A 576,716-nucleotide genomic window follows, 5' to 3' on the forward strand; every position below is an offset into this window, starting at 1 on the left:
CCTAGTTTCTTCAAGTTCTCTTGTATAAAAGGCTTTCCAATCTGACTTGTCAAATGATGGAGCAGATGATGTTGATTCTTTAAAGGCCAAATCTGTCTTTATAGTAGCAACCGGACCAAATTCCTCAATTTCAAAAGCTGAAATTTTTCCAATCAATGTATCCCTAGTTACTAATGTATTAGGCATTGTTCTCAACTCATTTATAGCAGTAACCTTCATTTTATATGTCGGTGGCAAACCTCTTAAGATTTTTGAAACAATTTCATCCTCACTCAAGGTTCCTCCACAACATTTAATACCCAAAACAATTTTATTTACTCTTTCCATAAAAGCAAAATCCTTTCATCTTCTTCCATTTTCAGATGTTCATACCTGACTCGGAAGCTTTCAATTTTTGCAATCTTGACTATGGAATCTCCTTCATTCAGTGTTTCCAAATGATCCCAAATAGCTTTAGCAGTAGACCTATCTAATAATCCCATGATTTGTTGATCTAATAAAGCGCTTAAAAGTGCTTCTCTTGCTTTGCAATCATTCTCCTCATCTTTAGCTAAGGTAATTGGAGCAATCTGACCAGCTACAATAGCAGTATAACCATTCTTTGTAACTTCCCAGATGTCTTTACCAATGCAATTCAGATGTGTCTCCATTCTGATCTTCCATATCTCATAGTTGGTTCCATCAAGTTTAGGACTATCCTTCCTGAAATAATTAGTAGTCATTGGATCTCCTCAAGTTGTTAAACTTCTACAAAAAGAGGACTAGGCTCTAATACCAATTGTTAGGTCCCGGAGATGACTGAGAGGGGGGGGTGAATCAGTTGTCAAATAAATTTAAACCAAAATCAACTTAACCAACTTAATGCTTAATACCGGTAAACCAGTTTAGTATGCCAGTAGACAGTGTTAATAGTTAATTGCTATACCGGTAAAGATTAATGCATGAAACATAAACACAAAGTCATCCACAACACATAACACCAATATTTGTGCGTGGAAACCCTCTAAGGGGAAAAACCACAATGGGAAACCTTACCCACAATCAGATGATACTACTACAGATAGTAAGTGTACATAAATGGGGTCTGCACATGCAGAAAGGCCAACAGCCTAGAGCTCACTACTCAATCACAAAAATGGTAGTCACACTGACTACAGTTGGATGGTTAAATCCAATAAGAATGTACTGCACAAAATAGCATCTTCATATGCTAGATTCAGTACCGGTGTAATGCTGATATGCTTCTACAAAAACCTAACTTCACCTTCAAATGATGTCTTTGTGTATAGCTCTACTTAATCTCACATATACCTTCTCTTAATTCTTTTTCACATTCCGCATTTGATCTTACAAATAAGATCTTACATTTATACCATAACCTAAGACCAATTTTAGTAGGTTGGCTCTACAAGATATTACAATAAAAACATTTTACAAACAATATAATATCTGATGCAATAACCAATTAAACATGTCGGCTTAATGCATTTACAACAATAATAAGTCATCTCCATAGTGTGCCATGTTGATCTGCAAAAGATAAACCTGCCAGTGTAACCTTAGGTTACCCTGGACCTATTTGCTGGTAAAAGAAAATATGCAAATATGATTATACCAATGATTAATTCTTCAAAACAAAGTGTCCACATGATGTCTTCGACATTACCAAGTGTCTTCCATATCATTCCAAGTGTCGGTGATCATTATATCCTGTTGGTGAACTATATACCAGTAACTATGCAATAGTTACTTGCTTGCCGGTGAATGTTGTTGGATCTCCAAAGTACTAGTGTTTTAGTAGGTGTTGACATCAATGAAAAAACCATACCAAAATACCAAAAAAAGCTACCCGATTAAGGGATTTTCCAACTGCTGAAATGGTTAGAATTCAATAGGTAAATTAATGATCTGATAACAACACATAATGCCAAGGTAGATCATCTTTAGCTTCTTTGCTTCTGCAATCACACTCTGCAGGTATCCACACACTTCTCCGATCTAGGAAGAATCATGTATCTCTTCACTTGGATACACACATAACATTTGCCAACAAATTCTAAATAAAAAAAATCATCGACCTTATAGGAAACAGATAGGTCAGTAGCATAAACCATAAACCCTAAACATTTAGGTTTATGAATTCAGTCGGTTCAATCCTGACCGTTAATCATACTGCATTGAATATAATAGTCTCGAATAGATCTCAAGATGTTCTCCAACATTCACTCTTTGTTGCTTCAAGAAGTTGATAACCCATCAAGCGCTCTCCACCGTTTACAGAGACTTCACACATTCTTGAGGTAAATAGGATCAATCTTCTTCATGCAAGATCCTCAAGGAAATCCTTCACGTGCACAAGGTTGACATGGCAACATAATCTGATCTTCATAACAATGCAAACTTATCACACAATGTCATTGATTGAATCATACAAGCTTGAAATGTATCAACTGAAAACCCTAAAACTAAGACTACCAACCGATAGGCATGCCAGATGAAACCCCGATACAAAACTTCCCATATACCGGTTCTCATTCCAACATACCGCTTCACTTTTTCACATATACTGGTTCACAACATCATACTGGTTCACTTGCGAGTTTGCTTATATCAATATATCGGTTCATACTTCAACATATTGACATCAATGAAAACATACAATATCATCATGTCATCAAGCTCTGCACATATGCCAACAATCTCCCCCTTTGGCATTGATGGCAATATACAAAGAATCTCTCTACTTTGCAGCTTCTCCCCAATACTGCAGATATCTTCTCCACTTCACATCTTCTCCCCCTTTGACAACAATGCCAAAGTGGAGGCACAAACAACTATGTTCCACTATGTTGCTCCCCCTAAGGAGTAGCATCCTTCAACACACCAATCCTGAAAAAGATTTGTCAATACAATACCTGACTGATGTGGAGCACACACCTTTAGTTCACCTCTTGAAGGGGTAGCATCCCTAATTCACCTCTTAAATAGGTAAATGTAGCCTTCGATAGAGGCTTGGTGAATATGTCTATTAGATGCTCCTTACTAGAAACATGTTCCAATATAACCTCTTTGTTTTGAACCTTCTCCCTCAAGAAATGATACTTGAGCTTGAAGTGCTTGGTTCTAGCATGCAAATCCGGATTCTTGGAAATATTGATTTCACTTGTGTTGTCATAGAATATACACACCCATTCAGATACAAGAACTTTGAAACCACTCAATACATGCTTCATCCATATTGTCTGAGTGCAGTTCATAAATGTTGCAACATATTCCACTTTTGTTGTAGACTGAGAGATACAACTCTACTTCTTACTCATCCATGAGACTAGTCTACCACCAAGAAAGAATGCACCACTGGTTGTGCTCTTCCGGTCATCCACATTACCAGCCCAATCAGCATCTGTAAACACTTTGAGGTTTAAATCATTACTGTATGGATACCACAATCCATAGTCAATAGTTCCCTTCAGATATCTAAGAATCCGCTTGACTACTACCAAGTGGGATTCTCTTGGACTTTTCTAGAACCATGCAATAATGCCCACTACATGGGCAATGTCTGGTCTATTATGTACTACATAGTGCATCTTACCAATCATTGATCGATACTCCTTCTCATTCACCAACGCTGAGTCATCCTCTTTTGACAATTTACAACTAGTCACCATCGGTGTACCAACCGGTTTGCTATCTTCCATGCCAAAGGTCTTCAACACCTCTTTGACATACTTGGACTGAGTGATAAAGATACCATCTTTCATTTGTTGAATCTGTAGTCTAATGAAGAACTTAATCTCCCCTATAAGTGACATCTCAAATTCCTTCTTCATCTCATCTGCAAGGTCATGACTCATCTTGTCATCTCCACCAAAAATTGTCATCAACAAATACTTCATTAATCATTACCTAATCTCCTTCTGACTTTAAATAGATATTGTTGTCTTCATTTGTTCTTTCAAATCCAATCTTCATAATATGGGAGTGTAAGTGTTCATACCATGCTCTAGGTATTTGCTTCAATCCATACAAGGCTTTATGTAGCCTACACACCATGTCACTATTCTCTGATAGAAAAAACCCATCTGGTTTCTCTATATACACCTCCTCTTCAAGTATTCCATTCAAGAATGCAAATTTTACATCCATTTGATATAATTTGAATCCCTTGAAAGCTGCATATGCAAGAAGCATATGAACTCCTTCCAATCTAGCTACTAGAGCAAAGGTTTCTCCATAGTCTTCTCCTTCTTCTTGAGCATATCCCTTACACACCAGTCTGGCTTTGGTTTCTTACCACTATGCCATCTTCATTTAGCTTATTTCTGAAAACCCATTTGGTGCCAATGACATTTTTATGCTCAGGTCTGGGTACTAAAGACCATGTGCCATTCTTTTCTATCTGGTCAAGTTTCTCTTCCATTGCCTTGATCTAGTCTTCATTTTTATGTACCTCTTTAAATGTTTTAGGCTCAAATTCAGAGATCATGCAAGAGTTTTCTCTGACATTTCTTCTTGTAAGAATTCTTGCATCCTTGTCTCCTATGATCTGCTTAGGATCATGATTCAGCTTTACATACCTAGGTATGATCTTAACATATTCCTCTTTCTTTTCTTCTTCATCCTCATCTTCATCAGCATCAGCATCTATTGGTGTAGAAGCACTATTACTAGTACTCAACTGTTTTGCAACCAATTCCCAAAAGGTTACAACCGGTTCATCTACTACTTTCTCACTATTGGTTTCCTTAGGTTTCTCAGAAGTTTCATCAACTCTAACATTGATACTTTCAACAATTCTCTAAGTCCTATTTTCAAAACACTTGAGAGCTTTTCTCTTGGTGGAATACCCTAGGAATATTCCCTCATCACATTTTACATCAAACTTGCTCTGGTGTTCACTCCTCTTGATATAACACTTGCTACCAAACACTATAAAGTATCTTACTATAGGAGTCTTACCAGTCCAATACTCATAAGGTGTTTTATCCTTACCTTTCTTGATGAGTACCCGGTTCATTGTGTAGACTGAAGTGCTCGTCGCTTCTCTCCAAAAAGTGTGAGCAACATTTCCTTGAATCAACATGGTTCTGGTTGCTTCAACTACAGTCCGGTTGTTCCTTTCTACTGTGGAGTCCGAGGGGAAAACAGTTGCCTCTTGATGCCATTTTCTTCACAGTACTTATTGAACTCACTAGAAGTGAACTCACCTCCTTGATTAGTTATAAGGCATTTGATTCTCTTACCACTTTCCTTTTCAACCAGTGCTCTGAAGGCTTTGAACTTTCCAAAAGATTCAGACTTGTCTTTCAATAATGTGATCCACATCATTCTTGAGCAGTCATTAGTGAGAATCATAAAGTACCTATCTCCTTACACACTCCTAGTTTTCATAGGACCACACAAATCAGTATGCACAAGATCAAGTAAATTGTCTGCAGTGAAAGATTTACCTTTGAAGGCTGAGGAAGACATTTTCCCCAGTTGACACTCTCTGCACAAAGGATTCTCTGATTTTCTCAGCACAGGCAATCCTCTAACTGCCTTGATCTTACTTGCCTTCACAATATTATCAAAATTTACATGGCAGAGTCTCCTATGCCATATCTAGCTATCATAAAACTTAGCCATTAGACATGTATTGATATTTGCATTCAGCTGAAATAAGTTACCTCTAGTCTGCATATCAGTGGCCATCAGTTCACCACTCTTTCCTTTTATTTTGCACACTCCATCTTTGAATTCCAGAGTGATTCCATTATCATTCAGCTGGGCAACACTCAAAAGGTTGTGCCTGAGACCTTCTACCCAATACACATTATCAACATTGCTTTTTCCATTTAGAGAGATGGACCCTCTACCTTTTACCATACATGGTGTATCATTACCAAATCAGACCACACCGCCATCATACTCTTCCAGAGATAGAAACTTACTTTGGTCACTAGTCATGCGGTGAGAACAACCACTTTCAATAATCCACTCATTGGAATTATAAAAGTGGGAGACAAGAGCCTTCTTGTTTGACACATCTTCCTTAACTGTTACAAACACAATGTCTTCACTTTCTTCATCTTCTGATTCCTCATCAGTGACACCTTCATCAACTGCTACAAAATAGTTTCTCTTGTTTCCTCCTTTGAACTTCTTGAACTTCTCTGATTTGTCCTTATTATCGCCATTAGGATAGTTTACAACAATGTGTCCTATCCTATTGCAAGAAAAGCATTTCAAAGGGAGCTTAGCTCTGTATTTTCCAGTTCCCTTAGGAAGTCTCTTGGCAAGAAGAGCTTCAAATTCCATCAGGATCTCCTCGTCATCTATTTCTCTTCTTTGTCTTGGTTCACAATTGGTACTAGCTTCTTTTCCCTTTCTAGACAGTGCAACAGATGCTCTAAAGGTTGATTCAGTCTTATGAATACTGTCATCATAGTTATTTAGCTCATATGCAATCAAATTAGCAATGATTGAGTCTAGGGATACCTCTGTCTTGTCTATAGACCTCAACTCCTTAATAGCAGCAACCCTTATTGCATAGACTAGTAACAAGAATCTCAAGACTTTGCTAACAACAGTGCAATCATCTATTTTACCTCCTGCACTCTTGATGTCTCCAACAACAATTTTGATTCTTATTCCATATTATTGAATGGTCTCTCCTTCAACCATCCGCATGTCTTCAAAATTTCCCCTAAGGCTCTCTTCCTTATCTTGTTTCACATGCTCATCACCGCCATAGATATTCTTAAGAGCATCCCATACTTCTTTTGGATTGTCTTTATCCTGAACATCAATAAACTCAATGTCAAATAGACTATTGATTAGGGCTTCCATGACTTGCCCATTATCCTGAATCTCTCTTCTTTGATCATTGGTGAGAGTACTGGTAGGGAAAACATAAGCATTCTCAACATAGCTCCAGTGTTGAGCACCCATGCTTCTAATGTAGATCTTCATTCTATCCTTCCATATCTTAAAGTTGTCTTTGTTGAACTTTGGACCTTCCCTCTTCATCATTAGAGTAGGATCTTTTCCTCAACAGGTTAAGCTTACAACACAGAGGACCTGGAGGATGCTCTGATACCAATTGATGAATAATGATGAATAGTTAGTACCAAACTGATACTGAGAGGTACCAAATTGGTACTGAGAGGGGGGGGTGAATCAGTACATGTAAAAACTTTCCCTGAACCTATTTGTCTGCAAAGATTGTACTTAACCAATAAACAATATCACTGGTCTAAATCAAGGCACTACCGGTAAGACACAGTGAGAATGTGAAAGGCATAAACTGGTAACACTTAGATATTTACAACACCTAATATCTCATTTCCACTCCACCCATATGCATAAACAAGTAATAAATCATCAGAAATATAATGACTACTGAACCAATATGCATTACCACTTGATAGAAAATATTAAAGCATCATATGAAGAGCATCACACATGACACAATGATTTTTCACGTGGAAACCCAACTGGGAAAAACCACGGTGGGGATGAATACCCACAAGCTGTTCTTTGAACTCTTTTGAAGTCTGCTCTGTTAGGAGACTAGTCCGATTAAAGACTTACAATAGGTTCTATTAGGAACCGATCCTGCTAGGGATCACATGGTTAAGGGATGGCTAAATACCCGGTTAAAGGTTAGAACCCTGTTAAAGGTTACCTTGCAAGAGGATTTCAAGAACTCATTGAATTGAGTCACCCTGTTAAAGGATTTACACAAAAGCCTGTTAAAGCTACCCGATAAAGGGATTTTCCAACTACTGAAATGGTTAGAAGTCAACAAGTAAATCACTGATATGATAACAGCACACAATGCCAAGGCAGATCCTCTTCAGCTCCTTTGCTTCTGCAATCACACTCTACAGGTATCCACACACTTCTTCGGTCTGGCAAGAATTAGGTATCTCTTCACCTGGATACACACATAACATTTGCCAACAACTTCAAAATGAAAAACATCATCGACATTATAGGAAACAGATAGGTCGGTAGCATAAACCCTAAACCCTAAACATTTAGGTTTATCAATTCAGTCGGTTCAATCCTGACCATTAATCACACTACATTGAATACAACAGTCTTGAATAGATATCAAGATGTTCTCCAATGTTCATTCTTTGCCGCTTCAAGAAGCTAATAACCCATCATGCACTCTCCACCGTTTACAGAGACTTTGCACATTCTCGAGGTAGATAGGATCAATCTTCTTCATGCAAGATCCTCAAGGAAATCCTTCATGCACACAAGGCTAACATGGCAACACAATCTGATCTTCATAACAATGCAAACTCATCACATGATGTCATTGATTGAATCACACAAGATTGGAATGTATCAACCAGAAACCCTGAAATTGAGACTACCAACCAGTAGTCATGCCAGATGAAACCCCAATACAAAACTTCCCATATATCAGTTCTCATTCCAACATACCACTTCACTTTTCACATATACCGGTTCACAACATCATACCAGTTCACTTGCCAGTTTGCTTATATCAATATATCGGTTCATACTTCAGCATATTGACATAAATGACAACATACAATATCATCATGTCATCAAGCTCTGCACATATGCCAATAGGATCTTCAACCAATTACATCACTGTGGTGATTGTCACAATGAGGATAAATAGTTAAATGGGTCGAGGCAATCCCTATGACCTACATAACAATCAAACAAATAGCTAAATTCATCTGTAGATATGGAGTCCTCGTGTGCATTGTCACTAACAATGGGTGACCTTTTAAAAATCAAGAAGTGAGTGAACTTTGAAACCAATTCCACATTCAACAATGTTTCACAACTCCTTATTATCCCTAAACAAACAATCAAGCTAAGACAATGAACAAAACCATATTGAAAGTTTTAAAGAAGGTTATTAACGAAGTTGGACGAGACTAGCACCTTCAACTAAATCTAGCACTATGGGCCTATTGAACTGGTGTACGCACAGTTACTAGTGTTACACAATACTCTTAATTGCATGGTTCATAAGCCAATTTTCCTATTGAGGTAGAGTTGCCATCACTAAGAGTTTCTCTAAAACACTTCATATTAGCAAAAGACTACAGGGTCGAATGCTTACAAGAACTTGAACTATTGGATAAAAAATGTCAAAGCGCTCTGAAACATTTACAAGGATACCAAAATATAATGAGACAAAACTATAAAAAAAGAGTAAAACCATGTTTCTTTGAAGTAGGGGATATCATCCTTAAGGAGAATTAAAAGAACCTAGTCGAACACGAAAAACCAAGAAAATTTGAGCCTAATTGCCTAGGTCCTTTTGTCATAACACAACTTATTGGAAATGGTGCCTATAACCTAACAACAATGTAGGGAGATCCACTCCCAGATTCCATGAACAACATGCACCTTGAAAGATATTACATTTAAGGGCTAGGTTAATTTAGTCTTTACTTTTTGCATCTGCATATCATTTTCTTTAAAGCATTGCATCTCATATAGTTTTTTTTTTCTTTCTCGCATCATATTCACAATCTTCATAGTATATCATCTTTTCTTGCAAATATAGTTCCATCAATAAAACAAGGAGATTATATGAGTCATTCACTCGTCTGCACTAAAAGGAGCGAAGGTTATCTCATTTTGTAGATACTGATACATGAAGTTTTTAGGAGGTCTTAGGCCATTCATCTTCAATGTCACCTCTTGATTGAGCTTTATCCGTGGTTTGGTAGAAGTTTCTCTATTGATTCTTGTTACCCAAAATCTATTAATTTCCATATCTCACACATTAATCAAATGATCTAATTCATTATAGATATCTAGTTGGTCATGTGGCTAGTAAAAATCCAATATTTTGCTTCAGCATTGTTATAATCGTCATACCCAAGTAGGTTTCATTACTTGTAAGTCAAGGCAAGAAGATGAAAAAATTGCTATGCCAGAGTTTCATATCAAAATATCAAGGAAAAAAAGAGCAAAGATATATAACTAAAATTTCATAAAAGCTTGACTAAGGGAACATGCGAGCACCTCCATCAAGGCTATGGACGCCTATTGGCAATAGAGCAATATTTAAGAATTACAGTGTATAACCTCGTCAGTGCTATAGATGTCTAACTGGTAGCGAGGTTCTATCCAGGATGATTTTGAAGTCTTAATAACTCACATAGCTAGCCACATAGGATTCCAAGTGTCTCTAATGGTTATAAGAGTCAAAATAAATTCAATTGCACACACATGGGAAAAAGAGGATCCAGGTTTTAAGAATTGATGGAGAAGTTTTTCGTGCCTCCATTCATAAATCTTGTTTACATAGTATGTTAGGTTGGATGGTTTAAGGTTTTCTAAGAATGAATTGGACTCTTATCTCTGAAACGTTTCATAACTTTAATTCAATTAGTGCATTTCAGAATAGAAGACACACAATAATCCTTGTTCAAATAGGAACTACATCTTCATCTTGCATACTACATTACCATAGGTCATGCCAAAAATTCTTTGTCTCCATGTGCATATTATAGATCATTATGTCATCATAGGTCTGCATACTGGGGGCATAGCTAAAAAAATCCTAAAAATCAGATAAAGTCCTTAAAAAATCCTAGAAATTAGATAAAGTCCTGAAAAAATCCTAAAAATCAGATAGAGTCTTGAAAAAATCCTAAAAAATCAAATAAATTCTTGAAAGAATCCTAAAAATTAGATAAAGTCCTAAAAAATCCTAAAAATTAGATGGCATCCTGCAAAAACTCCTAAAAATCATAAAAAGAAAAATATCCTAAAAAGCATAAAAGATCCTGAACAAATACCAAAAATATCTGAAAAAGTCTTGAAAAAACTTAAACATCGTAAAACAAAAATAGTCAAAACAAAAACATTTGAAAAATGATCCTGAAAAAAAAAATGCACAAAAATATTCAAAAAATGATCCACAAAATAAAAAAAAATTTAAAAAAATCAATCAACAAAAAACTTGCAATAAAATGTCTCACAATAAACAAATACCCTAACCGATATCCAACAAACACTTCGCACAAAGTTAAACAAAGGATATAACTATCCAATCAAACATTTGCAACCAAACTAATGAAGTTGACTTATCAATCGAACCAATATCCATATCAAGTGATCATTATCTTGTCTTAAACAGAGATGGATACACTCAAAACCAGACAGGTCAGTCTTAAATGTGGTCCAAACTTTCTAAAACCAGACATTTTCAACCATCACATCAAACAATCAAAGCAAATGCATAGTCATATAGTTGTTGAGTTTTGTCTAATTTGTTTTTATCTTTAATCAATTGGTGAAGATCATACTTTAATGTTACTCAAGGATGTCCAAAAGAGGCTAGAGGAGCCGTGATGGGCATGATCCTTTTCTTTGTTTGTTGTTTGTGGTGTGAACCGATGAAGTTTTGGGACAATAGTGTTATGGGTGTCTTTGATAAGAGCATTCAATATTTGAAATGCCACACATACCTCGACTCCTAGCATCATTCCTAGAATGGAGGGTTCACTCCTTGTCTGCTACGTGTTTGTTCTTGCAAATGAGATATATTTGCATCTTAGTTCTTTATAACCTAATGTATGCAGCTTCATTGTTACATAATAAGGCCCAGTGATGAATACGTGTTGCACTGTGAATAAAGACATAAAGGATCGTTAATCATCAATGATATCATCTCATCATGTTGATTGTCTCAATCAAGATCACTCTTTAGTTAAGCATCTTTTTTAATGGATTGATCTAATTTTTCTTTCTCATCATTCTATCATTTAACATCATTTCTCTCTCATCAATTTTTCATCCTACTAACATTTCTTCTAATTTCATTGAGTCAAAAAGGTAAAGCAATATTATGGCACATTTGAAACAAAAAGAATTAATAGCATTCATTTAATTGCATTTATTATCATCTAGATTCAGTTAGTTGCATTACATTGATTCATTTAGTGGCATTATTATCTAGATTCATTGTAGTCGCATTATATCTCAAAATAATTTAGTTGCATTATCATGTAGTAGCATTATGATTCATTTTAAATACATTATCATTAAACCATTTACACACATTCATATAGTTGCATTCAATTTCACTCACGTGCATATTTCATTTAGTATTGCATCAAAACATCATTTATATGACTTATCATTTTAATAGCATTTGCATTATCATTTAATCACATACAATTGCATCACATAGAAAGCATAAGTAAAAGCATATAGATTTCATAATAGAAACATGCATCATCAATAAAAACACATGCATAATCACCACCAAAACTGCATATCATATATAACTCAAAAATGATAATGTGGCAGAATATACAACAAAGGCCCAATGGCTCATAACATTGTCAATAAGTGTCAACCGACAGTGCCCCTATCACCAAGAGCATCCTGCTCTAGGATGTCCTAATGATGCCCAAGGTGGACCCATAACACCCCCTCTTAGGAACCGGGAAGGACAACTGAGAAGGGGGGGGTGAATCAGTTGTCAATAAATTACAACCCAAAACTAATTATTTCAACTTGAAACTTAGTGTCGGTAAAACAAATTAACAGTTATATTAATAACGATATAACTTAATGCATGAAACAAAAAGAGAAACAATACTTACAACACATGACACAAATATTTTGACATGGAAACCTAGTAAGGGGAAAAACCATGGTGGGAAACCTTACCCACAATCAGATGATACTATTGCAGATAGTAAGTGAATACAATAATGGGGTTTGCACATGCAGAAAGGCCAACCGCCTAGAGCTCACTTCTCAATCACAAAATAGGAGTCACACTGACTACAATTGGATGGTTATATCCAATAACAATGTACTTCTTCAATATAGCATATACAATGCTGGATTCGGTACCGGTTTAAGCTCTGAACATGAGTGCCAAACACCTTCATAACCTTTCCTTCAACCTTCAGATAATGTCTGCGTGATTTGCACAAGGTTATGCTCTTCATAATTATCTTCAATATTCGCACACACTCATCATCTCTGATCTTCAATAAGATCTTACAATTATTTATATAAAACCTAATGCCTATACATGAGGTCGGCTCACTAAAGATGTTACAATTAAATTAATTACAAAATAAGCCTTGATGCGATACAATATGTTTTCTTAATACAATATCCAATCAATAAACCATTTCCAAGATGTGTCATGCTAATCTGGAATAGATATCATGTATCGGTTCATAACCTAGACCTATCTGTCAGTTAAGGCAAATATGTGAACCCGATTAGTCCAATAATCAAAACACCAAGTCCAAACATCCAATCCATGTCTTTGACATATCTCCAAATAATAACAAGTCATCATCACTGTCGGTGAACCATATACTGATGATTGTGCATGAGCCAATATCTATGCCAGGACCACAATGTGTCGGTTCAACAATAAACCAATATAACCATAGTGCCAAATCAACAATGTAGACTTCCAAGAAGATAAGTGTTGACATCAATGACAAAACCAATGCAACACATGACAAAGTCATCCATAATAACAACACCCCCATTTTTGGTCCTCCATGATGTAGACCTGCTAGAGCTCGATCGACATCTGAACTCACTAAGACTAGGAGCTCTCTGTCCCTTAGGAACTATACCTTGATAGATTTGTATGTAGTATAATGCCTCCTGAGAAGCATAGTAAATTTTATTAGACCATGTATGTATATTTGTGCCCGAAGCAAAATTTTCATCATGCATCGCAAACTAGTTGTGCACATCGACATGCATCATCTCACTTAGCTCTATCTTGATCCCTCTTTGTAACAATAGAAACATACTCTCATCGAAATAAGGCCCTATCATCATGTATCCCTTGCCTCTCCCTCGCTAAGGCATCCTCTAAGCTCTAGATCCATGCTTGCAAGACTTGCAGATCATCATCATCATCATCTCCTCCCTGTGCACTTAACTCTATAGCAAGAGCATCCTCTAGCTTCAACATATCACTTTCATGTGAGATATCCCCTTCACTGTCAAATGATCTAGAAGATGAACCATCATCCTCATTACTAGACTTGGTGTCTGCATCGATGTCTACATCCTCATCCAACTTTTCCACCTCCTCCATCCCATCCTCCTCCTCACCTACTGCAACAATGTCCACCTCCTCCATCCAGTCCTCCCCTCCCCCTCTCTCCTTGTGGCCTCTAGTGTTGAATTTTTTGCAACAAAATAGGAATGATAGGATCTGTCAAAGGAATAAGTCTATGCAACAACCACCAACCATCATCCTGAGGCGTAGTCCTTGGATCCGTCAGCCCAACTCCCCAACCCCACTGCATAGGAAGAAGAACATCAAACTTAGCAATAGCAACATGTGACTGAACACTAATCTAATTTGAGTTGGATAACATCTTATTATATTTCTTTGGAATAGATGGTATTATTTCTCTTATTTTAGAAAAGAAGTTACAACAATAACAATAAATACAAAAATGGAACTTTTTGCAGGATTTTAGAACATAAAAGGAAGCAAAGTTTCCATGAAATCACAAACTTTCATCAGTTCCTCGAGACGGGAAAATAGAAATGAAAGCACAAAGTCTTCAACACTTCTACTATCCTATCAACCTTCTCAAAATGATAACAATATACAACACACAACAGGTCAAAGTCTATCTATATGATGCACTTCACCTTACATGCACAAGTCTTAAAAATAAAACCAACACAAAGTCTACAAATTATCTCCTTACTTGAGCTTTCTACACTAGCTTCAAACATGACAAGTATCTCAACATCTGCAATATCAAATCTTGAAACCAATCTAAAACTCCAAACACAATAAGCAACTCAAAGTCTGCAAGATTGAGCTTGAATCCCTCTTGTATAACACCTCAAAACTCACAATCAATCTCGAGAAAATATCGTCATATAACACCTTAAATCAAAAAAAAGTTTGAAAGCAATTTGCCTCTTTTAATTGACTACAATTTGATTTACAACCATGCTCAAAGTCTTAGAGTATACATACAAACTGGCATAATATTGTTGCATTGCCGAAAGATAAAAATTACAATAGATCCTCTCAAGTATATATAGGAGAGAAGCCTTGAGAAAAAGGTAGGAGGATCCCAACTAACTTGAGAAATTATCTCAACCACCATGACTTATTCTAACTATAGTCCTAATTTAACTCAACTTGTATTTTCTTTATATGTAATTACATTTTACAAAAATGCAAGTGAAAGTGACACTTGCAATTACAAAACTTGTTTTTACATGTAACTTGTCAAATCAAAATTACAAATACACAATTGAAGCTATTATGTGTCCAAAGACACAACTCTAACTACATCACCCTCTATCCAAAAGGTCTTCATACTACTACAAGATGTTGACATGTAAAGTATTCAAGATGGGTGAAGATATCAACTTGCATCATTTGATCATGAATGGTAGTGATAGTGAAAGTTGCTACAAAACATTCCTTTGTTGCATTAATCCTTCATTTGTCAATTCCTCTATGTGCATATGACTGTTATGAATACTTTATCAATTCACATGTTCATCTTTCTAGTATATATAAGGTTTCTTGCACTGCTATTATAGTACCTTGGACAAGTCTACCACCATTAAGGCACTGCCATTTGTCACCAAACTATGTGTGCCTTTTAATTTTCTACCTTTTCATTGCTTTGATGGATTGTATTATCATGTCACTCACATGGCATGATTTCATTTCATTTTACTATGTATTCATGAATAACTACTATATTCATTTTGTGTTACAAGCTTCTCACTAGTTTAATTGTTGTAGCTACTTTATGACTATTAAGAGATTGCACCCTCCTTATGTTGCCATTCAATTCCCTGCATTATTGTGTCTTCTCTTAGATCTATGGTCTACCTTTTAATGATAGGGCTCTGCTAATCAATTTTTTCTTTATTGCCATTGTGACTGTAATACTACCTCCTTAATACATTCTCTATTTTTGAATGACATCATTGTTGCTTCTTTTTCACACCTTTGTTAAAAAGTGATTGCATGGTATTAACAAACAATATTGTTGCTCATTCCCTCATTCCTTTTGTGGGACTGTCCTTCACTGATTTATAGGACTAATATGCTTCCTTTGACTATGAAAAAAACCATTTAAACCCCTTGCAATCAAGTCTTAGAAACCCGATTGCAAGTCATAAAAGGGTGTCTTCTTGTAGTCGGGTCTTGAAGACCCAATTACAAGTATTGATCTTGCAAAGCGAAAAGTGGAAATAAGAATTTCAGATCTTGAGGACTACATTTCATGTGAGGAAAAACAAGAGCATTTTTCATGTAATTGTGGAGAAGGAACATGCAACTTTATATGTGTAATGAGAAAATACAAGTTTACACTTGTAATTGGATCCTAGAGACTCATTTTCAAGTGTTTTTTAGTGCCTTTTGGACCAATTTCGAGTTTTGGAGGACCAATTACATGTGATAACAACATGTATTTGGAAATCAGCTTGAAAAATGTCATGATATGATGTAACTAGGTTCACATAACCCGATTTTAGGCCAATTTAAGTCAATTTTGGGTTTTTGGGACATCATAACATAAATCGGGTTTTGAAGCCAAGATTACAAGTAACATAAAGTCATTTTTAAAAACAAAGAATCCACTTGCAATTTGGTCTTGAAGAGCTGATTACAAGTTAAAGTCTAACTTGAAATCACAACAAAAAAAACCCCACTTGCAATAAGACGCTAAAAACCCAACTTTACAAGTAAAGATAACTTGTAACGTGAACAAAAACTTCCTACTTGTAGTGACTTTACTTGTAATAATGTCTAAAAGTTCCTACTTGCAGTGACTTATCTGAAACCCAAAATTGCACATAAAATGGCCAAAATGATGACCAAAAGTAACCAAACTTTTCACGGAGATGGAAGATAAACTCATGATTGATTTATCATCAATAAACATAGACTTTCCAACTTGAAAAGTGTTCCTTAGAGCCTTAAAATCTTGTAATTTTATATTAAAATCTCCTACTTGCAGTGACTGCTCTGAAACCCAAAATTGAAGAAAAACCCAACTTTAAGCAAACAAAAATTGACATAAGTGGAGGTGAAGGAATTGGATTCATCATTGGATTCATGGGTGATGGAAAAATGCCTTGGAAAACATTTCTTTAGCCTTAAAATCTCAAATTTCAAGCAAAAATCTGTGGGGTCATCCCAATCTGTGCAAATTCAAAAATTAGGACAACAACTAGCTCTGACTGGGGAACTACCTTCATTCATCGAAATGAGTGAAGGTAATATAATCTAGAATCTCTAAGTTCCTTAGTATCCATTGGGTTATAGATTCTAGCAAAAAAAACATGAAACGACAAAAGGATGACATAATTGACACAAACAAACTACTTAAAACAAGACGCTAACATGTGCAACCACACATTGGAAATGGAAACCTACCTATCCTAAAATAGTCACAATGGAAACCTTTCAAATGAAACCATTCACAAGCTCAACATAATAGTTGCCTCTTTTTAACAGCTTGTGGTACCTTGCATAATTATAGGTAACTTTGTATAAATGGAACACGAACAAGGGTACCAGAACTTGATGCAACACTCCTTGGAAAAGATGAAAAAATTGACCTTCCTCTTGAAATGAATCATGTGTTGATAACCCAAAGTAGATTTTTGAAACCAAACTTCCCTTTCTTAGCTAAATATGTTTTTTTTTCTTTCTTTCTCAAGTATATCCTCAAGCTCATGTACAAGTGGAGCCTCTGGCTTTCCATTAGCCTCCAACCAAGAAAGATGTTTGATTGGACATCCTCTTGTTCGTACAAAGACTGAACCATTCTTGTTGATTACACCTTTATTAGTTGCTTCTTCAACCATAACCTCATGTTTAATAGAATGGGTTTTCTCATGTGATCCAAGTGAGAACGTGGCTACACAAATTGCTTCATCATGTTGTTCACAAACTTGAAATTTGGGAGATTTTGAGTTGTAATCAAGACTTCAACAAAACCCCTCTATTATGTTTGTGAAAAGGTCTTTATCAAGTTTCTTGTTATCTTCATGCATAATATGTTCAAGCTCATGATCTTGAAATATAGATGCAGTCTTCTCATTTTCTTCAACTTGACATATACCTTCATGCATATTCATCTTTTCACATCTCATAACATGATTGTCCTCCTTTACCAACACCTTGGAAAAGTGGCCTTCAATCTCTTGTTATGTATACCCATGATATCTAGCATGGTCTTTTCTGTATGTTCAATAGCTTTCTGGAAATGCATAAACCAGTTATGAAAGTCACTAGCTATGTTTGCTTCCTCCTCTTGGAAGAGACCAAAAAGATCACTTTGTTAAGATTCAAAATCCTCCATTGTTGTATTTGTTGGTGGTGCCTCAAGAGCAAGCCCTTATGGTGATGAAGAAAGCTTGTCCTGATTTCTATCTACATTACTAGGAGTAGTATTTGGATATGGCCTCCTAGGAATGTCTTAGTAAGGGGGAGAGAGTACATCTTAAGCTATTTTCTTTTTGAGGGCAAGCAACTCATTATCCAACCTCTGCACCATGGGATTTGTTCTCTTGGTAGACCATGATCCCAAAGAAGATTTTTCTTTGGACCCATTTATCTTTATCTTTATCTTACTCACAAGGATAAGGTCATCTTCAACCTCAATTTCTAAGGTTTGCATTGTTGCAAGGTCTCTCAGAACTACCCTTGTCAACAATAAACTCACCTCAGGCAAGTGAGTGTTGATAAAGAAGCACTTCAAATTTTCAATGGTAGGTTGAGCAACAACTAGAATTTTGTTAGACAACTTGTTGAATTTAGCCACAAACTCCAACATGGGTTCTCGTGGTTCTTTTTTCATTTGAGTCAAATGTGCTAATAATGCATGAGCATCTTCTACAATATTGAACCTTTCTTCAAACTTTTTCCTGAGAGTAGCCTAGTTTGTGATGGTCTGTTGTGTGAGGTGGTAGAACCAATCAACAACAACACCTTGGAGAGTTTCAAATGAAAAGTCGTATTGAAACATACTCATGTTCCACACCAAGCACACCACATGCAATATATAAGGCAATAATGTGATCATCTATATGTTGTGTGCAATCCTCGTAAAACTTTGTAAAGTTCTTCTATGAGCCATCAGGAAGAGCATGTAAGGGCGGAGTCAAATTCAAAGGACCAAAAGAATTACCCCAAGGACCTTGGGCAACCATTTTGCATGTCCTTACTGAAAGCTTGAGATATTACAAGAACATAAATTACAATGAATAGGATATCAATATACTTCAACCAAAATCATGAGGCCTTTGGATGTGTATAGTTCCCCAGTAGAGTTTCCATAAACTGTTGTTTGAGAATTTTGTATAGTTGGGAAGATGTGCAAAATTGTGGTTTTAGCCAGAGTGTGTGAATATAAAACTCTCCTAATCTAGGGAAGGATCCCCCTCTACTACTACTAACACTAATCTAATTTGAGTGGGATAACATCTTATTCTCTTTCTTCTAAATAGACAATATTCTTTCTCTTATTTCAGAAAAGAAGTTACAACAACAATGGTAAATACAAAAATTGAACTTTTTATAGGATTTTTAGAACATAAAGGGAAGCAAAGTTTGCATGAAAGTACAAAGACTTCCATCACTTCCCCAGAATGGGAAAATAGAAATGAAATAAAAAAGTCTTCAACACTTCTACTGTCCTATCAACCTTCTCAAAATGATAAGTGTACAACACACATCAGGTAAAAGTATATATATATGTTGCACTTCACCTTACATGCACAAGTCTTATAAATAAAAGTAGCACAAAGTCTAAAAGTTATCTCCTTACTTGAGATTTCTACACTAGCTTCAAACGTGTCAAGCAACTCAAAGTCTGTAGTATCAAATCTTAAAACCAATCTAAAACTTGAAACACAATAAGTAGCTCAAAGTCTGCAAGATTCAGCTTGAATCCCTCTTGTATAACACCTCAAAACTCACAATCAATCTCTAGAAAAATATCATCATATAACACCTTGAATCAACACAAGATTTGAAAGAAATTTGTCTTGTTTAATTGACTACAATCTGATTTACAAATAATCTCAAAGTCTTAGAGTGTACATACAAACTGGCAGAGTCGCCAAAAACTATTGCTGAAACCACAATTTTGCACATCTTCCTAAGTGTATAAATTTTCAACCAACAAATAACAATGATAGAGATCAAAGAAACTAAGGTAAAGGAGCAACTAGAAGAGGAAAAATCATGGGCACAAGTAATGAAAAGGTCAACAAAGTGCCAAAGAGAACTCATAGAGCAGCAAATCAAAGTGCAAATAAGGAAGGAAAGGCACCGAAAGGATAAAGAAATAAATATAATAATAAAAGGTTTGAAGGATTATGGAGAAAGTGAGCACAATGATAGGTTAATAAAAGACTTTCTAGTAGACATGTTGGAGTGGATAGTGCACATTCATCAAGCAAGCAAAATTGGTAAAGTGTCACAAGATGGTAGAAATAGGAATATAAGAGTAACATTGAAAATTATAGAGGACAATAACATAATTTTAAGGAATGAAAGGTTTCTCAAAGGTACATTATTCTTCATAACTAAAGATTGAACCCATCTAAAACTAGAAAAGAGAAGAAAGGAATGGAAAAAATTAGTAGAAGCAAGAAGTGCAAGTCTTGAAGCATGGATGTATATAGGGAAAGCCTAGTTCAACAACAAAACAACTCATAGTAAATAAAAAGGTGGGCCCCCCTAGGCACACCTCTCAATGGTAAGCTGGAATTGTAGAGGTTACCCTTGGAGGAGAGGGCCTAGTTTAGGGCCCATAGTTTATGGGATGGACATAATTGTCCCCCTTGAAACACATGAGCATGGGGGCTGTAAGGTACTAAATTTTGAAGACTAAATGAAGATATCAATATGGAATGAGCTAACTAAAAATGGAGAGGGACATGTAGGGGTAAAAATCTTAGTAAGAGAATCCTGGGAATGAATTATACAAGAGGAAAAGGAAGACCCAAATAAGTCGTTTATATGAATAAAAATAGAGACTAAAAGGCTCATAATTTATCTTGCAGCATATTGCTTTTCTCCTCGTGGTTCAAAGTTCTATATAAGAAGAAAAAAATAGACAAAGAGGACCCATATGCAACTTTGAAAAATGATATATCAACATACAAACACATAGGAGAAATCATCTCCATTGGAGACTTTAATGCTAGAACAACAAAAAACCAATCTCTTTGCCTTAAAAATGAAGAGGGAATTGGAGATAATCCTTTATGGTTAGAAGAGAAGGGAGTTAAAAATGGGAAAGAATATCTCAAGAAGAAAAAGAAGCTATCACATAATGTGGCACATAATTGTTGGGAGTTTGCAGCTTATATTATCTTATCATATGCAATGATTTAAAAGTTTGTCCAAGTTTAGGGAACATTACTTGCCACTCCTACAATAGTCAAAGTGTGGTGGACTATGCTATAAGCTCCAAGGAACTTATCTCAAGTTTGATAAGCATAGAAGTGAAGGATGGTCCCCTAGAAATAAAATTAGATCACAACACAACATATGTAAAGATTAACATGAAAAAGATAATCAATACCAAGAGAAGATGCAACAAATAGAAAAGAAAGAGGTCACTCAAGGAACAATCCTTTTGACACATGAGAACAAATAAACCTTCTAGATAATGTTGAAAAAACAAATGCATGATATGGGAGCTAATTGGCTGGTCAATTCAAACAAAGAAATAATAGGCAACATCAATTTGTTCTCAATAATATGCAGGGCACTCAGATCATGTAAAAGGTCTAGGCCTAAAAGAAGCAACAAGAATATCTTCTCAACAAACCCATGGTATGATGAAGATTGTAAGGCGAAAAAGGAAATGGTCAAAACAAGGAATATGAAAAGCTAGTAAAATTTAAAAAAGAGGATTATATATAAACAAGAAGAAAATAATTTATTTCTCTTGGGAGGCACAATCCAAGAGGCTTTTGGAAATAATTGCAACAAAAAGACACAATCAGAGAGAATAATATCACAAATCTTCAATGGCTAGAATATGGAAAGCAACTATATGAGAGAGTACAAGATAAAGATATTTCTTTGGAAATCAATTCAAGAATTAGATTCTTCTCTTCAAACAATATTAAAGAAGGAATTAAAAAAATTTGGAGGGTAATGCATGGAGGGTAAAGCTTGAGACATAGATGGCCTACAAGTAGAATACTTAAGATGGGGATTGGAAATTATCATACCTCACATCAAAATAATTTTCAATTGGGTCATTCAAATTGGATTTCCAACAAATTGGACAACTAGTGTTGTCATCCCTTTTCTCAAAAGTGTAGAAATCAATAACACCTCAAATTACTACATTATAATGATCAAATCCTATTTTTGGTAAACTTTTTGAGATCATGATAGAAATATGTATCATTACTTGGGATAAAAAGGATGAAAAGAGGGCGAAAGGGCAAGCAAGATCTAGGCCAAAGCATTCTACCATCGACCATTGAATTACACTCAGACGTTTGACTGAGAAGGTTTGGGAAAAATAGGGAGGGGAGGTCTTTTGTTGCTTTTTTTTAATTTCAAGAAATATTTTGACACGGTACCTAAAAGCAAATTGTGGAGTAGAATAGAAGAATTGGAAATTCTAGAACATTATAGGGTTGTATTGTGTCACCAAGTATGGGCCAAAATTTGAACCAAACAAAGATTATCATAATGCTTTGGAAGTGACGTTTGGGTCAAGAAGGACTTCCCATAATCTCCTACTTTATTTGGGATATACATTGACAAATTAGAGAAATGGATAGACAAGTTTGGTGATGGAGGAGTTCACTTGACCAATTATGTAATAAAGCTATTTTTAAGTGTGATTATTTTAATTTAATGGCAAAAATAGCACAATATTTGAAAGAATAATTGAAGTATCTAGAATTTTTTTCCCATGAGGTTGAGATGCAAGTGAAAACTAGAAAAACTAAGGTCATTGTATTTACATTAAAAAGAAAGAAGGTTCGTAGAGAATTTGCTTTTGAAGTCAACCCCTTACAAATGGTCAATGAATATAAATACCTAGGACTTGACTTCCATAATAAACTTAGTGATAGTTCTGATACTTAATATAAGTACAGATCCAATAGCCAACAAGATGAGAGGGGGGGTGAATCATACAAACTTAATCTTCCATAAAAACATCAGATTCAACCTCGGTAACATATACTTCAGTAATATAACCAAAACTGCTAAACATGCAAACTCAAAAGCATATAAACATCATAAATCTCATAACACCAGAGTTAACATGGAAACCCAAATAGGGAAAAACCACTGTGGGATTTCGGACCCACTAAGAAATATACTCTTCTAGAGTACGCTTGGTTAAAAGCAAATCCTATTAAAGATTACAAACACATTGCTAGATGTGACCCGGTTAAGGGATTTTCCTTAGATCTGTTAGGATCTTCACTTTGTTAGAAGTGACCTTGTCAAAGGATTTCAAACACTCAATCAGAATGTCACCTTGCTAGAGGGTTTTACAAATAAGACTGTTAAGTCCACTCGGTTAAGAGATTTTCTATCACTTTCACAAAATAACAGTAATAAAAATCTATCTGCAACTTCACATCTAAAATACTAAAGCAGATTCTTATTTGTTCAATACAATCTAGACATAGAACTAATCTTGTCCATCTGTTGGGCTTCTATACTCTGTTATTCAAATAGGTCTTCAAGCTTCTATGCTCGGTAATCACTATGTAGCATCCATTGTTTATCAACAGTTTCCTATTTATAAACAATTAGCTAACCACTTAATCTCCTTGATCACATTTCCCATGATCAATCATAGCCATCAGATCTTCAATCTTGTCCAAGTTCAATGCATCTTTCAATCTGAAAAATGTTTTACCCCAGCTTGGAACTTGCATACATTTCTTGGAACTTGTGCTAAGGTATTGCGGTTCAATCTGCATTGTAGATCTTCATGCCGACTTTCCTTTGCCATAGATTCATTAACAACTTCATGCACGGCATACCAATCATTTAATCAGTTCCATCTCATCAACTTCCTTCATTAAATAACGCATGTAACCATTTAATGCATTTTGTTATAGCTCGGTTACAACTCAGTAACAACTCGGTGAATACTAAACTTCACTCGGTAGACATTCCGCTTTCATTAACCGATAGCGATAACCTTGGGGTTTACCGACTAGGTTCTTTGCTTGGTAATGTAGTATAGTATTAACCTTACAATTTACAACATATGTATGATGTCAAAACAATCTAAACATCATGATCTCATCATTGTCTGACTCAGTAATAGTTGCCCATTGAATACCTTATTCATCCCCTTATTCATCATAATCTTTCTATGTCTTTTACCGACATCTTTATACTCTTCAAATCATACTTCTCAAGATATGGCAACATCATACTGAATTAGAAAATCAATTTCTTGACATCAATGATAAAATAATAATATCAAGACAGTAAACATCCTTAATCAATTATATCCATAATCATCAACAACCTTCTCAATATCCTTATTGAAATGCCAACAATCTCCCATTGTCTGTTATAATGCAAAATTCTAACAATCTCCCCCTTTGGCATTGATGGCAAAACCAATTGATTTGACCTTAAAAGATTTGGATTGCTGTGATTCTGAAATGTTGAAATGCTCTTTTGCTATCAACAAACTTTCTCCCCCATACATTAGACTTCTCTAGATTTCTTCAGTTTTCTCTCCCTTATATTAGTCTTCTCCCCCTTTGACAACAATGCCAAAAAAAAGTAAAGAACTAAAACATAATTTCTTCCTGTATGAAGTGATTTCCTGCTGTTGTGTATCAATTGAGTCTCGGTCAGAGCATTTTGTCTTCAATTCCTGTTCCCTGTAATATTTCCTGTACACCTTTAGAAAACATCCTAAAGTGTGTAAATCAGCATCAACTCCTAAAAGATATTTGATAGAATCATCAGATTGATGCCTTCACCGAACTCGATCAGTGAGTAGAAGATAGGGGTAGGACCCCTAACTTACTTCTGAGATATTCAAAAGTGTCCCTTGGTAGTGGCTTGGTGAAGATATCTTCTATTTGTTCCTTTGTGCTAACATACTCCAACACCACTTTCTTCCCTTGAGCTTCTTCTCTAAGATAATGATATTTGATAGAGATGTGCTTTGTCTTAGAGTGCATAACAGGATTCTTTGAAATGTTAATGGCACTAGTATTGTCACAGAATATAGTTACTGGCTCGATAACTTTCTCATTTATACCTTCCAATAGTTTTTTGATCAATGCAATGTTGGTACAATTCAATGTTGCAGCAATGTATTCAGCTTCTGCTGTTGACTTTGAAACACATCCTTCTTTCTTGCTAAGCCAACTCACTAGTCTTTCTCCTAAAAAGAAAGCTCCTCCACTTGTGCTTTTTCTGTCATCAATGTTGCCTGCCCAATCAGCATCAGTATAAACTTTTAAATCAAAATCATTTCCTTTCTGATATACTAATCCATAATCCTCTGTCCCTTTCAAGTATCTAAAAATTCTTTTGATTGCAGTCATGTGTGTTTCCTTAGGATCTGCAGAGAATCATGCAACTATACCTACTGCATGTGCTATGTCTGGTCTACTGTGAACAACATATTGTAGCTTTCCAATCATGGATTGGTAAAGTGTCTCATCAATAGATGCAGATTCATCATTTTTTTATAATTTACAGTTGGTAGCACTAGGAGTACTTACTGGTTTTGAATCCTCCATTCCAAATTTCTTCAAGATTTCCTTTATGTACTTGGATTGAGTAATGAAAATCTCATTTTTCATTTGCAGTATCTGTAAACCTATAAAATACTTTATCTCATTGATTAATGACATCTCAAATTCTTTGCTCATTTCATTTCCAAAGTTCTTACATAGAGAGTCATTTCCACAAAAAATAATATCATCAACAAATATGGCTGAGGTCAGTATTCCATTTTCATCATTCTTCATGTACATATTGTTGTTCTCACTTGTCCTTATAAAACCAATCTTAATCAAATAAGAGTGCAATCTTTCATACCATGCTTTAGGTGCTTGTTTCAAACCATATAATGCTTTGTTCAATTTACATACCTGATCTTTATTCTTGTCTTCAACAAATCCTTCAGGTTGTTCAATAAAAACTTCTTCTAATATTCCATTTAGAAAAGCAGATTTGACATCCATTTGATATACCTTGAAGTTTTTGAAAGCATCATATGCCAACAATGTTCTTACTCCTTCAAGTCTAGCAACAGGTGCAAAAGTTTCACCATAATCAATTCCTTCTTCTTGAGCATAACCTTTGCAAACCAGTCTTGTTTTGTTTCGAATGACCTCTCCTTTTTCATTTAGCTTGTTTCTGAAAATCCACTTTGTATTGATTACATTTTTGTCCTTCGGTTTTGGGATTAGCGTCCATGTGTCATTCTTCTTGATTTGATCAATCTCTTCTATCATAGCATTTATCCAATCTTCACTGTTAAATGCCTCTTTCACTATTCTTGGTTCAAATTCAGATATCAAACATGTGTTCTATCTTAGTTTGTTCCTTGTCATCACTGGATCATCCTTATCTCCTATAATCTAACATACTTGGCTAATACAGGCTCGGTAGGCTCTGTATGAACTTCTTCATCACTCTGTAACTGGATATTCTCTTCATTTTCTTCAACAGTTTTCTCGGTAAGACTTGTTGGTTGAACATAGACAAATTCATCATAGTCTTCTAGTTCCTTGGAATTTCCTTCATCATTTCTTTCTGCAAATTCATCAATTTTCACATTTGCACTTTCTACTATTTTGTTAGATGATTTGATCAGACATTTAAATGCTTTGCTTCTAGAAGAATAACCTAGAAATGTTCCTTCTTCACTTTTCTGATCAAACTTGCCATTTCTATCATCTTTGTGAACATAGCATCTACTTCCAAAGATTTTAAAATAACTTACATTAGGTTTCTTATCATACCAAATTTCATATGGTGTCTTCAAAGTACCTTTCTTCAATTGTACTCAGTTCAGGGTGTAAACTGCTATGCTTATTGCTTCTCTCCAAAATGTTTGTGGCACTTTCTTTTCAATCATCAATGTTCTAGCATAATCCATAATAGATTTGTTTCTTCTCTCAGCTATTCCATTTTGTTGTGGAGTTCTTGGTGCAGAGACTTGTCTTTTAATACCATGATCATTGTAGAATAAGTTGAATTCATCAGATGTGAACTCTCCTCCTCTATCTAATCTAAGACATTTCAGTTGTCTTCCTGTTTCATTTTCAACTCTTGCCTTGTACCATTTAAACATTTGAAAAGCTTCTGATTTTTCTTTTAAAAACATTACTGACATCATCCTTGAATAGCCATCCACAAATAATATGAAATATTTATCACCATAATAACTTTGAACTTTCATAGGACCACAAAGATCGGTGTGCACAAGATCTAAAATTCCCTTAGAAGTGTAAGACTTACTTGTAAAGCTTGATCTTGTCATCTTACCCATCTGGCATCCTCGGCACATAGCATTCTCAGGTTTTTCAAGACTTGGTAGACCTCTTACTCAGTGCTTCTTACTTATTTTGATCAGATTATCAAAATTTACATGACAAAACCTTTTATGCCATAACCAGGTATCATCTATCTTTGCATACAAACACTTATTCTGAGTTGAGTCAAGGTGAAATGTGTTACCTCTTGTTTATGTCCTGGTAGTGGCTAACTTTCCATTCTTGTCATGAACTTTGACAATTCCCTTCTGAAATTCTATTTGGTAACCTGTATTGTTTAGCTATGCTACACTCAACAAATTGTATTTCAAACCTTCAACCCAATAAACATCATTGCATCTTGCATTATCAAGAAGTGTTATGGATCCTTTACCTCTTACCAGACATGGTGCATCATTACCAAATCTAACATAGCCTCCATCATAATCTTCTAATATAACAAACTTGTGTTTATCTCCTATCATATGATGTGAGCATCCACTATCTATGATCCAAGAATCATTAGTGTTTATGTGAGATATTAGAGATTTTTCTTCATTCCTTTCTTCATCTGATCCATCTTTGATAGCCACATAAACTACTTCCTCTATATCAATTTCATCTGATTTATCATCATTGGATTCCTCATCAGCTATTAAGCATGTCTTTCTATCTCTTCTTCTAAAATCTTTGTGTCCTCTGTAATGATTATCTTTCTGTCTGTCATCTCGGTAATCTCTCTTTTCAGTAGAATCTTTGTCAGGACAATTAGAAGCTATATGTCCTATTTTATCACAATTGAAACATTTCAAAGGTAGTTTTCCTTTATACTTACCTTTGCCTCTCAGTAACCTTCTAGCTAATAGTGCTTTAAATTCTTCTTGCTTTCTGATTTCCTCATACAGTTTGTGTACTTCTTCCATGTTCTTATGAAATCTTTCACTTGCTCCACTGTGATCTCCTTCAAAGTACTTATACTTTCTCTCATTGTAATTGTTAGATTCATCAAGATGAAAAGAACTAAATGCAGATTCAACTTTATTTACTGAAGATCCACTGTTATCAAAGTTACTTAACTCAAATTCATGTAGCTTACCAATAGTAGGATCTAAAGAAACTGGCATGTTAGGTACAGACCTCAATTCATTGATTGCAGAGACTCAGATTACATTAGCTGGTAGAAGGGTTCTTAACAACTTACTTGTTATATCCTTTTCTTCAATAGTTCCACCTACTCCTTTGATTTGATTGACAAACTCCTTTAGTCTTGTACTGTACTAAGTTATGTTCTCACCTTCACTCATCCTCATAGATTTAAGTTGTCCCCTTAGACTATCTACTTTTTCTCTTTAAACATGTTCATCTCCTCCATACACTAATATGAGCTTATCCCACATTGCCTTTGCATCATTGTAGCCTTCTAGATCATTAAACTCTGAATCGGTCAATGCAGATGTTATTTCAATCATTGCTTGGATATGTTCTTGTTTTGCCTTTATCTATTCCATAATCAATGGATAGGTTCTCAGTGTAACAAAATCATTCTCCAGATAGTATACAACATATTCTCCAACTCCTGATAGATGCAGCTTCATTCTTTTCTACCATGTAGAGAAACTTGACTTGTTCAGCTTCGGTGCATCCCTCTTATACATCTTTGGATCTTTAACTCAAGTGCCTTTAAACTTTTCTTCCGGAGTCCAAAGCTCTGATACCAATTGATAGTTCTGATACTTAATATAAGTACAGATCCAATAGCCAACAAGATGAGAGGGGGGGGTGAATCATACAAACTTAATCTTCCATAAAAACATCAGATTCAGCCTCGGTAACATATACTTCAGTAATATAACCAAAACTGCTAAACATGCAAACTCAAAAGCATATAAACATCATAAACCTCATAACACCAGATTTAACGTGGAAACCCAAATAGGGAAAAACCACTATGGGATTTTGGACCCACTAAGAAATATACTCTTCTATAGTATGCTCGGTTAAAAGCAAATCCTATTAAAGATTACAAACACATTGCTAGATGTGACTCGGTTAAGGGATTTCCCTCAGATCTGTTAGGGTCTTCACTTTGTTAGAAGTGACCTTGTTAAAGGATTTTAAACACTCAATTAGAATGTCACCTTGCTAGAGGGTTTTACAAATAAGACTGTTAAGTCCACTCAGTTAAGAGATTTTCTGTCACTTTCACAAAATAACAATAATAAAAATCTATCTGCAACTTCACATCTAAAATGCTAAATCAGATTCTTATTTGTTCAATAGAATATAGACATAGAACTAATCTTGTCCATCTGCTGGGCTTCTATACTCTGTTATTCAAATAGGTCTTCAAGCTTCTATGCTCAGTAATCACTACGTAGCATCCCTGTGCATACACTTGCCTGCATCCATTGTTTATCAATAGTTTCCTATTTATAAACAATTAGCTAACTGCTTAATCTCCTTGATCACATTTCCCATGATCAATCATAGCCATCAAAAATTCAATCTTGTCTAGGTTCAATGCATCTTTCAATCTGAAAAATGTTTTACCTCAGCTTGGAACTTGCATACATTTCTTGGAACTTGTGCTAGGGTATTGCGATTCAATCTGCGTTGTAGATCTTCATGCCGACTTTCCTTTGCCATAGATTCATTAACAAACTTCATGCACGGCATACCAATCATTTAATCAGTTCCAGCTCATCAGCTTCCTTCATTAAATAATGCATGTAACCATTTAATGCATTCTATTATAGCTCAGTTACAACTCAGTGAATACTAAACTTCACTCGATAGACATTCCGCTTTCATTAACCGATAGCGATAACCTTAGGGTTTATCAACTAGGTTCTTTAGGGTTTACCGACTAGGTTCTTTGCTTGGTAACGTAGTATAGTATTAACCTTACAATTTACAACATATGTATGATGTCAAAACAATCTAAACATCATGATCTCATCATTGTCTAACTCGGTAATAGTTTCCCATTGAATACCTTATTCATCCCCTTATTCGTCATAATCTTTCTGTCTTTTACCGACATCTTTATACTCTTCAAATCATACTTCTCAAGATATGGCAACATCATACTGAATTAGAAAATCAATTTCTTGACATCAATGACAAAATAATAATATCAAGACAGTAAACATCCTTAATCAGTTATATCTATAATCATCAACAACCTTCTCAATATCCTTATTGAAATGCCAACAATCTCCCATTGTTTGTTATAATGCCAAATGCTAACACTTAGTAGGGAAACATGCCTCTACTCATTAAAAAATAGATGTAGAAGAGTTGGATTATGAGACTGGAAAACTAAGAAAACCCATTTTGGGCTTCTTGTGGTTTTGGTGGTACTTTACAAATGTGAGGTATGGGGTAGCAACAATTCAACAAGCAAATGGAGATAGATAAAGAGATTACAAAAACATTTAATGACAAGTGGCCTCAATATAAAATCATCTATTCCATATGGGATTGTCCTAGCAGAGGTGAGGGCTTTTCCTATTGAGGCATTAGCTATGTTTTGGTTGCTAAGCTACCTAAGAAGACTAGAAAACATGGAGATACATTGTTGGCCAAAAATAGTAGCGAAAGAGAAACTATATAGAAGGCAGAGCACAAAGATGAAGCAAAACATTAAATGGATGAATACATGGGATATTAGCATAAGAGAGTACCCAAATAACAATAGAAAACTAAAAAAGTACGTACAAGAAAAATTCAAAGAAAGCATGTGGACATGACAACTTGAGAGAAAAAAGGAATACTATATCAAACATTCCAATCCCACACATGACTATAGATAAAAGAAATACATAGGTATGGAAATAAAATAGAAAGAAAACATGTTAATTTCTTAGATAAGAATTGGCTTACATCGACTTAGATGTGAAACTAGAAGATGGATGATACCTAAAGAGGAGTGGGTAGATATAAAATGTAGATATTGCACTCATGAGGTGGTGGAGATAGAATATCATTGAATCATGGAATGTGCAGCTTACAAGGATATTTAGATCAACTATATTGAGATGCTAAATGTAAACACACTGAGTAATCTCTTTGAGGAAGAAATGATGATAAGAGTTGTAGATTTCTTAATCAAGATACACAATAGAAGATCCAAGATGTAGAAGGAAAAAGGATCTATTTAATAGGCATATGTTTTGGACTCTAAATGCAACTTGCTTTGTTGGCTTCTAAGGCCTTTCCTATAGTTCAATATTGATACTTTATATCTTGATGCTACTACGAGATGATCTACTTGAATTTGTTGGTAAGGGAATTTGGATTATGATTAAATCTTAATTATATGTATGTGCTCATGTAGGTTATGATTAATTGGTTTGGGATAGTGATGAGTTTATACATCTCATGGTAGATTCTTCGCTTACAAATTTATGTTGTGTGTACCCTAGTAAACCCACGTTCCTCTAAAGTCCCTAATAATGTGGATTTACCTATTCACTCTACATACATAATATCTATATTAATGTCTAATCATTTTTTGTAACTCTTGATGTATAAGCATATTTAGAAAGGGTTGATGGTAAATATTAACTTCTTATGATAAAGCTAAGGAGCTCTTGTGATGGATAAATTACTTAATGATGCACTTTCCTTTGGGTTGCTTTAGCCACATTTACAATATGTGGTTGATAATTGTGATTGAGAGTAGTTTGACATGTTCTTATGGATCACTTTATTATTTATCATATATCCTTTTTAATAGTGTAAATGATACAAAGAATGCAAGTAGTAATTTTTTTTTGGCTAGGTCATTGTGTTGCACTAATGATTATGATTGAGTACAAAAGAGAATCTCAGAGTAACAATATTGATATTCTAAAACATATAAACTAATAGAAAGCTTTATGGGGAAAGGTAAGAAACCCTCCTACTATTTTTCCATTTCATTATCACAAAACTAATGTGATGGATTATCCTCTTGACACTATAATAAATTTAACAATAGTTGTCACTTGTACACTAATATAGTTTTGATAATGTTTTTTTTTATGATTAGATCTAGAATCAAAACATTTTTTTGAATGTGTGGGTGTTAATCCTAATCATACGAAAATACTTGTGATATGAGAATTGTCTAAGCTAAAAATAATTAAGATAAGCAAAACAAGTAGAAGTGTGGACATTTTTTATTTTTTTTGGCAAAAGTGGCAAGCCGCTGATATATATTAATGAGATAACTAATTCAAGAGCTCAATAGGGAAATAATCAAGAAGAAAACCCTATGTCCTTGATCAGATACAATGAAAAGAGAAGTCAGGGCTATAAGAAGGGACCCCCCAAAGATCCAAAGGGAAAAATAGGAGCCGCCCATAGTACAAACCTCATAGAGGCCAAAGTTGAGAGTAGTGGGACAAGACAAATCTAGAAGAAACCTTAAAAAACTACCCCCACAATAGGATATCATGAAAACTTGGGGAGCAGGATTCTGGTTGCCAGAACACAGTAAAGCTACCACAATCAGTTGCCATTTGTATTATATAGGAACTTTAATACCGATATTCCTTTTGTATTAACCGGTTCAAAGAGCCTCCATTACCAATACTACCCAACTAGTTAACAAAATGTCTCTACTACCAGTTTGTTGTACCGATGGAAATAAAAGAAGAGACCAAGTAAAGCTGCCACAACCAGTTACCAGATATATCATACCAGAACTTTAATACCTAAATGATTGTTGTATTAACCAGTTCAAAAAGAGCCTCCATTACCAGTTCAACCCAGTTGGTTAACAAAATGTCTCTACTTCTAGTTCTGTTGAACCGGTGGAAATAAACGAAGAGACCAACATTTGTTACCTGGGATAGTTAATATTACATGTAGGCTAATAATTCCACAACCTGGCCATCCTAAACAGTTTTGAAAATGGAGAGCCATCTGACGTCCATAGTTATACTCATCAAAATAGGTACATAATTTACCCTTCACTTTACTCATGCATCGACTAGACATTTTCATCTTGATGTTCTTGCACCATGACCCTACCGATTATGGGTGGAATTCGAGCTGACCCTCCAACTTCATTGGAGCCCTATGATAGGACAAGCCCTAAGGCAACATTCAAATCCGACACTACCGGTCGTAGGGGTGGGTTCACCTCAAGAGGCTAGACATTCAATAGAATTAATAGGGCGTTTGACTTTTTCTTAACCAAAGTAACCAATTCTTTCCCTATTTCCCTATGGTGTCTATCCAGAGCACTTTGGATAGAAGAAAAGTTTTGCATCTCCAATGTATGTTTAATTTTATCATAAATTGACACAAATACGTGTCTAGATAGGAGGAAATATCGTGGGAAAATTCCTCTAATGTGGGCATTACCCTCCCACAAGTCATATCTTTGGACTACAAGGAGAAGTTTATTACTAGGCAGAAATTCATGCTTGACAATTTTGGCAGCAATTAGCTCAAGCATTGAAAGGGATTGGAGCAATTCAAAAGCATTTGACAAGAAAATAGAGATAAGTTGTGAAGGGAAGATGGGTCGTCTTGCCTGAGGAAACAGTATTTCTTCACCAATCACCTGCTTGATGCTCCTCCTGATCTGGTATTTGAATTTGGAATACTTGTGCCAAAAAAAAAATGTCTATAATGTGCTTCATGAAGGGTCTCTCCCACTCTTCCACTACTAATAAGACTTTGTAGTTGCACGAGAAATACTCTGTGTGCTCTTTGTGACATGTTTCGCAAGTAGAGTCCATTTGCAATCTTCCTTCCGTTGAAGTCAGTGAGACCTAATTTGGAGTTCTATCTATTTTCCCTCTTCAAAACCTATGTTATGCACAAACCAGTTTAGCTTGCGAAGGAAGAATGACTTTTAGGTGGGGGAAGTGATGTTTAATAGCCGAGTCATTCGTCTGTGTTCTAATTATGATCTCTTCCTTCTTGCAAGAATTTGCATGTGACAACTTTACTAAACCATGAATGAGGTGTTATCAGATTACATCTCACACGCACCAAGGATGTAGTCATATACACAAAGATGGCAAGGGACTAATTTAATATATTTTGCACATGTGGTCATGCTAAGTGATTAATTCACCCTGGTTCAAAATCATTCCTGCAAGTGAAGTTAAATGGCATTTAAGTGATTAACCATGATGGTTACCATGTCTCATCACACACGAAATCTCATCCCATAGAATATTTTTTAATTACGAAAAATCCTTTAACTCATGATCATCCTTGATCAATTCAACTTGAAGACCATCATAGCCCATGTTTGCAAGTATATCCGCCATCTTATTACCATCCCTGTAAGTGTGTGAAATATAAAATGCTTTGAATGAATCTAGCAAAGACCAAACTTGTCCAAGAATATAGTTGATCCTCCAATTTAATGTTTTCCTCTGGTTGCAGGCATTAATAATTAGAGAGGAGTCCCCCTCAACATGAACTTCTAGGTAACCCAATTTATTTGTGAGGATCAATCGTTCCAATAACGCTTGCACCTCTGCCATATTATTAGTTCCTAGAGGCAATACAGAACATTTGAAGGCTTTTAAATTGGCCATATGATCCCTAATACAAACTCCAGCCCCTAAGTCACCTGGGTTCCCTCTTGATGAACCATCAAAGTTAATTTTGACAAAATATCAATGAGGGGGTTGCCATGAAATGTTAGATCTATCAACCTTAATCAATTTATTAGAAGATGACAAGTTGGAGTTAGATGATGATAAAATATGCTTCCAATTATTAATAATGGAAGAATCCCAAGACAAAAATATTGAAGAAATTTTAAAATGGGATTGAACATGAACATTAACTAGGTCTGAAATTGATTTCTCAATGACTTCCAAAACTTTATCAACAGACAAAGACACTTTCCTAAAAACTCTTTTATTTCTTTCCCACCAGATGGACTAAATGACTGATGTTGGAATGATGTGCCAAAGACAATAAAAGGTGGAGGAGGTAAACAGAGTAGGCCAGGACTGAAACAAATCCCAAATTGTGTTTGGCAGAGGCAATGAAATTTTCAATCTATTCAAAATGAATAACCAACACTGTTGAGCAAATGGACACTGAACAAATAAATGGTCAACTGTTTCACTTTCCTTATTACACAAAACATAAAAAAATGGTTGCGAAATTTGCAGCTTGACTAGTCTATCATTAGTTAAGATTTTGTTTAGAATCACCAACCAAGAGAAGCAATGTGCTTTAGGAAAAACCTTGTTATTCCAACAAAATTTAAAATCTCTTTGGTTCTGCTGTTGTTCCATCATATGTTGTAAAGCTGCATATCCATTTTTAACTGAAAATATACCTTGTTTGGAAGGATCCCAAAAAACTTTATCTGATTTATCTGAGAGGAATACAATCCTCTGATCCAAGAGGTTTTGTAACATCTTCTTTTGATTAATATAAGTGATAATATGCAAAAAATCTTTCTAGATGGCTTTTCCTGAATGTAATTCAATTCCATTGATACAAGCAATGAGTTTCTCACCCCATACATGAGTGAGAATAGGAATTATTTCTTTCAGATGTTGACATTGTGCTAATGGAGGGTTTCCATTCCATGATTCATTCCAGAAACAAATTGAATCCCCATTATTAACTTGCCAAGAAATATATGTGGTTACCAATTCTCTAGAGGACATCATAAAGTTCCACATTGCAGATCCATTTGGAGGATTAGCAATGGTGAGGATTCTCAGCGGGTTTGAAGAGTCTAGATACTTCACTTGCATGATTTGACACCATTTTTCATTAGGCTTGGAGTACATTTTCCATACCAATTTACCTCCAAATGCTTTATTTCATTTAGTGAGATCATGCAGTCCTACTCCTCCCACCGCCTTTCCATGTGACATATTGGTGAGTGAAATTAATGGAATTTTCTTTTCTTGTGAAAGATTACCCTTCCATAAAAAGCTTCTAATATTTTTTTGGATCTTCATGACAACTGATTTTGGAGCCTTAAGGACAGAGATGTATTAATTAGGTATGGAGCCCAAAATAGTTTTGATAAGGAGGATGTGGCCTGAGAGAGACAACCATCTGACTCGCCAAGCTGAAATTCTTGATTTAATCCTTTCAAGCACATTTTTCCAATAAGATGATTTATTATCTCCCATGAAGAAAGGAATACCCAGGTATGAGAAAGGTAAATCTTCTAGTTTGAATCCCAAAATGTTAATGATCTTTTTGCTAATTGCAGGTTTTGTGTTGAAGATAAATACCTTTGATTTCTGAACATTAATTTGCTAACTTGAAACTGATGTGTAGGATTCCCAAACTTTGTTAACCTGATTAGCCTCTGCTATATTGGATCTTCCATATAGGAGAGTGTCATCTGGAAAGAGTGTGTGTGTGACTGAAATGGGAGTATTGGGAATGAGGATACCCTGCCAAGTGCCTTTCTCATTATTAACTTTGATTAATCCACTAAGCACTTCTGCCATGATGATGAACAAGAAAGGGGATAGTAGGTCTCCTTTCCTAACACCTTTAGTAGCTGCAAAGAAACCTGAAGGTGTCCCATTGATAATGATTGAGAAGAATTCTCCTGAAATACATTCTCTAATCCATTTACACCATTTATTAGAGAATCCAAATTTATGGAGAACTTTTAAGAGAAAATTCCAATTTACCCTATCATAGGCCTTCATCATACCAAGCTTAGCAATAAAAGATGGCATTTGGGCAGTTTGGACAGAGTGGAGAACTTCATATGCAACTAATGCTCCTTCCATAGTTTCCTTCCCAGGGACAAAACCCCCTTGTTCAAGTGATATAAGTTTTGGAATGAGTTTTTGCAATATTCTATAAATGGCCTTAGTGAGAATTTTATAAATGGTATTACACAAGGAGATAGGCCTAAAATCTACAAAAAAATTTGGTACTCTTAACTTTGGGTAGAATTGCTACATTGGTAACATTGAACATCTTCAGCACTAAAGAAATTCTTCTTGACTCTTCAAGTGCTACCAACAAATCAAAACCTATGACATCCCAATATTTTTGAAAGAAACGGGTCGTATACCCATCAGGGCCGGGGGTTTATCCCAGGCAAGTGAAAAAACCACTCCATGAACTTCTTCAAGAGTGAAAGGTTTCATGAGATCCTCATTGTCACATTGGGAGATGATATTTAGGATAACATCTAAGACTTATTGTTCATTAGATGTTGACTGCGTGTTACTAAGGGGAGGAGCAAGCAAACTTTTAAAAAATTTCACTCCTCCATCTTGAATTTCCTAAGGTTTTGTCAGCTTGTTCCTAAAATAGCATCATTAATCTCAAATATTGAGGAGGCCACTCTTTTTACTTTAGCTGACGTGTGAAAGAATTTTGTATTCCTATCTCCTTCTTTCAACCAAAGTTCCCTAGACTTCCTCCCTCCTACATAGATCTTCCCATGCTATCTGTATATGTTTTTGCTTGTCATAAGTGGCATTATCCATGCCCTGCATAATGATATAATCCTGAGTTTCTGCTAGCTCTTTTGCCACCTTATCTTTTTCCTGGAAAATATTCTTAAAAATTGTAGCATTTCATACTTTAATTTGAGATTTAGCATATTGCATTTTCTTGTAGAATTAAAGCATTTTATTTCCATTATGAAATGGTGCACTCACCCACCATTGACAAAGTAGGGGAAGAAAATGAGGATGTTTGAACCACATCCTTTCGAATTTGAATGAATTTTGATGAACACAAGATGAATTCTTGGGAGAGATATTCAGTGAAATGGCAAAGTGGTTTAAGAAGATAAGAGGGAGAATCTTTGATTCAAATTGGAAATTATGTACCAACCATTGTTAAGAAATGAGAAATATATCCAATCTCTCAACTATTTGTGAAAACGTCTTTCTCCTATTTGTCCATGTAAAAAAACCCTTTTTTGGCACTATATCTGTCAATGCATTATCAGAGATAAAATCCACAAAATCTTCAATAGTCCTTATTGGAGGACAAATACCACCTCTTTTTTCTTGGAGGGAGACAATAGAATTGAAGTCACCTCCCAAAATAATGTTGTGATCTAAAAATGGATTGATAGTTGCTGCTATTGTATCCTAGAGCCTCTTTTTGTCAAGTGTACTAGTGGGTCCATAAACATTAAATAGCATGAAAGACAAATCAAAATTTTGAATATTCAATAGCTGCCAATTGTTCCCCATGGTTACTAATTCTGCATTTACTTTTTTAGGGTTCCAGATAACTATAAGCCCTCCTGAAGCTCCCTGGGTCAGGACATGTAATGATTTCTATTTTTCCCACTTGTGAATAGTATTCTAGAATGTATCCTAAGAAGTTTTGGTTTCTTGTAACATAATGATATCAGCTACCAACGAATCAAGATGGAGCTTAATTCAATTTATTTTGTCACAGGTATTAATGCCTCTAAAATTCCATGAAATGATTCTCATTGAAGATGAGGAGAGAAACATGCCCTCCTTGACCTTTTAATGACAACGAATTTACCATCTAAAGTGGACTGAATGCTAGCTGCTATTTCCTCTTTCAATTTGGTTGATTTTGGTTTTCTTCCTCTTGGTTTTGATGAATTAGATATTGAAGAGAGGCATGCAAGAGATTGGGAGATTGACAGAGATTGTGAGAAATCATATTGAGGATCTTCTTGGCTTTCACAATCTTGTTGGTGAGTGTTTCCTGTTAGACATAATGGATCACTGAGAGGGGGGTGAATGAGTTATCTAAACTCTTTTCCATCAACAAGGAGATACTGATAATATATAAAAAAATTGAGTGCTAACCGGTAACTTAAACAATGCAAGCAGAGTGTGTGAAATGACTTGTTAAAACATTAACATAACATATACACAAGAATACATCACAACACTAGTTATATACGAGGAAAACCCAATGTGGGAAAAACCTTGGTGAGAAGAACCGCTAGAGATCTTTTGCTCCAATCCAGCCTCACAATGAATCTTTGATTATATTATTTAGGGCACCAACCACTGATTTATGAGCACCAACTCAAAGGAGCACCAACCCCTGCACAATTTATAGGCTACAACCTAAAGGAGCTACAACCCCTACACTAAGCTACAACTTAGTGAAAACAATATAAAACTCATTTATACAAATGAAATCACTATTGCAAATAAAATTTTGCAACCTTACAATATTTTCCTCTATTGGTTTCAGCCTTACTGGTCTGTATTCTCTCCACCCACACTGCAACTTGACTTTGCTTATTACTTTTCTTAATCCCCTCTCGCAAATGTCTTTCCTTTCTCAACTCACACTCAATCACTCTCAATTAGGCATAACTTCTACCGTTTTGTCACCTCTGTGTTCAATGTACTCTCCACCGGTTGTTCCTTATATCGGTTTACTCTACTTCTCCTTATTAATCAATTCTTCACTCATAAACACTTCAAGTGTTTATCTCTTCGGCTTCCAGAAAATAATTTCACACTCATCTTCACTCTGCAACAACAACAATCATAGTCTCAAGTCATCATATTTAAACTTGAGCTTTCTCACCAAAAATCAATTCAAACTTGGGGCGGTTAGGGTTTCCTTCACCCGACAAAATCTATATGAGATTTGATGCAATCTAACTTGTATCAATCACCTATACTCAAGGAATGCATATGTACGCATTTTTTATTATCCAATGCATATTTTCTAAAGATAGCAATCTCATCCATGATTTGTTGCCTTGAAATCTGTTAACTCATTTATAGTCTAGCTGTTTCCTTCTTGAGGTCATCTTGTAGTCTGATTTCTTTTCTTCGATCCAGGTGCCAACTACTCCTTGATCTTTCTGTGTCATTATTTCTTCCTCGAGCCACATTAGTTAGTTACCATCCCGTGATTTTTGGTCATTTCATTAATGTCGACTAGCTATTTTAACAACCATGTCGATGGAGGCTTCACTGATCTCTGCATGTTTGCCACCTTAGCTCCACATGGAATCACAACGGTCATACACTCAGGTCATCAACACAAGGTTGGTTTACACTTTAACATTCATTAAACTCATACTGGTACAAGCATTTGCTGGTGAGACTTTCTCCTCCTCCTAACCAGTAGTGCACACTTTCACCTTCGATGGTTTGTGATTACTTTAACATTCTGCCTTTTCATCATAAACAGGCAGCCAACCTCCAGACCGATTTATGCTCTATCAGTTATCACTCAACATGCTAACACACACTTGCATCTCACCTCATACCGATAAATTCATTGATAGTCTCAATAACTACTTGTCTTCCATCATACCAGTTGACAAGCCTCACTAGTACATTCAGGCCAAAATTTTGACGATAAATCGTCGGAATTCTGACGCAATTTCATCGCACTACCAACAAAAAAATCCGTCAAAAACTTTGTGTCAGAAGTTCTGACTATCTTTGTGGTCATCGCAATTCTGACATCACCTCCAACCTTTTCGATGGCCACCATGGATGCTCATACCCCAAAAGAATACCATCACGATCTTGGCCTACCATCAGAATTCTGACAAAGGAGTGCCATCGAATGCACATCATCCTTGTTAGAACTCTCCTAGAGGCCGTCATAATGTAAAATTCTGACAAAGGAGTGTCATCCGATGCACAGCATCCTCGTCGAAACTCTCCTGGAGGCCGTCATTAATTACGACGGCCTCCAGGAGAGTTCCAATGAGGATGTTGTGCATCCGACGGCACTCCTCTGTCAGAATTTTACCCTTTTGTGTCAGAATTCCAATGGTAGGCTGATTTTTTGGAAAAAAAAATTATGGAAAAAGATTGGCATTGGTATCTCTCATCTATCTCTCTTCTCTATCCCTCTCTACTATCTCTCTTCTCTCTCCCCTCTCTAGGTCTCTTTCTCCATCCCTCTCTTCTTCTCTCCCTCTCTACTTCTCTTTCTCTACCCTCTCCAGGTCAATATCTCTTCCTCTCACCCTCTCTCGCTCTCACCTCTATAGGTCTCACCTTCCATTCCTCCATCATTACCCATGTTGTCAAGTTGCAAGATATTTCCCAAAGTACTTGGTTGCTAGGGTTGATTTTCTTAAGTGTTGGAGTCAGAGTTAGATGAGACCTACATGATTAAGCTGTATTAAGTGATCAAGTCACCAAGATCTCAATTATAAACATGACTAGGTTCTAGGATTTTATGGTAGCATAGGTCAAGATTGAGGTATGGTGGTCAAGAATTACCTTCCAATGACAAAAGACATCCAAATGATGAAGAATGAAGGCGATGAACTCATAGAAGTTTGGAGGAGATAATTTGACTAAGTTAAAATTTTGTTTAAGTCATGGTCATGATACTAGCTTGCTCATCAAGAGCAATTTGTGCGAATGAACCCTAGAAATGTGCCCATGCTAGAGAAGCAAGAATTCCAATAAAACCTAAGGCAATGCTAGTAAGGGGTCAAAATTAAAGAATTAGGGTACAAAAAACAAAATTTGGCTAAGTCAAGATTTTTCTCAAGGATGACCTAAATCATGGAGTGTAAATCAATCATGAAACATGAGAATGGATAGGTCTTGACCCAAGCAACGTAAGTCCCCCTTATGATTCCAGCAGATATCACATCACACTCATTGAGTCTATCTACAATATAAAGTCAAGACCTGACTATTGGAATCTTGGAGTCATCCCATTTGATCACGTAGTTTAGCACTTGGGAGGATTTTGCTCAAGAGAGGATAGAATACTTAGTATTTTATTTTGTGTTGCATAGTGCATAAAAAACACATCAACAGAAACCATTGAAAGGTTTGGTTAAAGCCTTCAAATCACAATCTCTACGAGAAGCTATCAAGAGTGCCCAAAATTTGGAAACTTTAGTATCCAAGAACATAATTCATAAGGCACCACTTTTAGAGCAACCAAAGAAGCCTATCAATGTAATATTTTATTTACCTTGGATATGTTTTATCCTAAGTGTGATATTCCACTATTAAAAAGCTTAATTAGGTAATATTTTTACTTAGGTAGAATAAGATAATGAGTTGCACATTCTCCTTCTTTGATTGAGATTCTACTTTTTCCTTGTCACAAATTTGGAAACTTGGATAAGCAATTTCTTTTTTTTGTTTTCTACCTCTTCATGATCCTCATGGATTTGGAATCTTGGAAGCTATATATTGTAGGTTTTTTCTTGATTAACATATCAAATGAAACTATTGTGAGCTTTCATATCTTAACATACCAAGGGCTTAAGTTTGGGGACGACAGGGGGATGACGAAGGGGGCGGGGTGGGATGCAAATATATATACAACTTAAAAAATTAATTATAAAAGGATGTATATAGAATAAGTATAACAACTGTAAATAAAACTTTGCCACACTATGTAAATTTTACAATAAACATTAAAAATATGTCAATGATTGCATTGAAATTTGAACATTAACAATGGTGGTAGAGTTTTGGAACTTTGGGAACAAACTAAGAATAAGTATAAGAATTGTAGATGAAACTTTGGCATACTAAGTGTTTAAACTAGTCAACATAAAAAAAAATGGAAATGATTGCATTAACAATAAGAATGGTGGGTAGAGGTTTGGGGTCAATGGGTAGTGCCCCTTGTGGGGGGTTTGGGGCAGAGCCCCCATCAAGGTTAGGGGGCATTGCCAAACCTTTAATACGGATGACATTTTCACAATAATTTCACCATTTTTGTTTAGAATTGGATTTTCTAATTGGGGGCCATGGGAGACTCATAGGCATCCTCAAGATGGTCAAGAGACTCCTTGGAGTCCCTAGGACGTCCCTAAGTGGTGCGGCAAGCGGATGTTTCCCCTAAGTATTGTATCCTGAAAAAATAGGGATTTTGGAGGGGGGTGAAGGGGTCCCCATGTTTCAATGGTTTCAAAAGATTCTAAGTTTTTTTTTGAATCTTGTCATAAAAAAATATACTCCTCTTGCATCCTTGGATGATTTGAAAATTGAAAACAATTTGACAAGAAAAAACTAACTTCTAAAGTTTAGACTTAGTTTTCTTTTTTTATCCAAGTCACTACAACATTTCAATGATCAAAGTAGCTTTTTTTTGGTGGTTTCGAAGCATCCAAAAGGATTGAGAAATTCAATATTATCTTTCATTCCACCAAAATTGGAGATCAAGAAGCATGCTCACAAACAAGGATTTGTTTGTAACTTAAGGCAATCGACTAGTTGTTGGGGCATTTTCAGGTCTAAAGAACCTACCATTGTGTCAAAAAGGCCCATAAGACCCCATTTTCATCTAAAACTTGTCTCTTTTGGTCGTAGAAGCATTTTAGGAAAAAAAAAAATTACACAACCAATGATATGCCTATACCATACATATTTGAGTTAAAATAAAAATAAAAAATTGACAAGGTTTGGAGACCATTGAACAATTTGGGAGATTACTAATACATACACTCAATTTATAAAGTCTCAATTTGATGTACTTAATCTTCGAGAGGCCTATACAAAAGCATTTTGTAATTGCGAACTAAGATAAATTTCCATTTTTGGCAGTTTTAATCATGGATTATGGTATTAAATTTTGACATTCTATTGTCAAGATAAATTCAAAGAACCATTTGTACTCGAAACAAGGGATAGTGAAAAATTACATTATGTAGGATCTCCTACCCTATCTCATTGAATTCATTCCTACACCAAGTGACTATGAACAAAAGCGTAGGTATTTAACAACAATGACATGGTCCATGGACTAGTGATCCTCCTCTTGATACTCCATCTACAAATGAGAACATCTCTTATACACATTGCTACTTCAGAATTAAAAGTTGCTTCTTCCAGAACTTTCCATGATTCTTTGCAATAGGATTATATGTCTTCTAGATTCACCCCACTAGGACACATTCCTATCAATCATCTTTACTTTTTTGAAAAGTAGACCACATTTTAGATCTAGCTGACACCATAATGACTTTGATTTCCTCTTGCAAGATATTCCTCCATCATGTATTGCTTCATCGAAGTTCAAATTTGCTTCTTCAAGGGCTCTCAATGATTCTCTATATAGGATTCTTCGTGTCTATGAGGTCCACTTCATTGGGAGGCCTACTTAAACATTTCACATCTGTTTGTGGACTCTCACCTTTCAAATATTGATGAAACAATTGAGAATATTTGTCTTCTCATTGATGACAATGCCCATCGAGTTACATCGTCTCCCATTGTAAATTCACTTGTTCTATCCCCACCATTTCATGCAACATGACACATTCTATTTCACATTAATTAAGGTCTCACACTTCAATGATTGCAGTCCCTAAATCTTCTATGGAACAATCACAGCTTAACATCAACATCAAGACACATGAGTCGCTTCAAAAACCATACATCTGAATTCCTTTCTACATTCCACTTGAATGGGAATTCAACAATTTGACAACTCAAGATTTCCATATTGTGAAAGGAAGGTGCATCATTTGTTGCAAATGAACCTACTACAACATTCACCATTCAACATTTTGTATTGCTTTTCTCTCTTCTTTATGGAGGCACCAACTTTAGGGGATGAGGTGGGTCTATATTATCCTTCACATATGTCACTTGGGATGGAGTTTTTTCCTATGGATTTTCTTGTCTCTACTTCGAGAGGGTACACTCTCTTTATAATTTGGGGTTATTTCATATTTTACACGGATACCTAACCTTGTGACCCATTTCTTCTTACCTCAATTGCACTTAAGGGGGTGTGCCAATGTACCATTTTATTCACCAAGTGGATATGTTTTATCGTAAGTATGATATTGCATTTGTTTGTTTAATTTACTTAAGTAATTTCTTTTAACTTGAGATAATGACTTGCACATTCTCCTTCTTTCATAGGATTATGTTTTTTTCCTTATCCTCAAAAATTTGGAAACTTGGATAAACAATTCCTTGTCTTTTGGTTTTCTATCTCATCCTCATCTTCATCCTCATGGATTAAAAATCTTGGATATTGAGTGAAGATATTGTGAACTTTTTCATTTTCTCTCTTATGAAATCAACTATGTTATGCTATTTTGATTTTATTATCATTTATATTTAACAATTTTAAAAATATTATCACTTACATTAATTTCTAGGTTAATATTTATTTTGTAGATTCTAATAGAATTGAATACCATACCCAAACAATATCTAGTATGAACTAGTTAGTTACAGGCTAGGTTCCAAGCATACTTGGTAACACAATTTTTGAGCTTGTGTTTGTTTATGATTTAATGATTGATTCATCAAGCTTTGCTATGCATCTACTTTGAATACAATGAGAGGGTGATTTTGTCTAAGCCAAGAGACCCTGCTATCTAATATCACCCAAGAAAGATACTAATATTTTACCTTGGAAATATAAGCCTTTTGTAAGTATAATTCAATGAATTGTGATAATAACTTAAAATGAAGTGAATTAAAATTTGATTGAGTTCCCCATTGTATTTTAACAAATCACCTAGAAGATGTTCGTTCCTAACAATTTCCAATTCTCTTTCCAAAAGGATGAAAAGGAAGAGAAAGGAACTAATTAATGTTGGGACAGAATTTAGAAGACCTATGTTTTGTGTCTGAAAGCTACTAGCCTAGAGAGCATGGAAACAATCTGAAGTCATGGGAGAGAGTTTCAGTTCTATCTCCAGAAATTATGTCCAGTACTCTTGTATTGAATTTTTAAATCCTTCTAAGTTTAAATGTTCATGAGGAAACTCTAAAATTTTAATAAAATACATAAATGAAAACCAATTTTGTTTTCGTCGGAATACTTTTGAAAATCACATCACCTCAGTAATTGAACTGTAACAATAAGATTGCATACAAAGTGCAGGTTTGCTATGAAACATGTTAAAAGGGTTAAACTATTTCAATTAATACAAACACTGGAACTATTAAACAACAATAGCTTGTTGGTAATCAATATTTTGGACTATACCCACATTTTACACCTTTTCATACAGTTACAAAGAACATAGAAAACATGTACGTGGAACTACAGATTCCAACATATGTAAAAATACAACAATCTAAATAAGAATGGGAAGCATGTGGAGAATGGTTAAGACATGCATAAATAAAAGGAAAACAAAAATCTCTCAATGTGTATCACAAACAAATCAAGGAAAAAAGCTTTTAGGCAGGGGACCGATATGATAATAAAAATTTCAAAACTTCCAAAGTATAGAGCATTTGAGATTTTACAAAGAATGTGCTAATTCAGCTTTATTCATGATGAGGCATATTCACAACTTTTGCAGTCGCACCATGGTGTTGTTTGTGTTGGCTCTGTTGGACCCTGCAATTAAGATTCAATATGCATACATTATTCAATAAGATTAACTATGCAACATAATGAAATATTGAAAAGTCTGTTATCTTATTGAGCTTCGCTTTGTTTCGAGAATAGTTTAATATTCTCTACTTAACAGGGCCAACCACGTGAAGGTGGAAGCTCATTTGGCCCCTCCCCCCCCCTCTAACATCACTCTAAATTCCCCGTTAACATCTAACATTCATTCATTCTTTCATCCATTATTAAAATATAACATTCATCCATTATCACATAAGGTTCATTAACACATAAAATTCATTAACTTTCATTAAAATGCAACATTCATCAATAATCATCAACACATATCATTCATGAACATTCATTAGCACATAATTACATTCATTAACACATAAAAATCAGTCATTATCAAATAAGGTAGATTACAATCATTTCTTTCTTTGTTTTTTCTTTGAAGCTATGAAAAGACTAAGTGGAACATCGGTTTCTTCATCATTTCCCCCATCTTCGGATGTTCTGCCCTCTTCTCGTGCTCTTGATGTATGCCTAGTCCTATACAAAGGATGAGGATGCTGAACCAAAGGGGGGTCCTCTGCAATAACAAAGAATTGGGTTAAATTCAAAACATTTTTTTATTATTGTTACAAGTATTTCATTAATTTAAAGAACACAACCGTTACAATCTTTACCTGATGGGGCCACATCATCTTCCACATCATTTTGTCTAGCCTCAACCTCAACATGTTGAACACCCTCTAGATCCTCTGGAGTTGAAATATGAAACGTTACATTAATCAATACACCAATTGCAATTAAATTTGTTTAAAGGAATAAGAGTGGTCCTCTTTACCTGATTGGGGAACATCACGTTCCAGATGTTGTCTACCCGGATCATGCTCCACTTGGTCACCACCGACTACATGCTCTAAAATATTAACAATAAAGGTTACATTAATTACTACACTAATTTTCAATTTAAGATGTTTAATTGTATTAATAATTACATAAAAAAATTTGAATAGCAAATGAATACCTCCACTACTAGGATGCACATCCAGACCTTCATGTACAGGTTCTGTTCCACGATTATCATGCTGCATTCCAATGTCACGTGCAGTGTTATCATTGCTTGCTTATTTAAAAAATATATAGTCACTTTATGTTGAAACTTAACATCAAATAGATTATTGGTTAAGTATTCAATTTGAAATAATTTTCATTTAGCTTAATTACCATTGTGACAGATGCATCAGAATCTCGTGTTTGCCCACTCAATTCTCATAGTCATTCAGCCACGGCTATATGGCCTTGTTGGTAGCCAATTCTCTTGTCATCTTCTGTGGGTGCTCTATTGAATTCAGAGCCCTGCATTTTTGCTTAGTATTGTAAATTTTGCTTGTATTGTTTGATCAAAAAAAAATTGTTTACAATTTATAAATATTTTGATGTGATACTTAATTTACTAATTCTTACAATTCGTGCAGCAAGTTTCATATAACCACCAGAGCTAAGTTTGTGTTGCCCATGCTTTTCTTGTCTTGCCTTGGTTGCCTTTGACGTGTCACTCAATCTATGAAAAGTTTGAAATATGTTAGATTATATAAATATAATGAATAATTAGTACATATTCACATTCTTAATAGTATCACATACCTTCTTCTGGCGTTTGGTGGTGTATTTCCTTTTTTCCTTTCAATTCTCTCCTTTGCATCCAAAATCAGGTCCTTCCACTCCCTCTCTGGAATCATGGGGGGACGCTCATACTTTACGTTCTTCTCTAAATGTGTCCTGTATTGGTCCCTCGCATACTTTAGTTATGTGCTAGCTTTTTCCAAGATCTTAGTCTTGTCGAATGTGTCATTTGCAAACAACCCTACCATATGGTTTGTGAGTTCATCTTTTAACTTTTTTTCTTGGTCATTCCACCTTTAAAGCAAAAACAAACCTGTTAGATTTAGAAAGAAACTGAAGCTACCTTTGATATAGTTCAAGAAATGGATAAAAAGAAAACTATTCTAGCAATGATATGAAATCAAAATAATGGATGAAGGTTAGTTCACGTATGATGTTCCACCTTTTACATATGGTGGGCCCAAATATCTGCAATGTAATGTCATTAAGATTTTTATAAAAAATATCATTTCCTGCAAAAAAAACATGGGATCATTAGTCCAAAATGAGTGATCAGTAAGTAAATTACAATTAGACTATATATAATAATAATTTCAAAGTACCTAGAACCTTCTGTATCTTCAAGGGAATCAATTCTTCTTCGCTCCCCACCAATGTGGCCTACAACGTTCCCATACTAGCAATACGGGAAGATCCAGGAAATGATGGTATGTTATCACCAGTAGTCGCCTTTGGTGCATCCTCATGTGCATCTCCTACCACAGTAAATGAATCCACTATGAAATGCCTCCAAGAAAGAACACTTCAAGGGTAATAAACACATAACTAAAGAGAGAGAAAAAGAGGGATCTACCACCAGTGGGTGGGTCAACACGAACCGATGCAACAGATGATATCTTCATGCTACGTGTTGCTGACATTGCAGTCGGCAATACAGTTGGGGTTGACCTCGGACCCATGTCAGCACCTGCAGAGTAATACATTAAATATGTAAAACATTAAAAAAGCAAGTTCACAAGTCCAAAGGAGTGGTTTTAATATATAGAACATGGTCATCACCTGAACTACCCGCAATACCCTGATCATCACCACCAGGATGATGAGGCCTTATAAATTTTTGTAAAAACAACACATACATATTTTAGTTAATGACATAAAAGAGAAAAAAATATAAACCATTATTGAACTTTTGTTATGATTAAAGCTTTCATTATTTCTTACTTGCAAGTTTTCCACTGTCCGCAACAATAGTTGCACCCTCTCTATTATCTCATCAATCTGAGGGCTTATGGTTGCCAAATCAACAATCTTTTGGCTAATTTTTCTAATATTCTTTTGTACCAATTGTATAGGGTTTGCGCTAAGTGCGATGTCATCAACGCATAACACTGTCGAGCGCCCCACATCCCTATGGAGGTGTTGAGGTACTGCAGGTTCCTTTCCCTTATCCCGAACATCCGTCTATGACAAGAATATAATTAACACTATCAAAATTACTTCAAAACACTCAAGAAAAGATCATAATGTAGCAGTTTGCTTCTATCTAATTTGTACAATTACAATGAGGTTTACCTGCTCAGTAGAAGTGTCAGGACCTACACACCTATCTGTGCTATGTGGTGGATCCATGTGGCCCTGTGACAAAGAAAAAATATAAAAAATGTTAGCGAAATGAAACCAATAGACTTATCAAAAAAACTTAATAATACAATGGTTTATTGGATTCATTAATTGGAAGTTGGCTTAAATGGTATATATATAGTATGTACCACCCCCATGATAGTAACTTTGTCTGTATCTATACGATTCAAATTATAATCGATTAGCAGCTCTTCCCCTGCACTTATTGATTTTATTGCACATACAAACACACAATTTCCCTCACATGCCTCAAATATGCAATTGGGTTGCTTATTAGTTGACCCAGGTCATGTACTATTTATAAAACCTACAATATTCCCTATTGCTTTTGGCCTTCCATCAATGTATATAGCCACTCATTTACTTTGATCATTATCTTTTTGTTGTATATAATTGGCTGATAGTGCATACCTACGCATACTTTTTTTATATCGAACAATCTGCATCCAATCATTATAATTGTAACAAGGTCCAACAAACTCCATCAATTCAGCAACTTTGTTGTAACAGACCTTTATGTTGTCCATGGAAAATAGGCCCAAACCATGTAACGACAAAGGTGCTATGCGATATATCCTCTCATTAACACAAAAATCAGTGTTTATTGGAGGAAGTTCCTTGGGTACACATTGTTTCAGTAGATGTTTGTACCTCAAGGGCACCTCAATGTCACCTTTGGTCTCATCATCATAAGAACATGACCCCCCTTGAGCAAGAAAAAATTCCATGCATTTATTGAATTTTCTTCTAATCTTTTGACCTCTAGTTGATCTCCCTATTTGATATCTACTACATCTCTCACTTTCCTCTTTTATTCCTGCATTTCCCTCACTTGAGGAAGACACATCTGACAAAGACCTATTTGGTGATACCTGTGCACCATCAAATGAGAGAGTTAGTTGGTAATGAGAGAGATATTTTGCAAATGAGGGTAATATTGATGAAGAAGTCGGCCATAAAGTTGATGTTGAGATTAAAATTTGAGTAAGTCCAACTAAGGCCTCAAGTGTTGATAACTGTATTAGATTTGCTGCTAATGTTGAGGTTTGAAAAACTAAGGAAGTTTGTTTTTCTTGTAATTTTTTAAAAATATATTATTTCTATAAGGTGTATTGACTTATACCTATCGATCCATCAGACTGTGCAGGATCCTCGTCAAAGGGGTTCAAGTTCCTGCACCAACAATTGAGCATCATGAGAATTGCATTTGTAATTTGATAAACAATAAATACTGCAGTATCATAAGCATCAAAAGCATCATAAGCATCACATATGTATCATCATATATGTAATTGAGCATCATAAGAATCACATATGTATCATCATAAACATGTAATCCATCACATACGTATCATCAATCACCATCCATCACATAGCTAATAAGTAGTCCACATTCCATAAATAAACACAAAGTTCAAAAAATGTCACATGTATCATCACAAGCATGTAATCCATCACATATGTATTTTAAATCACCATCTATCACATAGCTAGAGGTGCATCATGAATTAATTAAGTAATGGCATTAGAAATCAAAACATGTGAATTATTTATGTAACCATATAAGTCAAATCAATTTCTATCAAGATATCAATATTAAATAGATAATATAATAATCGCATCTCATACATTTCATTCATGTCATTGATCTTCTTCTTCATCCAACTCATCATCATCATCATCATCATCATCATCATCATCATCATCATCATCATCATCATCATCATCATCATCGTCATCGTCATCATCGTCGTCATCATCGTCGTCATCGTCATCGTCATCATCGTCATTGTGTTCGTCATCGTCATCGTCATCACCATCACCGTCACCATCACCATCACCATCACCATCACCATCACCATCACCATCACCAGCAGCATCATCGTCATCATCAGCTTCTTCTTCATGTATATTTCCGTCAGGAACATCATCGACTAACTGTCGATCGTGATCATCATCTATATCATCTTCTACTTCTTCGGTATCTTCTTCTTCCATCACATTATACATTATCGGCCTTCCTCTTGGATCATGTCTAACAACAAATGACCAACCCGGTTTATGTGGAACCTCCAAGTAAAATATCTACTCACATTGACTTGGAAGAACATAGGGCTCATCCCCAACTCGTTCAAACGACCTTGTATTAACCATTGTAAATCCATTATCATGTTTGATAACAGTTCTATCAAGATCATTTTTATTCAGTTGTAGCCTATACCATTTCACGACGAACAGAACTAATTTGAAGGAATTAAAGTCACACTCACGTATATCATCCAAAATGCCATAGTATCGATTTTAAGACTCTTGAGGATGTATGTCGTTTCTAGATGAAATATTGGTCACCTCAAAGACTGCAGTTATCCCAGAATCACAAGTTTTCTTCGTGTCATCCAACTGTTTGATGTGAAATTTATGACCATTGCAGCACATAGCCTTGTGGTGTTTGACCTGCAATATGTCTAACATATTAAAATTATTGCATCATGAGTTGATAAACATATGGGTGATTAATAAAATTATGCGTACCTGTTGATCTCTTAAACCATATGCTAAATCAATTTCCCTTTGTGTAACATTGGAATCTCCATTACGATGAGCTTCTTTAACCAATGAAGCGACACCATCTCATGTTAATGTGCGACCAGAATGTTGACATCGTTCAATCCACACCGTCATCCAATCAAGATTGTTTGCAATATACAAATGTAGCGCATCCCACTCCCGACCAACTGTACAAATAATTAATAGACCACTTACAACTGATTTATTTAGAAGATGAAGAATTAATTTACTACAATAACATCTTATAATTACCTCTCGCTTTCTTCAATCTACCTTTCCCCATCAAGTGCTCCCCTTCGAATTTATTAATGGGGTTGGGATCCCAAATGCGATTTACGTGGATTTTTGCTGCAAACTTAGGAAGATATTCAGTAATGTACACCATAGTTTGGTATACCATATATCCCTCCACCACAGAACCCTCAAAATGTGCTCTTTGTCGAACCAAAGCCTTCAAAAATTTCAAGTGCCTCTCAACCATCCACATTGACCTAGTATGTACAGGTCCACACAATTCGATCTCCTCAACTTGGTGTATGAGGTAGTGTTCTTGTGCATTGAAAAAAGTTGAAGGTAGACACTTTTTCATTTCACACATTAGATGAGGGATTTTTCTCTTCCAATATTTAATATCTAACTTGTGGATTTCTTTAGATGGCAGCCACCTAAAAGAGATTGAAGACGCAAAAATATATAAATGAGACTTTACAAAATAATATACAATATATTGCATAACAAGTAAAACAAATGGAAACTATAATATCTATACAACAAATTGAACAAACATCACTACTTACCTCATGTATTTTCCAAGATCATATATGACTTGCTTGATATTATTGTCGAAGTGGTTTGGGAGAGATAGAGGTAGAACATACTACAACAATTATAAAATGATCTTTTCATTGTTTTCTAACATAATACAATGAAAAGTACATGCGCAGTATACAAATATATAGTAAATACACAAGAACGTGAATTACCTTAATGAAGGTATGCCAATCATGCATTTTCATCCCTGGTCCAAATTCACTCTTCTTTGATATAAGATTGTTTATGTTCGCAGCAAATCCTATGGGAAATCGAATTTTTCGTATGACTTCTTTTATAGAATTGCTTTGCTGCTCTGTTAATAACCAAGGAAGGGCACTTATATTAATCTGATCTCCATTGCGATTTGATTGAATGACATTTTTCATTACATGATTGGATTCCACAATGTCACTACAAATTTTGACAATTTTTTCTTTGTCACGCCTTCCATCCAATATTTTCCATAATGTCTGTGTTATATTCTTTCCAATATGCATTGTATCAAACAAATGCATAATTTGTAGCTGCTCGTAGTAAGGTAACCTACTAAATTGTCTAGGATAACTTTTTAGTCCCTTTGGAAGGTGGCCATCCATGCCTTGATGACCTTCAGTATCATCAATTACATCATCAGTAAACAAAACACGATATAAAAATTCAAATTCCAAACATAAACCATTAGATGGAATGACATTACCTTGATGATTAATTCTATTATATTCCAACTTCCATAAGTGAGGAGTCATTCTTCATGGCTTTGATGTAGTCTCTTCTTTCCCATTGAAAAGATGTTTTTCAGTATTCCGGTACTTATGATTTTTGTGAAGGAAGTGCCTATACTCATCAAACACCTACTTTCCTAAACTTTTTGAATGACGGGATTTCATCTTTGGACCACAAACTGGACATGCAAATTTTCCCTTTGTTTGAAGACCTACAAGATAATGTATAATTCTATTAAATTTGTTAATTTTTATAATTATAATTATCATGCGCAACTTGAACACTATAACGTACCACAAAAATGTGTTAGCCCTAGGGCATCATGTATTGTCCATACAAGCATTGCATGGAATTGAAATTGTCTTTGTCCTATTGGTCTAGAGATGTCATACATGGTCACACCATTCCATAACTCCAGCAACTCGTCAATAAGAGGCTCAATATATACATTCATATCTTTAACTTGGTACTTGCCTAGTGGAATGAACAAAAACATTACATAATTATTATGACCATTTTACTGCAATATTTATAATTAAATGTAGATGACTATTAAATGATAAAATACCTAGAACAATCATTTCCAACATTATGTGCTCCCTCTTTATTGACATCCATGGAGGAATATTATTGTTGATAACAAAAATAGGCCACACCAAGTAAACAGATCTCAACTCTCCAAATGGATTGACACCGTCCACTGCCAATGAAAGCCTGAGATTATGAGGTTCTTCTTTAAAGTGTGGCCACTTTTCCTCTATGTCCATAAATATTGAACCATTTGCAGGCATTTGAATAATGTCATCTTGACTTCTATTGCGTGCATGGTAATCCATAAATTGTGCCAAGCTAGTGCACCTAAATAATCATTGCATACATGGAATAATGGGAATATAAAGAAGAACCTTGCGAGGCACCTTTTTTGTTATTTGATCTATTCAATATCTACTGATATGACATTCAGGGCATTCTGTTCCAAATTCATGTTGTTTATGATATATAATATGATCATTGGGACAAGCATCTATTGTTTGATACTCCATTCCAATATCTTTCATAATGGCAGATAATTCTCGGTATGAGAGAGGTAGAATATTTGATGGTGGTAAGAAAAACTCACCTATCAATCTACAGCAAAAAAAAAAAGTTTGAGGTGTTAATATAAAGAATATTAATGGTACATGATTCACCATTTATTAACTGTAATGACATGTATGACACACCTTAACATACGTGAGATTTTTATGTTGGATAAACCATTCATAACCTTCAAGTTCACCAACAACAATATAGCAGAGAGAAGAGTTGTTTGGGAGCCTTTGTAAAGGGGCTCATATGCCTTCTCAAGAAGAGGTAAATCATGAACATCAAGGTCATCATGGTCATCATGATTAGTTGTGCCAGTACTAAATGTGTCATGGATCAATGTATTTGTACCATCATCTTCAATTGTGTTTTTTGGTGCATGATCATCATCTTCCATGGGATCATTATCTGCAGCTTCAATATTCACACCTCCATGTTCCTCCACTTCGAAAACCATATTCTTTGGGTTGTGTTGGTCTATATCATGTGCCCTGGGGTGCTCGACCTATATAAAAATGATCAACATAAATAAACCATGATCATGATCTCATTATCAAGTGATTTCTTATGTATATAAATTGTTAAAACGATATAATGAACAACTTACCAGTGGATGATAATCATGTCCCCCTTCAATGTGACCATTCGGCCTACAATGTTTCTTAGTTGTTTTGATTAGAAGTCTTCTAGTCTTTAAGCCCTTACAAATTTTGCAAGGACAATAACATTTCCCATCACCTTTTCTTTTCAAGTTAGACCATAATCTAGCAATTGTCTCCTTATTTTGTTCTTCGCTGATATTATCTGACATGGTCTTTCTTCACAGGCAAAAAAATCAGGCTATGGAAACTTCAATGCAAAAGCTTCACAAAAATTGCAAATCGAACCAAAACCATTTAACTCTTCTTTTTCATCTTAAAACATTGAACTTAATAGAGAATGTATTTAATGTAGCTGACTGTGTGAATTTCTGAGCATTGTGTCTACAAATTCTTACTAAAAGTTTGCCTATTGTAGACTTTATGAGAGACATTTTTTAGTATTCTAAGCCTTGGTTCTTGTATTTTCACTGGTGATAAGTTGGAAACTTTATAGCAGACCTGTAGCCAATCGATCTAATTTTGACAAGTTATACACCAAGCAAACAGGCATCTAGAACTAGCATTGTTTGCAGGTCACCCCTACCCTATGCCATAGGTAACTGATTAGGTTCATTTTAGAGTCTTGTTTCCAAATATGTACCTCTATGTTAGCTTTTTGCTTTATTATTTGCCTGTTTATGCTTAATCTTGTCAATTTTGCATCATTTTACTTAGTTCTTGCATCTTCAATGAAATTATATCTAATCATATCCAATCACATCAAACTGGAACAATTAATCATATTGCTGGTCTCTCCTAGAGGAATTAAATTGAACCAAATTGACCATTCCCCAATAAAATGTTTTGAAATGGTGAATGTATAAGTTTTTAGTTTACTTTCCTAGACTAGGACCCCATTTCGTCAACATTTCACTATGAAAGCATAAATATTTTTTCTTGAAGAGAACATCTTACAAATTATGCTTCAATGTATAACACATTTTCATAATCAATCATTCGACTTCACATGGATAAAAGAATTTACATATTCTAAATCATGATCTGATGATGTGAACAACTCATATGCAACTATATGGCATGCAAAGCATTTATTTTAACATACACTTATTCATCCACATCGCAGGGATAACAATACAAGGCTCACATATTGGTCTAAGAAGATGCCATGGTCTCACAAAGTAACCAAGAACCATATGAAATGATGGTCTTGAATCCACACACAACTAGGGAGGATCCATACGATTATGTATGACTTCCCCCTTGTTTGTTTACTGGGATTAGCCTCCAAGACACAGCCGTCAATAATCACTAAGAATGTACAAGTGGATCGTAGCTACCCATACAACAAACACTTACCCCTATCCTCAAATTTTCCCAATGTTTGATTCCTTATATACACTCATCCAAGGTTATCTATGTCGATCTTGGTGAGGAATCACATCACAAAAAAGAAGGCAACATTTAAAAATAGCAAGAGTTTCACTAAACTACCAAAGATCATAAATATTGAAAGAAAGAAAAAATAGTACCAATAATAAGTCGAATAAATGTGTTCAATTCCAATAGCAAATCAAACATAGCCACAATAACTACACAATAGTGATTAAATTAATTCAAACAAGATAAAATAAAATTGTTGGCCCATGCAACAAAGATGAGAGATCATCAATAATTGAAGGAAACTTCACAATCCTTAAAAGTGCACATTAAATAACTATACGACTAGAAATTGTGGCTAAATAGAGTGAAGATTCATCATGACTCCAATAATAGTCCCTCATGTGTGCATTTGTGGCATGAACACAAAAACTCCCACGTGGCATGGCCATGTACCTAATGGAGAAGACATGCCTAGGCTACATGCCCAAAAAACATGACTATAATAATAGTCCCTCATGCATGCATTTGTGGCCTGCACACTACAAATCCTAACATATCATGGCAATACACCTCATAGAGAAGACACACCTAGGGCCACATTGCACATAGCAACGTGCCTCACAAAGAAGACATGCATAGGGCACATGCCACATAGCAATGTGTCTTATGGAAAAATGTGCATGCATGTCATACACCAAAGCTATATGTATACATCATGAGGCACATTCATATGTTATCAAACACAACCTATTGTATCTAACATGAGTTCCTCTCTACATGTGTGCAAATCTTCCAACACTAATCGCCACTAAGAAGGAATAATATAAAATGCATCTTCAAATATTTGTGTGTGTGTGTAGAATTGTGTCTTTGAACCCAAATCGCTACCATCAACAACATGTAACCATCACCTACACTATATCAAAACATAAGTATGGTGTGACATCATATCTATTTTCATAATGTCAAAACACATGCAAACATGAAAATCATCATAGCATGACAAAAATCAATCTCCACGTGTTGGAACAAAGATATAAATAAGATAATAGGGTAAGAGGAAACCTGTACCAAGAACCACATACCAACTATCGGCAATGCCATCAAGATAAATGTAGGATAGGATAACACTATGAGCCATCCAATGGTCCATTCTATGAGGAGAACTAGGGGATACTATCTTTGAAAGGTGTGGTCAATAGAGATAATCCCTACTAATGCCACAATATGTCACCATAGCTTCTTGAGTTTTCCATTCTTCTACTTAACACCACATTTATTGAGTTCCTCAACAGCGAGGTTGGTTCTCAATAGGATGCACAAACATGTAAACACACAAGCATGGTTTCATCATACTTGTACAACAATACAAATTCATTTTTCTAGTTAATTACTTAGTGTAAAAATAACTCCATTACATAACATAGGGCAATAATCACCATAAGTTTTCAAATAAACTACCCAAACATCAATTGGAGTTACCCTTTCTAAGGTACAAACATAATTTATTTATAACTTCAAAATTAAAATAATCACAATACATCCAAATAAGTTCAATAGTGCATGGAAATAGACAACATGATCCATAATTAAACCCATAAATTACCCTAATTGGATATGCTAATAAAATGGTGTCTCAAATAATAGAGATTATGTTGGACCTATAATAGAGATCTGGACTTTGTTTCATCATACACAAGCATGGTTTCATCATACTTGTATCCAAATACACCATCCATAGATAGGTACTCAGACCACAATCTCATGGGTACCCTATTAGCTGAATTTACCCTATATTTAGGTGAATCTACCCTTGTATCATTCCTTGATCTAGTATGTCATTCCACCAATCAATAATTTTTCCATATTCTTGGGAGAATACACTATCCCTTAGGTGAATATGCCATATCCTTAAATGAATCCTCATTGTCATCATCCTAAGTCCTCTTTTTGTTAAGTCTTATCCCTTCATCTTTAGTGTGAGGTCTCACCTCGACTCAGTTTGACATTCAGTGGATTTTATATTTTAGACTATTATGGATACTTTATTTTGATGCATTTTGAGACTTAGAACTTATATGGTTTCAGGATTTGGATAACATTGCTATGATTTGATGATTTACTTACATGCTTTATGAGATAGAACACTACATGATATTGCAATGATAGATGTCGTTATTGAATTTGCAGGACTTTACTCTGAATATAGAACTATGATGTATGTTTAGTTTATGTGAATTGGGATGAAAATTGCTTATGTGAAATTGTTTGATAAAAGATGTATTCAATCTGTGCAGATGAAAATTGTATGCAAGTAATGATGTGTATTGTTATATTATTGAATTATATTATATATGAATATTTGGAAGTACTAATGTGTAAATTGAGATGCGCAGGAAATTTACCATATGACCATGGAAAATTACAGAGAATCAAACCTAGACTTATGTATGTTCGTAAAGCCAGGGTTTGTCTATTTGGAGAGACAACACCCCGTTTGTGTTGTATTTTATTCGTAACAGTATATGTTGCATGAGTGTTAAGTGTTAATTAAATTTAATGTGTAAAAACCACGAGAGACAATCTCATGTTTTATTTTTGTAAAAATGTTTTATTTGTGTCACTTGACACGTGTGTATTTAAATTTAAATGTTTTATTTTGTCTCTTGGTGGGAAAGTGTTTAATTATAGTTTTCTTAAATAAATTAATGTGTTGTCATAAATACTTTGGAAATATAATATTTGGAGTGGTCAACTTATGTTTGACCCGAAAATAAACTTCAGAGGGGTTTAAAATGGGTTAAATGAACACCTAGGGGTAGTTTAATAGGGTTTCCTAAAGCCCATAAGGTATATCTAGGGGTTAGGGGTAATTTTAGGCAAGTTTCTACTTTATAATGATCTTTTTAACGCTTTAAAAATTGGCTTTTTTGAGTTGAGCGAAAATTGAAAATTGAAGTTAAATCTAATCAAGATTTTTCCTTTTGGAATGAGAGTCTTTTTGCATTTTTGCTTTCTTTCTTCTTTTTGGTTTTTTTTTAGAATCCTGTGAGAACTCAGAGAGTAAGCTTCTTAAGGAAGATTTTTGGGAATATCAGGGTAATCACCCACTCTCCATTTTTGGAGACAGAAGAAAATTTAGAAGGAAAATAATGTTATGGAATAGAGAAAAGGAATAAGGGTAGAAGAAAAAGATTTGTGGATTGGGCAGCTCTTCATCAAATACCATAATAACCTTTGGGCAGATTAAGGTTGGTTTCAATTATTGTTTTAAATGTCTTCTTCTTGTTTATGTCTGGAAGTTGTTTGTATATGAAATATGTGTTCTTGAAAGTTTATGTTTGAAAATCTCTTGGTATTTTTGCTTTATGAAATGTTGTGTTTTGGGAGTTTTCTCAGGATCTCTTACTCTTGGGAGAGAAGAGGATCTTGAGGGTGGTAGCAGTGACAGCCCTCGAGTGAGAGACTCTCTTTTGAGAGCGATCACAAGGGATCTTTATGTGACCCTTGTTGCATGGCCTGTTTGTGCAATGGGGGTCATAAGGAGGGATATAAGGCTAGAATGCCTTTGGGGGGCATAAGGATTAAGGGGTTGAGATTGTGGATATTTTTATTGTGCCATGAGGTGGCTTCTTGTTTATTTCATACTTGCAGTTCTCCTCAGGGTATTTGGTCCACTACCACCCTTTGAAAATGATCATCACCAAAGTGTGGTGCTGTGAAAGCCAGGTTGGGAATGTGTATGGAATATCAGTATGCATTGCTTTCTATGTGTTTGCCTGTTTGTTACCCATCTAGGAATTGGTTCTCCGAGCTCGGGGGTGGCTACCAGTTAGCCTAGGCTGGGAGGTGAGCACTCCATGGTCATATTTGTGTTTTCTATTATGCAGGAAATTCAGAGGAAAGAGAATAGGAACCATGAAAGAGATACAGAAGATTGTTATTGAAGATACTTGAATTCAGTTGCAGATGTTGTTTAAAGTTGTTATAGAAATATGACTCATTCATAGAAAAGAGAAGCAAGTTGTAATTTGTGAAAGTAGACTTGAAGTTTTATTGTTGTGACTATTCAGAGAAAACATTCTGTAAATTGGTAGAATATCTTAGAGATGTTTTAAAAAAGAAAAGCTTGTTATTTCTACTTCTGGTTTATTTGAAAAAGAAAAGTTAATTTGTGTTGCATGCAAAAGCTTCTTGTATTATGGAAAGAAATAAAAGAATTGTTTTCATTTAGATTTTACCTATATTTTTTACTTGAGGCAAAATAGAAGTTTATTTATGCTGAAAGATTTTAAGTATTTTAAATGGAAAAAGTTGTTTTATGTGAATATTTTATTAGAAGAAAAAAATCAATGAATTTCTTTATTTCCAGAAAAAGTATAATGTATCTTTGAATAGTATTCTAAATTGTATTTTAGTTAGCATTGATTTAAAAGCTTATTAATTATATATATATATATATATATCTGATTTAACTTAATGCTTTTCCCTTTATTTTATTAGTTTAAAATTTTGCATGTAAATTCTCTTTCAAAAAATATATATATAAATTTATATTGAAATAAATTTCATCTTTTTAACTATGATTATAAAAGTTATGTGAATATAAATATATATATATATATATATATATATATATATTTATATATTATATTTTAAAAAAAAAATTAAAAAAAAAAAATATGTTTTGGGTCCTCGCGGACTCCACTGTGTGTACGCACAGTGGACGGCCACGCGGCGCCCACTGTGTGCACACACAGTGGAGCCGCTTTCGGCTCCCACTGTGTGGGCACACAGTGGACGGCCACGGCTGCCACTGTGTGGCCACACAGTGGGGAGCCGCTAGCGGCGCCCACTGTGCGGGCACACAGTGGTGCCGCGGCGCCCACTGTGCGCTCACACAGTGGCGCGCGGCCAACCCGCCTCCCTTTCCTCCGCTGCCTGCAACAAAATAAAACGCGGCCGACTTTGGGGTCTTCGGCCCAGTAAGAATTTTGGACTGTTAAAAAAAAAATATGGGTTAAACCCTAGCCCGAATGGGGCTAGGGCAAATTAGTTTTAAAAATAAAAATAAATATGTTATTTAGTTTAGATAATATATATATATAAGAAATTAGAACCCTAATTAGGGTTGGGGAAAAATATGAAATAATATTTAGGAAGTTATAATGGTTTTTTTGAATTTAGAATTAAAATATTTGTCATTTATGCAAAATATAAATATATATATATATATGTATGTATCCATATATATATATGGGTATATATATATGTATATATATGAATTTTGATCATAATTTTTGGATAAGTATTTAATTATAAATATATATATATGTATATGCAAATACATATATATATATATTTATATAATCCTGATTATAATTTGGAATAATTAATAAAGAGAAATTTATAAAATGGTTGTTTAAACTATATAGTCATATTGGAGATTAAATTAATTTTTCTCTCCCATATCCTTTGGCTTGATTGATTTAATAAACCTAAAGACTAGGTAACTCTTGAAGATAGAATTAAACCAGTTAGTCTCACGCAATTAAAATTTAACAATTTATCGATGCTTAGTTCGTTTCAGAATTAGCTCGAATTTAATAATGGAAATTTCACTAATGTTTGTCGCGAGAGTGAACTTGTTAATTAATTTAGTATGTTTAAAAAAAAAAATTTGTTCCGTTTTTGCCCTAAATTTTGGGCATGACATTTAGAAAAATCCACCTATCCTTATGTGAATATACTTTCTCTTAGGTGAATCTATTTCACATAAATCATTTATCTTATCCATCTTTCTTACGCAAATGGTGAATTTTTCCTATCCTTAGATGACTACACTCACAGACAAGAATAAGCTATATTTTATCAATGAATGCAAATAAAAATGAGATTACAAAGGAAACCCCTTGGTTATATAGGCCAAGATGAGGAGTAAGATATCATAAGATTATGGCAAGTGTACTAATCTTATGATATGAGAAATAAAGTGATAAGATAAGATCGCATGTAAAGTGATAAGTATCCCATGTGAAACCTAAGTAAACTTAAGTGATAAGGCATAAATAGGACCTAATCATCAAACTAGTTAGGTAATGCCCCCTTTTAACTTGAATAGGAAGCCTAAATTTAGTATGATCACATTTGATAATTCTATAAAGTTGTTATAATTTCAAAAGACTATCTAGATTTTGTAATATGAGGAAGCTTGCAATAATAATCATTCATGATTGGCCTAGGATCAACCTTGAGAAGCTATGAAGGTTTAATTAAAAAATTAATTGCAATATATATTATTTAGAGAAAACAACATGTTGTCTACACCTTTTAGTTTTACTATTTGGCCATGTTAGTCATCCGTGTCTCCATTCATTCTATTGTATTTTCTTCTTTCTTTGTACAAGTGGAGTCTATTATAGCATCAAAAGCATGCAAGGGTAGATATCCTACTAGAAATTATAAAATTTAATTTATAATATTTTTACCATTATAAGGGCCATTTGAATTATATCCATGTGGAGGCATGAAATTTGTAGTTGAAGTAATTATATATGTGAAATAGATAATATTAATCAAAGAGCTCATTGATAAATATAAAAAGTTGTAGCATTGACTGTAAAGAATGTTGTTAAATCCAAAAAAATTGTAGCTCGATCGCATAGATTGGTGGTAAATCTAAAAAAATATTGTGTTGGTTGTAGGGATCATTGTTAAATCTAAAAACTTGTAGCATTGATCATAAAGATTATTGTTAAATCTATGATTTTTTATTACACTAATCATTCCAAATGGTGAATAGTATATTGATTGTTATCGCTACAAAGTTGATTGGTGGTGACAACTTTGAAGAAAGCCATCATTGGATGAAAAGTACTTTTCTCTTATCAAATATCATGTCCTTTATTGATGAAACTATGAAAGACGTATTTTTATGAATAATTGACGAGCAAAGAAAAAGAAAGGCTTTATAGTATTATAATTATTTTGGTCATTTTGAAAGACAATGTTCTGAAAGGAAATATATGAAAACACATAATCAAGGGTGTTAAAACAAGATTACGTTTGTATACTTTGGAGAAGGTTTTTTTTCTTAAATGTTCTCCATTTATACATGGGAATCTAATAAAACTATTTTTCATAGATGGCATCCATCATCTAGTTAAGTTGTGTAATAAAATAAAGTTTATGGGAGAATGTTAACAAATGTAAACTACTTTTAATCACACACCCTAAATAATTTGTCATATACAATCATGTCTCATATAAGAGACATGTTTGCCCATGCATACATTATTCATTTAAATATCTTTGGATCCATAAACTTGAAATAGAGAAAATCTATTCAACCTCTCGAATTTCAACAAATCTAAGCATGATCAATCTAAAATCTATTCAAGCTCTCCAATTTCAACAAATCTCTACCCTAAACCTCATACTACTAATCTGCCTCATTCCCCTCGCATACACATCCTCTCCTCCCTCCTCGGCCCTCACCCTAACTCTGAGGCGCAGACCCAACTCAAACACCACACACAATCCCCACAACAACCAATTCCAATCCCAAATCCACTCCACCATCAAACGAGCCCGATATCTAGCCTCAACATCCACAGCCCAAACACCCATACACCCAAATTTCAATGACCTATTCTTCATAGAAGTCCAAGCATCAAAGCATAATCGAAGGGGGTTTTTTATGAGAGTTATCACAAGGACAAGACAACTCCTGGCTATTGCTTATCCTACTCTATCGGGAGGGCAAGGACCATTCATTATACTATTGTTACCATCCCCCTCTTCCCATGCGAAATGAAGGTAGGCTTCGGCCTCATTAATTAGGGGAGGGGATTTTATTGGACTCGAATCGGGGGTGCTCCATCAAGGTTAACTACTTTCTTTCTCATTGAAACCCCATGAGGAAGAACAAAAGCCCCTTCGGATGCAGCTGGAAACCCCGTGAGTGAGAACAGAAGCCCTCCCTACTGTCAACTATACTATTCGGTGTGGGTCAATCCATCCCAACCACATTACTCCTTGATCGGCCATCTGGGGGTGAGGACAACTAATGTCGGGTGGGAGCAGACACAGCAATACACTGGGAAAGAAAGAAAATGAAATTGGGAAAAAATTAGTTAAGAAAGAAATTGAAAAACAAAGAGCTCTTACCTTGCTTGTGCAGAGATCACTCCGGCGGGGGGGGGTGCAGGGAGGCAAGATTTGTTTTCAAAATGAAAATGCATTGTGTTTTTTTTTTTAAATAAAATGCTCGAGGTCGTCAAAATTTTGACGAACACGGGCATTTTTTTTTTTAAATCAAATTTTCACACAATACTCCTTGTTTGTCGGAAACCTCCGTCGGAATTTGACCCCAAATGTATTAGTGCCTTCATGTTAATATTCTTTATACCTTATTTGTCTTTCACCATACTAGTACATTCTTCTTCATACCGGATGTCGTACCTCTACCAGTAGCCTGCCTGCAATACCGGTTGACATCAATGACAACTCAATGCCAACAATCTCCCCCTTTGGAATTGATGTCAATATTTTCTTTTCCGGTTTCTCTCCCCATTTGATAACAATGGCAAAGGGAACCTTAGTTTGACACCAATAATCTCTCCCTTGATGACATCTAGTTAAGATACACTCTCCCCCTGTGTCCATGCTTCATGATTGAAGAGTCATAAGATAGTAGAAATGGTTGACTCTCCCAAAATCATGCATCCTCTTATGCATTTAAGTGTTACTAGATGGTGGGACAACTCCCATTTTTTGTCTCAAGTACTCAAATGGACCCAACGAAAGTGGCTTGGTAAATATGTCAACAATATGCTCACCAGTGGGAACATATTCTACTATGACCTCCTTGTCTGCTACCTTCTCCCTCAAGAAGTGATACTTGATTGTAATGTGTTTTGTTCTTGAGTGCATTACTGGATTATTGGAGATGTTGATTGCACTTGAGTTATCACACCAGATTGCAATGGGTTTCGGTATCTCTACCTGTATGTCTTTTAGTGTCTTCTTCATCCATAAAACCTGTGAACAACATGTGGCAGCTGCTATGTACTCTACCTCAACAATAGATAGTGACACTGAATCTTGCTTCTTACTATGCCATGATACTAACTGGTCTCCTAAGTAGAAATCACCTCCACTTGTACTTTTCTGGTCATCAATACTTCCTGCCCAATCTGCATCAGTATAAGCCTGCAAAGAGAAGTCTCCTTTCTAAGGATACCACATACCATAGCTGATAGTTCCTTGCAGATACATGAAGATTCTTCTTACTATATTTAAGTGAGACTATTTAGGAGAAGCTTGGAATCTTGCTACCATGCAAACAACTTGTATAATATCATGTCTAGATGTTGTTAAATACAACAAACTGTCGATCATAGACCTATACAGTGTTTTCCCAACTTCCGGTGATTCATCTAGTTTGCTCAACTTACAAATGGTAACCATGGGAGTACTTACTGGTTTGTTGTCCTCCATTTGACATTTCTTCAGCATGTCTTTCACATACTTGGTTTGGGAGATGAAAATTCCTTTCTTCTTCTGTGAGATCTACAAACCAAGAAAATAGGACAACTCCCCCAACATGGACATCTAAAACTCTGTCTTCATCTGATCTACAAATTCTTTACACATGATGTCCTTGTCTCCACAAAAGATAATATAATTCACATATACAAAAACTATAATCATATGATCTCAATTTACCTTGACATACAAGTTGTTGTCTACATTCCCTTTCCAAAATCCTTGCTCCTTCAAGTATTTGTCTAACCGAGAATACCATGCTCTGGGAGCCTGCTTCAAACCATACATGGATTTCTTCAACCGGCATACAAAACTCTCATCTTCATGCAACAAGTACTCTTCCAGCTATTCCATATACATCTCTTCTTCAAGATTGCTATTGAGAAAAGAAGATTTCACATCCATCTGATATACTTTATATCCCTTGTAGGCCGAGAAAACTAAAAAAATTGTTATTCCCTCTAACCTAGGAACTGGTGCAAAGGTTTCTTCAAAATAAATACCTTCCACTTGAGCATACCCTTTGCAAACTAACCTTGCTTTATATCAGAAAATCTTACCTTCTTCATTCATTTTGATCCGATAGACCCATTTGGTACCTATGACATTCTTGTCTGCTGGTCTAGGAACAAGTTCCCAAGTTTGATTTTTCTCAATCTATCTCAATTCTTCATCCATGGTTTCCACCCACTTCTCATTTTTTCTAGCATCATCAAAAGGGGCTCTACTTCAATCATGAGACAAAAATTTAGCTGCTCACCTTCCCAAGCTAATCTCCTTCTGGTCTGCACACATTTATTCCTGTCTCCTATGATATGTTCTTCTAGATGATTCTCCTGCACATACCAGTTAGGGATCTTGTTTGGTGTATCTTCTACTAGTACATTGTTAGATTGTTCTTCATTTTAAACATCTGAATCATCAATGTAAGGTGCTGGTGTAGATTTCCTCTATGCGAGTCTTCATCCATTTACACTCTCAACCACCCTTCTCAATCTCTTGTTGTAGCATTTGTAGGCTTTACTATTGGTTGAGTATCCCAAGAGGATGCCTTCATCACTTTGAGAATCAAAGCTTCCTAAGCCATAAACATCTCTCTTGATGAGGCACTTACTTCCAAACACTCTAAAGTGCTTGAGTGATGGTTTCTTTTCATTCCATAACTTATAAGGAGTCATTCTACTATTCACTCTTAACTGTACCCGGTTTAAAGTGTAGACAATAGTATGAACTACTGCCTTCCAGTATATATCCAGTATGTTGGCCTCATTCAACATAGTCCTAGCCATCTCCTTCACTGTCCTATTTTTCCTCTTTACCACCCCATTTTGCTGAGGTGTCCTTGCAACTGAATATTGTCTTTGAATTCCATGTCTCACAATAATCAACAAATTCATTGGAAGAAAATTCTCCACCCTAGTCAAATCTTAATCATTTTAATCGATGTCCACTTTCATTTTCCACCATCTTCCTAAAATTTTTGAATTTCTCAAATGCTTGTGACTTGTCATGTAGGAAGGTTACCCAAGTCATTCTTGAGTAATCATCTATGAACAACATGAAATACCTTTCTCCAGCCAATGCTCTTGTCTTTTTTGGCCCACATAAGTCTGTATGTATCAACTCCAAAGCTCTTGAGGTTTTATATTCTTTTGTTTTAAAGTTGACCTTTGCTTGCTTTCCTCTGACACATTCATCATAGAATGTGCTTGCCGGTTTTATGATCTGAGGTATGTTTCTCACATATCGGTTCTTTCTTATCTTAACCAAATTATCAAAATTCATATGGCCTAGTCTCCTGTGCCACAACCAGCTTTCATCAACCTATCCCATCATGCATTGGGACTCATAGCATTCCTTCAGATTGTGGACATTGCCCTCTGTTCTCTTTCCTTCTTCTACCACCTGACTAAGACTTTGCTTTCTTATTTGACACTCGGTAGAGTCAAATAATAACTTGTACCCTTTGTCACACATCTAACTTACACTTAGCAGGTTATGCTTCAGTCCTTCAACATAGTACACATCATGAGCCTTGAGCTTGCCAACAATATTCAGTGTACCCCTGCCTTTGATCTTGATGGAGGAGTTGTCTTCAAACCGGATTGAGCCACCATTCCAATCATCAAGCTTGATGAAATTTTTCTTGTCTTTGGTCATGTGATTTAAGAAACCACTATCAACTACCCATAAATTCCTCCTTTCGACATGTAGAGTAATCTGAACGATTAGGTTGGACTCTATCTTGTTTTTCTCCTTCTCTACCCAAACCAGTTTCTCTTCTTTCTTTTCCTCTTCTGTCACTTTGTGTTCTGGTTTTGTTTCCAACTTCTTATCCAACATAGTTCTTTTTTGCTTGTCAGTTCTCAGCTGACAATACCTTGCTATGTGACCAAAATTTTGACACTTATAGCATTTCACATTAGCACTATAAGATGTACTCAATGCATTCTTGTAGGACATTTGCATATTACTCCTACATTCATAACTCTTGTGACCAAACTCATTGCAATTATACCATGTGATATTTGTACTTTTTAATGCAGAAAAAGAGTTTCTACTCTCAAAAATAGGGTTGACATTCAATTTCCTACAATCTGCCTTTCTATGACCGAACGTATTATACCAGTGATAATAACCATGAAAATTTGGAACATACCAGTTAGGTTGTTTTGAACCTGCAAACGATTGCCTTATTGGTGGTCTTCCTTTCATGTTGATAATCCTTTTGAATCCTTCATGATTAATACTTGCATTTCTCCTTGGATCTACATGTCAGTGCATTGAGTATGGTCTTCGGTTCATTGATTGAGTATACCGTTTTGTGTGGTGGTTTCTAGCAGCATCTGCATATGTCTTCTTGTCGGTATCCTTTCTTACCGTAAATGTCTTCTTCTCTTCATCTTCATTTGAAGAAGTGAATTGTATCTCCTTATCAGATGTGTCTTTTCTATTTGAACTTTGACCTTCTTGAAACCCTAAGCCATTGGTATCTTTAGATTGCTTCTATTTTCTCAGCATCTTGTCCAAGGCTTCAGTGCTGCCTTCAAATTTGTTTCTCACTTTTATTTCTTCCCGACTTTTCTCTAAGTCCTTTCAAAGTTTCACTATTTCTGCTTCCAGATTTTGATTTTCCTTTTCTTTTTCAATCAGACCGGTACTAGTAACTTCACACATCCTCTTGGTCTCTTCCAACTGGAGTTTTAGATCTGTGATTATTCTCTTACACTCTTCAAGAGATTGCTCCGACAATTCTTGTTCTTCAACTGTAACCCTTTTTACCTTCTTTAAGTCTCTTGTTTTCTTTAGCTCATCTAAGGCACTAATGAGTTCTGCTTCAAGGTCTACTTCTCCTTCTTTCTCTTCCTCTTCCGATTCTTCAGATACTAGTACCTCTTGAGCTATAAAAAGGTTTGATCTAACTTCATCTCCACTGCAACAATCATCCGAGGCACTTTCATCATCTGTGGTATCATCTTCTTGTGTGTAAAGAATGATCTGCTTCTGGTAGCCTTTTCTACCATGTTGCTAGACATTTTTCTTCCTATCTGTACTATATGATCTGCTACCACTTGATTGATCATCTTCTTTCTTATCACCATAAGGACATTTAGTTGCAAAATATCCAATCTTTCCACAATTGAAACATTTCAAAGGCAGCTTGCCTTTATATTTTCCTAAACCTGTCTTGAGTCTTCTGACAAAGTTTACCATGATGTCATCAGAGTCTTCACCGGTTGCACCATGTGCAAATTATTCCTTTCCTTTTCTTGATGTCTTGAATGCAGCTTCTTTCTTCACAGCATTAGTATCAACAATCCTCATCTCATAAGGAGTTAGAGAGCCATACAACTCATCTATTGTAAAGAATTCCAAATCTTTTGATTCTTCTATTGTTGAGACCTTTGTATCATACTTAGATGTAAGAGATCTAAGTACCTTCTTCACTATCACCTCATCTTTTATTTCTTCTCCAAGCCCTCTAATAGTATTTGTTGTTTCATCAACCCTTTGGAGATAGTCAATAATCTTCTCTTCATCTCTCAGCTTCAAGCCCTCAAGTTGTGCTCTCAATGTCTATAATTTGGCTTCCTTGACTTTAGCATCACCTTCAAATATCTTTTGCATCTTATCCCAAGTCTCCTTGGAAAAAGATCAATGCATGAATTTAACAAGCTCTTTATCAAATAACCCACTAAGAATGGTATTCTTAGCTTTAGCATTGTTCTCAAATTCCCTCTTAGCATCTGGATCAGTAGGGGGATTATTAAGAACTGTATACCCATTCACAACCGACATCCATACATCACAAGCTAGAGAGGACAAATAGGTTTCCATCCTTCTACTCCAAAAGGTATAGTTGATTCCATCAAACATAGGAGCTCTTGAGGAGGTGAATTTATTTCTTGCCATTTTCAACTCTTGACATGATCTACCCAAGCTAGAGAACACTTTTGACAAAACATGGTACCTAGGCTCTGATACCAATTGCTGGACACAATGGATCACTGAGAGGAGGGTGAATCATTGATCTAAACTTTTTTCCATCAACAAGGAGATACCAGTAATATATAAAACAAACTGAGTGCTAACCGGTAACTTAAACAATGCAAGCAGAGTGTATGAAATGACTTGCTAAAACATAAACACAAGAATACATCACACAACACCAGATATATACGAGAAAAACCCAATATGGGAAAAACCTCGGTGAGAATAGCTTTTGGAGATCTTCTGCTCCAATCTAGCCTCACAATGAATCTTTGATTACAATATTTAGGGAACCAACCCAAGGAGCACCAACCGCTGATTTATGAGCACCAACTCAAAGGAGAACCAACCTTTGCAAAATTTATAGGATACAACCTAAAGGAGATACAACCCCTACACTAAGCTACAACCCCTACACTAAGCTACAACTTAGTGAAAACAATATAAAACTTAGATATACAAATGAAATCATTGTTGCAAATGAAGTTTTGCAACCTTACAATATTCTCCTCTGTCGGTTTCATACTTACTGGTCTGTATTCTCTCGACCCACTCTGCAACTTAACTTTGCTGATTACTTTTCTCAATCCCCTCTCACAAATTTATTTCCTTTCTCAACTCACACTTGATCACTCTCAATTAGGCACAAATTTTGTCGGTTTATCACCTCTGCATTCAATGCACTCTTCACCGGTTGTTCCTTATACCGATTTACTCTGCTTCTCCTTATCAATCAATTCTTCACTTGTAAACACTTCAAGTGTTTATCTCTTCAGCTCTCAAACAATAATTTCACACTTGTCCTCACTCTGTAGCAACAACAATCACAATATCAAGTTATCATATTTAAACTTGATCTTTCCCACCAAAAATCAATTCAAACTTGGGGCGGGTAGGGTTTCCTTCACCCAACAAAATCTATATGAGATCTGATCCAATCTGCCTTGGATCAATCACTTGTACTCGAGGAATGCATCTGCACGTATTTTCCATTATCTAATGCATATTTGCTAAAGATAGCAATCTCATCCATGATTTTCTGCCTTGAAATCTGTCGACTCATTTACAATCCAACTATTTCCTTCTCGAGGTCATCTTGTAGTCTGATTTATTTGCTTCGATCCAGGCTCCAACTACTCCTTGATCTTTCTCTTCCATTCTTTCTTCCTTGAGCCGCATCAGTCAGCTACCATCCCATGATTTTTGGCTATTTTATTAATGTCGACTAGCTGTTTCAACAACCATGTCGATGGAAGCTTCACCGATCTCTGCATGTTTGCCACCTCAGCTCCACATAGCATCACAATGATCATACACTCAGCTCACCAACACAAGGTCGGTTTACACTTGAACATTCAACAAACTTATACTGGTACAAGACTTTATTGATGAGATCTTCTCCTTTTGCTAACTGATAGTGCACACCTTCACCTCCAATGGTTTGTGATTACTTTAATGTTTTGCCTCTTCATCATAAAAATGCAACCAACCTCCAGACTGGTTTATGCTCTATCAGTTATCACTCAACATTCTAACACACACATGCATCTCACCTCATATTGGTGAAGTCACTGATAGTCTTAATAACTACTTCTCTTCCATCATACCGATACACTCTTCTTCATACCGGAAGTCATACCTCTACTGGTAGTCTGTCTGGAATACCGATTGACATCAATGACAACTCAATGCCAACATTGCCCTCTACATCCATAATACTAGGTAGAATGTCAAAATGAGAGTCTTGAGATCCTATGGACATAACTGTAATGTGATCTGAAAGAAATTGATCATCCTCATTTAGAACCTCTTCAACAATTTCATCAAATAATTGGGAGCCCACTGAATGTAACATTTCATTGGCAATTTGATCTAAATTATCTAATAATTTTTGAACCTTGGGTTCCTCATACCACTGAACTGGCCGAACTAAGCATAGCAAATCATTATCTTATTGGTCTAGATTATTTGTCAGTCTCTGCACACCTAGTTTCTCATGACATTTAATTAACCTCTTTGGACATGGGAAAGAATTGATATTATCTTCCTTGAAGGCATTCATAAGATTAAGAGGCCGACTAGATGTAGACAGTTTAGAGGCCATCTTATTTATTTTACTAAAGATTTTTTAAAATAAAACATTCACCATCCTTGGAGAGACTAAGGAGGTAAATCCCATGGTCTGAAAGTTTTGAGAAGGAGATATCATTCTGGCCACAAAATTTTTACCAATTTCAGCTGATGCATGCAAGTATAAGGAATTGGTGAAAGTAAAAAATTGATCATTCTAGTTGGAGAATTGGAGTGCATGTATTAACCAATTGACTAATGATCTTTGCATCTTAGGGTCCTCAAAACTTTGAGTAGCCCTAGCTGGACATAGCCAAACATTGGTTACTTGGCCTAGGATATTTGTTGATCTCTACACACCCAACTTCTCACATCCTTGCAGTAGCCTCTTGTAACATGGGACAAGATTACAACTATCTTCCTTAGAGGCATCCAATAATTCCACAAACCGACTAGATGTAGGCAATCTGGAGACCAACATATTTATTTTACTAGATATTTCTGAGAAGGAATCATTTGCCTTCCTTGGAGAGTACAAAGAAGAAAACCCATGCCCTTAAGATTTCGGGAGAGAGATAACATTCTGGCCATGAAAGTCTTACAAATTTCAACTGGGGCATACGAGTATAAGAAGATGGTGAAATTCAATCGTTGCTCCTTCTAATTAAATTTTTTTAGTGCAAATACTAACCAATTCCAATTTGAAGACATATTGGTTGTATTTACCCTTCCAGAAGCCAATATCTACATTTCCTGCTTTGGGGACTTGTTTGTATGCTAAAAAATGGTTGTCCTAGCATGATTAATGTGGTTGTTATCAGTTTGAATGTGTTGAATGAGAATGTGACTATCATGCAAATCCACAACTGGACCAGAGGCAAATAAACAAAGGGATGGATATGTATAATGATCATCGCAAACTTTGATTGTTTGATGCAAATCTTGTTGACATTGAACATTAAAATGCCCCAGAACGTCTGAATGAGAAACCACTATTTCAGGTTCTTCAAGAATGATAGTTTGTTTCCAAGTACTAAATTTGGAAACAACTGATAAATTATCTGGTACAAATTTTGACGTGTCCGGAAGAAAAAATACTCGAATTGGAAGATGATTAAATTCAAAAGGAATTAGATCATGCTTGATGAAAATTCCAATCTAGTTTACAAATAGCTCAATCAACTCTAAATCTCAATATTCCAAAGGCAAGGACGGAAAGGAGATCCAGAAGGGGGCAAATTTATAGATTGCAGAATCCATCTAGAAGTTTGGTACCCATGGGACAGTGAAAAGACCAAAACCCTTACAGAACCAACCCTTATGCTTATGGGTCATCTCCTATAGTGTTTTGAATGAAATATTGCAATAAAAAACCCTGCTCCATTATCAATGTAGAAAATTTACTTAACCCCTTTCCAACCTTTCTTGGCCCATGACGACAAATCATCAGATGAAGGAGAAGATTTCCAAAACTCACCAACAAGTTCTCTTTCTCAAAGATACAAAATTTGGGGCATAATGGCATGATGTGAGAGAGTAACCTTGTACTGCTTATCAAGGCGACTTGATTCAGGAGTGATCACATTATCTCTCTTTTTGATCGGCAACTCAATATGTTCTTCATTCAACTATTTTTTCCTCCAAATTTTTAAGGGCTCATCAAATGTTCGGGGGGGAGGGGATATCTTCATCCAACCTATCTTTGCGAAGCTGCCTATCAGATTTTGGGATAAAGGGCACTTTAAGGTTGAAAGGTGAATGGTCTCGGTTCATACACTATCAACCTTTGGGTTGAAGGATGCTCTAAATGTGGGATCTAAAACACCTCAGCTCCCTGCAATTCGAATATTGTTTTGGAAGGAGGCATAACAGTCTCGGCTCCCTGAACTAACAGAATTTGGGTTGAAGGACGCTCTGAGTTTGGGATCTAAATGATCTTGACTCCCTGTGATTGGAATATTATTTAAGTAGGAGAGGAATTTGGGATTGTGTACTGGTATATTGTTGGGCCAGGAAGAATATGAAGGTAAAAAATGGTCATAGGGTATGTTTGTGTTTTTTAAATCCACTTCTTTATGACTCCTCAAGAGATCTAAGAACCCTTTACCCCTGCCAGGATCCCGTGAATGTTCAGAGCAATAACCTTTACAGATATCAAATATTGGCTACTTTTATTTGGATAGTCTTTTGAACAAAGGTCTGTGATTTTGTTGAGAATTCCAAGTCTACTTATTCCTCTGAGAAATTTTGTAGCTCCCAGAATTCCATTGGTCTAGTTCCTGCCATCTGTTGTTGCTGGGTTGGTAAACGCTTTGCCTTGTAGGTTCAATTTTTTTCCTTCCTGCCTTCGCAACTCCTGCGAACCACATGATGACACTGGATATATAGAAGTGTGGACATTATAAATGCATAAATGACATTGTATATATATATATATATATATATATATATAGAGAGAGAGAGAGAGAGCTATGATGTAGAAAATATGTAATGGTCTACTAATGCATTCCTTAGAGGATCTTATAGTAGTCCTTGATATAACTAATATTAAAATGTATAGGAATTCCATATAAATTTAGCAAATAGTTAGACTATCATTTATATCTTTTTGTAACAAATTGTTATAATTCAAGCATGGGTTAATACCATGAAGATAACTAGACTCGTTTATCCCAAATTAGATTTTAGGAAAATGATTGTAGCATCTTCTTCATTATGATCAACAATGATATGGTTAATTGAACTGAAGAATAATTCCTTCATTCATATTGAGAACTTAAGCCTTCCTAAAAACCAGATGCCTAGAAATTGTAAAAACCATAGTCTGAGTAAAACAATGATATCTCCTTGTTTCTCAATGAAATTCAAAAATTCAAAATAATTTGGAAACTAGAAATCATGGGCTAAAAACCCTTTTGAGCATTTGGAAGGATTCATAGCTAAGTATATAGGTATAAAATTAGGGTTAGGGTTAAATAAGAATAATAAAACTACTAACAAGCCTAATTTAATAATACATTAAGGAGGAGAGGAATCTAAAAGATCTAGCCTTGATATACTAAGATTTTGATGAAATTTTTGGCTCCTTTGATAGGGCTTTATCCTTATTAAATTGAATTGAATTGAATTGTTGAATATTAGGGAAAGATAGTGAATTATTGAAGTAATTTGATAGAAACAGTGAGCTACAGATATCGTATGGAGCCACCAACCTGGATCTAAGCAGAAGAAGATGATTCGGATATGTTCCTAGAATTTCAACCTAATTTTTCAAGACCAGGTAGTATCAATTTGTCATCGTTCTTTGAATTTCTCACAATCAAAATTTGAACTTGTTCATCTTTATGAATCCTATCGATCCTCCTAACCGTAGCTCTGTACCAAATCTTGCACATAATGGAAAGGGGAAATATGTTGGGGAATAGGGGTTTTCTTAGGTAAAACCTCAATTTTGGAATTAACCATGAAACTGAATTGAAAATGTAAATGAACTACTACTGTAAAATACTTTCCTTTTGAGGGAGAGGCTGAAAAATGAATGAAATACTAATGATATACCTTTAATGAATTTTTGATTATCTTCACAAGGAATTAGGATTTCATTTAGATTATCTTCATAAAACATAGGACATGAATTTTATCTCCAACACTTAAATATTGACTTCGCTTTTACTCAAATGCTTGATAGAAGACTGATTGCTTGCTCACTTGAATGTAGGATCTCAATTTTTCTCTCTTGAGTTGATTAGGAATTCGAGTTAGGTTTGAAATGAGAGGAGTGGACATCCTTTTATACTTTCTTGTCAAAAATTGAATTAATTTTTTTACCTAAGTCAACATAGTATGTAATTTATCACTCTTAGAATGTGACCGTTGAGAGGGGCCAGTTTGGGGCCCAATTGAGGAGCCAAGGGCATATAAAACCTGGTCCTAATAAGGCCTAGGGAATGAGCACAATGGTTTTGTTCCCTAGTCCTACAAGTTAGGGCTACAAACAAGGGGGTCAAACTGGAAAATAGGTGAAAATATGACATGAATGAGGGGTGTGAGAAGAATCAGTGTTTCAGTCATACCTTAGAGGATGATATGCCAAAGTGAGGCCTAAGTGAGGAAAAAATTGTAGGTTAGTACAATTTAGGACACTACATTTAGCCCCTAGTTTAACGAAGTATACTCACGGTAAATTACAAAGGTCTGCATTAAAAACTTTCATCAAGAAATCAAACAGTTAGACCGTAGGGACTTGAGGATCTTACTACTTAAATATCAAGATAAAAGAGAAATCATTATCTAAAGAGGAAAGAGAGAGATAATCATGACTGCTAGCCTAGTAAGGTTTGCTTACTGTGAGTCATGAAAAAGAAAAAGGCTCATTTTGCAAAGTAACTTGAGTATCGAAACATATCATGTTGTGTGCATAAAGTGAAACATTGAGTGGAGTGTATGCCCCCACATTAAAGCAATTGCATATGCCTTATTGGGAGAAATTTCTTTAAGGTAGCATGCATCCAAAACACAAGCATGTTACCACAATGAGATGCTTCCAAGAAAGGACAAACCAAAGGATAATGGTCACAAAATATAACACATAAGGAGTCCACCAACAATGGGGTCAGTATGCTCTTATGATAAATAATGCATATCATGAATGTTTGTATTTAATTGACCTCATCCCCCAAAGGTAGTGGAACCACAAGCATAGTGGAAGAAGGGAACATGTATCATTTTGAGTCAACATGGAAGAGACCAAAAGAGATCTTAATGCTTTGTGTCATCCCCAAGTAGACAACACAATAGACAACATATACAATAATTGAGGTACAAATAAAATAATGTCACAACAAATTTGGCCTCTTTATTAGCTTGCACCAAGGGAGTAACAAGGGTCATCTAAAGAGAACCTAACATAACACAAAAATACATCACAAGGGAAACACATTACAAATTAGCAAGAGAGAAGAGATAATCTATGACATGAATGAAGATAATCAAGTAGATCATCCACCTCCCAATATTGTTGAACATTGTTTTGGGAAGGTGGATAAGATTCAAGATGAGAAACTTAGAGCATGATAGATGGAGCTACTGCAAGTTCCAAACAAGGACCATGCTCTAATGACACTTTGTTTGTCACTAGGAGCCAAGTTAATGCTTTTTAAGTCCCTCTTCCTCATGTTCAAGCATTGATTCCTTGCCAGAATCCATCATAAATGTTCACCAATTAATGTAGCATAGGAAATAGGAAATCATCACAAGCATATCAAAACATTAATCATTAGCTCAATCACAAAAAGCATAATTGCAATGATCTATCCTAAGACACACTCAATAGAGACATAAAGATAAAACATTCAAAGCTAAAGATTATGCAAACCAAATGTGGATATGAATGCTTCCTTCATGCGGCTCCATTGTTCTTCTTTCCTCTTCAAATAGTTTGGTTGTGGATCTCACCTACAAGTGCACACACATAATTGAAAGCAAGTAGACAAGATTATTGATCAAGAGTACTCGAAATGTAATTGATTAGAAATTTGATAATCTGATTAGGGGATTATTCTCATTATTAGGGCTTTGATTGAAGAAATTCATCCAATTTATAGACAAATTGGAGAGATGAACAAATTAGCATGATAGTGATTCGAATGGAAATTCAAATCAAGAATAGCAAAATTATGACATGTCTATGACAAATTGCTATGCAAGGATTTATGACAATTTATGACAAATTGCTATGCAAAGATTTATGACAAGAATTTGAAATAGAAATAGACATTTAGGAATTTAGGAGAATTTAGAAAATTAGGTTAGAAATGATGACTTGGAAATTAGGAAATTGATGAAAAATAGGTAAATTAATTAATAATTTCTCATTCATTAATTAATTTACAAAAATAGGAGGAATTAATTAGCCAATTAAATAAACATTTAATTGTGACAAGAAGACTTAGGATAAATAAATAAATTATTTAACCTAGAGGGAAAATCCCAAACAAGATTAAATGAATAAATCATAAAACCTTGGAAGATGAATTAGAAATGCAAGGATGACAATTAGGTCTTGATATAAAATTGATTTGATGTTGATTCGATCATGATTTTGAATTGATAAATGATTTGATTGAGATTGGTTGACAAAAATCAATGACAAATTGACCAAATTGACATGATTAAAAAGGACAAGGATCGATGACGAATCGATCGCAATATGACAAGATTGACAAGAACAAAGATCGACCAAAATCATGACTGAAGATTGTTATCGACAAGACCAAATTCGAAAGCGAGATAAATGAAGAATGTAGAAGAATGACTCGATGCTCGCAAATGATAAAGACCAAGTGCGTGACATAGGAGAAATGTTAATGCTACGCAAAAACCTAAAATGAGGCAATGCGCAAATGTTAAAGTACGATTCTGCAAGCGTTGACCATTTTTAGGTGTCTACAGAAATGTTTAGATAGATCATTACTAACATCAAAAATCTCATACATGTCATCATAATCATTAAAATCAACATTGTTAGCATGCACAACATCATCATCTATTTCATCATGTAGATTAATAAAAATAGGATCTCTCACATGAAAAGTGCACGAACCATCATTTTTCTTAAGCATTGTTAATATTGGTGATTTAGGTTGAACTTCCTCCCTAGGGTAAGGTGAAGGATAGACAAATGGGATGAAGTCAGTTAAATTTGGTTTCTTTAAGGAGAAAATGGTTTGAGAAGCAAGTTCATGAGCCTTATCACAACGTCTTCATCAATGTTCTCTTTCATAACAATTTATTTTAGTTTTAGCTAAAGTTTGTGAAGGTCAAGGATAAATGGACATAGTTTGCATTTCTTCCCTTCAAGGAGGAGGAACAAGAGGAGTCATATTAGGTTGAGACATAAAAGATACCAAGTGATTTCCTTTGTAAGATGTAGGAAGCGTGACTATAACATATATGGGAGGAATAGAAGGTATGGGAAGGATACCAGGTCCATCATGAGGAGGAGGAATAGGTATAGGGTCTCTAGACTTACTCAAAGGTAAGATAATATCATTTTCCCACTTCTGATAAGATGGAAAAAGGGCATCACTTTGAGTCTTGAGAGGCTCAAGTTGTTTAGGACAAAAGTAATCAAGGGTGAAATTACCATGCTTCATCGTGGGTTGGTACGTGTTATGATTAATTATTATCATAGTGCTATTATGAGGGAATTTTAGACATTTATGAATAGTAGAAGGCATTGTTTTCATCGAAGAGAGCCAAGGATGTCCCAACTTCACATGAAATTGATCTGATGTAGGAATGATATAAAAATTCACATCTAAGTAGTTATTACCAACTTAAACGCGAAGAGTAATAGAGCCAATAGCAGGGAAAGAGAAACCATCATACACATACATCAAATTTATCATATGTTACTTGATGCGATTGTAAAATGTAAATATATTTTTCAGTGATCACATTCACCATACACATTGGAGCAATGAGCACTCCTTGTGAGATTTTGTCTTTGATCTTCGTAGTGATATAATGGGCCATCAGGTGGCAACAATAGTCTCACTAGGATAAAAGTTAATGAATAGGTTCTTAGGAGGTGTAGTTTTGTCAACAAGATTCATAATATTATTAGTCTTAACACCAAGGTCATTAGGAGAAAAGGCAAGAGACTCAGAATCAACCATATTAGTAGAATGGGAAGGTAAAGGATTGGTGACGCTTTGGTGATTTTTATTAGCAGGAGCTATGGATTTGTTTCATTTTTCATTGACACCAGTTACATCAATTAAATCATGAATCTTACTCCTTAAGGTATAATACTTCGCAGTATCATGACCAAGTTGATGGTGATATTGGCAAAATGTTTGGGATCATGGTAAGATGAAAAAGGTTTGGAGGTATCAGGTGGCTTGACGGGAGGAAGTTTCAATATATTATATTTTATTAATCTCAACATTATAATATGCAAAGACTCAGAAAGATGAGTAAATTCTTTTCTAAAGTATTTGGATAAAAGGGTCACACCTGATGTTGTGGTTGCCACTTGATTATTGATGTTGTCGCTCATCTTGATGTATCCTTTGTTTGGTTTAAACTTCGCAAAATATTTTTGAGCATTCTCCTTCTTATCAACCATGGCCATTAAAGGAGATGATTCAAATTGACTCACTTGAAGCTGATAATTATGAAGCACTACACACAACTGTGTAAAGGAAGTGAACTCATAAAATAAAAGGTTATCCCTAATGTCTTTTTGTAGATTAGGAATACAAAATATTTAAACATCTCGAGCAGGTATAGGATAAGAAATTTTAGAATACAAATTTTTATTTATACCAATAAAATCAATCACTTTTTCTTTAATGCCTTGCTTTCAATGAATCAAATATGAGTGTGAGGAAATCAAGGTTAGCCAAATCACATGCATGCAAAATTTAATAAGAAAACTAAAAGCAATTAAAGCATACAAATGTAAACTTGTTTCACCTCCTTAGATTGAGAGGGAAATGAAAGTGTGTATCCAAGACCTTCACTTGATGTACTCCTTTGGATGACATATGCAAATTGCTCTCCACTACACAAAAAAAGGATGGTATTGGATCGATTTGATGGATGATGGATTTGGCTTATGTGAGGCAAATTTTGGGCATAATGTGGGTATGACAAATGATTTTTTTGCTCAAAGAGACAACATAACAATGTGAAAAGGGTGGGTATAAAATTAAACTAATATCATAAGCTTACTAATGAAGTGGATGAAATAAGAGGAGAGGAGACTCTAATTTATAGATTGGAGGCGCCCAAAATGGATGGCCAGGATCAAAGAAGAATGGAGGGATATGATTGAAATGAGTGGGAGATGATTTGAGAGGACAAGTAGGAGATCCAAGAGATTTGTCATTAAGGCATTTCTTGTCTCCACACTTCTCAATTACATAGGGAAGAGTTCCCCGAGTACCTTGGGAAGAGAGGAAAAGAATATAAAATTCCTTGGGAGAGGACAAGAGGAATTAAAAATTCCCAAATAAGAGGATGTGTGGGAAGAATAAAGGATAAAGGAATTAAAAAATTATTTGGGAAGAGGAGGCATGGGGATATGCAAGGGATTTGAACAAACCTTGAATGTACCAAAAGTGGGTGGCATTTAAGATTGGAGGGTGAGATGGGAAGGCCATTTATGGCAAAGAGTTGACCCATCCCTAATCAAGGTGATTAGGGATGTGCAAATGATTAAGGGAATGATTAAGTGGGTTAATGAGGGATTAGAAAGAAGGTAGGTTAGTTATGAGGATGGGACGTGAGGAGAGAATGAGTGGGGGAATATAAAATTGGAGGAAATAATCATGATTAGGCTAAGTGATGGGATTAGAAGGGTGATTTGTAGGAATCGGGGATTAGTTATTTATCTGGGAATAATTAACTAATTGGGATTTACAAGAACTATTAACTAAGGCTAGAGATTGAGATGAGTTTTAGAAGAATAGGATATAATTAATTTTGATAAATTAATTTTAAGGCTGAGGTGATAAGCTTAATTAAAATATAATATAACTTAATTAATTTAAAGGAGGACTAACATAATTAATATAATTAATTATGCAAAAATGCTAAATCAATTAAATATTAATTTAATTAATTTTAGGCATCTACAAAATTAGTCAAATCAATTTTAGGACCAATATTATTATGAACTATTGAAAGGAAGCATTAGCTAATTGTTTAAATGATATAATAGAATAAGGAGACAAAGAATAATACCATTGCAAATCTTTGTCACTAAAGGTTTGAGTTAACAATTTAGCCATAAGACTTTGGTCATGAGCATAATCACTACACAAAGTTTCAAATGTTTCCACATGAGTCAAGGGGTCACCTATTCCATTATACAACTCCAATTGAGGGACTTACATATGTTTAAGAGGGCCAACGCGGACAATGTCATTGGATAATGCACTTACTACATCAAATGTGCGCACATTAACTTGGATTGGGTAATGGAAGCCAATTGTTGTTGTAAAGATGCAACAATTTGGGCAAGGTTATTGATGTTGGAAACACAGTTTTTGTTCCACCAAAAGATTGACTTTTTAATGCTCAATACAACTGTGAGATTTCATGAATCCACGGGAGGTGGTTAAGCCATGTCATAAACCCAAGCGTTGCACTCCAAAACACAAGGGGACTAAGGGCCCACACCTTGCAATAATCCCCCCAAGTGTAAGCAAGGGGTTTGAACCCATGACCTAAGTTTTGATACCACTTATTGGAAACACGGATTTTGTTGCATCAAAAGATTGACCTGTTAATGCCTGATACAACAACATGACTTAATGAATCAACGGGAGGTAGTTAAGCCATGTCACAAACTCGAGCATTGTGTTTCACAACACAAGGAGACTGTTGACTAAATTCATGTCAACCTTAGTCCTAAAGATTACTAATCTAAGATCAATCTTCACTAGTTAAAAGACTGCTATAAACCTCCTAAAAGAGCCCTAAAACCCTAAACCCTAAGGTTTTATACCTTTTTATCCTTCTCGGGCTCTAAAATTTTATTTTGTGCTAACCAAGTCAACTGGTCAAAATCACTTAAAATCACTGGCCAAAGGGTCCTTAAACATTTTGTGGCCGATTTTCCCTTTTCCCCTATCGGTGTGCACAAAGCTTCAAAGCTTACACTATTTCATGGAATGGGGGACTTATCATTTTATCCTCTCTGCGAAATAAGAATATTTCCATTCAACAAAATTTCTAAGGGTCCTTGCTGGCTAAGTCTAATGGTTAACACCATTTCATGGTGGTTAAGGCTAATACAACATTTAACCCTGTGAAATGGTAGTGATGGCTAAGGTGTAAACGAGAGCCTTTATTGTAGGGTCGTGATGGTTAAGCTTTAACTACCACTTGAACTTGTGATTTAGCGATAGACATCATTGTTTCATAGCGATAAAATATAAAGGGGTTCTCAGGATTGTAAAACGGCGATACCTTTTCACCATTTTGCAGGTTTAGTATATGAAGACTTTTAAAGCGTCGTAAAGTAGAAATAGATAAAATGGACCCAGCTCGCCATGTGGCATATCTGTGGCTGTGGATTTTCACTTAAAGGGGCCGATCAATAGCCGTGTTTTAAAATATTTTTGAGATCTTTAGAGGGCTTTGTGGTGTGATCTCATGCGTCCTTCTGCGCACAACATAGATGATTCGAGGGTTGAATTCAAACTTGACAAGAAGGTAAGAATTTAAATTTCTCTATACAAGGTGGTTGGCACCTTGATGGTCAAAATCTAATTTCTACCTAGTCAGCAGCCAAATCTGATCGGATTTCAACTCACCCACTCTCTAAGTTTTTCCATAGCTCCAAACTTGACTCTGCAACCCAATTTTAGATGCCACCTGCAACTCTTCAATGCATTTTGAAGACTTTTTTGCTCTGTAGTGCCACCATGATGCATCCATACGTAGAGATATCTCCTTTTGTAGGGATATTTTTTTCTTTTTCCTAATTGCAAAAGATATTTTTAGACTATAACTCACAAAATCAGATCACTTTATTGATCTAATCATCTTTTTCTGATATTTTGTAACCTAACCCTAGGTAGGGTTAGGGGTTCTTAACTGTAATTCATTTCAATTATGCTTGAGCTATAAAGGAAATTTTGTAACTCTGTTACAAGGATCTTCTTCTTTTTATTTTATAGAATACATGTTGTCTACAATTGTAAAAAATAAATTGGCCTTTTCATTAATAAAAGTAGCTTATCTTGCCTTCTTTCAGTTTCAACAAATTGTGTAATGTCTTTACCTTCTTGTCTGAATACATCTTCATATGTTTCCTTAGCATAGGTGATTGTGTTGATCCCTCTTTGATGTCATCTATGAACTAATTTTAGTTCCTCTTGCCATCTTTCAATAATTCCAACCTTCACTAATATAATAGGGAACTAATTTAGGTAGAAACTTGTGCATATCTTGGGTAGTTTTCATGATGTTTTGTGTAGTTTTAGGTAGGGAAGACCACATTTCAATCTATGCGCAAACCTTTTTTTTCCCTTTTTAGAATTCTTTCTTCCCCTTTTCCTCCCTCAAATCAATAGATTAGGATTTATATGCGTTGGGTTAGACCAACACTTGCATCAAAATTGATAAGGAAGTTAGCCTTCTCCGGAGATAGCCTCCATAATGCAAGGTTCCATACTTGGAGGATGTTTCAATGTGTCACAATGTTGATGATCAAGGTTTTTCATCAAGCAGGTAGACTTTGTGACAATAGTTTTTGGCACGTCCACTAGAACCAGTTTTTAAGCATTTCAAGAAATATTCATTCACCAAACAGTTCCACTTCAAGACACCAATCATACCATAGTTTTTGCCACGTCTGGTGGGACACAAATTTCAACACTCATGCTAAGAATTCAGTGCTTCTCTTAGAAATCCATCCTTTGGAGGTAACACATTCAACACTTGGTGACTTTGAGGAACTAATTTAGACTCTTGGTGATGACCAGTTGCCATTTTCATGCCAAGAGCTCAAACTAGAGCATATTCTGGAGGTAATTTCCAATACATTTAGCTCTCATATTTTGACTCTAGAAGTAGAGGAGGTAGGAATTCCTTGTCACCTATTAGGGGTACTCAAGCAGAGGTATCCACATTTGTAAGATCCCATTCTACCCCTCCACTTAAAAGATTATCATAGCCTAAAAGCCCTGACATTCATATCAATAGGCCACTATTTCCTGTGGTAGTCCTTAGAGCACATACATTTGTCACCTTTAATAGTGGCAATCCTCTAGTTTTAGCCGAAAAGGATGATATCCTAGTAGCATCCCTAAAGGCCATACCATTCTTTATTGGAGAAACCTCTGTTACCCCAGAGGAACACATCTAAGATGTCGGTAACATCTGCACTATGTTTGATGTGACAAAGGATAATATAGAAGTGAGGCTTCTTTCCTCTTGATTTAAAGAAAAATCCCTACAATGGTATAGACAGTTAGCATCCAACTCCATCCACAATTAGGATGAACTGGGAGAAAAGCTATGCAAACACTTAGAAGACAAAAGTGACCACTTATCGCTTGTTGAGCATCTAACTACCATTAAGAAAGAACCTCATGAGTTCATGGGAGACTTCAACTATAGATTTTAGAAGACTTGGGATAGGATCCCAATGTTGGTGAAGCCATCTTCAAACCATGCTTTCTTATATTTCCTCAGGTCTCTAAATAGTGACATTACCACTATGATACAATCATTGGAAGGAGAAAATCACCAGGGGCCTATGATACCACCATTAAGGTAGAAAATTGCTTAATACATGCTAGGAAGTTGTCTCCTAGGCCTCCAATGCCCTTATCCTAGAAGCTCCTGCACAACAACCTACTTTGGTACCCATACCTGTGGCATATACTAGTCAATTGCTTACACTTCCACCTACTCCATTATCTTTAGAGTTTAAGGAGTTGCAGACCTCACTCGAAGCCTCAATGTAGAAAATGATTATCCCATTACAAAGACAAATACAGGGGTTTGGAAATGAATTATTTTTAGTCAAAAGATAATTGTCACAGGCTAACAAGGGTCCCTATCAACCATCAAATTAGAACAATCAACAAAGGTCTAACTTTCAAGGGCAAAATCAATGGAGGAATTCTAGGCCCTTGAACAGTTTATACCTTATGACTATAGGTACTTCAAAGGCATTGGTACCAATGTAAAACAATCTCACTCAAGAGAAAGATTGGTGTAATCAATGCAATCAGCCACACAATCAGGTTGCTTGTAAAAATGGTGAGTTCTCTCAGGCCTTAGTGCCACAAAATGGACCAACAACTTTAGGATAACAACAATTTGGCGATTGTCCAAACCACGTACAAGAAGACTCCTCTTTCATGTGTTGACAAGAAGCTGGATTTTGTGGTATGAATAAGATAAACAATGACTATGTGTCCAACAATACTAGATCTAAGAAAAGGGTTGTAGGTAGTGATGTAACTTCTACAACAAGCCAAGCTTCATAGTCTTCCATGCAATCTTCAAAGGGGACAAATAGGGTGACTTCTCCAAATAGAGAGTAAGATTTGATATAAATTGTTAAGAAAGGGGAACCACCCAAGGTTCCTACAATACTAAAACCATACCTTGTTTCTACAAAGGTCCCTGCTAAGGCTGCCATTCCTTTTAATATTGTGGAAAAAATGAAGAGGGCCAATATTAATGTCTCTATGTGGGATTCTCTTTCTATTTCATCTCAAAAAGACCTACTTCAAGAAACCTTGAAGGACATAAGTGTTGTAGAGGTGACATCAAAAGTTTGCAGCTCTTCAACTCCTACAATTTTATTCCAGCCTTTTCAGGTAAAGGATTCGAGAAAAAATAGTAAGCCTCCTCCCTTCTATCTTTCCTTAATCATAGGAAATAATCTTGTCCATAATTGTATGATAGATAGTGGATCTAGTAGTTCAATCATGCCTAATGGAATAACTGACCACCTAGGGATCAAATATGAGCCTATATCAAGAGGGGTTGTACAACTTGATGGTACATTAGTTCAGACCGTGAGGGTCATTAAGGACCTAAATTTGACCTTACATGCCTACTCAGGTTGCAGTGTGCTGCAAGATATCTTAGCCATCGACCTCTCGACCTACTTTGCCATTTGTCTATCTAGGGAATTCAATGCTAAGATAGGTGGCTACCTATCTTCTAATTGGTCTCACATGTTGTTTAGAATAAGATATGGTATAAATTTTACCATCAAGGCAAAGCCTATAAAAAAAATCACATTGAGCTTTATACCCCAAGCCCTATCAATATGAATTTCACCTTCCATGAAGAGAATGAGGATGTTTAAGTCAGAGAGCCTACAACTCAATTGGAGGAAGTTCTGATTGTCTACTTGATGAGTGGGCAAATGCATTTCAATTTGACCTAATTGATGAGGTCAATGATACTGGCCTTGGCACATATTATATTCATGAGAAAGACACCCCTATTCCCAATCGTTCAAAGGAAAGCAATTACATGCATGGATTATGGGATATGTTCTTTGATGGCTCAAGGAATAAAAATGGTGCAGGGGCCAGGGTATTACTGATTTCTCCTAGAGGGGAGAAATATTACTTTTCTTTCAGACTTTATTTTAGCTGCACCAATAATGTGGCTGAGTATGAAGCTTCGATTTTGGGTCTCCAAACAACATAGAGAAGAGGGATAAAACCCTTAAGTGTTTATGAACACAATGAGATAGTTTTAAATAGATTAGATCTCAAAGAATCATAAAGAACAACTTGATCAAGTCCTATAAACATAGAGCATGAGACCTAATTGAAGGATTTGAGGCCTTCAACATTTCTAGTGTCCCTAGAAATCAGAATAAACATGTTGATAGATTAGTAGCAGTTGGTTCTCAACATGACATTCTAATTCATGTTATAATCGATAAAAAACAATAAATAAAACTTGTGGTGAGACCTACAGTACCTGATAACCAAGTGAATTGGGAGGTCTTTGACTCAGATCAACAAATTGTGAATTTTCTACAAGATGAGGCATAATTCTCACACAAGAAGCAAGCCCTACTAGAAAATCAAGATGGAGATCAAATTATGTATCTAAATTCAAACAATCTACCCAAGGGATTGATCACCTTGGAAGGGATCTTTAATACCAATGATCAAATGAAAGGTAGAGCTATGAACTTGGCTGCAAGGAAGGGAGATTACAAATCAATCTCCATGGCAGAGGGAAAAGATTTTAACTTGGGAATGGTATGTTACCATATAGATAAAAATACTTTTGCCATCCTTTTTCAAGAATATGGCAATGTTTTTGCTTTTACATATAAGTAACTAAAAGGGTTTGACCCTACCTTAGCTTAGCATACTATAGAGATGGATCTTAATTCTAAGCCTGTTTGACAAAAGCAAAGACCTATAAACCCGAAGGTTGAATCCTTGATGAGAAGAGAAATATCAAAGCTTATAGAATTTAGTATTATTTTTCCAATCAAGTATTCTTCTTCGGTAGCCAATCTTGTTCCAGTTAGGAAGAAGAATAGGGAAATCAGATTGTGTGTAGACTTTAGGGACCTCCATAGAGTGTCCCTTAAATATCATTATCCCCTCCCTTCCATGAAACAAATTTTTGCCAATGTTAGTGGCTTAGTGAGGTTCTAATTCCTGGATGGATACTTAGGATATAATCAAATCCTAGTCCAAGAATCAGACCAATATAAAACTACATTCACTACTAAATGGAGAACTTATGCCTATTGTAAAATGCCTTTTGGACTAACAAATGAAGGTGAAACTTTCCAAAGAGCCATGGATATGGCCTTTAAGGGATTATTAGCAGAATTTGTTCTTGTATATCTTGATGACATCATTGTGTAATCGAAACATGCAACATACCACTTTTCTCACCTTGAGCAACTATTCAAGAAGTGCATGGAATATGCTGTGTTTGTGAACCCCAACAAATGTATTTTTGCCACTGATCAGGGAAATATTTTAAGACATATTGTATCTAAGGATGGTTTAGCCATTGATTTAGAGAGGATGGAGGCCATTGTGTCCCATCCACTCCCGAGCCATAAGAAAGGCTTACAAAGTTTCCTTGGAAGGATTAACTTTGTAAGAAGGTATATCCGAAACCTAGCCGCCATGGTGAAGCCTCTCACAACCATGTTAAAGAAAAAAATGTCTTTCAAATGGACTAAGGAAGGTAAGGAAGGATTTGATCAAACCAAACAAGCCATTTCTCAGGCTCCTAGCTTGGTCAATCCAAACTATGAGAGGGACTTAATCCTCTACACTTTGGGAGGAGAAGCAAGTATATTAGGATGGGTTGGAGTAGCCCATATCTTTTTTTTAGTGAAGGCTTGAAGGATTATGAACTAAAGTATATTTATGTTGAGAAATAGGTCGTCATAGTTGCTAGAGCATTAAAAAAATTCAGAGATATGCTCTCTTAAAACCGGATTCAACTCCTAATTCCTAATTCCAATGTTAAAGATTTTCTCTTGAATAAGGATACCGATGAGAAGAGGGCTGCGATATGACCTTAACATCAAGATGACCAAGCTAGTAAGAGGTAGGGGACTGGATGAGTAGTTTATTTCAATGTTTAAAAGAGATGCATAGGTCTCCCTCTTGCTGCAAGAAGAAGAACGACTTGACAGTCAAGGAGATGCATTAACTGGTTTGTTTGAGAATATGTTTTCCTTCCTAAGGGATGGTATCTACCCTCCTCACTTTGAAAAAAACAATAGAGGGCATCTCAGGCTTCAGTCCATCCCTTGTGCATTAGTGGATGATATTTTGTTTAGAAGAAATCTAAATGGTGTCTTATTGAGGTGCATAATAGGAGATCAAACAAAGAAACTTCTAGAAGAATTTTATAATGGTCCCTCAGGTGGCCATTTATTTGCTAGGACCATAGCCATGAAGATTATGAGGGTAGGATATTATTGGCCATCTTTATTTAGTGATACCCACAGTTGGGTTAGATAATGCAAAGAATGTGCTCTCTTTGCAGGCAAGCAAAGGTTGGCTACTCTTCCTCTTCATCCCATTTCAACTGATCAACCCTTTGCACAATGAGGCCTTGACTTCATTGGCCCAATCAATCCTCTATCAAGTTCAAGCCATAAGTGGATTTTGGCTGCCATACATTATTTTACTAGGTGGATAGAGGTAGTTTCTTTAAAAGATGCAACTGGAAATTCCATGGTGCAATTACTTGAGGGGATTGCAACTAGATTTGGATCCCCTTCCAAAATCATATTAGACAATGCCAAAGCCTTTGTTGGATCTCATATCATCTTATGGGTAGTCCAACATGATGTGTAATTGAAGACATCATTAAATTATTACCCATAAGGCAATGGCCTAGCTGAGTCCTCCAACAAAAATCTTATCAGGATTATCAAGAGGACCTCAGACGATAATCAAAGCTCTTGGCACCTAAAATTGGGAACAACCCTATGGGCTAATAAGATTACTCCTAAAATAGCTTTAGGTAGCTCACCCTTCATGTTAGTAAATGGAAGGGAAGCAAGGCTTCCCTTATCTCTTGAGTTACCTTTTTTGAATTTAGCCCACCAACTAGAGCTCCTAGAAAATGATGTCATATCAATCAGGTATGCAAAGTTAATAGAGCTAGAAGAAGTTAGAGAAAGGGCTATGCAGACCCTAGGTGTTCATCAGGGACAAGTGAATAAATGTTTTGACAAGAAGGCCACTTTTAGGACCTTCAAGGTTGGAGACCTTGTCCTAAAGTGAGATACGGATAGAGAAAAATGAGAAAGACACTCAAAGTTTGATGCAATATGGAGTGTTCCTTATGTGATTACAAGCTGCAAGGAGGCAAATTATTTTAATCTATCAAAGCAGAGTGGTGAAGCCCTCCCTATTGCAGTGAATAACATTCATTGCAAAGCATGATCTTAGGGTGAATTCAGATTTTTTGTAAATATCCATAAATATTTTTCATTTTTCTCATGAAGTGCACATGCACAAGCTATTCTTTTAGAATAGCAGAAAATTTTGTTGTCCTAGAGGTTGCAAGGGCATAAATCTTCCTATTTTTCCACATATTGACAGTATGCCCAATGAATATTTAAAGCCTCTAGTCTTATTTTTCAAGCGGGCTTGTCATCCCTCCAAGTCACCAAAAATGTTGACTAAATTCATGTCAACCTTATCCCTGAAAATTACCAATATGAGATCAATCTTCACTAGCTAAAAAACTGCTATAAACCTCCTAAAAGAGCCCTAAAACTCTAAACCCTAAGGTTTTATACCTTTTAATCCTGCTATCAATTTTTTTGTTGATCGGGTCAACCGGTTGAAATTAGTTAAAATCGCTGGTCATATGGTCCTTGAACATTTTGGGGCTGGTTTTCCCTATTTCCCTACCGGTTAGTGCAAAGCTTCAAAGGTTACGCTATTTTATGGAGTGAGGGACTTATCATTTTGTCCTCCCCATGAAATAGTGATATCACCTTTTGACAAAATTTCTAAAGGGCCTTGGCTACTAAGTATAATGGTTATCACCATTTCACGATGATTAAGGACAATATAACATCTAACCCTACAAAATGGTGATAATGACTATGGTGTAAAGGAGAGCCTTTATCACAGGGTCACGATGGTTAAGCTTTAACCACCTCTTGACCCTATGACTTAGCAATAGACATCGTTGTTTTAGAGTGATGAAATGCAAAGGGGTTCTCGGGCCTATGAAATGGTGATACTTTTTTTTTCTATTTTGTAGGGTCTATATATGAAAACTTTTGAAGTGCTACGAAGTAGCGATAGATAAAATGGACCCAGCTCATCACATGGTATATCTATGGCCATGGATTTTCAATTAAAGGGGTCGATCAGTGACCATGTTTTAAACTCTTTTTGAGCCCTTTGGAGGGCTTCATGACGCAATCTAATGTGTCCTTCTATGCGCGACATGGATGATCCAAGGGTTGAATTCAAACTTGACAAGCAGGTAAGAATTTAAATTTCTTTGCACAAGATGGTTGCCACCTTGATGGTCAAAATCCAATTTCTGGCGAGTCAGCAACCAAATCTGAATAGATTTCAACTCACCCACTCTCAAAGCTTTGCCATAAATCCATAATTGACTTAGAAACCCAATTTCAGATGCCACTTGCAGCTCTTAAATTCATTTTGAAGACTTTTTTTCTCTTCAGTGCCACCATGATGCATCCATATGAAAAGATATCTCCTTTTGCAAGGATATTTTTTGCTTCTTCTCAGTTGCAAAAGATATTTTTAGACTTTGACTCGTGTAATCAGATCAATTTATTGATTCGATCATCTTCTTCTGATATTTTGTAACCTAAGCCTAGGTAGGGTTAGGGTTTCTTAACTGTAATTCAATTTAGTTATGCATGAACTATAAAGGAAATTTTTTTACCCTATTACATGGATCTTCTTCTTTTTTTTCTTTTTTTCTTTTTTATCAGTAATTTTGTAGTATATTGATTCAAAAAGGATATACAATCATCCAAGGCCATACAAGATTTAAATATCGGCCCAAAAACTAACAGTCCTGACCTACTATGGAGAACATTCAAATCTAAAAACAAGGATTAAGAAACTAGTACTGTGCTTCTCTGCACTAAAATATTACAGTCATCCATAAAATTATAGTTTTTTAAAAACTAGAAATAGAAGTAAAGTAAAACAAATTTATAGACCCATGGCCACTCAGTCGCTCTCGCTCTGGCTCTTCTGCTCCTCCTCCTCATCTGTGATATTTGCCAGTGTTTTTCCCTTTGCTGCTTCACTCTTCATTTTCGAGATGCAATCCAAACTCCCAAAGTCAGGGTCACCTTCTAGACTGGCTTACAGTTGGACTGTCTGCCCTTCCTCAAATCGGTTTCGCAACTCTCTCCCTACCTCCATACATGCCACCATCTTGAGGGCCTTCAAAACTTCATATGTTCTGATTAGCTTGACACAGAGCTTCATGGCTTCCCAACCCATGCGAGCTTGCTCATGACATTACTCCTTAATTCATTTTTTCGGCCCTCAGACAAAAGGCAATATCTCCTCCTCAACATCTCCCTCCCAAATGCAGATTCCTGTTTGAGGGACAACCCACTCCAAAATGGAGTCAAGGTTTATCAGATAGTCCTCGTCAATCAACTTTGTCAACATGAGCTTTATTTTCTCTGTCTCTGGTTTGAATTCGCATGCCCAAGCCATAATCAAGGAGTACACCTCCATATTTGTCTTGTAACGAAAGCGAATGTGCGACAAATCCTCCCCCAGCATTAGGCACACCGCACTCCACAATTTCTCTTCTTTGTACTTGAAGAGTCCCTGCATTCTTTTATCCGACACCGTCCCCATAAAAGAAACCAATTTCTTCTCAATTCTTAGTGTAAAATTTGCCTCCATTGAAACTGCACAAACTATTATCTCCAAACTCTACAATGCAAATGACATAAAAAAACATTTATCATCAAATTGTTTGATAATACTCCGCTCCCAAACCGAAGTAATTAATTCCTCCACTGTCATTTGCGATGGGTCATAAATGCATAATCAATGATATAAAAAGAATGATATTTCGTAGCAGATTTGTTGCACTCCACCATCATCTCTAATAGGTACTCTGCACTTGGCAACTGCCTCATTAATTGCATTATCTTTGAGAGGGTGTACTCCTCATTACGGGCTACCTTGCATGCATGTAGATTATTTCATGCTTCTAGGACTGCATTAAATCCACTTCCACACTCTACCATCTCCCTTCCACCACTTGGCCATTTGGCTTGTCATGTCACATCCGATGTTGGAGAGTAGGTTTGCCACTACATTGGCACCTCGCCTGATGTGGGAGACCCGAAACTCCTCAAAGAGGTTGAGTTTCTCTCGAATGATCTCCACCCAATGGGATGATTTCCATGATGGAGTATTTCCCTTAGCAATTGCATTGATGACCACTTGGGAATCTCCTTCCAGGTGCAGCCTTTGGATTTTCATGTTTATAGCCAATTCGGTTGCCATAATTACCGCTTGTACCTCTACTTCATTATTTGTTCCATCCTGTAGTCATCGTGCTCCTTTGAAAAGGATGACCCCTTTATCATTTCTCGCAACTACTCCCACTCCTGAGGCTCCCGGGTTTCCCCTAGATGCCCGTTGAAGTTTATTTTTATCCATTCCTTGCTCAGTGGTTCCCATGTAACCTCCTCTTTTTCTAAAGGGGGATTAACCCGCAAGGACCCATTAACAGGTTCTTATTTTTCTTTTACAGAATACATGTTTTTAGCAATTATAAAAAATTGTCTTTCCTTTCCATTAATAAAATTAGCCTATCTTGCCTTATTTCAATTTGAAGAAATTGTGTAATGTCTTTACCTTGTAGTCTGAATACATCTTAATTTGTTTCCTTAGCATAGGTGATTGTGTTGATCCCTCTTTGATGTTACCTATGAATTAATTTCATTTCCTCTTTCCATGTTGCAAGAATTCCAATCTTAACTCATACAATAAGGAGTTAATTTAGGTAGAAACTTATGCATATATGGGGTAGTTTTCTTGATGTTTTGTGTAGTTTTAGGAAGGGAAGGTCAAATTTCAATATAGGTGGAAACCTTTTCTTTTACTTTCAAGCATTCCTTATTCCCCTTTTCCCCCATCAAATCAATAGATTAGAGATTATATGTGTTGGGTTAGACCAACACTTGCATCTAAATTGATAAGGAAGTCGGCCTTCTCTGGAGACTCAGTCTCAATAACTCAAGGTACCACACTTGGAGGCTATTTCAATGTGTCACAAGGTTGATGATCAAGGTTTGTAATCAAGCAAGAAAACTTTTGTGACAAAAGAGACCAAGGGTGCACACCTTGCAACAATTTATGGTTGCTTCAATAAATGAATTGAAATTGGACAAATTGGATTGTGATGGAGGATTAACATTGTTTTATGTAGATTGAGGTTGAGAGTAAGGAGGTGGAAAAATATGATATGTAGGTATATATGATTTGGATACAAATGGAAGAATCACAAAAGGAAGGATATAAGAATATATATTAACATGAATGTCCCCATGACTAACATGTGGAGGATTAAAATTTTGTGTAGAAGTAGTTATGATAGATGATGTAAATGTAGGCACACTATGCAAGGATGTAGGAATAGGAATGGAATGATTGAATTGACTAATGGGTTGAGAGAAACCAAGGATTTTCAACACAACTTTTTATTGGTATGATATTAGTTTCAATAGTTTGAGCAAGGCCACACAACAAATCAACACCAATTTTATCACTTTACACCATTATTTTTAATCCTTAAATCAATGAGATTGCCTCACTTTGTGGGTATTGTCGACTCATCCATTGTTGAAGATTTTTAAATTATCTGTCAATCTTCTCCAATTGGTCAATAGTAACCATAGATAGTAATTCATCCTCATCATGAGCATTATGAAAAGAATGGGTACAAATGACATCATTTGTTGGGTTGGAGGAAGCACCAACATTCTCATGAAATAAGTCATCCAAATTAGACTCCATATCCTTAGTAATTAAACCTTATGAAGCCTTAATTCTATAGCTTCTTCTCATAGGAATATTTTAGGTAGGATTAATGGTAAAAAAACTCATGCACAAAGGAGGGAAAATTGAATTCACAAATTGAAAATTGTGATTAAACAATTCAATTTTTTGTAAAAGTGAATGATTAACCAATTAATTAAGTAATTTTATTTGTGAACTTTAAAGATAAATGCCTCTAAATCATAGCATAATATGTCATAAAGATCAGATCTAAAAATAGACTCGAAGAATTATGCAACCCACAGGTGAATTTTAGAATTATAAATTAGGGTTTTTATGAATTTAACCTCTAAATTTATATAATTCAATTGAAAATGAGATCTATGAGTGCAAATTTGAATTTTGAAATACATAAACAATCAGACCTAAATCAATGAATCAAAATTATGCAGTCCACAAGTTCAATTTTAGAATTATAAATTCGAGATTTTGCGAATTTAACCTCTAAATTTATGAAATTCAATTGAAAATAAAGCTAATGAATGTGAATTTGAATTTCAAAATGAATGCAAATCAAATCTGAGATCACATTTGAAATTAAGGTGCAAGAAGTTGGGTTCACAAAAATGTGTTGGTGTAAAATTAGGGTTAGGGTTACATTAAATAATAAAACCGCTAACAAGCCTAATTTTCCAATCTATTAATGAGGAGAGGAATCTAATAGATATAGTCTTGATAACTAATATTTTGATAAGATTCCCGACTCCTTTAATAGGGCTATATCCTCCTCAAATTTAATTGAATTAAATTGTTGAATATTAGGGCAAGTTAGTGAATTATTAAAGCAATCTGATAGAAACAATGAGCTACAGATGTCGTATAGAGCTACCAACCTAGATCTGAGCAGAAGAAGATGATTGAAATATGTTCCTAGAAGTTTGACCTGATTTTTTGAGACTAAGTAGTATCAATTCGTCATGGTCCTTGAAATTTATCACATTCAAAAGTTGAAACTATTCATCTCTACGAATCCTATCGATCCTCTTGAACGCAACTCTGTACCAATTCCTGCATGCAGTGAAAAGGGGAAATATGTTGGAGAATATGAGTTTGCATTAGGTCAAACCTCGTTTTTGGAATTAACCATGAAACTGAATTGAAAATGTAAATGAAGTACTATAGTAATATACTTTTCTTTTGAGGGAATATGGTTGAAAATGAATCAAACACTAATGATATACCTCTAATAAAGTTTTATTTGTTTTCACAAGGAATTAGGGTTATATGTAGATTATTTTCATAAAATATAGAACGTGAATGTCATTTCCAATGCGTGAATCTTGACTTCACTTCTTCTCCAATGTTTGATAGAAGACTTATTTCTTGTTCACTTGAATATAGGATCTCAATTATGCTCTCTTGAGTTGATTCAGAATTTGAGTTAGGCATTAAATGAGATGGGTAGAGCTCCTTTTATACTTTCTTGTTGAAAATTGAAATAAATTTTTTACCTAAGCCAACAAAGGATCTAATTTCCCACTCTCAAAACTTGATTGTTGAGAGGGGCTAGTTTGAGGCCCAATTGAGGAGCTTAGGTCATATATTCCTTGGTATTGATTAGGCCCAGGGTGTGGGTGCCATGGTCGTGCACCCTAGTCTTACAAGTCTGGGCTCTAGACAAGGGGGTCAAATTGGAAAAAAAGTGAAAATATGACATGAATGAGGAGTATGAGAAGAATTAGTGCTTCAGTCAGACCTTAGAGGATGAAACACCAAAGTGAGACTTAAGTGAGGACAAAATAATAGACAAGTAAAATTTAGGATGCTACATTAAGAAAGAGCAATAATTGATAGAAAATGATTGAGATAAGTGGTGTGATGAAGGACAATAATTTTAGTTTTCTCTTGTACGAAAAGCAGAGTGTGAAGAAGACTTCAAAAATTTAAATTCAAAGGGGAGAGAAGCAGGGGCATCCTTTAATTCCAATTACAGTCTTAAAGATGCACATAACAGAAAAACAAAGAAGATAGAAAAAATTGCAAACACAGAGTGAACACTAAGTTTTCACATGGGAAAATCCTTATGGGTAAAAAAACCACACTCCAAAGCAATAATCACTTGTATTATAGTAAATTAAATTTATATACAAGTTAAAGATTTTGTCACTTTGAATGAGTCTATGTTTAGGCAATATACAACATCTAATCAAATTAGATCACACAGATTATAGGCACAACATTTTGTAATTCGGCATTCAATAGAACCACCAACCAATCAATCAACCTCCAACTTCTTGATCAACCTCTGCAATCATTTCTTCAGACATTTTATACTTTTGCATAGAAAATGGTTCGCTTAAATTTCCTTAGAGCTCCATAGATTTCAGCTCAGACTAATTATCGACATCCAATTCAACAAGAGAAAATCAATCAAATGTGGTCCCCATTGAATCCTAAAGATTATCGACTAATGTTCCCATTCAAACCAATCATCGGCTTCCAACTTAGAATGACATCATGAGTCGGTTGTTGTCCCCACCAAGACCATCTCAAAGCTTATCATCTTATCGAAATAGTATTGAACTTCAACATTAAAATGGCTTTAGTTCCAAAAATGCTCAATCAGCCAATCAACCTTATTTTAAGCGTCAAGTCTCACTTATGTCTAAAGGGGCCCCATCCTTACTTTATCGGCTTATCACCACTTGATGAAAGTGTAACTCATTAGTTCTCATTGTCATCAATCTTTTTCCACCCGATCTCCAGTCCTCAATAGTGTTTTATCAATGGGCCTCTCACAAGTCTCATATTGGGCAATCACTCTTTGACAAAAAGGTGACTTCGACTACTGAAAACTCAAGTTCGGCCGATAACACTTTTTCTCGACATTGAACCATCTTATCATAAATATCTCATCAGATAGAACAATGACTTTAGCTATCAAAAACTCAAGTTCGACCAATAACACTTTTGCTTGATAACTGCAACAAAACCAAATGCCAGATTACATAATGTAATCATATTACAAGATTTTAACCAGTTTGAGGCACCCATTCTCAACATTCTCCCACTTGACAAAGAACTTACTGGTATCTCTAGAATATTTGAGACTAAAGAGAATCATGGGCTCCAAGGCCCATAGAGTTAGCACACCATTTGGACTTAGGCATGCTCATAGGCTTTTTCAATGCATTTGAAACATTATTCTAAGTATCCACCTTTTCCAGATTAACCTTTCCATCTTCCACCCTGTCACAAACAAAGTGATACTGCACATCAACATATTTCATCCTAGCATGGAAAGTATGATTTTTTGCCAAACAAATGACACTCTAACTGTCACAACAAATAATAATCTTCCCTGCATTAAATCCAACACCAAATTACAAATGCGTAAGCCAAACAACCTCTTGATAGGAATGAGTTGCTGCCATGTACTTTGCCTCTGTAGTGGGCAAAGATACTACAACTTGTTGCTTGCTCATCCAACTAATTGCACTACCATTCAATGTGAATATATATTCACTTATGGATATTCTACTATTTATTTCCTCTGCCCAATCAGAATCCACATATCCTTGAATGTTGACAGTCCTCTATGATCCAACAAAAGTCCCATGGTAACACATCGCATATTGAGATGTACCTCTTAGATATCTAAACTCTCTTTTCACAGCAATGTGACCTTCCTTGAATTTCCATAAACCAGCTTAGTACTCCCACCGCTTGGGTAATGTTTAGCCTAGTATAGACCATTGCATACATTAAGCTGTCAACAAAACTTGCATAAGGCACCTTGGTCATGTCTTCCTTCTCAGTAGAAGATTTTGGACAATCATCAATAGATACTTTTGTTCCCTGCAATACTTGAATAACTAGCTGCTTGCAATCTGACATATTAAACCTCTCAAGGACATTACTAATATACTTACTCTGGCTAAGCCAAAGCTTTCTACTCTTCCTATCCCTTCTAATTTCCATCACCAAAATATACTTAGTTGCACCTAAATCTTTCATTTCAAAACGTGCTGACAATTGAGATTTTAAATCAAAAATCATACCCTTATAATTCCCAATGATTAAAATGTCATCCACATACAGAGCAATGATAAGTAAATGACCATTTTCATTTTTGCAATGCACACAATGATCTAATTTATATCTTACAAAACTCAATGACAACACAAATGTGTCAAACTTTTAGTACCACATTCTAGGAGACTGCTTCAAACCATACAAGGATTTATTTAACTTTTATACCAAGGATTCTTTATCTTTTTCAACAAAATGCTCATGCTGGGACATATAAATTTCTTTCTCTAGATATCCATGAAGGAACATTGTCTTCACATCCGTCTGCTCGACCTCAAAGTCATATACTGCTACAATTGACAAAAGAAATATGATAGATGTCAGCTTTTATACAGGAGAGAATATTTCTCCATAATCAATTCCCTCTACTTGGGAATATCCCTTTGCAAGCAATCTAGATTTATACTTTTCCACACTACCATCCAAACCAATTTTCTTCTTAAATACCCATTTGCAGCCAACTAGTTTTCTACCTTTAGGAAAGGGCATCAAATCACAGGTTTCAATCTTCTCCAATGATGCCACTTCTTCATTCATGGCCTCCAACCAAGAATCTGATTCAGACATCTTAAATGCCTCTTTCACAATCCTAGGCTGATCAGTGTTAGTAATCAAAGCATAGGTACAATTTGAATCCAACATCAAAAATCCATATCTATCAGGTTATCTCCTCTCATGTGTAGACCTCCTCAATGGATGAGGTGGAGGCTCTTGTTCTTCTTGTTGATTAGAACTATCAGAGCTTCTTGAGCTCTCCTCTCTTTCAGGTACACATGGAGTTCATAGTTCCTCCTTTTCTGGAGTTAGAGGAATTTCAACTGTTTCTTCCTCCTTCTCAGTCTTTCTAGGCTGCAAATCTATTGAGGTAGGTTTCAACTCTCAGAAGATCACACTTTTGTTGTACAACACCTTCTTAGTGATAAGATTTTGAAACTTGTATCCTTTCCCACCAATGTCATAGCCAATGAAGACACACTTGACAACTTTGTTCTCCTCCAACTTGGATCTATTTACATTAGGCACATACACATATGCCTCACAGCCAAAGACATGAATATGTCTAAGAGAGGGCTTCTTATTAGAGCATGCTTCCATAGGTGTTCTGTCTACCAATGCTGACGCAAGTGATCTATTTTGTAGATAACATGCCATGGATACAACCTCATCCTAGAATTTCTACTCTAGACCAACGCCACTCAACATGCTTCTTGCCTTTTCTATCAATGTGCTATTCAACCTTTCAACAACTCCATTATGCTATGTAGTATAAGGCATAGTTTTATGCCTCTTAATTCCATGGTCTTTGTAGTATTGTTCAAAATCTGTAGAACAAAAATCACCACCATTATCAGTCCTTAAGCACTTTAATTTTCCTATCAGTCTAGTTTTCAACCAAGTTTTAAACTCCTTAAACCGACTGAACACTTCCGATTTACTTTTCAGAAAATATACAAATGCCCTTCTCAAATAATCATCTATAAAAATAACATAATATCTAGATTTCAATAACGAAGGAACATTTACTAGACCAAAAACATTATAGTGAATATAATCCAACAAATCAGAAGATCTATGAGGACTAGAATAAAATGAAACATGGTGTTTCTTTCTATATATACAATATTCACAGAATCCAAACTCAAAATTACTATCATCTAGCCCCTCTACGAGGGTTTTATTTTTCAGAGCTTTTAAGCCCTTTACTCCAATGTGATTTAGTCTATGATACCATAACATCATTTTCTTTGTAGGAAGTTTGTCCTCCATAGAGATTTCAATGTTCTCCTTCAAGGTTGACTTTCTAAAGGCATTGTTACATTGAATAGACTGTGCATCCATCTTGAACAGAGTACCAAATTTTGTACCCTTAGCCAACACTATTGAGCCTCTGGTCATTTTACAGCCACCACCTGAGAATGTAACTTGTACATCCGCATAATTTAGCTTTTTAACAAAAAGTAAATTCTAAGTCAGATCTGGTATGTACATTACGCTATCAATTCCCTTAATTCTTTCATTAGGAAACTAAATTTTGACTCTTCCTCAATCAAAAAATTCAAGAGATAAATCACTAGTCAGATACACCTTTCCACCATCATATTCCTCATATCTAGAGAGCCATTCTTTATGAGATATCATGTGGAAAGATGCACTTGAATCAATCAACCATATATTATTAGTTGTCTGAGTTACCAAGCACCAATGAAGGCATTGACATCACTTTGAGAAGAATTAGTGTCAAAATAATTCTTCTTCTTATTTTTCTCCTCCCTGCAATCCTTTCAGATATCACTAGCCTGCCCATAATTCTAGCACTTCATCTTGGACTTCCTTCTAGGAGACTTTGATCTCTCCTTTGAATTGGATTTGTAATTCTTGTCCTTCTTCTTGCCTCTTTCCTTTGATCTTCCTCAAACAAAAAGAGCCTTCTTGGCCATCTCTAAAGATTTCCTCTATGTCTCTTCTGACAGGAACAAAGCAACCACATCTTCCATTTTGAAGGTGGTTGTTGTACTTCCAATAGCCATCACCAAACGATCTCATGTGTTAGGAAAGGAACATGATAGAGGCATACAATGATCCTCATAATCAATCTTTACACCCACAAAATTTAGTTGTGCAAAAATCATGTTGAAAGTATTCAAACGGTCTGCCACAAATATACCTTCACTCATTTTCAAGGAGTACAATTTTTTCCTCAAGAATAACTTATTCACTGGAGATTTTACTTGATAAATGTCACCAAGTTTCTTCCATAGAGAATTTGTTGTCTTCTCCTCATGAAAATTCAACATAATAAAATTTACATGACATAATTTGATCAACTCTTTGGCTTTTCTATCTGTGAGGTCCCAATCTTATTGTTTCATGTCTGATAGTTTAGTTATAGACCATGCAACCCAAAGATCCTTATCCACCAATAGGTCTTCCATCTTGAGTTTCCATAACTCATAATTGCCACGATTAAATTTCTCAATGTCTACTCTCCCTGATGTGCTCACCATCTCAACCTACAATCTCTGCAAAACTCTCACTGCAGAATTAACACAAAAAACCCGTCCTACCCACAAGGATAACACAATTAGCTAGGATCTGATACCACTTGTAAGGAAAGTAGAGTTTGGAAAATTCCTTCTAAAATGTTAAATTCAAAGGAGAGAGAAGTAGCGGCATCTTTTAATTCCAATTACAATCATAAAGATGCACATAATAGAAAATAGAAAAGATAGAATCTTTTTTGCAAACATAGAGTGAACACCAAATTTTTACTTGGAAAAACCCTTATGGGTAAAAAACCCACACACCGAAGCAATAATCACTTGTATTATAGTAAATTAAATTTACATACAAGTTACATATTAATCATTCTGAATGAGTCTCTATTTAGGCAGTATACAATATCAGATCAAATTAGATCGCACAAATTACTGGCACAACTTTATGAAATTTAGCATTCAATAGAAATATCAGCCAATCAATCAATCTCCAACTTTTTAGTAGGAGAAAACTAGACAAACGTGGCCCCCACTGAATCCTAAAGACTATCGGCTAATGTTCCCATTTAGACCAATCATCGGCTTCCAACTTAGCATGACAACATGAGTCAGTTGTGGTCCCCACCAAGACTATCTCAAAGCTTATTGGCTTATCGACATAGAATCGAACTTTGACATTAAAATGGATTTAGTTCCAAAAATTCTTGATTGACTTATCAACCTTATTTAGGCATCAAATCTCACTTATGTCTAAAGGGTCCCCACCCTTTCTTTATTGGCTTATCCCCACTTGATGGAAATGTAATTCATTAGTTCTCATTGTCATCAAGCTTTGTTCCATCCAATCTCCGATCCCCAATAGTATTGTATCAATGGGCCCCTCACAAGTCTCATATCAGTCAATTGCTCTTTGACAGAAAAGTGACTTTGGCTACTAAAAAATCAAGTTTGACCGATAACACTTTTGCCCAAAACTAAACTATCTTATCGAAAAGATCTTATGAGACATAATAGTGACTTTAGCTACCGAAAACTCAAGTTCGACTAAGAACACTTTTTCCCAATAACTACAATGAAACCAAATGCCCGATTACATGACTTAGTCCTATTATGATATTTCAACTAGTAAGTTTGAGACTCCCATTCTCAACATCTCTAAGTTTTGTAAACGACCCTTCAAAAATAGGATCTTGGATCTAAATTCTTAGTGGATTGGTTGGGTATATATAAAATATGAATTCTTTAAATACATAGTAATCATTAGGGGGGATAAGAAAGTCTTGTTTTAGCCTGAGGAAATATGATAGATCTAATTTCATTTCTAGCAACACATTTTTTAGAATTTTGTAGATTAAAATTTAATTCAAGCAATCTTTTCATTTCCAACAAGTGTGAATTCTTTTAGCCTTTTCAATATATGCAAGTGTGAGATGGATTAGAAATTTCTTTTTTTGCAAGTGTGCTCTTTCAATTTCTGCAAGTGGGCTTTAGATTAATCATCCTTTCCTGCAAGTTTGTTATAGAATATAATGTCAAACAAATTTTCTTCATTCTCTTTTGCATACCACCATGAATACCACCCTGAATTGATAAATTGAATATTTGCGATTACAATGGTCCCATCATTTTCTATGTCATTTCTAGTGATACGTGTCATTAAGGAATTAAAAAAATCAATTTGGTAGCCTTATAGGTTTAGAAGTTCCTTAAGAAAGATTTGTATCTAAACCCCCCCCCCCCGCCCACCCAAAGAAAAAACCCAAAACACTAGATCTAAAGAGAAAACCTACTATTTTTTTTGCAAAATATCCTTAGTTGGAGGACCATCACTCCAAGTCCTGGTAAAGTATATTTCTTTAAAGAAAGAATTGATGGCTTATTGCTTGCAAGATGTGGAGAATACAATGAAGAAATCTTATCTTCATTACCAAATCTTGTAAAGAAGAGAATTATTTATAGACCTTGAAATTCCAAGAATGGTTTCTTAATTAGATTTTTGAAGTGAAGGGAGGCTGCCCAATTATATATTTGAAGAACAAGGAGCTATTTCTAGTCATGCATGCACCAGATCATAAGGAAGGATTATAAGATTTCTCCAATAAGCCCATGCATTTTCTAGAATCAGTGTAATGCCCCTCCCTTGGTTAGACTCGATTTAACCTAGTTTGACTCTAGATGACCTTTGTGGTAGTTAAGGTGGCTATTTATGACTTATACTTTATGGATCCTTGGATGATGGTTTTCATATTGTGATCTATGATGTGATTATTTGATGTTGTTTATACTTTGATAGTTAGATAACTAATAAGATGAATTATATATGTGATGTTAGGATTTAGTCATTATATTTATCAATGTTTAATTGCTCTGATATACATTGTGTTTTATCCTTGATGTGCTCAGGTGAAAGGGAAAATCATCGCACTCCTCTTTATGGGTAAACTACATCGATTCCATTACCTTTTCATGGTATATTTTTTTATGGATTATACATATATGTTCAATATTTTGCTTATACAATTGCACGTATCGAGCATCGACTCCACTTGAACCTTCAGGTATGAGCGTGCTATATAACCTAATATTAAATTAGAAATTGGAGTTATCAGTCAGAGCCTTGTCGTACCATCATTCCTATGGGAACAAGATCCCTATTAGGTCCCCTTGTTCTTTGTTTATCGGTCATGTTAGTCTTGGTCCTATTGGTATTTCGAGTTGTTAGTCTTAGTCCCTTACCCTTGTGTTAGTGTAATGTTTTATTAGCAAGGAAGTATTAATATTAATATTTTAAAGGTAATTAAACATTAATAATTAATTGATTAATATAATTGAAAAACTACAAATTATTATATTTAGTTAAGTGATTTAATCTAATCTACTGTTTAGAAAATAATTTATAAAAAGAGAATTAAATATTAATTATGGAATTTATGTTAGTAATGGAAAATTAATTTTAAAAAGGATAATTAATAATTAATTATTTACAAATTTAAAAATCACATGGGAGTTACAAAAAGAAAATAAATAAAATAATTAATGAATTTAAAGTGGGGAATCTTGCATGATTTTTGGGAGTTTTTTTAGGGGAAGAAAAGCTTTGGCTCCCCGTGAAGTGAAGGGGGAGTATACATATTGGTTATGGGTTTTTGAAAAGGATTTGGGCAATCTGGTTGGAAAGAATAAATTGGGGGGGGGAGAAACAATGGAGTTCTATTTTTTGGATTTTTGCTAAGGAATTAGAGAAAGGGTTTGAAAGATTTTGTTGAAGCTTTCTGGATTTGTGTGCCTTGCGAATCGTGTTCGACATCCATGGATTTTCTTGAGGATTATTGCTTCTACCTATGTTCTTGATTTGTAGATAGCGTTAAGAGGTAGGGTTCCAGATTCACTTCTTTTGCATGTAAAATTTATTTTTAGTTTGAATGAAATTAGTTTGTTTATTTATCTGAAAAGAAAATTTAATGGATTTGTTTGTTAAATAGGGAAATTGGGTTATTGGAATTATCTATGAATCTGGGTTAAACTAAATGTAAATTATGAATTTGGAAATTTTGGGTGATGGGTTTGATTGTTTTAAAAAAAACTTTGTGTCTGCATTTTTCAATCATGAGATATTTTTGTGTCTTTTATTAAAAAAAATAGAATTTATGCAATGTTATTAAATTTATTTTGGGTGGTTAATGATTTTGATAATAAAGCAGCCAAAACAAGGGGGCTAACCCGAAATACACAGAAGCCTTAAAGAGAGCACTCCCAACATAAACATAGCTACCAAACGATAGTTAGCCAATCCCTATCTTAATCATCAAAAATAAAAACCACCTATAGCTACAAAATAACCCAAGATTGAAAACAATCTCGTCCACATAGAAACTTAAACATCTGATAATAAAAAAGAAGCTAATCTTAAACTATCTATCCATAGAGATAAACATATTGTTCATACTATAAACACTAAAGAAAGTAGCAAGAGTCTTGACGAGCCTCATATGGTTGATAAAGATATTAAACTTAACAAGGATCCGGTCGATTCATAAACTAAGCCTATAACAAAAAAGGAAAGCATCCATCATTAATCATTTTTTCTAACACCCATGTGTTGGGAGAGCAGAAGCCCAGTCCAATCTTCAGCTAGGAACTCAAATAGTTCCTTTGTGGTGTCACCTTCCAGCCCACCCTGTTTCACTTTTTCCTAGTGCAGAAGGCACATTGAAGTGGTCGAGGAGTGCATGACTTTAATGGTAAATTTCTCAATTTTGCTGAGATGGGACTCCGGATAGTCCAGTTTCTTCTTCACTCCATTTAGGTCCTCGGAGATAGAAATACAATCTACATAATGCACCACCATCTCCTTCTCTCCACCTTCAGCAACCATCTACCCGCCCTTAGACTTTCTCCCGTCCTCCTCAGAGATATGCCAGGGGAAGTAGCAGAAGAAGGGGAGGTGTTCTTATTATCATCCTTAGTAGTCTCAGAGTGAGGGGCATTGGTATCTAGCTTGGAAGACTCCAAGACCTCTATGGCCTCCATATCATCCTCAACCTTATCACTTTATGCCTTCTCAGAATCTCCTTCACCCTCATTGACATAGTTCTTCCTCACTACAATTTGCTTCATACGGGGTTTGCCAGCAAATCCGTTGGACCTCCACGGGGTCACACCGTTCTTCACACCAGACTCAACTAACAGTATCTTAGGATCTTTCCTGGGTTTCTTCAAGGTAGGTTTAGCAACAGAAGGGTTGCTTTTGTTTTTCTCCCCAATTTTGGGGGAAATGAGGGGGGCATGGTCAAGGGATTGGCAAGGCGTAATATGCTTTTTTGAGGTGTTTTTGTTGCCTTTTTTAGTGCTAGTAGGGGGGTCGTGGAGGGAGGGAGAAAGTTGAACAGAGATGGGTTTAGGAGGACACAGGGCCCTGTGGAAATTGTAGAGCCAAAACACCAAACCCTGATGGAGGATGGTGAAATTGTTGTTTTGACTCATGCAATGATGAAATTCTTTAATAGTAGACTCTAAGGCATGCAGTAAAAAGAATGGGAAGGAAATAGTATCATGGTTGCGAAAATGATTGAGTAACAGGAAATGATAATAATTTAAAACACCATACCTTCCCTCAAGGGTATAGTATTTCATAATAATTTTGCACACCTGGTCCCACGAGTAGGGTAGGCATTCTCTATTAAAACCCCTACGCATCTTAACTGGTTCCTTACCCTTTTTGTAGAATCCGTTCATACTAGTCTCATCCATGACCCTTCTGGTTTTCTTCCACTTCCTTCCCTCAGTTGAAAGACTCGTAGCCTGAGCGATGACTTCTTTATTGATTTCAAACAAAATATCCCTCATAACAACTCTCTTGTCATTCCAGTTGCTGACAAACTGCATGGAGATGTTTTCGGCAAACCCAGTCATGGCTTCCATGAATGGGGTAATTCCCCCTTCCTTGGCATACATCCAAACACATGGGTAATTGGGGAAGTAGTTGTCAATAATGTCCAGTTCAACTCGAACTAAGTCCCCCCCCATAATAGCTTCCTCCAGAGTGAAGTTGGTGAGTAGTGCATAACTGGAAATGGTTGTGCAAAGAAAGAAACCAGAGTGAAAGATAAGAAAATTTGACAAAAATTTAGCCAAAGTGGGGTGGGAGCTGTAATAATTATTTTTTATGGTGTTTCCCAAAGCATGCATCTGCTAGCTCCGGTAAGCATGCGAAAGGACACCTCTTAATTCATCTACCAACTTACAAAGATATTTATTATGGAGAAATCTCAAGTTCTAGTTATAGTAATAAGTGATATACTTGCCATGGTCTATCAAAATAATGATTAAAAGTTGATGGTGTAATCCTTCGATGACACAATTACCAATGGACGGACATGTCATCGCTAGACCAGTGCGGTGGAGAAACTAGGGACCACCTAAAGCCACCATGGCATATCCCGCCCAATTCAAATTTGAATTTCCCTCCTATAGCTTGACATCGCAGACTGAACAAAACATCCACCCGTAAAAAAGGACATAGCAAGTCATTGCCTAGTAGAGAAATTTTGGTCTCTCCCGACTAGGGACTTCTGTTTGTCAAAAAGTGAATCTAGGTGTCTCCAACACCTCATACCTTTCATCTCAAGGCCCGCCGCAACTAGAGAGTCCACCACCAAATTTCCCTCTCTGTAAATGTGCTGGATTTGAAATTCCTCAAGCTAGACTATCATAGACCATATGTCCCTGAGAATGTTGCTAATCATCCAGCTAATCCCTGAAACACCTTTAGCTGCCTCAATAATCAACTTAGAGTCCCCTTCAATGATCAATATTTTAGCATTAATATCAAGAGCTAGTTTAAGCCCCCAGAAGAGTGCAAGGGCTTCAACCATGTTACTCGAGGCAGAGCCAAAATTCCCCGCATAGGCTAGAATCAGGTTTCCCATGCTATCCCTTATAATTCCACCCCCACCACAACACCACTGCGAGCGACACCATCAAAGTTAAGTTTGAGCCATGAGGGGGGTGGGGCTGACCATCTAGTGTTACGCCTCTCCATTTTTTTTGAGTTGTCATATCGAAGGAAATTGTCAGGCAGATTCCATGTCCTAATCCAATTGCAATCCATCACTAGAGGGGCAGATTGTGGTTTTTTCCATTTTGAGACCAAAGCGTTCTCCCTGAGGAGATTTTCTATTATGCCAACTACCGTTTCAATAGAGTTATTAGTCTCATAGAAGATCTGGTTGTTCCTTTCCTTCTAGATGTGCCAACAGATATGGGGAGGGATAAGTTTCAAAAACTTCCAAATCGGAGGGTGGGCGGAGGGGCACTTCTAGTTGTTGATAAACTACTACAAGTCTTCCAGGAAGGTCCACGCAATATTGAATTTCTGTAAAACTTTGTGCCATACCATAGAAGCAAAGGGACAGTGGATAAAAAGATGATTTATGCTTTCCTCAACACAATTACATAGAACACGCTGATTAGCTAACAGGAAACCTCTCCTTTTAAGGTTATCAATAGTCAGGATCTTCCCATGCAGAGTCGTCCACCAGAAGAAGTTAATTTTAGGGATAAGCTGAGAATTCCAAACTTCTCTCCAGCTGTAGCAGTCATTCACAGGGGCAAACAGGAGATTGTAGGCCGAATTTACACTGAAAGACCCTGAGGGATTCATAACCCAAACAAACTTGTCAATATGAGGGAATCGGGGGATCCAAACCTCCTCAAGAAGAGTTTGTAACTCTCCCACCAAGTGGCCCCAATGCGTATTATCTCCCAAACTTTCAGAAAGCCTCAACTAGCAGTGAGATGGAGATAAGTAATTCATCACAAGAGGACCCAACGAGTCCTTGAGAGTTCCCATGAGGCAACTGAAGCGGGAAGAGGCTAGGGGTCTATCGCCAATCCAGTTGTCCTCCCAAAATCTAATTTTCTCACCATTGCCCACCTTCCATTTTAGGCCTTATTTAAGAAACTTCCTATTTTTGACAATGTTGTTCCATATCTTAGAACCGGGTGGAATCTCATTAGAAGATAGAAGGGAAGAGAAGGGGGTGTGATTGAAATATTTTTCCCGCATAATCTTGCACTATTCAGATTTGTCCTTCATAAGATTCCAACCAATTATAGTCAGCAAAGCCTTGTTCAGGTCTAGAATTTTTCTGATCCCTAGGCCTCCCATGTACTTAGGTTTGCACACCACCTCCCAATTGACTAAGATGAGTTTGGACTTTTCCTCCATCCTCGTCCAAAAAAACTTCTTTGGATTTTCTCAAGTTTCTTATCCATAGCATTGGATATCCTAAATAATGAAAGAAAATATACCGGGACACCCTGAAGAGAGGTTGACAAAAGCTGGAGTTTACCAACACTACTCAGAGTTTTTCCAGTCCAACCAACAAGTTTTTTCTGCATTTTTCTAAGATAGACTCCCAAAATTGGGGGGTGACATCCTTGATCATGAGGGGAAGACCCAAGTAGGAATCAAGGAGATCAACAACACAACATCCAAGGATTTGCATAAGTTTACCTTGGAGATTTCTATCAGTGTTGAATAAATAAATTTTTCTCTTATTATAATTGATAAGTTGTTCTGAGGCAAGGGTGTAATCCTCCAACAGGTGTTTCCATTCTTTTGCTTCTATAAAAGATGACTGGCCAAATAGGAAGGTGTCATTAATAAAGTGATGCATAACCATCAGAGGAAGGGTAGAAGTAGCTTTCACCCCCGAGATTTTTCTAGTCCTGATTGATTGTGAGAAGTTCCTTCTCAAAATTTCTGCCACCATAATAAACAAATAAGGTGAGAGAGGGTCCCCCTGCATTAGTCACTTCCTAGCCTTGAAGAGTCCCCAAGGGGTGCCATTGACAATCACCAAATAGTGAACACTTTTCACCACCACCTTGATAATATTGAGGAATTTTCCCTAGAATCCCATCTTGGATAGAACAACATATAGGAACTTCCATTTAACTTTATCATAAGCCTTTGAGACGTCAAGTTTAAGAGCCATACCTGGGTTGTGACTTTTCTCCATGGAGTGGATGACCTCATGGGTAGTTATGACCACATCGAGAATATGCCTCCCCGGAACAAAACCCCTATGAGAGGGGTTGATACATCTATCAAGAAGGGGTTTAATTTTGTTGACAACAACTTTAGAGAAGATCTTATAGACCAAATTGCACAAACTAATAGGGCGATAATTAGTCATAAATTTTGGGTCAGGAACTTTGGGAACCAAAACAATGAAAGTGTTATTCAATTTTGTCAGAAGGTTCCCAATGCGAATGAAGTCCCTGGTCGGCTTGATTAAGTCATGCTTTACAATTTCCTAGAACACCTAGAAGAAACCCAGAGGGAAGCCGTCAGGTCCAAGGGCCTTAAGGGAAACCATTGCAAAAACCACTTCTTTAACTTCATCTTCAGACACATGGCTCATCAGCAACTCATTGTCAGCATCATTTAGGATTTGAGTGACAAGATTGAGATGCTTATCACTAACCTCAGAAGGTTCGTTGGCCCTATCATTCGTGTAAGCATTAGCAAAGTATAGAGAAGCCCATTGACCAATCTCGGTATTCCCCACCAATTCCTCATTTATGTTATTGAAAATGGATTGGATAGTGTTCCTCCTTTTGTGCTTTTAAGCAGATCCATGAAAGAAGGAGGTGTTCCTATCCCCCTCAGTTAACCACTGGATTCTAGATTTTTGCTTTCAGTAGATTTCTTCAAGGCTCATGACATCTTTCCATTTTTGTCTCCAACCTTCCTCCTCTTTGTGGTATCCATTGATGTGATCCCCTCCGCAATGGTTCTCTGGAGGCGGTCCAAATTGGTTTCAGCCTCCTTCTTTTTCTTGAAGATATCACCAAAGGAAGATTTACACCAGGCTCTGACCTCCCTTTTGATAATCTCCATCTTTTTAGCGATTCTAAACATAGCAGAACCTTGAATAGGGGAGTGCCACCAATTTTGGATACACTTTTTGAAGTCCGAGTGAGAGTGCCACATAATCTCATACCTAAAGAGTATGGGGCCCAAGGCCATCTTGTCAACCCAAAAAAGGAGGATCAAGGAATGGCTAGAGATAATGTGTGGGAGAGCCAAGAGCGAGGAATTGTTGCCAAGGTCCCACTTGGTAGAGATCAAAAACCTATCCAACCGGACTTGAAGCAGATTAGAGCATTTTATGTTGTTAGACCAGGTGAAAGGATTCCCTTGAAGGTCAAGGTTGAGTAACTTGTTATTTCTAATGAAGTCAACAAAGTCAAGCATGTTGTCACTGTAATCAGTTAGACCTCCTAACTTCTCTAAGGGAAAAAGGTGGGTGTTAAATTCACTAGCTAACATGAACATTGCCTCCCTATTATTAGTCATGAAGGTAGTGATTTCCTCCCAGACCAAAGCCTGAACATATCTAGTATTAGGAGTATAAATGTTGAAGAAGCACCATGAGAAGTTATTCATAGTGAACTTTGTAGTGAGAAAGTTGTGAGAAAGGCCAACAACGTACCCATCCAACTTGCTCTTATTCCAGAGGGTAGCAATTCCCCCTGAAGCACCTTCTGCCTCACTGTAATAGAAGGCAACACCCGACCATATAGTGTCTACAAGCGTAGAAATTTTTTGATAAGTCATTGTCACCTCCTGGATTAGAATAATATCAACTGTATTGGTAACTATGCATTGCTTAAGAGAATACTGCTTCTGGGGGTTGTTTAAACCCCTTAAGTTCCATGAAAGGAACTTCATTTCTTGCCTTTCTGAGATGTCTCCAGAGTTAATTGTCATCCACTAAAAATTTCTATGGCCATTACCTTAGTTATGAGGGCCCTCTCAAAGGGTCTACCTAGTTTAGAGTTGTTTCCAACATCCACCTTCTTATTTCCTCTAGTTTTTATTTTGGGTTCTTACCATTCTTCTTTCTCTATATCCACAGGCGATGACGGGGTAGAACGACTTCCATGAGAGAGAACAGTGATCTCCCATGTAGATCTAGTAGCAGAGGAAGAGGAGGTTGGATCCAGGATGGTCCCTTTGGGAGGCGTGGGCTCAGCCCCAGTGAACCATATGCTTCTCCCACTATCTCCCATAGTGTTGAGATTTAGTCGCTTGAGCACAAACAGAGAGGTCTCATTATACATTTTCCTCTCTCTGAAACACTCTTTCACTTTCAGTCCTTCTTGTTCAACCTTCTTCTTGGAGATTTCTCCCTCTTCTAAGTTCGGGCCCAAGCATCTCCCCGAGGAGGGAGGTATCGCCTTTGGGTCATGGGTTTTCATCATATTAAGAATACCTTCCAAGAAGGGGTAGCCCTCCTCAATAGTATCTTGAGGACCCTTCTTTTCCTTCAAGTCCTTGGTCTGAACCACAATATTGTCAGTAACTCGGAGATTGAGGGGGGGGTGAACATTTTGAGTTGCCTCCGTATTGACAATACTCAATGACGACAACTTCTCATTCAGTTTTTCCTCCGAAGGTGGATGGACCAGGTAGTCAGTTATAACATGACCATGTTTTCAACACCTTTGACAATAAAGGGAGGCATTCTCGTAGACAATATCCTACGTCTATTTACCCCATTTGTATCTAAGAGCTATGAAGTTAGGGAGGGGGTTGTTAATAACCACATTCGCACATAAGTGAGCATAAACTAGTCTAGTCTTCTGCATAGTCACATTGTCAGCAGCAACGAACTGACCAAAAGAGTTACCAATCCATCTAAAAATGGTGTCATCCCAGAACACCAAAGGGAGGCCAGGGTGTCTGATCCATATCGACACCAGTTTGAGGAGGTCTGCATTAGGGTCAAATCCTGACTTCCACTTAGAGAGAGTTAAGCAGTGTTTGTCGTAAGACCATGAACCAGACATAATGTAAATGAAGTCTTCTTCTGCAGTGAATCTAAATAAGAAGAGCCCTCTCGACATAGTAGATACAAAGACACTACCTTTTAGTTTCCATCTAGAACCAACCCATCTTCTGACCATATCTATTGTGGGTCTGAAGGCTAAAAATCTCCCCACCAAGCAGAGGTGTAAGGAGGAAGTGATATTATCCATAATATTGTTGAGGAGACAAATATAGGGACCATCCTCATCAACAGTTACCTTTGGCAGTAGTGTCGACAACCCTGACTTAGTATTTCCAACAAGGGCACCTTTCCAGGTACTCGCTTGAGCTTCCCCAGGAAAAGGCCCCACAATATCAGTCTTGGGAACCTTGTTAGGAGAATCCAAGCTGGAGGTCTCATGTGTAATCTTCACATGGGAGGGGGCCTCATGAAACACCACATTACAAGCGTCAACGACACCAACCAAGGGAGCCCACCCAACACTCTGGGAGCACAGCACGAGGGCTAGATCTGGACACAGTTGCAGGTTAGCAGGGGGGTCAAGTTCCAAGGAGGACGGGTCCTCCCCCTCCCCCTCCCCTACAAAAATGATAGCCATTGAAGAAATTCAAAATTCACTAGAGCGAGAAAGTTATAGAGAAGAGAAGACTTAAGTCTTGGGTGGTTAATGTTAAATGTATTGTTTTAATTATGATTTTATTGTGAGGAAGAAATTAATTTTCTACGTATTAAAATTATTTCTTTTTGTGGTCTGTTATTTTTTTTTGGGTTCCGTGGGCACCCACGATGGAGTGGAATTTCTCCACCCACCGTGGGCATTCATGGTAGTGGGGAGTTTATCCACCCAGAATGGGCCCACCCTTAGTGGTTGGGAGTTTCTCCACCCACCGTGGGCCTACCCACAATGGTGGGGAGACACCCACTGTGGGATTAACCACAATGGTGGGATCTCCACCACCATCATGGGGTCCATAGCGGAAACCTTTTGCCCCATATGACACTTTTTTGTTTGCAATTAAAATATTAAAAGCAGATTTTTTTTAGATTATTAAAAGGTTGGCAAATATTATTATTTTATGTTTGATATTTGTGGGTTTGAATATATATATATATAGAGAGAGAGAGAGAGAGATCAATTCATTATTATATAAATGTAAAAACATTTGTATATGTATATTGATGTTGGTCGAATAATTAGATAAATACATATATATTCATAATTTGGTAAATGTAGTTTTGTTTTTTAAAAAAAGGGGTAAAAACTTTATTGAAATAAAACCAGAAGAATTACAAAGAGAGTCAGAGCCCAGAGGCCCCAGCCAAAGGCCACAAGACCAGCCCCATCTTAACCAACTTCAAAACCATCCATGTCCTCCGTAAGAATCTTCTGCAAGTCCTGACTATAATCCCCAGAGAGAAGCTCCCAACCATCAACTTTCTAGTCACTATCATGATCCGAAGCCCATTTGGCCAAGCAATCTGCAGCTCTGTTCCACTCCCAAGGGATGTGGATGAAAGACACTTGTTCTACTAAAGTACTGAATTGGAGAATCTACTGGACAATCCCAGCCAACTGTCACTGAATCCCACTAAGCTTCTAATCATTCAGCAAGTTAACAACCATTTGTGAGTCTGATTCACAAATCACTTTCCTTTGACCCCTCTCCCAAGCCCTCTCTAGTGCATAGAGAATCGCCAATCCCTCCATAATGTTATTGGATTGCCACCCTCTGTGCACTGAAAAGAGGAACACAACCTCACCCCTGTTGTTCCTACCAACACCACCAACTCCAGCCGGGCCTGGGTTCCCCCTTGAAGAACCATCAGTATCAATCTTGAGAATCCCCTCCAGGGGGGGAATCCACCTTCCCACCCTTTGCACCTTCTTCATAGCCCCTCTACCTCTCCTGACACAAGCTAAACCAAAAGACATCTCCTGCAGACCAAGCCTACTCACCAAATCAGTCTCCTCTCTACTCAGTGGAAAATTCACCTCACATTTAGCTTCCACTGTCTCCCAGACCATAGCAATGATCCTATTCCAAACTTGTTGAACAGACAATTTGTCCTCCCAAAAGATCCTCCTATTCCTCTCAAGCCATATCTACCACAGAATGAAGATGGGCCCAATATACCAGACAGTCTGGAGGAAGGGGAATGGGATAGGAGGTCTTCCCAACCTATTCCAAAACTCTACCAGAGAATCTACGTGGACACGAGGATGCTTCCATGCCCCCCACCAGTAATGCCAAATAAGCTGGGAGAAAGGGCATCTAAAGAACAGATGTGAGGAATCTTCTTCCCCATAACCACACAAAGCACAAATAGAGGGTCCCAAAAATCCCTGCTTGCAGATATTGTCCCAAGTTAGACATCTTTCCAAGCCAAAGTCCAAGCGAAACAATTACACTTTGGCCAAGAAACCTTATTCCACACCTGTTTCCACTAGACCACCTCTCTTCCCTCCAGTCTTCGTTTCACCAGTTCTCGGTAGCCGCTAGCCACAGTAAAAATGCCCTTAGGATTTGGTAGCCAAGTCAGCCCATCCCTACTATTAAGGGAACTACAATGTCTACTCACCAAAATGCTCTGCAGCTCAGCGCACTCTTCCTCCATCTCAACAACCAGCCACTCAGTAGGAACCTTCCACCACTCCAACTCCAGCCTTCCACACCTATAAGTAACCTTAAAGTCACTCACCCTTGACCAACCCGCCTCCAAAAACCTCAAGCAAAGATTCCCAAGGTTAGGAAACTAGTCCAGAATGGGAGGATAACCATCCCAAGAGTCGTACCAGAAAAGGGCCTCTTCTCCCCTTCTGCATATCCAAAAGAGTCCATCCTTAATGAGAGAGGCCCCCCTTTTAAGAGTATTCCAGATCGAAGAGCCCTTTCCCTCCAGTGGATATCTAGGGATTTCCTCCCTCGGGATCCTCTGCATATACTTGTTAGCCAGAATCCTGGCCCAACCTCGATCTTGCTCCACACACCACCTCTAGTAAATTTTAGCCGCCAGTGCTTCCCCAAAAAGAACTAACTACCTTAAACCAAGCCCCCATGCCTGCTTTGGGCTACACACCAAGTCCCAATTGACGAGACTCCATTTGGAAGAGGAGAGATTGCCTAGCCAGAGAATCCAGTCCCTTCAGGAACCACTTAGGAGCATACAACGGTAAATCGGAAGAGCCTGAACCACCGACTGAATCAACTGAACCCTTCCAGCGAAGGATAGCCATCTATGAGTCCAATGTTCAACCTTCATGCGAAATTTATCCAAGAAACCCTGCCAGGTCTCCCTAGGAGGGTTGCCAGGAGAAATAGGAATACCCAAATAAATCAGGGGAGCAACACCAACTTGGAATCTCAAGATAAGGGCAATCCTTCTTTGAATAGCATCAGGAGTGTTGAAAAATAGGATTGAAGATTTATCCTCATTGATCAATTGGCCCGAGGCCGCAAGATAAACATCCAAGACCTTATGCAGATTAGTAGCTTCCCTGATCTGAGCAAGCCCCATCAGGGTCGTATCATCCACAAACTGCAAATGAGATTGCAGTTGCAAGTCATTGCCCCAATTCCATCCCTGAATAACACCTAGCCCCACATTATGCTTGATCAGCCTTCCCAAACCCTCAGCCATAAGAATGAATAAATAGGGGGATAGAGGGTCCCCTTGGCGAAGACCCCTAGAAGCCCCAAATAACTCTGTATGGTCACCATTGATAAGCATAGAGAATGAGGTCAACGTAACACAACTCATAACCCACTGGAGCCACTCATCAGCAAAACCAAAAACCTTGAGGATCTTCTGAAGAAAGGACCATCGGACTCTATCATACGCTTTAGCCATATCCAGCTTGATGAACATAGCTTTTTCCTTGGATGACGCCATAGAGTGAATGGTCTCCATAGAAATAACCACACCATCCAAAATTTGTCGCCCTTCCACAAAACCACACTGCTCCTTAGAGATAACAATCCCCAGACACTGCTTCAATCTGTCTGCAATCACTTTAGATATGATCTTATACGTCACATTGCAGAGAGAGAGAGGTCAGAATTGGCCTAATCGGTTAGCCCCTCACATTTGGGGATAAGAGCAATGAAAGTTGCATTCAACGCCCTAAGCATCTACTTATTCCAGACAACCTCCAACAGATCTAATTTGATAATATCCAAGAATTCTTGGAAGAATTCAATTGGGAACCCATCCAGTCTAGGAGCTTTTCCTTTCCTCATGTGAAAGACAACCCTTTCCAGCTCTTCCATCAAAATAGGACACAAAAGCTTCTCATTCATCTCCCCTGTGACGAGAGAGGGAATGCAAGCAAGAACCTGATTCTCCGCCACCACTTACCTCTGTGAGTCCTCCCTGAAGAGGGTCTAGAAAAAATGTAGTGACTCCCTCGAAATCTCTTGCAGGGAAAGGCACTGCTCGCCTCTATCGTTAACCAAAATAGGGATGGAGTTTCCATGTCTTCTTGCTTTCACTGAGTTGAAGAAGAAAGCAGTGTTCTTGTCCCCCTCCTTCAGCCAATCAATACGAGCTCTCTGCTTCCAATAAATTTCTTCCCTAAGCTCCCATTCCTCAACCACCTTGAGAGCCCTGTCCTCCTCCCTAAGCAAGTCCTCAAACAACCCATGCTCTTTGATTTCACTGGTGATCCCATTTAGCATGCTCTGAGCAGCTTCCTTAGCATGAAAGATGTTCCCGAAACCCTGACAGTTCCACCGCTTAAGCTGAAGCTTAACAAATTGCAGCTGCTTGGTAAAAGAGTACATAGTTGTGCCAAAGGTCGGCCTCCCTTTCCTCCACCACCACTCTACCAGATCCTGCAAGGTAGGATCCTGAAGCCACATAAGTTGGAATTTGAAAGAAGGTGAGTGAGCAACCCGAGCTGAAGAAGACACCAACTTGATGGGCTAATGATCTAACCCTCTCTAGTCCAGAATCTCAGAACTAGTGGACCAACCCCCCCCCCCCCCCCCAATCCAAAAATTAGAGACCAAAAAGCGATCCAACCTCTCTGCTATCCAAAAATATCCCACCCTCTTATTGTTCCAAGTGAACAACCCATTGCGAGTCTTAATGTCAACAAGGTGCAACAAAGATATATTATCCTGAAATAGGTAGGAAGAGGGTTCCAACCTCATAACCCCCCCTTCTTTTCACTCAACTCGAGGATTGCATTAAAATCTCCTTCCATAATCCAAGGGTGAAAGGGGGCCAAGCTTCGCACACCTGAAATATGGGGCCATAAGTTTTGCTTACCCTGATAGTTTGTAGGGGCATAGATGTTAGAAAATAAGATAAGTTCCCCAGTCTCCAAACTAGACATAACTTCGGATACCGAGGATCTGGATGCAACCCACCAGACCGGGTGAACTCTTAATGGGTTCCAAAGGCAGGCCACTCCCCCAGAAGCACCAACTGCCCCAACACATTGAGACTCGCCTCGCCCCCATAGCTTTGGCACCTGACCCATCATACTTTCCATTGAAAGTTTAGTTTCTTGCAAAAATAGGACATCAGGAGAATGATTCCTAATCAAATCCTGAATAGCTTTTTGTCTAGGACCACTGTTCAAGCCCCTCACATTCCATGAAAGAACAATCATTTAGGAGGGTTGGAAAAGTGAGTATCCAAAGTCTTCACTGACCCTGACTCAACCAGGTTCTCCCCCATCAATTAGATCTTCTCCAAATCTTTCTTTCTGCCCACCTTTGAACTCTTCTCTAAAGCACTTTTCTTAATATCCTTCTGATGCAACCCCAGGTGAACAGAGGGCTTATTACTTCTAGCTCCAACTAACTCCATTTTCAGAGCTAGCAGAGACCCCTCCCCCACGACCGAGTTCACCTCAAGGCCTGGAAAGATTTCCAAGTGGGCCTCTACAGGCTGATCCATCTCCATCTGCTGACTTCCAGCCACAAGCAAGGCCTGGGTAGGATTCTCAATTACTCTTTCCGGAGCCCCCCCTGAAGCACCTTGATCCAAAGGGGTAAACCCCAGATTTACTTCCTGATGGCTAAGGTCATCCAGGACTTCAAATCTGTTGAATGAGTCCCCCTCTTGATGCTCCTGTAATGGCCTCTTTTGTCCTTGGTTCATGTTCTTTGTCTTAACTGGGACAAACCCATCAGGACCCTCACCCTCAACCATCATGGGAGCTTTCCCCTTCTCAACCCTATCTAGGCTCGAGTCAAATTGCTGAGGTTGGCACGCAACTAGCTTATATCTAGTACATTTATGCTGTAGATGACCATACTCGTGACATAGCCGACATCGAAAAGGTAGAGTCTCATAATCTAACCACCGAACCCAAGAATAAGAGCCTGCACACATATCTATAGCATCTGGCAAAGGCTTACTAAGATCAATTTCAACACAGATGCGAGCATAGGTCATTACCTTTCTCCTGAGGGTTTGTGTTGATGAGCCCACAGGCCTCCCGAGTAGAGCGGCAAGCATTCGTAGCACATCCTCCCGACAGCATTCCACTAGAAAATGTGGTAGCTGAACCCACACTAGAACCTGATTTGGTAGCTCCTCAGATGGATTAAACCCCGCATGCCAAGGCTTGATGAATAATCCCACCTGGTTGTAAAAATACGGGCCCCCTTCAAAGACCTTATTGTGATCCTCCATGCAATTGAAAGTAACCATGAAGTAGTTATTGGCTAACAACATGATTTCCATTTCCCCTTCCGGTGCCCAAGTCCTCCGCGCCCAGTTTTCCAAAAACTGCAAGGAAACCCTCATTCCCAAAAACTTGCAGTACAATGAGTGTTTTGAAAAATACTCAATGTCTTCCGCTATCAACTCTGGTGGGATAACTAACTTTGGCTGCTCGCTACATCTCTCCAAACAACCATTAATCTTCGTCATGCGAGTGTTTGCACCACTCCCCAGCCCAGAATCTGATGCATACATATTATTGTTAAAGGTCTTCATACCCTGAGGTGGGGGTTTTGATCCCACCACTGCACGAAAATCCAAAGTAGGCGCAACTTGTGAGGCCTCACCCCCAGAACTCGACATCGCAGTGACAAATAGGATAAGGATGTCTAAAAAACCACACCCCAACCAGTTGTTCAAAGTGGCTCGAATCCCGAGACCCCACCTTGCCCGAGCACCACCAAAGGTCAAAGCCAGCCAGCCCCCCAAGCACATGGGAGACCCACAAGCCACCCCTAGCTAGAGCCCCACCAGCAGGCCACCTAAACCCCACCCCCACACCGCTTCAACACCACCCCCACGCAGCCAAGGCTCCACCCCCGCGCAGCCTCCGCCTCACCCCGCAGCCCCGAAACCCTCCCCAACGCTTCTGCTCCCCGCCCAACACTTCCTACCCTACCAGACCCCCGACACCTGCAACGCCCTCCCTTGTCGCACTAGACCCGATCACCTCACATGAGCTATGGTCGTGAAGCCCTAGCTCGGTCGCACGCAGTCGCCCAGACAACCCATTCCTATTGATTATGAAAATGTAGTTTATTTTGATAAGATAGTATAATGGATAAAAATAGTTATATTTTGGTTAAGTATAGCTAGGTTTTGATAAAAATAGTTATAAAGGATTAATTAGATATATTTAGATTAATGTTGTTAGGTTTGAGTATAGAGTTATATTTTGCAAAATATATATTTGTATTTTGTAAAATATTTATTTGGAAATTAGGTATATTTTTGAGAAAAGTAAATGTTTTTAGATTTAACCATATGTTATTTCATATAATTAATCAATCATGTGGTTAAGTTCTGTTTAGGATTATTTATATGTATACTTTATCATTTGAACTCTAGTTTCTTTCTTTTAATATGTTGTTGATCAAAATCATGATAGGAAAATGGTAATAATGTATTACGTTATCTTAAATGATTGAATATTGAAATGTTAGTTTTATTGTGTAGATTAATAGGAATAAAATTTGTATAATGATTTAAATTTGGGTTATTGGAAATTTATATTAATTTTAATTAGTGGTTGTATAGAAGTTATTTTGGACTCGTTGGATTCTTTTATGTCTCTCTTTTTTAGACCTTGTAATTGCTTTGATTCTTGTCTATAAATGTGGGGTACCCAGTTATGTTATTAAATTCATTTAGGTTCTAGAGGGATAATGTTTGAGTTCCTAATTGCGTATGGTTCCTCATCATCATTAAATGTAATGAGATTGGTGTCCTGCATGACTTCTATGCTAGTCAATCATTATTTGTTCCATTGAACCTCCTTGTGAGCAATCCTATTCTAGCAAGTCAGTCAACCTTGCTATGGTAAAGGGGTCTAGACTCTCGGTATTTTTGGGTGTCATAGACCTTGTGTGAATTTTGGATTCCTAGTTGCAATTCAAGCAGGAGTGGCTTTCATTGGGGGTCGGGACCCAAAGTGGTCACTAGGGTAACTCAATGAGAGCTTTGTAATTAAGTGAAAATTTAAAATAATGAACTGGGGAGGGTAGTTAGTTCACATTAGTAAAGATTAAATTGTTGCCTCTCTTATGCTCAGGTACTTGTTTGGGACTGAGCTGAGTAGAGAAGGTTTGGAATGGCATCCACCAATCTTGTCCTTTCGAAAGGTTGGTGTGGTCTGCTAGTGTTTGTACGGGGGAAAGGGGTCGGGAGAGGTCACTAGTAGCCCAAGAAGGGGGTAAGGACCTAGTGAAGACTCATTAGGGTAACTCATGACAACCTAGTGATGACACTCTTCCCTATTGTATACCTAGTGGTCTCCCCTAGAATTGTCCTTTTGTGGATTGCTTGGGCCTCTGGAAGTTGGTTGTTTTATTTTTGAGTTCCTATGATTATAGCCTTGCGAGTCTCTTGTGACAGTAGTCTTATGAGCCTCATGTGAGTCATTTGTATCTTCTTGTATTTCCTTTCATCTCTTGAGTCTGGCGGATACCTCCTAGCACAAGGGGTGAACCTGATGGTTCCACATGGCTGGGTGGAATGCTATTCAAACCCATTGGGTTTTGGTTCATCCCATATCTTGATCCTGATGACTCGTGCAAAGATTGAAGACTTTCATTATGTACCAGATTCATGTATTCACTCCATTGTTGTACTCATGGAGATCTTATCCTCATGGATAACCTGTGATGTAACCAATGATCACATATATATTTTTATGGCAATGTATTATGAATCATGTTCCTTTGTAAAGGACAAAGTTATCTTGTTATAGAAGTTCCATTTGTGTTAGTTGTACGGTTATGTTATCTTGAGTAACATCGTTGTGGGGCCTTGCTAGTTATTATATGTACTTCTTAACTTTATCTTGTAGAATCACATTTCTCCATGCATTTGTATGGTTTACCTTATTTAAAAAAAAAAAATTATTCGCATTTTCCATTGTTTTTTTGTTTAAGTCCTCTGGGCCTCATAGTGGGGCGTTACAATCAGAAATTGTGGAGATGGTTTTCACTTCAAAGAAAGGTGAAGCTTTGGATTTTTATTTTTTTTTCATCTTCTTTACTTTCTCTTCTCTTTTAGATTTTAATTTTTTTGTCATCTTATTTTCATTCTCTTCTCTCAAAAATTTGAATGCATAGAAACATACTTAGAGGAAGGGAAGATATTTTTCACAACCAGTTAATGTTCATGTGTAACCTCTCTACATCGTTAAGTAGAGTAGGTTAGGGTATAATTTTTTGTACAAATAAGTTCTTTACACATGTTATCTCCTCTTCTCAAAGACTATAAATGAAAATTTTTGTACAAGTTGTAGCACTCAAAAATTGCTACAGATATTTTGGTATGATGGATGATTGGTTGTTGGAATCTTGGGCTCCAATTCTAGCACTAATTCTTTAGAATCATGGAATTGATGAAGCAATTTGAGTTATTAGTCAACATAAAGGATCAACTTGAAACTCTCAAAAGTTGATGGTTTACTAATGCATGATGATTGCAGTTGCATGAAAGGCTAAGATAAAATTAGGTATTTGCTTTATTATTATAATTTTATTCAACTTAAAGTTATTTCATTTTTCTCAATCCAATAAAAAGTAAGAAGAAAAGTGCCTAAAATCTTATTCGACAATTTATGGAGCTATTTAAATCTAAAATTTTCTTTTAAATTCCACCTGGAGCTACTTGGAGCTATTATTAAAAAAATGAATTTATTATATTTGAAGGCTCATTATGAGTTTTAGAGGGACCTACAACATTTTAGATGTGGGGGAGATGATGAGACCATAAACCGTCTCACATTTTACCCATTAAAATCATCAATTTATTCCTAATGTATTGATGTTAAAGTGGATTTGAGTAATGATTGAAAATTCTTTAGCTTGTTTAAGGTAGAATGTAAAGTAAATATTTGGTTTATTTTTACTAAATAAATGTGATCCAAATTGCCTCTGATATGTCTCCATGAGTGAAATATATTAAAATGTAGCTGAATGAGTTATTGAATAACTCATGATAAGAGGAAGCTTAAAAAATAGTTGCAACAAAGAGATCTAGATATTAAATCCAAACAACTCCAAACATTGTAGAAGACTTTAAATACATTAATAGAAGATAAATAAGAATCTTCAAGACTCCCAATATACTCCGACATTCATGCAAAATAAGGGAGCTTCAATCATTCCTAAATCAATGGGAAAATTACTTATTTCATTCAAGTTGCAGTTGAACACTAGACTATGTTATTTTTCTCCAACAAATATAGCTTAAGTTATTAAAGAACTTAAATGTAATTGAATGATTTTAAAATCCAAAGATTAAATCCAAAGAACTCCAGACATTGTAGAAGGCTTTGAATACATTGAGAGAAGATAAATTATAATCTTCAAGACTCCCAATATACTCCAACATTCATGCAAAATCAGGGAGCATCCATTATTCCTAAATCAATGGGCAAATTATGTATTTCATTCAAGTTGCAGTTGCACACTACACTATGTCATTTTTGTCCAACAAAGATAGCTTAAGTTATTAAAGAAATTTAATGTAATTGAATAATTTTAGAATCTTCTTCATGGTGATCAATAATATTTTGGTCAACTGAACTAAAGAATAATTCCTTCATTCACATTCAGAGTTTCATATTTCCTAATAATTAGATGCCCAAAAATTGCCAAAAACATAATCTCAATAAAATAGAGATATCCTCCTATTAGAAATTAGGATCTTACGATACTAATCATTATAAAAAAAATCATAAGTAAATGAAATGAAAAGTATACATGCATAAATGTACACATTACACAACATATACATGGGGAAAACCCTTTCAGGTAAAAAACCCCATAAAGTATCATTTAATTAAAACACTTACAAATATAATCTATCATAAAATGGACATCAACCTAGGGATACTCCTCCAATACTTCCACATGACCAATAATACCTCTTGTGCATAGTGATAGAACTCACCATAAAGCTCCAAATTTTATACAACTCTCAAATGAGAGAGAACCTCCATAAATATAGGAGGAAGGGTGGCTTCACTAGTCACACCTTTTCAATAACCCCCACTGATAAATAATTAATAATCTTATAATTATTAGATTATAATTATTTCAAATGGGATATGCTTATAAAACATTTAATATATAAGGTTTTATAACCTTATATTATAACATTATATATAAATGTTATAAGGACGTGATCCCTAATAACATTATGTTCAAACACTCCCCCTTAATATTAATAGGGGATCACATGTCAATTTCCATAAAAGAAAAAATGAAGTACCGAAGTAACGTAGGACTTCTTTGACAGTGATAAACAAGGACACAAATATATGCCAACATGAAGATCACGCATTCCGGACTACATGAAAGTCATCTTGTCATAATTTTTAATCCCAATGTTTTAAAAATGGTGCTACGAGGTCTTAAAAAATTATATTGGAGTGGCGGTCTCCTAAAATTAGCCTCTCCCCAGGTTCATTACATAGTGCCCGTAGGACTTAATACAATGCTTTTACAAGTGGAAGATTTACAAGGAGAAGAATTTACAATGTGCCTGTAGGACTTAAGAACAAATGTGCTATAGGACTTACTAAGGCCTACCTGCAGTATTTAAAACAAAAAAGGACTTACGTATGCCTATCTGAAGGCTTAAAGGACTTACTAATGCTTATATAGGTCTTATTTCATACCTATTAGGACATATGCCTCATCTTTTAAATTAAGAAATGGGCAGGAGATTAAGAATACAAACCTTCCATATTGCACACTTCAAGGTATATTCAAACCTATTTCCGTCATTTTGTGTGTAGGAAATTGATTCAGGAGTTACGTGTGAAGAATTTGGCAAAGTAAATGATGACAATCAAACTCAAATTTTATCTGTCTTGAAAGCCTTTTATCCCGATGGCATTAAATTAAAGTTCTTTCTCTATTTTCTGGTGATCTTTGGAGCAGAGGTTGTTTTGCATCGACCTGGGATACATTTAACTTGTGTTGCATCTGCGGAAATATGTATCATAGGTCGATGCAATGCAACCTCTGCTCCACCAATACCAGATAGAAGAGAAAGTACTTTAATTTAATGCCATCAAGATAAAATGCTTTCAAGACATATATTAGGTATAAAAGGAAGCCTACCCTATCATTTGAAGGGGTCTACCTACAATTCAAGTGATCTCTTAATTATAAAATCAATTCAATTCCAAGTGAACAAGCAATCAAGCATTGAAGGAGAATTCAAGTTGGTGCAGGTGCATTTGGAAGACCAGAGGACTCAATGAAGCCATTAAAGACTTTTGAAGGTCTTAGGAGTGAAGAGCCAATCAATTATGATGTCTTAAGGTCCATTATGGCCTTTAATGATGAAAATTGTAATAAGTTTGTAATTTGTCCTAAAGGGCCTGGTAAGGACCTTAGGACCAACAAAAAGATGTAATAGGAATTTATGGCTTAGGGAGTCTACAAGAGTTTAGGCAAGTTCAATAAATCATTTCATGACCTTGTGTGTCAACAATTAACATTTTTTGATCAAATGGTTGATGTAATGCTTTGTATGGCAGAGAATGCTGGTGTACGGACTAGGACAAGCAATAACAACAAATTTTTGTTTTCTTGAAATTTTTTGGTGTTTTGGCTTATGGTAACTTTGTCTTGAGTGTGTATTTGAATTCCTAATGCATTGAAGAGACCTTGAACATCTTATTTGCAGGGAAGATGCACTGATAATCCATTTGTCTCAGACTTTAGACTAGTTGCATTGACTATTCTAACATATTTGTGCAATTTGGCATTTGATTTGGTTGATTTACAATGAAAATGGTCATTCCATGAATGTAAAAGGCCTAATATTCATGGGATGGCACTCCTCTAGCATGTACAATAAATTACTAATAGGTTGATGTGCATATTGGGTGGAGAACCGGGGTGATCACCAAAACAATGAATGTAAGAGTGGAGAAATTGCTTGCTAAGGAGCAGCAGTGGCAAATCTGCCTTAAGGAGGGGCACATTTTATGATTGAAAGTGTATAGACATTTCAAATGAAAGGTGAATCCATCATCATTTGGATGGTATAGTGTTTGGAAGAGGGGTATATGAGAAACCATACTTTTAAGGGTTTGTGAGAGGCTAAATAAGGGATTTTGCATCTAAGAAGGTTAAAACTTGTAAATAATTGCATTTCCTTAGTTTTGAATCATATACTTTCCAAAGCAACCTTTTGATAGTATATTTTTTGTACCATCCTAATCCAAAAAGCATTCATTTTGTCTACATCCGATAGTCATTGCTAAAATCAGTTTAAAGTGTATTCATTTAGGGACCTTTCATAAAATATTCTCAACTTACACATCATAAAAGGATCTTAAAATATTCATTGTTTATAATGATAAGAATTTGGTTGTTCCATACACCTTCCTTTACTATTTTAAAAATATCATCGACCAAAATGTTGTGCAGCAGTAGTATGGAGTGCATTTCATCTATTTTATGCCCAAATATTTCATCATACCACTTTCTTTTCAAAGGCGACTGATTGATTGCGTTGTTTGGGTAATACATTCCAAATAGATACATTTGCATACCATTTATCTATCTTGAAAGCCTTCTATCCTGATGGTATTAAATTAAAGTTCTTTCTCTATTTTCTAGCGATCTTTGGAGCAGAGGTTGCTTTGCATCGACCTTGGATACATTTAACGTGTGTTGTATATGCGGAAATATGTATCCTAGGTCGATGCAATGCAACCTCTGCTCCACCAATACTAGATAGAAGAGAAAGTACTTTAATTTAAAGCCATCAGGATAAAATGCTTTCAAGACATATATTAGGTATAAAAGGAAGCCTACCCTATCATTTGAAGGGGGTTACCTACAATTCAAGTGATCTCTTAATTATAAAATCAATTCAATTCCAAGTGAACAAGCAATCAAGCATTCATCAAGAATTGAAGGAGAATTCAAGTTAAAGCACACCATTCTGCATGACATCCTAAAACCTTGTGTGAGGATTCAAGAAAGATTCATCAAGGTATCATGTTCAATTTTAAGCATTTTTAGATTAGATCTAAAGGGATCATTTTAAAGAGGGAGGAAGAGATCCTTTCCTAAAGATGTCTACCTCCAAAAATAGAGGAGATATTTAATAAAGATATCATATTTTAAATTAAGAAATGGGTAGGAGATTAAGAATACAAACCTTCCATATTGCACACTTCAAGGTATATTCAAACCTATTTGACCTAGGAAAGCCCCCATCAATAAACCTATTTTTTTCATTTTGTGTGTAGGAAATTGATTTAGGAGTTACATGTGAAGAATTTGGCAAAGTAAATGATGACAATCAAACTCAAATTTTGATGGCATGAAAAGCACAAGAGTAGGCCAGTTCCATACACCTTCCTTTATTATTTTAAAAATACCATCGACCAAAATATTGTGCAATAGTAGTATGGAGTGCATTTCATCTATTTTATGCCCAAATATTTCATCGGTGTATATATCACTTAACAAACCACCTGATACTTAATCGACGTGTCTATCATATGCAAGACAACCGATACTAATCGGTATGTATTAGTTAAGCCTGATAACAATCAATGTTCACAATTAATATATTAATTGATATTAATCAGAGTGCATTGGTTAAGCCTGATAACAATCGGTGTTCATAGTTAATATGTTAACCGATATTAATCGGAGTGCATTGGTTTTAATGTAAACTGATACCAATCAGTATTCTGTGCTATGAGATTTACAACCGATGATTATCGGTAGTTAAGCATTGATTGAACTTTTCAAGTATGGTTGAATATATACAAATTTAAGAATGATCATCAATCAAATGAAGGAACAATAGCTTGAAGTATTCATCATAGTTTATCAATAAGATAGATGATTGAATGAGAGACTTCATTTATCTCTCATTCAATCATTTATCTTACCGAGGCTATCATGAATTAACATGATAGAGGGACCTTATATCAAATCAAGGAAGGCATGAGAGTGATATATGTATTATTGTAATTATTATACTTTTTGAATATTTATCCTTGGTTACATTCAAACCAAATTACAAGTTACATTCAATATAGGACCACAAGTTACATCACCCAATTAGGGTCAGGCCAAATTACAAGTTACATTTATAGGGTTTGTCATATTCGAGCTAGCTACTATTTCAACACATTCTAACACATGTATCTGTTTCTATGCAATAATTAGTAGTAGCTACATAGACTAGCATGGTACATAAGTTCTTTTCTAATAGTGCCCTTCATATGCAATTCTTTCAAGATTATTTAGTTGTATCTACCTTCTTAGGTTATGAAAATGGAGATTAGATTAGGTTATGTATCTACTTTCTTGCTTTGTAATTCTCGTTGTGTTTAATAAATTTTTGTCCCTTTGGTGAAATAAAAGGAGGTTGATGATAAATATCTATGTTGTCTATTAGTTGATTCCCATGACAATAAGTGGTTAATGTTGATACAAAGTAACACTAATAGGAAACTTTGATGACAATCTAATACACGTCACTGTTGAACTTACCCCTGTCTCATATAACCCTATGTTGGCTAGGCCCCACCATAATTAGAAGATCCTAATTATTACTGTCCTAAACCTTGCATTGACCGTCACAATTTCACAGTGAGTTGAGTTAATTAGTCCATTAGCGAGATTGGGAAAGAGTTTGGTATTGAGTTAGGTGTTGGTGGAAGGTTTAAGGAGGTACATTATCATCATAATTAATGATAGAGAGTGTTGTGTGAAGAAGAATGGCCACAAAAGGAGTGACTGTCCTAAGTGCTTGAGACTGTCACAAAAAGTGAGTGTTGCAACAGTGAATCTTCCTTTGACCTTTGCGTGTTTGGGAGGGTAAAGACCCATGGTGGTATATCTTGAGTGGTTGGGAGGGTAAAGACCCACATATCAACTATCTACTTTGACATCCTAGGATGGTGTCCACCTACTCTAAAACCTTGTGGGCACTCTCTGTCTAATACTAACATATACATAAAATGTGCCTCTCATATAACCCTATGTTGGCTAGGCCCCACCATAATTAGAAGATCCTAACTACTAAAAACACTAGATTCTCCCCTAAAAGGTTGTTGAGTCATAGAAGGCCTAGATTGATAGCCCTATAGTCTCTCATACCTAAAATATCCTTGTATCGATGATGATCACATGGGACTACCTTATGGCCCCTACTATGCTCTAGACCTTTGTCCCTAATATTGATACTATTGGGTTTTTCTTTGTAAATCATATAGTAAGTCTAAATTATCCTTTGAAGGATGGGGAGGCCTATGGACACTTTAGTCCCTTCATCAAGGTTACAAACTTCTCTCATGCCTCTTGTGTCCTCCCATGTACCTCCTTTTCCATAAGAGACTTTGCCATAGCAACCGTAAAGTCATTTGGATTGGCCATGTGTAGGAAAACTGAAATTTTAGGCTTTCCACCCCTAATGAAATAATTGACAAGTAACTTGTCTTGAATGTAATCTACAAACTACAAGAACTCCAAAAACTAACTCTCATGTTGAGCCACTATGAAACCTTATTATGTAAATTGTGAAACTCATCTATGCATCTCTGTCAAAAATATTTTGAAATAGAACACACTTTGAAGCACTCCAAAATGGTATCTGGAGAGGGTTTCCAATGTGAGTTGGTGCATTTTATCCTCCCAGTACCACAAGGTGGAAGCAAGTCCTCTCAAAAATTGCATTGAAAATTATGCCTTTAGGTTGCTCACATATAGATGCAACCCAAAGCATAAGTCCAAGCTAAGTAACCAAGACTTATCCTCAACCCCATTTGTGGATATTAAAAATGTAGAGGATTGGAGATGAAGCAACTCTCGAATATGATCCTTTGGCTCATGATATGTGCTTGCTATAGTCTATACCTCTTGTATTTATGCATGATGAGGCTAGGTAATGTGTATTGATCAATATTCTATCTCCTCTATGTGTATTTCCCAAATTCAAGGTGAACTCCTAATAAGCTCCCAAGATGCAAGTATATGCTCCTCTGCTACAAGTGGATCCTCGTGGCTTATAATATTTGAGGTCCATACTCGGGCTACTCATCTTGGTGAAAACTCTCAAAGTGATATGACCCTTCCTTCTATTTCCTACACCCTATTTTCTAACCCACACCTCATAACCTTTACCTCACTTCCTATCATTATTACCTTCCATCTACCTTTCATATCCCCTATCTTAACCTCCTCCACTTTCCTACATCCTATCCTAAAACTTAACCTCATACACACTTACTTTTACTTCACCTACCTAACCCCATTCCATCCTTCACATCCTTTTGTCTCCCCCCATTCACCTTCCTACCTTCCAAACCCCTCTCAGCTTCCATTTTATACCACCTTCCTAATGGTACACTTATGCTCCCTTCCAAAACACCGACAAAAAATAGCACTCAATCACTACACAGTGCTATCACGGTTCTGTAACAGGGATTTTTTGTCACAACCATATATACCAACATCCATAATTAGGATATATTTTACATAATGGCACTCAATCACGCAGGTTTAGGTCATCCCTCTCCTTAATTAGAATATATTTTAAATATGGAAAGTAGTGTTAATATGTTTCAAGCTTATTATATTGTTCATTATTTAAAATGCAGTGTTTAATTAATACATGATTGTAGGATTGTTCAACGATTTAGGTCTTGTAAGAAATTCTTCTTTTAAATCGATCATATCATATTACAGAAACCTCTCACCATCTCTGCTATTGGCAATTAATCTGATAAATCTATAATAAACTTTGAATCTAAATATTTGAATATGGGGTGAACTCACAAAGTTGGTTCCCACTTTTTGACACATCCTATTTTTGCTGAAATCATACATTTTTAAAAAAATATAATTATTTAAGCTTTAAGAGGTCCCATTTGAAGTAATTAAGTGAAAAGAGTTAGATAAAAGGCTCTTAGATCAAAATTTATTGGATAGAACCTCTCTACTTCTAAATCATACTTGCAATGGAGTCTCCTTTGCATCTATCAAATGGTGATAAAAAACCAATTTTACATTAGCTTTTGAGAGGTCAAACGAATTCATTTAGAAGTTTTATTTTCTTAAGGATTTAGTCCTTATTATAAGATTTCCAAATAGTATAATGTTTAATATATTTAATTTTATTAATATATTTTTATTTTATTTTTTATGAATGTATGTTTTTCACCGAACATGAACTTCTTTGTTCAATGCATTGGGAAAAATAGTAAACTAATTCAAAAAAATTCTAAAAAATATCTATGCACTAGGTATCGATGTCTTCTTTCTAACAAAAAAAATAAAATTGAATTTTGATATATATAGAACAAGTTACATGTTCAAACGTACACCTATATCTAAATTATAATTAGTCGGACTTCAAAACTTAATAAAATAAAAAATATTCAACATATCACTATCAAACCAACTATATGTCCTTGGTATTGATGTTATAAACCAAAATTTAAAAGAGATAAGTTTTTATCATTTATAGAAAAAAAATTATACGTTTTGGGACGCACATCACTCTTAAAAAATGTGGTTTGCTATAAAAAAAATACTTTTGAGGGGGATGGAAAAATCAATTAAATTTTATTAAAAAAAAATTGAAAAAACTATATTTAGAATCTACAAAAAAGATGTTACAAATCACTAGTTTACATTATCTTCAAATTCTTAATGGTTTAAAAGTTATAGGTGTCAGAAAGTGAAGTTTTTTGCAAAATGTTCATCTAAGTGTCAAAGTTGGTCAAAAAGTGGGAACCGGTATTGTGAGTTCACCCTATGTATAACAATGAATTTTCTGATTATACCCTACCTTTTTTCTTCAACCGGATCTTGTAATGCCCAATTTAGAGTGAAGCGATGATAATTGAAATGGTCGCCCTGACAAACACATCATTTGGCTCAAATGCGAAAGGAAAGGAAAGCGGCGCTATGATAGCCAACCATTCCTACATCCTACAGTGATTAAACCCACAGGGAACCTATGTCCGCCTCCCTCCTTCGTGTTCATCAGGGGATGCCCCAACAATAACTTCTCAACTTACTAGACCCCCACCTGCGACTTCTTGAGTGCACAATCGATCTGGATTCTTTCTCCGGAATCGGCATGGGAGGAACCACTTCATTCCGCGACTGGAGCACTAGTAGTAGATAGCTAGGATAGTTGACCATTCCTACATCCTGCAGCGATTAAACCCATAGGTTCCCTGCCAGAGGAGACTTATCCAAGCTAGAGCTTTTGTAATGGCAGAGGCGAGACGAAGAGGCGGGATTTATGAAATGACTTGGTCTTTTCTTTTTTTTAAGTAATGCCCGTAGTCGTCGGAATTCGACGAACGCAGACACTTTTTCTAAAAAAAACAAATATCATTGTCAATTCCTTCTCCGTCGAAACCAAATGTTGCATTATCATCGGAATTTCGACGAAAGTGGGCATTTTAAAAAAAAAAATCAAATTTGATCACAATATACCTTCTCCATCGGAAACCTCCGTCGGAATTTTAGGCCAAATGTATTAGTGAGCCTAACCCATCTACTAAATATTGTCACATCCCTAAACAAAGGGAAGTCACTTCTCAAACCCTCAAAGTCTTTGAAAACCATTAAAGGCTTTATGTCTTCAACAAGTTAACCTTGAAAGTCTTCCAAACCATTAATGGTTAACTCAACCTCCTTACATGGTTAGAGACTTTTTGCCTAACTCAACCTTCATCTAACCCAAGGGTCTCATCAAGCATTCATTTCTTTGACCATGGTTATCCCTTTAACCCATGCACAAGAGATTACCCCTTGGGTAAAAGCTTTATCCAATGGGTAATCTTAACCTAACCTTAACCCTTACCTCCTAAGGTAATCTTCATGTCTTCTCAAGCATTTAAAGCTTCTTACATCTCCTCTCAAGCAGTCTCTTGTTGACAATTGTCACCATTACATTGGTGAGAATTATGAACATGGATTGATAACTTTCAATCCTAGCCCTCGATAATATTATCCAATCTTGACCATCCATTGCCCTATTTTCCCTATAAAGAGAGTCCATTCCTTCTTCAAAACAATCAAGTTTTTGTGCATCAAACTTATAGTCTCATAACATTAAGCATATTATCTCTCTTTGATAGAATAACATTTTAGATCATTTTGATAGCATTATAATCTTAGATATATCATGTTAGCTTCATCTTAGTATCATTTTCATACTAGTTTAAGCTTCATATCAATATATTGCATCGTATCATCATCTAGTTTCATATCTAAATCATCACTAGGATCTTGGTTGCATTCCATTTAGATCTTAGAATCATTTAAATCTCGTTCTTTAGGTTGTCATCTTAAAGAATCAAGTGCTCTTCCAAGCTAAGAGCCACCTTGAATGTTGACGATCCTTGGAGATAGAGGAGCATGGAATGATTTTAAGAGTTTAGATTCATTTAACTTGTTTTGTTTGGATTTCTAACCTCTAATGCAATGTTTCATGTGTGTGTTTGAGATGTTTCCTCCTATTGCAGGCTGACACCACATTTCCAGCATACAACTTTAAGTAAATCTCCACTTTTAATCTATTTTAGTTCCTCCTTCATGACCACAATTTCTTACTACCCCGATTTCAAATTATATTGCAATTTGACTATTTCCTCTTTAAGAAACTTGTTTTCTTGAGTGATTTTATGATTGGTGTCCAAGATCTCTTGCCATTTGTTATACTTTAACTGTTCTAATGTTTCCAAAACTTTGAGTCTCCTCTTTAGCCCCAACAGTTCCTTAACATACAAATTTGAGGACCAAGTTAAAGGAGCCGAGTTAGGGCTATATTGGTCCAACTTGCTTTCACCTGCCAAATACTCCTTTGTTTTCACCTCTTGCTACTTCATTTCCTCAATGTATTTAAGTTGATGGTTTTGTTGGCCTACCTTTTCAACTTGATTTTTGAAGTTTTCATGATTCACTTACATTTCTATCTTTGTCTTACTTGCTCTTGTTGCCTCTCATGTATGTCTATTGTTTGGTTGAAGCTTGCTAGCCTTGAAAATATTGTGATAAACTTAGTGTGCCCTAGCCACCTCAACCTTTTGGTTATTTTGGCTTGTCTTCACTATAAATATTGCTTGACATTAACAAATGTTAGTCTTTCTCTTATATTTGGAATTTTGACTTGTGTGAATGCTTGGGGTTCCAGATTCCTCATCGAAAAAGATAGGGTATATAACATTAGCATGTCTACCTGAGTTAAAACTTCATGTTCCTTTTTGTTCCCCCTCTCACACCTTTTCCCAAGTTTTTCCAATAGGACAATGAGCATCTTCTTCGTAATTTTTTGTAATTTGATATGTCTATTAATAAATCCACCTCTCGCCCTATGATGTTTTCCACTATTTTGTTTGAGTCTAGCTTTGTTTTATTGTTTTCAAGGTTATTTTAAGCTATGAAGCGTTTTTGCTAGTTTTGTGGTTTGCAAAGTTTTGTCCACTTTTGTATAAAGTAGACAAAATAAATTGTATAAAAACAAAGATAGAAGCAAAAGGCATCATAGAAACCTATTGGAATGCTGTAGCTGGCAGTGGGGTCCCTTGTGTTTGCTTTTGTCTATTGTCACTTTCATCAATCTTTTGTCTTTGTTTGCAACCTTTGCCTTAGCCACAACTTTCTTATGCAGGGCCCTTCCTACATGATCCCAAGCATACGAAAACTGAGATTGCCCTATGTCAACTTGCTTAAACACTCTTGCCTAGACATCTCATTACCAAACCCTTGCCCACACCCTTGAAATATTATCAAAATGTGATTGCTAATTTTATGTAAAATGATTGTTTTTGTTGAAGAAGGGAAGGGAGAAAAAAGACAACCCACTTGAAAATGACAACCTACTTAAAATTCATTTCAGAAAGACCGACATAAAAAAGAATCTGAAAGTGAATTAATTTATATCTTGATCCTTTAGACCGCTGAACATCATTATTCATTCAAAGACATAAGCTTTTGTTAGTCTCATGCACCGAAAAATTTATTCTTCTCTTCATAATTCTTCTTCTTCATAATCCATTGAGGAGTTTCTAATTAATACCCGATCAATCAATAATCTGTAAAGGACAAGGGCCCGAAGACGACAAAACAAAATTCGAGATTTTAAATAAGGAAATTCATATGTTAAACCGATGCATTCGGTGACTACAAAGTTGTTGTAGTTGTCGTTATAGTCAGGGAGTCGAAAGCGCGCAAAAAAAGTCTCCTTCCCGCAAGAAAACAATTAAATAAAGACGAAAGCCCAAATCATTTTTTTTCATGGGCTTCTGAGGAATATTTGAATTGGTCAATTTAAGCTCAAGCCTGTGCTGCGTGAATCTCTCTGTGTCTCCCATCCACAAAATGGCTATTGGTGCGACCAAAATGGTTCTTGGCCTCCTTACATTCGTCACTGTTGGCATGTTGATTGGTATGTACACACGTTTCTTTCTCTTATTTTTCTTTCAAAAACACTATATGCCATTAGGAGGATCATTTTTATGTCACAAATTTGGATGTTTATGATTTTGCAAATCTATTTAGCAATTTAAATCTACCGACTAAATGACATGGGCAGTTTCAGAAGTAAAAAAAGGCTAGTATTGTATGCATGAAGACTTGGAAACCTAAATGGGAATACACTGGAATGAGTAGAGAGTTGGAGGCAATTTTGACGTTTTAGAAGTCGGAAATCTGGGGGGACGACGAAACATGGGTTGCCATAAAGATGCTCGGTTTTGTTAGAGAGAGAAAGAAATAATTGGTGGACCTCTGTTGTTGATTTCTTTCACCTTTTTTTTTATGAGAATTAACTTGCTATTTAGGAAAGGAGCTTCAGTCATTTTTTATTTTATTTTCTCTCAAACTTGGTAAATGTACGGGAATGTTGTGTGTCCATCAGTTAGTCGTTTCTGTTTCTTGGTTAGTATTGGGCGAGGTTACAGGGCACATTTATTGCTTTGTGCGGAGTTCTTGGATCACTTTAGTATAATTTGTAAAAATGGGTTACGCTCATATGTATCCAGAATTGGTCATATCACAACCTTACCATATGCCCATTGGAGTTATGGGCTACCTTATTGTGGTAGGTGGATGTGGACTTGGGTTCTTCTTTTAGGAGTGTCCTCCATTGTCATTACACAACCCCTTGCACATCTTCGTTCAGTAACCTGCTTGCATTTTTGTATCAGTTTTTAAACTAAAAAACAGAGAAAGATGATTCAAATTTATGAATATTATTTACTTAAAAGATGCTTGGCTCACTCCTGCTGGAAACATTGAGGTACGGATAATTGTATACCAGAAGGGATTAAGGATTGAGGTTGAGTGCAGGTATTGAGTGGTTTCTGGAGAAAAAATTGGCCTTCATATCTTGGCAGCTTAGCCCATGGGAGTTTGGTATTTGTCTGCCCTAACAGTTTATGGACTTGTTTCTCACCTCCACCAAAAAAAGAACGAGGAATTCAAATTACTTCAGGACGTTGCATAGAGAGTGAAAAATCTATATTGTCATTTAAAATTAGATAGGTAGAGAGTGAATGCAAAGGGGTATAAGAATTAGAATGAAACATCATCCTTGTTAATAGAATGGCTGTGTTGTGGAATTGCATGGAGGTCTCGAACAAGAAGGCTGATGATGATAAAGAATCAACTATCAGGACAAAAACTGAAAAAAATGTAAATTGATAACTTGATAGAGCATGTTGCAAATATTGCTCAAAAGTTTGTCGATCAATAGAAATGGAATTACAAATGATTTTTAAAGAGAATTAGAGCATTGGTGTACTACCGCATTGTACCAGGTGATGAGGATATTCCAGGCCTACAACAAAGAGAAGCCAGGCAAGCCTATTAAATCTGGTTAGGGGGATGTTTGAAATAAAAGTGTTAACTTAATGGAAAGTTCATCTATCATGACCCGACCCAGTACTAAGTGAAACAGTTAATCGCAAGATGAAACTGTCTTACGAAGTAAGACTTCACAGTTTCAGAAATTGGACATGCTACAGCAATCGGGTTATCACAGAATAGAGATAATGAAACTTACCAATTGATCCACCCTCTCTCCCTCTAGCAATAGCGATCTCTTCTAAACAGGATGAAAGATTAGTTTAGAAATAAACAATAAAGCATTAAGAGAGCGGGTTAAGCATGAAGAGGCATGAAGAGTAAAACGGTTGAAAAGGGACACCACCCATTCAACGGTCACCACTTAAGGGAAAGACATAACCCCCCACCTCGATGGAAGGGTATAAGAGATTATTCCAACATTCAAGGGAAGGCATCGAAGAAGATCAGATTTGGCATTTATAAGAGATCGAACATGCAGCAGTTTGTTTCTATACTGTGATTGTGGTATGAGTTCCTCATACATAGCATAATGAATTCTATTTATATCTACATACCACTGATTAATAACGTATTGCTGTTTATGATTGTTTAATATAGCATAAGGAATGCTATTTCTATCTGTTCATTGCTGATTCATATTGTGCTGTTGCTTATGACTGTTTAATATATAGATGTATAGAATACATGACATAATATGGGATGTTCTATGTATATATTCTGTCTGATTATTATAATCAGCCATGGTAGGGGAAATGAGGGATTACAAGGAGGGGAATGGCGATGGGGTACTCTTCTAGGTACACCACCTCATGGTGGTGATCGAATGGTCTCATGAGGCCAAGGGGGTACAAGGGGTACTACCTTTGGGCTTAAGAAGAGATGGGCACCCTATTCTGAATACGCCTCATCCCTCTATCATGGTGAATTAGTACACTAAGAAGTCCAATCATATGAAGTGGGAAACGGATGGCAAGATGAAGGGGAATGGTTATAGGACACTTCACTAGGTACACCACCGTAGATGGATGGCACGGGCCATATGGGGCCAAGAGGGATGGTATGTCTGCTCGTGGGCCAAGGGTAGAGGATCTGTAGGGCACCCTATTGAGTCACCTTATCCTAGCTTCCTTATGGGTGAATTTCTCGAATAAATTAGAGATATCTTATGATTAAGTTTATGTTCCTAACCCTAGTAGGAAAGTTACCTGGAATTGCGATTTTAGGGAAAAAACTAGGGCATTTACATAAGGGACATTACAAATAGTATCAGAGCATGATCTTGCCAGCCTGCAACATAAGGATAAATGGATTATGCATTCTAATCAATCAATGAGAAGGGATACATTAACTCAGTCCAAAGATATGGCAACGTATAAATGACAATGGCAAGACAATATGAGAGGTTGTTGAACATACGTGTATTTGCATGTATACTTCGCGACTGCATATATTCATATGTATGCTTCGTGTTTTTATGGGTATGCTCTGTGTTTGGCATAACTACTGTTTGGCATAACTACTCCATGAATATAAATGATTACTATAAATAGGGGATATGAATTTATTTACAGAACATTGCATTTGAGGTCATAGATGTGTGTCACACTTCTAATACTCATCTTAATACATAAGCTCTTGCCTTAACGTTAAGAGATATCCTTGATATTGTGTAAATGTTTGGTCAAGACAAAGTGGTCTTTTACATTTACAAGTGATGAGGAAATAAAGATGAGTGAAAACTTGTCTTAAAATTACAAGCCTTGCCATTCCCAATCATTGGTTGAGATAATTCACATTTTAAATTAAGGATCAAGATATTTAAACTATTGCTTAAGGACAAGAAATTTTGGGAAGGGCGGACTATCATGACCTGACTCATGCTAAGTGAAACAGTTAATCGCAAAGATGAAACTGTCTTATGAACAGTTTCAGAAATAGAACATGCTACAGCAATTGGGGTATTACAGAATAGAGATAATGAAACTTACCAATTGATTGAACCTCTCTCCCTCTAGCAATAGTGATCTCCTTTAAACAGGATGAAAGATTAGTTTAGATTTAAACAATAAAGCGTTAAGAGAGCAGGTTAAGCATGAAGAGGAATGAAGAGTCAAATGGTTAAAAAGGGACACCACCCATTCAACAGTCACCACTTAAGGGAAAGACATAACCCTCCACCTCGATGGAAGGGTATAAGCGATTATTCCAACATTCAAAGGAAGGCATCGAAGAAGATCGTTTTGGCATTTATAGCAGATTGAATATGCAGCAGTTCGTTTCTGTACTGTGATTGTGGTATGAGTTCCTCATATATCATAATGAATACTATTTATATCTGCATACCACTGACTAGTAACGCATTGCTGTTTATGATTGTTTAATATAACATAAGGAATGTTATAACTATATTTTCATTGCTGATTCATATTATGCTGTTGCTTATGACTGTTTAATGTAATATGGGATGTTCTATATATATATATATTCCATCAAATTATTATAATTAGCCATGGCAGGGGAAATGAGGGATTACAAGGTGGGGAAAGATGATGGGGTCTCTTCTAAGTACACCACCTCATAGTGGTGACTGAATGGTCCTATGAGGCCAAGGGGGTACAAGGGGTACTGCCTTTGGGGCCTTTGGGCTTAGAAGAGATGGGTTTTCGGGGCACCATATTGTGAGTATGCCTCATCCCTCTATCATGGTGAATCGATACACCAAGAAGTCCAATCATAGGAAGTGGGAAATGGATGGCAAGTTGAAGGGGGAATGGTTATAGGACACTTCACTAGGAACACCACTGCATATGGATGGCACGGGCCACATGGGGCCAAGAGGGATGGTATATCCGCTCTTGGGCCTAGGGTAGAGGATCTCTAGGGCACCCTATTGAGTCAACTTATCCTAGATTCCCTATGGTCAAATTTCTCCAATAAATTAGAGAAATCTTATGATTAAGTTTAGGTTTTTAACCCTAATAGGAAAGTTACTTGGAATTGTGATTTTAGGGCAAAAATTAGGGCATTTACATAAGGGACATTGCAAATGGAGATCAATTTGGAGAATAATTTATTATTCTCAAAGACAACAATGAAAAGTGGTGACTCATATCTTATGAAAGGTTATGACCCTTTCACCTATAAAGTATAAAGGGTCGATCACTTCAAGCAAAGCTCAAGATATCATCACTCATCAATGTATCAAGAAATCAAGCAATCTATGAATCAGCAAAGGTCAAATCAAACAATCCATCAATTAGCAAAGATTGATTCAACAAAGTGGATAAACAAGCAATCAAAACATCATCAATCATTAATTCACATCTTGATCATCAAGTGTTTTTAAAGCAAGGTTGCACCAAGATGGGGTACTTGGAGACTCCGAAGATTGGTATCAGTATTGGTACAACTATTTTTCAAAATAGGAGACGGGGGTACTTGGAGACGTCAATTTTTTATAAATCTTTTTAATAATTTATAGCAAATCTGAAAATAGGTGTATCTTTGTAAAACTAATTATGAATATAGACAGTGTATAAGGAAATTGAAGGCAATGGCCCAAACCAACAAGTTATTTTTTTTGTTATTATATGTGATTTTATATATAATATACGATAATGTGAACATAGATTATATATATAAGAATATGAATATAGATATACTCACAAGAATGAAGAAAGAAAATGTATATCATAGGAAAACTCCTGACTCTCAAGGATCTAATAGAATTCATCCCCATTGTGCATACTGCAAATGTAATGTTCCTAGTTGGGGATTGGATTCTTTGGCGTTCAAGTCCTGCAAACAAATGTTAGTATACAAACAATATGAAAGATAATTAAACATATATATTTATTTGTGCAATTATACAAGAAAGAATGCCATACGTTATTCTACATATTTAACAAATAATGTTAAACTGATTTATTGTTATCTATAAAAAAGGATACAATACTCAGTTGGACCTTACTTGGATTGACCCAACCCTCTATTGAGAAATATTTCTCAGTTAGGAGCAACCCAGGATGTCGTCCTCCTAAGGTCTCTATTTGGGATCTCTATTAATGAGTGAAATCATTAATGTTCTCAAAGCTTGGCAGAGATCCCACCCCTGCTCAAGCTTCTCTATTTCTAACATATGCATATGGTTAACCTCTACAATATATATATATTGACTCTAAGAGATTCCCTATGAATCTCTCTCTGGATTCCTCTTGGAATCTTGGCATTCAATTTTGCCCTTTGGTCTCTATGGCTCCTTTAAAGGGAGCAATCATCGTAGACATTATCAGGGACTTAAATATAATTCTGCTCTGAAATGCCTCAATGATCCCTAGCTCTGTAAATTGCGTCTGAAGCAATCTCTATTTCCTTTGTTTTAATTCTGAGTGTATCCCTATAATCTTAGGGTAATTGTTCTTTAACATCACTAATATATCACTATTATATTATAATCCTGAGTGTATCTCTATCTCTAGAAGTGTCGTTACAAGTCTAAGTGCATCTCTATTATGCTAATTTTGAATGTATCTCTGCAGCATTGATTCTAAATGCATCTCTGATATATTAATTTAGAATGTATCTCTGTTATTTACTGGCCATTCTGCTTTAATTTATCTTGCGGTATGATTCGAATTCCACGACATTATTCATGAAGTGTTTCCTACGGTTTAGGGCAAACCACTTACTGTTCACTTGCTGGTGGTGTATCCTGGATATGCTGGGTACGCTCTACTCCTTCCACGGTTTTTGCTTCCAACATGGCTATCACTGTTAGCACTATCCCCATGCATACCACCAAGAACACAAATGTTACTGCCTGTAACTTGATAACAATTCTGATCTGATCTGATCAATGGTGATCTCACTAGATGCTTTTGATTCCTTCCCTTTATATCTCTCAATTTGAGGGAGAGGTCACACCTCTTCATCATGTATGCCCTTTGGCAAGAGACACACCCTTTCACCATTAGCACCCTTTGAAAGAGTGCAACTCTTCATTATTTCTACCCTTTGAAAGGGACACAACCTTCCATAATCAGATGTGCACTTATTATTTAAATCAGATCTGCACTTCTCATTTCCAAATTATCCCCCCCTCTCAAATGAGGTTCTCTTCTCCCTTTTATATCTCATTGTTGAGGGAGTCACAACTTTTTCTTTCATGTCTTTTGACTTTTCATTAACTTTATTAATTTTTAATTAATCATATTTAATTATATTATTTTATATTTTAATTTAGTTTTTAATGTTTTAATTTTATTATTATCATTTATTATTAAATTCTATTTCAAAGAGGGGACATTACAGCAAAGTCTACATAAAGGAATTAAAAGAACAGCAAGAATATAGAAAATATGAATATCTTTTGAGTTTTGCATTGAATTGCAAATAGTTGAATGGCAAATACTTGATGTCTTCTTAGCTCACGTTGACTCTTGCCTTGCGTTGGCTTATGTTTCCTCTTCTATGGTGTGTTTATTTTCCAGCTTTTTGGTGCATTTAACTTTTAATTTTTAGGGATTTTTGTTTTATTTGTGTGGGAGTCAGCGCTTTTTGCATGGGAGACAGCGAGTCTTCTGGAGACCGCAGTTAAAAGTCTCCTGCAATTGGAGACATCTGAGGCAAGGTCTTTGGTATTGGGATGCGTCTTGGAGATGGGTCTCTGTGCAACTATGGTTTTAAGGAATCAATCAATCTAACAAATCAATTAATTTATCATTCAAGCATCACCCTGTCAAATCGACATTTGTTGAATCAATTATTCAACAACAATCCATCAATCAAGGAAAGCGATTGAATTAGTATCGGCGCTCATAAAGAGCAGATCAATCCATAATATAGCAGCAATCAGGCGATAGATCAGATCAGAGATTACTATTTGTTGCAGGCAGTAACATTTTTTCAGCTTGGGGTGCATGAATATATGTTTAAATATGTATGCCTGATATATGCAGCAATATAATTCTTTACATATGAATATAGGATATATATTTGGCACATGATATCATATATATTAGACATAAGTAATAATATGGATTTCTAAATAGCAACAATTGATCATTATAGGGTAAGGAAGGGAGTGCAAGGAGGATGAACGGCTATATATCCCTCACTAGGTACACCACCTCATGAAGATAGTTAAGGACTGCATGAGGCCAACGAGGACAGAGTTTCCGCTCTTGGGCCTAGGGTAGAGGGTCATTTTAAGGGCACCTTGTTGCAGTCTCCCCTATGAACCCTATATTGATCAATTGTTGAAGTGAACTAGAGGGGAGCCTCAATCATAAAAGTAGAGAAGGATGGCATGATATAGAGGGGAATGGCGTACAAGCCTCACTAGGTACACTACCTCATGAAGATGGTTAAGGATCCCATTAGGCCAAGGGGCACAGAGTTTCCGCCCTTGGGCCTAGGGTAGGGGATATTTGGGGTACCTTATCATGTCTCCCTTCTCAATCCTCATTATGGTTGAACCCCACATAATAGTTCAGATTTGTTATGTGTTTTGAATATATGTTCTCTTTAAACCTAGAAATGTATGTATCTCATGAGTTATATCTTCATTGTTATCTAACTTGATTGCAGGTTGCCAAAACAGACTTATCTTATTTCTGGGTGAGAATTATATCTCGAACTATATTATACTCTCTATTTCATTTTGGATTTGTGAATTTAGGGCAAAATATAAGGTAACCCAGAAAGGGAACATTGCACTATCACAATTAGATTATTTATAAAAGCTTATGAAGTTTAAAGGGTGACAATGACAATGACCTGGGTGGATAGTGCAACACTAAATAACAGTATTACATGATAAAAATATGGAGTGACAGTGGTTAGATCGATGAAATTTATTGGGTGAAGGCCTTCCGAGTGACATTGTAGGGAATTCTAATCGATTGGTATATGGTGTTATCTCTTCAATAGTTGGGAAGAACAAATAATTTGTTCGGAAACTATTTTAAACTTTTAAGAGACAACAATGAAATAGTTGCAAAATTCTATGATTCAAAACAAGAGAGCTTTGAATCAATATTTGAAGGGATTAATCAGAAAATTGGAGAAATCTGTTTCTAACAAGAAGAAGAGTAGGTGCTTCATTGAATGCCCATCACCAAAATATAGGTCTAAGATGAGTATTAGAAGTGTGACACACATCTTTTCTTAATAAGAAGAAAAATCTGGGAAAATATGTCAGAGACATAAATATAATTTTATTTGGAAGTCAGAGGTTTTACAGATCAACTTCTAGACCTTGAAGATGGGATCCAATTCTAGGAGCATGTTCAATCAAACTGCTTGAGGGTTGACAGCAACAAAACACATACAATTCCTCAGTCTAATTGATGGTACAAAATGTGGAATTTGAAGAAAATAATTGGATGTCCCAAAATGCTTATTTGTCTGAGATACTAAATATCTAAGCCTATAGCAAGGAGCCATCTTAGCACACCTACAAGCTATTTGAGCACAATTCCAAGTCATCCCAAATACACAATCCAGACAGGTCACTTGATGTCGTCTGCAGCCCTTGGGTTCTCCTAGTTATTCTGGATGGCTAAAATTGTTATTCTAGTTGTCTAGGAACTTGTTAAAATATCATGGACATATTTGTAAAGTTTGCAACAGCTGTGAATACCTATCTTCTTAACGCGCGTGTGCATCTAAGGCCTATAGGAAATTTTCCAAAACATTTGCCTTTTGAACATCCTTGATGGGATGCATTCCTCACTATTCTCTACCTATATTCCCCTAGAACATATAGCAAAAGAAGCAAAGACACATAGTAGCATCTGATTGTGGAGTAATGGTGGGGAGCAGATGTTCTCTTCCTCCATGCTTGGATATCACTGTGGATTCTAGTTGAAATCAGCCAAGTTTAGGGTAGTGTTGTGACCACATCACACATCACCCCATCAAGATGGGGACCCCCCCTTTTTTTAGGTTTTGCCTTCTCTAGGAGTAGTCTCTCTTTGCTCTTTTTTTGTGAATGGAGTGGAGTAGGTCATCAAGCGTTGCAAGAATGATTCGAAGATGAAGGACTTAAGATTGAACAAACCAAGTAAAGTCAGGTGAAATGTCTAAGTGAAGAGTCAGTCATGAAGTTGCGTACCTTGTCCCAACCTGGAGCGAAATTTCTACCTTGACCTTGTCCTTCCTAAGGGTCCAGAGCGAAATTTTCATGTCCTTCCTAAGGGTCCAGAGCGAACTTGAATATGTGTACCTTGGAGAAGTCTTAGAGTGAGCTTTGTCTAAAATTATGTGCGTACCTTCCAAAGGACAAAGTGAATTTTATTTTAGGTCTTGTCCTTGCCAAGGTCAGAGAGTGAATTTCATCATGCCCTCACCATGGTTCTAGAGCGACTTATTTCCAATTGACATACCTCCCGAAAGTCTTGAAGCAAATTGCAATACAAGGTCATGTACCTTAGAAAGAACACATAGCGAATTTCATTTTTGAGTCCTGTCCTTGGAAAGGACCTAGAGCGAAATCCTTATCAAAGAGTCTTGTCCTTGCTAAGGACATGGAGCGAACTTTTTTACCTTGACCTTGCCCTTGCTAAGGTCCTAGAGAGAACTTGACCTTGTCCTTCCAAAGGACCTAGAGCGAACTTATTTCAAGATGGCGTACCTTCCTAAGGTTTAAGAGTGAAAATTACCCTAAGGTTGTGTACCTTCCAAGGGTCATGGAGCGAAATTTTGATTAAGGTCATGTCCTTGCAAAGGACATAGAGCGATTTTCATTTTAGGTCTTGTCCTTGCTAAGGACATAGAGCAAATTGATTACAAGATTCATGTCCTTGCCAAGGACCCAAAGCAAAATTCCCAAAGGTAAGCATTTTGGCGCCAAAATTCCATTTGAAATTCAAATTGCTAAAGGGAGAACTCTGATGTGTTAAGTCGGCCAGCATGAGGAAGATAATTTGTTGTTTTATTTTTGCTAGATTAAGTCGGCTTTACACTCCAAAAGACACCTCTTTTACCCTAAGTGCCTATAAAAGAAGGATCGAGATATTCATTTTAACCATCAATTCAAGCATTTTCTTCTTTTCAAGTGCGAATTTGAGAGCAGGCTGAGCAAACTTCTCCAGCAAGGAAGTGAATTTTATCTATTCATGAGTGAATTTCACCAAAATATAAGTGAATTGCTCCAGCACAAAGGCGAACTTGGTCATTAAAAGTGCAGATCTGAGGATCAAGACAAACAAATTTAAGCATTAAGGTTACAGATCTGATGCTTTAGAAAGTCGAATTCACCTTAAAGTACCTCAATTAATCAAAGAAGAAGCGAATTGTACTCAACTAGGAGCCTATCATACAGCGAATCCATCTTGGGACAGCCCAGATTTGCCCTTAGACATCAGAATTGCATTCCAATTAATGAATTTATTAGAAAGCAAATCATCAAAATCAGAAGGACTGCATTTAAGATCAAAATTAGGTCTGATTAGAGGCACAATATCATAATTTGTCCAAGTTAGGATACATGTAAGGAGTTAGATCAGTCTTATTGAGCATTTCATGAGAACCATTAGAGTATAGGACTGGTTTAAATCAGTATTTCACCTTCATTTCTAGGCCTAAAGTCTATAATTTTCATAACCTTATCAAGACCCTAACTTGAACATCTCTCATAAGTGAATGATGGCAGCACCCAAGGCAAGTGGATCTACCTCCCGACAGGCTCTCATCAAAGAAGATCAGAAGAATCATGACTTGGAGACCAAAATTACATCTCGGTGGAGCAACATTGGAGATACAAATCTTGGGAACTTCAATGTGAAGAAGTTTTGTGAGGCACCATACATTGGCAAACCATCACTTATAGCCAAGAGGATAATAGAAAGTGGCATCATCAAGGCAGACGGCTTCCCTCCTGCAGTTAGATGTCATGAACTAATGATTGAGTCCGCCAAACACTATGATTCACACTCAAGGACAATTGTGGCCGAGGATGGAACCGTTGTTGCTTACCTATCAGAAACAGCTATAAGTGAAGCATTCTACCTACTAGAACAAAGAGACATGATCTATAGAAGCTTGGAAGGAGCAAAATCAATTTATGAAGATGATGCTGATGCATGCCTAGCAGTCATCAATAGGGATTGGTTGCAAAAGAGTAGACCTCACCTGAACAAGATACCTAATGGGCCACACTGAATTGACTTCCAAGAGGAATTTAGGGATTTGATGACCATGCTTGGTCGAGTTATAGGTGCTCCTCAAGCCTTTTGTTTTGATAAATGGATGTTCTTCTTCATACAAATAATCATCCATGGGAAATGAATGATCAATTGGGCAAGAATCATTAGAATAGCCTAGATGTACAATTGAGAAGGTTAGTTCCCACCAAGTCATTCCACATGAGCTCATATGTCATATATTCTTTGGCAAGGAATTGTGAATATGCGGGACTACCACATAGAGGCAAAGTTGGAAGGAGGCCTGAAGAGATAAGGGTTTGTGATTCCTATGAAATATTGCATCACCCACCTAAGAAGCACTATAGATTGGTCAATGATACCTTCACAATGCACATCACTAGGATCCTACAAGGTGGAATCCATCAGAGATTGTCTCCGGAGGCACAAGCACTTGTCAAACAATATGGTGCATGGTTCATACAATTTCCCAAATTCACATACATAAGGATCCAAGGGTGTCCTTTATTAGAATAATATCTTTCTCTTTGTGTTATTAATGGTCATTTAAGTTGTTTCTAATTTCGCCTCTAGTTAACAATTGTTTCTTTTAGAAACATCGTCTTTGTAACTCTATTTAAAGGAGCTTTGTCTCCTTGATTAATTGAACAACATCGATTCTTTGAAATCCATATGCTTTTGCATCTGTATTATCCTTCTCCTCCTTATATGTTGCCAGGTTATCCAACAGGCAGGATAGTACTACTTGAGGTGGCAAGGCAATTGTTATCTTCTACCAAGTCATTGAGATACAAACATGGAGGTGTCATCACTAATTCCATTTCACTTGGGAATTCAATGGAAGTTTGTCTTTCCCTTCAAGCAGCTGAAAGTGCCGATCCAGAGTTATCTCTTTATTTGTTTGCACCATTTGCTTCTAGAGATAATTTTGATCCCTATGGTAATGTAGAAGAAATGGCTGGAAGAAAGCATAAGCATATGTTTCAAGTAGAAGACTTTTGGATGAACGCACAAGATGACTTCGAGATAAAGAAGAAGATGCACTCTCGACTGCCTCTTGATCTCATTAGGAAATGCAAAGTCTATAGAGTGGCCGATCAAGCACAAGATAGTGGTAGATATATCCAATCTACCTATGAGATGGAAGATAAAAAAGTAAAGATTAATTGGGATGAAGAAGAAGTTACGGATTTGAGAGAATTGATGAATCAAGTCTTAACTTGCACACATAGGTGGGTAGATATTCAACATCAAAAATTGAAGGAGCAAGATGTAACAATGACATTGAATTGGAGACAAGGACAAAAGAAGAAGAAAGGGCAAGTGTAAGAGAGAGCACTTCTCATTCTAAAGGATCAAAGAGGAAGAATGAACAAGGAAAGAAAGAGACATCCAAGAAGAAGCAAAATACAAATTCTGATCAGCATCGTAGTGCTTCTTCTAGGCATGAGAGAGAAATAAATCAAGGCAAGGATCAAAGGATAGATGAAGGCATGGTCCATGAAGTAGATGAATCAATGGAGTCTACAATACAAAATGATAGGAATGATAGACAAGATAAAGGAAAGATGCCACACGAATCATCAAATCCGACCCTTCATATCCAGATTTGTGATGATGAGGAGCAAGGAGATAAAAATGAAGTAACTTCCCCTCCTAGAAATGAGCCATTGCTCGAGGAAGTGCAAGTAAAAGAAGGAAGATCTTCTATCCCCGACTGGCTAAAGAAAAGACTAGCCAAGGAAGTAACAATGGAAGAAGAAGAAGAAGTATTTGATTTGGGGAGTCTTCTAAATGGACCTCAAGAAGTTATTGAGAAGAAGAAAGCTTCAAAGATTTCTAAAATAATAAGAGATGGTATAGGCTCCAGGAAGAGACAAATTGCCACTCCGATAGTAGATAAATATGAGGGTGAGATTATGGCTGATGAATATGATTTGGAGATTTTTGACTTAGGTCCACTTACTTTTGAACAAGCCATGGAGGAAGCAACCGATTCAGTGAAGGCAATCAATGAGAAGCTAAAGGCTGAAATAGAAAGGAACAAAAGGTTAGAAAAAGAGGTAAATGCATGGAGGAGCTATTTCAATTAGTTCAAGGAACCACTAAGGCAGCATGACCCAACAAACACACCTCCACTAATGCTTCCTCAGGAATTGGTAAATCATATGGAGAAGATAGCAAACTCAGCACAACTTCTAGATGCATGGGTCAACAAATCCTTTACAATGGCTAATGAGTTTATAAGAAATATGATGAAAATACTTGGTAGAGCCATTCGAGTTGTTGAGATAGTTCATAACCTCATGGTGATAGTTGATGCTTTCACTCATACTAAGGATGTCACCATTCCAGTATTGCAAGCAATAAGTAAAGCACCTAGACAGATACTAGCACAAGAAGGGGTAATTAGAAAGGAATCAACTCCTAATCTGTTACAGTGGTCGACTTTGCTTCAAATGAAGAAACTCCTTTTTGAGGACGTTAATAACAGATGTAGTCAAGTTGAAGATACCATCCATCCTATTCATCACAAGATAATTGAGGTGATGTGCGTTATTCTTGACAAAAGGGCAGGAATTGAAACAAATGTGGATATTCAAGAATTGGAGGACAGGATAAAAGTCATCTTTCAGGGAGAAGGTGGACTAATAATAGAAAAATAGTTGGATCGTATGTATACCACTATGTTCCTTATTTGTAAGACAAAAGAACTTGAGCATGGATGGGAAATAACACTTCTTGCAGCTTTTGATGAAGTGATCCACCTAGAAGAACGAATGAAGAATCTACTTGAGATTCCAATTTTTGAAGTTGAGAGTATGACGTCCAGATTCATTGAATATGCTAGAAAAGAAAAGGAAAAAAGGAACAAAGTTCTAGAAGAAAGTTTGTTATGATCCCACTTGGCATTCCATTTTCCTATTGGAAGATGCTTCCTCGATTTCCATGCTGACACATGCTATTTTCTCATTGGTTGTTTCATGATGATAATTATCTAGATAGGGTTTTCATTTGTGTCAAACCCTAATTAGGTTTTAGGTGGCAAGATCTTGGCCCTTGATCTTCATTCGATCTCGGCCCTTCATTGTATTTGGGAGTATTATATAAGCTTCACTCATTTCATTTGTAATGGTAAATAGTGATAGCAATAGCAATAGAGTAAAAGAGAATAGAAGAGAGAGTAATAGTGCTAGAATAGTGGCAAGATAAAGACTTGAGGAATTGTTGTTGTTTGGCTATTGGATCAATAAAACATTGAAGTTATGGTGTTTTTGATTAATCCTTGAAGCTTATTGCATGGTTCTTTTATCTTCTCAAGCCAATCTTTTGATGTTAGTTTAAGCATTAGATTAAATGATGGAATCTTGCACTTGATATATTGTAAGCGAGCCTTGTGTGGTCAACTAGATCCTTTGAAATTGTTTAAGTTCGACCATTGTTCAATCATTGATATGCATTCAACTAATGGTGTCTATGATTAGTAGTGATTTGAAAATCCCCAAACATCCTTAGAAGATTGCACTAGTTCTAGTGGAGTTGTTCATGTATGGCGATGCTATAACTAGTAGAGCTTCATTTGTGTCATTTCTTCACTCATTCATTTTAGAATAGCTTAGAACTTCTCTAAACCTTCATCTTTTTGCCATTTTTTGATAATCATCTAGTAGTCTTAGGAAGAAACTCCATTGCATATCATCTACCAATCACTTCATGAAGTCTTTTCGAATCATAAATGCCCCCTAGATGAAACAGCAATCACAACGACCAACAAAGCTTATCCACACGTAGTGATCCTACATACATGAACCTTGGAGTCTACTCGAGTGATCCTTAAGCTAATCTTCAGCATCCGAGAGATTTTGTTCAAGAGAGGATAAGATACTTATGGTATTTTATTTTGTGTTCGCATGTGCCTAAAAAACACTTCAACAGGTAGCTATCGAACACACAAACTTACCACCCAACAGTTGGTAGGGGATGGATCTTTGATAGGGTGCATGATTTTGCTAGTTTGTATTATGCACTACTGTCGCTTGTACTCATGTATTGTGACATCAATGCCAATGATAAGCTGAGCTGTTGCAGCTTTGGTACATATATAAGCCACAACCTATCTTAGTGCCTGAAAAAGTTTTTGTTGAGACTCATGTTTGACAATCTCCATTCAACTGCTAATTTCTTCTCATGAGACAATAACAATAGGGAATTTGGTTATGGGGTTTGAAAATCAAGCATTTGTTCTGCCTAAGGATGGAAGGAAAGGAGATTTGAATCATTCTGTCAATTGGAAGCTATCAATAAGCAATTGTCTGAGCTTCCTACCAATATGTCTCATTAAGTTGCTATTTTGGTACTTTTTTGTGGCAACAATTTACTACAATTTTGATGGACAGAATCAGCAAGCTCTATAATTTTGTATGCGCCTGTTATAAGAACATTTCTCAAGATATGTATTTCTTGTTTCGATATGATAATTTATTGTAGAAAATTGGCATGCCCTCGTCTTAGATAAAACCCTAGTTGCTGCATTTATAAAACCCTAGCTGCAGTAGTACATAGTTAATTATGGGCATGTAAAATTAAAATATATTACTTACAAGAGGGACAATCTCCCTAGTAATGGGCGCCCTATTTTGGAATGCAAATAAAAATAATAAGCATGTTGCTGGCCGACCAAGTGATGTTGAACGCCCAATTTGGAGGGAGCTTTAAATAAAAATAAATGTTTATCTTAGCCTTGGCCAACTTGATTTGAGGAGGCATATCCATTGGTGAAATGTTGTATTTGAAGGGATATAAATAGAGGTCACTTGGAGTTCATTTGGAAGGATATTATTACAGCAGATGAGAAATATTATTACATCAGACTAGAATATATTTAGGGCAGACATAAATGTATCATTATGTTGTCCTCATTTTTGTTTTAAAAAATGAAGGACCATTACATAAAATTTTTGTGAAAAAATGAAAATCCTTAGACTGGCTTAATCCTCAGTCCATCCTTGAACTATGTTTCGAATTTTGTCGCATTCTGGATTCGTTTGCTATGTCTTTCCTTCAATTTCGGGTTTTTTCTCCCTCACTGCAGGTGGAAAATTTTCCTTGAACTGCAAGTTTTAATGATTTCCATTGTTTTGGTCTTTGTAGGGAAATTTTTAGCTTATTACATGTGCACTTTATTAAAAAAAAAGAAAACTTGTAATTTGTTTTAAATTTCCCCTTTATTGTTTTTGTTGTTTTTTTGGCTTTTTCAGTTAAAATAGGGATTTTTTGGTTAAGTTACAAGTAAACTTGTAGTTCTTTCCAAAAACCCCTACTTTAATGGTTTTTACATGTAATAGGGATTTTAAACCCCTATTACATGTGTGCAAGTAAATTATAACTTGTTATAGGGATTTTATTTCCCCTTTACAAGTGATTTTAAATTTGCATATCTCTCCAAAAATCCCGATTTTGCCTTGTAAATGAAAAAGTGACAATTTAAAACTTGCACCTTGTCTCCAAAAACCCGATTTTGCTCATGAAGTGCATTTTTGACATTTTAAACTTGCTATTTGGTCAAAAAATCCCGATTTTGCCTAACGTGTTGAAAAAGTGAAATTTTAAACTTGTTATATCTTCTAAAAAACCCGATTTTCATTGTTTTATGCATTTCGATCTTGTTATTGGTTCCAAAAAACCCGATTTGCAAGGAAAAACGTTTTTGAGGTTTTTTAGCAAAATTTTGTGGAGAATTTGTTGGAGGAGGAAGGCATTTAGGATTCCTTCCTATTTCCATGCATTTTCAAACACCTTTCACGCCACATGGAGGTTAAGATTGCTGGTTTTTAGCTTTATAACAACAACCACGTTTTTTGCCATTTGGAATACCACGAATCAGCAAGTTTATGAATCGTTTTTGCTTGGAATGATAAGGCTTTGAAGGTTGAAGGAGATTCAAACATCTTTCATGCCATTTCTCGTGCATTTGCTGCTATGTTTTTCTACATAAGGCGCTTTTGCAAAAACGTGGCTAGGGTTTGGCATTGTGGATTCTCTCTATTTATTGGTTTGTCTTCTTCATTCCAAGATTGATTGCATTTTTGGAGAAACATTTTCAGTTTTATTCAAGGTATGTTTTCCTTTCTTTCTTGTTTCATTTTATTATTTTCTTGTTTTTTTAGTTTTCCTTTCTAGTTGTAATTTTGTAAATATGTTGTTCTTCCCCCAAAAATCAGTTTTTGTGAGAGAGATTTTTCCCCTTGATATGCAATTTTTGAATTGCATTGTTCTTCCCCATTTTCCCTCTTTACTTGTATTCGGAATTTTAAATCCCTATTACAAGTTGGCTGGAAATTTTTGTTCTTCCCTTACGGTTAAGGAATTTAACCATTTTTGGTTAAAATTCCAAGTTGAAAAGATGCAAAATACCCCCCCCCCCACCCCCCCTTTTCAAAATCGGGTTTTAAAAACTGGATTATATGTTGAAAAGTTCTTCCCATTTTCATGAAAATGACATTCCCGGATTTTCCCATTTCTATCCATTCATGTTTCCCATATCCGTACTTTCCATTTTCGTCATTTTCCGCAAGTCAAATTCTCATTTTCCATCCATTTTTCCATTTGCAAATTTACAAGTGTATTTGCATTCAGTTTTTAAAAACCTGATTGCATGTATGTTCTTTCCAACTTGTATACTTGCAAAAATTTCCACACGATCCGAAATTGGTCAAAGTTAAGATTTTCCCATTTCCATATATTTCCCCTCTTCCTCTCACAAAATCGTGAGGTTCAAGAATCGAAGTTTTTCCCATTTGAAGAAGGAAGAATGTTATTTGCAGCTGACTATGATGTTGCCTTAACACTTTTAAGTCTTCATCACAGTATTCCAGTTTCCCAATCAATGTCAGATTTGCCGTCATCTCTAGTTCCAAAAAAGATGAAGTAAAAATATGACAAGTATCAGAACGAGGTTGCACCTTCTCAAGTTTCTTCCCCTTTGGATTGTATCAGAGACACAAAAATAGGGCACGTAGATATGTCAGAGTTTGTCAAGAGGGTGGAAGATCCACAAGATAACATGCAGCGGCTGTTGGACAGCCATATCCATCATGCATCTTCCTTCCCGGTGGCTGCCCTAGAACCTGAATTTGTTCTCGCCTGCGCCCATCATTTTGACAAAGAGACAAGAGTCATCAAAAATGATGATGGCGAAGCAATAATCTGTCTTGATGCAGATACAATCGAGAAGGTCTTCAAAATACCTCCTGCACCTGTTTACATGGAAATGTACAAAGAAAGTGCAGCTGAGTATTACGTGAAGAGAGAAAAAGATTGTAAGCGACATATCAACAGGTGGATCCAAGAGCCATGGGCCTCCTTCTCAAGGTGGACTAAGTTGTACCGCTGCGATTTCAAATGGGAGATAGGAGACACCATAACCCTTCTCAGCAGGATAATGGGCCTCGAACATTCTAATGTCTTTGAGCCATGGATGTACCAGTTCATCTTGTTCATAAGGCAGTCACATCATATATCATGGGGAGAAGTCATCAGCGATGCCTTGTGTGAACAACTTGCAACAGTCCCTTCCACCATGACTTTTTACATGAACTCATATTTGGTATACTTGGCAGCATCACTTAGACACTTTCTAGGTCTTTCTACCAAGGGTGATCGTTCACTTATACCAGTTTGGGAATATTACGATCAGTTGTCTTTGAGACCCAACAGACTGCATTTCAGAAGAGTCCAAGATGCATTCTTCTGATATTTCATGTGTCAGTTTGATAGAAATCTGAGGAACAAAAGAGTATCAAATGAGGCATGGGAAAGTGTGTGCGAATATGGATGTTTGTTTCTACAGTTCCCCACCTTCACCTATATGAGGATCCGATGCTATAGTGGTCAGCCATATATGCTTCCTAGATACCCAACTGACAGGATCATTCTTATGGAGTTGGGCAGACAAATCATGGCTGTCCACACTCATCAGTTTGCTAGACACAAGGTTGGAATGGGGATCTCTACCACAAACCCATTGAAAATTGGCCGGTATTCCCTTGTCACATCTGTGAAAGCTAAGGCCATGAAGACTGAAATGCAGGAAATCAAGCTCAAAAGGTTTAAACCTAGAGCTGATTTTGATTATAGGGGTATGAAGGAGAAGATCAAGAAATCCTTTGTGCACGTGCATCGCATTGAAGACATCTGGGTAGATCTCCGCACAGAGGTCGAAGTTCTAAAGATGGATTACTGCAAGCTCACTGTTGAGCAAATTGTTGATTTGAACTTGGTGGATATCCCACAAGGGATGATTGACGATGGGCATGTACTTGATCCTGAATACATTTCGCGAAGGGTTGAGGAAGCTCCAGTTCCTTTGATCCAGTGGTCACACAAAGAGTGCATATCCATCCTTGAGAGATTTCACCCTATCTTGGCTAACATCAATGCATGGCTGAAAAGTAATGTTGTTAGACTTATAAAAATCAAGGTTGGAAAAGAAGATGATTCTATGGGGCCTCTTGGACGTAAATCTGAGATTCAAGTTGACAACAAGGAAGGTGCATCATCTTCGGGCACAAGGATCAAGTTGCGAGTTAGTCGGGCAGTAGTGCTTCCTCCTGAGGAAACGACAGTTCGTGGGAAGGAAAAATCACGATTTCATGTTCAAGTGGTTGATCTAGATAATCCAGAAGAAGGGCAGCAATCTGATGATGCTCCTAAGTCTCTAGTTTCAGACTCGCCTCATGAGATCATTCCCCCAGTTTCCATTGAGACGCCTCTTTCTCCTCCTGATTTGCTTGTGGATGAATCTCCTTAGAATGTCATTCCCATTTCAGCATACGAGCCACCTCCTGATCATCAACAAGAGAGTGTGTTGGAAGTTCTTGAGGATATTCCTACTTGCATCCAGCTGTTAGAAATTGATACTTCCACTTCTGATTTTGAAGAGTTTATGAGGCAATCTACTTGCCCATTGATAACTGAGCAAACTGTGGTCGCTGTCTGTTGTGACCTTTTTCACACACCGCCCCATTGCAAATGGGGACCCTCTCTTTTCCTGCTTTCTAGGGTTTTGCTAGTGTCCTATGACCTTCCGCTTCAGTTTCACCAAGCCTTGTCCAGGTTTGAACAATTCAGGCCCTGACGATTGAAAGTTAGTTTTTGCAAATTATGTGATTCCGGAATACAAACGCCACCAGGGTGCTTAGAAAGGCCAAAGGACGAAGATTGCATTTGTTTTGGACGAATTTGGACAACTTTCTATTTTTAGAAAGTTTGCTTTTTCCTATTTTTTCGGAAGTTTTGTTTTTGGCATTTTCAGCCCGATCCCTGGTATGGCTATTTTTAGAAGTTTTTTCCTATTTTTTAGGGATGCCTGCTTTTTGCTTTTTCGGGATGCGAACCTAGGGTTTACACTTGCACCACTGACCAGCTTCGACCGGAACTCGAAAATTCCAAGTTTTGACCTAAAAAGCTAAATCCCTAGATTTTAGGCTTTTTGCTTTTTTGGGATGCAAACCTAGGGTTTACACGCACCACCGACCAGCTTCGATCGGAACTCTAAAATTCCAAGTTTTGACCTAAAAAAGCTAAATCCCTAGATTTTAGGCTTTTTCTGCTTCAGACGATCCACCTAAGCATGGATTTCAAATTTCAAGTTAATCCGGTTAAATTTGATTAAGCCATGAAATTTTGAAATTTCTTTGAAAATTCTTCCAAGTCTGGCTAACAAGGGTTTTAAAGTATTGTTGCAGGTTTAAACTCCACCACGATGCGGGAGGCCATGAAGAGAAGACCCTCCAGAATTTCGCTGAGGACCCACCAAAGTCCGCCTCGAGCCATATATAAATGATGGCATGTGTGTGGGAGGTCATGAAGACCAACACCTCTAAAGTTCGCCATAGGTTAGGAAGGCCATGAGGAGCGGCCTCTAAAGTCCGCCATAGGTTAGGAAGGCTAAGGGGAGGGAAGCCTAAACTCCGCCATATCCTTGGTGCTACCTCTAAACTCCGCATTGCATAGAGCCACCTCCAAAGTCCGCCATAGCCATGTGGGAGCCTTGTCCAAAGTCCGCCAAGGTCTTCAAGTGGTGGGAGCAACCTCCAAAGTCCGCCCTAGCCTGGGAAGTCCATGAGGAGGGAAGCCTAAACTCCGCCATACATTGAGAGTCCTTAGAAGTCCGCCCTACCCTAGCAACATGATGGAGAGGTCTAGAAGTCCGCCCATGAGGAGAGGTCTCCAAAGTCCGCCCAAGGTAGGGAGAGCCTCCAAAGTCCGCCCAAGGTATGGAGAGCCCCCAAAGTCCACCATATATGGAAGACCTCCAAAACTCCGCTCAAGCATGTGGGAACCTAGTCAAAACTTCGCCATACCTTGGAGAAGCAAGGGAAGTTTGCCAAAATTCGAAGAAGATGAAGACAACCCATTAAAAGTCCGCCTACACATGAAAGTCAAACGAAATCAACGAAAATACATGATGTCACAAAACTCATCCAAGATTTCGAACTCAAAGATCAAAATAGAAAGTTTTTTTGGAAGAAAATATCTAAGGATTATTGAATATTTTCAAACTTGAATAAAAAATGGAAAGCTTTTTTTTGGAAAAGAATATTGGAAGGATTATTGAGATATTAAATAAAAAATGGAAAGCTTTTTGGAAGATTATTAGATATTTTCAAACTTAAATCAAAATGGAAAGTTCTTTTTAAAATTAGGAAGTATGAGTTGGAAGATTTTAAGGGTTTCTACTTGAGGATTTAACCTTGTCTACAAATACTTCATTATCAACTTCATTATTACACCAAGAAGTTTGAAGTTACTAAGGAGAGCTTAGTGAAGTATTTCAGTTTGAAGATCATCTGGAGAAAGTTTTTGACATTGCTGGAAGTTGGATAACTTTTTTTGAACAAAAGTTTCACGGATTTTCGGAGAAAGGCAACTAGCACGAGGAAGAATTATCAAAACTTTTCTGAATTTTCTGAGTGTTCTAGGGAAAATTCTAGCCTTACTTCTATCCAATTCGAAGGTGAAATTAAAATTATGAATTTTCTGAATATTTTCCAGAATTTAATAAATGACTTTTTTCGAAAATTTTGGAGAAAGAAAATCATTTTTTGGCCAAGTTTGAAATTTTTTTGAAAGTTTTGACACTTGGTGGTAACCACAACCAGCCTCAAGACGGAGGGTTTTGAGGTGAAAATTTGATTTTTATGGCTAAGTATGAGAATAAAAATGGAAAATTTTTCAACACTTAGCCATTTCGCAGCCCCGTTATTTTCGAAATGTTGCAAATATTTTCTAACTTAAAAATTTCATTTTATTCGTCTGTAGGTCCTAAACACTATGAAGTTCCAGGTGGACAAAGATGCTCCTCCGGAGTCGAGGATGACTTCAAAATGGAAGAACATCAGCGACACCAACCTCGGACACGTCAATTTGAGGGAATTTAAGAAGCGAATGTTTGGTCTGGACAACCTTGTGCCTACCACCATTGCGTGAAAGATGATGAAAAGTGGTATCGTACATGCTGCTGGCTTCCTCCCCACCATGTAGTGCAATGAACTAGTAGTCGAATGTGCCAAACATTACAATCCCATCAGTAAAGACATTGTTGCACCTGATGGAAGAGTGTTGGCAAACATCAGTGATGAGGCCATCAGAGAAGCCTTCAGGATCCCAGAGTATCACAACACAGTGTATATGACAAAGGACGAAGCTGACAGTTTGTATCAGGATCATCTGGAGGAATATGATGCCATAGTCAACCATTCCTGGCTAGATAAACCGAGGAAGGGCGCTTCCAAACTTCAGAAGAAGAGTCTAGTGCGGGCATACTTCAAGGAAGACATTGGAGACATGATCGTCTTGCTCAATAGAATGACGGGAAACCTTTAGGGAGCTCCATTCGAACCCTGGATGTATTATTTCATTAATGAAATAATCAATGGAGTAAAAATGATAGACTGGGCCAGGATGATTAGCGACAACCTAGACAGCCAACTGAGGAACCTAGAGACGAATAGGACTTTCTTCATGAGTTCCTACCTGTTTTATTCCTTGGCCAGGACCTATAGGTACAGGGGCCTCACTTGTAGAAAGAGAAGTTGGGAACAAGGAGAACCAGTTTCCAGTGTATGATTGCTATCCCCAGCTCCACATGGAAGAGAAATTCCATTTCAAAAGAGTGAATGATACTTTCCTTATGCACATCATGCGGACACTGCAAGGTGGTCTGCACCTGAGACTCTCTTAGGAGTCTATGGACTTCATCGGTCGGTTCGGGTATTGGTACATCCAATATCCAAAGTTCACTTACCTCCGAATTCAGGGATTCTCCGAGCCTCCATACAAGTTTCCAGCTTACCCTACCAACCGAGTGGTGTTGCTCGAGGTTGTAAGACAGTTGGAGGAGTATATATTGATTCAAAGGGATAAGCAAAAGAAGGCAGGAACGTCTTCACTTACAATTGGCAATGGGCTGGAAACATGTCTGTCATCACAAGCTGCTGCGACTGCTGAGAAGGAGCTAGCCTGGTATCCCTTCTATCAATACAAGGCAAGGAGGAATTTCTATCCATTCCATAGGATAAAGAAGGTCGAAGGAACAACGTTTGAGCACAAACTGGATCTAGAAGACTACTGGGCTGATGCAGCCGATAGCTTCGAGATCAGGAAGAGATTCTGGTCGAGAATCCCTTTGAGCCTGGTGAGAGCAACAAAAGTATTTAGAGTTGCCGATCAGGTGGAAGAAAGCCTAGAACTTCAGCAGTCGGGCTTTGAAAAGATGAAAAATGAACCCCTAGTTTTAATAGATTGGACAGAGGGAGAGAAATCAGATCTAGTAGACCTCATGAGGTCGGTGGTTGAGTATTCGAGGTGGTGGACGTCTGAAAAGACAAGGCAGTTGAAGGCCAAAGGTGTGACCTTGACCTACGAATTGATGGGAGTAGATGATACTTTGTCCATCAATCCTTGTACCTTTGCTGGTGATGTTCGAAATCCAAAAAGTGTTGGGTCTCGAAAGAGGAAGGAGTGGGTTGGAAGCTCCACAAAGGTCACGGGGAAAAGGGTTGTAGGTGAAAGAAGAGAGTCTAGCGAAGGCCACTCCATCCTAAGTGCTGTTTCCATTGTGCCCGATCAGAATGCAATCGGGGAGCAAGAGATGAACATCTGCATGATTGATGATGAAGTAAGAGTGCCTTCTCATCCAGTTAGGGAAATGGTGGAAGAGATTTTCCAAAGTCCAGACAAAGAGCAAGATGAAGCACCTACAGTCTTCTTGGATGGCATACTAGCAAACCTAGGAGAAGAAGATGATGAGTTTGATCGGAATACTGTAGAGCAATCAACCATTCCGGATTGGCTGAGAGAAAGAATAAAGGCCAAGGTCCCCAAGGATGCCCACTCCGAAGAGGTCACTGCAGCATTTCTGGAGAAGGTGAATGAGCCCACTATAACTAAACCACCCAAGCCCGCCAAGAAGTTTTCCCTAATCCAAAGAGACAGGGCAGGATTCAGGACAGTCCAGATAGCGGTGCCCAAAGAAGGGAAGACTAGAGACAATGTCACCACGAATGATTACAAGATTACCACCATAGAGCTGGGTAAGCCCACCCAGGACCAAGAGGTCCAATATTTTGATGACTCTTGCAATGCTCTAAAAACGAGTCTAGCCTATGAAAAGGAAAAGAGGAAGAAGGTTGAAGAAGAGAACCAGCAGTGGAGAAAGTACGTTCTCCATCTTACCAGCCCACTTAGCCGTGAGGTCTCGGTTACTCCGCCACAGCCTCTTCAGCAGGGATCGATGAAGGACTATGATGATATGAAGGGCTCGTACACTCAAGCAAAGGAGTGGATTTCAGACGCTTTGGCACATGCTGACACACTGGTAGAGAATCTAGTATCGGCACATGAGTTAGCTTCTTTATTGATCAACCGTATCCAGGATCTAGCCACCCATTGGGAAGATGTGGATGAAATTCAGAATGAAATACTCTCACATCTAAAGGTTATCCGAGGCATGTCGAAGAGAAGCTTAGTGGATGCAGGTATCATACAGACCGGAGACAGATACAACTTCAGCACATGGTACTATGCCTTGGTCACTCGGATTGAAGTTCTGAAGAAATCTGAGACCAAGTGCTTTGAGACAGAGGAAAGTGTTAGAGAGATCCTGGGCAAGGTATTCTGTGTGGCATCAGAGATCTGGAAGAAGGAAAGCATAAGGGAGAAACATTTACAAGCGGAGAACCTGAGAGCCAAGATTTAGGCAAGCTTCTTCAAGGATTTAGGGATGATTGACAAAGGCGATCTTTCAAAGATTGCAAACTTCCTCTTCATTGATGAGAACTTTCTTACCCAAGCAGTTGAGTGGGAAGGCATCCTCGCCACCTGTACCGATGATGTGGACATCATCGACTTCCAGATTGGCAGTTTGCTAAGTGTCACCATGGAGGAGGTCAAGCTCATTGTGTCCAGATACGTTGAATCTCTGAAAGAAAAAAGTGGACACTCACCTTAGTGAAATTAACAGTTGTGCCACGTGTCACTCTCCTATTCATTTAAGCTGATAGTATTTTGGGAAACCCTAATTAGGGTTTAGAACTTTCAATCTTGGCCCTTGATCGTTGTTTGATCTCGGCCATTCATTTATTTTGAAAAACTATATAAGGTTGCCTCCTCTCATTTGGAGAGTGTGAGGTTTTTGATGTATTGTTGCGTAAGGTCATTTCCAGATAATATATTGCATGTGCACTGCTTTGTAATACCTATTGTTTGAATGATTTGCAAGGTTTCAATTTCTTCAACACTTAGTTAGAATTAATTTAGATTTGCTTTCATTGTTTTTAATTTGAATGAAGGATTTGATAAGTGTCAATTGATGGTGTATCTCTGCTCATACTTTTGGTAAATGGATGATTTCCATTTTATCATGCAAAGTTAGTTTGAGCCCGTCCTCTGTGCATCCCAACATCTCGATCATAAGCACAACCCATCGAAGATCGCACCGACTTTGTGTAGTTGTCCCTAGTGCGGCGAAGCAAGGTTTGGTTTCTCGAGAGCATCCAGCTGATACCGTCTCCAGAGTTTGTAGGATTAGATTAGCCCTCTTAAACCCTATCCCTTTTCCTTTTCTTTTGAAAGTCTAAATCCCAGAAAATCCAAAAAAAAAAAGAAGAGCTTAAAATTGCCAAATCCATCTAAGTCCAGTAGTTCAAGACAGTTGTTAAACGTAAGTCCCCCTTGAGATTTTCAGCATACACTACCCAAGAAGCTATTTCACTAAAGTCACTTGTTCGCACATATAGACCTTGGAATCAGTAGTGATTTTTTAGGAGAGGATAGAATACCTTCAGGTATCCTATCCTAATGTTTGGTAGATGATAAAACAGACACCAACACTGTCCAAACAAATATTCCTCCCAGGATGACCACGGTGATTCAAACAGAAACTGCTTCTCCTTTGCCTACAGTTGCTACTGAAGGGGAGTTGATGACTTTACCTCCATGGCTCAACTCTTTTACTCCAAAAAAAAAGAAGCAAGAAATCTCACCTGATGCCTTTGATTATCAACAACTAAAACAGTCCAGATCCAAGGTTGCTAAGAAGGCCAAGACTATCTCTAGAGTAACTGTCGACATCAACAAGATGAAGGTAGCTGAAATTGTAGAACCCATTGCAGATAAGCCACTTGAAGAAATGTCAGCTGCTGATTATAAGGTTACAAGGATAGAGTTGGGCAAACAAACGCATGAGGTCATTAAACATGATGCTCAGTTTTCTGTAGCTTCGTTGGTACAAAGGTGTGATGAAATTCTAGTAAAGAAAGACAAGCTAGAAGAGGAAAACCGACAACTTATGGCAGCCGTTCATAAAATCACAAAACCTGCTGCTGAAGGGAGTAACTCCATAGGTTCTTCTGGTTCCCAAGAATCAATTCGTGGAGTGGAAAGGGCTGCTCAGAAGGTACAAGCGCTGGATTCCTGGGTTGATCAACTTCATGATCTATGTGCACAGGTGATAAAAGACATTTTTTAGATGATGTCTAGTTGGAAAGCATTGAGGAAAAACTGGATCAGACTTCCGATACTTTCAAAAAGAATCTAGAAAGTGTTGAAGAGAGTTTGACAATCTGGTGTACCATGCCTCAACAACAGTTGAGTGTTCTACAAGAGCATGCCATCATCTCTTCCAGGGTCATGTACTTGGAATTTGAAGAGCTTCTGGAAAACAATGCCCTTGTTCTTAAATCCCTCATTGAGGAGATCAGTGATGCAACGAGATTCCAGGGTGAAGTTTTCTGAGATATTGTCTCACATTGTGAAAGGGCCTCTTGCAACATATTAAGTCAGGATGGAGAGCTGATTCCAGAAGAAGTTCTTGCTGATTTACAGATGAGGATTCATAATGAGTGGAGGAGCGAACAATTCTCGGCTGCTTCAATTCAAATATTGATGAAACACCAAGCCTTTTTGCATGAAATCCAGTCCATCCTGGATAAAAACAATTCTGTGCTCCTCCGGTGTCATGACACTATCGTGAAGACCATGGTTGTTGCCAAGAACACCCATGAACCGAATCCTGAGGAACTGCAAATGAGCATCCAGAAGTTAAAAGGATTCGTGTCTTCATGTGCTGCAACTTATGTGTTTTTCAACACTTAGTTGTATTTTTCCACTTTTGTAATCTTTAGCTGTAATTTTGTTTTGACAAGTTACATGTAAAAGTATTTTTTGTAAAATGCAAGTTAACACATTACTTGCACTTTTGTAATTACATGTAAGGCAACTACAAGTTGTTTTTAGTTAGGACTGCAATTGGAATAAGTCTTTGTTAGTTATTGAAGTCCTAGTTAGTTATTGAATAAGTCTTGGTGGTTGAGAGAATTTCTCTAGTTAGGATCCTCCCACCTTTTTCTCATGACTCCTCTCCTATAAATACTTGAGGGGGTCTATTGTAATTTTTATCTTTTTAAAAGCAAGCAAAAACTCTGTCAAATTTGCAGCAAAGAAGTCTTTGAGCTTTTATGTGTAAATTGAAAGATTGAAAGGAATAGAAGAAAATTACTCAAGCTTTGAGTTTTTGTGCTACATTCTTGAGTTGGTGTTCCATATTTCCTTCTTTGCAAGTGTTTCTTTGAGAGCTTAATCGAATTTGATTTGCAGTCTTTGAGCTGCAAGTATTAAAGATTAATTTAGTTAAAGTAGAAGTTCTATTGGAAAAAGCTGTAAGCCTTTGTTCTTACACTTGTTCTTAAACAGAATTTAGAAGTAGATTTTGTGGGAAACAGCTGTGAGTCTTTGAGCATACACTACTTCTCATTGTTTTAGTAAGAGAAGAATAAGATATTTCAGTCTTTGAGCTGTCATAACTTGTCCTTTATAGCATTAGTGTAGAAAAGGGTAGATAGGACTTCATATAATCAAGTCTTTGAGCTTGATATTGCTGTCCCGTCCCGAAGGAAGTGACGGAAGTCTTTGCGCTTTCAGGAAACTTCATTTCTTTTCTCTTATTTCATTTGAAAGTGGTTACTGCTGTTTATATCCAATCGCTATCCTTTTTTGTGAAGAGAAAAGGATATTTTCTTTTTTGAAAGAAGAAGAAAGATTGCTGTCCCATCCGATTTTATTTTCAAAGTTGTAGTTAGATAGGGGGAGCCTTCCCTTAATTAGGAGAGTTTTATTCACACGCTGTGGTTGAAACCATAATTTTGTATATTTCCCCAAGTGTACAAAATTTTCAACCAACACATTACACTAGATATAAATATAGCACTACAAAGAACACAAACATATTATTATCACAAACAGAAATATATATTGTCGAGCAGATCTGAAAGGTAGAATCTGCAAATTGGAGAGAATAACTAAATAAGCACCAGTCTCATAAAGAGCAGAACAGTTCTGGATACATTAATAAAGTAATTAAATATTATATTATTTAATAGTCATCTTGTCTATTAGAAACTTTCCGTTTCTGTTATTTAATAGTCATCTTGTATATTGATTTTCTGACTAGAAAAATCAGATTTGTTTTTGAAGTTTTCTATTGTTGCAGTTTTCCCTCGTTTTTTGTGCATCGAAAAGTGGGAGGGATGGCGCCGTTGACTAACATCATGTTGGAAAATAATTAGCACTTCAACAACAAGAATTACAACATGTGGAAATAGTGCATGCTCATAATCTTTGAATATTGGTGTCTAGACCAGATTGTTTTGGGTAAGACTGTGCATCCCTTGGTGGCAGGAAAAGACCAAGACAAGTTCAATGAGCACAATTAGGAAGCGGTTATGCTGATTAAGTTGTCAGTCATTGATGACATGCTTCCACAAGTGTCGTCTGGCAAGACAATGTCGAATATTTGGACGCATTTGAAGGATCTCCATGAAACTTCAGGCAAGAGCTGAGCATTCTTTTTGAAGAATATGCTGTTTTCAATGATGATGGACGATAAGATGTCTCCGCATGAGCATCTTACGAAGATTAAGGATATACATGATCAATTGGAGGCTATTGGTCGTGAGATGGAAGAAGAGGATATGGTGGTTATAATGTTGAAAAGCTTACCACGATACTACAAACACTTCATTGAAACACTCAACATTACATCTAGGAATGTTGATATAAAGTTTCCTGACTTGTGCAACATGCTCCTATAGTAGGACAGATGGAAACAACAGTTTGGGAGCAATAGTGAATCATCCACTACAGAAAAAGTGTTAACTGCCAAAGCCAAGGATAAAGGCAAAGGCAAAGGCAAGTCCTTCCAGCCAAAAGGACAAAGCAAACCTACGGAAAGCTCCAAGAAAGTTATCACATGTCATTATTGTGGTAAGCTTGGCCACATGAAGAAATAGTGCAGAAAATAGTTGGGTGGTGAGAACTCCAACATGGGAGGGTCTCAACAGAAGGCCCATGTTGCAGAGCACACTGAGTAGAAGCAATCTTCCTTATACACATTTATGGCCAAAAGACCAGCAGTTTGTGTCAAAACATCTGCTTGGTTTATTGATTCTGGAGCTTCTTAGCAATTCACACACATAAGAGATTGGTTCACAGAGTACACGACTTGCTCCGATTTAGTGATCTTTGGAGGAGGTGAAGAATATATAGTTGTTGGCAAGGGCAACGTTCAAATTACATCTGTTGGGAGGAATCTCATATTTCTCAACATATACTATGTTTCGGGCATGGAGCTCAATCTACTTTTATGGTTAGTCAGATGATGCGACATTGTTCGAAGTTGGATGCCATTTTCAGTGCACACAAGTGCCACATTGTTGATAAGGAGTCCAAGAAGACAATTGTTGTTGGCCACGAAGATCATGGATTGTATAGGCTAATTGATATTAGAGAGCCTTAGGAGATTGTTATGGTTGTGAAGAGTTCATCCATAAGCACTCTTTGGCATTAGTGGTATGTGCATCTCAACCTATTCTCTCTCTCTCATAGTTGGCTCGGGAGAATCCAGTAGAAGGCTTACTCGTGATTTAGCAACAAACACATGGTTTGTGTGGAGCTTGCCAAGTAGGGAAGCAAACATCGAACTTCATTCTTAGATGAACAAGCTTGGAGAGCATCAAAGATATTATAGCTGGTTCATGTAGATGTTTGTGGACCGATGAACATGGCATCTGTTGCTGGTGCTAGGTATTTTCTTTTGTTTGTTGATGATTTTAGTAGAAAAATGTGGGTGTTTTTTCTCAAGCAGAATCAGATGTGTTTAATGAATTTCAAAAGTTTAAAGCATTAGTTGAAAAAGAGTCAGGATATCAAATCATAACTCTTAGGTCAGATAATGGGGGTGAATTCTGTTATATTGAATTCACAAACTTTTGTGCTAAGCGTCAACTTACCACTCCCTATACTCAACAGAATGGTGTTGTTGAGCGAAGGAATCAAACCATAACAGAGATGGCTTAGTGTATGCTAGAAAACAAGAATGTGCCTAAGAAGTTTTGGGCTGAAGCAATGTATACAGCAGTATACCTTTTGAATTAGTCTCCCACACAAGCCTTTAAGAAGACGACTCTCGAGGAAGTTTGGTTTGGGAGGAAACCAAAAATCAGCCACCTCAAGGCTTTTGGTTCAACAACATATGCTTGGATTCTAGTTGCAAAGAGAACAAAACTGGATTCCAAAAGTTAGAAGTTGATGCTTATAGGCTACAATGATAATCATAAGGCCTATTGGCTGATTGATGTGGACATCAATCTTCTCACATTTAGTAGAGATGTTTTTGATGAAGATGGTGGTGAAGGAACACAAATAGTACATTGGGGGGTGGGGGCCGTATAAGTGGATATAAAAATTTAACTTATTTAAACAATTAGACTCTAATGACAAAATCAAGAATGTCAAAGAAAAGAGATTAAACACAGGCACAAAGAGAGCATATACATATCATCAAATATATGAGGAAAACCCATTGTGGGGAAAGACCTCAGTGAGAAGAGTTGCTAGAGTCTTTTGCTCTAATTTAGCCTCACAATGAAAGTAACTGATTACAAATTTATGGGCACCAACCCAAAGGAACATCTATCCCTGATTTTATGGGCACCAACCCAAAGCAGCTACAACCCCTAATGTGAGCACCCACTCAGATGAAATACAATAATGAAGAATTTTTGGTTATAGCTAAAGTACCTTGTTACAAATGATATTTTGTAACTTTTTGTATTGTTCTGCACTTGAGCCTACAACTGAGTTCCTAGCGTCTACTGCTTCAAACTCTTTATCTCCTCCGTGTCTTCAATCACTCACTGTCTGCAGGTACTTTCTACCTTCATCATAGTGTCTTTGTCTTCATTTATCCTCACACCTGATCACTCTGTGTGCAATCTCTTTCTATGTTTCTCTCTCCTATGTTTTGCACACACAGTTTTCTCTTCTACACCCGCTCTCTTCACACCCTCTCTTTATCGTCTACAATCTATCAGAATGATAGTCTTCTTCTTACACCTGAAATCTCCTTTCATCCTTCTAGAATTAACTCTTCTCGAGCTGCAAAAAGATTTGATCTTCCACCTATCTTGCAAACAGTTGGCCGTTGACATTAAATGCACCCTTTCCATCTTCTATTTCAAATCTCTGCATTCAGATTCGATTTGATGTTCAACTACTATTTTTAGTAGCTTCACCTGCCATTGTGCCATGTAGATGTTGATTCAATTCTACATCTTGCAGGAAAAGCCAGGCGACAAATATATATAAAAGGTTCTCTTTGCGTAGTACAAATCCTCTTCTCAAAATGCTCAAACAGACAAAAAGGAACCTCCCTTCGACAAGTAGCCTTCATGTTTACACGTACACGGGTCAGTTGGATCAATAGTCCTATTGGACTATCATAATAACATACAACTTCGGTGAGAGTCGGTTTGTGTCTTATCGACACCCACATATCTCCTCGATGAGGATGCACACTACCACTGTCTTTCACTGGCTTGTTTGATTGGTGAGACCTTCACCAAGTCATGTTGATAGTAATCCACAAGTCTCCTGTGTACATATTCCCTCAGATGATCGATGAGACAAAGGATATGTCTCATCGATATACAATATCACTTCGATGAGGTCTTCACTTCTGGGATTAAACAAACTTCTCTAGACTCACTTCAATATCCTCAAGTCTCCTCGAATGAGGGTACACTTGACCATTTCATTGAATGATCGGCGAGACTTACTCACGTCATCTTGATGCTTGCTTCATACACGTGATCAAAAAGACATTCACATGTTACCTCGACGGGCTCCATACTCTTGATTGAAGAGACATTCGCATGTCACCTCGACGAGCTGCCACAACACATTATCAAAGAGACATTGCCATATCGGTAAGACCCGAAACACCTCTCTTTGATGGCATAGTGTCTCATCAATGTAGCTTTCTTGAGCTGTGCTCTAAGTTGAGTGGCAAAAAGCACGTGAGCTATTGCTCACTTGAACAACACAACCCGATCCATATAAAAACTTGATATCACCACCATACTGCCAATGTGGGATAAATGGTCAAAATCAATCCACGTATAGGCATGTCCATATAAGTGCTTGATCTGTCTTTTCTACCAGCCCAAATGCATTAATCCTCTTTGTTCTCTGTTCAAATAGTTGCTTCCCAATGCCTTGTTCAACTCGTGCTTAGTTTGTTCAACCAGCCTAAAGGCAATCATATCCCTTTTTGTCTACTCGATCAGTTGCTTCTTTGTTCGACTCTTCCTTGCATCCACTTTGTCAAGTTGCTTCATCTTGACATGCATGATCCTTCCATCCATGTGTTGTGTTGACATCAATAACAATCCAATGCCAACAATGTCCCCCTTTGGCATTGATGTCAACCATACTCATTTTCTCCCCCTTTGACAACCATGGCAAAGGATAACAAATCTGCACTTACGAGCTCCCTTTCTCCTCCTGTGGAACACAAAATTTGATATGTAGATGTACCAATAAATCTGCACCTGAGCTGAAACATACAACCACAGAGAATTTGATTGACATACAACCATTGCAAGTTGCAAACCTGTTTCTGGATCTCCTTTGTGATGCAAGCTGCATTTCTTTGTCCATCAATCTCATGAGCACAAACCAGCTTAGGGATGTAGGCTATAAACAATGAACTCCCCTTGAACCAAAGGCCTCAATATGCATTTAAGTGCTGAAAGAGGTTGGGACAACTCCCAACCTTAGTCTCAGGTATTCAAAAGTGTCCTTGGGTAGTGGCTTTGTGAAAATATTTGCTACTTGTTCACCAATACTCACATATTCATGCATAACTTCTTTTTCAACCACTTTATCCCTCAAGAAATGATACTTAATGGCTATATGTTTGGTTCTTGATTGCATGATAAGGTTCTTTGAGATATTAATTGCACTAGAGTTGTCACACATAATGGAAATGGGTTCTGACTATTCTACTTGAATATCCTCAAGTGTTTGTTTCATCCATAGAACCTGTGTGCAACATGAAGTAGTTGCTATGTACTTGGCCTCAACAGTAGATGAAGATATGGATTCCTGCTTCTTACTATGCTATGAAACTAATTTGCCACCAAGGAAGAAAGCTCCACCACTGGTGCTCTTCTTATCATCAACATAACTTGCGCAATCTGCATCTATGTAGGCTTGCAAGTAAATTCATCATTCTTGGGATACCACAAAACATAGTCCAAAATGCCCTACAAATATCTGAATATTCTTTTAACTGCATTGACATGAGATTGCTTTGGAGTAGATTGAAATCTAGCTACCATGCACACCGCTTGCACAATGTCTGGCCTAGAGGCATTTAGATACAGTAAGCTCTCTATCATTGATCTATACATAGTCTGATCAACATTAGGTGACTCATCAGTTTTGGTCAACTTGCAACCAGTCACCATGGGAGTACTAACGGGCTTACAATCATCATTTGGAACCTTTGTAACTTATCCTTTGCATATTTGGTCTTCGAAATAAATATACCTTTGTTTAGCTGAGATATTGGCAAACCAAGAAAATAGGACAGCTCTCCTGACATAGACATTTCAAATTCTGATTGCATTTGATCAACAAAGTCTTTGCACAAACTATCTTTCTTCCCAACAAAGATAATATCATCTACAACTATAATCATGAGATTACCTTCAGCTTTAATGTATAAGTTGTTGTTAGCACATCCCTTTTTGAAGCCTTGCTGATGTAGGTACTTGTCTAGCCTAGAATACCATGCTCTAGGAGCTTGTTTTAAACCATATGGTGCTTTCCTTAATCTGTAAATGAAGTCTCCTTTCTCAGATGACTGAAACCCTTCAAGCTGTTCAATGTATACTTCTTCCTCAAGGTTGCCATTTAGGAATGCATATTTTACATTCATTTGGTATACTTTATAACCCTTGTAAGTTGAGAATGCTAAGAACATCCTAATGGCTTCAAGTCTGGCAACAAAGGCAAATGTTTCTTCAAAGTCTATGCCCTCTACTTGTGAGTATCTTTTGCACACAACTGTAGCTTTGTTTCTAATCACCTTGCCATCTTCATTTACTCTATTCCTATAGACCCACTTTGTGCAATAACATTTTTATCAGCTGGCCTTGGTACCAAATCCCAAGTTTTGTTCTTCTCTATCTGCTGTAATTCTTCTGGCATTGCCTTTATCCAATCTTTACTCTTGCTGGCTTCATTGTAGTTCTTTGGTTCCATTTCAGTCAATAGACAAAAATTTGCTTGTTCGTTGTCCCTTGCATGTTTTCTCCTTGTTTGTACACCCTCATCCTTATTACATATGTTCTGATCTTCAGGATGATTCTTCCGCAAATACTTATTTGGGGACTTTTTAGTGACTTCTTCTTCATTTTCAGATTGTTCTTCATCTTCATAACATGGTTCTTCAATCTGATTCTCAACATTTAGCGTTGATTTTTGCAAGTCTTCATCAATCCTTACATTTACATTTGCAACAACTTTCTTGAGGCGTTTGTTGAAACATTTGTTTGCCTTGCTGTGAGTTGAGTAGCCCAAGAATATGCCTTCATCATACTTTGCATCAAAACTTCCTGGTCCATCCTCATCTCTTCTAATAAAACACACACTTCCAAAAAATTTGAAGTACTTGACAGAGGGTTTCTTACCAAACCACAACTCATATGGTGTTATCTTGCTATTCACTCTTAGTTGAGCCCTATTAAGAGTGTAGACAGTTGTATGGACAGCCTCCTCCCAATAGACATTAGACAGATTTGATTCATTTAGCAGTGTCCTTGCCATTTCTTTGATTGTCTTGTTCTTTCTCTCCATTACACCATTCCGTTGAGGTGCTCTAACAGCAGAGTATTGTCTTTTGATCCCATGTAGTTCACAGTATTCTTCAAACTCATTTGAGGTGAATTCTCCTTAGTTTGATCTCAAGCATTTTACCTTGAATCCGCTCTTTCTCAACCATTTTTCTAAAAATCTTGAACCTATCAAATGCTTGTGACTTTCTTGTAAGAAAGTTACCCAAGTCATCCTTGAGTAATCATCTATTAACAACATGCAATACTTTTCACCATTTAGAGCTCTTGTCCTAGTAGGACCACATAAATCTGTGTGTACTAGTTCCAATGGTCTTGTGGTTGAGTATTCCTTTGTCTTGAAGCTTACCCTAGTTTGCTTGCCTTTTTGACACTCATTACAAATTGTGTATGCTGGTTTAGTAATCTTAGGCAAGTGTCTCACATATCTCAAAGAACTCACTTTGACAAGATTGTCAAAATTTATGTGGCCTAACCCTCTATGCCATAACTAGCTTTCATCCACCTACCCCATCATACATTGTGACCCATGGCACTCTTTCAGATTGAACACATTTCCATCAGTCCTTTTACCTTCAGCCACAAGCTTTCCACCCTTTTCTTTTATGATTTGACAACCCCTAGAATCAAATGTGAACTTGTAGCCGCTGTCACACATTTGACTAATGGTAAGCAATTTGTGTTTTAGTCCTTCCACATAGTAACATCGTGTGTGAGCAGCTTTCCATCTATGCTTAAAGTTCCTGTGCCTTTTATCTTGATGGAGGAGTTGTCACCAAACCTTACTGAACCACCATTCCAATCTAAAAGTTTTGTAAACTCATTTTTGTTTTCTGTCATATGATTTGAGCATCCACTGTCAATCACCCAAAGATTTTTTCTTTTTGGCATGAAGTGCTATTTGTACTAACAAGTTTGACTCTTTCTTCTCTGTCTTTTTCTTTCCAAACTTGTTTGATCTCCTCCTTTTTTGTTGCAACTTTTGATTCAGATTTGTCCAAAGGAGTAGTATTTGTTTTCTTTGCTTGTTTGACAACATTTGTTTTACAATGTTTTGCAATGTGGCCAAAATTGTTGCAATTGTAGCACATTATGTTCTCATTGAAAAAGGGAGTGGAGGAGTTTCTACTGGATTGATTTTTTCTTCCTCTACACTTAGAACTTTTATGACTTGACATATTGCAGTTGTAACAAACTGTGTCCATATTTCTTAAGCGAGCAAAAAGATTTTTGCTAATTCTAGTGTCCCCTTTTTGGGACATTAGAAGTCTACTAAATAATTTAAATTTAAGTTGTCAAATTATGTTATATTTAATGACAACTTAATTTAATTATTCAATAAAGTAATAAAATGACTTTAATGGAGCTTAGTGAAAGTTAATAAAGTCATTATAAAGGGGTTAATAAGAGACATAGGAAAAGAATTCCAAGAGATAGGTAGAGGATATGCGAAGAGTCACAAGAGATGTGCTCTTTAAGATCATGGAGAGACTCATTTTGTAGGCTTGGTTTATGCTTTGTTATTTTTCTCTCTTAGAGAAATTTGGGAAGCTTTGGCTTTCATTTGGTTTGAGGACGGAAACCCTCAAGCTAGGAGGCAATGGACAAAAACCCATTGTTTGTTGGAAATATCACTCAGGTGTCTCTTTTGTGCACAAAATTCATATTGCTGGTTATCCAATCCGACTGTAAGTTCTGTGGCTACGATTGGATATTTTCTGTTGTTAATCATCTGAAGTTTCAAAGGCAATATCCATATGTAATTTTCAGACCTATCTTTGTTCTAAACTGTTATTGTATGATTTACATTGGAAACTATTGCAAGTTATTGAATGAATAGAAATTAGTTGCATGCAAATTGTTTGTTAAATTTTCTGTGGATCGTCTGGTTAAAATCTGGAGCAAATATCCATAAGGGAATATTTCAGTGGTATCAGAGCTGGTTTTCTTGCCAACCTGTGAGGTCTCATGAGTGATAGAGGAGACAAATTTGCAGAAAGCTAATTAATAGATTCAGTAGTGTATCTACATGGAGATTTTCTATTTTCAGATTTGAGGAATGAGAACTTTTTTATGCTTTTGTTGGAGTGGAGAATTAATATTGTGGATTTGTGACATCTTTATTTCGATTATTATTGTAAGCCGTAAGATTGATTATTTGGCTGCAGTCTAATGTCAAATATTCTCATATAATGGTTGTAACTTGTCTTTGTGATTGAGAATGTTTGTGAAGTTGGGGCTCTAATATATCTTGTGGGTGACTCTAATTTACCTAATGTTTGGCACTACATATTATTCAAGCCATCATCATATCAAGGAGTATGAACTTTAAAGGAGTCGGCAATATATATTAATAATCACAGGGTGTATCTTCAACACAACTACAGAATGGTGTGAGTGTATCTTTAGATGAATGGCTACTTTATTTGGAATAAAAACTTATTTTAGTTTTATCTCCTTTGTCTTTGTCATCTATCCTCTTGTTTCTATCATCTCTTCTTCTATTGCTTTCTTCTCTATAATGACATCTAGTTGCAAAACGTCCAATCCTTCCACAATTGAAACATTTACATTTTAGAGGTAACTTACGTTTGTATTTTCTGGTACCCTTCTTTAGTTTTCTCACAAAGTTTGCTTTTGCTTCATCAAGGTTGTCATCTAGGTCAGCATCATCTTCCACTTTCTTACTTGCTTTGAATGCATCTTTCTTCTTTGTTTTATTCGGTTCAACATCTCTCATCTCAAAGGTAGAAAGGGTTTCATAGAGTTAATCTTTTGTTTAAGTATCTGTTGTGACCTTTTCACACATCACCCCATTGCTAACGGGGACCCCCTCTTTTCTTGCTTTATGCGTTGTTAGGTTAGGGTTTTGGCTGCTTAGTGGGCAATTTTGTGTTTCTCGTGCCCGAGTCTTGGAGTTTTAATCATGCCTAGTGCTGTTTAGGGTTTTTGAAGTTGTAGGATCAAGCGCGTAAAATTGAGATTTTTAAGGATCCTAGTTTTGTCTAAGTGTTGACCTTTTGGAGCGTTAATGTGTTTTTTAAAATGTCCTCATCGGTGATTTTAAATGCTAAGGTGTTTTCAAACCTTTTGGAGTTGTTTTCTCGCTCCTAGAGAATTATTCAAGTTGATTTCGCACTTTGTCCCGATAGATTTCTTTATGTTACGCTCCGATTTTTGATAAATTTGCCCAAGTCCAGTTGAGTTTATTAGGTTTTGAAGTTTCTAAGTGATTTTGAGTGGAAAATCATCATTTTCCGGATGAAAATCTATATTCTAAGGGTTAAAAGGTCGAAATTCCATACTAGAGGTGTTTTTCCCCTCATATTCCTGACTACCCATGGTTTTCCCCTATAAGAATCCAAACTGGACATGGATTTTAGGTCCCTTGAAATCCATACTTGCTCCATTTTTCCACCACTGTGAATCTATACTAGGGTTGTTTTTCCCCTGGAAGCATCAAAATTTGACCAAGTGTCAGGATTTGTCCTGACTACCCACGTTAGGGAAGTATGGATAGGATTGCGGATGACATTCCACACCTCAGTCGATTTTCCACCAGGTCTTTTGTGACAAGTTTTGAGGATTTTTGTGTAGACTCTTAGTCTAGACTCAAGGCGATTTTCCACTGAGAGAATTTTTAATGATTTAGAGTCCGGATTTTCATCCAGACTGGGGTTGTTTTTCCACCAAAGGGGTATTTTTGTGTGATCACTTAATTTTAAGTGGAATTTTTCATTCCACACTTAGATCGATTTTCCCCTAGCTCCATTTTTATGCACGTTTGGTAATTTTGAGTCTGGATTTTTTATCCCTACTGGGATCGATTTTCCCCTAAGGGGATATTTGATGATTTTAAGTGATTTTTGTGAGGATTTTTTAATCCTTACTAAGATCAATTTTCCCCAATTGGCCCATTTTGGATTTAAATTGAAATATTATAATAAAGTGAGCCTTGTTTTAATTGTTTTTCAATAAAGCAAGGATTATTTAAAAATAAAAAAAACAATTAAATGATTTGCAATAAGCATTTAATGTTATCGACTTTCTAGAAGCAAATCAGTTTTACCCAAGCAAGTATAAGAACAAGTGTTTTATCCCACATTGCTTGTGTGGTAAAGTTGGTGATGAAAGCAAGTTTAAAGGGAGGAGTCCCACATTATTTTATTATTGAGTTTGCCAAGTGTGTCTGTGCAAGGGTGATTTTGGAGCAAGTGTTCAAGTAAAGTGATTGATTGAAGACTCTTCTTGCTGCATTTTTTCCCCATTGCCATTCCATTTTCTAGTAGGGCAACATGTTTCGTGGCTGCCATTGTTGATTGAGTGCCACGATTTTTAGTGAAGATAGCAATTTTTGTGTTTGGAGCTTCTACCTCCAACTTGGACGATTTTTATTGATGCCGCCATCCTTGCTTGCTATTCTAAGACCTAAGTTGGCAGATTTGAATGCCATTGATGACATTTTCAGACTTGTGTGAGGTGACGCCATAGCTGGAAAATTTCGATTTTGGTTTGATGCCATATTTTGGTGGATCCCTTCATGCTTGGTGGCTGCCTTTGTTCCTACTTGCTGTGGTTACTGCAGATCTGAATTTTGATGCCATTGCTTCAGCTAGTTTGACCTCCATTGTTGGCTGATCATCAATTTTCAGACCTAACTTTTATTGCCCAACCAACCACAACTACAGCGATTTGCATTTGGAGACATTTTGAGGGCATTTTGAGATCATTTTCAGACCATTGGAGGGCTGTCTCAGGTCTGCAACTTTGTTATTGGCTGATTGTCCTCAGAAAACTTATCTTCTACCAGCCATACCTATGCTCCCGAGTTTGATTGTTTTCGTCATCAAGATTGATTTTTATCAAGTTTGTGCATATTTTAAATGATTGCAACTTGTTTTGAGAGGTTAATTTATTAGTTGCAGGTTGTCTTTAGATTTGTTGGCAGCCATTGTTGACTTTGGAAGGTGTCTTTAGACATAATTTTTGTGAAAACACGACCTTTCACACCTTTCCCTAGTCACCCTTGATCCGGTATACTCCTTTGCACAATAATTTACGTGAAATTTCTAAGTATAAGGATGTGTTAATTTCATGAAGGTTTCATACCCTAATCTTGTCACATTTTGTATTTAAAATTGTTAAGATCTACCTAGAGTGTGGAATAATTTCCTAATTTCATACCCTAATTAGCCTAAATCATTAAAGGTCAGGAATTCTATTAAGAATATTATATTTTTCCTAAGTTCTAACTTCAAGCTTCATACATGTGCAATGTCGAAGTCCGGATTTAAGGAAAGAAGAGAGCAACAAAAGATACTGGAAACTGGATTCTATCCAGATTCCAAGATGTCATCCAGATGGAAGGAGATTACGGATACAAACATGCATTTCCTGAGCCTGAACCTGATGCGACAACAGATGTTCGGGGTTGGAAATCAGATTCCTTCCCCAGCGTATGCAAACATTATGAAGAGTGGTATTTTTCAAGCCGTTGGATTCCCACAATCCATACAATGCAGTGAGCTTATCCTGGAGTGTGCACGATGTTACGATCCTCGCTCACAAACGATCAAGATTCCTAATGGTGTTGTCATTGCCTACGTTGCTGAGGATGCGATTGCTAAGGTGTTTGGAATCCCACGTGGAGCAGATATGAAGAATGCAACTAAGGATGAATATGAAGATCGATACATGAAGAAGATGGATGCGTGTAAGAATATAATAAACAAAGAGTGGATGATCGAGCCTAGGCTTCATCATTCTAAGGCTCCCAAGTCACTCATGTGCACAGACTTCAAAGAGGAATATAATGACTTAGTATTTCTGCTTAACAAAGTGACGGGGACGCCATAGGGTGCAATATACGATGGATGGATGTTCTACTTCATCCAGGATTGTCTTAGAGGGACGTTGATAAATTGGTCTAAAATCATAAGTGACAATCTGGACTTTCAGCTAAGGAATGTAGAGTGGTCCAAGTCATTCGCCATGACTTCCTTTATGGTATACCTACTTGCACAGTTTGTTACATACAAAGGATTGATATGCAGAGGTGAAGTCGGGAATGGGCAAGGACAATTCAGGAGTCATGAGTGCTATCCCCAACAGAACACGTATAGAATTGAAGACTATAAGAGAGTTATTGACGTATTCGCAATGTACATCACGCGGATGCTGCAAGGCGGAATCCACAGAAGGTTGTCCAAGGAGGCAACAAAGCTAATAAAGAAATATGGATTTTGGTATATTCAGTTTCCCACTTTCATGTACCTTTGGATTCATGGGTTTCAATCTGAACCCCACAGGCTTCTTAGGTATCCTTCCACAAAATGATCTTGTTGGAAGTGGTGAGACAACTTCTAGAGTTTGATTTCGTTCAAAGAGAGAAGCATAGGACAGACATGACATTCCCTGTTTCAGTTGGGAAGATGTTGGAGGTTTGCTAGTTTGCCTTAGCCGCCAACACTGTGAGTGAGGAGCTTGCTTTCTATCGATTTGCAACCTTCAAGAAAAGAGAAAGATTTGATCCAAATAAGAAATTTGGAAGGATCAGGGGAGAGAAGTTCATCCACAAGGTAGACAAAAGATTATTGGGCCAACCTGATGGACGAGCAGGCAGTGAAGAGACGAATGTGGTCCAGAATGTCAGTGGATTTCATGAGGAAGTGTGGACTTTTCCTCATTCTTGATCAAGTGTTAGATGACATGGATCATGCACATCCACAATATGAAAATGAAATGAAGAAGGCAATCTTATTGCCTAATTGGTCAGAATCAAAAGAGATTGATTTGAATGTATTGATGAGAGAGGTCTTAAGTTTCTCCCGTATATGGGTGGATATTTAGATTAATAAGTTAGTTGATATGGGTGTTTCCTTCACTTATGAAAAGATGAAGCCGAAAGAATCTACTTTTGAAGATGATTAGAGGACTATCAGTGATGTCACGATTCATGCAGATGAAGAGAGTCAAGCTCCCAATAGAAGGAAAAACACGCTAGGAGGAATCAAGGCCAGAGGGAAGAAGATTGAGGAGGTCAAGAAGAAGAAACAAAAGAGTATCATTCCTTCACCACCTCTCAGTGTCTCATCAATTAAGGAAATTGAAATAACATAACAGAATAAGGAGACCCAATAATGTTCCAACACAGTGATACTACCAGAGAATATTCAGGAGTTACATGCCATAGTGACATCTGCTCCACCAAATGAGAATGATGATCGAACGAGATCCCCTAATGTCCTTTTGGAGGTAAGTTTGGGAAATGAGATATATGATTTGACCAGGAGTAATCCTGATGATGATGATGATATCTCGACATTGAGAGGGCTTGATCGAGATGTGTCTCGATGATGGTATGGAAATATCCGCTATTCCTGATTGGTTGATGAAAAGTATGGAATAAAGTAAGAAAATGAGGTATAGCCTATTGATGACATTGATGACTACCTAGCTAGGGGCAATAAGGAAAAAGAACCCAAGAGAGCTGAGATTTTGTCGCACATAGCTAGAGATGAGACAGGAATGCAGATTGCGCTGGTGACTGTTTCTATTGGAGGTGTGACGATGGACATTGCTACTCCTATGGATTTCTAGATTACTTCAGTTGCCCTTGGCCGTACTACAAGAGGGCAAGAGTTTCAGGAGGTTGGTGATAACCTTAAGGCGATTAGCTCAAGGTTAGATAGAGAAATTGAAGAGAAGGAGAAGTACAAAGATTCACATCGACCATTGAGTTACCCACTCGTCAAAACCTGACATGTAGAAACCTTGGAATCATTTTAGTTGATCTTACCCTTAGCATCTGAGGTGATTTTGTTCAAGAGAGGGTAAATTACTTTGGTATTTTATTCTGAAATGTTATATTCAATCACTGGTCTCGTGAGGTCGCTCAAATCAAACCTCTCAGAATCTGACCAATTGACCAAGGCAAGGGGCTCATTTCTTAACTTATCAAAGTGAGGCTTCTCAAGCTCGGGATCATCTTCAAGCTGATCTGCTACTTGAAATACTTTTGTTACTCTAATCAAATTCAGAGGAAGTCTGGACCACAATCTCCTTCTGACTTCAAAACTATCAGGTGCAATCTTCGAGATCAGGTCTATGCTCGAATATCTCTCCATCAACCTTTTTCATCTGGTGAAAAGTGTCAAAATGCTTTCTGGCCTTATATTGGAAGAATGGGTACCAAGCAAGTTCCTTTTCAACACTAGCGGCGACCTGTGATGATGGACATGTCTCCAATCCATTTCCAATAGTGAGAGAAGATATTCCTGCCTTCTTTTGCTTCTCTTTTTGAACAATCATATAATTTTCATGTTGCGTAACAACTTCAAGCAATACTACCCTGTTGGTTGGATACATAAGTAACTTGTAAGGAGGTCCAGAGAATCCTTGAATTCTTAGATAAGTAAATCTAGGGTATTGTATCTACCAATGCCTGAGTCTGTTGATAAAATCTTTAGATTCTTGAGAGAGTCTTTGATGAAGACCACCTTGGAGCGTCCTTGTAATATGCATCAAGAATGCATCATTGACTCTCTTGAAGTGAAATTTTTCCTCCAAGTGTAGTTGTGGGACTGATTCTCCTTATCTCCCACTTCTCCTCTGAAGGTGAGTCTTCTATATCTGTAGGTTCGAGCAAGAGAGTACACCAAATAGGAACTCATGTAAAATATCTTGTTCTCCTCTAAGTTCTTTAGATGGTCATCAAGATTATTACTTATAATCTTTGCCCAATCAATCATCTTTGCTTCGGTAGTTATCTGGTTGATGAAGTAGTACATCCAAGGCTCAAATGGTGCGCCTTGTGGACTACCCATGACTCTGTTTAACAAAATTATCAGGTCTCCAATATCTTCCTTGAAATAGGCTCTCACAAGATCCTTGGGTAACTTGGAAGCACCCTTCCTTGGCTTTTCCAACCATTGATGGTTGATGTTGGCCTCATATTCTTCAATATTATCTTGATACAGCCGTGTTGCTTCCTCCTTGGTCACGTAAACACGGTGATGATATTCAGGGATGCGGAAAGCTTCCTTGATAGCAACATCACTAATGTTCGCCAAGACTCTCCCGTCAGGTGCTATGATCTCTCGGCTTATAGGATTATAGTGTTTAGAGCATTCTACGACCAACTCAGTATACTGCATCGCTGGAAGGAAACCAACAGCCTGCACGATTCCATTCCTCATCATCTTTCTGGCAGTTGTTGTAGGCATCAAGTTGTCTAGGCCATACATTCGCTTCTTGAATTCCCTCAGGTTGATATGTCCCAAGTTTGTGTCTCCGACCAGCTTTCACTTAGACCTCATCTTGGATTCCGGAGGGGAATCTTTATCCACTTGAAACTTCATCCTAGCTGTGAGATATCTGCAAAACAATCAAACGAATTTAAGTTAAATTCTATACTTTTAGGTGTAGTTTGTGAGTTTGGTGGCTAAGTAATCTGTGGTTTTCACTTTCTTTTCAAGACTTAGTCACAAAATGGGATTTTCCATAATTGATTATTCTGAAAATCTCTTGAAAATCACAATACTTGGGAAACTTAAGGTCTGATTTTGACTTCAAAATCAGAGCTTGGGAAAATTTAAGTCCAAGAATATTTCATTAAATCCATTCAAACTCTTTTGAAAAGCAGAAAATAAGAAAGAGAAGAATAGAAATCTGTTTCTTTTTTTTCCTTCTCTTTAGATCTTTGAAGAAAAATCAGGTTGAAACCTTAATATTCTGCTTATGAAATCAACTTTCACCTTCGAAGAATGAAGAAGAATGGGAAAATCAGAAGTTAATCACAGAAAATCAATGAGTTTATTCTCCAAACAGTCAAAACTCTTCAACAATCTGAGTTGAAAAATGGTTGATAACTCAGAAATATACTTGAAATCTTCTTCAAAACACTTCCAACCTGCAAAATTCCTTCAAAATTTACTCTCAACCTGCAGAAAACTTTTTAAATTCATTCTCAACTTGCTCAGAAAGTTCGAACTTTATGTGTAAAAATGAGAGAACGAATAAGGTATTTGTATAAGAGTTCGAATTTCATACATGGAAACACAAAGGATCTTCAAAATTTGTTTCTAATTTGCTATTCATTCATCGAACTTGGACGTTTAGTCTTTAATCTTTCAAAGAAAGTTTCCAAATTGGACCTTAGTGAATTGTCATCTCTTTGGCAAGTTCGATCTTTCAATTTTCAGTTCAAGATGAAAGTTTCTAAATCCATTTTCAGTCTTTGCATGTTTCTATTTTCATGCTTAGTTGCTTGGTCATCATTCTTAAACTCGAAATCTTATCTTGCAACTTCAAATGCAACTTTCTAATTCGATTTGCAGTCTCAAACTCGAACTGATCTGCAACATATCCTTCAAAGAAACTTTCTATTTTTGGCTCAAGTTCGAACTTTATGAAGATTGTGATGACATCGTTGAGGAATATTCTTTAATTTTCAAATTTTGGCAAGTATTTCCCTTGGGTGGACTTTGTTTGACTTGTTTCAACCTTCATCAAAGATAGGGCGGACTTTGAGAAAGTTGGGAACCTTTCCCAAGCTAGCATGGTGGACTTCTTGATGTTGTTTACCATCATATGCTGATGTAGGGCGGACTTTCTTAACATGGTGGCACCATCTCATACTCTTTAAGTTCTTAACCATAGGGCGGACTTTGTTGATTCTTTTCCCAAGTAGAGGAAGGCGGACTTCATTGATCACTGTGAGCTTTACTTGCAGCAGGGCGGACTTTGTCATCTTTGTGCACCTCAAAACCTTTCCATCTAGGGCAGACATTAGGGGAGTTAGGCACCTTCCACGTTCTACTTTCATTCCTCTTGGGTGGACTTTATCAACTTTGCACCATGTCTCATGATAGGGTGGGGTTGCTTGATGTTGTGCACCAAGAAGGCAGACTTTACAAACTTTAGGAACCACAGTCCTTGACCAAGGGCGAACTCTTTTACTTCCTTGCAACTCAACTCTCCACTCATGGCGGACTTTGTTCAACTTGTGCACTGTGTATATCTCTTCAAGACAGACTTTGCTTGATTTGGGCACCATCTTCCTATTGATCAAGGGTGAACTTTACTTGGCTTAGGCACCATCTTCATATTGATCAAGGGCGGACTTCATGGATTCCACAACCTTGACCAAGGGCGGACTTTTTTACTTCCTCGCACCTCAACTCTCCACTCATAGCGGACTTTGTTCAACTTGGGAACCTTGGAGGGCGGACTTCATTAAGTTTAGGCACCATCCATCAAGGTGGACTTCATCTCACTCAAGGCAAGGCTGACTTCATCCCACTCAAGGCAAGGTGGACTTCATCCCTTACTTGCACTTCAACTCATGGTAGGGCGGACGTGGTGAAGATCATGACCCACCTCACCTTTCCCAAGGCAGACTTGAACAAACTTTTGCACCAACATCAAGGCGGACTTCATGAAGATCAGGAACCACATGATCAAAAATTGAAATCTCCATAACTTGCGCAATTTTTACCGGATTGACTTGAAATTTGAAAACTATGCCTCAATCATTCATTGAATTTTTCGGGATTCCTAAAAGCTAGGAGATTGGCTTTTTGGTCAAAACTTGGATTTTAGGAGGAATTTGTCGATCATTTTGGTGTATCTCAGTGCAAACCCTAGATCCACTTTCTAAAAATAGAAAAAGCAAGCATCCCTGAAAGATAGGAAAAACATTCTAAAAATAGCTGCTTTGAGGATCATGCTCAAAATGCCAAAAATGAAATTTCCTAAAAAATAGGAAAAGGCAAAAAAAAAAAACTTTCCAAAAATAGAAAGTTGTCCAAATTAGCTCAAATCAATTGCGATCTTCATCCTTTGGGCTTTCTAGACACAATGATGACGTCTAGACTCTGTTCTAACCATGGCTTGCACACACTGACTCATAATGTTCAAAAACTCAGGCCGCTCAAAACTGACAAACTTGACAATACTAACGCAGGAAGGTCACAAGGCACTAACAAAAACCCTAGAAAACAAGAAAAAAGGAGGGTCCCCATTTGCAATGGGATGATCTGTGAAAAAGATCACAACAAGTAGTTTGTGCCATCAAACTTGGAAATCTTGTTAGATCCATCTTGCACCATCTCAGATCTGTCTCAAGCAATTAAGCTTCTTGTAGAGGAACTTGGCTCTGATGCCAATTGTTGAACACACCTTAGGACTGAGAGGTTGGGGGGGGGTGAATCAATCCGGACCATAAGCAACTTAAACTTTATTTTCCCAAATCATAGTCAACTTATCTTTAACCTTATCAACAACAATGAAAAATAGAACAATGAAACACAATGCACAAGTGAACACGAGATTTACGAGGAAAACCCAAACATGGAAAAACCACTGGGAGAGTCAACTCACAATATGTGAAATAATTACGACTTTGTTTTAGGCTCACTGCCAAGGGATCACACTACTCCTTAAAAGGACTTGTTTTAGGCTCACTGCCAAGGGAGCACACTACTCCTTAAAAGAACTTGCAGGCTTAGATGCACTATCCCAGGGCAAGATACAAAGGACTTATAGGCTGAAGCTTACTGCCTTAGGGCAAGATACAAAAAGGTTTGCAGGTTGAGACTCACTGCCTCAAGGCATGATACAAAGATTTGTTGGAAGATTCACTATATTTGAGCAAGGTACATGAACATATGAATTATAATATCAAAAGGTCTTCTCTAAACATGAAGCTGCCCTTGAACCACTTTTACAAGCAACCAATTCCACAACAATCACCACCACCACTTAGCTTCGCATCACCAACTCTACAAATGATATGATTATTAGGCACAGTCACACATAATCTGATCCACACACTCACAACCAACACGCTACATTCAAATACCACATCCATATTGATTTGATCTTCTATATATATCAACGTTCTCATCTCAAAACATCAATTAGGCTGGCCAAAATAGAGGACAAGCATAAGTCCTATCAAGTTGGCCACCAAACACAATTGTGGTGATTGCAGTCCAATGTAGGAGACGAGAGGACCTAATACATCATATTACATTTCTCTAAGCGGCCCCAAACATCATACATGCTGATGCACATACTCCAAGGTCGGCAATAAGGTAACGTGTAGATAAACCATGTAGCATATAACCAGTTGGCCCAGAAACATAACATCCAAATGAATTAACTCGATGCGGATCCCCACACACTAAGGTAGGATCAAAATACAACTTAACACACTCTCCAAAGTTGGAACATATCATTAAGATCATAGTACAAGTTGAAAAACAAACTCTGTCGGCCAAACCACAACAATTATTGAGAAAGACAACATCAGATACAATGCAACACTTGACTGATCATCCAACACCATGTGGAGCACATGAGGACATTCCTAGAACATCCAACATTATTCCCAAATACTTCTTTCTCAATGTCACATCAATACATGCTGACGCAACACAAACAAATACACAACACTTCATTACCAAGATGCAAGGAAACATAGTCTTGAATAGAAGATCAATAAAACCTCTTGTAGAGCACATCAATACCTGAAACTTACTGAGACAACGCACAAACATTAAAAGCATGTCCTCCAAGTCGTAACACTTGAAACATCAATGCGGAGAAATGTGGAGCATTTTTCATACCAATCAAATCCACTTCTAATAGACAGCCAGATTGTCAACAAACAACAATCACTACTCACTTCAGCAACAACACCAGGAACCTAAAAGGATAGCAGTGCAGTGTCCACAGAGCATAAACATTATGTTCAAATCTACAAAGACCATATCATCCAATGTGAAGGAATGTGGAACATTATTCCAGCCAAACTTAAAATACTCTTTCCTGCATATCATATCCCATCATACTGCAAGCTTTTTGGAAACAACATTTTCCTGAACAAGAGAGCCAAAGCCATGGATAAACATGCTGCACCTCATAGGATCACCCTAATTATTATGCTTCTAATCCAAATCCAAAGGATATCTTCATTATACCCTCTTTGTCAATAGACACATCAATATCATCATCACAATGTTGTGATATCCCCATACTCGCAGTCTGCAAACCAATTTTGTGAAGTCTCTAAAAGAGACAAAATTGAGATAATAAATCAAGGATCATACATGAAGAAGTTAATTTATATCGTTGTGGCCATAAAGTATATCGGAGAGGTCAATTGCCTTACCATAATTTTTCCAGTTCGATAAGTTGAGGAGTTGATTTAGCACGTTGACAAGGTAAGGGTAATCAATCAATCAAAAGCATCGGTTAGAACATTAGTGCATGGGAGACTCTACAGCAAAGGATGAAAGATCCCGGATAGATCTTTGCTGTTAACCTGCTGTAATTTTTTATTTTAATTTTGTTTTCCTGTTTATTTAAGTTTTTCTTATAGAACTAGACAGAAGTGCAGAAAGGGTTGTTTGTTTTTGTGTTTTTGATTGTTTTATAGCATAGGAAGGAATAGATAACAGCAAATATGAAGCAATACTGAAATAAATGAGGTATACAGCAAAAGTCAGAATTATTGCAAATCGTACCAGGCAGATTTGTCTGAATTACAAAGCCAAACAATGAATCCAATGTATTTCCCAAGCTCTCATACAAATTCGAAGTCAAACTGGAAGATGAAGAATGTTCTCCAACCCCACATACACTGGAAGTGAATACAAGCAATACCCTATACACCACGTGGTGTATTTGCTGCAAATGGCATTCCTCCAGCTGCAATGAACCACTTCTCCACTGGAAAGATGGTAGGCTACGCTGAAACCCTACTGAGAATTGATGCCTCTGTCCTTAATCACCACACACAATGCCTTATAAGTCCGGTGCCAAAGATTGCTGAGGGCTACGTCCCAGCCAATCCTAATCCTGGGGTTTGCGTCCCAGTCTAGAAATCGCTCTCCAGAGCAAATTCATACAAGTTGTCAAATATGCAAAAGATGATCATAGAATGAAGCTCCTATCCCCTTATAACCCCTCTCAATTGCAAATCGAACCCTAATTGTCTCCAAGTGGCGTGGTCTAGTGGAAATGTTATAATTTCTTATTTTAAAGTGGTCATGTTACTAGAAAATGACCTTTTTCCCCATAGACAGAAATCCGCTCACTGAATTGCCCTGAGACCAAAGAGAAAGATTTAAAGAATTTCAAGATCTTTCCAACGAGCTATCACACAATAGGATGCGCATCCAGATGAGGCCAAAAATCCCCTTATTACTCCAAAATGGCTAACAACTTAGCCTTATTTAATTATTAAATGCTAACTTAGGAAATATTAAAAATATAACCCAAATAGCCACAAAATGCCCAACTGACATTACAAACCCTAAAATCATCCTGTCACCTGTCTGTGACTGAAGTCGGAAATCAAGGATTCACTGGTAGTCTCATCCCTAAAATCTAGGGATGCTCCTAAAATTTAGGAAACAAGCCCAATCTCTCTGAAACTGAACCCAAAGAGGCATCTCATGGAGACCCAACCTTGGGCATGATCAAACCTCCTAAAAAGTAGGAACTGCCTCCTAAAAACAAGGAATGTCTCCCAACTGATCAATAACTGCTAGAACACCAAGTCTCCAACACTGAATAACCAAACCGGGTCTCTGTCCAACCCTATCAGCCTACAAGACCCCATAATAAGCTGACTCACATGTCTCTGCTAGACTGAGCTAGAGTGGGGACATGACAAAGGATACCTTTGATAGAGTCATCATAAGACACAAGGCATTGTATCTCATAGGTATTGCTACACCAGGAAAGATCGAAAGTGGTGAATGATATGGAGCAATCATCCTACGTGATTGCTAGGCGCTGTGACTGAATATGATGACATGGTGAAGAATCGTTCCCTTCCAGATACTTCTATCATCAAAGGCCAAACACCAAACACATTACCTCTGCATCAATAAAAGCAATATAAGATGAGTTTCGTTGAAGACTTCTTCCGGTATCAAATAGATAAGTCATAGGGAAAGGGACTACAATATGCCTGGAAGAGAAGCACAAATAGGAGAAGATAGTTAGGGTATTGAGAGTGGCGACACATATGCTAGTGCGTAGGTAGACCAATCCTATCAAACATAAGATGGAAATATATCAATACCTGATTATGATTAACATAATAAATTTAAGGCAAGTCTTGTTCATTTATTGGGCAAGTGGGGGATTACGTCCCTTACACCAAAGAGTCATGCCCAGACCATCATGTCCCATTATCTTAAGAGAGTCGTGGCTCCTCGTGAAGAATAAAGGGAGACCCTGCAAGGATGTGAGGGGATTACAAAAAGAGGAGAAGACTCAGCACACCACGATTGCTGCCTCAGTCCGCGTGTGCACTCTGTCAACACGTTAGGGGTTCTACTTCCTTATTCGGATCTTTATGGGATCACCGAAATGGATCATTTGATCCCATGCCAATAATATGGTGGTTTGTATATAGGGAAATATCAGAGACAACGGCAGTATGGCAAATGCAGATTGAAGTATGGCAAATGCAGATTGACGATATCAGAAACAACATCAGTAATCATTATTGCAATCATAAATCTTCATAACAGGGACAGACATATCACTATAAGTGATATCATTATATACTTTGCATAAAGACATATAAGGAGCGTTAGCCCTTGGAAAGAGGCTATTATAATTATTACAATAAAACAAGATAAGTTCTATCTTCCATACTATTCTTAAGATTATGAGTTTAAAGTTATAATAAAATATATCCAGTTTTGATAAGATAAAATTTATTAATGTATTACAATTCTTACTTTGAGTTAGAATTGTTGTTTCAGGACTAAATCAAGGTAAAACCCGAAAGGGGACGTTACAAATGTCATCATCCATCAACCAACCAGCAATACAACATGTTGGACTGAGTGTAGACATCAGACACCAAGAGAGGTGGACATCCACAACCCAAAGAAACTTCAACCATCAACCATTAACCATCTGTACTGTATGTTAGTGATAACATCTTCTACAACAATCAATGACAACACACAAACTATAGACATCAACGACAACACAACAACTAGCCATATTGCTAAACATCAGGTTGACATCAATGACAATGCATATTGCCAACATAATTTGGCTGGAGGAGAATTTAATGCAAAATTTAACATTTGGCCAGATCTTATTGTAAGGAAAAATAATTTTCTATAAATTTTGTTGGTGTGTGCATCCTGGGCTGCTAAAACAAACCCCACATGGCTCTACTGTATATGTTTTTATACATTATACAACCCTAATTTTGTGTATTTAAAAAAGTATTATCTGTTTTTTGATTGGGCTGTAAGGGATAGCAACCTGTTCCTTGATGATGCTGGGCGTTTACTAAATTTTTTTTTATGTCCCAGGGATACTTCCACTTTTTTGACAAATCAGGGATGTTTTGGGGATGTTTCCAACATGTCCCTGCATTGTTGGAACATTTCCATTTGGGGATGGGGTCAGGAAATGCGTCCCTGGGGTACATAGAACAACAGTGATGTCTGCAACTTCTCCACTTCAACTTGCGATTCATCTGTCAACTTTACAGACTTATGCAACCCTGATTTTTTTGGCAACAATTTATTTTATTTAGCAATAGTGTTGTTTGCTTCATTTTTTAATGTTTGAACTTTATAACTTTGTCATTTTTTATTTTCCAGCTCCAGTTCCACCAGTATCAGTGCTTTGTGTAATTTTTCATCCTTTCATTCTCCACTTCTCCATTTATTATTTTTTTCTTTACCAAATAAAAAAATCTTATGATATTGACATACTTATATCATGTATTCATCATTGAAATATCATTGACAAATGGAGTGTCCTGGATTTTCCTCAACACATTAGTAAAGCTGCCAATTTCTGTGATAAATCTGTTAACCTTTCCACAAAATCAGGCATTTCTTTTATATCTTCGTGGTGACTATACTTTCCATATTTAGTTACAGTTTTTAACCTCATAGCAGAATTAATAACATCGTCTACTAAGTTCTGTTGTGACTTATTTCTTGTGATCCATGGACAGGCGATGTTGGATTTAATCTTTCTCAAAAAAATCACAACCTACTGTTCAAATATTGCATGTTCAAAGTTTGGTATGTTCAGTTCAAAATATTTCTCTTGATCTTTATACTGAATATGTATGACTTCTTAAGTTTGGGATAGTCATACCTCCACGTCATCCTCCATTTTCCTGAGTTGTTAACAGCTTCATGGTATTTCCTTTGTTCTTTCACAATACAAATTTTATTATTAGCAGAAAATCCAACTGAACATGAATATGATTTCCTACCTGAGACATCCTTAAAATTATATCTGTTATTTGGATAGAAAATGGATATTTCTTAGTAAGCATTATCAATCTGCAGATATCCCTTTATAACCTCATCTACATTGTTTTTGGGTGCTATTATCATTGGTGATACCTATTCGCTTCTTGCTGCTTTGAATAATATTCCTACCTTCTGTTCATGTGCCTAAGCTGCCTGTCTTGGATCCATTCTTTAAGGTTTTCTCCTTGCGGGTATTGTGCCCTTTAAAAGGTCATTATGGTGCACATAACACTGTTTTGGGACTCCTTTCATATCCTTGTAAGTTCATCCAAAAGCTTATTTATGTTTTTCAGAACTATCCATGGCCACTCTTTTGATCTCGAATCTAGAAATATTCACATTGTAATTTATTTTTTTCCTCGTGCAATGCCCTTATTTATTTCTTGTATGGCTGGACCCACATAAGGGATACTTATTTCCTACAGGGAAATGTATGCAGGTTGCATACATAGTTCAGTATTTTTTGTTTGATATTTACTAAGGTATGGTGTATGATCGCTTTGTTCCACTGCCTCACTTTCATATAACACATACTACATAGCATGGGTCATTGTAAAATAGAGGACCAGGTCGGGTCTCTTGGAAGATGAAATCAAATTAGGATCAGGTTCTTTGTCGATTTCCACATAAGAATATGTCATTTTTGAGTCATTGCATTAGGGTCAAGCAGGTAAAAAGGGAGTCCAAAACAAAGCAAAAAAGTGCAAGGCATGCATTTTTCACCATTACAAAACTGTATACTTTTCTACAGGATCTGCAAAACAGCAAGCTCCTTTTTTGATTTCCTGCATGACTTATTGGCTGAGATGTGAACTGATTGCTGAGAACTGAGGCAAAGGATCTAATCAGACCTCCAATGGCAGACTCAGTTTAGCTGACATAGTAGAATAAGATGCTTGTGCTAGAACTTGGGTAATTACAATGGCAACTTATGCTTGCTGGTTAGCTTTTTGCCTACAAGTTGCTATACAAAGAATCAAATACTCTGACATCAGCCATAAATGTCAATGGAGTCAGTTTTTAAAGTGCTTTTTGTGGGGTATACAATGTTTTTGCTCTTGCTGTGAGAGGTCTTGTATTTTACCTACTCATATGTAGACCATGCTTTACTATATGACCCTGTAGAATCTGGGATCGAGGGAAACTTTTCATGTTAAAAGTGTGAGAATAGAGCTCTGATGTGGACTTTTCAACAAATGGATAGGAAAAATTCCCAAGACCATAAATCACATAATGATAAGATCTATTGAAATTTATCATGAATGTTCAAGAAATTGCAGTAGTTTTACTTTTAACTACATTTATTTTTCTCCCCTTATTTGTAGTGTAATTTTTGATGGATTGCTGTTATAAATAAAATTCTTTTGCTTGGAATAAATCTTAAAATAGGCTAAATATAATGAGTTAAACATGTTCTTAAGAAAATATACTTGGTGCTTTTGAAACAGGTGCATTATTTCAATTGGCATTCATTCGGCATTTGGAAGAGTCATCTGGTATTGCATAACCTTTCCTTGGAAATCATACTACTCTTAGGTGCTTTTGTTCCTAGAATATGATTATAAGGTTTTACTTTTTCTTGATGAACATTAGGGACATTTTTGCCAAGAGAACATGCAGCAATTTAGACTTTTGTGGCTTCGTCATTAATGCCATCATTTCTTGTAAAAGCAATTGAATTTCTTGGATCTTGGTTTGGATTGTGATTTACTTTGCATATTTCATGATTTGCAAACTTAGCTAAACATTTTCTTTTTGTAAAGTAAGATTTTTATTTATTAGAATATTTAATTATTATATAATTAGTATTTTAATGGTCATTAGAGTATTTTTGCTTTAATTAGTTTTCTATTTTTGGCTTCTATTTTTTAGGAGCGGTTGTTTGTTTTCTTATAAACATCACCATTTGTAATCGCCTATATAAATGGCTCTATAGTTGAATAAAGTTATTTGATTATTCGAGCAATAATTTTTCATGGTATTAGAGTGGCTGACGAGTTTGAAGAAATTTTTCGTGCCCTTCTACCTGGAAATAATTTTCCAGAATTTTTTTTTAAAAGATTTTTTTTTATGAAAAAAATCTTATTGTTGATTCAATTTCGCATGCTCAGGTTTTACATTTTTTTCAAAAACGAAGTTTTATTGCAGGGTTCATGGGTTTCGATTTTCAGTATTCGAGGGTTTTGAAGAATAGTTTTCGTTGGATTTTTTTTCTCGCATGAAGTTTTTTTAAATCGCAAAAATTTACTGGGTGATTTTTGCGTGCGTTTGAGTATTTTCGTAGCGGCGCGATTTTTTTTCTGGGTGCATGCTTGTATTTCACGGATTTTCGGCCATGGGTTTTTTGTCTGCTTCCTACTCGCGTTTTGGATTTCACGCGATTTTCTTAGTGCGACCTTCTACGCCAGACGACGGTGGTTTTTTATTCTGCGCAACTTTTTCACGAATTTCTGCCCACGTTTTTGCTATTTTCATTGGCCACGTAGCGATTTTTTTGGAACTTGTAAGTGGTTTGGGCGACTTTTTTGATTTTCGCAAATTTCACGTTTTTTATTTGCCCGCGATCTTCTACAAACAAAGTTCTTTTTTTCTGGTCTTTCACTCCTACGACTAGGGCTTTCAGCAGAACTTTTTGGGTGTTTTTCGAAAATTTCTGGGTTTTTATAAAAGTTTTCAGGGTGTTTCAGAAATTTCGGCGCCTTGGGTTTTGTGCCAGGCCTTTGCATCTATTTTCCAGATTTTTTGGAATTTGTACTAGCAGCCATTCAAGGTTTTTTTTGACTGATTTTTTACAGAACAATCAAATTTTTTAATTTGCAGTTTGACTTCGTTTTTCGTGCATAAGAAAACAGTAGGGATGGCATCATTGACGAATGTCATGTTGGAGAGTAGTCAGAAGTTCAACGACCAAAACTATAATACCTGGAAGCAGAGGATGCTTTCAATTTTTGAGTATCGTTACCTTTATTAGATTGTTTTGGGCAAGTATTCTTGTCCTAAATCACCAGGTGAAGACCAAGACAAACATGATGCGAAGAATCGAGAGGCTGTCATGCTTATCAAGTTATCCATCACAGATGATCAACTCCCTCAAGTGCCTTTAGGGAAAACAGCTAAAGAGATCTAGGATCTCTTGAAGGGTCTACATGAGACATCCGACAAGAGTCGTGCTTTTTGGAGAGAGGCTGTTCATACAACTGTTTATATTTACAACATAAGTTTGTTGAGAGCAAAGTATAACAAAACTCCCTATGGGCTATGGAAAGGTAAACCAACAACTGTAAAGTATTTTAAAATTTTTGGTAGCCCGTATTATATAAACAAAGATGATGATAATCTAGGTAAGTTTGATCCTAGATCCGATGAAGGTATTTTTTAAGGCTACTTGTCTAAAAGTAAAGCTTATAGGTGCTTTAGTAAAATGTTGCATAAGATTGTAGAAAGTGTCAATGTAAAGTTCATGAGCTTACTAACACTTGTGGTAGGAATGGAAATGGTGAAAGCAATGTTCAAAATGAGGAAACAGGAGGTGCTGTCCAACCTTCATCTTCACACACACAAACTGGAACAGCAAGTGGTAAAGCACAAAACAGGAGGAACATATACCTCTCCTTCTAGTTTGTAGTTTGGAACAGGAGGTACACATTTTGAGAATGAATCAGAAAGTGATCATGGTAAGACTATCTTTAAGATTCCTTCTAAGTTTGTGCAAAGAAATCACCTTGTTGATCAAATCTTACCTGAAAATAGAATTAGAGCTACTAGAAGATATGTCAATTATTTTGAAGATGAAGATGTTTCTTTGCTGTCTATGATTGAACCTAAGTGTTTTGAAGAAGCAGCTGAAGACAAGCATTGGATAGCTGCCATGAAGGAAGAACTTGATAAAATACAAAAAAGTGAGACATGGTAGCTTGTCCCTAGACCCAAGGATAAAAATGTGATAGACACAAAATGGGTCTTTAGGAACAAGTTAAATGAAGAAGGTCAAGTAGTGAGAAACAAAGCACAATTAGTCTGCAAAGGGTATGCTCAGGTGGAAGGTATAGATTATGGTGAAACTTTTGCTCTTGTTGCATGTCTCGAAGCAATTAGAACAGTCCTTGCTTTTGCTTCTTTCAAAGGCTTTAAAGTGTTTCAGATGGATTTAAAATCTGCTTTTGTGAATGGTAATTTAAGTGAGGATGTATATGTTGAACAACCTGATGGATTTGTTTTATCTGATAAACATGACTATGTATGCAAGCTAAAAAGGCACTGTATGGCCTTAAACAAGCTCCTCATGCTTGGTATGACAGGCTGGATAAGTATTTGCAGCAGCAAGGTTTTAGAAAAGGAATCGCGGACAACATCCTCTATGTGGAGGTAGAAGGTGAACATATGTTGATTGTAGTGGTTTATGTGGATGATCTAGTCTTTGGCAGTGATTGTGCAGGTATGTGTAAAGAACTTGCAGCTAACATGAAGAAAGAGTTTGAAATGTCTATCCTAGGAGAGTTGTCTTTTTTTTTGGGATTGAAAATACTTCAAACTGAAAAAGGTATCTTTATCTCCCAAACCAAGTATGTAAGGGAGATGCTGAAAAGGTTTAGAATGGAAGACTGCCATCTAGTAAATACACCTATGGTGACAGGGTGTAAGCTTAGTAAAGAGGATGGATCTCCTAGTGTAAAGAGAAAAATGTAATCGGTAAAAATTGGATTTTCAGAAACAAGCTAAATGAAAAAGGAGAGGTCATTCGGAATAAAGCATATTACAGGTCTAAGGTAGGCAGTTTGCTTTATGTTACAACTACTAGACTTGACATTATGTAGGCAGTTGGATATGTTGGAAGGTTTTAGGCTACACCTAAAGACACTCATGTGCAAGCAGTAAAGAGGATCTTTAAATATCATAAGGGTACAATGAATTTTGGTTTATGGTATCCTAAATGTCAAGATTTTAAACTAAAAACCTATATTGATGCAGATTGGGGAGGTTTAGTAGATGATAGAAAGAGCGTGAGTGGTCGTGCTTTCTTTCTTGGTGGCTGTCTTGTTTCTTGGTTAAGCAAAAAACAAGCTTCTATCTCTTTGTCTACAGCTAAAGCAGAGTACATTGTAGTTGTATCATGTTGTACACAGGTTATATGGATGAAATACACATTGTAGGACTTTAAGGTTAAGTATGTTTGCCCTATTTCTATTTTTTGTGATAATACAAGTGCTATCAATATTTTGAAAAATCCAGTTATGCACTCGAGAACTAAACATATTCCAATCAAATATCATTTTTTAAGAGAGCAAGTTTCTAATCAGGTTGTTAAGTTGGAATATGTGTCTTCTAAAGAGCAGATTGTAGATGTGTTTACTAAACCTCTACCAAAGGAGACTTTTAGTTGTTGAGACAGAAGCTAGGAGTAATTTCACTTTCTAAGTCGCCATTTGGACTCAGGGGGAGTATTCACTGTAATACTTTATGCACCATTTTCAGTCATTGATGTCAAAGGGGGAGCAGAGAGCCAGGGGGAGCAGCATTGTTTCAGTTATTTCAGGATGGGTTGCCTTTAAGGACAAAGGGGTTGTTTTTTAGTCAATGGTTGTATTTATGAGCTTTAGGATTTTTGACGCAATTTGCTTGTTGTCTTTCCATTCGAAGAGTTTTCTTGGTTATGAGAATGATGTCTGGTTTTCGGTCAGCTGTTCTTTCATCTCAACACGCGTTCTTCATCGAACTGCTGCTAATATGTGCTGCTATCAGTTCGTAGTTGTTTGAAGATGTTTTTAAATGCAACAAATGGCAATTTTTTATTTATTTTTAAAAGCATGCCTAGTTATTTTACTAGTTTGGCGTGTTATGCTTAACAATGGTATGCGTTTCTGAGTGTATGACAGATGCTAATCTCTGTGTTGGGCCTTCCAAGCAATCGTTGCCAAGTGAAATTACAGGTTTCTGAGGTTCTGTTTTGAGCCTTTTTTTTCAACAGTTTTTCAGAACTCGAAGGCATCAGTTTTATTCCGTTCAGTCTGTACGTTGCTTCTCTTTTAAAAACGTATGGGGCTGTATAATGAGTAGTATGTTTTTTAAGATGTCAGGGCTTTGTATCTGTTTTTGTATGGTAAGGATACAGGTGTTTGATTCTCCTCTATGCTGAGTTAAGTTGCTGTATTTTTAAAAAATACATTTCATTGTTGAGTAGTTTTAAAAAATACGATGCATTTTTTTGAAAAAATTCTTAAAAAAAAAGAAATGGTGTTACTATCTATCAGATGATGATATCGAATTTCATATAGACTCTTTGAAAAAACTCTTTTGAGTCAGTTGGGTTGATATATGACCGTGAATTAAAAAATACAATCTGATGTATTGTTTGGAGTGCTGCACGATATCATTATGAGCTGAATAATAACAGTTTTCTTTCATGGAGGTTTAGTGTTAAATTTTTGATTACTCTTTGCATGGCATATAGCTATAGCAGCTGATAGTTAGTCGAGGGGATTAAAAAAAACCGATGGAAAATATGCAATTGAAGGTGTGCGATGGTGATGTGTGCGTGAAGTAAAAGATGATATTCTGATTTAAAATAGCAGGCTATGTATCAATGAATTTCATTCCTCTTGTGAATGTGTGTGCAGTTAGCGGGATATATATCAAAGAATTTCATTCCTCTTGTGAATGTGTGTGCAGCTATGAAAAGGAATAGCGAAGTGTGTATTGAGCTGAAGATTTGGAACCAGATAGTATTTTGAATGTGTTGTATCAAAATGATGAAAGGTGCTTTGTTGATGTTGGGAGTCTAGTTACATTATGGACAGTTGCAAAATTCCAGTGTAATGTAGCTTTCTGTTAGTATACACAGGTTAATGGTCTTTGTTAGAAGTGTGCAGAAGCATAATATCAATCAGTATGACAGTGTATTGGATCATGAGAGTTTTTACTTATGTCTAAGTAAAACATAGAGTATGCATATTCTTTCATCTTCTTGTTCTTGTACTTTGTGTTAAGTTTGAGTTGGTGCTTACCATTTTAGAGGTTGGAGCCTCTGTTGTATTCAGTTGGTGCTGTGAGGAAAGCTGGAGCTCTCTGTTTCATTGTTATGTAATCTGGGTTGGTGCCCTTAAAGATAAAAGAGATTTGATTATTACGTGGTTTTTTACCCTAAAGGTTTTTCCATGGGAAATTTTGTGTCACTGTTTTGAGCCTTTCTTGTTGGATTCTTGTTTGAGTTGTTGAATTGAAATACTGATTCGCCCCCTCCCCCTCTCAGTATTTGCAATAATTTGTTTCAAACCTCAATTTATCCCCTTAATTTCTTGTTCTAAACATGGGTAGCCTCATTTCAAACCTATCATAAGTAAATGGAGATATTGGCATCCTCAACTGAACACTGCCATGAGTTAATGGGGACATCAGCCGACCTTGATTGAGTACCATAATCATTTATTAGGGACATTAACAATTTCAACTGAAACCTTAATCTGCTTAAGTACTTGTAAACAGTATTTGCGACAATAATTTATTTATGGTAGTGCAATTCACTATGATCCTTTTAATTTCAACAGTTAATATTCATTATCAAGTGCAATGAATTCATTGAGAGAGTCAAAGTTTTTCATATGGTACTAATTTTGAACCTTTCTTTGTCAAACATTAATTTGACCAGTCAATAGCAAGGATTTTTGGTTAAACTTCGTTGCTTGGATTGTATTTTAGGGTCGAAATATGCTTATTACATGGTGAGCTGCATAAACAAGTTAAAGCACATTACTGTTTGGTACATGATTAGTTGATCTCGCTGTTGTTTTATTGGTAAAAATAAAACTGAAAGGAAAAATATGAATGTAGCTTAAACAATAAGGTTTTGATAAAAATATTCCACTAGATAAATTGAATTTTTTTAATTGGATGATCTTTTTTGAACTACTTAAAAAATATTGAACATAAAACTAAAGGTTTCTTGATTTAGGGATATAGAATCATGAATCTACCCATACAGAAAAGAAGGCATGTTATTAATGATGCTCTAATGACCAAAAAGAAAAAATTCTATGACTTCGCACCTTTTTTCATTATAACTAGAAATGTTGTTGATGTGTTTTACAGAGTCAGGTTTCCCCTTATACAGAAGAAAGGTACATGAAAGTCAAGAAAGATATCTCTACCTACCCACAGGTTTGACAAGCATGTCATTCTTTAACTTTTAATTCTTACAAATGCTTTTTCGAAAGATATTTGTTTTTTTTCGCTTCATGTAAAATCATACACCTATAAGTTGACAGTTTTAGTTATGAATAATGACTAATAGAAATTATCAATTGTCTAGAAGACAACTTGGTAGTTTTAAAAATTTTAATATATGGTTGAATGACAAATTATTTTTGTAGTAGCATCTTATACTAATGTCTTATTAATCTCTGTAATTATAGAAACCACAAAAATAGTATATTAACTTTTCATTGTAATTATGAGTTATAACCACAGTTATTAATAACACCAATAATTTATTTGAACAAAGTTCTAATCATGTGTTTTTACATTGTTTTGAGATCATGAATCTTTTATTGTATAGAGAATCAAGATAAGGCTATCTATGACAGTCGCTGAAGAGACAAAATCAAGGGGTCTGAGAAAACACCCATTTACAAGCAATTAAACTTTAAATATCTGAGTTTCAAAGAATGACCAAAACCAATAAACATTTACCATACACAGCAGCTTATAAATACTTTTAGTATGATGAGATCGATATGCTATCTGCATGATTTATATTAGAATAGCATGATAGATGTATCTATTTTTATACATTTGTGTTTGATTGTAAATTTCATCAAAATGATTTTGATTTAGACATTGATGTCTTTATTGCGTGCTTAATATTGTCTATCATTTTTCTGGCTCAACTGATTGTGGATTCCATGGGCTCAAGTTGACATTTGTTCTGTCGACATTCACTTCACATCAGCAACTTGCATAGCATCCAGTCAGAAAAAATGTACTTTCCATTCAGTTGTACTTGTCTAGGCATGAGTGTTGCTACAACTAGCAGCTTTTCATTTAGTACCATAGTAGCATTACACTGCAAAAACATGATTAATCCCAAGTAATTGCAACCTACCAAATTTGCCATGCTTAGATACAGGTTAATTAAAGCATGGAAGACTAGAATTTTTTTACTTTTAAAACCTTATTTTAAATAATTAGAATTTTTGTGATGTACTATTTTTGTGCTCCACAATGGTAGCACTTACTATTTTAGGGCCGGCCTTTTGTTTTTCACATCAACCCTCTTAGATGAAAGTAAAATAGTTATGAAATGAAAATACTCTTATTGATAATTAGAATTTTTGTAATGTACTATGCTTATTCCTAATCCGCATTAACTATAGATGATAGGAACTAATAAATTTAAAATTTTCTCTATCTTTATAAATATGATATCATTTATAATTTTCTTGAGATTTTGAGATTTTTTTCTAATTGAATTCCATTTACATTTTTAACGTTCTGTGTTTATACTGTATAAATTGAATGCTACAATGTGTTGTACTCCTCTGTGGTTGGTTACTTTTCTGTCTAGCCTTAAGAATCAGCTTCTTGATTGGGTCATACATCAGGCTATTTTTAGGACTTTGAATTCAGCACTGTCGAAATTCATTGCTATTCTTTGCAGTGCATACCATTGATCCTCCAGGAAAGAGAAGCAAGGGATGAATGTTATGCTTCAGTACTTGAAAAGCTTGCTGGAGACAACCTTCAAGCTCATCCTTGTTTAAATGAATTGGTTCCATTGGTGTGCAGAGTATGCCATTGCTTCTATTTGGGGATTAAGATGCATGCCACTTGATTTCTCCGAACAATTTGATGTGTTTACACCATTTTCTTCCTCTTCTCATATTTTTTAAGATAAACCTGGGCTGTATCTGATACCCATATCTTGGCGTGTACTTGAGTATTTTAACTTTGATAAGATCAGTATCATAGACTTATAGAAATGTCAATTTGTGAAGTACTGCACATTTGATGTCTGACAAAGGCAAATCAGTACAAATGCCTTGACTACCTTTCATGTTTGATTTAGGAGTCCTGATTTTTGGCATACTAGTGGCATTGATCTGGATTAGTTGATTCCTCTTTAAACCCTTGAAATAGCTGATTCTTACTGAAAGCATAGGCCTTTCAACAGGTTCCAAATTGGCACTTATATTTCATTGACTGTAATTGACTCTTTCCCATGTCCTGGTCTACATATATCACTAAAACCCTTGGTCTATGTAGTGCATCACATAATTTCTAATGTGATCAGTATGCTGTCCCTTGACCATCTGTGGAAAATTTGATAGGAAGTATTGTACTGCACCTTCTGCTGTGTCTCTTTCCTGCCTTTTTCTGAGTGTCTTGTGAATTGAGTGGAGTATGGGGGTTATACAAGTGGGAAGTGGTAGACAAATGACATTGGTAGTGAGGAATAATAGTAATGTTAAAAGCTAGATGTGGGGTGTAGGATAGACTTGGGACTTTATTTAAATTCACATTGGGATGTCTGTAGTAGAGATCAGTTATTAATACTTGCTACTAGAATATATAAAGTATAAACCATCATCTTGATGTGACATGTCCTATCCAGTGTGCCCCTTTATTCTAATATAATAACTTATTACTCAATTCATTCGTTTGCCCATATCCACTACCATACTCAGATTTTTTTCAATATGTAAAATCAAATGTTATATTTTTAAATTTTTAACATGCTTGTACTTGGGAGGTAAAAGAGATAAATAAAAATAAAACATGCCCTAAATCCTAACTCTGTGGTGCTGTGTTTACCAAACCTATCAGCTATTGACATCTTCCTTCCACTTGAAACCCTATGAGATAAATCTACCTTTATTTGTCATCTTCATTGTATATTTTTTCCCCTGTTTTGCTCTGTATTAATTTATCTCCTTATACATTTCCCATCGTTTTTAGCCCTCCCAACAACCTCTAAGCACCCCTTTTTGTTGCCCTTTGACTTCCTTTAGCACAATTACCCATCTTAATTAAAGTGATATGTTCTCTGAAATTGTTGACGCCTATTTTTTGCTGGGAATGAAAATGATTAAGCTTGGTAGAGAATATTTAAACTGAAGTTTCTTTTCCAACTAGGATGAAGCCCAAGTATGGTGGTGTAGCATCAGTTTTACAATCAAAATTAATTTAACTTGAAAACAGCTCAAGAATTTATTTTTTTAGTGGAAAGATGTTCAAAGAATGGAAATATGAACTTGAAATTTTATTATTTAAAGCTAAATTGAAAGACCATGCTGATGAAATATTGAAATTTAAAGTGAAATACAGCATTCTTTGAAGATTATATTAGAGAAATTTGGAGAGATTTGGCACCTTTGTGGCCCTAAGTAAACTCCTCTTAGAGAACTAAGAGTTTGAAAGAAGGGGAAAAGATTTCATGATAAATTGAAAACTGATATGTTATTAAATTAACTTCGACCCTTGTAATGGATTTCAATACTAACAGAGATCTTTAAACAAACAAATTAGAATGTAGGAAATTTATTCTTCTCATGCATATATTTGTTCTTCATACATATGAGAAAGAAGAAGACAATACAAAAGGCATAAATGTGATAAGTGGAAAGTTTGCTGTGGTAAAAGCCATGAAAATGGTTAGGATGTGGTCTAAAAGAGTTTCAAAGAAGAAATCAAAAGGTGTAAAGATTTCAAACATACTTTGGCTTTGATAGTCAAATATGGATAGGCAAGACATAAAGAAGGTTGGTGGGTTAAATTGTTAGAGTGATCATTCTAAATGCAAAAAAGGGATTATCAGACTAGGCTTGGAGCTAAGGGCAATGTGGGTGTTGTTATAGCTATGCTTTAGTATTTGATAAAAAGAATCTTGCGTAAAGCTGTATTGATTATGTAATGCCCCATTCCTAAACTAAGATTGGTTCCCACAAGCATTACCCGTTGAGATCATTCAAATTCGAGAAGTCTCCTATAGAGACGAATTTGAAAATGAAATTCAAACTTGTAATAGCAATACTAAGATGGTTGATCATAAAAGCAATAACCAAGAAGAGAATATGAACGATACAAACCATTGGTATCAAACAAAGACATCTCAAGGTGCAGTGATTAAATACAAGGAGAATGAACGATGAGAGTTTCAAAGACTTATCTTCGACTATGGCAACCAAACACTTAGAAGTCTCTGGAAAGCCTTGATGTGGCATCAATATTCTCAGAACCATTTACACGTCAGATATCAGCAGCGAGTAAACTAGGTGAGTATATTGAGAGTGAAGCCAAAAATCACTGCCCATAAAGGGAATTAGCAAAACACACCGATTAATTTTATATTCTATTGTGCTGAGCAAGAGATTATGTATGAGCAGTTATCACCGACGGTTTAATTGAAGACAAATTATAATACCACTAAGTATGGCTAATAGCTAGTAAATATCGAGGATATGAGTGATATAGTTCGATATTTATATGTAGCCGTGATACATTACAAAGGTTGGAATTATGTCTTGCATTACGGGAGGAGTTGGTTCGTTCACGCACATAGAATCTCATGGGTAGGAAACGATACGAGCAAGGAGGAAGACTTTGCCGATCATGGAATATCACAGCGGAGCAACCAGATAAACATCAATTAAATAAACTTAGAATAGATATATGAGCAACCAGCAATCATTAAACATATCGATCATACAATAATGTTTATGAATCCTATCAAGACCTATCACATACACTGACGGAGGACAACCTATTAAGCATTGCATCTTGATCATCATACATATGCAAAGATTCATGAATAACGACTCTATTGCAAACTACTTATTAGTTATTGGGTTGGTAAGACTTACGAAAGAAAAGGGATGAGGAAAGACTTGAATCATCGATTAATTCATCAACTGATTTGGATTATGAATGCAGCGATTAGTAATAATCATGAAGTATTGCGATTAGTACTACGAAAAAGAGTTGGTAATAAGACACGTCTTTTGAATGCAACTCGTCATTCCATTTACAAGATATAAGAAGGCATTCAAAATCTTTCAAACAGCATCATCGATTTTGGAAAAACTTCTTGAATCTTATCCATTTACTGGATGTGCCCTTGTGATATTGTTCTTATTCTCCATTACATAGTTTAATTGCAAAGATTACACAGTGTAAGTGTGAGGAATTGAATTAAGTGTTCCGATATTCTAAGGTATCCTAAAAGGGGACATTATAAGTGGTATCAAAGCATGTTCCTGCCAGCCTAAGGAAAATAGTTAATGCAACTTAGTCAGTGAGCAATTAGGGCTCTAGAAAGGGAAAAATGGAAGGCTACCCACCAAAACAACACTAAGGACTCACAAATGGAGTATGAATGGAGAGGTTACATTAAAAGAAACAAACAAACAATTGAAGAATTACGTCAAGCTCTTCAAAACATAAATGATACACTTAACAAAAGGCATGAGAGGGAAGATACCCACAACCAATCTGAGAAAAATCATGAAACTACAACAGCGTCAAAATCAAGCACAAATTGACATCCCTTCTTTACCAGGGAGAGACCACCAAGAGAAAATAGGGAAATTCACAATCCTAATATGAGGGAGCTTGCCATAGAATATGTAGGACTTGAGCTCGAAGTCAAAAGAAGCATCCCTTTTGCAGCCTATTGTAAGGTAGCAACAATGAACATTCGCAAAAAAGGAAATAACCTAGCAAATGAAAACCTACATCACAAATTAGGAAAATTAAGCATTTCTAGTTTTTACGGGACAAAAAATCTCAGCCCATGCTTGGATTAAAAAATTAGAAACATACTTGACCCTTAGTCCCATGTTAGAAGAGAAGGCCATCACATTTGCCATACTACACCTAGGAGTCGCCCATGACTGGTGGCACCATGGATTGATCACCCAAGATCATAAGAACATAAAAACTTATGATGCATTTAAGAAAAGATTGATAGAAAGATTCAAACAAAAGCATCCCCAAAGGCACATCAGGGAGCTAATGAGGATAAGACAAAGGGGATCACTTGAAGAGTATGTGGCAGAATTTCGAAGGACAACAGTCATGGTACTCGAGATATCCGAAGATAGGCTCATCTACCTATTGTGGAAGGATTATTAGACACCACTCACAGATTAGTAAATGCCTTGGATCCTACTACACTACAAGAAGCAATTCTTAAGTCCACAAGGCTTGACCCCACCCAAAAAAAGGAAAAAAGTCACCATAAGAGAGCACCACCAAAAGATAGTCATTTCATTGGGGAGGATGGATGCAAGAAACCATATCTTTCCTATAATGATTGGGAAGAATTAAAGAAGGAAGGCCTTTGCTTTGATTGGAAGAAGGATTGGAGAAAAGGACACGTTTGTAAGCAAGATGAAACCATCAAGGCAAAGGTGTGCTACAAATGCCAAAACGAGTGGAGACATGGACACATCTGTAATTCGTAGTACCTTAAGCAAAAGAACTTGTGTTTCAGATGTAATGAAAGGTGGGAGCATAACTAGAACTTGTATATACTGATCCTTAAGATAGAGTCTGGGTTAAGAGATACATAACTAGATCTTGATATTTCTGATATTTAAGCGACCATTTTGCGTGGGAATATTTACTTTTAGCCCAAGAGACTAGGGGATATTTACATTTCTCCCCAAAAGTATTTTATGCAACCTTATCTTGGTTCACCTTTACTTGCCAACACGTGTCAACATCAGGATATGCACCTTGTTAGTTAGGATTTTTATAATGTAACTTTTCTGGATCACCTTATACTTTGCCCTAAATTCATATTTCTCGTAAAACAAGGAACATAATATAGTTAGAGATATAATTCTCACCCAGGAATAAGATAAGTTAGTATTGGAACCCTGCAATCATGTTAGACAAATATTGAAGACATAATTCATAAGATAAATCCATTGCTAGGGTTAGAACATATATTCATAAATAATAAATATAGAAATCTAGTCTACCATGTGGAGTTCAACCATAACGATATAAGGCAAGGAGACATGGTAGGGTGACCTACATTGATCCTCTACCGTAGGCCCAAGAGCAGATCTCCTATCCCCCTTGGTCTCATGTGGCCTTCTGCCATCTCAAATGAGGTGGTGTACCTTTGGGGTCTCAATAGCCGTTCCCTTCATCATGGCATCCTTGCCCTCTTATAATTGAAGATCCCTTGAGTTCATCCTAACAATCAATCAGTATAGGGGTTGTAGAGGAACTGCAATAGGGGTGGCCTAAAGCGATTGTCTACCGTAGACCCAAGGGCAGATCTCCTATCCCCCTTTGCCTCATGTGGCCTAAGGCCATCTGTGGTGTATCTAGTGAGGAATCCATAGCCTTTCCTCCTAATTGCATTCCCTTTCTCACCCTGCCATGATCAATTGTTGCAAATTGGAAATCATATCACTACTCATATCTAATACTATTAAATTCATAGGTATATATGTTATATTAGCATATAAGGATTCATGCATTTATTTCTGCATACAACAGATATATATATATATTTTAAATGATCATTTCTGCATACTACAAAAGATTAGAGTACCACACTTCAGAGCTGATCTGATTGGCTTTATGAGAACTCCTGCTGTTCTTCGATGCCCTCATCAAATGAACCTTCTCCCCTTATATCTTCCAATGTGAGGGAGGGTCACACCTCTTCATCATGTCTGCCATTTGTAATGGTCACAACCTTTCACAATTACCACCCTTCGAAGCCTTTGAAAGAGTCACAACCCTTCATCATTTATGCCCTTTGAAAGAGCCACAACCTTTTGTAATTTCTGCCCTCCTTTGGAAGAGTCACTTCCTTATTTACTCCCCATTCCTTCTTCTGTTGATTCTTGTTTGATTCACATGCTCCATTGTTTCTGTTCTCCTCTATCTCCACTCTCAAATGAGGTTCTCTTCTCCCTTTTATATCTCTTGTTTGAGGGAATTACAACTTTTCATTTCATACCTTATGACCATTCATTAACTTAATTAAATTTTAATTATATTTAATTTAATTCTTTTATATTTTGATTTTAATTTTATTTTTGTTCTTTTTGTATATTAATGTTAATATTATTTATTATTAATCCTATTTCAAAGTGGGGACATTACAATTTTAGATTTTGGATTTGCTCTTTGGATGACTGTAAATAACTGATTAAGGGTTTCTCCCTGAAACAACTATTTATGTCATATATCGGGCATTTGACTCCACAATTATAATATTGTATTTTATTCTAATATTGAATTACATGTTATGATTTCCATTGCATATTAGGGCACAATTCCATTGATTTAAGATCCTGGCCTCGCTTTCCTCTTTATTTGTGCACTAGCTGCCTTGTTGATTATGGTGTGTGTCTTGCATAATCATGTTATCCTTCTTTTAATGTTTGGCTTGGGTTCAACTAAAACTGAGTAGGCCCATTTAGAGTTTGGACTCACACTTAGACTTGTGGAACATTTACAAAAAATGTCTAGAATCAACAATTTAAAAGAATATGAGATTACCATTTATCACAAACATAAATGTCAATTTTATACATTCCTCCATATCCTTACAACTTGGATAGAATTGAGCAAGATGTTCTCATAATCTCTGCATAAGCCTTGTTGTTCTCATTATAGTAGAATTTTGAGTTTAAGAATTGCCCAGCATGTAATGGCATGCAGAAGTGCCAATGCTTCCTTTGCTCTGTAATGCTCCAAATGTAACAGCAGTCACTCTTTATTACATCTTAGAAATCTATAATGACCTCATTGGCTTTGTCCATGCTCTTGTAAAATGTAGTCCATTGGGGATTCTTCTTTTTTGATCAAGCAAAGAACAAACACAAAAGGCTCTATCCTTTGTAATTATTTATAATTTTTATTCTTGAAGTTTGGACTTGAGAAGTAATCATGAAAATTCGAAAAAAGATAGAACATTCAGATTTCCTTTGCTTTGTTGCAAAAATTGGCACTATAAAGAACCTAATCTCCAACATTGTTGCCAGTCCACTTCCTTGCATAATTTGGAGGATTCCACTAAAGATTCTTTTGAGAGCAGCCTTTTCAACAAGTATTTTAAAAAGTAAAGCGACTCACATTGGTAGAGGCTCCTTTCTCTCCATGAACTTCGTCATCAAGTTGAGGACCCTAGTCTAGTTGTAACTTGTAGTGTCTACAAATGTTTGTCCCTCTACCTAGGTTTATCCCAATGCATTTTCTCAAGCTCTTCAGCTTAAGATCAAGGTAATTTTCTGCACACGGGTTCTAAAAATAGTTGGGTGTCTTTGCATTAGAAATCTTGTCAATGCATAACGGTGGCATTGTTGATGACTGCTCGGAAAATATTTTTTGATGGCCATCTGAAGTTTCAACAACCTCCTTCATTGCTTTACACAAATACTTAGCATTCCTCTCTTTTTGGAATCATTGGTGGACTTAACCCTTCATGGAATCGACAAGGAAACTAGAAGTGTTCTTGTACCATTTTCAAACTATGATATTGATATGACTCTTCTTTTTCAATATGGTGCTTTGCTGATCTAAACTTCTAATGCCATTATCACCAGTGTTTCTCTAAGTTTCTAGGATGGGAAAATGGGGTTTTGGGTATGTCAAAAAAATTCATAATTTTTGGGAGCAACAGTGAGATAATCAATGCCAATTGTCAAAGCATTAATGTTATCAATTTGAATATTCTAGTAGCTGAAAATTGGAATCCATCACAAATGAGTTGAAACTACCAATTAGAGTCTACAAGACTACAAGTGAGAAGCATCATAATGACAAAAATGGGAATGCCAAAAAAATTTAATCCATAGCTAATTTTGTTTGAGCAACAAGCTCAAAAAATAGAGTCATCATCATCAACTGGACAACTCAGAAAATCCTCATTAGTGGGCCTGCTGAAAGGCATTGTATCCTCCTGCAATATGAGTCCATCCAATCTTGTTTGCAGCTCTTGCTCCTTATCAACTTGTTGCAGCTCCTTAGGTTCTATGTTTCACTTTGTTGTTGGGCTCCTTATAAGCTCTGCTTACCTTGGTTATAAGCTCCTTATAATAAGCAAATTGAGCAACATGAGGAGGACAACCATTGCCAGAATACAAATCAGAAATGACCCCATCTTCACCATCCTTCACGTGTACATTGAAAACATTTGTAATTGGGGTTGGTGATGATGAATACATGCCTTTCTATTTCCCCCTTGATTCTATTTCACTCACCTCAAATTTCGGAAATGTAGGTGGCTTGCTTGAACCTCCTTGTACAAGAAATTGTGGCTATAGGGATGCTACCTTGAACTAATTTGATCATGTCAATCCTCTTCAAGTATGAGTTTGCCACAAGATTCAAGCTCTTTACTAAGGGTATCTAAAAACTTTGTATTAACCCTCACAAGCCCTCCCAATCCTTTGAGGAAATGTTGCATTTCAAAAGTTGACTCCCAATTGAATTAGGTTTCTTGTTAGTGCTAAGCAATGTTGCAATTAGCACAAAGGAGTGTTCTATTTAAATGGGACCTTGGCATATGGTGCCAACAACTTGTGAAGGCAATTCGTTTGCAGTGCACTCCTAGTTGAATTGCTTGTACCAAAAAAAAAGGGATCAATCTCATCCAAATCAATAGGTTGCTTTGATTTGTCCAATTTATTTTGTGAAGCCGAAGGTTGTATTGCACAAAACCTAGATGATTGAGCCATTGTTGGGTCAACTTATTATGCTTCTTCATGTGAATGGCACGAAGCAAATTCTAGTTAAGCTTATAACTAGAAGCATTGCAAGGTTGAGACAAAATTTAGAGGGCTAGCTTTGCAGATTTGAGGTATTTCCAACCCAATCTTCACACCATGAACATGCAAAGAAGAGATTCAACAGTGTTCAAATAAACAATATTCCATCAATGATTGTAATTTGTAGCTTGCATGATATAAGGCTTCACTTTTTCTTGCTTGGTGTCTAAGTTGATCTTGTTCATATAGCTAATGGTGAAGAAACGAGCCTCCCCTTAGCTTGTTATTAATTTTGCAACTTTGAAATGATGAGGTCTCTCACCTCAACCTATTGTGACGTTTTCACACATCGCCCCATTGTAAATGGGGACTTTTTCGCTTTCTAGGTTAGTTGTCTTAGCTTAGCCGTTGGTAGAGTCTTTTGCTATTAGCCTTTGCATTGAAGAAGTGTAGTTGGTCAAGAGCTAATCAAGTCAAGTCTCTCTCTCTCTTGATTAAGTGAGGTCGGTAAAGTCTCCAAGGCTTTCGAAATGAAGGATTTACATCATTTGTTTGCAGAACTAGGGATGGAATGCTAAATTTGGCTAAGGCATAAAAATTTCCTTTGAATGGAGGCATTGACAGCACTTCCTTTGCCCAGCCAAGGCATAATCACTTCCACTTCTCCTAGCACTGTCAGTGGGTGCCCAAACTCAATTACTCCCATTTCCATTCCTCACCATTGCCATCACCATTTCACCTTTCCATTGCCTTTCAATAAGTCCAATGGCACTTCCTTTGCCATCCAATAAGTCCGAAATCACCTCCTTTGCTAGTGAAAAAGTTTGAGTGCATTTCCATTGACCCCCCAAAAGTATGAAATTCTTCCCTTGCTTTTGGAAAAGTTCAAAATTTTTCTTGATGATCATTGGTAAGAGTGATTGCTAGTGCTAAACGTCTAATTTTTATTTTTCAAGGAAAATGTTCAATTATGCAACCAAGTCGGCTTCCTAGAAGATGGGAGAGAATTTTGTAAAATGTGATCAAGTCGGCCAAGGTGGATGAAGAGACACACCACATCCCTTGAACGCCTTTAAATGATAAGTTAATCATGTCATTTGATCACAATAGCAAAGAGAATAATGTGCAGAGCAGTGATTTTTGTCTTCATAGTGCAGCAAAGTTGATCAAGAGTAAGGTGATTTCATCCATTCATCTTCAGCATCAGCGAACCCTGTCTACAATCAGCATCAGCAAGGAAAGCTTTCTGGACAGCGAGTTCAACCTCAACATCAGCAATCAGGTCTTAGAGGATGATAGCACAATAAAATCAGAGGTGAAGTGTATGATTGTAAGTGAATACAAAGGAATTATAAGGATGTGAGGTCAGAATTCAAGAGCATACGGAATTCATTAAGGGATATTAATTCAGTTAGCATCAAGGTCCCAAAGGTACGGTGTCAAAAGATCAACATCAAGAGTAACATTTCAATGGAGCAATAATAACAAGATGATCAGCAGTTCAAGATAACATGGAAGATAATAAAAGATAGTAATGCAGACACTATATGGCAAAGGAAGATAACATTATAAAAGGAAGATCAAGCTCTTAAGGATTAATTTTTACAATCCAAGAAGTTATTGCCAGTATAGCAAGGAAGTGATTCTGGACCCTCTACCTTAGAGGGTTTGATCCTCAGGAAGGGTACAATTTGGGAATATCCTCTACCTTCATCTCATCCCCACCATTATCAAACCAAGCTTGGAAATGTTGAGTATCAAGAGATATTGCTCAACATTCCTTCATGATAATCCATCAAGTCTACAAGTGCAAATTGAGGTGGCATCCTAGTCACTACTCCATCAATTAGAAGGTTCCACATCAGCATGTCCAGATGCAATACACTTGACTCATCATATGGAGACACAAACTTTGAGCTACCTACTCCCATTTTCTATTGGTTCACATTCAATATTGAACCTAAATGTAATTTTCTCATTGGACAAAAGGAGTTTGTTGTAACAAACCCTAATTAGGGTTTTCATCTTGTAATCTCGGCCATTAACGGTGACTCAATCTGAGCCACCTATTGTAAAGAGCTATCTATAAAACGCTCACTCTTCCCATTCGTAAAAAATATAGCAGGTTAATAGGTTAGGAATAGTTAATAGTTCAACAATAGTGAATAGTTGATAGATGTTAGATAGCAAGCAGTTAGAATAGAGTAGGAGAAGAGGAAATTGTTGCTAAGACTTGTAAATGGAAGTACTCTTTTCATTGAAGATATGGTGAAATGTGTTGTTTCAACAAAAACCATGATTTCTACTTCTCATTTGCTTTCATTTTGATTAGATGAATGAAAGGAATTGTGAATGATTAATGATGAAATTCATATATCCATACCACTAGCGATTTGCTTACTGTAAGTTTGCCTTGTGTGGTCAATTGGAAATTTTAAATGAGCTTAACTTCAATTACTACCTGCCTCATTGATATGCATCGTCTTTATGGTGTCTATGCCATTGGTGATAATTTGAACATAATTCTATCCTCCTTAGAAGATCGCACTAGCTTTGTTGAGTTGTTCTTTGATGGCGAAGCGGAGCTTAGTTGAATTTCACTCAGTCGTTCATTGTCTCTTACATTCATATAGTTAGACAAGACCCATCAAACCTTATATCTTTTGCCATTTTATTTCCAAGCAAGTAGTTAGAATCTATGTTCCAGCAACATTCAAATGTTCAACATTCAATTATTAAATGTAAGTCCCCTTGGATTACCAGCAATCACATCAACTGTTGAGCTTATCCACGAGTCAAGACTTGATAGTAGAAACCTTGGAGTTGTCTCATTTGATCACGAAGCATAGCATTTGAGAGACTTTATTCAAGAGAGAATAAGATACCTTTGTATTTTATTCTGTGTTTGAAGTGCCTAAAAAACACATCAACACAGCCTTGGGTGTCATCCTCTCAATGCATGAGGATAGCCCCCCCCCCCCATCCTCTCCATAAGTGTTTGTGAAGCTATCGGAGAAGAAAAACTGGTGGTTGAGGTAGTACCTTGTTGCATGAATGGGTTGATGGCCTCTACTTGGGGAAAATCCACTTGCATTCCTCCCCTTGTAATATTTTTTGGTGGTCTCTTTGACCCTATCCATGGTCTAATAAATATGTCCCATGGGGTTTTCTCTCCATCCATCAAGAGCAAAACCATCACCAACAGATCCAATACCTACAAAGTACAAAGTACAAATTTAATTTACAACTTTCAATGAAACTAAATGTTTTTGAAGTTAAAAAATAAAGGATTCAATTTGAAATTTAAATTGAAGTTTGAAGTTATCTTGACAATCTCTAAAGCTCTCTTTGCAAAACCACCATCAAAATTTGTTTTTGCGATCCTCTCCCCATTACGTTGCTTTGAATAAGTTGTGCCTAGCCATGCTTGACTCACAAACACTTGTCTCAAGGGAATCAATAAATTAGAAATACTTTGCAATGTTAGAAAATTAGTTGGATGATATAAATATATTTTGTTATAATTTTTGCATCTTCTAGAATTGGTCTCATCCAATCAATTTTTCTTATCCTTCATAAAAGGGTCAAGTCAATGAATTGCATAAAGGGTCCAAAGTGTTGGATGTCTCTTTTGAAGCAATCTTGCACCTACCACATATGCGTCTACATTGTTAGTAACAACTTGGACAACATTTTGTATGCCCGTGTTTAAAACAACCTTCGTCAATATTAAGCTCAAATCTTCTACATCATTTTTTTTTGGAGACATCAATTGACTTAAAAAAATTAACTCACTTTTGAAGCACTTAAAATCATTGTTCCATGGGCGTTGGGGACGGGGGGACATGGGGATGTGTTTCCGGGACGGGGGGACCAAGGGCCTAATTTTGGGGATGGTGGGGGGACGACGGTGGGGGGGGGTGGCAGGGTGGTGGTGCTGATATAGTTATACATATACATATAGTACTTGAAAAATTAGTTTTGAAAAAATGTATGACAGTATAAGAATTACATTTCAAATGAGACTATAGGAAATTTGAAATACTAAATCTAAATACCAAGATTTCTTCAATGCTAATTGTGTTGTTATATGGAGCCTAATCAGACTCGGAGATTAACTTTTCCCTACTTCTATCGCCGCGGTTTCCCCCTATATTTTTCAACGGGGGTTTGGGGGTAGCACCCCTTGCGCGTTCCAATTAGGGTTACCCCTTAACCCCCCAAAAGTCACTTTTTAAATTTTTTTTAATTTTAAACATTGCATATACGTGGGGGCAACAAGAGACGTTTGGGCATCTCCCCGTCCCTCGAGAGATGTCTGCATGTCTCTCGAAGGACGGGGAGATGCCTAGATGTCTCCCAAGGAGACGTGGAGATGTGGAGGCGTCTCCCCATCTCCGGCGGCGCTTGGGTGGCGGTGGCGGGACGACGGGGGATGTCGCGCCCTCGTCTCCGAGACGCGGCCAAAAAAGGGGGGGGGATGCGTCCTCGTGGAACACTGCTTAAAATTGACAAGGGTGCGATTCCTTCTATTCGCCCACCCATCTAAAAGAATTGTGCATCCATTGCTTCTTTTTCTATTCCACAATTCTTTTTGCATCTACAATGGTGTCTTAAAGCAACCTGCCACTTAAATCATTTCAAGAGGGCACCTTGTACTCTTTTCTTCCAACTGTCAATGTTGTCACCAAATACTCCCAATATTGAATCCTTGCCACGTTGAAGGGAAGGTTGTTGTAATACCAAAACTTTGTGCTAGTTTAATTTGCTTCTTTGTGTGCCTCCTTGTTCCATTTTGTAGCTTCCAATGAAGGTTGTGCTCTTTTTACATTTATAGCCACAAAAGCCCCTACAATTGAGTTTTACATGAGCTGGATGGAGTGGATGTGTTATGTATGTGCAGACTAACATTCACAATGCCTAGCATATGTACATTGAATTTTGTTGGCAAATTAGGAGCAATGGTTGCTACTACGATTGCTTGTGCCCTTGCCCTCTCCAATTTCCTTTCATCTAGTGATGCAATAATGGCCATCATCTCTTGTTTCACCTCTTCTAGGTCTGTTGGACATGGCTTGGAACTACAATTAGTAATGCTTGCAAGATGGTATTTGAGGCGATTGATGTCTCCACTAAAGCTTCTTCGTGCAGCAATTACAAATAATATCAATAAGAACAAAGAAATTAGAACATTATTTTTAAAAAATCATGTAAAAATTTAAATGCATTTTAAAATTCAATTGTAATATGGTAATATGGTAATTGAATTAATGAATTTGACAAAAGTGTAATCTTTTAATCTTAAAATGTAAACCCTATTGTCAAAAAGAATTTAAAATTAAAAATAAAATGAATCAAGTTAGTGTAAATCATTTAAATTTTAATCAATTGGCGATTTAGAATCAGTTCAATACAATAAAATATGTAAATTTGACATGTTAAAAAATTAGAAATGATTTACAAATTTAAATGCTTGAAGAAAAAGGAACAATTTTTTTTTGAACTAATCTGATGTGAATCCAAAATTCCAGAATTTTTTTCTTCAAATCCCCTAAAAAATCTTCCCAATTTGCTCGAGCTCTTGCTTGCTGTTGTGTGTGTTGAAGGGTGAATGGGGATTTTACAGACCAAAAATCATGTTTTTATTTGTCAAACTAGTTTTTTTCTGTGGTAGTTGCATGTTCATAGCCCTTGGTGAATTATTTTGCACAGACTTACCGAAAAGGTTGGCAAATTTTCGTTGATGAACAGGAAAAAAACTTGGTGAGAAACATTGTGAGTACTCGTGGTGCATAAGAACTCACAAGTACTTGTAACTCGTCAAGTTTGCAATCTATGCTACATATCATCTTTCTTGTTTTGCTCTTTCGTTTTCTTTTTCAGTCTTTCGTCATTTTCCTTCACTTTTAATTGGCTTTGAGTTTCTTGAACTCTCTTCTTGCTCACAAAACCCAAAATAAGAAAATGCAAAATGAAAACAAAAATATGATATTGGACTAATGCAAATAGAAATAAAATATAAGTTTATATGCTGGGGGCCTTTGTAGGACTCTGACAAGGCTTTGGGGATTTTTTTTTTCATGTTTTGAAATCTCCATATCTGTTGGGGACATCAGGACCTCCCAGGGACATTGGGGATGGCATGGCATCTACCGAGGGTCCCCCTTCTAGGAAATGTCTTAGGAGGTGCCCTGTATGTTGAGGGGTTCCTATGGGACATTCACAAATTTGGCAAGAACAAGGGGATAAGTGGGAATGTTCTTTCTGTCCCTAGAACAGGTTAAAAACTCCTAGGATGTGTCCCTGTGGGAAACTGTTAATCACACAATGACTGACAACTGAACAATATACATTGGATTTGTGATATTTTGCAAAGAAAGATGTTCACATGCAGTTTCCTAGTTGGGTTTATCGTACACAGGAGATGAGTCTTTGGCATCACACAATGACTGACAACTGAACAATATACATTGGATTTGTGATATTTTGCAAAGAAAGATGTTCACATGCAGTTTCCTAGTTGGGTTTATCGTACACAGGAGATGAGTCTTTGGCTTGGCTTTTTCATTGGTATCTATCTCAAAGTAGAAATAAAGAACAAAAATCAAAGATTGGCCTTTATATAAATGACATACATTAAGAATCACAATCATTGACCTCTGTTCTTTGTATCCTTGTCTAATGATACTATGACTGGCTCTGTTCATTCCAGGAATTTGTTTCAACCATGGTTGTTTTTTTGTTCTTGGTCTGGTTAGATAGGAAGTGATTTGTTTTGGCTGACTGGCTTCATATTCTATCCTGCTTTGTTGTCTAATATGCAGTATGGAAGAAAGAAGGGTCATGACATAAAATGGTTGCAAACATAAGAGGAATCATTGCAATATGTTTTTATTTAAAGTGATTATTATATTTTAGCACTTTGAAGATGGATATGGTTCCTATCGAGGTGAGCTAAATGAGGATATGTGCAACAGGGTACAGAGCTACTACATCCATCTTTATTGGACAATTACTTATCACTCAAGAGAAGCAGGTCTTTGCACCAAAATTCTTATTCTTCTGTTGGACAGAAAGCTCTGTTTTTTGCTGTAGGATGCCATGGTGTTGCCCACCACCCACTAGATTCCTCTCAGGCTGCTACGATGAAAGATCAAGAACAGATTTCCACAGATGAGCTGTTGAAAATTTGAATTTTTTTTATAAACATTATGAAAAAGTAGTCATCAAACTGAACTTCTGAGCTATAATCACCAATGAAGTGAACATATTTGAATTTGTATATAAAACCTTTAGATACCAAGACTTGTTTAATTGCCACTTTGAAGAAATTGCATGTCTTAAGATCATAATGATAATTTGTAAACTTGTTAAATATATGCATATAACACATAAATTCCTAGATGCTCAGTGTATTTTATAAAGGGAAGGGAAGAACAAAAACAAATACAATTGCTCTTACATTGCATCTCAGAAGCAAAGTTCTAGAAAGGATTATGTGTTTGCCTTAAGCATGGTTCAAACAAGGGCTGTAGCTATAAGCTGGCTCCAAAAACGCCACAATTGCATAACACAAGCATAAGTCGAAAATTACACATCTCGGCCGTGCTCGGCAGAACTAGCTGCATCTTTTATTTTTCGGCTGTGTGTATAACACAAAGGTTAGTCAGCCGTTTTGGAGCCAGATTAGTCATGTCCTCAAACAAGCAAGGGTCAATGTTTCAAAACTCTACCCAAGGTCAGGCAGTGACAAGGAATGCTCAAAAAAGCTATTTTCAAATGAATAGCTAGGAACTTCTAGAGCATGAAAAAGATTCTGAAATGGTTCAATAACATGAATCTGCCTAAGGGGACGGAAAAGAAAGGTATAGCCTGTCCCTCCAATATTTGTCCCTTATAAGCATTGCCACATTACTATACCTGCTAGAGGTCACAAAATTTTCTGATTCACAATCCTTTATTGCTACTAGAATATTAGATTTTTGTTCTTTTACTGTTATTCTCAACTGTATAACATTGATTCTGAAGTGTGCTATGCTTAATCATCTTCCCGCTTTTGGTTTCTTGCATACCTCCTAAAAAGTTGAACCTCAACACTCAAATGCTCACAATTTGGGGCCACAGCCACATCTTCTTTTCCTTATTGTAGGGTGTTAAAATAAAAAATGTTGTCTATTGCCACTGAAGTTTATGATGAACTAAAGACCTCTACAACCTAGTATCAAGTCTAGGAGCAGAGAATCACATGGCACATCTGGTTTAGCATTTATGGGACGGTTCAGCTTTACTGAAAAGGCTAGACCATACAATGCTTTATAGAACAGTGCAACACATATTATGGACTTTGCTAATCTAGAAAGCATCCTTGTATAATGAAAATTGACCCTTTGCCTTGGCTGCTCAATACAAATAACTTATGGGCATGGACTTAGACAAATATGGAGTTTGCTAATTCAAACCTCACAGGAAAGAATGGTTTTGCTCTGCACCAAGGATCCAATGGAATTCAACTCTTTGTTGGTTATTCCTTTTTGGTATTTTCCTGTTTCGAATAGCTTCTATCTGGCTAAATACCTTTGAGAATGATTTTTTTTTCCAACGTTTATATTTATGTGATCACTTTACATGCTTTCACCTGAACTGGTAATTTCAACCTCAGTGGTTTACTAATAATAGTGATCTGTGAACTTGATGGGTGAGTGACTAGTTATTGCCAAACTATGGGGCTTCATGAAATGGGCTATTGGTGGCTCACAATTTTGTTGCATAATGTTTTATTTGTTCAAGCCAAAATAATTATTAAAGATAATTAATATATATGTACAGTGCAGATGGAAATAGAAAATTCAGAAGATGGGTCCGATAAGGACTGATAGTTTTGTTGCTTTTCAGATCAGTGCAGTTTTAATCATTCCTTCTTGTCCACTTCTTTCTTTTCTTAAATTTAAGTTTGCTGTTCTAGATGAATATTTTTAGTTTTAATTTGGTGATAATTTTCCATTTGTTAACAATGAAGTTCTTTCTCTGATACATTTTTTCATAGCCAGGATTTTTACCCTGGGAGCGGGATGAAGATGCAAGGATGCTTCGGATTGGATTTGTATGTTGCAAGCTATCTCTTCAATGAAGACAAGTTCTTTTACATCTTAGATGCTTTCTTGTCAATTATGTAAGAGTGCATGTGCCCTTGTCATTACCCAAACACCAAGGAAAAGTTTGGTGAACTACTTTTAATTAAATGTTTTCTTCTTTAACAGGTTAAACCCGAAATAATTTCTTGGTCCCCAAGAATTATTGTTTTCCACAATTTTCTGAGTCCTGAGGTATGCATTTTTTATTTCATTTGTTTGATATTTGTTCTTTGGGGACATATTATTTTCACATTATCTTGTATCAGGCAAATCAGTGTCGTGACGTTGACATGTGCAATTTCATCATGATGTGTTATTACTCAATTTTTTGATAAACTCTATACTCCAAGGATTTTGTGTTGATCTGAATTGTAACTTGAAGAAGAATTTAGTGGCTATACATTCAAATTGATGGTATTGCTTGGCAGTTATACTAGTTACCAGTATGTAAGATGATTCCTTGCCAATGGGTTGAAAAGGGAATAAAGCTCTTGGTGAGATGGTGACCTCCTAAGTAGATTACGTAAAATTTAATTAAAATATGCAAGCTTAAAGTCAACCCATGCCCTGCAGCCAAAGGAGTCTATTGGAGATCATAAAGATCAGTCAAAGCCTGTGCATTATTTTATTTTGGTAGATGTATCATATAACAATAATATGGTGGAATCTACAACTCTTATGAGAGGGGTCCATTTAGCTATCAACAAAGGATAGACCATTTTAGAAGCTAATGGAGATTGCCTTTTTTTAAAGAGCAGCCTTCAATAATTCAGGGAATGCACTAGCTAGAGGCTAAAATCCATTATCAGGATGTGGCTACATTTTTTGGTTCATTTAATGAAATTTCTTCAAAACATGATGCCATAAGGCTTCAAAATTGCCTTAGCATAAATAGATTTTGATTTTAGCATTAGACATGGAGTTTACTTCACTCATTTTGAAGATCCACTTCAAACTGTAATCTAAATATGTTGACTGCTAATGATGCTAATAATAATATGAATCACAATCACTGGGATGGTATCACTAGTTGACATCCATGGTGGTTTTTTATTTCAGCCATTTGGTGATGTTTATATCAAATTTAAATGCTTGCCTAATTTGGAGTTTCAAGCACTAGTCTCATCAGTCAAGTTCTTTAGACAAATCTAACCATTTAAATGCCAGTCCGTTTTAAGTGCTGCAGAGAGTGGATGGTTTCTCGTATGATGGCAATTTTGTCAGTCAAATGACTAACTTTAACACATCTTAATTGGATCAGTAAACTTATTTTATGCTGCAGTGGCTGGTTGCAGTGAGTTATAAATTTGGGGATGATATAGAAACAACTTAGTACACAAATAGTACAGCTGGATAATGTCCCCGTAAGCTTGGAATCATTGAGACGAGAATTCGTTAAACAGTAATTTCACCTTAAACACGAGGAAAAATCAACTCCAATTCGACTTCAGATACTGGAATGTTGCAGGAGAAATTATCTTTTGTAAAAATAATCTAATAAATATATAATAGCAAGGCTGAGCATGGGTTATATCTACATCTGAACTGCTAAGCTGGTTGTGGTTGGAAATGTCTGGAATATTTTTAACTATCCAGCGTTCTGCTGTCTTGATCCACTAAATAGTGTCAAGACATTGCCTAGTAAGAATTGACTTCAAACAAGATTGTTTGGGCTTCCTCTTCTCTGATCCAACAAACAGAAAATCAATTATTTATTTTGCCAACAAAGTTTATTAACATTGATTGAGCTTCCACCTACAATCACCTTGTTCTTGCCCCTCTGAATATTAAATGTTACCTGATGCCCAACCTAACCTAACCCAACCCAACCCAGCAAACTCATCATCCACTTGGCCTCCTCATCAACCCTCCCACATCAGTATAACTCACATTAATTTCAAATTAGGCAAAACATCTGTGGTTTCAAGTGACGCAAATTGGATCTGCTTCAGTTTATCCAGAATCAGACAAAGAGGGACATAATCAGGCCAATCCTTGTGTCCACAAAGGAAAATGGCTGTTATCTCAAGATACAGTCTTCTCTACCCCACACCTTGGTGTCAGTTTTCCTATGGATTAGATGGAAAATAAATTGTGTTAGATTAGATAGTAATGATACAAGAAGATTTTTGGGTGCATTCGGTTGAAAGCATGGTTGCAGGACAATTGGAAACTATGAGGTCTAGTGTCCGTCTTGATTATGCCAAAGGGCTACTTTATAGTTGAGTTTTCATCTAAACAAGAAACGGATTAGGCCTATCATAGTGGACCCTAAGTCATGAAGAGATCTGGTATCTTTATGAAACCATGATCCCTAGCCCTTTAACCACAGTAAGGATTTCTCAAGCATTTTTCATATTTGAGTTTGTCTCCCTCTCTGGAAACTTAGGCAATACTCTCTCTACTTTCTTTAGATATTGGATCAGTGATGCCTCGTCCTTTGTCTATGGGAGGCCATTACCCTTTGGCCTAATTACTTGTAGATGATCTCTAGCGATCCTAGATCTCCTAGGTTGATCACCTTCTTCTTCTAGCACATCTTGGAGGCTAGTGGCTTTAAATGGCTTTGGGATGCAACTATATCACACATTTGATATGAATAAACTTGTGAGACAATGTTTCGCACAACTTTTTTACCAACACATTCCCCCTCAACTATGTGGATCTGCTGCTTCATGGTGGTGTGCTTTGGCTCCTCAACTACGTAGATCTACTCCTCTTGGGCCACCTCCTAGCAGTAGGGACATACATATATTATGAGCTTCTTCCTCACTATGGGAGTTACCTAAGCCTTGGATGCTAAGTGTGATTCTAGAGGGAGTGCTATGCTTACACTTAGAATCCCCTAGCTTGGCCCTCTTAGCCTTATTTACTCTTTGATGAGCACTATTAGATCTTGTATTGGTCTTTACAAAGTCATTGACAATGACACCTGTGACTTCTCCATTTCAGTCTCAGGCTGTAATACTCAATGAGACTTCTTTATCTCTCCAGCACTCCTCAGCATATTTTTTTTGGGGTTCTTGTTCCGCTTACTTGGCTATTTGTGTTGGTTTCTTGACCACACGTTAGTGGTCCCTAGTGGTATTCTATTTTTGTTGTTGATAATTCCCTTATGTGGGCCTCTCTTGGATTCTCTTCTTAGAGCTTTCTATTCTGATCTGATGTACTCTTGAATCCATTGAACTACTTTGTGTCAACCATGGACATTAATATGATCTCTTTCTTTTTCTTCTTCTCCTTTCAAGAGAATAGTACTAAGAATCTTCTTTGATTATGATGGGAAATGCCATTGGGAATATATCAAAACTTCTGAGTTTACTAAACACGAAAGAGTTCTTAACTATGCAATAATTTTTGTCAATATGGCTGTTGGCAGGAAAACAGCAACAGATTCAGAGAAGTTGCTGCATCTCACCATAAGAAGACACTGGAATATGATATCCAGAATGAAAAATGTACTTTAGGGATACCATCTAAGGGCGGCATCCCATATTGTAAATATAAGTAGGTTATGAGACACATTCACCAGTAGAATGAGAATTTGTATGTAGGAGATACAATATAGAATGGTGAACTGAACAAAGTGAATGCATAAAGGAGATATAAGGAATGTAATATATGAGTGATGATAATGATTACAAATACTTTTGACCTCTGATCTATCATATTGTGTATAGTGTTTGTTAATCTGATCAATAACTAATCTCTGACCCGTATATAATTCCTTGTTTGCCTAAATAGGACTGAGTCTGGATTAAGAAGACTGCAACACTATAAATCCTTAGGGAACAAAACTTCGGGCTGCATCCCTCATATGTGTGCTATCAATGGTTCTGTTGCTGAGTTCTTGGTTAGGTCTTGTTGAGGTTTACCGGGAAAATTTTCAACTTTAAAATCGTATACCGGATCGAGAACAAAAAGAAGACGATGAAACAGATATGATAAACCATAAATCTGCCATCTTGATGTCTACTTTGCGTGAGGGGGTTAGGCTAAGGGGATGGGAAATGGAAAGGGGGAAAAGGTCAAGAGAGACCTACGGAAATATGTGATTGTTAATGAAGTTACCAGATAACTACCATGGGGAATAATAAAGGATTAATGCAATACCAAATCTAAAATACCCATGGCCAAAGGTGATGAGAAATTCCAGAGAGATCTAAGAACAAATTGACCTAGAAATAAAAAGGGCCATAGCTAGCCCAAACAGAGAGAAGAGAAGACAAAGAGAAGCAATGGAAAGAGAGGAGAGACATTGAAGAAGGATGGAGATGACAACAAAGTCAAGGTTAGAGCGTGCCATTGGGGGTGTTGCTGAGCACGCTGACATGGCTGCTGCTAGAAAGAGAGAGAGAAGAGAAAGAAAAAGGAGAAGACCCCAGAGAAAATGAGTCTGTTATTGAAAGGAACCAGAACGCTGTCAAGCAGTTTTGAAAAGATCATCAATAACTAAGAACCTAAAAGCTTGTCGACAGAGGAGAGTTGTAGCATAAAGGCTCTTACTTTGTCAAAATCTTCTACAAACCCTAAGCAACAATCGGATTTAGTTAACTTTACAATTAAACTAGATGATAGGTTTAAAGAATTCCTACAGACTCTGGCTAAGGTCCTATTCTTGAAAGATGATCATTTAGAAAAATTAGTTAATGAAAGCATTAGCAAGTTAAGGAAAAAGAAGATAAGGAAAAAGAAGTTAATTCCAAATTGGGTAAAGAAGTTAGGTCAATAACCAATCAAATGTCATTTACAAAAAAAAAGATGAATAGGTGTTTTCGAGGAGTCACAAACCTTGGACCAAGACAGAAGGAAGAGAAGCAAGAGCAAAAAGATGAGAGGAAAGAGCAGGATACCCCTTTGAGTGAAATATGAGGGGAGGAATATTTTAATGTCAAACTTGAGAGAGATAAAGGCTGATAGCCCAAGCCTCAAATTCATATAAAGAAAGAGACAAGGCAAACTACACCAAAACTGGAACAAAAGCCCAAGAGGACACTAAACACTCAATCAGTCTATCAGCCGCCAGCATTCCATAAAGTGGATGCCATTTTGTACCCAATTTGCGTTTAAATCAATCAAATATATCTAGACTCAGCTTGTTTCTTTTGTTTTCTCAGTTATTGACTCATTGGATGCATCACTAAATTTTGCAAAATAAATGTATATCCAATTAAATTTAAGAAATTTTAAGTTGCCAAGTTTTACCAAGTATTGGCCGATTTTTTCCCGAGTTTTTTTTCAGGCCTTGGCGAGTAATTCAACTATGTTGTAAACATAAGTAGGTTATGAGATCCATTCACCAATGAAATAGTGAGAATATATATGAGGATAAGACTGAATGAGAATGTGTATGTAGGAGATATAATATAGAATGGTGAACCAGATAAAGTGAATGTGTAAAGCAGATATAAAGAATGTAATATATGACTGATGATAATGAATATACTTACTTTTGAGCTTGATCTATCATATTGTGTATAGTCTTAGTATTCTAATGTATAACTAATCTCTGATCTAGATATAATTCCTAGGAAGGCTACAACACTAGAAATCCTTAGGGTACAAAACTCCGGTCTTCATCCCTCTGATTTCTTGCTAACAATGGATATGGAAAAAAATGTGCTTGATATAATTTTGTTGGATGTAGGGGGAATAGAAAGGGACCAATTAATACACAATGAGAACATCCCATTTTGCTACCAAATTTGCTATAAACATTGATCATCTAGCTAGAGTTTTGCATTATTAGATTGCACACCAACATGATTAAAAGATAGTCAAGGCAATCAAATGCAAAGAATGACCACCCTTGGCATTGACATTAAATTACCACTTTCCATTAGATATTAATTTCAGAGTTGACAAAGAAAACAAACTAGATTAGAAGTTTTTGATAGCTTATGCAAGAAAATCTAAAGTGATCTTTCTGACCAAAATATTGAAGGCTATCAAGTCCTTTTGAGGCTTTAACAAATTGGGGCGGGGGGATGGAAAGATATTTATGGAAGCTAGAATAGCATCACCACATCCTCAGTACATTTGAATTAACATTGAACCATGCCATCAATTCCAAATCATCAAGACAAAAGGAGGGCAGCCAAAATGAATCTTTCTAGTCATATCCACTAAAAAGAACTTAACAACCTTCATTTCATTATAAAGTATAAACAAATATTAGAGGTAGTTAATACACACATCAAAATCCCATAAATAGACATTCCACAAATGCAATTGCTTTCTCAACAATATTTGAACTCCAAAAATTTATAGAAAAGGCCATAGGTAGCTAAGCAAGATGGTCACTAGTCCTTCCCACAACACCAAATGGGGTTTAGTAGAGGAAAATAGTCTTGGAGGAATGACCAAGGCCTTATTAGGATTGATGAGGCAAAAGTTCTCTTAGTAGAGACTGCTATGATTATATATTAGAGCTCTATTCCTAAAATTATGCATCCTATCTTGGATCCTAGGTGTCTTCTATGGTTTTGGCTTTAAGTCAAATTCCTTTTGAATGCACTATCAAATCTCTTATTGACCATGAATGCTCCTATACATTTTTAGGAAGATTAAACTACTACTTCTTTGATTTCTTTGTCTCAATCACCTCATGATTTAGTGAGCCTCTCACTATCTGCTATATTAGAGTTGGTTCTTTCATTAATCCTCATTGAAATTTTTAATTAGTTTTTAGGGTTGTGGAAAAAGCACATAAGGAAAAGATTGGATGAGAAACATTCATTCTATCATTGGGCAAATTCTAGAGACCCTTGTATAGAGCCTTGCTCCAGCATTTTCCTTGAGGACAAAAACTTCTATGCCCCTAACCCTATACTATGTATTATGTTATGAGTAGTCGGCTTGTGGCTACCTTAACTCTTAAATAAGCTACACAATCATTATTATAATCATATATATGTGTTTAGTCAGCCTAGGAGCAATAAAAAATGTCTCAAAGAAAATCACTCAAATTTGAAAGATATGCCTCCAAAATTGATGAAAAAACTTAGCCTTCATGCTGCCAAGACCATGCTCTAATACCATTTGCAATGAAATAACTTTCACAAAATGAATATAATAGGAAATATGCTGCAAGCAATTGATAATGATATGCCACTTCGAGGGGGCAACCACCTAATTAACTTTGTGGGGGATACCTCCAATAGGCTTCAATAACAACTCAATGCTAAAAAAGATCATAATAACTAACCTATACCTCCTATATATACCATATTTATGATTTGGATACCACCTAGGCCAACTTAGATACTCAAATATAACTCCTAGGATGGCCTAAATATATATGTATATGATTGTAATAATGATTATGTATCTTGTTGAAGAGGTAAGGTAGCCACAAGTCGACTACTCATAACACAATACACATTGGAGGGTTAGGGGCATAGCAGAAACCCTCTTGGATGTTTGGGAATTGGAGGGTGATAGTCTTTTGGTTTCCAGTGTTGGCCTCATCCAGAAGTCAAATTTGTTTTTAAATGAAATTTATAGATTGACAAGTAATGTGGGATCAGAAAACCCCCCCAAAAAATCTATTTAATTTATAGGTATTTCTGTTTTGAAATAAATCAAATACCATATTTTATTCATTGGTCAATTACCCTTGATCCCAGCTGTATTAATATGGGTTGCAAAAAAGAGTGAGCCGTTCCAAATAAGAAAGATAAATCTATTGTCAACAAATAAGAAGGGAATCGTGAGATGGTCTGACCTGGATTTGAAAGAGGCGCATGGAATCAGATTCAGCATTGCCGGCATGGGTAGTGTTGTGATGTCTTTACACATCGCCCCATTGCAAATGGGGACCCCACCTTGTTGCTTGATAGCATAGGTGTTTTAGCTTAGTCATTTTAGCTTGGTAATAGTCATAGTTTTAAACCTTTTTTAATGAGATGGTTTTGTCTTGTCGGTCCAGGTTGGAAATGTTGAATGATCTTCAGAATGTTTTAGAGTGCAAGGTTTGTCCTTAGAATGTGATCAAGTGAGGAATTTGTGTTTCAAGTCCAGGACTAATGAATGTGTCAGGATTGTGAAAAGTGTCAACAATGGTCAAAATTGCAAAATGTTGCCAAAAGATATCAAATCTTGTAAATGTTGTTGAAAGCAACAAAAATTGTCAAAGTTGCAAAATCTTGTCAAAACTGTCAAGTGTGTTAAATGTTGTCAAAGTTGTCAAATCTGCTAAAAAATTGCGAAAAAATGCCGTATAAAGTTGTTAGGTCAATTGCTTGGGATTTAGAGTTTTGAAGTAATAAGCATGGAAGTGATTTTAGACAAATTCATTTCCAGCTTAAATGAAAGGAAGCAATCCTAAGTAATTCCACGTCCAGCTTAAATGTAGGCAAGTAATTTCAAGTAATTACACTTCCAGCTAAAAAAAGAGGAAGTAATTTTACTTCTAGTTTATTCAAGAGGAAGTGATTTTAGACAAATTCATTTCCAGCTTAAACCAAGGGAAGTGATCAAATGTGATTTCATTTCCAGCTCAAAGGGAAGGTAGCGCTCAACCTATTTTTATATGCCGTCATTGATTTCTTTGTCCTAAGGTGGGTGCTAAAGTGGGGTTTGTTTACAAGTCGACCCCTTTCAAAAAAACAAAAGGAATATTGAGAATCAAAAATTCCACTATAAGAGGTGACAACGGCTAGTGTCAACATGCATTTAAATTCAAAAAAAATTAAAATTTTAAAATAAAGATGAAATCTCTTCATTTTGACAACAATACAATACATTTCCAAGACAAATAAAGAGAAGCAGAGCAGAGCAAATCATTAGGGGCAGATCTGAAACAAGTCTTTCATCAGCAATCACTCGTTTTTGGATGAATTCTATCAGTATCAGTGCAAGCTTGAAATCAGACCTAGAGTGAACTTGATGAGGCCTCTTTGCATGCGATATTGAAGGTGTTTTACCATTGTTTCTGGTCTGATTGAGTTTAAATTTCTGCCTGATTTGAGGGGAATTGATGCAGACCTAACTTAAACCCTTGAAATCAGACCTAGTATGAATTTTTTAGACCTGATTCAAGACGATTTTGAAGGCATTTTTATCATTTCTTTGAGCAAATTCCTGCAATGTTGGTGTGAATTTGCCTTTACTTCATTGTGACCTCAAACTGATTTTCAGCTTAAAGAGGGGGGCAAATTTGTCCAGATTCATTGGAAATTCTTCCAGCTTCATCACCTTGTGCAGCAAATCATAGATCAGACCTGACTTTGGCAAATTTTTCCAGCTAGGGCATTCTGATTTGAGCATGATTTGATCAGATTACAAGTCAAGCAACATCATTTCCAACTTTGGAAATTCATGACCAGATTTGAAAGGGTTTTAGGAAGCATAAATTTTGTGAAATATTGTTTTCATTTCTGGCGTTTGGATTCAAATTGTGTTCTTTTTCAGGTTTGAGGCCAGCAGTGAGCTGCATGGAGCTTGAGGATGAAGGATCGGCACATTCAAGACAACATCAACACAAGAATCACACTACAAAGAAGGAACATTTCAACATTGTAAGTGCAAAGGACAACATCAAGATTCAAGTGTTCATCATTCAAGGTTTGCACTACAAAAGGGGTAGATGCTACAACAATAATGAATTTCCTTCGGAAGTCCAAGTATCAAGGTCATTGCAACATGTTCTGCACCTCAAGAACATCATACAAGGAAGTGAATTTCAAGATTTTGGAGTTGAAAGTGGAAATACATCGAGAAGAAAATATCCTAAACATGAACATCAAAAGAAGGAAAATTCCCAAAGTTAGAAAGTGAAACATGATCAAGGATGGATGATAGTTATAGAAGAGATAAGCAAAGTTAGAGACTTGATCACCAAGATGATGCAATTTGGGAATATGATTCATCACCATCATTAAAGGACTTGGAAATGTTGAGTATCAAGAGATATTGCTTGAAACACAAAAACTTCTTTGTGATGATCTACAAGATAAGCATGATGAGTTGTCGCCTAGTTACATTCAACCAATCAAATAATTCAAAGTCAAGGCATCTGGGTTCAATGAACTTGACTCATCCTATGAGGCAGACAACTACACATATGGAAGGCACCAAGTTAAATATACCTAACTTCATTTTTTATTGGTCCACATTCAAGGGGAGACATGTGTCCTAAGCAATGTAATTTTCTCATTGGTCAAAGGGAGTTAGTTATAACTAACACTAATTAGGATTTCATCATGTAATCTCGGTCATTGATTTCAAATCAATTCAGGCCATTGAATTGTATTTGGGATGTCTTTATAAGGCATTGCCGTCTCATTTGTAAAGGTTAGTAGTTAATAGACAATTGATCGATAGTAGTTTGTAGTAGGGTAGCAGGAGGAAGCTAGACAATTGTTGCCAAGACTTGTTGAAATCAATACTTAATTTTCATTGAAGATATGGTGGATCTTTGTGTTGTGTTCATACATTTTGCATGCTTTCTTGTTACTTCTCAAATTTAGTTGAAGTTCATTGATTATAATGGATGATACTTGATGGAAAATCCAGTTCATACCATTTGGAATTTGTTGATTGCAAATTATAGTGTATGGTTAGTCTGAACTTGATTTAGCACTAGTTCGATTGTGGATGTTCATTTGGATTGCACCAGTCTTGGGTATTTGATGAGTGTTTACAACAAAGATGAAAAAATCTTTAAAAAATCACCAAAATCGCGATTTATCGCGAGTTGAACTTGCAGACAATTTAATTGTCAAATAAATCGCAGAAGATTTTTTTAAAAATTGTGATCTGGGCAAGCAACAAAATCGCGAGCCAATTCCTTAAAAATTGTGTTTTTAAAACATGTTATTGTTTTTATTTTTTAACTTCCCGCAAACCTAAAAAGCGACTTATTTTTTTACGGGGCAATTTCATTTCTTTCGAGCATGCGACTGAAGACGTGACGACTAATAGAGGTTGTGGAAGCTTAAAGTATTTCATTTTAGTGACAGGTAAGAATCGACGCCCTTTCATTTCAATGACCATTATTAGTCCAATGACAATCGATTAGCTCGATTTTAAATCCAATCGATGCCCTTTCATTTCGTCCAGTGTCCCCATGATTAATTAATCATTTTTAAGGTTTTAGACTCAATACTCAATAGAACAGACAAATAAGGGAATTTGTTTCATCTTTAGTACATGGATGCAAATCCAAGATTCCTTTAGTGTTTCGGTCCATGGGACCTGTTGACGTGTCTAGAATCGCATTGCTGCAAACTCCATACGGCCAACATAGAATAGAATAAACTCAATAAGTATCCTATCCTCTCTTGAGATAAGGAAATCCCTAATGCTATGTTTTGTTTGATCAAAGGGGACGACCTCAAGGTTTTGATTGTCAGGTCTTGACTACGGGATTACTCAGTGGTCGATGTGATTTGCTAGGAGCACAAGGGGACTTACGATTTGCAACAAGCTGGTTTGCTGCGATTCTCGAATTACGCAATAAAGAGCAAAAGGAAAGGGTTAGGAGATCTAAAACTAACAACACGGGTATGCGGGTAGACGGATTCAACATAACCAATTCCTGCTTGGCCAGAATAGCTCACAACCTTGCAGGAACGGTGCAATCTTCAAAGGGACTTGGAAGATTTTCAGACTGGAGACGCACGACTAAGCACCCAATTCTGGCGCAGCTCAGACGAACACCTACAATTGAACTAAGCACAATTAAAGGCTCAGGTTAACCATACAAAAGGATACACAATCAGTATATCCTTAATGGTATGAGCCTGAATCTATCAAATACCTACACACCCAAAATAGAAAGATCTATCTAAAATGCTGAGAGAAACCATGCAAACAGGATGAAAACAAGACAATAAACACCAAATCAATGTCTATATATCGATTTCAGCTGCCTATTACAACAATTTTTGCAGCATCTCTATGCTACTGCTTAAAATCTAACCTATTCTAACTCTAAAATCTAACTCTCTCACCAGAGTCTAACTATTTAACAATCTCTAACTATCTAACCATCTAACCCTTTACAAAAGAAAGGCCTCTGCCTTTTATAGGTATTACAATTTTGAATCGAAGGCTAGGATGGACTGCATCCAAGGGTCCTGATCTACCTTCTAGAAGCTGGCAGCTTTATCCTATGCCCAATTAATTCCCAGTTATCCAACCAACAAATATCTCAACTACCTGCCACTTTTGGCTTTAATTCAGGTTTATCCGGTCTTCTTGGTGGTTGGGAATAGTTTATCCACAAAAATATCTTGCGTGGGACCCATAGGCAGTTTATAATAAAGTAGTTTCAATTTTAAAACTGAATTTCTGGACTTAAATCCAGCTGTGCACTTTCTTGAGAATGCATTGACTGAGTGTTCTTTTGCTTTTTGTCTTCAATCTTGCCAGTGGACTTCAACTCTGTGGTTCAGGTTGTGGCGTGCTTCCCAATGCTTTGTCTTGCGCTTTGCAACATGTTCGTCATTCTTGATCGCTTGCGATCGCGTCTCCAATTTGCGCTTTAGGTTGTCGTCCATTTTTCCTGAGAATGCATGATTGTTGCATTTGGAATGTTCTTCGGTCTTTGGCACTGGGTGGCACACTTCCCAATGCTTCATTGCTTTGATCCTGCATTGCATCTTTCTCCTCTAGCTTCCAGCGCTTGGCCTTGGATTGCGATCCTTCCTTGATTTGCGTTTGAGGCCTTCTCCTGGTTCTTCGATGACGTCCTACGATCAATCAACCAATTTCACTTCAGTAGATTAATTTTAACAAATATCAAATTTAATTACGACGTCTGGCTTGAGAAGCTCTTTGTGAGATGTATCTTGAAAATGCTTCTCCTTTCTCTTCGAATGTGAAATCTGATCCTTGGTCTTGATGGTGTTTGGGCGATTTACTTTTGTGTGATTTTACCTTTGGAGTCATGGGCGTTTTGAATGGGTTTATGGTGTTTTGAAAACTTCCTATAGCACGACTCGGGAGGTTTGAAGAGCTCCTGCAAATTTTTAAAATCCTAACACTCATGGCCTTTTTGGTGAATTTCGGAGAATGGGGGGGGGGGTTTATTAATTTCGAATTCCCTATATTTGGGCCTATGCATCGCAATTTTTGGAGAAGTAGGGGACTTTGGAATTTCAACTGCGTTTTATCTTCCAACTTCGGACCCTTCGGCGAATATGGAGGCCCTTCCAAAACTTATACTTCGTGTTTGCCCGACCTGCGTGAACTTCGGAGGCTGCATTCTTTTTGGACCTTTTGGAGCTTTCACGCCTTTTGGCGGATTTGGAGTATTTTGGAATTTTAAAGCCTTTGCGATTTTCGCGATTTTACAAGAACTTCGAAGTTTCGGACCTGGACGCCTTTTGGAATTTTCGGATGTTTTTAGACGTTTTTGTTTACTAAGGCATTTTCAAACCATTTAACACTTTTTGCAACAAAAAAACTTCGGACCCTAAGCCCCCTTTTGAAAATTGAAGAAACTTCGGACCATAAGGCGTGTTTGGAATTTCGTGATTTTTAGGCCAAATTCGGAGCTTAAGGTGCTTTTTACAACTTGTCCAGAATTTCGAACCATTTAGCATGTTTTGCAAATTTATACAAAATTTAGAATTTCGGCCCTAGGGTTCGAAATTGGATATTTTAAAGTGAAATTCGGACCATTTGGGGGTTTTTGCAATTTGAAGGTAAATTTCGGACCATTTGCCATTTTTGGGAAATTTAGAATTTTTTGAAATTTAACCCCAGGGTCCGAAATTCGACCCCTTGGGCGATTTTAGCAATCTTAAAACACTTCATAGGGTTTACCTTTTTCGCGATTTTTGGAGCTTTGGAGCATTTTACGAACTTCGGCGATTTAATGGTGATTGCAAGGCTTCTTAAAACCTCATACTTCGTGCAGTTTAGTTGCTGAACTTCGGTGTTTTACATGCTTTGGGAGCTTTTAAAACTTTCATCTTACCCTTGCGCGATTTTTGGCATTTTCGGGGTTTTGGCAACTTCGGATCTGTTTGGTCATTTGCAAACTTCGGACCTCGTTTTACTGGCAAAGACTTCAGGTGATGAGGACAACTTGGCAGTTTCTCTCTTCCATCGGGCGGATATAACCTAGAACGGGGGTCCCCGGTCAAAGACGGGGTGTGTGTGCGATACGCACAACAGGGCCCTGATCATTTTGGCCACTCTCCAAATTCTATATCTGATGAATTCAAGGAAGTTCCTCACACATTGTCTGATTCTTTAGATCAATTATATATCCTACCACAATTTCAACGGGGAGTATTAGCTTTTTCCGATTGTGGTAGGCTTTGGCTACTACTAGACAACCCAAACCCAATAATCCATTATTTTTTACTAATATAAATGAAGTCAAATTTTCATATATGCTGTTGAAGTCAATTTTTTACAAACCAATGTGCGATCCAATACAGATCTATCCACCAATAAAAATGAAATGGCACAAGATTGATACGTAACTATGTCCCTTATGCTATTGAATGGGCTAGCCAAATGTGGACGTGGTTATGTATTAAATCTTGATTGTAGTCATGCTTAGTCATGCCTACTATTTGAACCCCAAGTTCTTTTACTCCTGCACTTTCAAAATAGATGCAGAGGTTCAGATTGACCTCGACACATATATTCAGAGGTTAGTTGTTGATGGAAATATCCAAGACCTCATTTGTGATCAATTACAGAGTTATAAGAAGGAAGATGAGCTATTGTTTTCTTCACCTATTTGTGTTTGTAAGAGAGATCTCTGCTGCCAGGTAAAAACAAATGTGCTCTTAAATTTGATTTACCATTTATTTCAATCTTTAAGTTTATAAAAATGTCTACCAAGTTATAAATGCCAATTTGTATCCTTGCAGATTTGTGTTGGGAAGATTAAGGTGCCACAACGCCTAATCATCAAAGGCTTGCAATCCACATATTATCTCAGTCTTGTAGTGCTTTTGGTTGTGAGCACAATTGGAGCGTCTTTGAGGCCATTCACACAAAAAAGCGCAATAGGTTGACTCAAAAGTGCTTGAATGACCTTGTATATGTGCGGCACAACCTTCTATTGCATGAAAAGAGGGTACAAGGGAACAATTCATATGATACACTTGACCTAGATGAGATTGATCCATATTTAGCGGATTGGATTGCTGAACTTGATGGTGCTACTAGTGATGTTGATGTGGAACCATTTTTCACTAATGATCACTTAGTTGAGATGGAGAGGGAGGTAGTGTTGTGACCTATTTCACACACCACCCCATTCCAAACGGGGACCCCCTGTTTTTTCTTTTTAGGGTTCTGCTTTGGTGTCGCAACTGCTAATCACTAATCTTTTTGCAAATGAAGAGTTAGAGTTTTGAGGTCATCTCAAGCCAAGTTGATAAATCATGCTTAGAGTCATGTAAGAATGCTGTCAAAGTGCTCAGAAGATCCAAAGGATGAGGATCACAATTGCTTTGGGTCATTTCTGACAACTTGCTATTTTTTAGAAATTTCTGCTTTTTTGAAAGTGGCATATGGGTTTTGTTGCTCGGGTCATGTTATTACTATCCATGTTCTTGGAATTTGAAAATCTTTTCTCTAGGTGTAAAAACAGGGCTTCGAAATTTTTGCTTTTTTTTGATATTAGGGTTTTGCTCTTTAGGTCATTTTAGTCTTGCCCATGTCTTCAGATTCGAGAAATTTTGCCTCTTGAGTATCAAAAACAAGGGTTTTTTTTTTTTTTTTGCTTTTTTCTGAGGTTAGGGTTTTGATCTTTAGGCCATATTATTACTACCCGTGTTCTCAGATTTCAAAAATTAGGTCTCCAAGTGCAAAAAGCAAAGTGGAAACATAATTAGGGTTTCGTTCCAGATGAACTGTTGATCAAGTATAAAGGTAACATTGGGAGATGGCACATTGAAAATTTTGCCAAAGTTGAAGAAATGAAAATGGCAGATGATTAGTCAAGTCCACCAAGGCATAAGGAAGTTGATCAAGCAAAAATGTCCAATACTTGGTAAACTCCTACCAATGACTAATTAACTCTTGGCAAGAGTTAGTTAAACTCCTACTTGAGGTTAAGACCATGTTGGAAAAAAAAAACAAAAAAAAAAACTAAGGGATGGAACTGTAAAGCAAGTTGGAAAATAAATTTGTCACATAAAAAATTTAATTATTTTCCAAAACAAAAAAAAATATTTTCAAGAAAAAATTCCACTCTTAGGATATTTTCAAAACAAAAAATATATATATTCTCAAAAAAGAAAGTTCTAGAATATTCCTTGATAAGGATGAAATTTTGAGAGGAAAATAAACTTTCCTTTTTGGAAAGACTTAAAACAAAACACACACAAAGATAATAAAATAATTAAAAAAAACAAAAAATAAAACTTTTATATATTTTCAACCATTCACTTTCACAATTTATTATTCAGGTTGAGAAGTTGGAGAGCAATTGAGAAGAAGTTTTCTGTCAAAATTCGTGAATTTTGAATTTTTGAAGAAATTTTTTCTAGAATAAAATTCTTCTTGATTGCGCACCTATGGAATTTGTTGCGTGATGTGACCTCTGCATTTGTGGGCCCATGTCAATGTAATTGAGAATGTAATGTACGCACTCATCTTGATTTTCTCAATTTAGCAATCATTATACACACATGAGATTAAGCATTCAAATAATTGAGCAAGTAATCAGTCTTCCTTCAAGCCTTGGAGTAGCAACAAAGTCAAGATTCAAGCATTGAAGTGGAGATTTACATCATATAAGTGTTGAAATCAAGAAATTGGGTGCTTTTTTTTAGATTTTAAGACAAAATTTCAGAGTTGAAGGTAAATTTCCGACATTCAAAGATTCAATCCGACTGAATTTTCTTACCTTTCTGTCTTATTTCTCTCAATTTTATCAATTTTTTTGACCAAATCCTTCACTTTCAGTCCGCTTTTTCGCAGAAACTTAACCTTTTGACAGGCTGAAAGTGAAATTTTCAGAAAAGAGGATTAAAGATCAGAATTAAAATCTGAAAATAATATGGAATTTTGATGTGTTTTTGCAGGTTAAGGCAGACAAAGGTTGAAGTTCACCTTGTTTAGAAGCATGGAAGATCAAAATTCATGGCTGTGCAAGTTAAAATTTACCCATGATAAGGGAACAAGGTTTGATCAGCTTGGAATCATGTTCAGGCCTAAGCACATTCAAGAATGGCACATAGACTACCAAGTCCGCCAAGGTGAAGAAGGATGGCAAAGGCAACATGAAGTGGAAAGCATGTCCAAGACACATCAAGGTCCGCCTTGTCTAAGATGGCTAAGACTCTTCAAAATCCGCTCATGCACAAGAAAAGTTGTCCAAGCACTAGCAAACTCCTACCGTCAATCAAGTAACCCATGGCGAAGGTTTATCAAACTCCTACCTTTGGTTAAGGAAAAAATTCAAAAATTTGGCTAAGTGTTGATACCTTGGAGAATAAAAAATTCAAAGATTTGGCTGTGTCAAGGAAAATTCGCTAAGCAAGAAGCAAATCCGCCCAAGGAAGATGAACATGACAATTTGAATAAGTATGGTGGAGAAGAATGGCAGGACATCCATGAAGTCTGCCCAAGAGAAGTGGCTTGTAAACATGGCATGAAGAAGCTCAAGACAAAGTTGGCATCGTGTCTTCCAAGTCTGCCCAATGGAAATGTCAGGACTACATCAAACTCCGAACAAGGCAACTTGTCCAAGCTCCTCCCAAGTCCGCCCTATGCATAATTTCTAAAGGCTTCTTCCAACTCCGCCATGAAGAAAAGAAAGGCAAGGTTTGAGAGGTAGATAAGAAGTTGGCTAAGGAACGTTAAACTCCGCCCATGTCAAATCATACTCCAAGTCCGCCCAAGTTGGAAGAAAAAAAGTAAGGCTAAGGAAACATAAATTGGCTAGACATCTTCAAACTCTGCCCAAGCCATTTGAGGTATGCAGTCCGCCAAGGAAGGTGAAAGGTTGGAATGTCTGAACCAAGGCAAAGTCCGCCCTAGGACATACAAATACGGCAAAACAATCTTTATCTCTGCCATGGAAAAGATGTCCAAACACGTGCCAAATCTGCGTTGGCAAAGAGGCCTCTAAGTGCGCCTTCTCAACACTGTCCATCATGATACAATGTTCGACTTAGGCAAGAGAGGAATGGCAAAAGATTAGCAAAGTCCGCCATGTCTAAGGTAACTTCAAGTCTGCTTTGTCCAACAAGACATAAAGTTCACCACATGGAAAATCAAGAAAAGGTTATAATGCAGAAAAGCATGAAAAAGATATGTCTAAGGACAACCTAAGTCCACCTAGCCAAGAGAGAAAGAAAGTTGTCCAAGAGTGTTCAAACTCCGCCCAACACTAATATGGAAGCATAGGGCATGGCAAAAGGGTCTCAAAGTCTGCCTTGAAGGGAAAAGTGCATGACAACATAGACATGGCATAAAAATTTAAAAAGTATAAGACAAAGAAAAGTCCAAGGAAAACACGAAGATTTGCCTAAGGAAATTTAAAATTTCCCAAGGTAAATTGTCCAAATGCTTTGATGAAACACAAGTTGGCAAGACATTCCAAGTTTACCTAGGCATAAATGGAGTATGTGAAGATGCCCAAGCAAGACATGAAAATTTGCCTATGGCTCAAGGATAAGACATGAAAATTTGCCTATGGCTCAAGGATAAGACATGAAGACAATCGACTTGTTGTGCTGAAGACACATAAAAAATGGCTAAGTATGGAATTTTCCACAACTAAAAGAATCAAATTTTGACAGAGTGGAGAGGAAACAAGAAGAAAGAAGAAGAACAAAGAGGAAAATAAAGAGGAGATGAATAAAATTCTTGTCCAAAGGCGGAGTTTGTTCTACTCAGCACAAGCCAAATCCAAAATTGAAGGCAAATCCACAAACAAAGTGTGTCCAAACATAGAAATGGTCAAAATCTTGGCTAGAAAGGATCCACGTGAAAGTTGCACAAAATGAAATTGACTAGCCAAATCTGGCTAAGTATGGGAGATACTTCACAAAAAAAGTTACAATTTCTTTCATTGTGGCAAAGGCACAAGGGAATTCTTCTCCAAATTCAAGACACTTGAAAGAGTTTCCAGGCATCAAGAAAATTCTTCAAGCTTGGTGAAATTTCTAGAAGAATTTCATCTCTTGAAGGGTCAAAGACAAGCTCCCAATCAAGATTAGATGGTGGCAAGAAGACTATTTCAAGCAAATTTCCATACATAGGCATTTTTTCAGCACAAATTGGAGAATTCAAGGAGGATATTCAATTGTCCCAAGACAACATGTCCAGGGTCATTGAACATTTTGCCTCTCAACAGGAGAAGGGGGTGCAATCCTTAAAAATAGCATCTTATGCCACTTGTCTCTCATTCGATGAATATTTGACCTATTTTGGGAAACTTTGATTAGGGTTAGGTTGTTTTAATCTCGACCGTTAATTGGAAATCAATCTTGGCCATTGAATTGTAACTGGGGAACCTATAAATTGAGCTCAACCCTCATTTGTAAATTATGGGAGCATGTTGCAAAACATGTTGAGATAAGCAATTGTTGCTTAGGGTTTCTAAAATAATAAGTAATACATTGTTCGTATTGATGGTGATTATTTCCCTTATTTTGGAGTCTGCATGGTTCTTATCCCTCATTATATTTTAGATTTTATTTCATTTATGTTAGATGAATGAAGGATTTGATAGTTTAGATTGGTGAAACTTTTGCTCATACTTTTGTTGGATGGATGATTTTCATTCAATGTGTAAAGTTAGCCTGAGCTTTTGATGTGGATGCCTAACTTCTACTTTGAGTAATATTGTTCAATTGTTGGTATTATTCAAAAGTGTGAAAATCTTAAGCACAACCTTAGAAGATTGCACATACATTGCGTGGTTGTCCTAAGTGTGGCGAAACAAAGTGTTGTTGTTAGTTTCACCCAATCTTTACCTTCTCTGGAATTCTTAGGAATAGATTAGAATTTCTAAACCTTATCTCCTTTTCAGTTTTCTTGAAATCCATGATCCAAAACCCAAATGATAGGTCTTCATTCTGAATTGAACAAGCCAAGCGTAAGTCTCCCTTGAGATTCTCAGCATACACTACCAAAGAAGCTATCCGCATAAAGTCGCTTGTTTGCACATATAGACCTTGGAGTCGCCTTGTGGTCTTTCTCGCAATCTTGGCACAAGTAGTGATTTTGTTCAGGAGAGGATAGAGTATCCTTGGATATTTTATTCTAATGTTTGATATATGATGAAACATACACCAACAGATAGTTGAATGGGCGGCAAAAGTGGCAGAACGTGTGGAGGCAGGAGATGAGTTTGCTAATCCAGAAGAGGTAGTTGCCTCACCTGTTGAGGATATTGCAGCAACAGGACCATCTACTTCAGCACCCACTCAGCAGCAACAGAGTTTTTTGAGCTTTTGTTGTAGACAAAATCTATGATTTCTATTTTGCATTGATACGAAAGCTTGAACTTAATATGTATTCTGACTGTAGAGATTGTATTTGTTTTGTGGTCTAACTCTAGACTCAATGATATGCATTTGACTCAAACTTGTTTAGAAGTTATAATTGTTTTTTGGTATATGATAGCTATATGATATGTATTTGACTCAAACTATGATTAATATATGATGGAAACCAGTAATATGTTATTATGTTCTATAAATTTAGTGTATATGTCTATTTTTTAAGCATATTTTTAGAAATTATACATTTTCAAATGTTCGATAAATTTGCCTTTTTATTGCTGATTTTTTGCCAAGTCCCGATTTTTAAAAAAATTTTGGGCCAAAAGATTTATTGCCGATTAAGAGTTTTTCATCTTTGTTTTACAATATGAAATTCCTTCGTTTCCTTTGGAGATTGCATCAGTTTTGTGTAGTTCGTTTCCTCATGGTGAAGCAAGGCTTGATTATGGGATCCATCTATCTAAGCACTATCCTTTATCATCATTGTCCTTAAGTTTAGATTAGATTGCTTAACCCTTCATCTTTTTGTCTTTTATTTTCCAAGTGAGTTTAGTATTCCACGTTTCAGTTTTGCAAAGCGGAAGTCCTTTTGTGAATACTAGCATTATCACGTCACATTCACCGAGTCTATCTAACATTAAAGCTGATTGTTTGCATTGTAAACCTCGGAGTTGACTTATTTTATCATATTGTTTAGCATATGAGGTTTCTTTGTTCAAGAGAGGATAGAATACTTGGTATTTGATTCTGTGTTTGAGGTGTCCTAAAAAACACATCAACAGGTAGTTTGTAGTTTTATTTGCAAAAGAAAAGTGTGTGAATTACTTTGGCTGACGCACCATTTGTCCCTAGCATCACACATCATCAGCTTTATTAAATTCAGTACAGATCAAAGGCATTCAAGGATGGGGAATCGAGGAATAAAACGGATCAGAAAAGAGGGATTCGTGGGCCGCAAATAGCATAGTGCAGCATTTAGGAGAATATTTCTTGATAAAATAAATTTGTGGCAGCTATTGCTGCTTGCGCAGCATGTAAACCACTTCTTTTGGACCCCTTTGACCAGCCTCCACCTTAAGGGAAAAGTGGGAAGTTTATAAGAAGTCCACAACCAGCCACCTCTGCAGATAAATAAATTGCCAATAAACAAGGAGACTTGGGACCTACAATGGTCTGGTTGCTGTGCCAAGTGACTTCAGTTTTGATTGCCCAGCCCAAGGATAAAACAGGTTCTTGCGTTTTTATTTTATGAATTATTGTGATTGCAAATACTGCTTGGAAATTTGAAATTGTCTTGATAATTGTTGCATTTTAGACAAAAGACATATATGCATTTTATCCTGGAAACTTGTAGAAATCCAAAAACATAATTTTATTCAGGAATTATTCAAAATACAAGGAAACATTTCACAACTTCCATCTTTGGCTACAGTTATCACTGCTATGATTACTCACCAGTCTTCTCGCTAGAATATGGGATCTTTTCTCGCTGTCCAAGCTTTCATGAGCTGATTTGCAACTTTGATGGGTTCTATATGGGCTTGCTATGTACTGTGTTTGCCATGTTTATGGCTGCAACTTATTTGAATTTCTAGATTTGTTTTCAGTTTACTTCCAAATGCTTAGTATGAGTTTGTATTGCCCTTGTTTTCAGAATCCAAAAGAATTTTAGTTTCTTATTATTCTCAGAAGTAAGGGTATAAAGATGATCTATAATTTCTATTAAGAGTATAAAGTCAATCTCTCATTTACAAGTGTAATCTTCGCACCCAGTTTTGATATTGTGATTTCCCTTTACAGGAGTGTGATTATCTGATTGCAATTGCTCGACCTAGACTTCGTGTTTCTACTGTTGTGGATACTAAAACAGGCAAGGCATGTATACTATAATTTTTGTGTTTAATTTTGTAGAAGGAAATGTCTTGGTCTTATTTGCATTTCAATGTACATAGAATTTTATTTAGCTTGAATTATCAAGAAAAGATGAGTGATCTTGTGCACAAAGCTAAGCCTTGAATGGTGAGAAATTGGTTTGTTTCAAAAATATGGTAATCTTAGCCTTATAGTTTATGATTAATCACCATAGTCGATATTTTCTCCCATAAAATTGGAAATTGCCAAATATAATTGCATCCCAATAAACTTGTTCAACAGTGATGATTTAATAAATTGAATAAAAAACAACAACTATAAGGTCAATATGAGCCAACAACTAAACATTTTGTTTCTTTCTGAGTTCTTTTTGTTCAGCAATACACCAAACAAGTGCTGGATTGTACTAGAAAGCTTAAAATTGTTTAGCTTGATGTTCCCGCTGAGTGGTCTACATTTCATCTGAATTCGCCTTGAATTTACACTGATCTTTGTCTGGCATTTGTTCTATATTCACAAGGTTGCTTTAACACCAGGAATATTTCTACTGAGGCTTGAACCCATCTCATCAGTATGGCATTCACTCTAGATAAACAACATGCAACTTCATGTCAATTTGTTTTCCTTGATAATTTCTTTATTCTAATGGTAATGGCATCCATGACAGGCTTTCACAGTGATAATGGCTCCTGAATGACATGGAAAATATATAAAATATGGCATAAAGTTCTTGATAAATTTAGGTTGTCTTCAATAAATTTCTGATCAGATAGAACATATGTTTTGGCTGATTTTAATTACAATTATTTGTTTTAGTTATTTTATAATTAAGAGTTATAAATTAAAGGTGTAATTTTGGCTTTAAATACATTTTATTGTGTTACTTATTGTCTATTTTTTAATTCAATTAAACTTATAATACTTTTTAAGTCTTTTAGTTATATATATATATATATATATAATCTGTATTATGTTTTACTAGATGAAGATGTCATCTATTCATGGTGTCCCCATCTTTACAAAATGAGAGATTACAGATGTTGCAGCAAGAAGTATGTATTAATTTCAATTGTGTTACTGAAGACAGTTTAAATATTTGGAGCAGCAGCTTCAAAGAGGCTGTAATGGTCTTTGTGGGCCCCAAGTAATATTACGGTGTGGATAGATAAGTTTTCAAACTCTTAGAAATGAATTGCCCACCTGTTGTGATATATTCACACATTGCCCCGTCGCAAGTGGGGACCCCTACTTTTTTTCTTCTTTCTAGGTAGTGTTTGAGTCTTTTGCTATTAGCCTTTGCATTAGAGGGGTATAGGTCGTCAAGAATGGCTAAGAGTCAGGAGGATAGTCTTGCATGAGTGTGAAGTGAGCTTGCAAAGTCTAGATATCATGAGTTCAAAGGTTTGCCAATTTGAAGGTCACTTCGAGTGCTCCTCTTAAAGGAACTTCACTTCACTTCATGAACATTCCTTGTGTAGTGAATATCTTGCACTTCTCCCACAAAACAAAGACTCACTCTAAGATCTCATGTTGAGCAAGTTATCATGTACTGAAGTTGAGAAAGTAAGTGAAAGTGAAAGGGAGTTTGGTCTTGATTTGAAATCCACCTCATAAACACATCCTCTGGAAGAACTTCATCTTCAAGGACAAGTGAATGATCAACGGACTTCATGACTTGCCATCTTAGAGCGACCTTAATAAGTTGAGCTTTTGGAGCAAACTTCATGAGTTCACCTTTTGGAGGGAATTTCCTGTTGAGACATGGACCAGCTAGGACTCGAACCTAGGACCTTCCATACGCAGCTGGAGTGCTCTTCCACTGAGCTACTGGCCCCTCTTGGACCAGTCCATCGTCGGTCCGGGTGTGGCTTATTTCCAACACCAACACCCCCCCTTAAGCCACACCTCTCGTGTGCTTGGGGCTCCTAGCCTGGACCTAATACCATGTTGAGACATGGACTAGCTAGGACTTGAACCTAGGACCTTCCATATGCTGTTGGAGTGCTCTACTACTGAGCTACTGGCCCCTCTTGGACCAGTCCATCGTCGGTCCGGGTGTGGCTTATTTCCAACACCAACACTTCCAACTTCATGAGTTCACCCATTTGGAGTGAATTTTCTACTTCATGAGTTGCACTTTTGGAGCGAACTTCATGAGTTGGGGTATTGGAGCGAATTTCACCTTCAACGCTTCACAAGCGAAATGGAAGACAGAGATGAAGGAAATTTGGAACCACTCACTTCATGTTCAAGCATTCACAAGCGAACTTCGTGACTTGCCACCTTGAAGCGAACTTCATGACTTCACCTCTTGGAGCGAATTTCATCAATGAGCATACATTAGCAAGCCTACATGAGCGTAGTTGAAAGAGAAATGAAGGATGTTTGATAGTAATCACCTTGAATGGATTCAATGCCAAGCGAACTTCATGAGTTGCCACTTTGGAGCGAACTTCATGAGTTGCCACTTTGGAGCGAACTTCATAAGTTGCCACTTTGGAGCGAACTTCATAAGTTGCCACTTTGGAGCGAATTTCATTAGTTGAGATATTGGAGCGAACTTCATGTTAAAAGTAGAAGATTGAGGGAAATTCAAAAAGCGCCTACTCCATGATCAAACAATGCCAAGGAACTTCATGACTTCGACTTTTGGAGCGAACTTCATGACTTCGACTTTTGGAGCGAACTTCATGACTTAAATGTTTGGAGCGAACTTCATGACTTAAATGTTTGGAGCGAACTTCATGTTTGGAAGAGTCAAGCAAGCTTAGCAAGCAAGGTGATTGAAATAAGACATCATGCGCACACCCCTTAGAGCGGATTTCAAATGCACTTCATGAGTTGAAAAATAGGAGCAAATTTCATGTTTGGGACATTTGGGGCGAACTTTACAAAATGAACTTCTTGAATCAATGAAATGGAGCGAATTTTATACAAAATGCACTTCATGAGTTAGGGAAATGGAGCAAAATTCATGATCAAATGTAGAAGAGCGAATTCAAGTGTATTGAGAAACATAAGCGAATTTCATGAGTTCAAGGTTTTGAGCAAACTTCATGAGCTCAAGGTTTGGAGCGAACTTCAGGAATTGAGGATTTGGAACGAATTTCCACAAAGGTGAACTTCATAACTTAGAAGATTGGAGCAAATTTCATGAGTTGAGAAAGACAAGATAATGAGCAAGGTGATTGAAACAAGCTTCACGTGCACACCATCTAGATCAATCTTCATCTTCAAACCTACATGGGCATACCTCAACTTCATGAATTAACATGCATGAGCGAATTTCATATTGAACTTCACAAACTCAACAACATAAGCAAACTTCATGGATTCAAAGAGGGGAGCGTATTTTACCCTCCAACGTACAAGAGTGAACTTCACGAATGGACATAAGGGAGCGAACTTCATGTTCTGAGCTTCAAGAGTGAGTTTCAAGTGTAAAAGTTATGGAGTGAACTCTACTTCATGTGTTTCTAATTGAGGGTGAATTCACAAGATTGACTACAATACCACTACATTGGAAGAGATTTGATGATTGGAAAGAGTCATTTCGAGTTGAAAAGATGGAAGATAGAAGTTCCAAGATCACTTCATATGAAGCAAAGTCAAGGCAAACTTCAAGAGCAAGAATTTGGTAGTGAACTTCATGTGCTCCACTCTCAATGCAAAATTCCTAAAGAGGCCTCTCCCTAAGTGGTTCGTTATAAAGGCTTTAAAGTTGAGCTTGTAGAATGAAGATAAATGAATGAAAGTGAGTTCAAAGACAATCTAAGTGAACACCATGAACATTAGGGGGCAGAATAAACATTCAAAGAGCTCCTCTTTAAGAGCGAAAAACAACTTCAAGTGTCCCTTCATGAGGGCGAATTCTCTTCATATGCTCTTATTAAATCTATTTGATACTTGCTTGTTTGGTTTGCAGGAGATGACGAAAGAAATAAGGAGATCAAACAAGAAGCATTCACTTGCATGAAGACATGATCTACAACATCAATGACATGAAGGGAGTCACAGAAGAAGGAATTCCGAAGGAGAGAGACAATGGTGACATCAAAAGTTCATCAATACTTCAAAGCTAAGATTTATACCTTGCACTCCCAAGATCAAGACATTCGAGAAGATAGTTTTAGAAAATTAATCAAAGTTAGAAGATCATTGTCATCATCGCTGAAGCTGGATAAAATTAAGTATCAAGAAATATTCCTCCATGGTGATCTATCGAGCCTACAAGTGCAAGATAAAGGTGGAATCCTAGTCATCATCCTAGTCACTACTCCACCAATTGAAGAAGTTCCACATCAGCATGTCTAGATGGAACGTACTTGACTGACCAGTGATGACACAAACTTCGAGGCACCTACCCTTGTTATCTATTGGTCATGCCAAAATGTTGTAATCATGTCTTTAGTCATGCCAAAATCGAGCTAGTTTAGGACAAAGAGCATCACCATATTGCAGCATCAGATGATCGAGTTCCAACAAATCAAGCATTTAGGCATTCAAATGTAAGCCCCCTTGTGATTCCAGCATAATCACATCAACCAACAAAGCTTATCCACACGTAGTGACCCTACGTTCATGAACCTTGGAGTCTTCTCAAGTGATCCTTAAGCTAATCTTCAGCATTTGAGAGATTTTGTTAAAGAGAGGATAAGATACTTTTGGGTATTTTATTCTGTGTTCGCATGTGCCTAAAAGACACATCAACAAAATTGGTGCTAGAGGGAGGGCCATGATCCCGATGAATTCCTAAACAGCTAAAATCTAGATCTATCAATTAATGTTTGAGGGAGTAATTTTAAGGACTTTTCACTCTCCTCTTGCGCTCAATAGAATTAGGAGGGCATGATAGCGAATGTGAACTCTTTAATAGGTGAATCCAAGGAAGATCGGTGGAAAGTCATCCTTAATGCTCAATAGAATTTGCATAAGAAAAGAGGGCTGATCGTTGTCAAGCCGCGATTAGTGGGACTTATCAAGTATTTGGAGGAGTTATCTAGAGCTTTTTGTCCTCCTCTCAACGCTCAACATAATTGAAGCACAAGAAAGGCATGCTTGGGGATACATGAGTGAAGCGGTTGATGTTGGAAGTCACCCTTTGGTAGACTTTTGAAGGAAGGAAGCGCTTTGCGCAGCTGGAATCAGTTGAGCTATTTAAATTAAATTTGAGATTTGCAAGATCTCTTTATTCCAAAAAGAAAAAAAAAAGTGAAAAACCAGAAAATCCAAAAAATCAGAAAAACCAGAAAAAAGAAGAAGAAAGGTTTCTCAATGGAGCAACAACAGTTTCACGATGAGCAACAAGTTGATATTCCACAACTTTGGTGGAGATTGAATATACAGCTTTACCCACGCCGCTTGTACGAGTTTGCAAGGCTAGGGTAGTGTAGAATCCATGAGACAGATGAACATGATGAGATGCATTGCTTAACATAATTATCAAGGGTAGAATCAACAACACAAGGAAAGATCTTCTTTTGGGATGTTCCTAGACCATAAGAGGAAGAAGGCAATTTCAGTGTCCAAGAGAAAAAAGGTCCTCTTTAAAGCTTCTTGTGGATGATTGAAAGTCAACTTGTCTTGAATGGTGAAATGCATTTACAAGGCATATTGCTACCATTGTGGTGCAGGACTCATAATGCACCCCACTCTGAATTTACTTGCTCATTGTGCAAAATGGCTATCAACCAAGTAAGATACCCGTTTGGAATGCTAGCCTTATCCGAAGAAGAGTGTATCGCGAATAGATCGTGGAGTGCGCATCTTGTAGCCAAATTGAGATAAACATATGAACAAGAGGTTGCTACACCACCAGATAGTGAAGGAAGCCAGTTGCAATTTGATGATACAAGTTCACATGATAATCGATGTATTGCAGTAGATAGCTTTCCATACCTAGCACCCGAAGAAGAGTACAATGGAATGAAAGTTGAAGAAACAATTGAGAATGCTCAAGTAGTGAAAAGTGGTGATCAAAGTGTTGAGAAAGCAATCAAGGAAGAAGACGATTCATTCCTTGAAAATTTTTCATTCATACTACAAAAGGAGATCCTTAAGAGTGAATTGCAGGAAATTTCGAATAGCACCCTTGAAGAGGACAATTAGGTTGACATGTTAAATGAAGAAATACAAATCATCACAAATGAACCCAAGTATGAAGAACAATTGGAGGGGGCGTTCAAAGACGTCATTACCATCATATTATTTGAGGGGCGCTGAAAGATCTCATGGAAGAAATACAAATAGAATCACTGTCAAAATTTTTTCAAGACAAACAAGTTATGGTGAGTGATGTGATTCATCATCAACTCTGGCCTCCCGAGACAATGCTTGAGGATGAGATACCACCAGAGATTGTATGTGATCAACTAGAGATGTTTGAAGCTCAATCTATCAAGGAATCCCTAATTTTTGAAGATATGCTCACAAAGTTACATGAGGATGCGTGGTTTATGCATAGAGACGAGCAAGATGTCATGATGAAAGTAAAGAAAACTGAGTTATTCAAAGGGGTGCTAAGGTTATTTCAAGAAGAGCTTGCAAGTCAGGATCAACATGTCACGAATGGTTGCTCGCGGAATGGTACTTCACCAATGGCGACCTCCTGAAGCAGTTGATGATCTCACCTTTGACAATGCACTAAACGATGAGCAAATACTTCCATTCGAGCAAGCACTTCCATCCGAGCCCGAAATATGCCAGGTTTCCTCTTTCCTTAATCCTAGCTTTGAAAGTTATTATGATTTTGATTACAAGGGTTTTGGGAAAACAACTTGTATTTGGATAGATCACGGACCTAATGAGTTGCCTCAATTGATTACCTTACATGAAACCTTGGCTGAATACGAGAGGTGCATGGTGAGAGATTGCTTTTTTGTATTTAAAGATGAATTTGCTCGACTTCGAAGTATCACTTTTGCCATGCTCATGTTGCACATATTGAGAATTCATGTAAAGTCATGTATATATTTCGCTCCTTTGAAATAATTCTGGTGCTAATAGTCAACAAGGGAGCTGTGGATTCTCCTTATTGAGGCACAAGAAGACAAATTCGTTGGTCCCATCTTAGTCTCCGCCTCTTCCCAAAGGATTCGTTAGATTAAAAAAAGGGGGAAACACAACCTCTAAGACTTCTTCAAAAGGTTGACATGGACAAGGGCAGGTGAAAGAGTTGATCAAGGGATTAAAAGTGGTTCTTGCACATTTATTAGAGGAGCGGGTTTTGATATTGTCAAGGCATGAATAATAGATTTTTTTGGGTGTGATTGTTATTGTTCATGGCATGGGGAGTTATTTGCTGTATGGCGTGAGATTGGGAAGATCTTTGGTTGCTGCCCTTGATAACTGGAATAATTTGAACTCTTTGTGCTGGGTGTTGGGTGCCTTAGGTGGTGTGAGCTGTTCCGATGCTGGCATAGGGTTTGACAACCCTTAATACCTCTTGCCTTGTGAAGTTGGGATTCAGAATACCCTTGGCACATACCTGAATGCATTTTCTGTTGTGTATTTGGTGGGGCGTTGACATTAACTAAGTGTGTAAAACAAGCGGGCATTATAAACTTGCACAAGTCTTAACACCCTTACATACAACAAGAGTGTTGGAAAAGCATATTACATATGTTTAGAAGGTTCCCTACGCACTTCGTACAATGGAGGTACTGTTGTGACGTATTCACACATCACCCCATTGCAGATGGGGACCCCTAGTTTTTTGCTTTCTAGGTTAGTTGTCATAGCTTAGTTGTTGGTTGTTGTCAAGTCTTTTCTATTAACCTTTTGTTTGTAATTGCTCAGGAGCTGATCAAGTCTCCCTCTTAAGGATGAAGTGAGGTTCAACACTCCCTTTGCCCAACCAATGCATAATCATTGTCACTTCTCCTAGCACTGTTAGTGGGTGCCCAAACCCGAGAACACCCATTTCCATTCCTCACCATTGCCATCACCATTTCACCATTCCATTTCCTTCCATTTCCACCTTCCCTCTCTCACTCCCGTCTCCTTCGATTTCTTTCCATGCACCCTTACCTTGCTTTCCACCCTACCTACATCCCATCCTAACTATCCCTTACATTCCTCTACATCCTTCATTATTAACCATCCTATACCACTACCCTTCCCATCATATCCTCCCTACCGACTTATCTATCCCCATCTACCTTCATTCCCCAACTCCCATTTTTCCTAACCTACACCTCCTACTTCCTACCCTTCACTCCCATCACCTTCCATTCACCCTACCTTCCTCTAACCTTCACCCCACATCCTACCTTTCTTTTACCTCTTTCCCCTCCATTCCCTACATTTCCTAACCTATATCTCATACCCCTTAACCTACCCATCCACTACCCACACTGACTTTCCATCCTATCATCTACCCTCATCCTAGCATACCCCTATCCTATCCCTATCCCAACCCCCTACACCTTACACCCTTACCTTTTTCCTACTTATAACTCCCACTGTAACCCATACCTCCACTTTACCCCTTTTACTTTAACCCTCCCATACTTTCTCCTTACCTTTCTTCACCCTACATTCCCTTATCTTTTTCCACTCTTGGCCCCCACCTCTCCAAACTTATCATCTTCAGCTCTTCACTTACCTTGGCCCACGTGGCATTACTTGGGTCCTACTATGAGCCTTTACATGGAGAATTTAGAAGGTTGAAGAACTCTCCTTGCTGGGACCCACCGAGCTTTAGCGTGGGGATTTTTAAGTGTTTTTAATTACCTTTAACCCTGCCATGACACATTATTAGGCCCTGTTGCGACCTTTTTCGCACATCACCCCATTGAGAATGGGGACCCTCTCCTTTCCTGCTTTCTAGGCTTTTTGTTAGTGTCCCGTGGCCTTCCGCTTCAGTTTTGCTCTGTTTTGTCAAGTTTTGAATGGTTTGAGTCTTAAGGATTGTAAGTTAGTTTTTGCAAACCAAGTGATAACAAAGTGTAGACACCGTCAAAGTGCCTAGAAACGCCAAAGGACGAAGAATGCAATTGATTTGAGCGAATTTAGACAACTTTATATTTTTGGAAAGTTTTCTTTTTTGCTTTTTCCTATTTTATAGGAAGCTTCGTTTTGGGAATTTTTAGCTCGATCCTTGGGATGGCTATTTTTAGAAAGTTTTCTCTATTTTTAGGGATGTCTGTTGTTTGCTTTTTCGGAGTGGAGACCTAGGGTTTGCACTGGTACCACTGGCCTGCATCGATTGCAATGGAAAATTTTCAAGTTTTGACCCAAAAACCTAAGTTCCTACATTTTAGGGCTCATGTCACTTCGAATGGGTTACTTGAGTATGGGTTTCAAATATCATGTTAATTTGGCTAAAATTGAAGAAGTTATCAAATTTTGAAGTTTTCCAGGTATCTCTCTAAGTTTGGCTAATCATGTTTGGTGTCGAATGTTATGTCAGGAGCTTCACAAAGTCCGCCCTCATGAAAGGGAAGCTTGGTTTTGACCTTCTCAAAGTCCGCTCTGCTGCAAATGAAAGGTTCTCAAACATTACAGAGTTCGCCATGGAGGAAGTCAACAAAGTCTGCCCCCTAATGGAGATGGAGACTCACAAAGTCCGCCCGCTGATGGAGATGGAGACTCACAAAGTCCGCCCTACTCTTGATAGCATTGGAGCATGAGCAAAAAACTCCACCCTCTAAGGTTTCCAAAACTCTCTCAGTCTGCCCAAGCAACTCCACCCATGAAGAAAGTCCAAGGAGGCAAGAAAGTCCACCCAAGGTGATGAGTGAGGGTGCATAACTCCAAAAAGTCTGCCTTATCAAAGTGAAGGAATTTTCTAAGTGTTTGGAGGTCATAGCCATGGTGTAAGGAAGTAAAAAGTCCGCCCTCCTAAGATCATGGATCAAAGGTCTTCTTTGCAATGAGAGTTTAAGGTTTCTCAAGTTTCTCAAAGTCCATCCTAAGGTGAGATAAGAAGCAAGTAAAAAGTGCGTAAGTCTCACAAAGTCCGCCCTAAGGAGATGGTGAGTGGTGTGTGAACATGAGAAAGTCCGCCCTTCTACGAAGATCAAGTGCATAGGGCAAGGAAAGTCCGCCTAAGGGTGAAGGAAGCATGGTCATGACCTTCTCAAAGTCCGCCCTAGTAATGGTTGCAAAGTTAACATGATGATACACAAACTCATGGAAGTCCGCCTTAGTAATGGTTGCAAAGTTAACATCATGATACACAAAGTCATGGAAGTCCGCCCTACTTGATGAAGTGCTAAGACTTGTTCTATGAGTTTCAAAATCTCTACCTAATGTTTGAAAGAGCTATTCCATGAACTTCATAAAGTCCGCCCTTGGAAGTATTAATGAAGATGATTGTGTGGTGCCACAAACTCTCTAAACTCTGCCCTAAAAGATGAATAAGTGTGGTGTCATGAGTTGGTTGAAGTCCGCCTCATTGATGAAAGATCAAACAAACTCCAAAGTATGCCTTGAAAATGATCAGATCATGGTAAGATCAGGTTTAAAGAGGAGGTGTTAAGCTGAAGAGGAGTTCAAGTTCAAGATGAAATGATCAGATTTTGGTTAAGTATGAATGAATATGAAGTATGGTACCTTGTCTTGTTCCACCAATCTTCCAAAGTCCGCCCTATGCTAGAGTGTGGTGCCTTGTTTAGTTCCCCAACTTGAAATAAGTCCGCCCAAGTAAGATACTTGCTAAAATGGAAGACAAGAAGATGATGTCAGCAAAATATATCATCCAAGTTGGAACTAAGTTCAGATTTGGAAAGTTTTGAAAGAAGAATATAGAAGATTGAGTTCGATTTGCAAACTAAAGACCAAATTAGAAACATTCTCTGCATATTCAAAAGGCTAGGGAAGGATTATAAACAAATTTTGAAGAGATTTTCTTAGTTTCTAATTATAAAATCGAACCCTCATACAAATATTTCATTCACTCTCTCATTTTTACACATGAGGTTCGAATTTCTGGAAGCAAGTTGAGAGCAATTAAGAGAGGTTTTCAGCAGGTAAAGAACATTTTGAGAGAAGTTTTAAGAGTTTTGCAGGTTGAAAGAAGATTTTAAAGGTGATCCCAAGTATAAGTTTGAGATTTTCAACCATTTACCACAAGTTTACATGCAGATTTCGAAGAAATCAGATTGATAGGGAGCAAATTTATCTAATTTTCTGAATTTTTCAATCTGATTCTGAGTTCTTTCTATCCATTTCTCTCATTCAACTCGGTTGGAGGTGAAATTTCATTTTATGGGCAAATTCATTGAAATTTTCAGTAAGAAGGATCATATTAAGACTGAATATCCATACCTTCTTTCTTATTTCCCACCTTTCAAAGCAAGTTTGGATTTGATTGATGTGATTGCAGACCTGATTTTTAGATTAAAATTAGAATATAATTATTCTAGAGTGTGGAGTTTTAATATCATTTTCGAAATTCCTACATGTGAAAACTCCATTTTAATGGCTAAGTATGAAAAATGGAGTAAACAACTTCAACCACTTAGTCATTCAAGACCTCAAATTTTAAGTTGAAATTCTGATTTCTAACTTAGGCTTCATTTGTTTTCACAGATTTCAGTCACGATGAAGTTCCAAGTAGACAAGGATGCTCCTCTTGAATCAAGGATGAACTTGAAATGGAAGAATGTCAGCAATACCAACCTCGGACATATCAATCTGAGGGAGTTTAAGAAAAGGATGTTCGGCTTGGATAACCTTTTGCCTACTGTGACCACACGTAAGATGACGAGGAGTGGCATCGTGCATGTTGTCGGCTTTCTCCCTACTATGCAGTGCATGGAGTTGGTAGTTGAGTGTGCTAGGCATTATAACCCTGATAGTAGAGATGTTATAGCACCAGACAGAAGAGTGTTGACCAATATCAGTGATGTAGCCATAAGGGAAGCCTTTAGAATTCCGGAATATCATAATGTTGTATATGTGACCAAGGATGAGGCCAATCAAATGTATCAAGACCATATAGAGGAGTATGAGGCCATCATCAATCACTCATGGCTGGACAAACCAAGAAAGGGTGCCTCTAAGTTGTCAAAGAAGAACTTGGTGAGGGCATATTTTAAAGAAGATATTGGAGACGTGATTGTCCTATTGAACCGAATAATGGGTAATCCCCAAGGCGCTCCATTTGAGCCTTGGATGTATTACTTCATAAATGAGATAATGAACGTGGCCAAGATGATTGACTAGGCTCAGATAATAAGCAACAACTTGGACAGCCAGCTGAGAAATTTGGAGGGAGATAGAATCTTCTTCATGAGTTCATATTTGTTCTATTCCCTTGCTACAACTTATAGATACAGAGGCCTCACCTGCAGAGGAGAGGTGGGAAACAAGGAGAATCAGTATCATGTTTACGATTGTTACCCCCGACTGCATATGGAAGAAAAATTACTTTTCAAGAGGGTGAATGATGCATTTTTGATGCGTATCACGTGAACACTGCAAGGTGGATTACATTAGAGACTCTCTCAAGAGTCTAAGGATCTCATAAGCAGATTCGGGTATTGGTATATCCAATACCCAAGATTCACCTATGTCAGAATTCAAGGATTTTTTGGATCTCCCTACAAGCTCCCAATTTATCCCACCAATTGAGTTGTGCGGCTGGAAGTTGTGAGGCAACTGGAGAGCTTCATGACGGTTCAGAGAGAGAAGCAAAAGAAGGCAGGAACAACTTTTCTCACAATTGGAAATGGATTGGAGACATGTCCATCATCACAAGCTGCTACCATTGTGGAGAAAGAGCTGGCATGGTATCCCTTCTACCAATACAAGGCAAGAAGGAACTTTGATCCATTCCGTAAGATGAAAAAGGTAGAAGGAATATTTGAATACATAACTGGTTTGGAGGATTATTGGGCTAATGCAGTTGATAGTTTCGAAATCAAAAGAAGATTTTGGTCGAGAATTCCCCTAAGCATGGTGAGAGCAACAAAAGTATTCAAGGTTGTTGATCAAGTAGAAGATAGTCCTGAACTTGAACAACCAGGTTTTGAGAAGATAAGAAATGAGCCACTTGCCCTGATTGGTTGGGCTGACGGGGAAAGGTCAAATTTGGCAGACCTTATGAAATCAGTGGTCGAATACTCCAAGTGGTGGACACTTGAGAAGACAAAGTAGCTAAAGTCCAAAGGTGTTGCCTTGACTTTTATGATTTGATGGGAATTGATGACTCTATGTCTTCCAATCATGGTATTTCTTCAGGCAATGCTCAGAATCCAGAAAGTGTTGGGTCTCGAAAGAGAAAAGAACCTGCTGGAAGTTCTAGAAAGGCCAAGGGAAAGAAAATTGTTTGGGAAAGACGTGAATCAAATGAACGTCATTTGACCTTGAGTGTCGCATTTGCTGTGCCTGACCAGAATACAATTGAAGAACAAGAGATGGACACAGATACAAAGGATAATGTAGTAAGAGTGCCTTTTCCTTCGGTTGAAGAGATAATGAGAGAGGTTGTCCAAAATCCAGCCAAGGAACCAGTTTTTACTAGAGCTACAAAGGTTGAATCTGAGCCTCCAGAGTTTTTTCTTGATGGTATAGTTACTGGACCTGGAGAAATAGATGGTGGATTTGATAAAGATGCTATGGAGCAATCAACCATTCCAGATTGACCGAGGGAAAGAGTGAAGGCTAAGGCTCCTAAGGAAGCTCTTTCAGAGGAGAACACAACAATATTCTTGGCTATGGTGAGTAAACCGGTTGAAATAAGACAACCCGAACTAGCCAAGAGATTCTCTTTAATTCAAAGAGATAGTGCAGGATTTAGATCAGTGCAAGTAGCTGTACCCAAAGAAGGCAAAACTCGGGATAACATCACTTCTGAGGATTATAAAATCATCACTATGAATTTGGGTAAGCCTACTCAGACCCAAGAGATCCAAGATTTTGATGATTCTTGTAACACTTTCAAAGCAAGACTAGCCATGGAAAAGGAAAAAAGAAGGAAGGTTGAGGAAGAGAATCAACAATGGAGAAAATATGTTCTCCATCTAACTAAGCCACTTAATCATGATATATCAGTTACCCCTCCGCAACCTCTTCCGCAGGAGTCGATGAAAGATTATGAGGACATGAAGGGCACATTCAGGCAAGCTAAGGAATGGGCCTTAGATGCTTCGGCACGTGTTGACATACTTGTGGAAAATTTGGTATCGGCACATGAGTCGACTTCTTCATTAGTCAGTAGAATTCAGGACTTAGATGCAAATTGGGAGGATATTGAGGAAATCCAGGACGAAATACTTCCACAATTGAGGATTATCTGAGGTCTGTCAAAGCAAGACTTGAAAGATGCAGGTGTCATCCAGGCTGGGGATAAGTATGATTTTAACACTTGGTATTGTGCCTTGGTCACCAGGATTGAGGTCCTGAAGAAATCTGAGACTAAGTGTTCTAAAATTGAGAAAAATGTTAGAGAAATTATAAATAAAGTGTTTCGTGTGGCATCAGAAATTTGGCAAAGGGAGGGTATGTGAGAAAAACACCTGCAGGCAGAGAAGCTGGGAGCTAGAATTCAGTCGAGCTTTTTTGAAGTCTCGGGTGTGATTGATAAGGGGGATCTCTCAAGAATTGCAAGTTTTCTCCTCATTGACAAAAACTTTCTTGCCCAGGCAGTTGAGTTGGAATGCATCCTCGCCACGTGTACTGACGATGTGGACATCGTCGACTTCCAGATTAGTAACTTGCCAAGTGTCACTATGGAAGAGGTTTGGCTCATTGTGTCCAGATACATTGAATCTGCAAAAATGGAAACTTGACACTCACCTCAGTGATAATTAGCAACTATGCCACATGTCATTCTTTTGTTTGTTCTAACTGATAGAGTTTTGAGAAATCGAAATCATTGTTTGATCTCAGCCGTTCATTGTTTTCTGGAAAACTAGATAAGGTTGCCTCCTCTCATTTGGAGAGTGAGGTTTTTGATATATTGTTGCGTGAAGGTCATTTTTCAAATGTTACATTGCATGTGTGCTTTCTCTTAAGGCTTTGTAATCTCTGTTATTTGAGTGATTAGCATGGTTTCAATTTCCTCAACACATTAATTGGAAGTTAATTTAGATTTGCTTTCAAAGTTTTTAGAGTTGAATGAAGGATTTGATAAGTATTAATTAACAGTGTATCTCCGCTCATACTTTTGGTGAATGGATGATTTCCATTTTATTGTGCAAAGTTAGTCTGAGCCTATCCGCTGTGCATGCCAAAACTTCGATCATAAGCACAACCCATTGAAGATTGCACCCGCTTTGTGTAGTTGTCCTTAGTGTGGCGAAGCAAAGTGTGGTTTCCCGAGAACACCTAGTTAATACCGTCTCTAGAATTTGTAGGTTTATCCCCTTTTCCCCTTTTTTGAAAGTCTAAATCCCAGAAAATCCAAAAAAAAAGAGAAAGAGAGCCTGGAATTGACAATTTTATCTAAGTCCAGAAGCTTGAAAGACATTTGTAAACGTAAGTCCCCCTTGAGATTTTCAGCATGCACTACCCAAGTTGCTATCTCACTAAAGTCACTTGTTCGCACATATAGACCTTGGAATCGCCATATGATAAGCGGTGATTTTTCAGGAGAGGATAGAATACCTTTGGGTATCTTATTCTAATGTTCGGTATATGATAAAACATACACCAAGATGCCCCTCCAAAGCTTTGGAATGAAATAAAAAGTAAAAAAAAAACAAAACAGCATTTTTAGCAAAAGGGAGAGCATCCACCTCACTGTACCCCACATCCCTTCCACCTGATCCCCTCCGTGGCATCTCCTTACCACAGCCCCCCATCTTCCTTGCCACAACATCCTCTTTACTATTACACTTTTCCCCTCCCTTTTCACACTTGTGGCATATTTGGGTCCCCCCAAAACTCAAGGATGGAGGATATAAAGTGCCTCACTTTAAATTTGATTCAAAATTTCTAGGTAGATTGCAAACAGGGTGGAAATGGTGAGCAAAATCCCGATCAGTCTTGGTGAAGAAGGGCAGTCATCATTTGATCAGATGAAAGAGATTAATGCTCAGAATCAGACCTGGAAGATGTAAGATCAGACCTACAGGAGATTAAAACTAGACTTAGGAAGTGAAAATTAAGGGAAAGGGCATTCAAATCAAACTCTGAGTAAGGGTTTCAGATCATCAATTTTGTGCAAGAGCAGAAAACACCGATTGAAAATGAGAGAATAGATGTAAGAGGAGTTAAGCAATGTGTCTGCCAAACTTTGTCTTATGCAATCAGAGCCTAAAAGTCTGATTTGCCTTGGTAGGTAAAGATAAGAAGATCTTGATCTTCCAAATCACCTTATGCAGATGGATCTCTAATCACTAATTTGGGAGTGAGGGTTTTTTCTTATGCAAGGATAAGAAATGTTTACATCAAAAGGCTTTGTACAATTGAACACATGAATGCCGATCAAGGTCATGTGCTACAAATGAAAGGGATACGACAGATTGGGTTGATGAATTTCACAAAGACAAAGTTGTGAAACAATTGAAATTACAAATCCCTAAGTACAAATGCAACCTTGGAGACCGATTTACTTAGGACGAATAAGACAATTCAAACAGATCAACTCAATGCAAAACTACAAATGAAAAAGAAAAGGCAGATTTGATGTGACACAAATAAGGCTTGAAAAGCCGATCTGATTAAGTGCAATAAAGCAATTAAAATTTGATCAATCAGATCAATTAATACAAATCAAGCCATTATAGCCGATTGGTATTGATAAGGTGAGATGATCAAAGTTTAATCAAGTAAACTTGTCAATGCAAATGGTCATGAAATTGCCACTTAGCAAAATGATCAAAAGTTGATCAATTCAATCATAACATACAAATGAAGCAAAAATGGCCGATCAAATTCATGGATTGCAAAGCAATACTATAATGCAAAGCACCCATAAAAACCCGTCTAGCATCAAACGTTGCAAAGGTACTTGAAAAGGCTGCCTTGATCACTAAGTTGTATAGGTAACTTAAAAAATCTGATCAAGAGAAGGGCTGCAAAGATGTGTTCTAAATCCTCGTAAGGTAAGACTTGCAAAGCTATCCCTAAAAGCTGACTTGATGATTAAGTTGCAATGGTGTCTTGAAATGCTGCCATAAGGAAGACTTGCAATGCTCTTTCAAAATGCCACTTCTAGGCAAAAAGTTGCAATGGTCTCTCAAAATACCTCTAAGGTGATGACTTGCAAAGGTCTTCTTCAAAGCTGCCACTACATCAAACTTGCATTGGTGCCCCAAAATGCCGCCAAGTATATCACTTGCAATGGTCATCCAAATTTCCGCCATGAAAGCTAAGTTGCAAAGGTCCTCCTAAAACCCGCCTTGAAGTTGAAATGCAAAGGTGACACAAAATTCGCCTTAGAGCAAAAAATTGCAAAGGTCCTTCAAGAATCCGCCTAGCAATAGAGATGCAAAGCAACATGATTTCACCGATTATATTACCAAACAAAAAGAAATTCATTCAAACCCCAAGCAAATCAGGTTGGCCAACATGAGGAATGGCGCCAAGTGTCATGAAATGTTTTTATTTTGCCAAACAAATCAAGTTGGCCTAAAGGAGTTGGAAGCTAGAGACATAACCTTTGCTGTGAAATATCTATATAAAAGGAAGATTGCTAATATATTTTCACCACTCATTCATCAAACAAAATCTGATTAGCACTTTCAAGACCAGCAAATTCTTCTTTAAGACAGCAAATTTGGAAACTAATGCGGCGATTTGGACATCATTTTGATCATTTCATTTGATCAAAATTCATTCTAAGGCATTAAGGGTGGTAGAATCAAGGATTTCAAGATCAATCTAAAGGCAAATTTTGAAGATAAGTAATATATTTTATATATATTTAACACCCTTTTGTTTGTTTCTCAGGTGATAACAAGAGGAGCATAATACATTAAAATTTTCATTGCATCATGGCGACACGAAGAAGTTTGATCAAGACAAGTTCGAAGACCTTCAAGGTATCATCTCAAGATCAAGAGTTTTTTGTCATGCAAAGAAAATATCAAAGTCAAGGCATTGAAGCACCAAGGAATGACAAAACTAAGATTATGAATACGGGAAGATCAACCATCATCATCACATTGAGCAAACTGGATAATGCTGAGTATCAAGAGATATTGCTCAACACTCTTTCATGATGATGAGTCAAGTCTACAAGAACAAGCAGATTGAGGCGGCGTCCTAGTCATCATTCCAACAATCAAAGGAGTTCCATGTTAACATGTCCATATTCGACGAACCAAGCTCATCCATGGGGGCACAAACTCCAATTTACCTACCCCCACTATCTATTGGTCAACTATTCTAAAAAAGTACATGTGTCCAAATGTTGCAACTATTTCATTGGCTAAGAAGAGTTTGTTGTAACAAACCCTAATTAGGGTTTTCATCATATAATCTTGGCCATTGATTGGAAATCAATTTGAGCCATCAAATTGTAATGAGCTCTCCATATAAGGCTCAAACTTCTCATTTGTAAAGGAGAATAGTGAAATAGTGAATAGGAGAGAATAGAGGTTAATAGTGAATAGTAAGTTAATAGTTGGTAGTTCAAGAATAGTTTAGTAGCAAATAGCAGCTAGAATAGAGTAGGAAGAGAAGGCAAAAATTGTTGCTAAGGCTTGTAAATAGAGATACTCTTTTCATTGAAGTTATGGTGAAATGTGTTATTTCAACAAGTCACATGGTTTCTACTTCTCATTTGCTTTCATGTTGATTAGATGAATGAAAGGAATTGTGAATGATTAATGATGAAATTCATATATCCATACCACTAGCAATTTGCTGATTGTGAGTTTGCCTTGCATTGTCAACTGGAATTCTTAATGAGCTTAACTTCAATTGCTATTCATAGTTTGATATGTATTTCCTTGATGGTGCCTTTGTTGTTTATAGTAATTTGAACATCATGTACCTACCTTAGGAGATCACACTAAGCATTGTAGAGTTGTTTGTTGATGGTGAAGCGAAGCTTAGTTGAATTTCATCCAATCATTCCTTGTCGCTTGCATTCTTAGGAGTAGCTTAGACTTCTTAAACCCTACGTCTTTTGCCCTCTTTTTTATTCTCCCAGTAAATACTTAGAATCTAATTTCCAACAGTTCAAGCATTCAACAATTCAACGTAAGTCCCCTTGGATTACCAACAATCACATCAACCACTGTGCTTATCCGCACGTCGTGACCGGACATACAAGAACCTTTGAGTTATTTTAAGTGATCCTTAAGCGAATCTTCAGCATTTGAGGGACTTTGATCAAGAGAGGATAAGATACTTTTGGGTATTTTATTCTATGTTCGCATGTGCATAAAGATACCTTTGATATTTCTCAAAAAGTTACATCAGTGATTGTGAAGGAATTCATGTGGATTCTAGAAAGATAAAGATTATTTGAGATTGGTTAACTCTTTAAGGCAAATATCCTTCTACACAAATTATCACAATAGGTTTACAATGGGATTCCCTTGCATTTCCTGGCCAATTAATGGTTTCATTTTATCTAAATAATCGATTTTAATGGGCTCTTACACAATGTTAAGATCTAAAGAGCTCAAAACCATATTCTGTTTTGCACATGCCCTCATGATCCATGACAACAATTGACCTTTTAAAATTCTGAAATCGATGCATTAGATTTCACATTCCTTTAAACCCAGCATGGATATCCTCTTGCATAACATTCAGAAACATTTTATTGAAGGTACTCTATAGTGTTGCCAATTAAAATCATGCATTATTTTTGGCTGTGCAACTTTATGATTTTTTGTATATTTATTTTCTAATTTTTGAAAACTAAGCCAAGCTGGACTAGCAAATAAATATTGAAAACAATTAACTGGAAACACTTTATCAAACACTCAGTTGCTGATACAACACTTCATATGATCAAGCTCATCAATTACAATAGCTGGTATAAATTCTAGATTACTGTTAATGGTCAGGTCTGAATTCATATAATCATGTCACCATCAGTCCTTATCACAGAATCAATTTGAGAAACCCTCCAATACCTGGTATGAACTGTTATAGGTTGTGGCAGGGATTGTGTTGGTTGGTAAAATGGTGTAAAAAGTTGCTGCAGCCTGCTCGTCAATTTTGGTACACAATATAGAGTGATGACAGATGGCCACTATGATGTCTAAAGGTTGTAACCTTGCTTGAAACCTCTAAAAAGAAGAAACAGACGCTGTAGTGGCATGTAGCAAACCAAAAAAATGTCTTCAAATCCTCAGCATATCAGCACAATTTTGATCCATAGATGGAATCACCGAAAATGGGAAATAAAGTTTTCCGTCTTTGATCCCAAATGTGGAATCCAAGAGGGTTTTGTCTTCTCAAACCCTGAACAAACCAAGTGTTTTCCTCCTTGGATGCCCTAGAATGAACAAACTTACCAAATCTGAAAATTAGATGCAAAGAATAACTTAAATGATATCCAAATGAAGATAGGCACTTCCTTGATACACCTTTTCAAATTGGTTCCATGGCTCCTAAATTTCCTTCAAGTATTTAAAAATGCTTCTACTTTGAATTTAATTTAATCATTTTATTGTAAGTAATGATAAATTCTTTTATGTAATACTAGTTTTTGAAAGTACATTTTATTTTAATTATAATAGTATTATTAAGTTGCTCTTAAAAATAGAGATTATTGGGCCCAACTTAAATTATATTATTAATTATCTTAATTTGAAAAAAGGGGTCATGACATGCTAAACCTATGAGAAGGAGCTGCACCCAGTTATTCTATTGATGAAGCATTGTTGAGACTATCTTTAGGCAGGGTGAATGCAATGTTCCACCCCAATCTGCTGATGGAATTTTCTGGTTTTTTTGAAATTGTTTTGTTTTGTGTTTTTTTTTTTGATGTTTTGCTTGGTTTTTGCAAGGTAAAATGAATGTGGATAAAGATAAATTGCTGTTATTGAAAACTACAAATAACAAATTCGATGGACTTTTATTGAGCAAAGTTGCTGGTTACATACCCTATAACGGTATATATAAGTCTGATACAGATCTGGAACAGCCAATATGTCTTGATGAAGTTGTTATTTCACCCTAGAACACTGTCTCGAGGTCTGATCTGCATTATCATTTTTGATATTTGGTTTGATCAGTTCCGATAGGATCTAAAAGATACATGCCCAGCTAGGGTTTTGCTGCATAAACTCAAATAGGGTGAGGCTAGCTGTAGTAACTCAAGAAATGCTGATATATGGTGCTGATTGGCCCAGATCTGCAGTTATCCTTCCCAAACTTGCTCTCCAACACTGCTGATCTCTGATTTTTCTTTGCCACCAGCCTGTAAATGAACCTTTCCAATGCCCCTGCTAATGAGAACCTGTGAGAATACCCTTGGGTGATAGTTGCACACCTGTAGGTACTCAATCCTCACAGAGATTTTGTTCCCAGAAGTCTGATCACTGCTGAAACCCTTTCTCCAGAGCTCAAAACCCAGTTTGCTGATGTAAAATTGACCTCTTGAATTGCAAATGACTGGCCAAAGTGTTCTTTTATTATCCAAAGCCCTAATCGATCCATGTAGGGTTGTAATTTTATTTTTATTAAAGTCATAACTTTGATATATATTAAAATATGCTCCCCTTAAGAAGTTCGAACTCCTTCAAGGGTCTAATTATCATGACTTGAGGGCCCCCTTTTTAAAACAACCTCCTAGCTGATTGAATTTCTCCTTATGTCCCCTTTTATTTTTATTAAGTTGTTTTAAGCCTTCCTAGGCATCATTACCCATGGTGGCCCACTTAATTGTTACTTTATTAAAATAATATAAACTCTATTAAATGAATACTTTATTAATTTAATTAAATATTAAATTCATAACTTTAGCATTCCATTTATTCTCAGAAACCCATCACCCGACCTCCAAATTGAACAGTGAAGCTGCCACTGGTCCCGAGGTGATGTTTGTGTGGAGCAGGCCAATTGCTAGTCAATTTCTACAAAATATGGATTCTCCATAAAAGTAGGAGATCGTTTTTGATCATCTAGAGTGACTCGTAAAGTCTTCTGCCATACGCCACTAGCTCTGTTTGGTCAACAGGCTTACTGCCAGTCCCCTCCTAAAAACTAGGAAACTGGCTCTGAGCTCTTGAAATGTCCCTGACCTCCACAAATAGTCTCAAGCCCCTTGAATGGGCTCCCTATCCATTGTATTAGCTTATGGGAACTTGATGATAGGCTAATCCTTGCTATGAGATATTTGCACTTAGGAAGGGGACATTACAGTCCGCCCTCCCTAAGGTTGCTTGTCAATTTGCTCATTCTCCCATGTCGCATCCTCCATTGGCAGATCCTTCCAGTTCACCAAATACTCCCTGATAACCCTCCTCAATTTCCTCTCACAGGTATCAATCATAGCCTTAGGGACAAGAATCAATTTTCCCTCATCAAGGGGTAGTAACACTGCAGAAGGAATCACACTGTGTCCAATCGCGTTCTTGAGGCGAGACACATGGAAGACATTATGTACCTAGCTGTCAGTAGTAAACTCTAACTCATACATTGCCTCACCAATGCACTTGATGATTCTGAACAGTCCATAATAATGTGGCTTAATTTTATCCACTCCACTTTTCTTGAGAGTGGACTGTCGGTAAGGTTGAAGCATAAGGTATACCATATCACCAACCTCAAATGAACGCTTAACCCTACATTGATTAGCATACTGTTTCTGCTGATTTTGTGCCTTTTGAATGTTTTCCTTCAAGGACCTCATGATATCTTGGCTATTTTGCAGTAGATCCTTAACACTAGGTACTCGACTGTCTCCAAATATCAGATCCAGGAAGCTAGGCGCATCATACCCCTATAGTGCCATAAATGGAGACATTTGGATGGACTTTTCGTAGGTTGTATTGTAACAATACTGACACAAATAGAGCCACCTAACCCATGCATTTTGTTGCCCCGATATATAATTCCGAAGGTATCCCTCCACCCACTTATTGACAATCTCCATTTGTCCATCAATCTAGGGGTGGTAATGGTGCTCAGAGTGAGCTCACTGCCATTGAGTCTAAACAACTCTTGGCAAAAATGACTCATGAACTTTCTGTCCCTGTCATAGACAATATTCCTTGGCAACCCATGATGTTTGAATACTTCCCTAAAGAACAACTAGACCACCTGCAGTACAGTAAATGTAGTGGTGATAGGAAAAATGTGTGCGAACTTTGTAAGTTTGTCTACCGCAACATAAATGTAGTCTCTCCACTGGGCTGCGATAAACCTGTCGGAAAAGTGTGTTCATGCTTATTCCGCTGATAGGTAGGACACTCATGAACATATCTAAGAACCTTTAACTTGAGCCCCTTCCAAGTTAACCTCTCCTATATCTGCCGATATGTCTTGAAGTACTCTGGGTGTCCTGCCATAGGTGCATCATAGAAGGCTCTCAATATCTACCTCCTCATCTTTGAACCTGGGAGTAAGAAACTCCGACCTTTGTAAATGATGAGATCATTTACAACTGTGTATCTGTCATTCTGTACAGTCCCATCGATAATACCTACGACCCATGTGTCCTTAGCATACTCTGTAGTAATCAACCCACGCCAATTGTCTGCAATCTCTCCAATAGAGCACAAATGGGGTCTCTTGGATAGGGCATTAGCAAGAATGTTCTTCTTGCCCTTCATATATGCAATGTCGAAATCCTAAGCCTGGAGCTTACTCACCCATTTCCGTTGACGACTATGTTACCTCGAGTTTTCGGGATGGGGAGTGCAGGGGACATCATGATGAGTTTCTGGGATGGCAAATTTTTTTGCGAATTTTGGGGATGGTGGTGGGACGACTATATAAAATATAGGGAAAATTTAAAATATATATGGAAATTTTAAATGTTCATATAGAAAATAGATAAAGCATGTATATATACATTACATTCATATGGAAACGTGGATAAAGCAGGTATATGTACACTATAGAACCTTAACATACCACATTTGTGATCAAAAGTCATTGTCAATACTTAATATGCATTCATAATTCATAATTCATTGTCAATACTCAATAGGCATTCATAATTGAAAATACACTGTCAATATGTCAGCACTTGTTTGCATTTAGTTCATTGTTTCTTTTTGGTTGGAGGATATTTTGATAGTCTTCCATTTCTATTATGACCCACAACCACTTCTTTATGCACTACAAAGTTTTGGGTGTTTGTGAAATTCTATACCAAGCTGTTATTCATATTTCTGAATGCTTTTGGCTATGATTCAGACCTGTTTACCTTTCATATTTGTGAAAAGTCCAATATTGGAGACCTGCAACCACTTTTTAGGCACTACTGAGTTCTAGTTGTTTGTGAAATTTATTACAAGGCTGCTGCTCATTATTAATAAGTGCTTTTGGAAGTGATTTAGACATGTTTACCCTTCATATTAGAAAAAATCCTGTTTTATAGACCTATAAGAAAATTAAAAAATGTTTTTTGAGCATTTGAGTCTTTTTTTAATAAATGTGCTAGGAAAGGGGGATGGCTGGCCGTCCTCAGGACAGTTAGGGGACGGGGGGACGTGCCCCAACCATATTGGGGACAGGGGGACGTCCCCTTTGAGAATCACTGTCCTCCCTGAGTTTTCGGGACGTTGCCCACAAATTTTGCAATTTTGGGGATGGGAGGGGAATGCCACTTGGTGATCCCCAAGTCCCCGAAACGTCCTTGATACGGGGACGGGGGATTTTAGCTCAGGGACGCGTCCCCAGGTAATTCACGCTAATTGAGGAAAATTTTCAGGCTATTACGGTTCGTCTTAACTACAAATTTAATCCCTACCAAGTATTGCTTGAACTTAGCCAATGCATGGATGATGGCTAACATCTCTTTGTCATATATGCTGTAACTCCTCTGTGGCCCCCTCAACTTCGGGTTCTCAAATGTTATAGGGTGCTTGTTTTGCATTAACACTGCACCAATTCCCTCTCCTGAAGCATCACATTGTAAGTCAAAAGGTTGAGAGAAATCAGGTATTGCAAGAATCAAACATGAGCTCATCAATTACTCATCAAAACATTGTTGTGCTTGCTATGTCGAAATGAAGGCCCCTTTCTTCGTCAAATCTGTGAGAAGTTCTGCCCGCTGTGAGAATCCCTTGACAAAGCATTTGTAAAAACCACAAAGCCCAAAGAGTCCTCTAAGCTAGGTGAGATTCTTGGGTGGAGGCCAATCGACAATAGCTTGGATCGTATTCGGATCAACCTCGATTCCCTCTAAGCTAATAATGTGCCCCAAGTTGAGCAACTTCCTCATCCCAAACTCACACTTGGACTCCTTGGCATACAAAGACTCCCTCTCCAAAATACCCAGTACCTCATCTAGGTGTGTCAAATGCTCCTCCCAAGTCCGATTGAATACCAAAATGTCATCGATGAAGGTCAAAACAATCTTCCTCAATTGATGCTAGAAGACCCTATTCATGTAGGATTGGAATGTGGCTGGTGCATTGGTTGACCCAAAGGGCATAACCAAGAACTCGAAGTGTCCACAATGGCATCTGAAAGCTATCTTCTTCATACCCTCCTCCCTCATTAGTATCTGGTGATAACTAGATCTTGAATCTATCTTTGAGAAGAAACATGCCCCATGTAACTCATCAATCATCTCATCTATGCGAAGAATGGGGTACTGGTTCTTAATTGCTTTCTTATATAATGCATGGTAATCGATGCACATGCGAAGAGTCCCATATGGCTTTTTAACCAATACAACTGCTAATGCAAATGGATTCTTACTAGGCCGTGTTTCCGGGAATAATCATTATGTTATGTTGTCATATTATGTTTATGTTGTCGTCGGTAATAATGAGTTACGACAGTTAGTTAGTTAGTCGTCCCGAAGGGCAGTTGGACGTGATGGTTGGTCGCACCCCTTCGGGTATTATATATTGCATACCTTTCTTTCAAAGTATCATCATGATAGTCGTATCTGGGTGTAATGTTATAAGCACTTGATGTACATGGACTGTTGAATTTATACAAAAACTGGTTCTTTAATATATTTCCATTATGTTCTGTGCATTTACTTTTTGCATTTAATTGTTTACCTGTATGTGGCAAACATTTGGCGCCATTGCCTAGACATACTCGGGAAAGGAAGGAGTGGATGGTGTACGGACATGATGGGCCTACCCGTCGGTGAGATTAACCCAGAGGCTGACGACGCGCAAACAGAACAATCGTCGTGGGACGCAGAGCGTGATGGCAAGAGGCGAAGGGGAAATTGAACCCTGTAATAATCCTCGCACACTGTTGATATAAATCGTGGCCGAAAGGCAAAATAATAAAAAAGATTTTTTTTGTGTACATGGTGTGTGCTTGCTATGTACGGAAGTGATTTATGCCAAATATACTTAATAAGAACAAAAATAAAAAGATAGAAAGTGACGAATGGGAAGTGGCACAAAGAGCGTTGAATCTCAGACAACAAATTGAACAAGGCGTAGGCTAAGGCAGCTTGCCGAGGGATGACCGGCCGAGGGGTTGCTCGAAGGGAACCCATGAGGTGTCATGGAGGTTGCGGAGGTAGAGATAGACAAAGAGAATTACACTCTCTACACTGTCGTAGGGTTGGTTGAAGGGAACCTAGGAGTCATGGAGGGTGCCGAAGGAGAACTCTACAGTTCGCCAGAATACCACCGTAGGGTAAGAAGTCACGACGAGTTGGTGGAACAAACAAGGTGAAGTCTAAACCTGATCGACGCTACCAGAGACCTACTAAAGAACTTGTCCATTTCGGAGGACAACTGGAGGGAGACGACCGAAGGTGACGGTACGGCCGACGGTGCCGAGGGAGCACAAGGGTATCATACGGGAGGCAATTTGTTCGGTTCGGGGTCAACAACCTTCTTCGGAGGACCCATGAGTGGAGGGTCAGGTGCAGGAGGCGGAGGTGGAGGATCACCAGGTACAAGCACACAAGGCACCAGAGGAGCGAGACCTAGCAGTGGGATGGCAAGTAAGCAGAAGCTACCGAAGTTCAACGACGACGGGAAGGAAGATCTCGTCCGCCATTGCTGCACTTGCGAAACCATATGGTCAGCGAACGGTGTTACCGACAAGGACGAATGGGTAACACAATTTCCAACAACCTTAAGGAAATTGGCCATTGACTGGTACTCAGATATGGATAAGGCCAAAGTTGGCACATGGCCCGACCTGAAGGAATTCGGGATAGAGTTTCACCTCCTCAGAGACAACAATGAAATAGTAGCCGAAATCTATGGCACAAAACAGAACAAGAACGAGACTGTCCGAGCCTATAGTCGACGGCTCAAGGAACTGTTGGGGAAAATGGAGAGTCAACCAACGGATGGGTTGAAAAAGAGACGGTTCGTGGAGGGACTGAAACACTCCATCCGGAAGAAGATGAAAATTGTTCCACCAACCTCGTACGAAGATGCATATAATAGAGCGTTGGATCTCGAGAGCAAGACCAAGACATCCAAGAAGAAAAAGAAGGAGGATAGCTCGTCCGAGGATGATGACTCTTTCGAGGGAAGCAATAGTGATGGTGAGTTTGACAAAAAGGTGCAAGCCTTGCAGAAGGACATGCTGAGGATGATGAAAGAGCTGAAGGTTATGAAGGGAGGTCTGAGCAAGACCGACGAAGGGGAGCTTTGGTGCACGGAATGTAAGACGAATGGCCACACGAAAGGCTCCTGCCCAAAGAAGGCCTATTGTGATATATGCCAGTTGATGGGGCATCCCACCAGGGAATGCCCCTACAACATGAAAACACGAAACCAACAAGTATTGCTTACGCAGGAAAAACCAACTACATCGGGCGGTACCGACAGCTCCTAGGCAAACAACAATGGAACCTCGGGAGGCTACCGAGATAACCGGTGGGGAGGACGAAACAACAATAACAATACAAGGAGCCGGATCCAATATGGCTCCGAAGGTCGACCGATGGTACAATGCAGAGCGTGCAGCCAGTGGGGGCACTTCGCCCGAGACTGCCCGAAGGGAGAGGCCACACAATATTTGTGCAAATGGTGCGGATCGGGAGACCATGAAGACGCCACCTGCCCGAAGTCCGACGTCAACTTTCTCAATATCGAGGAAACCAAAGAGGAAGTGCTGGCCGTAACCCACGCCCAAGCCAGACACGCAATGTGCCTAGACCCGGAGACGGAGAAGCGAAGGGTACGGGAAGCACGGGAAGAAATTGAGAAAGAGATACGAGAAAGGGCGAAGGCGAAGGGTACGACGGGTACTTCCTGCCGGTTGGAGGCGGAGGAGGCTATACTAATTCAAATTTTAAAAATGGAGGTGCCTGTGAAGGTACACGACCTCCTCCAGACGATGCCTCAATTACGAACGACGTTGCTAAATAATCTCTCCCAACCACGCACCAATACCAACCATCGCACAAATGTTCCTGGGGGGTCTGCAATAGACCCCAGACTACTGGCAATTAACACTGGAAGGAACCCGACCATTGTGGAGATGGGTATCCTTGGCACCATTCTAATTGATACCATCGTCGATGGTGGATCATGAGTGAATGTTCTTCCAGAAGAAACTTGGCAGAAGTTGGGGAAGCCGACACTGTGGCCATCTACATTCAATCTGCTGGGAGTAGATCGACATGGAATCAAACCCATCGGGACATTGATGGGCCAGCAAGTTACCATCAGGACGCAACCCTTCATACTGGACTTCGTGGTAATCCCACTAAAGAAAAAGGGGTATGATGCGATCTTAGGGAGAGGGTGGCTGGTGGCAGCCAAGGCCACCCACAACTGGAAGAAGAACACTCTGTCTATGGAGAATGGAGGAAGGAAGTTTATCATAGACCTTGGGACGCAGTTGGTTAGTGAGGAATTGGCATCATCTTCGGAATCGGAGGGTGAAGGAGAAGGTGACCTGAGGGACGAAGGACGGGGCTGCAGGGAGCCCAACGACGAAGGGATTCTCAAACTAGGAGAGTGCTCCGAGGATGAGACGGGGTCATTGAATGGACTCTTCCACTGGCAGATGGAGGATTACGAAATGTTCCAAAGCTATAGGCTCGAAGTAGAGGAACCAGAGCAAGTAACAGAGGTGTACCTGTCGAAATATAGAGAATATTGGAAGGGAGATGCCCCAAACCTTGGTGACGTAGATAATCCCAAGATCATTCGTGTCGGCAACGATTGGAACCCTGTGTGGAAGGCCGCAACCTTCAAAATCTTTCTTCTTCTTCTTCTTCTTATGTACGAGAAGGAGACTGTGGTCCCTGTAGAATTTGTGGTTCCAGGTCTTCGGATGGCCATTGAAAATAGACTTGCCACCAAAGGGTCCAAATTGAAACCCTACCACGAGAAGCGCGCAGGGGACCCGGGAGGCTGGAAGGACACTTGAGAGTCCGGAGGGGAACCCGATAGGATGGAAGGGGACCTGAGAGGCCAGGCAGGCGACTCGAGAGGCACGGGACCAAAGCGGGACACTCTTTGGCGAGGCAAATAGAGAAAGTGCGATCCCAGAGGCATAAAACCCGAGCCGAATCTGGACAATTAGAACAAAACAAAAAAAAAAAAAATCATCGTTGACAGTGGTGGTGGGACCACCGTATGGTGGAACCATCGTACAATGGACCATCGACGACGGAGGCAGCGGTGGAATACCACCGTACAGTTGATTGTCACTTGCATTGGGCGTGCGGAAGGAGGACCGTATGGTGTGGACGGTTGGTCATGTTGTCCGTACGGTGTGATCCGTACGATGTAGGGGTGACCGTACGATGCGGCGGAATACCACCATACGGTTGAACTGCGTTGGGTGTGCGGAAGGAGGACCGTACGGTGTGGACGGTTGGACATGTTGTCCATATGGTGTGATCCGTACGATATTGAGGGTGTTGACTGCACGATTGGAGGTGTCAGTGCTGTTGTTGATCGTATGGGGAGGTTGTATGGCCGGGGTCCCATCGGGGACATTACAATGGAAAAAAACAAAAACGACGACCAGTAGCTGCACCCGGACCCCGCGAGGGGCGCTACCCCTCGACCCCGCTGGGGCGTTGCCCCAAACCCCCAGTTTCTTTTTGAGCTACAATACACTTTTTGAGTTGGGCGAAGGCATTAGAGAAGTCACCGTAAGTGTTGGGTTGTCCCGTACTGTGAGAAAGAAGCCTGAAGCTCAGCATTGGCGGGAAGCCATAAGCTGTAGAGGGAGACGGATTTGGAGGTTGCGAACAAACAGAGTCTAAGGGAAGGCATTGTAGGCACGCGAAGTCATACGTCAGTAGGGAGTTATTCAGTTCAGTTATCAACCTTTGGGGAGTGTGATGGAGGATTTGAGGCGTCTCCTAGCCTTTGTGCCAAAGGGTTGTGGCCACTTCCCGATATGAATGGTACGCTTTGAGGAACTCAGAGTATGTCTCGGCTGGACGAGAGGTTGCCTTGGTGGATGCACAGAGGGCTTGGGAGGAGCTGGCCACCAGGTTGGAGGTAGGAGTAGCGTGAGACTTAGCTCAGCGTACCCAGAAGCTGGATGCTGAGAGGGCAGCGCGGGTGGCTATCGAGGACAAATTGGCTAGGGTATCATTTGAGTAGCAGTTGGTGGAGGCTGAGACTGAAAAGCGTGTTTTGCAGACAAGTTTGGTTTAGGCACAGGAGGACTGTGATGTCAAAGGAAGCACTAATGGTGAAATCCGCACTTGAGCATCGGATGGTAGCAAAAAAGGGTTTTCAGGCGAGGATGCAACAGGTGTATGAGTTCCACGCTTGACTAGCGTTCGCAGTTCCTGCAGTTCTCTACCTTGGTTTTGTTTAATGTCATCTCTATTTTGTATTAAGTCGTCCGAAGAGGACTTCTTTTCTTGGGGGGGATGATGTTGCCGGGAATAATCATTATGTTATGTTGTCATATTATGTTTATGTTGTCGTCAGTAATAATGAGTTACGACGGTCAATTAGTTAGTCGTTCCGAATGGCAGCTAGACGCGATGGTTGGTTGCACCCCTTCGGGTATTATATATTGCATACCTTTCCTTCGAAGTATCATCATGATAGTCGTATCTGGGTGTAATGTTATAAGCACTTGATGTACATGGACTGTTGAATTTATACAAAATCTGGTTCTTTAATATATTTCCATTATGTTCTGTGCATTTACTTTCTGCATTTAATCGTTTACCCGTATGTGGCAAACAGGCTGAATGTGACTCGGGTCGAGCAGCTCCTTAATTGTCTTCTCCATTTCATCCAACTCAATAATGTGCTCTATTTCCTTGTCTGGAGTTCTACTAGGTGGTATGTCACTAAACACTTTATTGTGTTTAGTTAAGATTCTCTGGATGTCCGAAGGATATTCTTGCTTTTGCTGCTATTGTAGGCATCATGACACACTCTGCTGCGCGCTCAATTTGATCATGCCTGAGTGGCCTCTCCATCCTCCTCAAGGAAACCATGCAGAAGCCACCATCTGACATCCCCCTTAGTACATATTTCTTGCCGTTCACCTCAGACCTCATCTCCATGCTGTGGGTTGAGTGTGAACTCCTCAATAGAATGAAGCCACTTCATGCCCAAAGCAATGTCCATCTCACCAATACCTACTACATAATAGTCTGTCTAAAAGACATAATCATTAAGCTGTAGGGTCAAGTTAGGGATCCTTCTAGTACATGTGAGAGTGAAACCATCTGCAACCTTCACTCGGAATCCCTCAAACTCCTTGGCCTTGAGTCCTCTCTTGGTCACTAATCCCTCATTAATAAAATTATGTTTAGCTCTTGTATCCAATAAGGTGATCACTCGTTGCCCACAAAAGAACTCCATGAATCTTGAAAGACACATCATGCTGAATGCTAGAGAGTTGTGCCATGGGTTTATCATCCTCCCGCTCCTTCATTGAGCCCTCAGAAGCACTCTCTACTTCGTTGTCACAAATTTCAGTGTGCTAATCTGAATTTTCAGAATTTGAATCATCGGCTGAATAATTTGCCATTTTGTTAGCCTTCCCTTTTAAAGGCATCTGTGTTTAGGATCCCAATGTTCCTTGCATTTGGAGCACAATTTCTTGCGTCTCAAGTCATTAAGTGTCTCCTCTTTAGGTTTTTGGAAAGGTTTTCTTTGCTGATTTGTGGTCTTATGAAAAGGTTTCTTATCCCTACTGTCGGAAAAAGGTTTTGATGAGAACTTACTCAGGCCAAAAAGTTCCATGCTACAGGCCTTCTTCATTGCATCCTATAAAGTGGGTGGATCAAAGGCCTTAAGCCATCCATGTAAGGGCTCAGTAAGCCCCTCAATGATAAGAACCACTAATCGCCTCTCTAAAATTTTGGACACCATCACAGACAACCTTTGAAAATCAACAATGTAAATCTCCAATGTTCCATACTGCTTGAGCTGTGCAAGCTCTCTAAAATACATCTCTGGGTCCTTGTCAAACCATTCGATGAGCTACTTTGTGAACTCATCGTAAGAGGTAATTGAGCGATGTCCCAAAGTAATCAAACCGGTGTACCACCACTCATGAGCCACACCATCCAAATGCAAAGTAGCGAACTTAATGGCCTCCTCCTCCATCATAGGTCTCAAAGACAAATATTTATTGAGCTTCTGCACGCAAGCCCAAGCTGTACACCAGTCACCCCCATCATAATATGGTAAGGTCAACTTACCCACTACTTGCTGAAAATCCCTATGCCCCTATGGAGCCTTGTAGAATGATCTACCAGATGAACCTGCTTTGAGTCTCTTCTGTCCAATGAACTGATGAAGGGTTAAACAGCTCCTTGACCTCAGGTAGCAAGGTCATGTACTCCGTGTAATGATGCCAAATCTCCTCTACTACAGAGGTATGTAGTTCAGGCCCTCGGCCTTGTTGAGTAGTAGCCTCCTCATGTGGAATGAAGGTAGGCTCTAAGGGTCTTGGTATTGAATTGGTAGTGGTAGCAGGCTCTCCAGAGCCACTATTCTGTCCACTATCTCCCTGTGTCCTGCTAGTTTCACCAGAATGATGGGTGTTCTCTGACTGATCCCCTTGTGACTGATTTTGCTTGGTCATTTGCCCCAATAACTGAGACAACATATCCATCATGGTTTCAAACTTCCTCTCAATCCTAGTGTTTGGGCTGATTGACCTAGCCATTCCCTTATCCTGTTCGGCCACGGTACTTGTACTGCTCTCACTGTCACTGGAACTTGTCCTGTGAATCCCAATAAACCTGAAACTATTTCACCCATTGGAACCTGCAGTGGTTGCCATTGGATGTCGTACTCTTTGGTATAAGTCTGAAATTCTACGTCACTCATCGAAAGGTTTCTATTCACAGGATGGCAGGAAATTCTGGGCTCTGATACCACTGAAATGTTGCATCCCAATTTGCTGATGAAATTTTCTGATTTTTTTGAAATTGTTTTGTTTTGTGTTTTTTTGTTTCTGATTTTTTTTTTCTTTTTTCAAGGGTTATCTGTTTTTTTTTTGATGTCTTGCTTGGTTTTTGCAAGGTAAAATGAATGCAGATAAAGATAAGTTGCTTATATTGAAAAGTACAGATAACAAATTTGAGGGACTTTTATTGAACAAATTTGCTGGTTACATGCCCTACAATGGTATACATAACTCTGATACAGATCTGGAACAGCCAATATGACCCAATGAAGTTGTTATTTCACCCTGGAACGCTGTCTCAAGGTCTGATGCACATTATCAGTTTTGATATTTGGTCTGATCAGTTCCAATAGGATCCAAAAGACACAGGGCCAGCTAGGGTTTGGCTGCATAAACTCAAATAGGGTTAGGCTAGCTGTAGTAACTCAAGAAATGATGATATATTTTGTTGTTTGGCCCAGATCTGCAATTATCCTTCCCAGACTTGCTCTCCAGTACTGCTGATCTCTGATTTTTCTTCACCAACAGCCTGTAAATGAACCTTTCTTGTGCCCTTGCTGATGAGAACCGGTGAGAATACCCTTGGGTGATAGTTGCTCACCTGTAGGTACTCAATCCTCTGAGAGATTTCGTTCCTAGAAGTCTGATCACTATTGAAACCCCTGCTCCAGAGCTCAAAACCCAATTTGCTGATGTAAAAATGGCTTCTTGAATGCCAAATGACTGCTCAAAGTGTTCTTTTATTATCCAAAACCCTATTTGATCCATTTAGGGTTTTAATTTTATTTTTATTAAAGTCGTAACTTTGATATTTATTAATATATGCTCCACTTAAGAAGTTCGAACTTCTTCAAGGGTCTAATTATCATGACTTGAGGGCCCCCTTGCCCCCTTTTTAAAACCTCGTAGCTGATAAAATTTCTGCTTATGTCCCCTTTTATTTTTATTAAGTTGTTTTAAAAACAGCTTAATTAAGCCTTCCTAGGCATCATTACCATGGTGGCCCACTTATTTGTTACTTTATTAAAATAATATAAAGTAACTTTATTAAATGAATACTTTATTAATTTAATTAAAATATTAAAGTCATAACTTTAATATTCCATTTATTCTCAGAAACCCATCACCCGGCCTCCAAATTGAACACTAAAGCTGCCACTGGTCCTGGGGTGATGTCCGGGTGGAGCAGGCCAATTGCCAGTCAACTCCTGAAAAATAGGGATTCTACTAAAAAGTAGTAGATTGTCTCTGATCATCTAGAATGGCTCATAAAGCCTTCTATCACACTCCACTAGCTTTGGGTGGTCAGCAGGCTGACTGCTAGTCTCCTACTAAAAAATAGGAAATTGGCTCTGAGCTCCTAAAATGCCCCCCTGACCTCCACAAAGGGTCTCAAGCCTCGCGAATGGGCTCCCTATCCATTGTATTAGCCTACTGGAACCTGATGATAGGCTAATCCCTGCTATGAGATATTTGGACTTAGGAAGGGGACATTAGAGTGACTATTACTCACTTTAATCTAAACCTCGACAGTTTTTTCTTACACAAAATAAGCTCGAGGATGTAAGGTACATGAATTGGATGAGCTATTTATAGCAGTTCCATTTAATGATCAAGGACAACAACGGAAATATATGAAAGATATTGAATGCTTAAGCCAACCTCAAATCACTTCACCATTGATGATGCTCAATACTTGACTCTTACTTGGCAACATGCTTGTTTCTGTTAGTTGTCCCGATCACATAAAATCTCACTACCATGCTGTTCAATGTAGTACCTCGCTTATGAACAATGCTATTGAAAAGCAAATCTGTGTTTGGTTTGCTTGAACAGATAATGGACAAAAGCTGCACTAGCTTTGTGTTCAATTTTTTTGTCTGGAGCTCCTTGATAATTAGGCACACCAACTCTAAAGATTGTATCAGCAGGAACACCCGTGGGCCATTACTTAGATTACAGTAAGGATTCCAGAATGTGTGCAATGGAGGCAACATGATAGGGGTGTCATGTAACTTGGCCACAAATGCTAGACTAACCATCTGAAGAGCTCAGTGCATGGGCAGTTCAGGTTGATTAGTGTTCCTATTGTCTTCCTAATCCTTTCTAGCCAGGGAATGAATGGGATGAGGAGAACATTGAAGGGGCGACTGGAACTATGCTTCAAAAACTTGGTTGGCTTTTGTGGCTTTTTTTTATATTTGATCAAAGGCTGTCTTTTCAACTGAGGTACTTTTGACAGTTTAATTAATTTTTATTTCCTAGACAATGGATTTATGTATATGATTGTGGGGTCAAGTATGATCTTTAGTCTCATAATTTCTTGCTTCCAAGCATATTGAAAAAAAAGAAACAAAAACATGCACTCTGTGCTGATTAATTCTTACAAAATGTACAGTCTGGTAATGAGCTAGAGCTAGAACTTGGGTTTTTTAATTTTGTAAAATCCTATCAACACAATTTAAGGAGGAAAAAAAGATGTAAACAACAAAGTCGTGAAAGATAACCAAAACTCAAACATTGGTTCACCTGTTTGACAAGGAGGAAACAATTTCTCTTCAAGCACACTCCATAATCAACCAGTTTCAAAATCAAAGAACACGAAACATTTTAATAAAAAAATTGTGACCCTAAAACCAAAGTCGATGCCAGGAGAACTCATGAAAAAAACCCTTAATTTTCTGTTCAAAATCTCTGCAAAAAGAGTAAAAAATGAATTTGTATAGCTAAACCTTATAACCATGTCGTAGAATAACCTTTCTCTGTATTTACAAAAATTTCAGAACTTTAAGCAAATGATGATTCCATATTACAAGAGTAATGAGGGTATTTAGAAGCAGCAGACAAAATGGTTGATATATGCTCTTTATATCCCCAAAATACTTTCAAATAACTTGAAACTTTATATTTCCTTTGAGTATGAACAAGTTAATATTTGTCATAAAAATCTCGGTATGTCTGTACATATATGCAACAGAAAACCAACAAGTAGCCTTCCTTTACATTCTCTTATGTCCATAGTCTTAGAAATCTTACAAATCTGGCGTATTTATAAATATAAGTTGTAAAGGAGAACAAATAGAGATCTTACAGAAAAAATAAGCATGGGGGGTTGGCTCAATGGATTTCATTTTCCAAAAGGACGACAAAACAACCATGAGTTTGAATCTTATCTTTGTCTAACCAAACAAACAACCAGCATGAGTGCTGAAATGCCCACTAGTTTTCTAAAAGCCCCTGTATTTTGAAACCATTCTTTTAATACCCCCAAGAAGACTGCAAAAATCACAAAATTTATTGAAGAAGCTGCCTTGAAAATCAGTTTGCAGAGAAGAAAAGGTTGAGCTTGACTAAATAATGAAATGCAAATGGCAAGGCCTTAGTTCAAAAGGCACGAGTGTATGAGAATTGTCGGCATTAAATGCTATCAACATCCCTATCGATTTCTTTTTCGGTGCTATTACTCTCACTGGCATGGGAATAAAAGGGAAAAGCTTTTTAAAACCCTTATTTGAAAATTAGAAGTTTTTAATGCTTTTGCATAATGTTTAGAATCTTGAATGTTCATATCACATACAATCCTCTCTTCACTATGCTACCAATATCCCAATAAAGAAATAGAGAACACAAATGGTGGAGAATGCTTAGGATGGTATGTGACATCTTGATACAGGTTGATTAGGGTGAGAAGCTAACAACATTGAGTGGTTTTGACTTTTGTACAAAACACCGATTTGAAACAGGCAGCACATTTGTAATTGCTGTGGTGGTTTCATTGTAGTGAAGCAGCTGTTTCACGTTTGCCAAACATTTGTCTTAGTTTCATAATCTCAGGGGCAAATTCCTATGTGCTGCAGTAGTTTATTTTTCTGAGTAATAGAAAGTAGCGGTTTCATCCCGTTGCAATTGCAAGAAGATGAAGCAATAGAGACACTTTTTGTGCTTGTTGTCTTGGCGTTTGGGATTTTATTCATGCCCAAAATTCTTTACTGTTTGGGTGAGCTTTGCAAAGGCATCTAGAAGCATTGGGGGCATGTTAGGGAGCATTTGATAGATATTCTAATCCTTCATTTTCCATTTTCAGAGTTATTGAATTGGGATGAACATAATTTTGAGGTTGTATCAACTAGCTGAGAGTGCATAGTGCTGCATAGTGGATTGGTGATCATTTCAGACAACTTTCCCACTTAGCTGTAGAGGGCATTTTCAACTATGTAGATGTTAACATTTCATTTTTTCATTCCAATTGGTCTAAGAGGGGCAGCGAGCTTGTAAAACTGCATATATGGTGGGTATTCTTGCTGGAGTTTCTCTAGGGTAAAAATGGTGACATGGTTTCCTTGTGTTGTTGGTTATTTGTTCTTTGCCTTATCCATTTTGCAAGTTATTAAACAAGTTTGCCACGAGATTATAGCAGGAAGGACATTCAATTAGATTCCATTTTGCAAGACAGTAGTTGCAATGTCTGAAGCATGTATTTTGGGCAAAGTAAATGAGATGGGAGCCATTTGGGAAGTTATGAATTCATCCATTTTCTTGTGTTTTGCATTTTTTGTTTGGCCATATGAATGGGGACGACACTTAAGAGAAAGGATTCGTTGTTGATGAGTGGAACCTGTACTGCTGTTTATGGGTAAAGTGAACATATGGCAATATATTGCTGTTTTGTTTGACTAATACCATAAATTGTGATTGTTTAAAAGAACACGATTTTTGGAGATGATCATCTAAATAATAAAGAGAACATATCTTTATGCATATTGAAGTTTCTCTGCTTAGATAAGTTATCATAATTTGTTTTATCTGAATACTGTTTGTTTGTTATATGCAGGGCATTAAAAGTGATGTTCGAACAAGTTCTGGAATGTTTTTAAATCACGAGGAGAAGAAGTACCCTATGATCCAGGTAGCTTATAATGATATTTTTGCTTAGATGAGTTGTCAGTTATTTTTTTAGGATTTGTTCATCTTGGAACAAAGTTAATCATTCTCTGTGTTTATCTTGTAACAAAGTGAAATTTATTCTTCTTCAAATATAAAGCAGTAGGTTATGAGAGTAGATGCAAATACATTCATTATTATCGTTGAAACCAGTATAGAGAACACAATTGTGCTATCCACTAAGACAATGGCCAATGTATTTGTTGGTGAGAACTTAGCACACAAATTAAGGGCATTACAATTCATAAACTAGAGCTTCATAAAGAGCTTCTAGAAAGTTTTTGGTAGGAGTCTCATGATTCTTATAGGTTGAGCAGTCACTGTGTCAAGGAAAGTGTAGAAGGTCCTTCAGTTCCTATCTTGGTATGCAAATATCCATGTCTGGGATGCTTGAAGAAGCACCCAATGTTGTGACTGACAAATGCGAAAATTTGATAGCTTTGGGTAAATAACAAAAAGCTCTTCATACTTTTCATAGCTTTGGATATTTTACATGTGATGTCTCCATCTAAACAATCAAAACATGATAATGCCTGCTCTAAAATAAAATTTAATAATAAATAATAATATAATTAAAATATATATATATAAAAATAAATAAAATGAACTAAATTAAATCTTAATAATAATAAATAAACAAGATTTTATATATACCTTATTGGCATAACAGTGAAGACTTATCATACCTGAAGGTAATTCCTATGGGCTACATCCTATTGATTAAGCCATTAGCAAACACATAGTGGCAGACGAGATTTGACGCATGCCAGATCTGTCTGCCTTTGCAACCATTAATTAATAATCCATGCATTAAAAGAAAGACATCGTTCATCTCCAAAGAAGAAAAGCCAGCACTAAAAATATATGAACAGTGAACTCTTCTGCAGCGCACAATATCAAATCTTCAGAATTAGAAGTGACATATTCACCCGGAACTCACCAAACGGCCTTTACCTTCAATCGTATGACCTCTTCGATAAACAACTATTCCTCAACTTGAATCATTATAATAATGAAGTATCTAAACACAGCTACGATAATTATAAATACATGTTATTAGTCAAGGCTCAAACTAATAATCATTAAGTATGGATAGAATTGATGGTTATAAGGAGATACAGTTAGATTAAATGAACTGGTGTTATGCAGGGACACGTCTCCAAATAATATCACCAATCAAAGATATAAATGGATATCAAATCCGTTCATCAAGGGGGAGGAAAAATGCACATACCTACAGAAAGAGGAGATACCAGGAACAGCGATCATCCTCTTATTTTCAGATCAATATATGTTCATATTTAAATAGTAGCATACAACAGTAATATTCGATACTCACTTAAAGTTATAATAACTGTAATTGATAACAAGTCATTTGTCTCTGAAACACTGACTGGGACTGAGTTAGATATCATAGCAGTGCATCATATATCTGTAAGGTTGATATCTTTCTAAATTCGTGAATTGACATCTTATAAATTACAGTGTAGTTATATTACTCCATTTAGATGACATTGCAGATCTAAAACAACAGTCATTCTATTTCTGAATTCTGTTGGCAATATAAATTCTATAAAGCTGCCAACACTTAGTACCAAAATAGAAAGAAGTTGATGGGAGGCAAGTTCCGAAGCCTTTTGAAACCCGAAACCCCAAAATCCCCAAATTCCCAAGTTCCCAAGCTTTTTGAAACGCGGAGCCCTCAAATCCTGAAATTCCTAAGTTCCCAAGCTTTCTGAAACCCGGAACCCCGGAATCTTGAAATTCCCAAGTTCCCAAGCTTTCTGAAACCCAGAACCTCAGAATCTTGAAATTCCCAAGTTCCCAAGCCTTTTGAAACCTGGAACCCCATAATCCCGAAATTCCCAAGTTCCCAAGCCTTTTGAAACTCGGAACCCTGGAATCTCAAAATTCGCAAGTTCCCAAGCCTTTTGAAACTTGGAACCCTGGAATCTCGAAATTCCCAAGTTCCCAAGCCTTTTGAAACTTGGAACCCTGGATGTTGGCACAACCGGTTCATCAGTTAGTATTATCATTGATGACAAACACTTACCGGTGAATAAGGCCAAGCTCATAGGCAAGGAGGTGTGGTAAACGTCAATGGTTTACTCATGGTTGCAAACTGTATAGAGGATTCAATGCTTCCATAATATGCATTATTGACACACTTAAGCAGTGTGTTGGTCGAAGACTAATCGGTTGAAGGATAAACAAAGTATCTGATCGGTCAGTCAAGCATCCGATATGTGTTGAGATTAGTTTCTTAAACTGGCAGTTGAAATGATGATGCAGTCACAGGAGGTGACTCAGATTGCAGTTTAGTAGTCTTATGTACAACCGGAACACTCTGAACAGATAGGTGATCAGTCTACTTGATGATTAGTGACTGGTGGCAAAAGATGAAGAGCTACACCGGTGAACTGGTGATACAGGTTGAAGGATGCTATCCATCGAGAATCTCGGACCAGTGACCGGTAAGTTGGATGCGATGACCAAAGGTGATTCGGTCAGGGTGAGATATCATCAAACAAACTGCTAGTGAAGCCTACAACAGTTAACAACCAGTTAAGACAAGATTTGTGTGGATTTTCCGGTTCACATTAAAAAGTCAGAACACGACCCAAAAGTTGCGAAAATTATGAGTTGCGGTGGCATATAAGGATGAATTGCTTGTGAGAATGATGGAGAGTGCGTAGAGAAAGTGCGGGAAGATTTGAATTTCAAATTTACCGAGTTCAATGAACTCATTTAGGAAACAGTAGTTATGTGTTGGCAAAACATGGTATAAAGGTTTTTGGTGAAAATCAAAAAGTTTGATCATAAAATTGCTAAGTGCAATCTAGAAGAGAGGTGATCCAGCATGGTGAGAAGAGTGCAGAATTGCTAAGTGAATAGCAGAGTGGTGAAGAGAGTGTTCAGAGATCGAATAGTGTGAAGAGTAGGGAAAGAATGTAGAGCACTAGCAGAGTGCAAAGTGTAATTGGTGGTCAAAACAAAGAACTTCAATTGGATTTGATTAAGCTAAGAGTAGCTATTAGAGCAGATCATTGTCTCTATTGTTTTCTAATAACTACAGTAGTAAAATCCCTTAACCGAGTGGACTTTAACAAGTCCCTTTACTGGCTGACATCTTAATTGATGATCCTAAGTCCTTTAACAAGGCTACCTCTAACAGGGTAAAGGTTCTAACAGGACTTGAAGAAAATCCCTTAATCGGGTGGCACCTAATAGTGTCTTTGTAATCTCCTAATAGGGATGGCTCCTCACCGGGCATACTCCAGAAGAGTGCAGATTTTGAGTTTCTACTGACACCGTGGTTTTCTCTCATTTGGGTTTCCACGTGATAAACCTTGGTGTTCATGTGTGTTTGATTTTATGTGTGCATGTTTTTTATTAATGGTGCTTATACTGATAAGTGTTATTTTTGAGTAGAAACTTTGATTAATGTTAAATCTGGTAGAACCGATATAGTGCTGATTCACCCCTCCCCTCTTAGCACCGGTTGGGACCAACAATTGGTATTAGGGCCTTGGTCCTTAGATTCAAAAGAGCTTAACAACTTAAGGAAAGAGCCAAGATGATACAATAGGAAGTCCCCAAGTTCTCTAAGGAGAATTACACATTATGGTATGGTAGAATGAAGCTCTACCTAAGAACCGTAGGAGATCAATACTAGAATCATGTAAGCATAGAATAGAGTGAACCTACATGGGTTCTCACTGCAAATCAAATCAAAGAGAAGCAAGATAACATCACAACTATGGATCTGATTGCTAGTACTCTATCTGATAACGAGTATGCTGAGGTTCAAGATCTGAAAACAACCTATGAGATGTGGAATAAGATGTAGACTGTTTATGGAGGAGATCCTCATGTACAAAAGGCTAAGGTGGATAGTTGGAGAGGCAAATTTGATGAGATGAGGATGCAAGAAGGAGAGATATAGAACAGTACAACAAAAGAATAATGGATGTGGTAAATTCCATTAGAAATGTCGGAGGAAAACTTGAGGAAGATGATGTGGTCAGCAAAATCTTGAGAACCCTGCTACCACAATATGCCATAAGGGTTTTTGCAATTCAGGAACTCAGATCTTTGGTAACAGTTAATGTTACACTTGACTCCCTGATCGGTAGGTTGACTGCATTTGAACTGAGCAACTATGATAACAGTATGCCAAAGATTGATACTGCCTTCAAATCTTCCATGACACTTGCACCAACAAGGAGAAGAAAAGAAACCGGAAGTAGTTCTACTACAAGAACCGGTCATTCTCATGAACATGACAACTTGTTCTTCTGAAGAACAACAAGATGAGCTTGAAGCTCTAATTGCAAGAAGGCTGCCAAGAGGAAAAGGAAAGTACAAAGGTAAACTACCCCTGAAGTGTTCTTCTTGCAATAAAATAGGTCATATTGCATCCAGATGTCTTGACAATGATAGGAAGGATAACTCTAGAAGATACAAAGAGAAGAGCAAGAAGGAATGCTATCTTGCAGAAGGAGTTACCAATGAAGAATCAAAAGGATCTGATGGAGAAGGGATTGCATTTGTAGTGGTAAAGGAAGATAACACAGAGGAAAGTGATATGGCATTGATTTCCAGTTCAAACCGGTGTGGAGACTGGGTAATTGACAGTGGTTGCACTCACCACATGCTGGTGACATGAACAAATTCCTCAGCATGGAGGACTGTGATGGAGGATTGGTTAGATTCGGCAATGATGCTCCCTGTGCAGTAAAAGGGAAGGGATCTATAGCCCTAAATTATAAAACCAATTGTGAAGATGTTTACTAGGTAGAAGGGCTAAAGTATAGTCTGTTAAGTGCTGCACAACTTAACAATATGGGTTACTGGTTAGAGTTTAATGAAGGAATATGCAAAATAAGTGATAAATCAGGAGGTTTGATTGCTACCGGTAAACAAACTAGAGGTAATCTATTCTACCTAGACACCAGTGTAGGAAGTTGCCTAATGGCAAAGGTAGAAGACAGTTGGCTATGACATAAAAGATTGTGTCATGTTGATTTTGATAGCATAGCAAAGGTTAGTAAAATGAAGTCTGTTAGAGGTATGCCTGACATTATGAAACCTGAGAATGCTGTGTGTAAAGAATGTCAACTAGGAAAGTTGACCGGATCTAGTTTCGGCAGCAAATCTTATTCATCTGAGAATGTGCTGGACTTAGTGCATACATATTTGTGTGGTCCTATGAGGACTAAGAGTTTCTATGGGGACTGGTACTTCATGTTGTTTGTAGATGATTTCTTAAGAATGATGTGGGCTGTATTCTTGAAAGAAAAATCTAAAGCCTTTCACATGTTTAAGGTCTTCAAGGATCGAGTGGAGAGAGGAATCGGTAAGAGTCTGAAATGTTTGAGATCGGATAGAGGAGAGTTCACCTCTCAAGAGTTCATAAATTACTGTGAAGAATAGGGGATTATGAGGCAGATGTCTACACCCAGAACACCTCAACAGCATGGGGTTGCTGAAAGAAGAAACAAAACTCTAATTGATTGTGCGAGGACTCTAATGATTTAGAAAGATATTCCACATGTCTTCTGGAGAGAAGCAATGAGTACTGCTGTGTATACCTTGAACTGGATATAGGTGAAGAAGGGGACAAATAAGACTCCCTATGAATTATGGTGTGGACACTCACCCAATGTGAGTTACTTCAAGGTATTTGGAAGCAGGTGCTACATCGAGAGGGATGAGTACTCTGGAAACTTCGATCCTAAGAGTGATGAAGGAATCTTCTTAGGTTACTCCACGAAGAGTAAAGCATATCGATGTTTGAACAAAAGGAACGGTAAGATTGTGGAGAGTGCAAATGTCAAAGTAGATGAGTTCTTTGAGAAAAATGAATAGGACAACAAGAGTGAACTAGAGGACTATCAAGCATTCGATTACACTATACCGGTCGAACCTGCTGCAGAGAATCCTAGTGTAGCTGCAAATGAGGATGCATGTGAAGTAGAACCTGCACAACCGGTAGAAGAAGCTCCAAGAAATGAACCGACACCACCAAGGTATGTCAGAAACAATCATTCTGCTGATAATATTATTGGTGACAAAAATGCAGGAGTATTGGCTAGAAGAAAAGCAAGGGAGAGTACCCGTCTGCTTTCTAAAATTAAGCCCAAATAGCAAAGGAGGCTCTAAAAGATGAAGACTAGATCAAAGCTATGGAGGAAGAACAAGAGCAGATTGAGAAAAATGAAACTTGGACCCTTGTGCCCAGACCAGAGAACAAAAACATGATAGGCACCAAGTGGGTGTTTAGAAACAAAATGGATGAAACCGGTCAAGTAATAAGAAACAAAGCAAGGTTAGTTTGCAAAGGGTATGCACATGAAGAAGGTTTGGATTATGGAGAGACCTTTGCACCGGTGGCCAGACTGGAAGGGGTCAGAATCTTGCTTGCTTATACTGCTTACATGAAGTTCAAGGTCTACCAAATGGATGCCAAATCGGCATTCTTGAATGGTGTTCTAGAGGAAGAAGTGTACATTGAGCAACCAGAAGGGTTTGCTTTAGAAGATGGAAGAGATATGGTATGTAAGCTGAAGAAGGCTCTATATGGGCTAAAACAAGCACCAAGAGCTTGGTATGAGAGACTGCACTCATACCTGATAAGTATAGGGTTCATGGGAACCAGTGACAACAGTAACTTGTATTTGAAGACTGGAGAAGAAGGAAAACATTTGATTGCAGAGATTTTTGTAGATGACATTATCTTTGGAGGAGATGATGAAATGAGCAAAGGTTTTGCAAAAGAAATGAAGAAAGAATTTGAAATGTCCATGATCGGTGAAATAAAATTCTTCATTGGTTTGCAAGTATCTCAGCTAAAGAATGGTATACTCATTAGCCAGACCAAATATATAAGGGAAATATTGAAGACCTTTGGAAAGGAAGATTCTAAACCTGTTGGAACTCCGATGGTTTTTAGGTTGCAAGCTCTCCAAAGACGATAAGGCTAATGAAGTGAATGAGACACTATACCGATCCATGATCGGTAAGTTGCAGTATGCAGTGCACAATAGACCAGATATAGCACAAGCAGTTGGATTGGTTGCTAGATTTGCTGCAAATCCAAAAGAGACTCATATGGTGTTGGTTAAGAGGATATTCAGATACGTTAAGGGGACTGATGAGTATGGTCTCTGGTATCCACATAAGGGAGATTTCAACTTAAGTGTCTTCACCGATGCAGATTGGGCAGGGAACATTGATGACAGAAAGAGCACTAGTGGAGGTGCATTCTTTCTTGGCGATAGGATTGTGTCATGGACAAGCAAGAAACATAATTGTATCTCTCAATCCACAGCTGAGGCAGAGTATGTGGCTGCTGCAATCAACTGTACACAGGTAGTGTGGATTAAGCAGATCTTGGAAGGTGTCCAAGAAAAGGTGACTGAACCTGTGGTGATACACTGTGACAATACAAGTGCCATCAACATATCAAAAAACCCTGTAATGCACTCTAAAACCAAACATATTGCAATAAAATATCATTATCTTAGGGAACAGGTGCAGGACAAAGAAGTTAGACTGGAATATGTGCCAACCAAGGAACAGGTTGGCACATATTCACCAAGCCGCTACATAAGGATACTTTTGAGTATCTCAGAGGTAAGCTAGGGGTAATTCCCTTGCATGCTCTAAGGTGAGTGAAGATTAGAACAACATCAATTTGGTATGATTTTCCTGAAAATTCGATGTATTTGGATTGATGATTATGGACTACTCCTGTTAGGGGGAGCAATCATTGCAGCATGTGAAATAGGATGCCTAGACTACACCTTTGGCATTACTGTCAAAGGGGGAGTGAAGTCAGAGGTAACATGAAGGAAGATGAAGTCAGATGTGACATGAATGGAAGCCAGTGAAAGGGGGAGTAAGATCATTACTCAAGATCAAACAGAGCAGCTGATTGGTATAGCAGAAGTAGAAGTGACTTGCTGCTAAAAGAGAAGTTTGAAGTGTTGCCATCAATGCCAAAGGGGGAGATTGTTTGCATAACTGATGGTGTTGGCACAACTGGTTCATCAGTTAGTATTGTCATTGATGACAAACACTTACCGGTGAATAAGGCCAAGCTCATAGGCAAGGAGGTGTGGTAAACCTCAATGGTTTACTCATGGCTACAAACAGTATGGAGGATTCAATGCTTACCTAATATGCATTATTGGCACACTTAAGCAGTGTGTTGGTTGAAGACTAATCGGTTGAAGGATAAACAGAGTAGCTGACCGGTCAGTCAAGCATTTGATAGGTGTTGAGATTAGTTTCTTAAACTGGCAGTTGAAATGATGATGCGGTCACAGGAGGTGACTCAGATTGTAGTTTAGTATTCTTATGTATGACCGAAACACTCTGGATAGACAGGTGATTAGTCTGCTTGATGATCAGTGACTGGTGGCAAAAGATGAAGAGTTACACCGGTGGACCGGTGATATAGGTTGAAGGATGCTATCCACCGAGAATCTCAGAGCGGTGACCGGTAAGTTGGATGCGATGATCAAAGGTGAGTTGGTTAGGGTGAGATAACATCAAACAAACTGCTAGTGAAGTGTACAACAATTAACAACCAGTTAAGGCGAGATTTATGCGGATTTTTCGGTTCGCATTAAAAAGTCAGAACACTACCCAAAAGTTGCTAAAATTATGAGTTGCGGTGGCAGATAAGGATGAATTGCTAGTGAGAATGATGGAGAGCACACAGAGAAAGTGCGGGAAGATTTGAATTTCAAATTTACCGAGTTCAATGAACTCATCTAGGAAACAGTAGTTATGTGTTGGCAAAACATGGTATAAAGGTTTTTGGCGAAAACCAAAAAGTTTGATCCTAAAATTGCTAAGTGCAATCTAGAACAGAGGCGATCCAGCAAGGTGAGAAGAGTGCAAAATTGCTAAGTGAATAGCAGAGTGGTGAAGAGAGTGTGCGGAGATCAAATAGTGTGAAGAGTAGAGAAAGGATGCAGAGCACCAACAGAGTCCAGAGCAAGTGTAACCGGTGGTCAAAACAAAGAGCTTCAATTGGATTTGATTAAGCTAAGAGTAGCTATTATAGCAAATTATTCTCTCTGTTGTTTTCTAATAACTACAACAGTAAAATCCCTTAACCGGGTGGACTTTAACAGTTCCCTTTGTAAAATCCCTTAACCGGGTGACATCCTAATTGATGATCCTAAGTCCTTTAACAAGGCTACCTCTAACAGGGTAAAGGTTCTAATAGGCCTTGAAGAAAATCCCTTAATCGAGTGGCACCTGACAGTGTCTTTGTAATCTTTTAACAGGGATGGCTCCTCACCGGGTGTACTCCAGAAGAGTGCAGATTTTGTGAGTTTCTACTCACACCATGGTTTTCTCCCATTTGGGTTTCCACATGATAAACCTTGGTGTTCATGTGTGATTGATTTTATGTGTGTGTTTCTTATTACTGTTGCTTATATTGATAAGTTTTATTTTTGAGTAGAAACTTTGATTAAGGTTAAATTTGGTAGAATCGATATAGTGCTGATTCACCTCTCCCCTCTCAACACCGGTTGGGACCAACATTGGAATCCCGAAATTCTTGAAATCCCAAGCCTTTTGAAAACCCGGAACCTCATAATCTCGAAATTCCCAAGTTCTCGACTCCTCTCGACTTACGACACTTTCAAATGACTTGATTAACACTCAAGGCTCTTAATGCTACATCAATCCCTGCGACTTGTATACTTTCATTCATGGAGCTGCAGGTGCACATTTAATGTTTTTTGTAGGATTGCCATCAAGTGGAGTACAGGTCTATGCTTATTTATGGTTACTTGATGACCTTCATGTTAGGCCTCTATGCTTTGATTTTGGAATGTCAGGCAATCCATCTTGCAGAAGTACTTTTCTTCTTGGGATTGCCTTGTCAAGGTATGGCCAGGTTGCTTGCATGCACACCATGTCAGGTCTGTGCAGTTCCTTGTGTTCCCTGATTGACATTCCTCTTTGCATACCAGGGTCAAGGGTTTCCCTCCTTGACCATTGGTCTCTCGTCTACGACTAGGTTGCTATATATAGGCTATTAAGTCTCATTGTAAAGGGTTCTCTCCCTGTTGGCTTGAGCTATTCTTATGCTCTTTCACTTTTGTTGAAGATTTGTATATTTCTTGTATTTCTGCAACCATAAGTTTGGCCATTTGCTTTAGAATGAATTGAAATTATCATTCTTTGCTCCCTTCAACTTATGCATGTTTTGTATGTTTCCTTGCCTTCATTAAGTGTATGCTTTGTGGCTTTCTCTCATGTATATGCTGTGTTAACTTGTTTCTGAGTGTGACTTGTGAGAAACCTTCTCCCTTTTGACATTCAACAAATTCTAACCTTCATACATGCGTTTGGGTTCATTCATGCAACTGAAGCTTGTGCATCTCCAGGGTATTTCAATTGATTCTTTATGTCATTTCACGTGGAGAGAGGAACATCTCTTATCTTGGTGCATCACCTCTTTTCATTTTAACATTTCATTCTTCCCTTTTCGTCAGCAAGCTGTTAGGACAGGTTTAGAAGTATAATTTGGAGTGTTGATTTGGTTCAAAAGCTGCACTTGGATTGAGAAATAAGCCGGCCTTCTTTGGAGACTCAACCCCATTGTGCAAAGTCCCACACTTTTGGGGTTGTTTCCATGTTTCACATGGTTGCTGAGTTGATAGCTCAGTAAGGGTGCAAACTTTTGTGACAACAGTACTTTATTTCCTCAAAAGTCAAGTAAGACATTAAAAATGTGTCTTCAAATTGGAAACTAGTGAAATGGGTTTCCAGAGTAGTGCAGAATTTGTAAATACAGCTATTTGTGTTTGCAGCAGTGAATGTCCTTTTCAAAGACAATGGATTATCTTATCTCACAAATGGAGTCAATGACAAAATATAATATACACCCCAATTTTCTTTTTGAAAACTTTGGAATTGAAATACAATGAAATGTCTAATGTCACTTTCTGATACCTAGCTTTTGAGATGGGCAAGTTGAGAGCATACAGTGAACCGGACTACACAACTATCTAGAATGCAGCAATATATAAGGAGACACACTAGGTGACAAGGTGGCCAATCTCACATTTTCAGTGGAGTCTGATGTTACAATATGCATGGACACTTTCGGTTATTCAGTGTTGAGTGCAAATTTGAACATCAAAGCGAATCCAGTTATTTCAGTGGCGTAAGCAAGGACTATTAATTTTTCAGTGTTGAGTGCGATTACAAACATTCAAAGCAAATCCACTTATTCAGTCAGGTAAGCAGTTATAGTAATTCCACTTATTTAGTGGTTAACAATACAAAGCTACCACTTTTTCAATGGGCAAAGAAGAGTAACCACTTATTTAGTGGGCAATGCAGAATAACTACTTACTCAGTGGGGTGAGAGCATAAATCAGTGAGCATATGTCAAACACACTAGAGATGCTACCATTCAGTGTTTATAATGATATACCAAGAGCAATATAACCCATACAACTGCTGCAATGCTTCAGAATCATCCGAATAACATGAACAAACCAACCAACTGTGAAACAACAACTATATACCTTGTGTGAATGGTGAGTAATTTACTGGTGCAAGTCTGATAAATTTCTGAAACATGCTGCAACAAGTCTGAACATCAAGGAAATCATCAAGAAACACCATCTCATGCGCAACACACCAACAATTGATCATAAACTGATATATCACCTCAAAGCACATCCAAATTCCACCATAATATGTTGGAAGAAAATTATATTTGTCTAGTAACTAATTTTAGACATGTGCAGGTCTGGAACAACAGGTACAGCAGGTCTAGAGGACTGTAAGCCTCCCTCAGGACAATGCCAACATCAAAGTTTACTTCAAAATGTGTGCAACTATCGTCCAGGTGTCTAGGTGCCACCAACCGGCATAAGGAACTCCTAAAGAAGGCAGTACTTTAGTCAAGAAATTCTCACGTCCCCTTCACAGACACAAACTAGCATATTGTACGACCACACAAACAATCAATTTTCCCATTAGATGCTGTAGGGCCTGTAAGATTAGACTGGCACAGCTAGAATGGAACACAAAAATCAGATTCAAATCCCAGAAATGATGAATTCAAGAAAGTATGGCCTGGCACAGATGATAGGTACAACCCAACCCAGAGGTGTACAACCTGTTCTGGAAGTGTACAGCCAGCAACAATGTGTGCAACTATCCTCTATGGGTCTAATTGCCACCAACCGGTATAAGGAACTCCAAAAGAATGCAGTGCTTTAGTCAAGAAACTCTGATGTCCCCTTCACAGACACAAACTAGCATATTGTATGACCACACAAACAATCAATTTTTCCATTAGATGCTGTACAGCCTGGAAGAATAGACTGGCACAGCTAGAATGGAATACAAAAATCAGATTCAAACCGCAAAAATGATCAACTCAAGAAAGTATAGCCTGGCACAGATGAAAGTTACAACCCAACCCAGAGGTGTACAGCCTGTTCTGGAATTGTACAGCCTGCAACAATGTCTCCACAAACTAAACACTCAAAACAATATTAGCAATCCAAAGTAACAACTCAAAATACATTAAAAATCTCCATATTCGCAACCAAAAAAAGCTGAAACTTATTTTTTGAGCTGATTGGTGATCTATGTATGAACCATTCCAACCAGCTCCAAACAAATTACAGGAATGAAATAACTGAATGAATCAGATTTGGCTTTACATAAGATATTGAAATACACAGCAGCTCGATCCAAAACAATAGTGTGGTATAAGTTCTCTCTCTCTCTCTCTCTCTATATATATATATATATATATATGCACACTGTCATTAATGATGCATTGCTGTTTAGGCTGCTTAACATAGCATGGTAAATATTAGTTGTATTTGCTCATTACTGTTTCATGACATGCTTTGATTTATGTCTGTTTATAATATGTAAAATACATACATAATATTGGAATTCTCTATATGTTCTGAGTGATTATTAAAGTCAGCCGTGGTAGAGGAAATGAGGGATTAGAAGAGGGGTATGGCAATGGGGTACTCTTCTAGGTATGCTACCTCATGGTGGTGACCAAATGTTCCCATGAGGCCAAGGGGGTACAGAGGGTAGTTCCTTTGGGCTAAGAAGAGATGGGCTTCCTTAGCACCTTGTTGTGAATACACCTCATCCCTTTATCATGGTGAATTAACACACCAAGGAGTTTAATCATAGGAAGTGGGAAATGGATGGCAAGATGAGAGGGAATGGGTATAGGACACTTAACGAGGTACACCACCTCATATGGATGGCATGGGCCACATGAGGCCAAGAGGGATGGTATATCCACTCTTGGGCCTAGGGTAGAGGATCTCTAAGACACCCTATCTTGTCACCTTATCCTAGCTTCCTTATGGTTGAATTTCCCCAATAAGTTAGATGTATCTTATGATTAAGTTTATGTCCCTAACCCTAGTAGGAAAGTTACTTGGAATTGTGATTTTAGGGCAAAAACTAGGGCATTTACCATAGGGGACATTACATTCATGTTAAGCTATCCCAGAACTTTGGAGTGCTCTTGTGCTCACCATTTTTCCTAGGGCAGGACTAAAAAATTGGGCAAATTGTTCATAAATCAAACTTGCTTAAAAAGGGGATACTACACAGAACATTTGCAAAATGCACTTAAACAATCATAGTGAAGGTTATCATCACAATATAATTGATGCCCGTTAAAGGATGTTAGAGTCAAAGGCAAAGGCCATTAGAATACTTAAGTGGCGATGTTTTTTTCAACACTCAAAGGATTTAGACAATCCCATAGAGTGAAGCATTTTCTACATTTCAATGATAATTGTCTATGATTTGTATGTCTTATTGAGTGAGAGTTGGAGATGGTCAAGAATGATTTTGAAATAATTAATCAAATGCGTTGTAAAGGAAAATAAACCTTAATCTTTTTAGTGCATCAAGATCAGGTTCTTTTGGATGAGAAAGATGGTAGTCTTGGTAAGGGTATCTTTTGGCCCTTTTTTTCCTACATGATTTTTTTCAATAATCTCCAATGAGTTCTTTATAATCACATGTCAAAATTGTTGGAAACTTTTCCATGCAAGGAACTTATCTCATGTGAGAGAGGAGACTACAACTTTCAAATCCCATTCTGAGATGGTCCAAGTGAATATATTGTTTTTCTTAAACCTATTGTAGGGAACTCAAGATGGACCTATTGTTGAGTTATAAAGTGATCCGCTTGAGATTGTATAGGAAGATGTTGGGAGAACTTGGTGGTATCAGGAGAAATCTTCGCAATAATATCTATTACTTGGTTGCTTGAAATTTAAATGCAGGAGTTGGATATGACATGCTTCCAATTAAGAACCCTTTGTGCAATTACACCAAGTGAACATATCAAGAAAATGTTTAGGATCAACAAATTTTCTGCAAAAGACCAACTTTATGGAGATTTAAACCAAGATCACCTTTCTTCTCCATAGCCAATTTGGTAATACAGAAGTACCACTATGATTAGGAACCAATGCTCGATGGATTTTAATCAAGTACAAACTTATAAAGGTCTGATAAGATTTTCCCTTTAAATTTTGGATGCACCAAAGTTTTTCAATTTTAGAATAGTCTTTGGGTTGAAAGTCCCTAGGTTGATGTGTTACCACATAAATTTGTTGGAAGGAAATTTCTTTTTCTCTTTGCACTTGAATAAGAACAAATGATTCCCTTAGAGTTTGTTTTCCTTTTTTCTGAGCTACATGTGAAAACATGTAAAGTTGGTGTTAGTTGAACTTAGTATGCCAAATGAGGAAAGTATTACAACTTAAAAACTTATAAGACAATTGAAATAACTTGGAAACTGAGAACATGGTGTGGCAACAACTTGTGATAGAAAAACTTAAATGTAGACTTTTTTGAATTATGGTTTTCAAAAGGAAATCAAACCAACAAGATTGAAATACTTGTGATATGTGTGAGTAATGAAGCAATGTTAAACAAATAGAGATGAGATGAAGCTTTTGATGTGATTCTTTACATAGAGAATGTGTCAGGATGTAATGTCTTGTGCTAGGAGGCTGCCAACTTCCCACTAATCAACCATATTATCATGCCTTACTTTAATTTATTAAACTAGATAACCATATTTATTCATAGTACAATTGATAGTGGCTATATTCAAGGCCCAATTTTTACTTCCTTTCTAATCCTCAACCCTGGATGGGGATTTGCTTGTTTAGGGTGCAATGACACCACCTCCATAATTGGGCCTAGGATTTAGGAATATCCGTCCAGACCACCCTTGGGACTCACCTAATTTGGGATGGATTTACTCTTCCTCTCCCTATCAACACCATGCGTCTCCTTATGTGGGGGGGGGTGGGGGGGGTTTCAATAGAAATGAATAAGTAATTGGGCTATGAGCATACTAATTTCTCATGTATTATGAATATATATGAAATTAAGTATGACTGTCGTACATATTGCAGTCTATATTAATATTACCATAGTTGAAAAACTTGGACTTGCCAATGATTCGGCTGGCCCAAAATTTTTAAAAACTTGGGACTTAGCAAAAAACTTGGGAAAAAACTGGCAATAATTCGGCAAATTTATCAACCATTCGAAAATATATAAAAATTTAATAATATTCTTCAAAATGATACATATCATTGAATTTGCAGAACATATGACCAATCTATATCATGTATGAATCAAATTTAGATAGTGATGACAGCCCATAAGTGTAATTTTTAAAGATATTAATATAAGTTTTTACAATATTTTTGTTTTTTTAAAACTTATAAAATATTTATTTGATATCTAACAAAAAGATACAATATTTACAATAATAGTTTAGTGATATTCAAATAATTTTATTTTAAAAATAATAAAAAAATAGAAATTGAATTACACTTAAATAAAATTAATTTTTAAAAAACTAAAAAATATATTCAAAATATAGCAATCTATTGTGGCACAAAATTGAACATTTTTCTTTTAAGCAACACATCCCTTAGTTGATGCCAATATCTGGTAAGCCTGCAACACGTTATGGGAGGCAGTGGACTGGCGAATTGCCAACATTGCAAAAGTTTAAATTTTGCGTCTAGACTAGGGGCCTGCTTTTTCATGACATAAGCTTATACCAATAAAAGCACAATCTAATCGCACAAAAATCAGTTTTCTGCCAGATTTGTTGTGTGCCCTAACCCATTGTCATGTTGCTAACTCACCTCACGTGCATGGGATTTTGAGGATGAAATCACGGTGAATTTTTTGAAAACTCGTCAGTAAATATATCCATGAGTGACTTGCTAGGCTTGCTAGCATGCGAGTTGTGTGAATTTTTGGTGAATTTTACAACTCTAAATATTACTACTAAATTCTGCATAAGGACATTATCAGGCTTCATATATTAAGCACATTCCCATGCACATCATCAAGAACAAAGATGTTACTGTTTGTAAGTTAATAACAGTTCTGATCTGATCTGATCTGATCTGATTAATGGTGATATCACTGGAGGCTTTTGATTCCTTTCCTTTATATCTTTCAATGTGAGAGAGAGGTCACACCTCTTTATCATGTATTCCCTTTGGCAAGAGGCACATCCTTTCACCATTAGCACCCTTTGAAGGAGTGCAACTCTTCATTATTGCTGCCCTTTGAAAGGGACACAACCTTTCACAATCAGATCTGCACTTCATATTTAAATCAGAACTACACTTTGATTCCTAAATTATCCCCCCTTCAAATGAGTTCTCTTCTCTCTTTTATACCTCATATTTTGGGGAGTCACAACTTATCATTTCATGCATTTTAACCATTCATTAACTTTAATCAAATTTAAATTATATTTAATATTTTTTTTTTATATTTTAATTTATTTTTTATTTTTATTCTTTTGCATTTGTCAAAGTGGGGACATTACAGTCCGCTCCACCCAAGATTGCTTGTCCTCAAGCAATGATCATGGAGTGTTAAAAATGGCTTTCAATACGAAATGGCTTTGGAAACACACATGGAAAAACATACTGGAAGCATATCAGGCGTGAACCAAACACAAGGCATACACATAAAAACACAGAGCATAAACATGGATATATGCAAACACGGAGCATGAACACAAATACATGTATTGTTAGATTCCTTATTATTGACTAAAATGATTCATTGATTTGTGTTTACCCTGCAGGATGGCAGGATCAAAGCGCTGATACCAATTGTAATGTCCCCTACTAGAGCCTGCCAATTTCCCAATAATCAACACCCATTACTTAATATTATCAATGCCTTAAACTAACTTTTTAAACTAGATAATCATATTTATTCATAGTACAATTGATAGTGGCTATATTCAAGCCCCAATTCTTACTTCCATTCTAATTCTCAACCCTAGATGGGGATCTACTTGTCTAAGGCGCGATGACACCACCTTCATAATTGGGCCCAGGTTTCAGGAACATCCACATAGACTACCCTTGGGGCTCACCTAATTTGGGATGGATTTACTCCACCTCTCCCTAACAACACCACAACTCTCCTTATGGGGGAAGGGCGGGGGGAAAATAGAAATGATTAAGTAATTGGGCTATGAGCATACTAATTTCTCATGTATCATGAATATATATGAAATTAAGTATGACGGTCATACATATTGCAGTCTATATTAATATTACTACAAAATTCTACATAGGGACATTTTCAGGCTTCATATATTAAGCATACATATTAAGCACATCCCCATGCATACCATCAAAAACAAAGATGTTACTGTCTGTAACTATTAACAGTTCTGATCTGATCTGATCGATGGTGATATCACTGGAGGCTTTTGATTCCTTTCCTTTATATCTCTCAATGTTAGGGATAGGTCACACCTCTTCATCATGTATGCCCTTTGGCAAGAGACACACCATTTCACCATTTTAACTTTTATTCTTTTGTATTTTAATTTAATTTTAATCTTTATTCTTTTGTATTTTAATTTTATTATTATGAAGGATGCCACTTATACAAAAGAGTTGAAAACAGATTTCACCAGTATTTTGTTTAATGAAATTTGCAAGAGATCAGAAGAAAGCATACAAGTCAAAATAAATAGTGAACAATTTTCAATTGAATTTCAGAAACGTATTAGATGCCATAGACAATCACCAGTGATGTATTGATCAAAACAGAAACAAATGACCACTTACGCCCAATACAAAATAGCTACAAAAGATGGGAAGGAAATGTTAAACATACTGTACCCAGATGCATTCGTTGTCAGACTATGAATGCACACGATGTCCGTTTGAGGCTTGCATTCCCAAGTGCAAGAATCAATATCTTTGGAAGCTATCTTTATCAACCTTTCCTGGTATTGCTCTGGCTTTGTCTGCCATAGGACATTTTTGTAAGAGCAAAATAACTTTCGTTGGTCGAATCCTTATTTCCCAGATCCGATAATCCAATATCCCTTGATCTATGAATGTGCCAAGCTATCATGGCTTCCTGTTGCAGTGACTGGGTACTAATTGTGGTCGCATTGCTATCGTATCCCCAACTCAGGCTTGGCCCTGTCATAAGACAAAGGCAAAGACTGGATGTTGCCTTCCAATCACAGCATGGTGACCTCCTTGTGATTTGCCTTGTGCTAATATAATTCATGGCTTATGTCCAAAACCACGTGTATGCTGTAAATGCTCGTATTCAGTTATGTCTTTTCTTTGTCTATGGTCTTTTGAGATACCTGCCTTCTATTGTGTATTGTGTCCAACATTAGTCTATTGTGGCATGTATTATACAAATCCTGATAACATAAGAAACACACCAATAAATATCGGGTTCATATGAATCATCTCATTGAGTCGGCTTAAATAAACATTCATGACACTATGATTCTGCTCGCCTTTGTTATGGTTCCCAATCTTTTAAATATATCTGCACCAGAAATAACTAAACCCATAGCTTCCTAAGTTATTAAATTATAATATTCAGAATAGTGAAGCCAAATAAAGAGTCAGTCCCACAAACATTACACCAATACATCACTCAGATTAAAATTATCTTTTTTTTGCCAAATCAGATCTAATACATCTATCCTTATATCATAGGTTACCGGTACGGCTAGGTTTTCCCTCAAATCCAGGTACGATTCACCTTGGATTTAGATTCGGACTGGAATCCCTGTGGAATCGAATAGGGTTCTTCCATTTCGTGGTTGAAACGTATCCGCTTTTTGACCCCTAGATCCAGACATATTTGATGTTGATGTGGTTTATTTCGGGTGTTTTTCCGACGAATCATGTCACGCGCGGTTTTTGAAAGTTTTTTTTAATTGACTTTCGCGGTTTTCGAAAGGCTTAAACCCTAAAACAAAAAGCAAGAGAAGACATATTTTCTCAGTTCGTTTGTCTTCCATGCGATGCGACACAAGAAGAAAAACCGCGCAGGAAAAAAAACCCTCTACTGACCCAGCAACAGGCAACGACGCAGCAGGTGACAACCTAGCAGCAGGCGACGACGAGAGCTAAGAGACGACAACTGCACAGGTATGTGGATTTTTATTTTGTTTCAAATTTTTCTATAGTTTTACTATTACTTTTAGATTTATTTTTTTCAGTTTGTTTAATGAAACATAAAGCTTTTAATTAATGATTTATATTTAAATTTATTTAAATAATAAATGTTAGATATTTAAATTTAATTTAATGTGAAATGAAAATTATTCATAATTTTTGATTTAAAATATATATGATAATGATATTTATATTTTTACAAAATTTTAAATTACAAAATACTAAAATAGTTAAAATATTTATAATTTAAAATAATAATAATACAAATTAAAATTAAATATCATATTAATTAGTGTATTTAAGTATTTTAGAAGCTTGTAAATATATTAATACAGTTTTAGGTTACTTTCAAAAATTATTAGCAATTTCACTTTTACAGTTTACTATAAATAAAATTTTAATATTTAACATTTATTATTCATATAAAATTAAATTTATTGTTAAATATTTAAATTTTAATAAATTTTTTTAACTTGTTGTAGATAGCATAATGGCAACGACTGCTAGCTCTGTTCCTCAACGAACTTTCAAAACCGACCCAAATTCACCTTAATGGAAATATGTGAAAATAATAGATCAAGTAAAAGGTGGTGGAACATTTAATTGGATATGCAACTTTTGTAGTGTGAAAAAAACTAGCTCCTACAGCCGTGTCAAAGCCCATTTTTTTGCCATCCCCCAACAAGGAATCAAACCATGTCCAGGGAAGGATGGAAATGGGTTACCACCTCAACAAATAGCAAGATATATTAAAGAGAAAGAGGAAGCAAATGCAAGAGTTGGTAATGCCTCAAACCATCCTTTGTTGAAAGGAAGAGGAAGTGTATCGAAGAGGCCCCCTACTTCTTCATCTCATAATAATTTTCCTGATATTGTGGTACAGAGCCACGCATTCTTGGGCATAATTGATGAAAAAGAATCTATTATTGTGAAGAGAAGCAGGGGACCATTAGAGAGAGCATTTCAAAATGATGCTAGAGATATTGTAGATCAATCCATTGGAAGATGTCTATATGCAAACAATTTGTCATTTAATGTGGTACGATCAATATTGGCAGAATATGTTGAGAAAGGTAAATGAGGCTCCACAAGGGTACACAGGGCCAGGTTATGAGAAGGTGCGTAGCACCTTACTAGCAAAGGAGGTAAGAAGCTTAGAAAATGCATTGGCTCCCATTAGAAATTCATGGAAACAAATAGGGGTGTCCATCATTTCTGATGGATGGAAGGATACCAACATTTGACCACTAATTAATGTAATTGCAGTGTGCCCTAAAGGGGCAATGTTTCTGAACGATGTGGATTGTGAGGGATAGGTGTGAAGGATGCACAATTTATTGCTAACATCCTTATACAATGCATTCAAGATGTGGGACCTCAAAATGTTGTCCAAGTAATAACAAACAATGCAAAGAATTGTAGAGCTGCAGGTATGTTGATTCAGACACGGTTTGAACACATATATTGGACACCTTGTGCTGTCCACTCTCTCAACCTCATGCTACAAAAGATGGGCAAGAAAATACATTGGATCAAACAAATTTATGCTGAGGCTGAAGAGATCCAAATGTTCATCACAAACCACATCATGTCACAGGCCATTTTCAGATCATTTTCATAGTTGGAGTTGCTAAAGGTAATTGAAACACTTCAATTTCTAAAATCTACATTTCACTTAATTTATTTTTTAAATTTGATCATGTCTTCTTTGTATTCTAATTTTTATTTTTAATTTTTGAATAGGTTGCTGAGACTCGATTTGCATCCAACACAATCGTCTTGAGGCGATTTGTGAAGGTGCAGGAGGCACTTGCTAGCATGGTAATTAGTCAAAGTTGGTCCCTATGGAGGCAATCCAATACTGAAAGGGCAACAAATGTAAAACACATGATCCTAGATGACACTTGGTGGGATCGAGTGGAATATCTTTTGAGTTTCACTGAGCCCATCATGAGTATGATCTGTTATACTGACACGAATAACCCATGTTTGGGAGAGGCATATGTTGGCATTGACTCGATGATTGAGGAAATGAGGAAATGAAAGTCATCATCAATGCAAAAGAGCAAGATCATGAAGAAACTTTCTTCAAAGAGGTTCAATCTATTTGTGTTGAGCATTGGAACAAAATGACCACCCCACTACATCTTCTTGCATTTGCATTGACTCCCAAATTTTATAGTGATGAAATGCTTGCTAAGCCATCAAGGGTACCACCATATAGAGATTCAGAAGTTAGTGAAGGGTGTAGGACAGCCCTTACTAAATTCTTCCCCGATTCTGAAATGGAGGATTTAATGTCAAGTGAGTTTGCTGATTTTGTAGCCTCCAATGGTCAAAGTGTTTCCGCTCTCCGTGACAAGTATAAAAAGGATGCTCATGCTTGGTGGTACCTTAATGGCCATACATCACCAAACCTTCAAACTCTTGCAATCAAACTTTTATCGCAAGTGTGTTTCTTAATTTTAATTGCTCTCTAAATTTATATTTTTTACTATTGTCACCCTCTAACTTTGTGTCAATTATTCAATAGGTTGCTAGTTCCTCTTCATCTGAGCGAAATTGGAGCACATACTCCTTTATCCACTCAGTGAAACGCAACCGATTGGCAGCAAGGTGGAAGAGCTAGTTTATGTGCATTCAAACTTGTGCCTTCTTACTTATAAACAAAAAGAGTACACGGATGGGAGCACAAAGCTTTGGGATGTAGATCCAAAGCAAACTGATTTGGATTTTTCAGCTGCCACACAATCTTTACTTTCTGGGGAGTCCAATAGCCAATTTGCTGCTAGAGCAAGTGGCATTGAGGCTGCATGTGGTTCCACTACTCTAGCTACATCATCTAATGTCAATGATGATGTTGATCTTGATCTTCCTAGTGACCCATATGATGCTGATTATTAATTGTGTTATTTTATTGCTGAACCAATGAACAATGAATTCGATATATCTATCATAACTGATTCAAATTTTGACAAATGGAAATTAGATTAGACTTACGGTTAATTTGTTATATTTATATCATATATGATAGTTCCAAGTTTTGTTTAGCATATGGATGATATTTGGGATTCTAAATTTAATTTTTGTTTCTACTTTTTAGGCTGCATATATGTATATATTTATGATTTTTACATTTTTTTTGTACGGACGTACCCAAACCCCCCCCGGCATATTGTACCCACGTACCCGTACCGGCAACTTAGCTTATATCTGAAACAGGCTTTCAAACCTAACAAATTTATCTCTAAAGGAGACTTCACAAATTTGGCACTAATGTAGACTCTGTTATGAATCCACTCCCAAGAGGAGTCGAGGAGTTAGGTTTTCTTTCAACCCTTTTGTCAACTTTTGAAAGTTTTCGTCTCCAGAAATCAGAAATCGATTATCAACTCCAAGCATGCCTTCCTTCCTTCATTGAGCCTCCTTATAAAGAACTCTAAGAATCATCTAGAACATTAGGCCAACTAGGTTGACTTTTATGATTTTTATCATATTTTAATGATTAATCAAATTAATTAATATTAAGTCATGATTTGAATATATGTTTTATTTTTTTGAAAACTTAATAAAAATCAATTTAATGAACTGTCACTTAAAAATTGGGGACATTACATATTATAATTTATTATTAAATCATATTTCAAGCTGGAGACATTACACATGACTTGATATCATTCATAGTTGGTAGACTTGGACTCATAGACTACTTGGCAAGCCCAAAATTTTCAACTGGACAAAAACTTAACTTAAAAAATACTAAAATTTCTCTAAATTTTTCAAACGTTAATCACAAAATGTTTCAAATGGGTCTAAAAAACCATGAGGAAGTGTTTCTATTGAATTTGATTTTTCAATACAAATGGATTACAAAGTCCAATCATCATGGAAAGCTAGATAGTCGATACAATAGCTAACCATGAACTGATAACTATTATGAATTTATGATGATTGTCTTTGAAAATCATCACCTTAAATTCATATCTAGAAAGGTAAAAAATATATTTAAATTCAAAGTTGAGTTGGTATGTAAAGCTAGTTTTGTTTATCTAGCATTGTTTAAATAGTTCATACGTTTGGCAATTTTTGGCCATTCAACATGTTAGGCAATTTTATACAATTTGTCATTTTTTTATACAAACTTAAATGTTTAGAAAAATAGAAAAAACAAAGCTCCTGCATTGTGATTTCCCATCTTGGATTGGCCAAGTTTTGGTGAGTACTCGCCAAAAAATTCAGCAGGTTTTCACTAGAAAATCACCCTTGAAGATTCATGAGTTAAATATGCAAATATTCACATGGCAAAAAAACCCACGAGTACTTTTGCAACTCGCTGAGTACTCGAAGTTCATGAACTATGCTATCAATAACTCAAGAGAGCCAAAAAGAAGTATTATGGTCATAAATCTTTCAATTTGCAGTGAGAAAATTGACCAATGACAATCTCAATATATTGAAACTATGGATTCTATGATGGGCACGATCACAAAGGGTCTATAAAATGTCATTTCAAAACTGGATGTCCAAAATTTGCCAAAATATTAAGGAAAAAAATTCAAGTTCTGATATCATGAACATTTGTATTGTCACCCAATTGACATAAAACCATTTGATAAGTGAGTGGGCCTTTTGAAGAAGTTCGAGATGTTTAAAGTTGAGAGAGAAGAGACTTACATACCCTACAACACTAGATTCATTTTTGCATGCATTTTTGTATGTTGAAAGGGAAGGTTTTATTTTAATTTTGATACTAATTTTAAGATCACCTTCCTTTAATTTTCATATACACATAGGGAGAAGAGAGTGTTTCTTAGTTCATTAACATACAATGGAATTTTACCTAGGTATTGGCATGGGCTAAACCAAAGTAACTACAAATTAGTAGACATGTCATTTGACATTCATTATTGTCATTCCGTTAGAAGCAAGCAACTAAAGTTTTGGATTCAAGGAACTCTCCATATCCTTTCAAGGATCCACAAAGACACTTTCCTAGCCCTAGAGCATCCTTTATGTCTCGGGGATGAAACATCGCCGTTTTCATCCTCATGAGCTGACATCCAACTAGGGTTCCTCTCTAGAGACATCTCCCTTTTGCCATAAGGACATTCACCCAAAGCTTGATGTCTTGGATGTGTTAGGGACAAAATCCCTTTGCCATCCCTAGGCCTAGGCCTTAACAAGGAGTTGTTTAGGGGGGATGTTCAAGTGTGCCTCAATTGCCCCGAGGATGTCAGGGCATCCTCAACAACAAAATAAATAGACTGCTAAATTAAAAAAAACATAAAAAGGAAACAAAATGTCCTATGCCAAATCTTAGCCTAAAAGCCCTAGCCTGTATTCTTTTGCAATCACCAAAAGAAAATAAGATGACATTGGGGAGCCAACAAAAAATGACGAGGATTGGATCGCACAAATAGGCTGGTTGGGGTCAAGTTATGGGAGCTAGATTAGTCTATCAGTTCAAGCAATAATGAGAATGCCATGACATATGCATTGAAGAATGAGTTAGATTAACCATCGTAGTTTGTGTGGCATTGTTACTTTGTTATTATTTTATTTTATACTTTGTATCTTGAATTTGATGAATAAATGTGTTTTTGTGTGTGTATATATATAATTTTATTTGCTTTCCCCCTATAAAAGATCAAAGAGGGATTTACTGTGAAAGTACACTCTAGAGTCATGTTATTGTGATCGTTTAGGATCCTTTCATTGCTTCAAGATATGTGTACACATAAATTGCATCAGTAATGAGTGTTATTTACCTACTTGGTGATGATGTATTATAAACCCTTTTATCAAAAAAAGAGAAGAGTTATATAATGATGGATTATACATGAGTTGTAGCTACATTATATAATTGAAAGATGCATTTCAAAGGTGCTACCCAAGGATGAAAAAATCGTCAAAAAATCGTTTGACTCGCGAGTCAATTATGCCCCCGATTAAATCGTGCAATAAATTAGTGGTGATTTTTTGGAAAAAAAACGACATGATTTTACCAGAAAAAATCGCGAGTAGATTGTGCATAAATCGGCAGTAATCAACTCAACTTTGTTTTTTAACTGAAGTTTTTAGTTGCATTTACATTATTTTGACTTGTCGCCTACGATTATAACCTAGTTGTTTCCACATAGGACAAAAGGCATGTAGTCGAAAGTAAAAAACGATTGGTGTCTACAACCAGCTCACGGACGTGATGGTCGTAAAAACCGATTGGTCTACTTAGCATTTAAAGATAATATGCATATGTGCCTCCTTGGGTATCACCATCTTTTACGATTGCTTTAAAATTTAAGTGCTACCTATTTTTTAGGTTTGATTTTAACTTTTTACGATTGGTATACGTATGTGCTTCCTTTGGTAGCGCTTTAACTTTCCACAAGGAGCTACATCAATCACAACTGTTTGAATTATCAAACTTCAATGTTTCATTTAATACGCCTTTAAACAATTACCTCCATTATACCAATTCGACTCCCTACAAAGATAAGGTTGTGAAAAGTTTTAAATTTTACCCTTTTTACTGTATGTGTTTTTTTTTAAGAATATTTTATAAAATAATATATTTTCAAATGTTCGATAAATTTACCGATTTATTGCTGATTTTTTCCCCTTTTTTTGCCGAGTCCTGATTTTAAAAAAATTTTAGGCCAAAAGATTTATTGCTGATTAAGAGTTTTTCATCTTTGGTGCTACCGTTCACTTTGAGTTAAAGGAGATTCATTATCATTATAATCTCTTTCAAGTTACTTTCTAGAAAAGGTTGTCTCCATGTCCCAACGATTTACATTTCCTCTTCTATAATATTAATATTTTTGAACCTCAGAGGAAAAGTTGTAAGATTCAATGATTTTACTGTATATGGTAAGATGTGTGATATAGAGAAAACAAGTCAGAGGGAGAAAATTAGTTATTGCATAGATCATCATTTCCATTTAGTCAGATAGCATATCCCCTTTAAAGAAATAAATCTATGATTAGATGTTTATAAATATGCCTCATTTGGTTTTATATACTATGGGTTTCCCAATGAAATCTCCTCCATGGCAGTCTAAAGTTCTCTCAATAATATGCTGGTTATATGGCTCCTTCTCTCGTTTAGGTTTGCCTATAGACAACAAGTCTTGATTGAGTTATCAGATTAGTTAATATGTATTAGGTTCACATGGTTTACTCAAACAAAGGCTTTGCATAAATTGGCACAATATTCTTGGAATGTCCTTTTCGATATTGGAAGTCTCAAGTTATTGTAGTCTATAATTTCATCAATTACCTTGGATTTTGAAATGTCTCAGGTTAATGTTGTACCTTTACTATGACTATTCAGATTGTAAAAACGTGCAAAATTTTGAATCTTTCTTCTACTTTCCTAATAAGCTTGATTAAATTATGATGTTATTATTATGTTTTTTTTTTGCTATTTTATTCAATTAAATTATTTTAAACTATTTATATACTTGTATGTTTGACATAAATGATGCCTCATATCTTTCATTAGCATGTTTTCATCTAAATTTGTATTTCCACTTTCTTGGTTTGTAATTGTTCAAATGTTAAAATATTTTCAATAACTTGATTAAACAAAAGGCAATAGAGAAACGCATTTCAGTCTACTCTCAAGTACCGGCAGAAAATGGAGAACTAATGCAGATTCTACGGTATGGAATATATTTTAATCTTGTATACTTTCTTATTAAGCTGAAATCTTTTGTAATATTGTCTTTTTCGGTTTGGCTTTTAGCATTGTTTCAACATTTAGATTTCTAACTAGATTTTTAACTAGGTGTTTAAATTATACAGATATGAGAAAGGTGAATTTTACAAACCTCATCATGACTATTTCTCAGATGAGGTACAAAGCTGATGCAAATTGCATAAACTTATCTTTTTATAATTTCAATTGTCGATACACATTTGATTAAATCTTTATTTTTAATTTTGATCCAAACAAATCATCTTAGCTAAAGCCATGAATTTGATTGTGCAGTTCAATATAAAACGAGGTCAAAGAATTGCAACAATGCTCATGTATTTGAGTGATGATTTACAAGGAGGAGAAACCAACTTCCCTTTGGTAGGTGTGATATTTGATAATAGTTTTAAGTGAAATTTACATTCACAAGTTAGTCATTTCTAAGGTGCTATTAAGGTAATCATAAATTTAAAGCTTGCTAAGTATTCACGTGTTGTGAGAAATATTTTGGCTTAACTTGATCTTGAACTCATTGAGTTTAGAAATGAGTGTCCATGAGTTTTTGGCAAATTACTTGCCCAAAACTTGTGAGCTAGTGGGAAAAACAAACTCATAATTACATTTTGATAGTCATTTTCACAATTTTTTGTTTTAGCACACTCCTTCAACATGTTGACAAAATTGATAAAAGCTCACAAGTTTGAAGGTTCATGTGCTTTTGAAGGCCTTAATTTGGGCATGGTGGAATAAAGTGCTATTCTTGACCCCAGAAGGGGTATTGTCCTTGACTTTCGTTCAAGATTTGCCCCCAAACCCCTATGATGGGCACTGCCCAACAAAACTTCATTAGGGGCTTTGCTCCTAGACTCTCACGAGGGGTGCTGCCCCATTCCTAGGTACTTGCTCTAGTTTAAAAAAACAAAAAACAAGATTTGTTTTAGGTCCATGTTTTTAATAGATGAGACCTGTAAAAATAATAAAATTGATTTGTGCTTTATAATCATATGACATGCTAATGCGCAATGAATTGGCTTTTGGATATATATATATATATATATATATATATATATTGAGTAAAAAAAATGTTTGTGCAAATTCGGTTTTATGCATATTTTAAAAGATTCTTTTACAAATTTACATGTATTGTAATCAAAGTTGCATGGGCACGGATAAGGATACAAATACGGATACAGTATTGGATACAGATACTGCTATTTTTTAAGACCCCTAATATGGATACAAATGGATACGACATTCATAAAACTCAGATATACATATATTTAACACAATTTTCTAAGTTATTAGAGGAGATTTTCATTACTTCCAAAGCAATATGGACACATAATTGCTGCATAAATAATTATAAGTTGATTTAACAATTTACAATATGCAAAAATAGTAGAGTCTTATTGGAAGATAACCCAACAATATGGGATGCTGAAATAGAAAAACATTTCATTTGTCTTTCTCATTTGGTGTAGGTTTTGTTTATGCCATTTTTTTTTTTAAGATTGCATGAATGAATTTTTTTAAAATTAAATTTAAGAAGATTTTTGCCAAATTTTGAAAAAATTGAATCACATGGTATTTGGCACAATTGGATATCAAGGTTTTTTGGGCATGCATGGGTATAGTATCCGACGTGTATCCGGGCTGTATCGGATACGTATCCATTCTGGATACGGGGATACGCACGCCCAAGGAGGGACATAGGAGTTTCCAGCCACTTTGATTTTAATGTTTCAAAATATTTGCTAAGTTGCCAAGTTCAAGTCAACTTTGGGTCTGCTGAGTTTTTGAACTGGGATGGTAAGATTATTTTAGACATTTATGTAATGGTATATCAATTCAATTACTTGGGACAATTATCCAAAATGTCCTTGTGGATTACTAGGTTTTTGTTTGATAAAGAAATACAACATATTCCTAGCTTCCATCATTGAGGTACTTATACATCATATATCTTGGTCTATAGTTGAGCTCCCTTGAGGCCAATAATGGAATACAGCAATGCATTATATGTGCCTACCAATACTTGCAAAGTTAATAATTTATAAATTAAAAGTGATCAAATAGTCAAATCTATATCAATATATAAATATCATTAGAAACAAATGTTGAATCTTTAATATTAGCGTATCATGACTTCTGCATTAATAACCTTTTTGAAAAAGATACAAAAAGTTTAGAATGAAAGACATTTGTGGAAGCCATGTTGGTTGAACTTTGCAGAAGCTTTTGTCTAAGGTTTCAAGTAAGCTATCTCACTCATCAATCGGGAATTCAGTAGTTGAGAGGAATTATGGATTGACTTTTAGGTATAAGTATTGTTTATGGGATTAATTGGTGACAGTACATTTAGTCAGCTAAAATTAGTCATAAATATTTTGAGGAGAGGAAAGTATAAAGTGAAATTATGTTCTAGATATAGCAATTGTTTATAAAGATTAATAAATATAGGAAAGTATATTTTGTTAATTTTTAAAGAATAAAGTAGGTAAGCAAGATTCATACTGAAGTAGTTAGATATTAAAACTATCAGGTCTTAATTTAGTGAAAAATATACAATTATATGTGTTGGGTCCCAAAACTGTTGCTCCACTTCTTAGAACCAAACTACACTCACAAGGTCAGGGTTGTCAACAAGTGGGTGAAAAGGTTCATCAATAGAACAACGTAGGGTTAAGGTCAATTCTATGAGAGTGGCTTTTGTCTCCTACACTTTGAGCATAGCTTAGACTTGGGAGGGTATTCCTAGAGGTTAGAGTATAGAATAAACAAATGAAACTGGTATTTAAACCCAAACTGTTGATCAACCCCAAAGTTTTCACTAGGTTGAGAGCAACTAACTACCTTGCTAACTCAGAATGGCCGATGTAACACCTCAATAGTGAGCACAAGGTGGGAGTGAGTTACATGACATAAAAATTGATATGTACTATTCCCTGTATACAATGATATTACGAACCACACAAACTGAAATTGAAATAGAAAAGTGTTTAATGGTTTTGTTTTGAAATGTGTGACTGGAACAAATATGAGGAGAGCGGTTCCTATTCCAGCACAAAAGAGTCGTGACTTATAACTGAAAAGGAAAAATAGGAAGACAAAATGAAGAGCAACAATTGATCTGTGCATTAAGATGCATCAACATATACTATTTCTACCTTCATCTATTGAGTTACTCATCAATGAACCATTCAAACTAATAGGCAAGCATGAAAAGAGCTGTTATAATACATATAACGGGTTTAGAATCTTGTCATATTCCTCTAATAGTGTTTACATTCCCAATAGTGTAAGATCCCCTATGGAATTTTTGCCCAATTTTTTCACATTTTCCACTGACTCATTTAATCAGTCAGTTTGCTTGTAGGTTTGATTGCATAGTTCAGATTTGCAGATGCAATGATGTTGTTTATTGCACAAGGATGGTTGATTCAACATATAGATTGTTTTCATGAGAACAGTTTAATTGTTATCATAATAATTCTTGAAATATCAATTTACGAACAGCAGATACATTGCACAAATAGGACATTAAATAACTCAGAGTTATAGCAATTTACAATCAGCAACATCTAACCTCTTATTTGCTGAACATTGATCTCTTCAAATTTATGCACAGATTTGAGTCTAATAGTTTGAATCACAGAAGCAATAGTCTGCAAATTATCGCGATTATACCCAATTAATCCTGAATCCTGGAGCTAGCCAATTTATTACCTGATAAAATTCTGATTAATGAAAAAATCATTGACCCAATTTTCAATGATTTTTTTGCATTTAACTCACATTAAAATCATGTTAAAACCCCCAAAAATCGCAAAAAAAGTGAAAAAAATCATTGTAAAAACTTGCAAAACCCTAGAAAAATGTTTGAAATTACTGAGTTGCTTAGAAATAGGGTTGATTTGAGACGAAATCAGAGTCAATGTGAAATCAACGTTGAAAAAAGTTTGTTATTTTGTCCATTTCCAGGGGCTTCATCATTCCCCATACTTCACTTGTTCAAATCAACTAGCTCAATGACCCAACAAAGTAGAAAGCCTGCGAGCTCAATGGCCTAGCAGGGTTTTGAACCTTGGTGGCTGTCTCACCAATGGAGTGTTTCTACCACAACAATAAATATCGGAAGACATATTTAATATAAATAGATATAGATATATGATTTATAATTTATGATTGATATAGTTAATTTTTGCTCAAAGAAAGACATACAATTCATTATGTGAGCAATATATCTAAAGTGCTCCACGAAATAAATCTGAATGACAAAAAACAAGCTTACATAGTTGTAATAAAAGAGCCTCCAACACACAATGATTAAAAATTTGTCTCTACCTAAAATAATAGTTGCAAGCTAGGTATTGCCAAAACCAGTGGCTTGCTAATCTTTTACTTAAGCTAAACAAATGCCTTTTTGTTGAATTTTACCCCATATAAAAGACTTACCAATTGCCATCAGGAAATATAAAGCATTGCGATTGTGGAATATGATTTGATAAGCTTTCTCAAATATTGAACTACCCCTAGAAAACTCCTTGCCTCAATCTCAATGAAAATCTTGGATCACTTCAAAATGGCTTCCACTTTTACTAAATTCCTAACAATAGCTGGATCTCTGTCTGATAAATTTTGATATGAGCTACTTCATAGACTTAGCTAATCTTTGATCTCAGACTTATACCACTAATTGGTGTATTTGGTGATTGCCCTTTTAAATAGTTAAATGAATATTTGCCTATGTAATCAACAATATGAATATAAACAACAAAAATCTATTTTCTACAATTCATGTGTTAAACTCTATTTTATTCACTCTCTATATCTCTATGCTATGGAAATGTTCTTAAGTTTTAAAAAAAGTAGTTTGTGTTTATTTTTCTACAAATTTTTACAATTTTTTAAAATCCAATTTTTACCCATTTTTCAAAAAATCTTTTTTTTTGGTTTGCCGTTTTTTTCCCCAAACGATTTTTGTTGCTATGGTATAAAGCATTGCAATTGTCAAATATGATTTGATAAGCTTTCTAAAATATTGAATTAACCCTACAAAACTCCTTGCCTCAATCACAATGAAATTCTTGGATCACTTCAAAATGGCTTCCACTTTTAATATTTGTATGTTAATTTTTGATCTCAGTTACTTCATAGACTTAGTTAATATTTGATCTCAGACTTAGAGAACTATTTTGTGTACTTGGTGACTGCCCTTAATATTTGCCTATGTAATCAGTAATATGAATGTAAACAACAAAAAATTATATTCTACAATTCATGGGTTAAACTCTATTTTAGTTTCTCTTTATATATCTATGCTATGGAAATGCCCTTGACTTCTTTAAAAAAAATGGTTTTTCTCTCTTTTTCTACAATTTTTTATGTTTTTCTTTTAAATCCGATTTTTTCACGTTGTTTTGCTGATTTTTTCCCAATTTTTTCAAAAAATCTTATACTTTTGGTTTGACGATTTTTCCCCCAAACCATTTTGCTACTATGGACTTTGAATGACTGAAACTGGATAAGCCAATACACAACAATACTGAATTTAAATTGACTCCCAAAGTGATACCAAATCCTTCCCATGTCCAGGCATATAAAGGAGGTAAATTTGAGATCATGGAGGAGGGAAGAAACTGGACGCTTGTCTCTGCCTACAACTATGCCTAGGTTTGCTGTTGCACACCATGTAAATCAGGAATCTGAGCTCATTTCTGTACGCCTAGGCAATCTGGAGGCTTAACATTACAGCAAGGGAAGAACTACACACACCTAGGTGTCTTATACCGTCCAAATTGCTCCATCTTAGACCACAAACCATCAAGGAAACCTGCTATTTCACTATCTGCAACCCTCACGACCTCTCCCAACACTGAGACGTGTTGGAGGAAATAGAAATCACCAAACATGAGGTGTAAATCTTCTTCATGGGTTCGCTTACTTTTCTATGCCACTATTCATGCTTATTCGCCCAATGTAAATACCGCTCAATCAACCTCCCAACTCTCCTTTGGACAAGCAATAACTTTAGTTGGTCCTAATCTCCCTTTGCTCAGCCAAATAAGATAGAGATAAATGATGTGCTCAACAAGGAAAAGAAAGACAGCTCCAGTCTCCTTTATGCCCGAATTGTTTGGTTCTAGGTCTCATGCCTGACCAAGGATATCAGCGCCTATGTGATGTCCCCAAACTGAACCTTATCAAATATTGTTGATATTGAGAAAGCTCCTTGTATTATCTTTATAGTAAAGTGGTGCAACTGAAACCAAATGATTTGATGACAATTTGTTGAATCTGAAGCAGTTAGAAATGCATATGTTAATGAAGAAAGTATAGGAAATGGTTAAGAAAGCAAACCAATCATTATGTGGACCAATGTATTAAGGAATACATTATACATCAAGCTCCAGGAACTCAAACCTGAGGATATGGTTGATGACTTTATTCATCTCATTGAAGGAGAAATACTGGTTGTATGCAGTGATAATTTTAATAAAGTGGTTATATGAAGCAGCGACTTCATAATATTATGGCAACAACTCAGGTGTTTTTTGCTGGTCACACACTGGAATACAAACCACGTGTTTATACAAGGCAACAACAATTAAAGAAACAATGATTGAATCATAGTTTTCACAGATCTGTAATGTTTCAGATGATAATATCATATGGCACGATAGTGACAGTCAAGGGAGTAATCTTTTCTGTCCGAAGACAATTAATTTATTCAAATTGATAATGATATCACTCCAATAAATTGCGGTGTGAACAACGACTATTCAGATTACTATAATATTGAAGAAAAAACCCAACAAAGTGTAATAGAGGAAATAAGCATATACATGATGCAAAAGCAGTGATAGCATACACATGATAAGCACAGCAATAGAAGTTAGAAATAAAAGATTATGTCCAACGTGGCCCAATACTTCAGCGACTTACATAATATAGCAGCGGTAACAATGTCGACTGATATGGTTGCGACTATGCCCAAAGAAAGATAAAGCAGTGAATGGTATAGACAAATTATTTCATGATGATTGGTAAATGGCATTAAAGTAGTGCTTGGTTTATTTTAGATAAAGAAGTGACTTTGTTAAAGAGGTAAAACTGCTTCTTTCATATCCGCTATGTCCATTAATGTCATCTCTTCCTCTTGGTTCGAAAGGCACTTCTGAGTAATCTGTGTTTGGAATAATTTGTCATTCTCTACATATTTTGGGGTTGCTTATTAGACACGGGGATGGATGGTCGAATGGACAAATAAATTAGAAGGCTTTGAATCATTTAAGAGTTAATGGCACTTGATTAATATCGTGGACACTTCAGATTATTCAAACAGAAGTTAACTAATATAGGTGACTAAAATCAAATCAAGTTTAATTATGAATAGTCAAAAGCTACGATAAGAAGGTATGTCTCTTAATAAGATAGGATATAAGAAGAGGGTCCTTTCATGAGATAAAAAGGGGAGAAAGGGTAGCGGGTATGTGAAGTTCAAAATGAAAAAAAATAATACTGTGAAAATAATCGAAAGTATAAAGGAGGATACTGCGGTATATATGTGCTGAATGTTTAGATGCGAAATATGATACAGAAATTATCAAAAAGAAAGGAAAGCTTGTAAGTGTGTGATATGTGAGTGAGAAATAAAAGAAGTATTCATTGTGCAGACTAGAGTGATGAGTTGTGCATTTTGAGTGGATAATAAGAAGAAGAGGAATATGAAGAAAATATAGGGAAGACTGATAAAGGGTGTGGTGTAAATAAATAAAAGGGAAATCAAATACATACACGAGATTTAGAAGAAAGATATATCTGAGAAGTTTGCATCAGACCTGTGAACAAATATATGAGGATGCGTGTAACAAAATGTTAAGAGAGATAGAGAAAGAGAGAGATTGTAATTATATTGTGGCAGATTTGTGATCAGACTTATATCAGTTTTGAGAAGGAATGATCGCAGATTGAGAAGAGATTTTGTGGCATACTTGTAACCAATTTGAGAAGGTGATTATAGAAAATTTGAGAAGAGAACTATGGCATAAATTGTGAAGAATCCATCTTATTATGACTCTAATCCAAGGGTTCAGTTAAGGAGCAGCACTGTATAACATTGAGATATATATATCTCACGTATACGGATCACAGAAAACTATCAAGATACGGCCTATCCTTTGAACTACTCTTAAAATTTTAAGATAAATATCATAATAAAATGTCATCAGTTTGGATAAATTTTGTATTACAGTTCTCACCTTAAGTTGGAATTGTTGTTTCAGGATAAAATAAATGAAATTCCCAAATGGGGACATTACAGCCTAACCACAATGTTTTCAAAGAAAAAACCCATGCTTGCTTCCAATGTCCAAGTCCAACCAAGAATGGAGTATCGCGTCCCATATGGAATGGAAACTGGAAATAATCTATCAATATTTCCAAAATATTCTTTAGAGCCTTGAAATTTGTCTTTTCAAGAGACTTCACAAATTTAACCTCAGATGTTGATGTGCAACTGCAAAATCTGAGTGACTACCAAAATACCAGCGAGGGAAGAATCTTTTACCACTGTAACTGATCTTTCCAAGACAGTTTTCATCCTTCGGAGGCTGAGCTGAATCGTGTTCCATCTCTCAAATTACAAGGGTTTCAATCAGAGAATTAGAATAATCTGCATAATACCAAATGAGCTCTCAAACCACTTTCTATAAGCTTTTCTGGGAACTTTCCGGAAATTCCATTAGAAAATCATTTTATTAATTAAATAAGCCTTATAATGCGAGAAAGTGATTTCTTTTATTTTTAATACATTTCTAGTAGTTAAAGTCAATTCTCAACTTCTCATCATTTAAAACCTTCCATTTTCTTTCCAAAAAGCAATAATATTGAGGTGCTCGATAAATTATTTTAACCAAAATTGTAACCTTAGTAAAATTAGTTAAGTATAACTCACAATTACACCCAAGTAGAGGCAATGGTCAAAATGCATTGGAATCAAAAATTGAATGCGCAAGAGTGATACTGATGATGAGAGATGATAGTCAAAACCGACAGGGTGACTAAAAATAGATGCTCCCTCCAAGAATCTTGGAGACCACATTGGAAGCTATATGAAAGCATCAAATTACTCCACTAAACCATTTGGGCTCATTGGTAACATCAAATAACCCCTTTGGTCAAGCTTACACACACCTAGAAGGTCAGTGTGAACTACAATACAAGAGAATCCGAAACTGGGGACATTATATTCCTTCCCAAAGATTGCTTGTATTCAAGCCATGCCAACATAACTACATAATAACAACTGAATTGGTCTGCAAAGCAATGTGATCTCAGTGTCCCAAGTCAATCTTGGAAAAGAATCACCATGTTGATGCTACGCCACTTTGATCATAACTGTATAACCATCGTGCCATAACTGCACTCTCCTCTCCTAGAACCCCCAAAAGTAGTCATCATCAAAATCCAAATTGAACTACTTGAAAGGGCTGTAATCTTATGGTATCTCAATGAAATCCATATCAGCAAACCTACCCCTAGATTTGATCTTGGGCTACAAAAACCAATTTTTTCTCAACCATAGAGCATAAATCTCAATATATTCCCTCATGATTTCCCCTAAATGAAGTTGATCAAACACTGTTAAGGGACTAGTATAGGAGATGTCAGGCAAACAAACTTTGTAATTAGCTAACTAGGGAGTGCCTTTATGGTAAAAAATTGGTATCACATCATCAACACCTATATCACCACATTCGCCGAATTTCTGGCTTTAGATTCGGAATTCAGCAAACTTTTAAAAATACAAATGTTTGTGAAAATTCGCCTCAAGTTCGTCGGTGAGAAAGGGAAAGTTTTTCAAGGCCTGTGAAATTCCTGCTGGTTGTTTTCACGGACTTCATCCACTGCTCAGCGTCGAAGTCTCTACTGAAGACTGGAGTGCCATTGTCGAGTTCTCTATTGAAGACTGGAGTGTCGTGGAGTTCTTTGCTGAAGTCTGGAGCGTCGCATTGGAGAGGCAAGCCATTTGTTTTAGGTTTTTTATTTTGTTCGAATGATTTTTAGTTTTAAAGAATGCCTTTAGCTTTTAGGTTTTATGTTTTGTCTGTTGTTTGTTTACGTTTATTTTTCATATTAAATTTATTTTATTTTAATGTTCTAGTTAATATTAAATATATATATATATTTTTTTATTATTTTAAAATTTTATTTATATTAAGTTTTTATTAAAATATTAATATGTAACATTTAAATTTATAATTATTTTATAATTTCTTTTTATACTATGTTATTTAATATTTTATGATTATAACATGTTTTTATAATAATTTGAAATCTATTTTGTAATGGTAATCTATTTTGATGATTTATTGAATATATTATTTATATGTAAAAATAATAATTTATATAAGGTGAATTTCATGTTGAATTTTTTGCCCTTGCCGAATTTTATCCGAATTTCATAGTTGCTGAACTTGAACTCGAATTCGAACGTGGTGACTTAGATCAACACTAAATCTCTAAGTGTCAAAGGGACGATTTAGAAAAATTCTCACTACCAGTCAAAGGGACGATTTAGAAAAAGGGACGATTTAGAAAAATTCAAACTATCAGTCACCTTGATGTAAGCAAAAAATAACTGAACACTATTTAGAAAAATTCTCGCTACCAGCTGCCCTGAAGACCGCCAAAGCTCAAAAACTATATGCTCATAAAATAATGTAGCCATAGTCAATGTGGTAATGCAACATCATCAAGTAATATTATGAAATACTCTTGAGAAAGTAGGAGATGTAAGCATGAAAATATCATGCCCCTCACCATGACACTACAAACATCATCAAATAAAATTTGGAAATTGTCTTACGATTAGTAAGACTTCACAATTTCCTCATCCCCTAGCGTTAATCATAATGACAACACTAGTTCATGGAATAAAGATTATGTTAAAATAATATTAAAATCTTCTATAATGGTCATTTTAGTTGTTGACTTATTTAGCTATTTAGCTTTTTAGTCGACTTATTTAGCTTGTTTAGTTAGCTTTTTATTATTTATCTTTTTAAGCTACATTTATCTTTTTTAAGCTTTTTAGCTTATTTGATTTTACTTTAACCACTAGTTCTATTTATAGAACATCGTCTTGTAACCACTATATATACGTGTGTATATCGTTCAATGTAATTATCCGACTATTTTGTTCAATCAATTTTTCAGATTATTGTATGTGTTTATCGAATAACATTTTGCCTATACAGATTGTTGTTCTTCCCTTATGGCAGCAATCTCATAAGTAGTTATTTAAATAAAGAATTAAGGAGGAATGGTTCCAATAGAACAAAGCAACTCTAAGAAAGGGTTAGTTATGAAGGGACGGTTGTCATCAAGTCGGAGACATTTCTCTCACAATAGTCACAACCCATGGGGAAGATTATGACCCTCCATCGTCGAGGAAGGATATATAAGGCCATTCAAGCAGCCAAGAGGGCATCCAATTTTTAGACATCGATAGCCAGCATACAATATTAATAATCTCACTGCAATTTGGTATGGGAAAAGTATTAGTTAATAATGTGTTGATAATGTTTATTTGAATTACCCTCTAAATGATGTATGAGTTAGTTAGAATTATATAATCATATGATCTCTAGTGTATATAGTAGTGGGCAATAGTGCATAATCTCTATATACTAAATTAAGACTATGATGCATAAATTCTCATATGTTGACTTGACCTAGAAGTTACAAGGAGTATCCCTTTTACAGTAAATTGTGAGGCCAAAACTAGGAATACACAAAGAAGAGGGAGAAACCAAACTAATAAGGACTTGCAACACAAAGTAGGCAAATTGACCCTCCCAAACTTTGATGGGTCGAGTAAGATCACAACCCACGCGTGGATCCAAATTCTTGATGCATACCCATATCCTAACATAATGCTAGAAGAGGATGCCATTAAGTTTGCCACATTGCACTTAGGAGTAGCCCATGAATGGTGGTAACATGGATTAGTCACCCAAAACCACCAAAACATAAAAACCTATGATGCCTTCACTAAAAAACTAATTGAGAGGTTTGAGCAGAAGCACTCCAAGAGATTCTTCAAATAGTTAATAAGAATAAGGCAAGAGGGGTCCATTGAAGGTTATGTGGTTGAGTTTCAAAGACTATCCTTTATGGTAACTAGAATATCGGAAAGAAGGTTCATCTACTTATTTATGGAAGGATTGTCAGATGCCACCTTTTGTGACCATTTCACACATCACCCCATCAAAATGGGGACCCCCTCTTTTGCTTTCAGCAGTAGTAGTTAGTTGGTCAAGTGGTTAGCTCTCAAGGTTAGACTCCAAAATAAAGTTCCCTTTAGCATGGTCAACCTTAATAGCTAAGGATGATTTTCTTGAGGTGAGAGGCATGTAGAAGGATTAAGATCATTGAAGTCACCTAATTGATTAGGTCAATTAGGGTTTGAGATGAAGGTTTGTCTCAATCGTGTCGAAACATCAAGATCTAGTGCAAAAGAGCATTAGATGATTGAAGGATGAAGCATTGAATTGAGATTTGAAAATTTGGCAACCATAGTCTCAAAATCTTGATGAAGCTTTGCGTTAGAATGAATTGCAAAGGTCCCCTGATTGGTTGATTAAGAAGTAGATTGCAAAGCTAGTTAAGTTGGTCAATCAAGTGACTGACTTGCAAAGGTCATCAAAAATGCTGCCTAGGTGAAGAATTGTAATGCTCATTCAAAAAGACGCTTAAGGTGTGATTGCAATGGTACCTTAAAATGCCACTAAGATCTGGACTTGCAATGGTCTTATAAAACGTCGCTTGGATCATTGAGATGCAAAGATGCCTCAAAGGGTCACCAAGGTGTTAAGTTGCAATGCTTCAAAAATCCGACTTGATGCCAATCCTGCAATGCTACTTCAATTTGCCGCCTAGGAGATGGAGTGCAAAGGTCATTCAAAAATCCGACCAAGCATTGAAGTTGCAAAGGTGGTAATGAATATCGCCAAGATCAACACTTGCAAAGGTGAGTTAAAATACCGACTTGATGGCTAAGTTGTAATGTTCTTCTAAAAATGCTGCCTAAGGTGTGATTGCAATGCTAAGTTAAAAAGCCGCCTTCATGATGAACTTGCAATGACCCCCCAAAATGTTGCCGAGATGTTAGCTTGCAAAGGTCACTAAAAATACCGTCAAAGGTATTAGCTTGCAAAGGTCTTCTCGAAAGCCAATGTAATCAAATGATGCAAAGGTACCCCTAAAATCCACCCAGGTGAAGAAGTTGCAATGGTCACCCAAATATCCGCCAAAAGAAAATCTTGCAATGCCCTTTCAAAAATCCGCCTAGGAGAAAATATGCAAAGGTCCTCTAAATTGCCGCTATGTTGTCCTCATTTTTGAATTTTCAAAAATGTGACAACCCCTTCAAATTTTTTCTTAAAATGTGTTGTTTTTGTCTCCAAGGCACAATTTACGAGGTGCAAAACTCACATTTGTTAGTGTCAAATCATTGGGAGGTGTCTCTACCATCATTGTCCAAATTTTGGTGAGTTTTGACCTTCATTTTCCTAGCTTTTTGTGCAATTGCGGGTTTCAGAGCAGTCACTGCAAGTTGAAGATTTTACTCTTAAGACACACTTCCCGAGGAAAAATTTTCGCTTCTTCTTGAACTGGACTAATCTTTGTTCCTTACTCGATCCGCGTTTCAACTTTCATCACATTTCGAGTTTGTTTGCTATGTCTTTCCTTCAAAATCGGGTTTTATTTTCTGGACTGCAAGTGGAAAAGTTTCTTTCCTTTGCAGGATTAGTGTTTCCTTTATGTTTTGGTGTTGTAGGGGTTTTTTTTGGCAATTACAAGTGCACTTTATTTAAAACTTATAACTTGTAACTTGCTTTTTATTTTCCCTTTTCCCCATTTCTCTTTTAAGTTGTTTGTAGGAACTTTTTAGACAAATTACAAGTTAAATTAAAAATACAAGTTTAATGAGAACTTGTAAGTTCTCATAAAAGTTCCTGCTTTGTGCTTTTAAGTTGTAATGAGAATTTTATGTAATAACCCACCTTACTTAACCCAACAAAATTTGACCATTTTTTTTTTTTGTTTAATTTAATCATTTGTGTTTGATTCAATCGCATACTCTGGGCATCCATCCATTAGGATTAGGCATTCATCCATCCGGGATGAACATCTAACCATACGGGTTAGGCATCTATCCATATGGAGTAGGAGGTTTCATCTATCTAATACGGGATAGGTATCTACCCATACGGGGTAGGCATCTATCCAATTGGGATAGGAGGTGCTCTGTCCAGAGACTTAGACTCATCGGGACCATTCGGGTCCTGAGTCACTCACTAAGTACTACACTCTTCTAATAGGAGTGCACCGAGGTCGCCGTCCTTTAGGAGAAATTAAAATAACATAATACAAGTTTGAATTCCGCCTTGGAATTTGGCTTAAAGCCTCGGGAAGTCAAGCGAATCCATACGGGGTTCCTTCCGAGTATGCATTGAATTACTTTTTCCTTTTTATTATACTTATCTTTCAAATTAGGATTCTACTCAATCCTTCTTCTTACCAAATCTAGACCCCATCCACGAACACCTGAGTACTAGGGGCAACTCCGTCCCTAGACTGCCTACATACCCGTTTCGGCACGGGATCAAGGCGTAAAGTATGTAGTTCTGTTTTCTACTCTATGGTTTGATGTAAACTGAATAGTGGGTACGCAACCCTTTCTAGGGTCAATGTCCTAGACAGTTTCTCTGCGGTTGTGTTGACGTGTATTTTGTACACAATCATACACAGAATAAAATACCAATAGGCATCTTATCCTCTCTTGAGAAAATAGTCTCTAACTGCTGAAGATTCGCGTAAAGGATCAGTTAGGTAGACTCCAAGGTTCTTTTAGTGGGGTCTCCACGTGTGGACAAGCTCCAGTGGTATGATGTGATTTGCTGGAATCACAAGGGGACTTACATGTGATGATTGAACTTCCGATCTGCTTTGTTGGACACAGGCTCTTACTAACTTAGACTTGGAAAAAAATGGAAAAAGGATAAGGGCGAAGAGAGGATCTAATCCTAATACTAAGAATGTAGGAGCAATGATTTGATTTTTGATGAAACTCTAACTAGGTCTTGTTTTGACATCAATGGAACATCTACACAAGGCTAGTGCGATCTTCTAGGGAAGCTTTATGATGTTCAAGTCATCACCGCAGGCATAGATACCATCCAAGTTGATGCATATCAATGAAGAGGCGACAAATTGAAATTGAGCTTAAGCTGAACGATTCCAGTCGACTACACAAGGCAAGTTTGCAATCAACAAACTGCTAGTAGTATGGATGTACGAATTCCACCATCAATCAATCACATTCCCTCCATTCATTTAATCATCTATCATCTAAGATTGAAGACTCAACAAGAAACCATGCAAATTGCAAGAAAAACGACATATTTCACCATTACTTCAATGAAAATGGAGTTTGTTTACAATCAATGGCAACAATTTCTTGCCTTGTCCTCCTATTCTACCCTAATTGCTATTCTATCAACTATATTCTAACTCTTCCAACTATTTACAACTCTCTCTAATCATCTCTAATTCTCCTTTACAAATGAAATGCCTGGGCTTATATAGTGCCCACAATACAATTCGATGGCTCAGATCAATTCAAGATCAATGGCCAAGATTCAACAATGAAAACCCTAATTAGGGTTTGTTACAACCATTACATAACATTTAATGCTTGACCAATGATAAAATTGTATTGCTTGGACACATGTCCCTTCTAGAAAAATCGACCAATGGATAGCCGGGGTAGGTACATCGGAGTTTGTGCCACCTTCCATGAGTTAAGTACATTGAATCTGGACATGCTGAGGTGGACCACACTGACTGGAGGAGTGATGACTGGGATGCCACCTCATCTGACACTTGTAGCTTGCTAGATATTCAATTTGATGTCGTTGAGAGGCTATCTTTAATTAATTCATCTGGAATTATTTGCTTCTTCAACAAGCCCTTGTTCTAACTCCTTGCGTCCTTGATGTGCAGGAAGATGATGTACCTCGCCTTGGAACACTGGATTGAAAGAGGTCGCCCATGTCCTGGCTAAGACCATCTCGGCGAAGACCGTCCTGGATCCGGCTTGATTTTCCTTGAAGAGACCTCCATTTGATGCCTACACAACATTTCAAAATTAGTACCATGATTTTGCAATACATAACATAAATTAGAGAGCAATTTTTTAGGAAACTTAATGATAAGTCCTTTATTAATCATTCCCTAAAAAAAAACGATTGAGCTAAGGAAAAACAAAATTTCAAAATTAAGGCAATGACGATCAACGTTCAAAATCAAAACAATAAATCCAATATCGCCATACCTCTTTGAGAGCTTAACTCTAAAATGCAAAATAAATAAAATTGCCTAGGCAAAAATCAAAATTCGATAGTCTTGATGTGATCTTCAAAAGAACGTTCCTCTTATCAACTTCGCCACCCTTCAAGTCTTGGACGTGATCTCCTCTTCAAGTTAGCAATTTCGCCATCTTTGATATGTTCTTGACGTGATCTCCAATGCCTTGGACAAGTTCGCACTTCCTTGGATAGTACTAACGCCTTCCTTTGGATATAAATTCGCACCTCCTTGAACACAACTTCGCACTTCTCCCTTTGTCTTCCTTAAATCGCACTTGAGATGATAAAAATGATAATGTGAAAATAAAGATTTTCACCCTCCCTTTATAGCGCTCATACCTCTTACCACCATATAGGCCGACTTGTGTAAAAAAAATAAGGCAATTTAAATGATTTTTAAAACAAATAACAAAGGCCGACCTCTAAAATACCAAGCGCTCCCTTTCGATTTTTATTAAATTAATAATTAATTATTAAATGCCTTTATTTTTAATTAATAAATTTCGATTTTTTTACAAAGGCAAAAATAATTAATAAATACATACCATGCGCTATTTAAATGCTTTTAATTAAATATCGATTTTTTTCTAGCATTTAAATAAATTCAAAAAATGTGTTTGAGCGCCAAATTTTGAAGATGAAGGATACGTACCTCATCGCCCTGGTCCCTGACTGAGGGACAGGAGCGATCCATTACCTTGGTCATGATCCTTGCATATTTTACGTCCAAGGTCTTCATTTCTACGTTGAATTTGCCATTTTCCTTGGGATCTTCGAACTTGATTGACTTATCCTTGCGATTGAATGTCCTTTTGTGGTGATATCGCCCTGGTCCCTTGAAGAGGGACAGGAGCGATCCATGTGTTCTAGCTAGAATTTCATCGTTTTTGATTTTAACTCCTCATTCATTGCCTTCCAAATGACGTCCTTGACCATGCCTATCTTTGCCTTGTCTTGGTTTTGACGGGACATGAGTGTTTTGATGAAAATCGCCTTGGTCCTTGTGTGATCTCGAAAAACCTTGACTTGGCATGAGTTTGAAGGAAAATGAAGGATCCCATACAAATCGCCCTGGTCCCTTGGAGAGGGACAGGAGCGATATAGCCTCTATGTTCAACTTGATGATCATTTTACGTTCGAAATCTTCGTGCATCACCTTTTAATCAAGCCATGGACCCTCTATGATCTTGCAAAACCTTGACCTCACGTAAATTTCGCATGAATTGGCCAATATATCCAATATCGCTCTGGTCCCTTGGAGAGGGACAGGAGCGAACTTCATGATTTTGAGCTTGTCATTGCCTCGTTCAACTTGTCATCGCTATCATTGTGCAAAATAAAGTTCCTTGATCCTTCGTGATCACTTGATGCTTGATAAACTTTCAAATTTTATGCCTTTATGCAAATTTCGCTCTGGTCCCTGCCTGAGGGACAGGAGCGAACTTGTGCATTTGAGTCCTTTGTTGATGTTTTATAATCTTCAATTCGTCTTCAACGGGTTCAATTGACCTCTTTCCTTGCCTTCAAACATAAAACTCGCTTGATCTTTGCCTAGATCGGACCTTATGAAGAATTTCGCTCTGGTCCTTCAGTGAGGGACAAGAGCGAAATTGACCCTCTAGGCAAAAACTTCATCATTTCGTTATTTTTGATCAAGTCTGGATGCTCTATCATGCTCATTTCGTCCTTCATCATGCCTTTGATGTCTCGATTCGTCCAAACAAGGTTAGGAATGGCTCAACTAAGCATTTTCGCTCTGGACCCTTGGTGAGGGACACGAGCGATTCGCCTTGGTCCCTTGGAGAGGGACAGGAGCGCTTTTCGCTCTGGACCCTTGGAGAAGGACACGAGCGAAATTTGACTTTTCGCACTCTCAATCAGGATGTTTGAGAGTGGTTTCAGACCTCCAGGAGTTATATTGCAAAATCTAGTTTTTGGAGGTTTTTTCAGTTTCCAGACTTAGTCAAATTCAGGATCAGGACATTCCAGACTTAGCCAAATTTCAGGATCAGGACCTCACTCAAGCCGGACTTGGTTATCCATGTGATCTCCCCGACAGCACTTCAAGTTATATTCATTTGATAAAATGTACCTCTTTGGACCTTTTCACATCGTCAAGACGTTAAAATCTTGCAAGGACAAAGCAAAATTGGATTTGTAGCTCCGGTCCTTCACTGAGGGACAGGAGCGATTTTTCCCCTGGAGGCATTTCTGTGTTCATGAAAATCTTCAATTTATATTCAATGGAAAGATCTCGCCTTTCTCCATCACTTCCAATTCGTAATTCATCTTGACCCTGCAGGAATAGTAAAATATTTGAAAACGAGCTCCCGTCCTTCACTGAGGGACAGGAGCGATTTTGCTCCTACAGGCCAAAATAACATGATTTTAGACATTTTAACACTTCACAAGGCGAAAACAAATCATTTGAGATGCCTAGGATCAAAAATCAAAAATGTCAAAATTTGGTCAAAATATTCAATTGGACAAAAATTCGCATTTCATCTTCAACACTTAGACAAATTTAAGCTTTGCATCAACATTCCAATTGAAAATTAGACCATTCTGGCGAATTCATTGCATTCAAAATTTGCATCCTACGAAAGGAAGCTCAAAAAGCTCTCAAAAACGACCGGATTCAAACCAAAACCCTAAAAAGCAAAGCGAAAACGAGCAAAAAAAAAAAAAAAAGCAAAAAACATGGGTCCCCATTTGCAATGGGGCGATGTGTGAAAACGTCACAACAGGTTGCTACCCATGGTGGTAGCACTTAAGCAAAGGCTCAAGATGGCCTATTGCTTGTGGCCTAAAACAACTAGATCCTAGTACCTATCATAAGCGTCACCCTTGACCAAATTGTCAATCGTCAACAACTCTTCAAGATTAAATCAATTTCATAAAAGCATTTCACTCAATCAACCTTAAGGGGGTTTACTATTGTTTAACTCAGCGGATGTAAAATCATTTAAGGATTATCTTATTAGATTATCGATCCAAGGGGGATTACCCGCCCCTTGGATTTTAACTTCCAAGTGTCCCTTATTACTCCCCGACGATTTATAGGGACGATGCCACAGACGTTGTTGATGCAACTTTATTAGGCGTTAAGTGCAGTAGTTCAACACGACGACATTACCCGTAAGCGTGACCCAGAGGCACTGTATATATCGAACGCTGCTAGGTTTTGGTTTTCCGTCTTCCTTTATTTAGTTTTCTAACTAAGAAGCTATGAAAAACATCATGCTTGAAAACAATTATGAATTGAACATGTATAATTAGACATTGCAAAGCTTATTTAATTGAAACAACTACTTGATGAACCACGTGGAATAAAAACCATAACTAATTTATTTAATATTCAAAACTTGAAATATAACTTGCATAATAATGACAATTATGAAACTTGTATATTAATAATTAAGCGTGTAACTTGCATGAAGATGAAGAAAATGTAACTTTGTCATCAATAAATGCAAGTAATGTATAAGTAATTCGCATGAAGCAAGGATAGTATAAGTTACATGCAAGGTTAAGCAATGTGTTGATTTCTACCATGAGAATAATTATTTATAAAGTCACTAGTCCCAAAAATAGCAATTAGCTTAGACATTTGGTTCAAATCATATTAATATGAATTAATTGCTTTTAATGAGTCCAAAATGCCAACTAAGTGACCCAATTAATCTTAAGTAGTTTTTATAAAATTTAATACAATTTAATTTACAATTAGAAAATTGCTAAAAATAAATTAATTATAAAATTTACTAAGGACGATTAATTTCAAATTTACCTAAGTTAAATTTTTATTAAACTAAAATTTGGATTAAAAAAAATAAAATTAACAAAGTCCAAATTGCCATGAGTTAAATTTATAGTGGCTTTTTTTTAAAAAAAGGAAGCAAGTGGGAGTGGGGCCCACGGGTCCCATCACCACTGCGGACCTGAGGGAGCAGGCCCGCAATGATGAGGGGACCACTGTGGTCCCCTCCACTACCCTGCGGCCACTGCCGTAATAGTGACCGCAGGGTTAGTGGAGGGTACCACTCCCCTGCGGTGGTAATAACTCCGCCCCCCTGCGATTGGCCCGCTATTCCATGCAAAGGACGAAGTTAAATCTACGGATTTCTTCGTACTATTTCGTGCACTATTTCGTATATATTTTTGCTTTGCATAAATTTTAATGATATATATATATATATATATATATATATATATATATTTTTTTTTTTTCATTCCAGTTTATTTAATAGCATAAAAGATATATGTATAAGAGAAATATTAATGTAAAAAAAATGAGAATAAGATTATAATCATGGGGATGAAATAACACAGAGAAATAAATTTGTTTCAGCAATGTACAGATAACTAAATTATCACAGAGATAGGTAGATGATTATGTGGCGATAAACAAAGCTTTCAAAGAAAGATTTTTAGGAACTAATATTCACAGAGAGAGATTTATACTTTATTTCCATAGAGAATAATGAATACAGTGAAGTTTATACTTTATTTCCAGATGTTTTCTGTTCACGGAGAAGTAAGACTGCTCTTAGAGGAGAATGAATTAAATTAAGGAATTGATCAAATCTACATTCAGAGAGAGAGATGGGTTTATACTCACAGGAAAAATATTTATATAACTTCATATACAGATGATCAAACTTGTATTCACATAGAGGTGAGATTTTTTTTTTTTCACAGGGAAGTAAGATTTGATTTGAGAAATAAGATTTACATTCAAATTCCAGGAGCGAGAGTAATGAATTTAAGAGAAGAGTAATAAGGAACAAGATTCATACACAAGTGATTATCATTTAATCACACAGAGAAGAGTTTAATCTCAAAAAAAGTAATTAAATAAGGGAAATATGATTTTTGCACAGATCTAAAATTTTTTTTTTTTGGAAAAGCAAAAGCAAGATCTGATATTTTTTTAAATAAATAATAAAGCTATCTTTTACATGCATTATATGAAAAGTACTTTTATCAATATTTATCCCTAAATAAGAAAAAAAAGAGATTTACAATCTAATTTTTTTTTTTTTTATAAAGGAAGATCTAGAAGCTATATTTTTTTGATAATACAAATTTCTCATATGTAAATGAGAGATGACAAAAGAAGAGAACCTGGCTTATCGAAGCTCGATGTTGAATCCTCTCCAATCTTCTAGCTATTCTTTTTAGATCCTTCCTTGCAACTTGAGAGAAATCTTCAAGAACAACTTAACAATCCTACAACGAAAATGTGACTACCAAAGAAGATCCTACTACTAACAACAAGGAAACTTGGGAAATTTTCTTCAAAACATAATCAACTCCCTCTTATGAAAACTTGCATACAATATATAGGAAAAATCCCTTAATTCCACTATCTAGAGAAATTAATTAAGAATGAGATTCTTTTCCAATATTGGACTCATGCAAAACTGATTAAAATCCTAGTGGGGGAGTTACATGCAAGGTATTGAAGATTCCTCTAGAAGCTTCTAATTCCTCCTACAACGTGTGCCATAATTGGGAATGGGAAAATAAAAATAAAAATAAATAATGCCTTTTGAATTATATTCTCCAAGTGTGTGTGTGGGTCCATTATTTATTCTTTTATAATATTTATTCAATCATTTTCGATAGCTCAACCAAAAATATAATAGAATTGTATCAAATCAAAAAGTGATAAAGGAGTGTTGTGACATTTTATTTCCGCAGTACAAGTCTTTTTGAGTTTTTAAAGTGATTTTATGTCTTGTGTTTTTACTTGTAATGGAAATTTTATTTCCCTATTACAATATTTTTATGTTTTTATTCCTAATTAGTTGTTGTGGGGGGTTTTATTTCCCCATTACAAGTTTTTTTTCTCTTTATTTTTGTGCTTTTGTACCCTAGAAACCCGAATTTGTTCAAGTGAAGGAAAAAGTGAAGTATTTAAAACTTGCAAATGGTGTTTAGAAATCCGATTGCATCTTTGGAGGGCACATTTGCTTGTAGTTTGAAAAGAAGAACGTGACCTACATATTTGCTCCCACATCCGTTTTTTGTGGTATTCTTCCCCTAAATTCGTTCCACATTCGTGCTATGCTGTTAGGAATCAATGATGGTTGTCACGTTTTCTACCAAATATGGTTTTGGGCAAACACGTAAGGCGTTTTTCTAAACGTTTTTGCTGGTTCTTTTTGTATTTTTGGTGCTCCTCCACCATTGTTGACACGTTTTGTATCTTGCATTAATGCAAAGTGTTTGGCATCAAACATGAATCTTCTTTCCATGCCAATTTTGGAGGAGGTTGAATCAAAATCCGTTTTTGGGTGCCAAGGGTTTTTAGCATGTCTATTTATAGAACATTTCGGTTTCTTCCAAGTCCATTTGCTTTGATCTAGGGCATTTGACTTAGCAAGAATTCGAGTTTCTAAGTGATATTCCCAAATGGATAAGTTCTTTGAATGCAATTTGTAAATGTGCACGATTTTTTTGTCTTTCATTTTTCTTATTTACTTGTATTCGGGTTTTTAGAAACCTGATTACATGTAACTGTGGTAATGTTGACCTTCCCCTTTTGGTAAAAATAGTTAATCTTCTTTTTACAAAATTTACAAATGTTGAAGAATCGCCATGAGACTCATTCATTTGATTTCGGGTTTTACAAATCTGATTACAAGTTGAAGTTTTTCCCATTTTCCAAGTTGGTAAGGTGAAAATTTTCCTTCCCATACATGTACATTGTCATCCAAATTTGCCATCTTCTTCTTCTTGTCAAAATCCCTTACTCACCATTTCATCCATTCATTTCACTTTCACTCATTTTTCCCATTTAAAGTCTACTTGCAATTGTAATTTTAAAACCCGATTGCAGTTGTGTCTTTACTTGTAGTCAGCCTTCCAGAACCCGAAATTGGTCCAAAATGCACTCAAAAACACTTGAAAATGAGTTTTAAAGGTCCAATTACAAGTGCAAACTTGTATTTTCCCATTACACATATGAAGTTGCATGTTTGTTCTTTATAATTGCAAGTCAATGCTCTTGTTTTTCCACACATGTAATGTAGTCCTCAAAACCCGATATTCACTTGTGAGCCCATTTTTGCATCAACTTATCTCTTCCCATGTTATTCCTGTTTGCACACACTACCTACCAAATCAACAAATTAAGGCATGGGCTTTATTTTGCAAGCAGATTCCAAGATTGGAGGATGATACAAAGAGAGAACAACGACATGACGGAGCCACACAAGGAGATGGATAAGTGATATAAATGATTGAGAGCATAGAATGCTTTCAAGACAGATATAGGCTTCTTACTTCAGCCTTGCAAATAGCTTCCCTCCTGAAAAATCATTACCACCCCAAGCAAGAAGATAAGATTGAAGTTTGTTGGCCAAGGACACAAAGATCATTAAGGATGCAAATTCCCGTTTCAGTTCGAAATGTCTTCACCAATTCTAAGTACTTTAAGTTCTGACATCCTGAAGCAGCATGAAGATCATCACAGACAAAGGATGATGTAGTTAGAGTGGTGTCTTCATACGCATAGAATAGTTTTAATTGTGTATTTGTAATTTTGTTTTGACAAGTTACATGTAATGTCAAATTTGTAATTGCAATTGTCACTTTTACTTGCATTTTTGTATTTACATGAAAGGAACTACAAGTTGAGTTGAATTAGGACTGTAGTTGGAATAAGTTATGGTTGTTGAGAGAATTTCTCAAGTTAGTTGGGATCCTCCCACCTTTTTCTCAAGGCTCTTCTCCTATAAATACTTGAGGGGGTCTATTGTAAACGAGATCTTTTTGGCAATGCAACAAAATTCTGTCAATTTGTATGTGCACTCTAAGTAAGACTTTGAGCTTAGATGTAAATTAGATTGCTTTCAATGAAAGAGGCAAGTTGTGTTGAGACTTTGTGCCAATTCAAGTTGTTATGTGACGACATTTTTTGGAGTTGATTGTGATTTTTGTTCTATTGTTTAGGAGGGATTTAGATTCAATCTTGTAGACTTTGAGCTGCTAATTGTATTTAGAGTTATATGTTTGGTTTTCAGACTTGGTCTTGTAGACTTTGAGTTGCTTATCATATTTGAAGCTAGTGTGGAAAGCTCAAGTGGAGAGATAGCTTGTAGACTTTGTGTTGCTGTTATTTTTAAGACTTGTGCATGTAAGGTGAAGTGTATCACATAGACAGACTTTAAGTTGCTGTTTGTTGTACACTGTTATCATTATGAGAAGGTTGATAGGACAGTAGAAGTGCTGAAGACTTTGTGCTTTGATTTCTATTTTCTAGTCCCGGGGAAGTGACGGAGGTCTTTGTGCTTTCATGGAAATTTTGCTTCCCTTTATGTTCCAAAAATATTACAAAAGAAGTCTCATTTTTGTATTTGTTATTTATTTCCAATTGCTATTACTTTTCTGTGAAGAGAAAAGAGTATAGTTTCTCTCGAAAGAAGAGGAAAGACTATTGTCTCACCCATATTAGATTAGTTCAGTTTGTAGATAGGGCCAGGGGGAGCCATCCCTAAATTAGGAGAGTATCATACTCACACACTGTGGTTGAAACCACAATTTTGCACATCCCCCAGGTGTACAAAATTTTCAACCAACACGCCACAAAGTCAAGATACAAAGGTGCTAATGAATGCTGATTCAAGTTAAGACTTGCAAAGACCCCCTAAAAAACCGCGAAGGTTGTAAAGATCAAAGATCGAAAAATAAGAGCAAAACATGAAGTCGGTTCTCTTGAGATGAGCGCTCATCAGCATAAAGAGCAATTTAAAGTTTTTTTTTTAATTTAAAATGCAAAGTTGGTCTAGGAGAATATGAAATGAAGAGACACCTCCTTATGCCTCCAATCCCTATATAAGAGGCATCTTATTTTCATCCTAAGACATCAAATAAAACATCTTCTCTGCAAGAAGACAGTGAACTACATCAGCAAGGAGGGTTTTCTGATTTATAGCACCAAGGGAGGCAAATTATCTCTGCAACAGTGATTGTGATTTCAGATTTGATCATTTTATTGATCAAACACTTATTTACAAGGAGGGAGAAAGCAGTTTGGACATCAACATTCAGATCTACTTCTCTAAAAATCCCGATTTTGAAGGCAGATCTCTCTACAACAATGATTTTGATAAAAGGTTTGATCATTACTTTAGTCAAACACTCAGAGGGGCGAATTCACCTATAGCAGCGATTTGGATAGCAGATTTGATTATCTCATTGATCAAACACACATTTACAAGGAGAGTGGAATCGCTTTGAAGATCATTATTCTGATTTTAAAAGCATTTTCAGATCAAAATCTGTGTAAATGACCCTACTCTGCATATAAAAGGTGAAATAAGGTCCAATCAGACCTTAACATTTGGTGGATTGTCATTTGTAAGAACATACTTCTATGCAAAACTATCTTTATAAACCCTAGGATCTGATAAATTGCTATAAAGGATTGAAAGCTTAAGCTCATTTTGTTAATTTCAGGTCTGATTTTGTCATAGATCTCAGGTCTAGGTTTGTGACTCTGTTTGACGATTGTAGCTCACTGTTTATGCATAATTGCTTCAATAATCCACCATTCTACGCTAATCTTCAAATAATTCAAATTCAATTCAATTCAAGGGAAATAAGAGCCCCATTGAGGAGGCCTAGAATCAGATCAGAATCTAGGTCTAGTAGGCTTAGATCTATCAAATTCCTATCTTTCTCTAAAGTGATGTTAATTAAGAAAAGATTAGTGGTTTTACTACATCCCATTGTGAAACCCTAATTTTCACCACATTACATTTTGGTTTCTCTGATATCTTGCACCTTAATTTATGATTTATTAAATTATGTTCTCAAATTTGATTATTTATGCATTTTCAAATTCAAATTTACATTTACAAGTTCAATTTTCAATCAAATTACGTAAATTTAGAGGATAAATTCACACAAACCCTAACTTATAAATATAAAATTGAACTTGTGGTTTGCCTAATTTAGATTCATTATCTCAGATCTGATTGTTTGTGCAATTTAAAGTTCAAATTTGCACTCATAGATCTCATTTTCAATTGAATTACATAAATTTAGACGTTAAATTCACAAAAACCCTAATTTATAATTGTAAAATTTACTTGTGGATTGCATAATTTTTCAAATCTATTTTCAAATCTGATCTTTATATATGCTATGTTATAATGTAGAAGCATTTATCTTTAAAATTCACAAATTACATTGCTTAATTAATTGGTTAATCGATCGCTTCTACAAAATTTTGCATTGTTTAATCACAATTTTCAATTTGTGCATTCAAATTTCCCTCCTTTGTGCATGAGTTTTGTTACCATTAGCCCTACCTACAATATTCCCGTAAGAAGAAGTTGTAGAATTAAGGCTTCCCAAGGTTTAATTACTAAGGATATTGAGCCTAATTTGGATAACTTATTTCATGAGAATGTTAGTTGTTCTTCCAACCCAACAAATGATGTCATTTATCTCCATTCTTTTCATAATTCTCATAATGTGGATGAATCACTAACTAGGTTTACCATTGACCAATTGGAGAAGATTGACAATGAATTTGAAAATCTTCAACAATGGATGAGTTGACAATACCCAGAAAGTGAGGAAATCACATTGATTGAAGGATTAAAAAGAATGGTGCAAAGTGATAAAAATGGTGTTGATTTGGTCCGTGGCCTTGGTCATATTGTTAATACGTAAGTTGTCGGTTTGGGTTCGAAGAACCAGTAGGCCGATACGACAAAATTTTGAAAAGGGGTTTGGGTTCTTTTGGGTTTGTTAGCGCGCGCCCCCCCCCCCCCACACACAAACAACCTATAAAGCATGAATTAAGATTAACATGTCACATAGCATCATATAAACAACAAAACCAACATAAACTTGTAATCATAGCATCATGATCATACCATAACAACATCATTTACATCAAGTTTAATATCAAAATGATAAAATATTCAAGCATCATTGTTTCAACTTTCAATAATTTAAAGTTTAATCATCAAATGGATTCTCTAATTCATCATCCTTATTCTCCTCCTCATCATTGACATTGACATTAGATGAATCAATGCCAATGCCACTTACACTTGCACTTGCACTATAAGTTTGCTTGCTATCCGAGTCGTCAAATGCAACAAGCTGAGAAGTGAAAGCATCCAAATCAATATGCTCTGGTTCTATCCCACATCTTCATTCCCCCTTGCTTGTAGTCATGTTGCGTGTGTGAAATGGGCCAAGTTAATGTTTTAAAGCTCACTTTTAGAGTTATATTTTAATTTTTTTATGTGGTGGATTTAAAAATAATTAAATTTTGCAAAAAAACACACCATTTTTGGGCCATCAGACCCTCGGGTTCAACCTGGTCCGAACTAGGCATGTGAATCACGAACCTTGTCCAGACCACAAATGGATCAAACCAGGACCAGGATCGGATCGAACCAGTACCAGTGGTCTAGGGGGGCGAACCCTGCAACTTAGGTTAATACTAATACCATGCCTATCAAAAGTTGTGCCGAAGTCCTTGGATATACTCAAACTACTAGTCAAGTCAATTATTCTATTCCTATGTCCATATCCTTGCATAGTGTACATGCATTTACATCTTCCATCATGACTACATCCACACAAAATGTTAATCCTACACATGCTAGTCAAGGGGGCAACCTTGTTATATGCCTCCTTCCGTGAGTCTTCTATTTCTATCCCAAAACTTAGCCCAGACTGTTTCATCCCTATAACAACAATTAGCTTCCATTACCCAATCCAAGTTTACTGTGCTTACATTTGATGTAGCGAGCCCATTATCTGATGACATTGTCCGTATTGTCCCTCCTAAACATATGGAAGTCCCTCAATTGGAGCTTTACAATGAAAAAAGTGATCCCTTAACTCATGTGAAAACTTTTCAAACTTTGTGTAGTGACTTTGCTGATGATCAAAGACTTATGGCTAAGTTATTTACTCAAACCTTTAGGGATAAAGCTTTGCAATGGTATTGTTCTTTGACTCCTTATTCTATTACATCATTTCAACAATTTGAATTAGCTAATGCTTTCATTCAACAATTTCACAATAATATTGGTCCTAAAATTACATTGACTGATTTGATTCATTGTAAGCAAGGTGTTAAAGAAAAAGTGACTGATTTTGTTGGTAGATATAAACATTTGTATTCTCAAGCTGCTTATCCTATGCCTGATCATGATGTTTAAATAATTTTTATTGCTAATTTACAAAAAGACATTAGGGATAAGATTTTCTTTTCTGAATTTACTTCCTTTACGCAGTTGTGTGCAGTGCCTCATAATTATCAGCTTCGAGTGAGTCAATTTGAATCATCTCCTTCAATGGCTCCAGTTGATAAGAATGAGAGTGCTCAACAATCTTTTGTGAAGTTAAAACCCAACAAGGAATACATCAAGATAAACGACAACATCAATACTCAAGTGGCAACCATGATATCAGGTGTGGCCTCTTTATCCAAATACTTTAGAAAAAAATTTACTCTTTTTTCTGAGTCTTTGCATAGCATAATGTTGAAATTGATAGATAAAAGTGTGTTGAAGTTTCCTCCCATCAAGGCAATTAATACCTCTAAACCTTTGCCATCTTATCATGATCCAAAAGACTTTTGCCAATTTCATCATGAACTTGGTTGTGATACCGAGAAATGTTATACCTTAAGGAGTAGGATTTAAGACATTATTCATAATGATACCATATCTCTAGCTATTGTGAATGACGAAGGAAGCAAATCCATAGCTCCTAATCAAAACCTCCAAATCTTTACTAATCCTTTACCTTCCCATTGTACTAATGTGGTTGACTTTGAGCCTCTTGCATACTCCCAATGACCTTGGTGTTGAGTCCAATAATGTTGTGAATCTTATTGACAAATCTACACCTCCTAAGGACCTATGCATTACCTTTGATTCTAGTGAGACTATCGTTGCACCTGATGGCCCACTATATATTACTGCGAAGATCAAAGATGAACTCTCACGAGGGGTGCTCATTGATCCAGTGTGTATGGTGAATGTGATCACTGAAGAATATCTTTATACTTTACAATGGCATCAGGTATCATATGATAAATCTGATGTCATGGTCAAGGTGTATGATGGTTTCTCTTGCCCTACTATTAGTTCTATTATTTTTCTCGTTGAGGTTGGTACTAAGTGCTTAGATATCATTTTTGCTATCATTCCTACATTAGATAAATTTCGTGTGAAGTTGGGACATCCTTGGCTCTCTTCCATGAAAGCGATCCCTTCTATTCATAAATGTCTAAAATTCCCTCATAATGGCACTATCATAACAATTAATCATAGTATGTACCAACCCACGGTGAAGCGTGGAGATGTCACCCTTGATTACTTTTGGCCTAAACAATTTGAGCCTCTTAAGCCTCAAAGTGATGCTCTTTTTCTATCTTATCAAAGGTGGAAGAATGAAATGATCTTATCTTTGAGTAAGCCTGTAGAGACCCTAGACCAATTCCTCCTTCTCATGATGGACTTGGTGTACTTCCTACACCTTCTATTCCTCCTACAGTTGCCACAGTTCTGCCTTACAAAGGAAAGCGCTGGACATGTCCTATTTTTCAACCTAGTAGAGTTTCTCCCATTCCTCCTTTAAAGGAATAAAGGAAGGCTATGTTCATTGATCCTAAACCTTCACAACCCTCGGCTAAAACTAAAAGAAATCGTTGTGTGAGAGAATGCCGACGCAGATATCATGCTAAGGCTCATGAACTTGCTTTTCAACCCATTTCCTCCCCGAAGACACCAAATGTTGACTTAGTCCTGTTGTGACCATTTTATAACATCACCTAGTCAAAATGGGGGTCCCCTCTTTGCCTCGAGTTCGAGACTCATATATCATTTCATCTTTTGCAAATTTGAGTGAGCAGGGTTAAGTTGGTCATCAATACGATTAATCAAAGCCTGTGGTGGCGAAAGATTGAATGGAAGGTGTCAAGTAAGGTCAATTTGAACAAGATAAGCAAGGAGGTTTGAAAGGTGAACCCCCTGGATGAAATTTCACTAAATAAACAAAATTTCCATTGCTCCCTTGGAGGAGCGGCATCATTTCCATTGCCCCCTTGGAGGAGCGACATCATTTCCTTTGCTCTCTTCAAGAAGCAACCTGACTTCCTTTGCTCTCTTGAAGGAGTGACCTCACTTCCTTTACCCTCTTGGAAGAGCGACCTCACTTCCATTGCCTCCTTGGAACGCTGACCACATTTCCTTTGCCCTCCCAAAAGTCCGAACCTTCCTTTGAGGGTCAAAAAGCCCAAAATTCTTCTAGTTGATCAATAATTGCTAGTGCTAATGTTTGAATTTGTAAAGAAAATGTTTGATAAAGAACAAAGCAAATTGGCTGTCACAAGGATAATATGAAAGGAAGCGATTCTTGAATATTCAACACCTATGTAAAGAGAATGTTTCAAAATCATTTCAAATATAATCATTCAAAGCAATCCCCAATTCTGATCTGCACTTGAAGACACGGTGAATTTCATCTAAGACAGCGATTTTACAATTGTTTTGATCATTGCATCTGATCAAAATGCTCTTAAAGATGGTGATTTTGATCAAAGAGAAAGGTTTTAGAATCAAGCTGAAGGCAGTTTTTGTCCATCTTGGAAAGAAATCAGAGCAAAATTCGATGAAAATTCACATAACATCAGACCTGGAAATAACTTAAAAATCAGAGATGCAGGCTTAATTCACAATCAGACCTAAAATCTTATTTTCAGATTTGAGAATTACTAAGTGTTAATGATTATCTTTTGATTTAAAACGTATTTGTTTCTTCAGGTTTGATATGAGGAAGAATATCCTACAGCTACAAGTCATACAAAGAAGACCACTGACATGAAGAAGTTTGAGTTGCACAGCCAAGGCATGAAAGAAGGATATCACAACAAAAAAACAAAGATTGTGCTCAAGTTTAAGGAAGTGGATGATAGGCATCAATAAAAGGATAGGAAAGCATTCACACATCAAAAAGGAATACAAGAAGGTCCTCAAAGAAGGTTAAGGAAGGCAATACTTCAAAATTCAAAGATTGGGATTAGGAATACATCACAAGGAGGAAAATTTCCAAGTTAGAGTAAAGAAGAGTGAACGTGATCAAGAAAGTTTTAGATGAGCAAATCAAGGTGGCATCCTAGTCACCATTCCATCAATCAGAAGGTTCCACATCAGCATGTCTAGATGCAATGCACCCGACTCATCTATGGAGACACAAACTCCAATGTACCTACCCTCACTATCTATTGGTCAAATATTCAAGAGAGGACATCTGTTCAAATATTGTAATTATCTCATTGGCTAAGGAGAGTTTGTTCCAATAAACCCTAATAAGGGTTTCATCTTGTAATCTTGGCCATTGATATAGATTCAATCCAAGCCATTCATTTGTAAGGGAGCACTATAGAAGGCTTCTCTCTCATTTGTAGAGGTTAATAGCGAATAGGATGTTAATAGCGGGTTAATGTTAGAAAAGTAGAAGTTAGAAGCTAGAATAGATTAGGAGAAGAATAAATTGTTGCTAAGATTGAAGATATGGTGAAATGTGTTGTTTCAACAAGTTACATGGTTTCTACTTCTGATTTGCTTTCATGTTGATTAGATGAATGAAAGGAGTTGTGAATGATTAATGATGAAAATTGTTTATCCATACCACTAGCAATTTGCTGATTGTAAGTTTGCCTTGTGTGGTCAACTGGAATTCTCAATGAGCTTAATTTCAATTGCTATTCACACTTGTGTATGCTATGCCTTGATGATGTCTTTGTTGTTGATAGTAATTTGAACATCACGTGCCTACCTTAGGAGATCACACTAGCTTTGTAGAGTTGTTTGCTGATGACGAAGTGAAACTTTGTTGAATTTCATTCAATCGTTCATTGTTTCTTGCATTTTAGGAGTAGCATAGTCTTCCTAAATCCATCTCCCTTGCTCTTTTTATTGTCCAAGCGAGTAGTTAGAGTCTAAGTTCCAGCAATTCAAGCATTCAAGTATTCAATGTAAGTTCCCTTGGATTACCAGCAATCACATCGACCAATTGAGCAATCCACATGTCAAGACCTGACTATAGAAACCTTGGAGTCGTCTTGGTTTATCACATCATTTAGCATCCAAGAAGATTTTGATCAAGAGCATAGAATACTTTTGGTATTTTATTCTGTGTTTGATTGTACATAAAAACCACATCAACAAGTCCCATTTGTCCAACCTTCGCCTAACCCTAGGGAGGAAGTTCATCCTAAATCACCAAGATTAAAAATTCTTAAGAAAGATGATGGTTCATGTTCTATTCATATCAAAGATCCTATTTTTATTAATCTTGATGAAGAAATGCATGATGATGTTGTTCATGATATCAATGTTGATTCTAATGATTATGATGATACATATGAGCTTGTTGATGTTGACAATGATTTATCTAAACAATTTTCAAAAGCATTAATCCTAGCTGTTAGTGATAGACAAAGGGACTCAGCATTAGAGCATGGTCCTTGTTTAAAACTTGCAGTAGCTCCATCTACCGTGCTTGAAGTTGCTCCTCTTGCATCTTGTCCACCTTCCCAAACCAATGTTCAACAAGAATGGGAGGCAGATGATTTGTTTGATTAGCTTCATTTGTGTCATATATTCTCTTTCCTCTCTCGCTTGTTTGTAATGTGTTTCCCTCGTGATGTGTTTTTCTGTTATGCTAGGTTCTCTTTGGATGACCCTTATCACTTCGTTGGTGCAAGGTAATAAAGAGGCCAAATCTATTGTGATATTCTTCTAGTTGTATCTCAATTCTTCTATTTGTTGTCCTTTGTGTTGCCTACTTAGGGACAATACAAAGCGTTGAGCTCTCTTTTGGTCTCTTCCATGTTGACTCAAAAGACACATGTTTTCTTTTTCCATTGTGCTTGTGGTTCCAGTACCTTTGGGTGATGAGGTCAATTCAATATAAATATTCATGATATACATTATTTATCATAAGAGCGTAATTACCCTAGAATTAGTGGATCCCTTATGTGTTTTTCTATTTTGTGACCATTATCTTTTGATTTGTCCTTTCTTGGGGCATACCATTGTGGTAGTGTGCTTGTCTTTGGATGCATGCTATACCTTAAAGCAATTGCTCCTAATAAGGCGTATGCAAATGCTTTAACGTGGGGGCATACACTACGCTCAATGTTTCACTTTATGCATAGACCATAACATGTCTTGATACTCAAGTTACTTTGCAACCCGAGCCTTTTGCTTTGTAATTTGGTATTTTTTTTTCATGACTCATAGTAAGCTAACTACTGGGCTTGCAGTCGTGATTCTCTCTCTCTTTCCTCTCTTATGATGTCCCTTTTATCTTGATATTGAAGCAGTAAGATCCTAAAGTCCCTTGGGGGCTTAGTGTGTCTTGTCTCTTTGATGTCTTGATGAAAGTTTTCAATGCAAACCTTTGTACTTTACTGTGAGTATGCTTAGTCTCATACTCCCACTAAAGTTTGGGCTAAATTGAGCGTGCCTACAATTTTGTCCTCACGTAGGCCTCACTTTGGCATTCGTCCTCTAAGGTTTTGATTGAAGCTCTAATTCTGCTCACACCAGTCATCAAACTCAAATTTTCATTGTCTACACTTTCCTCCCCTTAATTCTGGGACCTTGATGTCCAAGACTAGAGCGCAGTGCCATGGTCCTCTCAAAAAGGGTCCATTTTGGGGCCTCATAACAGTCACTTAGTTTGAGTTGGAACCTAGATCCCCGTCGGCCCGTGTCGAAAATTGAATTTTTCTTCGACTAGCATGTATAAAAGGAGGTGTACCCCTCTCATTTTAAACCTAATCCGGAATATTCAACTTCTCAATTACACTCTGACGAATTCAAGTGAGCAAGCAATCAGTCTTCTTTCAAGCATTGGAGTAGAAGTAAAGTCAAGATTCAAGCATTGGAGAAGACATTCATATTCTATGTTCTATGAAGACTATCTACATGAAACCCTAATTCCTTGTGAAGACAAACAAAACTTCATCAAAGGTATATCATTAGTGTTTCAAACGTTTTCAAGCCTTTCCCTCAAAAGGAAAGTATTTTACCACAGTACTTCATTTACATTTTAATTCAATTTCATGGTTAATTCCAAAATCGGGGTTTGACCTAAGGCAAACCTGTATTACCCACAATTTTCACTTTTTCATTGTGTGGAGGAATAGTTACAAAGTTACGTTTCAGAGGATTGACGGGGTTCACAGAGGTGAATAGGTTCACCTTTTGATGGCGGGAAGTTCGAAGGACCAAGGCGACCACCACCATGGTCTCGACAATTCAAGCCAAATTTCTGGGAACAAATCCAAACCTTCATCTACTGCTCAGATCCAGGTTTCTGGCTACGTTTGACGTTTGTAGCTCACTGTTTATGCATATCTGCTTCAATAATCCACCATTGCACCCTAATCTTCAAATAATTCAAATTCAATTTAATTCAAGGGAAAGAAGAGCCCCATTTAGGAGGCCTGAAATCAGATCATAATCTGTCTATTAGGCTTAGATCTATCAAATTTCTATTTTTCCCTAATGTGATGGTAATTAAGCAAAAATTAGCGGTTTTACTACATCCCATGGTGAAACCCTAATTTTCCACCACATTACACGATCACAATTGATGAGAGAAAACTTGTCTTAAAATTTACAAATCTCCAAGGGTTGATTAGGAACCCTCATAGGAGATTTAGTTAAAACTCTCATTGCTTGAGGACAAGTGATTTCTGGAAGTGCGGGTTGTCATACCCCCACCATGACACTACAAACATCATCAAATAAAATATGGAAATTGTCTTACAATTAATAAGACTTCACAATTTCATTGTCCCCTAGCGTTAATAATAATGACAACAACAGTTCGTGGGATAAAGATTATTGTATGTGTTTATCGAATAACATTTTGCTTATATAGATTGTTCTTCTTCCCTTATGGCAATGATTTTATAAGTAATCAATTAAAGAAAGAATTAAGGAGGAATAGTTCTAATAGAACAAAGCGACTCTAAGCAAGGGTTAGCTATGAAGGGGCGGTTGTCATCAAGTTGGAGACATCTCTCTCACAATACTGACAACCCGTGGGGAATATTATGGCCCTCCACCGTCTAGGAAGGGTATATAAGGCCATTCAAGCAGCCAAGCGAGCATCTAGTTTTTAGACATTGACAACTAGCATACAATATTAATAATCTCATTGCGATTTGGTATGGGGAAAGTATTAGTTAATAATGCGATGATAATGTTTATTTGAATTACCCTCTAAACAATGTACGAGCTAGTTAGAATTATATAATCATATGATCTCTAGTGTATATATTAGTGGGCAATAGTGTATAATCTCTATATACTAAATTAAAACTATGATGCATAAATTCTGATATGTTGATTTAATGATTATCAACCTTGGTTAAGGGATAAGGGGATACATGGAGGGGAAATATGATGAGGTCCTCTCCTAGGTACACCACCTCATTGTGGTGACCGAATAGTCCCATGAGGCTAGGGAGGCACAAGGAGTGTTGCCCTTGGGCTTAGGAGGGAAGGACTCTTGGGACACCCTACTGTAGTAGTCTTGACTTCCCTGTCTAGATTGGCTATGGGAATTAAGGAATTCATATTATAGGGTGGATGATAAAGGTGGGATGGTGAGGGGAAATGCCACAGGATTCCTCACTAGGTATGCCGCCTTATGGTGGTGATCGAATGGTCCCATGAGGCCAAGAGGGATAGGAGATCTGCTCTTGGGCCTAGGGTAGAGCAACATTCAATACCCTAACATACCCTTTATCTTAGTCTCCTTATAATTGAAATGAATCATTTAATTATGTCTATCTTATAATCAAGTTAATGCTTGTAAACCCCAGTAACAAGATCTATGTTTGCTTATTATTTCTAAGAATGGATTGTTTAATTATGTTTTCAATGGTTATATAAGATGTTTTCAGGACCTCAATTTGGGTGATCTAAGTTGGTATGTAACTCTATTGCATCTCTTACTTGGAAATTTGATTTTAGGGCAAAACTAGGGCATTTATAAAAAGAGGACATTACAGAAAATAATTGATATGCATACCATCTCTATGAAGTATCTGCAATAATCGTCACTCACCACAGTGGAAGCAAAAAATAATCGAATTGTGTCTGGAAAAACTCTCACAACCAGGTACCCTAAAGCCTGCCAAAGCGCAAAAACTATCTGCTTGTAAAATGATGTTGCCGTAGTCAATGTGGTAATGCAAGGGCAATAGGTAATAATATGAAGTACTCCGGAAAAAGTAGATGTAAGCATGATATAGCTGATATGACTTATCCTATACTTAAATCGCCTCTACCAAATAACCTCATCCATAAAGTACTCAATTGCTTGTCTGAAAAGGTGCACCAACTCATATGCATGCCAAGAACTGAAATCTTGTGTAGAATGATTGGAAAGTGGACAGTGATGCCATCTCTGAAATTTTGCCCACAACTCCATTCCTGACTCATCACCTGACTGCCAGAAATTGCACCTGGGTCCCAAATCCTATGATCAACTCCAATCTCATCATTGAAATCAGAAAAAATCTCCAACAGTCAAGTTGAAGAGTAGACTATAAAAAGTCATATCAGCATTCACATCAAATAATAGATTATCAACAAACTGAAGATTATTGTGAATTCCAAACTCAAACCAATCCGCTTGCTGATCCAACCTCCCATTTTCTGATTTCTTGGGACAATGTAATAAATCAAACTCTATTGAATGCAATCAAGTTCTTCCACTATCTGTTGGATCTCCTTGACACTCTCTATTCTCCTGCTCTTTGAACTATATGAACATATCAGACTGGTTTTCTGTTTCTTATAGAGTCATTTGAGAATTCTTCAGGAAATCCTTAGTTGCACTAAGCTCATCTTCCTTAGTTTTTGTTTTGTTGTACAAAATCAAAGCCTCATTTGCAATCTTGGTAGACATATCTCTATCATGGATCATGTGTAAGAAGGCTGATTTCACTTCCTTCATAGTGCTCTTCATCATCTGCAATTTAGCAAGGGAAGCAACTTGTTCATACTGATTTTTTTTTTGTCTTTTGGATGTAACTCTCCACAAGACTTCTATTGCCATCAAATTTAGATAAAGTTTGTGCTTCAATTTCTACTGACAACAAACATTAATTTTTCCAACTTCCCTTGTAAAAGACAGGATCTTTTAAGTTTAGAGAATTTTTGTTATGATGCATGTAGAAATTAGAATTAGTTCCATACTTTCCAATAGTATCACCATGGTTGTACTAAATCTTTTGTGCCTCTTCCTTATCATCTTCAACATTAAGTTGCCAATTCAAATCAACAAAGTCACTAGGCCTGTGCTCGATATCAGCTTCATACAATGATAAATCAGATTTGTTTTTAAGACCATCCTTTATGCATGACTCCTGAGTTGAAGTATGGCTTCATTATAATCAAAAGGAAATTCATCCCAATATGGATCCTTATCATACTTAGGTGCCAACACACCTGGATCCCAAGTGCTTAAGAGCTGATTGTTTTGCACAGAGAAAATGGGCTCACTGTGCTCATCATGAGTGTTAGATTCTCTAAACAGATCTCTCTCCAACTTATTAGTACTTAAATCATCATAAACATCCCTCCCCGTAGGCTTGGTTTGCAAGTAAAACCAAAAGCCACTTGACTTATCATCACTGGAATGAAATAAGGGATCATCAAAAGCTGATTTGAAGACATCATTATTTTTTGCTTTCACCATGGCCTTCATCTGAAAATACATTTGGGAACTCATATCAATCATTTGCTCCACTAGAATCATCAAGGAAGTCATTAGTCTTATAATCATTATTGGATGAATCTGAACTAGAATCCAAGGACACTGTTTTGTCTTTTGCATTATGCACAATCTCATCCACAGTAGCTGCATGCATGTCAATGAATCATCTGGAGGCTCTGTAACATTTTCCTCATGTTTTAAGACAATCTCTCCATCAGATTTTTTCGCTCTAGATTCCTCTTCAACCACCTACTCATTATCCAAGAAAGGATTGAACGTCTTTTCACACTAAATCACATTTTCAGCTAAGATCCTTTTAGCTGATAAGATTCCTTGATCGACCTTTTCCCTGTTAGCTGGTAGAATAGAAAAAGTTGTGGCACATCAATACTGGCATTAATAGTCAAAACCATAATAGTTTGCATGGCTGCAATAACATCATTAGCATGTTCTTTCTTGACTGTAGCAAAGAAATGGTGAAACATTCTGTAGATCAAATCACTCAAACCCAAATCCAACATAATGTTATTCTTTCAGGTTTGTGGAAGTGTTTCAAGTATGGCAACTCTTCTAGAATAGTGAGAACATGTGATATCACCAATATCCTAGAAATTGTCCACCATCAGCTGAATTATCTCTTTCATTGTGTTATCATCATAAGAAGCTTTAGGTGCAAAAATTCTCACGATCTCACTTGAAGATGAAGTAACCATCAGTCTTATCTCATCATCTGTATGTTTCAGCCACCTGTGCTTACCTAAGGAAGCCACTGCAGGAATTAGAGCTGCTTGCAACAATACATAGGGTGACTGCTCTACAACTATCAAACATTCTTCTACTTCTTTCAGAGTTTAGAAAACAACATCACTTGGTTGAGATTGATAACTGAGTTCACTACCTGTATTCATGAGTATTTTGGCCGACCACTTTCTATCTTTTGATACCATGCTTCACAACTGAAAATCAATTTTCTGAACCACCCAATAGGCTGGTAGAAACTTTAGCTCTGATACCACTGTAAGACTCCTGTATAATTTTGAATTTTTGCCCCTTTTTTTCACATTTTCCACTGAGTAATTTTTCAAACAGTTTGCTTGCAGGTTTGAATGCACAGTTCTGATTTGCAAATGTAATGATGTTGTTTATTTCATGAGGATGGGTGATTCAACATTTAGATTGTTTTTACGACAAGAGTTTAATTGTGTTATAATAATTCTTGAAATATCTACTTACGAACAGCAGTTATATTGCACAAATATGACATTAAATAACTCTTAGCAATTTACAATTAGCGAGTTCTAACCTCTTATTTGCAGAACATATCTCTTCAAATTCATGTATAGATACGAGTCTAATACCTTCAGCCTTTTTTTTTTGAAAATAACATATACTCGTTGAACCACATGCCTTCATTTTTATTTTTTAAAGAAAATAATGTATTTGTACCTGTCCTCCCCTGTACCAGTTCTGGTCCCCATCTCTTGGTAACTATGATAAATCATTAGTTCAGAATTAATTTATGAGCTTTAGAGTGATTCATCAAGTGACACCTTGACAATATAATTCCTATTGATCATCCATACTAGTATGTAGGGATTTTATTTAAGATTTTTCAAAGGTTTATATTCACTGATTCTACACTAGTATAAGTCAACTGCAAATTTTGGCACTTTGAATTCTCCCTTATTAATTTTGGAGATTATGGATTATTTTATTTTAAATTCTCTTTGTTCATACTTCCGGGGGATGGTCTATCAGGTATTCTGATATTACACTAGTGATTTATCTTTGTCTAACAAATTATGTGGGTGCTCTTGTTTAAAAATTAAATTGAATGATAGGAAATTCTCATGTACGGTTATCAGAGGGGAAGTTTCATTTTACCTATCTCAAAAAAGGATATGATTGCACTAGGAATTGTCTCTCAAGAGTGAGATGGTTGCAAATTATATCACTGGTAAATATTTTCTTTGTGAAAACTTTTTATTGTCAACTGGGGAACATACTGGTTTGGCTTTTTATTCAATTTTTTAACTCTCTTTAATGCATAATCCTCAAGCCAACCTTGATTTGCTAATGTGATCAGTCCATTGTTGGTCACCAGACATGATGGTTTGAGTAATGATTTTTATTTATCTCTTATGGACTTGTAAAACACTAAGAGGGGGGGTGAATCAATGTCACCAAAAACAATACTACTTTAAACACTGACTGGTAGATGTACTTAACAAGTTTGTTAAACACTATGCATGCAATCCAAAATGATATAAAAACATCCACAATAAGTAAAACATCCACCATAACACAAGTGTTTATACGTGGAAAACCCAAATGGGAAAAACCACGGTGAGATGGGACTCACAAGTTAACTATCTGCAGTAATAGATAATTGACCGGTTAGGGTCTACAAAAAGTTGCTCTGCTAGGAGCGAATACTGTTAAAGATCCCAAAGCTTAGTTAAAAGCTATACCCTGTTAGGAGTAACCTCGGTAGAGGATTTCTGAATCCAAACTAATGGATCACTTGGTTAGCAGATTTGTACAATGAAGCTTGTTAGAGCTTACCCGGTTAGGGGATTTGACTGTTGCAGTGATTAGAAAACAACAGATGGTGTGATCTAGTAGTAGCACAACTTGCTTGAATAGATACTAACTTAACACTTCTGCCTTCGCATCAAAACATCACATATCATATCTCCTTCGCTCATACAAAATAATTCATTGTGATGTCAATATATAGACATTTAGATTTCATGTCGGCCTTGAGAAATCATATCACAATTTCCTAGGTGTAGTGTATCTGGTCAAACAATCATAACTCATCACAAAAGTATCGCCAAAAATTGTCGGTGAGGATAACTCATCACATAATCAATGAATACCAGTTGGACTAACAATACCGGTTGGAGTTAAACATATAAACCGTTTGTCCTTAGATGCTCCTTGGATAATCTCCGTTGGATCTTCAGGTTGATGTCGAGTTATGAATATCCATATATAAATATTTACACATCAGCTGACTCCATGCATATACCGGTTGTCACCATGTACTGGTTTGATATAAACCTTCTAGCATACCGGTTGCAGTATAACTAACTTTGAAGTCACACCGGTAGACAATGTGAACATATGTGTTATGTGTTACATCAATGACAACATATAAATCATTACAATCATCATCAAGCCAACAATTTCACAAATGGATTTAATACCTTAATGATTTTACTCTTGTTACAGTTGTAATTTAACTTTAAGAACACCATCTTTGTTGTATTGTTTATTCTTTTTGTGTCATGTCAAATTGGTAACTGGATGGTAATATCTCCTTTGATATTAGTTTATATGCAGAAGTGTTCGTGTGGGTCCATGCATGTGAATTTTTTTTTACACTTACGCACTTCACTATATTAACCCATATTGTGGTATTTATATTGATGCTCTTTCTAGTGATCCATTTATAGGGTATTTCGAGGTATTTTATAGAGTTCAAATGTACTACTGTCACTATTGATATTGTGTTGGAACTGGAAATTATTGTTATGGAGTAGGTGTTTATGCCCATGCTGCCCTTCATGGAATTGAGTAATTTTAATTTATGCTGGTGTCATTTTTCATATCATAAAACTGAATGCGCACATCAAAATTCTTTACCATTTGAAGCAATGCAACTGTAGAATACCGTCGTATACATTTATGTTTGAGTTTTCATGTACGATGCCTTTGGAAATAATATAATATTACAGCTAAATTCTGCATTTTAACAATCTCTAGCATTACAAGAAATGCAACAGTTCAAAAAACATATGAGTGATATTGGTAAATATCAATCTCCAGGCTGGAGATATGGAGTGTAGTTGTGGTGGCAAGATGGTCAAAGGTGTATGTGTGAAACCAAAGAAGGGAGATGCAATCCTTTTCTGGAGTATGGTAAGTTTTTCTCTTCCTCCTTGATGTAGAATAGCAGTTGCTGTGGTGTATATTTCAACTCAACTGCTTGGATTTGCTAAATCGTGCCATCTGTTCACTAAGTTTAAATACATTAGGGAATAAATAGCGTAAAGCAGTGTTTAGTTGGATTTGGAAAGCTGAGAATGGTACTTACAATATGTTATTTCAATTGTTTTATCATGCATGTGAAAACAGCTATAAGAGGTTATAGTTGATATAGTTCATTTGTTGCTTTGGCTTAATATTTTATGGGTTTTCATCTTCATTTATTTATGGTCTTTGGTATTGATCACCTTTATCTGGATACATGCAGGGTCTTGATGGTTCAGTGGACCCAAAAAGTATTCATGGAGGTTGTGAGGTATCGGGGGGTGTTAAATGGTCAGCTACGAAATGGATGAGAGAGAGGATTGCCTAACCACGCACTTATTGCCCTTGCTAAAGTAGTCTGAAAAGTAGTATATCTGTAGAAAGGGTGATGTTTATCTCCCTTAAGCATAGAAACTAAAAAGATAAATATTGTATAGAAGTTCTACATATTGGTAGAAAACATTCTGCAGCTGCAGCGGGAGTAGGATCAATATGAGATCATAGTTGCGGAGATTTGCAACTGAGCATGTATTTGCCCAACATACAAGTATATCCAGTGTATGTATTATCTTTGCAATTCGAGGAAAGCGAAGAGTGAATGCTGGTGGACTGACAGTAGCAATATTTTGTGTTTCTCGACAAACTATAATGTTTTCCAATGGTAAAAATTTATGAATAGAGACTTTAGTAATATATTTGTTGATGTCGTGTTTATAAACTGTTAGAGAATTACAAATTCAGGTTCTTCATCGATGAGCAGAAAAGTTTTTACGCAAAGAAAATATTTACTATCAGTTATGTGGAACAATATTATAGATCTGACTTCCTAGAAAGTCACCTTTTATTTATGTCAGCAAATTTCTCTAGCAGACATTGTAACTATATGTATTTTTAGGTAAAAAATATTTGACAACCTAATAGTAGTAGGCATGTTTACTTAGGTATGATAAACCTCTGTAATTATGTTACCAAGATATTTCATGTAGTCTAATCTCTTTACGTAGTGGAGTTTAAATAGTTAAAACATATTATCAGTTTAGTTATATTGTACAATCAGCAAGTGTAGTTATGACTTGTTGATTGATTATAATAGTTTTGAGTAGTTGCCGATGGTGGGAATTCTTTAGCAACTGTCAGCAGCTGTCAATTGATTAAATTGTGCAGCTGCTCTTTATCATCTCAATGATGGATTACAAAGTGTGATCTGAAATGCTGAATCAAAACAATTCTACATAGTCGAATCTAGAAACCATATGCAATAAACCTAGATTACTCTGAGTTTCTGGGATGGGGACGGTAGGGGATGACTGAATGAGGTTTTGGGATGACAAATTATTTTGCCAAATTTGGGGATGGGGGGGACAGTAAAGGGGATGGCTATATAAAATATAGGGAAAATTTAAAATATATAGGGAAATTTTAAGTGTTCATATGAAAACATGGATTAAGGATGCACATACACATTATATTCATATGAAAACATGGATATAGCATGCATATGATGCTAGGAAAGCAATATAGGATGCAAAGTTTGAGCATACAACATTGTCAATACTCAATATGCATCATAATTCATAATTCATAATTCATAATTCATAATTCATTGCCAATATGCACGGGATAGTAGATATTAAAGAAATACCATAAAAAATTGTCATAAGGCTACACAATTGCCAGACAATTTTATTGTCAATTATGATATGAAGATGCAAAAAAACAAAGTACATTGCTGCCCTTAATCTACTTCTAACATTGCATCAAAATTAGAGTCTTTTGAGTCTCTCCCACTGTCATGGTCCACACCCACCTCATCCAACGAAATCAGAACTAATCCCCTTAGTGCCTCTTCAACTTGGGCCACATCTTGGGGATCAACATTACATCATAAAGCTAGAGTCTACCGATAGTTTGGAGTGCAACTATCCTAAAGTCAAAGAGCATTATGTACAACCACTAGCTTCTTTGCTTGTTTAAATGTAAGTCTATTCCTTTTGATATAGTGGATAAAGCCATATATGGACCAATTCCTCTCTGCAACAATGGAACTAGCAACCTAAATGAGACAAGTGGCAAGCAACTTTGATTGTGGTGTATCCCTCCCCATGCCATGTCCACCATCCAATAGGGTCTCTTTCGACGAATATAGCTATATCCAACCTTGCCTATGGTTTACTCAATGTAGGAACAAAGATTTGTGAAGTCAAGGAATTGTGCACGAAGTATAAAAGCCTCCTTTGGATATATCTCATCAATGGCTTGTGTGAACCCTTCTTAAACCTCATTGTCATCACATGGAGGCACCCTTCCATTTCTTAGTACATACCATTTGGGATTCATTGCATAGGTTGCCATATGAAGCGGGGTGTTCATTATGTTCGACCTCTATATCACAATGGGCCTAATATGTTGCTCATAGAACCCCAAAGTAGGATCCTTAGCCAAAATTGTTTGCTTAATCTTCTCAAGCATATTATCGATTATCTCATATATCTCTCCAAGACTAGGAGAGTCTGTATCAACATATTTGATGACATCTACAATAGGTGAGATGATAGAGCAAACTTGTCTGCAAGTGCAAAGTTCAAAATATGAAAATCAATAAACTAATATTTAATTTTTAAAACAATTTACAATTTAATAATAAAATCAACAATGTCTTACCTCACAATGGACCACCAATTGTCATCAAGGATCTTTTGCTTGGCAAATTTTCCTTGAGTAGAGTTTGATTCTCAACATCAAGCCCACTTAGGATTCACCACCATCAATTATAGAGGATCATGCACTTTAAGCATCCTCTCCAACAAGTAAGTGGCATACTTATATTCATTAAAATAAAATAAAAATTAAGTGGCATACCTTGTTTCAACAGGTTTGAAGAAAACCTTTGAAAATGACCTATAGAGAGCAAGTGAGGTGTGGTGGTTGCAAATGGACATTTGAATGTCTCTAGCTTCTACCACTACTTTGTCCACCCAATCTATTTTTCTTGTCTTTCAATGCATTGTTCAATGTATGAACACAACATGGGGTGCAAAAGATGTGCTTGTAAGCATTTTTCACCATCAAACTTGTTGATTTGCACACATGTTGAATCAGTGATCACTTATACAACATTAATAGCTCCAACCTCCTCTATGACATCTTTCAGAATGCTAAACAAGAACTTTGCATCCTTACGCTTCCCTGAACAATCCACGATTAAAAAAAAAAAGAACCAACAAGGTATGTGACAATGGTATTGATGAGTGGTTGATGTCTAACATCAGTCCACCCATCCATCACAATAGAGCTGTTAGGATAACCGGTGAACAACTAAGAGGGGGGTGAGGGGGTGAATCAGTTGTTAACAAATTATAACTTTTAATCCACAATACAACCTTAAACCGGAGCACATAAATATTTAAATACCGGTAAAGCAGAAACAGATGTCGGTAGACACAGATACCAGTAAACAATGTAATTCAACAATTAAATAGATAATCAATGCAAAACAACCATACCACATACCACATAACAACATGATTTGTACGTGGAAAACCCGGAAAGGGAAAAACCACGGTGGGAAGCCTATCCACAGTTAGATGATACCTCTGCAGAAAATATGTGATACAATGAGGGGCCTACACATGCAGGAAGGCACACTGCCTAGAGCGTACTGCTCATTACAAAAGAGTCTCACTGACTATAGAGGTTAAAACCACCTCAAGATAAATGGACAACAATCCAATAGAGTGAACTGCCAGAGATAACATCTACCATGCCTAATTATAGTCTCGGTTAAGCTCAATACCAGATGCCTTTGACCTCTTCTTTAATCCCAATTCGATCCTGAATGATCGATCTAAGCCTCTGCTTGAATGATATTACAATATTTGTACATTACATTCCTTTCTTCACCATACCATTATCTACAATGAGATCTTACATCATTTTATACTAACCCTAAGACCTAATCCAACTAGGTCAGCCACCTAAAAGATATTACAATAAGATCATTACATAAATTTACAATGATGTGCCATGTCGGCTTAAGACCAAAACAACAATTACAAATCCATAAATCATCTCGAAACATCCCAGTAATGTGTAGAGTACACGTTATCATGATACCGGTCCATAACCTAGATAGGCACTAGACCTATTCTGGGTCCACCACACTAAAGCAATGACTTCAAGCAATTGAAGCACGATCAAAGAACATCTTCAACATCCTGAAATCCATCTAGAAGCTGCACCAACATCACTTATGCATCTTGTCAAGATTCCTTAGTGAAAGCTCTGTCGATAAAACCTTAAACCAATGCCAATAAGGGTTTACAAGAGTGTATGATAACATTTGATTACCAAGTCAATACCAACTGACCAAAACATGTTGCAGAAACATGTAACATATAAAATCAAACACTCCATTGATCCAAACATGTCGGAAGTGTCCAACAGATAATCTTTTGTGTCCGTAACACTAGATCTTCTACCGGTAACCATTCATAACAGCTAGTGTTGACATCAATGACAAAACATCAATGCAACACATAATCAATTCATCCATAATGCCAACAAGAGCAACCAACCCTCATCCAAGTTCATGTCATATCCTCCATTATCACATTAATGCTGGAATACTTTTTGTCTATGAGAGTAATTGATAGCTTATGATATGTTGGGGGTGTGAATGTGGGACCAATAGTGGCTATATCTTTGACCATTTGTTTGAAGTAAGAGGAACACGCCACATGAAATGAGATAGCATTAGCAAAAAAAAATCTAGCAATGGATGTCTCTATAACTTCATGTCCTTGTGCATTAAACAAAGCTTCTATTGTCCCTCCCTTCTTACTACCCATCTTCCCTTTCTTCTTGTCTCAACTTGACTACTACAACTACCAATAGTCATTGTCATAGGCCCTAATGTTTCTGAGCATGTAAAAGGTGTCGGTATTGCCACATCTTGTTTCCCCATTTCCGCCGCCATATGTAATCTATGACACTCTATCCTCTCCTCATCTTTTAGTTCTGGACAAGCTTTGACCCCATGTTCTAGAATACCCAAAAGATGAGATTTTACCCTTGTATAGTTGTCCCTAAAATCTATCAAGTAAACATGACAATCCCACACCTTACTCCCTCCAAAATTTTTTTCCTTTCATCCGTAGGCATAACATATTGGAGAAGAGGTCTTTTTATTTATTTATTGAAAGAGCCCTTTGCATATGTTTCCATAATTTTTGAAGGGAACTTAAATATATTAGGTTGTTGCCTACAACTTTTCATAGCACTTCCACTTACATTTCCACCAACCACTTCCACTTCATTGTTACTACTACTATCACCCTAACTGTCGCTCATTTGTTGTGTTTGAATGAAAAAAATAAAATAAAAAATAGTCATCTCTCATTCATTCTTCAAATTTTGAAAAAAAATAAAAAAATAGGAAAATGGAAGAATGAAACTTACCTCTTTCAAGTTTGAAGGAAGATACTTGCCCTAGGTTGAACCACTTTGCCTTATATTTACTATGACACCTCCTCCTTTAATGGCTTCCTTCAAATCCTCTTATTGCTCCAAGTTTTTTCTTCACACACAAATGACCAAATGAGTTAAAATGAGTGAAGCAATACCTTTAGGGTGTTTTTAGAGGTAGGGGTCCACAATAGAAAAAATAAATTTAAAAAAATGTTTTTTATTTTTTCTTAAGTTGCAAAAAAACAACCCAGTCATGGGTGACGTCCAACCATCCTCGGGATGGTTGAGAGACATCCTTCGGATGACCGAACATCCCCTGCGGTTGGGGCCAACGCCTTCCCATTTTTGGGACCTCTCCTAGATTTTTTGGCAGATTGGGGATGGGGGGGAACTATCCCCTAGCAGTCTCCACATCTTAGAAACATCCTTGGGACTAGGACGACAAATTTTAGGCTAGGAACGAATGCTTGGGTTACGTAGCAATAAACTTCTCTTGTAATTGGAACAAGGGATTGTATTGTATGAGAAATTCTTGAACCCAATTTTGTATGGAGCATTGTAAATAAAAGACAACTATTTACTTTCTCATTTAGTATGTTGTTTATTATGTTCACATGTTATTCAGTCACATGTATAATTTTGTTAACTTTATTAATTGCACATACATAGGATAAGTAAGCATTTGGCACCATTGTCTTTCAAGAAGTCAAGTAAAATGATGAGACAATAGGACAATCCATTAAACCTATCAAGTTTATCCATGAAAGAGGGGACAAACTCACTCAAGACATAGTAAAATAAAGGGATATCTCAGTCTAAGAGAACATAAAAGAGGAAGCCATTTGCAAGATATATGATAATACTTAAAAGACCTTTGTGTGGAATGTGCTAATGAAGTATATAGATAGTAGATAAGGTAGTGCTATGAAGATAGAACCAATAAGAGGAAGAATAGATAAAATTAGAATGATGTTAGATCTCTTGAAATTAATTCACATATACCCAAAAAGAATTGTAAGATATCAAAAAGTGGCTATGTAACAAAAGAGGAGATAATGCAATCCCTAGGGATCTTAGAGCATAGAAAACAATGAAGAAGATTACGAGAAACACTTTGAGGAAAATACAATTGTAAAATTCTGAAGTTGGAGCTCTTCTTGAGAATGCAGTCAGAGTTGGAGTATACGCTGAAGTTAGAGCCTCAATTGGGAAAATAAATACTCCCACCACAACAAATTATACACGTGAGAAGTGATAACAAAACATTTACCCTTACCAAATGAAGTATGAACCAATCTTTTCAACCAAGTAGAGAAACTATTAAATTAAGAAGAATGGGAAATAGAGTCTAAAGACTTAGTACTAAAGCCTACAAAAATAACATCCACGGCATTAGAAGACTATCAATTGAAGAAAAGGTGGTTGAAGGATGAAAATATAAAACTCTTGGGCTCAAGATATAGAAGAAACAAATTGAAGGCAACTTTGTTTGGAACCTTGAGATAGGATGAGTTGAGGATTCTCATGTGGTCGAGAGTGCGAGTGAAGCATTGAAGTGTTTGAATCAAAACCTTTTGATAAGTTGGTTCTAAGCATTGATGTTGCACTAAAATATGATGGTGGCTCCCTCATCAAGTCCTAATATTGAAAGACATAAGTTGCTTAAATTTATAGGTAAAGGGTCGAAGGACCCTACAAGACATTGTAGGGCCTATGAAATGATCTAGATGGTGAATGACTAGGAAGATAGAGCTTATTGGTTGTGATCCTTTCTAGTAACCTTAAGAGGTATAACTATTGATGGGTACACAAAAGTTGACTCAACCTCCAAAAATACTTAGGAAAGATTAGTGAAAGCTTTTTAAGAAGAATTTTATTTACTACACGATGGCAATGAAGCCATGAGGGATCTTAAATTCAAACTTAGACCTGAGAAATGTGGATGGAAGCGTTGGCATTGTGTTGTCATTGATGTCAACTGATATAGCATGTCACCGATAAGTATGGAGTGTTGAACTGTGAGCAAGTATTGGAGATTGGTAAGCATGTGACCGGTAAGAAAGGAAGGATGAACCATAAAGAATGCGCAAACAACCGGTAAGTAGTTGGATGTCAATCAACAAGACTCCCACTAGATGAAGATATGACCAACAGAGTTTGGGCAGCTACAAGTTAGTGAGGTAGACAAAGGGTGTCTATCGGGTTATGTGCCTGGTTGAAGTTGTGTCTGCTCAAATAGTGAAGTCATATTTGTGCAATGTTGGAAGTAGATTGAGAAATGCAATGTGAACTGGTTCCCATCAGATGGTTGTCAACAAGTAACAAAGATCCACTTCTATCGGTAAGTGGTAATACTTAGCTTATCTCACAATATGCATGGAATGCATCATAACCCTTCAAGATAAGACAATCAAGAGACATAAGGCAGGTGGTTGAAGGCACACACCGAATGAACCAAGTGAAACATAATGATGCCTCAGGTGTGTGAAATCAGAGATGTGTAGCAGATCAACAAGGGAAAGTATGATGTGCTACCGGGACAGGAAGGGGAATAATAAGAAGTGATGAGTTTGCCTCCTTAGCAAACCAGTTGAGATGAGGTCCAAGCTAATGAAGGAGAAGGAAAGGTTAGCAACTACAGACATGAAGTTACCAGAATGCTAATATCAACAAAGATCCCTGTTTATGATTGATGTCTGTGTTGTCATGTCATTGGTGTGGTAGAATGTGTGCATTGGCGACTTTTGACATGCTAGTGTCAACGGATAAGTATGTCAACCGGTAAGAGACCAAAGAGGCAAAGGTGAAAGGCTCCCACCAGATGGAGATATGTATAATGACTCACTCTGAATATATGCTAAGGTTTGACAAGTTTATGACCAGGTTGATGTGATCCCACTAGCATAACAGGAGATTGCATGCTTCAAAGGTTGACTGATTAGTGCATGACTGGTAGGGTAAGAAGGTCGGTAGTATGATGTATACCAATTGTGTGTTGTGGTCGGTGACTAAGCCTGAATCAACACAATGGACTTTGCTGAGCTGGATGCCCACAAAGATGACATGTGGATACAAGGTGGCAAGCATGCAAAGGTCTGTGAAGAGTGCTTCAACAAGGTAGTTGCAGAGTCGGTTGACATTAAATGAAGACTGAATATCACGGGTTGATTGCAGAGATTTGTGGCTCAAGGTGTTGGTATTTTTAGATTGTTTGCATTTTGCATAAAGATTGCATTAATGATATGTTGTCATTGATGTCAATTGAACCGATGATTGGTATTCATGATCTTGTTGATGTTATTATTGTTATTGCTTTTTGTATTGCAACTGGTATGATAAACTTTGAAGATGTTGTAAACTGGTATATGGTAGTTTGTATGTTGAACCGGTATGTAAAGGGTCAAACCTTTCTATGTTTTGTAACCGGTAAACCCTAGCAGTTATTTTTGTTTAAACCCTACTGATCAAGTTTGTTGATTCAAGATCTGATGATTGAGCGGTAATGATGGTGACATGCTTGGTAATTGTTTGAAGATGAGTTCATGTTATTTTGGCGTGTTTGATTGTCTTGGAAAAGAGAAAAGTAGATTTCATCAAATGCATAACGTGTGATGAATTACAAGTTCGATGAAGCGGTTATTATGGAGTGGTTGGAATTTTCTTGTTAAATGTGAAGAAGTTGTTATGATTTCTAAATGGTCAAGATTGTACCGAATTTTTTTTGTAATCTCGATGATGAGAATTAGTTTTTGTTATGTTACCGACCTATTGTGATTTGTATTTAAGGTCGATGATGTTGTTTTATTTGACATAGGCAAAGTTGGCAGAACTAGTTGAGTGTGAGATTGCCTAGCAGGAGGATGGATCTGCAATTTGAGTGAAGGCAGCTATTGAATCTTAAGAAGGATCTGATCAAGCAGATGTAGTGCTATTCAGACAGATCAGAAAAACCTGTTGTTTTCTAACAATCACAACAGACATTGAAATCCCCTAACCGGGTAAGCTCTAACAAGCTTGGTTACTTTCTAAATGCTCTAAAAAAGTGGTGCATTATTTTGGATTCTAAAATACTTCAGCAAGGTTACTTTTAATAGGGTATTGTGATTTTCATCAAGGTATATTTGTAAATCCTCTAACCGGGTCATTCCTGAACGGAATTAGTTCCTGACAGAACTTATTGTAAAGCTTTAACAAGCTTGGCTCCTAACAGGGCGAACTTCAGAAGAGTTCAGATAACTATCCTTGTGAGTCTCATCTCACCGCGGTTTTCACCTATTTGGGTTTTCCACATAGAAATATTTGTGTCAAGTGGTGAATGCATTTTGTGGTTATGATCTTATTTGATTAATCATTGTTGATGTTTACAAGTTTTAGTGTTAAGTTGATATAATAGTCCAACCAGTAAATAATGATATTTATATTGGTTGATATTGATAATCTTTGAGATATTATCTTGACATAACTATTTTGATTGATAAGTTTAAGTTTGGGAGTTTGTATTAGTTTTTTAGTATACTGATTCACCCCCCCTCTCAGTATTCTACCACATACTTATTTATTTCATCAGGTCATCAATTGGTATCAAAGCTTCTCAGGTCCTCTTTGATCTCCAAGTTTAATAGCTTGAGGAAAAGACCCTGTATATTATGATGAAGAAAGAAGGTCCTAAGTTCAACGAAGAGAACTATAGAATTTGGAGCAACAAAATGAAGATTTATATCAAAAGCCTAGGTAGTCAGCATTGGGATCATGTAGAAACTCAATATGTTGCACCTACTAGTACTCTGACTGATGATACGAAGAAAGAACGACAAGAGAATCATCAAGCATTAGGAGCTATTATAAGTTCCCTGTCTGATGCTGAATATGTAGATGTTCATGGTCTTGAAACTGCATATCAAGTATGGAAAAAACTTGAAGAGATTTATTACGGTGATGAACATGTTAAGATTGCTAAAGAAGAGAGTTTAAGAGGAAAGTTTGATGACATGCGAATGTTTAAAGGTGAGAATATCCAGCAGTACGGTCAAAGGATTAAAGAAATAGTTGGTGAAATAAAAAGTGCAGGAGGGAAAGTGGAAGATACCACAGTGGTCAGTAAGGTACTAAGAACCCTGATACTAGTCTATGCTATTCGTGTTGCAGCTATTTAGGAGCTGAAATCCATTGACAAGGCAAAGGTAACTCTTGACTCTATCATTGGCAAACTTACTGCTTTTGAGTTGAATGGCTATGATGGAAGTGTACAAAAATTAGAATTTGCATTTACAGCTTCTGTCTCTAACTCATCTGTGAGAAGAAGTAAAGATACCATTCATAGCTATAAATCCAGATCCAGTAGAGATGCTGATGATGAAGACAATTTAGTGGAGCTTGAAGCATTGTTGGCAAAACGACTTCCTAGAGGTACTGGTAAATGTAAAGGTAAGCTACCGTTGAAATGTTTTGCTTGCAATAAGATTGGTCATATAGCAGCTAATTGCCCTAATAGTGAAAATGAACACAAGATAGACAAATTTAAGAAGTATAAGGGTAAAGGCAAGAGAGATTGTCTTGTAGCTATTGGCAATGGTATTACTGATGATAAATTTGATGATGATGCTAGTGAAGATATTGTGTTTATGGCTATTAAGGAAGAGACAACAGATCAGAAGGCTTTAGTGTCCAGGATGAATAACTCTGATGAGTGGATCATTGATAGTGGTTGTTCACATCACATGACTGGTGATCAGAGAAAATTTGTTTCCCTGAAAGAGTTTGATGGCGGTGTTTCAGATTTGGCAATAACTCACCTTGTATGGTCAAAGGCAAGGGAGTTATTTCTCCTAATGGGAAGAGCAGTGCTGGCGATGTTTATTGGGTTGAAGGTCTGAAGCACAATATTCTGAGTGTGGAATAGTTGAATGACAAAGGATACCTACTAGAATTTAGAAATGACATGTGCAAAATCTTTGACAGTAAAGGAGAATTGATCACAACCGGTAAACAGACTAGAGGTAATCTATTTCATCTGAATCCTAAAGTTAGCAACTGTTTGATTGCAAAGATAGATGATAGTTGGCTTTGACATAGAACATTTTGTCATATCAATTTTGATAATATTGTTAAAGTGAGTAAGTCTAAGATTGTAAGAGGTCTACCTTAGATAGACAAACCGGTTAATGCTCTTTGTAAAGAATGTGAGTTAGGGAAGATGACTTCTTCTACCTTTAAGAGCAATTCCTTCTCAGCGGAGCACTTATTAGATTTGGTTCATACTGATCCATGTGGACCAATAAGAACCAGAAGCATTTCAGGTGACAGATACTTTATGATCTTCACTAATGACTGCTCAAGGATGATGTGGGTCACATTCTTGAAAGATAAGAATGAAGCTTTTGGGAAATTCAAGGCATTTAGAGCCTTAATTGAGAAAGAGAGTGGCAAAAATATTAAGTGTTTGAGAACATATCAAGGTGGTGAATTCACTTTTGAGGAGTTCACTAATTATTATGAAGAACATGGTATCAAGCGGCAGCTTTCTGCACCTAGAACACCATAGCAGAACAGTGTAGCAGAAAGAAACAACTGATCAGTAGTTGAAGCAACAAGAAATATGTTGATGCAAGGAGGTGTGGCAAAGACATTTTGGAGAGAAGTTGTAAGTACAACGGTCTACACAATGAACTGGGTTCTGATAAAAAGAGGTAAGGACAAGACACCTTATGAGTATTGGTATGGAAGATCTCATGATGTTAGTTACTTTAAGATCTTTGGTAGCAAATGCTTTATTAAAAGAGGTGAGTACATAAGCAAGTTTGAAGCAAAGAGTGATGAAGGCATATTTATTGGCTATTCCACCACGAGTAAGGCCTATAAATGTTTCAACAACCGGACTCAAAGAATTATTGAGAGTGTTGATGTTTGCATAGATGAATGTCCTGAAATTTCTGAAGGAACTAGTTCTGAAAAAAATGATGAAGATCCTTGCATTTTGTTTTTGGAACCTGAATTAGTTAATCTGAAACTGGTAAGGCAAATCCTGATGTACTTGTTCAACCGGAACAGATAATTTCTAAAGAAGAAGAAGATGATGAAGAAGCTGAACCTGAAGAGAATGATCATATTATTCCTAGATATGTGAGACTGAATCACAGTCTTGAGCAAATTATCGGGGATAAGGATGCTGGAGTACTTACTAGAAGAAGAGTTAGAGAGAACTCTTGCATGATCTCCACCATTGAACCAAGAAGTGATAAGGAAGCTTTTGGTGATGATCATTGGGCTAAGGCAATGGAAGAGGAATTGGATTAGATTGAGAAAAACAACACTTGGACTCTGGTACCCTAATCGGTAAACAAAAATGTCATAGGTACTAAATGGGTGTCAGAAACAAGCTAAATAAGGATGGTGTTGTAATTCACAATAAGGCAAGATTAGTTTGCAAAGGTTATGTGCAAGAAGAAGGAGAGGATTATGGAGAAAATTTTGCACCCGTAGCAAGACTGGAAGGAGTAAGAACATTACTTGCATTTGCAGCTCACAAAAAGTTCAAGGTATACCAGATGGATGTTAAGTCTATGTTTTTGAATGAAATATTGGAAGAAGAGGTTTATATAGAGCAACCTAATGGTTATGCATTAACAAATAAATAAGACATGGTATGCAGATTGCATAAAGCTTTGTATGGATTAAAGAAGGCACCCAAAGCATGGTATGAAAATATTTATACACATTTGATGAAGATATGCTTTGCAAGAACTAGTGATGACAACAACATTTATCTCAAGTCTGAAGGAGATAAAATACTGGTTAGTGAAGTATTTGTTGATGACATTATATTTGGTGGTAATGATGTATTATTCAACAACTTTGTAAAAAAGATGAAGAATGAGTTTGAGATGTCACTAGTAGGGGAAATAAAAAATTTCATTACTCATAGAAAAAATGGCACTCCTAGTTATCTATCTATCCTCTTCTATACTATCAGGCGCATGTGTGTATGTGATGTGGACAAGAATAATAATTTGAATAGAATTGTAATACTACAATCATACCTTGTTTTGTGATTGCACTATGTAGTTTTATGAAAAATCGACCCACTAATATACTAATGCTAATTGAGAAATAGTACTTACACATCTTGAGTTGTTGATCCAACCATTGAGGCCTATGAATACAGCTCGCATACTTGTAAAATATATTTTTCGTAAAATCTGAAATAAAATCAGCAATGAAGAATGGTATTTTCATTACTCAGTCTAAGTATGTGAAAGAAGTTTTGAAAACTTTTTGCATGAGTGACTATAAACCAGTTGGAACTCCAATGGTTACATGATGTAAATTGTCCAAGGAAGATGCATCTAAGTCTATAGATGAGAAAGAATACAGGTCAATGATTGGCAAGTTACATTATGTTGTTCACAGTCGACCAGATATTGCCCATGCAGTTGGTATAGTTGCTAGATTTCAAAAAAATCCAAAGGAAGCACATCTGATAGCAACCAAGAGAATTTTTAGATATCTGAAAGGTACAATTGATTATGGGTTATGGTATCCATATGGAGGAAATTTTGATCTGAAGGTGTACACATATGCTGATTGGGTAGGAAATGTTGATGACTATAAGAGTACTACCGGTGGAGCATTTTTTCTAGGAGGAAGGCTAGTTTCTTGGAGTAGTAAAAAGTAGAGTTGTACTTCACAATCTACTGCTGAAGCTGAGTATGTAGCAACTTATATGAATTGCACACAAGCTATTTGGATGAGGCACATTTTGGAAGGTTTTAAGATGAAAATCTTTGAACCTATAAAGATTTTGTGTGATAACACTAGTGCAATTAATATTTATAAGAATCCCGTTTTGCACGCAAGGACTAAGCACATTGAATTGAAGTATCATTTCTTGAGGGAGAAAGTTCAAAGTAAGGATGTTATCGTAGAGCATGTTTCCACCAAGGAACAACTTGTAGATATTTTTACCAAACATCTGCCTAAGACTACATTTGAGTGTCTTAGAAGACAACTAGGGGTTGTACCCCTTCATGAGGTCAGTTGAATATGATGCTGATGGCATCAACCCTTGAACTACTTGCATAATCTTTACATGGATTGATGTTTTTGGAGTGGATGTATTCCACACGGGGAGCATCAAGTTGTAGTTTGTTGATGCACGGTGAAATTTTGAATTTACATATTTTTTCTTTCAGTTTGACATTGTTGTCAAAGGGGGAGAAGAATTATGTAACTGGTAACTGGTGAGAGGAATTATGTGTGTGATTAGGTGGACTAGCGGAAGGAGGATGACAGACAAGAGCATGGTTAATACTTGGTATGTAAACTAGGATTTCTATTCACTAATCACAACAACAACAAATCAGAGGCATTGATATTTGTATTGCCATCAATGCCAAAGGGGGAGATTGTTGGTATTTTCAGATTGTTGCCATTTTGCATAAAGAAATTGTATTAATGATATGTTGTCATTGATGTCAATTGAATCGGTGATTGGTATTCATGATATTATTGATGTTATTATTGTTATTGCTTTTTGTATTGCAACTAGTATGATAAACTTTGAAGATGTTGTAAACCAGTATATGGTAGTTCCTATGTTGAACCAGTATGTAAAGGGTTAAACATTTATGTGTTTTGTAATTGGTAAACCCTACCAGTTATTTTTGTTTACACCCTACCAATCAAGTTTTGATTAATCATTGTTCATGTTTACAATTTTTACTGTTAAGTTGATATAACATTCAAACCGGTAAATAATGATATTGATATTGGTTGATGTTGATAATGTTTGAGTTATTATCTTGACATAACTATTTTGATTCATAAGTTGGGAGTTTGTATCAGTTTTTGAGTATACTGATTCACCCCCCACTCTTAGTATTCTACCGAATACTCATTTCTTTCATCATATCATCACAAGGCAGGTCTAAGGAAAAGGATTTGATTCGTCGACGTCATGATTGATGCAAGTTGTCCAAGTGCAAATCAGATTTGGTGAAGACAACCACGAGATCAGACAATGTGAATGACATAAAGAGGTCGATGATCAATTTCTCGTGTTTGCTAAATATAGAAAACACGTCTTGGAAGAAAAGAGCTATGGTAGTGTCATCTGGTTTGTAGTAGGTTGTGAATCTCAAAGATGAGATCAAATCCGATCTGATTCGCCTCATGGTTGATGAAGAAAACCCTAGCACACCAAGTTTGAATGTCCACCTTGTCGGGAAAGCTCAAAGATAAATATGCCGACTAAAGATCTTAGTGGATTGATGTTGCCAGATGATGAAGTGTCAGATATTGAAGATCAAAGTGTGAGAGTGCAACAGAGAGTTAATCAGTCAAAGTTTAATCTACAAAAGATCGTAGTGATTGAGTGTTGTAAAGGCATAACCAGTAACAAGGTTTATGAGCGGTTTAACCGGTAAGGTTAGAGTGATCGGTAAGCTGCCAAGAGGGTAATAGTTAAGTGAACTAGTAGTGCTAGAATTGGCAAAAGGAAACAGAGAGGTGCAGGGTGTATGTCAACAGAAACCTTCATAACACATAGCAGGGTTTGACCGATAAGCAGAGTAACCAGTAACCTAGTGCAGAGTATGACAATACATAAAAGTGGTAGAGTTTGAACCGGTAAGGAAGTTGCAGTGAGAAAAGGAGAGAAGAGAGAGTGTGAGAAGAGACCACACAAGGTGAAGGCTGAGTTGAGGAAGAGTCAGAGAACCAACAAAGAACAAAGCAAAGGAAGATCGGTTGAGAAGAGTTGAATCGGTAGAGTGATTTAATTGCGAGAGGTTACAAAACTCATTTGTAACCAGGATATTACTAGTGTATTGATATATTTCATTTTAATCACTGAGTTGGAGCTCGACGTAGGGGTTGGTGCTCCTTGGGTTGGTGCCCTAAAATCAGGGGTTGGTGCCCTAAACTTTGTAATACAATGTTTATTATAATGCTGGATTGGAGTAGTAGACTACAACAACATTTCTCATCGAGGTTTTTCCCATATTTGGTTTTCCCTGTATATCTGGTGTTATGTGACGTACCCTTTGTGTGTGCTTGCATTTTGGTCTTCTCTCCGTCTCACTAGTACATTCACCTTCTGTTAGATTTGCTAACTGGTACACACACTTAGGGTTAAAAGGTTAAGGATTTTGAATACCATTGATTCCCCCCCCCTCTCAGTGTCATCTTATGTTCTACAGGAAGAAGGGCTTATGGAGCCAAATGAAAAGGTCTTATATTTACAACATTTCTCCAAAGCCAACAAGTTCCCTTAATTTTCTATTTCTTTAGTAGCTCAAAGATTGAGCTATTCCAACCAAACTCTAACATGATACAATCATAGAAACAATAGAGGATAAGAAAGAAAAGGAAAAGATACAAGGAGATTGCTTGAAATCTACAAATCATACCTTCCCACTTGAGTATGAGGAATACAAAGAAGTGTATGCAAGGTTAGACGATACATTAGCATATAATTAAAAACTAGAGTGAAGATATAAGGTTAAACAAGACATTGGCATATGATTTTAAGTAGAGTGAAGGTATTGTTGGAAGTATGTGTTGTTGTAGCTGTCAATGATGTCAAACTTGTTCTAGATAGTTGGTCCAGAATGTCTATTGTGTAGAGATATCTCAATGTTGTAGTTGTTCTATTGGTTGTTTCATAAGTGTTTGGGTCTAGAAAGTTTTGCTGATGTTGTTTGATGTTGTTATCTTCTTTGGTAATGTTTTTAGCATTATGGGTGTGATAGTTTTGTGGTCCGAAAATATCTTTGTGTTCTCTAGATGTTGTGGCATTGTTGATATCCAGTTGTGATATTCTATGTTAAACCTATCTTCTATTCTGGATATGATTTGTGGAAGGTTATTTGGTATGTTATGGGTCTCCCCAAAGCATGTGGAGATCTAGATAAGAGTTATTTGCATTGGAGAATATGTTTTGACCATTAATTGTTTATATGGATGCGTTGCATGTTGTGATGTTGAGGTTTTCATTCCAACCATTGTGGATCAATGGATTGAGCTTAGGAAGATGTGTTTTGGTTCCCTCTTTCACCTGTAGTGGATCCACGCATGTGTTTTTGGTTTGAAAGGTGTAATTTGTTTTAGACTGACTTGGTTCAAGATTTTGATCATTTAGATCTTGTATATAAATATTGAATTGTATGAATTGTGAAGAGAGTAGGGAGAATAAGTGTGAGAGAGGAAGTGTGAAGATAGTCAATGAATTTGGTGAAGAGCGAAGAAAAAGAGTTGTGATTGAATGATATACGAGTTGTTTGAGATTGTGATAGAAGTATGAGACAATGTGTTAATAGAGAGATTATAATTATGTGAGTTGATGTTGGTTGCTTGATGTAGAGTTCAAGAATAGCTTCATCATCAGGAGATCCTTCTTTTCAAATTATTTTTGTATCTTGCCTTGTTGTAGTTAGAATTAGGTTTTCAAGTCCTTTTTTTTTATCTTACCCGAAGAGCAATTAGCCTTGATGAAGCAGTCACCGCTGAGGAGGGACCTCAAAGAGATCAACCTGGACTGGTCAACAAGAATAAACACAATGAAAACACAAAGATATGATGGAGGCAATACAAAACATATTATTTTATTGCATGAAATTTGATTACATCCAACCGGTAACAACCGAGTTACAACATATTGCCTCACAGGCCTAGTAGATTAGGTCACAACCGGGACCTTGAATCTTATGATCTATCTTCTACAGACAATATAGCTACTTGATTCTCTGATTGATTACATTCTAATATGTAATTACAAATTTATATATCGATCCAAAGGATCTAGTAAGCCCAAAAGGGATCAAAACCCGAAGAACAAGACCTAAAATGAAAATAACAAGGTCGGCCTCTGCTAAGAGATTCCTTTGGAAAATCCAAACGATGAAATGTAGATCATGGGAAAAGATCGGCCACATGCCAAGGAACATTGGAATCAATGCCCAAGGCTTTGCAAGCTTCATAAGGGGTTTCAGTAGATCACCAAAATAGGTCCAGACAACCAGTAACAAATGAACAATAAGTAATAGGAAACTATCATGGAAACCGGTAGTGATATCTTGTCGGAAAATGATCCAAATGCGATGTGGTCTGGAAGAAAGAAATATGATCAAGTCTTCAAGTAGAATCCAACTCCAGAGGATTTAGTGAGCCAAAATCGGGACACATAGAAAGGAAAACTAAAACTGCAAACCGAAAGGAAAATAAAAAGGAAAATGTTTTTGGTTGATACAAGATTGATGTGAATCGAGGATGCTCCTGCATGATACATCCAGGGTTATTGAAAAAGTGAGCCTCTCACTTTTTCAGGATTAGAAGGAAACCAAGGTGGTCTACCTCTACCTGAGAAATCCAAGATGAATCTTCAACTGGTCTATCCTTCCACTTCACAAGATATTCCTTATATTGACTGCTCCGGGTACTACGCCCAATCCTACTGTCCAAAATCTCTTCAATATAATCTGGTTCCTTCCGAGGCAACTGTTTCTCCAAGTTTGCAACACTATCTTTACTAAATTTTGGTTCCCGATACTCATGAAGATCTGCAATGTTGAATATAGGTGAAATACTTAGACTATCTATCTAGTAACTCCATTTCATATGCATTTCCAGAACTGAACTTCCTCAAAATCCTACAAGGTCCAAACTTCTTCATCTGCTACTTATTATAAGTTCCAACTAGGAATCTCTCTTTTCTCAGATATACCATCACTTTATCACCAACTTCAAGTTCCTTATGTCTCCTCTTCTCATATTCCTTCTCCTTATATTTGATGTTCATGTCTTCCAAATGTTGCTTAACCTGAATATGCAATGCTGTCATGTAATCCTCAAAGTCTTCTTCTTCTGAACTTCTCCGATCTTCACTGCCAGTGTCTCTAAACTCTAATATACTTCTAGGATGCATTTAGTAACAATATCAAAAGGTGTTCTTCCATTACTTCTATTCATTGAATTGTTGTAGGAAAACTCTGCTTGTGCAAGAATCAAATCCCAACTTCTGGTTTTATCACCCACTAAACATCTCAACAAATTTCCCAAAATTCGGTTAACAAATTTTGTATGTCCATAAGTCTATGGATGAAAAGTAGAACTAAACTTCAAATCTGTCTTCATATTCTTCCAAAGTGTTCTCCAAAACTAGCCAACAAACTTAGTGTCTTTGTCTGAAACTATGCTCTCAAGTAATCCATGCAATCTCAACACTTCCTTGAAAAATAGGTCTACTACATGCAATGCATCTGATGTCTTCTTACAAGGTATGAAATGAGCCATCTTCGAGAATCTATCCATTATCACAAATATGGAATCATTCCCTCTCGGTGTCTTAGGCAATCCAATTACAAGATCCATGCTTATATCCTCTCAAGGTCTTATTGGTACTGTCAAAGGTTTATACACTCCTACATTCTGACTACTACCTTTTGCAACTTGACAAACTCTACAACTCTGCACATATCTCTTAACAACCTTATGAATCTGGGGCCAAAAGTACTGCTCACTCACCAATGCTATTGTTTTGTCAATGCCAAAATGTCTAGCTAGTCCTCCACTATGTTTCTCCTTTATCAGATTCTCTCTCATAGAACTCTTAGGTATGCACAACTAAACTCCTCTGAATAAGATCTCATTCTGAATGAAATCATCCAACCATTTTCTTTTGTCTACCATAACTAGTTCTCTACATGCTTTCCAAGGTTCACCAAAATTCGAGTCATCATCATACAAGGTCTTCAAATATTTAAATCCTAATACTGTCACTCTCATCTCTACCAGCAAATTCCTTCTCCTACTCAATGCATCAACAACTTTGTTAGATTTACCACTTCTATGCTTCAACACAAAGGTGTAACTCTACAAAAATTCTGCCTATCTCATATGTCTCTGATTTAACTCACTCTAACTGTTCAAATACTGCAAAGCTTGATGATGTGTATACAACACAAACTCCTTAGGCAACAGGTAATGTCTCCACTTCTTCAAGGCTTGAACTATGGCATAAAACTCTTCATCATATACTGAATATCTCCTCCGAGTATCATTCAATTTCTCACTAAAATAAGATACTTCTCTCCCTTCTTGAATCAAGACTGCACCTATTGTTGTTCCACTTGCATCACAATCCACTTGAAATACTTTATTAAAATTCGGTAAAGATAAATGGGCTGCTCAATCACTTTCTACTTCAACAGTTCAAAAAATTTGTTTGCTCCGGTGGTCCACTTGAATTCCTTCCAATCTCCTCTCATGGTCTCAGTCATAGGGTTACAAACTAAATTGAAATTTCTGATAAACTTTCAGTAAAAACTAGCCAATCCATGAAATGATCTTACCTCTCCAATGCTTTCTGGTGTAGGCCACTCAATAATTGCTTTTACTTTCTCAGGGTCCATCTTCAAACCATCCTCAGATATCACAAATCTCAAATAGACTAACTCCTCCTTCATGAAAGTACACTTCTTGATGTTGATCAACAACTTCTCTTCTCTCAACCTCTACAAAACTTGTCTTAATTGCAACAAATTCTCCTCTTTTGTCTTACTGAAAATTAGAATGTCATCCAAATACACAATAACAAACTTACCCAAGAATTTCTTCAATACCTCAATCAACAACATCATGAAATTACTCGATGCATTAGTGAATCCAAAAGGCATCACCTATTGGCATTATACACTCAGATGAGAATAGTTGGTGTTGTCATTGATGGCAACCAACTGGTAACATGGCTCACAAGTTACATCGACAACAAACATCATCTACCGACACCAGCAGTTACAAAAAGTTTATTCATGTCGACATCCAGTCTACACTGACAACAAATTATACCGACACTCTAAGCCGACTTGAAATAATATTTTTTTGTATTGTAATATTATTTGTATAGCTGACATGATGTATTGTAAAGACTCATATATGTATGAGATCTTGTAGGTCATTTTGTAAGTAAGGATATGTAATTAGGTATGTATGTAAGTAAATAACTGTATATGCATTTTGATGTGATTATTTTATGAGTGAATAAGAGTAGAGCAGAGTGAAGCAAGGTTTATGGCAGAGGTATCTGACAGAGCATAAACCGGTACTGAATCCATCATTCCAAATGCTATTTTGAGCAGTACATTGTTATTGGATTTAACCATCCAATTGTAGTCAGTGGAACTCTATTTTTGTATTGAGAAGTGAGCTCTAGGCTATTGGCCTTCTTGCATGTGTAGGCCCCTATTGTACAAGTAATATTTATTTATATTGGCCAATGAGTAAATATTGTGGGTTACAAATCCCACCGAAGATTTTCCCCTACCGAGTTTCCTTGCCAAAAATATCTGTGTTATGGTGTGCATTGATGCTTATTCTTTTGTTTCTATTTACTGCACTATTATTTGTTTACCGGTATATTAATCTGGGTTATAAAGTTGCAAACAAGTTTAAATCTTTCATCAACCAGTTAGACACTAATTCACCCCCCCTCTCAGTGTCTTTGGGACTAACCTAACATCTAACATCACCAACCATCAATACAACCCTTCATTTGTCTTAAATGTTGTCTTCCACTCATCACCTTCTTTGATCCTAAACTGATGATATCCACTCTTCAAATCTATCTTTGTAAAGTATTTTTCTCCACTCAAATAGTCCATTATGCCATCCATCATAGGCAAAGGAAACTGGCATTTTACTGCGATCTTGTTTATTTCTCTTGAATCGGTACACGTTCTCTACTCTCCATTCTTCTTAGGTGCTAATGCTACTGGTACTGTACAAGGGATCAAACTCTCCTTGATCAAACCTTTCTTCAACATCTCTTGTACTTGTCTATTTAGTTCTTCATTCTCTGTTGGTGTCAACCAATGTGCATCTTTATTAGTCAAACTAGCTCCAGGAACCAAGTCCATGCAATGACTAATACTTCTCATATGTGGCAATCCATCAAGTACAATATCTAAAATGATGTCCTCATATTCGGTCAGCAAATCTCTTATCTCTTCCAGGTGTTCTCCTTCCGGTTCCGGTCTCTCAGTCTTCTTAGGAATTAAGACAAAGCACACATTCTCATGTCTCAGTCTATCGATGAATTTCCTTCCATCTACCAAATAGATTCTATCATTCCTATAGACTTCATTCTTCAAAGGTTCCTCCAAAGGTAACAAGGTTTGCTTCATCCCATTGGCCACAATAGTGTATGTATTCTTTCTCCCATCATGTACTGCCTATCTATCAAACTGCCAAGGTCTACCCATCAAAAGATGACAAATATCCATAGGCATAATATCACACAAGATTTCATCATTATAATTCCCAATTTTCAATTTCACCAAACATTGTTCACTTATTAACAACTTATGGTCATCCTGAATCCATGCTATCTGATAAGGCTTAGGGTGCTTCAATCTCTCCAATTTCAACTTATTCACCATCTCTTCTGAAACAAGATTATCTAAACTACCACTATCAATAACAACATTACAAAACTTACCGGATACCTTACATTTGGTCTTAAACAAATTCTTCCTCTGCAAGGGCTCTTCATCTCCTTTGGTATGACACAAAGCTCTCCTCATCACCAATAGTTCTCCATCTCCCAGTTTATTATTTGATCTGGTGGAATTTTCTTCCACCACTGTTGTTATTCCAGTACTTTCTATATTCTTACACTCGAATGCATGATGTCCTTCTCCTCCACACTTAAAGAAGGTTCCTCTAAATGTCCTCTTGTCTTGTCTTCCAAAATTTTCATTCTGGTAACCATCCGGTCCTCTCCTCCGATATAAATTTCTACCATCCTTCTGGTATGAATTACCTTTTTTTCTCACTTCCTTGTCCTTTCTCTGATATGGACTGGTTCCTCTTCCTCCGGTATATCATCTTCCTCCTTGAAATATTCCTCCGGTAAACCTTCCACCTTAGCCTCTCTGTCTTTGCTCATGCCTTTTGTTTAACTTTTCTTCCGCCTTTAGGGCATACTGTTAAGCCTCTTCAACACTCCAATTTGATCATACTCAATTCATCTTGTATAGACATCCGCAATCCATTCAAATATCTTAAAAATTGTTCAACTTCATCATCAACATGTTCGGATCTGATGTTCAACATGTAAAATTCTTCAATGTACTCCCTCACACTAGATTCCTTTTGTCTCAAATTATGCAACTTCCGAAACAGATCCACTTGATAATTTGCCGACACAAACTTTGGTTTCAACTTAGCAATCATTTGATCCCATGTCTTAATCTTCTCTTTATCTTTTCTTTGTCTATCAACTTGCAAATGCTCCCACCAAAGAGATGCATGACCTTTACACTAGGTACATGCATATTTCATCTTCCTCTCTTCTATAGTGTTTTGAAAATCAAAATATTTCTCCATCTTCACAATCCAATCCATCAATTCATCCAAATCTAAATTTCCATCTATTTTGGTGGGGTAAAATGAGGTTTAGTGTTCACCCTACTCAAAACCCTCAAAAACCTTTCCTCATCTGAATCAACCGCCGATAGGTTTGCTTGTTCTACCGAGGCTTCTTCTCCTTCATCTTCACTCACATCTTACATATATCGTCCTCTTCTTTGGGCTATCTCCACAGCTTCTAACCGGGCTGCTATTCCTCGCAACATCTCCATCATAGTAGGGTCTACATTCCCACATGCTCCACCATTCCTAGTTCCTCTTCGCACCATCGTTCATGCTAGTCCTCTGTAGCTACAGGTCAAATCTGCAATCTGTCACCCTACAACAAAATTTCAGGACAAGCAACCTCCGGAATGAAACTTCACTCTGATACCACTTGAAGCAGTCACTGGTGAGGAGGGACCTCAAAGAGATCAATCTGGACTGGTCAACAAGAGTAAACACAATAGAAACACAAAGATATGATGGAGGCAATACAAAACAGATTATTTTACTGCATGAAATTTGATTACAACCGAGTTACAACATACCGGATCACATGCCTGGTAGAATAGGTCACAACCGGGACCTTGAATCTTATGATCTATCTTCTACGCACAATCTAGCTACTTGGTTATTTGATTGACTACATTTTAATGCATAATTACAAATATATATCAATCCAAAGGATCCAGACGACCCAAAGGGGATCAAAACCCGAAGAACCAGATCTAACATGAAAATAACAAGGTCAGCCTCCACCAAGAGATTCCTCTGGAAAATACAAAGGATGAAATTTAGATAACAGAAAAAGGTTGGCCACACGCCAAGGAACATTGGACTCAATTCCCAAGGCTCCACAAGCTTCAGAAGGGGTTTCGGTAGATCACTAGAATAGGTCCAGGCAATCGGTAACAAAGGAACAACCGGTAACAAAGGAACAATCGGTAATAGGAAATTGTCATGGAAATCGATAGCGATATCTTGTCGAAAAATGATCCAAATCTGATGTGGTCTGGAAGTAAGAAATATGATCAAGTTTTCAAGTAGAATCCAACTCCATAAGATCCGGTGAGCCAAAACTGGGACACACAAAAAGGAAAACTGAAACTACAAATATAAACGAAAATGTTTTTGGTTCAAGCAAGATTGTTGTGAACTTGGGATGCTCCTGCATCACTTGATCTGCAAGTCCAAAGTAGTGAGCTCATTCATTGTAATATGATATTCATAGTGGATATATTTTGTGGGCAAGTGCTCATCGTGGTTTTTCCTTGTTTGGGTTTTCCACATTGAAAATCTCGGTGTTTATGTGTTCGATATGTGTTGTTGATTAATTATTTATGTGCTACATTGATTTTTGTTTAGACTGATTCACCCCCCCCTTGGTCATTCCATGGGTTCCGTAGATATAAGGCTAGGCGAGACATTATCATATAAATTTAATGGTGTATATGTATCCTACTAGAGGAATATATATTGAAGTAGGAAAATGGCACCAAAGAGTAAAACATTCCAAGTATATAAATGTGTTACTCTATAATATGGGACCCAACCACATCTTGAGAAGATGTGTGATGCAAGAAGAAGTGAGAAGTGTGTTAGAATACACACATAAATGATTAACAAGTGGTCACATCAGACCAAATGCCACTACAATAAATGTCCTAGTGGGCCTACAGTGGCCAACAATCTATATAAATGCAATAGAATGGGTAGTGGGATATGACACATACCAAAGAGTAGGAAAGCTATTGAAGACACATTTTATGTCACTTTCACCATCCTTACCAAAATAATTATTCTAACATTAGGGGCTAGACTCCACATGTCCTTTTAAGTTTAGCCAACTTCACATATGTAAATATATCATAGTAGCCATAGAGTACTTGACAAAGTCAATAGAAGAAAGAGTGTTACTAGATAGTACCACATTGAGTACAACAAGATTAATCTATGAGCAAATCATTGCAAGGTTTGAATTACAATATAGACAACTAGTGCTAGAATGAGGCATTTTGGAAATCATGTGATCTCATTAATGATGAGTGTTATGAATCTTTCATATCCTGTCGAGTCTATATTACCTAAGAGAAAATGGTCAAACAAAGTCATATCCATAATTCATGTGACATCAAAGGTACAAACTATGTAGAAAACTACTAGTATTGCATGCCTACAAAATGACATAAAAGGTAATTAGGAGACATACATATTTACAATTGATATCCAAAAATGAAGCTATGGTTCTCATGGAGTACATTGTACTTGGTTTGCGAATAACCGTAGAAAATAGCTTGGGCGACAACAAAAGTCTAAGGGAAAGGTTTTTCTAGTTAAATAAGTTAGATGAATGACAAATCTCAACATAGTGGGAAATTGAAGGAATACAAAAAATGAGAAAATATGGAAATTATAAAAACCTTTCGAGAATGGACTTCAAACATAGGTAGGTAGTACTAAAACATACTGATTGTAATAAAATCAAATTGGGAAAGTTTTAAAATGTGGCTAGGACAATTTAAAATTTGAGAAGCCTTAGCAAAAAAGTGAATCAAATTAGAGAATATGGATGGAACCTTGATAAGGTATCAATGGTTTTGTTGTGACACTTTCACACATTACCCCATTGCAAATGGGGACCCCCACTTTTTTCTTTGCTTAGGTCTTTTAATGTTTTATTTTGGCTTGGAAATGGTTGTAGTCTTTGGCCTTTTCTTTTGAGATGGGTATGTTTTGTCAATTCAAGATTGGGAGAGAGAGTGATGTTGCAATATCTTATCAAAATTGCTAAAATTGCTAAGGTTGTAAATATTTTCAATGTTGCAAACTCTTGTCAAGGTTGTTAATGTTGTCAATTTTGACATAGTTGTCAAGGTGCACAGGGTTTGTTCTTAGGAATGCAAGAAGTGGTAAGTCTTCTTGTAATTTTGCTAGGAATTGTAAACACAATGCCTTAGGTCATTAATTTCAAGTCTATATTTATGCAAGACCTAGGTGGGGAAATAATTTTAAAACTTGACTAAGAAGTGGGGCCAACTAAATAAATAAAATATTTATTTAATTTAAGAAAGGATAATTGAAATAAATAAAAATATTTATTTCAATGGAGAAAAACTAGAAAGGATAAATGAATTAATTAAATAAATAAAAATATTTATTTCATTAGGTGAGGATAATTTTAGATGTCTATAGTGTCACCTTTAGGTGATCTTGACTTGCATTAGTGCAAGTCTAGGTCTCATGCACTCAAGCACATATTTTGTGCAATCAACCACCTCATTTGCGCTCACCCTTTGGTGCACATCAACACCTCAAACTCGCCTTGCACTAAGTTGTGCACAAGGACACCTCAAGTACGCTCTAGGGTAAATGTGTGCAAATCAACTTGCAAAGTGCTTCCTCTTCAAGGTTGTGCATACACATACCTTATATGAGCTCTACTTCTAATTGTGCATACTCACACCTAAGATGCACCAATGGTTAAATTTTGTGCTTGTACACTTGCAATATGTGCCATTATCATATTTTTGCAAGTTATCATGTCAAATGCGTTAAGGATTGTGCAATAAGGGGATTTGAATCCGCCACCTATGAGTAGTTTAACCACCCACATAGAACTCGCCAGTGCAAGTAAGGGTTACAAATGCACTCAAGGTAAATGAGAAGAGAAAGAATGTAATTTTTTCTAATAATTAACTAAGAGGTGGGCTTCAACTTACAAGATGTGCATGCCGCCATTTCATTTGCACGCAAGGTCTAGTTGTGCATGCACAACCCTTAAGTGTGCTCAACCCACACTTTCATTTTGTGCAAGGCTACTTGTCAAAAGTGCTCTACTTTCTTGTGCATGACTACACCCTAAATGTGCTCCATCTTCATTTGTGCATATACCTACCTAAAGTCCACTCTCCTTTATGCACATTACCCCTCCAAACTTGCCCTCATGTTTGTGCATGCATATCTCTCAAAGGTGCTTAGGGGTTTGGTGCACTAGGATGTCTTAAATGTGTCCAACAATCAAATCCTTAAAGTCAAACCTTAAAAAAAAATAAAAAAAATCAGACCTAATTCGCATTAGGAATATGCAGAGCATACCAGATTTAATGGATGAGCAAGTGATAAAGTGTTGGGGAGGGTTGCACTTAATTAATATGCATTCAAGGGTAAATTCTCAACCCAACCAACTTGAGGGGAAGAAAACAAATTTGAATTCCAACACAATTGACTTCCTAATCCTTGATAACATAGAGATACTACCCAATTATGTCCCTAAAGACTCTTAAAATTGGCTTTTAATTATACATGTGAATACCTTAAACCTGCCCAAGGAGGAAAAGAGGTATAATTTGCCCATAGTTGAAAGGGAAATTTAAATTAAAAAAAAAGGGTAAAATAAATAATTCCCAAGTCAATTGTCCCGAGGAGGTGAGAACAAATTTAAGGGGTAAGAAAGGGTATAAAATAAGGATGAAATTCATCCTTTCAAACAATAAATTCAATTCAGATTCGTAGTGATCAATCAATAGAGAAGACTTAGTCAAATTATAGCAAGAATAGGTGTAAATTTTGGATAAGAATTGATCAAAGTCAAAAGTAACTTAAGGGGCATTAGACATGGAGAAGTGGAATCGAATTCACAAGATTTCATCATCTGACCCTAGAGTGCCATGTTCTTAGTAGAGGTTTGATGAAACATGATTGTTGGAATGTTAGTATTATTTCATGTATAAATTTGAGTTCTATTTTATTATTTTTAACTCATAATGTCTTCTTTCTAGGAGAAGATACATGGAAGTGGACTCATCAACACGAAGGACAAAGTCTACAAATTCAAGACATGTTCCACCTTTCAAGAGGGTGTCAAGATGCACAAGATCAAATTTAAGATGAAGATTAGCTGAAACAAGAAGAAGACTTCGCAAGGATACACAAGGAGGCATTATGAAGAACATCCCCACATCAAGACAAGGACTCAAGCATCACAATTTCAAGGATACGACCAACCCATTAGAGATTTCTCTACAACATTATGATCTTCATGACATAGCACTAAAATGATAAATTTTTACGACAATCTTGAATTTCCTTGAGAAATCCAAGGTCATAGTTAGTACAACAAGGAGGTAATCTTGGTAAAGTACATCATGTACAAGAGGGTCAAGCCTAAACATCATGAAGAATCCCCAAAGAGGGAGTCACGATGTCCGTGATCAATGCAAGATATCACAAGGAAAAGTCCCAAACCACATAAGATAAAATGCAAGTGTGATTGAGGAATGGAGATAGTTTCAGAAGAGTTAATCAAAGTTAGAGAATTGATGCAATTTGGGAATATGAATCATCACACCAGACAATTGGAAATGTTGAGTATCAACATATATTGCCCAAATGTAGAAACTTCTTTGTGATGATATACAAGATAAGCATGTTGGGTTGACACCTAGTCATTATCAACTAATCAAGAGATTCCAAGTTAGGGCATCTAAGTTGAATGTACTTGATTCATCTTACGAGGTGTACAACTACACATGTGATAGTGGCAAAAAGTTCAACATACCTAACCTCTTTTCCTAATGGTACACACTCAAGGAGGGACATGTGCCCAATACATGTAATTTTCTCATTGGTTGAAGGAAGTTAGTTATAGCTAACCCTAATTAGGGTTTCATCATGTAATCTTGACCATTGATCTTAATCAATCTTGGCCCTTCTTTGTAACTAGGAACTCTATATAAAGGGCGTGCCATCTCATTTGTAAAGGTTAATAGTTAATAGTTGATTAATAGTGAATACAATGTAGAAGTAGAGTAAGAGGAGGAAGCTAGAGATTGTTGCCAAGACTTGGTGAAATTAATATATGATTTTTATTGAAGCATGGTGGACCTTTATGTGTTGTTTAAACATTTTACATGGTTTTTTTGTTACTTCTTAAAGTTAGCTAAGGTTCATTAATTTTTTTTTTACTTCTTAAAGTTAGCTAAGGTTCATTAATTTTGATGGAGAAGTGTGATGATATGTGACAAATTCTTTGGTTCATACTTTTTGTGGTTTGTTGATTGTCAACTATAGTGTAAAGTTATCATGAGCCTAATTATTGTAGTTGAGTTCAATTGTGGATGTTCATTTGAATTAAAGTACTCTTCGGTATGTTGTATTTTTTGTTTCATTGATGTTCAATCTCGATTGAGATATTAGTACGTGTTGCTCACTTTTCCACTTAGGGGTTGATCTGTTAGGTTCAACTGAGTGAGTTTATTAATGTACACATGGCTAGTTGAGAAGTGTTTGTTGAAGTTGAGTTTTAGATACAAATCTGCAGTGTTGGAATTATCTTTGTATCAGTTGGTTGAGTTTTCTTGACACTTGTCTGAGTTTTTTGGAACTCTTCTACTTGGCTGGGCCATTCTTTTTACACAGCTTTGCTAGTTGCTCTTCGATGCCTAGCGATTCACATTCCCTGTCACGTAGCTCAGCTGTATGTGTCTAAAGCCTGGCAACACTTGTGTTTGTTGTATTTCTTTTTGTTGGCTTATGTTTTGGTACTTTCAAAAAAAAAAATTCTGTGTAAGATGACATGTGACATTCAATATTGCAGATTTAATGATTAAGAATGCAGGGGCCTTATCACATGATTGGTGAGCTAGATATTTTTTTTTCTGGAGTTCAGTTAAAGTCTGATAAATATAGGGGATGCAACTTCTTGTCAAAACCAAGTAAACCTGTGATATGTTAAAAAATGAAGCAGGGCATTTCTTGTTTTATGTGAAAAGTTTTTTTTTTAAAGAGAGTCTACGTTTTTTAAATTATGGATTCTTTGTTGCCGTCAGAAGAGCCTGCTTTTGTGGCGGAATAGCTTTTAGGCATTTTGTTTTGGAATGGATCGAGCTTGTTTGAAAAATGTAATTTTATGAAGATTGTTTTTAAGATGTCTACCTCAGCGATTAATATGGGTATCACTTATGCCATTGGGTGAAAAGTGAGTCCATTTTCTTGTGATGGTGCCTGCAATTTTTATCAATCATTTTATTGGGCCGTGAAAAATTATGAATTTGTTGGAATTATCAGGCTTGGAGAAGACGTGACTGCATGTCTTGCTATCAGAAGGTCTGTCTTCAGAACCATTTCCTTTGCATTATCGGGTTGGTTAGTGACGTATGGCTAAGATCGTTTTGCTAAGTTAGTTTTTTCATTGCTTTTGGTGCGAAGATGGAGAGTTAGTTTTTTTGAGAATATCGTTGCTGGAGATGAAAAGTGTGTGAGATATTTTAAACAAGGATGTCTTTCTATTATACTAATCAATTACTTTAACTCTTCAAGAGATTGCATATTCATAAGATAGAATGCAGGTTGTGAATGTATGACTGTAAGTCATGTGAGCTGCTCAGTGAGTGCATGGAGCTAAGTGTGGTATCGTCGGGGTGTATAAGGAGTGTGAGTAGAACGTATTGAAGAGTCATAGTTTTTAGTTGAGATTTGGGAGATTGATTCTATATAAGAATATGTATTTGCAGTGTTTGAGAGCATGTTGTAGATACATTATGACTTCACTTGGTTCTGTTGCTGGAAATGGCAGATTGGTTCGATGAAAGATTGTTGCAGTTTAATAAATATTATTAATGTATTAATCTTTCTTGTTTTTTGATGATATTGTGCATGCTGATTTGGAGTTCTATACTTATCTTATGTAGTAAAAGACCGAGGTTTCATTTGTATTTCTTTCTCTCACTATTGCTGTCTAGTTGTATTGATTTGGTGCTCAAAAGGGGTGGTTAGAGCCTCTGATGTTCTGCGTAGGTGCTCATATTTTGAGTTGAAGCTTTTTGTAATTTTGGGTGGGAACCCATTCTTCATTAATAGAAGTTGATTTTGCCGTGGTTTTTTACTCAATTGGGTTTTCCACGAAATAATCCTTGTGTTGTATCTCTAAATATTTTGTCTTTCATTTCAATAAGTGTTTGTTGTAATTTGGACCTCTTGGTCTTTTTTTAAAAAATTCTACGAAATATTGATTCATGCCCCCATTTCAATATTTCTTAGTTGTTTGACAATTGGTATCAATGCAAGTCATCTTCTATCAAAGCTTGAAATCCTGAAGATTTGATCTTGATTGTTTAAATTGAATCCCCTAGAAGTTCCAGCAACCAAGAGAGTTGCCTTGTTTGATGGGTCAAACTATGCATTTTGGAGTGTTCGTATGAAAACATATCATGTCTCTAGGTTTTGATGTCTAGATGAGTCTTGTTAATGGTTACTCTCCTCCTTCTAACCCACCCACTGATGCTGATGGAAGGAAGACCTTTGAAAATAATCCCAAGGCCACGAATGCAATTTTATATGGGATGTCCGAGTCTGAGTTTGTTAAGGTCATGCATTATGAGTTAGCTCAAGTTATGTGGGAAAAATTGTAGAATGCTTACAAAAGATATGAGAAGGTTAAAAAATTAAAACTTCAAACACATAGAATGTTGTTTGAAGGTCTAAAAATGCGAGAAGAGGAGAGCATAGCAACATATTTCTTAAGAGTAGATGAAGTGGTCAATTCCTTGAAATGTTTGGGAGAGAAGTTGGACGATAAAGTTGTTCCAAAAATCTTAAGATCGCTACCCTTTAGATTTGATGCTAAAGTTTCGGCGATTGAAGAGATGGATGAACTTGATAAGCTTACAATTGATAAGTTGCATGGGATCTTGATGGCTTATGAAATGAGAATGAATGTTGAAGCATCTTGAAAAAGAGAAATTTCCTTCAAAGTATTGAAGAAGGGTAAAGAGAAAATCCCTACATCTAGTGAGAATTCAGAGGAAGAAAGTGATGGTGAAGAAGCTCATTTTGCAAGAAAATCCAAGAAAAATTCTAGTATGTTTAAAGGCAAGTTGCCTTTAACTTGTTTTAACTGTGGAAAGAAGGACACTTTGCATCAAAATGACCATATGAGAAGGAAGAGGACAATTGTTATGAAAATGAATATAAAAGCAACAAGAAATTCTTGAAGAAAGGAAAAAAGTTTCGTTTCTCCAAAAGAAATCTCTATTCAAAAGAGGAAAGTAGCTCATCAGAAGCTAGTAAAGGAGAATGACTAAATGGTGAAGTCCTATTCATGGGTGTAGAAGAAAATTTGTCTAAAAATGATGAAGAATTTGAAGTTGATTTGGAACAAGAACTCATTTTTTCCCTCAATGAAATTAAGAAGCTTAGAAAGAAGAAACAAAGTCTAAAAATGCTGCTACAAGAAGAAGGTAACAAGGTTTCTGAAAAAAATCATTGTATTAGAGGCTGCTAAAAAACTAATTGAAGATCTTAAAGTGCAAATTGAAGAAGCCAAAAATCTTGAAATAAAACTTAGAAAATAATTCAAGGATAAAGAGCTCATTTGTGAAAAGCTTGAAATGAAGTTGTCTCATTGAGAAAGTTTGAAAAATCCTCACAATAATTTAGTAATGAGAACACTTTTAAAAAAAGGACTATCACTCTAGATGGTTTGTTGAGTTCTCAGAAATAGTTTCTTGACAAGAGTGGAGTTGGCCTTGATGAATGTTGAAAGGAAATACAAGAGAAAAGAAATAAAAATAAAATCCAAGTAAGTTTATTGATGAAGTAAATATTACCAAGAGAAATGTAGAAACCTTGGAGCAATCACCCAAATGTGAAGAAGGAGGAACAAGAACTTTTGAAAGTGGAAAAGCAAATAAAAACCCCTTGTGTTATTATGAATGAGACAATTCCTAAAATGAGATAGAGAGGAGGAGCAAGAAGCTCTTTACAATATTGTCATTACGAAGAAATGAAAGAGGAGACATCTCTTAAATAGAGATGAGGAGAAGAGTTACAAAGTAACTCCCAAATCTATGAATTCCCCCATTCATAAAATGTGTGTGCCATGTGTCCACACCCTCTTAAGGATGAAATCTAATATTCCTTAATAAAGGAAACTAAAACAAATTACTTGTCCTCACACATTTATTAGAGGACAAATTACATGTAGGGATTTTAAAGGAATATCCTAAACTAAATATAAATAAACTTAAGCCAAGTAAAGATTAAATATTTTAACAACAATACAAAGCGTAACTAAGAAACCAACAAATGCCCAAACGAGAAGACAAAGGATCGACAAAGAACCAACAAACTAAAAAACACAAAACACATAGAAAGACAACACAGTCACAAGAGGCTCTTGAGGGTGTCAGTGACCTCAACCTCTAGTAGGCTCATCTTCTCAGTAGCCATCCTAATCTCTTTGTAATCCTCGCTCTGAATCATTGCTTTCTTCTTCATGTTTCCCTAGGTCCACTTGCAAGGGCCTTGATCATCTCGCATCTTCTCACTGTCATCACCAATATTAATCAAAATTTTCTCCTGTTGCCCTCTGTCAAGATTGTTCGCCATGGGATTCATGGCATCCACTATCTGGTTTGACAATCTTGTGGCTATTGGTCATAATTGTTAAGGGTGGCTTGAATTTTATTATAGTTTTCTTTCACATGGGTGAGCCTATCCTCAAATATTTTTTGCATTTGATCAATACCCTCCACTACTCTATTGATGCAATCCACCACATATTTCCTCTCATCTTTTGTCCAATGTCCTTTATCTTTCTGATTATCCTGAATAGTAACAATAGGGATAGCATTCATCTTGCCTCCCAAAGCCCTTTGGTTGATTCTGACCTCCTTTAGCTCATGAAAGAGCCATTTGAACAAGATGAAAGTGTCAATGGTGTGGTCCCTAGACATTCCCAAAATATTTTTATAATCATCCTTGTTATCACTGAGTTCCACAATCTTCGCATGGAGATCCTTGGTTGTATTTTGTCAAGGTGACGAAGGGGGCTTGTAAATGTTCTAGCTATCAAGCTTAATGCCATCCCCATAACCACCCACAAACCCCTCATAGTTAGCATTGTTGCCATTAGACACAGGGGAATCCTTTCTAGATGAGGTGGAAGAAGAAGACACAACCAATTGCTTTTGCACCTTCTTACCCTTACTCACATAAGATTTGGCCTTCAGAGAGATAACAGGTTTGGATTTTTTTATGAGGGGGGGGGGGATTCCGCCTTAGAGTCCGAATTGGACTCCTCACCACCCGACTCCCCTACACAAGTATCATCCCCAGAAGAAGTAGGGATATAATCAGACAGGGTAGGGAGGGCATGAAAATGAGAATAAATAAGCACCAAAAGCCCTTCATGGAGGGTAGGGAACTTAATAGGGTTCTCTTTATGGTCCCTAAAATTAGCCCTCATAGAAGACATACGATAGAAAGGAAGGGACACCTTGACACCATAATGGAAATGATTCAAAATCACAAAATAATGACCATAAACCCTAGTAAACCGACCATTGAGGGTGAAGTATTCCATAATTACCTTAATAAGTTTTGCTCAGAAATACTTGACAATAGAGATATCAAAGTAGCTCATAATTTTCTTTATCATTTTGGCCCTCTTCTCTTCATTTTTGGGGAAGTTCAACACTTCCTCCTCCGAGTAGTTTCTATCCATGTAGAATTTAATCCCATCAGCCGAAAGGCTAGTGACTTGAGCAATCAAATTATCATCAATAAGAACCTTGCACCCATGTAGAGTAATGGTACCATGTTTCCAGTGCTTCTCAAATTAGGAAGTCGCATCCTTATTTCAACCCTTTAATCTCTCAATGTATGGGGTAACACCTCGTTTCTCCTGGATCCTCCAATTTTTCTTATCCTTCTTAAGTTACACATAGCTTGGAGGTTCAATTATCTTCCTTACCCCACCCATCCTTCTCTTCACTCTGTAACTGAAGAAACTCACAACTTTCAAACTAGGAAAGAAAGCCCAAAAAATATCCAATATCTACCCACAAAGTATGTGAGTTAACTCCACCATAATCACACCATCCATTAAAAACACATGCCATATGCAGAAAGGTATCAATTTTTCTAGAGACATATCTTGCAATGATGGAAAGAGTACTCATGAGATTAGCTACCTCGATTTCTATCATGAAGTGCAAGCATGCAAAGGTCAGTGTTCAATATATCCTCATTGGTCCCGCTCAATTGACTAATACTTCTCACTCCCTTATTAGCTAGGCAATTGGAAACATAGTTGGATTCCCTAAAAACATGGGATATGCCACATTGATAAAAAGTATTAATGATTTCCATGGCCTTATTATTCCAAACTTTGACATTCCAAGAGGGCTTTGAAGTACCTTTAAGATAATTAATAATGTTCTTAGAATCACCTTCCACCCACACAAACTTGCAGTTGTTTTTTCTAGCTAGGTTGAGACCTTGATAAGCTCCTATGGCTTCAACAAGGTGGTTAGTATGAATTCCCAAGGGGAGCACCACCACTGAAACAATATTGCCATTATGATCTCACAACACTCCCCCACATCTTGTTGGCCCTGGGTTACCCTTTACCGCCCCATAAAAGTTAATTTTGGCCCAACCCTGAGGAGGGCTTCTCCACTCCTGGTTATTTTTGTTATTAGCATTGGGCTTTAAAGGAACGGGAACATCAATATGAATTTCCTAGACCCTTGCAACTCTAAGATCATAGTCATTGCAAGCCACACTACTTTGGGAGCTCAGTCTAGGACAAAGAATAGAAAGATTATCATGGACGACCTGATTAATTTTCCTGAAGACAACATCTGACTGGAGATAAGCTTCCCTGAAAATATGATTATTATGCTCCTTCCATATGCCCCATGCCACATGGGGAAGCACAAAGGACCATAGAGTCTGTAAAGAATTATTCTTAATAGGTGCCTTCCACTGAGAAATGAGCTCTTTAATTGAACTATGAAAGACCTTGTTGGTTCCCAAAACCACAAATTGGAAATCCCAGAGCTTTGCCAAATCTCCTACTAATTTCTTAATCAACCTTGGCCAATGAATAGGAATGGTCAAAGACCAAATTCCTTTGCACTTTTAGGCTTCACTAGAACTAGGCAGGTATACCTTAATCTCCAAAGCACAAAAAGACTTCTTTATAGTGAAATTAAACTTGTCACAGTAGCTGTTTGCAAGAATGGCAAAATGTTTCTTGCAATTGTGCTTTATTATGTGCATTTAACTTACTTTAATCTGAAAACTTGAATGTAATTAATAGTGAATTAACGCTTATAGAAGAATTTTGTTGGAACCTTAAGTAATTATGAAAAAATAATACTAATAGGAATAAGAAGTATGTTTCCCTAATGAGGACCTTATGCACACCAAATTTACTCACAAAAAACTAACAATAGACCAGTGCCTTATCTGACAATTTATATGTTACTTAGTGGATGAATATTTGTAATCAACTTTGGAGACATTTTGAAAAACTCACAAATATGCAAGACTATCAATGCAATGGTTTCATTATGTCTTGCAAGAATAACAAAAACAATTTTGTTTCCTAGACAACAATAGGTGATAGCATACTGCAGCAAATCTTAATTAGATTTATCAAAAGAACTTGATTCATCAACACCATGTAACATAAAATGATCTATAAGGCGGAGGACCTCCTGAAGGCTTTATAATTTTGCACTATTTTCCCTGGTTTCTTCTGTTTTGTTGTTTCTTTCTTCTGCTGTCCTTTCTGTTTACTGGCTTTATTGCCAGTCGTTTTGATAGTTGTTCTTTCATGACCTGGATACTCTTTGATGATCTATTTAAACTCCTTTGTTAAAGGTTTCGGGTCCTTAAAACCTGTTTTTCCTACTAATCAAAACATAAAATGATCTGAAGATAAAGACAACAAATCTTATATACTAATTTTGGAATAAAAAGATATACAAAAGCTATAGACTCACAGGTACTTCATGATATTCTTGGTTGCACAAAAACTGACTTTTCATTTCTATAGTCTTTCTTGTACATAACATTACTAGTCCCAGCAAACAATTTGAAAGATTGGAGCTTGTAAATTGTGAACCCCCCCTTGTATACAAAAATGACTCCCTATACATATGCAACTCAAATGACACAAATGAAAGGACACACCCTTTCATTAGTACAAACTAAAAACTGACAAAAACCTAACTAATAACTCCCTAATTGCTATAACAACTAACAGTATTACAAAGCATATTACAATGGACACAAATTAACTCTAGCCATCCAGAATCAAGCCACATTTTTGAACATGTCGTAGGTAGGCCTCATCCTTGTAAGTGTCAGTTTTGAAGATGATAAACAACACTGCAATCTCTATAGTTACAAAGTTTTCCAACTGGTCCATTGTTTTTGCCATGTCCAAGGTGTCAGTCCGTGCAATATCTAGGGAAGCATTAAGAAATGATTGACATTTTGTAATCCACACACTCTTGTCCTTAATCTGCCCTGTTTCATCTATCACTTTTGGAAAACCATGCCACACAATTTCCCAACAATCATCATATTCAACCTTTAAGTATGCATCAAACTTCTCATGATTTTTTATTAGTCTTTGGATTTTTTCAATGATTGCACTATCTACCTGACTAGCCTTCTTATCCTGTAAGAGCATATGTAGTCTGTTGGAGATTCTCTTATGTGACATACTATTATCCATATTTTTCTGGTAAATTGTCAAGAATTCCATGTAATTTTTTAATTCTCTTGACAGTAAGACACATGTTGTGTCTGCCCTTATGTTCTTCATTTTCTCTTTCAACTTCTTATTTTCTTTGTGCAATTCCTCACACTTCTTCTTCGGTTTTGATTCATGTATTATTTGGGGTACAAGCTGACCTCTTGTTCTCAAGAGATCTTCATATAGTGACTTGTATTTCCCTGCTTCTTTTGCTAACATCTTCATCTTTGCCTTATTCAATTTGGAAATATCAATCCCCATATGTGTTAATGTGACCATGGGATCCACTTCACCAACATTTAGCTTCATCATATGACCAGAAGCCTTATCAACATCAATTATCTTTGGCCTTTTGTTTGGGGGATATAGAGCCCACAACAACATAGCTTACTCATCTTGGTCATACCTCGACCCAATGAAAATATCATCAACTCCCTGAATATCCAATTTGGATTCTTTATTTTTTGAATTTAACAAACTATCAAAAATATATGAGGCACTCAAATCCCAGCCAAGAAAAAGAACGATCCCTACTTTGAAAGCAATTGTCTCCCTTTTTGAGGGGTCATCACAACCATCTCCGCATCAATCTCAGCTTTCAGCCTCCTTGTTAACTATGCCTCATTATCTAGAGTGATATTAGGGATTGCATCCCTCAATCTCTTGCCTTTCAATTGATACAAAAAGGTCCTAAACTCTTTAGACAACAAAAAAATTATCAAACACAAAGGTATTGTGCTCCTCCAATCTAGCATCACATCAACATTCATCCTTGCAACAATCTAATCTTGTGCTTTAGGTTCTTCTTCTCTTTCAGGCATTTTAAATCTTGAGACAACCTCATTTTCACCTGATTCACTTGCAACCTCTTCTTCTTCCTCCATTTCATGCAGTCTTTGTCTTTTTTCTTCTAATTTCTGATTCAAATCCTGAAAAATTTGCATAGCTTCTTCAAACTCCTTGTATCTGAAGATATCCGGAGCTTCAATATTTCTCATGAAAGTAATCACCCAGATTCTGCTTTTTTCTGCACTGGTGTATATAACCCTTCGAGTCATAATTTTTCCTAATTGTGCGCTCATATAGATTATAATCTTCTATTAACTTTCTGTCAATAACATCATAAGCCTTTGTTGATACGATGGTGAAATCACCAAAATACAGAGTTCCAGGTAAGAAGACTTACTTGTGGGCACCCCAAAGTGATGTGCATTAGAGACACTTAATTGCCTTACAATTTCTAGATATGCAATTCTATCAGGCACCAATCTTGGCAACATATAAGGGGCACCTTCAAACCTGTAAATCCTAACATATGGGAAATATTGGCATACCTACCAATCACCCCAATTATGATTCACCCTTGTATCTCTATGCTCATGGCGTCTAAGAAATATTTTAATTTCTTTCGAGAATGATCCATCACAAGAAACCCCAAAAGCTCTGTATATAGGTTGAACAAAAAGCTCTTCAAATTTGACATAATGGGATCTCATGAATCGAGAATCCCACAGTGATACCCACAATTGTATTGGCTGCTCTTGTCCATCCTTACCATAAACATTTAATTTCAACTCTTTAGGCAACAACCCCCTGGGTCATCTGTAAAACAAGATAATATGCATCAATAATGAATAAAATTTAAAAGATTTATCAAGGCTATTTTGAAGATTTAAGAAACCCTTGGTGCATTTTTTCCACAATGGAGGCAGCATAATCAAATTGTCTTGGCTCATGCATTTGTGTATCTGCAGCAAGTACTAAAGGTCCTATTCAAGCCACATCTGGAACCTCAACTCCTACTTGACCACATGCCATGTATGTATACTGCAAATACTATCTGAAAATGTTGATGTCGAACGGGGGATCGTCTTCATCTGTCAACTTCCTTTTCTCAACCTTATGGATGGCCAAGTTCCACCCGTTGTATCTCCAACTTTGTATATTCTTCTTTCGGCTTCTCAAAAGACAGAGGCACATTGGATTTGAAACCAAGACCAAAAACATCATGAATGGTAGCTACTGAAAGATGGATGAATGCATCACCATTTGGTAATTGGATACATATTTTTCATGGAATTATAAGCCTGAGCCAGGTTTTTCAAAAAATGAATATTTACAAAGACATTAGGGACTACTAGCTTACCCAATCCAGTTGTCCATGGGTTTGAGACTAGGGTTGGCTTGCCCCTTCGTGAGTAATGATATAAGAACAATTTGTGGCTTCTAACTCTAGTCCAGACATCACCAATTTCCTTAAAATCATCCTCTAGGTGGTCACAGATAGGCAAATTGACCTTAGATCTTCGAGACTTGGCTCTTGGTGAGCTCATCTGGTCAATCATGTCCTAGTTTAACTTTCACTTCTGCACACTTTCTCCACCTTTAGACTTCTTTAAGGCACTATCAAAAGCTTCAGTGAACTTCCTCTTGCCTTTGGAACTAGAAACCTCCATATTTGAATCCTTCAAGCTTTCTGAGATTCAATTTTCTACAGTTTAGTTTCGCTTAAATCTCTTTATTCGCTTCTATCTGTTATGCAAATCCCTTATGCAAACTTCCATATATATATTTAATACATTAGGAGCATTTACTCAATTAAAATCATGCTATGATTTTCCTCATGCAAACACAGACCTATCCATTGCCTGCATTTAATAATGGCGGGTGGATTCGTTAAAATCAAATTTTAAAACGGTTAGTCGGCACAACTCCTCCCGATGATTCAATCACTTGGTGCCACCCTCTTTTTGATCAACATAGGTCTCCTCGATCACTCCATTGGGCATTGACGTAGATTAGTTTCCCTCATTTCGATGATTATAGCTTCCCCGATGGCTCCGCCTTCTAGCTAGGTTTTATTTTTACGTTTATGTCATATCGGCATAGGCCATTCCAATGTACTCTCGTTCTATTCTTCCCTAGCATTCTGCCTGTCGAGTATCAACATAGCTCCAGAGTAATGCACAAAGAGATGATCAACAAACTCAACTTCCTTTAAGAACAAATAACATTTGTTAGGTAATGAAAAACCCCTTTTTACAAAGGTTTTCTGTTGTTAGGATTTTGTTTAGAAAAAGGAGCCAAAAAACATATTGATTTTAGGGATTAGCCATTTAATCCAAATTTTGGACCACTAGGAGACATGAGGATCCAAATGATAAGCAGCCCAAGCAACAAAAAATTTACCACTTAAAGAAGACCTTCATATCAGCTCATCATCAATGTTAACATTCTCCAAAGTAAAGGAATTCAAAGTAGATTGCAGCAGCCCAAGGGTAGGACTAATCATGGTAAGATTCACCCAATTGCCTCCAGCCCAATAGTCCACCACCTTCAGACCAAAGGAGAAAATACACACATCTCTAAAAGTTCCAAAAATAGGGTCAAAGGCCAACATGATTTTACCAATCCAACAATCATCCCAAAAAAGGATTCTCCGACCATTTCCCAACTTCCAACAAGACCCACTAAGAGCAACATCCTTGACTTTAGTGATATTATTCCAAAGATGATAGCTTGTTGGGAGTTAAGGAGATTTAAGGAAATCTTGAAAATTCTAAATGTTAGATAGATACTTGTTGTGCCGCAAAGGATTCCATTCCCACCTGCTACTAGAAGTTCTCCAGATGTGTTTAGCAAGGAGAGAAGAGAAGAGATTTGATGCTTCTAAGCCCCAATCCGCTTTGTTTCCTTGGTCCAGAAATATTCTCCCACACCACCAAAGGAATTCTATTCCAATCCTCCACTCCCAACCACAAAAATCTTCTTTGAATTTTCTCAATCACCTCAGCATACTTTGAAGGGATCTTGAAAAGACTAAGGGCATACATAGGTAGATTCTAAAGAGTGGACTTTAAAAATTGGACTTTACCAACCTGACTTAAGAGATTACCCTTCCACTCAGCCAACTTCCTGTTAAAATGATCAATCAGAGAAAGCCAAAAGGAATCAGATGACTTAGACCCCAAAGGAAGACCTAGATAATTGGAGGGGAGAACCCCAACCGAACATCCAAGAATGTGACCAATCTTCTTATGTCTTGTCTCAGGAGTGTTAAAGAATAAAATGGAGCTTTTGGATCTATTAACCATCTTCCTCAAGGCTCTTTCATAAATACTTAAAATTGACTTCAAAATTGTGGCTTCACCAATAAACGAATTGCCCATTAGAATAGTGTCATCAACAAATTGTTGATGAGAGCAAATAAAGCTAGCCGAAGAAGGTTTTAGACCTATCGGATAGTAAACAAGATAGGAGATATAGGATCTCCCCGCCTTAAGCCCCAAGAAGTTTTGAAGAAATGGGAAGGTGACCCATTGACAGTGACTGCCATGGAAACCATGGAGATAAGCTACCAAATGAGACAAATAACCTTACCAAAAAAGCCAAAAGCAATAAGGATTCTCTTTAGGAATTCCCAATCCATCTTGTCATAAGCCTAAGCAATGCCTAGTTTGAGCAAGAAACCTTGGGCCTTAGACATAATCAGGGAGTGGGAAATCTCATGAACAATGATGATAGAGTCCAAAATCTGCCTCCCCGAAACAAAACCATTCTGTTGAGCCACGATCAAAAGGGGCATCATTTTTCAGCAGCTTAGAAGTCAAGACCTTGGAAATGATTTTATAAAAGGAGTTGCATAGGCTGATAGGTCAAAAAGCATCTTAAAAATTAGTCCCCTGCTTTTTTAGAATGAGGACAATAAAAGTGGCATTAAGTTTCTTAAGTAACGACTTGGCTCCAGAGAATTCTTTAACAACACTAGAAACATTGCTCTCAACAATATCCCAAAAGGTTTGAAAGAAAAACATTGGAAAGACATCTGGACTGGGATATTTATTACCATCAAAGGAGAATACATTAGTCTTAATTTCCTCATTCAAGGGGATAGAAACCAACATTCTGTTCTAATCAATAGACATCACCCTAGGAATGAACGCCTCCAAATAATTTTGGGCATCCACATCTAGCATAGGATTAACCTTGAGAAGCTTCTCAAAAAATTCAACAGCCGCTTTGCTAATCCTGTCTTCTCGCTCCATCTTAATACCATTACTAACAATGTGGTCAATTATGTTAGCAGTGTTTCGGAGTAGTGATGTGAAAAAATATAGTATTTCTCTTTCCAACATTAAGCCATAAAGATCTTGACCTCTGCCTCCAAAAAGTTTCCTCTCTTCAAATAAGGTTGTGATACTTAGAAAGAATGTCACTCTCTCTAGAAATATTATCACCAACATAGCCTTCTCCTTGTTGGCAATGTGTTCTCATTGATGTCAAATGGTATGGGAGTATTGTTGACATGCAATCATTGATGTCAACTATTGTTGAAGGTCACCGGTAAAGAAGAGAATGTCATTTAGAGGAGTGACCACTAGAGTCACCGGTACACAAGCTAGTACTTGAATTGTATGGATTAAATGGAAAGGTTACTAGTATTATCTGTCATCGGTAAGGAAAGGATTTCAACTGGTAAGAGTTATATTGACAGTGAGTAGTTTCCAACTGACAAGCTTATGACCTGTGTATAGGAAGGATGAACAAGGCGCTTGAGATGTTATTTGTGATGAAGAGGCGGAATGTTACCTAAATCACATCAAAAAAGGTGGACAAGGATGCACAGGTCACCGATATACTATGTGGATACAAAATAGTAAGACTCCCACCAGATAGAAAATGCAGTCACTATGTGAAGAGATGATTGATAATGAATGTGCCAACACTGGATCACATGTGCCAGTTTGAAGATATGCTACACAAACAAGGAAGCCACATGAGTACGTTGCAGGATGCAGATGACAAGGACCCACTACCTATGGTAAGTGGATCTTATCTCCTATTATGCATAGTGTGCATCAAATATCTATGAGATAAGGAAGAAGAGGTAAAGGTAGGTGTTTGAAGGTTCACACCGAATCTACCGGTGAATCAAAGGAATGTCTCAAGTGCATGAAATTAGGGGTAGGCACTAGACTGACAGAGAAGGCATGTTGAGTTGTTGGGATAGATGAAGAATGATGGGGTTGTCACTTTGAAAAACCAGTTGAGATATGGTCTGGGTTGATGATGAAGAAGGCAATGCTATGTAGTTGCAGACAGAGGACAATGGCCGGATTGAAAATGGAGTCAGTTGAAAGTTGATGACATGGTGTCATCAAGAGTGTGTACCGGTATGTATGTCCATCAGTAATATGGATAAAGTGAAGATACAAAAGACTCCCATCTGATGAATATGTGCATAAGGTAGGTTAGGAAGAGTACTGACCAGTTCAATGTTCCACTAGAAGAGAAGAAGAGTGCAAGGTTGAAAGAAGACCGGTTAAGGTTTTAATCGGTAGGGATAGTAACCCGCTAATGGAGTTGGTCGGTGATCCAATCCATACTGACATAGATGTTCAAGCAAAGGTGGATGCTGACACATTTGCCACATGGAGATGAAGTGGCATGCATGCATAGGTCAGTGTGTTGAGTTGGTGAAGTGTCAGGCAACGAGGTAGCTGGCGACAGGTCGACATTTATGTTGACTGCAATATTCACGGGATGCAGTGCATAGGTTTGTAGTTTGAGGTCAATGGACAACAAAGATACAAAACAGATCATTTGAGTAGATAGAAGAAGGAGAAGGAAATTGCAAAACCATTCTTGGTGATCGACTAAGAAATCCACTGACAGGTTAAGAGCAGGATGCTAAAAATAGAAGGCGTGTTTTAGAAGACACAAAAAATGGCGGGGTTGATTGAAGAGTTACAGTTCATCAATCCAGGCTATGAGATTGGATGAGATCTGATTGGATTTGGTTTGTCTTGAGGTTGATGAGGAAATCCTAGCCACCTGAAATTTGAATTGTCTTTTGGCGGGAAAACCAAATTATAAATATGTAAGCCAAAATCATTGAAGGGTGTCGTTGGATTAGAGAGTATTGCTGCTGAAGGAGTGAAATTAGTCAAGTTCTCATCAAGAAGAAGAAGAAGAGACTGAGTGTAATGAAGGAAAGGGTTGAAGTGTTCAACCAACATTAGTGAGGCTATGAGAAGTCAACCATTGAGTTTGACAGAGAAGTGAACTGATAGAGGTCAAACTAGCAGAGAAGAAGTGCATAAGACTATAGAGAAGACATACATAGAACTGACAAAAGATAGTATCGGTGGAGAGCAGCAGAGTAGCTGAGAGGAGAGAAAACCAACAGAGAGAAAAATTGACAGAGTGCTAAACTAGAAGAGAGTAGAACAAACAAAGAGAGAGAACCGATAGTGAACTGGATAGAAGATACAATAGAGAAATTTGTAGAAGTGTTACAAAATTAATTTGTAACAAGAAGATAAATTTGGTATACAAACATGATTTTGTATTCACTGAGTCGTAGCTCGGTGCAGGGGTTGTAGCTCCTTGGGTTGGTGCCCTAAATCAGGGATTGGTACCCTATATTAGGGGTTGGTTCTCCTTGGGTTGGTGCCCTAAACATTATAATCAGAGATTTACCATGAGGTTGGATAGGAGAAGTAGAATCTAACAACATTTCTCACTGAGGTTTTTCCCATCTTGGGTTTTCCTCATATATGCTGGTGTTATGTGATGTCTCATTTATGTGTGAGTGCTTTTGAGTTAGTCTCCTCTCTAATCACTAAGTCTGAATTCAGTTAGATCTGATAACCAGTATACACACATAGGGTAGTCAAAAGGAAAAAAACTTGAGAACCACTGATTCACCCCCCTCTCAGTGGTGCATTGTATCTAACAATTGGTATCAGAGCCCTAGGTTCCTGGTTGATAAGATTTCTCTAACCTGGGTAGATTTTGGCTTAAGGACACAATGGTCTCTTAGCCTCAATCCCTACTCTGATTTTTGATGGTTCAAACTATTCCATTTGGAGTTGCACAATGGAAGTCTACTTGTCTTCCCTAGGGTTTGATGTGTGGATGTTTGTTGTAAATGGCTGCCCTAGTAAAGTCAGTCCTCCCACCGATTCCGATGTAGAAAAAATAAACAAGTGCAATGAAGAAGAAATGAAGGCTATACTCTATGGGTTATCTGATGATATCTCCTCACAGGTGGACAAATGTAGATCAACAAAGAGCTTATGGGACAGAGTGAAGAAGCTCTATGGAAATGAGCCTACTACTGCAGAGTTGGTTTGTGAAGACAAGATGAGAAATGCATCTCATGTATCTACAGATGATGAAGACAGATCTACTAGCAACCACAACAATGATGAAGAAGGAACCCACCTCTTCATTGCTCAAGAATCAGAAGATGAGAGGCACACATCTGAGAATGATCATGCAAACCACTCCTACCGACAAGATGTGTTTTGGTAGTGATAGTGAAGGAGAAGAAGAAGATGAAGCAAAATTTGATCTTGAAGGTGAACTTGTAAATGAACTTGAAGAACTTAATAGACCGATAAATGAATACAAGTTATTCAAGAATGTTGTTATTGTGGAGCAGAACTAGTTGATCAAATGCCTTGAAGAATCCAAGAAATGCATCTCAGAGTTGAAGACTCAACAAGGAGACACCAAGGAGTGCTGGTGTAATGATCTAGCATCTGGGCTAGAAGCAAAAGATAAAGAATATCAACAGCTACTTGGATAAATGAACATTCTCCGAAATAACCTTGAGAAATGTCAAGATGAGCTCAGGGTAAGATTCCAGTTTGGTGGTAGTAGTGATCCCTTGGACAAAATGCTGAAAAAGAAAAAGAATGCCAAGGACACTGAAGGATTAGGAAGTAGTTCTGGTGAATACTCCACCAACAAGAATGTCCCCCATAATGACTGTAAAGAAGAAAAATTGAACCCTAGTTGTTCTCCCCTCCCCAACTCCAAGGAGAGAGAAGGGAGAGTCACTAGGGTTGATGGTTTTCACTTAGGGGAGACTTTACATTCAAAAGAGGGGTTGAAACCCACAAGATCCAATCCCATGCAATGCAAGATTGGATTCTAAATGAGTTTCAAGGGTTAAGACATCAAGGATACCCTCTTTTGTAAAGAATGTAGATAGAATGATTGAACTAGGAATGCATGTAAAGTAGGAAAGATTCACTTATAAAAAGAGATAGGGATATGGGATGAAGCTGCGGACCTGGAATTAGCAGTAAATGTCGAGACAGTGCTGTCTTGCAAATTTGAGCGAAAGTTGATGGGACGATGGCACCCGACGTGCACACGGTCCTCCGAAAAATCCGCGAAATGAAGGGGGATCTGTTCGTCTCTGCACAAGGATTCCAGATCTTCAATTACAGCCGCGTACTTGCAACCTACACATAGAAAAGAGAGGACGATTGGGGGGTTAGGGATTAAGGGGTTTTCCTTTAGGTCAAACCCCGGTTTTGGAATTAACCAAGAAATGAGAATGCTGTAAATGTAAATGTTTGTAATGTAAACAAGTACTGATACCTTGTTGTAAGAATGTTTGTATTCTTACATGCGAAGGTGTAATGTATGTAGTATGTTGTATGTTGTATGTGATCTCCTCTTCAATGGTTGAATCCTTGTCTTGAATGCAACACCTAGCCTTGAATGGAGACTTAGAATGCTCAATTGTTTGAAGGAATGCTTGAATGCTTGAATGTTTGAATGTTTGAATATCGCTTCCGCCTTTTGCACACATATGTCTTCCTCCCCCTTTTTTGGAAGAGGAAATGTTGTTTATATACTTGTCAATTAGGGCTGATAGACTGATTTTTCCGACCTTAGGCCGACCAGGAAACATTATTTCCCGAATTGCAAACTTAAAGACCCGATGCCCAAAAGAGGTCGAGCGCAAAATAGGGCCAGGGACCAGGGCGCTGGGCGCCATGGTCCCACCTCGCGAGACAGCAGGGTGCAAGGAGGGATCAGGCCAAGGTGCAGAAAATGCAGTTTTTGGTGTCGTAAACAGGTTTCGGGGTCTCCATTCAGGTTCAACATTGTGCTGCCATCATGAAGACCCAAATGCAGTCGAAATTGCAAGTGTCACAATTTTAGGATGCTACATTTAGCCCCCACTTTAGCGGGAGTATAAGCGTATGCTCATACTTCCGATAAAGTACAAGGAAACAACATTGAGAGACTTTCACCACGTCAAGGAGGCAAGATACACCAAGCCCCCAGTGGACTAAGGATCTTACAACTTCGACTGACAAAGTAAAAGGGAAGATCATGAGGGAGAACCATGACTATCAGTAGTAAGGTTCCCTCACTATGAGTCATGCAAGAAAGATATCAAAAATTTTCAAGGCAAAGCTAAATTTGTCAAGAAATTTTCATGTATCTTGAAAAGATATGAACGGGATGTATGCCCCCCTACGTTAAAGAGATCGCACACGCCTCACCGGGGGAGATTTCTTTAAGGTAGTGATACATATAAGAAATGAGAAAGGAGCACGTTATCACAAGGATTTAGCCCCCAAGTGTGAGATAAGCCCAAGGATAATAGACACAAAACACAAAGCACAAGGTGACTTTGCTTTCCTCGGGGTCAGTATGCTGTATGATAATTCATGTATATCATATGTATGTATGCATAATTGTTCTTCATTCCCCAATCAAGGAAGGTCACCTAGAAGAAGGGAACACATGTGTCTTTTGAGTCAACATGAGAGAGATCAAAAGAGATCTCAATGCTTTGCATCGTCCTCAAGTAGACAACACTAAGGACAACAAATAGAAGAATAAGAATAACACATAGAAGAAGTAACAAAAGAGATCAAGAGAGGAGGAGAGAGTCTGCTATGCTAATGAAACTAGTCTAGCACGTCATCTACCTCCCGATCTTGCTGATCAATATTTCGGGAAGGCAAGAAACACGCTACAGGAGGAACATCCAACATAGCAGATGGAGCTATCACAAGATCCAAACAAGGGCTATGTTCATGTTCCGAGCCACGTTGTTCTTGTCTAGGAGCTAGGATAAGTGCTTTAGAAAATTCGTTAGATAGATGGTTATCAACATCAACATATTCATATTCACTATCAGAATGAACAGGAGTAACATTTTCATCATGAATAACATTTTCATCTATATCATCATCAAGATTTACAAAAATAGGATCTTTAACTCGCACAGGATCAAGACCATCATGCATCTTATGTTTAGGAGATTTCGACTCAATCGTCGGCTGAGGAGAAAATGGAATAATACTGGCTGAAGGTGTTTTTGGGGATTGCAAAGTTTGAGAAGCAGCTGCCTGAGCTCTAAGACGACGCTTTCATCGGCATTCACGTGCAGAACGATTCCGTCTAGTCTTAGTAGGAAGTTGAGAAGATTGAGGAGGAGGAATGTTCTCATCCTTTTCACTTGGGTGTTTAGGTTGTGGTCTCTTAGGTTGAATAATAGGAGAAGAGGAAGGTCTCTTCTCTCCATAAGAGGAAGGAGGAGGAACTGCTCCATATAAAGGAGGAATATTTGGTTTAGGAAGAAGACCAAGTCCATCATGATGAGGAGGTATAGGTCTACTTTTAGAAAGTTTATTAGATATGGGCATAATCACATTCATATGGATGGGTTGGGAATCTTCTTGAGGAAAGACATTAGTTTTATCTTTCAAAGGAAGAACTTCCTTCTCAAGAACGATAGGAATATCAAGTTTGGGTGTTCTAGGTTCACTTAGAGATAGGATCATATCTTTTTTCCACTTTTGATAAGATTTGAAAAGATGATCACTTCGTGGTGGAAGAGATTGGAATTGTTTAGGCCAAAAGTAATCAATAGGAACGCTAGAAGTTCTTTCAGCTGGTTTAAAGAGACTATGATTGACAGTAACAACTTCACCATTATGGGGAAATTTCAAACACTTGTGAATAGGAGAAGCAATAGCTTTCATGGAAGATAGCCAAGGATAGCCTAGCTTCACACGAAATTGTTCGGATGATGGAATAATAGCAAAGTCCACATCAAGGGATTTGTTATGGACCTCAATAGGTAATGTAATAGAACCAATTGCAGGAGAAGAAAATGCATCAAATAATTTCACAACCACATTTGTTTCATCATAGATCACTTGATTCAATTGCAAAGTAAAAAGAAATTCTTCAGTAATGATATTAACCATACAAGAAGGATCAATAAGCACTCCACGGCAAGGTGTATTCTTGACTTTTGCAACTATATATAAAGGACCATCAGGTGCCCTGATAGTTTCACTGGAATCAAAGGTGATGGAAGGTTCTTTAGGGATTTTCTGCTGCTCTACAAAGTTAATCACATTCGGAGTCATGGACACAAGATCATCAGGTGAGACAGAGGAATCAGTAGTATCAATCGCATTAGAGGTATGAGAAGGCAATGGATCAGTAAAAATCTTAAGATTTTGGTTAGGAGGAGCTACAGATGTGTTGCCTTTATCATTCACACCAGAAACAGAGATAGTATTATTATCAATCAAATCTTGAATTTTACCCTTTAAAGCAAAACATTTTTCAGTATCATGCCCAGGATGACGATGAAATTGACAAAAAGATTTGTTATCAAAATAGGGTGAATTAATCTTTGCTGGATCTATTTGCTTTATAGGAGGGAGAGTAAGCACATTTTGTTCCAATAACTTATTCATAATACTATGCAATGATTCATTCAAAGGAGTAAACTTTCTTTCTTTCTTGAAAAACTTAGGAGGCACACCTGATGCTGCATTCACATTGTTGTTGATGATGTTTTCATTGAATTTAATGGACTCTCTGTTCGGTTTAAACTTCCCAAATGGTTGTTGACTACTATCACCCTTATCACTCGGAGCCATAGGATTTGCTTGTTCCATTTGACTCACAGTCAGTTGATAATTGTGAAGAGTTGCGCACAACTGTTGGAAAGAAGTAAACTCAGAAAACAAAAGTTTTTCTCTAATATCTTTTTGTAAATTAGAAATAAAGATTCTTTGAATATCATTGTTAGGTACTAGAAAAGAAATTTGAGCATACAAATGCTTATATCTACCAATGAAATCAGTCACTTTTTCTTTAACACCTTGTTTACAATGCATTAAATCAATCAAAGTAACTTTAGGACTTATATTGTTTTGAAATTGTTGAATAAAAGCATTTGCAAGTTGTTCGAAAGAAGTAATAGAATACGAAGGCAACGAGCAATACCATTGTAGGGCTTTATCTCTTAATGTTCTAGTAAACAGTTTTGCAAGCAACCTTTGGTCATAAGCAAAATCGGTGCATATTATTTGAAAGGTCTTAACATGTGTTAGAGGATCACCCTTACCATTATAAAGCTCCAAATGCAGAATTTCAACATGTTTAGGGGGGATAGCTCGAACAATGTCAAGAGAAAGTGGGCTCGCAACATCAAATGTGGGCACACTAAACTTAGATTGATTCATAGAGGCAATTTGTTGCTGTAAAGAAGAGACATTTTGTGCAAGATTGTTAATGGTCGCTTCAGTCGAAGAGTTCATATTAGACGTGTTAGATTGTGATGGAGGTATTATGTTATTGAAAGAAGGTATTGATTGAGAGTAAGGTGGTGGGACACTATGATAGTTAGTCATAGGAGATGATTGGAAAGGAGGAACACTACAAGGAGGAATGGAATGGTTAAATGAATTGCCCCCTCGCGTCATGTTCATTTGTGGTGATATAATAGGAACACTCATTGAAGGAATGAATGAAGAAGTTGAATTGAATGAAGGAAGAGGGTTGATTGAAGAAGAGGGATTGCCCCCATGACTAGTGATCATAGGTGAAATGTCTTGTATTGAAGTAGTCATTATGTTTGATGTAAAAGTAGGTATACTAGCAATAGGAGTTGTCAAAGGAATAGAATGATTAATTTGAGTAGGAGGTTGTGTATAACCTAAAGTTTCAGCACAACTCTTCATAGGCATCACATTCGAATCCACAATGTGTGCAATACCATGCAAAATATCAATTCCATTCTTATCACTTTGATCCATACGTTTTAGACCCTCAATTAATGAAAGAGCTTCACTATTAGGGTATTCTTGAGACATCCATTGTCGAAAATCATCAAATTGGTTATCCAATTTCGAAAGTTGTTCTATAGAAACCTCATGGAGAGCTTCTTCATCATTAAGAGGATTAGAGGAATTACCCATGTCCTCATTAAAAAGGCCATTCAAATTAGGTTCCATCTCCTCAGTAATTAAACCTTGGAAAGACTTAATTCTAAGGCTTCGTATAACGGGAATAGTGTAAGTAGGGCTTATTGTTGTAAAACTCATGCACTAAAGAGAGAGAGAAGATTTTGAATTTTAGAGGTAGTAAATTTGAATAAAATCAGCCAATCTCCTAGATTTAAGCTGTTAAATGCAATCAAGACAATCTCCTGAAATTTCAGAAAAAATGTCCGGGACCGTGGCGAACGGAGTGCAAACGGTCCTCGCAACTTTTTTCAAAATTTTCAGGGATGAAAGTTATGATGATTTTAAAGCTAATCTGAAAAAATTGAGTGATTTTACGATCTGTAGATAGGCCAAATTAAAGTTGCAATCTCAAAATTGAACCGGACCAAGATTGTTGAAAAATGTAAAATTTTGAATTTTGAAAAAGAGAGGGAACTGAAATTTTGAATTTTATGATTTTAGAGGGAATACTAAAAGCAATGCAAGTTTTGAAATTTAAAAGTTGACTCAATTTCATGCAAAATTCAAATTTGAAAGTGGAAATCAAAGTTGCCGCAATTAAACACTTAATTTCAAAAGTCACAAACTGCAAAGATTTGAATAAAGCACTGAAATTTCGAATGAATGCTAACACACTTTTCAGATTTAGTACAGTAAGGAACACAATTTTGATATGAATTTTAATTTCAACAATTTTTGAATGATTAGAAGCCTTTATCCAAGCAATCACTAGACCAACTTTGACTTTAATTTTGAAAGTGTTAAAATTGATAAAATCAGCCAAAATTCTGGATTTTAGCAGAAAAATACAGTAAGATCTAGCTCCCGAAATTTCGAAAAAAATGTCGGGGACGATGGCGCTCGGGGTGCACACGGTCCTTGCAACTTTTTCCCAAATTTTTAGGGATGAGAGATATTGTGATTTTGTTGCGGAATCCAAAGTTACAGCCGATTTGGAAGTGTTTTGATCAGTGGAATTATCAGTCAAAGGTTGAATCAAGAAGGTCTTAAAAATTAGGGTTTTGAAATTTGACCACTTAATTTTTAGAATTAAAGCAAAAATATGAATTGACAATTTGCAATAGAAGGGTAAATCTGAAACAAGCATTAACAATTAAACATTCCACAAGTTTAATTACTAAAAAGAAAATTTTAGGGTTTTTATGCAATTAGCCTCTAAAATTTGCAAAAGATCAAACATGGAAATGTAATTAAGGAAGCAAATTTTTCAGATCTAACCATGAAAAATCAGAATTAAGATGTTCACGTCGGGTTCACCAAAATGTAAATCGGAAAAATCGAACCCTAGTTGTTCTCCCCTCCCCAACTCCAAGGAGAGAGAAGGGAGAGTCACTAGGGTTGATGGTTTTCACTTAGGGGAGACTTTACATTCAAAAGAGGGGTTGAAACCCACAAGATCCAATCCCATGCAATGCAAGATTGGATTCTAAATGAGTTTCAAGGGTTAAGACATCAAGGATACCCTCTTTTGTAAAGAATGTAGATAGAATGATTGAACTAGGAATGCATGTAAAGTAAGAAAGATTCACTTATAAATAGAGATAGGGATACGGGATGAAGCTGCAGACCTGGAATTAGTGGTAAATGTCGAGACGGTGCTGTCCTGCAAATTTGAGCGAAAGTTGACAGGACGATGGCACCCGACGTGCACACGGTCCTCCGAAAAATCCGCAAAATGAAGGGGGATCTGTTCGTCTCTGCACAAGGATTCCAGATCTTCAATTATAGCCGCGTACCTGCAACCTACACACAGAAAAGAGAGGACGATTGGGGGGTTAGGGATTAAGGGGTTTGCCTTTAGGTCAAACCCCGGTTTTGGAATTAACCAAGAAATGAGAATGCTGTAAATGTAAATGTTTGTAATGTAAACAAGTACTGATACCTTGTTGTAAGAATGTTTGTATTCTTACATGCGAAGGTGTAATGTATGTAGTATGTTGTATGTTGTATGTGATCTCCTCTTCAATGGTTGAATCCTTGTCTTGAATGCAACACCTAGCCTTGAATGGAGACTTAGAATGCTCAATTGTTTGAAGGAATGCTTGAATGCTTGAATGTTTGAATGTTTGAATATCACTTCCGCCTTTTGCACACATATGTCTTCCTCCCCCTTTTTTGGAAGAGGAAATGTAGTTTATATACTTGTCAATTAGGGCTGATAGACTGATTTTTTCGACCTTAGGCCGACCAGGAAACATTATTTCCTGAATTGCAAACTTAAAGAACCGATGCCCAAAAGAGGCCGGGCCCAAAATAGGGCCAGGGACCAGGGTGCTGGGCGCCATGGTCCCACCTCCCGAGACAACAGGGTGCAAGGAGGGATCAGGCCAAGGTGCAAAAAATGCAGTTTTTGGTGTCGTAAACAGGTTTCGGGGTCTCCATTCAGGTTCAACGTTGTGCCACCATTGTGAAGACCCAAATGCAGTCAAAATTGCAAGTGTCACAATTTTAGGACGCTACAATGACATTTTGTTTGTCTCCTCAAATGGAGAGAAGAAGGGTCATACCTTCACAGTTAGAAATGCTCCACGAAAGAAGGTTGACCTAACCACAACCAGTCAAGACATACAAACAAGGATGAGGACCGGTGCTACAAGAAGGAGGAACACTACAGATCCCAAAGGAAATGGGAAGATGGGAGAAGATAGCTTCATAGGAAGTAGGAACATGAGAAGACATCATAGAAGACCTCCTAGTAGTAGAGGACAAGGAAATGCTACTACCCAAAAGATGAAGCAAGTGTGGGAGAAGAAGAGATCATATGGAAGAGCTGTTGAGAATGGACAACCTTGGATCCATCCTCGGAGAAGAAGAAATGGAAATACCAGACCGATAAGATCTCCCCATGCATGGGAGAATAGATTTATAAATTATAAATCTTCCTTCTCTGGTTATTGCTTTGCATGTAATGGTCATGGCCATAGGGAAGAAGAATGTAGAAAGGGATCTAGAAGGAATAATCTAGGATCTCATAGATATCATGCATATGAGAAAAATATATCCAGGAGTAGATACATGCATATCCCCTCTCCCAGTTATGCAAATAATGTTTGTTATAACTGCAATGGAATTGACCATAGAAGCTACAGATGCAGGAAGAAGGACTTGCAATCATATGGAAGCCGATATAGTAGCTATTATCAACTTAGAAATGGATACAAAGCATATGGAAGTCAAAGACCTGCATGGAACCAAAGGAGAAATGTCCCTGCAAGATCAAGAGGTCCATTGGTTTCGGTTGCTAGTCATAGCAACATGATCGGAAGAAAATGGTTAAACTGGTATGTTAAAAGATTCCCCAATCATGAAGTTGGGATGGATGTTGTGTGATAATATCGCACTTCTTCCAGTTGTGATGCAGAATTTGAAAATGGAAGGACCCATCAATAGAAGAAGGTAAGACCTGCTCCCAAGACTAAAAATGAGAAGAAAATGTGACAAAAAAGGTATGGAGGAAGAAGCATGAAGATGCAACCATGAACCAACACTGTGCATTCAACGCATAGGTGATATCTTCTAAGGCTTAAAGGAGATGAAAGACCTTAGGGGGAGTAGTACTTTGAATTTATCATTCACCCCCTTAGTGAAGAAGGACATATGGAAGAATAAGATGCTACCGGTTGAAGGAGGAAATGAGAAGATAAGTGTGTGTAGAGGCTGCCTCAGCTACACACCTATAAATCAGAGTTGGATCACTACTTCATGTGTCAATAGATGAAGATTAACAATTGGAATCAGATGCAAAGTGACATGAAATGTTAGGAGTTACAGGAAGGTGCTTCACTGATGATGATGGACCGGTACAGGAAACCAATATGTGCAGGATGTTATTGCTATGATGCTAACATGTTCTTGTAGGTTATGTAAGACAATAAGGATAAAGATCATTGCATTAGCCCTGGTAGCATGGAATGGGGAAGTTATGTCATGGGTTGTGTTGATGATGACCTGAATGACATATGTTGGACTGGTTGTTGTTCATGCAGGCTTGCATGTTTTGGGGCTAACCGGTTTAATTTATGGCATGCTGATGATATTGTATGGCATTGTGTACATCTAGGATCATGCCATAGGTTGTGGTGGACACAATGGAGCTGAAAGATCATCAGATGATCACATATGCATAGCTCAACTAGTTTAATGGGCAAGATGATCCCGACATTGGACCTACCAGGAAATAAGGACCTAAGATATATGACTTAGGGGGAGTTCAAGGGTTCATATACTGAGTCAACATGCTTGAGCTTGTTGATTGTGAGTGTACTGACTGTCTAAATTGTAGATGATGGAAATTTTTGTAGGAATACCTAGGAGAATTTCATGGTTAAGGGTATCTACATTTCATTTGATTGGTTGTATTCATAGTACAATCACACTTGATTCTAAATAAATTTGGGATCAAATGGGAGGTGATGCAGTCTGATCGACAGGTGAGTAGTATTCATTGATACATCCTTTTGCATGTTGAGTGCTTTAACAATTTGTATCAGATTTACATGCTCAATTGGTGTCAGTTGATGGTTTGAGTCCTCCATCTAAAGAGTTGTAACTTGAGAAATTGTACCAATTGGTATGAAAAGAGGAGATGCATCCGGTAAAGGAAAAGGGTTGGGAGGAAAATTTCTGTCAGTGCCCAGTAGATACAATGAGGAGTGAAACCCTGACAGTGCCCTTTGTCATTCTTGTCAAATGGGGAGAAAGATTCTATAGTATACCGCATACTACATGTGTCAGAATCCATGGATTATACAAAGGGGAAGATTTGGATAACACAAAGGAGGAGAGAGATTATGTAGTATGCTGAATACTACATGTGTTCATCAATGCCAAAGGGGGAGATTGTTAGCATTATGTTGTCATTGATATCAACTGGTATAGAAGGGAAATCGGTATGGGAGTATTGTTGACATGCAGTCATTGATGTGATCTAGTGTTGAAGGTCACTGGTAAAGAAGAGAATACCATTCAGAGGAATAACCACTGGAGTCATTGGTACACAATTTATTGCTTGACTTGTGTGGATGAAATGGACATGTTACTGGTAATGTCCATCACTGGTAAGGAAAGGATATCAACTAGTAAGAGTTGTGTTGACAGGGGGTAGTTTCCAACTGACAAGCTTATGACCCATGTACAAGCAGGATGAGCAAGGTGCTTGAGTTGTTGTTTGTGATGAAGAGGCGGAATGTTACCTAAATAATATCAAAATAGGCGGAGAAGGATGTATAGGTCACCCGTATGTTGTACGGGTACAAAATAGTAGGAATCCCACTGGATAAAGATGCAGTCACCATGTGAAAAAATGACTAACAATGAATGTGGCCACAGCAGATCACATGTTCCTATTTGAAGATATGCTGCACAAACAAGGAAGCCACATGAGTGCATTGCAAGATGCAGATGGCAAGGACCCAGTACCTCCGGTAAGTGGAGCTTATCTCCTATTATGCATAGTGTGCATCATAGGTTTGTGAGATAAGGAAGAAGAGGTAAAGGTATGTGTTTGAAGGATCACATCGGATCTACCGATGAATAAAAGGAATGCCTCAAGTGCATGAAATCAGGGATATGCACTGGACCGACAAAGAAGGCATGTTGAGTTTCTAGGAGAAATGAAGAGTGATGGGTTTGCCACTTTGACAAACTGGTTGAGATATGGTCTGGGCTGATGAAGAAGAAGGCAAGGTTGTGTAGTTGTAGATAGAGGACAATTGATGGATTGAAAATGGAGTCAGTTGAAGGTTGATGACATGGTGTCATCAAGAGTATTTACTGGTATGTATGTCCACCAGTAATATGGACAAAGTGCAGATGCAAAAGACTTGTCTAATGAAGATGTGCATAAGGTAGGTCAAAAAGAGTGTTGACCTATTGAGTGTTCCACCGGAAGAGAAGCAAAGCGCAATGTTGAAAGTAGATCGGTTAAGGGTTTAACTAGCAGGGATAGGAACCTAGTAGAGGAACCCGATAATGGAGTTGGTCAGTGATCCAATCCATACCGACATGGATGTTCAAGAAAAGGTGGATGCCAACATAGTTTCCACGTAGAGATGAAGTGGCATTCATGCATAGGTTGGCATGTTGAGTCGGTGAAGTCTCAGGCGATGAGGTAGTTGGTGAGAGGTCGACATTGATGTTGATTGCGAGATTCATGGGATCCACGATAGAGGTTTGCAACTCAAGGTCAATGGACAACAAAGATCGAGCACAAAATGTTAAAGCAGATTGAGGAAGGAGAAGGAAACCACAAAACCATTCTTGGTGATCTACCAAGAAATCCGCTGACAGGTTAAGAGAAGGATGCTAAAATCAGAAGGAATTTTCTAGAAGGCATGAATATAGTGGGGTTGATTGATGAGTTATAGTTCATCAATCCAGGCTATCACATTAGATAAGATTTGATTGGATTTGGTTTGTTTTGAGGTTGATGAGGAAACCCTAACCACCTGAAATTTGAATTGGCTTTTGGCAGGAAACCAAATTATAAATATGCAAGCCAAAATCATTGAAGGGTGTCGTTGGATGAGAGAGTATTTCTACTGAAGGAGTGAAATTAGTCAATTTCTCATCAAGAAGAAGAAGAGGAGACTTAGTGTAAGGAAGAACATGGTTGAAGTTTTCAACTGACATCAGTGATGCTATGGACCATCAGCCACTGCGTTTGACAGAGGAGTGAACCGACATAGGTCAAATTGGTAAAGAAGAAGTGCAGAAGACTGTAGAGAAGGAAGGCATAGAACTGGCAAAAGACAATACTAGTGGAGAGTAGGAGAGTAGGAGAGTAGATAAAATTAGAGAAAACTGATAGAGAGAAGAACCGGTAGAGTGCTAAGCCAACTGAGAGTAGAACCAACAACGAGAGAGAATCGACAATGAACTAGATAGAAGATATAGTAGAGAGATTTGCAGAAGTGTTACAAAACTCATTTGTAATAAGAAGATAAGTTTGGTATAAAAAACATAATTTTGTATTCATTGAGTCGTATCTCATTGTAGGGGTTGTAGCTCCTTGGGCTGGTGCCCTAAATCAGGGGTTGTAGCTCCTTGGGTTGGTGCCCTAAATCAGGGGTTGGTTCTCCTTCGATTGGTGCCCTAAACATTGTAATAAGAGATTTGCTATGAGGCTGGATTTGAGAAATAGACTCCAATAACATTTCTCACCGAGGTTTTTCCCATCTTGGGTTTTCCTCGTATATGCTAGTGTTATGTGATGTCTCCTTTATGTGTGAGTTCTTTTGAGTTAGTCTCCTCTCTAATTGGTAAGTCTACATTCATTTAGATCGGATAACCGTTATACACACATAGGGTAGTCAAAATGAAAAGATTGAGAATCACTGATTCACCCCCCTCTCAGTGGTGCATTTTGTCTAACACTCCTTGGATTCTTTCTTGGATTAAGTTGAGATCCACCTGAAGGGATGTTTTCATCATAAAGATATCTTCAAACATCTCCTTATTTCATTTTCTAATCCTCTCCTTCACAATTCAAAGTTTTTTGGCCACATGAAACAATGCAATACCATCGATTTTCACATTCCACCAATTCTTCACACAACTTTGCAAGTTGGGATGATAAATCCACATTTTTTAAAACCTAAAAGGTAACTTTCTTCTTCCTCCTTTAGGCTTAACTTTAAAACTTATAGGAAAATGACTGGATCCAAATTTGAACATTTCTTTTAAGGAACAATAATAAAGATGCAACCAATATGTAGAAATAATGGAGCGATCCAATCTGACTTGTATAAGCTCATTCCCTACTCTTCTATTAGTCCAAGTATAAGTAGCTCCATAAAGATCTAAATCAATTAGACACTATTAAAAAATGAAGTCCGCCAAATCCTATTTGCTATACATTTGGATTTGGGATCCTCTAAAATTTTCAAACTCTTGAAGAGGAGTATTAAATCCCCTATAATAAGCCAAGGAGTATTAGAGTAGCTTCTTTGAAAAGAAGAAAGACTCACCCAAAATATCCTTCTAGAAACCTTATTATTTGGTACATAGACATTAGATAAAATCCAAGGAAAACCATCTCTAGTATGTGTAAATAGAGTGGAAACATGGTTACCATCATGACAAAGAGGTATACCTTGAATAAAATGAGAATTCCAAAGGGTAACAACACCCCTAGAAGCTCCATCAGAGCTACTTCCTTGAGATTTGTAGAACTTAAAAAACTTAAGTTTTTCAACCTTTTCCTTAGGCATCTTAGTTTCCTGAAAAGAAGAATATCCAACCTATGATCGTTAACAAAATTCCTAAAAGCCCCCTAATGTTCCAAGAAACAATTTTCATTTCTTACCAAGAGAGTTAAAAAAAATTTGATGGATCATCTTCTGCGACCCATCAAAAATATTTTGCAAGCATTCCTATTCTCTTTTCCACCTATTAGATCTATGACCTATACTTTGAAGAGGCCCATGGTCCACTTTTAACCTATTTCAAGTTGCAACACCAAATCCAAGCTTTTGCTGAGTTTTCTTCTTCTTTTCCACTTTTGTGTAGGACATATCTTCATCAAACTCAATCTCATCAAGGCTAATATTCTCTTTCTCAAATCTACCTTGTTCATCCTTTGGATATTTCACTATTTCCAATATGATAATATTATAATCTAAAGCTAAGAGAGTACCATTGGAGTTCTGGGTATTCAAAAACCCCAGATTCAGACTAGCAAAAGACGAGCCCAGAATATAAGAGATTGACGATCCTTAAAGGTACATATGGGGCCATTCTCCTCAACATCAAAATCCAACCTTCTACTATTTTATGAGATATAACAAGATCCTGAATCAACGAAAATGATCAGATCTCCATCCTCAAAATATTCCCTCTTTTCCATTGCGCCATTTCCAATCTTATTGTCATCCTTATCCTACTTAGAAGCATCCTCCCGAGACGCAATCACAACTTGGTCCTTCTCTATAGAGTCATTTATATTATCATTTCTCAGGAGCATCCTCCTGAGGAGAAATCATAGACTGGTCCTTCTCTATAGAGTCACCCTTCAAACTATTGTTAGCTATAACCTACTTAGGAACCTCCATCTGAGGGTAAGTCACATCCTACACAATCGCATTGGAGTCACCCTTCTTACCTTCTTGTGGATCCATATCATGATCAGAGGAGACGTCATCCACCTTGTTCACTTGTAGGTTTCCCTGTTCCTCAACCACCTTAGAATTAGGCTTCCAAACCCTAGAGACATGAGTTTTGGGCACATCTTTCTTATTGTTCTAAGGGAATTTATTCACCCAATGTCTATCTTTTTTGCACACAAAGCAGACAAAAGGTTGTGATTCATATTCAATAGTCTGGGCAAGAGACCCCTTCTTAGAAACAAATTCAACTGAGGTAGGAAGGTCCTTGGATCAATTGATTCCCACACATAAGGAGGCATACACCATTCTTTTCCTATCCGCCATCATAGGATCGATCGAGAGTTCACCAAAACCTCCAACAATATCCTTAAAGATATCCTCATGCCACTATTTCAATAGAAGCCCCATAAGCCTAACCCACACCGACATAGCTTCAAAGAAAGCATTAGACATATCCATATTGGGAGTCCACTTTTTTAGGGTAAGAAAAGATCTCCCAAGGACCCATGGACCCCCATAGAGAATAGAAGGAATATCCTCAATACAAGAGAAGGCAAATGAGAAAAAACCTCTCAAAAGAGTAGAAACTTCAACTTGTCCTTTCAGCTTCCATCTTTTGCTAACAAAAACCCTAACCAGATCAATGTTGGGTCTCGATCCAAAAAACTTACCAACAAGAGATGTCTCCATCAAAGACACATTATGGTCAATCACTTGATCTAGAATCAAAATATCTAACTTCCTACTGTCCTTACCAGAGATAACTAACATAGGAGGGAAGGAAGAATTTTATGTTGGTTTGACCCCAAACATGGAAGCCCAATGATTACCCGTGACACTCGTAAGAAAAGAATGCTTTATAGCCCCTGTGATCAGTTGATCAGAATGAGGATCTTGTGAATCATCATTGTCATAGGGATTCTTTAAAGTCAATGCCGCATTAGGGGCCCTATCTCCTGAGTCGACCTGAAACCCTATTTTTGGGTCCCCAACATCTTCAAAATCATCCTCCCCCAGCTTTTCTGGTCTACAAAATGGAGGAGTGCCAACTCCCCATTGACCTTTGGGAAAACTAGCACCAGCTGAGAAACCCATTGAAACCCTCCTGCCGCCATCTTGAAACCCTTTCTCCATCCTGAAACCCGTATGAAACTCTCAATGTTATAAGACATGCATTTTGTTGATTGTAGGAATGAAAAATTCATTGATGTGATAAGGCAAGATTTTTTATTATATTATTTGGTTAGGTTAGTTATCAGTTATATGCGGTGGTTTCAACTCCTTCTTATCTTTACTAATAGTAAAGAAAAGTATGAGAACATTCTAAAATATGATGCAAAACAATGAAAAGGATTTGAAACAAAATAAAACCGGTTATAACTTATTTCTACGACAACATTCACATTCTATATTATAAGTAGATGTGGATAAAGAATCCATTTTGATGAGGAACTATTATTAATAATTATAACTGTGGTAGTTTATAGTTATAAATTAACAACTTACAATTATAATTGATGCCGAGGTACTTGGAAGTTCAAACTAAAGAATACTTCTCTCTAGTGAGATAGGCTATCTATTTATATAATGTTTTGATTCAACGAGTGTGGTTGTTGATGTGCTATGATATTTTTCCTACAAGAGAGAAGAGCATTCTTGATGGATATCTTAAAGACAAAGTCTATCTTGTGAGTGGTGAAAATTGTGTGGGTTGTGAAGAGAATCATAAGGACATTATCGATGGGAAAGTCTAAAAATCACAGTCTATACTTATAACTTATTCTTTATGCATTTTAGTTGAGGTATAACTTATTTTATAGTCCAATATGTTATTTCTTTACCATTCCAACAATTTCAGATAAAGTTGCAACTCAGTTCCAACATAGTCACAAAAAAGTTTGAAATTGTTGAGTAAATTGACAGTATTGGAAAAGTATTGTAGGTCTTTGTTGATGACTAATACCTTTTGTGCACGTTGGCAACATGCTAGATAATATTATGTAGGGTTTCATGTTTCATATGTGTGATGTTACAATGTGTTGTTGAAAAGTAAAAGCATTGAGAATCTAAAAGTTCATTTCTATATATCTATGTGTCTACAACTTGGTGATTGTTAAAGTTAAAATGAGTGGTATTGTGTAATTATCTTTCTGATAAAGTTGATGTTTGTAAGAGAACTGAGTTGGTGGTCAAATTATTGAATTGAGGAAACTCGGTAGAGTTGGTGCTCTTAGTAGGGGTTTGGTGACTCCTAGTAGGTTTTTTTTGACTCCTTAGGGTTGGCACCCTTAAAGATTTTAATTCATTTTTACTATGAGGCTGGATTAGGACAATAGATCCTATCATCTTTACTCACCATGGTTTTTCCCATCTTGGGTTTTCACATCAAATCTTGTGTAGTTTTCACATGTGATTGCTTTACATTGTTATTGTAGTTTCAATTTAAAAACAATTTTATAAAAGGATTTAATTGAATTAAATTTTTTCAATATTCATTTACTATTGATTCACCCTCCCTCTTAGTAGTAAAAATGTGTTCTACAATTGGTGTGAGATCCAATGCTTGTGTGAAGACTTAATCAATTTGGGTAGATTCTGGTATTGGAACACATGGCTTGTCAGGAAGGTTCATCTTCTAACAAGGCACCATTATTTGATGGCACCAATTATGTGTTTTGGAATATAAGAATGAAGAGTTACTTGTCTTCTCTAGGATTCAATGTTTGGATGTTACTAGTAGATGGTTATACTATGCCAACTCATACTATAACTGATCTTGTTGAAAAAAGAGACTAAGAAAACAATGCTAGGGAAAAGAATGCTATTGTGGATTGTCTAATAGTAAGCTTCTGAAGGTTATGCATTGTCAAATAACAAAGGAGTTATGGACCAAGTTGAAAAGAATCTATGAACAAGATGATAGGGTGAAGCAAGAAAAATTACAAACAAAGAAAGCCAAGTTTGAAGAGTTGAAGATGAAAGAAGAAGAGTAGATTGTAGAGTATTTGTTAAGAGTGGACAAGGTAGTGAATGATATTAAAGGCCTTGCAGAAAAAGTCGAGAACAAAATAGTTGTGTATAAGGTATTAAGGTCATTACCATCAAGGTATAATGAGAAGATTTTTCTATCAAATAAGCTAGGGATCTTAAAACTTTTACTATTGATTATTTACATGAAATACTAACTTCTTATAAGATGAGAACTTGTGATGAAGGAACTACCAAAAGATAAATTGCATTCAAAACAACAAGGAAGGCAAAAGAAGGGAGTTCAAAGTTAGATAGTGATGATAGCAAAGAGTTTACAAAACTTATATTGAAACTTAAAAGGGGCTTTAGAAAGTACAAAGGGAAACTACCCCTCAAATGTTTCAACTATGGGAAAGATGGACACTTTGCGGCTAAGTGTCCCTATACCAAAGACGATCAAGACGATGAGGAAGATTTCAAGAAAAATAATAAAAGAAATTTTTTCTACAAACAACGAAACTTCTTGAAGAAAAAGAAGAGTTTGTGTGTTAATGTAGAAAGTTCAAACTCAGAGGACAGTAATGAATTTGGGAGAAGTATTGTTCATGGAAATCAGTTCACCTTATCAAAGTGATAAAGATGATGTTGTAGAAGGTGAAATAGACCTTGAAGGAGAATTATTATGTGTCATTAAAGAAATCAACCGATTGAAGAAGGATAAATCTCAACACAAAGTTTCAACATAAAAGAAGTTGAAGTCTGAAAGAAAGTTGAAGAAGGAAATAAGATGAGCATCAAGTTAAAAAGTATAATTGAAGAAATTAAGAAAAGGGAAGAGGTAATACATTCAAAATTTATATCTAAATCTAAAGAATGTATGGTTTTAGAAGATAAATTAGTGGCTTTACAACATGATTTAGAACAATATAAAAATGATTCAGATAGAAAAGCAAAGTTTGTTAAAAGTTCTAACATGTGAGATGAGAACAAATATGGTTTGGTTTTTGAACAAGGTCAAAGTTTTGATAGAAAGATAAAGGCAATAAATTTGTAGTTCAGAGAGAATAGAAGAATTCACCATGGCATTTTCCTACTAAAAGATTGACAACAAACAAGTATTATTCTTTTTATGGCTATTGTAATTTTTGCAGCTACTTTGGTCATAAAGCTATTAATTGAAGACTTATGCAATGAAGGGATGTTAATTTTATTAGTACAATTTTTTTTTATTCCTTGAAGGATTTGATATAATTTGTTTTAATTGTCAGAATGTTGGTCATATTGCAAGGAATTGTTATTTGGGTTTGTAGAAAAGAAAAGGGTTGGGAATAAGTTCTTCAGAACATAAACAAATAAAGTATGGAAGAAGAAAGAAAGAAAGAAGTCTAAAAAGTCCATGATTGCTTAGTTTGCTCCTCATGTGAATAAAAAAATCAGTTGTAGTTGCTCAAACCATATGTCAAGTGATAAGAGTAAGTTTATTACTTTTACTGATTGGAATGGTGGTGTAGTAAATTTTGGTGATAAATCATCAACACAAATTTAAGGTAAAGGTTCTATAAATATTAATGATACTTTCAAATCTTGTAATGTTTGGTATGTTGAGAACCTAAAGTATAATTTTCTAATTGTTAGCGAATTATGTGATAATGGATATATTGCAAACTTTAATGCTCACGAGTGTGAAATAAAAAAGGTTGATTCAAATAGGCTGGCCGCAGAAGGGACAAGGACAAAAGGTAAAATCTATAATTTGAGAGAGGAACAAGATGAACATTGTTTGTTTGGATAGATTGGTGTTGGTTGGATTTGATATAGATGGAAGCACGTGGTATCATCTTCTCTCTAACTCTATTCAAGAGTAAGCATCTATTTACGGGGATCATTTTCTTGTCAAACATTGTTATCCCTAGGCCCTTTGTCATTGATGTCAAAGTGGGAGAAAGGTATATTTTTTTTGTAGATGCTTACAAATGCAGGGATAATTCATGATTTGATTAGACGCTTCTTGTGGATTTGTGCTTGTTTGGTTGGTTTCAACAGATGTTTCTTGGGTTTTGACTTTAGATGTTCCAATATAAGTATAAGTTGATGCAATGATGTTGCAGAGTGTGAAGTTTTGGTTTTGACATCAACGTCGAAGGGGGAGATTGTTGACATATTTGTTATTCATGTCAATACTATTTTAGAAGTTACCATGTTCTGAAATAATCCACTTCTGTATCTTCATGAATTCTTCACTGTATTGATCTCCTCCTATGAGAAATAACAACAGTATATTATTAGCTTGAGATGATAGTTTTGTTTCAGAATAGTAAAGTGATGAAGTGAACAGTATATTGTTTGTTTGAAATGACGATGCAATAATCAAAGTTTCTCATCAAACGTAGTACTTAAAATATTGTTTTCAGTTTGTATAAAGTATGGTTGGCAGCAATACTGTGGAAAGATTTTCAGATTGAAAGCAATCTTCAAACCTGTTTTTGTTTGTCATTTATTTTGGTTGATCAAACTATTATTGTGTAATTGATTGCCACTTGTCTTGTCACAGTTCTTTGGAATTTACGAAACCTTCAATGTTAAAAGGCAAACATTTTGTTGATTGTAGGAATGTCAAAACTCATTGATGTAATAAGGAAAGATTTTTTGGTATATTATTTGGTTGGGTTAATTATCAGTTATAGGTGGTAGTTTCAATTGCTTCTTATATTTACTAGCGATAAAGAAAAGTATGAGAACATTCTGAAATTTGATGCAAAGCACTGAAAAGGCTTTTAAACAAAAGAAAACCAGTTGTAATTTCTTTCTACAACATCATTAACATTCTATATTATAACTAGATATGGATAAAGAATATATTTTGATGAGGAACTAGTTAGTAATAATTATAATTATGGTAGTTTAGAGTTATCGGTTAACAACTTATAGTTATAACTAATGCCAAGGTCTGGTTGGAAGTTCAAACTGAAGAATACTTCTCTCTTGTGAGATAAGGGACCTATTTATATGATGTTTTGATTTGATGAGTGTGGTTGCTGACGTTTTATGATATTTTTCCTACAAGAGAGAAGATAATTACTAATGGATATCTTAAAGACGAAGTCTATGTTGTAAGTGGTGAAAATTGCGTGGGTTGTGAAGAGAATCATAAGGACATTGCCAACGAGAAATTTTGAAAACCATAGTCTACAGTTATGACTTATTTTGATGCATTTCAGTTTATGCATAAATTGTTTTATAGTCCAATATGTTATTTCTTCACCATTCTAATAGTTTCAGATAAATTTGCAACTCAGTTCTAACATAGTCATAGAACAAATTGAAATTGTTGAGTAAATTTACAGTATTGGAGAATCATTGCAAGTCTTTGTTGATGTTCAATGCCTTTGTGAAGGTTGACAACATCTTGGATAATATTATGCAGGGTTCTATATTTTAGATGTGTGATGTCACAATGTGTTGTTTGAAAGTAAAAGCATTGAGAATCTGAAAGTTCATTTTTATATATCTATGTGTCTAAAACTTGGTGATTGTTAAAGTTGAAATTAGTGGTATTGTGTAATTATGATTTTGATAATGTTGATATTGGTAAAAGAATTGAGTTGGTACTCAAATTATTGAATTGAGGTTTTCGCGGAGTTGGTGCTCTGAGTAGGCATTTGTTGACTCTTTAGGGTTGGTTCCCTTAAAGATTGTAATTGATTTTTATTGTGAGTTTGGATTAGGATAGTAGATCCTAGCACTATTATTCACCATGTTTTTTCCCATCTTGGGTTTCCACGTCAAATCTTGTGCAGTTGTTCATGTGTGATTGCTTTCCATTGTTATTTCAATTTCAGTTTAAAGCAATTTTACAAAAAGATTTAATTGGTTAAAACGTTTTAAGATTCATTTACTACTGATTCACCCCCCCTCTTAGTAGCAAACCTGTGTTCTACAATCACATCATATACATAGACTCTATCTAAAATAAAATTCAATTTGTAATGCCCGCCAAAATACCATAGAGAAATAAACCAAAATCTACTAACAAAAGGATAATTTTTTAAAGGTAACTATCACTTCTATGCTATTTCTAACATTCCATTAATGCAATATTACTATGAATATTCATCAATGCACCATTATCAATTTACATGAATGCATAAATCAACATGTACATATCCATAGAATCATATTATGCAAGTGGAATGACCATTTAATCATTAACATAATCTCTATATAAACTCATACAATGCAAATCCATTCCCTAGGGTATCTCAACGCCATTACTTGACAAAATCCTAACACATAATATATCCATCTTAGAACATCATATTATATTATCCATCTACCCATTGACTTTCCATGCAACTAAAATAAATCCTTAACATATTTGTATAACTAAGTCATGTAGAATACTTTTAATACTCCTAATATCCATTCTTTCATTCATCATAAAATCATCATAGTTTGTATAACCATTCTCTTCTATAGGACTAGATTATTCTTTCAAGTTTTATTACATATCTCTAAGATAACTAGCTCATTTACCTAAGTAACATAATCCATTTCCTCTAGATAACTTCCATTTCTTAAACAAGATCTATAACAACAACTACTATTATTCCAACTTAATTTCATAAGATTATACATATAATCCCATCTTACAATTTCAATACAATACAAATGCATACACACTAACTCTTTCTTATCCACATGGAACTCATAATCTAACACTACATAATGAATATCCAACATTGGTTTTTTTAGTGAGTGAATATTCACCAATCGATGAATTACATAGGTCGATTGTGTCGGGAATTCGACGAATAAAACTGTTATACGAGTGGTCAAATCGCCTCATTTTCATGCAAAATATGTCCCATGGCCCTTTTTTTCACCATCTTTTGGTTGGACATTATTTTTGAAACACAATTTATTAGCCACCAGATCATACATGACATGAATATTTATTAGTCATAATTTTGCTCTGAAGTTTTTGGGCGAATGCAAGAAACCACCAATGGACACGTGCATACATTCACCAATATCGACACAATAATTTTTAAATTTCGATGGGCCATATCGCCAATAACATTAATTATTTTGTTCTTGAGGCCCACCCCAATTCGCTCCACTAGTATTGAACATTAATGCCAACTCCATAATTCGCCTTCAAATTTAAAATTGCACCGTCTTAATTCAACCCAATTGTAGAATGACACGCAATTCACCAAATTTTATTTCATATAAATACACAAGGTGAAATTTTACAGTTTACACCTTGTTCAGATTGATTTGTACTTCCAGAATCCACATGCTCTTCTCTAGATACAAGTTGCCAAGGAATTCTTTAGATGTTGAGTTGCTGATGGACCCTATCTTTGTGAAACTAACGGTAAGTGAAAAAGGATATAAGATTGATGTTAGTATTTTCCATTTTAAGTTGTTAGTGTCTTTGTGTCTGTCATTTTGATTTTAGATTCTTCTTCCAGCTTAGTTGCTATGGCTTAGTCTTTTCTATTTTATCTATTATTTTTTACATAGCATGCATTGTTACATCAAGCTACAAAGTTTATCTATTTTATTTTTCCCTCTTTTTATCTGTTACAATATTTTGTAGCTTGTAGGAATGAGATTCCTTCTTGTAGTTTTTGTTAGTAAGAGATGTCGAGCAATAGGATTCTTAAACGTGACAAAGAGAGGCCATCCAAATGCAAAAATAATATCAGTTCATACTTTGGCACTTGATCAAGCAAAGATACAACATCAGCACTTGCATCCGATGCCTCTGGTCCTATTGCAGAGAATGTTCCAATGGGTACCTAGAGTAGCCAGACTAAAACAATTGACTTGGTTGACAATGTCGGTGATGCTATTACTGGCAATACGGCTGCTGCTAGCAGTGTTGGTGATGTTGTTGCTGATAATGCCACAAATGATAGTGTAAATGGTGGTGACGATGCTCTTGATAATGTCAGTGATGCTACTACTAACAATGGTGGTAATGCTGCTATTGACAATACTGCTAATGATGTTCCTATCAATGCATGAAAGAGGGGAAGAAAATCAACAACAAAAATTGGGTGAACAAAACTTTGGCGAGAGTGGGATGCAACAAGGTCATTTCAGATAAGTTGGATCTCAAAGTACACATTCATTGAGCCAGTGCCAAATATAGAGAATGAAAACACCTCCAGTAGAATTTTTGTGTACAATCTGTACTTGGAAACATGGCAAGGACAAAAAAACTCTAGCTAAAATTGGATACAATAGAAAAGCACATCAACAAATTTTATGAGAAACAAACCATAGACGAAAAGGAAGTATCAGTGGTTAGATGGAAAAACAAGGAAGAATGTAATCATGCCAAGTATGCAGAGGAATTTAATTCAAATAAAGAAAAGCGTAAGGAGAAAGGAAAACACATGGGTTCACTTGAAGCTCAATTTCAAAAGGTAATGGATGAAACATATATGTCCAAAACTGTTCAGTTGGCTACTCTTTTTAATCTTTTGAGCAAAGGTCGTCCTATGACACACTACTCTAATATTGTTGGATTATTAAGATTTATCAGTGTTCCAAGATATCCTGCAACTCATTGGTCAGTAAACAGTGGATGGGATTTGGCGAGTTGTCTTGCTGAAGTGGAAATAACTGATCTACAAGAAAAAGTAAAGGAGTCAAACTATATTACATTATATTTAGATGAAGTTACAATGGTGGACAATACTTGTTGGATGTGTATGCATGTGTATACTGTCTAGAACCATGTCTGTCAGCCTCATCTACTTTGTGTTGTTAAGATGGAGAACACCAACGCGCAAAGTATGTATGAACTAGCTAAGAAATCCTTAAATGAAATTGCCAGTATGGACAACTTTACAATTTCCAAAAAGTTGGTGTGTGTAGGAGCAAACAGAGCTGCAGTGATAGAAACAGCCTATGCACAAAGATACAAATGAGCATTGCACCATATATGGTTCCCATTCACTGCATAGAACACAAACTTAATTTAGCATGTAAAATTGTGTATGATCATGAAGAGGTAGCTAGAGTTGATGAGCTAATTCATGATCTCTACACATACTTCTGCCATAGTCCCAAATGTTTTTAAAATTTCAAAAATTTGCTAAAGGAATAACTGATGGTAACAAGATACTTAAGGATGTTGAGACCAGATGGATCTCCATTCGTGGACCCATGGAACGAGTTTTCTCAGATATGGATCCTTGGTTGGTCTAATGTACGAACAAAGGAAAGACACTCAATGTGCTACGCTTTTGCATAGGTTAACTGATGTAGAGACACTGTTAACCTTGGCTGGTATTCTCCCCCTGTTGGACCAAATGAACTTGATTATTAAACAAGCCCAAGAGAGAACTATGTATGTTCAAGAATATGCTACGCTACGTAGAATGATTGTCATGGGCATCGATAATCAATATCTAAATGAATATCCATTCAATGACGAATCATTTAGTAAATGGAATTAAATTATAGATTTGGGTCATGCTGATAATTATTTATAGTTTAATGATCACATTGAGTTATGTGTCCCTGTTCGTGGAAAGCAGATACCAATGTTATACTATGGCATGTGTTCCAACGCACAGTCTACTAGAATGAGAGATAGACCCGTTACAGTGGAAGATTTCAACTCCATTGTGAGTTCTGTGAAAACCAATTTACAGAAGATTGCAACAGAGGTTTCAACACATATTTTAAAGTGATTACCTTGGGAGGAACTATTAGAAGCCATGTCTATCATCTATCCTAATTTTGGGAGAATGCTTGATCGACAATATTTTCATAAGAGGCTACTGGAATTGGTGAATTATTTTGGTAAGAGTGCCAATTTCAATGTTGATAGAAAGGAAGTAGAAGGAGCTATAAGTAGAACTAAGCTTGCAGAGCAATCTGCCCGTTTTGTAGCAACAATGCAAGAATAGGTTAAGGCTTTGGATAATCCGTACCTACCAGGATCAATAACACGGCTTTGGTAAAAAATAAGTTAGAGATCAATGTTGCATGAACAAATCTCATAATATTTCAAACTCGTTGACTTATTTCAAACAATGATTTTCAGTTCTGTTGAGGATGAGAGAGTTTTCAATGCATTGAGATTCTTAAAATCAAAGACAAGAAACAAACTCAACAAGAACCTAGAAGTTTGTTTGAGGATTTATACTAGTCGATATAATGTCAAAAATTTTCCTTATGAGAGGGCACTCGCACATTGGACATCCACAACTAAAAGGAGAGGATTAGGCAACATTTCAACTAGCATTGACAGGGTTAAAACACAGAGCTCATCAAGTTATAGTATCCATGTTGAGAATAATGCAAGCAAGCAAAATGAAGGGGAGAATGAAAGAGAAAGTGAAGTACAGTTCGACAGGATGAATTTGCAATTGGATTTGGGTTAGTCATGACAAGTCAAGTGTCAGTTAGTGAGATTTAGCATTTTGTAGGAGACTGTCGAGACTCATACTAGTACTAGGTATTTATATTGTTTACTATAATTCATGAATCATGAATGGTATTGCAAAATCCAAATTGATTTCTTTAAACTAGTGTAAATCCATGTGCACTTTTAAATTTTTAATTTTTAAATTATATATTAATTTTCTACAATATTGAGTACCTTTACTATGTTGCATGTTTCACTGTATAATCTTTGTAAACATTGTATTCAATTTAGATTTATTAGTTTTCCAATTTCTATCTATAAAATTTGCTTCCCATAGACTTTTGTGGGACCGTCTTATAAACAATTATCAAATAAATTTTGTAATCGTTTTAAGATTTTTTAAGTTGCGATTTACCTTTAAACTACTAATTTTTTCAGTCTTTGGGTCCTACTAATAATATGCGACGATGAGAAATAATGCCATGTGGGTTTTCTACTATACGACTGGTTACTTCTATCATGTGTTGTTCAAGATGGGTCTACCACCATAGTGCGACGAGGCCATAACTTGCCACATGGCATAGATCTTCGTGACATTTATAAATAATTAACAAATAACATATGAAATTATTTTAATATTTTTATGTCGTGAATTGGTTTTAAACTATTAATTTTGTCTTCAAGTGGTGGATCCTAGTCCTACTAATAATATGCGATGACACAAAATAGTGCCACGTGGGTTTGGTACTAAATGAGTGGTTAGTTTTATCATATTTTATTCAAGATGGGCCTACCACCATAGTGTGATGAAGCCACAACTTGCTAGAGACCTTTGTGGGACCCTCTTATAATCAATTAACAAATACATTATTGTTCATTCTTAAAATGATGGGTCCTACCACCGATATGCGATTATGAAAAATTATGCCACGTGTCCCCTTTTATCAGAAATAGATGCGAAATAATTGATTTACTACTACCAATGATCTTCTTGACCGATTAAGATCAATGACTTAGGTTCAAAAATACAAGATAGGGTTTGTTTTATGCTGGTATTTCGCTGGCAGTTTTTGCTGGTTGCCCTCAAACATGCTTGGTCACTTGATAATTGCATTCAATTTTAGATAATTCAATATTTATGAAGAGTCATAGTTGACAAATTTTTGTAATTCAAACAATTCGACAGTAGAACTCCAAGCATTAGCATCTAACAAAACTTCAAGGGTTTAAACTTCGACACTGCCGAGTGCAGTGTCAAGTACAAGTAAGTTGGCATTTTGTAGTTTGGTTTACTTTTTTCTATCTACGAAAGGGTTTTGTCAATATTTTAGGCTTAGAGAAAAGTAGTACTCAGATTACAATTTTGTGAGATCATAAATCTTGAATACTTAATTTTGTTTTGGTAGCATTGTTTGTACATTTCTTAAATACAATAAGCTTAAATAGGATGAGTGAAATTCAAGAAGAGGTTCTGCTAATGCTCAGAGGGTCTTGGATGAAGATATAATTGCTCAAGTGCTTGGTTCTTTGAAAGGGGGAAGGCATACCCAGGTTACGGATATTATATCTGATACAGTTGTGGACAGGGCAACATCGTGTGGGGATCCTTACACGCCGATTAGCGAAATGGATTTGTTCATGTTTTTTACAACATGAGTAGAGCCCCAATTCTAGTGAATAATGGATAGAGATTGGATTTGGGAAGGCTTGTCATCCCAAATATTTTTGTCAATGTAGAATTAATTAGAGATGTGGCAAAAAGCTATAATCCAGACAACCGATTTGTCTCGACAGAGAAGGGTGTTTTGTTGGCCATGTTTGACAAGAAATCTATTTCCGAAACATTTATGTTAAACTCTAATGCCCAGGTGCGGGGGCCTATTGATTTTCTATCACTAGGGAGGGAATACAACAGGGACAAAGGTAGCTTTAAAGTTAAATGGCTTCCATTTCATAGAAGGAAGAAGGGGGATAAGAAGCCTATTGCATTTTAGAAGGAAGATGTTGAGCCCTTTGATTATGAAATTTTTTAGGATTATTTCATATACACTTACTTTGCACTTTGCCAAGTGTTGGGAATCGATGTAAAGTCAAAGATACCTGTGCATCTTATGATAATGACCACTGAAATCCAACACACTTATAGAAACACCTTCTTTGACTTTTCCTCATTCATTTCCAATGCTTTTCATGAATCCCTTTTGGATATCCAAAAGACTAGCCCTGTTGTTTGATTTAGGTGGTATTCTCTATTGTGCAACATTATTTTGTATGGTGGAAGCAAGGTTTCTCCTTGCCATTGGGGCTCAGAGTTGAATTTGAGAAATGTAGATGAACAAAACTAGGGGTTGCCTATCCAAGAATGGATGTATTTATGGGACATTCACTATGACAACTCCAATTATGTTATGTTTGAGGAACTTTTTGTCAGAGTTGTGTTGCAAACTTTGGGGTACCCATTCAATTGGAGATTATCAGACATAGTGAGGATATTTTTGAGGCCTCTTGAGCTAGAGCCCAAGATAGGAATCTCTCATAACTGGGGAGACTAGTTTTTCTACCCTAGGTACACAATCATCAGAGTTGACAGTGCATCAGTTAAACCTCATGTTTTGCCTAGATATGTACTAGATAGAATTGCTTTCTTAGAAATAATTTGGTAGTTGAATGAGTTTGACAAGGCTCATTTGCAAAACCCAAAGGTAAAGAAGGGCTCCTTCCTCCCCAAAACCATATTTTTTTGTGATTTTGAGATCTCAGGAAAAGGAGGATTTGACTTGTTATATTACAAGTTACTGCCATACAAGATGAATTTTGTAAAATTCAAATTTTTTGATCCAGAACACACTATTGATAAGACCGGGGTTGGGTTTAGATTGGAAGCCTTTGTTCATGAGCATGATCATTTTGACGACTTAATTAGAAATGCTTCTTCTGATGTTGAAGTTCAGTGGAGAATAAACATGGTAGAAGAAAAAATGAAAAAGATTGACCCAACATACAAAGTGGTATACACTGAATTGGAGGAACAAAGTGTCATAAATTTTGAAAGAGTAAAGATGGGGGATGACATTAGACCATTGGCATTCTCTAAATTTATGTCCGATGATAAGTTTGTGCAGTCTCGAGAGTTCAAGGACTTTGTCCTAAAAAACAAAAGGGAGACATTTTCTAATATGCTCAAATAAAGGTTGGCATCAAGGAATCTGGAAGACAATGATATTGATAGATATATAACTGAAGTTTTAGAGGAAGTTAATTATATCATATCAAAGATGACCCCTAAGGAGGCAAGACATTTTGTAAGGAATAGTGAATGTTTTTAACTTGAAGGATGGGACCTCTCTTCTGCAATTGTATTGGACACCATAAGAAAGGAATCTTCAGAGTTGGCAGCTTTACCAACTAAAGAGAAAGCTCAAGATTTGTATTTTGGGTCATATAATAGCCCTCACTATGAGGCATTGGTAGTGTGGTCAATATTTAATGATGACTAGATTTAGAAAGCCTAGATTAAGAAGAGAGTAGGAGATCTTACCACTAACTTGACTGTTATGAAAATGAGACCTCCTAACAGATCTGCAATGCTTTTAACAAAAGAGAGAATGACTTCTTAGGAAGATGTTAACAAGCTTATAGAAGATTTGAGTAAGTTAAAAATTCAAAATATAAAATTGTTGCAGGAGTATAATAAGGTGGTGTCACTCCTGCCTTCTGCACATCCTAATTCAATTTATTCTGCTTCTTTAAGTTCACTTTAGGAGATAAAGGCACTTAAGGTTGAAGTAGCAAGGTTGGAAGACGAGCTCAAAATGAGAAAAGTGGCTGAGAAAAGTTCAAAAGATAATGAAGAGAAGAGACTAAGTGATTTGGTTGAAAAGAATAAAACCTTGTCATAGGAGATAAAGGAGCTCAAGGATGTAGTAAGGTTGGAATATGAGCTCAAAAGGAGCAAAGTGGCCCAGAAAAGTTCAAATGATGATGACAAGAAGAGAGTAAGTTATTTGGTTGAAGAGAATAATTCCTTGTCATAGGAGATAAAGGCGCTCAAGGATGAAGTATCAAGGTTGGAAGATGAGCTCAAAAGTAGTAAAGTGGCTCAGAAAAGTTCAAATGATGATGAAGATAAGAGAGTCAGTGATCTAGTTGAACATAATAGTACCTTGTCACACGAGATAAAGGCGCTCAAGGCTAAAGTAGCAAGGTTGGAAGATAAGCTCAAAAGGAGAAAAGTGGCTCAGAAAAGTTCAAACAATGATGAGGAGAAGAGAGTCAGTGATTTGGTAGAAGAGAATATTACCTTGTCACTCCACCCTTCTATTTCCATGCTACCAATCACAGATTATTCATCTGTGTAATGCCCCACCAAGAAACCCCGAAGGGATAAAGCTAAGACACACAAATGGAGTGCAATAATTTTTTTTAAAAGTTAAACACAACACAATGACACAACGAGATATCAAAGTACAAATTACATAGTGGAAGACATCAACTGACACCGAAAGAGTCTCCCAACGTGATTACTTAATTCCACATTTAACTTAACTTATGCTAATTAATCCAATAAGCTGATTGTCTTAATAACGAGAAAATTCTTAAACAAGGATAATTTCTTTCAGCAAGACAAAATATAGATCACAAGATGAAGTTCATCCATTAAGGTTTATTCATACCTTTCATTCATACTTTTCATTAAAATTTGAGTCATGCATCTAATTTAATAACACACTTGAATTTCATCATAAACTAACGAGATCTTTCCATGAATACTTAATTTCCTTAACAATAACTAAATATATTCCATTATTCTAATCTACATTCTTTCATGATCCAATTTACTGCATTTAAAAGACGACTGCATACATGCATTTATAATTAATTTCATCTAATCCACTTACACATTCTATCAAAATGCCATCCATACATGCTAACACTAAAACATGAAACATAAGAACAAAAGCAACACATAACACCAAATTGATATCGGAGTTCACCCCTAAAGGGCTACATCTTCGGGTCTGCTCAATTGCAAGACCCCTCTGATTATTTAAATAAGTTAAGGATACATAAGGTTCACATCATTTACATTCCTGCCATCAAGGCGAATCATACCAATAAACAACCGACCACATCGGTCAATAATTACATAAATGATCCTTACATAGAAATGGATCCAACTAAACATATTAAAAGCTAATACAAGGTCCATTGCCTGACAATACTCTAACTAGAGACCTGACCCGCTATAGTCAACCACAAATCAACACTCGACACCCGCATAAAGGACAAGACCAATTATAGCACCATCACAAGGCAACAACCAAACTAGAGACCGAAGACATAAACAAGTACCCCAAATCAACCAACTAACAGGGTCCAAACAAACATATCAAGGCCTTGCCATTACTTTAAACAAAAACGAATACATAAATTAAAACTTGCAAATGCAATTACCGGAAAATACAATCTTTTCCCATATTGATTTAAACATTAAAAGTCGATCAAGTTTTTCTAAATGATCTAAGTTTTCAAAAAAATACTTTAACAAAAAAATCACCATTACAAGGTAAATACAACACCACAATGGCAATAATCCATTTCTCTATGTCTGAATACAGAGGAAAAATATAAACTAAACCATTTATTTTACTAATTGAAAATATCATTAACTTACCAATTTTCCAAACGATACATTATTAAATTTCCAAAATTTCCAATAGTATATTGTTTAAATTTTCAAAATATCCAATGATAAAATATTTCTTTTTTTTAATTACTCAAATAATAAATATATTTTATTTCAAAAATTTTCCAATTTAAAATAATATTTTATCTTTTTTCCAAAAAGATACTTCCTCAATAAAACAGATAACAAAATTAACCATTAATTAATGTATATATTTATTAATTCGCGATTAATAAAATATAAAAAAATAATAATTAATAACGAAGTTAGCAACTCAAGTATTTAATTAGAAAAATATGCTTTAATAATCAATTGAAATCTAAAAATTAATTAATCTATATTTGCCATTTATACAATTAATTAATTACAAAATAATCATAAATTATTAATTAAATGCCATATTCAAACTTCATTAAAAACTTAATTTAAAACTAACATTAAAATAATATTAAACTTATATATATATTTTTTGATAATTAAAAAATATATATATAAAAAACAATTAAAAAAAAAAAAAAATATAAAGGGGGGAAGGGTACCCACGTGGACCTCCATGTGCCCCCCCCCGTGGGCAGCTCATGCTACCTATGGTAGCACTGCTACCCAAAGGTAGCAGTCGCTAGCCACGTGGGGGGTAGAGCTATCCCTTTTTTTTTTAATTAATTTATTTATTTTTAAAACTTACTGCTAAAAAAAAACAAGATACATACTCAACAAAACACAGTCTCACGGAGACTTAAGATATATTATTTTTTAAACAAACTTAAAAAAAACCTCAGTCTGATTAATTCACAGTCTTTCACAAAGAGACTAACAATTTTTTTCAGATTACCCATGGTATTCAAAATACACAATTTTTTGTTGAATAACTATCAAATAGACAAATTTTCTCAACCAGAAACCATATTTGGGCATAAAGAATTCATTACTCACATATCTATTTCATCAGTTTGCCAATCTACAAATTAATCCCAATAAGAAACTTTAAACTAATATGCATAGATTTAAAAACCAAACCCAATTTCAATCAAGAATAAATCTGGGAGATTTAAACCCAAACAAAACAGGGAGAATACCAAACACAAAACTTTGATTAAGCAAATAATCAAAATGATACATAGATTCCTACCTCTTCTAGCCATCCTGGATGAGATTTGTTGCAGAGCCCAACCTCCAAGCTTCGGATCAAATCTTCTCTTCGAGAATTATTTTTCCAAAAATTATTCTCCCCCAAATATTTTCCAAAAAGCTATGCAATCATAATCCCTCCAAAATATTTTCCAAACCTAGGGTTAAATAGAAGAATCCCCTGACCTAATCCCTTATTTAAAATTTAAACAACTTTTGAATAAAAAGAATAAAAGAAATAAATAAAATAAAATAAAAGAAAAACCATTCTTTTCAACTATTAAAATAATCTAAACTTGTTGTTATAATTAAAAATCAAAATGCTTTTCTCCCTCATTTAATTTTAATTTTCTCAATATTAACAAAGCTAATAGTTGTATTTCACAATATTAATGAGGATAAAATATTTTTAATTAAATTAAATTCTCAAAATCAATCTTTCACACTATATCAAATATACATGAATAAAACAGTAACAAATGATGTAAGGGTAGTATTTATTTTTTATTTTTTGAAGGCTACAACCAAAGGTTTTCTTGCGGGTTCTTTCCTACCGGTATGCCTTTTTTGATCCCGATGTAAACATTTTTATGAGTAATATATAAGTTTTAGTGGATTCTCCACTTTTACCAAAAAAATAAAATATATATGAATAAAACTTACTTTTCTAATCAAAATTGATTTTCTTAAATAATTAAAATTAACCTTTCTATTCCAAAAAGCAAAAGAGATTAAATTATTTCTATTTTGAATAAATTTAAATTTTCCCCTTCAAAATGCATGAAACTAAATAAATTCTTGATTTAAAATTAACCATTAAATTAAACTTGCTACAAACATGAATAGAGCAATTTTTTAAAAAAATAAATGATTAATCACATAAAAGAAACCTATTTATTTTGATTCCTCAATTACTAATGCGTAAATGAACACATTAAATCAAAATAAATACTTAGGATTAAATACTCAGTTTTACCACATGCCAAGCACGCAAACCATGTAAGCCAACCAATTACCCGACCCACAAACCCAAATGAAAAGGAAACTGACAGACCACAAGCGACGCTCACTTGAGCATGACTAGGGTAAACTGAGGGTTTTATGACCACCTAACCCAAATTCTAAGGACGAAAGAGGTATACTCAACCCTGTGAATCCAGGTGAAGACGAACCTCGCACCTAGGCGGTACTGTACCTACAATCTCTTGCAACCAAGAGTCACACAAGCATATATATATATATATATATATTTAATGAAGATGTTAGCTCAAGATTAATAACAAGAATCAGGAGGACAATTAAACTTATATAAGAATCGATGTGAAGCACATTAACATGTACACACAATAACCATAGTATTTGACTACAACATTACCTCATGGTAATTCAACCATTCAAGAATGCCACATAAAAATTCAACCAAGGTCAAACCAATTTTACAAAGCTAACTAGGGTAGGGGTACTACATCCTCCCCCTAGGCTTCAACTTTCTCCCGGAAGTTGTAAGGCTAAGCTGAAATCATGCAACACGTATTAAATCTAAAACTCATTTAACAATTATTAATTTGCACATATAAATATTTTCTCAACAATTGAGACATTATTGGTAAATCCTCTACGAATGTCATTATCCGTTAGCAAGATACATCTAAAACCATACACTTCTTAAAATATTCTAGGAATCATCCACAATCATATCAGAGAAACAAGAATTTTCTTCCTTTCATTACACCAAATTAAAGCATTAAAAGAGGTAAGCAATAATTACTATACTGATCTATCAAACATGACAAGAAAACATGCCATCATGATCAATTTCTTTTACCAATACATCTTTTTCAAAAAACTTTATCACATAAAACTAGCTTCAAAATTCAATTTCTACAACCAAGTTAACTTTCAATAATTAAGCGCAACATAAATAACTCAATTGTTTACACTTGCCAGGCATACAAAAACCTTTCCAAAGACTATGTCCCATAAAATAGTGACAAGTTAACACAATTTACTCCATGATTACACATGATAATCATCCACATAACTGGAATGTACAACATGAAAGGCCACATGTGAGAATGTATAATGCTCGGTCAAAGATAACATGCATGATTAGCATCTCTATGCCTGATCTCAGAATAATAATATGATCATAAATATCCAACATCTCACTCAAAGGTTTGATGGTTCTAGGACACACCATAGCGGTGCTACCTTCCATACAAGACCTTCGTGAACATCCCTTGTTGAGTAAGGTGGTTAGCCTCCAAGAGAAAGTCACCACACATAGGTAGGTAGTGGATACTAGATGTTTCATAGCCTCACATATCCCCATCCTCAAGGTTCCTTACGTCTACTTCCTTATACACACTCAACCAAGACCGTCTCATACGTCCTTGGAGAGGAATTTCACATTTCAACACAAGACCGGCATATGAAAACAATAAGGATAAACCAATTTAGCCACCAAAGTATAGAAGAATAAAGATAATAAATCACCAATTCCAATAGTAAGGCAAGAAAATAATCTAGAATTTGCAACACCAAATCAAGTATGTAAAAGATCACAAGATCATGGCTAAACCTTCAAAGTCAAAATAAAATAAATTGCTGGTCCATAAGGAAATAAATAAAAAAATATATCATAAGTGCACATTACATCACTATGTGACTAGCATCTAGCCACCAACGAGGAAGGAAGGAACAATCATCTAGCTATCGTAGTAGCTCATCATGTGGTGCGACATAGTCACACTACCCACATGGCATGGCAGTGTGCATGTCGACATCACCCCGCATCACATCATCACGTTGCATGGCTCTACCCTAAACTTTTTGATAGGCCGCATGACAATGTCTACTACATCCCACATCATGTCTCAGCACGACATGGTAATACTCCAAGTGGAAAGGGCACACAATGGATGTATCCTGCATGGAAATGTACCTCATAGAAAAGGGCATGCATAGGTCACACCTTGTATAGCAGCGTACTTCTCAGGATACTCGCCGTAAGCCAAAGGTATACTGTGAGGCCCTACCCCGACTCATCCTGACATTTTCTGTTATTTTCATATTAAGACTATTATGGATGCTTTATTTTATGCATTATGGATTTAGAACCTATATGATTCCATGATTTGGATCATATTGACGTATATTGATGCTTCATTTTATGCATTATGATTATGAAAATTTATATGTTGCTAGAATAGAATCATTTTGAAATGATTTATGTCAATATTGGATTTGTAGGACTTCATTCTAATGATAGAAATAGGATGCTTATTATATGAATGGCTCAATTTTGAGGATTATGATAATTGCTTATGTGGAATCGAATTTGAATGTATGAGATATTGAATTATTATTGTCAAATGTATGAGTGTTTGATATGCAATGGAATTCATGTGTTTAATTATATATATTTGTGATTATTTGGAATTTCTAATGTGTTAATTGAGATGCATAGGAAAATTATCCATGTGACCATGGAAATAATATGGAGAACCAAACCTAGACCTATGTACGTTTGTTAAGCCAGGGGTTGTCTATTTGGAGAGACAACATCCCATTTGTATTGTATTTTATTTATGAAAGTAAATGATGCATGAGTGTTAAATTGATTTTATGTATATGTGTAATCCTACAAGAGACAAATTCCATGTGTGATTTTTATATTGTATTTTATTGTGTCACTTGACACATGTGCTGATTAGTGTCATTGATTTTGACTTGTCTCTTGGAGGGAGTTTTGTTTCTACCAAAGCCATTCAAACACATGAGTGTGGTCCCAAATTTTCCTTGGGTAGGGAGTCTTGGGAGTGGTCAACTCAGGTTTGACCCGTAGGTTAACTTCAGTTGGGTTTCTAAGGGGTCAAATGGACTCCTAGGGTTAGTTTTAGGGCTTTTCCAAAGGTCCAAAGGGTATACCTATGGGTTAGGGGTATTTTTAAACATGTGACTGTTTAGTCACCTCAAAAAGTGGTTTTTGCAAGGTGAGCGAAAATTCAACTTAGAAGGTTCCTCCTAGGATAGACAACCTTCCCTTTTGATGTCAAACTCTCTTCCCCATCCTCTCTCACCTTTTCCCTTTCCAGTTTTAGCAACATGTAAGAGGTTGGGAAGAACAACCAATGGGAACTCTTACCTTACCCAAGGGGTTGGGAAGTGTGAGAGAGGCCTTCTTAGGCAAGGATTAGAGACTTAGTGAGTAATCACCCACTCTCCATTGTTGGAGATTATGCAATTTTTGAAAATTAGTTGTAGGATAGAATTTTTTCGGTGAAGTGTTGGTGAAGAGTTTGTGTGGATTTGGGTTGCTCATCCCCAACTAAGTCTATCATACCTTTTGGCAGATTAAGGTTGGTTTTACTTCTTTTTTTGTTATGTTGTTTATGTTGTTTTGAAAAAAAAGGAAGAAATGCTTGTATGAAAAGATGTGTATATGTAATTTGCTTTGTAGGAGAAAGATGTATATTTTTCCTTCGTTGTTCTTTTTATGTGTTCTTGTTTTGGGAGTGTCCAAGGCCTCCTACTCTTAGGAGAGTAGGATGGTCTTGGGGTGGAAGAAGTATGACAGCCTTGGGTGAGAGGCTCTCCTTATGGAGAGTGATCTCAAGGGTGTCCTTTGTGACCCTTGTTGCATAGCCTTGTGTATGCATTTGGGGGTCATAAGGGGAGAAAATATGGCTTTTATGCCTTTGGGGGGCATAAGGGTGTGGAGATGAATTTGTTGTATTTTGTTTTGCCATGAGGTGGCTTGAGTTGTATTATGCTTGTAGTCTCCCCAATGGTATTTGGTCCACTTCCACCCGTGGAAAGATCATCACAAGTTGTGGTGAGAGTGTAGCTTGGGATGGGAAAATGCATGTTGAGTGTTTGCCCTATGTTTGTTGTGTTTGTTTGTTTGTTTGTGACCCATCTAGTGCTTGGTTCTTCAAGCTTGGGGGTGGCTTCTAGTAAGCCTAGGCTAGGAGGTGAGCTCTCCATGGTCAAGTTGTATTTTTATTGCAGGTTGCTTGGGATGGGAAGGAAAAGATGAAGAGATTTGTTGCTGTTTTATGTTGCAGAAAAGTTTACAAGAAAAATGTATTTAATATTGTAGCTTGAAAGAGAAAAAAAAAAAAAAAAAGGAGTCAATGTTGTATTTATTATTCCAAAAGTAAAGGAAGGTTGTATTTTATTCATAGTCCTATGGAAAGGAGAATCCTAGTAGGGTTTTCAAAACCCATTTGTAGTAATATTTACTTTGTATTTTAATTTGCTTAAAGAAATGTATTTCTTCTATTTGGTTAGTTTTGCAAAAGGGAAGATGAAATATATGAGCTTGTATTAAAATCTTCATTTACAAAAAAATAAAATAAAAGTTGTTGCATTCATGTTTCTTTTTGAAATTTAAAGTTCCTTTTATTCTTCATGCAAATAAAATTATGGAAATAGGGAATAGCATGCATATAGGCCTCTTGAGCTAAATACAAATACTAAATGTGTTAAATAGGTTTAATCTATCCATCTTTAAGTTGATTTACATGATTTCTAGGCTAATGTAGTTGCTGTTATAAATTACTGTTTTCTGTCATTTTATTAGTTGCAGAAAAATAAAGCTAATTAGTGTTCCATTTCCAAAGTTAGAATCTAAGTCTTAAAAAAAAAGAAAATAGATAGATTAGAGCTTGCTGTTAATGTTTATTTTTAAATAAGATAGAAATAAATAGAATGCCTTGATCAACAAAAAAAATAAAATATAAAGCATGCATATTAACATATAAAAAAAAATAGAAACCTTCATCTATAGCTTACTGTCATTATTTTATTAATTTCTGCATGATTATACAGACTTAATAATACTGAGAGGAAAAGAAAAGAGAAGACTCATAAACTTGTTTAAGTAAGTTATTATATATATATATATATATATATATATATATATATATATATATATATATATATATATATATATATATATATATATATATATATATATATATACTTTTTATTCATTTAAATGCTTCATTTTGAAGACTACATATATTTCAAAAAAATTTATATATATATATATATATGAGTGTGTGTGTGTGTGTGTGTGTGTGTGTGTGTTAAACATTTAAAAAAAAAAGAAAATTTAAAAAAAAATATATATAAATTTTTTTTTTCACCAGGGGATTTGGAAGAGGGCCGAACCCCTATGCTTGTGCATAGAGGACGACGTGGCTCGTGTCGCCACTGTGGCTACTCACAGTGGACAGCTCAACACCGCCACTGTGGGCAATCACAGTGGACGGCACCGGGTCCCCCATTGTGGGCAACCATAGTGGTGGTGGCTCCCGGCCACCATTGTGTTTACCCACAGTGGACGGTGCTCGGCCGCACTGTGGATAAACACAGTGACGCCAGATGAAAAACCCCACCCGTCATCCGCTACCCGTCGCCATCTCTCTTGGCCGCCGCCTCACTTCTTGCACACACACACAAAGCACTACAACAAAAAATAAAATAAAATGAAACACACACACACAAAAGCCCTAACCCAATTTTCAGGTTAGGGAAAGACTCATAATAAATTTATAAAACAAAGATGTGTGTGGGGTTTTGTTTAAATAAAAAGAAAAAAAAGGGGAATCGGGAAATAAAAGGGGGGGAAACCCTATTTGAAATTTAAATAGGGTATCCCCATAAGACCTTGCAAATAAAGTGATATAATATCTTTAACCACACTTTTCTCCATATATATATATATATATATACCCATTTATGGTGTATTAACTACATATATATATTAGGTTTATAAGATTGAGATTTTTATTGATTTAAGCTTCCAATAGTGAAATTCATTGTTATTTAGTAGATTTTTTTTTAAAGGGTCTTATTTAAGAACTAGATTTAGAATCATTTTTGAGTTGAGTTTAGGGGGGGGGGGAATATTAATAATTACCCTTGCATTAGGAAGCCTTAGAAGTTAAATTATTTTGGCCTTCATTAAAATAATCTTATAGCACAAATGCTATTATGGGTTTAATTGACCCTCTAGTCAAGTGTTAGACAAATTATTCTTATTGTTAAAATAAGCTAGGGATTAAATAGTTAGTCCCTAGGCAATTAAAAGACTAGTTGAGATTTGGAAATATCCCTTGCAGATTAATTTAGAGATTTTTGGGTTTAAACGAATTTATTAATTTAATAATGAGATAATAATAATACTTTTGGAAAATTATTATCCTACTTTTAACTTAGATCATTTATCGCCTAATTGATCTAGTTGTCAGAATCATTCAAAACATAGTTAAGACTAAACTAGTTTTGCATTATCCTAATAAGCTAGTTGTACTAGGCTAAGTATTTTTAAAAAAAAATTTATTCCATTTGTGCCCAAAAGTTTGGGCATGACATATACATGGCTAAGGTCAACCCACATGTCTACCAATGCTGGACAATTGGTAGTTCATGTGAAAAATAACATACCTTTCATGAAGACAAGGTAAAATATCCTCCAATAAAACCATCATTCTGCTCAAGAACTGACATCAATATGATCAAATAAATGATAGGAATAGGCTGGCACACATGAACCTTATAAATTGGTTCATCATAAGGGAAAGTATTGAGTATACCTATAATACAGTTTCATTACAAAACTATATTTTTCCTCGAAATAGAGAAGCTAAAGTCACTTCGCATCGACATTACTCATACGCCATTCTATTCTATTCAAGGAATGGTGACTTCTAATACTACCCCTTCACATACTGACTTATCAACAACCCATGGGTTGGCACTCAATAAAGAAACATTAAAAAAACATCACATAAACAGTATGGTTTCCCATACTCATAAGAAAACATATCCTCCATGGTTGATTACTTCACCAATGTGGGTACACATAGCAAGCATGGGTTTCTTACAATACACAAGGAATAGCACCATTACTGGTTTAGTCACATTTACGGGGAGTACTTTTCAATACGCTATCATCTACTCAAGAAAGGTTTTACCTATGCTTTCCACATGAATCACTGAATAAAGTTTACTCTAGATACCAGTATTGAAATTCTTAACAATTCACCATTACATAAGGAAATAACATCATTCCGATATCTTTTCTAAATCCATTAAACATTCACAACCACATTACTAACTATGCAAATTTCATTATGAAGCTCAAGACTTTCATCTTTCCATAAAAAACCAAAAATGCAAAAAAGTACAATTACATATGCGTTATAAAAAAAATTCTTTTTAACTCAATGCATTCTTAGTAGCATTTCTAAAAAATCTTATGATTTAGGCAAAGAAAAGGGAAAGAGAGTTTGATAATCAAACTATTTCCTACAAAGGCACAAGATTAACAAGATCACACTACAAGATGAAATTTCTCACTATAAGTCTATCATTTATTTGCATGGTTTTCATTTCGCTACTGTTTGAGAAGGATGCCAAACAACCTAACAAGACATTCCCAATTATTATGGTTACAATAGAATGTTCTAGTTTTCCAAACAACAGAGATCAAAATAGGTAATCTTATCGATAATGCAAGACCTCTTGAGAACACTCACTACTTTAATGCAATACAACCGCATATCATAATTTGCAACCTATCATTGAAAATTCAAGGTATGGTAAGAAGATAAGCGAGGAGCTATCAACTAAATAATACACATTTATGCGCACACATCAAACAAGCTTTTCATTTGCACTTTCTAAACATAATAAGGCAATTACATATATCTAAAGGCAAGTTCAATGGAGCATTTCTAGAATAGATCCTCAATCAAATTGGTTTAAAGAAACACATAAAACAACCTTTCGTGGAACACATTAATACACTCTTGAAGCTACTATAACATGTTCCTTTTTGATACTTCTTTTACAACCAAAGCAGTTTCACAAAATCAACTATTCACATATTAATGCACATTACTTAAGATAAAATTAAATTATATTACTCCTACGAAACACATGGAGAATTATTTAATGTAAACATACATTTTTTCTCAATATCCAATATGAACTTTCAAACCAAATCCCTTTTATAATCTAAAAACACATAAGCGTTATAAGGCTCACACAAGGGCTCAAGAAAATACAACCTTTCTCTTGCAATAAGAAAACACACATAAGAGATAAATACACATATAACAAAAAAATTTACTTTCTAGAGAGAGAGAAGAGGAAGGATGATAATCAATCATTTTACTACAAAATAAGCATTCAATATTTACCATACAAGTCCTTCAAGTGGACAACACTAAGCTAAATCATACTCTTAAACATGCACATTTCATACTTTTTGATTCAAGACAACACTAACCAACCCAAATGGATTAGTCAAAAGAGTACACCAATCAATAAGGAAGGTACATACGACTCTCCTTCAGAATAAGATAAATCATAGACCAAGACCTCAATAAGCAGACAAAGCACATATAATCACTCCAAAGTACCAACATCAAGAAGGTGAAAACAAGGTGTGAATACACACATTACACACAAGTTAAGGTCTACTCAATCACACACATACAAAAAGGAGGACAAGCATACACATAAGGTTGATACACCACACACCAACTAAGGGCACAAGTGAAACTAGAGATCCCAGTGTTTGCAACTTGGCTCTGATACCAAATGTAATGCCCCGCTAGGAAACCCTGAAGGGATAAAGCTAAGACACACGAATGGAGTGCAATAATTTTTTTATTTTAAAGTTAATCACAACACAATGAGACAACAAGATATCAAAGTACAGATTACACAGCGGAATACATCAACTAACACCAAAAGAGTTTCCCAACGCGATTACTTAATTCCACATTTTTTGTATTAAGTATCATAGAATCACAAAGCTCATTTTTTGCTCATTTGAGCATCCACGTTACAAACTTATTACAAATACTAGCTCCTTTCAAGCAAACCTATTACAAATACTAGCTCCTTTCGAGCACCAAAATAGAAACAACAATTGGAAGACCAAGGGTCACAACTTAGAAATCCACTTTAAACAACTAATGGAAGACCAAGAGTCACAACTTAGAATTATACACAAAGGTGTCCCTCATGGGAGTTGAACTTGGGTCTCCACATTGAGAACTCAATGCTTTAACCAACTAAACTCAACTCCTTGGACTTAATTCCACATTTAACTTAACTTACGCTAATTAATCCAATAAGCCGATTGTCTTAATAACGAGAAAATTCTTAAACAAGGATAATTTCTTTCAGCAAGACAAAATATAGATCACAAGATGAAGTTCATCCATTAAGGTTTATTCATACCTTTCGTTCATACTTTTCATTAAAATTTGAGTCATGCATCTAATTTAATAACACACTTGAATTTCATCATAAACTAACGAGATCTTTCCATGCATACTTAATTTCCTTAACAATAACTAAATATATTCCATTATTCTAATCTACTTTCTTTCATGATCCAATTTACTGCATTTAAAAGACGACTGCATACATGCATTTACATTTAATTTCATCTAATCCACTTACACATTCTATCAAAATGCCATCCATACATGCTAACACTAAAATATGAAACATAAGAACAAAAGCAACACATAACACCAAATTGACATCGGAGTTCACCCCTAAAGGGCTACATCTCCGGGTCTTCTCAACTACAAGACCCCTCTGATCATTTAAATAAGTTAAGGATACATAAGGTTCACATCATTTACATTCCTACCATCAAGGTGACTCATACCAATAAACAACCGACCACATCGGTCGATAATTACATAAATGAACCCTACATAGAAACGGATCCAACTGAACATATTAAAAGCTAATACAAGGTCCATTGCCTGACAGTACTCTAACTAGAGACCCGACCCACTATGGTCAACCACAAATCAACACTCGACACCCGCATAAAGGACAAGACCAGTTATAACACCATCACAAGGCAACAACCAAACTATAGACCAAAGACATAAATAGGTACCCCAAATCAACCAAACGAGAGGGTCCAAACAAACATATCAAGGCCTTGCCATTACTTTAAACAAAAGCGAATACAAAAAGTAAAACTTGCAAAGGAAATAACCGGAAAATACAATCTTTTTCCATATTGATTTAAACATTAAAAGTTGATCAAGTTTTTCTAAATGATCTAAGTTTTTTAAAAAATACATTAACAGAAAAATCACCATTACAAGGTGAATACAACACCACAATGACAATAATCCATTTCTCTATGTCTCAATACAGAGGAAAAATATCAACTAAACCATTTATTTTACTAATTGAAAATATCATTAACTTACCAATTTTCCAAACGATACATTATTAAATTTCTAAAATTTCCAATAGTATATCATTTAAATTTTCAAAATATCCAATGATAAAATATTTCTTTTTTTTAATTACTCAAATAATAAATATATTTTATTTCAAAATTTTTTCAATTAAAATAATATTTTATCTTTTTCCAAAAAGATACTTCCTCAATAAAACAGATACCAAAATTAACCATTATATATATATATATCTGTGATTAATAAAATATAACAAATTAATAATTAATAACGAAGTTAGCAACTCAAGTATTTAATTAGAAAAATATGCTTTAATAATAAAATGAAATCTGAAAATTAATTAATGTATATTTGCCACTTATACAATTAATTAATTTCAAAATAATCATAAATTATTAATTAAATGCCATATTTAAACTTCTTTAAAAACTTAATTTAAAGCTAACATTAAAATAATATTAAACTTATATATATATATATATATATATATATATATATATATATATATATATATATATATATATATATATATATATATATATATATATATATATATATATATATATATATATATATATATATATATATATATATATATATAAAGGGGGGAAGGGTACCCACGTGGACCTCCACGTGCCCCCCCCCGGGCAGCTCACGCTACCTATGGTAGCACTGCTACCCAAAGGTAGCGATGTTGCTTGAGGGAGCAAAGCTACCCCTCCATGTGGTGGGGGAAACCCTGCCACGTGGGGGGTAGAGCTATCCCTTTTTTTTAAATTTATTTTTAATTTTTTTTTAAAAACTCACTGCTAAAAAAAACCAAGATGCATACCCAGCAAAACACAGTCTCATAGAGACTTAAGATATATATATTTTTTAAACAAACTTAAAAAAAAACCCTAGTCTGATTAATTCACAGTCTTTCACAAAGAGATTGACAAATTTTTCCAGATTACCCATGGTATTCAAAATACACAATTTTTTGTTGAATAACTATCAAATAGACAAATTTTCTCAACCAAAAACCATATTTGGACATAAAAAATTCATTACTCAGATCTATTTCATCATTCTACCAATCTACAAATTAATCCCAATAAGAAACTTTAAACTAATATGCATAGATTTAAAAACCAAACCCAATTTCAATCAAGAATCAATCTGGGAGATTTAAACCCAAACAAAATAGGGAGAATACCAAACACAAAACTTTGATTAAGCAAATAATCAAAATGATACACAAATTCCTACCTCTTCTAGCCATCCCGGATGAGATTTGTTGCAGAGCCCAACCTCCAAACTCTGGATCAAATCTTCTCTTCGAGAATTATTTTTCCAAAAATTATTCTCCCCCAAATATTTTCCAAAAAACTCTCCAATCATAATCCCTCCAAAATATTTTCCAAACCTAGGCTTAAATAGAAGAATCTCCTAACCTAATCCCTTATTTTAGAATTTAAACAACTTTTGAATAAAAAGAATAAAAGAAATAAATAAAATAAAAGAAAAGAAAAATCATTCTTTTCAACTATTAAAATAATCTAAACTTGTTGTTCTAATTAAAAATCAAAATGCTTTTCTCCCTCATTTAATTTTAATTTTCTCAATATTAACAAAGCTAATAGTTGTATGTCACAATATTAATGAGGGTAAAATATTTCTAATTAAATTAAGTTCTCAAAATCAATCTTTCACACTATATCAAATATATATGATAAAACAGTAACAAATGATATAAGGGTCGTTTTTTTTTTTTTTTTTGAAGGCTACAACTGGAGGTTTTCTTGCAGGTTCTTTCCTGCCGATATGCCTTTTTTAACCCGATGTAAACATTTTTATGAGTAATATATAAGTTTTAGTGGTTTCTCCACTTTTACCAAAAAAATAAATATATATGAATAAAACTTACTTTTCTAATCAAAATTGATTTTCTTAAATAATTAAAATTAACCTTTCTATTCCAAAAAGCAAAAGAGATTAAATTATTTCTATTTTGAATAAATTTAAATCTTCCCCTTCAAAATGCATGAAACTAAATAAATTCCTGATTTAAAATTAACCATTAAATTAAACTTGCTACAAATATGAATAGAGCAATTTAAAAAAAAAAAAGATTAATCACATAAAAGAAACCTATTTATTTTAATTCCTCAATTACTAATGCGTAAATGAACACATTAAATCAAAATAAATACTTAGGATTAAATACTCAGTTTTACCACACGCCAAGAACGTAAACCAAGTAAGCCAACCAATTACCCGACTCACAAACCCAAATGAAAAGGAAACTGATGGACCACAGGCAACACTCACTTGAGCATGACAAGGCTAAGTTGAGGGTTTTACGACCACCTAACCCAAATTCTAAGGATGAAAGAGGTATACTCAACCTTGCGAATCTAGGTGAAGAGGAACCTCTCACCTAGGCGGTACTGTACCTGCAATCTCATGCAACCAAGAGTCACACAAGCATATATATATATATATATATACATATGTTTAATGAAGATGTTAGCTCGAGATTAATAACAAGAATCAGGAGGACAATTAAACTTACATAACAATCGATGTGAAGCACATTAACAGGTACGCACAATAATCATAGTATCTGACTACAACATTACCTCATGGCAATTCAACCATTCAAGAATGCCACATAAAAAGTCAACCAAGGTCAAACTGGTTTTACAAAGATGACTAGGGCAGGGGTACTACAATTTGTGATGACTAGAAATCTGCATGAACATGGGATAACCCACATCTATGACGTTTTAGAACTCGTTTGGGTGACTTATAAAGAATTGCATAATACAATGAATGAGTCTCATGTTAGGGAAACAATTAGATTGAGATGCTGCTTAAAAAACTGGTCTCCTCATATCAAATGTTTATAATTATTGCTAGAACATGCAAATTTGGATGATATTACTGGCAATTCTATTTTAAAAATTACTAAAATATTTGATGAGTTGTGCAATATTCTACAAAATCATATCTTATTTCATGATAAGTTTATTCACTTGGAGAGGTTTTATGATGACTGACCAATACAGGTTCCTCCTATTTTGATAGCAGAAGGGGAGTTGAAGAGATTTTCAATCTGGAGGTCTGATTTTTTCCTTAATGTTAGACAAGCAACAAGAGGATATGATAATTTTGGCATTATAAACATGGGAATGCTGAATTATATGCTTGACAAACTTTACTCCATTAAGTATTGGATTCTTGAGTTTTGCAGGATTGTGGCGATAGTTCATGATCAATATAAGAATGATCATATGATGCAAGTCAAACAATTTCCTAGGCTGTGGGCCTGCTAGGTACTAAGATAGAGAGCTTTTCAAACAAACTTACAAAGCAAAAGCTCCATTTGTAACTGGAGTTTGACAACTAAATTTTACATATATATGTATACATACATACATTTATTAATTCGAATATCCATGATGGGATAAATTTTATTTGTTCTAGTTATTACTTGGATCTGAAAGTGAATATGTCATTTATTTTACAAGTTGTCATTGCATATGGGAAAGTAAAATATAATCCTATTACACAAAACCACACCAAAGTAACATTTCTCAGAATCCCTTAAAAATTAAAATGAAGATTAGATTAAAACAAAGTTACATAGTCATAGAAGACAAAATAAATTATAATTTATATTATCTCTTTCATAGAAACAAGTTTACATGGAACTATGGCACAATTTACATATTTGGGATGGCATGTGTTGACAATACATATTATGAAATCAACATGTAAGTTTTTGTAGGGTGCTCCACTCTACATCTGATGGAAGTCTAATTTGTTGTAACGTATGGTAAGCAACTTGAAAATTTGTTAGCATTTCATATTTCAAAGATGAATCTGAATTTGACACCAATGTTTCATTCAATATTGCATTCAAGGTTATCAATGGTTCAATGTAACCCAAAAAACTCGCCTCACTACTGTCCTTAGGAAACTGCTCTACACCATTGTTCATTTTCTCCTCCATCTTCTTTTTGAAAGCAACATTTCTAATGTATTGATTGTTTGCGTCAACACTCTTTTCCAAACCAAGCTCTATCATTTTTTGTCCCTTTTCATCCAACTTCATCACCTTTTTTGCAGCCATACCCAAATATTCCTCTGCTTCCCATAGTTTTTCACATTTTTGAATGATAGATGATGCCTTTACATAGGTATCAATGCGGCTGTGAATTCCCTTCATTGCTAAATAGTTATCATTGACTTTGTAGAGTGTTTGCAAAATTTGTTTTGCAATTTCCTCTCTTGAACAAACCTCTTTGTTCTGACCAATGTATTCCTTGACCTTTACATAGCATCCTCTCACACTTTCATTCAATTGAAACCATTGACACAATTGGTCATTCCTCTACATTACTTGCCCCTAATTTTTTTCTTTTATATACCTCACTGTCTTTATAGAATTTTCCTTCATTTTGTTCTCCAAAGTTTTGATCATATTTTTAGCCTTCCGCAACTCTTGTCCCATTTTTTCACTTGATTTTCTTTCTTCCTCTGCTTTTTATTACCACTATTTTGCCTTTGCCCTTTGATGATCCAATTGCTCCTATAAATGTTTGTTTGTGGCAGTAGTAGTCTCCTCACTATTGTATAATATGGCTGAAGTAGATTTTTTATTGTCTAATTCTTGATTGCTTTCAGCCAATTTTTTGTTTAGTTCATTCAATTGTGCCTCCATATGTTCGTGCTCTGTAATTGTTGATGCAGAGTCATAATTTTTAATCCTTTTCTGTAATTAAATCCACTTGTTATCTATTACTTTCCTCTTTGCTTTCTCATTTTCCAAGTCTATTTGTAACTTTTCTATTCGTTTGTCCAGTCTACTTTTCTCTCTCTCCATCTTGACCAGTGTTATGTAGACCACTTCATTGGTCTTTTTTGACACATTTATTTTTTCCACATTTTTTACTTTGGAAAAATTTGTATGGAAGGTGCTAATGTGAAATTGAGAGAGATCTATATGACTCTATAGTAGAATTTGATTATTATCTAAGGGCACAACAACCATGTACTCCATCATTTCGTTACTTGGGTCATATGTGGGATTTACCCTGTTCGATGTAGGTTGTTCCTTAGAAGTAGCAGTAGCCGCATCCCTCTTCAATTTATTCTTTTTTCCTTTATTCATATTTGATTTTTGTATAAATTCATTAAAGTAAGTATTGTAATGAAAACTTGGGGTTGCTGACACAATTGAATGTTTGAAAGGTGAAATAGCATTTGCAATGATGTACACACCTCTGCCTATGCCTGCGTTTCTAACTAATGCATTTTGAGGATTAACAACACCCATTCCTAATCCTATCCCATTGTCACTTGCAAGTGGATTTTTGAAACTCTTTTGAGGGGTTTGTTCTGAAGCTTCAAATAATAGATTTGGAGTGGCAATGGATATAGTTCATATTGTACTTGCCATTTTTGTCATAACCTTTCACTTCTTCACACTGCCTTGATCATTGCCCATGGGATTCTGTAAGTGTATAATATCTTCTACAGTTGGCCTCATGCGAGATATTTATTGTTGTTTCTCCTGTTCAGGACAACTAGTACTAGTACCCATGTCATCTTCACTGGTAGTAATGGAACTTGATTCAATAACACTAGCATGTTTTGGTTGTGAATGCATTTGAGCGTTGGCACCATTTACACCAATGATAGTGGCACTTGATTCAACTCCATGACCAATCCAATATTCTGGTTGTTATTGAAAATGAGTGTGGGTAATATCCCTAGATTCCCCACAAGTGGCACTTGTGCTGGTACTTGATTGACCAACAATAGGATTACCTTGTTCTTCTAGTGGTTGTGATTGAATCAGAGTGTCTGCATAAACTAGATTTGAAGATTTAACAGAATAAGAAGCATGGTTATGAGTAATACCTTCCTATGATGATTAACCTCCAATGACTATTGTCTCAATATTTTTTCTTGGAACAAGTTCTATCGATAGTGGCATCCAGTTGCATTCTCCTTGGGGACCTAGACCACCACCTTCATAACCCAATTTTTCTATTTGGGTTTCCCATTTGGTATATTTTTCTTTCATGGAACCACTCAATTTTGTAGACCAAGAGTATGCAGTAGCTATTTGAGTCATTATCGTATTGGTATTCTCATCATCCTCATCCTCGTCCTCATCCTCATCCTTATCACTTTCGTCATATGCTTCATTGGGATGCTCATTATTCCACAATTGACTAAATTCAAAATCCTTTGGGATTTCATCAAGATCTGTACTGGTCTTTGGTTCACCGAGATTCTTCCTCATAGTCCAAAAACCATGAATTTTGGTTCTATTCCACCTTTTGTTCTCACAATCTATCTTTATGTTTTGTGGGATAGCTTTTGTAGATGGATGATCAACTTTTTGGTAGAAATTATCGGACCTCTTGTTTTCATTTTGATTTTGTTTGCCCTGCTCTATTGTTCCTTGTGCCATAATTTGTGATGACAATTCTTCTATTGAAATATTTTTGTCAGCAGCAATTTCCTCCATTACTTTTTTGACCTAATCCTAGGAGTCCCTGTTTTTCAACAATTCTAGCAATGGTTTACTTTCATGTTTAAATTTGTTTGCAGAGTTCAGATTCTTCTAAAGCCTTTTCTGAATGACCCCGCATGGGTCATATTGCCAATAACTATCAACATCAAAATTAAAAATCTTTAAAAAATTATGTGCAATATTAAATACTTTTCTCTCAAATGTGAACCCTCCACATGAGGAAGGTAATGAAGGAAATATGGTCTTCTTTTGTTGGCCATAAAAGAGTTCATCTACTATCTCCATTTGCCATACATATTCCAATACAGAAACCCTCTCTGTCACATGTATTGAAATTTTGTGGGGTTGTACTTGTGCTCCATAAAACCTTAACACTGTATATTCTTCCATGAGGAACTAGTCCGCCAATTGTATTTCAGATCCGAGTTGCATGCAATCTCTACAAGACATAGACAATCTAGGCATTGGAGTTTCTATAATTTCATCATACATTGGTGCCAAAAAGAAGTCTACAAAATGGGTGTATCTCCCTCCTTTATCATGAATCCTTATCTTAGGTGCCCATTCGTATATTGGAGCCAGTGTTCTATCCTTGTCTTTCTTGTACACTTGAATCTCAAGCTTGTTGGTCTCGAACATTCCACAATTTTTTTCTAGAAGAAGATAACACAAGTAGGTTGTGAACCTAAATGTCTTAGAGATACCTCCTTTAATCATTAAAAATTGATTGTGCATGGATTGAACAACGTGTTCAACAAAATTATATCTGATTGGTTGAGGAATACAATGGATATTAAATATCATTTGAAGAAGGCTTGCACCTACTGTCCTATCACTTTCCAATCCAAGACAAAATATTAATAGGGAAATAGTACCCTTAACCCATGGCATAAAGTATCAACATTATAAGGAGGCTTATGGTTGTGATCCAAGTTGACACCATCAACTATTATACCTCTGACAAATCTATCTTTCTTGTCTTCACTAACAACTTCATATTCCTCTGCAAGCTTTTCTAGGTCAATGTAGACATTTGAGTTTTATGCTCCAAGCTCTATGTCCAACAAACTCTTAAATTCTTTCTCGACGATGGATAAAATTTCCTTTTGGGTATTCTTATTAACAATTGCTTTTATACTTTCATCATAATTTTCAGCACACAGTATGACAATTTTTGGGTAAGGAAAAACTTGAGGTAACATCATGTGTCCCAATACAACATCCCACAATGCAATTGAATTTATTTTCGCTCTTTTTTGACTTTTTAGTTCTAGTTTCCCACTTATTCTGCAATGCAAATATAATTTGTGTTGTTTTATTCTTACCATGGAGCACATGATTAAAAATATCATGGTATTCATTAGTGAAACATGAGGTCTTAACCAGTTCGGTTACTTTGGTACAATCTATATTTCTTGTTACTATGCTTTTCATTTTGCCCATCGCTGGTAATGGTTAGAAGATGGTGCTACAATTACACAAGCTCAAAAATGTAAATCTTAAACCCTAGGTTTTACAATGAAAGTATATGTGTTTGGTAGTTTACTTGGAATTTGAATCTTGAATTTGCATTGGTGAATACATAGGTAATAGACTGGCGCTGGTAGACTCTGTTGCATCCCTCAATCTTGTTTCTCAATTTGAAATCTCCATGGTTAGCTACTAGCTAGTTAGTCCAAAGAAAACTTCACTTAATCAAAACCCTGAAAGAAAAAATGGCACAATTTGTCCAATAGTCGGCATAGTCTCAAAGTTTTATTAATTTTAACGAACACTACCGGTAACACCGACACATGTCACGAATTTCCAAAAATATTCTAAACATTTTTTATCCTTCACAACGTTGGTCCAAAATAGATCTTCTGTCATTGATCTTCTAACATCCAACAACCATTCATGAATGAATTTACTATGGTCTATTCATTGATTATACTTAATTTAACTTTAACTATATAATTAAAATTTAAGTATACAAATAAAGGCCCAGACAGTTCATAAAAAATTTCTTTTGTTAAGGCAAATAATCCTTCCAACACCCTAGCAAGTGGTGAACTTGTTGTTAAGTTGGCCAAACCATTTGTGTGTTGCTATGTAGCACCACGTAAGCAAAAATGTTCCAGGTAGTCTTGGTCGAGACCATTTGATGGTGCATTTGAATGCTAAAATGAAGTTTGAGGAATACAAGAAAGAAGTGATACCTGATGTTCAGTTGATGTTAAGTTTGCAGAGTGACAGAGGCTTTCTTATCAGTATAGGCCATGGAGTGATGCACCCCGTCGTTGAATTATTTTGAGCATCCAATTGAGTTTTCTACAACCAAGATTCACCAAGCTTAAGAGAATTTTGCAGGGTATGCTCAGTGCATGATTGCCAAAATTAAATGACATGTTGTTGCCATTGTTTACAACTTGGAAATCAAGAATCATTGCCTCAAGGACATGGAAGGAAAGGATAAATACGTCTAGGGGCTATATATTTGCATTCAGGAAAGGTTTCTTAGATAAGTGTGTGATTGTGCTAGTAATGTGAAGATGTTTGGATGCAAAAGATTGCAGTTGCAGAAGGGTTTTTTGCAGGAGATATACAAAGCCCTAAGTACATCAGAAATGGTATTAGGTTAATAAGGTTGACCAACGTTTACTCTAAATTTTCCTATATAGAATGGATGGAATTGGAAAGAGTTACAGGGGTGTCATTATACTCTAACAACTAGAGTGGTGAAAGAATGAGAGTTCCTAATAATGCTTGCACAACATTACGGCGAGGGATAAAGCCATTGATTATTTCATTATGCACAAGACATTGTAGATATTTTGAGTAGGAATTATCTGGTTATCCTCATGACCTTTCTACATCACACACCTCTAGAAGAAAAAGAACAAACAGAGCAACGAGCATTTTTATCCTGTAGCTATAATGATTCATGTGAACTTGAAGGATATAAACCGATTGCAGAGGTGAGATGAAGATGCCACATATCCTGATTAATGAATTGGAAATTGTACAAGCCTTCATATGTCATGAGTTCACACTCGTTGGAAAATGTGGAAGAGACTTAGAGTCCAAGCCTAATTAAGGCTAATACAACCCACAGTCATCCATTAGGTTTTTCTATAAATGCCTTTCCGTGTCCTTTTTGAGCACAAGTTTGAAGAAGATTGTAGGATTTCTCTCTAAGTTGCATGTATAGATACTCCAATTCTCCTAGAGGATACGAAACAACAAATGACCATTTTGGGAGAAATTTGAGAAAAGAGGCTTGGGCAGGTCATGAAGTCTGGTCATCCCCTGGTCTTCCATGCGATGAAGAGAGTGTTGGGATGGAATTTTTGCGCACTAGGTATTGCTATCGGGTAAATTTTGATATCCTGACAATGTTTTTGGCTATAGGGATTCATCTAGGAATATTCAATTCATGCATGAATAAAATGTGTTAGATTGTGTTTCGACAATCCTTCTTAGGAAAAATAGATGAAGTACTAGATAATATTAATGGAGAGAAAAAATCCCCTTTGCTGGTTTCTCTTATTGGACCAAGAACATGAATATGAAAAAATATGGGCTTGTGCAAATTCTAGAACTAGAACAATTTAGAGCAACCTTTGCAGAGCACAATAAAAGTCTGAGGTTCCTACTCTACATCTCTGGAGGTCTTGTGTCATCCCACCCCTTCAATCTAAAAGACTATATCATCTCAAAAGGGTTGGTGAGGTGACATGACATTGGGGTTGACGAGCAGGGGGTGGAGCTGAATGGGAATGATTGGGAGCTGGGAACAATGGAGCTATGGTACCCAAATGAAGACAAAGATATTGTGGAGATCGCAAAAGGCCGTGCTCATGTGGGCTGCAATGCGGAGTGCCTTGTGGTAGCATATGCCCTGGCTGCACTAGAAATGCGAAATAATGAGGCAGACTAAGAGGAGGATTTGAGCTAAGGGTGTGACAAAGTTTTTTTTATCTGTGTCGATATTTGCTGTTTTACTTTTTGTTTTACCAGCAATAATATGTAATAGCAGAATACACTGATATGGTAGGATTGGGCGGTAGTGGGATTTTTTGAAATTTTGGAAATGATCTATGGTTTTTGAATATATGGGTGGTAAAAAGTATATAGGCACCCCCAATATGTATCTCCCTCCTTTTTTGAAAGTAATAGAGGTGCTGGCCTATCTAGCTATTTACCAATCAAAAAAAAAAAATCAATTAATGGTTGTTTTTTATCAAAATTATTCAAGACATTGCTACTAGTACTCTTCTTCGTTATTGTTTATGTGGAAATATCATTTATTAATTATTTATGATCTTGATTTATTAAGTGTGTCTTCCTCCCACTAACTTTCTCATTGGGTTACTATTCGGACCACCCACCCCACTAGCATCGACAAATTGATGGCTTGCCTATAAATTGGACATTGAGGTTTAGGTAGCTCCAGTCTAACTATACACTTCAAAACTAAGGGTGTTGGAAATGCTCAATAGCAGTAGTGATTTCTCACTATCTCAATTGTGAGAAATGGACACACATATCAAGCTCGATTCGACAAAGCCATAAGGATCGTTTCTGGGAGAAGTAACTGATAAGCGGTTAAGTGGTGTATTACAGAATGACCACATAGACATTACGCATCCGGTGAAGCAAGTGTTAGGTCTGGAGTTTTTATTGACTTGTAATAGGCACAGGGTCAGCTCTGACATCCTGTATTTTTTCCTAGCCATGCTCTTATCTGTGAGGGTTTCTAGGGAATGGGAAAAGAAGCTCACCCAGATGTTGCTTGAGCATAAGTATCTGTATATGTATATACATGCAACTATATATTATATATGTATGCATGTATCTACAAACAAACATTTATAGTCATATTAATATTTTTATGATTATAAATGAAAAAAAAATGAGAACAAAAGAACAAGAAACAAAAGATTACATACATAATTTATATAATCATATACATTCATAAATGTATAAGATTACTCGATTAAGCTGATAAGTGTTATAGTCTTCTATCAGGTTGGTTACCCTTGAAACCCTTTTGTGTAGCTATAGTCTTTCATTATGTCTAAAATTCATTAGGTCCCTAGGAATGGCTCCGCGCCATGGTCTTAGACCCTCAGGTTTTTCCACGTGCATATTTCAGGCCTTAAGTAAAGCGGCTCTAGTTGTTCATGCTCGGGGATAACAAAATCAACTGAATCAGTGAAGAAATTTTACCTCAAAGGTGAAAATTAGATGAGAGAGTCTACTCTGGGATAAGATCGCAAGAAATTACTTCACGACATCCTAAGGGTCTGAAATGAATCGCCTAGGATAACAAAGATAGTGAAAACAAAAGGAAAAGTCATCCCGAGGAGTAGAGGGCAACATGCAAGGGTCATCAGGGATAAATATCAACAAAGGATCATGAAGAGATAAAATTTATCCCAGGGAAACCTCCAAAGAATCAATTCAGTGAATCAAAATTGCCTTGGGGAAGTTTCCAACCAATTCCAAAAGGTCCTGAGATAGATTTAAAAAGAGATGGAGAGTGCTTTCCTTGCCCCAGATGGTTTTTTAAGATCACAAAATGTTCTCTGGGATAAGAAAATACACAGAGAAATGTTATCCTAGAGGGTCCAAGAGGAAAGGGAAGCGAGGCCTAGGGTAAAAATTTGAAGCAAAAGACAAGGAGAATTCACCTCAGAGCGGTTTGCAAAGAATTCCAAGTGGTCCCAGGATAATAGTATAAAGAAAATCTAAGAAAAAATTATCTCGGAGGGAAAAGGAATACACAAAGTTAGTCTTTGGGTTTCAGTGAGAATATGCTTATAGCGGTTGGGGCTTGAGATAAGAAAAGAAATGGATATGCAAAGAAAATCTTATTCCGGAGGGCCGTAAAGACTAAAAGGAAATGGCCTATGATAAGGAACCAAGGAAAAATAAAAATTAAGGCTTATCCTAGGGGGCTAGGAGATGCATCATTTGAGGCTTTGGGATAAAGATAACAAAGGAAGATAGGTTAAAAGTTATCCCAAGAGACACAAGGTGTGGTGGTGACTTGACTTTGGGTTTTAGTGAGAATAAATAAAGGAGGGGAAAGATCTGCTTCGAGATAAGAGAAGAATGAATTCTAAAGTAATTTTTATCCTAGAGAGATGTAATAAATAGAGAAAGGAGCCTATGGATAAGAAACAAAGCCAGAAACAATGAAAAATTACCTAGGAGTAGTAAGTAAAGTGGAGAAGTGATGCCCGAGATAAGGAAACATAGTGATCTAAAGCTTTTATTACCCCACGTGGCAATTGACATGATGTAAAAAAGAAAAGGTGGCCAAAGGATAAATAGAAAGACACCAACTCATTAGTCAGAGGGAGTCAAGGATTAATTGTGGTCATCCAAATTCTCATCAATAGTTGAAATTCAAACTTTCAAAGACAACAACCACTTTTTTGCACAAGTAGGAATTAATGGAATTGCAATAAAAGAAGAAACTTTATTGCATTTTTCTTGACCAAGCATTCAGGCGATAAAAAAGCAGTTGCAGAGCGCAGAAAAAGTGAATTCAAGCAGTATTAAGGTGATCAAGCACAAGCAACAAAGAAGTAAGTAAAATTCAAGTGCCCTCTGTGTGAATTTGGTAGGATTGTTTGTGTGAGTTGCTAGTGTTTTTCAAGCCTTAGTCTCTACAATTTCATCATGGACTCACCAATTGATAAAACCACAAGCCCTAAGAAATCCCAAGAGGCTGGGACTAGCTCAAATGTCCCTAAAATTACTCTTGTCATTCCATTAAGCATGATAGCCCCACTTAAAGAGCTTCAAGGTGCCCCAGTTGTAGAATCAAATCCTGAGCGTAACCCTAAAGCAGCTCCTGCACAAACTGAGGAGGTTGAAGCCAGTGCTCCCCCAAAGAAAACCAAGAGGAAGAGGGAGCCGAAGAAGGTGATAGCTGTAGTGTTTGATGAGTCAGAGGAGGAAGCCTTTGCCCTAAAAACTACCAAAAAACTCACCCCCAAGAAGAGGAAATCCAAGAAGTATGAGGAGGCCAAAGTTTCTATTAAGGAAGCACCTGTTCAACAAGCCCCTGTTGAGGTTGAAAAGGAAGAAGTTGCAGAGAAGGCAGTTGAGGAGCCTAAAGAAAAGGCCGAAGAAACACTAAAGAAGAAGTAGGTGAAGAAGAGAACCCCTCCTAAAAAGAAAGTTGAGTCCACCCCTGTTGCAGAAGAGACTCCACAGCCTTAGGAGGAACAAGTAACACTAGCAGAACCTCCCAAAATAGTTGTTGAGGTGGAGAAAGAGATAGTGATGAAATTGGAAGAGTTGGCTAGGAGGCAAACCAGAGTAACCCAGGTCTTGAGCTAAGATTTAATAGACCTCTTCACTAGTTAAAGTGCCGTAGAGTCTTTCAGAATAAAAGGGAGATTCATAGGCTGTATGCAGAGATGCTATCATGGGACATAGAGGGTTGGATGTCTTCCACACTTTCTATGGGAATAGAGACCAACCAAGCCCAATTTGTAACCCTTGGAGGCTAAACATAGGGAAGCTGGTAGTCCCAAATATATTTATTGAGCCAATGTTGATCAGGGAATTGGATAAGAAATTTAACCCCCCAAGCCATACTATAAGAAACCTGCAAGGACAAGTCATTTTGGATACTTCTCAAAAAGCTATAACTAATTGGTTTGGGCTGAATGGGTTAGCCATTAAAGGGATAAACAAAGGGGCCTTGTTGAGACTATATGAGAAGAATAGGAGAAAAATTAGGAGGGAGTACTTGGCAATGTTTTTGAGGAAGGTCTCCAAGTTCACTCCCAATTACATCCTCCCCTCTGAAAGTGAACCTTTCCCTCTTGAAAAGTTTGAGACCTCTTTTGTGAGGACCTACTATGCCTTGTGCCAGGTATTGGGGGAATATTGTGGGACTACATGATGCTAGTAGTATCCATCCAACATCTAGACACTAATGAGCTTTTTGATTTTGCAACCATCTTATAGACCAAGTTCTATGAAGGCGTAATGAAGGAAAAGAATGAGGAAGCTCGATTAGATTTCAAGCATTAGTCTTTGGTGTGTCATCTCCTTTTGTTCCAGAATAGGTCAGTGTGGTCCCTGAAGCTGAATATCAGAATGATAGATCCTCAGACAAGGTTACCATGGCCGGTTCAAAGGTGGACATAGGTGTGGGACAAAGTCTCCTATTTTGGTGATTACTACATATTCTTTGATTTTTTTGTTAAGAAGGTCTTAGACATGCTGAGTGTTGTAATCCCAAGGCTGCCTACACAAATTATTAAGGAGCTAAGAATAAGGGCTTACAAAGTTGATAATGTACAATATCCAGAAGGGGCTTACAACCATAATTTTGGAGATTTCTTGTTCTATGAGGATTGCACCATCATTAGGTGTTATGGTTTTAAAAAGGCTCCTCACATGATACCCATTTTTATATCTCCCAAGGTTGCATTTTTGGAATTCATGTGGCAGTTGATGTGGGTTGACAAGGATCAAATCCCGAAGAGGAAGGGGAACCATCTCTCCAAGCCCACCAGTTACATAGAATTACTTATTGGTTGTGACAACTTGGAGAAGTTCCAAGGTTTTTTGGTTAGGAATTATAGGTTCAAGGTAGACATTGCTAGGAATTATGACCCTGAGGGGTATACAAGAGATTTAATGCTTAACAAACTCAAAGAAAAAAGCTAACACCATCAATTCTATGAAATGGAAGACCTGCTAAGGAATGCTCTACCTGGAGAAGCAAAGTAGAGAAAAAAAATGGGAGATGTTGAAGAAAATAGAAAAGGAGAAGATAGTAGAAGATGAGAACTTTAAAGGCATACTCAGGTCAGAGTTCCAATCAGATATTGTTAGGATGATCATCCCTCTCCAAAATGCAGATGATATCATCCAGACAGAGATCAAGAGAAAAGAGGCCAAGGAACAAGGGCATAAATTAGATGAGCGAATTGTCATTGATGTCCCCACATTCTACAAAAAGGGAGTAGTCATCAAGGGATAGGGACAACATGAAGCCTCTAGGTTAACTGCTAAGGACAAGGAGCCAATGCTAGGGGAGATAAGAAAATTTGAGAAGGGAAAGGCCAAGATCTTAAATTTGGTATATATTCTTGAGACAAATAACTTGAATGTGCCCCCTCCTTCCCCTCCTAGAGACTTTTTCCATGAAGATGAACCAACTAAGAAACTTGATAAAAATGATAGAGCCTTGGTTCCTAGTGTTATCCATGTGAGCGATGTGGAAGATGAGAGGATGGATGCTTAAAGGGAATTCATGTCTGATGATAACTTTGTGAATTCCCCTAAATTCAAATATTTTTGGCTCAGAGAAAAGGTGAGGAATGCAGCCGAGGGGGAATAAATAAATGTTTATCTAAAGCAGTCACCCCCACTTGAAGCAGTCACCGGTTAGGAGGGGCCTCAAAGAGATTAGTTCAGACTGTTCAATAAGAGTAAACACAATGAATAAAGAAGGACATGATGGATGCAATGCATAACAATTTGTATTATAATATGAAAACTTATTACAGCCAATTAGTAACAACCGGGTTGCAGAAACCAACTCATAGGCTTGCTAAACCATGCTCAAAATACAGAATAGGTCACAACTGGGACCTCAAATCTTAAGAACTATCTTCTATGCTCAGTCTAACTTCTTGGTTACATTCTAATGCTTGATTACAATTATTTATATGATCCAAGGTGATTCGGTTGGCCCAAAAAGAGATCAAAAGGTTAAGAACAAGACCTAATGTGCAAAACCAACAAGGTTGGCCTCCACCAAAGAAATTCCTCTGACAAATCTAAAGGATGAAGATTAGATCATGGAAAAAGGTCAGCCACACACCAGGGAACATTAGAATCAATTCTTAAGTATCCACAAGCTACAGAAAGGGATTTGGTAGATCACCAATGCAAATAGGTCCAGGGAACCAGTAACATAAAATTATCTGGACAAATGGTAACAGGAAAATGTTTTAGAAACCGATAGTGATAACTTGCCAAAAAATGATCCAAATGCTCCACATGTTGGGAATAAGGAAGATGGTCAAGTATTCAAGAAAAATCCAACTCCAGAGGTTCCAATGAGCCAAATCTGAGACGCACAGAAAGAAATGCCGAAATTGCAAACAAAAAGCAAAATAGAAAGGAAATATTTTTGGTTGATGCAAGATTTCTATGAACTAGGGATGCTCCTGCATTAGACATCTGGGGTTGCTGAAAAAGTGAGTCTCTCACTTTGTTGGGGTTAGAGGAAAAAAAAGTAGTTTGCCTCTTCCTGAGAAATCCAAGATGAATCTTCAACTAGTCTGTCCTTCTATTTCACAAGATACTCCTTATAATGATTTTTCTAGGTACTACGCTCAATCCTACTTTCCAAAATATCTTCAATCTGATCTGGTTCCTTCTAGGGCAACTATTTCTCCAAGCCTATAATATTGTCATGCTTATATCCTCCCAAGGTCTTATCGGTATTGTCAAAGGTTTATACAATCCCACATTCTGACTACTACCCTTTGCGACTTGACAAAGTCTACAACTTTGCACATATTTCCTAAAATCCTTATGAATCTGGGGCCAAAAGTAATGCTCACTCACTAATGCTACTATTTTGTCAATACCAAAATGTCTGGCTAATCCTCCACTATGTTTCTCCTTTATCAAATTCTCCCTCATAGAATTCTTAGGTATGCACAACTAAACTCCTCTAAATAACATCCCATCCTGAATGAAGTAATCCAACTACTTACTTCTATCTATCATAACTGGTTCTCTACATTCTCTCCAAGGTTCTGCAAAATATGAGTCACCATCATACAAGGCCTTCAATTCCTTAAATCCTAATACTGTCACTCTCATATCTATCAACAAATTCCTTCTCCTACTAAGTGCATTGACAAATTTATTAGATTTCCCACTTCTATTCTTCAAAACAAGGGTGTAACCTTGAAATTTTTTTACCGATATCATATGTCTCTGATTTAACTTACTCTGACTGTTCAAATATTGCAAAGCTTGATGATCCATATAAAACACAAACTCCTTAGGCAACATGTAATGTCTCCACTTCTTCAAGGCTTGAACTATGGAATAAAACTCCTAATCATATAATAAATATATCCTCTGGGCATCATTCAATTTCTCACTAAAATAAGTTACTGCTCTCCCTTCCTGACTCAATTAAGACTACTCCTATTGTTGTTCCACTTGCATCACAATCCACTTGAAATAATTAATTGAAATCTGGTAAAGCTAACACAGACTGCTCGATTACTTTTCATTTCAAGAGCTCAAAAATTTTGTTTTCTTTGGTGGTGCACTTGAATTCCTTCTGATCTCCCCTCATGGTCTCAATCATAGGGTTACAAATTGAACTAAAATTTATGATGAACTTCGGGTAGAAACTAGCCAATCCATGGAATGATTTTACCTCTCCAATGCTTTCCAGTGTAGGCCACTCAACAATTGCTTTTACTTTCTCAGGGTCCATCTTCAAACTATCCTCAAATGTCACAAATACCAAATAGACTAACTCATCTTTCATTAAAGTACACTTAAGATTTATCAACAACTTTTCTTCTCTCAACCTCTACAAAACTTGTCTCAATGTAAAAAATGATACTCTTTTGTCTTACTGAAAATTAAAATGTCATCCAAATATACAATAACAAACTTACCCAATAATTTCTTCAATACCTCATTCATCAGCCTCATGAAAGTACTGGGTGCATAAGTTAACTCAAAAGGCATCACCAACCATTCATACAGTCCTTCATTTGTCTTAAATGTTGTTTTCCACTCATTTGAACTTCTCTAATATCGATATGATGATATCCACTCTTCAAATATATATTTGTAAAGTATTTGGCACCACTCAAACAGTCCATTATGTCATCCATCCGAGGAAAAGGAAACTGGTATTTCACTATGATCTTGTTTATTGCTCTGGAATTGGTACACATTGTCCACTCTCCATTCTTCTTAGGTTATAATACTACTAGTATTGCACAAGGGTTCATATTTTATTTGATCAAACTTTTCTTCAACAACTCCTGTACTTGTCTATTAAGTTATTCATTCTCTGTAGGTGTCATCCAGTGTGTATCTTTGTTAAACAAACTAGCTCCGAGAACCAGGTCTATCCAATGACTAATACTTCTCATAGGTGGAAAACTATCAGGCACATTATCTAAAATTATGTCTTCATATTCTGTCAAGAAAATATTTTATCTCTTCCATTGTTCCTCTTCATGCTCCAGTTTCTGAGTCTTCCTAGGAACTAAGGCAAAACACACATTCTCATGTCTCAATCCATCTAGGAATTTCCTTCTATCCACCAAACAGATTCTAGCATTTGTACATAATTCATTCTTCAAAGGTTCCTCCAAGGGAAACAAGGTTCGCTTCATCCCATTGGCCACAATAGTGTAAGTATTCTTCCTCCCATCATGTATTTCTTGTTGGCATATGTGCAAAATATGATGACATGATGATATTGTATGTTGTCATTGATATCATTATGCTGATGAGTGAACCGATATATTGAAGTTAAGTAACTGGCAAAGAGAACTAGTCTAATGTTGTGAACCAGTATATGTGCAAAAGGTGAAGCGGTATGTTTGTCCAAGTGAACCGGTATGATGAAATGTGAACTAGTATATGGAATGTTTTCTATCAAGGTTTCATATGGTATGACTACTGGTTGGTAGTCTTAGCTTTAGGGTTTCCGGTTGAAGTGTTCTATGCTTATGTGATTCAATCGATGACATCGTGTGATGAGTTAGCATTGTAATGAAGAACATATTGTGTTGCCACGATTAGCCTTGTGCATGTGAAGGATCTTTCATGAAGGAGATTGATCCTATCTACCTCGAGAATGTGCGAAGTCTCTATAAATGGTGGAGAATGCGTGATGGGTTATCACCTCCATGAAGCGGCAAAGAATGAATGATGGAGAACATCTTGAGATCTATTCAAGACCATTGTATTCAATACAAAGTGTTCAATGGTCAGGATTGAACCGATTAATTGCTTAACCTAAATGTTTAGGGTTTAGGGTTTATGCTACAGACCTATCTATTTCCTATAAGGTCGATGTTGTGTTAAATGTTGAGGTTGTTGGCAAATGTTGTGTGTGTATCTAAGTGCAGAGATACGTGATTCTTGCTAGACTAGATAAGAGAATTGATACCTGCAGAGTGTGTGTGTAGAAGGGAGGAACTAAAGTGGATCTGTATTGGCATTGAGTGCTATTACTAGATCATTGTAATACCTATTGATCTCTAACCACTTCAACAGTTGGAAAATCCCTTAACAGGGTAGCTTTAACCAGCTTGCTGTAAATCCTTTAACAGGGTGACTCAAAGCCATTGAGTTCTTAAAATCCTCTGATAAGGTAACCTTTAACAGGGTTTAACCCTTAACCGGGTATTCTAGCCATCCCTTAACCGGGTGATCCCTAATAGGATCGGTTCCTAACAGAACATGTTGTAACAATCTTTAACCGGACTGGGCTCCTAACAAAGCGAACTTCTAAAGAGTTCAAGAACAACTTATGGGTATTCATCCCCATCGTGGTTTTTCCCAGTTGGGTTTCCACATGAAAAATATGTGTGTCATGGGTGATTCCTTTTCATGTGATGCTTTGTTATTTTCTGTCAAGTGGTGAATCATGTTGAACTAAAAAGTTATTATATTTCTGATGGTAGATTACTTGTTTATGCATAAGGATAAAGTGGAAATGAGGGTGTAGGTTGTGTGGAAAGCTAAGTTTTGCTAGTTTATGTCTTTCATAGTCTCATTGTGTTTAACCGGTAGTAATCTGGTTTAGACCGGTGTTAGTGTTTGCCAGTGAAATGCACTATTTGCGGTCAAACTGGTTCAGGAAAAGTTTTTATGTCTGTACTGATTCACTCCCCCCCCCTCTCAGTACTGGTTTGGTACTCACTATTCATCATTGAGTTATCAATTGGTATCAGAGCATCCTCTAGGTCATCTGTGTTGTAAGCTTAACCGCTTGAGGTAAAGATCCTACTCTAATGATGAAGAGGGAAGGTCCAAAGTTCAACAAAGACAACTATAAAATATGGAAGGAAAAAATGAAGATATACATCAGAAGCATGGGTGCTCAACATTGGAGCTATGTTGAGAATTCTTATGTTATCCCTACCGGTACTCTCACCGATGATCAAAAGAGAGAGATTCAGGAGAATGGGCAAGTCATGGAAGCCCTAATTAGCAGCTTATCTGACATTGAGTTTATTGATGTTTATGACAAAGAGAATCCCAAAGAAGTATGGGATGCCCTTGAGAATATCTATGGCGGTGATGAGCATGTGAAACAAGCTAAGGAAGAAAGCCTTAGGGAAAATTTTGAAGACATGTGGATGGTTGAAGGAGAGGTCATTCAACAATATAGAATAAGAATCAAAATTGTTGTTGGAGATATCAAGAGTGCATGTGGTAAAATGGAAGATTCCACTGTTGTTAGCAAAGTTTTGAGATCCTTACTACCGGTCTATGCAATAAGGGTTGCTTCTATTTAGGAATTGAGGTCCGTAGACAAGAAAAAGGTATCCCTAGACTCCATCATTGCAAAGTTTACAACTTATGAGCTAAATAATTATAATGGCAGTATTCTGAAGACTGAATCAGCCTTCAGAGCATCTGCTACACCATTTAGAAAAGGCAAAGAAGCCAGTACCAGTGGTGAACCAAGACAAAGTAGAGAAATGGATGATGAGGAGATCCTGATGAAATTTGAAGCTCTTCTTGCCAAGAGACTTCCCAAGGGAGCTGGCAAATACAGAGGTAAGCTTCCTTTGAAATTCTTTTCTTGTAACTAGGTAGGACACATTACTGTAAACTGCCCTAATGGTGACAACAAGGATAAACCAGAGAGGTTCAAGAAGTTCAAAGGAGGAAACTAGAGAAACTATTTTGTAGCAGTTGATGAAGGTGTCACTGATGAGGAATCAGAAGATGAAGAAAATGAAGATATTGTGTTTGTAGCAGTCAAGGATGATGTGTTAGACAAGAATGCTCTTGTCTCCCACTTTGATAATTCCAATGAGTGGATTATTGATAGTGGTTGTTCTCACCATATGACTGGTGACTAGAGTAAGTTTCTATTTCTAGAAGAGTATGATGGTGGTGTGGTTTGTTTTGGATATGATGCACCATGTATGGTAAAAGGTAGAGGGTCCATCTCTCTGAATGGAAGAAGCAATGCTGACAATGTGTATTGGGTAGAAGATCTCAGACACAACCTTTTGAGTGTTGCTCAACTGAATGATAATGGACTCACTCTGGAATTCAAAAATGGAGTGTGCAAAATCAAAGGAAAGAATGGTGAACTGATGGCTACTGGTATGCAGACTAAAGGTAACCTATTTCAGCTAAATGCTAATGTCAGTACATGTCTTATGGCTAAGTTTGAGGATAGCTGGATATGGCATAGGAGACTCTGCCATGTAAACTTTGACAATATTGTGAAGGCCAGTAAGATCAAGGAAATTAGAGGATTGCCTATGCTGAGAAAACTAGAAAATCCTTTGTGCAGAGAGTGTCAACTGGGGAAAATGTCTTCCTCAACCTTCAAAGGTAAACCTTTCACTGTAGAAAATTTACTTGATCTTGTGCATACTAATTTGTGTGGTCCTATGAAAACTAGGAGTATGCAGGGAGATAGGTATTTTATGATTCTTACAAATGATTGCTCAAGAATGATGTGGGTCACATTCTTCAAGGACAAGTCTGAAGCCTTTGGAAAGTTCAAAGCTTTCATAACACTGGTAGAAAAGGAAAGTGGTAGAAGAATCAAATGCCTTAGAACTGATCGAGGGGAATTCACTTTTAGTGAATTCAACAAATATTGTGAAGAAAATGACATCAAGAGGCAACCGTCTGCCCCCAGAACTCCATAGAAGAATGGCTTAGCAGAGAGGAACAACTAGATTGTGGTTGAAGTGGCTAGAACTATGTTAATCCAAGGAAAGGTTGCTCACACCTTTTGGAGAGAAGCGGCGAGCACTGCAGTCTACACAATGAATCGATTACTCATCAAGAAAGGTAAGGATAAGATTCCTTATGAGTACTGGACCGGTAAGACACTAGTGGTAAGATACTTTAGAGTGTTTGGTAGCAAGTGTTATATCAAGAGGAGTGAACATCAGAGCAAGTTCGATGCAAAATGTGATGAGGGAATATTCCTAGGATATTCCACCAAGAGTAAAGCTCTCAAATGTTTCAACAATAGGACTCAGATAATTTTTGAAAGCATCAATGTTAGAGTTGATGAAAACTTTGAGAAACCTGAGGAAACCAATAGTGAGAAAGTAGGAGATGAACCGGTAGTAACCTTCTGGGAACCAGTTGCAAATCAACCCAGTACCAGTAACTGTGCTCCTACACCGGTGGATGCTGATGCTGATGAAGATGAGGATGAAGAAGAAAAGCAAGAGGAATCTGTTAATAACATACCTAGGTATGTCAAACTCAATCATGATCCAAAGCATATCATAGGAGACAAGGATGCGGGAATCCTTACAAGAAGAAAGGTCAAAGAAAACTCATGTATGATCTCTGAATTTGAGCCTAAATCATTCAAAGAGGCACATAAAGATGAAAATTAGATCAAGGAAATGAAAGAGGAACTTGATCAGATAGAAAAGAATGGTACATGGTCTTTTGTACCCAGACTGGAGCATAAAAATGTCATTGGAACCAAATGGGTCTTCAGAAATAAGTTGAATGAGGATGGCACAGTGGTAAGGAACAAAGCCAGACTAGCGTGTAAAGGATATGCTCAATAAGAAGGAGAAGACTATGGAGAAACCTTTGCTCCAGTAGCTAGATTGGAAGGAGTTCGTATTCTTCTTGCATATGCACCCTTTAAAGGATTCAAGGTATACCAAATGGATGTAAAATATACATTCCTAAATGGAATACTTGAAGAGGAGGTGTATATAGAGAAACCAGATGGGTTTGCCCTATCAGAAGATAGTGACATGGTGTGTAGGCTACATAAAGCCTTGTATGGACTAAAGCAGGCACCTAGAGCATGGTATGAATGCTTGCACTCCCATCTTGTAAAGATTGGATTTGAAAGAACAAGTGAAGATAGCAATATCTACTTGAAATCAGAAGAAGATCAGATTTTGATCTGTGAAGTATTTGTAGATGACATAATTTTTGGTGGAGATGACAAGATGAGTCATGAATTTGCAGATGAGATGAAGAAGGAATTTGAGATGTCACTCATTAAGTTCTTCATTGGACTGTAGATTCAACAAATGGAAGATGGAATCTTTATCACTCAGTTCAAGTATGTCAAAGAGGTGTTGAAGACCTCTGGCATGGAAGACAACAAACTGGTTGGTACACCAATGGTGACTTGTTGTAAACTATCAAAAGAGGATGACTCAGTGTTGGTAAATAAGAAGTAATATCGATCAATGATTGTTAAGTTGCATTATATAGTGCATAGTAGACCGGACATTGTACATGCAGTGGGCATTAATGCTTGGTTCCAGAAAAGCCCAAGAGAATCCCACTTGGTAGCAGTCAAGCGGATTCTTAGATATCTGAAGGGAACTATTGACTTTGGATTATGGTATCTGTACAATAATGATTTCAACCTGAGAGTGTTCACAGATGCTGATTGGGCTGGTAATGTGGATGATTGAAAGAGCACCACCGGTGGTGCATTCTTTCTCAGTGGTAGATTGGTCTCATGGATGAGTAAAAAGCAGAGTTGTATCTCTCAGTCTACAACAGAAGCGAAGTATGTTGCAGCTTTTATGAATTGCACCCAGACTATTTGGACGAAACATGTATTGAATGGCTTCAAAGTTCCTGTATCTGAACCAGTAAGCATATTTTGTGACAATACAAGTGCAATTAACATCTCCAAGAATCTGGTTTTACATGCTATAACCAAGCATTTTGAACTCAAGTATCATTTCTTGAGGGAAAATGTTCAGAACAAAGAGGTGGTTTTGGAATATGTTTCCAGTAAGGAGAAGTTAGCAGACATATTCACCAAGCCTCTACCAAAGGCTACATTTACCTATTTGAGAGGTGAATTAGGGGTGCTACCCCTTCAAGAGGTAAACTAAAGGTTTGTGCTCCACATCAGTTAGGTCTTACATTGATATATCTTTTTAGGATTGATGTATTGAAGGATGCTAATCCTCAGGGGGAGCAGCATAATGGAACATGGTAGCTTGTGCCTCCATTTTGGCATTGTTGTCAAAGGGGGAGAAGATATCCGCAACAATAGGGAGAAGATGTGATGTTGAGTGATATCTTTGTATATTGCCATCAATGCCAAAGGGGAGATTGTTGGCATATGTACAGAATATGATGTCATGATGATATTGCATGTTGTCATTGATGTCAATATGCTAAGCAGTGAACCGATATATTGAAGCTAAGTAACTGCCAAAGAGAACCGGTATGATGCTGTGAATCAGTATATGTGCAAAAGGTAAAGCGATATGTTTGTCCAAGTGAACCGATATGATGAAATGTGAACCAATATATGGAATATTTTCTATCAAGGTTTCATATGGTATGACTATCAGTTGGTAGTCTTAGCTTCAGGATTTCTGGTTGAAGTGTTCTATGCCTATGTGATTCAACCGATGACATCGTGTGATGAGTTAGCATTGTAATGAAGAACAGATTGTGTTGCCATGATTAGCCTTGTGCGCGTGAAGGATCTTGCATGAAGGAGATTGATCCTATCTACCTCGGGAATCTATGAAGTCTCTGTAAACGGTGGAGAATACGTGATGGGTTATCGCCTCCATGAAGCGGTGAAGAATAAATGATGGAGAATGTCTTGAGATCTGTTCAAGACCATTGTATTCAATACAAAGTGTTCAACGGTCAGGATTGAACTAATTAAATTGCTTAACCTAAATGTTTAGGGTTTAGGGTTTATGCTATTGACCTATTTGTTTCCTATAAGGTTGAAGTTGTGTTTCATGTTGAGGTTGTTGGAAAATGTTGTGTGTGTATCTAAGTGCAGAGATACGTGACTCTTGCTAGACCAGATAAAAGAATTGATACCTATAGAGTGTGTGCATAGAAGGAAGGAACTAAAGCAGATCTACATTGGCATTGAGCGCTACTACTAGATGATTGTAATACCTATTGATCTCTAGCCACTTCAACAGTTGGAAAATCCCTTAACAGGGTAGCTTTAACCAGCTTGCTATAAATCCTTTAACAACATGACTCAAAGCCATTGAGTTCTTAAAATCCTCTGACAAGGTAACCTTTAATAGGGTTTAACCCTTAACCGGGTATTCTAGCCATCCCTTAACCGGGTGATCCCTAACAGGATCGGTTCCTAACAGAACCTATTGTAATAGTCTTTAACCGGACTAGGCTCCTAAAAGAGTAGACTTCTAAAGAGTTCAAGAACAGCTTGTGGGTATTCATCCCCACCGTGGTTTTTCCCAATTGGGTTTCCATGTGAAAAATATGTGTGTCATGGGTGATGCCTTTTCATGTGATGCTTTGTTATTTTCTGTCAAGTGGTGAATCATGTTGAACTAGCAAGTTATTATATTTTTTATGGTAGGTTACCTGTTTATGCACAAGGATAAAGTGGAAATGAGGGTGTATGTTGTGTGGAAAGCTAAGTGTTGCCAGTTTATGTCTTTCACAATCTCATTATGTTTAACCAGTAGTAATCTAGTTTAGACCAGTGTTAGTGTTTGCCAGTGAAGTGCACTTTTTGCAGTCAAACTGGTTCAGGAATTTTTTTTGTGTCTGTACTGATTCACCCCCCCTCTCAGTACCAGTTTGGTACTCACTGTTCATCATTGACTTACCATTGCTTGTCTATCAAACTGCCAAGGTTTACCTAACAAAAGATGATAAATATCCATAGGCATAATATCACACAAGACTTCATCATAATAATTCCCAATTTTCAATTTCACTAAACATTTCTTACATACTAACAACTTATGTTCATCCCGAATCCATGCTATCTGATAAGGATTAGGGTGTTTCAACCTTTCTGAATTCAACTTATTCACCATCTCTTCTGAAACAAGATTATCTTAACTACTACTATCAAGAACAAATTTACACCACTTATCAGATACCTTACATATGGTCTTGAACAAATTCTTCCTCTGTAAGGGCTCTTCATCTCTCATGGTATGACACAAAGCTCTCCTCATCATCAATAGTTCTCCATCTTCTTGTTTATTATCCTATCTCGTGGAGTTTTCTTCCACCACTGTTGTTCTTCTAGTATTCTCCATCTTCTTATACTTGAAAGAATGATGTCCTTCTCCTCCACACTTATAGAAAGTTCCTCTAAATGTTCTCTTGTCTTGTCTTCCAAAATTATCATTTCAGCAGCCATCTAGTTATCTCCTCTAATAGAAATTTCTATCATCTTTGTGGTATGAATTACCTTCTTTCCTTACTTCCTTGTCCTTATTCTGATCTGTACATGTTCCTCTACCTTCGTTTTCCTCTTCCTCTGGAAAACATTCCACCTCTGCCTCTCTACCTCTGCTCATGTCTTTTTGTTTAGCTTTTCTTCTACCTTCAGAGCATACTAGTAAGCCTCTTCAACACTCTACAATTTTATCAAATTGAGTTCATCTTGTATAGACACCCACAATCCATTCAAATATCTTGCAACTTGCTCAACTACATCATCAACATGTCAAGATCTGATATTCAACTTGTAAAATGCTTCGGTGTATTCCTTCACACTAGATTCCTTCCATCTCAAATTCTGCAACTTCCTTCACTTGACAATCAACTGGCATAAATTTTGATTTCAACTTAGAAATCATCTGATCCCATGTCTTGATCTTCTCTTTACCTCTTCTCTGTCTATCAACCTGCAAATTTTCCCACCAAAGAGATGCATGACCTTTCAATTGGGTACATGCATATTTCACCTTTTTTTCTTCTGGAATGTTTTCAAAATCAAAATATTTCTCCATCTTCGAGATCCAATCCATCAATTCATTTGAGTCTAACTTTCCATCATATTCTGGTGGAATAAAATGGGGTTTAGTATTCGCCCTACTCCAAACCCTCAAAAACATTTCCTCATTCGAATCAACCGCCGATGGGTTTACTTGTTCTATTCTAGCTTCTTCTCCTTCATTTTCACTTACACCTTCAATTTGCTGACCTCTTCTTTGGGTTGTCTCCATGGATTCCAACCAGGATTCTATTCCTCACAATAGGTCTGCATTCCCATGTGCTCTACCATTCCTAGTTCCTCTTCGTGCCATCTTTACATCGGTCCTTTGCAGCCGCAGGTTAGATCCACAGTGCAATATCTAGAATAAAAACTCACTCTGATACCACTTGAAGCAGTCATTGGTTAAGAGGGACCTCAAAGAGATTAGTCTATAGCGGTCAACAAGAGTAAAAACAATGGAAACACAAAAACATGATAGAGGCAATGCAGAACAATTTGTATTATAACATGAAAACTGATTACAACCAATAGGTACCAACTAGGTTATAGAAACCGGCTTACAGGTCTACTAAAATATGCTCAAAATATAGAATAGGTCACAACCGAGACCTCAAATATTAAGATCTATCTTCTATGCTTAGTCGAACTTCTTGGTTACATTCCAATGCTCATTTACAATGATTTATATGATCCAAGGGATCTGGTTGGACCAAAAAGAGATCAAAACCCAAAGAACAAGACCTAACATGAAAAACCAACAAGGTTGGCCTCCGCCAAAGAAATTCCTTTGGAAAATCTAAAGGATGAAGACTAGATCATGGGAAAATGTCAGCCACACACCAAGGAACATTAGAATAAATGCTCCGGGCTCTGCAACATATAGAAGGGGATCTGGTAGATCATTAATACAAATAGGTCCAAGCAACCAGTAACATAAAACTATCTCAAAAATCAGCAGTGATAACTTACCAAAAAAAGATCCAAATGCTCCACAGTTTGGGAATAAGGAAGATGATCAAGTCTTCAAGCAAAATCCAACTCCATAGGTTCCGATGAGCCAAATCCAGGACACACAAAAAGAAATGTTGAAACTGCAAACAGAAAGAAAAATAGAAAGGACATATTTTTGGTTGATGCAAGATTGCTATGAACTAGGGATGCTCCTGCATCATGATCCAAAAAATATTCAGTGCACCCCAGAAGAGGCTAGAGAGTTGGTTGCCAGAAGAGGCATGCTGCTGGTTCGATGATGGGATCATAGAAAGTTATTTTTGTTACATCGAATTGTTAGGAAAAATGACCCTCAATATGTAAAAGAATATGAAAACTATGGGTCCAGGATAAATGTAGATATCAAAGCCTTTGTAGTATGGGCTAGAGGGTCCGATGTCAATAAGCCAATTGTTAATTTTGGGTTAGAGTAGCAAAGGGGAGAGGCAATTTTGATTACAGCCAGTGACACCACAATAGGAGAGGTTGTATCTATGACTTCCCATGCAGCCCAATTTTCTCAAATAGTAGCACAAGATCTTGAAGCAAAGCACATTGTTCTTAGGGATGGTTTTGCCAAGCTTAATCATAGCTATAATTTACTATTCATTGAAAATTGTAAACTAAAAGAAAAATCAATTAAACCTAAGGCAAGAACCCCAGGAGCAATAAGGCCTGAGGAGTTAGAGAAGGATACAAGGGAGCTACAAGAAGCTAAAGAGGAAGCTTCAAATAAATACTTTGAAATTAGATTAAATTCAATTTTGAAAGTAGCTGACAAAGTTATGGATAAATTAGAAGAATTCCATACTAATTAATCTTTTCTAACAAAGATTGACAATGATGTAGATTTCATTCTTTCATTATTTCAACCTACTAGAACTACTTGGTTTCCCAAGGGGGAACAATTAAAGGAGATTCTCCTAGCAGCATCACAAAGAAAAGGGAGTGAAGCAAAACAAATTGAAGTCACATGGAAAAACTATAATTAGTTCATTAAAGAACTCCTTGCTATTGAGAAGGAGAAGAAGTCAATGAGTGACAAATTTGAATCACTCAAAGGATTGCAATGATAGGATATCCCATCAATCTTGACACCCATGTAGCATATTAAAGAATTGGTCTCTTGGAGTACATAGTTTGAAAGGGCTATTTTAGGGGTTCTAGAAGCCTTAGAATCTAATCTGGATCAGGAGACCTCTTATGGTACAATTTTTGGATAGAATGATGGATGTTGATGGACTTTATCACAGGTTTATTATGGAGGCAGTAGGGGTCCCACCCCAGGCAACTAATATTGCGAGGAATAGGTTGTAGGGCATAAGAACATTTGAATGTCCTATCAATATGATGAAGGAACGGTACAACAAGTTTTGTGTTGTCCATCAACAAGGCCTAGAAGAGGAGGAGGAAGGCTAGTCCCTATTTTTTGCATTTTTGTCTCCCTATAGTTTTGGAATTACATTGCTATTTTTGGAAGCTGCTAACAACCTTCAACCACTATCATTTCATTTCCCAAGGTAGCCACAAAAAGAATCCTCAAGACACTTTTTGGACCTGACAAGCATGATAGGAGGTGGACCACCAGTAATTGTTCCTTGCAGGCTTGCTACTTCAAATAATGACATCTCAAGCAACAAAGAATGAGTGACTAACAAGGGCAGTGCCATACCACCAACAAGGACAAATTTTGATGTACCTCTTCCTAGTTAGGGTTTTTTAATCTATGCTCATTGGCCTAAAACTTTTTTTTCTCCCTTGTGTTATAAAAGGGAATTCAGGGCCTTGATTACTATTCTAAAATTTTTGTGATTGCATGTACTAAGAAAAAGCTTAAATTAATAGAATGACATAGTTTTGTAGGAATATTGCACTACAACTTTTGTGAATGTACATATGCCATTTTGAAGATCAATAAAGAATACATTCTTTGTTTTGGTCTCATATTGTGTTTATGTGTTGCATGAGTGTTAAATGCCAAGAGTGTTTAAGCTTGTCTTTTCCAAGTGATAATGTGTATATTTTGATAGGTTTCATTTGTAGCAAGTGGATTGAATTCCATCAGGAATACAACAATATTTTATGAATTAGTATGAGATAAGTTGAGAGTGTTTTCCTTAAGTTGAATGTTTATGCAAGGCATTGATGTTCAATGGTCTTAATTCCAAAAGCTAAAATACACATTGTTTTAAGTGTTATGGTCTTGTTTTGACTCTATATTCCCTAGAAGATAAGCACTGGTCATGTTTTCTAAGTTTCAGAATCAACCAATCATTAAAATATATTTTCTTTTGGTATTAGGATTAAGTTTAGGAGTAGTATACATTAGAACAAGTTTGAATGTACCAAAAGGTGACATAAACTAAGGTCTGAGCCATGAGTACGAGATTTTTTAGTCTTTCCTTGGTATATTTTCATTGAAACATCTTAAAGTACAATGTCTTGTCAAGAGTAAAAATATCAAAGTGATAATATCATAGGGATAGCCACCTAGGTCTTGCAGAGCCTAAAGAGTAGAAAGTTGTAGTCAAGGCACTACACTTTGTTCATTGACCAAATCTAGTCCTATTTCTTAACCATGAGTTAGTGGCTATTTCTCTAGAGTATAGGAACTTGTTGATTTGAGTACCAACATAATCTTAATATTAACAATATTAATGCATTAGCTTATTTTGTGAATCCACAAACTACTTGGTATAAAAGATAAGTATGACAATATTCATGCATTAGGCAATAAAAAAATAATACTAATATGTGTCTTGATTTTAGTGATTTTGAGAATGAATATGGTTTCTTCAGACATTCACACCGAAAAATTAAAAGCCACTTTGTGCATGTGCAAAATCCAAGGGTTAAGTTACATGCATTAGGGACATTGCTCATGGCAAGGAGCCTAAGGGTATAAAACATTAGTATAATAATATTAACACATAAGCTAATATAAACACATTAGCTGATATTGTTGATCTATATCTGCATTAACACTAACACGTGTCTTGATTTCAGTGCTTTTTAGAATGAATACGGTTTCTTCGAACATTCACACCAAAAAATTAAAAGCCACTTCGCGCACGTGCAAAATCTAAGGGTTAAGTTACATGCATAGGGGACATCGCTCATGGATAGGAGCCTAAGGGTATAAAAAAATAGTATAACAATATTAACGCATTAGTTGATATAAACACATTAGCTGATATTGTTGATCTATATCTGCATTAACACTAACATGTGTCTCGATTCCGATAATTTTGAGAATAAATATGGTTTCTTTGGACATTTGCACCAAAAAATTAAAAGCCACTTATGCACGTGCAAAATCCAAGGGTTAAGTTACATGCATAGGGGACATCGCTTGCAATTAGGAGCCTAAGGGTATAAAACATTAGTATAACAATATTAACATATTAGCTTATATAAACACATTAGCTGATATTGTTGATCTATATTTGCATTAACACTTACATGTGTCTCGATTCTGATAATTTTAAGAATAAATATGGTTTCTTCGGACATTCGCACCAAAGAATTAAAAGCCACTTCGCACACGTGCAAAATCCAAGGGTTAAGTTACATGCATAGGGGAAATCACTTGCAATTAGGAGCCTAAGGGTATAAAACATTAGTATAACAATATTAATGCATTAGTTGATATTCCTGATCTGTATCTGTATTAGTCAAATCAAATAATTGGTCAACATAACTGTAATATTGTGTAAGCACGAATTGGGAACAATGTGTCACCTAACAAAGAATAAAGCAGTCATATCAAATAACACTATAGTCACATCAACTAATTCGATTGAAATATGATTCGTGTAACATCGTTGGCTTAAGGTTTCAAAACTAATACCACTTACTCAGATGTCATAATTTAATAAATAGAAAATGTTTGGCTTTGATTATTCATGTGCTAACTTAATTGTTGTTATCTCGTTGGCTATAAAACCTTTTGGATTTCAATTACCAAATCAAGTAAAAATAGATAGTTAGAGTGGTGATTGCTGCTATGAGAAAAATGTTGGCCAACTTCTCCTTTCACAGTTCTGTACAAATGGATTTGTTTTGGGGGGAGGTTAGTCATGACAAAATGAAAAACATTTTTTCCTTTAAGGATGACGACTTCATCCGCAATGTTTCAATCGTCTTGGGTCATGACTATCTTGGAAAGAGGGTTGTTACAGATTAAATGTGAAAATTTCATCACTCTTCTTAGCATGGTGTCTAGAATTAGGCATAGTGTCAAAGGTGAGGTGGTTCGTCACTTCTTGTGTTCGTGAAGAATGGAGAGGTGGCCTAGAAGATATCCTAGTCAGGGCATGGATGGGGATGGGTTTGCTGGCTCGTCATGAGGACTGGTTCCAAATTGGTGAAGGCCAAGGGGACCCCTCTGGCTCTATTTATCCTTTTAATCTTTGGAGTGTGAATGACAATCCAGAAGTGCGCAGGGCGGTTGTGAGTGAAGGCCTCAGTTCCATTGAGGATTACCTCTGCAAAAAAAGGCTAAACGTGGATGAGGCCGTCCAAAGGGAAACATAAAGATGGTATAATGTAAAATAATGTAATGTAATTATTAGTTTTTAGCTACAACGGATGGTGGAATGGCAGAATAAGGATAGTAGTGGCATTTCCAGGCGAGGCGTGTCATGTGGTGGCAAATTTTTGGTGAAGGTGGTTGACCATGGTGATGTAACTTCTTGGTCTCCCCTTTTGTCTTGGGCATGGGAGGTGTTGCTATGTGTTTTTCCATGTAGACCTTTGTTTTTGGGATTGGCACATGTAATGGGGAAATGGATTAGTTGGATGGGGTCTATTTTTGTTGTAGAGAAAGGCTTGACTCTGCGTGTTGTGTATGGGTGTTTTGTGGTATAGGACCATGGGATTTTTTGGAGGTCCCCATTTTGGCTAAAACTATGATAATTATGTAAACTTTATTGATATCAATAATAAAATACTCATTTACAAATAAAAAATATTGCCACTAAATGGCATGCATTGGTTTTGTGCGGTAGTTTAAATTGCCAGTAAAAACAACCTTTTGCATTAAAACGTGTCTGAATTTGCTAGTAAAAACAACCTTTCGCATTAAAAAATGTCTGAATTCACCAATATATTTATTACATTACAAGGCAAAATCGCTAGCACTAATACATATCTCTAACACATGGGAAAAATGCTTCACCAATAATTTTCCCCTAATTTTGGGTGATTGCCAACAATTCGCCGATAAAAATTATATTTGATTTCCATGGGTACCAAGAAATTCACCAATAATCATTATATTTGAATTCTATGGGTACCAAAAAATTCACCAATATTTTGCTACTATTCCCGAAGGGTGGGGGGGGTCTTAAAGTTATCGTTGATATCCAATACTTCAATGAATATACCATAAGAACTTCACCTAACTATTACATCATACCTTTCTCAATTACATCAGTATCCATATGAAGATACATAAGGGTACATAATCTCTTTAATAATACAAAGCATCATGATACAATGTTTCTTTTTCCAAGTGCATAGAAATCAGCTCCAAAGAATACTCACATGAGGAAGAATTCAAGAATTCAATCAACGCACACTAACATCCAAGAAGAGGAATATCCCAATGGAAGATGGTATCAAACAACCTGACCATGTGAAGCCAATAGGAACCACCCCTCGTGCTAGGAGATGACATAAGGTTCCAACTCACACTCAAGACCTAAGTTGACAACTAACAACCATATGATACAAGATAACACCACAAGACTCCAACATAAGAGTACATCTCATGGCTAAATCAAAGCAATTAACCTCCAGAGGCACAATCGATAAATCAAGGCATATGGATAATGGAAACATGTAGGGCAAGAGTGTCATCACATTCTATCCTCACAATATAAGGGACCAAGCCTCACCCTGATAGACATGTGGAACCATCTCAACCTTGGAGCCATTCAATCACAAGTAGAAATGTGGAAAATAAATGACTACATGACGAAATGTTTTAGTCACGACAAGTAAAAATGACCAAATTTTAGTCATTTTTACAACAAAGCTATAAATGCCTAATTTGGTCATCGGGTGAGATCAGACAAATAAAAATGACTAATTTAATGAATAATTTGATAGGTGATAGAGAAATGATTAAATAAATGACTAAATAAATGACTAGATAATTATCTAGCTCTTCTCTTAAAGAAATTAGGTACTTGTGGAAATGATATAAGAAATTGATCATAATATTTTTGTTTGTAAATTATTTATTATTTATATATTATTTATTATTTATATATTATTTTTATTTATAAATAATAAATTATTTAATTAGCAGATGTATTATATTCTATTTTTTTATTTCTATTAAAAATATAATAAGAATAAAAGTATAACAATTTCACTTGGATTTAAAATAATTTTTGAAGATAAAATAAATATTTTACCTTAAATATTTAAATTATTCTTTATATTATCTTAAATTAAAAATTAAAAATATTCTAATTGTATATATGTATATATATATTATAATAAATATATATGTATATATACATCTTACTGTTTATCAAAATTGCATTATATTTTTGTATTGCAAATTACCCTTTTTTATTGTCACCCATTTTTCATCTATCTAGATAAAAAATAGCCTATATAGATTTCAAGGTCATAATTAAATTTTTAAAAGGTTTTGAATTCTTTAAAGAATAAATAAAAAATTACCTCCAAAGCCTAAGACCATAATGTCAAGTAAATTATGTCAATAGAGGCTAATTTGTTTCCAAAAAAAAATGACTCCCACCAAGGAAACAATTAGTGGGAAATCAGAATTTCGATCAACACAAGTAAGAGGAGCTATGGAAACCATACCAATGGATGGAATGTTGTAATAAAAAAATTGTAATGGAAAAAATAGGAAAGCAAAAAGTAGTCTTTATCTACACTCTGCAAACTGCGCACAGTAGAAGAAGATCAAAGGAAGACATTGACAAACACAGGTATTGTACATTTCTGTGTTTTTGAATTATAAAACTTTGAATAAATTTTTTGTATCTTTTGCTTATGCAATATGAAATTTTTGTATCAGATAAACTACCCAAATAGAGAGGAGATTTATCATTGCCACACCCTCCTATATGAGTTGGGTTCCCTCGAATTCAATCTATGTAGCAGGGAGTCAAGGTCTTGGGAGAGAGGAATCAGGGAAGGATCTTTGAATCCACCCACCCCTATCCATAGTCGATAGTAGGGAAACAACAAATCCCAAAAACAATAACACCATTAAAAATAATTGTAATTGCTCATTTATGTTTTCTCGTTATCTAACCATGACATGAAATAGCTACATGGCCATGAATGCTCTTGTTATTGACAAGAACCATTATATCTACAGTTTATGAAGGCTCTATTTCTATGTGTTAGAATATCCTTTGGGGCACTATCTTGGTATGTATGACTCTAAATGTAAATATCAAACTCTTAATTAGAAACTTCAGCATGCTGCTCTCTTTGAGTTTGGCAATGCTACTCTTTAAGGTTTATGATCCCTTGTGACTTTGCACTATTATGTTGTTCCTTGATTGCAAATAGTTGTCCTTTTCTATTGTCATTTTGGCTTTACAACTGTAAGATTAATAAGACTCTTTTTTCCTAATGACTATTGCAATCCTTTTTCTTATGGCATTGTTGCTCAATCTTGCTCTAGATTTTTCTAGTCTACCCTTCAAACAAAGAGACCTTACTAAAACATTCATATAAAAAATCAATAGACAGTCTCTGTTGTTTACAACTGTTCAATAACAATGATTGACTACTTTTATCTTGTAAACCTTATAGACTTGTAAATCAATATACCATTACTACCATGATTATATTGCTTGTCCCTCTTGAGAAATCAGCTTAACTACCACTATATGCACTGTAATAGATATTTCTTTTATGTCTTTAGCTATTTTTCTCTTTAGTTGTGATCTTCATTGTAGATGCTTTAGGTTTGGACCTTCATTACTCATTGACTCCGCTCTTCAATGTTTTGAGTGTCTTTGATCTCACCTATGTGTGCGCTACTCTATGACCTCTATTCTATAAAGATAATGATCTCCTTTTTCTTTCTAACTAAGTGTTCTTCTCTTTGATATCTTGATGATTGCTTCTCTCTCTCATGGGACTGAGTGCTTCTTGTAAATAATTAAATAAATCTCCCTTATGACCATTCTATGGCTACTCTTACTATCTTAATGGATGTAACTTTGTCCTAATACTATCTTAACCTTGTCTACACCTTGAGTAGACTTGATCATGACCTCATATATCTCTTTTTTCAACACTGGGTCTATCTTGGAAGGACCATGATGACAGTCATAATAGGACTGCATGTGACCCTTGTACATTTTAATGGTCCTTGGAAGATCGTTGATGGTGGCTTTGTGTTTCTTGGAATCTCTATTGCTCCTTTGGGTATATGATTGTTATCACTATATTTGCCTTGTCCTTTTGAGATTTAACTTATTTGTGTCTCAATACTCTTTTATGACTACCATTCCTCTTGGGCTGTTCATATCATGGTTTGACAAAGACTATAATTAAAGTCATTGGGATGTTTGAGTCTTAAGCTCTATCACATTGATGTTTGGCTGTCATTTTGAATTTATGTTTACTAACAAGATCTTGGATCAATCTTCTCATATTCTTTCCTTGAATTTCAACAATAAGGATTATCATTTAATGCGCCTAGATGCTACCTATTGATGACTGTAAGAACTAATTTTGATTGCTTCTATGTGCTTAGACTGTGTTTCTATACAACATTATTTTTGAGGGAGGAAACTCTTCAAACCTTCATAATTGTTCTTTAGATTTTCTCCCCATTTTGTATAGTTTCTTTGTAGTTGTGATCATTGATCATGTTGCCGCCTCATGTAATAATGAGTTGATTTACTTGATTCTTATGTGAAGCATGACTGCTTTTTTGTATGTTTCCATGTGACTATGATATGTCGCCTTTAGAATTTGTATCTTTCCATCATGTCTATCATAGCAAGTCTATTTATGATCTTTGTCATTGATTTTGTGTCATTTAAGATTTAAGCTCTCCATATTTTGAAATTGTAATATTTGTAGGTGCATGTACTTTATGTAATCTCTGCATTTTTTTACAAGTTTAGATAAATTAATCAAGTTTGATAAAAATTTTGTGTAAAGAGTGAGAGTAATAGTTAAGGGATGAAATTCTATTAAAGTGCATATAATTGTCACCAAGAAACTTCCCATTCCCCAAAATGTACAATCTATTGATAAGCGCTCTCTTGAGTGTCAAAAAAATCATTATATCTATTTAATATCCAAGTATACTTTCCAATATCTACCACTTATTTCACCTGACAACTGTAGTAGTAGTTCCCAAGTACATTGACCTTCGCATCTCCAATGCAGATGCGTAGTTTTCAAAATTTTCCACATTTGCTTTTATAATTTGGCTAATTATTTTTGGAGGAATATTTGGATACTCAAAACATTTTGGGAAAGAAAGACAATTGTGAACATTGATCCCATAAAGACTACCCATGTATGAAAAATGTCATGCAGACACCCAAGGGCTGCAATTTAACAAGAGTAATTGCATGAAACAAAAGCATAAAAATATTGTGAATGGATGAAATCGCATACCAACCCAAGGAGGAGGAAACGTTGAAGTAATTTCCTCATTGTTGTTAGAAACTCTACAAGTAGGAATCCCAATTTCACATGAAGGAACTACCATTCTTGCAGTAATGACACCGTGATTCAAATCTTGTCTAGCTATGGGATTATACGTTCCCTGCACCACATCTTCAACTACAATTTCTAAGAATGGTGGAAAGACTTGAAAACATCATCTTGTTTATATTTTTTGATAAGACTTTCCCAAAGCTTAGGATTAGAAGCAACCATAAGAAGGTCCTTCTTTACATCAATGAACACGCAATCCATTTCTATATCTTCCATGTCCTCGGCGCGATAAGTTCATTGCTTACATAAAGCACCGTTATAACCATCCAAGTTGATTTTGCAGGTCCCCTCAAAAGTTTTATAGTTTACTTGACAACTACTTTACAACACAATTCCTGCATAAATTTTTCACTATTAGAATTTTTGCATATTTGCCTGTTAAGATCCTTGAGCGACTATAGGGTCTCTAGGGTTTTCTCAGAAATGATGCCCTTTGAAAGGTCTGAGGAAATACTCTTCAACATCATCATTTTATTGAGCTTAAAATTTTCATTTGAAATAGGAAGAGCTCTAACGAGCCCAAAAATAATCCAATACTCGTTGCAGTGCCTAATAACGTACTCTAAAATCCAATATGTACTTTTCTTGTCACTTCTAATTTTAGAAGGAGTGACCATCAAATATTTGGAAGCACCTTGTAAAGTGCATGGCTTTCATCTGATTTCCATTAGTCATCCACAAAAGCTTGATATGGAGTTATAACATGACCAAATTCCATGATGTCCCATTATTTTTAGTGCCCACACAATTGACTCATTGTGAACATATCTTCATTTTAATTCCCACAAATTTGTAATTTCAAAAATTTTGTTCAGAACCGATCCAAGAGTCAGCTCTAAATCAGAACAACATATGATCACTAGAAAGTTAAAAATCAAAAGCAGTGTTCCATATGATATCTTGCTTAGTGAAATGGGGGTTGCCCCTATTGCGGCACTTACTATGGTTTGTCTCATAAGATATCTAAAATAACCAAACAAATGGAAGAAGGTAGATGGCCTAAACTGGTCCTCAATGATATATCATGCAAAAGGAAAAGGACGTGAATGCAAAAAAACATCAGGTGGATGAGTAAATGGAATATCCATCTCAATATGTGTCCCACAAATAACAAAGACATCAAGGTCTTCTTTATGGACAAATTCTACAAGAGGAATTTGGAAAAGTGGGCTTGGCAAGAAGAAAATATATTATATCAATGAGTTTAATCCCACATGCAATCAAATTCAAAAAATGTACATCAGGTCCAATATTTCATGGAGGGCTAAAATCCTTATCGCCTAGCTGAGAAGAAACTCTCATCAATTGTGTTGTGAGACCAAACATTGCAAGAGGCCAAAAGAGGCTTGGGAAGAGAGCGTTTGCACTTTTTTCCATTATGGGAACGTGGAAACCAAACAATATTTCATATTTTAGAATGTGAGGCTTACAGGGACAATAGGGACAAATTTATTAATATCTTATATGATTGCTCTTGGTACAACTTATTCGGCGAGAACATTGAGAAGCTAGGTGTGCTTATCGTCAACTTGCACAAAGAAATAAATGAGTTACTGAAGCTAGTTTAATTTGGCAAGTTGTCCCATAGGCTATGTTTAAGCCTCGTGGACATTAAAAATTATCTTATCTTATCTTATCTTTATCATATTAGAGAAAGGAGGGCAAACCAAAAGAAAATATAATTAAATTGACTTTATAAAGAAATTTGAATTTTGTCAGTTTATGATAAATCTTGTTTGAGAAGTTTAGGATAAATATTCTTTTAATAGGGTATGTCATTCATAGATGAGTTAGTTTTTGAATCTGCAAATCTTTACTTATCCTATTTTAATGTTGCTTTTCTGTTGTGACAAAGATATTTTAAGTATAATAACTAGCACTTGCACCAAATAAAGTGCAATAGTTATGTTGATAGTAAGATATATAAAATGTGATTTCAATCTTGTATAAATTTATGTATTAAACAAAACTTTCATGATTATGTTGTATTTGAATTTCCTTGCATCAGAATATAAATCATTAATGTGTCATCATTGAATATCACTAGTTACTTGAATGTGCCTTGAATGTGTCCTCTTTGGATTATTTTTTACGTTTGTTATTCTCATGGACATGTATTGAAGCACTTGCATGGGTGATAAAGCTTGTTTAGATAGGACCTAGAGACTTTTGAAAAGGTGGGTAAGGAAATCAAAGTTTTTTGTAAGAATTTGAAGTCAACGAGGCCCTCTGTAGCAAATTCAGAGGTAATTTGAAACCCTCATTGTTGAAAGTAAGCTGATAGGAAATACACACATATTCCATTCTTAGTAGGTAAACTTCAAATGAATGTAAGATAGATCTCATAAAAATGACTCATTCTATCCTCTTCTTTCTATTATGGTCTCTATTAAAAGTTACTACTTTCAACAATGTTTTGGCATCTCCGTTTCCAAATTTATTTATTTTTCTTAGAATTAGAAATTAAATTATACTAGAATGTAGAATGTTACAAATGGATCAATGTCAAAGGTTGAGTATGAAGAAATATCATGCACATGATGAAAGAGTAGCTAATGAGAGGAGCTTGGATAAATATCCATGTCCATTTACTGATTGTCTTGGTGGAAAGGTGAAAAAAAGAAATATGATTTATCAACATATGATAAGTTGTGGGTATAGTGGTATAATCCCTTGGGATTACAATTATTATGAAGATATGATAGAATTGTAGACTATGAGAGATGAAGAGGCAACAAACATAGACGAAGTGGCAACAAACATAGATGAAGTGGCACCAAACATAGATGAAGAGGCAAAAATGTTTGATGAAGGGTTTGAAGTTGATAAAATGTTGAAATGAGGGTCTAAGAGATGATTGGGCCAAGTCAATGGAGGATTTGTTTTTAGCCTATTTATGCTAATTGTAAGTTAAGTCACTGGAAAATAATCCTTCAAACTCTTAACTTTCAAGTGGTGCATGGTTGGACAAATGAGAGTGTAGATCAATTATTGGCATTATTAAGTTCATTGTTACCAGCTAACTCCACATTGCCAACAAAAGGATGTCAATGTAAAAATAAAATCAGTAAGCTTGGCTTGAGGTAGGAAAACATCCACACATGTGTGAATGGTTGTGTATTATTTTGCAAAAATCTTGCAAGTGACAGTGAATGTCCGAAATGTCATGAAGTGAGGTATAGACAAGGATTGAAATTAGTTGTGGTTCCTAGAAAAGTTCTTTGCCACTTTCCGATAATCCCATGATTACTCCGAATGTATAGGTGCAGAGATATTGCTGAACTTATGCAATGGCATGCCCAAAAGAAGAGCACTGATGGAAAACAACGACGTGCCTGATTCAAGGACGTGGATGGAATTTGATAATAGATGACCTAATTTTTCTCAAGATCCTTATAATATAAGGTTGGGTTTGGCTCTAGATGGGGTGAACCCATTCTCAGATCAAAGTACTAAATGGTCAACTTGGGCAGTGTTTCTAATAAATTATAACTTGCCTCCATGGTTAGCAACTAAACCATTTTTCTTAATGTTATCATTGATTATACTAGGAAAGAAAATTGTGACTTCAAAAACAATAGATGCTTATCTAGAGCCATTGTATGGTGAGATAATGGAATTGTGGAAAAGAATTGAAGAAATTCAATCTTTAAGGATGGTCATTCAATCAAATGCACTTTAAGATCTTCCTTATCGTTTACTATTCATGATCTTCATACGTATGGCACATTATCTGGTCTCTTTGTTCATGGATACCATGGATGTCCTACTTGCAACTTTAAAGATTTTGTGAGGCACTCAAGAAGTTTGTGTAAGTGTATTTATTGGGGACATCATTCTTACCTTAAAATGGACCATCCATATTGTCAACAAAAAACATGTTTCAACGGTCAAGAAGAGAATCGTGAAGCACCATTGCTAATAACAAGTGATTATGTTATTGATGTTGGTGTAATAATTTATTCTTATAGGATTTAATTATACTTTACTTAAGTTAACTTAGGATAATGCATCTCATTGTAGTTTGGATATGAGACAATTAGGGAAGTGTGCACATAGGGATGATGCTTGTAGGAGAAATTCTACCTTTTGTGGTCTTATCTTGTTGTTACACTCCACATTCGGTGGGTCATCCACCTCTTGTGGAATATTATATTATTTCTCCTACCTACCCCTACTTTTTCTTACCTACCATTGTTTCTCATTGAGAAACATGTCATGATTGTGTGCTCACATATCCATTTGGCCTTGCCTATATATGTAGGCCTATATTCATTGTATTGGTTAATCCAGTTGATCATTTGTATATTGATGAGAATACAGTTTGTTCTTGTCATACTATTGTCTCTCTTTTATGATTTTCATTGTGCCCTTGATCCTGGAAAAATATCACATGGTATCAGAGACATTGTGGCTTCATTTATTGGTTTTGGGAGACATCTTGGAAGACTTATATTTTTGGATATGAGGTACTACACATTTTGGAGGCATCCTAGAGCGTTTTTGACTTCACCATTGCATTCAGGAGACCATTTCCATAAAAATCAAGTTTAAACTTAACCTATTTTGGCGAAAATCGAATTTCGGGTTTGGAGGAAAAAATTTGCCTAATTTGGGCGGTAAGATACAGATTTTTTGAATTTAAAAAAATAAAAATAAAAAATTTCTGCAAAAAAAGAGATTTCATTTCTTGATAGGCCGATTTTTTTTTTTTTGGGGGGTAGAGTTTTTGAAAACAAAAAATAAAAATATACTATTGTCAGGGGGGGTACATTGACCCCACCCCCCGTACCTGCAACCTGCACAATCCGCAGGTTTACCGCAAACCATACCTCCTCTGCGGTGGCATCCTCTTCACTTGATGGCATTGAATGCACCACCTGTCAGCCTGACCACCTCTCGTTGGCTCCCTAGTCTTCGCAGCCCGTCATGACCATTTTGCCACCTACTGGCTCTAGCTCCCACCGGCTTCGGCCACCAGCACCAGAGGCCCCGACACTGATAGCGGCCCCAACACCAACAAAAACACCATGACCAACCACCGACACCACCATAGGCCACCGGCTCCGGTAACCTCGCTCATCGCCAACCGATCATCAACCAAGTCACCTCCCACCAACAATTCCCCTACAAATCCACGTCCACCACATGGCAGGAGGCCACTGGTCCATGGAAAAATAGTGCCACGTCATCCATATAGTCAATGCCCAGTCATCTTTTTCATACAGTCAGCCAGGGGGTGCAATGACCATTTTGACGATCATATGACCATCAAATTTAACATAGTACTTTGCTGACATCAGCCTGGGTCAACACTTTTTTGAAAATTTTAGACCCCTCTCCGTTGAGCAGTTTGGTTTTTTGGGTCAACTTTAGAGGCTCATAACTTGCTCAATTTTGCTCCTTTTTGGGTGCATTTTTTTTTTATTTGGGCTAATTTTTTGTGCTCTCCGCAGTGGTGTGGTTATTCTCTGATTTTGGTGTACATGTTTTTTTAAAAAAATTTAGATTCTCTCAGTTTTACCTGTTTACCTGTCCAATCCTCAATTTTGCAACTTCAAAGGCTTCGTTTGGGCTCATATGACCTCCTTTTTAGGTGCCATTTTTTTTGAAAGTGCATGATTTTTTGTCTACTTTTATAATCTATGATCAGTTTTTTAGATATTTTGAGTGCAAATTGTACTTTCAGATATTGGTCCTTTTTGGCCTACTTGGTACTTGTAAATTGCTTGGATATTAGTTTAGATCTCTTGCATTTTTATTTTGAGTCTCCTTAAGAGGAAAAATATCAATTTTCCTTCCATCTACAACAAGAAGGAATCATCTCCTTCCATCTCATAGTCTAAGGGAAAAGGGCAAGCATTTGTGGCTAAAACAGGTTCTTCACAGCAATGGATACTTGACTTGGGTGCCTCTTATCATATGGATTCTACAAAGGAGCAATTTTATTCATGGGAGCCATCAAAGGTACCTCAAATTTACATAGGTAACGATTCACAAGTTGAGGTTGAAGGGAAAGGTTCACTTTACATGGATGATGGAACATTTGAGAACGTTCTTTATGTTACTAACTTGTCTACCAATCTTCTCTCTATCTACCAAATTACTCACTATGGGAATGGGAAAAAGGTTGAGTTTACACCTGATTCAATTGTGGTAAAGAAACTTGATAATGATGCCTTGGTAGCAGTGGGACAAGTCAATGACAACTCAAGGCTTTATTCATTCTCCCACTTTGTGCCAAGTTCTCCTTCTAGGGCCTTGCTTACTCATTCAAATTCAGAAAGTAAGCTATGGCATGAGCAGTTTGGTCACCTCAACTACCGCTATCTTTAGCATCTTAGCACTAAAGACATAGTCACAAGTCTACCTTGAATCAATTTTTTAGAGGGTGTATGTTCATAATGTTCCATGGGCAAGCATCCCGAGGAGAAGTTTGATAAGGGGAAAGCTTGGAGAGCTTTGGAAGTTCTTCAACTTGTTCACAACGATGTAGTGGGTCCATTTTTAACACCTTCATTTAGTAGGGTCTGCCATGTCCTCGGCTTCATTGATGACTACTCCTTCTTCACTTGGGTCTATTTTCTTATTCATAAGAGTGAAGTGTTTGACAGATTTCTAGACTTCAAGGCTCATGTGGAGAAGTAATCCAGGAAAGTGGTCAAGATTCTTTGTACAAATAATGGAAGGGAATATGTGAACAAAAGACTTGAGGATTTTGTATATTTGAGGGGATTGATCTTCAACATTCAATTTCCTACACTCCACAACAAAATGGAGTTATAGAACGTAAGAATAGAACTCTCAAAGAAATGGTTTGTTGTATGATACATGCACGTTCTCTTGATCCTGCCTTTTGGGAAGAGGCTATCAGTTGTGCCACACACATCCAAAATTGGGTTCCTCACAAACTTTGATAGGTATTACTCCTTTTGAGGCTTGGACTGGTAGGAAACCGATTGTGAGACATTTCAGAGTCTTTGGGTGTCTAGCATGGGCTCACATTCCTTCACAAAAACGCAAGGCATTGGAACCTCAGAGTAGGCCTTGTATTTTTGTTGGATATCCCAAGGGTGTTAAGGCATATCAATTGATGGATCCAGAAACACATGAGGTGTTTATTCAGAGGAGTGTTCATTTTGAGGAAAGATCTCCTATATTAGCCTCCCTTCCTCCTCTACCTTCCCCCATTGTGAATAGTGATGAGAGTGATTTAGATGATGAGACTCCTTCAACTCTGACTCACAAGGTTACACCTCTACAGGGTCCACTTGTAGTTGAGGAGCCTCATTCTCCACCTCCACCTAGACCTTTTTGGGCTCGATAGACACTTGAGTCAGCAGGTTCTCTTGTTGGGGATCCTTCAGATACATGAAGGACATGATCACAACATCAGGACCTTCCACATGCTTACATTGCTACCACTTCTGATCCATGGACTTTTCAGGAAGCATCAGGGGTTCTTGAGTGGGATCATGCTATGGAGGAAGAATATTGTCCCTTGATTTGGAACAAGACATGAGAGTTAGTCCCTCTCCCTAAGGGGAGAAAGATGGTTTGATGTAAGTGGATCTATCGGACCAAGTTTGCAGCAGATGGTAGTGTGGATAAGTATACGGCTCGACTTGTTGTGAAAGGTTTCTCTCAGGTTCCAAGTGATGACTATACTTAGACCTTTGTGCCCGTAGCCAAGATGAACTCCACTCACTTGACACTTGCTATTGCTGCAACTCATGGTTGGGTTGTACATCAGATGGATGTGAAGAGTTCTTTTCTTCATGGGGATCTTGATGAAGAGATATATATGGAGTAGCTAGAGGGTTTCATCTAGGGTTCTTCCTTGGTTTGTAGATTGAGGAAATCTCTCTATGGTCTTAAGAAGGCCCCTAGGGCTTGGTACACCAAGATGGATTCCTTCCTTCTCTCAACAAGGTTCACTAGGTCTCATTCTGATCCGAATGTCTATGTTTTATGGCAGGATGACTCACACTTGATACTTGTGCTCTATGTTGATGATTTGATCATTATAGGGAGCACCACATCCATCATTGGTAGTGTCAAATCCGCTTTGCATGATAGATTTGCTATGACTAACTTGGATCTTTTGCACTACTTTCTTGGGATAGAGATTTCACAGTAATCTTCTAGGATTACTCTTTCACAACCCAAGTATGCTCTTGATCTACTTGCACACTTTCATATGGCTAATTGTAAGCCTGCATTGACTCCCTTTCTTTTAGGAGTAAAGCTTGAGGGTAAGTGCTCTTCTCCACCACTTGATGCCTCATTGTATTGTCAGCTTATGGGTAGTCTCATCTACTTGACTCACACACACCCTAACATTTCATTTGCGGTTGGCATGGTTTCTCGCTTCATGCAAGAACCACATGAGCTTCATTGGAAATCTGCCAAACACATCCTACACTACATCCAAGGTACACATCATTATGGGATTCGCTATGCAATAGGAACAAGACTTCTCTTGGTTGGTTACATAGACTCCGATTGGGTTGGTGATATTGATGATCGTAAGTCTACTTCTGGTTAAAACTTTCACCTTGGTTTGGGCCCCATTTGTTGGCAGAGAAAGAAGCAACATGTTGTTGCTCTCTCTTTGACTGAGGCTGAGTATCGATGGGCTGTTAACACAATGACTGAGACTATTTGGCTTCAACATATTTTCACATAGTTTGGGTTCTCCACTCCATGAACCGATAGTTCTACATTGTGAAAATCAGAGCTCTATTGCAATCTCAAAGAACCTAGTTCAGAATTAGCGGACCAAACACATCAAGATTCATATGCACTACATCTGAGAGTTGATTCAGAAGTAGGTCTTTGATTTGTAGTATTGTCCTATAGTGGAGCAGGTTGCAGACATGTTCACCAAACCCTTCACTGCGAGTAAGTTCCAGCAATTGTGAGTTCTCTTTGGGGTGTGGGATGTCTCATTAGGGGGGTCAGCTAAATTCTCCTTCCTCTCTTATGGGGGGGAATTTTTCCTCTTTGAGGTTTTGTCCTTCTTCTTTGAGAGTCTTTTGTACATTCATCTCTCTTTTGGGGGGAATTTTTTCCCACTTAGTTTTCTCCCTTTCTCTGTTTGTGAGAGATTGCATTGCATAGGTTTGCTTGCATTTTCATATTGTACATGGGTACCTATCATGGCCTAGTATCCAAGAGCCATCTTGCATTGTTGACTTGAGTCTTTATTCCCCTAAGTTGCACTTAAGGGGGGTTGTTGGTGCAATTATTTATTCTTATAGGATGTAATTACACTTTACTTAAGTTAACTTAGGATAATGCATCTCATCGTAGTTTGGATATGAGACACTTAGGGATGTGTGCACATAGGGATGATGCTTGTAGGAGAAATTCCACCTTTTGTGGTCTTATCTTGTTGTTACACTCCACATTCAGTGGGTCATCCACCTCTTGTGGAATATTATATTATTTCTCCTACCTACCCTTGTTTCTCATTGAGCCACATGTCATGATTGTGTGCTCACATATCCATTTGGCCTTGCCTATATATGCAGGCCTATATTCATTGTATTGGTTAATCTAGTTGATCATTTGTATATTGATGAGAATACAGTTTGTTCTTGTCATACTATTGTCTCTCTTTTATTCTTTTCATTGTGCCCTTGATCTTGACAAAATATCACAATTGAGTATGGATAGAAAAGAATGTCATTTATTAAAAATGATGGGATTGTGGGTATTAGAAATGATCCATGTAATGAAAGCGGTGTAAAATGGTTGTGCATACTATATAAGTTGCCATACTTTAAGGATATATCCATTAGGCATACTGTTGACTTTATACATACTAAGAAAAATATATCCTATGCTATTATAGAAACTCTTTTTGGTTCCTTAGATACTATTTCATCACGTGAAGACTTTCGAGAAATAAAGAGTCGTTGAAATTTTTGGGTTGAAAAATAAAACCATGGCCCAGTTCACATCAATAAAGGGTCAGATAACTCGAGAGGCATGTAATAAGCTATGGTGTAAGAGTTATAAGTTTAACCCATATATACAGATCTTCATAATGCGATACAAGTTTCCTCTACATCACGTTATCTACGGTTTATGCCCTCACTTAAATTTTCCAAGGCAACATTTTTTTCTAGAATCATAGACCCAAATCAGTACAAACAACCTTGAAGAGAACAAGGGAAAGGGCACAGTTCCCAAATAGATTTACATCAAATAAAAATGAAAGATTCATAACTGGAACTCGTCTTTCACTTAATGTAAAATTTCTATCTGGGCTCTAACTAGAAAAGCAAAGCATAATCTATAATCAGATTTGCACTAATCCAAGTAACTAAAAAAGAACCCTCATGCTTGAAGAGACTCATAGGCTAAACACGCATTTGGTTTGAAAAATATACAAAACCTGGTGCTCCTTACATCTGGACAAAGGAACAACGTGCACAATTCTTATAGTTGATGTCTCAAACTCGCTTTCCCACTATATATGTAAGTAGTAGCATCAGAAGCAAAATTGACATTAATAGCTTAAGAGGCCTCAACACCCATGACTATCATGTCATAATCAAAAATATCTTACCTATTGTGGTAAATATATCAAGTTTGGAAAAGGGGCCAAGATTGGAAATTATATGGTTGGGCCTAATATTAAAGAGAATGAGCTTAATTGTATTAGATCCTTCGAACTTTGATAGTTTGAGGGAGGAGGTTGTTGAAGTCCTTTGTCTATAGGAACGAGAATTTCCATCAGCAATCTTTAACATTTATATGCATCTTTTGATACATATAGAATATGAACTAGAGCATTGTGGCCCAATAAGAACGAGATGGATGTATCCTATAGAATGATATATGAAGGTTTTGAAAAAAAATTTCTATACTAGGGCAAAACCAAAAGGTAGCATGTCTGAGGGATATTCATTGCAAGATGCCATGGGATTTTCCACAGAATATATGAAGGATTTTAAAAATGCCAATTGACATGTATGGGATGATGATGAAAATGATAGAGTTGCAAGTGATGTATTAGAAGGTAATGGATGTCGCTTCAAGCTTTCATATCAACAAAGAAGTGCAATACATGACTTTATTCTTAAAAACACATCTTCGTTCAATAAGTGGCACAGGTAAAAAATAAATTACATAATAATTTATTTACTCAATTGCATTTACACATTTATACTATTAATCTTACTATTTTTACATCATTATTTTCTATAGAAAATATAAAGAAGAGAATCACTCTTGGATGCAACATTGACCTCAAAAGCGCAGACGTCATGATTTGATTAGAGGTTATTATTTTTTAAAATTTGAAGAATGGATTGCTAATTCAATCAAGGATGCAAATGAAGGAGGTCACAATATAACAATAGAGGAAAGTGAACTTTCACATTCTCCACATTTATGGGCTATGCGTTTTAGTGGAATGTGGGCCTATGGTAGTCACTTAAGAGTGGAAGAAAAAGACAAAGGAAAGACTAATTGTGATTCTGTTGTTAGTGCTGAATTTTTTTATGGAAATGAGAATAAATTTTATGTTGGATTCATCCAAGATATTATTCAAGTGGATTTTAGTGAAAATAGTTCTATATTATTAAAGTGTAAGTGGATCCAATAATTTTTATCAGAGATAGATGAGCTGTATGTTTACCCTCTTCAAATTGACCTATCATTTCTAATTGATGATGTAAGAAGCCCGAGATGGTCTTATGTCATTCAAACAGAGTCTCGTTTGAAACAAAAAAATTCATGGAAGTTGTCAATGTAATGCCAAATGGGCAATATGCTAATTTACAAGAAACATTCGAAGAAGTGGATGAAGACAATGAGGGACTGTTTGAAGAAGAAATTTTGATTACCAATGAACAAATTGGGAGAGAGAATGTATTACATTTGTCAAATGAGGACGAGGAATAAAATCAAGTAGATGCAGACACCAGTGATCAAGATTCTAATCTTGCTGGTAATGCAGATGGTTATTGATGAGCCCCATTTTATGAATTTTTGTTTAAGACTTATGTTGTAAGGACACAAACCTTCTGACTAATACTTGTTTGGAAGCTTTAATGTTGAACAATGTTGCTATATGAATATGTTAGCTTTAATATTTCTTACCATGCTACACTGTGACTGTCAGTTGTGACTTATAATAGTAATGACTACAAGACAAGCATTTGATGAAATGTCTTTGTAGATAGGCATTATCCTAGATTGTATTTTACTCTATCTTTGTATCATGGACTGCTCTGCATCTATTGGGACTGCTATATAATGATAATATTTTAGCTCTATGACTATCATGGTATGGTTTATTATTTCCTTATACTATGATTCAATGAGATATCCTTTGTGAACTAAAAAAGTTCATTGTTTCTTTGTATTATCGCTGCCACATTATCCAATGAAGATCTTTGACAATAATAATCCCCCTTTGGCTTTGTTCTCATGAAGTTATTGAAGTCTTTATAAGCATGATGATTGTATTATGTGATAGTGATATGCTTTGGGTTTAAATATATTGGTCTTATGATAGTTAATTCTTACTATACAAACTTATTTGCAGACTATTATTGTTTGTGGTGTGTGAGTGACTATCTAAATGAAGCGCTTTTTTTTTTTTTTTTTTTTTTTTTTTTTTTTTTCTGGTAATGAGATTTCTTCGGTTTGATGAGATAATTATACATTATTGTTTATTTGGACATCAAGGAATGAGGAAAAAGAATTAAGGCACAAATTAGATGACACTTATCATATTTATGAAGTTCCAATCACATATTATGAGCGCTCTCGTGAAGAACATGTGGCCAAAAATAATGATTTTTTATCGCATCTAGGTTTGACAAACATGCAAGTTGTAAATCCACTAAGTAGTATATTATTTATTTAATACTGTTTAATGAAATTTTATAGGCAATAATTTTATGTACATAAGACATGATATGATATTTTTTTTTAATTTTTCAGCCAAGAAAAATAGTGTAGAGAAAAAGCAGAGAAAAAACAAAAATAAAGTAAAGATATAATTTGGCCAACTCATAGAAGCCAATGGTTTTGTGACTCAACAAATATACTTGGTGAAAAACATAGTTGTGGTGATGTACAATCTGACAAAGAACATGATGATGTGCAACCTAATATACCACATGGTGATTGTGCAACCTGATATACCACATAGTGATCTCTTAACACAAAGTCTAAGATAAATTATTGAAAAACAAGAGATGAAAGGAAGAATGAATTTGCAGATGATTTATTCAAGTTTAAAGGATGTGTTTGAAGTGAAATATGTAGATACCACTATTGATCTATCTACTCATGCCACACATAATGTGGCAGAGGAGCATGAAGTTCTAGTGGCTCAGAGTGAAGTTGTTGCATCAAAAATTTTTGATGGAAGTATTAGATCAGCTAGAAATATTGGTAGTGGTTTAATAAAAGATGTGGCCACTTTTGTTAAAAGAAAGAGATTGAGTCAAGATTTATATAGATCTGTAGAGAAGAATGCAAAAGAAAGAAAATTAGAAGGGAAGAAGGCATTCTTGGTTGAGGTGTCAAGAGATGGTGAACCCATTGGGCAAAATGTTGCAAGGTGGGCTACTAAGTTGAGCTTAAGATGTAGGGTCCATTTGGATATTTGTAAATCAAATTTTGCAGACCAAGATCCACAAATTGTGGAAAATGTTATTCAAAAAATGGAAAATTCCTTTGACACTATTGGTGGACAAATCTCAAGAAAATATTATAAAATCAAGATGAGACTTTTGATGAACATTTTTAGATACAATTGCAAAAAATCAATCATGGAGGGAAAAGAGAGGTCTGACTACTCCACTCTATCTCCAAAATAGTGGGAGGCATTGAAAGAAAGCATGTGTTTTGAAGAATATTTGACAATGAGTAATAAGGCCAAGAGAGAAAGAGATAATGTGAGCACTGAATATATGTCATTTGGCCGAGGTGGGTTACAAGAAAAAATGGAAAAATTAGGAGTAAGTATATGGATTTCTGGTTCAATCTACATTGTGTTATTTAATTAAGTTTTTTTGGACTGACTATAGGTTAAAATTGACATTGTATTTTAGGTGGAAAACAGTAATAGAGAAGCAGGGAGTATGAAGTGCAAATCTAGTTCATCCACAGAGATTTCACATCCATCTGTTGAATGCCCACTAAGAGCCTCACAAAATTATGTCAACTCAATTGAAGGGTTACAAGGTATAATGAGTTGCTTACAAAGCCTCATTGAGAAAGTTTCGCAGTTGGTTGCCTCTATTAAGCCTATAATTTATGCATGGAATGACCGTGATTCCATGGATTCATATCAGGTAAGAGTCTATCCCTGAATATTTTGATTCTCACCTATATCATCTTTATATTGTATTTTTAATATGTATGCAAATGTATTTTGATCATATATAGAACAATGAATCTATAAAATTTTGCCTTTTATTGACTATTTTTTAAATGAATTACTCCTCATATGGATAATTTTTTAAACTACATGCAGAGAAATTTTATCAAAGGAACAAAAAAATAAAAACACCTTGATGCCAATAGAGTTGTCGATATTGATAGTGATGATGATGAATTCAAGCCTAGTATGTGAATGATATTCATAGTAGTAGCTGTGTTGAACTTGAGGTCAGTGCTATGAAACCTTTACTTTTCTGTTTCCTTTTAGTACTTGTTTTTTCTTTTGTGCCACCATACTTTTGATGATTAAATTGAATATTTAATCAGATTAAAGATAACATTCCCCAACATTCCACACCAAGAAATTCAAGCAACCTTATCTATTGTAGATAATATCACAAGGAATTTATACCCATGACAATATGTTCTACAAATTGCACAAAAGAAAGCAAAGTCTATTGTATTGCATTAAAAAAGTCTTGATAAATTCTTGTAGAGATCTAAAACTATCTGATGATGACTAGTATTACAAAAGCTTCTCATATATATGAGAATTAGGAGTCTTTTTAAATGAAGGGATGCACCCCTTTTGAACTAAATAGCTATCATTTGTTAAACTCAAACATAAACAAATTAAGTATGCCAATATGATTGATATAGTCATCATCCTGGTAACACTGGAAGTCTGAGGTCCATTTCTTCATTGCACTCTCCATGGTATAAGATCCCCATCCTCATCGACTCGTCCTTTGGCTCTGCTCATAAAACCTATCAATTCAAGTTACCAGTCTCCCAATGACATCAGTTCTCCATCACAGAACATGGATAGCAATTGGATCGATTTTTCATTCGCCAGGAATTTGATGACATTTTTCAACTTGTCCTCAAATTCATTATGTTCCTTCAGCAGGGTATCTCCTTCATTCTTATCCTCTAGAGTAATAGAGTCATGAGTGGTCATGATCTCCTAGATCCGTTCATGAAACCTTACATGATCTGTGTATGCTTTGATGGTACCAGTGTCTATCTTCTAAAAGTCTTCAGAATACTTTAGAATAACCTTAAAACAAGCATCAACTATGAAATCAACAAGCTTGACAGTGTGATCCTATGCAACTTTGAGCAATCTATTCCCCTTCTCACTCTTATACCTCTAATATGCCACATCTTGGATTATTTGAACTATATCTTTATCAGTTTCATAAGTAGCAAGTCCAACCTCTATAGTCCATGGGGCCGATTCCAACTGTAATGCCTTATCCTACTAATATTGTTTCTCTTCATGCGCTTTCTCATAAAGGCCTTTGATAGTTTGGTTTTCCCTGACCAATAACTCAACTTGTTCTTTGTTTATCTTGGCAACATCAAGGTTTAACTCAAAAATGATCATAGGATCTATTTTTCCAACTTGATGGATCATGAGGTGGCCAAATGCTTCATATATGTCTACTAGTAGGGGTCTCTTGTCTCTGGGATATAGAGCCCATAACAACAAGGCCTTTTTCTTTGGATCATACCCTGAACCTATAAAGATCCTATCAACCTCCTTTGGTAAAAATTGCTTGTCATTGTGTTTCTTTCTCTTGAAGGTGTCAAAACATAATAGCAACTTTCATTTCCCACCCAGGGTAAATTATCACATCGGCTTCCTTGAGGAGTTGTCTTCCTCTTTCATGGGTCATTTGGAGAGAGAGTTAGAGAGAGTAGTGGGTAGGAAGAGAGGGATAGAATAGGATAAGGAGTTAGGGAGGGAGAGAGTTAGAGACAGAGAGAGGGGGGGATAGGAAGAGAGGGAGAGAGATAGGGAAAGAAAGAGAAGGGTGAGAATAGGATTAAGAGAGAGAGAGAGAGAGAGAGAGAGAGAGAGAGAGAGAGAGAGAGAGAGAGAGAGTATGATAAGGAGAGGGGTGAGAGATAGTTAGAGAGAGATTTAGAGAGAGATTAGGGAGAGGGAGAGGGAGAGAGAGTTAGAGAGAGAGAGGGTAGTGGGTAGGAAGAGAGGGAGAGAGAGTTAGACACAGAGAGAGAAGGGGATAGGAAGAGAGGGAGAGAGATAGGGAAACAATGAGAAGGGAGAGAGAGAGAGAGAGAGAGAGAGTACAACAAGGAGAGGGTGAGATACATGAGGTGGAGAGAGTAGGACAAGGAGAGGGTGAGATACATGAGGTAGAGAGAGAATGAGAAGGGGAAGAGGGTGAGAGATTTGGCAGAGAGATAAGTGTAAGGGGGGGAGAGATGAGATATAACTTAAGGAGGATAATTAGGGTGCAAAATAGAAAGAGATGGTTATGGGGGAAGGAAGACAAGAGAGAGAGGACAAGAATAGAGACATGCATGTATGAAAACATATATACATATATCTATATAAATATATGTATATATAACTATAGATATGCATATATACATACATAAACACATATTATATATGTATGTCTATACATATGTGTCGTAAATGCTAGGTTTACAAGCATACATTTTGATGTCTTCATAACCCGTACGGGTTTTCTAAAACTCAAAATGATGGTTTTAGTTCTACATAGCCAGTACGAGTTATGTAGAACTATGAATGGTACTTTAAAAAAAAAACCCGAGCGGGTTATCTTGCAAATCAGAACCCGTGCAGGTTTTGGCCTGGTAAGAGGGTTAGAAATGACCCTAAGGTTTGCAAGCCCATTTTCCCTCCATTTTTGTCCCTTTACACATTTTTCATCTTCCAACATGATTTCTTAACTTCGCCATCATAAGGTTTACAAATGATCAAGTGGGTATCTCTAAAATTACCACCATAATCTCCCACGTCTTCTCAGCTTTCTGACCATATAAATTTTTCTTTTTTGGACAACATTAGCATAGTAAACTTTAATTTTCTTTACTAGTGCGTTGATAGTCCTCACAAACATATGTCTACCATTTTTTAATAAATTTTGATATACTTGACAAAATTCAAAATAAATTACATATTATTGTTCTACACTAGATTATATACACTTTAAAAAAAACAAGTTTGCATTTTTTATTATTATGATGCAAGTTATTCCCAACACACGAACAAGTACCAAATTTTCAAGATGCAGTCACTTCAAAAAATTATAAAAAAAATACTCAACAGAAAATTACAAAACAATACACAACTTCTAGATCTTACTCTTACCTATCATCCTACCAAAGGGTTTTGTAAAATACTAAATCTAACTATATATTTTGTGCAATGCACGAAAAATAGCTATGTTATATTTTTCTAAAAAAATCAGGAACAATTTTTTGTGCATGAGAGGTTTGACCCTCTTAATCTTATCTAATTTTGAAAAACTTTAGTTGTTTAGAAACTAGATTCAGAGTGCTACAATTCTTATTTTTTTCTCAAATCCTAGTTTTGAGTGCATGACCTTCAAATATCTCTTTGAAGTTTAGGTTTACCTGTTTTTAGAAAAGAAAAGTGGCCACTTATACCCCCCTTTTTGTTCACCATCTTGGTGCACTTACCCTCTAGTTCGACTTCTTTCTCATTAACCTTCTCTCTCAATAAATGGAACTTGATTAACATATGCTTTGTCTTGGAATGCAACACCAAATTATTTGAAATATTGATAGCACTTGAATTATCACAATATATAGCAATAGGCTCATCATAAATAATTCCTATATCCTTCAACATCTTCTTCATCTAAATTACTTGAGTACAATTTCTAGTAGTAGAAATATATTTATCTTCTATAGTAGATAAAGAAATAACATTTTGCTTCTTACTTGCCTAAGATACCAGCTTCTTACCCAAAAAGAATGCACCACTTGTAGTACTCTTTGGGTCATCAACACCACCTACCCAGTTAGAATCTGTAAAAGAAATCAAAGTGAAATCATCATTCTTAGAATACCACAAAACAAAATCAACTGTCCCTTTTAGATATCTGAATAGCCTTTTTATAGCAGTAACATGAGATTCCTTAGGAATATCTTGAAATCTAGCAACATGAAACATAACATTCATTATATCAAATCTATTCGAAGTCAAATACAACAAACCACCAATCATAGATCTAAATTTGGTCTGATTAGCTTTCAGAGAAGCATCATCCTTTGTCAACTTACATCTAGTCACCATAGTTATACCAACAGGCTTAGAGTCCTTAAAACAAAATTTCTTTAGCAGTTCCTTCATATACTTAGACTGAGATATGAAAATACCTTTATCCAACTGAGTAATTTGCAATCCCAAAAAGAATTTCATTTCACCAACCATAGACATCTCAAATTCAGTCTACATTTCTTTAGTAAATTCCTTATATAGGCAATCATTTCCTCCAGAGATAATGTCATCAACAAAAATTTCAACAATTAAAATGTTATTCTAATTAATCTTGAAATAAATATTATTGTCAATAGTACCTTTATCAAATCCAAACTTCATCAAATACCTGTCCAATCTGGCATACCAGGATATAGGGGCTTGCTTCAATACATACAATGATTTCTTCAACTAACAAACCATGTCCTTTTCTTCTGTCAGCAGAAATCCATCTCGTTGCTCAATGTAGACTTCTTCTAAATCACCATTAAGCAAGGTTTATACCAATTGTTGGCAACAAGCAACAAAATGAGAGGTCAGGAGGGGGAGGGGGGGGGTGAGGGGTGAATCAATTTGCACAATTTTTTTTTGCAACTTATACCACAAATAGATCTGATAATTAATAATTAAAGCATGAAACAACACCACATCAATATCACACAGAACACCAATATTTTTGATGTGGAAAATCCAGTTAAGGTAAAAACCATGGTGGGAACCTACCCACAATGAGATAATACCCTATTAGGAGTAAATGAAATATTACAATGGGGAATGCACATGCATTTAAGTACACTTCCTAGAGCTCATTGCTCAAACAAGAAACCCAAAAAGGCTACAACCTTAAGGGAAGGCTCATTGCCTTACAAGAAGTCTTACTAACTTACAAAAGCATTTAGACAAGAATCTCAATTACATAATCTGTGAAAATAGAATCTCCATATGCCTGGATACAGTTCCAGTTAAGCACACGGTCTTTTTTGCAATACTTCTCTTTTCTCCTTCACACTTATGAAAGATCAAATCACTTGTTAGCACATACAACTTGATCGTACTCTCACTCAAAGATTGTAGACATTACATCTTACATGATTGTTACATTTGTTTATACAAGCCATCAACCTATATTTCAAGGTCGGCTAAACCCTCAATACAAATTATAAAATAATAATCTCACATGCTACAACAACATATGCAGACTAAAAAAATGTCGGCTAAGACATAGTCTAGACCCAAATCAACACCGCAAACATGCAACACCTCTAACAATTATGCCTCAATCATCTGCAACACAACCACCAAGAATGTCGCATAACATGAAGAACATCATCGGAAAATGAAAATCTTTAGTAATGCCCACAATAATCAATGTAGACCACAAATATGCATAGAACACGATCTAGAGATATTCACAAGCAACATGAATTGCACCAAAACAATCGCAATATCTAGATTTACTAGAATTATCACCATCTCATTTCCGAAGCTCGAGAACAACATCTTAAATGACTGTCAACATGAAAGATTCTCTTGTGGACATCAAAATCATGAACCAATAAAACTAAGGACATACATAAACATCCAAAGCACATCCCATACATCCTCAACTAAAGATATAGCAATTTCGGAGAAATTCAGAGCACAAACTAGAATATCGAATAACACAAACAATTGAATACCAACCTCAATACCAAATATCGTAACTTGATCAAAATGTCATGAAGAGCTCTACAAATAGGAATGAATCATCTACAAAACAACATACCAGAAACCCTTTAATTTGCACCAACTCATCTACAATACACAGGTTAAACCAACTCAATCAACCAAACTGCAACACTGGAATACACAAAAGAATATGTTGACATCAATGAGAACACATCATTCTAGAAAACTCATAGCAACATCCAACATACAAGACTGCCTACAATGTTTTGATTCATTTTCAGCATCAACTAAGTTTTTAGACCCTTAAGAGAGGAAGAGAGGGTGGAAGAACTCCCATCCCCCATAATGGAAATAATCTTAGAATCCACCAAAGGGAAAAAAGGATTGGGTAGCACTGAAGTGGGGACTACCTTGATTAGCCTCTTAGTTTAGGGAACTAGAGAAGAGGAGGCCACATGAGAGCCAATTGTAAAGAGATAAACAATCACTTTGAACAAGTGGAGGGTAGAGGAAAAAAAATCCACTAGTAAGGAACAAATATCCTAAACCTTTAGAATCCATCAATATATTTCAAGGAACCACAAAAGAGAACTAACCCAAAGAACATGTAGAGGGGGTTACAAGAGCATCATCTTGCAATGCAAAATAAGAAATCAATAAATCCATAGGATCTAAACCTAAGGAATTCATCAAGATTGAGGGTTTATGAAGAAATAGTAGAGGCCATGGGACCAGATTTATTCAAATGGGACTATAGATCAACAAGTAGTAATAAACCATAAGTAGGGACTAGAATAGTCTAGAAGCTAGGACCAGAGGACTAGGATTACATTGAGGGGGCACAAAATAATTTGGGGTAGCCAATAATCCCTTACCTTTTAAGATAGGAAGATGAATTGTCTTACTCTTTCTATATTTAGGATAAGTATTGTAGACACCTAAAATTGTCCTAGCTTAATTAAATAAATATTTTATTTTTTTAATTATTTTATCGTAAGCCTTCTATTAATTAAATAGATTTTTCTTTATGTAATTTATTCATTAATCCTCTTCTAGCATATCCTTATTTAGATAAATATTTTATTTATTTATTTATATTATCTTTTCCCTAAATTAAATAAATATTTTATTTATTTAATTGGTCCCACTTCCTCTATTAATTATATATTTTTTTATAATTTATTTAATTAATTCATTAGATTTTTCTCTGCAAGACACACATCATTTATCTCTTAATTTTCCTCTACCTACCCTCTTCATTATTGTTATTTCTTTTACCTACCGTTTAATCCTAGTTGACCATTTATTTCTTTCACCTCTTAATCTTATCCCTCCATTTCCTAAAGTGTCTTCTATATAAGAGGATTCCTTTATCCTTTCAAAATCCTAATCTAATCTAGCAATCTTTATGCAATCAAGTGACTTCACAACCACAATTCATTCTTTGTGGAACTCTTGTGCACAATACACAAATCTAAGAGAAAATATATCAAACAAGATCAATGGAGATAAGAGACAATGGATATTGAACCCTATCTAGCATGTGAATGGTATTATTGTTTCAATTTGCTGATTTGCATGTTATTAGGTATCTTCATTGGTGTATGGTAAATGCTTTTGTTGTAGAACTAGGGTTTTTCTTGTGGTTGGATCTTTATGGTTTTGCAATAGTTTATCATCATCATTTTTTCACCATATACATTATGGCATGCTTGGAGGGACATGGATTTCTATTAGATCTATGTTTTTTTGGCAGTTTTTTCTAACCCTATATTTTTGTTTCATAAAATAATTTGGAGAATAACCTTGTGTAGCTAGGGTTTTGGACACAAGATTAAAATTTTGCAATGATTTGATGATATCTTAGAAATGGGTGGGAATTTCTGCACAAAAGTTTTTTTTGCAAGTTGGGAATTGTATTAGGAGAGTTCCACGAGAAAATTAGATTATTTTGATCCGTTTTGAATTATTTATAAAAAATTTATGATTTTTCATAAAAAAATAATTCTAAGAGTACATTAGAATTTTTTTTAGATTTTCTTGACATTTCTGGAAATATCTTATAAATCTATAGGGGGGTATATTCTTTATGATTTTAATTTTGATGCAAAATAATTTGTGAAGAAATGGATCTTTGAAAATTAGGGGTTTGCAATGATTTGATCATATCTCACAAACGGTTATGAATTTATGGTGGAAATTATATTAGAAGCACTTAGTCTAAAAATAAAATTTGTTGGATCAGTGTTGAATTATTTATAATTTTTGATGATTTATCATAAAAAATTAATTTTGGGAGGAAATTAGCAAATTTTTTATATTTTGTTACATTTATTGAAATATCTCAAAATTACATAGGGGGTCTATTCTTTATGATTTTAATTTTGATGCAAAATAATTCATGAAGAATGAGATCTTTGAAAATTAGGGTTTTGCAATGATTTGATCACATCTCACAAATGGTTGGGAATTTCTGCACATGTTTTTTGTAGGTTTGGAATGTTATCGTGAGTGTTCAATCTAAAACTTAGATTTTTTGGATCAATTTTGAATTATTTATGAAAAAAATATGTTTTCTCATTAAAAAATAATTTTGAGAGTAAATTAGTGATTTTTTTGAATTTTCTTACATTTCTAGAAAGATCTTAGAATTTAGTAGGTGTTTGTTCTTTGGGATGTTAATTTTGATTCAAAATAATTCATAAAAAATCAGATCTTTGGAATTTAGGGTTTTCAATAAATCTGCTTTCTAGGCCTCAAATCAAGTTATTTTTTTTTAAACAAAACCATTTTCAGAAAGTCCTCATAATTTTAGTAGGGGTTTGTGTTTTTGCATTTTAATTTTTGGGGTAAAAATCATCACAAAAAGAAATCAAATCTTGTTGACTAGGTAAAAAAAAAACATATTGTCAAAGGTCTCATTTTCACATTGTGATTTTGATTTTATAAAATTTACCTAACTTGTGTGATTGTAGGTGGAGATGATTATCAAACTTACTAATGTTCGTAAAACCATGGTGGGTGCCAATTAATGTTTGCATGAAATTTGGAATCTACATTTACAACACAAACACTCAATAGATCATTACATGCATGGTTAGTTGATCAAAATCAATAAATGTAAAACCATGACAAATCGACCTATTGCCTTCTAAAAAATGCGAGTATATCTATACTCTCATATTTGTCTAAGCAATACCAGTGACTTGACTACACCAAGATGGAGGATTTAATCTATATGAATACAAACTAGATGAATGCAAACTAGATGAATGAAAGATTAACAAAATAATCTAGATTAATCCAAAATGATACGATATACATGATTGTATTCATGATTAAACTAAGATGCTAATTATGCTAGATGATTGAGATAAAATTATCTATAGTAATGATGCTAAAAATTTGAATGCTAGGAATCTTTATTTCTCCAAAATGAGGGGTATTTATAGGAATTCCTAGGCCAAAGTTGAGGTGGAAAGAATCGATGATCCATATTTGATCTAAAGATATCAAGGGTTAAGATTGAAGAAGTTGGAGAAGAGGTTGGAGGAAGAGACACTTGTCACCTTTAATGTTCGTGTGAAATTTGGAATCTTCATATGCAACACAAACACTCAATAGATCATTAAATGCATGGTTAGTTTATCAAAATCGATAAATGTAAAACCATGACAAATCGACCTATTTCCTCCTAAAAGATGCGAGTATAGATATGCTCTCAGATTTTTCTAAGAAATACCAATGAATTAACTACACCAAGATGGAGGATTTAATCTATATGAATGCAAGATTAACAAAATATGTTAGATTAATCCAAAAGGATATGAGATACATGATTGTATGCATGACTAATCAAAAATGCTAATTATGCTATATGATTGAGCTAAAATTGGCTATAGTAATGATTCTAAAACTATGAATGCAAGGGATCTTTTTTACTCCAAAATGAGGGGTATTTATAGGAATTCCAAGGCCAAAGCTAAGGTGGCAAGAATCAACAATCCAGATTTGATCTAAAGATATCAAGGGTTAAGATTGAAGAAGTTGGAGAGGAGGTTGGAGGAAGGGACACTTGTCATCTCTATGGTGACATGTGTCAATGAACCTTGCTCATGAGAGGGAAAGTGTCCAATGGAGGAGACATGTGGCAAAAGTGCCATGTGTCTCAAGGAGAGAATTTCCAACACATAAGAGGTTACGATAAAAGAGGTTAGGATGTGCGAGATATGATAGGATTACGAAAACCTAGGATCAGATAGAAAGGGTTAGGTTAAAGGGTCGTTAGGCTAGGTTCTTAGAATTCAGGAGCCATGTGCTCATATTTGAATTTAGAAATTCAAATATTAGGAAAAGATAATTAATTTCAATAAATCATGATTTGATTTGTTTTAACTAATTATGAAATTAGAAGAGTGAATTTAAAGGGGGGGGAGGATTGATTAATCAAAGGGGAATTATTGAAATGAACTTAATTAATAAATCTTTAGATTTATTTATAGGTAGACTGAATAGGGAAATTAATCAAATTATTTAGGAATTCGATTAATTATCTTCAGACCATATACATTTTGCCCCTCTTTGAAGTGATGTGTGATGACGCGTTGGTTCTAATAAAAATATCAATTTGATGTGGATATTATTCTGAAGTGATGCCCCAGATGTTGAGTGATAGATTATTATGTGAGTACACCCCTTCGGGAGATCAATTGAGGGAATGGACGATTGAATTATTTGGATTTGTGTGAAATTGATTTCCCAATAAAATTTACTTGATTCCTGCAATTATGGTTGATGAAAGTGTCAGTTCTCTAATTAATTTGATGTTTTTCTTTAATCTATGATTGGTAAAGTTTGATTGACCTCATGATCGATGAGGGTCAATGATATAAACTCAAGATTTGATGATCCAATAGGCTAAGTTTGGTTGACTTCATGATTGATGAGCATTAATGATGTAAAATAAAGATTGAAAATATTAGATGTGTGACCTTATGATGAATGAAAATAATTGGTGGGTGCTCAAAGAGATTGAAGGAAATCTCCAGTGAGCAGATAGGATAGCAAATCAAATGATCAAAGAGATTGATTGGATAAAGAACTGACATTTTGTTGATATCTGGTTGCAGGAAGATTTAGATGTGCTGATGTTGATGCATTCAGGGGAGTAGCATGACATTCATTTAGGACGACAACATCTAGATAAAGTTTTGGTCATCGTCCTAGTGGGCATTGATATGAGAGATTGATCATTGATCCAATTTTGTATACACCATTGATGAGACATTGATGATTCCTGTGATATATTCTAACATTTTTGTGATATCATTGTACATTGGACCTTGATTATATCGAATGATATGATATAAATTTGATCCTATTTGCCTTATATAGTCTATGAGATTATGGATGGATTCTACTTGCTATATGATTATGGACCCTAGATGATGGATGCATGTCTCTTATATGATGATGCAAGATGCTGCTATATGTACTATGTGAATATGTATGGTGATGCATGTGAAATGAAATTGATGGTATGATGAAAGAATAAGTATCCAGTAGAATACTGAGAGGGGGGGTGAATCAGTATACTAAAAAACTGATACAAATTTCCCAAACTCTAACTTAGTTAAACAAAGTAAACATATCTCAGTCAAGATCAATATTCATAATAATACTTGACATCAACTAGTTTAACTATTATAACAACTTTAACAGTAAACAACTTCAATCTTGTAAACATCAACAATGCTTAATCACAACTCAACATATTTATCTCGCAATGCTTCTACTTAACATGCATTATCAGAAGTTAACCAAATCAACAAATAAGATCACAACCACAAAATAATTCACCACTTGAGGCAAATGTTTATACATGGAAAACCCAAATAGGTAAAAACCACGGTGAGATGAGACTCACAAGGATAACTATCTGAACTCTTCTAAAGTTTTCCCTGTTAGGAGCCAAGCCTATTAAAGATTTACAATAAGTCTTAGAACTAATTCTGGTTAGGAATCACCTGATTAAGGGATTTAAAAATATGTCTTGATGAAAAGTACAATACCCTGTTAGGAGTAACCTCACTGGAGGATTTAAGAATCCAAGCTAATGAACCACCTCGTTAGAGGATCTAATAAGTAACCAAGCTTGTTAGAGCTTACACGGTTAAGGTATTTCACTTCTATTGTAATTGTTAGAAAACAATAGGTTTTCTTGATCTGTCTAAGTAGCACTATATTTTCTTGATTAGATATTTCTAAGCTTCAATTTGCCTTCACTCAAAGTGCAGATCCATTCATTGGTTAGGCAACTACACACTCAACAAGTTTCTATCAATCCTGCCAACAACCTTTACAAACAACTTCATCGACCTTAAATACAAATCAATTAGGTCAGTAACACAACAAAAACCTAATTCTCTTCATCGATATTACAAACAAGTTGGTACAAGCTTGACCATTTAGAAATCATGACAATCTCTTCACATTCTTCAAGAAAATTCCAACCGCTCCATGACCATTGCTTCATCAGACTTTGTAACTCATCATGCGTTGTGCATTAGATGCAATCCACTTTTCTCCTTCCTTAGACAAAAAAGAAATGTACTAAAACAATTTGAACATATCCTCATACAATGATCACGTGTGTCTCCATTATTACCACTTATCAGATAATAAACCAACAAACTTGATCGGTTAGGGTTTAACAACCGATAGGGTTTACCAGCTACATTACATAGAAAGGTTTAACCCTTTACATCGGTTCACCGGTTCAAATCACAAAATTTACATACCGGTTTACAACATCTTCCACCAAGTTCTTCTTACCGGTTACTAGCCAATATCAAAAACAACAATATCAGTAATAACATGAATACCATTGTCGGTTCAATTGACATTAATGACAACATATCATTAATGCAATCTCTATGAAAAATGATAACAAACTCAAAATACCAATATTCTCCCCATTTGGCATTGATGGCAATACAAATATCAATGCCTCTAATTTCTACTGAGATTGGTGAATAGGAATTCTGGTTTATATTACCAAGTATTCAGCTTGCTTTGTCTGTCTTGATCCTGCCACTGGTTCACCTAATTAGAAACATAATTCTTCTCCTCAATCACATAATTCTTCTCCCCCTTTGACAACAATGCCAACATGAAAGTAAAACATGTAATTCTTCTCTCACTACGTATCAACACCATTCTACAACTTGATGCTCCCCCTGTGGAATACATCCACTTCTTCATCAATCCATGTAAAATTCTACAAGTGGTTCAGGGATTGATGCAATTAGCAACATGCTCAACTAACTTCATGAAGAGGGACAACCACCAATTGAATTCTAAGATACTCAAAAGTGGTCTTAGGCAGAGGTTTGGTAAAGATATCTACAAGCTACTCCTTGGTAGAAACATGCTCCAAGATAACATCTTTACTTTGAACTTTTTCCCTCAAGAAGTGATATTTCAATTCAATGTGCTTAGTCCTTGTATGCAAAACAATATTTTTAGAAATGTTTATTGCACTTGTATTATCACAAAAAGTCTTTATTGGTTATGATATTTCCATCTTCGAACCTTCCAAAATGTGCCTCATCTACATAGCTTGTGTGCAATTCATATAAACTGCTACATACTCAACTTCAACAGTATAATGTGAAGTGCAACTTTGGTTTTTACTACTCCATGAAACTAGCCTTCCTCCTAAAAAGAATGCTCCACCAGTAGTACTCTTCCGGTCATCAATATTTCCTACCCAATCAAAATATGTGTATGCTTTCAAATTAAAATTTCCACCATATGGATACCATAACCCATAGTCAATAGTACCTTTCAGATATCTAAAAATTCTCTTGGTTGCCATCCGATGTGCCTCCTTTGGATTCTTCTGAAATCTAGCAACAAGACCAATTGCATGGGCAATATTTGGTCGACTTTGAACAACATAGTGTAATTTTCTAATCATTGACCTATATTCCTTTTCATCTATAGACTTAGATGCATCTTTCTTGGATAATTTACAACCTGTAACCATTGGGGTTCCAACTGGTTTACAGTCACTCATACCGAAAGTCTTCAAAACTTCTTTCACATACTTGGATTGAGTAATGAAAATACCATTCTTCATTTGTTGTATTTGTAAGCCTATGAAATTTTTTATTTCCCCTACTAATGACATCTCAAATTCATTTTTATTTCATCTGCAAAACAATTACTCATGTCATCATTACCTCCAAATATAATGTCATTGACAAATACTTCACTTATCAATATTTCATCTCCTTCAGACTTAAGATAAACGTTGTTGTCATTACTGGTTCTAGCAAAGCCTATCTTCATCAGATGAGTATGAAGTCGTTCATACCATGCTCTGGGTGCCTTCTTTAATCCATACAAATCTTTATGCAATTTGCATACCATGTCTTTCTAATCTGTGAATACATAATCATCAGGATGCTCTATATAAACTTCTTCTTCCAATATCCCATAAAAAAAGTGCAGACTTAACATCCATCTGGTATACCTTGAACTTCTTATGAGCTACAAATGCAAGTAATGTTCTGACACCTTCCAGTCTTGCTACTTGTGCAAAAGTTTCTCCATAATCCTTTCCTTCTTCTTGTGCATAACCTTTGCATACTAATCTTGCCTTATTGCGAACTACAACACCATCTTCATTTAATTTGTCTCTGAACACCCATTTAGTACCTATAACATTCTTGTTTACTGGTCAGGGTACCAGGGTCCAAGTGTTGTTCTTCTTAATTTTATCCAAGTCCTCCTCCATATCTTTCACCCAATGATCATCACCAAATTCCTCCTTAACACTTCTAGGTTCAAAGGTGGAGATCATGCAAGAGTTCTCTCTTATTCTCCTTCTAGTTAGTACACCAACATCCTTATCCCTAATTATCTATTCAGGACTGTGATTTAGTCTCACATACATAGGAATAACTTGATCATTCTCTTCAGGTTCAGCTTCTGCATTATCATCTTCCTCTGAATTTATTTGTTCCAGTTGAACAAGTACATCAGGATTTTCTTTACCGGTTTCTAATTTAACAGTTTTAGGTTCCAAAAGAAAAATGTAAAGATCTTCATCCTTCTTCTCAGAACTGGTTCCTTCTGAAGCTTCAGGACATTCATCTACACGAACATCAGCAGTCTCATCAATTCTTTGTGTCTAGTTGTTGAAGCATTTATAGGCCTTACTCTTGGTGGCATAGCCAAGAAATATGCCTTCATCACTCTTAGCTTCAAAATTTCTTATGTAATCACCTCTTTTAATAAAACATTTGCTTCCATATATCTTAAAATAGCCAACATTAGGTGATCTCCCATACCAGTACTCATATGGGGTCTTGTCCTTACCTCTTTTCACCAAAACTCGGTTCATTGTGTAGACAGTTGTACTTATAGCTTCTTTGCAAAAAAAATTTTCTACACCTCTTTGTATCAACATATTCCTAGCAGCTTCAACCATTGACTGATTGTTTCTCTCTGCTATACCATTCTGCTGTGGTGTTGCTATACCATTCTGCTGTGGTGTCCTTGGTGTAGAAAGCTATCACTTGATACCATTATCATCACAATACTTAGTGAACTCCATAGAAGTGAATTCACCACCTTGATTTGTTCTTAGATATTTTATCTTTTTGCCACTCTTTTTCTCAGCTAACGCTTTGAATGCCTTGAATTTACCAAAAGCTTCATTCTTATCCTTCAAGAATGTGACCCACATCATCCTTAAACAATCATCAATAAAGATCATGAAGTATCTATCACCTTGAATGCTTCTTGTTCTTATTGGTCCACATAGATCTATATGAACCAAATATAACAAGTGCTCTGCTGAGAAGGACTTGCTCTTGAAAGTTGAAGAAGTCATCTTTCCTAGCTGACATTCTTTACAAAGAGCATTAACCGGTTTGTCTAGCTGAGGTAGACCTCTTACTATCTTAGACTTGCTTACTTTAACAATATTGTCAAAATTTATATGAAAAAATCTCCTTTGCCAAAGCCAGCTATCATCTATTTTTGCAATCAAACAATTACTAACTTTAGGATTGAGAAGAAATAGAATACCTTTGGTCTGTGTCCTGGTTGCAATCAATTCACCTTTGTTGTCAAAGATTTTGCACATTCTATTTCTAAACTCTAGTGGGTATCCTCTGTCATTAAGTTATGCCATACTTAAAATATTGTTCTTTAGGCCTTCAACCCAATAGACATCATTAGCACTACTCTTCCCATTAAGAGAAATAACTCCCTTACCTTTAATCATATAGGTGAGTCATTTCTAAATCTAACAACAATGCCATCAAATTCCTTCAAGGAAAGAAATTTGCTCCGATCACTGGTCATGTGATGTGAACATCCACTATCAATGATCCAATCATCAGAGTTAACCATTCTAGATACTAGTGCCTTCTAATATGATATTTCTTCCTTAATAGCTACAAACACAATATCTTCACTAGCATCATCATCAGATTATTCATCAGTTATACCACTGTCAATAGCTACAAGACAATCTCTCTTGCCTTTACCCTTGTAATTCTTAAATTTGTCTCTCTTGTATTCATTTTCACCATTAGGGCAATTTGCTGCTATATGACCAATCTTGTTGCATGCAAAACATTTTAAAGGTAGCTTACCTCTATATTTACCAGTGCCTCTAGGTAGTCATTTTTCCAACAATTCTTCAAGTTCCACTAAGTTATCTTCATCTTCAACATCTCTCTTGGATCTAGATGTTGGACATCATTGGCATATGATGATAATTTATGTTGTCATTGATGTCAATAATTTCAAGTGTACCGGTATGAAGAGGTATGAGGAGATGCAATGAACTGGTGTCAGGGTTTCACTAAGTGTGACTACCAGTTGGTAGTCTCAGCTCTAGGGTTCTCGGTTTGGCGATCCATCTTGTGTGATGCAATCAATGATACTTTGTGATGAGTTAGCTAAGAGATGTGAATGAGATCAAGGTACAATGTTAGCTTTGTGCACGTGAAGGATTTTCTTGAGGATCTTGTATCAGAAGATTGACCGCATTTGAAGTCTACCTCAGGAATGATCATTATTCTTAGTGGTATGAGAAGAGAGCATGATGGGTTACTGATTCCCATGTGCGGTGATGAATGAACAATGCAAATTGTCTTGTGATCTATTTGAAATTTTAATTCTCTATGCAATGTGTTTGGACAGTAAAGATTAGATTGCCTATGTTGTAAACCTAGGATGCTTAGGGTTTAGGGTTTATGTTACCGACCTATCTGCTACCTATATGGTCGATGATGTTTGTTATTATAAAGTTGTTGGAAAAGGTTGTATGTGTGTGTATCTGAGTGATGAGATACTTGATACTTACCAGACCAGTAAGAGGGAAACTGTAGAGTGTGATTGCAGAGTAGAGGATATGAAAAGGATCTGCCTTGGAATGTAGTGTTGTTATCAGATCAAAGTTTTACCTATTGTCTTCTAATCATTTCAACAGTTGGAAAATCCCTTTATCGGGTAGCTTTAATAGGCTTATTGCAAAACCTATAACCAGGTGACTCAAGATCATTGAGTTCTTCAAATCCTCTAGTGAGGTAACCTTCAACAAGCTTTCAACCTTTAACAGGGTATATAGACATCCCTTAACTAGGTGATCTCTAACAGGATCGATTCCTAGAAGAACCTATTGTAAAGTATTTAATCGGATAAGGCTCGTAACAGAGTGATCTTCAAAAGAGTTCAAAAACAAGCTTGTGGGTATTCATCCCAACCGTGGTTTTTCCCATTTGGATTTCCACGTGAAAAATCCGTGTGTTATGTGTTATGCATTTTTCATGTGATGTTTCTTAATTATTTGGTTGAAAGATTATCCATGCAGAGTTAATAGGTTATGGTATTACTATTATACCACATGCATATGTTTATGGTGTTTGGTGTCGTACTGTGTTTAACCGGTATTGTTGTGGTTAAGTTCAGTAATGGTGACAACCAGTTGGTATTGCTTTAACTAGATAAGTTGTTGAGAAAGTTTTATCTATAGTGATTCACCCCCCCCCTCTCAGTACTGGTTGGGGTATCTGTTGTTCATCATTATTTATCAATTGGTATCAGAGCGCCTCCAAGTCCTTAGTGATATAAGCTTAACCGCTTGAGGTAAAAGATCCTACTGTAATGATGAAGAGGGAAGGTCCTAAGTTCAATAGAGATAAGTTTAAGATATGGAAGGACAGAATGAAGATTTACATGAAGAGTATGGGTTCTCGATATTGGAGCTATGTTGAGAATGCCTATGTGGCTCCCATTGGCACTTCGACTGATGATTAGAAGAGAGAGATCTGGGAAAATGGGCAAGTCATGGAAGCCCTTATCAGTAGCCTGTCAGACATTGAGTTTATTGATGTTCAAGACAAGGACACACCAAAGGAGGTATGAAATGCACTGGAAAAGATCTATGGTGGTGATGAGCATGTATAGAAAACTAAGGAAGAAAGCCTTAGAGGTAAATTTGAGGATATGAGGATGGTTGAAGGTGAAACCATTCAGCAGTATGGCATTAGGATGAAGAGTGTGGTTGGAGATATCAAAAGTGTTGGTGGAACTATTGATGATACCACTATTGTTAGTAAAGTCCTTAGATCATTGTTACCAATTTATGCAATCAAAGTTGCTTTTATCGAGGAACAAAGGTCTATTGATAAAACCAAAGTATCCTTAGATTCTATTATTGCAAAGTTAACTACATATGAGTTGAATAGCTATGATGGCACTTTTCAGAAGATTGAGTCAGCCTTTAATGAATCTATTGTACCATCCTGGAAAAGGAAAAGAAACTAGTACCAGTTATGAATCCATACAATGCAGAGATATGGATGATGAATAGATTCTGATTAAGTTTGAAGCTCTTCTTGCTAAAAGACTTCCGAAGGGAATTGGGAAGTATAGAGTTAAAATTCCTTTGAAATGTTTTTCCTACAACAAGATAGGACATATAGCTGTTAATTTTCCTAACAATGACAATAAGGATAAAACGGAGAGGTTCAAAAAGTATAAAGGAGGAAAAGGAAGAAATTGTCTAGTTGCTATGGATGAAGGTGTCTCTGATGAAGAATCAGAGGATGAAGAAAATGAAGACATAGTGTTTGTAGTAGTAAAGGAAGAAGTGTCCAACAAGAAAGCTCTTGTCTCACATTGACAACTCCAATGAGTGGATAATTGATAGTGGTTGTTCTCACCACGTGACTGGCAACCAGAGAAAAAGTCTGTCTCTGGAGGAATATGATGGAGGTGTTGTCAGATTTGACAATGATGCACCATTCTTGGTAAAAGGTAAAGGATCCATCTCACTAAATGGAAAGAGTAGTGCAAATGATGTCTACTAGGTAGAAGGTCTTAAGTATAACTTGTTGAGTGTTACTCAGTTGAATGACAAAGGAATAGTTTTGGCATTCAAAGGTGGAGTTTGTTGGCATTATGTGAACCAGTATGAGGACATGATGACATTGTATGTTGTCATTGATGTCAATATGCTAAAGAAGAGAGAACCAATATGTTACCAAGAACTGGTATATGTGAGAATCGGTATAACATTGTGAACTGGTATATGTGCCAAAGTGAAGCAGTGTGTTTGTTCAAGGTGAACCAACATGTTGATATGGGAACTGGTACATGGAAGCTTTGTATGACTACCGAATGGAAGTCTCATCTTCAGGGTTTCTGGTTGAAGTGCTTCAAGCCTGTGTGACTCAATTAGTGACTTTGTGTGATGATTTAGCATTTTAACAAGGAATAGATCATGTTGCCACGTCAGCCTTGTGCGCGTGAAGGATCTTGTATGAAGGAGATTGTTCCTTTTTATCTCGGGAATATGTCTATAAATGGTGAAAACACGTGATGGGTTATCAGCCACCATGAAAGTGGTGGAAAATGAATGATGGAGAACATCTTGAGATTGGTTCAAGACAATTGAATTTAATGTAATGTGCTCAACGGTTAGGATTGAACCATTTGAATTGCTTAACCTAACAAGTTTAGGGTTTAGGGTTTATGCTAGCAACCTATCTATTTCCTATAAGGTCATTGTTGTGTTTCTTTCTGAGGTTGTTGGAAAAAGTTGTGTGTGTGTATCCAAGTGAAGAGATATGTGATTCTTGCCAAACCAAAGGAGAGAAGTGATACCTACAGAGTGTAAGTGCAAAAGGTAAAGAGGAGCTCAAGCGGATCTGCATTGGCATTGAGTGTTGTTACTAGATCATTGTAATACCTATTGATCTCTAACCACTTCAACAGTTGGGAAATCCCTTAACAGGGTAGCTTTAACCAACTTACTGTAAATCCTTTGACAGGGTGACTCAAAACCTTTGAGTTCTTGGAATTCTCTAACAAGGTAACCTTTAACAGGGTTTAACCCTTAACTGGGTATTCTAGCCATCCCTTAACCAGGTGATCCCTAACAGGATCGGTTCTTAACAAAACCTATTGTATCAGTGTTTAACCAGACAAAGCTCCTAATAGAGCAGACTTCTAAAGAGTTCAAAAACAACTTGTGGGTATTCATCCCCACCGTGGTTTTTCCCAGTTGGGTTTCCACATGAAAAATCTGTGTGTCATGTGTGGTGTTATTCATGTGATGGTTTAAGTGATTTGTGTCTAAAGGTAAATCATGTTGATCTAGCTGTTTATATATTTTTGATGATATATTACCTGTTCATGAACTAGGGTGAAATGGAAATGAAGAATTAGATTGTATGAAAAGATAAGTGTCAACCGATTTATGCTTGTCTCAGTTATTCTGGGTTTTTCCGGTTGTACTTTGTTTAAGACCGGTGTTACTGTTTGTCTACCAAAGCACAGTGTCTGCTGACAAACCAGTTTTAGGAATGTGATTTTGTCTGTACTAATTCAACCCCCCCTCTTAGTACCAATTTGGTACTATCCATTCACCATTGAGTTATCAATTGGTATCAGAGCGTCCTCCAAGTCCTCTATGTTATAAGCTTAACCGCTTGAGGAAAAGATCCCAATCTAATGATGAAGAGGGAAGGTCCAAAGTTCAATAGAGATAATTTCAATATATGGAAAGACAGAATGAAGATATACATCAGAAGCATGGGTGCTCAACACTGGAGCTATATTGAGAATGCTTATGTTGCCCCTACCGGTACTCTCACCGATGACCAAAAGAGAGAGATGCAGGAGAATGGGAAAGTCATGGAAGCCCTAATTAGTAGTTTATCTGACATTGAGTTTATTGATGTCCAAGATAAAGTAAATCCCAAAGAAGTATGGGATACTCTTGAAAATATCTATGGTGGTGATGAGCATGTAAAACAAGCTAAGGAAGAAAGCCTTAGAGGGAAGTTTGAAGACATGCAGATGGTCGAAGGTGAGACCGTTCAACAATATGGAATAAGAATCAAAAATGTTGTCGGAGATATCAAGAGTGCAGGTGGTAAAATGGAAGATTCCACTGTGGTAAGAAAAGTTTTGAGATCCTTATTACCAGTCTATGCAATAAGGGTTGCTGCTATTCAAGAGTTGAGATCAATAGACAAGACTAAGGTATCCCTAGACTCCATCATTGTAAAGTTGATAGCCTATGAGCTAAATAGTTTTGATGGCAGTGTTCAAAAGACTGAATCAACTTTTAAAGCTTCTGTTGTACCATCCAGAAAAGGAAAAGAAGCAAGCACTAGTGGTGAATAAGGATAGAGCAGAGAAATGGATGATGAGGAGATTCTGATGGAATTTGAATCTCTTCTTGCCAGGAAACTTCCTAAAGGAATTGGTAAATATAGAGGTAAGCTCCCTTTGAAATTCTTTTCTTGTAACTGGATAGGACATATTGCTGTAAACTATCCTAATGGTGACAACAAGGACAAACTGGAAAGGTTCAAGAAATTCAAAGGAGGAAACCGGAGAAACTGTTTTGTGGTAGTTGATGAAGGTTTCATAGATGAGGAATCAGAAGATGAAGAAAATGAAGATATTGTGTTTGTTGTTGTCGAGGAAGATGTGTCAGACAAGAAGGCTCTTGTCTCCCACTTTGATAATTCCAATGAGTGGATTATTGACAGTGGCTGTTCTCACCATATGACTATTGACCAGAGCAAGTTTCTATCCTTGGAAGAGTATGATGGTGGTGTGGTTCACTTTGGTAATGATGCACCATGTATGGTGAAAGGTAGAGGGTCCATCTCTCTGAATGGAAAGAGTAGTGCTGACAATGTGTATTGGGTTGATGGTCTCAGACACAACCTTCTGAGTGTTTCCCAGCTGAATGATAGTGGTCTCACTCTAGAATTCAAGAATGGAGTGTGCAGAATCCAAGGAAAGAATGGTGAATTGGTGGCCACCAGCATGCAGACCAAAGGTAACCTATTTCAGCTGAATGCAAATATCAGTACATGTCTTATGGCCAAGATTGATGATAGCTAGATATGGCATAGGAGACTCTGCCATGTAAACTTAAATAACATTGTGAAGGCCAGTAAGATCAGGGCAGTTAGAGGGTTGCCGGTGTTGAGCAAACCGGAAAATACCTTGTGCAGAGAGTGTCAGTTGGGGAAAATGTCTTCCTCAACCTTTAAAGGTAAACCTTTCACTGCTGACAATTTACTTGATCTTGTGCATACTGATTTTCTGTGGTCCTATGAAAACTAGGAGTGTGCAGGGTGATAGGTACTTCATGATTCTCACTGATGACTGCTCAAGAATGATGTGGGTCACATTCTTGAAAGATAAGTCTGAAGCTTTTGGAAAGTTCAAAGCTTTCAGAGCATTAGTGGAGAAGGAAAGCGGTAAAAGGATCAAGTGCCTTAGAATGGATCAAGGAGGGGAATTCACTTCTGGTGAATTCAACAAGCACTGTGAAGAACATGGCACCAAGAGGCAACTGTCTGCCCCCCAGAATCCATAGCAGAATGGCCTAGTAGAGAGGAATAATCGGACTGTGGTTGAAGTAGCAAGAATAATGTTGATTCAAGGAAAAGTTGCTCACACCTTTTGGAGAGAAGCGGTGAGCACCGCAGTCTACACAATGAACCGGGTACTCATTAGGAAAGGTAAGGATAAAACTCCTTATGAGTATTGGACTGGTAAGACACATGTGGCTAGCTACTTTAGAGTGTTTGGTAGCAAATGTTACATCAAGAGGAGCGAACACTAGAGCAAATTTGATGCGAAATGTGATGAGGGAATATTCCTAGGGTATTCCACCAAGAGAAAAGCTCTCAGATGTTTCAATAATAGGACTCAGATAATTATGGAAAGCATCAATGTGAGATTTGATGAAACCTCTGAGGAAACTAAGGAAACCAATAGTGAGCAAGCGGTAAATGAACCTGTTTCCAGCCAACCAAGTACCAGTAACAGTGTTCCTACATTGGTAGATGTAGATGTTGATACTGATGGAGATGAGGATAAAGAAGAAAAGCAAGAGGAATCTGTTAAGACCATTCCTTGGTATGTCAAGCTGAATCATGATCCTAAGCAGATCATAGGAGATAAGGATGCAGTAATCCTTACAAGAAGAAAGGTCAAAGAAAACTCATGTATGATCTCTGAATTTGAGCCTAAATCATTCAAAGAGGCACATAAAGATGAAGACTGGATCAAGGCAATGGAAGAGGAACTTGACCAGATAGAGAGAAATGGTACATGGTCTTTGGTACCCAAACCGGAGCATAAAAATGTCATTGGTACCAAATGGGTTTTCAGAAATAAGCTGATTGAGAATGGCACAGTGATTAGAAACAAAGCCAAACTAGTGTGTAAAGGATATGCCCAAGAAGAAGGAGAAGACTATGGACAAACCTTTTCTCCTGTAGCCAGATTGGAAGGAGTTCGTATGCTTCTTGCATATGCAGCTTTTAAAGGATTCAAAGTATATCAAATGGATGTAAAATCTGCATTCCTAAATGGTGTACTTGAAGAGGAGGCATATATAGAGCAACCAGATGGGTTTTCCCTATCTGAAGATAGTGACATTGTGTGTAGGCTACATAAAGCCTTATATGGTCTAAAGCAGGCACCTAGAGCATGGTATGAATGCCCGCACTCCCATCTTGTAAAGATTGGATTTGAGAGAACAAGCGAAGATAGAAATATCTACTTGAAATATGAAGGAGATCAGATCCTGATCTGTGAGGTATTTGTTGATGACATTATCTTTGGTGGAGATTACAAGATGAGTCATGAGTTTGCAGATGAGATGAAGAAAGAGTTTGAGATGTCACTCATAGGGGAGATTAAGTTCTTCATTGGACTACAGATTCAGTAGATGAAAGATGGAATCTTTATCACTCAGTCCAAGTATGTCAAAGAGGTGTTGGAGACCTTTGGCATGGAAGATAGAAAACCGGTTGGTACACCAATGGTGACTTGTTGTAAAATATCCAAAGAGGATGACTCAGTATTGGTTAATGAGAAGGAATATCGATCAATGATTAGTAAGTTGCATTATGTAGTGCATAGAAGACCATATATTACACATGCAGTTGGCATTACTGCAAGGTTCCAGAAAAGTCCAAGAGAATCCCACTTGGTTGCAGTCAAGCGGATTCTTAGGTATCTGAAGGGAACTATTTATTATGGATTGTGGTATCCATATAGCAAGGATTTCAACTTGAAATTATTCACAGATGCTGATTGGGTAGGTAATGTGGATGATTGGAAGAGCACAACCGGTGGTGCATTCTTTCTCGGTGGTAGACTAGTCTCATGGATGAGTAAGAAGAAGAGTTGTATCTCTCAGTCCACAGTGGAAGCAGAGTATGTTGCAGCTTTCAAGAACTGTACTCAAACAATTTGGATGAAGCATGTATTAAATGGCTTCAAAGTTCCTGTATCTGAACCGATAAGTATATTTTTTGACAATACTAGTGCAATTAACATCTCCAAGAATCCGGTTTTACATTCTAGAACCAAGCACTTTGAGCTTAAGTATCATTTCTTGAGGAAAAAGGTTCAGAACAAAGAGATTGCACTGGAACATGTTTCCAGTAAGGAGCAATTAGTAGACATCTTCACCATGCCTCTCCCAAAGGCTACATTTATGTACTTAAGAGGTGAATTAGGGGTGCTGTCCCTTCAAGAGGTGAACTAAAGGTATATGCTCCACATCAGTCAGGTATTCCATAGTCAAATTTTTTTTCAAGATTGATGTGTTGAAGGATGCTACTCCTTAGGGGGAGTAGCATAATGGAATAGGGAAGCTTGTGCCTCCACTTTGGCATTGTTTTCAAAGGGAGAGAAGAAGTGAAGCAGAGAATATATCTACATTTATTGGGGGAGAAGATGTGAAGTGGAGAGATATCTTTGTATATTGCCATTAATGCCAAAGGGGGAGATTGTTGGCATTATGTGAACTAGTATGAGGACATGATGACATTGTATGTTGTCATTGATGTCAATATGCTGAAGAAGAGAGAACCGGTATATGTGAGAACCAGTATAACATTGTGAACTGGTATATGTGCCAAAGTGAAGTGGTGTGTTTGTTCAAGGTGAATCGACATGTTGATATGGGAACCGGTACATGGAAGTTTGTATGACTACTAGCTGGTAGTCTAAACTTTAGGGTTTCTAGTTGAAGTGCTTCAAGCCTGTGTGACTCAACCAGTGACTTTGTGTGATGAGTTAGCATTTTAACAAGGAATAGATCATGTTGCCACATCAGCCTTGTGCACGTGAAGGATCTTACATGAAGGAGATTGTTCCTTTTTACCTCAGTTTGTGCGAAGTCTATAAACGGTGAAAATGCGTGATGGGTTATCAGTCGCCATGAAAGCAATGGAAAATGAATGATGGAGAGTCTTGAGATCAGTTCAAGCCTATTGCATTTAATGCAATGTGCTCAACGGCCAGGATTGAACCATTTGAATTGCTTAACCTAACAGGTTTAGGGTTCAGGGTTTATGCTACTGACCTATCTATTTCCTATAAGGTCGTTGTTGTGTTTCTTTCTGAGGTTGTTGGCAAAAGTTGTGTGTGTGTATCCAAGTGAAGAGATATGTTATTCTTGCTAGACCAGAGGAGAGAATTGATATATGTAGAGTGTAAGTGCAGAAGGTGAAGAGGAGCTAAAGCGGATCTACATTGGCATTGAGTGTTGTTACCAGATTATTGTAATACCTGTTGATCTCTAACCACTTCAACAATTGGGAAATCCCTTAACAGGGTAGCTTTAATCAGCAAGTAATGTAAATCCTTTGACAGGGTGACTCAAAACCATTGAGTTCTTGAAATCCTCTAACAAGGTAACCTTTAAAAGGGTTTAACCCTTAACCGGGTATTCTAGCCATCCCTTAACCGGGTGATCCCTAATAGGATCGGTTCCTAATAGAACCTATTGTATCAGTCTTTAACCGGACAAGGCTTCTAACAGAGCAGACTTCTAAAGAATTCAAAAACATCTTGTGGTATTCATCCCCATCATGGTTTTTTCCAATTGGGTTTCCACATGAAAAATCTGTGTGTCATGTGTGGTGTTATTCATGTGATGGTTTAAGTGATTTGTGTCTGAAGGTAAATCATGTTGATCTAGCTGTTTATATATTTTTGATGATAGATTACTTGTTCATGCACTAGGGTGAAATGGAAATGAAGAATTAGATTGTATGGAAAGATAAGTGTCAACCGGTTTATGCTTGTCTCAGTTATTGTGGGTTTTTCTGGTTGTACTCTATTTAAGACTGGTGTTACTGTTTGTCTGCCAAAGCACAATGTCTACTGACAAACCGGTTTTAGGAATGTGTTTTTGTCTGTACTGATTCACTCCCCCTCTCAGTACCAGTTTGGTACTATCCATTCATCATTGAGTTATCAGAGTCTGCAGTATAATTGGGAAGAGTGGTGAACTTATTGCCACCGGTAAGAAGACTAGAGGTAACCTATTTCAGTCTAATGCCAAGATAAGTTGGTGTCTAATGGCTAAGTTTGATGATAGTTGGATATGGCATAGGATACTTTGTCATATGAACTTTGACAATATTGTTAAAGCTAGTAAGATCAAGGCGGTAAGAGGATTACTATTGCTGGACAAACCTGAGAATTATTTGTGCAGAGAATGTCAGCTTGGGAAGATGTCTTCCTCAACTTTTAAAGGCAAGTCTTTCTTAGCAGAAAATTTACTTGATCTTGTGCATACTGATTTATGTGGTCCTATGAAAACTAGAAGTATTCAGGGAGATAGGTATTTTATGATTCTTACTGATGACTGCACAAGAATGATGTGGGTCACATTCTTGAAAGATAAATCTGAAGCATTTGGAAAGTTCAAAGCTTTCAGAGTATTAGTAGAAAAAGAAAGTGGTAAAAAGATAAAGTGCTTGAGAACTTATCAAGGAGGAGAATCCACTTTTGATGAATTCAATAAGTACTATGAAGATAATGGTATCAAGAGGCAGCTATCTGCCCAAGGACACCACAACAAAATGCCATAGCAGAAAGAAATAATAGGACTATAGTTGAAACGGCTAGAACAATGTTGATCCAAGGAAAGGCTCCTCACACTTTTTGGAGAGAATGCGTGAGCACTATAGTCTATACTATGAACTGGGTACTCATCAAGAAAGGCAAAGATGAAACTCCCACTATGAGTTACTTTAAAGTGTTTGGTAGTAAGTGCTATATCAAGATAGGTGAGCATTTGAGCAAATTTGATGCAAAATGTGATGAAGGAATATTTCTAGGATATTCCATTAAGAGAAAAAAATCTCAAGTGCTCCAATAATAGAACTCAGAAAATTGTTGAAAGCATCAATGTCAGGGTTGATGAATCCCTTGATTAACCTGAGGAAACATGCAGTGAAGTAGAAGATGAATAGGGTATAGCCTTTTGGGAACTAGTTAAGAAAGAAACTTGTAAAGATCTCAGTGTTCCTGTAGAAGCTATAGTAAGAGAAGAAGAAGAAAAGCTAGTAGATCAGGCTAGAGTCATTCCCAGATAGTTGCATCATGATCCAAAGAAAATCATAGGAGATAAAGATGCAGGGATACTCACAAGAAGAAAAGCAAAGGAGAACTCCTGAATGATTTCTGAATGTGAACCCAAGACTTTCAAAGAAGATCTTATAGATGAAGACTGGATTAAAGCAATGGAAGAGGAGCTAGATCAGAAAGAAAATAATGCAACATGGTCTTTGGTGCCCAGACCCGAACATAACAGTGTCATAGGTACTAAATGGGTCTTTAGGAATAAGTTGAATGAATAAGGCATAGTTGTCAGAAACAAGGCTAGGCTTGTATGCAAGGGATATGCTCAGGAGGAGGGAGAAGACTATGGAGATACCTTTTCTCCTATGGCTAGACTAGAAGGTGTTCGAATCCTACTTGCATTTGCAACATTTAAGGGATTTAAGGTTTATCAGATGGATCTGAATTCTGGTTTTCTGAATGGAATCCTAGATGAGGAAGTGTATATAGAGAAACCAGAAGGGTTTGCCTTATCTGAAGACAATGACATGGTGTGTAGATTACACAAAGCCCTGTATGGATTGAAATAGGCACCTAGGGCATGGTATGAAAGACTACACTCTCATCTTGTAAAGATTGGATTTCAGAGAACAAGTGAAGATAGCAACATCTACTTGAAATTAGAAGGTGATTAGATTCTGATCCATGAAGTATTTGTGGATGACATAATCTTTGGAGGAGATGATAAAATGAGTCATACGTTTGCAGATGAAATGAAGAAAGAATTTGAGATGTCTTTAACAAATTCAACAAATGAAAGAGGGTATCTTTATTACCCAGTCTAAGTATGTTAAAGAGGTATTGAAGACTTTTGGCATGGAGGAAAGCAAACCATTTGGTACACTTATGGTAACTGGCTGCAAACTAACCAAGGAAGATGATTCAGGAATGGTGAATGAAAAGGAGTAAAGGTCAATGATCAGTAAGCTGCACTATGTGGTGCACAATAGATCAGATATTGCTCATGTAGTGGGCATAGTTGCTCATTTTCAAAAATGTCCAAGAGAATCCCACTTGGTAGCTATGAAAAGGATTCTTAGATATCTAAAAGGAACAGTTGATTATGGATTGTGGTATCCATATAATGGTGACTATAATCTCAAGGTATACACCGATGTTGATTGGGCAGGTAATGTGGACAACCGGAAGAGCACAACCGGTGGAGAGTTCTTTCTCAGTGGAAGATTAGTATAATGGACAAGTAAGAAGCAGACCTATATTTCCCAATCTATAGCTGAAGCAAAATATGTGGCAGCATTTATGAACTGCACTCAAGCAATTTGGATGAAGCATGTATTGGAAGGTTTCAAGGTACCTGTATCTGAACTGGTGAATATATTTTATGATAACACAAGTGCAATAAATATTCTCAAGAATCTGGTATTGCATGCTAGAACTAAGCACATTGAGCTTAAATATCACTTCTTGAGAGAGAAATTTTAGAATAAGGAGGTTGTACTACAACATGTTTCCAATAAGGAGAAACTAGCAGATATATTCACTAAGCCCTTACCGAAGACTACAATTACCTATTTGAGAGGTGAATTAGGGGTTCTACCCCTTCATGAAGTTAACTAAAAGATGTGTGCTCTACATCAGTCAAGTACTACAGTGACAAATCTTTAAGGATTGATGTGTTGAAGGATGATACTCCTTAAGGGGAGCAACATAGTAGACTTTGGAAGCTTATGCCTCCACTTTAGCATTATTGTCAAAGGGGGAGAATATATTTGATGTATGGGGAGAAGATATTTGATGATGAAGATACACTAATCTATGATGTTTACTATTGTAAGGCTACACTGAGTATTGCCATCAATGCCAAAGGGGGAGATTGTTGGATATCATTGGCATATGATGAACCAACATGTTGATATGATGATAATGTATGTTGTCATTGATGTCAATAAGTTCAAGTGTACCGGTATGAAGAGGTATGAGGAGATGCAGTGAACTGGTGTTGGGGTTTCACTAAGTGTGACTACTGGTTGGTAGTCTCAGCTCTAGGGTTGTCGGTTTGGTGATCTAGCTTGTGTGATGCAACTGATGATACTCTGTGATGAGTTATCTAAGAGATGTAAATGAGATCGAGGCACCATGTCATCTTTATGCACGTGAAGGATTTTCTTGAGGATCCTGCATGAGAAGATTGACCATGTTTGAAGTCTACCTTGGGAATGATCATTCTTAGTGGTATGAGAAGAGAGCATGATGAGTTACTGATTCCCATGTGTGGTGATGAATGAATGATGCATATTGTCTTGTGATCTGTTTGAAATTGTAATGCTCTATGCAATGTGTTTGGACGGTCAGGATTGGACTGCCTATGTTGTAAAACTAAGATGCTTAGGGTTTAGGGTTTATGTTACCGACCTATCTATTACCTATAAGGTCGATGATGTTTGTTATTGTAAAGTTGTTGGAAAATGTTGTGTGTGTGTATCCAAGTGATGAGATGTTTGATACTTGCCAGACTAGTAGGAGGGAATCTGCAGAGTGTGATTGCAGAGTAGAGGATATGAAAAGGATTTTCCTTGGCATGTAGTGTTGTTATCAGATCAGAGTTTTACTTGTTGTCTTCTAACCATTTCAATAGTTGGAAAATCCCTTTACGGGGTATCTTTAATAGGCTTATTGCAAAACCTATAAGCAGATGACTCAAGATCATTGAGTTCTTCAATTCCTCTAGTGAGGTAACCTTTAATAGGGTATATATCCATCCCTTAACTAGGTGATCTCTAACAGAATCGGTTCTTAGCAGAACCTATTGTAAAGTCTTTAACCGAACTAGGCTCCTAATAGGGTGAGATTCAAAAGAGTTCAAAAACAAGCTTGTGGGTATTCATCCCCACCGTGGTTTTTCCCATTTGGGTTTCCACGCAAAAAATCCGTGTGTTATGTGTTATGGATTTTTCATGTGATGTTTCTGAATTATTTGGTTGAAATATTATCCATGCAGAGTTAATAGGTTATGGTATTATAGGTATACCACATGTATATGTTTATGGTGTCTAGTGTCTTACTGTGTTTAACCAATATTGTCATGGTTAAGTTCAGTAATGGTGACAACTAGTTGGTATTTCTTTAAATAGATAAGTTGTTGAGAAATTTTTACCTGTACTGATTCAGCCCCCCCTCTCAGTATCAGTTGGGGTATCTATTTTTCATCATTATTTATCACTAGATTCATAGCTATGGCCGATAGCTCTACTTCTTTTCATACATGGGTTAGAGACAAAAGCTCTGAATGCAGATTCTGATTTCTGTACACTACCATCATAGCCATTTAGTTCAAAATCAGTAAGTTTACCAATAATAGAGTCAAGAGATACCTTAGATTTGTAAATGGACTTCAACTCCTGGATAGCTGCAACTTGGATAGCATAGACCAGTAACAAGGTTCTCAGTACCTTACTGATCACTATGGCATCTTCCACTTTTCCTCCTGCACTCTTAATCTCTCCTACTATCTATTTTATCCTTTGACCATACTATTGGATATTCTCCCCTTTAGACATTCTCATATCATTAAACTTTCATCTTAGACTCTCTTCTTTAGCAATCTTGACATGCTCATCACCGCTATAGATATCTTCTAGTTTCTTTCATACTTCATATGCAGTTTCAAGACCATGAACATCTACACATTCAACATCAGACATGGAACTGATAATAGCTTCTAATGCTTGGTGATTTTCTTGTTGTTCTTTCTTCTAATCATCATTCAAGATTCCAGTAGGTGTAATATACTTAGTTCCTATGTGATCCCAATACTGACTACCAAGACTCTTAATGTAAATCTTCATTCTATCACTCCATATTCTATAGTTATCTTTGTTGAAATTTAGACCTTATTTCTTCATCATGATCTACAAGATCTTTTCCTCAAGTTGTTAGGCTTTTAGATTAAGAGGACTTGAGATGATCTAATACCAATTGATGGTATGATAAAAGAATAAGTATCTGGTAGAAAACTGAGACGGGGGGGTGAATCAGTATATTGAAAAACTGATACAAAGTTTCCAAACTCAAACTCACTCAAACAAAGTAAACATATCTCAGTCAAGATCAATATTCATAAGAATACTTGCAATCAACTAGTTTAACCGTTATGAAATCTTTAATAGTAAAAAACTTCAGTCTTGTAAACATCAACAATGCTTAATCATAACTCAACATAATCACCTCTCAATGCTTCTTCTTAACAGGCCTTATCAGAAGTTAACCAAATCAGCAAATAAGATCACAACCACAAAAGCATTCACCACTTGACGTAAATGTTTATACATGGAAAAACCAAATAGGTAAAAACCATGATGAGATGAGACTCACAAGGGCAGCTATCTAAACTCTTCTGAAGTATGCCCTGTTAAGAGCCAAGCCTATTAAAGCTTTACAATAAGTCCTGTTAAGAACTAATTCCGGTTAGGAATCACCCGATTAAGGGATTTACAAATATGTCATGATGAAAAACACAATACCCTATTAGGAGTAACCTCACTCAAGGATTTAAGAATCCAAGCTAATGGACCACCTTGTTAGTGGATTTAATGAGTAACCAAGCTTGTTAGAGCTTACCCGATTAAGGGATTTCACTTCTGCTATAATTGTTAGAAAACAACAGGTTTTCTTGATCTGTCTAAGTAGCACTACATTTGGTTGAGCAGATCCTTCTAAGCTTCAATCTGCCTTCTCTCAAAGGTTAGATCCATTCATTGGTTTGGCAACTACACACTCAATAGGTTGTTATCATTGTTTAAAAAATGGGTTTTCCTTTTCCATGATTGGTTATGATTTTGAAATTTTGAGTAAGACACATTATCAATTGCTTTAGGTTTGTGTTGGGTCTTAAGGGTTTAGGGTTTTGATTTTAAATCACTTAATGTCTAATAAAAAACCCTCTGGTTTCTTTTCCTCCATTACTTTATCCACTTAAGTAATGGGTCCTGGGGTTGTAGGAAGTGTCCCCCCTTGTCATTTGCCTAGGCGGTCGTGTGAATTAATCATAAAATTTATGCTTTATGTATTTTCTTCCTAATGTTGTTGGGCTCAGTAAGTGGTGTGCATCTCTCAGGTGGATCTATGGTTTTCACTATTTCGCTAGGCAAAGTTGCGCGTGGTTTAAAACCCGTGAAGTTGCGAAAAGGCTTTGCATTCTAAATGGTGATTTTGGTCTGGTCTAAAGAGGTCTCATCTTGTCCAAGATCCAATGGCTGGTGTTATTTCACAGCCTAAACTTGCAAGAAAAATACCTTTCACAAAATGGTGAAAGCGTTTGGTGGGACCCTGCATGCAAGGATTTTCTAAGTGACTAAAAGGTGATCAAGTCCCTTTTGATCTGACAGTTCGTGTTATTTCGCAGGATGAAAATGCTCGATAGTTATCTTTCGCGAAGTTGTGAAATGACCTGGCATTCCATGTAGATAGTCTAGCTGGTCGAGAGGGCGAGAAAGATGGTGGCACATGGCATAGGCTACAATAGTCAGCAAGTCAGGTCTAAGAGCTAAAAGGTGGGTCCCAGAGGTGAGTCACGCCGCGGGATAAGAGGTGACGTGGCCGATACAGGTGGTAAGAATTAATTGGAACCTAGTCTTTTCTCTCGGCAAATGAAAGACTGACATGTCAGCTCTGAAAGTGATTAGATGCCAGGTGTTCGAGGTTGAGTCAGAGGGCCCACGTCTACCAGAGTTTGTTCAAATGGTTAAGCACTGAACAAGTAAAAAATGATCTGACGGCCCGCGTGATTTTGCAAGGATAAGATGCTCATGCTTTATACCCTGCGAAATGGCAAAAAGGTTTTTCATCCCCAAAGGCAGATAAAACATAAGGTTAAAAGAGGATCGACTTTGTTTTCATCCAATGGCCGGTGCTATTTCACGGTTGCGAGATGCTTGAAGGATATGCTTCAGGAAATAGCGAAAGTAAAAAGGGTTCATCCAGGTGTCATGATAGATGGTGACGTGTCTATAGACACGTAGTTTTAGAAGAAGCTATCGGCCCACCAAGGTGAAACCGGTGGTATAAAGGAGAGGCATGTGGCTGATGTTGAATTAAACATGAAGGGTTTTCCAAAGCCAATGGTTGAGTGCCACGTGGTAGCCTATAGCCAATGAAAAGGCGGTGTAAGTAAAGCAAGCATAAAGGTTTCCCTTAAAGGATGGTCATCTCCAAATTGATCCAACACTTTGCCCTGTTTCGCAACCTGAAGTTGATAGATGTTTAAGCTTCGCAAAATAGCGAAAAACCACTAGCAGTCAAAGTAAAGGCACGGTTAGTAAAGATGTTGATGGTTTCGGTCAAAGTTAAACATCGAGCAGTTAGAGTTCCATCTGACACCTGGCGCTGTTTCACGAAGGAGAAGTGCTCGAAAGATAAAGTTTGCAAAATGGCATAAAGAAGGTGGGGCCCAGTGCGGAGGCAAGACTGTTAAGTCAGTATAATGGTCGATCAGGTTTCTTTTGATAGAATGGTTGGCGCTATTTTGCAGGATGAAATTGCTTGAAGGTTATGCTTCACGAAGTTGCGAAAGAGCGAAAGGAAAGAATTGCAGGAATCAAATGGCCTGTTGGAGTGAAAATATGAATTTTCTCATGAATTCAATTCTGAAGGGATGACCAAAGCATGCAGAATCAATGTTGCAGTTAAGAGCCCAGGTACTATATATGATTTCCTATCAACTGGATGAAGATATCTTTCTAAAGAATTATTGCAGAGGAGTAGATATAGAGCCATTTTCTTCAAATACAGAGCAAGTTAATTCAGTTGCAGAGTGGATTCACTCGAGCTAAAACAGGTTTTTCTAGTACTCTCATGTAGCAATTCATTTGTGGTGTGCTTTAAATAAGATTATTGATTTGTCACAGGACTATTTGGGGGTAGTGTTTTAATTTCTTACTTTTTTCAAAATGGCACCTAAGAGGGAATTTTCTAGGAAAGTCAATTATTCAGAGAGAGCCATTTGTGATGATTCTCTTGAGCAGTTGATGTTGTCAACTAATTAGGCATCGAAAACAAAACAATTAGTGCCTAGAGCTCCTCGTTTGAAAATAGGAGAAGGGCTATATGACAAGGGTAACTGGTTGAGAGATCCGCAGGTTGGATTGTCTGGGTTGCGGTTATTTAAGGTTGGATTTGGAATGAGGAATTATCCGGCCCCACAAAATAGTATTTGGGAATTAGATGTAGGGAAGTTGGTAGTCCCAGGGGTATTTATGGATATGGATCTGTTAACCCAAATTGCACTTAATTATGATCGAGTCCCAAGAAGCATTCAGGATATAAATGGAAAAGCCCTTATTGAGATTAAAACTGAAGAATTCAGAAGTGCTTTTGGGCTAAATGAGTTTACAAATTTTCTTGAACCCATTAATTTTCAAATCATTAGCTCAAGTATACAGTGCACAGAGGAATCATCGTAGGAGTGGGCCTCTTAAGGAATTTTTTGTGAAGATAGGTGGGTTGACTATTGTAGGACCCAACATAGAAGAGCCCTTCTCATTAAATTTGTTTACCCTCAGAGCTAAGGGAATATATTGGTCACTTTGCCAAGTTTTGGGAGAAGATGCTGAAGCGAATATGCCCAATCATTACTTGTTAATGATTGCTCAAATTTTAAATCCTTCCCTTGTAGTAACATTTGATTATGCTTCTTTCATTGCTGATGCTATCCATGGAGGGTTAGTAGGAATAAAGAATGGAAAGGTGGATAGGCCTTTCGGATGATACTCACTGTTGATGCATCTATTTCTTTTCAAAGGAGGTGATTACTTTGCCAGTGGATTGGACCTTATCAAAGAGAAGGAAGGAGAAAAAATGCCAGTACAACTATGGAGTACTGTCTTGTCATGGGACAGAGAGGATGCCAGTTTCTTGAAGTTTGATAAATATTTTGCATCCAAGATTAGGACTCTCCTATACTCAGAGAACCCAAGAATCCCCAAGGTTCTTTTGGAATTCATTAGACCAAAAGAATTTGCAGAGAGCATAAAGATTGTTCACAATTGGGGTGACATTTATTTGTACCCAGTCTCAACAATTTTCAGAGTTTTTGGTTTCAGAGGCACTCCTTTCTTATTGCCTTATCAGGTCCCTCTCAAAGTGGGAATTGCAGAAGTCCTTAGACAAATTGGTAATGTGCAAGAGGCAGAACTGATAGGCAGGGGTAAAGGGACTATTTTCCCTACGGTTACCATAGCCCACCAATTTGTAATAACTAAGGGAGGTTGGAATTGTTTTGAGGATTTTCTCAAACCTTATCATTTGTCAACTGCAATATCCAGGTGTGCCAATCCAGAAGACTTCTTTAATGGCATGTTTAGAAAGAGAGCAGCGTGCAGAGGTAGGCCCCATCAATTTCAGTTTCTTGAAGACCTCATTACAAATGAATTTGATTTGGATGAGTAGGAATTGAGGAAGGAGAAATGGGTGGCTTATAAGAAAGCCTTAGACTTTGTGCATCAGTTTGATGCCAGCTATGACCCATTGTCTAGCTTTTTCCCTCTAGAGGAGAAAATAAAGTTTTTAATTGTTTTCTTTGAGGATGTGATGTAGACCCTGAAGGAGAAGAGGGAAGCTATGATTAAAAGTAACCCTGAAAAGGCAAGAGTGATTCTCAGTAGGTTTGCCTCCACCAAAGCAATCCCTCCTGGTGATTACACCCTGCACAAGAAATCTAGCTACAGCGTGCTGATGCCTACAATAGGGGAGCCCTCTACCTCCAAAGGAAAGAGGAAGATACAAGATGTCATTGACATCCAAGAGAGCCCAAAGAAGCAGAGAGTAGGGAAAGAAGTACAATTTGATACACCTTTGTATTCTCCATCCCAATCCCCTATCCATATAGGAGATGAGCAGGCAACAACTGAGCAACTTCTACAATTAGGTAGTCTAGGAGAAATTGCCTATACATATGATGAAGTAGAGGAGGGTATGTTAGAAGAACCCCTTGCTGCTGAAATGAACATCACTACCACTGAACTCAAAGGCCAGGAGTGGGATCTTGAGATCAAGCAGGCAAGTAATGACTTCTTGGTTGACAACAATTTTGTCACATTAGGAGCATTTATGCAATTTATATGGAAATAGAATATAGATAAGTACAATGCTAGATGTGAGAAGAGAAAAGGTGAGCAGCCTAATAAAGATCCAGCCTTGGTAGAGGAGGAAATAAAACAAGAGATGATGGAAGAATTTAAGACCATCAACCCTGAGCAAGGGAGAGATATGGTGGCACAAGCTGGAGTGCTTATTCTACCTGAGTGGGATATAGCAGATGCCCTAGTACTAGAGGCAGTGAGAAAGGAGACCAAGCCCATGGAGGGAATTACTTTCAGCAAGGATAATGCTGCACTCGTCATGTGGTCTCTCAAGAGAAATGAGAGTAAGAAAAGAAAAGATACCCCAGGGTCAAGTTACCTTGGTGGAATGATGGTGAAGAGAGTGCAGAATATAGGGGTGGTGGAAGCTGCTAGCACTATGCTAGAGACTGCAAAATTTAGTGTTGCAGTAGTAGAAAAGGAGGCCAAGGAAAAAGAGATCCTCCAAGTCAAGTTGGAGACAATTTTGAAGGCCTACAACAATGCTAAGGAGGAGGTAAGGGGCAAGGATAGCATCATTGCTAAGCTACAGAGCCAATTGATTGGACAACACCATCAAGGTGAGTCTTCAACACTGATGATCTCCTCTTCTCCTACAAGACCTCCACCTACTAGCCCTATCATTGAGTTCCCACCATCTCAAGCACCTTCCAGCTCTCAAATGGTTGAGATTACTCCTCAAGAGCTAGAGAATTTAAAACAAGCTCAGGCCTTGTATGCAAAGAAATATGAGGAGAGAGTAAGGGCTCCTATTTCAAGTTTTGCAGATACAATGAGTGCCTCATTGCTATACAGTAATATAAGCAAGATTTTGGAAATGAGGAATGAGCTCAATGGAGATAAAGCCATTCTGACACCTATTTTTGACAAATGGAGGCCTTTAGAGCAGGACTTGGAGTCCATTTGTGCCTCTTATGATGAAGCAGGGGCCAATCCTATCATCAAATCCAGTTGTGATACCACCAAGGATCTAGTGAAACTAGCAGAAGGGGTAGATAATGCTGATAGGAAAATTAACTTGTATAAAAAGGAATATACTGATCAGGTTTTTGAGTTGCTCCCAGGAGTTTTTGCCAGCCCAGATCAACTGAAGGACAAACAAGTGTGGCTCAAGGAATTAGAGGCCAAATTGTTAGCTAGGATTAAAGGCATTGTTGACTTAGATGATGCTTCCTTTTTTGTTGTAACAATTCAGGAAATAGAAAGAATTAAATCTCATTATGGTTTCCTCAATTCAGAGGTTAACAAGATGAAGAATTCCTAGAAAAGGTTGACCAAGGCTAAGACAAAAGTGATTGATTTCACGTGGCCAACTGATGATGTGCATAATGAACGGACAATGAAATATGCCATCCAGGATGTAGAGTAGTTAGAGGGTGCTTTGGAACAGTTGGAAGAGGTTACAACTGAGCAACAAGTTGAAGAAGCTGCAGAGGTTGAAAAGGACTTGTAACCATTTTTGCAAAAGGTTTTGTAACTTCTTTTGAGAAGCAATGATTGTAACAAATTCTCCTAGGAAAGTCTGAAGCTTTGTGCATCCATATTGTTATAAATGGATACCAGGACTATGTAAAAAATGATCACAAAGAATTGTCAGGAAACACTGCAGAAATTTACTTGAGCTTTTCTAGGTTTAATGGAGAATATTAAAAAGTCTCTTGTAATACTTTCTTGAAGATAATATCAATATACAGACCATCGGTTTTGAGTAAAGCTTTGTGTCATCTTCAAATGTGTTTGCAATTATTTACTATTTCATACTGAATAATCCAGGGTTATTTTGTCTGAATAGGGGTTGTAAGGCAACTTTTAGTAGATGTGTTTGCTAGCTTTTCTCTTTAGGAGGGAAATTAAATATGCGGGGATCACTTCTACTAGTAAATTACTTGTGAGACATTTTGAATCTTGATGAGCATAGTTTGATTTGGTGTGCATAAATTCTCATGTATGTCAGGCATATATAAGGATTAACAGAAGCCAAGCCAATGGGATGTGTAGAGATCTTTTGTTTGGGGAGTATTGTTTGAATTTAGATGACTCTGTGACCTTGGATAAGGCACTGGTATAAATCAAGGTTGTCTATTGCATGTTTTGTAGATCAAAATACTGAATATGAGTATAATTTTCATTCCTTTGTTTCAGTTGGTTTCAAGGTGATTAGATCCACTGGTTTTCTGGACTGGTTTGTTATGGATTTATCTTTTGAAAGTGTGAATTTAGTTCACAAAGGTATACCCGCCTGGACTCTGAGTAAGTCCGAAGTGTAGAAGGTTAAATCAAACCTTGTCATATGTTGTCTTAAGAGTTTCCTTCCCTTTAATATCTCTTCTGCACAAAGTTTAAATCATTTTATTATAAGGATGTTAAGGTGAATCAGATTTTGAAGACAACATAGGTTTCTATCAATCTTGCCAACAACCTTTACAAACAACATTATCGACCTTAAATACAAATCAATTAGGTCGGTAACACAAAAAAAACCTAATTCTCATCATCAAGATTACAAACAAGTTAGTACAATCTTGACCATTTAGAAATCATGACAATTTCTTCACATTCTTCATGAAAATTCCAACTGCTCCATGATCACTGCTTCATCGGACTTTGTAACTCATCACGCGCTATGAATTAGATGCAATCCACTTTGCTCCTTCCCTAGATAAAAAACAAACGCACCAAAATAATTTGAACATATCATCATACAATGATTACATGTGTCTCCATCATTACCTCTTATTAGATAATAAACCAACAAACTCGATCGGTTAGGGTTTAACAACGGATAGGGTTTACCAGTTACATTACATAGAAAGGTTTAACCCTTTACACCGGTTCACCAGTTCAACTCACAAACTTTACATACTGGCTTACAACATCTTCCACAAAGCTCTTCTTACCAGTTACTAGCCAATATAAAAAACAACAATATCATCTATAACATGAATACCATTACCGGTTCAATTGACATCAATGCCAACATATCGTTAATGCAATCTCTATGCAAAATGCCAATAAAAATATTTCTTATTTGTGTGATGTTTTTCTGACATTTCCCATGCATGTTGATATGAGATGGATGCCACATAATGCAATGATTATGTATTTGGACATGATTGATATTTATGAATGAATGAAAGATTGAATTCAGTCTATATGGACGATGGATCTAGGCAAATGACGTCTTATTATGCAATGTTGACATGTGATGAAATGAACTAACTTATCATGTCGAATGAATGAATTGAATTTTTTTTTCAATGTCCAATGTACTCAATCATGTAATAAGAGAGATAACAGTTGTTGAAGCATTTGACCTTGGAAAAAGACAATCTTTTGTGATCCCATGCAAAATAAAATGTAATCTAATTTAAATACAAATGAGATGCAATGCTACAATTAGATTAGCCACTTGGTCATTGCTTTTTGTCATCATTTAGATTTTAAAATGTTGGAGGTGAGTGCAAACATTGATGGTAAATTGAACCATGATGACTTGAGCACTACGTTCCTAGGTTTTGATATTGCAAGTTAGCAAAAGCTTAGAGGTATAATTGAACCAAGATGACCTGAGTGTTTCTTGCGTAAAAGAGGTAGTATGAACCATTTATATATGCAAATTTGAAATGTCTTCGATGATACTCCAATGATCATGTCCTGAGATAATTTTACACATATTAATGATTAATTCACAAATAGTAGACAAGAAAATATCATATTCAATCCCTATTTCTCTAGTTAGAGACATCCTTGAGTCACTCAAAAATCATGATAGTGAAAATCAAGATAAAGTAGTTGAACCATTATTATCAAAGTATTAAAATCACTAGTCAAAATATATCATCCATTGATATGTGTTTATCATGTTTGGACTGACAATGGATAGTTTGATGGTTGATAATTTGATCTTGTGTTCAGTGTTGGATGTGTTTCATGCTTCACTTGACAAGTGTTTCCTAACTATTTGTCTACCTATTTGATTAAGCTCAAGAAAAGTTTGCCCCTAGCTAGGTTCAGGACTTTCCCCCCAATCTAGAAACAAAATTTATTATGTTATACACAATGATCCAAACTATGGTGAGAAATCACCTGTGAAGCCTACGTATGTACAAAGGCTTTATTATGGATATGAACAACGTTGATGAAAATGAATGCAAGTGAAAGTATGCATGAACTAATAGATGGAAGAGCTAGCTGACAGATAGCACTTGTTGCTAGGTTTTCACCATCTGTGTTTATTGCACTTTTTCCCATATTTGATGTTTTTTTTTCATTATTTTTCGTTGTTTTTATATTTTCTTCTTTTTCACTTTTTTTTTTGGATTTTCTTCTTTTTTAGACATAATTTTTTTTTAGATGCATGCTATTGATGGGTTCCTCAAGATGATCCCCAACTAGCATTGATAGCTGATAGGCTTTGACCCAAATGTTGTTGTGACAACAAACAGACCCAACCAGTTTGGTTTAAACTTCCCTTTCTTTTCTTGTTCTGACTAGTTGCATGGATTTTCCTTTAGCACTAGTTATCCAACTTGAAAGGCTCTTGGTTTGACCTTGTGATTATAACTTCAACACATTCTTTTCTGATACAACTTCAAATAATCAAAGGAATTTTGTCATCATTCATGGATTAATTCTAGCTATTGTAGTCTAGATACTCATTGTTCTTCATCTGGGATAAGTCCTTTTAATGATACTCATAGAGAAGGTATCTCTACTTATATTGGTAGTATTGCTTTTGAGCCATAGACAGGAGAGAAAGTTGTGGCTCATGTTGGTGTGTGGATACTGGTACAATTGGCCCATAGAGAAGGGTTCAATTGAATATGCCAATCTTTGCCAACATCATTCACTGCGTTTTTGAGGATTTTCAAAATTGTTTTATTTGATTCTTTTTCTTGTCCATTCCTTTGTGGATAGTAGGGTGTGGAGAATCTATGTTGGATCTGAAGTTTCTCATAAATCTCTTGTACATCTTGGTTATTGAATGGTCTCCCATTATCAATGATAATGGTCATGGGTATTCCATAGCGACACATGATGTAGTTAAAGATAAATGTAACAATTTGTTTTCCTATGATATTTGTGAGCAGTATCGCCTCAATCCATTTTGTTAAATATTCTATAGCTACAAGGATGAATTTGTGACCATTGGATGGAGGGGGATTTATCTTTCCTATTAGATCAAGACACCATTGGAAGAAAGGCCAAGAGGTTGCTAAAGCATGAAGCTCTTGTGCGAGTGCATGAATTAAATTACCATGGATCTAACATTGTTTGCATGTTTTAGCTATCTAAAAGGAATCTTGTTCCATAGTTGGCCAAAAATAGCCCAAGCATATGAGTTTTTCTAAAAGGGTAAGACCACTTGAATGAGTGCCACAAATGTTGTTATGGACTTCATTTAAGGCCTTCTCAGATTCTTCTTTCTCAAGACATATTAAGAGAGTATTATCCAAACCTTGTTTAAAAAGGGTATCTATGACAAGAGTATAATGGAAAGATTAAAGATTGAAATTTCTCTTTTGGTTCTTTGTCAAGTCGGGAGAGAGGGTGTTATCTTTCAAGTATGTATAAATTTGGCCATAGCGGGAGGAATCATGCCCAACAAGGTGATAGATAATTTGGGAATCAAGATAGTTATGTGTAGGGTAAAACAACTCTTCCACTAGGAATTTGTAATGCTCTTAATTTTCCTATGTTTGAAGTAGAGAAGCAAGTGTTGCCATGGCATCTACTGCTTTGTTGTCATTTCTTGGAATCTGCTCAAAAGTGATTTCTACAAAATACTTCTTGAAATCATCTACCATATTTTTATAAGGCATTAGTTTGTCATTCTTTGTTTGATAATCATCATTAATTTGATTGATGACGAGATGAGAGTCTCCAACAACCTATAATTGTGTGATGTTTCATTCTATGGCCATCTTGATTCTTGTTACCAAGGCTTCATATTCTGTTGTATTGTTGGTGCATGACAAACTCAATTTATATGCCTTTGGAATTGTGTGACCTTGCGGTGTGATGAATAAAATGCCTGCCCCTGATCCATGTTGGGTATATGAACCATCAGAGTACAACTACTATGTCTGTTTGGTGACTATGAGTATATCAACATCTAGAAATTCAATGTTTAAGGGATGATCATCTTGAAGTGGTGCTTCGGCTAGCTGCTCTGCAATAACTTGTCCATTGATAGCTTTTCGGTCCACATATTGAATATCAAATTCACTCAAGATCTGACCCATTTTGCTAATATTCTTGTTAATGTCACCTTACCGAATAAATACTTGAATGGATCTATTTTAGCAATCAATTTTATGCAGTGAGAGAGTATATAGTGTTGCAACTTTTGGGAAGTGAATACTATTGCTAAGCATGCTTTTTCTATTGGTGAATAATTGAGCTTGTATCCTAGTAATGTTTTGTTGATGTAGTAAATAGCTCATTCTTTTCCTTCATTATCTTATTGTGTGAGAAGAACTCTTAATGATACTCATGTGGCTGATACATATAGTAACAATTAATTCCCTTGAATTGGTGAAATTAGAACGGGTGGTTGCATGAGATATTCCTTGATTTTGTTGAATGCTTCTTCACATTGATTGACCCATTTGAAATGAACATTCTTGTACAATAAATGTGTAAATGGTTGACACTTATCTGCTAACTGAGCAACAAATCTTCTAATTGACTACAATCTTCCTTGAAATGATCTGAGTTGACTGATATTCTTGGGAGATTCTATTTCCATGATTTCTTTAACTTTAGCCTGATCTACTTCTATACCTCTAGCTGAAATAATGTATCCCAATAGCTTACCTAAAGTGACACCAAAGGCACATTTCTTAGGATTGAGCCTTAGCTTGTATTGTTCTAACTAATCAAACATCTTTTCCAGTATTTCTAGATGTTCCTCTCTGTTGTATGATTTTGCTAATATGTCATCCACATAGTCTTCCATGAATGTATGCGTCATATCATGGAATATTGTTGTCATGGCTCTCTGATAGGTAGCACCTGCATTCTTTAGTCCAAATGACATGATGTTCCTGCAAAAATTACCCCATGGACATGTGAAAGCTATCTTTTCTTTATCTTTGGGAGCTATTTTAATCTAATTATATCCTGAGAAACCATCCATTAGAGAAAATATGGAATGTCTAGCAGTTAAGTCATCTATGATGTCAATATTAGGAAAAGGAAAGTCATCCTTTGGACATGCATTATGTTAGGATTAATGAAAGTCCCAAAGATACTGAGAGGGGGGGTGAATCAGTATCTAATGAGTTTTCTGAATATTTAACCTTATTAAGTATTTTGCATTCTGAAACAATGTACCAGTAAATAAGAGTTAATGCAGTAAACAAGAACAATAAATACAACATAGAAAACACACCATAACACAAGATGTTTAACGAGGAAACCTTGGTGGGACTTGTGACCCACAATATTCACTCACTGGCCAGTGAATAAATATTACTTACAATGAGGGGCCCGCACATGCAGGAATGCCAACTACCTAGAGCTCACTGCCCAATCTACAAAATAGAAGTCTCACTGACTTACAAGATGGATTATGAGAATCCAATACAATGTACTACATTAAATCATCATCAACTATGCCAGGTTCTGTATCGGTTTAAGCTCAAACTATAACCATAAACCTCATACAAAATCTACCTTATGCATTCACATATATCTTCTTCAATATTTTCTCATTCCTATCTCATCATTCTTACAAAATGATTTACAAGATCTCATACATATATGAGTCTATTACAATATTCCATGTCGGCTTTACAAAAGATAATTACAATTAAATACAATAGACAAAAGTTCTTTCTTGTCGACTGGGGTGTTGGTATGCATTGTTGCTGCTGCCAGTGAAGTGTCTGCTAGTGCCAGAGCCTCCCAGTGGTTTACTAGATGAATGCCACAACGTTTCCTGAAGGTTGCCATCAATGACAACACCAACAATTCTCATAAGTGTTTCCATCAATGCCAAAGGGGGAGATTGTTGGCATTATGCACTCTAATGCCAACACATTATTGAGATCTTTGAAGTCTGTGCATACTCTAATACTTTTATCTAGTTTAGAAACATGAACTATATCTGATACCCATTGAAGATATGCTACAGGTCAGATGAATCCTACATCCAATAATTTCTTTAGTTTTGCTTTGACAAGGAAAGCTATATAAGGATGCATCTTTCTCAATTTATGTTTTACTGGTTTAGCTCTTGGAGTGACATTTAGGTGATGCAGTATAAGATCTGGATCCAAACCTGGCATGTCTGCATATAACCAAGCAAAATTGATTTGTCATCTTTTGAAAAATTCAAGATATTTCTGCTTTTCTTGATTTGATAGAGAGGTTGTCGGATGTAGAATCTTTGGTTTATCTATTGTGCCAATGTTGACTACCTCTATTGGTTCAATTAGTATAGATGATCTCTCTTGATAATATTCAGGTAAGGTGTCAAATCTCCCATCTTTTGGTGCCTGTAGGAGGTTTTCACCATTAGATGTGTAATTTCTTTTTACTTTTCTTTGGTCTAATGTTGCCAATAAATGGTTTTTAGCATTAGACCTGATATTTTTTTCTTTATTTTTACTTTTACGACTATGAGATTTGGCACCCACTTGACTGGAAGATGCATTGGTGAAATACCTAGTGGAAGTTGTTGTAGGCTCAATAGCATTGAGGTATAAGGCTATAGCGTGGTCATTAGGAAAGATATCAATTTATGTATGTCCTTCATTATCCCAGTCAATAAGTTCAAGATGTATTAAAGGTAAGGGATCTTCAGGCTGAGATGTTTCAAAGGCATTAAGGGTCATGATAGAAACATTAAAGTATTCAATATGTATTTTAATATCTAGGATGATACTCTCATTAGAATGACCTCTTGCAATTAGTTCTCAATCGTCCTTGATTAAATCCAAGTCGACCGAATGTGATTCTAATTAAAGTGATCTAGTTCCTAACGTTTGTCCTGCATACACATGAAATACATCCACCCACATATTCTTCATAGTAGGTTTCTTTAGTTGATTTTTCAGAATGATAGGAATCTTATTCCCATTCATTGGAATCTGTCTCATATTGAGCTTCCTCTGGGATGATATTTAGTTTTGTTAGTCTTGCTATTAGTTCTCCTTGCTTTATACCATCTTCTTGTCTGTTTTGATTAGGAGTTACCTCTACTTGGGAAGTGCCTTTATTTTGACTTTCTTGTTGATTAGAAGCTCTCTCTTTTTGTGATCTAATGTTTTCTCATCCTAGTTGTTTGGTAGAGGATTCTTCTCTTTCGATTGTAAGTTGATCTTGTCTTTTGTCATGTTCATTTTCCTTCTGCCTAGAAGATGTTTCATCTTGTGGAGTAACTTGTTGATACCCTAAGCTTGATTTTTCTATAGCCTACTGAGTATGAGGCTGTATGGGTTCTAAGATACCTTATTTTGTTTTTCTTACATGACCTATTCCAGTGTATCCCATTTTCTGAAGAATGTTAAGTCCTTTTCCATTTTTTTTTGTGGGTATTCTAACATTATTGATGTTTTGTTGAACTTATTCATCTTTATATAGCCATTGTAGCATATCTTTGTCCTTTGTTTCCTTAGATAATGTCCTAGCACTAACAAATAATCCATCAAATATATTTGGAAGAGGTTTTACAACTTGTTGTCATGTTTGAGTTTCATGGTTTACCATAAGATTTAGGAGAAAGTGGTAACTATGATAGTGAATATTCTCCATTCCTTTGATCCCTTAGCTATATCTATTTTTCAAAACTTGACAGTATTAAGGAAAATGATTCTTCCTTGGACTGTGTGCTTGAAGATGGTGCCTCTCTATTATGCGAAACAATGAATCTTGAGCTAGTTTCAAATTACTACAATAGTAGAATGGATTCGAGTCTACTGAAATTGTCATTTTCTTGTCCACTATACAAAAACTTCAGGAACTTGTGATAAGTTGAAGGAATAGATTGTATGTCACAAATCCATGGTCTTCCCAAAATTATTTTGTATGATAAATCTAGGTCTAGGGCTTGGCATGTTGTATCTTTCTATAAGGGTCCTACTCCGATGGGTAATACCACAATTCATTTGGAGGAATGTTCTTCTTCATCATATTCTTTGATTGTGATATTTTTATGGGGATCAACTACATATTCAGAATAACCTAAAGTACAAACAAGACTTAATGAGAAAATATTCAAGCCAACTCCTCCTTCTATTAGGACACGTTTAACACACGTTTTATGAATAAGGACTTCAATATGGAATAGAACATTATGGGGATGTTGCAAAGACATGCCATCTTCTTTCATGACTGCTAAGCAATGAGGAGCTATGAGGTGTCCCACCATGGTTTGGATTTGATCCACATCAAGATCTTTGGATACCATCATATTTACTAGCACTCTTTCTAAGATTTCTTTATGTGCGGGTGAAAGTTTTAAAAGTTCTAAAATTGATATTTGTGTAGGAGTTTTCTATATTTGATCAAATAGACTAGATTGTTTTGAAGTGGATGGTGTGTTAGTTGTAGGACCCAGAAAAATAAATTTGGCCTTGGTTCTCATGATAGAATGAGAAGGTTCTTGTAGTTGCTTCTCTTTGACCACAATCACAATAACCATGTTATCATAAGTATGAGCATAGTTCACTTTTTCTTTACCCTTTCCATTATGCACTATTGATGATTCACCCTTCTCAGAATTAGGAAGCAAATTTTTGAAAGCTATGTGATTTGTTTGTCTTATGCCCATCCACAATTATGATGCCATTATCAATCAAATCTTGGATGACATGTTTTAACCATTGACAATCATTTATTTGGTGTCATTTGTTTCAATGGAACTCACAATAATGGTTGTCATTCCACCAAGTAGGTTTTACCTTGGGTTCAAAGTTTCTTTCTTCTTGCAAGGTAATCAATTTGTTTGCAATAAGTATCTTTAAAGCTGACCCAAGTGGTTCACCAAAGTTAGTAAATTTCCCACGAAAAACATGTTAAAAGATGATTTTTATTGATTATTATCTTGTTGAAATGTTGCTATGTGATTTGATATATTGAAAACTGGTTGCTTTCGTTTCACATTATTGTTATCCACTATCCCATCATTGACAATGTTTCGATTTCTATTCCAAAATTTGGGTTTATCATTGTTGGTATTGTTGTTGGTAGGGAAATTAACTCCTTTGTATATCTTCAACTCTACCTTCTTTACCATAGCTTCCTCCATCCTGATTCCATTATCAATCATCTTTTCTAAACTTGAAAGACATTGCATTTTTTGGTTATAACTCATTTGTGCATTTACATTATCAACGAATATGTCCATCTTTTCATATTCTAGCACCATACGAGGATATCGTGAAGCTAATCCTCTCCATCTCTATAGAAATGTCATGAAAGGTTCTACACTATTTTGTTTGGTGTTACACAAATCTAGCATTGTGACCTCATGTTGTATGTTATAAGAGTATTGTGAAACAAACTTGTCCACCAATTCTGAGAATGATCTAATTCTGGGTGGAAGTTTTGAGAACCATTCCATAGCTTTTCCACTTAAGCTCTTTGGAAATAACCTCATTAAGTATGCATCTTCATGTGCGAGCTCCATGCTCATCATCCAAAATTCTCTTATATGATCTTGGGGATCAGAGCTTCCATTATATTTGTCATATCTAGGAGTTGCACAATTTATAGGAAAATATATCATGTTGATACTTTTGTCAAATGGATAAGGACATATTTCTTGAAGTGAATACCTCTTATTAGTTTCCCTTTGTATATCTTGAATTTGCATTTGAAGTGTCTATATTCGCTGCATGAGAGCTAAGAGAGGATCATCGACACAATTCTTCTTGTATGATCATGATCCCTTCTCATGTCATCATTAGGTCTTCATGTGTACTCATTGGTTCTTGTGTCATCATGATTCCTTCTTGTGTCATCATTAGTTCTTTGTGCATCCTCATTAGTTCTTCGTGCATCCTCATGAGTTCTTGTATCATCAAGCATTCTTGTGTCATCCTTTTTGTGACTAAAAATTTCTTCATTTTGTTTGTTGTCATTGTAAGTGTCACTTGATCCTCCCCTTGGTCTTAAATTGTTTACGTCAAAATCTTGGGGGAGTGTAGCACCTGATTTTTCTAACATTAGGAAGTATTTTTCTTTTTCACCCTCCAATATTTTCTCCATGAATTTATCAAATTTAGGATCTGTTGTCTTCAAAATCTGATTCCCTTTAACATCTTTAAAATAATATGATGAAACTCGGTGCAGAAGAGACATCAAAGATAAGGAAATTCTCAAGACAACATATGACAAGGTTTGATTGAACCTTCTATACTTCGGACTTACTCAGAGCCCAAGTGGGTATACCTTTGTGAATTGAATTCACACTTTCAAACATAAACCTACAGCAAACCAGTCCAGAAAACCAGTGGATCTATTCACCTTTCACCTTGAAATCAACTAAAAATAAAGAATGGAAATTATACTTAAATTCAGCATTCCGATCAACAAAACATGCAATAAACAACTTCAATCAATGCCAGTGCCTTATCCAAGGTCACAAAGTCATCTAAACTCAGATAATACTCCTCAAACAAAACATCTTTATGCGTCCCATTGGATTGGTTTCTATTAATCCTTGTATATGCCTGACACCTACAAGAATTTATGCATTCCAAATTAAGCTATGATCATCAAAATTCAAAGTCTCTTCCAAAGAGTTTACTGGTATGAGTGATCCCCGCATCTTTAATTTCCCTCCTAAAGAGAAAAGCTAATGAACACTTCTACTAAAATTGCTTTGCAATTCCATTCAAACAGAACAACCCTGGATTATTCAAAATGAAAACAATAAACAAATTTGTAAACACACTTGAAGACAACACAAAGCTTCACTCAAAACCGATGGTCTATATATTGATATTTAGTTCAAGAAATATTACAAGAAATTTTGAGTATTCTCCATTAGACTTAGAAAAGCTCAGATAAATTTCTGCAGTGTTTTCTTACAATTCTTTGCAATCCCCCTTCTTCTAGTCCTGGTATCCATTTATAACAACATGGATGCACAAAGCTTTGGACTTCTCGAGGAGAGTTTGTTACAATCATTTCTTTCAAAATAAAGAGGTTACAAGCTTTTTGCAAAAATAGTTACAAGCTCTTTTCGGCCTCTGCCGTTTCTTCAACAAGCTGTTCAGTTGCAACCTCTTCTACCTTTTCAGGGGCGCTCTCCAACTGTTCTGGATCATGGGTGGCATATTTAGTTGTCCACTCACCATACACCTCTTCTGTCGGCCATGAGAAATTAATCACTTTATCTTTAGTTTTAGTCAACCTTTTCCAAGAATTTCTCATTTTGTTGACTTCTGAATTAAGAAAACCATAATGTGACTTAATTTTCTCTATCTCTTGTATTGTCAAAACAAAGAAAGAAGCATCATCTAGATCAATAATTCCTTTAACTCTCGCTGACAATTTAGCTTCTATCTCCTTAAGCCACATTTGTTTGTCCTTTAATTGATCCGAGCTAGCAAAAACTCCTGGGAGCAACTCAAAAACTTGATCAGTGTACTCCTTTTTGCACAAATTTACCTTCCTATCAACATTATCCACTTCTTCTGCTAATTGTACTAAGACTTTAGCGACATCAAAAGTGGATTTGATGATGGGATTGGCCCTTGCTTCATCGTAGGATACACACATAAACTCTAAATCTTTCTCCCTAGGCCTCCATTTGTCAAAAATAGGTGTCAAAATGGCCTTGTCTCTCTTGAGCTCATTCCATATATCCATAATTTTACCTACATTGTTGTAGAGCACTGAGGCATTTATTGTATCTGCAAAACTGGAAATTGTAGCTCTTACTCTCTCCTCATACTTCTTTGCATATAAGGCCTGAGCCTGTTTCAAGTTTTCTAATTCTTGAGGAGTAATTTCAACCATTTGAGAGCTGGAGGGTGTTGGAGATGGTGGAAACTCAATGATAGGGCTAGTAGGTGGAGGTCTTGCAGGAGAAGAGGAGATCATCAGTGTTGAAGACTCACCTTGATAGTGTTGTCCAGTCAACTGGCTCTGCAGCTTGGCAATGATGCTATCCTTACCTCTTACCTCCTCCTTGGCATTGTTATAGGCATTCAAAATTGTTTCCAACTTGACTTGGAGGGCCTCTTTCTCTTTGGCTTCCTTCTCTGCTACTGCAACACTAAATTTTGTAGTCTCTAACACAGTGCTAGCAGCTTCCACTACCCTTGTACTCTGCACTTTCTTCACCATCATCCCACCAAGGTAACTTGACCCTGGGGTGTCTTTTCTTTTCTTACTCTCATTTCTCTTGAGAGACCACATGACGAGTGCAACATTATCCTTATTGAAAGTAATCCCCTCCATGGGTTTAGTCTCTTTTCTCACTGCATCTAGTACTAGGGCATCTGCTATATCCCATTCGGGTAAAATAAGCACTCCAGCTTGTGCTACCATATCTCTTCCCTGCTTAGGGGTGATGGTTTTGAATTCTTCCATCATCTCTTGCTTTATTTCCTCTTCTACCAGGGCTGGATCTTTATTGGGCTGCTCAGCCTTTCTCTTTTCACATCTAGCATTATATTTATCTATGTGTTGTTTCCATATAAAATGCATAAATGCTTCTGATGTGACAAAATTTTTATCAGCTAAGAAGGCATTACTTGCCTGCTTTATCTCAGGATCCCACTCCTGGCCTTTGAGTTTAGTGGTAGTGATATCCATTTCAGCAGCAATGGGTTCTTCTGGCATTCCTTCCTCCACTTCATCATAAGTGTAGGCAATTTCCCCTAGGCTACCTAACTATAGGAATTGCTCAGCTGTTGCTTGCTCATTTCCTATATGGATAGGGGATTGGGATGGGGAATACAAAGGTGTATTTGATTGTACTTCTTTCCCCACCCTTTGCTTCCTTGGGCTTTCTTGGATGTCAATGGCATCTTGTATCTTCCTCTTTCCTTTGGAGGTAGAGGGCTCCCCTATTGTAGGCATCAACACACTATAACTAGATTTCTTATGCAATGCATAATCACTAGGAGGGATTTCTTTGTTGGAAGATGACCTACTTAGGATCATTCTTGCCTTCTCAGGGTTGCTTTTGATTACAGCTTCCCTCATCTCCTTCAGGGTCTGCATCACATCTTGAAAGCAAACGATCAAAAACTTTATTTTCTCCTCTAGTGGGAAAAAGATAGACAATGGGTCATAGCTGGCATCAAACTAATGCACAAAATCCAAGGCTTTCTTATAAGCCACCCACTTCTCTTTCCTTAGCTCCTGCTCATCTAGATCAAACTCATTTCTGATGAGGTCTTCAGGAAACTGGAATTGATGAGGCCTACCTCTGCATGCTACCTTCTTTCTAAACATACCGTTGAAGAAGTCTTCTGGATCAGCATGCCTGGACACTGCAGTGGACAAATGATAAGGCTTGTGGAAATCCTCAAAGCAATTCCAGCCTCCTTTTGTTATTACAAATTGGTGAGCTATGGTAGCTGCAGGGAAAATAGTCCCTTTACCACTGCCTATCAACTCTGCCTCTTGTAAGCCACCAATTTGTCTAAGGATCTCTGCAATTCCCACTTTGAGAGAGACCTGGTAAGGTAGCAAAAATGGGGTGCCTCTGAAACCAAACACTCTGAAAACTGTGGAGACTGGATACAAATAAATGTCACCCCAGTTATGAACAATTTTTATGTTCTCTGTGAATTCTTTTGGTCTTGTGAATTCCAGAAGAACTTTGGGGATTCTTGGGTTCTCAGAGCAGAGGAGAGTCCTTATTTTGGATGCAAAATATTTATCAAACTTCAAAAAACTGGCATCCTCTCTATCCCATGACAACACAATACTCCATAATTGTACCGGCATTTTTTCTCCTTCTTTCTCCTTAACAAGGTCCAATCCACTGGCGAAGTAATCACCACCTTTGAAGAGAAAAAGATGCATCAGGAGTGAGTACCATCCGAAAGGCCTATCCACCTTTCCATTCTTGATTCCTATTAACCCTCCATGAATAGCATCAGGAATGAAAGAGGCATAATCAAATGTAATTGCGAGAGAAGGATTCAAAATCTGAGCAATCATTAACAAGTAATGATTTGGCATATTTGCTTCAACATCTTCTCCCAAAACTTGGCAAAGTGCCCAATACATTCCTTTAGCCCTCAGGGTGAACATACTTAGTGAAAAGGGCTCTTGTGTGTTGGGTCCTACAACTGTTAACCCTCCTATCTTCACAAAAAGCTCCTTGAGAGGCTCGTTCCTGAGATGACTCCTCTGTGCACCGTAAATTTGGGCTAATGCTGTGAAATTTATAGGTTCTAGAAAATTGGTGAACTCATTAAGCCTAAAAGCTTTCCTGAATTCTTCAGCATTAATCTCAACAAGGGTTTTCCCATTTATATCCCGAATGCTTCTTGTGAATGGATCATAGTTGAGCGCAATTTGGGTCAACAGATCTATGTCCATAAATACCCCTGGGACTACTAATTTCCCGACATCTAATTCCCAGATACTATTTTGCAAGGCTGGAGAATTTCTCATTCCGAATCCAACTTTAAACAGCCCCAACCCAGACAATCCAACCTCTGAGTCTCTCAACCAGTTACCCTTGTCATATAGTCCTTCTCCTATCTTTAAACGGGGAGCCTTGGGCACTAATTCTTTTGCCTTTGATGCCTGATTAGTTGACAACGTCAACTGTTCTAAAAAATCATCACAAACACTCCTTTCTGAATAGTTAACTTTGCCAGAAAATTCTCTTTTAGGAGCCATTTTGAAAATGTAAGAAATGAATACCACTCTTAAACAATTCTATGATGATTCAATTATTTTATCTAAAACACTACACAGGAATTGCTACACAAGAATATGAGAGAACTTGTTCTTCGCTTGAAGGAATTTGCTCTGCAACTAAACCAACTTGCTCTGTACTTGAAGAAAATAACTCTGCATCCGCTCTTCTACAAAATTCTTTAAAAGATATCTTCACCCGGTTGATAGGAAATCAAATATTGTACTCAGGGCCTTAACTATAACATTGATTCCGCATGCTTCGGCCGTCCCTTCAAAATTGAATTCATATGAGAATTCATATTTTTCGCTCCAATGGGTCACAATGTTCCTGCAAGTGTTTCATTTTGCTCTTTCACAACTTCATGAAGCATAACTATTGGGCAGCTTGGTCCTGCAAAATAGCGCTGACCGTCCGATCAAAAGAAACTTGATCGAGCGTTAGATTAACTAACAACTTTGGCTCCGTGCTGGGTCCCACTTCTTTATTGGCTACATGATACCACGTGGCACCCAACCATTGGCCTTGAAATTTCCTTTGCATTCCACTTGATACTGGCTGTGTGTCTTTCCTTCATACCACCAGTTCCACCTTGGTGGGCCCACAACTTTCTTCTTAGACCACGTGTCGCCGGACACGTGGACGGCTCACATTCACTCTCACTATTTCACGGGGTATAAAGAACGAGCATCTTACCCTTGCAAAATAGTGCAGGCCGTCAGATCATCTTTTAAGTTGATCGACATTTAACCATCTGAAAAGGCTTTCGGGAGGGGTGGGCCTACTGACTCACTGTGAACACTTGGCATCCAGTCATCTGCAGAGCTGACTTGTCACTTTGTTATATGCTGAAAGAAAACCACGGGGCCTCAATTTATTCTTGACAGCTATATCTGCCAGGCTATCTGTCATGACACATGGACGACTCTCATTCACTCTCGCTATTTCACAGGGTATAAAGAATGAGCATCTTACCCTTGCGAAATAGCATGGGCCGTCGGATCATCTGTTAAGTTGATCAGTATTTAACCATCTGAAAAGGCTTTTGGGAGGGGTGGGCCTGCTCACTCACTGTGAACACCTGGTGTCCAGTCATCTGCAGCACTGACATGTCACTTTTTTATATGTCGAAAGAAAACCACAGGGCCCCAACAAACTCTTGACAACTGTATCCGCCAGGCTATCTATCATGACACATGGACGACTCTCATTCACTCTCGCTATTTCATGAGGTATAAAGAATGAGCATCTTACCCTTGCGAAATAGCATGGGCCATCAGATCATCTTTTAAGTTGATGAGCATTTAACCATCTGAAAAGGCTTTCGGGAGGGGTGGGCCCGTTGACTCACTGTGAACACCTGGCGTCCAGTCATCTGCAGAGCTGACTTGTCACTTTGTTATTTGCTGAGAGAAAGCCACTGGGCCACAATTTATTCTTGATAGCTATACCCGCCGGGTCATCTCCTGACTGCAACCTGACTCACCTCTAGGGCCCACCTTTTAGCCTTTAATCCCGACCCGCTGACTGTTGTGACTTGTGCCGCATGCCGCCATTCTACTCGCTATCATCAACCAACTGGACCATCTATGTGGCATGCCATGTCATTTTTGCAACTTCACTGGTTTTAAATTATGCACAACTTCCCCTAGTGAAATAACGCGAGCCGTGGATCCACCCATGAGATGCGCACCAGTTACTGGGCCCGACAACTTTAGGAGAAAAACATATGAGGCATAAATTTTTTGATTAATTAACATGACCGCCTAGGCAAACAACAAGGGGGAACACTTCCTACGACCCCATGACCCATTACTTAAGTGAATAAAGTAACGAAAGATTAGAAACCAGAGGGTTCAAAACAAACACAAGAGGATCTAAAGTCAAAAACCCTTAAACCCTTGAGGTCTAGAACAAAGCTGAAGCATTTGAAACTGCACCCTATTCAAAATTTCAACAAACCATAGCCAACGATGGAAAAAGAATAGCCCATTTTTAATTAGTGATAACAAGATCTAGTTTGATTTCTCTGATGTGTTGATCCGTTATCTCTTCTTCTTGTATTTTTTATTTTTGTGTGCCATTTCCTCATGATCTTCTGCCATTTCAAGCGTTTCTATTTTTGTTTCTTCAATCTTTCATCTCTAAGCCCTCGTTAAAATGAGCATACGTGTGTTCTGAATGTTTTGAAAGGTTTCAATTTTCTATAATGTTCCTCAATAAGTGATCAATTGTTGAGGTAAATATGATAGATTGGTAAGACACAAAATGGTCATTCAAGTATTTATGAGTTTTTCAATCTTAGTTTGGAGTGCAAATTTTGTGATTTTTGATATGACCAAGTTCAATAGGAATGATATATCCTATGATAGAGAATAAGGTTAATTTGATCAAAGGGTTGTAGTTTCATGATAAAGGATAATAGATCCTGATGAGAAACTATGTTTAAATGATCAATTTACCAAAGAAAATGTGATGATGCTCTGTCAGATGTTAGATCTTGAACTTGTTGGAAATGAATACTTGAAACCCTTAACATTTCTAGTTTTGAATTTATTTTGACAAAAGATAACTTGACCTAGCAACCTAAGAAGACAACATATGTAGAGGATGGAAAATACCAAGTATATGCTCACCATGGACTGATTAGGCAAGTACGATGTTAGACAGTTCAAATAAACAAAAGACAACTAAGATGGGGGTGAATTAGTTGTCACCAGATTACCGAAACCTTAAGCAATTAAAACTTTAATATCAGAACCCAAAAGATCAATATCGGAATGCATAAATCAATTAATGAAATAGCAGATAAACCAATTAAGCATAAACAACAATAAGAGAATAAATACCATCCACATGACACCAAGATTTGTATGTGGAAAACCCAATAAAGGGAAAAACCATGGTGAGAAGCCTACCCACAGTCAGATAATGCTGAACTATAGTAAGTATGTGATCACAACTAGGGGCCTAAACTTGTAGGAAGGCCAAAAACCTAGAGCACACCTCTAATCACAAAAGGAGTCTCATTGACTCCATATAAATCTAGACTACAATCCGAAAGAAAGAATGGAATACAAAGATAACATCTCCTATTCCTGAGTATAGTTTCGATTAAGCTCAATAGCAAAGGACTAAATACTCTTACATAAACCCAACTCGATCACCAATGATTGATCAAATCCTCTACCTGAATTATTATTATATTATTCACTCCTTACATATCCATATCCCTTACACACATGATCTATAATGAGATCTTACATTATATATATACAAACCCTCGACTGCAAACAATCAGGTTGGCCACCAGACAATAAAACAATTACATAATTACAAAACATGTCGGTCTGAGACCAAACAAATAATATCCAACCCATAAGACATCCCAGAAATACATCGAGAGGTCCAATCCACACATTACATTAAACCGGTCCATAACCTAGATAATATTGGGACCCAGTTTAGGTCCACACACACTAAAGAAATGATCCCAATCTGTTAGACAATTCAAATAATTGGAAGACAACTGAGAGGGGGGGTGAATCAGTTGTCATAGATTACCATAACAATTAGTAATTAAAACTTTAATACCAGGACCCAAAACATTAATATCAGAATTCATAAATTAAATACCAGAATCTTAGTTAAACCAATTAAGCATAAAAAATAATTAGAGAATAAATACCATCCACATGACACAAATATTTATATGTGGAAAACCCGATAAAGGGAAAAACCATGGTGGGAAGCCTACCCATAGTCAGATAATACTTTTGCAGTAAGTATGTGAATTACAATTGAGGGGCTTTCACTTGCACGAAGTCCAACAACCTAGAGTGCACTTCTCATCACAAAAGGAGTCTCACTGACTACATAGAAATCTAGACTACAATCCAAAAGAATGAATGAGCTACAAAGATATCATAACCTATGCCTGAGTAAAGTTCCTTGTTAAGCTCAATATCGGAGGACTAAATCCTCTTACATAAACCCAATTTGATCTCCAATGATTGACCAAATCATCTGTTTGAATGATATTACATTATTCGCACATTACATATCCAAAGCCCATTCCTTGACCTTATATCATGATCCTATACATTGATTATCTACAATGAGATCTTACGTCATATATATACAAACCCTCAATCATAAACAATCAGGTCGGCCACCAGACAATAAAAAAATTACATAATTACAAAACATGTCATCCTTAGACCAAACAAATAATATCCAACACCTAAGATATCCTAGAAACACATCGAGAGGTCCAATCCACATGTTACAATAAGCTAGTCCATAACCTAGATCATCCGAGATCTAATATGGGTCCACACGCTAAAGCAATGATCTCCATTTGATAAGTCTCAAACATGATCACCATCAACATCCTTAATCTATACCAAAAGCTGCACCAACACCACTTATGCATATCATCAAAGATTTTCATCAAAAGCTCTGCTAGTGAAACCCTCACCAGAATCTCAAACCAAGCTTCCAAGCAATAAGGATAGCATCTGGTCACCATACTAAAACTGATTGATTGAATATGAACATGAGTAAATGAATTCCATAACCAAATCATATTGGAGCATACTGGATCATGGCGGATCCAATCCAACCTATCGGGACCAAAAGGGTGCCAGTAAAGCATCCAAAATAACTAGTATTGACATCAATGACAAAACATCAATGAAACACATAATCAATTCCTCTAGATGGCCAGTAATATCCCCCTTTGGCATTGATGTCAACACTAGATGTGAAAAACATCCAAGTGCCAAGAAATGCCAAACAAGTCTCGCCCAATGTAAGACATCCAACAATATCCCACATAAAGATATAGCAATGAAGTTATGAAACAAAGACCAAACTCCCCCTGTGAATAATATCTCTAAATTATACATATATCTCTCCCACTAATTTATACAACTCCTTAAGTTTTTATTTTTCACATCAACATCTCTCCCCCTTTGACATCAATGCCAAAAATGTGACAAAAATACCAAAGAAAAAACATAAACCACTAAAACACAAAGCTAACTACCCCCCTAAGAAGTAACATCCCCACATCAGTGCCAAAATGAATAATATCTCTGATAATGCATATTGGACTAATGCTAAAAAGCATCAATCAGTTCTCTGCCAGAGGGGCAGAAACCCCTAACCTGTCTCTTAGGTACTTAAATGATTCTTTAGGCAAAGATTTAGTGAAAATATTTGGAATCTTCTATTTAGTGTTCACATAAACCAATCTAACTTCATTTTCTTCCACCTTCTCCTTCAAAAAGTTATACTTGATAGATATGTGCTTTGTCTTAGAGTAAAATACCAAATTCTTTGATATATCAATAGTAGTAAAGTTATCACAATGAATAACTACCGGTCCAGTGCAATGCACTTTGATATCCTTCAACATTTGCTTCATCCATAGAACCCGTGTACAGTTAGTAGTACCATCAACATACTCAGCTTCAATAGTAGATAAATAAGTACACGACTGTTTCTTACTGATCCATGAAACCAACTTATTTCCAAGAAAGAAATCTCCACTGGAAGTACTTTTTCAGTCATCAACATCTCCAGTCCAATCAACATTTGTATATGCACATAAAGTAAAGTCATCATTAGGCGTGTGCACAAAGATGGTGGTAAAAAAAGTGGACACCACCCAAAAAAAACTTGGAAAAACAGGCAACGCATATGCGGTTTTAAAATTTCAAATTCTCGCATACGCGCTTAGGTTTGTTCTTCCCGAGCCTAGAAAAGGTAGCGCGTACGTGCTGCATTTAGGAAAATGAGTGCATACGTGCTACGCCTAGGAAAATTAGCACGTACGCGCTGCTTATAGGAAAATGAGTGCGTACGCGCTAATAATCCAAATAATACCGCGTACCCGGTGTTTGGTAAAAAAATGTTTTTTAAAAAAAAACTAGGTCTCATTTACCCGTAAAGCACATTTTGTACTTCATTTTTTCCCATTTTCTAACCTAAATCACGAATAGGGTGTTAAATTTGTCCTCTAGGATATGGATTAAGGTTAGTTTTTGTTTATTTTTGTCTTTCTTTCTGGTTTATGCAATTTGTTTTACATTTTGAATTTAATTTCATTAATTTTGATTAGGTTTTTTCTTTTTTTGTTTCAAAAACCAGATTCTTCTAATCGAGAACAAGAACAACCAAATGTACCTCCTGAAAACCCACAAGAACAACCAAATGCACCTCCTGAAAACACACAAGAACAACCCCGATTCCTCCTTTTGACCACACAACTGAAACATAGGAAGAATTAATTAATCAGTTAGGACAAAATATGTCTAAAATCAATAGACTAATTGTAAAATTGAAAACTTCTAAACTTGACCATCATCAATCCCCCACCACTAGCCTAGAAACATTAGCTAGTGGTGCCATAGCTGTTTCCATAGAAATTACCAAATGGGGAAGCTTTAGGGATAGGTGTCGTCAATTCTATGCCAATGGGCTATCATACAATGGAGTAAAAAACAAAAATATTTCTAAACAACAAATATGTACCCTTTTTGTTGATCCCAAAACTGGTCAGTCATTACCTCTTAATGCAAAGAGGTTTTCCATACATTGGTGTACCAATGTGCAGATGAAGAATCTTTTTTGGTAGAGGTGGTGGATGGTCTTTGATGATCCACCTTGTAATAATTATGAGGTGCCATTATATTTTTTGAGAAAAATATATTGTGAGTTTGTGCTCAATGTGCGACCAAACTATTTTGACATGAGAGAGTTTCATGGTAGAGGTGGTGGCTCTGCCTAAGATAGACCTGGAGCCCATAGGCAATTAGCCGCGGAGAGTCACCGCCCCCTAGCACCCAAACCCAAGGTGCATCAAGCTGTCCCATTAGAGCTGAAAGATTTGATGGAGCTACAGACTCTTCAGGCAGCCACAACATTAACTGGTGCCATCATCCAACATGGGACGTCATTAGTACACCCTATTGTATTGGATGATGAGCCGTTAGAGGGTGATAGAGAGCCCATCGAGCATATGTGTGTCAGTTGCGCAGGTATATGCTTGGGGATAGATGATGCAACCGGTGCAGATGGATACTCATATCATCTATGCATGATTTGTGGTTGTAGATGTTAGGCTCACACAGTTGAGGATGTCACACTGATAGATGAGTTGATGGACATGGTGTTTGCCCATGAGCCACAGACACAGGTGTGTTGATTTGAATTCATAACATTTTATTTATCAGTCACTTTAAATTTGTAATTACATAAATGAATTTTCATTTATACATTGATTTAAATTGAGACAAATAATATGCATTTCAGGATGCAGCAACAGTATCCCATACACCTCCCCCAGTTACCGTAGCTACAACTTCGATGCCTGAGGTATAAATTTTGTAACATGTTAAAATAGAATAGTACACTTTGAATTAAAAAAAATACAAGATACACTAACTATCTTTAATGCTTGGTTCAATTTTTGGTTTGTAGGTGTTGACAGGGGATGAAATATCCCAGATTGATGATATCATGCTCTCAGCGATCGATTTTGGCCTACAAGGCTATACGGTATCATATTTTGTACAACTCTTTTTATGTATTGTTTTGATGGAATATGCAAGTCATTTCATTTTAGATTTTTAAAATTATGTTTAATTTATTATATGTACTAATATCTCATGTTAATTTTGTGTTTTTAGGGTACCCCCTCCGTGTCTAGGGCTCGTCCTAAGAAAAAGAATTCCTCGAAGATGCCAAAACGTGTGAAGAAGGTAATTGAACACATTTTTAGTTGTACAGTTGTTTGAAAATGTTGAAATCAAGTATTAGTTGGGGTTTGTGGATTGATTAGTGTTTTTGTCTATTTTACATGTACAATAGCCATTGAGCTTTGTGGATATGTTGAATGCACCTGATTCACCCACGGATCAAGAGAGGCGGAGGTATGTATCTCTACTTTATTTTCTTGATTTCATGATTATATGCACGCGTACATGTGAACTTGTGATATATTATAATCTTATAATTTTTTCATACAGGAAATATCCATACCTATTTCATCAATGGCAAACCCTCCTCCTTGCACTGGAGAAGCATCTCAGGATCCCATACACTTTTGTTTGATATGTAAAATTAATTGTTTTCAACCTTCAATACTTATCATTATATTAATTGTATTTAATCTTTGTACATTTTTTGTATAGGTAATAGTGACAGTTTCTACATCGATGGTGAGCCATCCTCAGTCCATTGGAGAAGCATCTCAGGCACAGGTACGTCATTGTTGTCTATATTATAGCTTTTAAGTGTTTTTGATATATTTATGTTAGTACATTGTATTAATTGTACATTTAATCTACAATAGACTCCTTCGCGGTACGGCCATAACGTGGATCAATTTAAGTATGTCTTCAAGAAAACTCCTAAGAGTGACAAGGAGATGAGAGTGAAGACATTAGCTCCTAGATCATCCAATGAGGTAATCTACATTTCAATTGCAAAGAAATTAAATTTAAATGCATAGTTATGTTGTTAATTGTGAACTATTTTCTACAAAAGAATTCTAACTTGGCTTTTGAATTGTGGTTTTGCAGCCATCTACAGAGCCACGTACTGTGCCAAAGAGGCTTGATTTTGATGATCCACCACAAGTTTAGGATCATACAGTGTTAGTTTTGGTCATAGAATGACCAATACATGTAGATATTGATGCTCTGCAAAAAGGATTAGAAAACCTGTTTGATGGCAACACACACAAGAGCACAAGAAACAAACGTTAGTGTTAGCAACAAAAGATTATCCTAAACAGGCATATCAAGAGAGCTATTAAGCATGAAATAGAAAGCATATAAACATAGAATGAAATAGCTAATCAAGATGCTCATAGTTGCTCCTCCCTTGTTCCTCTCCTCTCCAAGTCCCAAATGAGTGTAGCTCTCAGCTTTTAGCACTAGCCATGGATGCCATATGGAGATTCAAGATAGTTGAATATGATAAGCAAATACTATGCAAGAGTAGATAGTGATGCTATGAAAAAGCTCTATGCTAATGCCAGTATAACAACAATACTCTAAAATGCTTCTTTCTTTGCTTGAGGAGAAGGGTTCTATTTATAGAAGAAATGGGGAAATGAAGGGTTAAGATTGAGCAATCTTAACAAGGGTTAGGATTGAAAGTTGGGGATCCATGTGCACAATTGGCACCAATAAAATGGTGACAAGTTTCAACATAGGATTGGGTTGAGAGAAGAGGTTGGAGGCATTAAAGGCCTGAGAAGACCTCATGGTTATCTAGAAGGCAAGAGTCAAGTCTAAATTAAGATTACCCACTGGATTAAGAGTTAATCCAAGGATAAACCTTTATGCAAATGTTTAAGAGATAATCATGGTCAAAGCATTAATGGCCTGATGAGACCTTTGGGTTGGGTAGAGGTTGAGTCAAAACAAATGTTTTAACCATGTGGGAGGGTTGAATTAACCATTAATGGTTATTGGAGACTTTGGGGATTAAGTGGTTGAAGGTTGGAAGCTTTCAAAGGTTATCCAAGACTTTGAGGGTTAATTTGTTGAACACACAAAGCATTAATTGCTTTTCAAAGACTTTGGAGTCTTTGAGAAGTGACTCCAATTTGCTTAGGAATGTGACAATATTTAGGGGATGGATTAGGCTAATTAGGAAGGGTTTAGAAGAATCTAGAAGGGGTTTAGGCATACAAGTGGATTTTGTAGGAAAATGTAAGTGGGAGAAATTTTGGTATTTTCAATTAAAATAAAATCATTTATTTCAATTAAATGGTGTAATTTGCATTTGGATAAATATTCAAATAAATATTAATTTATTTAAATGAGAAAATGAAGATAAAGCATTTAAATGCTTGAAGACTTTGAGGGAAACCATTAAAGGCTTGAAGACTTTAAGGAAAACCATTAAAGTCTTAAGAAGACTATAGAAGGAAGCCATCAAGTTTGAAGACTTTAAAGCCATCAAGTTTGACTACTTTAAGGGAAACCATTAAAGGTTTCAAGTGGGTGAGGATAAAGGTGATTTAAATAAATAATTTATTTAAAATAGTTGTGCAACTTGCTTTTGTAGGAAAATGCAAGTGGGTGGAGGATAAAGGTGATTTAAATAAATGATTTATTTATTTAAATGTGAGAGGTGGGATTTTGGAGGATTTAAATAAATATTAATTTATTTAAATGTGAGAGAAGATTTAATTAAATAAATATGATTTATTTATTTAATTAATGGTCTGAATTTGGTTAAGTGAATTAAATCAAATAAATTGAATAATTTATTTAATTAATAGGAGAAGAGGGTTAAGATGAATTAATTAAATATATTAATTTAATTAATTATTAATTGATGGTTAAATAATCAAATAAATATTAAATATTCATTTAATTAAGTGGACAGATTTATGTGACTACATTTGCCCCTCTTTGAGACGGTGCGGTTTATCGCGTCGTTTCAAAGAAAGAAAAATAGGTGTGAAGAAATGCCCCATAAAATGTAAATTTAATGGGTGGTATGCCCCCTCGAGGGATGGGCCGAATTTTTTTGAAAAATCGGGCGATCTCTCGAAAAAGAATGAAAAGCGGAGGGGAGGTAGAATAGAAGAAATTAGAACTAATGATGAAAGAATGGGAGAAAATGGAGTGAATATGAAGAAACAACAAGCCAACGAGTACCCTGAGGTCATGCAAGAGATACATAGCAGATGTAGTGTGGGGTTTGGATTGATGCTATACAATTGATCAAAATTGTTTGGACAATCTGGTGCAATCGGTTTAATTGCCCCAGTCAAGTCAAAGCGTGACAGTTGATGTCAGTTGGTCGCTTGGACATGATAAAGTCTGAGTAAGTGAATCAAAGTGACCTGATGTGACTTAGACAATTGATGTAATTGCCCGATGAAGTCAAGGTATATGAAGCAAAATACTCGTTGAGACGTAGACAATTGATGTAATTGTCTGTTGGATTGTGTTTGATTGGTTGATCAATTGATAGTATGTGCGTGTGATGGATGATTGTGGTGAATCATAGCAGCCCCGTTGAGACTAGGTCATTATGATAAATGCCTGATGTAGTCTAGGATTACCATAATCGATTACCTGTTGAGACCCGAAGATACGTGATCAGAGTATCTGTTGATAGTCTAGGTTTGTGGGAGTCGATGTATCTGTGTAGATAGAGTAACTAGCTTAATTTTGTGGATGAGTGAGGATGGGAAGCGATGAAGGGATTAGGATGATGTTGATGATCAAGATAGGGAGGGTGAGGGGGGATTTGATGTTAGATAGAAGATATGGAGGACTAGGACCGAGTCCTATGGAAGAAGATGAGTAAAATAGAGTATGCATTATTATGACTACGTATGCATGATATGCAGCTATTATGAATGTATGGATGGGTGGAATGCAACGAAATGCAATATATACAAATGAGATGGAATGACGATCCATGGTGCTTTATTTTTCATCATTGAGCTTTAAAATGTTGTAAGAAAATACAAGCAACTTGACATAAAGATTCAAGATGACCAGAGTATTTCTTACATGGATTTTTATATAGCAAGTTAATACAAGCAACTTGATATAATGGATCAAGTTGACCTAAGTATTGCTTGCGGAACAGATAAGGATTATCTCCTTTCATGCATGACTTGGAACGTCCTCCTTGATCTTAGGCTGATCATATCCTGAGACAAGTGCATACCGTAATAAGAGATAAAACCTTTATCCAGTTTGGATGAGGTAGGAGGAACCAAAGAAAGAGAATTGTACCTGCAAGCAAACAATATATACATAAAGAATAAAGAATAAGGATCCTTGGTAATGGTTCATGCTCATATGGTCGAGGTATACGCTGTAGTCAGCAAGCCGTAATGATCTATGACTGCATTTTGCATAAGATCATGTAGCTTGGTGAACTTCCCACGTAGACACCATTAGTACATGCCCCAGTACTTCATCGGAAATAATGCACAAACGATACAAAAAAATGTTGAAAAGATCCCGATACAGATAAACAAATGAATTACTCACAAATCAACCAAGTATTTGACAGCCTAACAGAATTTTCTTGTCAAAGAAAACATCATCTTGTCTTTGTTTTGGTAAGGAAGGATGCATCCTTGTTTTAAAGACAGTTTTGGATTGTTGATGTGGATTGTGTGGTTGTTTGGTAAATGGTCATTGTGTGAGTAGTTTGTCGCAATGTTTGTTTTGGTATCTGCATGGATGAGTATGTACAAGGTGTTGCCATGTTTTTGTGTGATTTTTCAATGGTTTTGTCGATGTTTTTGGATTTTGAATTGTTTTGAATGTTTTTGGTATTTTTGCGAGATATTTTTGAATGTTTTTGGATTTTTGATGATTGTTTGAATGAAGAACTTAATGAATCATAAGACAATGTAGAATCCACTTCCATCAATAGGTTAAAGGCATTGCCCCCAGTTTTAGACATGACTATGAAAAAGCGGGATGCAAGATGTATGGAGTACTATCATAATTGCAGAGGAATAACAAGCCATGGTTGATGGATGGATGGATGTATGTATGAAGTAGATGTGATCGCCACAAGTCTGAAAGATAATGGAGCCATAGCCTTTACGAGTGGCGCCTGTTTGCCAGGTTTTCACCATCGTTCTTACCCAAGGTGCCACCGGAGTGGTTGTTCACCGTTTGGATGCATGATTTTTCTTTACTTTTTTGAATGTTTTTATATTTTCTTCAGGACATTTTTCTGAATGTTTTTGATATTTTATGATATGTAGGGGAGCCTGATGCTCTGTATACCTTAGGTATAAAACCGTTTGAGGTGCATGCTATTGATTGGATCTGCGAGCGGTTCTCCGTCTGATGTAGCCAACTGATATGCCCCGGACCCGAATACAGCAGTGACAACATATGGGCCCAACCAGTTTGATTCAAACTTGCCTTGATGTTCTCTGTTTGGTTGGTTGCGAGGATTTTCTCGAAGAACAAGATCACCTACCTCAAATGTACGAGATCTAACTTGGTGATTGTAGCTTCTACTCATGCGCTGCTGATAGGCTTTGAGGTGATTGTATGCAGCTTGTCGCTTCTTATCTAGTAACTCTAAGTCTTGAAGACAGGATACTCTGTATGCTTCATCATCGATGAGATTGTGCAATGAAACTCGTAAGGATGGTATCTCGACCTCAATAGGTAAGATAGCTTCAGCACCATAGACCAATGAATAAAGAGTTGCACCTGTAGGGGTCCGAATGCTAGTTCGATATGCCCATAGCGCTGGATTCAATTGAACATGCCAATCACGGCCGGCATCATTGACTGTCTTCTTTAGGATCCTCAATATGTTTTTATTGGATGCTTCGGCCTGACCATTGCCTTGTGGGTAATAGGGAGTGGAAAAGCGGTGTTGGATATGAAATTTCTCACAAAGCTCACGGACATCCTGATTTTTGAAAGGAAGACCGTTATCTGTGACAATGGACATGGGCACACCATACCGGCAGATGATGTAATTGAGGATGAATGAGGCGATCTGCTTGCCGGTGACTTGAGTAAGTGGAACAGCTTCGATCCACTTTGTGAAATATTCGGTAGCGGTAATAATGAATTTATGGCCATTGGATGAAGATGGATGAATCTTACCCACAAGGTCGAGGCCCCATTGACAAAAAGGCCATGGTGTTGTGATTGGTTGCAGCTCCTGGGCCGGTGCATGTATCAGGTCGCCATGAACTTGACATTTCTTGCATTTTTTGACAAAGTAGTAGGAATCCTTTTCCATAGATGGCCAATAGTATCCAGCTCGCAGGAGTTTCTTGGCGAGTGATGGACCACTTGAATGAGTCCCGCAAATCCCTTCATGTACTTCTTCCAAAGCCTTTGTTATCTCATCTTGTTCCAGACATCGAAGGAGAGTACCATCAAGACTACGTCGGTATAGGGTTTCAGCAATAATGGTATATCGAGCAGTTTGGCGAATGAAGGTTTTTCGTTGGTTATTTGATTGGTCGGGAGGAAGGGTGTGATCGCGGAGATAGGTGTAGAACTCACCATACCATGGGGATTCAGAACCGACAAGGTGACATATCATTTCGGATTCGGGGATATCATAAGCGGGAATCCAAAGCTGTTCTACCAAGAACTCGTAGCGTGTTGAATTCTGTGGAAGATCTAGTAGAGATGCGATGGTAGCCATAGCGTCAGCAGCTCGATTCTGATCTCTTGGTATCTACTCAAAAGTGATAGTAGTAAATGATGTCTTTAGATTGTCCACCATTTGCTTGTATGGCATGAGTTTATCATCCTTGGTCTGATATTCATCGGTTGCTTGTCGAATGACTAGTTGGGAATCGCCATATACTTGCAATTATTTTAATTTCCATTGTACGGCTAACCTGAGTCCTGTGATCAAGGCCTCATACTCTGCTATGTTGTTTGTGCATGGAAATGTGAGCCTGTAAGACTTCGGGATGCTATCACCTTGAGGTGTGATAAACAAAATGCCTGCCCCCGAGCCGTGCCTAGTGTATGAACCATCAAAATATAGCTTCCATGGTTGTACTTCTGTGAGCATGAATATCTCTTCATCTGGAAAATTGGAAATGAGGGGATGATCGCCTATGAGTGGTGCATCGGCCAACTGATCTGCAATAACTTGACCTTTGATAGCTTTACGGTCCACATACTCAATGTCAAATTCACTTAGAATCATCACCCATTTGGCCAAGCGGCCTGTCAATGCTGCTTTGCTGAGTAAATACTTGAGTGGATCAATCTTTGCAATGAGTTGCACCTTGTGTGTTAACAGATAGTGCCTCAGTTTAGTGGCTGCCAAGATTACTGCTAGGCAAGCTCGCTCAATAGGTGTGTAATTGAGTTCATAGCCCACCAGTGTGCGAGAGATGTAGTAAATAGCACACTCTTTTCCTTCTGCATTATGTTGTGCCAGTAATACACCTAATGCTGTACTTGTCGCTGAGATATAAAGTAACAACGGTCTACTTGGATCTGGTGGCATCAGCAATGGTGGATTTATGAGATAGTCTTTAAGCGCCTGAAATGCTTGCTGGCATCTGTCATCCCACTGAAAGCGGATGTTCTTGTGTAGCAGGTGTGTGAATGGGTGACACTTATCAGCCAATTGTGCAATGAATCTGCGGATAGATTGAAGCCGTCCTTGTAGTGTTCTTAGCTGACTGATATTCTTTGGAGGTGGCATGTCCATGATTGCTTTAACCTTTGCTGGATCGACCTCAATGCCTTTGCTTGAGACAATGTATCCTAGAAGCTTCCCGGAGGTCACTCCGAAGACACATTTCTTTGGGTTGAGTCGAACATGGTATTGTTCCAGTCTATCAAAGATTTTATCTAAGATGTGAAGATGTCCTTCTCTAGTAAGTGATTTTGCTAGTAAATCATCCACATAATCTTCCATTATAGTATGCATCATGTCATGGAAGATGGTGGTCATTGCTCTTTGATAGGTCGCTCCTGCATTCTTTAGACCAAAAGGCATTACATTCCAGCAGTATGTGCCCCATGGACATGTGAAGGCTGTCTTATGTTGGTCCTCTGGTGCGATCTTTATTTGATTGTATCCTGAAAAGCCATCCATGAGTGAAAGCATGGCATGTCCTGCTGTCAAATCTACTATGATGTCGATATTTGGTAGAGGGAAGTCATCCTTAGGACATGCCTTATTCAGATCTCTGAAGTCTGTACAAATGCGGATGCCCCCTTTTGGTTTGCCAACTGGTACAATGTTGGAGATCCATTCTGCATAATCAATTGGTCTAATGAAACCAACATCCAGGAGTTTCTTGAGTTCTGTTTTGACTAGCACGGCAATCTGAGGATGCATCTTACGAAGCTTCTGCTTGACAGGTTTGGCTCCTTTTGCTACTGTGAGATGATGCATGACTAAATCAGGATCAAGCCCAGGCATGTCTGCATATGACCATGCAAAGTTGATCTGACGCTGTTGGAAGAACTCTATAAATTGAGGCTGTTCCTCTGGAGTGAGAAGAGATGCCAGATGTATGATATGAGGGTTTTCAGGAGTCCCCACATTGTATTCTTTGGTCTCCTCAATGAGGATCGTTGATCGTTCCTGTTGTGTATTAGCAGGGAGAATGTCAAACCCTTCATCCTCAGGCGCCTCAGAGAGGTTTTCACCGTTGGATACGCTCTTTCTTTTTACTTTTGTTGGATCAAACAGTGCCACAGTGTGGTTTTCACTAGAAGATCCATGTTTTAATGTTATATTTTTGCAGCTGAAGGGTTTGGCATCCGCTCCGAAGTATGCTGTGCTATTAAGTTCAATGGCGAATCCAGCTTTGTGATCCCCGCTTGGTAGATTATCCCTTAATTCCAAAAAGTCAATGATAGCCTCATCGTTTTGGAAGAGGTCAAGACATGGGGGATTTGGTTGGTTCCATTCAATGAGTTCAGGGTGGACAATGGGCATTACGTCATCGATTAGGTTAAGTGCGGGAGATGTATCAGTGAGGGTTAAGACAGTGTGGTGAAGGTAGTTGATGGTACTTTCCCTGTCAGAATCAGGCGTAGGATGAGACGTAGGGTCTGTGGAAGATGTTTCCAGCTCAGGTACCCAAGTGGTCTTTATCTGTGCTTCTCCGTAAACAGGAATGTCTTTGCGTGGCAGAGGTGGTGATGTGTCTTCCTCATCTGAAGTGTTAAGTTGCACTGAATCGAATTCCCACTCATGTGAGTCGGTCTCTGAATCACTTTCCAGCATCCGATTGCTATACCATACTGGGATGTCTTTGGAGTTGAATACTGCAGGCGTGATTGGTTTATGTACTTTTGTGGTGATCGGTGCTGTAGGAACCGTGATGGGGTTTAAAGGATCTGGTACTGGAAGTATTGGTAATGGTGACTCAGTGGCTTCTGCTGGAACTACTGGTGCCATAGATGCTGCTGCGGGTTCCAATATAGTTGCTGCTACAAATGGTGTTGCTGATAGGATTACTGGTTCGTTTGATGGGATGAGTGACATTGGTGATGGTGGAGTTGTGAGCCTTGAGAGGGCAGTGGGGATAGTGCTTGATGGTGCTTTGATTATGAAAGGTATCCTCTTTGCAGTAGGTGGGCAAAATGGTTTGCTGGGTTTTCCTTTGAATCTGAGTTTAGGAAGGATCTCTTTTTCAAAGCCAAGGCCTGTATTACCTTTGGGCTTGAATTCTGGTAGTAGAGGTTCGTGTCGTCCTTGTTTGCAGTATCCCAAAGCACTCTGACCATCATATCCCATTCTTTGCATAATGAGAAGGCCTTTGCCATATTGTTCCGTAGGAAGTGTAACTTGCGGTTTGTCAGTGGTGATGGGATCTTTATAGATCCAGTCCGCCAGGTCCTCATCTTGTGTCTCTTCCTCTTGACTCTTTCCAAGAATGAAAGGCGTTAAGGCACATGGAGGCGTGATTAGTGGTTGCTGGAGCAACTGCTGTGGTTTACCATGTGTTCTAGGAGAAGTGGGCATTTGTCCCACACAAAAGAGCTGACTCAAGTTGTATTCTCCAGGACCTTCCTCTGCGATTTTCATCTTAAGCTTTTCTTGCTTGGGTATAGGGGTGTTTGAACTAGCAAGAGAGGCGGGATTTACATATGATGTGGAGGAAATGGCTTCCCTATTATTAGGAACAGTAATCTCTGGTTGATGGCTGATATTATGGCAAAATGCAAAGGGATTTGCATCGCCCAGGATTGTGATCTCGACCCCGTTATGTGGGAACTTGATACATTGATGGTAGGTAGATGGAATAGCTTGCATGGCATGTATCCAAGGTCTCCCTAATAATAGATTATATGGCAGAGGAAGGTCCAGAACCTGACAAATTATGTGTTTTACCACAGGGCCCACTCGGATGGGTAGTACCACAGCTCCTTTGGATGAACGCTCTGCATCATCATAGGCTTTGATGGTGATCTTCTTGTGAGGATCCACTGATTCTATTGCATATCCCAATGCTGTGACCAACTGTAGTGTACAAATGTTTAGGCCTGCTCCATTATCTATCAAGACTCGCTTGATCCTGTGTTGGTTGACAAAGCCTTCAATGTGGAGTGAGGCGTTATGAGGTTGCTGGAACGAAGAGTTGTCACTTTCGGAAAAAGTGAGACAAGGTGATGACTTTAGATTTCCAACCATGGTTTGAAATTGGTCTGTGTTCAGGTTTGCAGGGACTAACGCCTCTTGGAGTGCTTGATCCAAGATTGTTTTATGAGATGGCGATAGGCGTAATAGTTCTAAAATGGATATGAGTGCAGGCGTTTTGTCTAATTGTTCCACAAGATTGTACTGCTTTGGATTGGAGGTGGTGCCTTGTGGAGCTGCCTTGATGGTGACCTTGCCACGACGTGTAACAACATTGCAATTTGAGGTGGGATTTTTGAAGGTTATGGTTGCAATTTGTTTACTGGCATCATACAGGTGATTTACAGTGTAGTTATACGCAGCCTGCGTATAATCAGTGGTATCAGTGCCTCTCCGGGAAGTGGAAGGACCCCTTTGATCTTGTGATGGAAGTGGATTCTTAAACATTAAATGATCATTATTTGTCATTTTTGGATCATGTCCTTCAATCTCAATTTCTCCTCGATCAATAAGATCTTGAATGAGATCTTTCAATCGATGACAATTACTTGTCTTGTGTCCTCGTCCTTGATGGAACTCACAATGTTCAGTATCTCTCCACCATGCTGGTTTGACCTGAGGCTCATAGTTGGATAACTTAGGTAGAGTGATCAAATTCTGAGAAATGAGTTGTCGCATCACTGTTTCAATGGGTTGCCCTAAGGGATTGTATGTGCGTTTTTGTTTTTGTGGACGAGGTCTTGGTTCATCATGAGATGTGATGCGACCTTGATTAAGAGGAACATGTGTATTATTTTGAGGTGGAGGATTTTGTCCTGCAAACCGAACCATAGGTTGTGCATTTTGGACAGTCCTGGCATCCACAACTCCATCATTGACGATATTCTTATTCTTGTTCCAGAAGTTCGGTTTATCGCTATTGAAGCGCGGGCGAGGAGCATCTTTTGGTTCATTAAAGATTTTGATGAGTCCTTTTTTGATGAGTGCCCTTTCACATTTTATACCCTTGGTGATCATATCGTTAAAGGAGTCTGTGTCTTTGACATCCAGGTGAAATTCCATTTCTTCGTTTAAGTTGGAAATGAAAATTTCCACTAGTTCTTGTTCAGGTAACTGAAGAGAACGTCTGCTAGACATTTGGCGCCATCGTTGCAGGAATACTGAGAATAATTCACCTGGTTTTTGTTTGGTGTTGCATAGATCAGCCATGGTGATGTCGCGTTCAATGTTATGAGAGTAATGAGATAGGAACTTCTGGATGAGTTCCTCAAATGTTCTTATGCCACCTGGAAGTCGGGAAAACCATGACGTGGTTGTTCCTCCCAAGCTTTGGGGAAAAAGGCACATTAGGTATGTGTCCTCATAAGCCACTTCAAGACAAGCGGAATGAAATTCTCGGACATGATCGCGGGGATCTCCCTTTCCTCTATATTTTTCGAATTTTGGTGTTTCGAACCCGCGTGGAAAGGGTGGCATATAAAGATTCCTATCAAACGGATAGGGACAGATGTCGTTAAGTGAGAATTGACTGGTCTTAACACCACTATGAAGTTGTTGGGCGAGATTCTCAACTTGTTGCCGCAACATCTCCATTTCATTAGGAGGAGGAGGTGCTGGGTTACCTCGAGGGATGTTATATCTGATGGGATCTCTACGCCTTTCTTCCTCATGGCGACTTTGTCTTTCTGATGCTTGTCTTAATTGGGCGAGATCAAAGTCAGAGGGGAGTTTGGCTCCTTCTTGAGCAAGTCGTAAAAAGTGAGCATCCGCATTGCTCCTTAGTATTTCATCGAATAATCTGTTAAAATGAGGATTATGCTGAACCCTTTCGATTGTTGAAGGAGTGGGTGTACCTGGGTTTTCATCATTCCCATTTCCTCCAAGTGCCTCTTGAAATTCATTGAGGTTGTCCTCTTCTTCCTCAATTTCTATTTCTCGCTGCCTTGATCGCAATCGGGTTTGAGCCATTTTGTTTACAAGTTTGTTTTTGAAGTTGATTGAAGATGATGATGAGTGGTGATGAAATGAAAGATTGATTGGTTGGTGATTTGTGTTGTATGGGGATCTCTAGCACTTTAAGGTAGATGTAACCGAAATTCCTTCTTTGAATTGCTTGTTTGTTTGATAAGTTTGGATGTGATAAGGTGTAGAGAAATCTGAGATGTGTTACAGATTTTGACTACCTAGCAATGAGAGGATTCACTCATGAACTAGTTTTAACCTGCGTAGATGTGTCTCTTAGGATGAGCTTATCCTAGATGTAGAAACAATCTAAAAAGTGAGGTGATGTGTTTGATTTCAAGCAATATCTAAAAAGGAATCTTGGGACAAGAACCTCTTAATGTTTTGAGAGTTTTGAGATGGATTGATGATGAAATGATGATGGATGAGAAAGATGATGGATGAAAATGTTTTCAACTTCAATAAAAACTTTGTGTTACAAACGGGACAAACTCTATCTCTTCCCTTTCAGGCGTTGGTGGCACTTCTCGAGCTATGTTGTAGGTGATACAGATGTTTGGGAAGAAGTTGGGATTAATCTTTCCTCCTTGATTTTTGTGATAACTCAGAGCTCTATATTGCATAAAAGCTCTGCGGTTCAATGATTTGGAATCAAACTCGTTTGTTTTACCTTGAAGATAGAGACGCATGCGATGTAGAAAGACTCTATGTGAGACAAAGATTTGTCTATTGAGATAGAAGAATTTCCTCCTTTTGATTAAAGCCTTTGAGCTTAATGGTCTTCTTTTCAAGGTAATATTCTGATGACACTTCTTCTTTCGCAAGATGTGAAGAATGGTCATAAAAGTTGTGACTCTGTGTTGTTTGCACTTTGTTTTTGGTATTTTTGGTTGTGTTGACAGATGTTGGATGAGTACTTTGTTTTTGAAAGTGATTTTCTAATTTTTCCTTGACAAGAAAACAAAGCAAGCACACAAACACAAGATTGTAGCCTTAAAGGCACAAATGAGTATGGGTCTAGATTAACCCAATCTGTGGACTTGTTTCTGACCCTTCCTTTAGATGTATTTTAAGGTGTAATTCCAAAGCCTGAAGTCGGCTCAATTTGTTCTAGGTCTGTAAAACGAACATACTTCAAACACTCTTTATCCCTATGGTCAAATGGCCAGTTGTGATAAATTTAGCCCACATCTTGATATTTCTTCGACTTTGGTACTACATACCTTATGAATCCCGCCGTGGCAGGTAAGGATGTGATATACTAAGTCTTGCGCGAGCATAACAAATAGATGATCCCTATGATGGGGGAGTCACCACTTTTATCAAGTCACAAGTGACCTTTCAAAAAGCTATGTTTCTACTCAAGGAAATATGTATGGTGAGTATCTTGGGAGCAAAACCATCTATGCTCTTGCACTAAATTATACCTCAAATATCCTCAATCAATAGAACGGGTGGGCTACTACTTAAAGGTGTTTAGTCATGTTCGATGTTTTTGGACATAAGTTCATTCTGCAGTGACTCACTTAAGAGCCTTGTAACTGGTGGTGGGGCCCATTTGTCCTTTCGGCCAGTTACACTGTAGGAACAGCTATACCCAAGGCTACAGCTTTCGCTCTCACCTGATTTCTATAGCGGCTCGAAGGATTTACCGCTCAAGGTCGTTCCCAAGAGTATCGATCCCTTGGCAGGCCTCTCTTAAAAAGATAAAATTTGAGTGTTACTAACACTTTTCTCTTGCACCTAGGACCACGAGAGCCAAGGGAGAGGATAGTGTGTGTTAGAGGTAGGACCACTCGACCAACTCTTTGCACAAGTGTGCCAAGCACGAAAAACACTTGTTCTTTTTAATCTATCATTGCAATGTGATCTAACTATTTGGAGATGTTGCTCCAACAATCATGGTGTTCTTTTTAATTTTCAAAGGCAATTGTTTGAGTAAACTAGAATTTGAAAATCCTGGTCAACTTAATGAAAAACACGTTTGTATGAAGTAAAATTGCTTTGAAAATGAGACAAGTTGATTGTGAATTTTATTTGCACCAAAAATGGAAGTGTGGATTGTGAGTTTTATCTTGATGCAAGAAATAAAATTTGCCTTGTTGATTTTAAGCACCAAAACGAAGTTTGTTTTCTAACTTGCAAAAAAAAATAAAGTTGTTTTTGTATAAGTTTGTGGTTCTTTTTACCTTTGAACAATGAAATTCTTTTTAAGAGCCCCAAACAAATGTGTGATTCTTTTTTAAAAGCCCAAATTTGAAATGTGAAGTTAATTTTAAACCAAAATAAAAAGTGAATTCATTTTTAAAACCAACTTCAAAAAAACAAGTTAGTAAAAAATATAAATCTACTTTTTAATCTAATTTAAATCTGCACAAAAGAGAAAAATAGTTAGTAAAATCCGCCTATTTGGTGGGCTTCTACAAGCCTAATTTTTTTTTTTTTAAATTTTTACAAGGTGATTTATACAACGTTTTGTTACAATAGCGCTAGTCTGCGTTTGAACAGAGGCACTATTTAACACAAACGTATTAAAAGAAAGGGAAAGACAGAGAAGGGAAAAGCACTGAAATAGGGGGAATAGCGCCAAAATAATGCCAAACGCACCAAAACAGTGTCAAAATCGCAACCTGTGTGACATTTTCAACATTCAAACATGTTATTGGTTAAAAAAAAAAAATGATCCTTTTGGTGTTTGGATTCACGTCGGGTTCACCAAATGATGCTCTGCAAAAAGGATTAGAAAACCTGTTTGATGGCAACACACACAAGAGCACAAGAAACAAACGTTAGTGTTAGCAACAAAAGATTATCCTAAACAGGCATATCAAGAGAGATATTAAGCATGAAATAGAAAGCATATAAACATAGAATGAAATAGCTAATCAAGATGCTCATAGTTGCTCCTCCCTTGTTCCTCTCCTCTCCAAGTCCCAAATGAGTGTAGCTCTCAGCTTTTAGCACTAGCCATGGATGCCATATGGAGATTCAAGATAGTTGAATATGATAAGCAAATACTATGCAAGAGTAGATAGTGATGCTATGAAAAAGCTCTATGCTAATGCCAGTATAACAACAATACTCTAAAATGCTTCTTTCTTTGCTTGAGGAGAAGGGTTCTATTTATAGAAGAAATGGGGAAATGAAGGGTTAAGATTGAGCAATCTTAACAAGGGTTAGGATTGAAAGTTGGGGATCCATGTGCACAATTGGCACCAATAAAATGGTGACAAGTTTCAACATAGGATTGGGTTGAGAGAAGAGGTTGGAGGCATTAAAGGCCTGAGAAGACCTCATGGTTATCTAGAAGGCAAGGGTCAAGTCTAAATTAAGATTACCCACTGGATTAAGAGTTAATCCAAGGATAAACCTTTGTGCAAATGTTTAAGAGATAATCATGGTCAAAGCATTAATGGCCTGATGAGACCTTTGGGTTGGGTAGAGGTTGAGTCAAAACAAATGTTTTAACCATGTGGGAGGGTTGAATTAACCATTAATGGTTATTGGAGACTTTGGGGATTAAGTGGTTGAAGGTTGGAAGCTTTCAAAGGTTATCCAAGACTTTGAGGGTTAATTTGTTGAACACACAAAGCATTAATTGCTTTTCAAAGACTTTGGAGTCTTTGAGAAGTGACTCCAATTTGCTTAGGAATGTGACAATATTTAGGGGATGGATTAGGCTAATTAGGAAGGGTTTAGAAGAATCTAGAAGGGGTTTAGGCATACAAGTGGATTTTGTAGGAAAATGTAAGTGGGAGAAATTTTGGTATTTTCAATTAAAATAAAATCATTTATTTCAATTAAATGGTGTAATTTGCATTTGGATAAATATTCAAATAAATATTAATTTATTTAAATGAGAAAATGAAGATAAAGCATTTAAATGCTTGAAGACTTTGAGGGAAACCATTAAAGGCTTGAAGACTTTAAGGAAAACCATTAAAGTCTTAAGAAGACTATAGAAGGAAGCCATCAAGTTTGAAGACTTTAAAGCCATCAAGTTTGACTACTTTAAGGGAAACCATTAAAGGTTTCAAGTGGGTGAGGATAAAGGTGATTTAAATAAATAATTTATTTAAAATAGTTGTGCAACTTGCTTTTGTAGGAAAATGCAAGTGGGTGGAGGATAAAGGTGATTTAAATAAATGATTTATTTATTTAAATGTGAGAGGTGGGATTTTGGAGGATTTAAATAAATATTAATTTATTTAAATGTGAGAGAAGATTTAATTAAATAAATATGATTTATTTATTTAATTAATGGTCTGAATTTGGTTAAGTGAATTAAATCAAATAAATTGAATAATTTATTTAATTAATAGGAGAAGAGGGTTAAGATGAATTAATTAAATATATTAATTTAATTAATTATTAATTGATGGTTAAATAATCAAATAAATATTAAATATTCATTTAATTAAGTGGACAGATTTATGTGACTAGAGATATATTCTACATTTTTATTGTATATCGATTTGGACATGGCATATGCCACATTTTTGTAATACTTGTATTGACTTGGCAGACATGCCTTTTTATATATATATATAAATATCAATATTTGATCCAATAAATGTGTAATGAGTTCATTATTTTGTATTCATTGTATTTTGTGGTTGTCCTTTTATAAATTTAAATGAATATTTGCATATGTAATCAACAATATGAATATAAACAACAAAAATATATGATATAAAGAATTGCAATCACGAAATATGATTTGATAAATTTTTTAAAATGTTGAATTAACCCTACAAAACTCCTTGCATTCAGTTAATTATTGCATATTCGTTGTATTTGGTGGCTGCCCTTTTATAAATTTAAATGAATATTTGCATATGTAATTAACAATATGAATATAAACAACAAAAATCGACAATATGAATATAAACAACAATGTGTTTGGTGCGAGAGTACCCTCACACTCGCAATGGTCAAATTTTGTTCCTCATGTGCACAAACAAACATTGCGAGCATGTTTAGGTGGGTATGTTTACACTAGGCATGGCCCTGTCGTGCATCCCAAAGCACCGAAACGTCAAGAGTCATACCCTACCGGTACGCTCTCAAATGCCCTGAGTCCAAAACATTGTCAAAATTTGACGGAGTGTTTCTTCCAATCCACAACACATTTTTTTGATATGTTTGATCCCATGGGATCGTGTGAGGCTCCTCTACAATGGCCTATCTCAGTTTTTGACGACTCAGAGCCATTTTCAATTAGTAGCATTTTTTCGCCTGCTCAAAAAATTGTCAGTTGCTTGCAAGGAAAAGTTGCAAGATTGGCTAGAATTGATTTTGTTCCTCGTGTGCACAAACCAACATCATGAGCACATCCAAGTGGGCATGTTTACCCTAGGCATGGCCCTATTGTGCATCCCAAAGTACCAAAACGTCGAGAGTCATACCCTACCGGTGCGATCTCTCAAGTGCCCTGAGTCCAAAAAATTGTCAAAATTTGATGGACTATTTCTTCAAATCCACGACACATACGGTCAATTTTTTTGATCTCATGGGGTCATGTGAGGCTCCTCTACAATGGCCTATCTCATTTTTTGACGACTCGGAGCCATTTTCAATTAGTAGAATTTTTTTGCCTGCTCAAAAAACTGTCAGTTGCTTGCAAGGAAAAGTTGCAAGATTGGGAATTGATTTTGTTCCTCGTGTGCACAAACCGACATCGCGAGAATGTCCAGGTTGGCATGTTTATTCTAGGAATGGCCCTATCATGCATCCCAAAGCACCAGAACATCGAGAGTCATACCCTACTGGTGCAATCTCTCAAGTGCCCTGAGTCCAAAAAATTGTCAAAATTTGATGGACTGTTTCTTCCAATCCACGACACATACAATTGATATGTTTGATTTTATGGGGTTGTGTAAGGCTCCTCTACAATGGCCTATCTATTTTTTTGACGACTCGGAGCCATTTTCAATTAGTAGCATTTTTTCGCCTGCTCAAAAAACTGTCAGTTGCTTGCAAGGAAAAGTTGCAAGATTGACTAGAATTGATTATGTTCCTTGTGTTCACAAACCGACATCGTGAGAACATCCAAGTGGGCATGTTTATGCTAGGCATGGCCCTTTTGTGCATCCCAAAGCATCATAACGTCGAGAGTCATACCCTACCGATGTGATCTCTCAAGTGCCCTGAGTCCAAAAAATTATCAAAATTTGACAGACTATTTCTTCCAATCCACGACACATACGGTCTATCTGTTTGATCCTATGGGGTTGCATGAGGCTCCTCTACAATGGCCTATCTCATTTTTCGATGAATCAGAGCTATTTTCAATTAGTAGCATTTTTTCGCCTGCTCAAAAACTGTCAGTTGCTTGCAAGGAAATGTTACAAGATTGGCTAGAATTGATTTTGTTCCTCGTGTGCATAAATTGACATTGCGATCACGTCCAAGTGGGCATGTTTACGCTAGGCATGGCCCTGTCATGCATCTGAAAGCACCAGAACGTCGAGAGTCATACCCTACCGGTGCGATCTCTCAAGTGCCCTGAGTCTAAAAAATTATCAAAATTTGACAGACTGTTTCTTCCAATCCACAACACATATGGTCGATCTGTTTGATCCCATGGGGTCACGTGAGGCTCCTCTATAATGGCCTATCTTGATTTTTGATGAATCGGAGCCATTTTCAATTAGTAGCATTTTTTTGCCTGCTCAAAAAACCATCAGTTGCTTGCAAGAAAAAGTTGCAAGATTGGCTAGAATTGATTATGTTCCTCGTGTGCACAAACCGACATTGTGAGCACGTTTGGGTGGGCATGTTTACGCTAGGCATGGTCCTGTCATGCATCCCAAAGCACTATAATGTCAAGAGTCATACCCTACCGATGCAATGTAGAAGTTGCTTGACAACTTTTTTGACATTTTTTTGGACAACAATGACAATTTTTGCTCAAATTGTATCTAGTCTCAATTTATGACCCCTATGACCCGATAATGACTCAAATAATTATCCATGATTATACAAGAATCAAGAATGCTCATGATTGACCAGGGGCACATCACATATACTCAAAACATAGTCACAAAACATTGTCACATATTATTCAAAAATTTGCCTCTAAATATGGTCAAATCAGCTCTTGGCTATTTGATTATACAAAATTTATCTTACAAATCATCTCATGGGATTTTATACAAAATTTGGCATTACAATATATGCGATTCATCTCATCACCATTTTAATATACAAATCATCTCATGGGCTTTTATACAAAATTTGGCATTACAATATGTGTGATTCAGCTCATCGCCATTTTAATATACAAAATTTGGCATGTACATATGTACAAATCAGCTCATTGCCACTTAAATATACAAAATTATGCCCCTAAACATGTAAAAATCAACTCATGGGCATTTATATATACAAAAAATGAATATAGAACATTTCATCGAGGATTTATACAAAATTCTCAAAATCATTCTACTTTGAACCATATAATCAATCAAGTGAGCCTTCAGGATCAACTCTAACCCATATTGTGTCAAGTATTGCCTCCTGGTAAGATTCACAAACTTTCCATAACATCTTGTTATGAGGTCTACCACGATACTTCATCAAATGAATATTTGTTGCAACAACAAGGTTAGAGAAATGAAGAATATGTCTGTGTGTTTCAAAGTCCTCGAACAACCAAACATCATAATTCTTGATAGGGTATCTCCGAAGCCATGTTCCTATCATGACAACATACCCTTTTGGGTACTCAATACCCTCTCCATCAATGATTGTGGTTGTCAATTTTCTTTTAGGCTCAACACAACAACACAAATAGTAATCTGTTCCTTCTTCATTGTTATCTTTTGCAACAACTGCATACACATGACCTGCATTTTATAAAGTGTTAATTAATACCAAAAATAAAGTATGATGTACAACAAAATGAACTAAAAAGAATACTTGCAAAAAAATTAACTCACAAAATCACCTGAATCCACTAGGTTGGATACATGGTCAAAATCCACTGATGTCTCCATCTGGCTCAATTGTAGTGCTTAGGGAATTTGATATGAATCAATGGGAACCAATGGTCTACAAGACCATTTGTCAACCCACTCTTCTAATTCACATTCTTCCCACAAACAATACATGCATGAAGAGAAAAAACATACCATCTGTCTTGTATAAATTACCAGTGAACTTGAATTTGAACTCATAAATGAGTGCATATCAGTCAATCTTGCAACTGTACAATAATCTAGATAGTTTTCAATGTTAGATTCAGTAATCAACCAAAAATATCTACAAACCAATGACGTACCTAGATTACCTGGACCCATCGTAGACTTACACCATCGTACAATTGTTTCTGCATCTACCAACTCAACACCACCTTCATACTTCAATTCTTCCCTGGCTAGGGCTCTTTTCACACATGCTCCTACACCATCGTGCTCTCCCTTACCATGTCTAGCCTCAATGAAATTCCAAAAATGTTGTACACCGCTTATCACATGCATCCTTTTCAACCAATAAAACATCCTTGCATTCTTGAATTGTGTGGTGCAATTATCTGACCATCTTAAGTGTCAGTTGTATCGTATGTTCCTTTCCCTTAAACTATCATAGAAAACTTTAAAGCATCCTTGTACAAACTCTGATGAATGAGTACGATCATCACTTATGTAGAAGTGATACTCTCTTACAACCTTTCTATCCTCCTCTATGCTATCATCTACATGCATCAATGCTATGTGTACAAAAATAAAAACTTGTGTAGAGTGATAATACATGGATTGCAATTCACTTTGAGGTTGTAGTGTGTAATTTTCAGCGAAATCAATGATAGAGACAATGGTGCCAAGAGGGAATGTGTCCTTACACAACTTGAATTGCTCATCTAACCATTGAGCTCTATGTATATGCATTATGTACTCATAAACTAGTTTCTCTTGAAACATTTTCATAATTTGAGCTACACATATATCATTTTTCACTAGCTCACATCTCTT

General features: G+C 36.6%; 2 protein-coding genes across 4 annotated transcripts; both read left to right on the plus strand.

Moving 5' to 3' along the window:
* Nucleotides 1-137,229: 137,229 nt before the first annotated feature.
* LOC131029530 (prolyl 4-hydroxylase 1) lies at nt 137,230-351,007 on the plus strand. 3 transcript variants are annotated; one of them, XR_009102788.2, is made up of 13 exons: nt 137,230-137,657; nt 193,771-193,818; nt 200,405-200,473; nt 220,098-220,150; nt 220,308-220,373; nt 242,420-242,494; nt 280,653-280,727; nt 307,909-307,979; nt 308,122-308,173; nt 308,309-308,395; nt 336,732-336,909; nt 350,086-350,178; nt 350,513-350,651. XR_009102788.2 is itself a non-coding variant. In XM_057960036.2 (12 exons), exons 1-12 carry the CDS (start codon nt 137,591-137,593, stop codon nt 350,615-350,617), a joined length of 861 nt encoding a protein of 286 aa, XP_057816019.1. In that variant the 5' UTR covers nt 137,277-137,590; the 3' UTR covers nt 350,618-351,007. The 3 variants fall into 3 exon arrangements, 2 of the variants coding, with proteins under 2 accessions (XP_057816020.1, XP_057816019.1); XM_057960036.2 differs by lacking the exon at nt 336,732-336,909 and having other exon boundaries at nt 137,277-137,657; nt 350,513-351,007; XM_057960037.2 differs by lacking the exons at nt 200,405-200,473; nt 336,732-336,909 and having other exon boundaries at nt 137,271-137,657; nt 350,513-351,007.
* Nucleotides 351,008-454,555: 103,548 nt separating this feature from the next.
* Nucleotides 454,556-455,029, plus strand: LOC131875981 (uncharacterized). Its single transcript, XM_059220733.1, has one exon. The coding sequence runs from the start codon at nt 454,556-454,558 to the stop codon at nt 455,027-455,029; it is 474 nt and encodes a 157-aa protein (XP_059076716.1).
* Nucleotides 455,030-576,716: the final 121,687 nt, after the last annotated feature.

Source organism: Cryptomeria japonica, chromosome 5 (genome assembly GCF_030272615.1).
Source record: "Cryptomeria japonica chromosome 5, Sugi_1.0, whole genome shotgun sequence".
NCBI lineage: Eukaryota > Viridiplantae > Streptophyta > Pinopsida > Cupressales > Cupressaceae > Cryptomeria > Cryptomeria japonica.

What these genes read in the sequence shown, in the direction of transcription:
- LOC131029530 (XM_057960036.2), top strand. Translation starts at nt 137,591, where the DNA reads ATGGCTATTGGTGCGACCAAAATGGTTCTTGGCCTCCTTACATTCGTC. An exon ending in GGATGCTTCGGATTGGATTT is followed by an intron (nt 220,151 to 220,307) that starts GTATGTTGCAAG and finishes CTTCTTTAACAG; the next exon opens with GTTAAACCCGAAATAATTTC. An exon ending in TGGATACTAAAACAGGCAAG is followed by an intron (nt 242,495 to 280,652) that starts GCATGTATACTA and finishes TGTTATATGCAG; the next exon opens with GGCATTAAAAGTGATGTTCG.
- LOC131875981 (XM_059220733.1), top strand. Translation starts at nt 454,556, where the DNA reads ATGGACTCACCAATTGATAAAACCACAAGCCCTAAGAAATCCCAAGAG.